We start from the raw sequence: 576,716 nt of genomic DNA, 5'->3' as shown, positions 1-576,716 counted from the left end.
TTTTCAAATGCAGTGTTTTAGTTTATTCTACAGCATTCAGAATGGTCATGTTGCAGCACTCTTGCCGTGGTGCCCAGTTAACCTTTCATCGCTTGAGGCTCAACAATTCAGTTGCATTCACTCATTTTGCACTTGTTCCCTCTCACATGCCTGTTTAAACAGTTAGATATGCACTTATGACCCAAAGATCATAGGAAACAAAATGTTATGGGGAATTCCATTCATTGTCATTTATCTGTACATAGCCCAAAGATTTCCAAGTGAAAGTGCAAGTTTTCATGCATTTTGCTTCTGCAAAGTACCAGTTCTTGAACGAGAGCAGAAATGCTTGTTCTTGAATCTTCAGCAAAACATGAAGGTGATATTTAGTCCAGGACAAACTTCTATTTTACTTTTATTTTATGTGTTCCTGGACATCTGTCTGCCTAATCCCCACACCGTCTCCACGCCATTTGCATCCCCAACACTGCCTAAGATACATAATAATTTTGTTACAGAAAAAAAAATGTTCAATATCTGCTCTGTGCTACAGGTCAGCAAGAGAAATCTAAGTCACCATCACTATGCCAGACTTGAAAATAGCAGGGCAAAAGTGTTCAAAAGGTGGGATGAAATAGCCATGTTCTGTATTAAAGAGGAAGAACAAGGCTTTTAACTAATTGCTTTTGACTTGGTGGAATTAGTCATGCCATGACCACTCCTGGAGATATTCGTCCAGACTGTGACTTCATGCTGAGCTATGCTGCTTCCCTGGAGCAGTGGTGTGATGTTGTGTCCACTGGTCTGGGAATCCACCAAGAACCATAAACAAAGAGGGAAGAGAAATGCTTTCCGATCACAACTATTTTCAGCCCAGGCGATTTTCTGAGGACAATTCAGGTATTTTTTTCGTGGAATCCCTCCATACATCCAAGGGATCTAAATCTTACAAAGGCATCTGTGAGCTTCTTGTTGCTTATGAACAGGGCAGTGAAATACACTTCAAATTCCCTTGTCAATGTTAAGACAGTGTCTCATTTACAAATTCTGCTGGGTAAAATCAAATTAAGACAACTGTAGAAAACACATTTTAAAGGTACCTTTGATAGTCATGTACTCCATACCCTTATCGTACAGCAACTGTCTAGAATCTATTTCTCATCCTGACAGCGGTTTGTAGCCATTGATCTACAGAAACAGCAGATGAGCATGGTTTCTGAATTATATTAGGTAAAATAATAAATCTAAATCTGTACCAAAATTCAGGAATAATTGTCATTAAAAAAAAAAAAAAAAGGAACATTTGAAACCTGGAACAAGTTCTTCATTTTCCATATCAGAGACCAATAATACTGGAACATCATTATCTAAAATACAAACCCATGGATGCTGGCCATTGTTGGGATTCTTGTGAAATAATCTGATCCCGTAACACCATAAATAAAAAGTAACTATAAGAGTGGTGTTTGAACAGGGATTTACTGTGGTAAGGAATAGCTAAGCTGGTTACTGGCATTCCCTTATGACATCTGACTTTCTAGGCCTGCACTTAGGTCAGCTATGTAGATACTTTTCTTCAACACTTCTAGATATATATCTTCCAAACTTTTTGAGATTCATCCAAGTGTGGCATTTTGTTTTCATTATAATGGATTAAACTTCTCTCAATAAACTACATTTGGCTCCTTAATAACAGTTGTTGATAGAACTAATATTTGAGGTAACACTCTGCATAGTGGCTCTGACAGCTACCTTTGTGCTTTCATCACTGGGTTACTTAGAATGCTGAAGACACCAACCTAACCTGGGCCTACTAGCCTGTCTTCATCACAATAACATCTCTCAGGCAGTGTGATGCTTTGTGTAGGAAGATCATACGGCCTCCAAAAAGGTTTATAAGAGCTCTCCTTGAAAAGCTTCTTCCTGTCTTATTTCCTGTGGTGGTAGGAATATGGACCAATCTAAACCAGGCTTTATTTTAACAAGTTGAAATGGGCTGAAGGGAAGGCAAAGACTTCATCTTGGCTGATGTAATCTGTCCATCACCTGAGTGGTGGATGAATCTTTTCAAGAATAATTGTAATTTATAACTGCTTAGTGGTGTTGTCACCTAGGAAAACTGAATCTCATCTAACACATCGGTGTTAGATGATTAAGACATTAAAAGGAAGGTACATGCTTATATTCCTTATATCTTATGTTTAGCTTATATTATTTTATTATTATTCAATAAATAAAGAGCACTGTGATATCAACTTACACCCTGGGTCTTCCTGAATCTTGGTAATCCTCTGCTTATTTATTTCTGAGAGGTAGCTGAGATGGCTAGAGTTTACAGGTGATTTTAATAACTGTTTTTACACAGCCTAAATTACAACGGAGAGATGCTCTGTAACGTTTTGCTGGCAATTAAAACAAGAAAAAATATATTTCCCCCTCTGCAATAAAGAGTCTTGGAAATTATGCAGACCAATGTATGTAGTCCTACAAGATCAGAACATATTAAAGTGTTATAAAAATGTCAGATTAACTTTTGTCAACTTCGGCTTGGTATATTTCTGCTTTCCAGTGCTAGCACTTTGATTTTATACAGTGTACTTATAAATATATATATAATATATATACAAACATCCTTCTATAAAACTTTATTTCCATTACATTAAATTCAAAGGCATACAAATTTCTTAAAAAAAAAAAAAGAAAATGCCTGCTTTTTTAAGGTAGACATGTGTCCAGCCTACCTTCCATGCTTCATCACAGTGCTGATAAATGTTTTAAGACAAATATTACTAAAAGTTTGATTTTGTTAATGCAAACACATCATTTGTTTAGATTTTACAATATTTTATAAAGCTTTTTCCTGCCTAAATTATTGAGCACTTGCATTCTTCCAGCTTGTGGCCATCTCTGTTTGATCGCTTTTAAACAAATTGCATTTCTGAATGAAGCTTCATTTGTTCTGCCATTGCACTGTTTTGCCTGAAGCCTAAAGTAAGCAAAAGGATCTCTCCTTTTCCATGCATATTCTGGAAGCTTTCCATAATTACAGTTTCAAAACATGCCAAGTGTAGTAACAAACTGCCTGTAGGCTGTTGAAACACTTCTTAAAGTCTTTGAAATTTGTACATTTGTGATTCTTCATCTCTGATCATCTTGTGAGAAGAAATAATAGGAGAGAAATTCCCATTTATTGGGATGGGCTCCCTTTATGTTCTTGTGGATGCATCCATTGCTGCATGACAGGCTCATGAATGTGGGTGACCTGTGCTTGCCTTTGAATTCCTGCAAAGTTATGTTGGTTGCATTGTCAAAGGCTTAAAAATAGTCAGCAGTGCCTATGTAGAATTGCTATGGCACTTCACAAGGCAAAACCGAAAAAAAAAATAGGGTTGAGGTGGGTAAAATGTCTGCAACAGCCCTTTCTGTCTGAGGTAACTGCATTGTGCATTTATGGTCTTAGCCTTGCTGACAGAGTAGACTGCAGAGCCAGCTTGTAGAGCATTGCACTTTCCCCTCATGTATGGGAACCATGACACAAGCAATCAGGGCTTGGTCACAGTGCCCAGCTCTTCTTTAATTCAATCAGCACCAAGACTGAGGCTGATCATTGAAAATATCTTAGTAATCACAGCAATAATAGTTAAAAATGTGTGTTTCTGTAGTTCACAAAGCCTTCTACTTCTTAAAGACCTCAATCATAATATACAACCATATTCATCAGCATTTCTTTTCTGCTTTTTCAAGATAGATCATTTCCTTCAGATCCAACTGCCAAAAAAAAATCAGTACACTTACAGCAGAACTGTTACTGTTTTAAATCTCCTGTATGTTTTCAACTGCTCAATGCAAGACTCTATGCTTTAGATTTTCATACAGAAAATATACAAGGGCGTTGTGGAAAATGTGCCAGACATGCAGTAAAGTATGTTACGCCAAAAATATGGTACATTTCTTCAGATAGTCTTCCACAGGGATTTGATTTGCACTGGTTCTGGACTCTATTAATTCTGCTTTGTTAAAATATTTCCTTTTCCACTGTCATTTGACCATTTATAGAAATGCTTCTTATTGGCTAACATCTATTTTACTATCACCTTCACTTGAAGATCCTGTTCCAGCTAACATAATAATAGCATATAGTGTCAGGAGATTCATAAACCATAAGACCATTGATTCTAACACACTGCAGGCAAGTTATATGTATGGCAACATAAAACAGTGTGACATGCACTACTACAAAAGGTGTCACAGAACTGGAAAATGTGCATATCACACTATTCACTAATTGTGCAAATATGATAAAAATCATCCTTGGAGGTGTAAATACAGTATGAAAAAGCAGCTTAAAACACCATCAGAAATAAATCCTGGCCTAAGTGCAATTGTTTAATTTAGCATTCTGAAGATGTGATATCATTTTTACCTAACTGTAAAAGAGTGAGCTTTGAAGTAAGACTTCAGAAAATACTGAGTCATTTCCTGATTCAAATACAAATTGACTTCCAAAGCTGTCATTGCCTAAATCAGCCTTGGGTGCCACTCATCTGCAAGAGAAATTCCTTATTTTAATAGATTCACAGTGGAAACAGATACAGCTATAGGGACAAAGTATTGAGTTTCCATAATAATATTTTTCAAGACCTTTGTCATGAAAACAAGAAAGTCTTAATGCATTTCTGGTTGAGTTGCCTTGACACAGTGCAAATTTCTTTACATCTATTTAATAATTTGGCACAGTATGTAAAAGCTTTTACTTAACAATAGTAATAATACTTTGCCTTTTTATAATATCCTTTGCCTAAGGAAAACAAGGTACTTTGCAAACACAATATATGCAAACACAGAATGTCTTACACACATTGAAAGACATTTTTCTTACCCTGCAGCTTAGGATCTTCTCCATTTTAAGGGAGGAAAAAACAGACATATGAGAAGAGATATACAATGCTATCTCCTCCTGCAGAAGTGTGATGCTACCTGTATAATAGGTATAAAATATCTTAGAATCATAGAATAGTAAGGGTTGGAAAAGACCTTAAGATCATCAGGTTCCAACCCTCCTGCCATAGGCAGGGAAACCTCCCACTAAACCATGTCACCCAAGGCTCTGTCCAACCTGGCCTTGAACACCGCCAGGGATGGAGCATTCACAACTTCCTTCGGAAACCCACTCCAGTGCCTCACCATCCTCACAGGAAAGAACTTCTTCCTTATATCCAGTCTAAACTTCACCTTTTTAAGTTTTAACCCATTACCCCTTGTCCTATCACTATAGTCCCTAATGAAGAGTCCCTCCCCAGCATCCTTATAGGCCCCCTTCAGATACTGGAAGGCTGCTATGAGGTCTCCACACAGCCTTCTCTTCTCCAGGCTGAACAGCTCCAACTTTCTCAGCCTATCTTCATACGGGAGGTGCTCCAGTCCCCTGATCATTCTTGTGGCCCTCCTCTGCACTTGTTCCAACACTTCCATGTCCTTTTTATGTTGAGGACACCAGAACTGCACACAATGCTCCAAGTGAAGTCTCACAGAGCAGAATAGCAGGGCAGGATCACCTCCTTTGACCTGCTGCTCACGCTCCTTTTGATGCAGTCCAGGATACGGTTGGCTTTCTGGGCTGCGAGCACACACTGAAGCCGGCTCATGTTCATTTTCTCATCAACCAACACCCCCAAGTCCTTCTCTGCAGAGTTGCTCTGAATTTCTTCCCTGCCCAGCCTGTAGCTGTGCCTGGCATTGTTCTGACCCAAGTATAGGACCTTGCACTTGGCGTGGTTAAACTTCATGAGGTTGGCATCAGCCCACCTCACAAGCGTGTCAAGGTCCCTCTGGATGGCATTCCTTCCCTCCAGCGTATCAACCAAACCACACAGCTTGGTGTCATGGGCAAACTTGCTGAGGACACACTCAATCCCTCTGTCCACGTCACTGACAAAGATGTTGAACAAGACTGGGCCCAACGCCAATCCCTGAGGGACACCACTCGTTACTGGTCTCCAGCTGGACACTGAGCCACTGATCACAACTCTTTGCATGTGGCCATCCAGTCAGTTCTTTATCCACTGAGTGGCCCACCTATCAAATTGACGTCTCTCCAATTTAGAGACAAGGATGTCGTATGGAACGGCGTTGAATGCTTTGCACAAGTCCAGGTAGATGACATCAACTGCTCTACCCCTGTCCATCAGTTCTGTAGCTCCATCATAGAAGGCCACTAAATTGGTCAGGCAGGATTTCCCCTTAGTGAAGCCATGTTGGCTGTCACCCAGCACCTTGCTGTTTTTCATGTGCCTTAGCATGCCTTCCAGGAGAATCTGCTCCAAGATTTTGCCAGGCACAGAGGTGAGACTGACTGGTCTGTAGTTCCCCGTATCATCCATTTTACCCTTCTTGAAAATCAATAGAAGACAAAGACAGAAACTTTCCTGCATTATGGCATTCACAAAGACCTTGTTTAATGTTAACAGAAGCCATTAATACAAATGCGTTAAGGCTGTGATTGTCTGGGCAAATGTATTTGAACACACTTATTAATAAAATATTTTTGTGGCTGCAATAAGATTCTGGGTACAAATTATGCCAAGCTTATGATGCTTCGACTAAAGCAAACACTTATTTCATCAGCATTCCTTAATCTTATAAATGCAACAGTCCTTATTATCTCATTGTCAGCCTTCATCTTTCTTTGTCCCTGTTTTATTTTTACTCTTATTTTATGAAATATCCATTGAAACAACTACCTCAGGCCTAGGAAGTTCTGAAAGCTATGGCTGGAGGAATATGGCAGAGAAGAAACACCACACAGCTGTCCTGCTCTTACACCCTTCCCCATGTTTCTGCCCTTGCCTGCTGTCAGAAGCAGAGCACTGGTTGGGATAGACCTTTGTTCTGTCCCTAGATGGTTCTTTTAAAGAACTGCTCTGCTACTAAAATGACAGTATTCTTAATTTGCTGTGCCTATCTCTTTGCTACTTACTATCTGAAGGTAAACATAGCACAATTATTTTCAGAGAAATGTGGACAACTTCCATGACTTTTTCTTCAGTCTCATAAAATGTGATGCTTGCACTACTCCAATATCCTGAGTCAGATTATGTGCGGGGTTTGGCCTGAATTAAAAAAATATATATAAAATAAAAGAAGAAAATTTTTTGCTCACAAGATTATGGAGGAAAGTTTCAGAGTACGTTTTGAAAAAGGAAGTCAAAATCTCTTAGTTTTTTTCAAACTCTTCTGTATTTTTTTAGTCAGTGTTATGATTTTGGCAGTCATCTCATTTATTGAACTGATTTGAAATACAGAAAGACCAAAACACTGTCTGGATCTCCAGATGGCAGATTTTCATTGACCCACTTGGTATATGCTCATTTTGGCAGGACCTCTGGATCAGGGGTTCCCAAAGTGGAGGGACTTGTGGGGCCACAATAAGTGACCTACAGTTAACTCTGAGCAACACTCTAGGCAGAACTTCAATGAAATTTTTGATATCAGATGTGCTCAATATGACACAACAAACTAGGCACTGAGAGCTAGCACTTTTGACATTTTAAGCTAAAAATGTCAAATGTTGTCAAGTGTTGACATTTTAAGCCAAAAATTGTCAAATGTCAATGTTGTCAACTGACAGAAGTATTACAATATTATCCTAAACCAGTGGCACATTCTATGCTATAATCTCTTTTAAGGGTTTGCTCTAACATCTTTCATCATATTAAAATCCCTGATTCCTGCCTCTTGCAGTTTGCTGAGTTATACATAAATAGCATCTTCTCATAGAGATCAGGAACTTAACAGCATTGTGTTTCATCTTATATCTTAGGATAGCAAAAAGAAAGGAGACAAATGCAGGAAATAGAAGCCCAGTTATATGCTGATTTGCTAATGTTGTTTTTCAGATTAAATGCCACTTCCTGTTACAAAAACTGCAGCAGTTGAAGCTGACAGTTTTCTGAATGCTTTCACATGAAACCCTGTCATAGCAAACAGAATGCTGGATAGTCAGGCTCCTTAGGGGCCAGAAAAACTTTGTCAGAGTTTTAACAGTCCTTGAAATTATATCCCCAAATCTTGGAAAGCCTGCTGGTTCAGTGGGAAAAGACATAAGCTGACCAAGTTATAAATAAACTCCTTTATCACAGGCAATGGTGTCTTGGTGACTTCAAAGGCCAAGTAAGAAGGCTGATTTCTCTGAAGTCCCATAGAAAGTAAGAACTTTATTGTGCTGGACAGGCAAATCCTGATCCAGAGCTGCAATTTGATAATACTAAACTTTTTTCTTTATTTCCCCTTTCTTGTCCTGTTTTGATATCATCATCTGAATTTCTGTTAAACTGAGATCAGAAAACTTTCAGTCTATATTTGATGTCAAATTGAGACATGTGTATTTAACACTTTGATTTCCTGTGCAGACTTTTTCTAATCTTGGAGCCAACACTATAAACATTTTAAATGTAATAAAAAACAAATCTACAGTTACATACAGAGCTATTCACTGTCACCACTCCTGCAGGTGAAATTGAAAGGATGTTCCTGAGTGCACTGTAAACATTGTCTTTTTCCATCTGTTCCAATGCAGATCAGTGTTATATATGAAAACAAAGAAAATGAAAGGTTAAAGTATATTTTAACACTAGGTTTATAACAACAAGAAAAAAAAATCTGCAAACATGAGATAGTCTTTGAAACTATCTTGGACCCCTTATTTTAAATATAACCTAATGGGTGATCCAAGCAGGATGAAAACCTGAGTGCTTCAGAGTAACAAGATATCAGATGACCCAAAATCACATAATTTTTGCAAATCTTAGCTGTACTAACAGTGGATTGCTCGTGCTACAAATATGTCACTGTGGACATTTGCCTTTAAAGACCTAAAGATGCATATTTTTTTGTTTCCATAAAGATTCTACTACAAGGTGTAAGCAACCTGTTCATGAGAAGCAGCAGTAAGAATGAAAGTCCATCCACTTTCAAGGTGCATATACATTGCCTTGTCCAGGAAGTAACTGGTGCTTAACTAGGTAGGGAAGGAAGACATAGACAGACAAGTAGGAAAAACAGGGTGACATAAGCAGCTGAAGTGCTTTGCACTATGGTTAGTGATGCACACAACGTTTTCAGATAAGCATCTAAACAAAACGGGAGCATCGCAGCCGCCTTCTCCTCTTCTTCCCCTAGAATCGAAAGTCCAGCTACATGAATAAAAAAAGGCTCATATTTTATAGCCTGTTTCAGAGCAAACTTTATATTTAAACTCATTTGTGACTTCACACTATTGCACATTGCAGAATTAATTTGTGTAGGGTCTGCAAGCAATTTGTTTTACTTAACACTATTCAAACCAAAATACTTTATACTCTCTCTGTATGCAGGGAAAACCATGTCAGACACAGATACACAAAGTAAACACTGAAGCACAGAATATTGTCATTGGCAAAGCTTAGCAAAGAAGTTGACCAGCTGCCAATACTGGAGGAGAACCAGCGGAAGGGGCATTATTCCAAAGGACACATACCTTAAAGTTCAGAGATGCAACAATCTTTCATGTTGGACAAAGAAGAAATGTTCCACCTGCTTCGTGTGCCAAAGAAGCAGCCTTGTTTTGTATCCTGATGGTAGATAAGTATTAAAGGAGCTAGAGACATTTTCTTTAGGAATCATCCTTGCCAATTGAGAAATACCTGGAAGAACAGAAGTCTTCTAGCAGAAAATAGCTCAGTGACAGGCTTCCACCTAATATCTAAAACTTCACAATAGCTTCTATAGTTTTTATTTAAAAGGTATGTTGCTTTTACTACCTGATTTCTTTCAGCTCTTGATATTTGAAATTTCTGCATATGGCACCACAAAGTATCACAGGGAAGGACTGCACTAAACTGGGATATCACAGTCCAGTTCTGTGATCAATATCATAGAACCATGCAGGAGAATTTGTTTAAAAACAAATCCGTCAAACTGTTAAAAAGAAATCAGAATGTTTAATTTTTATTTTTTTTGGGGGGGGGAGGGGGAGGGACGAGGGAAGACACCTTAGAAAGTGATGATTTTCTAAAAATCTGGCCCCTCATGTTCAATACCCAGAAACAGCAATTACATCAATCAAAATCAAATGGATTGAACTAGTAAAATAGTGTTCAGAGATCATTTCACTAGTGGTAAAAGGCATACTTGATATATCAGTGACATGTTTGTTCACAATATAAACCATCTGATAGCAAAATTCTGTGTAATAACATTTTCAAAATAAGTTCTCTTTAAATTTTGTCTGCAGCTTTTGGTTGCATCATAAAACAAATAAGTCAAGAATTTCTTTGAATACTTTTCTTGACAAAGATGTCCTACTATCATCCTTTTGTCATTCCATCACAATCTTAACAGTTCTTGAGCCACAATGCACTTCTGCTCCTCTCATCGCCCTGCTAACTTTGTGTTTTCCTTCAAGATACAGTGACTTACTTTTCCTCACAGCCCCTCAAGGATCACACACGCCAAAACCTGTTTGGGATCAGTTTATTACATTTCACAGCCACATTGATGTAGATGCACATAGCTGATCTGTGTGTGACCATGTTCAGGCTGACCATGCATCATCCATCATGTGTTCCTGCTGTTGGACATGATATTTCCTGGTTAGACCACAGACATTAAATTGCTCAAAGATAGCTCAGGGACAGTCTTAAGAGGTTATTTAATGGAGTTAGTCAACAGATGGTAGTGTCCTAAACTTGATCCTAAGAAATTATAATAAATATATATTTGGGGGATATTTCAGGAATATTTCTTTTTATTCAAAGAATTTTGTGCTGAATTCAAGTTCTGGATTTTGACCTTTTACCTTGAAGTATACTAAGTCCTTCTCATGCTATCCTAATACTCTTTGGAGCTTGCAAGGCTCATCATGACACTTACAATCTTATAATTTTAATATTGCTATAACCCTTAGCATAGCCTTCTGCAGTGACCCTCCTTACCTTTCATAACTGACCTGCTTGGTACAGATATGCATTCATACAAATATAGAAACATTTTATTTTCATTTGTCCTGGGTTCAGCAGTAGCAGTCATGCTTCTCCTTCATGGTAGCTGGTGCAGTGCTGTGTTTTAACTTCCAGCTTGGGAACAGTGCTGGTGATACCGATGTTTTGGGGTGTTGCTAAGTGATGTTTACCCTGACCAAGGACTTTGTGAGGTTCATGCTCTGCCAGGGAGGAGGGGAAGCCGGGAGGAAGCAGAGACGGGGCGCCTGACCCATGATAGCCAAGGAGGTATTCCATACCACAGCACGTCATGCCCGGGGTGGGGGGTGACTGGGAGTTACCCGGAAGGACAGGGGCTTCCGGGTGGGACTCGTTTCTTGGCCGGTGGTATCGTATTCTCTTCCCTTGTTATTTTCTCTTATCATTGTTGTCGTTGGTGGTAGCGGTGGTGATTTGTGTTGTACATTGGTTGCTGGACTGTTCTTGTCTCAACCTGTAGGAGTTGCACTCTTTCGATCCTCCTCCCCGTTCCTCCGGGAGCGGGGAAGGGGAGAGCCCCAGTGCAGTGTGGGGGGTGCCCTCGGTTGCTGTCAGCCTGACACCACTCACTGGGAGTGAGTGAACAAGTTGCCTGACTGGGTTTAAACCATGACACCAATAAATTAATATTTTCTTCTAAAACCACAGCAATCACATTTCTTTATTGTATTGTTATTCCTAAATTTTATACTAATTAAATCTCAATATAAACATAGAATCTGCAATAAAATATCCATCAATAACTACCATGCCTCTCCCCAAAATGTCCTGAATTATCTTTATCAAGTTTCAAATTCTCCTTCCCAGAGTATAAATCCTATTCAGCCCTAAAAATGTAGCCTAAGTATAAAGACATATTTTTGCTGTTTCATGCTCTTATATTGAACTCCTGGCCCTATGTATTCAATGTATATTAAGGGAGAAGAAAAAAGAAACAAAATACCTTTAAAATTCAGCTGCCCATCTTCAGATTATCTTTCAGTGAAAATGATACTTCACTGTCTTATCTCTTTTCAACCCAATTTTGTATCCTGGCTAACAGTCCCATATCAACCCACCACTTAGTATTGTTCTAACTTTTTCTATGTGTTTGTCTTGAACTTGGAAGATAACACATGATATCTTTAACACTATTAGTACCATTAATGTCTCTTTATATCATCCTCAAAAGATCTGAAAATGTAATCGAATCTTTATCATTACTAATCAAAAAACCCTGTCCTGCAATATCAACAAAAGCAGCTATCTGTAAATAATGAAAATGTCTTAGTGCGAGATTATCATTTTCTTCACATCATACTATGCCAATGACTGTTTCCTGCTCTCAAATTTATTCTTCCAAGGCTTTAGTTTGAAAATCATTAGCTCAGTATTGAACAGCCATCAACACAGTATAATGTCATCAGAGATGGTAATGAATGAATTGCCCTAAGATCACTATGAAAATGCTGCAATTTTAGTAGTTGGGACTTTCAAAAAAAAAAAAAAGGCAGCAAATTTTGCTAATTAACCCATTAATGTACGTTTTTAGACTCTGACTGAGACCTTAGTTACTATGTCACTGGGAATGGAAACAAATTTCGGTTACTTTAGATGCTATTACTATATAACCTAAAGCAAACTGAAATTTTTAGATTGGCATCTGGTACTGAACCAACTGGCCTCCATGAGATTGCACCATGCCCTTTAGTGAAAATGCTGCTGTGACCCACAGACTGAAACGGTAGTTAGATCTAGATAGATCCTGGTTCAGCCCTTAGAGGTCTCTTATTGATTTTTGCACAGTCTGAAATGGGCAGTAAGTTGCATTAGTATTAACCAGAATTTTCCTTCTATGGGCACATTTTGCTTGCAGATTTACCTACAGGTAGTTTACTACTAACTAATATCACATTTTAAAGAATAATTACATAATAACAGCTCACTTTGAAGCCTATCAGAGAAAAGAAGAACCACAGAGGATCCCACAGTCAAGTTTCTGACAGAGTAGTAAATTCCTTCCTTCCTCTTTCAACCTTCTATCAGCACTGTAGTTATCAGCTCTTTGACATTAAGATGGTCACTGAGGGAAGGATGTTTCTAGACACAGGAAATTCAGAACTCAAAATAAACTGGGGGTAAATTCCAAATGCATCAATTGTCCCCCACTTGTCCTTTGCTAACTGCTTGTTTTTCAGCACAAAGTGCCTGGAGGTTGTTAACACTATATATTGTGAAGAGTCCCTGGCCCATATTAATATCCAGACTGGAGCCTAGGTCTCAGGTAGCATTCATCTGAGTTGGGCTGAAGTGATGAGCTCTGTTTTCTTGACAAATCCTGCAAGAGAGCATAAGTGTTGATTTGTCCCAAAGTAGAAGACTTCAACCTGGCACACAGAAATACTCCTTTATTTTTCTAGCTTAAATCAGAATGTGTATAGCTTGGCTCTGTTGTAACCTGTTGACAAATCAACAGCAAAGAAAGAATAGCAAGTCTTAAGAGGAGGTCTTCTGGCCTTGGGGAGACCTTGGGGAAAGAGAAAGCAGCCTTGCCTCTATATGCTGAGTGACCATGGGCAATTCACTTTGCTGCTATGTGTGCGCATCAGTTTCTTGTCTTTCAACTGAGTGTTGTAATGATGTCTACAGCATCCTGCTTTGAAAGTGCTTTAAGTTTTATTTGCAGAAGTGCTACAAAAAAGGAATGTTATTAAACATCCCTGTTTCATTGTTAAATAAATTAGACTACATTAAATTTATGGTTATGTTTTTTTGAGCTCCCCAGTGTTAGAGAGGTTTATCAAGGAAGGGAATAAAATACTATGTATTTTAATACAACATATGAGCCTTTGGTCCACTCACAGAAAGACAGGGGGAAAGGACAGAAGTCTTGAAGCTGAGCTGACTTGGATATGTAGCAAGATTTTGCTTCGTAGACTGTCACCGTGTCAAAATTTGTGAAGCGATGAGAGACCAAGTGCAGGGCTTGAGCTCCACAGGTTTTTGGCAGCAGTTGATTTCCAAGCTTTGCTGGCCCACAGGCAGCTGTACAGAGGAATGAATATTCTGGAGGAATCACCATATTTCACTCCCTGACAGCCTTACTTAGACTATGTCCCTCTGCTGTGAACTGGAAACACAGAGTCTAGTACGCAGTGTTGCCTTTTAAACCATGAGTTGTCAAAGACAGTAGGAGTGTTTTTTCATGACACAGTTTCTATCTACGGTGAATACCTGCAAGATCTGCACCTTTCACAGGCTTTGACATTTTTATCCTTGTTGAATGGTAGATACAGCTGTCCTCATATAAAGGTGTGGGGAAGAAGAGAGAGGCTGTATGCCCAGGCAGTGTAAATGACACATCCAAAACCAAGAAATAGGTGTGGCAGAACAAGATCTGAATATAAATCTCCTGAGGGTGAAACAAAGGCATTAATCATAAGCTTTGTTAACCTCGCCCTCCCCTCCTGATTGTTGAATTATTTTTTGCTTCCTTTCCATTCCTGTTTTCACTTTGAGTCTCCTGGACCTTGTTGATTTGTTTCTAGAAAGCTTCTTTATTGTTAGGGAAGTTCTTAAGAGGCTTCACTGCACACTTTCCCTCACCCCTCCCAAATGCTGCATGGCTGTTTTGTCTCTGAGGCCTCGTGGGAGATGGGGTGCACTGGCTGGAAAAGGGCTGAGGTGGGGAAGTTCCTGGGCATGTGTGCAACTCTGCTTCAGGGAACACTCTGCTTCTCTGTGAATTCCTTTGATGTTTGACCATATATTTTATTCAGGGAGTCACGTTTTACCTCTAATATATTTAAGTTTTGTCTGTGGCTCAAGAATCGCTATCAGAGTTGTTGCTTTTTCTGCATTTTGGTCTTGGAGACCTAACTAAGCTGCAGCCAATAAAAACTCATTTTTTCTGTTGTATGCCCAAAAAATATCATCATGTAACTAACAAATATCATATTTTGGTTACAATATCAGATGGGCAGAGCTTGTTACCTCCCAGCAGATTAACCTTTGAATCTTTACTGATTCATTAACTGTGCACATCAGTCACCCTATTTCACTAAAATTTATTGCAATTAAGAATTGCAGTGCTGTGGAGGCTGAATAGGATTCTCTGTTATCAGTACCTTTAATGGCTTTCTGAACTGTTGCCATTTCATTCACCCCACCCAGCTTTCAATAATAAAATAATTTTGACAGAGGGCCCATGTTTCAACATTTTTAATAAAAACAAAATAAAAAAAAATCAGTAACAGTGCAGTAACGTTTTCCCTCTCTTTCCTCTTTGCCAAGACTAACAGAAAGGAAAATGTCAGCCTGGCTTTACTCCAAAGAAAGGAGGAAATCGAATGGTTTTAGTTCTTATTCTTTGACTAGTAGCATTGTGTACATAGAAGACTTGACTATTGGGCTCATTTTGACGGACCTGAAACACAGATAAGAATGTAGAAGACTAGATTCTGTAATTTATAGCCAATGATTCTGTTTAAGATCTTTCAGTACCACATAACAAATCAATGTGATTTAGAAAATAACATGGTTTCTGCCATTGACATAAGCCATATGTGAACTGCTAAGCTACTATGTAAGCCACAGACATAAATTTTAGTCAGTAGGAGATTCCTTATGCTCTTCTACTAAAAATATTTAATCCATTATCAACATTGTGAATGAGTCCTTGCTAAATTGCAGTCTGGTAATTAACTGGAATGTCTCTCTTACACTAACAGAAGATAGAAAGCTGTCTTCCGCTCAGTTTTCTATGTAACTCACTCAAACATTTCAAAATAGGACAAAATTATATCTTACAATCCTGTTAATATCCTGTAGTCATGTACTGATAACAGATTAAAACCTCATTGATTCTATTACAGACAATCTGTCCAAACAACAATAATGAATAGTCAGCAATGCAAACCCCAGTGAGTAGAAGAGCTATGTAGCTGTAACAAGACTGAAACAAGTGTCCAGAGTCTTCCCTAAAAGAAGTTTGAGGTTTTACATTCAGCCTAAATCTCTTTGTGAACTTCATGATTGCTTGTGCTTCCCTTGCACATCTGAGATTTCTGACAGTTTGATGACATAAAATGAAAGAGTGAACATTCATATAGCAAAAGTGTATATTTCTGGTCTCTAAAGTAAGCTTCTTTGGGCCAGAAGAGTCTCATCTGACACATGTGAGGCCAAATCTTCAAGTATGTCATTACCCACCAAGAGGCAAAATCCTGCACGTCCCCACATTCTTGTTTGCTCATGCAGGCTTTCAACTGATGTGTACAAACATTACAGGCAAATGATTTTTTTCTTTCTGCTGGGACCAGAGTATGAGAGGTCTCTGTGAGACTTTCCATCAGGACAAAATATGGGATGGGATCCTGCCAACCTAATGCTAGACACTTTCCTAGGTTGCTCTAAGTCTCTGCAGTTACTGATGAGAAACAAGTACTCTCAGAGAGTGATTGAAGTCTTAATTTGCTCAATTACTAATTGAAAGGACCTCTTGAGGCAAAGAATTTCCCTGATGAAATTGCCTCAAGTAACTATCTTCTGTGGGGTGGATAAATCTGTGACTAGAAACCTCTTCACTCTTCCCCTAAACTGTAAGCATCTGAAATAGCATACCTAATCAGGGTGGGAAGGAGGGAATGAGATTTGTCTCCCCTAAGCTTATCATTAAATGCTGTAGAGCAGATCTCTCCTGAGGGACAACCCTTACTCCCTATTGGCTAGACAGAATTGGAAATAAATCTTACCCAGGGCTTTGGAGCCCAGTACTCAGTGTATGCATGTCATTAAAATAGTGCTTGAGTGGGAAGTGCGTAGGATAATCAGTTTATTTGTCCCAGAGGCACTGAGTTACTGAGTTTCTGGAGTTGTGATTGCTCTGCCTCCTGCATCTTGGTGTGCCTCCTCACTGCACTGTGTTTTCGCACCAGAGAAAATTGAGGCACAATCCATTCCTCTTTCTGCCATACCCTAGTTTCTAAAGAAAAAAAAAATCCAGGCACATGAGTTGGAGGGAGTTATGACATACTCTGACCTGGTCTCCTCTCTGGATGAGCACTGCAATCCATGCACTTTAAAAGCAAAACTGATTTCCTTATCAGGGTCATGTGTTGCTTCTGATGCAGAATTAACTTAACACCCTGTCTTGAAATAGGAGATCCCACGGGAATGCAGACAAGCCACAATTTCTTGAATCTTAGCTCAACAGTTTCTCTGCCTAGTTTCTACATCCCCAGTGTAGAAATCCAGATTGCATGCAGCTTTGAAAAGGTGATCTGCAAATCTTTTTGTGATGTTAATAAAATAAATAGCTAGCAAAAACTTAAGAGTGTTGCTGGCATGTATATTTATTTTGTTTATTAAGGAATCTTGTGCTCTTGTAACAAAATACAGCATTTGGAAGCAGATCTGGTGTAAGGAAATGAGAACAGATTTCCAAAGGTGAATAGGTGCTAGGAGAGGACCTCTTAGAACTGTGTTTAAACAACCTGTAGCAGAGGTCAAACATCTCTTTCTCATCACTGGTTCATGAAATAGTTTTAGGAAATGTCCTGAGTAGGAAAGTATTTGGTCTGGCCCTGTAAAAGTGTTACTGACCCTGGCTAGAGCAGAATACTAGACCTTATAGTGTGGATGTCACATTGGCTATTAAAATATTGATATGAGCTATCAATTATTAATGCTGTGCAACTTTAATAGCTTGTGAAGATTAAAAGAAAATTAACATTTCTTTCACTTCTGTGGGGCAGGCATTCATGAGAAGCCATTCCAGTCACATGGCACAATGAGATCCTGGTTTGCACACACCCCCCAAAAAAAAAAAAAAGAGGAGAGAGATTTCAACAGATAATTAAGTGAGAAAATAACAATTTTTTTAAAGTGCTTTATTTCAGAACATTTAATTCCCTGTGAAAATTACTTACACATTTAGGAAAAGATGTTAGGAGGCTTAAAGTTGCAAAGAGGACTGTAGTGAGATTTTTAAAATGTCTAACCCAGCAAAGAACTTCTGGAAAATTCACAAGGTGCTTGCTTATATAGGTCTAATTCCCATTAATTTCAGCAGTATTTAGGCATTGACCAGTCAGAGGTCCAAGACACAATAGATAATTGGAATTAAACCTGGAGGAAGAAGACAAAGTGAAGGAGAGAAATAATTTTATGCAGTGCAGGGCTTTATGTATGAATTTTTACAATAGAACACAGAGCTAAAGAAAAGAAAAATTCTGATGATGATACTTTGTTTTTCTGGTTTGCCCTGATGTGTCTTTGAAGCTCCTGCTCAGAACAAATACCAGAACTGCTTATGAAGACAGCAGTAATATAAATAACATCTGAACCTTGGCTGGGAAATCAGGGGACACAGAAAATGAGTCTTTCTTGTAAAACAATGGTAAAATTTCCCATTTAAATCAGTAAGAGATACATGTTTTTTACAACAGTTCAATAGATACTTTTAAATAAAATTTACGTTGCTGCAATTTCAGTTGTAAATGCAGAGCAGCCTTCCTCCTCTCTGGGACTAAGAGCTAAATAACTGAGCACAAACCAGCTCAAAGCTCCAGCTCCTCCAAACTGCTTGAATCTTTGCCCTCTACATGGTATTCACTACAAGTTTTGGTTCAGAGCAAAGCAGATAAATGGTCCCTCTAATTGAGTATTCCATGGTCTTCATGTAACGTAACATCTGCCATAAAGTTGCAGATTGATGTTTCAGTTTTATGCAGTACTGTGGTCTTTGGCCTCAGAACTAAAACCAAAATAAATGTGAGCATTTTTGGACTTTTTGCTAAAACTACACTATGCATTCCTTTAATCTTTCTTTCTAGAGACACTGTACAATAGTTTCCTTGTTTTAGACCTTCAGCATTGCTGACATTAATGCAATTATTTTTGACAAGTTGAAAATCTTCCTGTAATTGAGTTTCGATTTGACTTTAATGTTAGGCCCCATTTGGAAGGCCCTGTTAACAGATTTCAAGCTGTGATAGTAATATTTCCTTCCTCTGTTATCAAATGTTCCAATCTGTTTTCTTTCCAGATCACCACTGCTCAGAACGGCCATGAGATATTTTTAAAAAGGTAGAAAAGGTCCTTTTTTCAAAAGGTTTGGGTGTGGGGGACTTTTAATTAATTTTTTTTTTTTTTTTTTTACCATATACCCAAATGATATTGTGAATATCAAACAAAATCAGTCAGCAAGACTGGAAACATGGAGTTAGAATGTAGCACAGTGATGTTTACTTAGCACCTTCCATAAAACAGTACCCTTTTTTAGAAGTAGCCTCTATAATTAATGTGCCATGGATTAACTGATAGAGATGCAATGAAATATAGGTTTACTGAAAGCATTTTTCTCAGCTGTAGGTACTATAAAAGACATAAAACAGTTAAATTTAAAATAACTTCCCACCCCCCTAAGTTCTATTCCTTGAAATATTTTCGTTTGCTTGCATGTTTCTTATTCCTACACTCAAAGACACATTAAAAAATGCAAAAATTAAAGACTTCAGTCTTTACTGGTACAAATTTCCTGAACTGCCACTCATGAAAGTTGCAGCTGCAAACTTTCTCTTTTAAGGAACACCGACAATGAAGTTATCATTTTGGTTTCAACATTTTTTCCTGGCAGGGTTGCTTCAAGTCATCTATTCTGAGTTGCACATGCCAGAGTATACCATGTAACTAACAAATAGACTCTGGGGTCTCTGTGACTATCTGATAGTTTAAGTTTAAAAGAAAAATGTCAGCCTTCAACTCTGGCTGTAACCTTCTGCTTTTGGAAAGTGTAGCTAGGGAAACAGAGTATAGATATTAGAAGCAAAATTGTTTTTCCCTGTACTCACTATTCCAACTGACATTTAAGGGATAAAAGATAAAGCACTTTTCAATAAAAATGCCTGCCAGATCAGCCAAACAAAGAGCAGTTTCATAGACAAGGAAGATTGTTTTTAAGTACTACCTACTCCAAAACCTTTCTCTTAGGTTGCTGGTCACCTAATACAGCAGGTTTGGCAAGGACATGTACTACCATTCAAGTATCACCCAAGACGTGCATACCTGCATTCATTTAAAATATTAGTCAGATTTATTATGAATTTTTAAGGGTGTATGGAGGTTGGAATCAGATGAGAGAGGCAGTAAGGTATGAGCTCAGCTATTCTTTCACTGATGCAATTATTGGCAATTGCTCTTACTCCCCTTCTCTGCAAAATTCAAAAGCAAAACCTCTCATCACCAATATAGAACACCAGAGACACAACTGTAAGGACATAATTATTATGTACATACTCTGTGGGAGAATGGTTATGCTATACTTAGCTCCTGTATTCTTTTTTGACTTATATACAAAGCATTTAATAGGAAGAGGAAAGATACTCTTGGAAGAGGGCAGGCTCAGATTTTGACCATGTACATACAGGAGAAGCAGTGAAGAATATTAAAAACTGGGGCTGCAATAATCATTGGAAACTGCTCTGATGATGCTTTTGGGGACTGTGCATAATCATTCCTCTTTCCCATCTCTGTTTCCCTTGGCTCCTCAGCACACTGCTACTGATTTGAAGCTGTACAGCAGAGAGGGCAGTTGCCTTTTCATGAGTTATATTCAATATAAGAGAAAAGTCATCAACTGTCCCCATGTCGAGGATAAATGTAGTCGTGAGACTTTTGATGAAAGGTGGAATTATAGTACATCACAAACCTCTTAAGCAAATTGCAAAATAGTAATGCGCCATGTTTCATTGCCATCTGTGTTTCATTAATAGATTATGTTATAGAAAATGTTTTCATTAACAAGTAAATAAATGCTTATTTGCTACATCTCGTTACATAATGTAAAAGCAGATTTGCAAATACGTGCACAAATAAATGATTCAAATTCAGTTTGGCATTATTCATGGATTCATGATTCTGCTTATTACCAGATACTCCATTTCACGCTGGTATTCCTGACAATGCCCACCAACTACCTCAGATTTCCAAGCATATGCTGGAAAAACTCTGGTTTTCATTCTTTGTTCTTTTTCTCTTAGTTAAGAGGGCAATTCTTCTGACGGGGAGCAGGAAGCATGACCCATTCCATGCTGTGACTGGAAAGCTTGAGACCTTTCAGGTCTCAAACCTGAGCAGTGAAGTGAGAAGGTGCAAACCCACACACAACAAAATGAACCCTGTGTGACACAAGAATGTTGACTTTCACAAAAGGCTGGAACTGGTATTTTAAGGCTGTGATGAATAAGGGGGGGAAAAAAACCCACGTCTTGCAGTGTTGGTACAAAGGATTTGTAGTTGGTATTTTGTCCTGTAAACCTGCAACTTATATCTTTGCTCTAATCAGTGTCTCAGTGTCACACATCATAAAATCATAGAATAATAGAATGGTTTGGGTTGGTTAAAGCTCATTTAGTTCCAACTCCCTGACGTGGACAGGGACACCTTCCGCTGGACCAGGTTGCTCCAAGCCCCATCCAACCTGGCCTTGAACACTGCCAGGGATGAGGCAGCCGCAACTTTTTTGGGCAACCTGTGCCAGGGCCTCACCACTCTCACTCTTCCTAATATCTAATCTGAATCTCCCCTCTTTCAGTTTAAAGCCATTACCTGTTGTCCTACCATTATATGCCCTTGCAAAAAGTCTCTTTCTAGCTTTCTTGTAGGCCTCTCTTTAAGTACTAGAAGCTGCAGTTAGGTCTCCCCAGAGCCTTCTCTTCTCCCAGCTGAACAGGCCTAACTCTCTCAGCCTGTCACCATAGGAGAGGTGCTCCAGTCCCCTGATGATCTTCTTACCCCTCCTCTGGACTAGGTCCAACACATCCAGAGCTGAATACATTGCAAAACACTCTTATGTTGAAGCTATATTTAGCACTGAACCCCAGTAAAATTGAATTATTTTTAAGCATTAAAATATGTTTTTAAGTATAATTTCCATTGCTGGGAGGTTCTGCCATGTAACCAGAAATGTGCAGAAAAAGTATTCCACAGAAGAAAAACAGCTGGCAGAGCTGATAACCCCAAAGACAGCTATGCTCCCCACTGCCTGCCTTTCCTATTACTGGAATGAAGCTGTATACAGTAGCACCAGATAAAAGGGAATGTGTCTTGAGTAAATAAGCATATACATGAGGACTATCTAGGTACAAAGTTTTCAAACACCAAAAAATTCTGGGCTGGGCTGTTAATGGATGCAGTAAGCTGCTGAAATATTTACTATACTACTCTACAGCATTGAGAAGCAGTTAACACTTTTTCACATTATTGCTTTTTCTTTTTCAATTTACACATTTACCAATGCAGATTTCAGTTAATGAACTCAAACAGGTATTCTGCATCTTACTTTTTTTTTTAACCTGCTATTACTATAAAGATTGCCCCTCAATGTCATTAGCTTTCATTGGCACCTTCTAAAATACCCAGACTTGAAATTTTTGTAATTTAGGGTTCCCTGGAGAAGAGTCCAGCTCTGAAGAACATTTATTTTATCATTGGGAAAGATGAAAGCTACAAAGTTATTAAAAGACTGTAGTAACAGAAAATATAACTTGTTGATTTTTAAAAGAAAGAACAGAAATCTGAAATGACAAAAACTGGGGAAATCTGTTTCATGCATCATCAAGGAAAACAGAGAACAACCCATCAAGCAGACTGGTCATCAGATTTGGCCACCAAAAATGGCATGATATGGAAATGAGTTTGTTTGAACAAATTTTTATGTTGTATTAGCTGAATGCATGAGTATAAAATTAAACTAAGCACAGACACTACTGCTAAATAAAGCAAATATTTCTGCATACTCTGATGCATTACGTGTCAGAAAATACTGCACTGGTTATAGAGATATTACACTGCTTATAATTTGTACTACTCTCTATTCATTTATTCTCTGGCAAGAGCCTGTAAGACAGTATGCCCCCATATTAGCTAACTGATTTGTGATTTGAAATTTTTATTACATGTAAGGTAATGCTGAGTGATCAGTAGGGTTACAACTGGTATATTATAAACAAAAGAAGATAACAAGTAAAACAGAAATCTTCATTAATGTTTTTCTGTAAATGAAAGTGGTTTGCCATTTTTGCTGGAGTAGCATATTTTATTCTGGGTTCTTTGTTTTTTCTGTCTTTTCTTTTTGCATGACAGCCTACATTTAGTATTTGTGGGAAGGGATGGAACTGCTCCTGCTACTGAGTTTTGCGACTGTGTTGTGACTCATACCTGCAATGCTGCTTTCTCTCCATAAAGAGATGCTTCAATCTCTGTCTTAATTGTGTCTCATCCTTTGTGAACTGAACTTGCTGAGTATGCAGATTCATAAATATCCTTGAGATAGCCTTAGATAAGCTATTATGTTAGCTCTGCAAAAGCCATATGTTTTTTACACAGCAACATAGAAAAGCTCTTCAGATTCATATCAAGGACTTTGGATCTGACTCAAGTAATTTAGTACCCCAGCAGCAAGATGACTTCTCTAAGGTAATTGCCTATGCTCCATCTATAATCAGTGGAGAGGGATAGCCACATCTAGGAGGTGATCTATCTCACATTAGATGTTTTAGATTATAGCTAAGTTACAAGAAAGAGAGAAAAAGAGAGAAATAACAAGAAAGAGACAAAAGAGAAGAAAGAGAAGGAAGGCAGGAAGGCGAAAAAAAGAAAGAGAAAGAAAGAAAGAAAGAAAGAAAGAAAGAAAGAAAGAAAGAAAGAAAGAAAGAAAGAAAGAAAGAAAGAAAGAAAGAAAGAAAGAAAGAAAGAAAGAAAGAAAGAAAGAAAGAAAGAAAGAAAGAAAGAAAGAAAGAAAGAGAGAGAGAGAGAAAGAAAGAAAGGAAGGAAGGAAGAAAGGAAGAAAGGAAGAAAGAAAGGAAGGAAGAAAGGAAGGAAGGAAGAAAGGAAGGAAGAAAGGAAGGAAGAAAGAAAGGAAGAAAGAAAGGAAGGAAGAAATGAAAGAAAGAGAAAGAAAGAAAGAAAAAGAAAAAAAGAAAGAAAGAAAGAAAGAAAGAAAGAAAGAAAGAAAGAAAGAAAGAAAGAAAGAAAGAAAGAAAGAAAGAAAGAAAAGAAAGAAAGAAAGAAAGAAAGAAAGAAAGAAAGAAAGAAAGAAAGAAAGAAAGAAAGAAAGAAAGAAAGAAAGAAAGAAAGAAAGAAAGAAAGAAAGAAAGAAAGAAAGAAAGAAAGAAATAAAGAAAGAAAGAAAGAAAGAAAGAAAGAAAGAAAGAAAGAAAGAAAGAAAGAAAGAAAGAAAGAAAGAGAAAGAAAGAAAGAAAGAAAGAAAGAAAGAAAGAAAGAAAGAAAGAAAGAAAGAAAGAAAGAAAGAAAGAAAGAAAGAAAGAAAGAAAGAAAGAAAGAAAGAAAGAAAGAAAGAAAGAAAGAAAGAAAGAAAGAAAGAAAGAAAGAAAGAAAGAAAGAAAGAAAGAAAGAAAGAAAGAAAGAAAGAAAGAAAGAAAGAAAGAAAGAAAGAAAGAAAGCTCCTCTAGTAGCAAATCCTTTAGATCTAAGACAGATGACCAAGTGGAACTAATGAAACGGTCTTTTTTTCTCTAGTTCTGATGCCTATTTCAGATCCATCTTTTCCATACTTTTACTATGCTAAGCAGCCATCTCCAGCTTGGAAGTCAGGTAAAGTTGAAATAACACACTGACAAAATGAGTAGTGCCCATGCTACCTGACACAGGGATTTTGGGTTAGGACTAGTATATGAGCCTGTCTGTGAAGGATCTTCAGGAGTCTCTGAGAAACAACCTCCTAACAGATGTTAAATATATGTGTGTTAAATTTGGCTGTTGTTTGTCTCTGGTCTGAGACATTTCCTACCAACACAATTCTTTTCAACATAGCCATTTTTAACAACCTGAATATGTGCAATTCCAACTGTGAGTTGCTCAAAGTATTAATGGTAATGGCACTATAATAAAGGTCTGTACTCTGAAAGTAGGCAAAGGCAATGTCCTGAATACCTTTCCACCCTTTAGTCTGTACTTCTTTGTCTTAATGCCCGGAAAATCAACGCAGCTCTTTTGATTTATATGTACTGTCTCTGAACTAAAATACGGAATGGGAATGACCTTGATCTTTGCAATTTATTATATACAGATTTATTAGACAGAAATTCAAGAAGTATTTCAAATATTGATTTCTATAAATATAACTTTTGGCTTCAAACCATCAACAAGGGAGGGGAACTTTCAGTGTCAAGGTTCCCTCTTTCTTGGAACCAAGCATGACTTAGAGCACTTTACTTCTTCTTTGTATATAGGGAGAGACCAAGAACACAATTCATTTGGGGACAGGACAGAGATGTCTCGTTAGACAGTGGAATGCCCACACACACAAACAGACTGGGAAATTGTAAAAATAAAGATTAATTGGCATGAAATGCATTTTAAATATGCAGTGTTTATGCTGTCTCTAGACATCTCATCACATCACCATCACGACTACAAGTCCAAGCAGTGCTAAAGGATTATTTTTAACAAGCAGCTGACAATGACTCATGAAATTCTAGCAATGGAGTACAAAGGAGGACATTGCTAATCTTCATGTGCTCCCACAGATAAACTCAGCATCTTGTGCAGTGATAGACTGCATACAAGGATGCCTCATACCCGGGTGCTGAGGTGGTTTTCCTGCAAAACAAAGACTGGTTAAAACACTATGCAGATCCTTAAAAATCAAAGGCCACTGGCTTTATAAGTCCACTTTACAGCCTGATTTTGAAGTTTCTGTTTTCAATGCCAGCCAGGTTAAAAAAGAACGTCTGTTTTCATTTCAGCTGGGCTAATCCATACATAACATCCTTTCCCACTATTTACTAGACTGCAGCTATCAAATGAAGATATGATGTCTGTGTTTGGGTTAGTTGGTTTAAATCCTAATGACCATGATGTAATCACTATAATCAAGCAAAGCCTGTCTTTCTTTGGATTTGAGTCTCTTTACCATAGGCTCAGACTTTTTAGCCTTGTCATTAAACTAACCACAAAGCTGTCTAATTTTCAATTAGCAGCAAGTTTGCTATACAGAGTTGTGTGGCCCTAATTTAAAGCTTGAGTCACAAAATTCTTTGTTCTTTTTTAACAGTTTACTAATATTTATAAAAGCAACCTCAATTTGCAGTAGATGCTTTGTTAGATTGAACTTTCCCTGGGTTTTTTTGGTTGGTTGTCGTGGGCCTTTTTCCAAACTCGTTCATTAATTCTCTTCACATCCAGTAGAAGCAAGACTTTTGGATAGGGTTACTCAGGAAAAACTTACTTTAAATCAGTGCTGAAAATGTCTATGAAAAAAATAAATTAAATTAAGATGCTTTAACGCCCTGGTTGCTCTGTGTATTTACCTGTGTTTAGGGAAAACCTTAGACTGTACATGTCATGTTTTTATTAAAAGAAAACTCTGGATAAATTGCAATCCTGAAGCAATGAAAGGAAGAAAAAGAAACAGGATTCAGACCATTGCTTTGTTTAGCTTCATTTGCCTTCATCTCCTTTCTGCCTGAAAGTTTGGTTCCTCACCTTTGAAAGTAAAATGTCTGCATTTTTTACATAATTTCTCTGTGGCTAGTAAAACAATTAAAAAAAAAAAAACAAACAATCATTCAACAGAACTTTTACATCATTCCTGCAAATTTCACTAGGTTTTAGTGTAAAAAAACCAAACTAATTAGAGAATACTGAAGAAAATGTTCAATATGTGAAAACATAATCACGAAAAAGAAAATAATAACAGCAAAATATGGGTAGTTTAAGAGAACTGCACTTCAAAGAACAGACTAAAAATAACAAGCTGAAAAGAATGAGTAACAAAAATATCTCATTTACAATGCACATAGGCACAATAAGCACTATTAGATGGGACTAAAATAGGATGTTATACTAAGTATTAGGAATAAATTCCTGCCAATGAGATTTTTTAAAGGAATAATGAGCTCAAGGAACCATCTATTTGGGAACTTAAACTCCAGAGAACAATTCTTCATTGACATAAGATGGGCTGATGCGCTATGTCAGTCTGGTTGAAAACGTCAGATGTATTTTGTTCTCTTACCATTACAGTGTAGGACTTCTGTATTAGCTTATCCCCAAGATATGTCCAGCCTGGTACCCTGTTTCTGGTAGGAAACCATTGAGGATGCTTAGGAGAGTATGCAAAAGAAGGCATGTTTAAATAATTTGACAAAACATTAACAAAATGAGATAAATATAAATAGTGAGGAAGTTACATGTAATTTCTTTTATTGACAGTTGTTTAGGAAATCCTAATCAAAGTGTTAACACAATCATTAAATACTCTTCATTTCATCTTCATGCAGCATGTATTCCTTTTGAGGAAGAGAGGTAAATTTTGACTTAGATCAGCCAAGCTGTTGTTCAGTCTACAGAGGGATTATTTGCTTATGACCAACTCCAATAAAGGGTTTATTGTAGGTTTGATTGTCATGGTGTCCAAGTATCCTATGACTGCTTGCATACATTGCTCAGCCTCTGATATTCACTTGGTATTTATAGTTTTACTAGAGCTTATCTCATTTCTAACTACAAATATTCCTCTAGAGAATTAAGAGGAGTTTTATATTAAAATAAACCATCTGTGACTGCAATAAAAAGAAAGCATTTTATATCCAATCCTAAATGAGATTTTTAGCATAACAAGCCATAGGCAAAATTAATAAGCAGCTACACTGAGATTTTAGTTCGGCACAAATATATGCAACAAATATCACATCAGAAATTGCTCATTTCTGATTCTGTTACTTTGTGGACCTCTGTTTAAAAAAGGTTCATCATTGTTGTAAGGCTGGGACAAGACATGCTGAACTGAAGTGTGAAGGGCAATGCTTGTTGCACCGGCCATGGTAAACCAGACTTCTCTAAGCTTTATTTTCTGATTTTGACAGTGTTTAAATTCCAAGGTCCATGCTGCAGAACCAAATAAAATCTTTGCACAGAGAGACAGACACTGATCCAGTTCTGCATACACAGTGGTGCAAAAGTTCAAAAGAAACTAAACTAAACAAAAAGGAGTAAAAAAGTAGAAGGTACTTGCTTGGAGTCAGATTCTGCCCATTAACACAGTGCAGCCATGACTCACTGGGCACTTCCAAACTGCAACTCCCAATGGACAGAGGTTTTGTAACATCCTCAAGGGACATACTAAAGTTCTCACTGAGTTCTCTATTTCCAGACCCAGAGCAAAGTGTGAAGCTACCAGCCAGACAGCCAATAAAGTCAATCTTCCAGATTTTCCCACACTGAAAATGCATGAAAGAAGGAGAACCCTCTTTCCTGGTCCTCCCATCCAGGAAGCAGTGAACATAGATGCTTTGCAGGCCAACCAAATTTGAAGTGGTTGCACTGCCTGAAAAATAACTTTCCAAGTTGTCCAAACCCCTCTGAAATCATCAGGCTATCTTCTCTGACTATCTTAATCCAAATTCTCTAGAGTTTCCAAAGACCTGGGGGATGATCACAAATATTTATAATCTCCTCTGTGTAATGCAGGAGCAGAGCTGGCTGCACACCAGCTAACTCCCGTCAGTTTGACTGTTGCTTCCTCTATGCTGGGTTATGTTAAATTCTGTCCCACTGGCACATTCCCCAAAACTCTTCCCCCATGGCATGAGCCAGTGTTTTATTTTTTACCCACCATCATGCCCTTATTGTTGAACCAGCTTGGAACTGATCATGCTTCATTTTAGCCACCTAAAAACTGTAAAATCAGATGGGGTCTCAGCTCCCCCCTATACATAATCTATGAGAGTAAGTGCACACATACAAACAGGCATTTATCCCACTTGTTTTCAAACACCTTTCTTAAAATGGTACAAATTGTTCTCAGGAGATGTTTAGTACTCTCTCCCAGCTACCAGAGGAGCTTAGATGATTTAGACTGGCTGCCAAAATTTTAAGGGATAAGATTAGAAGATAAGAATCCAGTTCTGATTAGAAGAATCCAGTTCTGATCAAGGGTTGAGGAACACAGAGCAAAGCAAATGAAACTTTCTGCTTTGTCATGTAACCAGATAAACAGACCGATCAGCTGACAACTTCTGGCTCCAAAAGCTTCCTATTTGTTGTTATTGCAGGCTTAGTGAAAGAGAAGAAATGCACAAAGGCTAAGTGCCTGAGACAAGAGTAATAGACAACAAGAGTAATGGAAGGAAGTGCATTGTTTGCATTGTTTACCTCAAGGATGGTAACAATTGCAAGAGTTACTATTTGACTAAGTTTAGAAGTTCAGGAAGTATTGGGAGCATTAACAGACTACTTCTGTGCTATGTAAATCTTCAAATGTGGTTGAAATATAGCCTCTGACATTTTTCAGATAAGGGTATCTTTATGAAATAATTTCATGTTTTGCAAAATACATGTATGTATACATCTATTTCAGTGTATAAAAGTACATAAATATATGAAGCATATCCCTCTCTTAAGTTTTGTTTACTGATTATCTACCTGCCTACCTGTCTTAAGAGCTCATGGTAGCTTGGTTGTACCACCTCTGAGGACATAGGCATGCCCCTTTTAGAACAGAGCAACGTTCTGTGCAATTCAAAGATCAAGTAACCAGCCCAGGTCACCTCCCAGGGAGGCAGGAGGAACTTCACTGTAGGCTAGTATGGGAACCACTGGCCCGTAAAAGATGATGAGGTGTTGTTACCTTAACACCTGTTAAGCTAAGAGCAAAAGTTACCTCTATTGCAGTCTCACTGGTTTCCTTCTGCCATCCGTCATGAGACATGACCTTTTGCTGCTGCTGTAGCTTTTAAAGATTCATGAATGTTTTTATTCTTTCAGCTCTGTGAGTCCGAGTGCTAACCTGAGTAGCTTTCCAAGAAAATTAAATAATTTAATGGGAATGATGCAATGCCATGTAAGAGTGCTCAGGCTCTTACATGCCAGTGTCCTGCAAAAGCCTTTCCTCCCAAAGAATAAATTACAGATGATGAAGTCTGCTGCATACCACCCACCCACACTCAGCCTTTCTCTTCTCTCCCACACCTACTTGTCAACAAAACAGACCAAAAAATAATCCATGTTTTCATTGCTTCAGTCAACAACACTGTCTGCATTATTACTATGCATTTGAAAAGTAGAGGACATTGCAAGCAGGAAAACCTAGAACTTCTAAGACCAAATATTTGTACATTGCTTTAGGGTTACTTTTACCTATAAAATGACATGCTAAATGTGGTTTACTTCATATGTTTTACTCAAACTTCATCCACTTATAGACATCTGTGTTATATGGCATAACTGTAAGCAAAATCAAGATGAGGAAATGGAACATATTCATGTAAGTCTTTTATTTTTTAGAACAAGCAAGGAAATACTTACAATTTTTCTCAGTATTAGAGCCAACAGTTTAAAGAACGCCAAACATACAGATGTTGAAACAAAAACTGTGATGTTTATGAAGAATAGTAACTATTGAATGAAGGTAAAAATAGAAGAGAGAAATGTTTAAAATTTTCTCTGTTTCTTATTTTAGAAGATGACTACACAAAGCAGACCTAAAGAGTGGAATAGGATTTCACATTTTATTAGCATTTGGGGAAACTTTATACTCTGTCTCTGGAAAATCAGAAAGGGAAGTGGTTGCAAGGAATCCACATAATAATGTATGGGAAAGCCAGCTAGAATTTACAAGGGAGTGGACGGTGCTGGTAAATCAAAAGTTTGCCAGATCGCATGGTTCACAATTAATAATAGCAGGGTGTTCCACCAGCAAGCAGTTTCTACATTTTCTTTTCCTTTATTACCATTTTATTCCCACTAAGCCACTAAATTATTTTTTCTTAACTATTGGTGCAAAATACATGTTATTAATAAAAACATATCAAGTATATAATGAGAAGCAAATAAGCCTATTTCAGTTTCATAAAAAGCCAGGAAATTTCCAAATTGTAGGGTGCTTTGGTTTGCTTTTTTCCTGCTGAGAAATAAGATTCTATGACCAAATGTTATGAGAATCAAATATTCACAAGAACCACAGTTTCAATGCTCAGTTTGGACGCTCATTTTTAGCTATATAATACACTCTTGCAGTCTGTGCTCTTGGTGTTAGCTCTTCAGCTATAGTCCCAGAAAAGAATGTTTGGGGACACTGACAGAAAAGATCTAACTAAAATTTGGAAATATTTTTTGTTCTATCTGTTCCATTCCACAACACCAAACATCACAAATGTCACCCTTGTGTCCCACCACATGATTCTTGTGGAACTAACTAAGCAGCATCAATAAACAAAACACATTGCCTGATAAAGTGAAAAGAGATTCCAGCTGCCTATGTGATCCCAGTTCCCCAAACAGTTTTGCCCTAAAACCAAATTATTTTGATTTATTATTTCTGTCTCACATTTATAGTACTGATAACCAAAGGATTTTTTTTTAAGCAGAGAAGCAGGTAACGAACACTTTGCAAAGATTACTCTGGATTACAAAAGGAAGAAACACAAGAAATTTGGTATCTCAGAAATCACCCTTAGAAACAGGCATCCTCCACACAACTGGAATTCGTCCGTCAAGGGACTCAGTTTTACATGAGTGCCTTCTTATTGACCACAGATAGTGCATGTTTATGGCTCCTTTGGCTTAATTTTAAGTGAGCTCTAATGAAACTGTTAGATTCTCATTTCAGAGTTCCTGATATAAAATACCTACAAACACTCCTGCCAATATTAGCAATAAAAATTTCAAAGCAAACATAAGCAGCAATAGTATTTTGCCTCCCAGAAAGAAAACGATCATTTATCAGAACTAATTCAGTTCTATCAAGAAAAAAGGGTCCTTAAAGCTTAAGGAGTGCAATACTGCAAAATGATTCTGCATATATTTCTAGTCAAAACCGAGCTAAATTGTTCTTACAGTCTGACGAGTGAAGTATTTCCCCAAAGCTTTCAGATTTGTCCCTAAAGACGAATCTCCTATTGAATTCAGTGGAGGAAATGTTGAGACTAGACATTTCTGTAAAGACCTATATATAGCTCCATTTCTTTAAGACTTGTTATAAATTGTATGAAAAGGCAGCATGCTGTATGGGATAAGTAATTTCAGTGTACATTTTCAATGAGACATGGCAGTGATGTCTCATACACAGTTCAGAAACACCAAACGGATTTGATAAAAGTCCTTTCCTCAAACTATTTATAGTTTTATATCCAACCCTGCTGTCTTTCATTTCACTTAATACTACTCCTCCCTACCTACTATGCTCATTTTTAGCAGCTTAATTATAGCAAACTCAGGTAAGAGACAAGGTAAGGTAAACACTATAACCTGGTAAGAATAATGATTATATAGAAGAAGTTTTGGATTGAAGGTTGTCAAATGTGGGGAACGTACAGAAGAACTTGAGAAGATTTATTGATGTCCTGATTAATATTTTTTGATAAAGGAGAAACTCAACACCGTTTCATCAGTTAAAGACAGTATTGTCCAAAGGTTGAGTTTATGTGTTCAGACCACAATGGAGAGACAGAGAATTCATCATATAACTTTATAGGTGGCCATTGTTTATAATAAAAAACCAATCATGCTAGTATCTTTTAAGCCTACAGCATCCTTTCTTCCATGGAATTTTAATGTGCTTTTTTCACTCAACATTTGCTTTACTCTTTCTGGAAGGCTGCTTCATTAAGCATAGCATGTCAGACATACTTAACACTATGCAGAAACTGTTACTTCTGTTGCTTTAAAGCATACCAGATATGCTTAGAGATCTCAAAATTTATACACAAGAAAATGTAAGTGTTAACTTTGATTTTCGCTTGGAGTTCTTAATCTTACCTTTCCAGGCAGAGGTGATACCAACTTTAATTTACCAAAGCTTAAGAGATAAAACTGGAACACCTCTTACTTTTCCTCCTAACAAACACATCTCAGTTGTCAGCAGAGGAAGCAACAATGGGAACATTCATTTAAAACAAGTGCAAGAAAAGGAAGCCCAAATTCAGAAGCTCTTCAGAAACCAAAGGAAACAAAATGTGGCCTTTCATTCCTAGGCTAGCCATAAGTCGGCTTTTCCTAAGTGAATATTTTTTGTGTTTACATCATCACTTCTTCCGTTATAGGCTTTTGACTGACAGATGACTGCAGGAATATCCAAGAATATGACTGCTAACACACAGTTTTGTAATAGCAGGCTGCAATCAGAGCCTGAGCTCAGCTGGAGTCATTGTTGTTTATGAATGAAAGCCAGAAGCGCTGGAATCCTTATTTAAGAAGAATTGAGGATTTTGTGGCATCTTTCTGGCAACAAATAGCGCATCAGAGGTCTATCTTCAAGACTATGCTGGCAAACATGTTGTAACATTTGTGGTAACCACTTAACAATAGAAAACCTTGGGATGAATTTTCAGTTCATATATAAAACAAGAAGGGCTCATGCTTACACGATCACGGCTGTTGAACCTGGCTATCTGCATAATGTTCCCACTTGCAATGACATTCCTTAAGATGAGCAGTACATCATTATACAGCAAATGTGTAATTATGGTTGCAGACTTGTTTTGGCAATATTGCCAACATTACTGCAACCTGCTCCAGAATTTCTTTAAATCAGCTGATCTCAGGCATTTCACAAGTGACATGTTTTCTAGACACATTCAGCATCTACCTTATTTCAAAAACAAGGGTGATTTATAGTCATTTACAGAGTTACTAGAAAAAGATTTAAAAACTGAGTTTGTTGTACCTTAGAAGCAATGTTAGTGGCTGACTTCCAGTGGACAGATTTCCAGAATCAGTTATTTTGTGAATATAGGCAAATCTAGATATGACATTAATATGCTAATGCTGTCACTCAGAGTTATTCAGGGTACTCAATTCATAACTTGTCTAGAAATGCATAATTAAGTTCAATATATAGAGAAAGATACCCTGCAATGTTTTGTTGCCTTGTAGGAATAGAAATAAGACCTTTAAGTTGGTTTTAGGAGAAAATTCTCATTCCCCATAAATTGCAGTACATAAGTTCAGTTCTGGGATAAAAAATGTGCATTTTAAAACCTTATGAAGACCTTTATAAATTTATATGACATCATATGAAATATTTATAATGACTTACAGTAATTAAGACACATTTCAGTAGAAGAATAGTAGAAGAATAGTCCCAGGTACATTTTTAAAGATGCTCACATATTTGCAAAGTACTTTATCTCTAGTGCAAGTGATATGTACAGTCTATTTGACAATGTGTTGTGGTTTAAATATCTTGTTGATACATGCTAAAGGTGATTCAGTCCTGACTTTATTATCCATGAAACCATCCCAGACTCACACAGCCATTCCAAACTCTATCCTTAGATTAATAATATTTGTCTTCCATGTATTAGGATGAGTACTTGTTATACTATTTTCTCATTGGTAATCTTTCGCTTTTTTCATTATGTGTACACACACCTAAGTACAAGAAAGCTGTGCCTAGGAGTTATGCATAGTTTATATAAATATGTACATCTTTCTACTTCCTTTTTTATATCTGAATATGTGTGGGTTTAATAATGTCTTGGTTTTCAAAGTTAGCTTTTATTATTGAAAACTGCAGTGCCAGGGCATTAAGTATTTAAGACAGTCTAGAAAACTAATGCTTGAAGATGATACTCATAAATACATGCCAGTCATTTTAAAGTCAGTGCCGCTATCCATTAGAAAGTAATGGCTCCTTTACTGTAATCAGAAATGTATCTGTTTTATTTTTAGTTGTTCCTGTTGTAATCTTACAGCTTCCATTCAAGAACTTCTGGATTGTAACACTTTAAGTCATTTCCTTATCATACAGTGGGCCTCCAAACATTTCCTGGCATAAAATTCTTGGTGCATTCATATTATTTTTTAATTAAGTTGCCTTAGCAGTCATCAATGTTTTGGACTACAGTCAAGGGAGTGTGAAATTCCAAATTTAAGCACCTTCTGGGTGGAACCAGGAACTGTTTATGAATTATGATGGCATTTTTTATAATGAATCATTTTTTTCCAGGAGGAACTGAAGTTGCCAGCTCTGCTTAGATCTTACTGTAGCTCACAGCTAGTGATGTGGTTATATAACTTGCCAAGCCATCACTTGACCTTCTGTCCTTTTCCAAGGCAAATTCCAGCTTTTATTGTTAACAAACTGCTCTCCTTTAATTAAATGTCCTTGAAGGCATCGTTTATGAAAGAGAGGGCTATCCATTTGACTTGATGAGGTTTCTGCTAGTAAAATATATTTACTTTTTGGCCTCCTTCCTGAGGAGTCTCTCACTACTATTAAACTGATGCAAGAAGTGCTGCTAGTAATGTTATTGTTGAGGAAACACCACAGTTTTAGATACCATATAGTTGTCAACATGGTTTTGTTCAAATCAGGCAATGCTGAATACTGACCACCAGGACTTTATGTCTTTCAACAAGTTACTTATTAACATATTGCATACTCCCTTGCAAAATCCATTATTTAAAAAATAATTCAAGAGAGTACATCTATCATGAACTGATGAACAAGCCTATGACTGGTAGATTAAAATGTGTTATTCAGTTCATGTCATCCAGGAATAAATGAGCCCTTTAAATAAATAAATAAATAAAAATAAGGTATTTTAAGGGCATTAAATTTTAAAATAATCATATTTAAAATTAGATAAAGCCCATAAATGATAATCTCCTCAGAACTGGAACCCACCTAGTTATTCTGCTCCTGCCCATTATGTCTTCCCTTAGGTATTATTTTTTATTCACTGTACCACTTGAAGGTCACCCAAGGTGAGAAGTATTGAATGTGCAAGTTTGAATGCTTGTTGGATCATTAAGGGAAAGGTGCAGACTAAGACACACCTCCCCTTGAAAGTTACAATGAAGACAGAAAATATATACTATGAATGCCACCTATTAATCAAGAGAATGTGTGTGAATATTTTAAAGAACAGATGGGAAGAATATAAAAGAGAAAAGAAAACAGTGAGGCAGTTGTAAAGTGGCATAACTGAGGTTCAGTGAACACACCTGGCCAAAGCCGACGGCAGAGCAGAAATTTCTGAAGTGTTTCTGTAACATGTGGCATTCTTCTGACTAGGACATTATCAGAAGTGTAACGTAGCATAATGCAGTCCTGTGCAGTCATGGGGAGGAACAGGGTCTTGCTCAGGCTATTACCATTACCTGCTGCCTCACAGTGTTCCATTACAAGAAAAAGTGGAAATTCATTAAAACACACGGTGGTCCAAAATGTGCACAGAAGGCAGTCACAGAAGGAGTTACTTTTATTAGGAGTAAAATTTTCTGTGTAATATAATATTTCCCAGCTTTGCTACCAAAAGGGCAAGAAGAATCTAAATGGAAAATATAACTGCATTCAGTGTGCCACATTTGTGTGCACATGCACACACATTCACTCATTACATACACAGAAAATGAGGGAAAGAGGTAAATACAGGGGAAATATACTGTATAAAAAGCTCATTAGCAAGGGCTACTCAACATCTGTGGAAAAGTTGGCAAGTTCTGTAATAACAGTTCTATTTTATTAAAAATATTGTTGTTTTGGGTTTGGTGGTTCATTTGCAAACAGCTCCTTAGGGTTATTTAACAGTATAAAAGAGCTATTGCACTGGATAGTATAAATATTTCAAAGCAGGGGCTATAATAGAAAATAAGGAATATAAAGGGTACACCCTGATGTTAGTCATTTTAGTATGCACATTCTTACTGGCTTCAGTCATAGCAGTTTTGACTACACAGACATACACTCCTCACACTGAATAAGCAAGTCCTTTTTCCCCTCTAGTTCATTTCACTCCCATGTTGTCAAAACTGGCTCAGGAGCATCAGCATCAGGACTACAGTCATGGCAGGCTCCATGCTATTCACTGCTGTTCCTCACAGTGTTGTCTCTGCAGCATCATTTAAAATGTTCATAGATTTCTGATTACTCATCACAATCCATTTTACCATTTGTGTGTCAGTTTCCTAAGTTCACAGGCTACACCATTCCACTAGCAGTTCTGAGCCCTGGAAGTAACTTATTCATTTTTTTTAATTAAGGTTTTTATTTGAATCATTTGAATGGAAAAGCGACAGTAGAATTTGTGACAGCCGATGCTTATAAGGAAGTAAAAAAGACTGTTAATCATGTTTCCCAGTACATGCTTGTTTGGTTTTATCTTTTTGTTTTGTGAGCAGTACGCACACCAACAATTAAAAATCCTGCATAGTCAGATTGCTTGGCATTCATCTACTTTCCAATATAATTCACAACCTCAAAGGCTAATAACTACTGCATAGTTTTAATGCAACTCTGGCAATGCTGGAAAGCAAATTTGGCAGCAAGCTGATTTACTGTTTCATAAAGTCCCAGAAGATCCCTAGGTATATGTGTGCTTCATTATTCATAGAATTTTTTCTTTGACAGATTTGAATGGTAATGCTGTTTTCTATAGTTTCAGGGTTGGTTTTGAGTTCAGGTTTGCAAATCTGCAGTTTGGCCTTTGTTAGCAGATTTCTGATAAGTTGTCCAGCTTAAATATGATATTCAGTGCGCACATTTTTATATACCAATGATTGTACTGTTTTAGCAGATAGGTTTTCTTTAGATTTTATCTCTCGTTCACCCATAATGCTCTACTTTCCACCAAAACCATTGTTAGTGCTTCATGGAGATATATCTATGTGTTGAAATTTTTGCTACACAGGAGACTTTCAGGACAGCCATTAATTAAAGCCCTACAGAAATATTGCCCGGGTGCAAGACATATTTCAAGTTCCTTATTTATAGTGTTCTGGTAGTAAAAGTGATCCTATCTCCTTATGGTTATGTCTCTGTTTTGTTTTCTTCCTGAGGAAAGGATGAAGGTCTTTTATATTTGCTGGTGGCAAGGACAGTGAAGAGGCTGAGTGACTGCAAAATACAATAGTTCAGCTTTTACCAATACAGACGTACGGTGTATTTGAATTAGCAGAGTGTAGAAGCCTGAAGGGTCTTCTTTCAGGGTCCATTGCAGTAGCTGGCAGAAATCTAAAATTCGTCTTCTCCCATCCATGTCAAAAGACTGCTTATTTGTAAAGCCTTTTATTATAAGAACTCAAGCCCATCTGACTGCTTACTCTAAAACAGTGAAAGAGGCATTTCCATCAAGAGAGGAATATCTGAAATACGAATAGACCTGCTGGTTACTTTTACAAATAGAGCAAACAGTTTATCTGTGCTAAGAGAAGTAATACTGTGACTATCAAAAATTGTGGAATGACTCAAGACAGGGGTGTCAAACTTCTCTCTATTCATGATGAGATCTTTGTAACCCAACTCAGGGGGAAAAGTACTTTTCAGCCGCTGAGATCGTTATTTCAGACTATCATTTTCTAAACATTTTTTAAAAGGCTCTAACTTGCCAAAGAGCTTGAGTTTATGAATTTGAAGTACCTTGTGGATTTGAAGGCAATGGATGAAACAACACCAGTGAAGTCAATAACAAGTATTATCTCATGCTAAAAGTTTTGGACTGAGCCTTCTACTGCTGAGCTGTATATCAAGAACATTTTAAGCAATTGATACCAAAAAGTTCCTTGCTATCCTAGATAGTCTTCTTGAATTGATGATATATTTTCACTTTCTGCCAGGATTCAGTTTTCTAGGTAGAAGTCTTATAAATCATCTAAATGCAAAATTAATAGAAAATGGCATATTAATTCCCTTTCTCCACCCCTACCAGTGGAGATTTTTTGACACATTCAGTAGCAGTATTTCTCTGCTGTATTTATTTTCCATCACTTTGTTTTCCTGACTTCAAACAAAAAGAGGTAGAAGGGGTTTCATTATTTTTTCTCAGAGCTAAGCACAGGAAATGGATGATCTGTACATTTTATCAACTTGGCATCTGTGTCACTATGGAACTGGGGGAAAAAGAAATGTCATGATATCTAAAACTGAAAGTCCTAGTGTCATGGTTTAAACCAAACCAGACAACTCTTTCACTCATTTTCCGCCCCCCCCCCCCTTCTTGCCCTCCCCCTACTCCCAGAGGGACGGAGAGGAGAGTCAAAAAGAATGCAGCTCCCATGGGTTGAGATAAGAACAGTTTAGTAACTAAGGTATAACACAAATCACTACTGCTACCACCAATAATAACAATGATAAAGGAAATAACAAGGGAAGAGAATACATCACCTCACCACCAGCAGACCAATAACTCGCCCCCCAAACCCGACCAAGCACCGACCCATACCTCCTCCCCTGCAGTCTCCCAGCCCTTCCGGCTAACTCCCAGTTACATCCTGGGCATGACGTGCTGTGGTATGGAATACCTCTTTGGTCAGTTTGGGTTAGGTGTCCTTTCTCTGCTTCCTCCTGGCTTCCCCTCCTCCCTGGCAGAGCATGAGGTTCACAAAGTCCTTGGCCAAACCAAAACATCGCTATCAGCTCTGTTCCCGAGCCGAAAGTCAAAACACTGTACTGCACCAGCTACCAAGAAGGAGAACAATGGCGGCTGCTGCTGAACCCAGGACACCTAGACAAGTAGATGAGCCAAGAAAGGATGACTAAGAATTCATCCTAAAATGAAAGTTTGCTTTTCATTATGATTGTGTTGGGGAGAGGGGCAGAATTGAAGTTTCCTACAAGACACTCCAGGCTACAAACTTACTGGGTCTGATTCAGCTCCCACTGAAATCAGTGAAAGAAGTCTTGATGTTGGCTTTATTTGGCATAGGTTTATCATGTTCCTTGGTCTCCCACAACAGGAAGTGAAAAAATACAAGAAAATGCATGGGCATAAAGTAGGCATTGAATATCAGAGAGGAAAATCTTCTTCTGGAAATAGCCATCTTTCTCTGCTAATGACTGAGGAAGATTTGATGACTACCTTCAACCAGACAGTTGACTTCTGGACAGCTGAAATTAGAGGACATGAAACTGAACCTTATTATATACGAGATAACATAATTCAGAGCTGAGTTTACCTGTTTCCTCTTTTTCAAGTGATTTATATTACCCACCTCTATATAGCCCCTTCAGCCCCTTCACCCCTACTATACAGCCCCTTCAGCTGTGTTTGACTAAAGCAATATATTTACCTGAAGAGTCAAGCAAGAGCATTCCAAAATATATCCTGAATAGTGCTTTGCGTGAAGTCCTTATTTCCCATTGTAAAATCCTGTATTCTATATGAATTCTAACTTTGACTAGTTTTGTTTCAATATGTCTATTCCTGTAACACATTTATACTGTATTGGGAGCCAATTTCTTACCTTAAAAAATTTACAGAACTTGCTAGTAGATTCTTTTGTAGATTTTTAAGAGATGAAATGAAGATGAATTGTCATTTTCTTTCACACTTCAACAGTATGATAAAAGCAGGTATGCCTAATGCTCATATAATAATTTTTTGTTTCTTATAAGCATTTTAAATGTTCTTGTTTATAATGTTCTATAATTTTATAATAACCTTGGACACTCCAAGGTGAAGAAATTATTAATGTCTACTTTCTATAAATAATTTCATTCTTCTTCAATAATTTTTTTCACGATATATTTTAGGCCAAGACTTTTTTTCTGGCACTGTGTTTCCACCCTGAATATTGCCCTTCAACGCTGCATTTCCTTCAGGTTTATTTTCTATAGATAAGCTTCTGAACTTTTAGCTCTTTGGACTTTTGATTCTCAGCATCGTCCCCCAGAGACTCTTTAGAAGTACTTAAATACTGTACATACACTTAAATAATTAATTTGTTAAATAGTATTAAGGTTCCAAAGTCAAATGGTAGATTCCAGTCAGAAAATACATGTCTTATTGTGAAGAATTCTGCTACTGTTCAGTTTGTTCTGAAAAGTGATGAAAATTTGAAGCAATTCTCTGCAAAAGATGATGTCGTCTCAAATAAGGGCATTCTGTCTGCACACTGCCCCAAGGCTGTACATTCACTGATCCTTAAAATCAACCTAATACAATGTATTGAGTAGTATAGTGAAAACACAAGTGAGATTATCATTATACCTAGTCACCAAAAATCTTCCTGGACTGGTGGATAGAGAAATATTAGAAGAAACCATCCTGCTTCAGTAAGTGTTGTTGCTTCAAGGAATTTATATTTGAGACTGTCTGTTCATATTCCAATTTATGTGGTCTTAAGACCTAAGAGATTCAAATGTCTATTTCACACTTCATCACCAGGCTCCTTACAGAAGTCAATTCAGGATTCACAGGACCATCTAGAATGAATGTGACTGAGTAGGTTAAGTTTTAAGCTTCTTTTTTAGCACTAGACTCTGGTGATCTCTCTCAGCATTATGTATTTTGTGTAATGATTGCTTCATGTAAGAAACAACAGCATTTCTCCTATTACCACTCAGAGACAGCTGTCTTTTCCCAAGCAATGCATGAGGAGTGTAATGCTTAGCTCTGGCTTCTTAATTCCACACTGGAAATAGTCTATACAAGCAGCAGCCTGTACCATGTAATGCCAAAAGCTTTCAATTGCATCTTATCCTGGTTTAGGCATTAGTTACCCCACTAAAACCATGTCAGGATGATGGTAAATAATTAATTCCATGAATTTATAGGAGATGTTTTGATATGGAAGGTGGGCTGTATCTCAACCCTGCTGTGGGAGACAACACATAGTGCCATATCCTCAAGGACTGAGTCTGCTTGTCCCTGAGCAGTGGAAAGTTGGATGCAGAAATGGGACAAGGCTACCCTCCCTCTCTCCTCTTAACCAACTTCATTCAGAGATGGGGTGAACTGGCAGGAGGAGGCTACCCACACGAAAGTGACACCAGCTCCTCTCCTCCTCAGCATGTCCAGGGGACACACACCCTCTGTTGGGATGAGGCTGAGGCTTTTAAGGTTGGATTAATCTGGCTCTCCCTTGTGCAGGCTGCACCTTCACTGTTAGCCCTAGACTTAGCTCTTTGGCTCTGGACAGAAACTTTAATGTAGAGAGGTCAGGACTAAGACAATTTGAACTTGAATTCAAGTATTTAAATACTGAGGGGATGCAGGGATGAGGGGGCAGAAAGTTGAAACGACTGCTGTCATATAAATGCTTGAAACCCCATAAATATATTTACAAGACATAGCTAATCTCAAGATAACATTTTTTTGGCCATTGTAAAACTGACATCAATGTAGAGGAGTATATTTTTGGTACTTTACTTTAACTTTCTTTTTTACAGTTAGGATTTACCAAGTCTCTAAGGCCTAAAATTACCTCACCCTTTTGCTTCAGGTCTACAGCTGCAGTTTCTTGCCTCACCATAGAAACGCCTGGAATGCAGCTCTGTGTTTCCTTTTCTGTTAGGAAAATAAGGGAAACTGAAGCAGCAACTACCAACAAGAGACACATAAATGCCTTTATAAATGACTAATTAATAACTTAAAGCTACATAACTAAGTGGAATGTAGGTGAATTTTAGGTACTTTGATATTCCAGCAGGCAGTAAGTCAGCTGCAGTACCTGCTATATCTTCTGTGCCCTCAGAATATATGTTCATCTGGGTTTATCAGATCAACAACTAAAATTAATTTTTCATAGCTAGTCTGGAAAAGAGCTGTTTGGCTTTTCAAAAAAGCCAGTAATTGCAAGGTTTTCTTGATTCGAAACTTCAACATAAAACCTGCAGGAGATTTGAATTTCAACTAGTCAAGTCAAGCCCCCAGACACTAAGGCACTGAAAATCATGAGTTCTTTTAAAACATCTTGGCCCCTTTTTGTTTAAAGATTTTTTAAGCAGCATGAAAGCTGCATCTCTCTGAGCCAAGAATTATATCTTTTGAGGGATGCCAAAAAATGAGGCAAAGGGTAGTCCCAGAGTTGATAGGACTTGTTTTTGAAATGGCTTCTGTGATCCTTCCCATTACTGTGCCATATTACTGGAAGAAACTATAAAGACTGATATCTTTCAGTAGTGCACAATGACATCTTTCTGTTGCTTCAGGTGGCCTTGTTAAACTTCATGAGGTTTGCACTGGCCCATCTCTCAAGCCTGTCAAAGTACCTCTGGATGGCATCCCTTCCCTCCAGCATGCCAACCATATCACACAGCTTGGTATCATTGGAAAACTTGCTTAGGGTGCAACTCAAAATTTGCTTCCCTGGCAACTTTAGTTTAAAGCTGTCTATCTTCACCAGCTAGTCAAGCCTATGACTGAAGAGGCTTTTCTCCCTCTCTGACCCTATCAGCCCCTACTAAACCAGGTTTCTCAAAGCAAGTCCCATGGTCAAAGTAGACTACTGGCTGTGGCAGCAGTCCCATTGGTTGATTCACCAGATTCAGCTGGCCTTTTCCAACCCCTTCCTTTTGACCAGGAGCATTGATGAAAAAAATGCTTATGGTCTAGAGTCCCTTACCACCACTCCCAGTGCTCTGTAATCTTTCTTGATACTCCTCACACTGTATCACTCCTTCTGCCTGTATCACTACTACCCGTGTGAAACTACAGAAGCAGGTGATCATAAGCGGACTGTGAAAGGCTTGGTAATCTCTCAGTGACATCTCTGACATGAGCCTCTGGTAAGCACCTTACCTTTCTAAAGAGTGGAAAATGGATGCCTCTGTGCCTTTCAGAAGACAATTACCTGCTGCTATCACCAGTTACCTTGTCTCAGTTGTGCTGGTTGTTACACCGGGAGAGGATCGGGCTGCCTTACTCAGCTCCAGTGTCTCTCCTGTTGTGACAGGTCTTTCCCCTTCAGTCTGCAGAGCAGTGAAGTAGTTCTGCAACGGCACCTCAGGCTTTGGGGAAAGCCTCTTCTTCCTGCTGGCCCTTGCTCTTGCAAACTTCCATCCTTCTGCACTATTGGCCTTCCTCCCTTTTCTGTGTGATGGTGGGGGAGTTTTTGGCTGTTTGGCTGTTGGTCACTGCAAACTGCACTTGGAACCAGCTTTGAATGACGAAGTGTCGCTAACTGCTGTTTGTCTTCTAGCAGCATTGCTATAACTTAAGCCTGACAAAGTTATTACTCAGTTATGAAGACAGGACTTGGACACATAGTGAGTGCTGATATCAGAGCATTGTACCATGGAAAATGAGTTTCCTAGGAACATAAAACACTGCTCATTAATTACCTAGTCTCAGAGGTTAATATAGGCCAATGACATATATTACATTATTAGATGATCTGTAACAGTTATAATAGATTACTCTTATGAGGGTTGCTTCAAAAGGAAATAATATTATATATCTGTGGCATTATTTCACCATAGTTAGAACTGGACCTACGCTTCTTTCCTGAGCATACAACCTACAGTCCTCAAAGCTCGAAATCAGGGTCAGATTGAAGCACCATTGTAAATGAAATGTGCATTTAGAGCTGTATAACTTAATTTAATCATAGGAGGGTCAACCCTCTTGGTGTACAATGGAACCAAATAAAGTGATGCAGCTAAAGCTCTCCTGCTGTTCTCCTTACCTGTTGGATGGATATTGGTCAATGAACAAAAAACATTTGTTCTTCTTGTAATTCTGCTTTTGAGCCATTGTAAATTTCCAGACCAGTACATACAGATAAACTAAAATTGTAGTCAGGCTGGGTTGGAAATTGCAGGGGTCCAAGAGCCTATTCACATTCTTGTCTCAAAAGCAACAACATCTGTCAAAGAAGCAAGACAGACAGCTGCAGGCAACAAGAGATTCTAAATTTGATTTACTACAGCAAGCCTGCTAGTCTTTTCTTTTTTCTTTTTTTTTTTTTTTCTTTCTGGACAGAACCTGTATTTGGTTTTGCCTTTTGCTAGTCAATCAAATGCAACTCCAACAATGTAAATTATTCTTTGTTATAGTGATGGTAACTGTGGAGTAGCGCAGAAATGCATAATGGCTTGTTATGAAAATCTTGCATCCTGGGAACGTTCAAGGTCAAGCTGGATGGGGCTCTGAACAACCTGATCTAGTTGAAGATGTCTCTACTCAGTGCAGGGAGGGGTGGACTAATGACCTTTAAAGGCCTCTTCTAACCCAAACTATTCTGTGATTCTATGAATATTAGTTCTAATAGCTCTTTTCAATAAATATGGATCCCTGAGCCTCAAATGTCAGTGGGACCATACTATTGCTCTTCTTCATTTAGATCCACCATGAAAGGTAACATGGGACAGTGGTTTCACAGGACAGTTAGCTAGATCTCAATATTTCATTGACAGAAAGAAATACAAAAGAGATGCTTTAGCACATCAATCTACATGACATGTTATATCTTTATTCTGGTGGCTGCAGCAGGTAGGAGAAGAGGGAAAGAACAAGGCTAATGTACTTTCAGTACCAAACCTGGACCCCACACATCACATCAGTAGATTAGCTTTAGCTTTTCAAAACAAATCAGGATATAGGGTGGGGTGAAGTGTATTTTTAAACTAATAATTTACTGGTAAGAAATGTCCGACTGCATAAAGACAATATTAAAAATGTAGAATCAACAAAGTAGTAGAGAATTTACTGTTCCTACTGTTCAAAGCACTGAAGATTTACATACACATGCCAGCAAATAAGGAGATGAAGCAAGCACTGGTATCAACTTCTAAGTCAGATGGATCAGATCACTGTTTACACTCTGTAATCAACATCTTAGATTGAACTTAATTATTTATGATGCCTACAGTACTGTAACTCAAGTCATTCCATAGCTTACTTGCCAAAACTGTTAACGTTTCTTTTTTGGTTTTTTTTTTGCAATATACCATATTTTAGCCCAGAGGAAAGGGTAAAGAAATCACACTGTATGAAATAATGTATCCTATTTTCATGCAGTCCTGGACTGGAACATTCTTATTATGGACACAAAGCATATGATCTTATTTCCACTGGAGCTGAAAGCAAAACCAAACCAAAATCGTTCTGATATTAATTCAAGCAGAACCTAATTCATACTTGGTGGACATGTCTATAAATAAGTATCAGCTGACTGAAGCTTTGCCACATATTTATCAGCTGATCTTGATCTTAAAAATTCCATACAATCATTCATCTCCATCACACCTCTTTGTGGTGCTTTTGTGCTTTTGTCTAGTTACTTTAGACAAAACAATGGGAACGTAATTAAAAAATTTTCCCAAGTATTTCAGAGGAAACACTGGAATAATATGAAGCTGAGTAAAGCCACAATGTTGCTTGGACTTGGCACTGGACTGTGGATTCTTCCCATCACCAGACACAAAATAGAAGCACTGCCTGTTTCTTAACTCCTGTCTGGTTTTTGGAAACCTCAGCACTAATGACACTGATGATCCTAGATTACGTCCTCAGCCCTGTAGCAGATTTATGCATGTTTCTGGTTTTGCTCACTAACTGAGAGATGGGCAACCCTTTCCTTGGGCAAACCCTTCTTTTTACTGACATGCCTGGCTCATGAAAACGCACTTGTGGACTGGGTCTGTCATTCAAAAAGACTAACCCTGCTTCCCTCATTGGACCTTTATCTTTGTCCCTTGTGTCTCAGAATTATGATAGAGGCTTTGATTACATGACCATTTAGCACTGGGCAATGGCCAATATTTGTCTTACAGATATAAGTTAATTAGGCCAGGAGTGCAGACACATTTCCTACACTGATTTCAGTGAGTTATCAGATTGCACAGGTAAATTGACATTGAGGAGTTTCCCTATCAGAAAGTCCTATCTTAATTAATTTTCACAAGGGACCCAAGATAAGGGTGTTAAGGGAAGAAAGATGCAAGAATACTGGTAAGAGGAGATGAAGGAAAGAGCCTAAGATTGAGGAAATCTTATCTCTGAATTTCTTGACCTCTTCTGGCTTAGATTCCATTCTGAATATTTCATATTTGTAGCATTTGGGGCTCAACTTCCCCCTTTGTGAGTTTTTTTCAATAAAATCAAATAAATAAAATAAATATTAAATAATTAGAGGAAAAAGGAAAAGAGAGAGAAGTTAAGCATGTAAGATGAAGCAGAAAGGTGGTAACTTTCTCCAGGTCTATTTCTAATAGAACTATGAGTTTCCTACTTATTTGCAGTTCTTTTTTTTTTTTTTTTAATTTTCTCCCCTTCAAGAATTATTCATATTTATATTCATATATATAAGTACATGAATAATCAGGATAAAGGAATAAATGCCCAAACTGAAAGTGATGCCCAAACTGAAAGTGATTTCAAGGAGTGCAGTGCTGACTTTATCTAACTTGACCCTAAATAAGCCATTCTTCAAATGTACAAGTTTCATACTTTTGCCTAGCTGCTGTTTAAAAAAAGTGTGTCAAACATAAACAGAGTGGAAAACTACATGATTATCAAACAAAATAATTTAGGTGAATTATAATAGTCTGTAGAACACACAGGATGATGCTGTTTGGTCTTTTCCCTAGGTTTGGCTGACAGGTCTGCAGGTGAAGCGTGGACCCTGTGGCTTCACCTCTGCTCAACACTCCTTTGGTACAATTTCAGATAAATTCCTTCCAAAAGCTGACACAACAAGTAAGCACCAAATCTAGGCTTACTGTTAATAGTCAGACCACTACTGTTATGTTTGCAACCACCAGACAGGAGATTCTTCTTGTTCCTTACATGGCACCTGTTCTCTTGAGACCAAGCAACACCACAAAGTGACAGCCAGTAAGCAAGATCAGGCCACACCAATGTCAATACCCCTCTTGGATTTTTTCCAGAGGTTTCTAAAAATCTTCCACATTTATACTGATAGCGATGTAGATAATATATTCATAACCTAGTGTCCTCACCAGCTCTTGGAACACAAAGGTTATAATCTGAATTGCTTTGATTCAAAACAAGGAAAACTCCTTTAACATGAGTACAATCGAAAGCTGGCTGCCAGTAGTCAAGCATGAGACTTCATAAGGTCTTACGTTTTACAGGGAAACAGAAAGCACATAGGTCTTTTGGTCTTACTGAGGTTTGTAGGAGTATCTAAAACCCATGAAAAAAAAAAGTGAATGAAAAACATTACAGAGATCCTATATGTTTTTGTCAGTTACTGAGATACATTGTTATCCAATACATGCTTAATTATCTCTGTCTATTAAGCTAAAGGATAAGCTTGTAGTTTTTTAACAATCATGACTTGCAGGCCAAAGATTTTAGCCTCATGCCTCAAAAAATCAAAAGCTGAAAAAGTTTGAAGACAGATCTTAAGATAACACAGAAAGCAGTAACATCATTTAACACAACAAAGCATCCCTCCTCAAGAGAAGTGAGAAGGGGTTAAAATCTTTCTTGATACAAAAGAATTCAAGTGTAACCATTTACTTTATATCAGTGAAAAATATTGTCCTGTTAACCAGACAGAGCTGGAGAAAAACACAGTACTTAAATACAGCAGAATGCCCAAGAAAAATATATTACAGAGAAGGCAGTAAAATTCCAGTTGATGCAATGAGCAGGAAACATTGGGTATCAGAAAGTTGGTTAAGTATATGTCAACTGGTAGACCTTTGCTTGGGCGTTCAATCACACAGAGGATCCTGGTGAAAGTCCAGTGCAAGTGCTCTTCCTGTGGCTTGCCAGGAGTGGGGGAAATGTACCCCTTCCTGGAAGGCATATTGTTAATGTGCCAAAACTATTAGAAAAAGTAATAAAAGGGAGAAAGACAAAGAAGGAGAGAAAAAGAAAAACAAACAGCAAGAAAACAAACAAACAAACAAAAATAAGTTGTAGATCATTTTGAATTAGTAGCAGTATAGAAGAGTTGAAGAATTATACAAGTATGGCAGGCCTTTGCAAACCATTTATAAAGACAGAAAATAATGCCAATCAGGAAAGTTCCTCTGGCATTTGCATAAGCTACACTATGTCTACACTGGTGTTTAATTCAAATTAAATAATCCACTTGAATGAAATATGGATTTGAACTCACTTTCCTAAAAGACGTGATAAGGGCAAGACCTAACATAAATACACAAAAGGAGAACAGAGAAGAGAAGAAGGACAGCATTAGCGTGGTGAAAGACACTACTGAGCCAGTTGGTTGCAGGCCAAATATTTGTATTACAGAAGGCCAATCTTGAAGCAGTGAAAAAGTACCAGTTTATAGACATCAGTTCTGGAAGGGATGGGAATCCTATTTCTTAAGGAGCACAAATATTGTATATATCTTTCACTTATCAAAGCAAATGGTTTCTCCACATATTCTTTTGCTGTCTGTGAAGTGCAAGTACATGGCAGCTTACAGGCAGACACAGCAATCAGGCAGCACGCAGCTGCCACGGAGATATTGAAAGAATAGCTGCTTTCCATAGAGCAGAGAGTATCTGATTTCAATATTCTGCACTTCAGCACTGTGCAGTTCAGTCAAAAGGAGATGATCTAGTACATATGTCAGTGGACATATATTTATTTTGTGTCCTCTATTGTGCTAATCACCAAGGGGCACATTCACTACTGATACTTTCTGCCAATGTGTTCGACATAAAAATTGTCTAAGACTGCCTTCACTGAGAAGGCATAACACGGATTTCCTTGTTAAATTGACTAACCACTGAGATTGTCTCTTGAGTCTCAAAATGTCTACCAGTTTTTTTAAAGACTCTGTGCCTGGAAATATATGAGAAAGTGATAATTTCACTCTGCTCATTTATGGTTCTAGAAAAAAACCTTGAATATCAGACACAGATAAGCTGTGAAGATTCTGGTGTACAGAGACAAAAGAAAAGAAAACCCAAAATTCATTATGATGTTTCAAGTCTCAAAACTGTGAGGGCCTGATTTGGAAACCAGTAACGAGCTTTTCATCTCGAGAAAAGTAAATAAAACTGTACCGAAGCAAAGCAGAATGAAAAGCTTGTGGATTTTACTGACAACCTGTAATTTATCTTGGGAAAAATAAGTTTCAAACCACTTCTGCTTATGTTTTAGAGAGAGGATTTTATAACTTTATTAACATGAAATTGTGCTTATTCAGGCAAATATTTGGTGTTTTTTGGTGCCCCTTTCCATCTAACCTACTGTCATGGTTTAAACCCTAGACAGCCAGCTTGTTCACTCCCAGTGAGTGGCGCCGGGCTGAGAGCAATGGATGCCATCCCAATCCCCCCCCGCCGGGGCTCTCCCCTTCCCCACTCCCGGAGGAACGGGGAGGAGGATCGAAAGAGTGCAACTCCTACGGGTTGAGACAAGAACAGTCCAGCAACCAATGTACAACACAGATCACCACCGCTACCACCAATGACAACAATGATAAGAGAAAATAACAAGGGAAGAGAATACGATATCACCGGCCAAGAAACGAGTTCCACCCAGAAGCTCGTGTCCTTCCGGGTAACTCCCAGTTACCCCCCACCCCGGGCATGACGTGCTGTGGTATGGAATACCTCCTTGGCTATCATGGGTCAGGCGCCCCGTCTCTGCTTCCTCCAGGCTTCCCCTCCTCCTTGGCAGAGCATGAACCTCACAAAAGTCCTTGGTCAGGGTAAACATCACTTACCAACAACTCAAAACATCGGTATCACCAACACTGTTCCTAAGCTGGAAGTCAAAACGCGGCACTGCACCAGCTACCAAGAAGGAGAAGCATGACTGCTACCGCTGAACCCAGGACACCTACCGACATTAATATTTATCCCTTAGTACAACCCAGTTTGGGGGACTTTACATCTCATATTTATGAGGAAGAAGAAAACACTTTAGCTGTGAAACAGGCAAAGCAGCAACTTCATACTTTCCTGTCCTTTCCCTCAGGCTCCTAACCAGCAAGTTCACACCTAAAATCTTCTAAAGAATTCAATGAAAGTGTCAGTGTCAGTTTGAAAGTAATAATGATAACCATTAGTAAGAATGACCAACAGTGAATGAATTATGTGTATAGTTAGCAACGGTTGAATATTTGAGATATTTTTCCTATACCTGTTATTTTTACAAAAGTATTTGCATGAATGACTGTGGGGCAAAAAAAGGTGTCCCTACATGGAAAATTTCTTCTTTCCTTTCTGAAAGTGTACTGCTCAAAATATTTCAATCACCTATTCAGATAGTAGCACCTGCTATTAACATATGCAGGTTGTTAAAGATGTAATACAACATATGTATTGTTGTCATTATTACCCCAAAAGCCTGTTCTGGTATGTGGTCTACCTGAAATTATATTCATCACTGATGCATTTTTTTTCCTTCTGGTAAATACTGGATTGAAAAAAAGAATGGAAGTAAAGAAACTGGCTGTGCTGCAGTGTTACAAAGAAAAGCTTTCATTTAAGAACTGATCACAGCTGGTGAATTGGCATCTACTAGGGCCTAGAGACAGGCCTCGCAGAAATGGTAAAATGATCATAAGTGCTTGAGTCCCACTTCCAATTTGTTAATGTTTTTATTAATTATTTCAGTGTTTTTAATTTTAGTAAAAGGAATAAAATGTTGAGTAATTGTTAACCTGAGAAAAAAAAAAGATTGTGAGGCAGGAAGAATACACATAAGGAAGAGCAGGTAATAAAGTAGACACCTTCACTTTCAGATTAAAGCAAAATTTAAGACATTAGAATTTTGTGTGGGATGCCAGGATTCCCATCTACAGTTAGCATGCTGTCTAAAAGAATTTGGAGCTTCCTACATTCCCATGGATTTTGGGTTAAATCACACTATTCATAAATATAAGTTCCATGCTATTTTTTCAATCAGCTGTCATTAAAATACTTTTAATTTACAAGGGCAGTTTGAAGATTGAGGACCAAATTAATTCATTATAAAGTGCCATTCCCTGAAGACACTGTAAGTGCGCCTTGTCTTAATAATGGCAGATATGATTTGCCCTGTTTAAACCCTTATACATGACAGTCTAGCAATTCTGTTATTTAGCCATCCCTCAGCAGACACTGGCCCCCAAGCATGCTAAAAGCCAAGAACTGTTTCACCAATAATGCCAATGGATGAGTTAAAATTTCCACTGCTTGTTCATGCTGAAGGAAAGCCTCAAAAAAATCAGTACAAATTATAGATAAAGATTCCCATGGCTCACTCTCTCCTAGTGCTTAGCAACGAAAGTATGGTGTTCCACATAGTTGCAGGGCCACTGTGCCAACATACATAAAGAATAAGGGGTGGGAGGGTTAAAGGAAGGATGTCAGTCATATTTTGGGGAAAAAATGACAGCAGTGGCTCACCAAAAAGTGTTATGGCTGACAATCTCCATCATTATCTTATTTCTTAGTATCATAGTCTGTAATTAGAGTGCAGCTAATGTGCTGAGAAATATCTTTTCCGCTATTTACAGAAAAAAAAAGGGAAGCACTTATCCAAAACCCAGTCAGGTTTCCAAATGGTTTAAGTCCCATGCTAATTTCCCCAGATATTTTATAAATAAGAAAGATGGATAGGCTTCTAAATCAATACTATTTCTACGTCAGTAACATATTTCTTTTTCAATGTTTATATTTGTCAGTCTGAAAAAAACACATAGGTGCCACTTTACAAGAAATATCATGCTCATTTTGTGAAATCCTGGTACTGTTGATGTACAACAATAAATTCATGTGGTACACCATTAAAAATTATCTATTTGACTTAGAATTTTAAATACATTTTACATTACAGCAGGCTAGAAGGTTACATCTTAGTTGTGGTTTTTCTTCATCCATTTGCAGGAATCACTTTTGATAGCAAATGATTTTATTTATATAATGTCAAAACCGAAGCAGCAGAAAAAGCGAGACCAAAACACCTCAAAACCCCCTCCATTACAAGAGATGATATTTATAGTTCCAGAGTGAGCTCACACAAACATAATTACTGTATGAACTGTCTGAGATGTAGATAGCATTGCCTAGGGCAATTATCAAGGGCCTCCTTACCTTTTTTTGTCATGTCCCATACTGTATCATGTCTCACAAATAATGAGACTGCAGCAATCCCTGCAGAGCCATTGAGACAAGATAATAATAGAAGCAGAAAGGATTGACTAATCCTTTCTGTTAGTTAAAAGTTTTGCAATTTGGCACAGACTGTACAAGCAATGATATAACGAATTTTGTACTTACATGATACATGATCTGAAAGGAAGTCCAAAAGTTAAAAGCATACATCTTTTGGGGGTCAGATTTAATTTCCCAGGACTTTCAAGGCAAGAAGAGTGAACAGCCTGACTACTGAAATATGAAACTTAGCATTATCATCATGCGTATCCATCACTTTTGTTCGTTAACCTATCTGGAATGAGATAAATTAGAGGGAGAACCATGGTGAGCATCTGGCATGTACTAAAGTAGCCTAAGCATCTTCAAAAGGACCTTATTTTAAAGAGTTCATGCCAACAAAGGTGAACTAAGACGGACTCTCTTAAAATATATTTCAGTCATTGAATGACTAATTTAGCAAAACATGTGGAGCATGTTTATGCCCACTGATTTTATTATTCCTAGAGTTACACGTAGTTCTGAGACACGAGGACTCAACATATCAGACCAACCGTTCAACAGCTGGAAGTTGGCATATGCAGATTTTTACCAGCTGAAGAGTTTTTCCAGTGCATTTATGTTTAGGTCCATAAGATGCTCTTCATATCTCAAGTGACAGTTAATGCTCGCTAAAGTCACTAGGAGCAGAGTACGCACATAGCATGCAGTACCTCACTACCGCTCAGTAACTCAAAAGCCCATTGATTCTGTTTATATATGTAACATTCTTTGAACATCTGCATAAGCCATTTATTCAACAGGGTCAGCTAATCAACACGGTGGAAAACACTTTATTTTGTAAAGGATCACGTTACAGATAAGTTATGGCCCAATTTAAAAAATCCTACACAGTTCCACTGCTCACATGGTCTTCCCAATAAACAGCCAAAGTCCAGTTTTTAAATTGGACTAAATAACTGCACAGAAAAAAGGAGCATGTATGGAGATACTTTGACATAGAACAGTCTTACCCCTTCAGCCCTCAGGGTTTCATACCTGCCATAATATTATAAGAATGTCTTGTTGGACATCTATGCACAGCCTGTGTCTCTCCTCTTGGGGTCAGGTTTTGGGTAGGAGCACGGGAGATCTTGTCAGCACAGGAGCCATTTCTAGAGATTTTTCTATCTCCTCCTCCACAGAGATACCATGAAAGGTCCAAACAACCATACCAGCAATTTGCATGCCAAATTTTTTCTCATTCTTTTGGAATAAATCTCCTAAGCGCACTATCCATGACTTATGTATACCGTTGTTATTACTGAATCATTATAAGCTGCCTATCTGAGACAACACAATTTTGTCGGTAACATTTTATAGAATAGAATCATAGAATCATAGAATAGTTAGGGTTGGAAAGGACCTTAAGATCATCCAGTTCCAACCCCCCTGCCATGGGCAGGGACACCTCACACTAAACCATATCACCCAAGGCCTCATCCAACCTGGCCTTGAACACTGCCAGGAATGGAGCATTCACAACCTCCCTGGGCAACCCATTCCAGTGCCTCACCACCCTCACAGGAAAGAATTTCCTCCTTATATCCAACCTAAACTTCCCCTGTTTAAGTTTTAACCCATTACCCCTTGTCCTGTCACTACAGTCCCTAATGAAGAGTCCCTCCCCAGCATCCCTATAGGCCCCCTTCAGATACTGGAAGGCTGCTATGAGGTCTCCACGCAGCCTTCTCTTCTCCAGGCTGAACAGCCCCAACTTCCTCAGCCTGTCTTCATATGGGAGGTGCTCCAGTCCCCTGATCATCCTCGTGGCCTCCTCTGCACTTGTTCCAACAGTTCCATGTCCTTTTTATGTTGAGGACACCAGAACTGCACACAGTACGCCAGGTGAGGTCTCACAAGAGCAGAATAAAGGGGCAGGATCACCTCCTTTGACCTGCTGGTCACGCTCCTCTTGATGCAGCCCAGGATACGGTTGGCTTTCTGGGCTGCAAGTGCACAATGAAGCCAGCTCATGTTCATTTTCTCATTGACCAACACCCCCAAGTCCTTCTCCGCAGGGCTGCTCTGAATCTCTTCTCTGCCCAACCTGTAGCTGTGCCTGGAATTGCTCCCACCCAGGTGTAGGACCTTGCACTTGGCATGGTTAAACTTCATGAGGTTGGCATCAGCCCACCTCACAAGTGTGTCAAGGTCCCTCTGGATGGCATTCCTTCCCTCCAGGGTATCAACTGAACCACACAGCTTGGTGTCATCAGCAAACTTGCTGAGGGTGCACTCAATCCCACTGTCCATGTCAGCGACGAAGATGTTAAACAAGACAGGTCCCAGTTATGAATAACTGTCTTCCTTCTTTAGCTTGCTGATTAGGGACTCACAAAAAAAAATTGGTGTGGGGGAGTTAAGCTAATTCCAAACCAAAATTTTGCAACATTTACTAGCTGATCAGACAAATGAAAATATTTAATTTGAGACTGAAAAAAAAAAGAACCCAGAACTAAATAATACGGCCAAGTTCTGCTCAACTCCAAATTGTTACTGAATCCAAACCTCTTTCTTTAAATCAGAATGCCTGACTGGTTTCACCTTTAGCACTAAGGAAGTCATTGCTGCTCTGCTTAGTCAATGAAACAGCAATACTGTGATATCACATTCTCAGAAGACTCACCACCTGTGCAACTAATAAGAAGGGATACAACAGATGAGAATATCTGCTGTTTCTGGATTCTTTGAATTGGTGAAAGAGAACCGGAACTGCTAAAATTTACAACTATAAATACTACAAATATGAACATACTTAACTCTACCCACTTTTAAGGCAAGTAATGTCAAACTGAAGTTTGAAAACTCTCCTCTCTCCAAACACAACATTTTATTAGTTACATCAATATTACTAGGCAAATCCAGCTGCTTGCCATTGCCTGCTGATCTGACTGATAAGGAATGTCACTACATCTGGTTTTGACAATAAAGTAGAAGCTAAAATAAAAAGAAATCTTGCAGAATATGCGGGTGAGTGTTCATAAATGGTTACTTGGACAAAAGCATACAGAAATCATTGTCCATATGCCCATTAGGAGTGAATAAAATCACTTATATTGCAAGGAAAAGCAGCCCCAGGGCAAGGACTAGTATGCAAACACACTGATGAGCAGAACTCAAGCTAAGGGAAAGGATAAAGATGCTGAATATGCCTGAATGAGGTAGGCTGCTGCAACTTAGGACATACAGGGAATATACAGGAATAGGTGTCAGCTGTTCCCATATATTCCCTAAAGAAAGAAAGGAGGGATGTCTGCAAGGTAAAAGTAGAGTATGTGTATGAAAGAGTGCGAATGTGGGTGTGCGTGACTGTGATTGTGAATGTGAGTGTGAAAAACAGAGCTGCAGGTGCTTGAGTACTATTGTTTTTCTGGTGATGCTGCTGTGTGGTAGAAACATTTAGCTGTTAATCCTAAAATAATACTTCTCTTATTCACTAGAGTGGGGCAAATATGACATGACTTTTAATGTAACATTTTTATTTTAACAATGCCTGAAGGCAGAACTTGAGCCTGACTGCACAGAGGCACTGAACAAAGCACATAAAAAATGGTCCTTGTCTCAGGAAATATAAAGCCTACTAAAGCTTCCTGTTCTCCTTGGATAATATTCTGAGGAATGACAAAGAGCAATGTGATCAAAATGTTGTTTATTTTAAAGTCTGTATGTCCCTTCTGAATCCAACCAAACATTTTACAAAATTCCAGTCCACCACAATTATAACCCCTTTTTCAAAGAATCCTCACAAAACCACAACCCTTTCAGCAGATACACAACTCATCCAAATACATACACAGATGAGTACTGGAACAGAATAAACACTTCAGTAAATCTCCCTGTGTTAACACTGGGACAAGAATTTATTTAAATTCTAGGAGATTGTAACCCTACCTCTACAATTTTCTTAACTAAATTAGGTATCAAAGTCTCTAGCTTCTTTCTAACAGTTATGTGGTAGCAGTGAAAGGAAAATCCCAGCTCCTACTTAAGTTAAAATTCATCTTCAAAAGTCTGCTAAAATTAAGCTCTTGTTCCTAGGCTTCCTCTTTGGCTGCTCCTTCTATTCAGCCCTGCAAGTTTCTAGAGCCCTGCTATCTTTCCTGGGTTTAATCCAATCCTGATGGAGGCTGAGAGAAGCCTTTGTCCCCTTCCTACCCTCCTTTCTCAAGGGATTGTTCTAATCTGGGCTGAAGCTAAACTACACCAAATGCAACCCACTGATAAAATTCCTTCTATACCTGACTCTATATTACCTACTCTGTGCAGTGCATCATGATGGGCACCTTGCAAATGTGTTAAAGGACCAGCGCCAGAGCAATTTCCACTCTAAAAATGTTAACTATATTTGTCTCAGCTGGATTAACTGTACAGAAGAGAATATAGCTGTCTTTTGTGTACCAGTTTTTTTTCTTTCTTTGCCAAGTGTTTAGGCATAAAGCTTCATCAACGGTGCATATGACTACGAAATTCTGGACATAAATAAGAACTGATGTGTGAGGTGTCCTTCATGTTGGTAAGCAGGGCTATATCAGCATGATAGATGTTCCCCCTGTCTTTTCACATCCTTACACAAGGCCAGCAGAATTTTTTTGCGAAGTATTTATATAAAATAAAGTTCCATTGATATCAGCAAAGAGAATGATATAATTGAGCTCCAGTGGTTATACATAGACATGAGTTTAGAATGTTGCGCTGAATATCTCAAAGATAAAAATCTTGGTAAAAAGTCAAGTGTTTATTCTTGTTTATAGAATATTTTTTTGCCGGGAGGTTTATCTTGAAAAATAATTTTTCATTCAAGGTCTGACGTGACTGTTTTATATGTAATCTTACTATCTTCCTAACAGAGAAAGAAGGAATGTAAATATAAAAGAGTGGTATCCCTCAGGGATCAGTGTTGGGACTGGTCTTGTTCAACATCTTCGTTCCTGACATAGACAGTGGGATTGAGTGCACCCTCAGCAAGTTTGCCAATGACACCAAGCTGTGTGGTTCAGTTGATACCCTGGAGGGAAGGAATGCCATCCAGAGGGACCTTGACACACTTGTGAGGTGGGCTGATGCCAACCTCATGAAGTTTAACCATGCCAAGTGCAAGGTCCTACACCTGGGTTGGAGCAATCCCAGGCACAGCTACAGGTTGGGCAGAGAAGAGATTCAGAGCAGCCCTGAGGAGAAAGACTTGGGGGTGTTGGTCAATGAGAAAATGAACATGAGCTGGCTTCATTGTGCACTTGCAGCCCAGAAAGCCAACCGTATCCTGGGCTGCATCAAGAGGAGCGTGACCAGCAGGTCAAAGGAGGTGATCCTGCCCCTTTATTCTGCTCTTGTGAGACCTCACCTGGCGTACTGTGTGCAGTTCTGGTATCCTCAACATAAAAAGGACATGGAACTGTTGGAACAAGTGCAGAGAAGGGCCACGAGGATGATCAGGGGACTGGAGCACCTCCCGTATGAAGACAGGCTGAGGAAGTTGGGGCTGTTCAGCCTGGAGAAGAGAAGGCTGCGTGGAGACCTTATAGCAGCCTTCCAGTATCTGAAGGGGGCCTATAGGGATGCTGGGGAGGGACTCTTCATTAGGGACTGTAGTGACAGGACAAGGGGTAATGGGTTAAAACTTAAACAGGGGAAGTTTAGGTTGGATATAAGGAGGAAATTCTTTCCTGTGAGGGTGGTGAGGCACTGGAATGGGTTGCCCAGGGAGGTTGTGAATGCTCCATTCCTGGCAGTGTTCAAGGCCAGGTTGGATGAGGCCTTGGGTGATATGGTTTAGTGTGAGGTGTCCCTGCCCATGGCAGGGGGGTTGGAACTAGATGATCTTAAGGTCCTTTCCAACCCTAACTATTCTATGATTCTACGATTTTTTTCACTTAAAAACTGTTCATTTTGTTGATTGTGTTTCTGAACTATCTCAAAGTTAACCCAGCCTGTTGTGAACATTAGAATAGAAATCCATCTGGGCAAAACCTTGTTTTACAGTAGCATGAGACCCAGTTCCCAGAAACTCAGTTCCTCTATTCATTAGGCTGCTTTTGAAAAGGTAGTAGTGTGCCTTTCAAGCGTAAGCATTTAGAAGTTTAGTTATCCAGTCTATAGGAACAAGATCTGTAGATAGCTTGCACTTCATGCACCTGTTTCCCTGTCAGAATCCTTCTTGAGATTTGGTAAGCCAAACACACATTTCTATCTACCTTTCTCACTTGAAGGCAAACCCCAATATCTTGCCTTTCTTAGGTGAATAGTGAATGAAACTATATTTGCTTATATTCTCGTTGTACACAGAAAAACCTCATGTTGTCTCTACTGACTTGTTTCTTGACTAGATCAATTTACATTGTTTGTGTTTTCTAAACTCTCTGGAGCTCAGAAACTCTAGGACTTGGCATGTGTGCCAGTGGTAGGTAATGCCCAGCATCCATGTGACCAGCTTGTGCATTGTCACTGTGCTGTAAGCCATGGAAATAATGGAAAGCATTTCTTAATTGAATCTTTAGCCAATATAAGAAACCTGTCCTACTGTTTGGCATAAACCATAATAACTGAAATTGCTCCTCCTTTGAAGAACTCATTGTCATACTTTTCTCCAGAATACTCTTATTAAATTCATATAAGTATCCCTCTGTAACAGACTGATTACAAGTGAAGAACTGCTTTTCATCCTGAGCTTATGTGCAAATATTTCCTCAGTTAACACATCTCTCCATTCCCACTAGGATTAGATCATTGCAGCTCTAATATTTCACAAGAATTTGCTGCTGGTTTGATAAATTGAAAAGATGTCATCTTCTCTACCGCAAAGTCCTTTGCCCACAAAAAAAAAAAACACCATACTGTAATAAATATACAGTACAGCTTCCTTAGTCAGATTCCAAGAATTTTATATGCTGTAATTTAATCCTTAGAAAACCAGAGGATATTAAATGAACTAAACTGTCTTAGCCAGAAATCTCTGATTTGGGCTGCTCTTTGATGTTTATATCTGAAAGTCTTTGATGTCTAAAAATTGTTTCAGAAATTAGAAAAAGACTTTGTAAATCATTTTGTGATTACATAAATGACAATATGATGATGAATGCCATAGAATTTACAAAAATGAATAATTTCTCTGAATATTTAGTTAATCAAAAAGCCAAGACTGTCTAGTATGAGCTCCTAGTGCCTTAAAGATCCTTTGTCATTCCAGATGCACAATGAAACAAAAATAGTGTAGCCTTATTATGAGCACCTTTCCACATCTGCAATCCTGTTATACAATAAACTCTTGTTCTTTTGTAGCAAGATTGCACTGGTTCTTTTTTTCTTCCTTTTTTATTATTAATTTGAAACATGTGGGGAGAGAGTAATCCAGTAAGCCATAGGCATTTCATATCAAAGCCTTCATGCAATCACATGTAACATCAACCATCTGGATGGAAGGATAGATAGAACTTGTTTTATATCAATAGGCTGTGAATGATAGCAAGGAGAAGAAACAGTAAAGTTCAAATGAATATTACCTATATATTAATGTCTATTAACATAATTCTTGTAGTAGCCAGTTGAACATAGCCCATTGATGGAATAAACTTCTTTTGCTGTTAAATAAAGTAGCAAATACTATACAATAGATTGTTTGTTGTATTTGCAACTCTGAATGCATAGCATTTTTTGTAAGTGGATGCAAATGAGACATATGAATCATTAAAGAGAACAAGTTGTATGCATATACATGCGTAAAAAGATATCTGTCTTTTTGATTTGTCTCTCAGCAACATATTTTTGTGATTGGCAAAGAAATGCCATTTTGAAATTCTACAAACCTAGTGATTAGGTAGACAGTTAAAAAAAATCATTTACAAACCAGATGTCTGCTTTTATTTTAAGCAAAGACAAGACATTATCTCTGAAAACCATTCATTTATTGTTTACTTTCAAAGTGAACTTTAAAATTAAATCACAATGGTTAGGAGAAAAAAATTAAATTGACATATGAAAGAAATAGAATCTATTTATAATTTTAACTTTTTGATGTCAAAAGATATCCTAGAGGAAGGCCTAAGGGATATAAATTCACCTCAGACTTGCAGTAAAGGCATGCAGTTTCTTAGGATGCATAATCCTGTATCAAAGTTTTGTGAAAACCTGATAAAAATTCAAGAGTTCATGCACCTAAAAGAATAAAACCAACAACCAATGCAAACATTTAAAATTACAGTCCTGTGAAATCTAAACTTTATACATTTGTAGGACTTTATACGTTGTAAAAGCTGAAGTTCAGTCTGGAATTCTGTACAATAGAAGCAAAGAAAAAAATATATGACACTCAATATCTTTGCCTGTCCAGTACAAGGGAGTTTCCACTCTAGGTAACATATCATTTAATCATTAAGACAATTCTATGCTGATGTTTTCGTTCACCATAGCATTCCATATGTTTATTCTCTGCTGTCTACAAATAACTGAATAGGAACAAAGTCCAAGGTGAGAATCTGAACTCAGAAATTATGTTCTGGTTTGTTGGATATTTTTCCAGGTTAGTTTTTTAGATAGTTAACAGTTTGACCGATTGATTATTTTTTTTTTTTTTGGTTGCTTGCTTGTGAGTAGTGAGCATCCCACACAGTTTTTTACATTAATTACTTCATTTTAAAGAAGAATCAAAGTCACAAGCCAACAAATCACAGAATCACAGAATCCCAAGGGTTGGAAGGGACCTCAAAAGATCATCTAGTGCAACCAAATCACTTAAGCACTTGAAAACTTCAGGTTCTCATTGCACTTGATGTGAATGGAACACCTTCTGTTTAGATATCTATGAACTCAAATAAGTGTTTTGCCTTTTTGGGACCTAATCATTGATCAAAAAGATCAGACCTATTGTTTGAAATATTCTGCCGTATTTCATGTGCATTTTCCTAGATGCCATGACCACAAATACAATCAAGAGCTTTTACTGACAATCTATCCTAAATAAACTGAGGACAAGGGGACATGCCATCTCCTCCTGTTGGAAGGAGGTGTGCCCTTTCAGAGGAGAAAGGTCTCAGAGTTCAGAACTCTGGATTCCAGTAATAGCAGATCATAAAAATGCTGTTTATAGGGGACCTTTAGAGGTCTCTACCTCACAAAGTTTACTTTTCTAGCACTAGATCAGGTTAGACAAATCTTAGTGCTGTCCTGTCTAGAAAATTTTCAAGGGTGAAGATTCCCCACCTTCTCTGGGCAGCCTGTTTCAGTGTTGTATCACCTGTCTGCACAAGCAAATGTTTCTGTCAGATTTGTGTCTCCCCTTCTAGTAGTTGGCTGCTAACAGATCATTCCTTAGCCTCCACTTTGTCAGACTTGACAAGTCCAGCTTCTTCAACGTCTCTTCACGATCATCTTCAAAGCACATCACTGCAACCTCTTGTTTCTCAGCATCCCTCAGGTACTACTGGCCTCCTAATTAGGCTTTGTTTTCCTTATACAGCTTCATCCGTGCCAAACAGAAGACTGTAAGAACGTTATATGGTCTTCTTCCATGCTATCCCTGACATAGTCCAATATATGGTTTACCTTATTTACAATTTGCACTGTTGGTTTGTATTCTACCTGAAGTCCGTGTCCTGGGTTCAGCAGTTGCAGTCATTTTTCTCAGTCTTAGTAGCTGGTGCAACGCTGTGTTTTTTGACTTTCAGCCTGGGAACAGCACTGATAACGCCGATGTTTTTAGTTACTGCTCAAATGTTTACTCTGACCAAGGACTTTCTGAGTCTCATGCTCTGCCAGGGAGGAGGGGAAGCCGGGAGGAAGCCCAGACAGGACACCTGACCCAAACTGGCCAAAGAGGTATTCCCTACCACAGCACGTCATGCCCAGTATATAAAATGGGGGAGGGAGGGATGGGAGGGGGGGGGGTTGGAGCAAGCGAGCAGCTGCGTGGTTCTGGTTACCAGCTGGGCTTAAACCACCACAGTCTGTCACAACCCTGCCCTTTTCAGGGGACTTTATTCACTTCCCAACCTGTACTCAAACATGAGGCTGTTCTTCCCCAGGTTCAGGATTCCCATGATGTTTATGTTGGTCCAGTTCTCAAGAAACCTTTGAATTTAAGTTTTCCCACTCTTCATGTCAATCATTCCTCCTAACTAGCGCTACCTACAGATTTGCCTGAAGACATATTCTGTGTAATGATCTAAGCTGTTGATGGGAATACTGAACAATATGAGTCCCAGTGCCAAACTATAGGGCACTTCACTCATTACAACTGGAACCCAAACCATTGATTTTACTACGCCTTTACTGTGGTGGTAAGGCCAATTTTCAATGCATCTAAGAAACTGTTCTTCCATTCATAATTCCTCAGCTTCCACAGGCAGTGTGGGCAGTGCCAAAAGCCATCCTGAAGACCAGGTACCACTGATTTACTCCTGCCCACTCAATATTGACATGATAGCAGGCAATCAAGCTGGTCAAGCACAGCTTGTCATTGCAAAATCTGAGCTAGTTACTCCTGACTTCTTTCGTGGATGGGTTCCAAGGAGACATGTTTTACAATCTTCATAGAAAGGAATATGGACTATAATTCCCCAAATCCTAGTATAGTTTTTCTTAAAGATGGGCAGTTTTAGCCATTTTTGGTTGTAAAGGATCTTCCTTGATAACCACAGTTTTTTTCACAGACAGCAACCTTGCCATCACAGCAGACAGCTCTTTCGGTGTCCTTGGATGAATCCCATTCCGCTCCATCAGTTTTAAACTTCTCTCAGTAGTACTTTTGCCTGTGTCTACTGCATCATTTGGCTTCCCTCTCTTAACCAAACTACATTGGTCCATACAGAGGTGAGATCAGGTTTTGCCTGTGAAAACTGAGACCAAAAAAAATTAATTCTATTTCAACTTTTTCTGTATAATCTTTTACTAGGTTGTCTACCTCATCAAACTCGCATTGTTCGTCGATTCTATTTTGTTACTAAGGTATCTGCAGCGTCTTCTCTCACCGCTTTTATGTCCCTGACTACTTTTAGCTCTGACTAGACATTGGTCTTCACATTCTTGTCCCTAAATATAAAAGTACTATAAATGTGCTTTTTCAGCAGTTTTCTTTCTACTTCTTGAATGTTTCCTTTGTATTTGTATTCCTCAGGAAGGTTCCTGTTTAACCAAAAGGAGAGCCAGTGAGAGGTCTTAGACTGGGCAAGTGAATGCATAAGGATTATACCAGCCTTTGATGTTCCAGTTGTCACTTTCTGACTTATGAAGCTGAAATGCGGAAGGATATCCATAGGTTGATGGACAAAAAGAGTTCCTGTGGGTTCACGGCGCTTTTGTGTAAACTGTCTGCTTAAGAAACATGCAAAGTAAAATGGGAAAGAGTGACAGATAAAATCTGAAAAGCCCAAGTTCTGGAAGGGAGCCACTGGACCATTTTGTCTTCTTCTCAGAGTCAGTGTTAGAGAACTTCTCTCTGCTGGGGAAAAAAAAAAACAAAAACAACAACAACAACAAAAAAAAAAAAAAAACACAACTCACAAACAAACAAAAATACCAAAACAAAACAAAAAGAAAAAAGCAACACAACCAAGCAAAACGAATCATGTTTATTTTAAAACCTTTGACTTGTTGCCCTGTTAAGTTCCTTTACTTTTCCTAGATTTTCCTGTAAAGCTTAAGGCCAGCTATATAGCAGTAAGTTCTATCATTGACTGAAAACATAACACTTGTGGTTTTAGAGGCAGAAGGGTATTACAAGTTTTTTCTTCCCTTTCATCCCTGTGAGCAGGGCTTTTTACCTAATATACATCAGACTTGGCCAGTGGGACATTTTTGTGAATCCATTACCACTGAAAAGAGCACTGGGCAGAACATATCTATTAACTTTATGCAACTACCCAGATCACAGCTGAATTTATACAATGATTAATTTTAGTTTAATATCTGATAACATGATGGGTTTGAATGTTATAAGCCTATTAACAAGAACTGTCTGTTCTCCTAATTTCTTTAAAACATCATTGCTGTGTTTGTCTTTGAATAACAAATAATACTTTCAAAAATACACGATGCAATTAAACAGATGTGTTTTAAAATATTATGAAGAAACCAACTTTAGTTCTAAACAGTAAGTGAAAACAAAACACAAACAATGTGATTGCTTCAGAATGCATAAAGAAATTCTCTTTCAACACAGGCTTAGAGGAATGAGTCAAGAAATCATGGAAAAAATCTCTCATAGCAATAAAGACTAAAACAAAACCACCACGGCTAATCTTTAACATCCTAGGACACTCTTTCTGAGTGACTACTGTGTATTACTGTATATCAAGCTTTTAATTTGCAATGTTAATTTTCTACTTGACCTATGTAAAAGTAAATTTGTAGGTGTCCTTTTTTTCTGCAAAGTAGGAAAGAAAATAGATTTGCACAATTATTCAATCTTTCTGAAGCTAAAGTTAAAAGGAATTGTTCCTTTCCTAATTTATTTTCTCTGGATCTGGTCTCACAAATGAGATAATCCCCGAGAGGTTTAGCTTTGAAAGCAAAATTGAATAATCTGACTTTCCCTGAGATTGTGAGCCAGGATTACCTAGCAATTAAAGAATTAAGCTAGCAGACAAGAGATGGTTTGTTCTTAGTTTTGCAACTTATGTATTTTGGTAATCCAATGCAAATAACTGAATCTTCTTCTCTTCAGTTTACCCCTTTACAGGTGACAGACAATTTGCTGGTGTATTATGGACATGCCTACACTTGCAAGTTTAGACCATTCTACATGATGTTTGAATGGAAGCCAACACAAAAGAGTAACAGGATAATACGGTTCTATACCGCTCACTCTAGTGTTAGCAAAACATGCCATAGACAAGATCCTGTATCTTCTTGAGTAACAATAAGTAATTGCAAGTCCTGTTTTAACTGCTTACATAATTGCCTTTGTGGTCTGGGGCTATTTTAAATGCAAGGATGAAGTTGTCTGAGATTCACCATGTCCTGTGTATAAACGAATTGACACTGTTCCTCTTCTCTACCCTGGGGAAAATACCTAAAGGGGGATGAGACTGCATTATTCAGGCATTCTCTGAAGTTGAGCAAATCTGGAACAAAGATGACCTGCAGATGAGAACATGAAGAAACTGCTGAGATCAGCAAGTTTACAGAATAGGTTAAATATAAGTCCTCACTCCTTACTCTCTACCCTTGAACATTCACTTGGGGGCATTTTTTATTTGCTATTTACTTTAAAATTTACTGCTTATGTATGGTTTTATTTACTAATTTGCCCTGAAACCACTGTGTCCATGAGGAGCACTACAACAGTTGCTACAACTTTTAGGTTCAACCTTCCCAGGTTACATTTTCCCTTCACTGGACAGAATCTGGAATTTGAAAAACTAAAACCATTTTCAATCCCAAGATCTCTGGCTTCATCTGTCTGCGATAACCTTCCCAGAACTAGCTTCCTTCTTAATCTCCAGTCTCTCTGGTGCCATCAACTCACAACCCCTGCTTCCTCTCCTCCAGCTAGGCTATAACTTGGTTTAACTCTCCCTTCCTTTAAAATACATTTTTTGTCATGAAATGCATGAAATATAATCTTTTCCTCATCTTCTGGTAATGCCTAGAGACCCCAGTATTGCCTGGGCTTCCTCTCTTACAGCAGAACTATAAAAGAAGATTCTGTCCCTGCCTGGAAGATCTTCTAATCTAATATGTGATGGGAAGCAACCTGCATATGATAATTAGAAGGTATAACAGAGGCAAGTCTCCACTACCTTTTTATGTTGGGGAGGGAAAGGGAGAAACACTTCACCTCCACAAAAGTAATGTCTGCTCTTCTTCCTTGGTAGTCAGGGCCAGGTCAACACTTTCCAAGTATTAACATACTCAACCAGTCCTTGTGTAATTCTATAAACCTGTGTCCTGGGTTCAGCAGTAGCAGTCATGTTTCTCCTCCGTCGTAGCTGGTGCAGTGCAGTGTTTTGGCTTTCAGCTCGGGAACAGACCTGATAACAATGATGTTTTGGTTTGGCCAAGGACTTTGTGAGCCTCATGCTCTGCCAGGGAGGAGGGGGGGAAGCTGGGAGGAAGCAGAGACAGGACACCTGACCCAAACTGACCAAAGAGGTATTCCATACCACAGCACGTCATGCCCAGGGTGCAACTGGGAGTGAGCCGGAAGGGCTGGGAGACTGTGGGGTTGGAGGAGGTATAGGTTGGGACTTGGTCGTCTGGGGCGGGGGCGAGTTATCGGTTGGCTGGTGGTGAGGTGATGTATTCTCTTCCCTTGTTATTTCCTTTATCATTGTTATTATTGGTGGTAGCAGTAGTGATTTGTGTTATACCTTAGTTACTAAACTGTTCTTATCTCAACCCATGGGAGCTGCATTCTTTTCGATTCTCCTCTCTGTCCCTCTGGGAGTAGGGGGAGGGAAAGAAGGGGGGGAGTGAGTGAACGAGTTACCTGACTGGGTTTAAACCACGTCAACCTGCTACTCAGCCGTGACAGTTCCTACATAAGAACAACTGATAAGCACCACACTCTGAAGTATTCCAAGATTTCAGTTTTGTTCACAACCTAAAATGTGTGGAAAATAAATAGGAGGAAGGATAACAAGGGATGTAATGATCCGCCTCAACTGAGAAGAGACTAGAGTGGCTGTTCCAAAAAAAAATCCATCACCTTGATTCACTGTTTGTTTCTAATAAGCCCAAAAGAGTAATATGTATTTTATTTTTACCCAAAATAAATAAAATTGCATTGTCATATTAGCCATGTTGTACACTATTGCATGTAAGTTTCTTTGTCAAATGAACATGACCAAGTACCTGAAAATGAGACATTCTCTTGAATTCTAAGATGAATAAACAAAGGAGCACAAATAATAGGTAAAAACCTATGTGTAATTTCTACAGTATACTGGAGAAATACAGTAAACTGTATAGCTGGAAAACACAAGTTTACACAAGATTTTGAAATAGCCAAATGTTTACCTTTCCCAAGTTTTTTGCATCAAAAAGTTAGATTCTGTCATCTCAACTGGCAGCAAGCAACACCTTCCACCACCTTTGAAATATTTTCTAAAGAAAATTCAGGTACAGGAGCATTCAAAACATTTGATCTCATACTCACCAAAAATATGAAGAGGAAAAATAAGACGGATGACAATTTTGTATGGCACAGATGATTAGAGATATATTAAACTGTCAATGTTTCTACTGTGAGTTTAGCATTAAATGTATTAAAAAAAAAAACAGGCTATTCTGCTTCCCTTCACACATGCACATATGAATCAAATAAATGGGTTTAAAAACATTTGATTTAAGAAGATGTGTTTGGGCTTCTTTATCTTCTAGCTGTTGAGCCTGTAAAAAAGGACCTATAAAGCTAACACCAGTTTAAGTACCTTTAATGTTGATTTTAATATGATTATTTCTAATATCATGAATAGTTAAAATCAGTTACACTAACATCAATGATATCTTTTTACTCTCTAGCCCAGCCAAAATGATTGTGCATAAAACAACCCTATGGGGAAATTCACTGTTTTCCTCATCTTTCAAAATTCTGAAAATTAAATATTTCTGAGAAGAGTGTGCTTTTAGATACCTTATTGAAGACCTGTCCTGCTGTAACAGACTTGAAATATTCTAGATTGGTTATACATTTGGATTAGAGTTTTCAAATTTCTTAAGGATCCTACCCATGCTTGAGCTCAATGCCAGGTAAAGTTAGTGCAGCAGATGATCTTGAGTATCATCATATATAGAGGACAACCACGTGGTGAGTCCCAGTGAGCACGGGTTTTTGAAAGGCATGTCCTGCTCAACTAGCCTGATCACTTGTCTACCCAGACTATAGTAAAGTCTTTGACACCATTTCCCACAGAATTCTCCCGGAGAAACTGACTGCTTACGGCAGACTGGCATACTCTTTGCTGGGTAAAATACTGGGGGGATGGCCAAACCCAAAGAGTTGTAGTGAAGGGAGTTAAATTCAATTGGCGGACAGTCATAAGGGTTCGGTACTGGGGCCAGTTCTGTTTAATATCTTTATCAGTTATCTGGACAAGGGGATCAAATGCACCTTCAGTAAACTTGCAGACAATGCCAATTTGGGTGGAAATGTGATCTGCTAAAGGCTAGGAAGGTTCTGCAGAGGGATCTGGACAGGCCGGATCAATGGGCTGTGGCCAACGGCATGAGGTTCAACAAGGCAAAATGCTGGGTCCTGCCCTTGGGTCACAACAGCCTCATGGAATACTACAAGCTTGTGGAGAGTGGAAAGGTGCCTGGCTGAAAAGACTTAGGAGGTGTTGTCAACAGCCAGATGAACATGAGCCAGCTTGTGCCCAGGTGGCCAAGAAGGTCAGTGGCATCCTAGTCTGTATAAAATATAGTATGGTTAGCATGACTAGGGAAGAGATCCCCCTGTACTTGGCACTGGTGAGGCAGCACCTCAAATACTGTGTTCAGTTCTGGGCCTCTCTCTACAAAAGAGGGCCAAAGAAGGGCCACAAAGCTGGTGAAGGGCACAAGAGCACAAGTTTTATAAGGAATGGCTGAGAAAACTGGGGTTGCTTAGTCTGGAGAAACTGAAGCTGAGGGGAGACCTTATTGCTCTCTACAACTACCTGAAAGGAGGTTGCAGCAAGGTGTAGGTCAGCCTCTTCTCACAAGTAACAAGTAATACGACAAGAGGAAATGGCCTCAAGTTGTGCCAGGGAAGGTTCAGATTGTATATTAAGAACAATTTCTTCATAGAAATGGTTGTCAAGCATTGGAACAGGTTTCCCAGGGAAGTGGTGGAGCCACCATTAGTGGAGGTGTTTAAACGATGTGTAGATTTGATGCTTACGGACATGGTTTAGTGGTGGGCTTAGCAATTGTAAGGTCAGTGTTTGGACTTGATGATTTCAAAGGTCCTTTCAAACCTAAATGATCCTATAATTCTAAGCCTAAGCAGCAAGGACAGGAGAAAGGACAGTTTGAGAAGAGATGGGACATCACTGTACCACAAAAAGACACAGAACATTGATAAGGACAGACCAGAGGGGATAAATCAGGTTGGATCTAATTTGTTATAAATGAGAAGTGCCAATAAGTCACATTACCTCAGTAGAGAGGAACAAGTCATCTTCTTCTTAGTACGCTTCTGCTGCCAGCAAGCATCTGTGAAATCTTCTGACAAAATATGCCATCTTGCCTCTTAATAGTTTGTTGCTTTGTGCATATTTATGACAATAGTCTCCAATTACAGTATCACACAGTAGCATAGTATTCAGGACTAGCAAGAAAAGAAATTCCATATCCTTAGAAGAGTTTCAAAACCAGAAGCTAGCAAGGTAGTGGTTGGTTAAGAAGCTTGACAAAGGAGACCCATTCTTCTGAGACGAGTTTCAGTGTAAGCCTCCTTTCTAGTTGCAGGAGATGTACTTGTGAACTCTGAAAAATCATCTGGTAATTCCAGAATCTACAAAATGAAGCAGAAAATGTCCGGATTCTAAAAAAAAAAATATTAAAACAAAATAAAATGTAGAAGATCTTACCTGGCATGTGTACTGTCAGTATTGAAAGATCCAAAGCTGACTGGGTGAAAAGGCAAAGTGACACATTTGACCCAAGGTGATACCACCAGATGAAAAATTAAGCCTGAATACAGGATTCTGGCAATAAATCTTGATCCACCATTATGCATATATTTATTATGTATATATATTATCAAAATTTTAAGAAATTTTAAAGAAACTTTATCTTCCAGCCTGACATTTCCCTGCATTTTGTGAATTGTGAAAAATGGAAGAGAATAAGCATCAATTAATGGCTCCACAGTACATAATTACATTACAAAATTTATTAATTGTGATAGAGATTTAGAAAAATATCTAGATTCCTCGGTAAACAATGCACATTTTTATTGAATTCCATTTTCCACAAACAGTATTTATATAACAAAATCAAGATGAAAGTACCTGTGTTTAAATAACATTTTTTCATTCACACTGATAAAAAGCCAGGAAATTCAAAGTTAAGGCTGACATTCCAACCTGAATACATGTCCTGTTCTCAATCCCTCCCACCCCTAAGGTTATGATTAAGGAGGAAAGTGTAATTCATAAAACTTTGCAAGCATGATGAATCACATCACACCCTAACCACAGCTGTTCATTTCATTTGTCTATGATTTACCCAAGGTTACACTTTCAAACTTTTTCTTCATCCTTTGGTCATATATGGGGAAATATCAGCAGTTACTTCTTTAAACTCTTCCAATGGTGTGTAATACAGCTGTAAATAGAAATGAATTGAGCTTAAATGGCAGAAGGTACCTGATTTCATTAGAGTTTGCCCAAAATACTGAGTTTTGCTAATGATTTCCTGTGTCAGGGAACAATGACGCTACTGAATGTCACATTTTTGTCAGGGAGAGACAAATTGTGGAACCTGATCTTTGTAAGAAGGCATCTGTATTCAAATTTGAGTCCTGTTAAAGACAGACCATGACACAGGAAAGTATTCATATAGTCAGACACACATAGGATCAAGGCCTGAAGTTACTTCTGGGATCAGACTGTGATGCATTAGCTTCACTGGGTATATTTTAGCTTTAAGAACAGTACCGGTCCCTATACTGGACCAGTACACTGTTTTGTTAATGAAATGTACTCACAGACATCATCAACATAAGGAATAAAGTTAATTCTCATAAGGTTTATAAAGGTAAAGTGTTTCAAAAAAAAAAAAAAGATTGCAGAGAATTCTCGGAATTCAAATTCAAATCACTGCTCTCAAATATATCAATTACATTGATATATATTTTAATGGACTTTTTTTTGTGTGTGTGCTTATTCATAAACTGCTAATTCTAGAGCCAAGGTTCATCCCATGGGGCTGAAGTTATCTGAGTTAGAAGCCAGTATAACCAAACTCCTCACTCTGTCAGGGGAGGCAGACTTTAAGAGGACTGCAGAGCCCACTACAGGTGGTCGCATCTCTGCAGGACCCAGAGTGCCTCCACGATAACTTGACACTTGGATAAGAGCCAACAGTTAGATAATATGAGCCCATTTCTAGTATCAATTTTATTTTTCTTAAGTAATGGATTCAATTAATTCCTTCTGCAAGTGAGCCCTGCACAAGTCAAAGTGAGGTAACCCTGTCCTCATATCTGTACACTTCACCTATCTCCAACATACCAAAGGCTTTCCCAGCTGTTTCAACCATCAGGGAACTGCTTACTCTGGTCTACATTAGTTTCGACTTTGACTTCAGCAGTCCTTTCTTTTCTGCTTTTGTTGCAAGCCACTCAAAACACTACTGACCAGTTCATCTGATGCTTTTTGTTTGGTCTTCTTCAGCTTCACACTGACTTAGGAATAAACCCTTTGAACACAAAGAGACAGGTTGGATGGGGCTTTGAACAGCCTGGCCTAGTGAAAGGTGTCCCTGTCTGTGGCAGAGATGTTGAAACTAGATCATCTTTAAGGTCCTTTCCAACACAAACCATTTTATGATTCCATGATAAACTCTATCACAGTCCAATGTTCCCTGCCTGTTAAATCTCATAATGCATTGATATAGTAGAGGTCTCCTTTACCTTTCCAGTGAAACCGCATTCTATCACCTTTTGCTCTGTCTTCTCTGAATACTATTACATTCTTCTAGTATCAAAATAACCAGTCTTCAGCTAATTTTTCTTGAATACTTCCTTTTTGTACTATTAATTCATCGGTGGTGTCCCTAGTGCCTTCCTCTCCACCAATGAGTGAGTGTCAAGATAAGATATTGTTCAAACTCTGTCCATTATCTTGCAAACTGGCCCCATCTCCACAAATATATACTGCACTGATCTGGTCTGGTCTGTCAGAAATGCAAACTATGAGCTCAGCAGGACAGGAATTGCCCTGTATTTTGAGGTAATAAGGTTCTTATCCGTGGACATTACTGTGATTTTAAGGTTTAACAAGAAGATCAGACAGCTGCAATGTCAGTAAATTGAGAGGGACAGCATAGTCTGCTGCACACTACATATGTTTCTGTTATTCAGGCCATAGTTGAGAATGATAACAACACTGACTATTAATGGATCAGCTAAAGGAGAAAGAAATTTTCCCATTTTACAAGAAAAGTGTGTAGATATTGTTTTTTCAGTTGCATATCTTTTTAAGAGTTTAAGGTTTCTAGAGCAGACAGCAACTTTCAATTCCTTGCTTAGTAGGTCACATTTGTGGGCAGTGTCCCCTTATTTCAGCATCCAGGATCACCACTGACTTCCAGTGAATTTTGCAGTAAAGTACTAGGCCACTGTTAAAATCTATAACATCTCAATCAGTAATGCTGTCATCAGAGTGGCTGTCTTCTCCTATGAGTTAATCCAGCACACAGGGTTATAAAAGGAGTAAAACTATTTTCATAGAAGTACGCTGAATTAAAATGCATGTTGCCCTCATTCGTGCTAGTACTAAGGATAATGGATTTGTTCTATAGGGAGATGTCATTAGACAAAATTGTTAACAACTGGAACATAATCAGCGGTGGGTATGCTTTTCTGATAGTGATAAAAGATCAGAAAAGATGCTGTTGTTTGGGGTTTAAACCCAAATATTACATGGGCATCGGGAATCATATCATAGATATTTCTGCAGAAAAAAAAAAATATGGAAAAGGATGTAGAGTGGCTTGAAGATGCAGCCATCAGTGCCCAGCATCTGTAAGTAGCTTGTGAGCAAATTTTTTTTTATGAGAAATAAGTTAAATGAAATGGTAGAATAAGAGGTGGGTAAAGAAAGATGCACAATCATACAGCAAACTGTATTCTTCATTAAAACAAATCTAGAACACACGTTTGAGCACCTAAACTGGTCTAAGAAGATTTCGGAGTATAGAGCAGCCTCTCATAAGAGTTTGTCCTGCTTCCTCTACATCGTTGCATTTATGCCCTGAAAACCTGTCCCCTGCAGCCCTGGATATTCATTACACACTTTCTCTGCTCCATGCTTTCTCCACTGACAAAAATCACCAAATACAAAAAAATGTTCAAAATCATACCTCAAATCACAGTTCATTTAAGCTTATTATACCTAACATAAAATAGTTAATATAAGAGAAAAATAAATATTTTACCAAAAATAAAGGAAAAAATAAAATAGGGAAACAAAGCAGCAATTAAAAAACAATCAAGTTTGACAGGAGGATTCACCTTGGCTACAAGTCTTTATTTTCTACTAGGACCTCCCAGTCCTGGCTTGGTCCTGACTTTAGTGCTTCTTTTGAGAGTTCAGTGACAGGCGCAGCCTGCATTAATCTTTGATGTTATATCACTTTTGTGATGCAATACTAACTCAGTAACCTTCTCCCTTTACGTTCCTGTGACATAAAACGTTTCTGGTTCCGGTTGTCTTTGTAGTTTGTGTTCTGCAAAAGTCTGAAACTAGAGATGTGAGCACGAGTTTCTTCCAGAAGAGGCTGTGGTGAAGGACTGGTCTATCCTCTTTAAAACGCCGATTTCCCACACCGTGTGAAGATTGACACAGAGCTGATGAATCCCTATTTCTGCATTAATTTCTCTCATTATCTAAAGTATTTGTAATTCCCCGATAATTTTGCCCTCTGTGGTAACACATCTTTGCTGATATTTGTCCTCTAATTCATAATTCCATGTCTTTAAACGAAATACTTGCCACCTCACCTAAAAGAAACATCAAATAAGTCACATTCCTTTGCGGATCGATCATAAATATTTCTCTGACCTTTTCTTCACCAAGCTTCTATATAACATTTAACATTCAGAGCTCTTCAACTCATTGTGATTTTGTGATGGTCTCAACACTTCTCTTAACAGTCAACGCTTCTCTAACAGATGATTTACAGCACCTCTCTGTTACTAGTTCATTGACCAGGTGTTTTAATGAACAATATTTGCCCCAGATAAGTGACTCCCTGATCGCTAAAGAAACTCTTAGTTCTGGCAAGGATAAAAGCAGCCTCACTGCTATTTGCTCTGTATTAAGCCTTAGGCTGGCCATTAAATCATTAAAGCAGATACGGGTCCTCCGCTTAGGCGGTGCGCTGGTGGTGGTGCGGCAGGACGTGGAGAGGGTGGAGAGGCTGGCTCTCGACCCGGAGTAAGGCAGGGGAATGGGGGGTGTCCCGGGGCCGCAGGACCGGCTGCTTACCGCCCCGGAGCTCTCCAGTGTAGCTCCGCTCTCGTTCATCTTCCTCGCCGCGCAGCGCAGCCAGTGCCCTGTCCGCTCCTGGCAGCCGGCGGAACGGCGGCAAGAGGTGGGGCTGGGGCTGGAAGTGTCTTTCCCAGGAAAAGGGGATGCGCGGCTCGCTCACAGTGTTGCGCAGGACGGCAGATCCCGGTCTGCGGTGGGAAATGTTTGCGGTCCTGTGTAGACAAACAAGAAGGATTTTCGGGGAGCGGGATTCTTCGGCCGCCCCCACCCGCCTCCTTTGATCTGATGGGCTTTGAAATCTCCTTATAAATTAGATACTAATTAGCTGCAAAGCGAGAGTAACAACAACGCATGACAAAGGCGAAGGTACGGCTTTAGGGGCGCAGCGCAAGAGCAACGGCCAGAGCTCCTAAACGACCTGCGCACACAAACCGGTGCCGGAGAAAATTGATCCTATCCAGCCCGGGTGTGTCTTACCCTGCCGGGGATGGCCAGGGGCAGGTTGTACATTTAGGGACAGTCCGGGGTGTGGGAGGGTGAAGACACAGCCCTCCCAGGACAAAAGCAAAACGATCCCCAGCGTCCGTCCCCTAGGAAACCTTGATCAAAGGAAGGTATTCGGCGGTGTCGGGTGTACGGGTGTGTTTATACGCGTTTCACGGTATTTTGTGCTGTGTATCCAGCGCTGCCAGTGCTGCACGCCAGGTTGATTCCCCTGTACAACGCCTGTGACCGGGACACCTCTGCCAAAAGTATAAGAGCAACCGCTGACCTGAATAGTACCAGCTTATCCTCGTCTCACGGGCAGGAGGAAAGAGTTTCAAAGCAAGTGCTTTGAAATTGCCTGGTGCCTAAGCCAAAATGAGCTTTAAGAAGCAGCCTTAGACTGGAAAGATGTTTGAACTCTAGTTGAAGGGGATTTAGGGGGAATGGAGAGACGACTCCAACAGTTACTACTGGGAATGCAATATCGGGTCCCCTACAATGCTTACTTAGGCTAATGGAGGTCCTGTCATTCAGTTCCCATTGCGCCGGGATACAGGGTAAACATTCCCCAGTGACCCTCTGCGTGCAGGTCTCCTCTTCAGGACATCATTAAAAGCGTACATGCACTTGCCTGACATCAATTGTCAGCCTGGCTCTCGGGGTTCAGAGATCCCGACAAAAAGCAGGAAAACAAGCCCAGTGGAGACCTGGATCTGTGGCTGCGGGCTTTAAAGAGGCTGAAAATCTGTTGTTTGCGAGTGTGTAAGAAGAGATAAAAGTGCTCAGCAGGTAAGAGCGGAGGGTTTTGCCAAGCAGGAGCTGTCCTTGATCGCTGTGACAGGATTGACTCGCTGGGGACTCCTCTGTCGGGAGCATACACGCGTCCCCGAGGGGGCTGCCTGTCTCCTCTCATCAGCATCACTGCGAGAAATTTTACAGCCGCTCTTTGTAGTCCCGCTAATCCTGTTACCCAAGGTGTTATAAATATTAGCGCTATTGGGGCTGAGGATGGGGGACCAGATTAAGCCTTCTCTGAAGTAAGATGTCAGCCAGCTTCTTCCCAGCCCACCAGCTCCCGGGGCTGCTGGATGAGCTGCACGGCAGAGCCCCGCAAGTGCCCTGCCCGGAGGGGCTGCTGGGCACATCCGTGGTGGACTTCGTGGCTGACCTCTCCCTGGGGCCTCCCCAGGCTCCCTCCCGGGCTGGGCCGGGACTGAGGCTCTGCGAGGTCACCTCTGGGCCTCCCTTCTGCGACAGAGCCCGGTCGCTCCGTGGGGAGATGGCCCGGGGGCTGCCGCTGGTTGCCTTCGGAGATGGAAATCCCGAAGACGAAGAAGAGGAGGAGGAAGAGGAGAGGATGCACAGCACTTCCCTCCTAGACAGACCCAGGAGAAAGCGAGTTATCACCTACGCCCAGCGCCAAGCGGCCAACATACGAGAGAGGAAGAGGATGTTCAACCTCAACGAGGCTTTTGATCAGCTGAGGAAGAAAGTGCCCACCTTCGCCTACGAGAAGAGGCTCTCCCGGATAGAGACACTGCGCTTGGCCATAGTGTACATCTCGTTCATGACTGAGCTCCTAGACGGCTGCAGCAGTCAGTAGGCGAGCTAGGGAGCGCCGGGGCCGGGCACCTCTCTCCCTGGGGCTCAGAGCCCGGCTCTGCCCGGGCTCCTCACACTGCAGGCAGGACCATGCTGGTGCGGGATGAACAATGAGGAGAGCCTGGGGGAAGAGTGCCTTGGGGTGGAGGGGGAAAAGATTCAGTGTGTGTAGATTTGCTAATATATATATAATATTTGTAAAAGTAATGGGGGGAAATGAATACCTGAGGCCTTTTGGTCTGTGTTATGTCGCCTGTTTTAAAACTTTTGCAATCCGCTGCTTTCGAGAAAGGCTTTGCAGGGCAGCAGGGTGGTGCCAGTTTGAGGAATGGGTTCTCAGCGGATTCAGTTGCCTGCCCAGTTGCCTGGCAGGACTAGGAAAACCTCAGCTTCTGCATTTTAACCTAGGGCTTTCTGCTTCTTCGGAAAATAAACAGCATCTCCCTTTTCTTTCAAATCCCTCCTGCCAAGTCCATGCCGCCGTGTCACAGGGCCAGTAAAGCGGAACATCTGGGCACAACCGTTTGCTGTCACGATTTCCTTCCCGGGACCAGCTCCGTCCTCTCGTGTGGGCTTCCAGGGCCGTCGCTAGCACCGAGCAGGAGCCGGGGAGGCTGCGAGGCGTCCCGAAGAGGGCAAGGGGTGGCGGCTCTCGGGGCGGCACCGCAGCCTCCCCGGCACCGGCCCGGCTAGCCTGGGAAACCGTCTACTCGCTCCTCAGAGATAAAACTTGTGGGCTTTGATTTTGCGGAGGTCAAGCGGAGACCCCTTCTCTCTCACTGGACCACCCTTCATACCCATGTTTCATTGCTGCACGAGAGAAAATAAATACATACATCCTGAAAAGCCGGAGCGGAAGGGAAGGGGAGAGCCCGGCCCTGGGGAAGAGACACGGTCTACTAATGTCCCGCAGCCGCCTTTGGCAGGGATGAGAGCCAGGGAGAGCTGCAGCGGAGGGGTGGCCGTGCCCCCACGCCGCCTGGGAAAGGGGTAGGGATCCCGGGGTCTCCTCTAGAAGCCTCTGCGGCTCTTTCTGCTGTGTGCCTGCCCTGCTGCTCCATCCCCCGTCTCTCCCTGCCTCTGGAACTTCCCCTGCAGCTGCCCAGGAGGGAGCGGGATTCCTCCCCGTTTTCGCAGCAATCAGCCTGTTCAGGGCCCAATCCAGTTTAACTCCTGCGTTACACTTAGGAGAAATGTCCCATCCAAGGCAGTCGCTCTGGGTGACTTTACAGGACAGCTTTTGTCTCCACGATGTAAAATTGTTGTATATTAGTGAATATCAAGATTTACCTGGATTCAGGCTGGAATGGCAAAGATCTAAATCCCATTCTAATACCCCTTTGATTTCTTCTCTTATATTTTGTCAGCTTCTGCGGTGACTCTTCTTTTTCTCATTCCATGCACTTTGATATTATCATGCGTGATCTAATATCCTGTATTAATACTCTAATATTCTTTCTCTTTTCACTTGTTTCTTGGTTTCTTTTTCCATTTGTTTTTGTTTACCTTCCTGACTACACACACTGCATCTGCTTTACAGTTGTCAGAAAGCTTTTTTTCCAAGGGGCAGTTGGACAGTTAACACAGCTGGATCCTCTCTAGAAACTGGGGTGTTTCACCTCATCAGATGGTTTTGTGTTGGGTTTTGTTGGGGTTTTTTGTTTGGGTTTTTTGTTGTTGTTTCTAAAATTAAAATGAGAAAAGGAACTATGAGTGAACAATGTTCTAAAATCGACTGTTCACATGACCCAGATGCATTTTACTGTTACCATTGTCTCAAGCAAAATGATGAAGGTACATTCTTTAAAGAAAATGAAATATGCAATTCAATATTCACTTCTTAGCACTATTTCTCCATGATCTCTCTACAACTGTGCTTTCCACAGCATGATTATGTATCTTTTCATATTTTTTCTTACTCATGTGACTGGAAAATTACAGCTATATAGAACAGACTCTTAAGAGATTCATAATGTAAACATGTCTGTTACAGTTAATTCAAAAATTATTGGCTTTCTCTTCTCAGTTTAATAAAAAACATTGGAATTTGTTCTAGATCCAAGGTTTTTCCATACTTGTGTTAAAGACTAGAGAAAAGCAGAAAGAAAATACTACATTTTATCTTTAAATACTAATAAAAATCTGGATCCTGAATAATGAATCCTGATTTTTAATCGATCACTGGAAATTTTCAGCAGCAATACAGAACAGTAGTAACATTCTTATATGAGCCACTGGTTCTAGAAATAACATTAGAAATTAAAAATGCCATTGTGGTATAAGCTGATGAACACAATATGCAAACAGAACAGATGAAGTACTAAGATACATTTTGTATAATGCCAAAGACTTTGAGAGAGCCTCTTGGCCACACATTGATTTATAGGAACTGAGAACCTGATGAAGGGGGTTTTAATTTTTTATGTTTCATGCTTTTCCTGGGTCATGCAAAGATTTACCAGAACAGTAGTCCAGATGCATTTTTTTCTTAAACACCTGTGTTAAAACCAAAGCATGCCATTATGCACTTGAAGAGCTCAGTGAAACAGTGAAATACAGAGAAACAGTACCATACTGATCCAGCACTTGGCCCATGTGTCCATGTTAAAGTCCTGGAAGCTCAGTCTGCTAAGAATACAATGATATTGTGAAACACTTCAGACAAGCTTCTTTCTGGAGAGCGATCCCATCTCCCTGACATTACAACACTGTAGAGTTCCTTCTTCCCTCACCCTCCTCTCAACCCAAGGTAGCTGCATCCTACTCAGTGGAGTCACAACACAGTAAGAGTGTCAGGCTGGGTAAGTCAGTGAAACCCTGGCCATAATGAAGGGTGAGTATCGAAGTGCTGCTAACTTCAGTAAGGCCAGGATTCCACCCCCTGTAACAAAAGACCTTTCCCTTGCTTAGAAACCCTGCTGCCACCAAGGTCCTTGGTCTCCCCAAAGCACCATACCATTATCACTGCACTAACAACAAAAACTGACAGTGTCAATTACTTCTGGGAAAAGATAATAAGGTTTTTTTTTAAAGCATTAGAGCCGGTTGATCATAGCCCATTTTTAGATCCTGGTCTGAGGAGGGTTTGTTTATATTCTCTTTGCCCACTGAAGGCTGTCTTTTGGTAGAAGTTGAGTTCCCTTGAAGCTATCGTGTTACGATTAGTATTCAGACATATAAACCAAAAAATAACTGTAAATGAAATCATATTTGAGAGACATTTCCAAGCTTTCTAAGAGAAGTATAAATAATCAAATGATTTTGCAATCTATAGTCAGGCTGATCTTGTTTTACAGCTGCTCAACCTGAAAGCAAGTTTAAGCAAATTAGTGCTGGAAACAGAACTAAATATTATGATAGCACTGAAAACCCCTGCATCCACATTCTGACCAGCTACTATGGCCCCATGATTGGTGTTTATTATCACATTTGTCAGTGTTTCCATTATAAACACTCTAGTGTGGAGGGTTTATAACTCAGCTATAAAAATTCCCTCCAGGATGAAATTGAAAAGTGAGGTTTTAGTCCAACAACATTTTTTTTTTCTTTTTCTTTTACAAGCTTTAAAATAAAATAGGTTTTGAAGTCCTGGGGGTACTATGTAAAAGTGATAGAAGAGAGGCTTTGATTTATTTTCAGACCCATGGTGCTTCTCAAAGATATTTTCTATGTAGTCCTTTGGTCCTTTCAGTGAACTTGGACGTTTTTTTCTTTTTTTTTTAATTAAAAGTGGCCAAAATACTGAGATTTAAAATGTGACTGCTCTGTGTGCTGAGTCCCCTTTTCATAAGAATTTGTTATTTTTACTAGGCTAGAATACTACCAGTCTGCAACAATGACAGCCAAGCTTTCCTGCTATGTATACAACAGAACAGTTATAAGGACGGATAGACATGCTGCTTATAGTCTTTTTATAGTACAGTAAAAGTTTTTCTTTTTTTAGGAAGTTGTTAAATACAATCAGTTCAGATTATTTCCTCTTGAACTTCACTCCAAAAAAAAAAAAAAACAAACGTTCTTGTTGCAGACTAAATCAGTATTCATCACAGCAGTATACCAAGATTAAAAGAATTGACCAAATAAAAACTTTCAACTGCAATTGCCTTAAAAAATTAGCTTTCTAAGAACTGCAGCTCAGATAAGATTTTAAAATTTGCCTGTATTTCATCCAGATTTTACCTTTTCCCTTCTCTATCGTAGTTTCAAGTGTATCCTTTGGTCTGGTTGGTACTAGATTTTAAACCTCTGAAACTTTTCACAGCCACCACTCTGCTGATTACCAGCCACAGTCCAGTTTAGGGGTCCCCCCACACCTATTCCTTCAAAGAAGTCAAAGGTGGGGAGCATTCCAGTAATCTTTACTTTTGTATTGTCAATTTTCACATTGTTTTATATACCCCTAAGGACTGTAATGTATTGAAATTGTTACGTGTTATCTCAACATGCTCCAAAGGTTTCAGTGCTGTAGCTATGGCTCAGACCACCTCCTCCTGCACTGAGGGACGTTGAATGGTTCCCACACAGAGTTACTGCAGTGCAGAAGGACAGGCATCCCTATTGTCACATGCTAGCCTGAGATGCTAGGCCTGCTTATGTTGTACCTCTGCCATAATTTTAAAAAGAGAAATAAAGAGCCTTCTGTTGATTTAGCTGTCTCTCTTAAGCTCTGAAAGCAGAAGAAAGATAATAATTCTCCATCCTACCTCCAGTTCTGTCTTGTCTTCCTTCAAGCCTTACATAGGTCCAAGGGAAGATAGAGCATTTTATGATTTTTTTAAACAGCAAAGAGGAAATCTGTGCATGAAACATCTTCACCATAAATAAATGATCTGAAAAATGAAGGAAAAGTCAATTCAGATATTGACACTTCTTTTTTTTTCTTTTTTTTTTCTCCCTAACATTGTTTAATTACTATGCAGTCTTTAATTCTGTTAAATTCTGACCGTTGAAACTTACAGTTATCAGAGGGAAGAGTGGTGACTATAGTACAAAAGATATGGGAATAAATATACCACAGCAAACATCGTCACTGCTAGAATATTTCAGGTTACTCTGGGATAGATGACATCTAATCTGGATGAAAGGTAGCTTAACAAAGACTTTTAAAACAACCAGTGATTTAGGATCATTCATTTTTTTCTGTGATCAAGATGAGATATCATATGAAGATCCTGATTCTTCGGAGTTCTTTGTTTCACAAAGAGCCTTAAAAAGTTATAATCTGAACTCATAGTCATTATTTTGGTCTTTGATGGTGAAATGAAGGTGTGCAGCTCCACTAGCTCTTTTCTCTTCAGCTGTGAGTAGTGATTACAGTGCACTTAGCGCTCATATCCAGTACTGCTGGAAAATTATAACTCTTTTTACAGTGTCCTGGAATTCCTACTCAGGTTCTTAGGTCCTGATTTGAACCCCAGATTTCTACAGAAATCTGGGGTGCAAAGGAAACACTGGGCCTTGCTCCCAGAGCTGTGCAGAAGGAAAGGGCCCATGCTGCTTCCACTGGGTACTGCTGAGTAAAATGCCAGTTGCAAAAAGCACCCACCTTAACAAATATGATGAGAGATTAGAAATACAAGGAAAAGTTTCTATACACAGCCAATACCCAGAAACTTTTTCAATTGTAAGAGAAGACTCAACAAAGCCTTGACACCCTGCTCCAACATTAGAGCTGGTGGCTCATTGAATTCACTTTGCACCCGTCCACTGCTCTGCTCTCGCTGCTGGCAAACAGAGGGCTCTTGCAATATGAAGAATGTCTACATTAGAACACATTTTTTTGAAAAATGAACACAAAACCTGGTAGAGCTAGGTCCAGCCACAGCACATCAGATTTCATGCTGCAACAGTGTGCTACATTTTCCATTTAAGCTGGCGCCAGTGATCACATTCTGCCATTCAGTCCACTCCGTGTGGTTGTATATTTTGTTAATGAGGATCTGAAATCAGCCCCCTTCACTTAACTGACAGTCTGCCAGAATTATGCCATCTTACAGAATGCAGAGATCATATGATCCATCTGTTGTCTGCAGACATGCGGGGGAAATATTTTCCAAAGAGAAATGTGGGTTGGCCCCGAAAGTATGTAATTATCCAAACACTGAAATGTTTCAGATGTTTCAAGGTGCTCTTGGACCTGATGCTGGCCATCTAAGCTCCTATGAAGTCTTTTAGAATAGTGTACATAACTAAGCTATTGAGTTGGCAGGAAATTTTTGGAGTACAGGAATAATTTCAAAATTATTCTTACATAACTTTGAGCTGAATCAGAGAGTTAGTACTCAGCAATATCATCTGGGACATTTGGGAGTACTTACACTTTTAAGTTGTTCATATTTTTGTTGTTAATATTATTACATGTAAGGCAAAAAGTCAAGAGCATTAAGTGAATATGCAGAAAGATGCTTTAATCTATTTTTAATCATTTTAATGATAAGACAGAACACTGCAGTAACTGCAGCATCCTTGATTCTCATAACTCTGCAAACTATCAGACGCAAGAGAAGTTGTCGGACAATAAATAATGGTCATGGAAGAAGAAAAAAAAAGAAAAAAGAAAAGGGTAAAGATGATTGAGAGACTGTGAGATGAATGGCTATCTCAGATCTTTCCCTGCCTTACTTGAAGACGTGTGGAATTCATTTGATATTACATCTGAGCCAGTTTACATTTTCTTTGCAGTTATCTTGAATGTTGCCAAGCATGATTAAAATGATAGTTTAGGTCTTCATCAGGTGCCACCTTCTTGACATACAGAACCCAAATTTTAATCATAAACAAACAGAGCTTTCACTAAAGTACTGATAACTGTACTTAAACTACTTAACCAAACCTTGATAAGATGGAGTTCAAGTCCTGTTGCTGAAAACACCTTTACCAGCCTCAAGGCATTAAATGTGGAGACATGCATATGTCCATCACTTTATTCTGTCAACCATATGTGGGTTGGCAACATCATAAGTCAATTCTCATAGTGGTATGTTCCACACATCCAGGAACTGAATGGTTGTATCCCCTCTCCGATCCCAACTGCTGTACCTATAGAAGGAACCACATTATACTGAGGAAGTTCTGTGATGTTTGTAGCATGGGGTTTTGCCCTTGGAGAGAAATGAGTTCTACAAAAGCTGTGATGTGAACATATGGTACTTGTCATATTTAAAATATAGAAGCATATTTTCTGAAAAAAAAAAAAAGAGATTCCTCATATTCTCTTTCAGAGCAGTAAAAGCATGAATCTTTTGTGTCCCATAGACCAAATCCTTTGAAGGATCCAGTGCATAAGCCAAGTCTTTGACTGCAGAGGATTTTGGAGTTAAAGGTCAGTGTTTTTGGCATCCAAGCTGAAAAGGCATACTAGGTAGCTAAGAATGGCACAGAAAGTAAGAAGTTCTAATAACACCTTCAACTCTGTTTCCCCTGCCAAAATACAGTTGTCTTGAAGCTATGGGTCATTAACATTCTTTATTGGGAGGGTTTCTGAATCACTTCCGTATCACAGAAACACCCAATATCACCCCAAAGATATAGTGTGACCTCAGAGACAAACAAAGAACTTCATGCCCAAAGTCTCGTCTTTTGTTGAAAACATCCAATGACATATTTTCAAATGACAGGACATCTACATGGAGATTAGTAGTGTATGCTTTGCAGTGGCATGGTAGAAATCCTGACAGCACAATGGAGGATCAATGAAAATCTAGAGAACGTACAAGCTACATTTGCTGTCATTTCTTTCCACTCTATGGATAATGCTACAACTACCTGTATGGCACTGGTCTCCTGCATCTGTATTGCAAAAGGGTGATGCTATCTGCTATTTGTGGTGCCACAGCTGTTACTAGGGAGCAGCTAACCCATTCCCTTCCATTTTGGTGCCCTTGTAGTAGTACCTATTCCAGCATGGATTTCAGATACCATTTTCAAATGCTCTTAAGCAGAGTTTAAAGGCAACTTTTTGCCATGTAATACTTTGCTAACCTCTATGACATGAGAAGCAGTGGAAATTCGTTGTTTTGGTTTTGGCTTGGTTTTGTTTTTGTTTTGCCTCAATGAACAGTTTAGGAGGGGTATGTGTGAAGAAATTCAGTGTATCCCATAACCACGAGGAATAAAAGAGAATCTTCTATCTCTTTACAGCAGTATAGCTAGCTTCTGATTTTAGGTTTGTGAGAATATGAAGGGCTGTTTCTTGTACTGTCTATATGCCTCTGTGTTGGCTCCTTATCCTTGATGTAAGCAGTTATGAAGTACCTCCTATTATACATCTGATTTAGCATTAAGAACATAATTTCTCAACAGTGTGTCTAATCTTTAAACATGGTTATTTTTCTTCTTTTTTTTTGGAATGAAATTTACTACCCACAGTAAATTCTGTACAGAAACAGTAAGACTTAGACGGTTAACCCGCCAGCTACACTAACAAATCAGATAGCTTGACATCTAGACCAGACTATTAGTTCCTGCAATGAACTGACAGCATGAACCACAGACGGAAGGATTTGGTGTTGCAAAATTTTACCTGCCAAATTGGAGGCTATGTTGTTCTCTTGGAAGAGACAAACCATTCTGGGATGCGTCTTTAGGAAGGAGAATGTGGCAGCTGTTTCACTTCATACAGCAACATGACACAATATTATAGCAGAGAAAATACAGAAAATTGTCTTAGTTGATTGAAATCAAGCCAAATGACAGTGTGCCATACCACAGCCACTCAATTACATACATTGAATGTAGATAAAGTTGTAGTTACCCATAATGGAATCTGGCCAGAAGACAACATCATGAGTCTTTCCAAGACACTAAAGGATTTTGAATGACCAAAAGTTTAACATGTTGGCAGATAATAGCTAGGTTGAAGGCCACTTGGGGATAACCCAAATAGATCATAAATGTCACTGTAGATAGGATATGGCTGCAAGCCATTGCAATATAACTGATCAAGCTTCTATCTCTTTGAAAGGAATAATGACTGGTTTACTGTCAAATTATCCTCGTTCAGCAAAAATTCCTGCAGACATACATCATTCAAATTACCCAAATCTCTGATACAATGACTAGAAGGAAACAGTGCAGTAAACTCTGTGAGACTGTAGTTTGCTTTTATGTTGCCTTCTTTTTTCTTGTTATTGAAAGGTATGCTCTAAAATACTATGTATTTTTATAGAGAAAAGAATTACCAAATGCAGATGTAAACGTCACTGTTTTGTAATAAAGCCCTTGCTATATTCCACTGCACATCATCTGCCTGTAAGACTAATTACATCTGCTGTCACCAAGAGCTGCATTAGCCCTTTTGTAAAGTGTGTAACAGCAAAGAATAATGTTAGCTCAGACATTACAAAAATTCATAAACTGCTCAAATATGAATTGAGACATAAAGCTGAACATATTCTAGAGTCAGCTGAGTATTTTGGAATGAAGTCTCTGCTCTGACTTTGAAAATGTGGGCCATATCTTACTGTGTAGTGTCCAGCCCATACATACACCACTGAGCTCAAATCATCTTTGCACTTACTAAAGAACAACATTTCTATTGTGCAGCAAAATGTGGATGTTTTGAAGACTGAAAACAAATTACAACCTTCACGCAAAGGATTATTTTTTAATAATGGAAAATTCCACAAATTCAGCTAAACATTAGGGAACAATGAATGACCCTGTACTCTAAAGGCAGCCTCTTGAATATTTATTTTTATTCAACAATACTCTTAGGCTGGACCAGTTTTCATTTTATTTTATTTGAAGTTTAATTGACCCATTTTAGGGCTTGATCCAAGGTCTACTGAAACACTTTCCTTGACATCAAAGGATTTTGGACCAAGTCCTTAATGAATGCAAGCACAAATGTTCTAAAATAGGGAACTAATATTGCTCTGCTTCTGACATACACTACTTTTAGTGCTTCAAGGTCAGATAGTAGATTTTGGCGAGAGAATATGTTTGATATAGATACTTTTCAAGGCAGAAGCAGTGCAATATTTTACAATACAGCTTAGATACAAATACAGATGCTTCTTTGGACGTCAGAGTATACAGAGAGATGCTTGGATGCATGCACACATACATGAACAGCGAATGTGTGTGAATTTACTTTAACATATTAATAAGCTACCAGCTCTTCTGGAAAATTGCCTTTGGAGTTTTGCATTGAAGATCAATGCCCTAGATCAGCTTCATCGTGTGACCTACTATATGCCCTTTTGTTAGAAATTAAAACCAGGGTGTGGACCTAGGGCCAGATCAGTCTCTAGTCAGCTAATCATCATCCTGCATTCTGGAGGGAGGCAAATGAGACTGGGGCTGTAAAATGAGGGGTAATGATGCACAGTAGATCTTTAGGTATCACAGCTGATAACCCATAGCACAAAATAATTATAAATTCCCCACTTAGAAAGAAATACATAAACTTTAATTCCACTCTGACTGCCTTTTCCGAAAGGAAATGCAACCTGGCAAGGTTGGGAACCCTCTCCCACAAAACCCTGGACACCCCTGCTCCCTCAGAAGATCTAACTCTAAGCAGGTGTCCTTAGAAGTAAGGTAACTGTGGAAAAAATGAGATGGGTGCTCATTTCTGTGAACCTTTTGCCTCCAATCTTCCCTTCTCTGCATGGCTACAGTCAGCCCCTGTGTGATCTTGAAGTGTGAGGAGGAAGAGATGAATGGGTTCCAACTTGCAGACTTGGCATTCAATCAGGCTACCAATCAAAAAAAAACATGTCCATTTGCCTAGGAGAGCACATGTGTATGATAGGATGATCTTCCAGGCCCTTTCCTTCACACCAGGCTTTGCTGCTTGCCTCAGAGGTAAAGAGAACCTACTACCCTGTCTAATGAACTCTTATGGGGTTCTTGTGAGTCATGGTTGTTTCTTACCTGACCCTTTTTTTCATTTTCATCTGCAACATCCCAAAAGTAACTGTAAGTCTAAGGGAGACCACACTGAGTAGGAAGCAGGAAGCACAGGGGGTTCTTCCCTAGGATGCAGACATGGCTAACATGGGAAAGGCCCACTTTCATACTGAATATCTGGCTCTAGGACTCTGACTCTAATAGCATTAGCTGCAGGGAGAGTTTGAGTCTACCCTTAAGAAGAAGGTTTTGTGGAATGCTTTATCCATCATCTGTGCTGGAGATGTGCCCTCCCCAGCCTTGGAAGAAAAAGCAGAATTTGTGGCTAAAAAGGCCTGAAGTTTTATGGAGTTTCCATGGGCCATATGTACTGAAAGACTGAATATATAGATTTCAGTAATGTGTAGGAGCAGGAAGAATACAGAAAAGATATATTCAAGTAGTTCAAGAAAGACAGAAGAGATGGAAAAGTAAAAAAAAAAAAAAAAAAGGAGCTGAAATAGCAAACAAGCTCCATTATTAATATAAATAATTATTATCCCCTGGAGTGAAGATAAGCTTGTTTTGCTAAGCAGTCTTTTCAGATTTAACCATGAAACCACATAAGACTCTGAGCCACAATGAGGGTCAAAGCTCTACCACAGCGTTAGATATGTTGATCTCTTCTGGTAGGAAGGACTGGTCTTCTCTGGAGTAGAGGAGAGAATACGTGGGTAGGGTATGCCAAAGCATGGAAGCCTGAGTGGTACTTATGCTCTGCTTAAATATTCACATTCTGCTTAAAAAGAGTATGATCCACTTATGCTCTGCTTAAAAAGCCTCATCCACAGCCACGAATTCTATCTGGAGCTTAATAAAACCTATATAAATAAAATATATTAAAACACGTGCTGCAGATAATTTCAGATCTTAATTTCTTGGGACACCTGTCTCCTATGTCGGATCGCTGGTTTGGTTAACAGGACGTTGGTTTTCCCGTCCTTGCACTGGAGGATTGGGAAGAAGGGAGAACGCGGGACAAGGCAAAGGCCCGATCGGGGCGACGCAGCGCTCCCTGCCGCCAGCGCAGCCCCGACCCCGGACAGGCAGCGGCGGGGGCCGGCTGGGCCCGGGACCCCCCTGGGGAAGCTGGGAGTGAGGAAAGCAACAGGGCTTCGCTTCTGGGAGGTTAAACAAACAGGCCACTGTTACATCCTCCTTTGCCAGCAAGCCGTTAGGACTTCTAGATGAATGTCCACATCACAACGAGCTTAAATAAAATAAAATTAAAATCGTTGTTAAAATCGTTTTGACAATGAAACTGGTTCCTTGAAAGTTTCCAGTGTTATCCTTCTGTTTTCCAGAGCTTCCAAACGAAGCAAGTGGCAAAGCGATGTGGGATAGAAGCACACCGATGGGAAGTGTTCGTGATCCTCGGAGGATGTGTGTGCCGGTCCCCTGTGCCTCCCCAGCCCCACAGAGGTGCTGTGCCTATGCGAGTCCTCCCGAGAGAGTTAGAAAAACACTCGTGGCTCGCCGAAATGTCGGCTGCTTGGCAGGAATCTGTGCAAGAGAGCCGGCAGCGGGCGGGCAGCACCTCACGCCCGTGGAACTCGGGTGACACAGCTCTGAGGGACCTGGGCTCCGCCGGCGCAGAGCTGCTGCCAGCCAGCCCTGCCTGAGCGTGGAGCGACTCACCTGGGAGCGAGGACTGGCGGGGAATCGTGCCCTCCGGTGGCCGCCGGCCGCACAGCCCGCCGACCATCTGCCTCCGCGGCGCTGTCCCCGGCCCCTCCAGGCCCTGCATTAACCGAGATGCTCCGCAGCTCTACCTCCTCCTCTCCTCTACGACCTACTGCGTTGAATAGGAAGGAAAAAAAAGGAGAAAGAAGCAGAAAAAGGGGTCTTTCACCCAGACCCTTTATATGTGCTTTCTGCCTGCTCTGCTGTTGCTCTGCACGTTTGTAGGCAGGCACAGTCAGAGTTTGCAGCTCCTTCCCTAATGTGCTTTGAATACGGAGGAAATTGCAGCTTAGATGTCAGTGTGGAAAGTTGCTGGGTGCTCTCGTGTCCCTTTTGAAGGGATTTGGTCTCGACCAGGCTTTCACCTAGCATCTGTAGGAAATTAGTGGGGAAACTTCAATTGATTTCAGTGGCCTTTGAGCAGGTCTTGAAGGTACAGCTTCTGAAGAAACACTGGACTGAAGGGTTCCACAACAAAAATACTCACAGAGCCTGTCTCTAAGTGTCCACCAATGTAATAATTACACTGGCGAATATCCCAGGAAATCCCAGTGAGAGAGTTTGGTATTTTATCAGGGAGAACATCCTTTGAGAGATAAATTATAATGTATGGGGAATACTGAACAGCCTGCTGCAATGAAATTGTAATTTGTTTGTATGCATATAATACCAGTGGGCAACGTTGCAATTGTAACCACCAGGTCTTGTGCACATTAGTTCTAAAACTTCTTCACTGATTTATAAACATGCAAACAAAATCAGACCTTTCATTCATTCTGAAACAAAAATCAAAGAAGGAATCAAACTGTCAGCCTACTCCGTTCAAAAGCTGTGGTGTTTTCTGCCTGGCTAGGGCAGACCCTGCTTGTCCCAGCTAGAGGGTGTCTCAGCAGCAAATGTGTGGCTGTACAAGGGCCAGCATATCACTGGTGGAGATCCCTTCCAGCTGTTTCCCTGTTATCAGCCATGACAACAATAATTACAGCTGGCTTGTTCTGTCATTCTGCTAAACTTATTCCTCATTTCATCTTTCTAGGAGCTTGTAGTTTATTCAGTTCCATGTTCACACCCACACCTGTAATCTAGATGGCTACTTTACCTGTGTTATACATTATTCCACAGATTACAAACTGCTGGAGCCCTTTGTGTCCTGACAGTGCCCCTTGCAAGTATTGATCCTACAGCATACATTTTCCTGAGCTGAGGCCCAGGCGAGCCTTCATGAATGGACCTGGAAATATTCCTGGAAAGCTCTGAAGATGCTTGCGGCTGTGCTTGCCACCTCAAAAGAGTGAAGCAGGGTTGACAGCCTGCCGAAGGAGCAAGGGGAATCCTCACCCAAACCACGCCTATGCACAGCAGAGAACAGGGCGTAATATACTTCATTCCATGCTCCAGAGTTTGCAGGTCTGCCTTAGTGGCTTTTAGAAGTTCAAAACAGATGGTTTAATACTGTATGAACTTCATGATGATTACTGGTTTACTGTGGAATAAAAAGCCTCCCCCTCTATCCATGTCAACACTGTATATTACAAAATAAAACAGAATTGAATTGATTTGTTTTAAACACTGCACAGTGCCTGCTCCCATTCCCTCCCAACCCACATGTATCAATACTGCAAAAGATCAGCCATACATGTGCATGCACACACAAACACACCTCACACATAAACACTCCAGGATGTCTTTCTCACACAGACCCCCAGACATGACTCCCTGAACATCCACTCTCCACCAGACAGCTCCACACACTCCAGCACCAGGCAGAGCTGCTGCTCATCAGCAGGCCTGGGGGATCCAGGCAGGCTCATGCAGACAGCCCAACAGCAGCTCCCTGGGGCCAGACAATTGCCACCACAGCTCACCTGCCCCTGTACTCCTGTGGTGGTACTTGAGCACATGGTTTCTAAGTCAACAATAAATCAAAAAGCAAAATAAAAATGGTAGGATTTTCCGTGCATCCATGGCTTATACAGCAGCATGCAGGTCCCAGTCAGCACCACGTGTGTTCTGTAACTACTGCCGGTTGCCTTTGCTACAGTTTCCCTGAAGAGTAACTGACCCTAAACCAAACCATCTACCATGGTCAACCCCAATCATATGTCACTCCCTCCCTGCATTTCTCTGTGTCATTTTCCAAACCATATAACACTCCATCACCACCTGTCCTTGCCTCACTTGCACACCCTCCTCCTGTTCCATGGCAAAACTCCAGCATCTGTTCTCAGCAAGGTGATAGTTGCATAGGTTTGGATTTGCACTTTGTTTTTTGATGAATAGGAGAGAAAGGAAAGAGGGAAATGCAGGCAAGGCAAGGCAAGCCTCCAGAGTTGCCTCCAGATGCTCACAGCTACTGTTTCCAACCTTTCCTCTGTAAGGGCACTGCTCAACACCCCAGAGGAATGCTGAGGCTCCGGGCACAGCCAAAATTATTGGTGAGAGGGAGGTGAAAGGAGAAACAGATCTTCTTACCTTAGGACAGCAGCTCCTGCCAACACAAGGGAACCCCTGAAGCTCCCCAGACAAGCCATAGTGTCAAGGGGAGTGGAGAGGCCTATGGGTTGCAGCACACGCAGCAGGAACAAGACAAAAGCGAGGAAGCCGTGGTGGCTCACTGTGGGTCTGCATGTCGGTGTGCCTTCCCTTCCCTATTAACCAGTCCCTGTCTCCTCTCCTTGTCCTGCTTCCAGCTGTCTCCCACAAAAGAAGGTTTAGGGCAGACAGCTATTTGCTCACATCATGGCATGGAAGAACAGGAAGAGAACTAACCAAGGGGCAGCGAGGAAGCGGCGGGGCAGCTCTTCCCTCCCGCCGGGCGCTGCTGCCGGGAGAGGGGATATCGGCCGTGTCGGGCCGGGCCCGACGCCCCTTGGCGGCGGCGGCCTAGGGGTCCTGACCCCTCGCAACGCCTGGGGTAGGAGGCCTCTACCCGGAGAAGCAGAGTCCCCAGGCAGAGGTGACGGAGAGCTCCTTTCCCTGAACAGGAGACAGCGCTCTTCCAGAAGCCTCGTCTTTTTCGTCCCTGGGATTCGCCGCTCCTCTGCTCTTTCATTCACCCTCCCACCTCAAGCGCAGCCGGGGACCTGCAGCGCTGCACCGGGCTTCCCGCTTCCCCCCGCGCCCAGAGGTACCCCGTCGAAGCGGCCGACAGCGGTGGCATGCGGTGTCCTCGCAGGTTGCAGCAAAAGTGCATCGCCCCATTTACTAACGGATGGCAATTCCTAGCTTTCCTTCCCAGGCGTTCCCGTTTGAATCTGAGCTGTTGTTAAAAAGACACACCACCTGCTCTGTGCTGCTGGAGAGCGGGGAAGGAGGCACAAAGGCGGGGGATGGGGAGAAATAGCTTGGGCTGCAAACATAAAAGAGCATTTAAAATAAATAAGCTCTCTTCCCAGGAAGTGCCGGACTCGAGCGCCTGCAGAGAGGGCGAGCTGCAGTGAGCTGTCGGTAGGCACGGAGTGTCGGCAGAGAGGGTCTGCACGCCCTCCTGTCTCTGCTATGCCAGCCTGGGGACGCGGATCCTCCCGGGTTTCTATTAAGACGAGCTCAAGGATTGGTGCGTATGTGCGAAATCAGTGCTTAGTTTCCCCGCTGCTTCCACCTCGGAAATGGCTTTCGCCGAGCGCAGTCCTTCAGCCTGACAGGACGAGGCTGTGCTGTTCCCTCCTCCCCAGCCCAGAAATGTGCGACTCCCTCGCAAAGCCAGACCCCGGGGGCGCTTGGTGACGGGACAGCGGCGTGTGCAAGAGCGGGACAAAATTAGGATGTGCCTGGATGCTGCCCCACGGGTAATCTCAGTTTTCTCCCCCTAGCAGCTAGCCGTGCCCGCTGCAGAGGAGAGAGTCCTAGCGACACGGGCGACTCCGGGGCAGCCGCCCCCCGGCACGGGCACTGAGCAGCCCAGCTGGCCCGTCCGCAGCCCCGGGTGGGTGCACAGGCACCCCATCACCTCCTGCCCCGGCTCCGCAGCACCACCCCGAGCCGAGCTCGAACCGAAGGAGCCTGAGGGAGAAAACGCGGAGAGGGAAGCCGAGAAAGGGGTTGGGGTAAGGATGTACGTGTGTGCGGGGTGGGGGGGGTGGGGGGGGCAGATCACTTGTGAATGGCTTGAAAAAAATAATTGGGGGAGGGCGTGGAGGGGGGGAAGCGGAAACTTTCCTATAAAACTCAGCAAAAGTCCCTCCTCTCCACGTCAGGCCAATGACACTGCTGCCCCCAAACTTTCCGCCAGCAGGAGCTATAAGAACCTCCAAGTCTTCAACTTTCTCCCAATCCCAGACACCTCGAAGGGGCTCCAAGGAGGGATCGGGAGGGAATTTTTTTTGTTGGCTTTTTTTTTCCTCTTGGATCCTGATGCCATCCCCCCTCCCCCCAAAGTGAGGTCCTCCCTCCCTCCCTCCCTCCTCCTCCTCCCTCTCCTTGCAGGCCAGCGAAGCAGCCGATCAAGGGGGAGCTGGCGGGTTAGGTGCCCCCCTCTTCTCCCTGCCCTCCCCCCCCTCCCGGCCCGCTTCTCGCGTCTGCCCCCAGAGATGATGCAGCAGGACGAGTCAAACTCTCCAGTCTCCCCCGCCGACGACAGCTTGAGCAACAGCGAAGAGGAGCCGGACCGGCAGCAGCTGCCCAACAAGAGAGGGGGGCGCAAGCGGCGCTCCAGCCGCCGCAGCGCCGGCGGCGCCGTCGGAGCCGCGGACGAGCCGTGCAGCCCGGCCCAAGGCAAGCGGGGCAAGAAGTGCGGGGCGGGCGGCGGCGGCGGCGGCGGTAGCAGCAGCGGCGGCGGCAGCCCCCAGTCCTACGAGGAGCTGCAGACCCAGCGGGTCATGGCCAACGTGCGGGAGCGGCAGCGCACGCAGTCGCTGAACGAAGCATTCGCCGCCTTGCGGAAGATCATCCCCACGCTGCCCTCGGACAAGCTGAGCAAGATCCAGACCCTCAAGCTGGCGGCCAGGTACATCGACTTCCTCTACCAGGTCTTACAGAGCGACGAGCTGGACTCCAAGATGGCAAGCTGCAGCTATGTGGCTCACGAGCGGCTCAGCTACGCCTTCTCGGTTTGGAGAATGGAGGGCGCCTGGTCCATGTCCGCATCCCACTAGCAGGCGGCGTCCCCCACCCGCATCTCCCCGGCAGGAGCCCTAGGTAAGGCAGGGAAGGACTCCGAAACGGGCGGGGAGAAGGTTGGAGGGAGGAAGGGCTGGAGAAGGAGGCAAGGGACCACCAGCTGCGCCGTGGGCCGGGCACGAGTGACCGTGAGGAGAGAGGGAACCTCCCCGTCCGGCGGGGCCTGGCTTCCAGGGCCGGCCGGAAAGCTGGGCGGCTGGAGTAGCCTTCCCCCACCGTAGTGCGTCCCTCCCCCTGTGTAGCCCAAGGAGCGCCCCGGCCTCGAGGGGCCCAAACTTGTTGCCGGCGGGGGTGGGCTGCGGGAGGGAGGCGGCGGTGGCGCGGGTGCACCCTGGCCAGATGGGGCCGGCCTGGGATCACTTCTTCACCAAAGGCTGCGGAGCCAGCGGGGCTGCTGGGATGGTTCCTCCAGCTGTGCTCCTGCTAGTATTTTGGAGAGAATCTGTATCCGCTCTTGTCTTTCCCGGTGAGGGTTTCCTACCCCTTCTCCGGCTCTGGCACCGCGATCCGCCGGGCTGGAGTGTCACTCGGCCACCGCACCCCCTGCTCGGCGGAGGCAGGGGCTTCTTCCTCCTCCACTCATTCCCAAGATGTGTATTTCCAGAGACAGAGAGGTGTAGGAAGATATGTTTGTGTCTTTCATTTCAGTAACGAGTTTTCCGCCGTCTCTGGGTTTTTGCAGATGACATTGTTCCCACAGAAGGAGAAAATGGACAATCTAGAGACTCTGAAGTTGGATACGATTCATTTGGTCTTGTCTTAAAAAAAAAAAGAGTACCAAGGATTTATTGGAAATTAAAAGAGTGTCCTGGGTTCAGCAATATCCAAATTCAAAGCAGGGCGTGGGGAGCACTTAAGGAAAGAGACAAGGGCTTTGGAGAGTGACTATACTTTGGGCGTCGGTACAATCCACACATCTCTGCATTCTGATAGAAGTCTAAACAGTTCATTTTTTTTTTTATTTTGACGAAGAATGTTGGAATTTAACTTTTTTATTTTTATTTGCCTTTTTTTTTTTTTGCATGCATTCCCAAGAGGTCGTGTCTATGAGCCACTGATGAAAGGAAATACATTATTGTGGACTTTCTTCATTCTTGAATGAAACCAACCAATCAACCAAAAAATATCCCTGTAGAGATGAAAACCAATTTTTTTTTTTTTTTTTTTTTTTTAGGGGGGAATAAGCTGGGCTCTAGCTGTTATATACCCGGTTCCTAACTTTTTTATTATTATTATTTTTCCTCTGAGAAAAAAAAAACATTTTATTTATTTATTGATGACCCATGTTAAAATGCAAATAGATCCGGTGTCTAAATGCATTCCTATTTTTATGATTGTTTTGTAAATATCATTGTATATTATTTTTCTGCAATAAATAAATATGATTGAAATTTTAATAACCTTAAAGTTTGGTCTCTCTGGGAACTCAGGGTTGGAACTGGAGATAAATACCTGCTTGTTGAGCTGTAAAGACACCCAAGAGAGAGGAGGCACTAGTATAAACAAACCGGGCGAAAAACGCAAATAAACTAGCTACTGACAGACACAGGCAAGTTATTTATTGAGACAGCTTTATTATTCTGTGCTGAAGCACACTGCATTTGCGGGGTGGTGTATGTAAGATATTCTGTCTTTTCTCACTCTCCCCCTTTAATCTTAGCGCCAAGCTCCGCAGAGTTCTGCAGGGTGAGAGCTTAGAACCGCAGAGCTCCGGCGCTAATGTTGTGCTTTGCCCCCCAGATGTAAGGCAGGAGCCGGGCTCATTCCCCGGACCTCGGCGCAAACGGTTTTGCTTATATCCCCGAAGAAGAGGCATCGCTTTTAAACAAGGATTAGTCCATCCACAGGCAAAGTGACAGAAAGTGAGTCTGAAATAGGGAAGTGTCTAGCGAGTGATGTTTTCCGGTGGAAGTGATGTTTGACTGCTCTGCTATCTAGGGTTTTATATAATGTACACACCAGCGATCACATTTTCGTTGTGCAAAGCATGGAGGGATATGATAACCCTACCTCTTCTCGTTTTCTAGATGCAGGGCACATGTTGCGTCTGTTTCTTTTCCCCATGCCCTCCGCGGGGTCCCAGTATGCGGCGAGACCCCAGATGTAAGAGAGAGGAAATCTCCCTATATAAGGGCTTGGAAGGAGGAGGGTGAAAAGGGAAGTTGTTCAAACTAAAAGAAAAAAACCCCAAACCAACCCAAAACCAGCCCTTATAACCGGACAACTGATTCTTCCTCTGATGTCGCTTGCTCATCTCTCAGCTCGTTGCAGCCGGTCCGTGCCCGAGGAGCGGCACCTCCTGCTCCCCCACGGGGGCGGAGAGTGGCGGGTGAGTCCGCCGCGACAGGGACCCTGCTGGGGTTCATCCAGTGTCCAGGGTAAATAGGAAGGGGTGCTTTTTTCAAAACAGAGCCTGTTTGCATAGCCCAGGTTGAGCTGACTTTATTGCCTGAATGTTTTTGTTTCCATACCCACGTATTACCCTCTATTGCTGATATAACAGTATTATGAATTTAATATCGTGCATATTTTAGGCCAGTGTGCAATTACAGTAGAGACCCCTCCGCGCTTGTTTGCACTGCCGGATTAGAAAGGACTCAGAAATTGGATGGGGGCTCTGGTGGTCGTGGCCCTTCGTGATGCAGAGGAGGAGGAACCGCGGCCCGCTCCCCGGCTGCTGCCACCCGGACACCTACAGGCTCCCCGGCACCCGCAGCTTCCCACTCGTCCACTCGCACCTCCCGAAAAACCTCGCTCCGATCCGACCCGGCTGCCGAGGAGGGGGTAATGTGTGCCCGCGGTATTTCGGCTGCAGGAAAAGCAAAGGGCAGGGGGGGATTTGATAGGCTGGGGGTGGTTCCGGTTGCTCCTTTTGAGGGAGAAATCACACCAGGGAACGGGGGGTAAAGCCTCACGTTTAGGCAGAAAACAGGTTCGAAAAAATCTGAGATACTGGGTGCCGAGGAAAAGTTGCATTTCGTGGACGGGAATACCTGCGAAATATGAATGAGGAAGCAAGTGCATTTGAAAAGTCAAGGGCCAAGCTGTGCTTGCCTTTAGAAACCCGGAGCATCGCTGCTTCCTGGACTTAAACCCTCTTGACTCCGTCGCAACCAGCAAGAGGCCTCTGGCCCAGCCTGTGCTAGACCTTTCCAGCAAGCTGAAGCACCCAGGTAAGAACCCTCCCTTCAGATCTTGCTTGTGGGGCTCATGCCACGGCCAGGTCTTACCCCCTTACCCCGGGTCCCTCCGGCCGTGTCCTTGCTGGTGCCACAGCCTTCCCAGACACCCGGGCACTCAGCTGGAGCGCTCCCGCTGCCAACTGCCACCTTTGCTTCATTAATAAATAAATAAATTACTTAAAAGGAGACAATCCTGATTTTAAAACACAAGCTTGCCCTTTCCTGGGTTGGAACTGGGGACTGCAGAGACCTGGTGTTCCTAGGGCTAGAGCCAACAACGATTAAATCAGAGCCGGGCTTACCGAAGGAACAGCAAAAACTACATGTGTATTAATTTGTCTTCTGGGAATTATAACCACTCTTGAAATCAGAAAATGAACTCTGACTTTTGAAGTCCTGATCGATTTTGCTTCTTTCTCCGAGGCATCGCTATGCCCCGTTTACTCGCAGAAAAGTAAACCCGAACGAAGAAGAAGTCCGGGTCCAAGCAGCTGCCTCTCCCTGCCGAGCCCCGCGGAGCCGGCGGAGGGCAGCTGCGGCGGGTGCTCTGAGCTTCAACCTCCCGCAGGGCTGCGAGCGGGGGGTGCCGGCAGCGGGCCCTCGCACCGCATTCCTGGGTTTGGCAGGGCTGCTTTCTCCAGGCCGGTATCGGATTCCTCCCAGGCGTATGATTTCACTTGAAGTCCTGGCCAGGAGCCCTTCAAAGTGCACGTTCGTCCCGCTCCCATGATGTCAGGCGGTTTCCCCCGCATCTGTAATTTTAAGCAAAACAAACAAACGCGCGGTGGCGGGGGGAAAACGGGGAGGGGGACACAGAAGTCACAGAAGAGAGGAGGGGGAGAGGGGCTCACCTGCGGCGCCGGCAGCGCGGGCACCTGCCGCCCGGGGCGAGCCACCGCGGGGCTCGGCTTCCCCAGGAGCCATGCCCGGGAAGGGGCTTTGCCCCCTGCGCCGGTGCCCCCTGCTCCCGGCTGGCCCGGTTCACACGGCGCTGACTCCTCTGCCCTGCTCCCGCTGAGCGGGAGCCCTCCGCCATAAATTAGCGTCTTTGGGAAAAGGGTGGTGGTGGTGGTGATGGAAAGTTCAGTTCACCCCTCAGAGGGATCCGGGAGGCTAAGGCGAAAAAAGGAGGCTCACACATCCTCCACATCCTACCAGGGCTTCCTTTATTTGCCGCACACGTAACCTGGCCGCAGTAAACATGGCACAGGATGTATTTTACATTAACTTCTGCACCAGCTTCTTTCGATTTCAGTCCACTTAATGTTCTTGGCAAATCAAAGCACGTGTCCTTTGAAGGTGTGTAATTGGAGTTTAAGGCATGTATGGAATTCCCAGATGTCTATAAAGTAAGACGGAGTATTTGGCAGGTCACTTGAAGGTGGAGCAGGTTAAAATCACTTGTACAAAAGTGTGTCGTCGTCGTCCTATCGTCCTCCCTCCCCCTTTTTTTTTTTTTTTTAAGCAAACAGCCGGCCATTTATAAGGGCCCAGTGATCGAGATTGCGGGAGGTTTAGAGCAATCTTACAGAGCAGGAACAATAAAGTCCCGGAAACATAATGATGATGGTAACACCCGCCTAAAAAGCCGAAATAAAACGCAAAACTAACCCAAATACTTAGATAGGGGGAAATCTGCCCATTCTCCCAGTAATTCCCCATTTCAGGAGCACTTGCACCCCACTTATTTAGGTAGTCTTCTCGTTTGGGTAGCCGACACTTCTCCACTCTTTTCATAAAGAGGTGGTGTAAATTTGCAGGAACTTTACGAAAATTCCCTAGTTCACTACATGGTCAGGGGCAAAAGAGGACACGTTTCACTCCAGAACAACCCCGACGAAACACCTGGGAATCAAGACCGCTACAGCGGTAACAGCAGCAATTACCATTAACATAAATAATAACGGAATCGGTCTGGGACAATTAAGTACCCATCGCTTGGCTTTGGGAGCTTTACCAGAATTGGTGCAATATCTCAGCCCGAGCAGAACCACGGGTTTGCTTGGAGGGCAAACTCTGGTGTCTGCAATGTCGAAATCCCTCCGCTCAATATTCCTGCTGGCCGGAGACCCGCTCTGCCCTCCTAATGAGGGGAAATGTGGAGGAGGGGGGAAGAAGGATGCTCTCGGGAAGGGTCGGGGTCGCCCCTCATGTTTAGGGTTGCTTTGTTCTGTTCTGGACGCGACAGAGTCATTAAACAAGCAGTCAAGAAAGGAGCAATCCACACGGCTGCAGCCGTGGGGGAAAGAGGAGCTTCAGAGGGAAAATTTTGACATGTGAAAAGTTAAGCAGGTACCTGAAGGAGGTCTATTTTGACCAGATGTTAGAGCTTTTATGAAAATGTCACGTGAAGCGAACAGATGTACAACTTGCAAATAGAGCCCCGCCTTATAAACACTGGGAAGAGAAAGGCTCACAGAAAATCAAGCATAAGTCGTTCCCCTCGTTTTCGATATGTGGGTGTTTGTACATAGATATACAGTGTCTAGGTTCTACTGAAATATTACTTTTTTGTTTGTTTGTGAAAAGGAAAACGCAGCTGCTGGGTCCAAACTTGCTATCCTCTTCCAGTGTGTGGAAGCAAAGTCACTTTCTCCTTTCTTCCCTTTTCTTCCTTCCTTCATTTACTTCTTTCCCTCTCTTTCTTCAACCATTTTTTCTTTCGTTTCTTCCAATTTTCTTACTTTTACCTCTCTCTTTCTTTCTCCCTCTCTCCCCTGCCTGTTGCTCTTCCTTTCTATTTCTTTTTCTCCTTCTCCTTTTCTTTTCTTTTTCTCAGCTTCTCCCCTCCCCCGTTTTTTTCTTTCCTTCTTCCATTCTTTCCCTCTTTCCTTCTTTCTTTCATTTTCTCCCTTTTCTCCGCTGTCTCCCTCTCTCTCTCCGTTTCCTTCCTTCTTTCCTGTCCGTCGACCCCTTCCTTTAGTCTCGGGTCCGTTTGATCCCAAGGAAAGTATCGGATCTCTGCTGGGAGGAGAAACTGAGACTAATCAATTGCCTTCTGTTTGAAGGTGGGTAGAGACTCCTGAGAGGAGCGAGGGAGAGCCTGGGCTGACAGCCTCGAGCTCTTCGAGCGCGGAGAAGCTGGCGGCTCTGCCCGGCTTTGCCCGGCGCTCCCGGCCGTGCGCCCGCCGCCGGGGAGAGGGACTTCGGGAGGGGGGACCCCAGCCCTTTCCTGCCCTTCTTTGCCCTTCCTGCCCTGCCCTGCCCGGCGGCGGGGAGGGCGTCAGCGACGCGGATCTCCAGGAAATGAAAAGCTGTCCTCAGCTCGGAGTTTTCAGAAGGCGCAGTCAAACTCCGCTAGCAGCAAGACCCACTTTCCGGGGTTTTACGGAACGACTGTTATGTACAATTTGATATTTTGCACTCTTGTTTCTATTTTCAGAAGGTCTTCTTCTGTTACTTGAGCTTCAAAACCTCTGGCGTGTCACATCTCCAAATACCGGTGTTTGCCGGTATTGCGGCAGGCTGTTTGAGGGGGGCAGGTACCCCCCCTGCTAGCCCATCAGCCTGCAGGCACAGCCCGGCTCATTGAGAGGCGGCCGGTGCCCAGAGAAGGACCCACCGTGCGGCCGGGGCAGGCTGGGGGCTCTACAGACACCTGCCTGTGCTCTGTGAGCTTCATTCACAACTCATTTCGATGAGCTGTGAATATACCTTTCTTGCTTCTGCGAATCTGTTTAGGCAAGTGGGTTTTATATGTTGATTTTGAACTGCGGTGGAGGCTTTTATTATAGATACCTGGATTAAATAACGGAAGAGCTCTCACTGAACTTCGTCAGGCAGAAATTAACTCAGTCTTAGGTTTTCTTTTTATCCAAATGTTTTCAAAGGGAAAAAGAATCACATGAAGCACACGAGCTTTGAGAATGACAATCCAGGCGTATATAATGCAGATAAATAGACTGAGGTGCTACCCATAATCTATAGCATCAGTCTAAAAATCCCTGAGGATTCTCAATCTAGATTTATTGCCCTTGAATCCCAATCACATGATCTTGTAAAAACGTTTAAAGTGAATGCAAATGAAAGTGCTTTAAAATAAAAAACTAACTGTGGCGTCCTTTTTTCCTTTCTTATCAATCGATGCTACAAATGACAGACTCGGCGTATTCAACTGATAGCAGAATTTTCAGCAAAAGCTGATTTGTCTTGCATTTTTTAACGCAATTTAGAGAACAAAGGGAGAACGGTTTTTACATTTGTTTCAGAAGATGTAAAGGAGTCAGGCTTTTCTTCGCGTGTGAAAGTGCACATGTTCTGGATGCATAGGCACAAACACGCACTCGCTTCTGAACCCTGGAGCTATCAAACATGCTTAGTGACTGAGTGAGATGCTGTCTGCGGAGAGGTTGTTGATGCAGGAGCCAAATTAGTGTTAATTTCAAACAGGCGGCTAATTCCTCCACCGAACCTCAGCACTTTCAAAGTGCTTTGCTGTGCTTCATATTTAATTACTTGTGATGGAAAATATATCCATTTACCACGTAGAAAGATTAGCTAATTAATTAGGGTATTTCTTTCATTTTTTCCTTTCTTTCTCTCTTTCTTTCTCTCTTTCTGCCTTTCTCTATTTCTCTCTTTTTATTTTCTGCCTTTTCCCTCCCTTCTTCTCTCTCTTTCTCTCCTTCTTTTTCTCTCTTTTTCTCTTTCTTTCCTTCTTCCCTTCTTCCCTCCTTTCTTTCCTCTTTTCTTTCTCCGTCTCCTTCTCTCCCTCCCCCCCCCCCCCCCCCATCCCTTTCTCTCTTTCTCTCCTTCTCCCTCTCCCTTTCTCTCTCTTCCTCCTTCTACAAGCGCCCTGGAACACTTTTCAACTTCAAGGTTTTTACACCAATATAAACCAGATCCAGAACAGATTCCCTTCCCCCTTCTTTTCGGTCCTCAGATCTGAACTTAAAACATATATCATAGATCAGTTTTCATCCAGCGAATTTAGGCATAGTCCTCGACCTGTGTTTTCAAAGAGATTCTGGGCTGGAGTCTGCAATATTTAATCCAGTCAGCTATTAAATGTCCTCCGGCTTGAGTCAAGAACTTAAACAGGCATCTGTGCTTGGGTTAATGACAGTTAAAGCAGTTTGGGGTATAGTGTGTGTGGCAGAGACGAGGGGGGAATGGACAGAAGGACAACGATTATGTCTTTGATTTGGAAAATTCCTGAGTTTAAGAGTTCTGTGAGAGCATTGGTGGGGGAGAACATGAAAGAAACCCCTTTGCTCAAAGGCATGGCATTAATGGGTAGAAGTAGCCCTATTAATACCTGACAGTGCCTGACACTCGCCCTTCTTCTGCCTGCCCAGCAGTAAAGCGATACCCTCTCCCCTTGGTGCCGGCCAGACCCGGTGCGGGCAGCTCGCCCCCCGCCGTTGACCCGGGTCCGGTGGACGGGGCACTCCGCCGGCAGGAGGGGCTTGTGGGGGCTCCACCGGGAGGGCTCCTCCCGGGGTCTGTCCCCGCCGGGCGGGCTCCCTCAGGGGTCCATCCCCGGAACCAGGAGGGCTCCTTCACCCTTCTCCTTCCCGGGGCCTCTTCTTGAGACTTTGGATGGATGGTCTGGGGAACCCGATGGTGCTTCAGGGAGAGAAGCGTTTGGGGTTTTTGTCGCTCTTTTTCCCTTCCTATGTCAACTATTGAGCTGATACCCAGTTAGATTGAAAGATGGGGTTAGGGACTGGGTGGATTCCCGAAATCCTACATGGCTTGAATCCAAGGAAGAGAAGAGCAGGGAGTGGAGAAGAGGCTCAGTTTTTGACTTAATGAAGCACGTGTCAGTTTCTGCAGTTCAGGCAATTAAAACTTGCTTCTGATCAAAGGGCTTCATAAATCACTAGGAGAAGTGAACCGCTCAGAGACAGCTGTCTGTGTGAGCAAGTGGGGGGCAGCTGTCTATCCCCACCTTTCGGACCACTCATCCACTCTCAGTGCCTCCGAGGAGTCTCGCTGCGAGTGGATTTTTCCTATTGTTTTATGGAGGCTTGTTTTATTTATGGAGGCACTTCAGCAGGAAAAAATGTACATGGAGGGAGTTCATGGCCACTGGTGACTACCCCAAGGGCAGAGGTGCTACAGTATTTTGTTTCTGATCAGAGAAAAAAGGTTGGATGCTGAAGAAATAGTGACAAAAATATTCATTTTATCCATAAGAATGAAGTATGAGATGTCTGATTTTCTGTGCTGGGCTCAGCCCCAGGACAGACTTGAGCACAGAGCAGGGGACTCATGCCCAGGAGCTTCTGACTGCCCTCAGCTGGCTCTACTGCTGGGACCTGGGCAGCGAAAGGAAGAGGTGGAGAGGAAAAAGTGGGGAAAGGAAAAGGCATTTGCAGCTGAGTGAAGACAAAGCCCCTTCATCGTTGGAGCATTGAACCTAGGGAGTTCATGCAGGTCTGTGTGTCCCAGCCCCTGTCTGGGAGTCCAGGGACAGTCTCACAATTCAACTCCCCGCTAACGCATCTTCTTATGTCAGATTTGGTGTATTATAGGAGTTTACAGCTTGAGGGGCTGCTCTTTGATTTTGGAATTTAGGGGTAAACCTGTAAGTGGTCTCAAGGCGCTTGTCAAATTTGAGTGCTTTTTGGTGTGATTTATGGCAAAAAACTCCTTTCTGACACTTCCAGATGCCAAACCTTTCACCTTGCAGAAAACGTGCTTGCAATAGCCAGGGAGAGTTTATACCTGCTCTTTAAAACATCTGCTCTGGGGTAATAAGGTGGCATGTAAGCCCGGTAAGGAACTTTTTTTATGAGATTTGCCAGCAGTTCAAATGGTTTCTACAATGGTTTCTACCACTTTCCAACATCCGGGCTATTCATTGACATATGGCATAAATCTGTCCTATCCATCCAGAGGAGTGCAGGACACCCCCTTCCCTTCAAATCCTTTCTTCAGATTGACTTCTTAAGCTGCACTTCAAACAGTTTGTCAACTTTTCTCTGCCCTTTTTGTCATTTGGCCAGCTTAATGACCAGGAGTCTCTGGAGTTCCTTTCAATACAAGGCTTTTCAAAGATTTCTCAGGACAGAGAGGCAATGATGGAAGGAGAATTTCAAACATGAAAACAGAGGGCATTCATCTTTGGAGCACATCAATCATCATGGACTCTCCCAGGCTACTGCAGCAGGCCAGATTCCCTTGCCAGAGATGAGTCACAGATAAATTACCAATGGTCTACAGAGAGCAAAATATTTGGCCAAAAACTGCAAGGGGATGGGTGTTCTCCAAGAAGTAGAGGAAGCCTTGCTAACACATGACTCTCAATGGACGGTGGAGCCTTATCTGCATTCCTGGTTCTCATGAACAGCAGGAAATCAAAACAAAAATAGATCAGAATTCACTATGTGGTGACTTCTTACTTGCATTTCTTGGCAGGTGGACTTAATGTTTGATCTCACTAAGAGAGTTTTCCATCTGAAATTGAAATAATCCCTCCTCCCATACTGAATACATCAAGGAAAACAATTAACATTGAGCTTGGCTAGTATTAGGTGGGGAAAGGACTATCACCACATTAGAGTTAGCATTGCAACAGCAGCTAACTTCCTCTGTGGAATGTCAATATGATCCAGTCAGTCTGATTTTCTAAGATTCTTCATTGCTGTGATCAAATTCTGCTCTATGAAATAAAACCAACAGAACAAGAAGAGAGAGAAAGAAGAAGAAAGAGAGAAAGTAAGAGAGAGTAAAAGAGAGAGAAAGAAAAGGAAAGAAAAAGAGAAAATACAAACTTTTAAGCAATATTCCTGAATACAGAATTAGCTGTGCCTGGTGCATGGTCGTCAGCATTTATCTGAAAATTGTCAAACAGGACCTGTTGGGTGTGTGTAAGACTAATGGGAAGGGGAAGATAGACCCCTCTGCTTGCATCCACATTATTTCAACTTACAAGTGTATCTGCTTCCTGCAGATGACAAATGGGTCAAATTCACATTTAATTTTTTTGTGCAGAACTGATCCTGTTGCTTTGAACCCCAACAGAAATGTTAATACATGTAAGAATGGCAGTTTGACAATCTGCTCTTTTAATGAAAGGCTCCTCTCTCCTATCTTCTGTTGGCCAACCATATCGAAAGACTTAAGATTGCCTTTGTCCTACTGCATGCATATTTTCCACGGAATGAAAAGAAACTTCCCCACACTTCAAACCTATCAAATGTTTAGCATCTGAAGGATATTCATCTTTAGGAACCAGGCCAAAAAGTCAATAAAAATTTAATTATTTCTGTAGCATATGGGAGCACTTACACCACCAAAAATGTGATACTGTGTATTGGTATTGGGAAGTAACTCAACAATTTACTTCATACCTGCTGGTCAAGACAGTGTCCCCACCAAAAGGCAATGTAAGTCCCTGAATCTGCAATTAACCCTTACAGAGTTTCTAAAACTGGCATATAGCACATCAGTGTTCAGGCAAGTGATTACCTGCACCCCTCTTAGTAACAGACTGGTGCTGAATGTCTATATGCAGGGAAAAACATGTGTTTATCATTTCTTTGTGTGGTCAACAAGAAAAAGAATCTATTGACAAGATTCTTGCTGTCTAAAATGAGTTATCTCCTCTTGTGTATGTGGCATGGGAAGAGAGAAAAAAAAAATCCCAAACATTTTTCTGAAGAAACTGAAGGGAAATCCCCAATTCTAAAGTTAAAAATATCTTCAGTATACCAATCATTACCAATGTCAGGAAGAGGAATGTTCCTTATAGGGCCTGATCTAATGGGATCAACTCTGTGTGAATCCTTAATTTCCTAGGGCAAAGGAACGGGCTACTACTGAGTTATTTAAGCATATCCAAACTAGGAGTTAGATAAAGGGCAATGCAATCTGACAGAGGTAGGGGACTGACATGGAACAGCCTGAGAAAGCCTTTCTGTTATTGTCGCACATGACTTCTTTAGCAAGACTTGCCGTTAATCCAGATAGAGGCAGTAGCAGTTGAGAATCAGTTTCAGGTGCTATGTACTAGAATCTGTTGAAATAAAACACACATCTATGCTGTCACTTTCATTATTTTAACTAGGAAGAATTACTCTGTAAGGTACCTGTAACTGTATAGGGTACCTAAACCAATATACATTTTAATTGCAGCCTATTTGTCTACCTAGCCCAAACACATTCGCATATTCAAGCACCCAGCCTTTGTTAATTCCCTTTGTTGTTCTCACCATCTCTTTGGTCACCAATCTGTTCTCTCTAGAATGACCTTTTCCTGCCTTTATATGTGAAATAAATCTCTTCTGCCTTCCGTTTTCCTTCTATTTCAATATTCTACTGCACATGAAGAAAACTTAAAAAAAAAAAAAAAACAACAAGAAAAATTTTTGGAGCAGAGATAGATTTAGATCAGATGAGGGTAAAAAGGATAATTTTCCATTTTTTTTCCCCTAATACACCACCTGCTTCTAGTATTTACAGGTCCTCAATAACAGGTGCTTGACCAGTGAGGTTTATCTGGAAAGGACATTGGCTACTGACTGGTCACTAGGTGGTTATTATCTTTCTATTCCATAGCTACTTGTGCAGTGGGAGGTAGGGCAACTAGAACAGTTTTGGTTTATAAGGGCTTAGGTTTAAAAATGGGTATTTTTTTCCCATGTGTTGCTAATCCCTTCCTTTCCTGCACCCCAAATTTGCTTGGTGGTAGAATGTTTTTTAAATGATTTATTGCTATTAATTTGTGACCTTTTACCTTATTCATGCACAGCTTCACCATTGTTGAGCAATGCAGATATCCCAGGTGAATGCCAGGACCATAAGACCATACCATGAGACTATACCATAAGACTGCGTATGTTTTATGCCCTATAATGGCAGAGAAAACTATTAACATCAGCCAGGAAAATTGGGCAGTCCAAGCTTTTTCAAAGTTCTGCTCTATACTTCCTGCAGAATACAAGTAAGTTCTTAAAGTTAAATAACACTTACCCACTTTGCAGGTACGTGGGAGTCTTACTTCTTTAAGCTTTAAATATTCTGAGTATATCAAACGAAAGATGTTACTTAATTACAGTGCATTTAATTCTTTATTTCAATGTATAGTATTATATATACACTATATAGACTATTACATATACCATTTTATTTAATCCATAGAATTACATGTCTATAGAATACATATTGGTTATATTTCCACTGGTATAATATATGAAGATGAGTTAAACCAGGCAGTCTTAATAGATGTTCATAGCAGACCATGGAGAAAAGTGTGACTGCCATTCTGAGTATTTGCTTTTAATTCCCCATCATTATAGAATTTGGGTAAACCAGATACAATGCAGACAATTATTATTATATTAATATTACATTAACAACAGTGAACATGTTGCTCCCTTAAAATGTGCAGTATTTAATTCTTTCAGAACAAAATGAAAGCTAGTTCAGTCTGAACCAAGCAGACTCTGTTAAGGTTACCTCTATCTGTATCCCGTGTAAATTAAATAGAACCTAATGCTCCCAAGAAAGTATATGCTATTATGCCTAGATTTTTTATGGGAACAGTCAAGATGCATTGCTAGGTCAGGCACTGACCCTATTACTCACATTGAGTAGCGTTTCACTCTATAAATAGTCCCACCAAAGCCAACAGAGGCATTAATGAAGTAAGGAGTTACTCACTGTGAACTGGGGTCCCAGAGCTGCTCATAGTAATTTTTGTTTTATAAAAAGGCCTTAACGTCTGCAAACAATGGTAGGCCTTTGAGAAGAAGAATGAAATTCCAATGTTACTGAGGAAAAAGGATTCACAGAGTAGAATGTGATTTGTTGAGTGAATTTTGTACCACATTCTGCCAGAAATAATGTCTTCCAGCCATAGCCTGAAGTGAATAATTTTTGCAAACCATGATGCAGCAAGGGACACTGTGAACTTTTTAACTTCTTTCAAGCAAAAGAAGCTGGTTAGCAATATTCAAGCTAATTATCCCTGAAATTAATTTTAAATTGATTGTTAACTTTTAAATTAATTTAATTAATTTAGTAATTTGTCTCGGAAAATTGTCAATAATTCAATGAAGTAATATTTATGTAGCTTTCTAGACTGGACATTTTGAAGCCTCATCAAGTATAGTGAGTGTGCCTTTTCCAGTGCAGATTATAGAGCTCATAGCTGTATTAACAGAATAACATCCCTCCCAAAAGCTGTAGTTAAAAGATCTGGGGTGGTGTTTATTTGAGACTCCATCCACCTTTTTTTTTTTTTTTCTCTTTTAAACCTCTTCTTCCCATCGCCACTGTAGGGGCAAGAATAGCTGTATTGTGAAAAAGGATCACAATCTCGAGGCAGTGTTCAGTTTTCTTGACTTCTGTACACAGCATATCTTTATTTCATCCAGCTCCAACAAGAATTCATGGGAGAACGGTGCAAACAATCTCTTCCTTCATTCTTACCTCTCCTTTAATTTATGGTAACATTTCTGGAGTGAGGAGCCTACAGTTGCTCCTGAAGACATCATTGAACTAGTAGCATTCTCTACTGTATAATCCCAGGAAGCTGAAAATTTTATGAGAAAACCAAGCAAATTCATTTTGAGTCCTGCAGTTTAATGCAGGTGCATGTGGTCCCTCTGGCATCAGACAAGGTAACTCATGCCAGTAGAAAGCCTCTCTTTCCCTAGCTAGAAGCAAACAGTTGTTTCTGGAAATCTGCTCTGTGACTGGTACAACCAGAGTTTTTAAATGGTGCTATGAACAAAGCTCATATGAACAATCCTTGATATATCTGCCAGTACTAACAAAATATCTTGCCTCCTGAAAAGAGTCTAATTTTCTCAACACTTACTCTTTTTACCCAGATGTTCATAACTAAGGAAACAGAGACTTTTCTATTGTCAGCAAAATAAGCTGTTCCCCGTGGCTATGAGGAGCCATGACAGCGTCTTTTCATTGCACAAGCCTGGCTTAGAGACATAGGCAGGAGACTTGCCAAGGCCACCTGCCCCACATCAGCTAGCCAAGCCTTGGAAACCTGCAGAGAAATAACCCACTAGCTTTGTGTGGGGCACACAGTAGGCATCTGCGGGCACACTGCTGCTGTAGGAGTGACTCCACAGGTCCAGCAGTCCTAATGCCTGCATGGTCATCTGTCCCACAAGGGCTGTAACTGGTGCTTTCAAGCCTTACAGTCACAACAGTTACTGGAAGAGACTGGTCTGGGATAATGAAGCTAGCTATTGTCCAGCCACACAGATTGTGACTTTCTAAACTTTCTGGACGCTATCTGACAATGTCAGTCAGATCTTCACAACTTCTCTCCACTCGGCTGTAGTAACAATTCTACTGCAATTTCAGGCATCAGCTCACCTCTCTTTCCTCTCCCAGTTCACTGGGGAAACTGGGATCCCAGTTCAGATGGGAAAGGTGAAACAGCCCTGAGGAAAAAGACCTTGGAAAAAGGGTTGACTGATGAGAAGCTCAACATGAGCTGGCAGTGTGTGTTTGCAAGCCAGAAAGCTAACTGTATGATGGGCTGCATCAAAAGAAGCATGGCCAGCAGATCGAGGGAAGTGATTTTACTCCTCTATGCTGCTCTCATGGGACCCCACTTGGAGTACTGTGTTCAGCACTGGGACCCCTAATGTAAGAAAGATGTAGGCATGTTGGAGTGACTCCAGAGTAGGGACACAAAGATGATCACAGGGCTGGAGCACCTCTCCTATGAAAATAGGCTGAGGAAGCTGGGGTTGTTCAGCCTGGATAAGGGAAGGCTCCAAGGACATCTTATAGGAACCTTCCAGTACCTTAAAGGGGGACTACAAGAAATCGGGAAGAGGGGCTTTTTACAAAGGCATGTAGTGACAGGACAAGGGGGAATGGCTTTACACGTGACAGGAATGACAGGGGCAGATTTAGACATAAGGAAGAAATTCTATATTGCAAGGGTGGTGAGGCACTGTCACAGGTTGCCCAGAGAAGCTGTGGCAGCCCCATCCTTGGCAGTGTTCAAAACCAGGTTGGACGGGACTTTGCGCAACCTGGTCTAGTGGAAGGAAGGTGTCCCTGCCCATGGCAGAGAGGGTGGAACTGGATGATCTTTAAGGTCCCTTCCTACCCAAACCATTTTATGACTGCGACAAACAAACCACTTTTTTTTGATGCAACATTTTCTTCATCGTTTGCCAGTTTGGAACCTCTTTTCACAAGCTGGGCTACATTTATTACTCAGCAGTTCATTTTAATGGGATGTATATGAGGGAGCTGCAGCATTGTTTCAAAGTGCTCATACAGCAGATAAAAAGCTTTTTGTATGGATATACAGAGATGATGGATACAGGTTGTTTTTATTTGCTACCATGCTTTGTAAAGGTATTAATCTTCATCCTTGTACTGAACTTTCTTTTTCTGCGTATAACATCAAAAGGGAGGTTTAAAGCTCTATAACCTTTCCTCAAGAACCCTACTCCTGAGCATTTCTGTTTCTTGTTTTGCTTTGTGGTCACTAACCACAGGAGAAATTTGTCCTTTTTACATCTGCTGGAAATAATTTACTGCCCTTAGAAATATTAAACCACAAGAAACCCCCTACATTAAAGTAACATTAAGGGTCTGCCTAAATCCCACAAAAAGCCAGGAAATTGAGAGTTAAAGCTGAAACTCTGATCTGATACTCCAGCCTTAATATACCTCATCGGGTATAGGTACAGCTGGTGTCTCCAGTGAGGGAGTTATGTCGCTGGGTGGACTGCTAAACATTTTCTGTAGCACCTAGATGCAACAGCCTAAGTGAAATACAAATGTGCTAAGGGTGAATTTGCTAAGGGTGATACCTTTCTGTACTAAGGTTAATTTAGTATGATGAATGGCCACATGGAGCCACTCCACAGCCATTGCTGACTTTACCTCCATAGTTTGTTGGCTGAATTTTCTCCTTTAGCCTGCCCCAAACAGCTTTTGGTCAGGGGATTCTCCTAACTTTAGACATGTTCTGCTGGGCTGATGAGCTGCTCCTTAAGGTTTGCTTTGTTGCTTGCAAGATCTCAGCCCTCAGTTAGGTTTCCTCTTACTCTTCTGTACTCCACAAGCCTTTACCTGCCTGAAACACTGTCCTATCAATAAATGCAACAGCATCTTCTGCATCAATCACAAAAGGCTGAAATAAAAAGGATGCTGAAAACAACCAGAACACCTATGCATGCTGGCATATGCAGAATTAATAGTGATAATCAAAACATAGAGCTGTAAACTGTAAGATTACGGTCTAGGGAACTGTTGGAGTGGTGCATGCTTAAATCATGGAAGCTAATGCAGGGCAGTGAGACAAATTTTGATTGTCTGGGTGCTTATGGGTATTGCCCTTGTGGTTTCTTACCTAGTTAACAGGAGCTACCTGAGCAGTTAGTACTTTTAGACACATCCTTAACTTTCTAAGGAACACATGATTATTGTCAAAAAGGAGGGAAAAAGCTTAAGGTCACTTCTCACTTGAGAAATTCTCAGCTTTACAAAAGTTTTTTTGTTACTACAACCTCACTTGCCTTCAGGAGTTTGCTAGCATGGAAGACTGAAAGTCAGGAGCAAAAGTTATGCTGTAAAGACAGTCAAGACCAGTGGAATATTTTATCTCTAATATTCTACTTGGGGCCTAATTTACAGTGAAGGATGATTTTATTAATGAAATAGGAAGAGTGGGAGAACTAGTAGAGACCAGATAATTGCGAACCAAAATTCTGGCATTTTACAGAATTTACCTTCTGTAGTGTATTTGTCATTATGCTTCAACAGCTTATCTGTGACTATCAAGTTGCATGAAGCTTTTTCATCATAACAGTGTACCTTTCCTTGATGCTTGACAATAATTCCTAGGCTTGTGCCTGTAGACTGCAAGTCTTCATAGAAGTCACCAGGACTGAGAGGATTTATTTGCTGAGGTCAGATGAGATGGGTGCATGGAATGTAGCCAGACTGGAAGAATTTGCTATCAATCAATGGCATTACCTCTGTGTTGTCTCAGAATAGGAGGCTGTGCATTATTGAGTAAAGGTATTCATATTATTAATTGGAGACTTACACATTTTGCCTCACACTGATAATGGAGGGTATGGTCATAACAGTGCCTGAACTCTTCCTCTTGGCATTATCTTCTGATTTTTTTTTTTTTTAAAGCTTTTAAGAGGCAATAATCCTAAATACACACAAGGAGACGATAAACTGCTTGTGACTTTACTTTGAACAAGTTCTCCTGCAGAGTATCATATTTAAGTAAATTGCCATCAAGTACAGTGAGCAACACAATCATTCACGTTTGAACAGACCCTTTTGATCATATTCTACAATGCAATTAAGAATCACATGAGAATTCAAGTACACACAGACCTAGTTCATTGCTAACTAGGTGAGAGAGAAAGGAGGATTAATTGTGGTTGTCAACTAATTGGCTGATGCATTAACGTAAAGAAACTTGCACTAGTTACATGTAATGACTGCATATAATTGTAAAAAGCTCATTTTCATAGTACTTTGCAAATGTATGGTTACTCACAGCTGAAAGATTACTAACATTGTTTCATGTGGGTATGCACATTCCCCCCTGATTTTCCCATTTTTCTCAGATCAGAAAAAGATTTGGAGCTTTTTATCCACAAGGCACATTAAGGTCACCAATCGGGAATTGCTAAATGGTGGGTTAATAGGGAAAATGTATAGACTCTGTTGAACCTCAATCAATAATTTAGCTTATAGATTCAAGCAGGGCAACAGATGTGGAGGTGGAACCTCTGAAGGGATGTGTGGCATTGGCAGAGCACCATCTCTGTCCCTATTTAAATTGCAAGTGGAACAGCAATATGACAAGAAGGTAAAAACTGATGCTGGCTGAAAATACCCCTTGGTTGAAAAAAAAAGGGCACATTAGAAAATAAATTTTCCTTAGAGAGAGAAGATCCATCCTGAATTCACACAGACACAGAAACAGCCTGCGGTTATAACTCTGACCACTGCTGGTGCCACTCGTTTGCAAATACCTTTGTAAATTTCTCCATGAAGCCTCTTCTTCAAGTGAAGAAATCTCTGAAATCTCCTGGAAGGTAATTCTCTTACTTCCTTCCAAACCAAATCTCCAGTTTGCCTTTTTCAAGTTTAGTTGCTGGAAATCAGCCACCTAATACTGTTTTTGTTCAAGTGCATTTGGAAATAACAGTTGTGTCTAGTGCACAAAGTAAATCCTTTTCCCTACTTTTTACTTGACATCTCCAGTTGTGCAGGCTATGGATGAAATCATGAACTAATGAGAGTCACTAGTAGGACTCCCATCAGCACCCACAACTCATAGAGTTAGGATAGCATGAAGCAACGGTGGATATTCTAGTGCAAGGAAATATTACTGCTGGGCTCTATTCTCCCATCTTTTCCTTATTCTTGGATATTGTTTGTGCCAGTTTGGGAACATGTGCTTTGAGCTCCATCCTTCAGGGGATAGGAAGGCAATTTCCACCATCCTGAATCCTACCTGAAAATGAACAGAAATGAAGGAAATCTTTCCTAAAGTGTTCTTTCTTTGACTGGGAAGGGAAACAAAGTTTTTAAGGGAAACTGCCCATATAAGAAGCCTAGGCTGAAATGCATTATCCTCTGAAATCTGCTGGAACAACCAATTGCTGTGATTTAGTGAGTTACTTAAAAGGGAAACATCCACCGCTGCTCTCCTCACCAGCTCTTTGCTTTTGGTGTACTTGTTCTGTTTAAAACTATTTACAGCGGAATATGCCTAGAGGGACAAGTAATCATTGCCTGAAAACATCACAGACTTCATTTGCCGTGTCCCCCTTTTGTTGAGAGAAGGAGAAATTGAGGTGGAGTGAACCTCCTCGGTTAGCTTGGCTCTTGTTTTCCATCCCAAAATGCAATTTGCCTCACTGAATCCAGGCATAAAACGGGCAAATACTTAAAAGTGCTTCCAGGACTCCCTCCTAGCAATGCATAATTAGCCCTAGCTGTGGGAATAACAATGACTCTGCTTTTGCAGAGCCCACATATAATCATTTTTTAGAATGACAGTACATCTCTATTCCATTTAGGAATGAGAAGCATGGTGTGGAAAGATTTTCCAGTTTCCCAGTAGTTTAAATCTCTAGATCAGCCTGGGGTTCTTCTTGGTTTTACTTTATTATTTCTGATATGGGCATTTTTGGGCAGGCAAGGAATGAAGTGGATGGTGTTGAGGCTGCCATCAGATAGGCAGTTCTGGTTGTGTCTTTGTTCACTCAGTCTTTATGCTATTCTCCTTTGCTTCTTTACTCTCTTACTGGTCTTGGAGGAGGCAAAAAATGACTGGTCTTGAAAAAATTAATGGCTCAAAAGTGTCCAAGTGAATCCTCTATCTCTATCTATCTATCTATCTATCTATCTATCTATCTATCTATCTATCTATCTATCTATCTATCTACCTATCTACCATATACACAGTTATGCAGGTAGATTTTAGCAAGCAATGACCTCTGGGGAAGGGGAGGAGAAGCTGAGCATAGGCTCAGGAACACCTGTAGCAGTACACTTGACTACAGTGTCATTTCTGGCCTCTGGTTCAACAGGTTATAGAAGGCACATCACGTCTACACACTGGCACTGGATATATTCCTGCTGACATCAGGGGAAGGAGCATCTGATCTGTGAATGATGTTGACTTGATATTAAACCCTGTCCTTGAAAGCTAGGGCAAACCAGTGGTTTTCTTGGACATAAATGCAAATGTGAATTTATCTGAGATTTCAAGACCAATGATGAGAACTTGTGAACCAGCAGAATGGCATCTTTCACATGAGAACTGAAGTGTATATGTATATGCGTACATATATGACAGCTTAAGGAAAAGGGGACATAGTTATGCTTTCTGTAGAGTGCTGCAGAAAGAGGAAAAGGTCTTGACTGATCTGTTATCTTATTTTATGGCAATTTTAGATGTTGCCACACCTACGTGTGCTTAGTTCCTAAACTTCACGTTTACATTTGATTTTGAGATTGGATACTTTTGAAATTTTATCTACCTTTTCTTGATTGTGCTTAGAAGTTTTTACCATTTTTAATTAAACATTTTGTAAGAGCAACATTATTGTCTTTTAAACTGCTATTTTAAAAAAAAAAAACTTTAACGCTATCTTATCTATTGCAATGAAAAATTTCATTTATTTTTTCTGAACTCAGTGTTACCTAAAGCAGATCAGTTATGAACAGTCTATCTACCCTGCTCCTGTTCTCCATGAGCATCCCAAATCCTTAGTGTTTTTTTTCCCTTCTTTTCTTTATGAGGAAATTGAATCAGAAAAGCTATTAGGCATCAAAAGAGATATATACTAAGATGTATAAAACACCTGAACTGAGTACATGTCTACCACATTCAGAGTCATCTGCAATGACCTGGCTTTAAAGATTTAATCATCAGATATTTGTCCGATTTAATCATCAGATATCCGTCTAAAGACAGTAGAAAATATGTGTCAGAGAAAGAAGCCAAACACAGCTCAATGCAGTGCTTGGGACACTCCCAATCTGGAGACAAGATGGTGCAGCTTTGACCCCACTTTGCAAAAAGTGGAAAACTCTTGCATGCAGATGCCCTTTAGGTAAGCAACAGTCATCCTTTGTATTGGTGGCTAGTCTGTGACACCAGCATTGGCATATATTCACTACCTATAGAAGTGGAAAAAATTCTGGGTGTGCTGGGACCAGGGTAGAAGCCTGGGTGCTTTTCAAAGTGGTAGAATGAGCTGCTGTAAAAATCTACTAGAAAAATCTACTACCTGTATTTCTTCAGCCTGCCTGGGAAAGGGTTCAACAGCCCAGATGTCAAGTATTAGACTTTTGTCTTTCTTAGAACTTACTATTTCAAGAATCCCAGACTCAGTGGTGTTTCACCAAGGAATATCTCTAGCTATGGTAAAGCCTTGGATTCTCTGCACAGCCAGAATTTAGTTGCCTGGTTCTACACAAAAGAAACTTCAAGAAAAGAATGAGATTACTTGACTTTTCTTGCTTTTGCTTGGTTTGGTTTCACTTGGTTTTGGGAATGTTTTCCTGAAGACTTGTATTTGCATTATTGTGGCTTAAGTGCTGCCACATTTTGATCGTTAACCCTATTCTGAACCTCTGTAAGCATCTTGGATATCAAAGAAACCTGCCCAAATATACTTAATTTAGAACATATAGAAGAATCACCCTTTCAATGAAAAAGACAGCTTACACAGACATTAAAGAGACTATTCATCCTAGTGGATGTTTGAATTCCTTGGCACTAGCACCAGTAATGTCTACTATGTACTGAGGATGCTTTTCCTCATTTCCTTGAATAGAAGGAATATGTTTAACCTCGTTCTGATGAGTGCTTAAGGACTATGAGCAGTTTCCCCCTGCAGTCCCTTTCTGCAGTCTCAGTCCTAGCTTCAGAGGCATATCGAGACACAGAAAGAATAACTAAAACCATTTTGGGTTCTAAGAGGCTACATGAGATGGCCAAAACAAACAGCTCTTTGCTGTGCAGGGCCCTGGAACTCCTGTGAGATGGAGTACATTGAGGATCTTAAATAGCCACTGGAGCAGGGGTCTCCCTCCCCTCCTCTTCCTTTCCCCTCTCCACATAAAGAGGAGTATGGATGTGTGCCTCAGTTAAGAAGTGGAGCATGGACCTTTCACACTTTGCATAACCACATGGAGCCAAGAGTAAAAGAGATTAAAACCTCCCCTGAACAAGGCAGTGACCTTAGGAAGGGAAGAACGTAGACCTGACAGCTACCAGCCCTTATAAATCCCTTCTCTGCTAACTATTGAACCCTGGCATCCTCTGAGTTTTCTCTCACATGCCCTTCAGCCTTAATGCTCTCTGCTGTGCCCTGGGTTGCCACAAGTCCTCTGCATGTCCTATTTATCCTGCTTTGTCTGTGCTGCAAGTCTTCGTTGTTTCTACTTTAAACTTGCTGAAGAGCAAGTGTATTGTTTATTTTCCTTTCATCGTCTGAGTTTTCACTGGGTTTAGATTATTTTACTATAATAGCTAATGCTTTATTTTGTTCAGATTTCTCTCAATACTAAAAAATTCAAATAGACCCTGAATGGGTAACAACTGTAAACACTGTGTGTCAGCTATGCCCCTGTGATGCACAGGATCCGTGGATGTAAGCAGATAACAGCTTGTTGACTACTCAGTTTATACAGGAACGGAGAAAGCCTCTCAACTCACTCCAAAAGAAGACCCATTTTTTCTGGAATACCATTTTCTGTTTCTTTTCCCAAGGATGTTGCAGGATCAAGGCACTAAGTAACATCAAGAATGGATGACCTCAACTGTTTTCAGGGTAGTCAGTGTGACTCATCTCTCCCTCACCTTAGCCTGAGAAGAAATCAACAGGTGATTTTGTGTATGAGGTTCCTGTTACTAACTCCTTTCTTTAAATGTCTGCAGACCCCATCTCACAACTCTTTGGGTTCACACTAGATTTGACAGTGATCAGAGATGGATGTTATAACTCTAAGAGAAACAGAAATAATTTCCTAACTCTGGAGCACTGCTGTAATATCTCCAGTCAGTGTTCTACATTGTTTTCTCTGTGGTATGGAAAATTTCTTGCAGAGGAAAATGACAAGTATATACTGAAGTGTTCACTTGAAACATTTATCTTCCAAATCTAGGGTATCACTGGTGGTCAGCTGTGATATTACACATAAATCTACTGCAGATGAAACTGAGAAAAGCCTTTTCAATATTATTTTCAGCTAAAGTGGTGACAGAAAACATTATGAAGGCAATAAATAGGGAGGGAAATGCAAGCTTATACAGCAAGACAGATTTACATTTTCCCCAGCTCTTCACCAGCTAGTAAAAGCACATCTCTGACTCTGGGGTCCACTTACATTGGAGGTTGCTGCAGCAACCTGCTTGTGCATCTGACTAACTTTGGAGGTTGCAATAACCTTCCTTTCTCCCTTTATATTAGAGATGCTTGAAACATTCTGGAGACTCACTTTAAGCACAGGACTGCCTCAAATGAAACAGGTGTTGAAGATGAATCATTTTACTTGACAGCTTATATCCCTATAGACCTGGCTGGAAAAGCTGTATTCAACTGAAGAATAATAAGATTTTACGTTCTTTTTATCATGTTATTTTATTGATCACTGTCTTTTAGTATTATTAGTTAGTAAATCTTAATATTTCCCTATTGAAGATACTGTGAGAAAAAAAATTCTGTTTCTTGTTGGACAGTGGAAATCCTGATTAAAATTTTGTTCCTTTCTTTAAAGTTCTCATATCTTCACTCCACCACTGACCCTCCTCAAGTGCCTATCTCCTTGGTCTTCTCAGAGCTGCTGCCAATACCTCAATCTCTTCTCACTACTGTAAGTACATACCCAGAGTAAATGGCTGCAATTTCCTCTGACTTTCAAGTCACACTCCAGCTATGTACCAAAAGAAGCTTAATGACTTTAAGGCAGAGCAGCTAAGGAAAAATCATAGTCTCACCCTGTGAGGGTATTCAGTTGGGTACCCAGTAATGAAGGACAAGTGTGCTTCTGAGCAACTGGGCATCTCTCATCGCAGCATGTAAGGTTTCCAGGCATTGAGCTGAGAACATAAGGAAAGCCAAGATGATGGAGAAATTGGATAGGAGCATCATTATGACTGCTGATACCCTTCCATCTCTGTATTACATGAATGATGTGAGGGAGTGTAACCTGAAGCATAAAAGATGGCACAAACAGACAAGCTGTACTCAGTCACAGAGATTAGCATGACAAAGCAGTCACCAGGATCTACTGCCTAAATGTGAGATAGGCATACGTGTGTTTAAGAGGGTTGAAGACTTCTCATAGGATTTCTTTCCACAGTCCTACTGAAAAAGCCAATGCTTTTCTAACTAGCCAAGGGGTGTGACCTTCCATGAAATCCCACCCAAAATTGCTTTCATTTGGCCTCTGTCATGAGCCTGGCAACTGAGCTGTGCAGCAGAACACAAAGGCTTTGATCCACTGCTTGCATGGGAAAGAATTTGTAGACATTGAACTCTTTGTAAAAATGAAGTTTTCTTGGACCAGCCTGAAGGTTTGCTGGGCATAGCTCCTTCCCAGGGGGGTTTCCCTGATGTGAACCAGAGCCATCCCAGCTCTAGCTCTAATAACCTAGTGTATTTTATTTCCTTCTACACTTTAACTTTTAACACTATCACCTTTTTGGGTGCAGCTGTACCCCTGCTCACTAACCTACGGAGCAACTTCAAAAGGTGAGTTACGCTTGAGGAAAAATAGATAATACACTTTTCCCCTGGGGTATTTCTAATTTGGAAAAACTTTAAAAAACAGCTTTCTAGCTCTTTCGCTGGCTTTGCTGAGACCATCACACAGATAACTTCACTACTGCTATGAGTATTCATGCCAGTTCTGACCCATTGTCAGCTACAATGTCCTAGGGGAAAAAAAAAAAGCTTTCATACAAGAAAACACAGAAGAAATGCACAAAACTGATTTGTGCAAGTGGGATAGATGTAGTATGGAAACTACAAATTTCATCAGATATTCATTCTGTTTCTAGGTGTCTTATATAAGAAATATAACTCATGAAATGAACTAAAGACATTGTGGATGACTTTGAAACATTTTTCTTTATTTAATATTTTTAAAGATGAAAGGCTACATTCAGTTTATTATTTCTTTTTTTTTTGAAGGAGTTGAAGGACCTGAAAGTATGGAGAACATCAGAATGACTAAATTAAGGTAGCTTCTGTTACGGAGAAGCAAAAGTATCAGGAGGGAAGATGGTTCTAGTTCCTGCAGTAAGTAAAGATGTTTCTGGTGACACATAGGATAGAGTTTCTCTAAAGCTTTTTAACTTCCATGTGGAATTAAACTTTGATTGGGAAAGAAATCAAATAATTAATCAACTTTATTTTTTCCTGTACCAAAGGTAGTGTGCAAGAATTTGAGATGTCTGTGTCAATGTTTAACCTCACAATAACAATATTTTAATATTTTAAAGAGGAGCTGAGGGAGGCTGGAGGCAGATCAGGAAACAAACAATTTTAGCTCCCAGGTTTTCACATGATTCAGGTGAAAAAGAGCCTGGACCATTTTTCTGTGTAATGTAAAACTGATTTCTTCCTTTTACTGCGTGGCACGTATCCCAGGCTGCTTAGAAGGTGTATGAAGGGAATGACAGATAGTGAAGAGAGATCAGGAGGGGCATCTAAAGGGATGAAAGCTGTGAAATGAACAAGTTGCATGTGTTTTCCTCTTTGCAGCGTGTGTATAGGCTAAGAAACCAAGAAAAAAAAAGAAAATCTTCCAACATGCTTTGTTTCTCATGTCTGGCTTCAAAACCAGATTCAAATGTTGGTCAAAGAAAGTACATAAATTCTGGGGCCTGTTCCATGGGAGGTAGTGATCCTTTTCAAATTCATAACAGAAAACCACCACTCATGGAATGCTTTCCGTTTGGTGAAAAATGTTCTTTCATTCTTTCCAGCTCCACTGAAAAAAAGAAAACTGAGAGAGAGAGCTAAACCACATTGTACAAACATACGTAGATGAAGCCATACCAGAACTAACAGCAACTTTATAGCTGAGGGGTAATATGCTAACTAAGGTTATCTTAATTTAAATTATTGCTTGGCTAGCATCTCCTGATGGATTTTCATAGGTAAATTTAAAATATTGTATTATATTTATTTTGGAAATTTGTTGAGAAATAATTCTTCTAAAAGGAGTGCATTTTGGGAACTATTGTTTTTATCAGATAAGGTATTTCTTGGCTAAACCAATGTAACACAATAAGCATGGGCACAATGACTGCCACTACCTAACCTAGTTAGCACCATTACATCAGCATTTACTTAATAATTAGTGTTACTTTATGGACTTTTCATTAATCCTAGCAGTGTGAAAAATCACCATCCTTTTGCCAGGGTCATCAGTCATTTATGAGTACTTGGTCAGCTTCTGTGAGTTAGTGTTTGACACACACTTAGGAGTGTTTTCTCCCTGTAGTTACCTTCATGTTTTGACGTTTCTATTACATTTTTCTTCTAAGAAAACCCATTCTCATTGGGTATCACTTATATCAGAAAGCAGCCTGAAATGGGAAGATTTAAAGAGGTGTGTGAAGAGCAGGTTAGTCAGCTGTGCGAAAGGTATGGAGAATTCACAGATCTCTCCAGCCAGCTCACACATGTTCAAGAAGCATAAATCCCTTTGTAATTTTGGAATGTTTCACTTCATAAAATAAATGGATTAGAGACTGGATTAAAAAATGAAATTCTGAAGTGTGAAGTCACGGCCTCTGTGCTGATGCCTATTAACTGAATAGGCCATAGGGACTCTAAGACTGCCATTTTTCATACATGCCTGCCACTGAACAGTCAGCTGATCGGAGCTAGCCTAGCTAGAGCCACAGCTGGCACGCTTCAGCGACCGCGAGGGTCAACGGCGATTAGGAAAATCAGAGGGGATAACGCAGAGACATCGCCACTCCCGACATCCCCCGATCCCCGAAGCCCCAGCAGCCCTTGCGAGAGAGCGGCTGACGTGAGGGGGCGTTCCCACGGTGACGGTGACCACTCCCCTGCTGCTTGCCTTGAAAAAGCCTCAGAGAGGGAAGCGGGTCGCTGCCCGCCGGGCGCAGGGAGGAGCCGGCCGGTCGTGTTGCTGACCCTGTTGCTGGTGTCCCAGACTGCTGACCAATATGGTTGCCTCCAGAACGAGAGCTTGCAGTAAGGTGACTGCAGCAACTCAGACAGAGACCCCGTCCCAAACTGTGGCTGTTCAGGTCTCTGGGTGCAGGGGGTGCCAGAGCCTGCTGCTGCCGGGGGAGGGAGGACAGCATTCCACCTGCGTGAGGTGTGAGCAGGTAGAAGATCTGCTTAGCCTCGTGGCAAGACTTAAGGAGGAGGTTGAGACGCTGAGGACCATCAGGGAGTGTGAAAGGGAGATCGACTGGTGGAGTAACTCCCTGGCGTGCCAGTCGGAACGGTTCCAGGGAGATACCCCCAAAAGGGGAAGGACCCCCTGCCTTCTCACACAGAGGGGGATGGCCCGAGACAGCCCCTGCCCTGTAGCTGTTGTGCAGAGGTAGGAGACCAAAAAGACGACGAGGGTTGGAAGAGAGTTCCAGTTCGATGTCGTGGGAAACCCTCCCCCCTTCCTGCCCTGCTTCCCCAGGTGTCCCTCCGTAATAGGTTCGAGGCCCTGGATCTTGAAGGAGAGGTAGGTGAGAATGTGGGGCAAGGCCAGCCCACAAGGCCACATAGGAAAAGGTGGTCAACTTTGCACCTCAAGACTGCCTCTGATAAGAAAGAAAGAAGGGTCATTGTAGTAGGGGATTCCCTTCTGAGGGGAACGGAGGGCCCAATATGCAGAGTTGACCCTCATCATAGGGAAGTGTTTAGTCTGCCTGGAGCCCGGATCAGGGATATCACTAGCGCGCTCCCCAGCCTGGTGCACCCGACAGACTACTACCCGCTGCTGGTCTTCCAGACAGGTGGGGAGGAAGCTGCTTCCCGCAGTCTGAGGGGGATGAAGAAACACTACAGGGCCTTGGGGCGGATGGTGAAAGCGTCTGGGGCTCAAGTGATCTTCTCCTCACTCCTTCCATCTTCCACTGATGATGTGGGAAGGAATGGGAAGATTCACTTCATAAACAATCGGCTTCGAGACTGGTGCTACAGGCAGGGCTTTGGATTCTTTGATAACAGCTGGTTTTATAGGGCACCAGTCTGGACAATGACAAGTGGGAAAGGTTTGTCTCACAGAGGCAAAAGGATGCTGGGGCACAAATTAGCAGGGATCATTTGGAGAGCTTTAAACTAGATTCGAAGGGGGATGGGGTTGTTGCTGGGCTTGCCCCAGTGGGGCAGCGCTCCAGAATTGATGAAGACTGGGAGGCCTCCTATAATCCTAGGGTGAAATCGGTGTGCTCAGCTCGCTCCCTGAAATGTCTGTACACCAATGCGCGCAGCATGGGAAATAAGCAGGAGGAGTTGGAAACCTGTGTTAAGTCAGGAGACTATAATCTGGTGGCAATTATAGAGACGTGGTGGGACAGCTCACATGACTGGAATATAGTCATGGAGGGCTATGTCCTTTTCAGGAAAGACAGGCCAGCCAGGAAGGGTGGTGGGGTTGCTCTTTATGTGCGAGAGCAGCTACAATGCACCGAGTTCTGTCCAGGGACAGATGATGAGCGAGTTGAGAGTCTGTGGGTGAGAATTAAGGGGCAGGCTGGCAGGGGGGATACTGTTGTGGGTGTCTGTTACAGACCACCAGATCAGGGTGAGGAAGTTGACGAGGCCTTCTACAGGCAGCTGAGAGCGGCCTCACAGTCACAGGCCGTGGTCGTCGTGGAGGATTTTAACTTCCCTGATGTTTGCTGGAAGGACCACTCGACAACCCAGCCGCAGTCCAGGAGGTTCCTCCAGTGTATGGATGATAACTTCCTCCTGCAAATGGTGGATGAGCTGACCAGGAGAGGAGCGCTGCTGGATCTCATCCTCACTAACAAGGAGGATCTGGTTGAAGCAGTAAGGGTTGAGGGCTGCCTTGGTTGCAGCGACCATGAGATGGTGGAGTTCAGGATCTTGTGTGGTAGGACTAGTAGAATACTAAGTAGAATTGCAACCCTGGACTTTAGCAGGGCAAACTTTGGCCTTTTCAAGCAATTGCTAGGGGAAATCCCATGGGCAAGGCTGCTTGAAGGTAAAGGGGCCCAAGATAGTTGGTTGACATTCAAGGACTGCTTTTTCCAAGCTCAAGATCGGAGCATCCCGACACGTAGGAAGTCAAGGAAGAGGGCCAAGAGACCTGCGTGGATAAATAGGGAATTGCTGGGTATGCTCAAGTGGAAGAGGAGAGTTTACAGGTCGTGGAAGGAGGGGCTGGCCACTTGGGAGGAATATAAGGCTGCTGCTAGAGGATGTAGGAAGACAGCTAGGAGGACTAAGGCATCCTTAGAATTAAACCTGGCGAGAAGGGTCAAGGACAGCAAAAAGAGCTTTTTCAAATACATGGCAGACAAAACTAACACCAGAGGCAATGTAGGCCCACTGATGAACGGGATGGGTGCCCTGGTGACAGAAGATACAAAGATGGCAGAGTTACTGAATGCCTTCTTTGTCTCTGTCTACTCTGCTGCAGGCAGTCCTGAAGAGCCCTGTACCCCTGAGACCTTAGATGAAGTCAGGTCAACGGAGCGGTTTGCCTTAGTCGATGAGGAATGGGTTAGAGACCAGTTGAGCGATCTGGACATCCATAAATCCATGGGTCCAGATGGGATGCACCCACGGGTGCTGAGGGAACTGGCAGAAGTCATTGCTAGACCACTCTCCATCATCTTTGCCAGGTCTTGGGAAACGGGAGAGGTGCCTGAGGACTGGAGGAAAGCAAATGTCACTCCAGTCTTCAAAAAGGGCAAGAAGGAGGACCCAGGTAACTATAGACCGGTCAGCCTCACCTCCATCCCTGGGAAAGTGATGGAACACCTTATCCTTGGTGCCATCTTAAGGCATATCAGGGATAAGAGCGTTACGAGGGGCAGTCAACATGGCTTCACCAAGGGGAAATCATGTTTGACCAATCTTATAGCCTTTTATGAGGAAATAACACGGTGGATGGATGATGGCAGAGCGGTGGATGTGGTCTATCTTGACTTCAGCAAAGCATTTGACACAGTCTCCCACAGCATCCTCACAGCTAAATTGAGGAAGTGTGGTCTGGATGATCAGGTAGTGAGGTGGACTGTGAACTGGCTGAAGGAGAGAAGCCAGAGAGTTGTAGTCTATGGGGCGGAGTCTAGTTGGAGGCCTGTAACTAGTGGAGTGCCTCAAGGGTCAGTACTGGGACCAGTGTTATTTAATATATTCATCAACGATTTAGATGAGGGAATTGAGTGTACTATCAGCAAGTTTGCTGATGACACTAAGCTGGGAGGAGTGGCTGACACGCCAGAAGGCTGTGCTGCCATCCAGCGAGACCTGGACAGGCTGGAGAGTTGGGCAGGGAATAACTTGATGAAATATAACAAGGGAAAGTGTAGAGTCCTGCATCTGGGCAGGAACAACCCCAGGTTCCAGTATAGGTTGGGGAACGACCTGTTAGCAGTGTAGGGGAGAGGGACCTGGGGGTCCTAGTGGACGACAGGATGACCATGAGCCAACACTGTGCCCTTGTGGCTAAGAAGGCCAATGGCATCCTGGGGTGTATTAGAAGGGGGGTGGTTAGTAGGTCGAGAGAGGTCCTCCTTCCCCTCTACTCTGCCCTGGTGAGACCCCATCTGGAATATTGTGTCCAGTTCTGGGCCCCTCAGTTCAAGAAGGACAGGGAGCTGCTGGAGAGAGTCCAGCGCAGGGCAACAAAGATGATTAGGGGAGTGGAGCATCTCCCTTATGAGGAAAGACTGAGGGAGCTGGGTCTCTATAGTTTGGAGAAGAGGAGACTGAGGGGTGACCTTATAAGTGTCTATAAATATATAAAGGGGGAGTGTCACGAGGATGGAGCCAGGCTCTGCTCAGTGGCAAACAATGATAGGACAAGGGGTAATGGGTACAAACTGGAACACAAGAGGTTCCACTTAAACTTGAGAAGAAACTTCTTCTCAGTGAGGGTGACGGAACACTGGAACAGGCTGCCCAGGGAGGTTGTGGAGTCTCCTTCCCTGGAGACATTCAAAACCTGCCTGGACACATTACTGTGTAACACTATCTAGGTGTTCCTGCTCCGGCAGGGGGATTGGACTAGATGATCTTTTGAGGTCCCTTCCAATCTCTAGCATACTGTGATATATGTACTTGGTGACATGCTAAATCACCAGAGCAAAGAGGCCTCTTCATGATCTAGACACCTCATGGTCTCCCTTCAGCTGAAGCTTGCTGCATCTTAGTTGCGCACTCCAAGAGTGTTGCTGGACCCTCCCAGGGCTGATGCATGAAACTACTGAAGTCTAACTTCAGGGAGGCTGAGATTATTCCTGTAGAAAAGTCATCATTAGACTTTATATTCAGTTTCGTTAAAATACTATATACAGCTAAGAATCAGCTCCCCTATTGTTTCGATTCCATGATGGTACATATATTCATTGCTGTGGTATGTAGAGCTAGAGACAGACATATATGGTGTGTTATAGTACTCTATGCTCATACAATTTGGTATTTGGATGGGTAGCTAACCTAAATGCAGCCATGGTAGTTTGGCAGATATCCATCTAGTCTAATTCATCTTAAAATACCATTCTGCTTTTTAAATTTACTTCATTAAAGTACCATCTTCTGACTTAACAAGCTCATCTTCTGTGAGCAATTGGTGGCTTAGCTGTTTACTTTAATGACTGAAGTTAATTTTTGTCAATCGTGCTTTTGACAGTCCTGCACTCTGAGGAAGAAATGGGTTTGTAGGAGTAGCATTCTAGGAAGATCTCTGCAGCTCAGTAATTTCCAGGTTAATTCAGAAGTGATTGAAAATCCCTCCACATACCTCATTACCCCTGCAGGTTCAGCTTTTTTATGTGAAAGCTAAAGCTGTTATTTCTTGCATGTGGATCACATGTAAGACAAAAGCCAAATCAAAACAAAAAGACATTGTAATAAATTACTCAGACAAGTAAGTTACTCACACTCCTGCTCCCTTAAACAATATTTTTCATTTGAGAAAATACTCCCCAGCTTGAATGAATTGATCGCAATCTAGCCTTTGGCTAAAATACCTTTAGGGCTGCACTCTGCTTTGCTCTGAGTATCATGAATAATATTTTAAACAATGCTCAAAGGAATGGAGCACGCTGCTCCATAACTCATAGGTGTGCTTGCCACAAGTGTTAAATGACTTGTGAGTAAAGCTGTGCTTCAAACCCCATGAGTAATCACCCCATACCTGCAAAACAGTGTAAATTTGTTCAGTAATCAGAAAGGACAAAGACAATAATCTGTCTCCTTTTAAAACACATAACATTTCCCAAAACGTCCCTGTGTGTTAGCCTTCTATTACCCCTGAACTCTCCCCTGATGTCACAATATGTTTTGCATTCCTGTCTTTATTTTACATTTTCAGAACAATTTCAAAGCAATTTCAGTTGAGAAATAACATTTAACCAAATGTAAAGTTTCTGAAGTTTGCTTTTCACATTTGTTGCTATAAAGTACTGAAGCCATCCTAAGTACCTTTTGGGGCAAAATGATGCACAGAGATATAAATAAGCAAAATCACAGATCTAGCTTAGATGGGAATATTTTTTCATGGAGGGAACACTTTAATTAGATCAGATGAGGAAAGCAGACAGAAAAGTAGGCCAATAAAGATGCTAATAGTGCAACTGAATGTATAATCACAGAATCATAGAATCACAGAATGGTTGGGGCTGGAAAGGACCTTTAGATCATCTAGTTCCAATCCCCCTGTTACAGGCAGGGGCACCTCACACTAGACCATATTATCCAAGGCTCCATCCAACCTGGCCTTGAGCACTGCCAGGGATTTGCCACTTCTTTGGGCAACCCATTCCAGTGCCTCACCACCCTCACAGTAAAGAACTTCTTCCTTATATCGAACCTGAACTTCCCCTGTTTAAGTTTGAACCTGTTACCCTTTGTGCTATCGCTACAGTCCCTAATGAAGAGTCCCTCCCCAACACCCCTATAGCCCCCCTTCAGATACTGGAAGGCTGCTATGAGGTCTCCATGCAGCCTTCTCTTCTCCAGGCTGAACAGCCCCAACTTTCTCAGCCGGTCTTCATACAGGAGGAGTTCTAGTCCCCCGAGCATCCTCGTGGCCCTCCTCTGGACTTGCTCCAACAGATTCATGTCCTTCCTGTGTGGAGGACTCCAGAGCTGCACATGGTACTCTAAGTGGGGTTTCAGGAGAACAATGTGATAGAATGACAGAAATGGACCAAGAGACAGATACATATCTTGAAACGCAAGCAGCACTGTTTTTCAGCCAGGTTTGTACATTCCCATGGAGACTCGTGTGTCACGTGCTAAAAGCAGGTACTCTATCACTCTTCTCCCACTCGCATTAAAAACATTCACTTATTATAGACACACATACAAACAACAAAGGAAACACCTTAGGAAATAAGTTAAGCATATTGATATGTTAGTGAAAGCTGTCTTCAGTAGTGTGTTTTTGTTTCAATAATAAATCCTTGTGGGAGAGTTAGGCATCCTCAGAGTCTGGACATTTAAAATCTGAGTACTCTGAACATCTTATTCACAGCTGTTTATGATAACTAGAGAATTATTTCCATTTCAGTAGGTTTTAGTTGGGCTTCTGTCATACTGCACACATGAGCAATAATTCTAACTAATACTCATTAATATTAATTATAAGTAAAAATTTGCTTCTTTAAAACCTATTTTAAGGCAGGCTACCCCATGGAATGTAATGGACCTGTTTGGGTAGGAACCTCCCAGACCTCATACAATAGCCAAAGGATTTCTGTTGATCATGATAAAAGCACTCAAGAACTGCACATATGCAGACAGGATGGGATGCTGTGCTCTACCAGCACAGCAGAAGGCAGCAGCTTGAATAAGCTCCTTTTTCAGACGCTTTCACTTTGCTCTGCTTGATTGCTTACCTTGTTTTTGTGTTGCTGCACACCATTTTGAAGATCAGTTTGCATAGTTGCTTTTTTCCTGTTCCCTATTGTTGCTCACGCTATTTTTAACCAGTTTTGAGGTAACTCTTTTTCCCCCTTGGCATTAATTGAATGAGCAGAGTTCTTTATCTCTGTATCCAAACTTGGAACAAGCTATGATTTGGGAGATGGAATAATTAGTACCTTCTGCAACTGAATAAATGGTAGCAGTGGACAAAGCTGCCCTGATAGAAACAGAGATGCTGGACTCAGGGTCTTTTAACCATTATTTCACTGCCTAAGCAAATTAAGTAAATGTTTGATTGTCTCTTCCTTTCTGTTGTATATCAAAACAGAATAAAAGTAAGTAAAAATAAGTTCTGTTCTGGGACTGTTTCAATTGACAGAAGATTTACCTATTAGAAGGTTGTTTTTGTAGGTAAAATACGCACAGATGAGCTCTTCAACTTATATTTAAAGGGTCTGTTTATTGTTTTAAGCCTCAGTTTGCATTATCTATTATTGGTGCCAGGCGTCTTGAGAGAAATGCAACTTTTCCCTCATGACTTTTGTAGAGATGGGATGACAGACTAGGAACAAACCACTCCACCTCTGTTCCCACAGAGGTTCTGGGTTTTTGGAGGAATAGGTTTGGAGCAGCTAACATAGTCATCACAGTGGAAAAAGAAACATACTCATAAACCCCAAAAAATAGGGCAGCTCTCCTAGTCTCAATGGGTGGTAGCAGGAGGTGGCTCTAAAAGGAAGTCAAATGCTTCAGTTTATTGCAAGATGTCCTTTTAACTGCATGCTAAACTGGGATGTGGGCATATACCTAACTGATGCTTCTGGGCTTTACATTTAGAACAATCTTTGATGAAAGGAAACCAAATACCAAGCTCATTGAAGTCAGTAGCAGCATTCCCACTGACTTCAGTGGGAACGGGAGGTAGCTCACAGTCATTGCAGAATTGCTAAGAAGCTAGATTTATTTGAATCCAAATATGACAAACTTCTGTTTGTGATGGCATCTCATACAAGAGATTCTGGTAACAATAAAAGCTGACTTTGGTATTTCCATTCTGGCAAAAGTATTGGACAGATAGTCTACTTAGCTCAAAATGTGCTTAAGTCATTAAGAAAAACAGGATACCACACCCAGTTTATAAAGCACAGATTGTTAATGAAGCCACTCTTAAATGAAGTTGTACTGATTTTCACTGAGAGTACTGGTTGCTAGAAAGTGCAGGCATGAATCTAGAGAGGGTTCTGTTGCAAAATGTATAATATTTAAGAACCTGAACACTGTAACGTCCTGTTATTTTCACACAACTCTGCGGCTTTGTTGTCACAGCTCCTTTGAAAGATGCATGTGAACAGTGGCAAAAGATTCACAACTTCTAATTAAAAGACTTTTGTTAATATTTAAAGTAGCAAAAGCTCAGCGTTCAGTGTCCCTGAAGTGATGTACAGGCTAGTCACTTTCTCTTTGTATAGTCAGTAGAAGGCACAGTATGGGATATCTTTCCTGGGGTGCCCATTTCTAGTTTGACACATAATCAGCCCTTCCTTCCTTCCTTCCTTCCTTCCTTCCTTCCTTCCTTCCTTCCTTCCTTCCTTCCTTCCTTCCTTCCTTCCTTCCTTCCTTCCTTCCTTCCTTCCTTCCTTCCTTCCTCCCTTCCTTCCTTCCTCTCTTCCTCTCTTCCTCCCTTCCTCTCTTCCTTCCTCCCTTCCTCTCTTCCTTCCTCTCTTCCTTCCTCTCTTCCTTCCTCCCTTCCTTCCTTCCTTCCTTCCTTCCTCTCTTCCTCCCTTCCTCCCTTCCTCCCTTCCTTCCTTCCTTCCCATACACTTCCTCAGCCAAAGTATACATTAAAGTAATTTAGTACCGCCATTTGAGGGATGCCATAACATTAAATTACACCCACTTAAATAATTACATCTCTTTAGTTACAAATGATAAGATAAACTTATCATGTTTAGTGTGTGTACTTTTCGTGCAGTTATATAGCAGTTTACACGCAGAGCCTTTCCCAAAGTAGCAGAGGCAAAAAAGTCCTTCTGGAAATTTTTACCATTACACAAACATATTTGATTGTGGGAAATAATAATTCAAATAAGAAAAAGGTTATGGTAGAAAAATAAATGTAATCAAATGGGAATAAAAGCTAAAACTAGAAGGACAAGTTTCAATCAGTGTACTTTATACTCATTCTTAAACTTGATTAATTGTTAAGAGGAACACGAGCATTAAATTATGTCTTCTGTTGGCTTTATGAACTTCTCTGTGAGTACTTGCTCTCTCAGAGCATATACAGCTAATGGAACGTTAGTATCTTTACTCGAGTGGGCTATACCATACATAGAAAATGTGTGAGATAAGGGGAAAGCAGATGCTATAGCAGAGGGTAAGAAAGAATAATTCTGCAGACAAGATACCCCTCTACAACAACAGTGAGGACTATTCCTCACATTTTATTATTTGGCCCAAGGAAAGGAAAGAATATCTTTAGTCTTTTAAGAGCTAACCAAAATGCTGTTAGGAATCCCACCTGTTGCTATTTTAATCCACAGCACAGGATATATTTGTCCCTTGCTTTCAGAGGTATCCAGTTCATGGAAGATACCAGCTGTGTTTGCCTTTCCCTCGGAAGCCAGGACTTGTCCGTCCAGCTTGCTCTTGCTCATGCTTCGTGATTTGCAGCCTGCCCAGAAGGTGGTTATGCACATCTTCACAAATATCTCTCCTGCTCTTCTCTGGCTGCTTCACTCCCAGCTTTGTAAAAATATTTGAAGTTATATTGGAAAAAAAAAGAAAGGGAACACTGGAATGGTGATAATATTTGGTCCCTGGGGGTGGTTCATTCCTCTTGCATATAGCAATGTTAGAAATATATTGCAGTCTAAATGCAGCTCTGAACTTGGATCTGAATTCCAATCGGGGCCACAATCCAGTTTACATAAATATTTATGCTTGGCTCACTTTAGACATAGACCTTGCTGTTGGAATTTAGAGAGAAAACTGGAGTCCATTTCTTCAAAACTGCCTTTGACTTTTGCCATTCGAGTCTGGGGTGACACCCAGTTTTAAGACCCACAACCCCAGACAACTGACCCAAATCCATGCCATCCACAAAGCCCTTTCTGCCAGATTTTCTTCAAGAACACCTCCAGGATTAGCCTATGCATGAAACTAGCTGGAGCAATGAGCTTCTGCTTTTTCTCTTATGTTTAGATCTTTAGTAAGGCTTTGAGAGAGACACAGCTTTGGTCCTTGCCAGAGGGGGATGACATCTTAAAGCAGCCGTGAGGGAACTGAAACTGGGGCACTGAAAGCAGCTTCAGCTTACATGTTAGTTAAGTGCATGCTAGTTAAATATCCTTTGGAAGAGAGAGAGAGAGCAGGCATGACTGTGTAGCTTGGTGGTTAGACACTGCCCCGGGAGGTTGGGGTGCAGTCCCACAGCAAGCAGCGTATGGCTATTAAGAGCAGTTGTGAAGCTGACAGCACTATTGGATGCAATCAGCAGCTGACAGGGTACTGAGGAATATATTTCATCCTGGGAGTAACCACATGGCCATGTTTCCAAAACCGAGTGAAAAAAACAATAACAGCAAAAAAAGGCTGAATATTTCCCTTTGTCCCTCTTCTACAGGTTTTAATCTCACGGGACTGAAAAAGGAAAGATAAAACGATTTATTCTGAGGAAGAATGAAAGCAGCATTTGAAAGCTGGCTCCTCCCATCTCCTGAAGTCTCCATCTCTGGTCAATGTCCTGGAGACTAGGGCTCTCTGCAGGACTGGGAGTTATTGGCAAGAGAAGAATGAACACATCTACCAAATCAGGCAGACTGGGGATGACCACGTCTAAAATTGCCAGCAGCATGTCTTCCCAGGAAAACAGTGGGATGTTCAAACTCTGGGCGCAGAAGGGAAGGAAGGTGCCTCATCACAAAAGCTCCTCTTGATGAGGCCTGAGCAAAGTGACATCCTCTGGAAACACCTGCCCTGAGGATCATAATGGAGCTCAGGCAAGAGAGGAGCCCAGAAGTTCTCAGCTAGCAGGGCTCAGGCAGTGCTGATGCTCACAGCACTGAGAAGCAGCCCACCAGCAGCTCTGGGAATGCCAGTGGACATGCCCCACTGGAAGGAAGAAGCCAGGCCTTTGAAAGCCTAGCACTGATGTGTTGTGATCAGCTAAAACATCATCTAAAAGCATGATCTTAAAGAAAATGTTGTAAATGCCTATAGTATAGTAAATTTGGGATTTTAAAGAAGACAACATCTGAAAGGGGGCCTGCAAGGATGCCAGAGACGGACACTTCATCAGGGGTTGTAGTGATAAGACAAGGGGCAATGGCTTCAAACTTTTACTGTGAGAGTGGTGAGGCACTTGAACAGGTTGCCCAAAGAAGCTGTGAATGCTCCATCCCTGACAATGTTCAAGGCCAAGTTGGACACTGTGCATGAGAAAACCTGGTCTAGTGTGAGGTGTCCCTGCCCATGGCAGGGGAGGTGGAACTAGACGATCTTAAGGTCCTTTCCAACCCAAACCGTTCTATGATTCTATGGTGCTGTAATACCATAATATCTATCGTAAAAAATTATCTTGGATTTACGTGGTTATATAGGGACACACTAGACCTTATGATGTTCCTGCTATAAGACAGGGGGTGTAGATACTAGATACAAATGCTACAGTCATGGAAAAAAACTAAAAGCAGAAGCCTCAGGAAATATAGCATCAGAAAACATATGCCATGTGTCTCAAATCTCCTCTTTCTTGGGCAGCCAGCCTAGTATCCCTCATGTACACATTTGGTCTAAAAGCCTGGGAAGCAAACAGATGTGTTGCAGCCAGCACCCCTGCCAGGGTCACAGCCACATCGGGGTTGCCTGACTCCATGTACAATGACTCTCACAGGCTGCTGCTAGGAAGCTGAGCATTAGCGTACCCCTATGAGAATTTATGTGTTTATTCCTGTTTGGTGAACAAATGGGAGATACAATGTGATCAACATGTCTGTTCTCCTCTGACGTGTTTGTGTGACCTAGCACACCCTCCTTAGCAAAGGTTGTGCCACTTGTGAATTCAACCATGGCATTACACAGCAAACAGTGTAGTCTATCCCTTAGAGTATATTTTCCTTTCAATTGCTAGACATAGTTCACACTCTTTTAAAAATTCCTTTCATAAAGACATGTCCGTAACATGAGGAAGTGATGGCTATTACATAGTTGGGATAATTCTTCCTATATCATGCCTTGCTTCTTTATTCTTTTTGAATCAAAGATGGATACGTGAGATTGGAGCTCAGCAGACACTTTTTGCTGTGATCTCATTTTAAACTTTCCTTTGAGCTGCTCAGATACCAGTTAGTGTCCATATCACAGTTAATGATTCATTTTCATTTGCAGATAAGGGTCTAACAAAATATTTCTTGAAAAGTCAGTAACGCTGCTGAAAGGAAATCTCAGTAGGCAGAAAATAGAAGTAGATTTGAGAAATCACCTGTTCAGTAAGAAGCAGTTATTTTTCCAAAATTCCTGACTCACAGTGTGAGTTAGGGATTTGCATTACATTCATTTGTGAGTACTTGGTGAGAACAGCCTATGTCTGTTCTGACCTGTCTATTCACTGATCCCCTAAAGTTAATATGGGGCATAAGGACTGGGCTGATGTTTCTTTACTTAGTAATAAAACCCACAACCTTATGCTTATAAGCAGTGATAGTCTTGAGATTACGTTCTTCCAAATCCCCTGAAGCCTCATCTGAAATGGTTCAGTTGTTATCCCTTACAAAAGTGCAGTATTTATTGATATTTTGTGTTTGCAATTCATGTTCAAATCACAGCAGCCAACACATCTAGCAGGATAAAGGAACAGTCTAGTTCCTGTGCACAGATTTTTACACAATCCAAACAGTTCTTTGTTTTGTGAAAAACAGGGAGCGAGTAAGAAAAAAAAAAAGCCACACAAGGAAACTACAGGATATGATTCATAAAAATCCCACATCTCCTCTATATGCTCATACTGTCTTCTTTGAAAAAATAAATAAATTTTTTTGTTCTTTAGCAGTGTCTCAGTAAGCAATACATATACCAGAGAACAAGCGAGTTTAAAACAATGAACTAAAATTAGAAGAGGCAGATTCAGCATCTGAAGTCACAAATATACACACACACTTTATAGGGCGAAGGCATCTGGAAGAAATATAGGCACATGGACTGTCTGGGTGCTGGCATTAAGACTGTAGCTCAGGAGATTCATTTGTCAGCTAAAAGCTCTTTGTGGATCCTCAAACAAGTCTTTTAATCCTATCTGTGAAAAGAGACAGCAACTGTTCTGCTGTTGTGGCTGTTGTGAGGATGAAGCCCTGGGTGTTTACAAGGATCTTGGATTTTCATATTGAATGCCACTGAAATAAAATTATTTCTTCAATCCACTCAGTGACTCAGTTTGAGCCATTTTGCTGTTCAAAGTCTACTTCTTACTGAACTGGAAGAGAAAGATACAGTGTGCACCATTCATTGGCACTTTAGCATTAATAACAATATTTTTTCTCGCATATTCATATTTTTCCCTAACAAAAAAAACCCAACAAAACACCAAAACAACAAACCGCCCTGTGCAGCCAGATACTTGCTACCCACAACCAAGTCTCAGTAGACCCTATCAGCTCCATCAATAAACAGCTTAAATTCTCTTGAGAAGCATGTTCAACAATATCAAGAAGCAGCCAGTTCTACATAAGAGCCTGAGGAATCATAACGTGTGACCAGGACAGCTCCTTCCGTATTGTGCCATCAACCAGTAATAAAAGGAAGAGTTACTTACACCTACAGAGGGGGAAAGACAGCAATCATGATACATGCAAATTTTGACATTACAGAGAGGATTCAGGAGCAGCGTCTGATACCACTCTAGATTTATATCCCCAGTGCAGATACAGGCTCTGAAGAATGCAACATGAGCTATTGTAGGTCAGTGAAGACAGAAAGGTTTTCCAGCATCCAATATTCCTAAAATTTCCAAAGATTTCATTGCAAGGCATGCTACACCATCAAGATGCTTCTCATTAAATAATTCATTGGACGTTTTAAAGGAAAACTGAGTCCACATATTCATTTTTAAGTTTTTCTGTTCTTTCTGCTGTTTATAGATGTTGCAGCTGTTTTTAAACTACACACTCAACTTGCAATATGAACCCAAATGCCCAGTGCAGGCAGTAGCTCAGAAGCGGCAGGAACTGGTTCTTTCTGGCTAAGGTGGCAGAGACAGAGCTGTTACACATCACGTGTAGTGACAGACAGCAGACATTTGCATTCTGACTAGCATCATACATATTTATATAAGATGATTTTGGAGGGATGAGAAGAGGTGGCTGATAATGAGAGAAATCAATTAATTTTGGTTTTGTTTCCAAAGAATCAGTTGTTATTTTTCCTGATCCATTTGGTAGCTAGAGTAAGGAATCATCTAATTCATACTTCCTCACAGACCAAATTTATCATAACAAGACTAGATTAGTTGTAGTCACTACTAGATTAACTATAGATGTTCCGATGAGATTCTCAAGACAAGGTTATCTAAAATACTGAGAAAAATGTTAGACCTTTACTAATTGTGTTGAAGGAGAGAGAAGTTGAGAAGATATTATTACAAATTACCCCAGTTATGTTCATATTTCTTGTTACTGTGTGGAGTCTAGTAGCATTGTATGTAGTTAGGCTGGGCCACTCTTACAGCTGAGATCAGATACTGTGAACATGGAAAGTGGGCCTGTACTGATTTGGGGAACATAAATATTTGTAATGCATGCTTTCACCCTAATCAATTGATAGATATTTTAATCTGATAACTCTTAATAACTTTAACACAGCCTAATATTTAATTAGATTAGACAGTTAAAGAACAATGCATTCAGGTGCTATAATGATCTGAATGTTTGCAAAATGAGGTCGCTTGTATGTAAAATATACCACAAAAAAGGTAATTTGAGATCTTACTAGCAATATCCTATTCAGTTATTAGTGAAGACATTAATGTGGCAGTTATAACTGGCTGGATATTTTTCAGTCATATGTGGACCAAGAGATTCAGTCTGAAGCAGCATATGAGCCAAGAGGAGTAAATAAGATAAAGTTTGCACAAAATTCTGGACCCATGCTCTTACTTAGCTTCTAGTCAAGTACAGAACCTCATTCTGGGTTTCCACTGAACCTGCTCCCTTTAGTAGGCAAGCCCAGAAAAAGATGGAAGAAGAATCTTGAAACTCTACTTTCTAAGATTCCAAGAGGCCTGTATGAAAAAAGTACTGTACCCAGGCCACTGATAGCAAATGGAAAAATAAAATCCTTCTGGGAAAAAAAAAAAAAAAAGGAGAGAGAAAAAATATCTCAATACTTTTTCTGAAACCATAATTTTAACATTGTCTTCCTCTTGTTTGGCAGGGCAAAGAAGCAGAAATAAGGAAGAAGAGCAGTGGCTCAACACATATTCATTCAGCTTTTATCTCACTATTCTACTCCTTTCAAAACTGTCAGCGGAAAGAAAGATTTTTCCCAGGGAGAAGGATCTCCAAGGTAAGCAGTGAAAAAGCATGAGAGAAGGAATCTGGAAGAATTCACTCCCTCCCACCTACAAGAGATTCCTAGAAGCATTGTTAGCCTGAAGGTTTCCAAAAACCCACTCCACTTCTCAAAGGCAGGGTCATTTCTGTGGCGGGTTGATTTTAAAGCAGAAATGGTGTCTAGCTGGAACCTCTCACAGGGTTGGAATGTTAGAAGGATTCCCAGGAGAGAGGGTTTAATGTACAAAATTGCTGCAGGTGAGGCAGCTAGAAAGACACGATGAATGCAATTTATGACAGAGATCTGCAATTTATCACAGTGGAATCACAGGAAACAAGCAGAGCAGAGAAGCAGATAGATAGGCGGGATAGATTAAGCTCCTCTGGGCATGGAACTTCCTTGAAATATGCCAAGGAAATTACACGTTACACATCCAAATTTTCAAACAATATTTTACTGATTGGAGTGGAGCTCTGCATTTCTGGGGCTTGGGTCCTTTTCCCCAGAAAGGAAAAAGATGTGTTATGCTGAAGGATGAAATAAAGCTAAAATTGTAGGATGCTGTTTTGCTTTATTTTGGTTTTAACCCGCCTCTGGAGCAGCTCTGGATACGTGCCAGGAGGTAGGGATCTGCATGTGCAAATCAAGTGCCTGTACTCTCCTGCCCACTAAGCTTGCAAGTTTAGGTGCATGAATCTCCGCCCACAGGAACAATTTCAATCTGTGAGCTGACAGGGTGCAAGTGATCAAAGTGTTCTCACAGCAAACACACTCCTTCCTCACATCACTGCTTTTGTGGGGTGCCTTTCTTGAAACAGGTCTGTTGTATCAGTGTAACAGCTCCCAGTTTTACAGCAGCAGGGCTGGCGTGGTTCTGTGGTCCAGAGTATTGCTGCAGTGTGCTGGATATTCCCCACCTCCCACAAAGCAGGAGAATTACAGCTTTCAAAACAGCACATGTACTATTTAAATAGTTTCACTGGGAGGGGAATTACGTGTTCTGCAGTGTTGCAGGACAATGAGGCAAAGGAACTCTAGAATATGTGCTTGGTGTTAAAGCTGGAGCTCTGCAATGCTCTGTTTTGTGTGCGTTTTAGCCTGCTGTGTAACATTATTTTTACATTAACATTTGTGGTTCCTTTTTTATGCACTCCAGCTTCACCATGCTCCACCCTTTATATTTTAACAATCAGATTCCTATGATTCAACCAGGGGTGGCATGTTCAAAGCTCCACTTCTTTTTAGCACTGATTAAACAGTAAAAAAACAAATGCAAGAAAAAGCTCAGAGTATCAAACAAGCTTACTTCAAATAGCTTTTATTGACACTAGGACAAGACTATAGCCAAAGAATTATACAAAACACAAAACAAAAGGAATTTTAACAATCCGTTTAAGACTATTTCACGCCAATCCAATGCTCGTATATCTATAATCAACAAAGTTCTGGAGCACAGTATTACTTCACGTTACTCATTGGATGCTTTCAGATACAAAAATGTATCAGGAATAACAACAATGGTTCCTTTTACTCTTACTGAAATATTACTATTGACCTTTAAAAGTGTTGCCCTTTGGGTCAGTCCCACTGATGCTTTATGCCTTAGAATTTGATCTGCCTGGAAAGACAAATTACAGATAAACTTCTAGTACACTGAGCAAAAGGACTGTTTCTTATCATAGAAACAGACAGCAACATGAAATTCCCAAGAAAAAAATAAACATTTCAGCTGTTCATCTCTAGACCAAAAAGTCGCTGTTGTAAAAAAAGTGACAGTAAGTTTGCTTTGAAAGCTTTAGTTATGACTTTACTAAGTATTGCTTTATGCTTTCCTATTGCATCATAACGTGAAATTTTAAGCCAATCAAGGAATTTAAAATAGCAGTAAACTGAGCAGCAAGAGACATGAGTATGAACCTGTTCCCTTAATACATGATGTATACACCCTCCTGAAGCCAACAGACTGTATCCGCTACTGACAGTGCTCTCTCAGACAGACTTTTCTAGAAGCCAGAACTGGCACTTCATATCAGAAACAGGGATGTGTGGCCAAATTTAAATCTATATCTGTGCTTTCTTTACAGTTTCTGTGTGACTGAGTGCAAAGTTAAGGTTTCTTTAGCTACCTCCTGGATCTTACCCAAAGCCTGTTAGAGAAGGGATTTCAGTGGTCCTTGAATCAGAGCATCCTACAGCTCTCCTACTGCAAACATGTATTGGCAGGCATACCATCGGGAATGGGTTAATGTGTGGAGGTCTTAGCACAGAATCACTCACTGCACAGTACCAGTGCCACTGGTTTAATGTGTCACTTGCCTTTAGACCATACATGTAGGAGAATGTCTTCCTTGTAAATTACCCAACTCACAATGTACTAATTAACATCCGAACAGTAGCATCTTTGATGGTGCAGAACAATTTATATTTTGCTATACACTATTCTAATAGGCTGAACCACAGAGCACGGCACTACAGCAGGATGAAGGACTGTGCATAAGAGATACAATTAACAGTTGCTGGCGTGTCCTTTTTGGTCTTCACTCTCTGTAGTGTGTTATTTGCAAGAGACTAAAACTGAGCTAGTAACGGGATGTCATGGGACAAAAACCTTTTGGATCAAGTGAAAATATTACATTGTTAAAATCAAAATGGGTCCCTTTTGAGGTTAGAGAGGAATGTGAGTTTCACAATTTCTTTTTTTAACCATCAGCAGACAGCCAGATAAATCGTACGCATACAATACCACTTCAGTTTGGATCTGTCACAAAAATGAAGCATTTAATTGCTGCTGGAAGTGACAAAGATAAGCTCTTCTTATTCCCACACCAAGGGCAGGGACATCTATCAGAAAAGACAGACTTCTTTTTGTTTTTGTTGTTGTTGTTTTCTATGTGCTACAAGATCGAGTTCAGTTACACATAAGAAAACAAAACAAGTTGCTTACCTGACAAAGTAAAAGGTTGAATGATAATTGAGAACCCAAACTCCTCCAAATCCAGGATGAAAAGCAGGTAGCAGAAACCTGATTTAAAATAATTTTTTTCCCAGCAGGTCCCCCCACCATGTACATATTCTGGTTTACTTCCATATGGAGTCTGTAAAAAACTAAAAAAAAAAGTACAATGGTTCACAAAGCTGTATTGTGACCTTTTAAAATAAAACAACTGTGCGCTGCTATGCTTCTGAAAAGGCCACTATTGGGGAAAAAAAGGATGCTATCAGTCGTATTACAAAGTGTCTGCTGCGGGCTGATAGCTTATTGGGCAAATGAAGAGCATACACTTCAGGGCAGCACACCTGGCTACTGCTGCTTAGGATGAAAAATTGTACAGTGAGGTCCATGGCTGTATCCTTGTGGGATGGAGGGGGCATTTCCCAAAGAATAAATGCTCGCTGAGTGCCTCCTTGCCCCTGCAAGCTAGCAGAAGTTAATTGCCTCACAACCATCTATGGTTTTGGAAAAGTTCCCTCTAATTCTTTGTCCCAGACACATTGCCCTGAAAGTGTCCTGCTGTCTGTCTACACAAATTAGTCAGTCTCTACATTCTTGTTCTCTACAGGACCTCTGGTGTTCTAATATTTCATCTCTGGTTATGACTTTCAGCTTTTTAGGGAGGCTGCACTTAGATAAGACACCAACTCAAATACCACATACTCTAGACAGGGATTCATTTTGCCGCTTTCAACTGGCAGCATGTTGACTTTTTTGCAAAGAAAAGAAATAGCCATCTTTGTTTATATAACAGCTGTTTATATTTTCTTTTTCTGTAATGATGTTTACTTAAGTTAGCTTAATGATTTTATTTTCCTTGCCTGAAATTAGTTACTTCATTTTCACTGAAAGCAAAATTAGGAAGGTACATAATTAAAAAAGGGACTAATTCTGTCTTCTTTACACTGACAAAATTCCCATGAACTTTGATTACTCACTAGGAATTTTGCCTGAAAAAGGATCATATAATCAAGCACTTCATTGCTGTAGATTATATTAAAGACAAACGAGCACATACAGAATTTCTGCACACAGAGTCTCAAAATGAAGTGCAAGACGCTCTTAAGTTCTGAGATTTACTGCTCTTCATTGATCTTACTCCAGCCCAGGTAAAACCTTTAAGCTGGATGAAAATCATTCTTTTCTTGATATCCTGAGTCGTATCTCTTTTTAGTTGTCAGTTTCTACTAATAATTTAATGACCTAAGAATACAAAAAACAAAAAAAAAGAATATAATAAAAACCCAATTGCACTTAACATTTAGTCCCTAAAGCTAGGGAAGAATATGAACTGAGCAAGCATGATAGTGGTACTTGCTGCTGAGGCATGTCTCATTCTGGAGGTTGGTGGCTCAGGGAAACCTTGATCCACAGGCAGAATCCAAATTCGTGCACACTTTCCCTGTGAGGCAAAGATCCACTGCTAATGACAATGGCAGCCTGGAGTGGCAGTGCCTTGGGATGTCCTTCTGCCTGCTGACAGCCCCTGTGTCCCCAGCACCAGGCAAAGAATCACCTGGGTCTGAGGGCTCTCTGCCACCTCCTCAGCTTCAGCTTCCCCATGGAATCACACAAGGAACCACGATTTGCCCCATCTCATTTGTGCATTTCAGCTTTTTTTTTTTCAAAATAATCTAAGCTCAGATGCAGATACTTTGGCAGCCAGCTTGAAATACCTGGGACTGAATTTTCAGAGGTGTCAATCTCCCTAGCCTAAGCTGAGGTCTATGGGGGACATGAGACTGTGATGTCTCCTCAAAAACAGCTCCCATGCCTCTGAATTTGGACATTAGAAATGGAGAAATATGTAATTTGTACATCTTTCTGAAATTCTTGGAATTTGTTGTTGAATCCAGCTAAAACTGGGCACTTTTAAGAGCTTCTATGTGAATATTTCCCTGGAAGTATGTCTAAAATTGCTGGGAGAAATTTAACTGTAATCCATGGGGAGCTATTGATGGTAATAAAAATACTGTGAGAAGAAAACAGCAGCAAGTGAAACTGCCCTCTCAGAAAGCCCAGGTCTGCTTTGAAGGAAGTGTTGATATTCACCATAAGCCTCAATCATTTCCCAGAGGGCTATACGGTGCCTTGTAATGACATAATCAAAAAGTAATGGTGCTCTGGACTTAAAGGAAAGGGAAAAAAAAAAAAAGCAGGGCCTGATCCATCTCCTGTTGAAATCAAAGAGGATTTTGCTATTGACTTCAGCGAGAACAGAGTTCTGGACACAATCTGTGTGCAGTTTATTTGTACATTTGCTTATCCAAATGATCCCAACTTTAACCATAGCATGTCTGGACATCTGTCTGGGAGTATGCCTGTACAAATGCGTAAGTGTGAGTTTATAATGTGGTTTAATTCAAATTATTCCGGCATTTTAAAGGCAGTTCCAGCTACAAAGGATAGCTTTAGTTGATTTCCACTCCAGAATATAGACTTTAATTGGTAAAGTTTGTAAATCATATTTCAGGCTGCAATTCACATCCAGTTTCATGCGAGCTAAGGACACAAGCAGATTTTGCATTTGTGGGGTTAATTTCAAAATGCTCTTACTATGTGCCCAATTAAAATTTTGCAGCCACTATTTCAAGATGTGAAAAGCTCTACAAATCACCCAACTCATCAGCTATGGTCCTTGGTTTCCTTGAAGGGAAATTTCTTTGAAGACCACAAGAAAATCACAGTAAATGGCAAGTAAGATTGCCATCACAAGTCTGCTGAAAATTCAGGATGAGATGAACTCCTGATTGCTTTAGTCATGTGAACAACCCCTTCAGAACAGCCCAAAGTCAGGCAAGGTGGCTTTCACCAGGAGTCAATTTAGCCTGCTGGGACTCTGCATTACTAAAATGAGCATGATTTTGGCTTGTTAATGGGGGGTAGAATTTTATTTCATTTTCTGAGAGGCATACACCCATTTTAGAGTAAGCCTTTCAGAATAAAAGTTTACTTCACATTATAGGAAATGACATTTTTTTTTCACATTTCCCTTTTCAAAGCATGCCTCAGATTTCTAACTTGTAGCAGAAAGTTTTTGTATAAGTAATAAAAGTCTTTAAAATTAAAATGCTAATCGTAAACAAACCCAAATGCATGAAAGATATAGTCTGACTGCATAACAAAAGAGAATTATATAATTCTATTTGAGTGAAATCTTTCATCTTTGATTTACAGGTTTGAGTATGCCTATAAATGAAACCATATTGTTCCATATCTTTCATATCATGGCCTTCCCCAAAATCTTGCTTTAATTAAGGTTCCTTTCAGATTTCAGAATAAAAAGCATGACAGTCTTCACTTATGGCTTTAATATATCCTTTGAGTTTGGAAAATATATAAAAATGAACATCACTTGCGTTTAAACGCTGAGAGAGCTATCAAATACTGCAAGCTGAATACTTCAAGGTATCTCCAAGGGTTCATTAGGTGAGAAAGTTGTAAACAAAATAAAATTTGCTGTAGCAGAGTTTTGTTCATTCGAAGTAGTCTTACATACATGCCCTATCTCTTTCTCTGACGGTAAGGCAACACGTGTAACAGTTTAAGCGTTCATTATCAGCTAAAGGCACAACTATGTTACGTTCTCAAACATGGAATTAAACAGCTAAAGTCACATTGCATGGAGATCTTGCTGCACTTTGGGGAGCTAAAATAAAGCATAAACCGTTAGAAGCTTCTTAAGCAACATCAGTTCTCTTGGTGCAGGACTATATAAAGAATCAGTTTGTATCCACATGACAACCTGTAAAAACACCCTCAACACAACCTCCACAGAAACACCTGAGCTTCAGATGAACTGCACGCAGTTACTGAAGATCGCTGCTCTTAGAGTCAGGATGCAGAAAGATTTCAGAACAAAGTAAAAACACATTTGAAAAGCCATCCACACTTGATCTCTGCTGCACATATGGTGAGAGCTACTGTCAAATACAGAGGGTACAGCACTTTTTTTCTTTAAAGGCAGAAGATCACTCATTTTAGAATGTGTTTTCACGATAGAAGAGATTACATGAAATGGGGAGGGATGCCCGGAAGAAGGGAAAGGAAAGTAAAGCACCAACAAGCACAGTACTTCAGGGGATTTATAGTACAATAAGAAGTGCTTTCCCTTTAGCTAAATTTCCTCATTGTAATTTACACACCTTTCACTTATTCGTCTAAGAACCCATGACAGGGGGTTAAAAAATGGCTCATAAAATAAAGGTGTCCTTTTTTTTTTCATTACACAGAGTGAAGAAAACTAATACTATTAACAATTTAACACAGTATGAAAAAAATTACCCAGTAAAAATTGTCAGAAAGTGATTCATAGGGTTCACCGAGCACTTTGCTGGCTGTTGGAATTCTTGTATCTATAATCTATCATATAGAATTTTGTAATACTCTATTTCACAATTTATGTTGTGAGTGGGTCAAACAGCATATAAAAAGCATGCTCTAGACTCTTTCTCCCAAGCCCGTTTTACTGTAACTCTAGAATTGTAGCAGTTATATTTAAGGAATCTTTAGGGCCCTTTCAAGTCCATCCAAAGAACAAGTGAAGTTGCTATTCAGTTTTGTGCCCAGTGTTTATGTTCCATCTGATCTGTGCCACCCAAGCAGCAGACAAGACATGTCTGAGGGTGCTTTTGGGGGATACACAATGATGTCACCCACAGGAAATATCAGGGAGGACTTGGCACTTCAGAAGGCTGGCTCTTCTTCCATGGGCTCGCCAGCAGCTCTGTAAAAATAAACAGGCAATCAGAATACGGCACAAGAGTACACAATGACATTGTAGATTTTCATGCATAATCAAAGCTGATTTTTCAGCTCTCTCTGATGTTTATTTGTGTTATTCAGTTATCCATAAATAGAGTTTCTTTCCTAGGAAGTATAAACAAATGTCAAGTGGAAAAACATTTTAGATCCAAGCAATCACTGAAAATGTTCCTGTTTATATTAAAATATGTCAGAATATTTTATAACTTTTTGTCCAGAAATGTACATGCTTTGTGTCAACAGAGTCAAATAATTTCATGAAAAAAATAGCTGTGATACTTATTTTACAAGCTTTTGCAACTAAAAATACATGTATTTATTTTTTTCGAGTGGATAAAAAATTACAACAAAACAGTTTATTAGTAACCTAGTTGTTAGCAATGTTTCCTCTGGGGTTCTTCTTCAGCCTTCTGATTTTTGATTCTGAGAATTTAGAAGTGCATTGCCTGACTGCCTGCAGTTTCTGGGACCAAATTCTGAGCTCAATCAGCAAGGTCACTGTCATAGAGAAGGTATCTATTAAGAATATTAAATAGGGTTATACATGTATCTTTTGTTTGAAAGTCTCTGGGTAATAATCAGGTTAGGTAAGATGAGCTCTTTAAAACAACCAATAATGGGGACATACACTGAGCCAGAAAAAAGTGTCATAATTCCTTGTATCTGGCAAGCTATTGTACCCGAGGATTATCCTGGCAATTATAAAATGGGAAGCTCCTGAGATCACAGTTACTGTTGAAGGGCATAAGAATTTGGACATAAACCAATTTTCACCTGAGTCTGGCAGAATACCCTATGACAAATGAGCTGAAGACCTCCCTAAAAAATAGTCCCTTCAAGCAATTTTGAAATGAGGGTAGAGAAAAAATAAGTGCAAATTAATAAATAAGATATTTACTGGATAAATCTTGTAAGCCAGTATAATAACTGGCTTTAGTGAAACATCCCTCAGAAAGTACAAACTCGTGAAATCCCATGAAAAAAAAAAGTAATTAATGGGGCTTGCATGGGCTTTGGTAATTTATTCAGCAAGGAAGCCAGAGAATTCTAAATGAATCTGGAGTTTATTACAGTCTTTCCCAATGAAAAATTTAGCAGTGTGCCTTTAAATGATTTTATGGAGGTTATTCTTTTATGATTTGGAATGATCACAGATAGTATGTTGAAAAATATGTCAGATGAATGATATGTGAAAAATAAGATATTTTCAGACTAATAATTTCCAAAGGATTATTGACCCTAAAAGATTATTACTCTATAAATCTCAAATGTTTTGGTGCTCCACCACACGGTGGAGAATGTTCCCTACGTACAGTACCCACTGCAGCTCCCTCTTTCCTGAGAGGCAAGGTGAATCCCTTTTGCATTTCTTTTTACCCCTGTTACATTGCTCTGGCTTGCAGCAGAGACCGCACAGTGGCAGCCAGGGTGGGATAGAGCCCAGCCTGTTGCTGATGTCCTCAGGTTTGATAAAGGATCATGCACCATGTGGGGGATTCATACTGATGGTGTATGTTGCTGTTGTGCTGATCACACACTTCCACTTTGTCCAGCCACATTTGGAAGACCTGCATGTCCTCTGGCATAATGCAAATGTGCAATAAGCCCTTGCTAAACATCCAGGACCTAATGAGTCTGTCTGGAAAGGGGATAACTTGAAAGCAGATAACAGTTCAGCTCTTAAGTTGGGCTGTGAGTAAGCAAATGAGAAGGCATAGTTGTCAATAGATTTCAATTAGAGATTGTCAGAGCAGGAAGGACTGGAGCTCTGGAAAACCTCTAGAGTGAAAGTGGCTCTTGGGGTTATTTATAAGGATCTAGGGAAGCAGTATGTGCATCAATCTGTTCACATGTATTTGGCTTCTGGGACCGACATTCTCATGACCCTAGTACAACCGAGAGATGATCTTATTCAGGGTTTTAGTCCTGGGCAATTTTCCACTGGTGAGGGTAATTCTGAGGGACACGACTGACCTCAAGTGCCATATTCTAATATATTCCAATATTTTCTAACCATATGCCAATATTCTGCATCAGCCAGAGCCTAAGCACCATTAGAATATTTTTTTTTATGCCAGTGGCAGATGTAAGGTGTTCTATGCAGAAAGAGAGGAGGAAGTTAGGGTGCCCTGGTGAATCCACCTGTTGTCTCTCAGTGTGGCAACTCTAAGACCCTTTTCCAGTCTCCTCTTGAAGACTTATGTGTATGCTTTAACTTCATTTTATTCATGTCAGAGAAGTCACTGAATCTATCCAAAGGCTAATAATTCAAAATATACATTTTTATGGGATAGCAGCTTACATCTGAGTTTTCTGTGAAAGCCAGTAAAGTTTTGGGGTTCTTAGTACCAAAGAGCCCCATTTTTCCCTCTGTACAGAGAGAAAAATACTGTAGTCCCCCTAACCTCGAGCAGTGAATCAGTATATAGCCATTCTGATGATATCAAAAGTTGTCAAAAAAAAACAGTAGAAATCGAGGGGGCAGAGTCTGACAGGCCAAATTTATGTTACTTCAGTTATGTCACTGTTAGTTACATCCGTTCAGTCACTCTTCCTGTAGCTGACAAGAAGTTGGCATAAAAACATAAAACCTGCAAAAAAACCCATGCTGTATTGTATGCTCTAACTGGTTCCTCAAAGGCGCAGCTGTGAGTTCAGGTCTGATTTGGACTGATTCTGGGCAGTCAACAGATTTAGAAAGACAATCGATTGTGACTGTAATAATTGTAGAAACACAGCTGTGATTAGTCATTAAGGCTTCACTGTGGCTCGTTTGGACTGCGAGCTCCTAGGAGCGGAGGCCTCTTAGCTTTGCTTAATTTGGTGTGCTGGAAACAGTGCTCATCTGTAGTTCTCTAGATGTACAATTCCCACTATGGCAGACTGCAGTACTCTGTTTGAAGTTAATGCTAATCAAAATTATTCCATTTAAACCTTAAAACAAAAGAAATGGATGAGACAAAAGTCCTACCATATGGATAGAATCTGGCAAAATGTGTGGCATATTAAGTATTATCCTGTGGCATCTGAGAATAAACAGCAACCATATTAATTATGAGAATATTATTTCAAATATTTCATATCTGCACTTTTAAAAACTTAATATTTAAGAATTAAGATAAATCCTGTACATAATCCAAAAAAGCAAATGTTTCTCTTACCTTATTTTTAGAGTTACAGAAATTCCTCATAGCTACATCATCACACGCATAAAAATAAAAATTCAAGATATGTTTCCAAGTCACAGAAACTGCTGAACAAAAGATAGTTTTTCTGGCACGGTATGGATGTTTTATGCCATAATCTGTTCCTAACTTAACTTAGCTGTTTTAGGGAATAACACTGTAATTGAAAAGTGATCTCTGGTAGCAAAGAGCCAGGGAAACAGAGGTACATTTCTATACCATGAAGATGATTCAGAGTGTCTGCCTAAAGGCATCATATAAGAGATCCTGAGTAAGTGTATATCCTAGTAGAAATAGACTTTGTATGGATCAAAGTAAAAGGAACTAAAAGTAAAACTGATCATAGTTTAAGACCAGAATAAGGTTACAACACATATACTCTGTAAAGAGGAAGCAATGTCCAAATAAGGCAATTTAAATAAACTATAAACTCTGGCAAGATAAATGTAAACCCTTGACGAGGCAGGCCAAAGGAGTCTGAAGAGCAACATGTTAAAATCATAAAAACTAATAACAAAAAGATCTTTCAAAGCACATCAGAAGAAATGATCAAAGCATAAAAGGAGCATCAAGGAAGGTAGACCACAAGAGCAAAATGAACTATTTATATCTGTGTTCACTAGAGAAGTGTCAGGGAGACTTTATTGTTTGCAGATGAACAATCTTAAACTAAATCAGCACTTAGAACAAACTGATATATTAAACATTGCCAAATTGCTAAAAGCAGATGATATTCGTCCACTGTGTTCTAGGGGAATGCGATTATGATATTGCTAAAGAAATAATTACTGAGCATATTCTACTGCTTAACTTTGCATCCATACAAGAGGTAGAGAAGGTAAGAAATTCAATTCCCCTTTTGGAAACTGCAGGAGATAACAGTAAGCTGGTATGTGGAAATCAGTTTTAATCACTGATTACTAGGCATTTAGGTAACAATAATTTGGGTAAGAGTTAGGTCCTAACACTTAGAAAGAAAGCGAGCCTTATAAATTTGTCAGAAGTTTCTGAAGGAAATGAAAGAAGAGCAATCAAGTGGTATCCCTGCACAAAGAAACCTTCCAACTATTTTATCCAAATGCTTTGAGGAACCTAGGTAATGAAAGAAGGACCTCTCATAGGTAGATAATCCATCAAAAGTAGGAAACAGGTAATAATATTTGTGATTTTTTACTATGGAGGGATTCTCCAGAGCATCTCAAAAGGGCTTAGCAGACTGTCAGTATTTCTAGGTGATAATGTTTGTTGATGATGACAAACTACCGATACTGGTCAGTTCTAAAGCCCCTAACACCATTTCTGAATAGAAAAGAAGGCAAATTAACAATGCACAAAATAGGAGGGAGGACAGATTTAATTGTTTTTACACAGTGGTGGCTATGACTGAGAGCTTGAAATTAATGGTAGGAGAGCAGAGAGCAAAACAAATATCTTTAAGATAGTGTGTTCAACACCTGGAGTCCTGTATGCAGTTCTTACTCCATCTCAAAGAAAACTACAAAAGGCACAGAATCATCAGGGGTAAGAAATTATTTTCATACCAGGAAGAATACAGAGTCTTGAGACAGCTGAAGCATTTAAAATCAGAAATGGGGCAGAGACTATGAGTAAGAATACTGCTACAAGAACTAGGGATTCCCCAGTGAATTTGTTGGTTATAAGTTTAGAGTAATGCCTGATGAGTCTGTGGGATTCACTACCTCAGTACCAAAGGTGTAAGCTGGTTTAAAAAAGCTTTTGAAAAGTTTATGCCTGGGTAGGTATCCTGGAAGCTTTAAATGACATGGGTCAGATACAGCTGTTGACATCTACCAACCCATTAGGGCAAGGCCTGTTTTCAAACTCCTCTGCTCCTGGTTCTCTTCCTTATTCACTACCCCACCTGGGGGATGAGAGGAAGCTGGGCAAGACAGGGCTGCAGCCTGACCTGGGGAAACCTGACCTTGTTCTTTAGCAACTGATCCTGGCTGTGACTTCAGATCCTGTGGGGTATGCCAGGTAGGTGCAGGTTACTCAGCACAGCTGAAGTGGATAACCAAATAGCTAAATGTTAAGAGAAGCTCTATGACTTGATACACAAACACAACACGCAACTCTGATGGTGGCTAGCTGTTCCCCAAGGTCCAACCAGTTGCTCTGGTATAGAGTAATGTAATGTATGTAATATAATGCAATGTGATTGAAACTGCAACTGGTAGCTCTGTAACAGTAATATCTAAAGATTGCACTTTGTTTTCATTTCCATTTGAGTAAAATCTCTAACTATCTGAACAAGGGCCATAAAGTCAAATTCTGATAAATGTCATTCTCAAAATTTACTGTTTGCTGTAAAAATAGTAAGTGCAATAGATATCCCTCCACACCCTTTTATTTTTTGATTTTAAGAAGAATCATATGGAAGCTCCCATGTATCAGGGACAGCACTGTACTGAATATTTTCATAGCATGACTTCTGAAACAGATGTCTGGCCAAAGCAAAATTCTAATCAGCTAAATCCGTATCTCATGTAGGGAATAAGGAGTTATCAACACACAAAGGTTATGGTAGCTAGAAATGTTTTATAGGGCATGCCTGTTCCTTTAATTGCATCTGTATTTAAATCTGTGTTAGCATCATGCATGTTTTCTTTCCTATCCACAAACTTTTTTCTGCATCTGTTTTCTTCTGAAGTCTATAATCAAGTTTCAATCAGACCTTAAAATGTAGAGCTCTGCTTTGGTAAAATAAAAGTGCAGCAGCTTTTCGCAGTTTTCTTCATTTAGCATGCCAGAGAAAATCAAATAAAAAATAATTGGCACTGTCACTTGAAGAAAAGAAAGAAAGAAGGAAGAAAGAGAAATACTTAAGATGGGCCTTAGCCAGGAGCATTTTATCCTTTATTCATCAGTGGTAAATGAGTCAGATATGAGTTGGCCAGCAAAAGAGATGCTTTACCAAAATCTTAGTTTAAAGTGAGTCATCTCACTCCAAACACCAATATATCCTCCAACATAAGTGGCAAGAGTTTTCCCCAGAGACTCTTGTTGCTGCTCTCTTCATCTGGAGGACTGACCATCTCAAGCTGAAGTCAACAGGATCTCTACCATCAGTTCAGTGAAACAGTGTTAGAGATGCAGGCCAGAATTATCAGCCTGGCTGACCATGGTGGGAATTTAAAGAAAGTAAATTGGCTCCTGGAATAACAAAGGAACCCTTCAGCCTGCCCTGTCAGCCATGGTGCCTTCTGCTCTGATCCCACCTTTCCTGTCACAAGCAACTTTCCCAAACAAACACACAATGCAAAAGCTTACAACAGGTCTTCAGCAGGTGGCCCACATCTACAATGGGGAAAGGAGGGTTCACCTACAGTGGCTGTATTAAGATGGCTTGAGAGCCCAGACGAGCTCTTACATAACTGCAGCCTGGTAGTTTGCCACAGAAAAAGGCTGGAGAAGGAGCACTGCATACTTGGTCCTGAATTACAACAAACATAATAAATAGGAAAACATAGAGTTGGAACCAACACTACATTGCTGCAGTTTGCATTGGTATATGCCTATGAAATTAACAGCCTGTTTTTGTGAAATGAATGAAATTATACTGGCATGAAACTAGAGTGTGCAATGTAGAATCAGTCCCTGGATTTATGATCCCATGCTGGACTTACATTCATGCTGAAAGTGCAGCCAGGTCCTCTCAGGTCTCCCAGCAGCTCAGAGGACCCTCAAAATCAGACCTTCAAAGTTACCATATTTTATTTCATGTTCCTCCTTACATTCTTCATTCAGCAGGAAGATAACAAAGAGAATGATGTCCTGAAGCCTCAGAAAACCTAACCAATTTTGGCCCACTGGGACAGCACTTACGTTGTGCTGTCTGATGACAATCTGGCTGTGGGTGACTTCTTTGGGGGTTACAAATGTGGAAACAGACAGGAATGCATGCGTGCATAGGGGTTTTTTTTTGAGCTGCTAAAAAATCTCAGCAGCACCACAAAAGATATTTCAAAGGAAAGCATTTTTCCACAGAACAATTAATGATGACAGATTGGTCCCTATAAGAGTCCAGAACTGATGAAGTGTACTGAATCTGGCAGCCACATGAATTCCACTTGTGTACATTTCAGTACATCCGGTTTTGGTTGTGTTTTTTTTTTTTTTTTTTTTAAATTTCTCTCAGCTCTGCCCTGAAATGCTATTTTCAGAATGGATGGAAACTGTCACAGGTTATCATTAGGCAAGTAATAAACACAATAATTAAGTGCAGTGTTAGCCAAAAGGTTATTTTCTTCAAATCATGTAGGATCAGCAGTTACTTTCAATGGCTGTAGTTTTAAGTGAATGGAGGCACATAAATACAATTCTTGGTTGTTCTGAGCAATGTGAAAATACACAAAATTAAACATACCCTTACACAGAAACATTTAAAGCTTTACTTTGTTTGACTGCATTAGTTCCAACACTTGAACCAAAATTCTTTATCTTTCAGTGCTACCCACACAAGAGCAGGCACCTTTCTGTCTCATAACTTGTCACAAATTTATATAACAAAACTTAATTGTTCCTTAGCTGAGCACTGATTAGCACTCTCACAAAACTAAAATATGTCTCCCACTTGTCATGGATTCTTCGCTAAGCTTTTATGGATTTGTTTGCAATATTATTAGCACAACAATAGCCATAGCATATTAAAATCTAATTACAATTGGAAAGGTAATTATGTAAATACTTCACTAGCTATCTGTGCGCCCTGTGTGTCGCTTTGAGCTGTGTCTGTTAACTCATTGACAGATGAGTGCTCCCACTGTTGTGAAAGATATTCAGTCCCAAACGCAGCCATAGTTTTTACCACCATTCAAGTTCCCTGCATGCCTATCAGGTCAGTTCTGATTAAAGAGCCAATGAAGAAGGTAAGAGCCAAATCAAACAAGTAGCTGTCACAATGTAGGAGCCATGGATCTTTCTGGCTCCACTCCTACCACTGCTCTGCCTACCCAGAGCTCCCTTCTTTCTCTCCTGTTGTTGCACAGCTCTGCTCTGCGGTCTGCAGGGAGCTGATGAGTCTCCTTATAAGGTTTTTTTCTCCTTTCCTCCTCCCTCCCCTGTTTTCTCTGGGTGATGGATACCAAATGATTCTACTGCATTTTGGGTCTTCCTCTACTGGTGAAGGCCAGGGAACTTTGTCCTTAAAACAAGTAAATAGGAAACTCCAAGAACTTCTGCAGTAGCCTTTCTGTTTCTTAACAGCTCTTTGAAGAAATACTGTTTTTTAATGACACAGTATTGGGTGTCTATCTTTTTTTATTTTTTAAAATCTCTTATTGGCAAAAAACCACAACAGCAATTGCTATATCATTTTCTCAAATTACGAAATTGAATGCAATCTTCATTAATGTAAAAAGCGGCTGACAAGCTGGAAAAAAAAACAGCGTTCTCACTCTTTGCTGGTGTACCTTCATTTTGATACATGGAAAATGCTGGCCTTAATCCTTGTCAGGATTGCTTTAAGTTTTACACTGGCACCTTTCCATTGCTTCCAGGGAAATAACTTTTAATGCATGTCTAATATAATTTAATAATGATTTAAGTCCATCCTTATTAAATTTATCTGAATGTGTGTTAAATGCCTTCCTAGAAAATTAGAACAGTTTTGAATAGCCTCCAATGAGAAGAATATGGTTAATTAAACTTGATCATATCTATTTTCCTCATATGGATATTATGCTTTTTGTTTACTAGAGAGCATTAGACACAGGGAGAAAACAAGGTTCTTGCACTAATCATGGACCTTAATAAAAATGACACATGACAGAAAATATCTGCTAGCATAGACTATCTCTGCTTTCAGTGGTCAAGTGAGAGAACTCAAATCAAGGGATAAAAACTTCCAGGTACCTCAATTAGCAGTTAATTTTGAAACAACCTTTAGTCTGGCTGTCTTCTTCACCTTACTTGCCTGGAGTGAAAGCCTTGTTCTCTACAGTAATTGCATACACTTACCTGCTGCTTTCCTGAGGGATACACTGCTGAACATCCACTGAAAGAGAGGCCATAGCAGATACCGTTTCTGTCTCCTCCCTCTCTCGTTTCTGAGACTCTGCCAGAGCACAGTCCACTGGCACAGAGTATGGCTCCACTGACTTCCAGTACTTGCCTAAAGAAAACATGCATAATAATTCATTGGAATTTTAGCTAGCATGGTGGTAGAAGCATAGTAATCACTTAGTTCAACACTGAGTGATTATAATTTAAAATCACTGTGGTATAAGCAGCACAGCTGAAATTTCAGACTGCAGTGAGGAGGTATATTTCTGAACCTAAGAATGCCAATTTGGAAAGTGCTTTCATTCCAAGGGCTGTGTCATAACCTTCCCCAGAAGGTAATAAACTGGAGGAGTAACACGCAGACTAATGATCACATACTGTCAGACAGGTTATTGGCTTTATCTGCACAAGGTGAAGGGAGTTCAGGGCAGGGTTAATACCTAGAAGCTCTGATACGGCAGACAGTTGATGCATATACAGCAAATAGGGCTAGAAAAATTAACATTGTTGTACGAAGTGCTCACAGAGCAGTGTCTTGAAAAGGAAAAAAGTCAGAAATGCCAGCTCAGCCTGGACTGATGTTGCCAGAACAATCAGGTTTGTTAGTCCTGGATGTTCTTTCTCTTCCAACCTCGGGGCGTATACTAGAACAATAATTTATTTAAAACTTTCGTATATGAACTGGCTGTTGCTGAAAAGCTGCCAGATGTCATACGGAATAGAGCTTTCTGGTTTGCTGTGTAAAAACACAGCAGTGGCTTAAAAGCCTGAGTATTCTCAGCTTTCTGCCTGCAAGAGAAGAGACAGTAAGAAGCTTCTCAAGCAACTCAAACAATAATGGCAAGTAACCCATGGTCCACATATAAAATGGTCTGCTACTGCAGTGCAATTAAGAAACAGGTTAATTAGTGGGAACCAGGTGAACAACTAGGAATTTAGATATGTATTTCTTACAGTTCAGTAATCCACTGAGCACTCACTAATTGTCAGGTGGATGACACCTGGAAATTTGGAGAACTGGGAAGGCTGGGAGCTCTGGACCAGAGCTTATTCAGTGTTTAGCAAGAAGCTTCCAGCAGCTGCAAAGGTTGAATCAGGGTACTTATCTGGGAATTAGACAGAGGGTTTCAACAGCTGTGAAAGAGAGGGGATCAAGTAGAAGACTTTTCCAAGGGCTAAAAGGAGGATTTTGGCAGTTGGGCGGCGGGCTGAGTTGAGGTGCTTATCCAGAGGGTATCTGGAGGCTTTGACAGCTGGGAGGCCAGGCCAGCGGTGGTGCTGCCTGTGCTGCACAAAGGCTGCTGAAAACTCCCTCTTTGGTAACACAGCTCTCAATACACTTTCAGGCTTTTCAAAAGGTGAACTTTTCCCTCCAGTGAGAAAGCAGCTGTCGATAAAGCCTGAAAATGTCTTTATTCAAAAACATCATTGCAAGATGAAAGCCCAAGTCAGTCTGCAAGAACAAGCAGAGAGCATGGCCAGCATGTTTCTTTGAACTGTAATAGTGTGCACATTTGAGTAGTTAGCAGAACCTTTAAATAACAGGGACCTTCTGGGGATAAAACGTAAAGTGCATTAAGTATCCTACAAAGTTGAGATTAAATGTTAGGAGGTTGGCTGTGTTCCAAAAGCATGAAAGACACAGCTAAAAAGTTATGTACGTAACAGTAGGCTCAATGATTGGAGCCTGGCAGATTTTGTAAAAACAATACAAAAATGTTCTATTATTAGCTTGCTGAGTGACCATAGTCTCTGTTCATTAAAAAAATACACTAAAACAAAGCAAAAAATTATATGAGCATTCCACAACGTTCTCACAGATCATATGTGCAAAAGTCAGTCTTTGCAATACACACCCAACTCAAACCCTATAATTTATGAGCTAAATGTTTGCAAAGTGGGTGGGGTTTTTGTTGCAGAAACAGATGTGCAAGAAAATCAAATCTGTGGGCATGGGAATAATACCCCCTCTTGCCTATAAAAGAAATGAACCCATGTTCACTGCTGGAGTTTTCAAGGGCTCTTATTCATAAAATAAAATATTAGTAATCAGCTACCACTGTGTTGCCCTCCTGCAGCAACAATAAAACGGCATCAGTGAGGATTGCTACATCACATTCGTTCATTCGCACACAGGCTCGCATACCAGCTGTCCCCTGAATCCGAACTTTCCTGTAACACTAAAATTCAGCACCAGTTCAAGCATATTAGTGGGCTCTCTGTGCCCATTTAACTATCAATCACACCCAAGCGATTGATGATTTTCCTTGTTTCCCTGCATTGAGAATTGTATTATGAGAAGGATTTCAGCGGTAGAAAAGGAAACCAGAGTCAGGCCAGGAAGCAGGTGGCAGCACCTATGCCACAGTGGAGGGTCTTGGAGAAGGGGAGTATATGGTAGGGTGTTTGTGGTTTGTGGGAGGAAATTTTAAAGCTGTTCCAGTTAGTAATTGCATCCAGGTAGCCATGAGTACCTCATGCAAAGAGAGCATTCTGATGCTTGTGAAAAAGCAATGGTCGGTTTTAATTTAAAATCAGGAAATCAGATTCTATGATCTATTCTATGATTCTAAACCTGTACTTTACAAACATCTCTGGTAATCAGAGCAGCTTTGCAAGTTTCTTTTTATACGAGACAATATTTACATTTACATATAGGGCTTCCATGCATGTTCAGCCAAACGACTTGCAGGCAAAGTTTTGTGGAACAGAGAGACAATCACAGCATGAGGCTGCAAAGGAGCTTTGTTAGAAACCTTAGGTATGCTACGTATTGGCAATTAAATGAACTCAAAAAGCATATGCCTCAAACTGCTCACATCTCTGAAAATGCCATTTCTACTGTGCCATACTGGAATGTGAAATTCTACCAGTCCTGTTACATTCATTGAGAAGAACTTGGTGGAGCTCAGGGGAAAGAGTGAAGCATACTGCTGGTTTCATTCATACAAAACTTGAGCAATCGTGGCTTGCAAGAATAAACAATGAAACCAAATCAGTCTTCTAGGTATGCTTTGGCTTCCAGCATGAAAATGTGCTTAAGACTCCCTCAAAGATTTGTGAGACTACTGATTATTACCAGGAAATAATAAAAATGAATGTCTCTGTCACTGTTACAAGCATTTGTAACTGCCTTTCACAGATAGATTTGGACATGCTATACCACGGCTTCCTTCAAAAAAAGCCCATACTTGGGGGTGGTATTCAAGCCAATGAACAGGATTGCTTAGAAATAGCATATTACATGGGTGTGGGAACTGTTACTTCCAAATGTATTACATTTCCAAAGGATTTTTGGATCACTGTCACATACAAAACATTTATACAGATTCCATTCTAGCTAGAAAAAAAGTTGTTTCCTCTCATTGTCTAAGTAGGTATTGTATCTTTGCAACAAAGAAAGAGGAGGGACTTTTGGTTTTGTCTAAAATATTGCTAATATTTGTTATGAAAGTTGAATCACAGACATACAGACCCAATACACATGCAAACAATCATCCAAATAAATCAAGCTTTCTCAATATCTCTTGAGGTGGTACTTGACAGCTTTATGCTTTTCAGCATTAATAACTCCCTATAATATTCAACATGTACTTGCTTCTCTTAATTCCATCTAAATAGGTGTTCTCCATAAAGCTGTCCTGAACTTCCTCAATACTCCTTTCTGTCATCCAAGCATATTCCTTTCTAATACTTGGTCTCCCCAGACAAAATGAGGTATGCATAACTTTTAAAGTAATAACTGCAAGAAAAGAGAGACTATTGTATATAAATAACTCCAAACCTAAGCAGATCGACCTAGGTTTCATCCATCTGGACTGCCATGACTGTACCAGTTCACCTCAAACCAATGTGTGGCAAAATTAGGCCCCTCTTCAGGAGCTCTGGACTATGTTTTTAGGCATAAACTTATATAGTTCCTAAAACTATTCCTTCTTTCTGTGAAGGAAGGAATTCCTTTGTGTGTATTTCTAGTAAGACACTATGCCTTTCTAGAGCTTAAATTATTTTCTTTTTCTTAATGCACCCTTTTTTTTTTGTTTGTTTTTTTTCTGATCCATTTTTCATTAAATACACGCTTTATTTCAAACAGAATTACATATCCTTTCCTCATGTCTGTGGTATGTGTGCAGCTTGCTGTCCTCACTATCATTTGCATCGTACACGAATTTCTTAATTTGGTGATTTCTCCCATATAATTAGCAGATTATTAACAGGGAACTAGCAGATTATTAACAGGGACACTAACTCATGAGCTACCTTAGGACATACCACTCAGCAAAAATGACTGACTGGAATTTATCATGTAGAGGTGATTTACTCAGAACACTTGCATATCTAGGTGACTACTGGATGTGAAAGATGAATTACATACCTACAGTAAATTTTCTTTGTCACTTTACAATTAAAATCAGTTTGAATACTGCATGATCAGTGGAAAATGCATGGTGTCTCTTTTAAAAACTGCATTTCTTTCATGTAGTTGAATACTAATTATTTGTGATTCATCTAAGATGAAAAAAACATTCGTTATCCATTTGTTATTGTTAAGGAGTCAGCAAACAGCAGAAGTCAGGAAGCTTCCACTGCCTCAGTAAAATGGCAGAGAGCAGAAGATTAGGGAATTTAAGGGAAGTCTGCTCAGTTAGATTAAGGAAGCTGATGGCAGAGAAAATTTTTCAGTGAGACCAGAGCAAATGCCCTAAAGCATCTGGCTAATAAAGGGTTGGTGTCAGGGCCCACAAGTGAAATGATCAAGTACCAGCTGCATCAGAAACTGAAGAAAGTAATGTATTTGTTAGCATTGTTTCACAGAATTAGTGCCCATTTTGAGCTTTTTAACTTTATCTCAAGCTCCTATACATCTCAAAGTGAGTAACTCGGGGGATGTTGCACAGAATCTGTAGAAACTATTTTTTTACAGCTCTCATTTACCTGTTGGTTCCTGCCCCTCACTGACAAACATCTAGTTCATCCAAGGTACTCTGGACTGGAAAGATTTGGGAATACTCAGGAATCAGAGAGCTCTAAATAATTTCAAATGGTTAGTTTTTCAGGGCTAAACGTACAGCAAGAAGAAAGGGATGTCAAATAAACAAAAATAAAAACATATATACATATACATAACTAGACACAGAATGTTCATTTATACATAAAAAATTTGCCCACTCTTTTCTTTGAACCAATAGATTAATGTCTATGATATTAATTAATAATCAAAAATACCCCAAACCCACCAACCCTCCAACCCAAACTGAGAAACATACTTTGAATTTCAGTGGTCTTTTTTAAAGAAGCTATTGCATTCATATTGGGGATTTGGTGCACTGTATCTTCTGGGAGAGGCTCCAGCTGCAAGAATAGAATAGAATAATATAAATTTTCAATAAACCACAGGGAAGTAAAACAAACTGAAACAACCTAATCCTTAGAAAAAGCTCAGCCCAAGAACTGGTTAACATTTTGCTGGTATCAGTTCTAAATGTATAGCCATGATTTTGTTTTCCGTTTTCCAGCCATGTAATTGAATTCCAAGGGGCTTTTCTATTGGCTGCAAGACTAATCTATGGAGTCTCTGAAACAGGTGCATGTCTGTGTATTATTCATTAAAAAAATGCTAGTTATTTGTGTAATTTTTGTAGGTTCCTCACAAACCAAATTCCACTGCATGTGTATACGCAGCTGGGCACTCCAAACAAACCCTTGCTGAAGCCACACTGAAACCAAAGCGTGCACTCTATTATCTTTATTTTTCTGGTGTTATTACATCTAGCCATCTTACACATTTTAAGATTTATAGGAGGAAACCATAAAACACAGCTGCTTTTACTAGGTTTGCATTAATTTCAAATAAAACAGTAGATAAAATAATGGTTATGCAGATCAGCAGTAAGAGTTCTCTAAAAAAGTTACTTATAGAGTGGGCTGTATTTTAATTAGCCAGTTTTAACTCTATATTTTTTGAGTAGGGCTGCATCATAGCATATTTGCAGAGGGAAGTGTTTACTTACTGCACAGTTACTTTTGCCCTGCAATGGATAAATATACCAAGCAAACTATATTTTGAAATTCATCCACATGTGCTTTTTTTGTCCACCTTCCATACATTTTCTCCCAGAAAGAGGGTAAAATATTGTGTGGGCTAAATGCCTCATTTTATACTGTAATATCTATATTCCCCTTGAGCTATGCTTAAAGTCCAGTCAGTTTTTCCTCTTCACTGCAGTGTCTGCACAGGCTGGGACAGGAATACCAACTGTGTCAAGGTGGGCAAGGAAGAGCAGTATCAATACCAATCTCTCCTCTCTAAAGCTAAGGAAGTTCAACTACTGTTGACAACAGACATCTGTAACGCAGACAGAACTCCTTTCTTAAGCATGCCTAGGTCTACTTTAAACTAGGTCAAGTGAAGCCCACCTAAGGATCTTCCTCTGTGAAGTTAATAGTTCAGTAACCAACACATATCATCCTTCAGGTTACTACCGTTGCATTGCTACCCACCAACTAGATGAAATCAGCTTTGATCAAAATACAAAGTGGGAAGCAACTGCAGTGTAGATACTCCCTTAGTGATTCTATTTTAAGCAAGCTTAGCTACAAATCCCAGAACTTCTGGAATCCTACCATTGCAATCAATAGTGAAGGCCTGTCAGTGATAAAGACATTGCAAATATCACCAGTATTTTGGAGTCTTGGTAACTAAAATAAATAAGGCAGTTCATGTCATTATTTCCTTAGAATCCTTTATGGGATCACAGCTGGAAGATTTTCTTGTGGCTAGAAACAATAGCACTATGTTTTGTTTTCAAATAACATAAATCACTCCATTCTGTGCAGAGAAGTGCTGGTAGGACCTGATTGGGTCTACCAAGGAAGTCAAACTCCAAAGGAAGATTGTTGCTATCTAATATGTATCATAGGTTAGAACAGAAAGAGCTATTACAATAGAAATAATATTTACAGATAAGTTTACAATTCTTAAACCACATTTTTATCACAATCTTTGTAGGTTATTCTATGGTAACTCTTGCAGGTACCTCAGGGAAAACTGTGTATGAAAATGCCCACCAACAGATCAAGCTTGACAGATCTTAGAACAATAATCCATGAAACAGTCTTAATACTATATACCTTGGGTTACATAGATGAATAGAACTTGCTTTTATCAGTTAGTTTCTTTTCAAAGCAATCTATCATTTGGTTAGCATAAGGACAAAATCTGAAGTTTTGTTTGGTCGTACTGGGTGCAGGAACACAGAAGAGGAAGCAAACTGTAGCTTAAGATTCTGTTTTGAGAATTTCCTAATTCCCAAGGCTTTGAAGATCAATTCACTCCCCTGAAGTAGGACAAAATAGCCCTGGGCTATAACAGTATGAATAATAGTACAAAGTATGTAATTGCTAGACTGCAAGATGTGAGAAAACTGTCTTACTTTGTCCTTTGAGTACCTTGAGGTTATTAAACTGGGAGCAACTGATGTAGAGATAGCTAGAAGTAATACCCTATTAAAAGGTGAATATTTTGTTGTGTTCAGAGCTGGATTTTTGCAGGAGCCAAAAAGTCTTGTTTTTTCCTAATATATCGATAAAACCTCTTTAATCAGTACAGAATAAATTCTTTAACAAGTAGGCTGCATTTGAATATTTAGACATATCAGGTTAATGTTTAGAAATGGCAGATGTGTGTTTAGAAATCAGGATAAGATGATAAATCATTAAAGACAAGAAGAAAAAACATACAACATACAACAATTATCCCAATCCTTACTCCATCTGTTAGTTTTACTAACAGATCTATATAGGTCATGTGAGCATAACAGTCATGTTTGATCATTTCCTTAACTCTTTTCCACAAAACTTTCCTTTTGTATCCCAAGCTGAGCTTCTGCTCCAGAACTATTCTGCCTCCTCACTCAGTGATAGCCAGACAGACCTTGGATCCTCTTCCATATCAGGGAAACCTTATCAAGCACCACAAGTAAGTTCATTGCATCATATATCCTGTTGAGCCCAAAATGCAGTACCATTACAAAACCACCAGAAACAAAGCCAGTGCCTTATGGCAGGTATTTCTATACACTGTGAAATGAGACTGCATTTGAACGAATGATTTCTGCTGGCAGCTGTCCACTGGTTGGATATGACTGTATAGACACAAGGGGTGTCCCTGGAAAAAAATCAGCAGTTATACCCAACAGTGAACAAAAGAAATTACTCTACACCTGGCATATATGGCACCATCACCTTCCCTCCTACGCTTATTGGCATTCAGATCATGAAGTCTATTAAATCTGGAGGCTAACAGAAAGGAAGCTGAAAAGAGCACTGGAAATACACTGTCAGGAAAGAAATCTTTCAGAGAACAGCTCAAGTCTGCAGAAATAACCAAACCACTGGAAAGACTGTTTGGACCAGACACAGAGGGTCACATTTTCTAAGTTTTCACATGGCTGAATTAGGCTTTTGTGACTAAAGTAGCAGATGAAAGTAGAAACTGTGTCCACCAATCATTTTCAAAGTAGGAAAAACAATGTAAATGGGCAAAAATTACTTGGGCTGCCAAAGTCTGCCAGAGGCGTATCAACAAATGTTTGAAGAAGGAATTAATGGTGGAAATTTCATGTGCCCAGAAAGTGATATGAATTGATCCTTGGGAACATGGAGAGAATCTGAAACTGCAACATTCTGTACTGAGCTGGAAATTCTATCAATATCTGTATTGTCCTTAACACTGTCATGTTTTAAAGCACCGAGATTAGCGTCAGTGAAGATTGTTGTGCAGTTAGAGATAACTGATGAGTGAGGCAATTGCAAGCATAATGTAAGGAGCATGGAAAGTCCTGACATAAGCAGAGGAAGGGGAAAAGACAGGCAGGCTCCTCAGGGATGCCTAGGTTGCAGGGGGAAGCATTAGAACCTCTCTTTCCTGGATGCACTGTGCGAGAAGCATATCAGCTTCCAGAAGACTGGACTTCATTGCTTTTAGAGTAACCTATGATTACAGAGGACTAGGTTCAAAGATCTCACAGGTCCTCTCTGTTCTTCTGTTAACAATCTTCTGAAAGTTTATGCACTTTCTGTTTATATATAAGCACTTTGGGAAGGTATTTTTGTGATCTACTGTTACAACATAGCATATAAGTCAGTTTTCAGTAAGGAATAAGTTCACAGACACAAAGGGTCATTAGCACCTACCAGTCCCTGAAAACCAAGGGATGCCTAGGAATTATGTAACTTTGGTATTGGAATATTCTCTGATTCCTTGGCCAAACTACTTCCTGACTAGTGCTGCCCACCTTGTGGACTTTGATGTCACCATGCTGACCTCTGGCACATACATTGCTCCAGTTTCCTACCCTATCTAATTATTTCTGGACCAGTTTCTGGACTCCGGGTTTGTGCAAGCAGCAGTTGAAAGGTGGCTTGGACTCAGTGTTAATTATTTTCAGATTAACTATCAGGATGTGAGATTGTGACCAAGTTTACCAAGCAACCTAAAATTGATCTCAGGCCGTATTCACTTCCATGAATATTCCAATTTTGGAGAGAGAAATGCTTACCTGTTCTGGTAAATAACCCCTTTTAACACAGTCCAGGCCCTCTTGGCAGAGCTCACTGCCTAGCTGGCAAGCAACCCCAGATTCACACTGAGTTCCACAAAGGAGAAAATGCCAACTTTTCATCATCAACAGGAAAGCTGCAGAGTACAAGCTTTCCACTTAAATTACCATCCCCTCCTAAATGCCAGCTTAACAGATTGCAAGAAAGAAGCACATACTTCACACTCTGCAGGAAAATTGTCCAGGATAAGTTTTCAAGCATGCATGGGAGCCAACCAATCACAATGTTTTGTCAAATTCTGCTTCAGACTGAAATTCAAGCCAGAAGAGTATTTACTAGAAGATGTTAAATTTAGTCACTTAAAAATGTTTTTGCACTTAGGGCCAAATTCAGCCTTGGCCGCCACAGTCAATGAGAGCAGACATGCATCCTCTCTGTGCCTTTGTTGCAGGGTCCCGCTGGGCAGAGCACACTGTGGACTGCACTTCTCTGTTTCCTTTATGCAAAGAAGAGCATGACCCCATCTGCTAGCAATTATCACTTGTTACAGGCCACAGCAAACTACTGTACCACATAGAGTTAAGAGACAATGCCCAAACCTTTATGCAGATCAGAGGGACCATGATGTTAAACTGACTTCTGTGTCCCATGGAAATACCCCATCTGGCTGCTTGAAAAGGGATGTGATTAAGGAAGAACTATATCTTTAGATTTTGATTCAAAAAGTTTCGTGCCTGAAGGAATCCTTCCTTACTGTCTCTGGCTGCAGAAGAACCTCCAGCTGAACACAATTATGTTGGAAATAAGCTGCAGGATTTAGGATACTGAACTCAAAGAAAGCTTATCCCTGAAGGCTTTTTAAATCCAAGTAGTGTCTCTTCAAAAGTAATGTGGAGGAAAGAAACCAGAACCTACCCTTGCATGTATAGAGCAGCCATACTCACCACCACCTGACACTGAAAGATAAAGCAGTGGTCTTTATAGCATCGAAGCTAGGATGGGCAAAATAGCGTGGAATTTCCATTCTCCATAACAAAGATTTTGGGGAAACATCTTGATATTAAACCCAATCTTCACACACTTCTTGGAATTACATACAAAACCCAACATTTAATTGAAGTAATTGAAGTAATTCTTAATTGAAGTAATATATACATCTATATATACTTCAAAAAGAAGTATTAGAAACTGTACGATCAATCTGTGAAAAAATGTGGAAGAATTGAGTTTTAAGCATAAGAGTATATCATAATCTCAGAAATGCTTAGGCTTATAAACAGTGTCTCTGTCCTAATTATCTGAATCCAACATTTCCTTTGTTTTGATAGATGCTTTTTTAATGGAGAAGTTCTCAAATCATGTTGAGAAAATTTAGGGATATTTTAAAGCAACTGATGCTCATCCTGCTTTTTTACTGTCCAGAAGGATTTCCATGGTTTTATTCTGGATTTCAAGGGAATCCAGCTGCTTAATCTCTTCTCACCTCTTCGGAAGGTTTCCTTCCAAGGAGATAACATACAGTGCTCCCAATTAGCTTTGCAAATGGTCAAATGGATTCTTCTCAGTGTGACATGGACAGACGCATAGACAAGGAAACCTAAAATCTTGAAATGCTTTTTTAAAAAAAATTATATGTAAACTTTCTAATTAATTTGGTATTTATAAAATTTATCCTTACCTTTACTTCTAGAATTTCCTTTTTATATTTCTTATCGTTTAAAGAGAGATTCATGCAAACAAACCAGACTGAGAAATTTCAGATACTATAAGGTGTTTTGCTGATTTTCAGCTGCTGCTCAGAAAAGATATGCGTCTCCTGCAATTTCTGTGTTATTATTAGGAGTCCTGTGCTGATGTCCTGGCTACCTTAAGGTATCCAGGCACTAGGAACCTCTATTTAGGGAGCTGTGTCTTAGAAAGAAACAATTTAGAATGTAAGTGCCTTCGATCAGAGAAAACCAACAATTATAATCAGATGTTTCTCAGAAGTATTGACCTCAGAAGTATAGATTGGGCTGATAGCTCATTTAAATTCTGATCTCTTGCAAGAAAAAGAGACCTTTTAATAGTTTTTTTGGTTAGTCTTCAAAATCAACAACTATATGCAGGAATTTCCTGTGCCATACTCAAATTATTTAAAAAACATTAACTTGATAATGTATTCTTTTCCTAGTGGCTCCAGTTGCATTTGTTAAGAGAAGAGTAAGAAGTCAGGTTGCTAAACAGATCATCGTACTACACGCCACATATAAATAAGAGCAAAATATATCTATCTTGGATGTCAACCTGTTTTCCATCTTGGTATTCAGAGAGAAATTAAGAAAATAAATCATTTTGCACTTGTAAGTTTGATGTTACTTCTATATATCAGACCAGCTCTTCATGAAAGCTGGAAGTTGTGGCAAGTTTTACTATTACTCTTTTAAAAAATGTTATTCTGCTGGTAATAGGACATAGAAGCAGTGAATTTCTGTATTGACAAGTCCTGGCCAAAACCAACAAAACAAAAGAAAAAGTTTAAAAAAACCCGACAAAATGTTTATGAATTCTCCTCAGCACATGAATAAATACATCTGACAAAGTGCAGAGTACCTTACAAAGGCCTTTCCCAACATTTCTAATTTGAGTTCAATTACATGTATGGTGTTTAGAAACTGAAGAACATTTTGCCAATGTTTTTCAACCAGGGTTGCACTATATACCATTATTTGTAAAAGTGAAGGGGGCAGATAACAGGTTATAATTATCCTATTAATCACCTGTAAATAACTGCATTCCGCGAAGAATGCATCCTTGAATTACAATAATTGGTTGTTTGAAGAAAAACACTTTTTTTTTTGTCCTTGACAGGAACATGCTTGGGGTGTACTGTGCAAGCTCATGACTATTATGCTGAAATCAAGCAATGTATATGCTATGGGCCATGTGGTGTACATTGCCATAAGTCTATAGATGTCAACAGATGCACTGATTTCTAACTGCTAAGTAGGTATCAGACTTCTTCATTAGTGTCTGCTCCTCGGCAACACCTTTAGTTATTCTTTTAAGCAAACATCAGTTTCTTACGATAGTTGTGGTAACAACATCCTCTCTGGAGTATTTTTCTCTTCTTAGCAGCCACAGCATATTTTCTCTTTGAAATTCTGCTGCACCAGACCATTTAATGACTGCCACCAAAGACAACACTGTGAGTAGAAGCACATGAGAATAATGCATACTGCATGAGATGTTTCAAGTTATTAATGATAGCGTTCTTTTACAAGTGGAATAAAAATGGCTGCATGGTTATGTTTGTCTTAATTCTCAATTACTGAATTTCCGTCTCTTCTAAAATTTGCTTTGCTATATTTTGCAAAAAGGTAGACTCACAATTTATCAAATTTCCTGGTCTCTAATAACTCAAAAATAAAACTGAAGAAAGTCTCTTTTCTAGTACACTTCTCCCATTCCTTTTGCTCACAATCAGTATTTTATCTTGGGTAGTGGCTAGTCGGTGATAGCAGAACAGTAGGTGGGTGTGACACAGTGTTAAAGCAAAACAAGGCAGTTTTCATAAATGGGTAGCACCACCAAATGGTCATAAATGGATAGAGGGACCCAGGGACCTACACAAAGAAAGACATATCACATCATCAGCATTGTACCGTTTGCGTTAGTCCCACAAATTCAGAGTGGGTTTAGAAGGGCTATGAAAAGCCACTGGTGCTATAAGATACTACCACAGAGTAGATGATGACAAAGAGTATCAACAAGAGTGCCCTGCAATAGTAGCTGATCATGAAGGCAATACTACATCATTCACTTAAGACTGCCAGATGCCTCAAACTAAGGTTTTGCAATCTCTATTTCAGAACCTAAATAAAAGGACCAACACTGAGCTGAGCATCTTTTTCAGTAATGCATATCACCACACTGGAAAACTCTCCTTACAGGTCTATCAAAGATGATATCAGATAAAACCCAATTAAAGCTTCAATTTTTTTTTTTTTTATTTTTAATGTGACTACTTCTTTACATTTCTGAAAATATTTTTGAAAAAGCTATCACTTTATTCTTTACGTGTATAACATAAAAAATAATAAACATGAAAGTATTTTTCTCGATGGGTCGTAAAAGTGCTTAAAAGAACATTTATAAAATCCTTCTATCCAATATTAATCAGAAGACACATTACTTCACATTATTCACACAGGTATAAAGGCTCAAGTATAAGGGAACTGGCAGACTAGCTTACAATTTGGCTTACATTTGATTGGAGAGATTACATAGTTACTACCACCTCCCTGGGGGAAAGAAAGTAACACACTGCACTTTATAACAAGATCTTGCAAAATTCACAGTTTATGGTAAAGGCTTTTGTTGTTTCATAAATTGTGTTGGCTGCACCTTCAGCAAGCTTATTTTCCTTCTCATCACATTTATGGGAAAAAAAGATATTTTCTTGTAAACAACAGAACAATTTTCACTAATATGAATGCTTATCTTGTGTTTGTGTCCATAAATATAATTTATTCATATTTACTTAGTCTGATAGTCCAGTCTCAAAAGTTTTTAAATAACATATAGTGTTTGATAAATTTTTGGAAACTCCATTTAAATTACATGCAAATGAGTCATTTATAACAAAATATTTTTTTTAAGTCTTGGACACACTTTTATTACTATTGTTGTTCAGTTTCAAAAGCCTGTGAAATAGGTTCTTCCACAAACCAGTCAAAGTGTCAAAATACTGGAAAAAATGTGCTTTTGCAATATACAATTTCTAAAATTACCAGATACCTTGCAAAAAGCATCTTTTTTTTTCCCATGATAGTCTGGAAGTTCTGATCCTGATAGATGATATGCACACCAATAACTACCAATTATGTTAAGTCTGGTATTCAGTACATCACAAAAAGCAATTTTGAGGTATTAAATATTACTCAGAACTGGCAATAATTTTGGCACACACTAAAGGGTTTGTAAAATCCTCTCATTTAGAGGTATTTATCCAAACCAATTCATCTGAAGTCTGTTTATTTCTAAGACGTGTTCAAATTGCATGGATTTTGTAGCAAATGAAAAAAGGGCTGATTCCATTGTTACTAAAAGAAAATCAAAGATAGGAGTTTCAGCAAGTTTAGGTCATTTTCTTCATCGCCTATGATTTGTGTTTTACCTCATTTCCTAAAAGGGCGTTTATACAGGCTTCAGATGCATCACAGATGGCAGTAAGGTCATGTCCTCCCTCCAGTGCCAGCACAACACGGCCATCCGCTAGCTTCAGCAATTGCTTGGTTAGGTGACCAAAACCTAGTATTCAAATACAGTAGTGCAAATAATTAAAGCAGAACAGACATTACTGGCATATTTCACATCTGCTGCATGAGAATATAAAAGTTCACCGATATTGTACAGGGATCATGGGATACATTTGGTCCAATATTCTGTTTCTGACTGGCCCATAGTAGATGCTTTGGAGTTAGGTATATGGAATTCTGTATGTGACAGATGTGAGATAATGCCCCTCATGCTGATCCCTAATAGCCTGAGATTAATTGAAACATGAGGTTATTTCTCTTCTTACCATCATTAACCATTATCATCCTGGATTATCTATTTGCATATCAATGTAACATGCCCATGTTATTTAGGGAGATCTGACATAACCCTGGCACTTATAGCTTTGATAAGACAAAAAATATTTGTAGTTAAGATGTGATAATACAATTAAAAATAATTGTTTTTTTCAAATGAGATGACAAAATTTTTATCTAGAAATTGCTTTTTCGCTTGTATTTGGGGTTTGTGTATAGTGTGCAACCATAGACTGAAAAATAGTAGAAACATGTTACCTCTTAGCTCCATTTTGAAGTGTTTTGGAATCAGCACTAACACTTATTTTAATTCAAGGTTTTTGTATAAGTTGAAACTATCCAGAACTTTGTAGATATCTTTACCAGTGCCACTCACTTCTGACCAGCAATGTTCTAAGCAACTGCACAGCAGCCAAAATCAATAGTACTTCATTTTATGTGATCTATAACTACATGAGCACTACCACAGAGTTTTCATCTGTGATTCATGTAAAATTAATTTATTTCATTTTTAATGACAAGTAAAATTGAACAAAAAAAAATGTTAATTTGGTGTGAAGATTTTGGAGAGAAGTTTTGTGGTAGTTTCCTAAGGAGAGCTGTTGGTTTTGATTAATCTCCTTTCAGTGAGTAATAATAAGTAAAGCTTCAAAAGTATTGAAGTTAAATACCCATCACAACTTTTCCACTTGGTCTGTGCTAGGTGTGCTAGTTGCTCTACTGACGGTCATCAGTACTCATTGCATTTCATAACCTTAAATAAATCATTTAGAAGGTATCTGCTAAAACCTGGGGCTCTACAAAGATGGAAAAACCAACATCTTTTTACCATGTTTCAGTGAAGAAGGTCGTCAAAAATTCAATACAAAAATCAATGCAAAAATCGCAAGCTTATTTTCTAGGGACATTTCCCAATACACAGATTTAAGGCTTGAGTTGGCAAACAAGCAATCTCACAATTAGTTCTGTTTACATCTTAGGCCTTTGTTAATCACATGCCCAACTGTTTTTGGAATAGGGACTTTAATGATACCAGATTTGTTTTAGTGTGCAGATAAAAAGAAACCAAACCAACCAAACAACAAAACCTCCAACACCCCCTGTCTGTCACTTAATCTATGAATGATCACAGAATACTTGAGGTGAAATATTGTTTCCTTAAGCTACTCCACAATCTTCTATTGTGGTTCAAATTGCATACAGGTTTGAAAAACGAATAAAACCTTAAACTCTTATTTAAGCTCAACCTTTCCTCATGAAAAATATCCCCACCCAATCCTCTCTACAAAAGACCGAATTTAGACAGGATAATAAAAGTGAAAGAAGGAGTGGAAAGAGGATAACCTTTGATCTTCAGCCAATTTCTACTTTCTTTTACCTACAGGATTTATTTCTGTCTGCATGTTGCACATGCGTTCTTTGGATTTGTAATAAGAGAGTGCCAACAGCGTAAAGCGAATTGTACATACAGCATTTAAAGGAAATGAAGAAGAATGAACAGGCACAGACTCCACACATCTACAGCTCACCCTCTGGGTCTCTGAGGAATCCAAGAGCTCTTTTAAGTCAACACTATCCTTTGTGATATACAGCTTCTGTGATGAAGAGAAAGCTCTACCATGTTTCCCCTGCACATTTTGAAAATTTTGTGAGACCTCAAATATTGATACTGCCGCATCTCAATTTTCTGAGGTATGTGTGGCAATTAATATAAAGGTTCTCTCAATGCCCTTTTCTTCTTTTAGGCAACCATGCATAATATAACTTGTAGACATTGTTACGATGCTAGTTTGTCTAATTTCCTAATGATTTTCCTAGTATCAAAATGACAATAATCATCCCTGTCTGAGTCAGGATGCAATGAGCCATACAGAAAGAATCTTTCCAATCAGAGATCACAGTAACAAGATAAAATGTTGCCAAACCAAACCAACAAGACTGAAGCTTTTCGTCAGTGTAATTACCCTGAGAAAGTAAAGGTAACTTGCTAGAAAGGGAGTCAACAGTACCAACATTGCCGGTGAATGAGTTATGGAAATTCTTAACAAAGAAACTTGGATCCTGCGCCACTGCAGCAACCTAGGAAAGATATTAGCTTCCTCAAGGAAATCCCCTGGAGTGCAGAAGTAACACTTGGCTAACTTTAAGGTGAGAAAGGAGTCAGAAAAGCATTTTTAATCCTGAACCTTCCAACTCACATGAATGTCTAGAAATCAGCAGCAGTTCTTGGCCCTTCTACTGTGCCTGCTGAAAAAGGTGCCAATTGTGATGCTGGCTTAAAAGATGTTTTCCGTTTGGATTTGCTGTATTCTAAAACTGCAGATTTTTGCAGTGGTGCATAACATTTATAGATTAATGGCATTTTATAGAAACAGTAAATGTTCAGTTATAAGATGGAAAGTCATGTTAATGCATCACTGCTTGATTTTCAGTCCAGCCTTAAGCGGGCATTGCTTTTTAGAGGTTGCAGGTGTCTTCAGGCTATTTAGAGTCTGAGCTCCTGACTCAATGACAGGCATCTACTAATCCTGGTTTGAAATGGTCCTGGCAATAGCCACAATTATTCGTGCCCATAAACATAAGTAAAAATGTCACATATTATTATTATTAATAATAATAATAATATGTGACAATGTAATAATATTAATAATAATAATAATCAGTATTTAAAAATCCAAACATTTCAGTCAATAAATGAGGAAAGGTTATACATACAGGGGTATTTCTCTAATCTTCTTATAAATCTGCTCAGTGAATTTGTACTTCAGAGAAGCAGCATTTTTTGAAATTGGGCTCAGCAGTGTGCCAGGAAATTCTGAGCATGGTTTTGTGCCAATTATTATTTTCATATTTTCTGTAATTTAAATGTTAAAAGTACCTGTTCCTTTCATAGATCAAATATTTAGACATTGATGGTAGAATTTGCAAAAGCTCTTAATATTCATTTGCTACGATCCTATTAAAACCAATAATAAACCTCTGGTTTATGCAAGAAACAACATTAAAACACTACCAAGTAGTTCTGAAAATCATACTTGTCAATTGGTTTACATTTGCCTGACAAAAATCTGTGGGTGCATGATTGTACACCTAAGTAAAACAGACTAGATTAAAACTAAAACCATTATAAGCCATGTTATGCATTGGAGAAATAGGCAGTATACGAGCTGTTATCCACTGACCTTTGAAGTAAAAATATAAACTTTTAAATCAAAACCATAACATGTACTTTTTAATTATATCCTTTCCCCCCATTAGTGCTGAGATACAATATGCAGCCTTATGTAAGAAAATATTCTACTGTGAGAAGTAAAAAGATTATCAGTATTAACTAATAATCAAGCTGCCAGGCTGTTATTGAAGGACACAGTTTGCTGATGACTTGAATTATAATCTAAGCAAGTATTTCATCTTTTAGTGTCCCAGTAAGAGCCCTGTTTGGTGGGGTTTCTTTTTGTGACAGACAAGCTCCCTCCCCATGCACTCCTTACAGTTCTGCCAAGCAGCAAGGAATAACATGGATGAATCTTCTGCCTCACTATACCAAAGCCACCAGAGCAACTATACCTGGATTTACTGACAACCAAGAAATAATCTTAAACCCTATAAAAAGGGAATCCAGAGTTATTTCAGTTTTCTATTTTTGTTTTTGAGGTATCCTTACTGTGACAATTTGAATAGGAAAGTGGCAAACAGCAGGTAAAACACCTCTTAAGCAGGTCTGTTCCCCTCCAATGGACTCACACAATACACAACTGTGTTGTGTATTATGACTAGATGAAGTCAGAGTCAGACTAAGTCAGAGCTAACAAGTCAGAGTTTGTGTGTACAGCCTCCCATTTTGAGAAAGAAACATTTGAGAATTAATACAACTTTTGAATGTTATTCTTTACACGTCCTTTCCTCAGCAGACAGGGAAAGGAACCATATGGATGGGGCACATTCCCAGCTAGCACTGCAGCGCTCCCTGTTTGCCTAAACAGTCATATATGTAGCCCAATTTTCTCACCCGCAAATGCGCAAACACCCAACTAGTGGGGACAAAATCTGCCTCAGCAGAAAACAGAATCTTTCCTTCTCCCCCGCTGTGCATAAGGAGAGCAGATGTCTCCTGCACAGTCCTTCTTCAGGCAACAGCAGGCAGAGCAGAGCTGTGGTGCTGGCCCTTGCTCAGGGGAGGCAGCTGGTGGAGGAACAAGGACGTATCAACAACAGAAAGCCTGTGGAGACTCAGCTTTCTCAGCCTTAGCAGCAGGGCCCTAACAACTCTTTCAGCTTCAGTGTCTTAAAAGCTACAATCTGACCCTAAATTACAGGCAGAGTTCCGGTGAGCTCCTCTGGCTACTCAGAGCAGCCTGGAGAGGAATACACACAAAACAACAAAAACTCCACAGTCTCTGTCCTGGACCTCCAAGCATGTATTTAACTATTATTTACCATTTAATCAAGTCATTACTGTCTAATTTACTTTGAGAATGTGTTTTCCTCTCATTAAAACTGTTGCAATGACTGCTGCCAAAAGTCTACCCACCAGTGTTCTACACTCCTTCCCTGTGGTTCCTTCATGACTATTTGATTAATTTTCACTGATATTCTTCCAACAATAGCATCTAAAATTAACTGGGTCAGTTTTTACATAACTTCCTGAGTCACCAGGCTACGTGTCCTAAATAAATATGTCCATACAGGAGTCAAATGATAATTTACCCTTCCAGCACTGGCAGGAGCTAGAACATTTTGCAAAGCTTGTATTCTGTGATAAGAGAGCACATTTTCTTCACAGGTCTTTAATTCAGGATGTTTTATTCAATCAAAACTTTATCTGGATTAAGTCTGTTGGCAGGATGTGGCCCTGAGTGAGGGGGAAAGGAGATTTTAATGCCAAATACATTCTTATGAAAAACATTTTCCAAATGGCTGAAATTATGAATGTTAGTGTTGAGATACCTGAATTCAAACTGTGGAGATCTGGCCTCCAGGCATTAGCTGCTGATTTCTTGCTTTTAATACTGGAGAAGGAAGCTCAGCAACACTTCAAATTACATGTCTCAAGCAAGCATTTAATTTAGATTAAATTAGACAGTAATTGTATGTTAAATAAATATCAATGGTCTCAGGAATGCATTTTTTATGGATTAACAATTTATGTAATAGATGTTTTTATTGTATGCCTGTTAGTTCTACAGTAATGCGTTTTTCATAATTAGCTGCTCTTTAGCTGCTACACTGAATTTAACTTATTAAACCTTTATTAAGTACATATTCAAGGATACATAGGCTACCTCTTTGAAAGCCAAATAATGTAAACCTGTCTCACTACAGGAAAAGGTCACCTTGAAAATGTTCAGTAGGATGGTCTGGGCGTCTTTAACTCTAGATATGTATGTATCCAAACGGGTTATATAGTCCATTGCATGTGCTCAGTACCCTGGGAAGGAGGAACTTGTACACCTCCCCCACACGGTGACATCAGTGACCACCTGACAAAATGTTCCTCAGAGAAAACACATGGAGGAAGATGACTCCCCCAAACTCTTCTCCTATCTAATTCATACTAAAAAAATAGGAAAGGGTTTCTTTTGTACCCTGTACTATCAAGCAGCAGGGATTCTGCATCCTCCAGGAAAGGTCACAGTGATGTACAAAACAATGATGATGTTTTCAGAACTGTTATAGTGCTGTCATGTGGATTCAGAAGGAAAATATTAAACCACCATTTTCAGCTGCTAGAGACAAAACAGGAACCTTTGGATATTCCCAAAACTGGCTGGACAAATAGCATGGAGCTATTTGCTCCATGCTTTCCTTTCTTCTTGGTTTCCTCACAGCCTCTCTATCTCTGCTTCACACCTGGCCTAAGTAATAATTTCTCCCCTGTCCTGCCATCCTCTCCCTCTTCTCCCTCTTTTATTTTGCTTCCTATTTAGTAAATCCTTGACTAAGTAAAACTGGTGAGGAAGCAAGATTATCCTTCCCAGAGTTCTTCATTTTTTATTTATTTTTATTTTTTTTTTTTCAGGAACATGTAGCTGTTCTGCTTCAGAAAGAGGAAGCCAAGAGACGAAATGTAGACCTGCGAACAGCAAAGAATCTTAGGTTCAGTTCTCTCTGAAAAAGGCTTCATTGGGTGGTGAGGAATTTCTCTATGGGTTTGGGGGGCTTTTTTTTCCTTCTTTCTCTCTCTCCACCATCCCCAGGATTAAAAATTCCTCTAAAGGAATTCTATGAGGATAGTCTAATCAGGCTGTTAAACATCTACTGAAAATCTATCCCACATGTTGTGAAATCTGCCAAGCTGATAGTGCAAGTATCACTACAGTTATCACAATAACTTCTTCCAAATCTGATCAAGTTCCCTGATTTAAACGGATTCACAATATATGTATCTGATGTTACAAATTACAGATGATTATATCTCCAAATCTGAGTCTACACTCAGTATGGGGTTGGCTAGAAAATAAGACATCTGATAAAAAAAATAATTCAAAGTATGAGGAATTTGTTTCTAATCCATGCTGGAATGAAAATCAGATACTACTATTGACTATCCAAATAAACCAGTAAGCTTGATTAAGGTTGGAGAAGTTTATTATAATGCTACTGCCTATAAAATCAACTTGACACATTTTTTAAATATCTGGGGCAAAGTTTCTGCTATTATAAATGAGTATAGCTAAAATGTGGGCACCGAGTTATGGCTGAAAACAATCTGATGGGAAGATCTAGGCTTATTTCTTTTTTTAACTGATGAAAAGCCAAGTCAGTTAATTTTGAATTGACCCAAGAGACTAACACAAAGGATCTGATTTAAAGCCCATCACTCAGAAGCTGAGAACTGACTGCCATTTTCTGAAGATGGTCTACAAAATTCTGCCAAGAAAAGCAGCAAGGACTGAATGATCTTTCCAACATACACAGTTTCTCAGAATCTAAAAATTAAGCCTCTCACTTTATTTGCAGTCGTTTATTGACCCTGCCACATCAACATATCACATTAAATTAAGTGCTAGTTCCTTAGCCAGTGTTAATCAGCATGTACCATTATCTAAAGACCTGGCCTCCAGATGTGGATCATTCACCATTCCAAGACTAAGAACATAGATACAATAAGCGTATCAGGGATGAGACCTTGTAGGTTGACAGACTTGAGGTAAATACTCTATTTCCTGATGAATTTGGCATCAAGTCTCCTGGTGACCTAAGTATTAATATCAGAGGTCTAGTGCCCCTCAGGAATTAGATCACATTGTTTAATAAACATCATTTTATAATATCAGGAGGAAATAAGGCAGTGTGTTTCTAAGGGATTACTGTACATCTCAAGTAGTTACTCACTCTCCCTCTGGCATTGTGCCTGTTAACCCCACCTGACATATGCTATAATCACCCAGAAATGCACTGGCTGTCACCACTTATTGAAAAGGTAATGTGTAAAACTCACTAAAGGAAATGGTATCGAAACCAGGTTTGGGGTCTGACTCCTTACAGTCTTTTGATTAATTGCAATTTCAAAGTAAAATACATTGAGCAACTTTCTATTATGCTGTTCTATTACAAAAACTTGCAGGAATTAAGGATGTGATTTCAATCAATACAAAGGCCCCTTTGTCCCTTTTCATGCTATTAAAAGGACACACAGATGCCTTGAAATGGTGGATAAAACCCCACAGAGTAAAAGGAACTGTAGCTGCCATTTGAATGACATAGGTGGCTCTAACCAGCCTTCTTCCCAAATAGAAGTGTTATGTCAGAACCTAGTCACTTGTTATTCCACAGCAGAGTTTGCATGAGCCTTAACCTGCTAGGAGCACAAGACAAGGTGACAAGGAATTGCATGGGCCTCAGGTGAAGGCAAGACTGACACTATATTATTTCCACCTCCTGTTTTGCACAGGAGGTGGAAATATGTAGAAGGCTATATTTGTTGTTCCTCAGAATGAAATATATGACTTATCCTCATCACAGATATGTAAAATTTTTGAAGAATAAGACTAAAGGTGTTCTATTTATTCATTTAGTAGACATTAGGGCCAGGTTTGGCTGCTGGGTGAATGAGAAGGCTTCATATACAATACAACTTGTGATCTGGAAGGAGAAAATTGGAAAAGGAGTGGCTTCTGTTTCCCCAGAAATTCTTCTCCCCAGAAACCAGTATGAGAATAAAATCTTTTCTTAGAATATTGAATATCTCATCCCTGTCTTTCCAGTCCTCTGGTATACAGTTCTCAGAAAGAGCCCTTTTGTGAGCTTCTGCAGCCAAGTGGTGACGCACTAATTACTGCTTGAGAGCTAGTGCTCAAAAACCCTAATGGAATTCTTTTGCTGGTGTTTTTCTACCTTTTCTTAGAAAAACTTAAACCAGTGATCACTAGGCCTGGGTGAAAAATGCTTTCAGGTGGCTGAGCAGTCATGGAGTACTGCTTTCTGGATTTTCTGAGAGTGAGGAGCAGAGTCACTTGGGAGTGACCCAGTTCTACAGGATCCATAAGCTAGAAAATAACCACTATCACTGCTGTTACCAGAGCATGACAGCAGTATTAAAGAGTTCTGGTAGACCTAAAATAATTGGAAATCTTCATTGAACAATATAAATATTAAGACAAACAATGACATTTCTGTGTTACACTCGGATCTAAATCCAGCTAACTAGTGTCAAGGTAACTTGAGGACTCCAGATGTTGTTGCAGCTGCACTACCACAGTCATCTTAGTCATTCTTCTTAAAAGTGGGAAGTTCATAACAGGGCAAAAATCATTCATTATGTTAAGATACTGTTTCTTGAGCAACATCAGTAATTTTTTTCTTCAAGAGAAAACAGTACATTGGCTTTTTGAAATAGAGATCCTGAAAATCTACTACCAGAATAGCTACTGTTTCTCCCTCCAGAGTTTTAACAGCTAGAAGTAAAATAACCTGCTTCCAGAGCTCAAAGCTCCCTAGTGGCTCCAGAAACTTAGCAAACAACATATACCAAACTGTAACATCAGGATTGCATTTATTCTTCCTTCTGACAAAGCTGAAGAGCTGCCGCAGCTGAAAGCTTTGGCAAAAATTATCCGAACTTCACAGCAAAGTCTCTTAGAAACACTTGACAACAGGAGTGTTTGATGGTCTTATTACAGATAAATAGAGAAGAATGACGAAATATGTCAAAATCAGAACAGCTCCACTCATCAGAGAATTTAATAGTCACTCCAGCAGGAAGGATGCACTTTCTAGTCATTCTCAGTTTTGTCCAAAGCACTGATTTTATTTCATAAATGGTCATTGACCAAAATTCTAGCATCTTCCCACTGTTTTTACCTAAATTTTACAGCATGACACTATGTTAGAGGTAATTAATTTATATTAATTACACATGAGAGAAAGATGGAAGAAAACAAAAAATGAGGTGAGAGAATTAGGAAAAGGATAAAAGTGCATTGGGTTAATAAAAGAGACTGTTATTAAATAAGATGACAAATAAATACATCTGTGACTTAAAGACAATGAAGGCATGTAAGCAAAATTACTGGATGACTGAGTGGATGAGCTAGAGCAAAAATGAATAGGGAACTAAACATCGTCAAGGAATTAGTTTTTCTTATAACCACCAGGAATGGTCAGAAAACAAATACAGCAGAGAAGGTTTAGGGTCATATTACTGCAGAGGGACGCAGAGCATTTTTGAATTCTTCACCAGGGATATACTTTTGCATAGTTTTTATATAGAGAAATATGAGGCAGTTCCACAGCTACACTGACATGAAAATGGTTCAGATTTTGTCTACTGTGAGCTCTGGATTTCTCAGTGACTTGTTAGTAACTCAGACAAGGTCTAAACATAAGCAGCTGGCACTGAATTGAAAATACAATGTGCTTCGGGTGACAGATCTGTATGCATAGACAAAAATGTTGGTGATAACAGTCAAAACAAATAAGGTATTTAAATAAGCAGGTACGTGACAATAAGCTGGTTTACCTGGGAGTAATCAAATTACTTGCCATTTATTCATACAACCATACTGCCACAGAAACAAAATCTGAAGTTATCCCATGGGTGTAATGTATTTATACTTCTGGAAATGTAAGCAAATTTTAGCCAACTAAGTGCGAACATTTCTCTTCTTTTAATCATAGTAAAATCAGTTTAGAAATTGTGAATGAAATCCACATTAAAGTTCAAACGCATATTTGGAAATCCACATTTTATCAACCAGAACAAAGATTTTACAGTGGATGCACAGCAGCTTCCTGAACTCATCTGGACTCAACGAGCTAACAACAGTTACTCCTTCTAATCCTTTATCCGCTTATATATCCCACCAGACCATGCCTTAATCTAACGGGCCTTCACAAATAAACTCACACTGCCTTTCCATATACATGTATTTATTATAACACCTGCAAGGACTGAGTGCTCAGATCTGAGTAGAAAACATGTCTGAAGACTAGTGCTTGCAGGCAGATAAAAAAGTTACTTTCAAACAAGATGATATTCGGTGGTGGTAGCTGTTAGTAAAATGCATATCGTTAGTGCTAAAATCTATGCAAATCAGAGTAAGACATGGATGATGCTTTTTCAAGAGGTGTGAAATCCTGTATGTGCAACTGGCAGGGCTGTTATAGGTGTGAGTGAGCAGGCAGAGGGGGTTGTAGCAAAATAGGTTTCTTTTTTCATCCTATCCTGTTTCTGTCATCCAAGAACAGGCAGGGATAGTACTTGTGACCCCTTCAGACTAGGATATTTTTACTTCTTAAACATGCTGTACTGGGTCTTCCCACATCTTCACTGTGTCTGGAAATGTTCAAGAGAAATTTGTTTCAACATGACTGTTGTCTGTTCTATGGGACTACTATATAATGCTTGCAATTTAATATTTGGATCAGAGCACTGTCTGAATTTCTGGTCGTGGCTTTTCATGGCCAGTTGAAATACATAAGAGTTGCTAGTTGCTGTTACAAATTTAACAATTAGGAAAATCAAACCCATTTTTATTTCATCTGAAATTACAATTCTAGAAACAAGAAATCTAGGGCTCCACACACAGTGCCATTTTTCTATCAGCAGCTTCTAACAACAGAGGTCTTGCTGTTTAAGCTTGCTTTTCATTACAGAAAAGAGGATAACAGAAAAATATTGTATACAAAGAAAGGTAGAGGAACAAGTATTTCCTCTGTTTTTCAGGCTTTGGCAGAAACTTTGAAACTAGCTTATAGTAACAATCTGAACCTGATTATCTCTATACTGAGAAAAACAAAGGTACAGAAGGTACAAAGGTGCTCATTTATTTAACAACTCTATCTTAAAGCATATGCAAAAGGAATTCATTGTGCAAGCAATTATAAATCTCACTTGCCCTAACTTCAGGGCAATTTACCTTACAACCAAAATATTGTTCTTTTGTGCACAGTTTTTATATGCAACTTCTAGATTTATTGTTTCAAACAAAGAGAGTGTAAACAATTTCAGCTGAGCCTAAAGTGAGCAACTCATTCATCCTACAGATGGATGAAAATTTGCTCCAAAGTGGAAAACTTGTTCTGGAAAGAGTTACTGTTGATGATACTTCCAGTGAATCTGCATTCAAATTTTTCATTATTTATTTTCATATGCTGTCGATATCTTAATTAAGAATTAAATGAGGAGAAAAGAACCAAGTTTTAGCAGTTCATTGGACAGCAGGGAATATAATAGAAAAAGGTAATGACACTTTGTCAGCCTGAGAGCATTCCCTTGTCAGTCTTCAAAGGACTGCTACAAATAAAAAATTCTGAAGACTTCCCCAAGAAAAAAGCAGAAGAGAAAACATAGGCAACATAAACGTAACTTCTACTTGCTCCTACTCTAACTATCCAGCATTTTAAAGACTTGATATTTCGTTCTTCTATAAACAAAATTTCAGGCCACGTTAAAATGTTCAATATGCAAAGCCCACATATCACTTCCGTACATGTGTTCTAGGTGACATCTATATGGAAACAATGACAAACCCTTTCCTTGATTAAACACTGTAAAGCCTTTATTAGAAAACTTACCAAAATTGAAAATTTGTTATCTGTATCAGTAGTGTGCATTAAAAATCTCAAAGTAACTGGCTCCAAATGAATCTTGGCAAACTCTCAAGTCCATATGTGGGAGAGGCAACTTTATCACTTAGTAAATATTGAAAAATCTGGAACTACCCTTGTGAGAACCTTCAGTCTCTCTTAGGCTGACAGGCTTTTTTGTGAATCACTTTCTAGAGGTCTCTGGTACTCTTGAGTCAGCCTCTGGAGGCTCCACTGGCCATCTAAAGGGCCTGGGCTTTTAATTCAGGCACCAAGGTTGGGTGGTTAAAGTTGAAGAAGCCCAGAATATCTCAAACTCACTAGGAGGTTATCGTTGTCCTTGTATTACATGAAAGCTTGGCCAAACTTTGATACACTGTTAGGAATAATTGAAGTATTAGTTGCAAATACATAATTCAGATCATGTAGCCCTGCTTCATGTTCAATACTGTTTGTAAATGTATGTATTTTTCAAATGTCATGTTCATAAAGATGCTTGTGAAGATATCTTTTGCATTTGCCAAATGTTATGTTCAGCTTAGTGGCTCCCAGCACACTGCTTTCTTTGACTTCCTAACCTTAATTATCCATTTCTTATTAGTGCCCATAAAATTACATCCTACAGTAGCTACTCTCTTGATGTGTAATCAAACCTTTGTGTGCAACAGAATAGGGATTAACTAAGATAAAGTGATAACTAGTAAATAATCAGTTCTCTCAATCACACAAATATACAGGAACCTTTACAAAGAAATAACATGCCTCAGACTTAGATGAGAACATAAATTAGAGCCTGTGACTATTTCTTAATAGGAAAAAAAAAAGGAACACAGGCAAAGATGGGATGAGTGAGTTTTAAAAGTCAGAGAGAAGTTTACAAAGAAGATCAGCATTTGCATTCCTATTTGCCTGGGCCACTTGCCTCTTTTGCAGCCTGATAAAACAAATGAGTCAATACAAATCAAGATGACTTAGTAGAAGAACAGCAAATGGCCATTGTAAAAGTAAAAGCCAGAGGAAATGGATGCCACAAGAGGCCCCAGCCCCAAGATTTTTTTTGCAAGCAGATTTAACTGGTGTGCTGTGGCCAGACACCATTAGAGACAGACACTTATTAGTGCCCTTTCCTTAAGTGCTATTTCACTTAAGGAAAGAAAACAGCAAGATCATGTCTAAAGACAGTAAAGTAAAATGGAACAATAACTTGACTTGTTACAAAGTTCATATTTTAAAAAGAAAATGCAAAACCTGCACAAAATATTTTTCGTAAGAATCTGTCCATTCTTCAACCATTTTTATGTGATAAACCAGGAATGTTATTCTCGCCTTCACAGACATACTGCCTTGTTTTCATCGATTTACCCTGACTGTCTTACAGAAAACAGTGGATAAGTTGAGAATTTATGCAGTCGGTATCTACTATCAGACAAATCACTGCAAAGTTTCATTTTTTCCCTTGCCTGTCTGACAAAACTACAACACAGCCAAGTACAGGTGTTCAGATATACTCAGACAACACTCTTTTTTCTTTTTCTCTTTTTAATATGATATTTTGTCATTTACTCTGGTGAAAACCGTATGGTTGGTAACGTAAGATCAAGCAATAATGCTAATTTTTTTTAACTTTAAAGCAATTTTTTTTAGAAATATGGGAGTTTAGACAGCACATTTATTTAGTTTTAATTTTTGTGCTGTCATACATCAGCACTGAAGTCCTGATTTAGAACACATGCAGCTTGCCTTTGAAGTTTTGGCTATTTTTAACAGTGGCAAAAAAAAAAAAAAAATCCAACACCCAAAACAAAACAAAGAAATTAAAGAGCTCAAAAAAAAAATCATAAACCAGGGCTTTTGTGCTCTTGATTTATATATTGTTTCTTATGTTTGTTTTAAAAAAAAGCTTTATTCTCAATAATATTTCATGAGAAGCTTTTCTCTGACATACCTTTATTCATCTAAGCCTTTTCTTCTGTGTTGACCTTTATTTTCTCCTTCCTATCCCCCTAAGTCTCTGAACAGTGCTTTCTAATACCATTCCCATTCAGTAGCAAAATGAGTTTATCATAATTTTTCTGAAAACTGAAAAAGTAGAAAATGCACAGTGATATGCTAAACTGATACTTTTTGGATGAAATAAATAAATATTCCAAGTAAACAAGATCTCCACATGAAATGGCTTTTTACTGCTAGTGCTGGCTGGATTCCCTTTCTGGGTTGTGTATGTGCAGCGGTATATGTGGTCCTTTTGGTCAAGTTACACAACACTAGCATTTTCCAAGGAAGTACATGAAAGCTGGTAGTTGCCGTTGTTCATTTTTGTCCAATGTGTTGTAATGAATAAGAGCCAATGCCATATTTATTTGTTCTGTGGCCAGCTTTTTCCTGTTATTCTCTCTCCCTTTCAGCTCAGGGACTAAATTGTTGAAACAATAACAAACACCACAACTGGCTTTATAGTTTTAATTCTCCTTAGGGTCTTCCATTCCCTGGAAAATTATAGTTCATAGTAGTGTCATCTAAAGGTACCAATACCATGTGCTGCTATAAGATCAGTTTTAATTTCAGTCTACCTTCAAAACATATTGAAAGTAATTTCTAGACAGACCAAGTCCTGAAAGTGTCCAGATGTTTGAAGCAGAACATTAAAAAAACTCATAATTCTTAATTGTCAGCCCTAATATATATGTCTACAGTACCAGTGTATATGTGTTGAAGGATATGTGCAGGGCATTTATGATAGCTGAGGGAGTTGGAGAAGCATGGGCTGACAAGGGAACTGGACTTTGAGGCACTGCAGGAAGGTTAACAGCTGCGTATTGGGTTTACTGGGGCCTTCCTTACTCACTACATCTCTTCCCTTACCTTCACCATCTCAACATACCCGTATGCTTCATCTCTGCATCCCTTCTGAAATACCGCTTATTCTTAACAGTAATGGAGAAGAAAGTTCTTTTGTATTCCAGCTCATTCATGGGGTAGTACAAAATAGCAGAACCAACAGAATCTGCTATCACCAACATCAACACCTGGATTTATGTCAAAATAGTTTTTCCTAGTGAAGGGTAATGGTAAGCTTATGACACCTCTGAACATACCACAATACCTCTCTTAAAACCTGTATGAAGAACTTGTGCAAAATTTTGAATGAACATAGAAAGTTACACAGATTATTTTCTTTTAATGGAATTTAACTATCAATTTTAGCAACTTGGGATGTTAACAGAAAACTTGCATATGAATGAATTTAATTTAACCTATAACCTTTCTACATCTTGAAGCAAACACTGCTTTGATTTTAACATTCATTAGGATTTGTCTCCCTTACCTTTAACCAAGGAAGCTATTTGTCTTGCCTCCAGGCTAGTTACCACTCTGGGGAGATCTGTTGCACCAATTTTCAGAAAGGACGAAAGTTTCTTTGTAATTAAACACATTTCTATATCGATTGTCATAGATAAATCTGGACTTATTAAGATATATAATGTTCAGAAAGCCAAACTTGGAGAGGGGAAGCTCATTTAGGGCTTTGAAAGACTGCCACATCCAGGCAGGTGAAATTTGTTTACATCTACCAAAGTCATGCTTTGGCATTGTGAACACAGTATGCTCAATGGAAAGCTTCTCAGGTAAGTTACAAAATGAGAGATGAATACATTTAGATAGGCTGAGAAAGTTGGGGCTGTTTAGCCTGGAGAAGAGAAGGCTGCGTGGAGACCTCATAGCAGCCTTCCAGTATCTGAAGGGGGACTATAGGGGTGCTGGGGAGGGACTCTTCATTAGGGACTGTAGTGATAGGACAAGGGGTAATGGGTTAAAACTTAAACAGGGGAAGTTTAGGTTGGATATAAGGAGGAAATTCTTTCCTGTGAGGGTGGTGAGGCACTGGAATAGGTTGCCCAGGGGGCTTGTGAATGCTCCATCCCTGGCAGTGTTCAAGACCAGGTTGGACGAGGCCTTGGATAATATGGTCTAGTGTGAGGTGCCCCTGCCTGTAACAGGGGGGTTGGAACTAGATGATCTAAAGGTCCTTTCCAACCCTGACTATTCTATTCTATGAAATAAACTATGCCTTTGTTAATATCTGAAATAACAATTTCCCTTCCTACAGGTTTTGTAGGTTACAAAGCTCTGCTTTCAAATTATTTTTTTATTTAAGCAAGTTGTATACTAATATAATCATACAATATTAGCATATCAATTATATAGTTACTGTGATATAATTAATTAAAATAATTTCTATATAAATATATGATCTAGTATTTTTATAATAACCTTTCAAATCTCAAGTTAGCAGGGCTTTTTTTTATACAGAAATCATGGAAATTATGTAGAACTTATGATTGTTCTAATGGTTGTTCTACTTGTAACATGGAAGAAGTTATATTAGAATGTCATAATAATAATCCTTTTAGCTTTAAAGCCTATTCATCTATGAATATCATGTAGAATATTTCCAGATTCATAAACTTTGAAAATAATTATATGCAGACTGAAGATCTGTATGCCAAATTTGTTCCATTACTCCCAGTAATAATTCCTTAGACTACACTTCTTCTGACTCAAAATATTTGTTATCCCACCAACTCATTCTGAGTCTTGCTTTCTTTGGCTAAGACACACATCATCTGTGCTTTTAAGCTCCACTCAGTATTTAGTTCAATCTTCCCTAATGCATTTTATTCCACTGTTCTTTTCCCTTGAATATACTGGCACTTCTCTGCTAATAGCATGATAAAAACTTAGTAAGTGGTATGCATTTACCAGGATAGCTTTTAGATATCCCAGGAAAAAAAAGAATTTGGTTATTTATTTGTCCTGCTGGTTTCAAAGTTAAGCCACCCAGTCAAAAGAATGGCTCCAGCCTGGATATCCAGCTTCACCTGGGATTTCCCAGTCTGAAACACAGAAAAATATCCTCCTTTGCCATGAATTAATTTGCTGCTCTCAAGCCCTTTCTTTTGAAAGAGCAGTTGACATATATCTAAACAGTGCCACATACATATCTGTATTGCTTCAAAAAGTATATGTTTGAAAGAAGAGAATGATTGCTTACTTTGAGCAATTTATTAAAGCAAATGAAAATTTCATGTCTAGGGACATTCTCCAAGAGTGAAGTCTGCATAGGTCAATCTCCTAAAGCTAGTAAGTGGCACAAGTCATTGATCTGAAACTAACACAGAAGGTAGAGTTCAGTAACATAGCAGTATAATTATCATAAAACAGACTAGGGAATATTCCTGTAGTAGTGAGAAGCCTTTTCTCTGAACTTTTTTGATTGTATGCTTATTTTTGATGCTCCTGTGAAGCAGGGTATACTAACTGCATTAATTACAATAAAAGCTAAGGAAACATTCCAGGCAAACCAATATATTTCCCAGATGTACTGTCCTTCACTAGAGTTTTAATAAAATAAAAAATAAAAACAGGTGCCAAGCAAGGACAGCGTTGTCCAATGGACTGAATTAAGTAGTTGAGTCCTGACGACAAGACAAATGGGCAGATTTTTAAGGAAAAAGCAGGTTACTCAAGACGTAATTTTTGATACCTGCTTTATGATGCTCTAATTGTCAGTAGTAAGCCAAAGCCAAAAGACTGCTATTGTTTTTCAGATTAAATATATCTAGAACAGTGCTGACTATTTGCTCAGTCAAATATATCCTCTCAGTTTCTGCTGGAAGTCTATGTCCTACCTTGGAATAGAAGATATTTTCTACTTTCTTTTAGAAATACTGGGTTTAGGTGTGACAGTGTACACTATACTAGAGGTTGGCTGGATGAGTGAAGTGGTTACACTACAGGGACCCTTGTTAAATTGTAAGATGGCCAGTTCAAATTTTTTTGAACACAATGACACATTATAACAAAACAGACCAACGATCTATAAGTCTTTTTTGAAAATTTTGTGGAAAGGATGTATATTAACAGCATCTTTCTTTGTTTTCTTTTTTAGCCATGAAATGCAGATTGTAATAAGAAAATACTTATTTGGTCTGAATGGAAGACATTCTTCTTATGTGGTCCAGTTTATACACTGGAGGGAAGGGATGCCATCCAGAGGGACCCTGACATGCTTGAGAGGTGGGCCAATGCCAGCCTCATGAAGTTCGTCAGGGCAACCCCAAGCACAGCTACAGGTTGGGCAGAGAAGAGATTCAGAGCAGCCTGAGAAGAAGGACTTGGTGATGGTGGTCGATGAGAAACTGAACGTGAGCCGGCTTCAGTGTGTGCTCGCAGCCCAGAAAGCCAACTGTATCCTGGGCTGCATCAAAAGGAGCGTGACCAGCAGGTCGAAGGAGGTGATCCTGTCCCTCTGCTCTGCCCTCGTGAGACCTTACTTGGAGTATTGTGTGCAGTTCTGGTGTCCTCAACATAAACAGGACATGGAACTGTTGGAACAAGTGCAGAGAAGGGCCACGAAGATGATCAGGGGGCTGGAGCACCTCCTGTATGAAAACAGGCTGAGAAAGTTGGGGCTGTTCAGTCTGGAGAAGAGAAGGCTGTGTGGAGACCTCATAGCAGCCTTCCAGTATCTGAAGGGGGCCTACAGTGATGCTGGAGAGGAACTCGTCATCAGGGACTGTAGTGATAGCACAAAGGGTAACAGGTTCAAACTTGAACAGGGGAAGTTCTGGTTAGATATAAGGAAGAAGTTCTTTACTGTGAGGGTGGTGAGGCACTGGAATGGGTTACCCAAAGAAGTGGCAAATGCTCCATCCCTGGCAGTGTTCAAGGCCAGGTGGGACAGAGCCTTGGATAATACTGTCTAGTGTGAGGTGACCCTGCCTGTAACAGGGGGATTGGAAGTAGATGATCTTCCAACTCAAACCATTCTATGATTCTATGATTCTTATTTCATGCTCTCTCCTCTCCTCTCCTCTCCTCTCCTCTCCTCTCCTCTCCTCTCCTCTCCTCTCCTCTCCTCTCCTCTCCTCTCCTCTCCTCTCCTCTCCTCTCCTCTCCTCTCCTCTCCTCTCCTCTCCTCTCCTCTCCTCCTTTCCGTCTCCTCTTTTAATCTTCTCTTTATTTTCTCTCCATTTGCCAACTTTATTACACCTGTGATCAAGTACTAAGTCAGGCTGATTCAATTTCCCATTCTTTTCAAAAGCACTGCATAATACTTATGTTCATTAAGTGCCACTGGGAGTCCAGCACCACGTAAGTAATCAGAGAATCCAGTAGCTTCATGTCCATGTGATGCCACAAGATCAAAGAGGACGAAGACATCCTGTTTGGTCTTTTGTTTCACTCGAACTGCACAGACCCCTTAAGTGCTTTTTAAAGTAATCTTCTTTATTCCCTGTCAGTCACATAAAACATTATAAAACGCAGTGCCAATTTAGATAATTTTCAAAATTGTAACGTGATTTGGAAAAAAAACCCCTGGTGATTCTCAATGTAGTGGAAGGACTGAAACTCCTGGTGGATATAAATGTTTCAGATCTACTACTTTTTTCCATATCCCTTAAATACCTTGGCTTAGCAATTCTGTTAAACTTTTGTGACCTTGCTTTTTTTTCTTAAAAGGCATGCTGGGAAATTCCCAGAGCTGTGCACTGTGTGTGGGAATGTATACACCCAAAAAGGTTCAAAAGAAAAAAATTACATGTTTCAGAACATAGAATCATAGAATCATAGAATAGTTAGGGTAGGAAAGGACCTTAAGATCATCTAGTTCCAGCGCCCCTGCCATGGGCAGGGACACCTTACACTAAACCATGTCACCCAAGCCTCTGACCAACCCGGCCTTGAATACCGCCAGGAATGGAGCATTCACAGCTTCCCTGGACAACCCATTCCAGTGCCTCACCACCCTTACAGTAAAGGACTTCTTCCTTATATCCAATCTAAACTTCCCCTGTTTAAGTTTTAACCCGTTACCCCTTGTCCTGTCACTACAGTCCCTAATGATAGTCCCTCCCCAGCATGCTTATAGCCTCCCTTCAGATACTAGTAGGCTGCTATGAGGTCTCCACGCAGCCTTCTCTTCTCCAGGCTTGAACATAGCACTGTCTTCATGCATATTTTACAAAGCTAAAGCCGATGCACTTGACAACAGTAGAAGAATAAAGTTTTGTTCACAAGGTCATATAAGCATCACAAATTTTTTGATAATTTCTTTGAGGTAGCATATTTGTTAACTAAAATACAAGTTTGGAAATAACATCTTATTACTTGATCAATAAATTTTCCTTACTGTTTTTCCCAGGGCTTGATGAAGGTTTAAGAAGAAACATTTCTTAAATATTTGGGTGAATCAAAAATTACTCTTAATCTGTTTATATTGGCTTCTAAAGTTTCAATAATACTAGGTTCCACTTCTTCATTTTTACTTGCAGGCTAAGTTGCTTTAAAACGTTCAACATAAATATGCAACTATTTTAAAGCTAATTACATACAATTTCCTGAAATTCCTGGTAATTTTTTTAGTACATAGAGCAGTCATATCTTTTAGTTTACTGCAAAGCTGTTCTTCCAACATAAGAATCATAAAAGATGAGACCTTGAAAGGAACTATAACTTTCACTTGAAAATAAAGGATTTCTTTTCAATAGTCATATCTGAGACTACAGATACTGACTTCTTTATTAGAAATAAAATAGATACAAAGAATCATACCATTGGATTTTATTTGTTACTAGTCAATACCTTATTTCTACATAAAAAGATAAAGATAGGATTATCCATTTTTTCCATTGCTTTTGTAGAAATTACACATTTTTAACAGAAAAAAATAATGACTTTTGTCTTTAATTTTAAAAAGACAATAATATGAAAATTTTCAAAATAAAACATTTGTAAAAAATATATTAATTTTTAAATTGTCATTTTACATTAAGTAAACAAAAAACAGCTTTAGAAACCAGCCCTCAAAACCAAACTGCACCTACATGGGTACCATGCCAGATACTGAGAAGTTTCATGTCACCATACAGCTAGAGGACCAGTCATTTTTATAAAAAGGAAAATATTGGAAATGGATAAGAATATCAATCAAAAGAAACAAATATTTAATTCATGCTAATATCTACCATAAACAGACACAAGAAAGTAACTGAATTTTTATTCACTAGCAATATTTTCTTGTTCTGGATATCTACATATTTTAATTTTTTCTTCCAAAGAGGAAGACCTTCCAAGATCTGACCCTTTGTCCATTTTAATGTACATGAAACACAATCAATGATGGGGAGTAATGAAGGAATCCAAAGTAAATAAATTGCCATTAAAAACATTTCAAATGGATTTATTTTACAGTAGAACTACTCATTTCTCTTTCCAAGTTAATTCTATAAAACTTCAGTATTTAAATAGCAGCTTTCTCATGTGAATATACTTTTGAAGAGTTTTTAGCATATGATTTTGTACTACAGTAACACTCACAATGCAAGATCTGTCCCTGTAAACGTTACTTATTTTAGTAAATATTAATCAGGTTGATGATGCAGTCTCAACAGGACTTACAAAAGTGAGTAAGAGCTTGTGGGATTAGAACCTACATTCTTGCATTTCCAGCAATTTTATGGCAACTAGTTGGTATAAGCAAGAACAATTTACTTTAAAAAAACCCACAACTACCACCTCTAAAACAACAAACAAAGGTTATTAAAATGCTGGGAAAAAAGTAGGGTATTTTTTCTTCGTTGTAAATGCGCCAGTGTTGGCAACTTGCACCATTTTGCTGCAGATTTCATGGTATTAGTGTTTGCATTAAAGGTATTATAATCAGGAGATTGCAATGGAATCCTGCTGATCAGCTGATAAAGATATGGCCACAGGGAGAAGTTTAAAATAGGAAGGAATTGTGTTTTGGGAGCTCCACAACGAAAAGAAATCTGGGTATATTTTCATCACTCTTACAATATTTTTGAGGTCTAAGCAGCAGTTTTTAAATTCTAGAATTAGTAATACTGATATTCTATCTGAACAATTAATTAAGGTGCAAGCATCCTGTGTGGTGCTGCATAATAAATGACTTCTTGAAACTATTGCCATGAATCGATGTTTTGAGTTAATCCCATGGGAAAGCACTCGTTTCCCTTTAACCACAAATATTATACCTGTTAGAAGTCCTATTTTAATAATTTCTTTTATTTTAGCCAATGGTACCTTGAACTTAATTGTTAAAATTGTATTTTCTATGTTTAGTTGGGTAAACAAAAAAAAAAACCTACACAATAATAAGTGAGATAATTGCCAGGGATCAAAACAAAAAATACCAATAAAATCTCTTCAGATCAGTGAAGAATTGCTGGAGCTTATACCACTCTGATCTAAAATGTACTTGACACTGGGATAGTGTGAAAAAGATGAGTTTGCAGACCAAAAAAAACCAGATGCCCCTTATCACCCCATGGGACTGAATACACAAAAGCAAACTTCAGAGATGCCTTACCTTTACCTTCTCTGTACCTATCAGGAGAGACTGCTATATTGATGGTTATTGTCTCTCTAGCCCTCCCTGTGATCAGCTTTTGAAGTCCATGGCCAAGAGACCAGTGTAAGAATATCACCCCAGAGAAGAGGTGTTTGCTCTGTGAAGTATTCAGGACAGGAATCCATGGAGCCCATGATAGTTCAGCAGGGAACCACAAACTCCAGCTAATATCTTCTAATCCCCTGTTGGTTTGAGAACTACCCACCATAAAAAGCATAACTGGCTGTTTATTTATGCAGGCAAGAGATAACATCTTAAATTTACTATCTGCCTTAAGTAGTAGGGATGTGAAGCCCAAAGAAATGAACCATCTAAGCTCATAATTAAAACTGTGTGTGCACCCTTCTTCTTTGCCTAATGAGATGTAAACATTTTGGCTGGTGTCTCTTTTGAAAGATATTACTCAAATCTATTGGTTAGAAATCACAAAGGATAGTCCGGTCTACAAATTACATGTCTTCTTTTATAGCATTCTGAAGCTGTGAACAATATGTTCAAAATTTTCCCATGGCGCAACCAAGTAAATACTTGTGGCACATTTCTATTTATTACAGAGAATAGTTAAATTCTAAGACATAAATCATGCTCTTCTACTAAAGGCTTTACAAATTCCCAAAGACAAGCCTAATTCCCAGTGCAGCGATGCTATAAAAGATCAGACACTTTGTTATGGAGAAATCCACATTTGGAGATGTCTTTCAACAATTTTCTCTCAGGGCCTAATCCTGTGAAAGGCACATGTAAGCTGCTGAACACTGTGTCAAGCTCCATCAGTTTCCAAATGGCCCTAAAAAATTATATTTAATTTGCTGTATTTAAATTCTAATCTGACAAGTTTAATATTGCCTATGCAAAAAAAAAAAAAAAAAAAAAAATTTTTTCCGTTACTTTTTTGTACTTAGTGACAGCCTTTTGGTTTCAATAAGGGAAAAGATTTCATAAGTTTAAATTTCAAGATTGAGAGAAGATGCCACCAGTTTTACCTTTTTTTCAAGCCCTCATATCAGTTATTGTTGTTAGACAACGTCACTACTATAGCATGAAAGAAAAAGTATAACAAGAGGTAGGCAAAGAGATAAGGGAAGATGACTGAAAAGGGAAAATACTTCTTAGTGTTTCTGTAGATCCTCCTTTCCCATTGTAATCTATCCTCTGCCCTGTTCACAGGAGCTGCCCTAAATCAAGGAACTGGCATCTGATGCATTCTGCAGATGGATCAGCACTGTATATCTGGAACATAGTATACAGGTGGTTTTTCACTTGTATGAGTTACTTAACTAGACAGCAGACAGACCTGCTGTTTGTGAGGCAGGAGCAGGAGTGGAAAATGGAAATATCTCCTGGCTGATTTACAGAAAGAAAGGCTAAGTGAAAGTGAAAGAGCAGGGCAAATCAGAGCTTATTTTTTAATATTTCTGATCATCCTGCTTTGGTAGACACTTTCTGGAAGGCACACCAGTTAACCAGTCAGTCATTGAAAACACTGGGAAATAACAAAATCAGTGCTAAGATTTCTGAATCCTTCAGGTGTGTTTTAAAAACATGCTTGATTAGACATGAGTATCCCGAAGTCTGATGATGATTTCCCTGGCCTCAGTAAATAAGGTGAATTGTTCACTGATCTCTTTCTTTTGGTTTAAATCTATAGTCCAAGCCATTGGCACATGCTTACTTGACAGCAAGAATTCTCAGCCCAACACTGGAAATTTGAAATCTTTTCATCTTCATCTTTGCCTTTTACTATGCTATGTCCTAGACAGGACACTAATTTTACACAGAGAATGTCAATCTCTGCTCAGTTTCCAGAGGACTAAATAGTTAATAACAGGATTTCTGTAATTTTCTACATTTCATATTCATAAATGTAAATGTAGTGTAAATGTCAATAATGCACTGGATTCTGGAGTCACTGGCAAATGATGGTTGCAGTGCAAGAGAAAATTTAAGGAGTACAAATGCAAGACTAAATGCAGCATAATCTGACTGGGGAAGCTGGGCAATCCAATGGGCATGACGAGGCCATAGGACATGTTATGACAACCACTGCTGTGAGCTAGGGGGAAAAAGAAACCAAAATGCTTTCCTTCTCCCAGTAAATCCTGTGAAAATACTCATGTCTGAGGGTAGGTCACCAATGAACTTGTCATCCGTTTTGATGCCTTTTGTATTGCACCAAACAAACATTCAATTAGTATTCAAGAAATCACCCTAGAGAAAAGTCAACCTTTGCCTTCCAAAGTGAACAACTGGAAGCGAAGTCTTGATGCTATGTTTTCTGTCTGCCAGTCACTTGGTACCCCGTAGTTTCCAAGAGACAAAAAGGAACAAAAGGAACATTTCTGATATGAATCAGTAGACTCCCCTGTCTCTACACCCCACCTCTACTGCTTTCAGCTCTGAGTCAAAAGCTCAAGATCTATCCTTCTCTGGATAACCATCTTATCACCTCCAGTATTGCAAAGATAACAAAATCATGGTAACCAAAATCAGATCTCTGAACTGAGAAGAATTCAGACAAGAAGGCAGCTGTGGCAACTGAATTAACAGCTTTCTGCTACCAAAAGGTATCCTACTGAATCTCTCCCTTTCTTTACTGCCCTTGCCTCCTTTCTTGCTTGTGAAGAAATTAGACATGGCATCATAAAAGCCTGCAGTACTATTTTTAGAGACTTGAATTGTGTTTAAAGAGCTAACAAATCAAAACTACCACTCTGTTTAGCCAGCTATGAATTTGCATGGACTCTTTGTGCCTGCTTTCCTTTAACGTTTATGTCTTACATTAGTCCCAGCAGTCCCAGTCAAAACACTCTTTTTGAGTCAAGTGTCAGGGAAATCTTTCAGACAATTACAGCAAAATGTAGTCCCTCCCCAAAGACATTACAATGGCTCTACCCAAAACAACCCACAGCCAGACCAAGGTACTGTCCATTACGTAGTTACAGCATTATTTGGGGACTCCTTTAGAAATTAAAGTGCTTCCAGGGAAAAAAACAATAAAATTCCAAGAACCATATATAGCATTTCAGTAGTCAGAACAGTCACATAGAATATTTTAGAAATAGTAAGGCTGGCACATGGGAAACCTTTTTTTGGAAATATATCTGACATACCAGGATTAGACCCAGATCAGCTCTACATTTGAATTCAGTGGTAGAAAGTTCTAGCATTTTCCTTTGGCCTGTTTTTAACACATATACTATACGTGACATGCAATGGGAAACTGAAAAGAATTCCAAAGTACAATAGGACAATCATGAAGACTCAAGAAAACACTGGCCATTGAAAACAAATTTCATTAAATTATTTTTGCATGAAGCCTCCGATGTCTAAGTGTGCTATGGCATACCTATTTGCAAGGATGTTGTAGAACATCTACCTGTAAGTCTCATTTAAAGCCTTTCAGTGATGTCAAATAGACCATGCTAGATCATTTGTTTCAGTGATTAATCATCTCATTATTAAAACTGTGCACATTCCTTCTGAATTTGCTTGTCCCCAGATGCTAGGCATTTTATCTTTTTATAGCACTGTATGCTACATTCTGAGATCTTGTTATCAAAAATTATTAAGCTGGAACTGAAATGTGAAAGACAAGGCAGAAACCAAATGGACAAGCACTCAAGTTCAACCTGTTTGCTCTTATTTGTTTTCTGAGAAGTACTAGTTTCAGCCAAGAGAGGGTATTCCTCAATGGAAGATCTGCAGGATACAGGTAAGCCAGCAGCTCTTTTTGCACATTAATTTTTACCACTTAGGCTGATATATTTATAGTATTAATTGTTTCCTATGCTGTGATTAATCAAACAGATTGTGCACTATTACAGAGAAGTCCTATAAGACTTGCCTCCAGAGGGGAAACTGTCCGTAGCTTTTACTTTAGCACTTTTTCATTGGTCTCACTTGAAGGGAGTTTATCACAGCATAATACAACTTTAAAAGTTTCAAATCAGCTTATTTAGAGTCAGTTATATTCTAGACCCTGAATTAACCTTGCATCACAAGTTTGGCATAACAGTAGAGAGGTTTATAAACTGACAAAACGTATTTTACTCCTTAAATGCCTGCAGTGGTACCTTTTCCTACTGCTAATTGCTGATCTTATTTTGCACTCTGGTGTAAAATAGCACCTTTGGAACAAGAGAGTAAAACAACAGGAAAATTCTAGTAAATCATCAGGCCCTTACAAACCGTTAAGAAGTGCTTCAGGAATATAAGTACTGTGAAAAGAAAAAAATCTTGGTTCTTGCTTGACACTTCTCTATTTACTTTATTCTTTTTATGTAATGGTCACCATTTAATGAGCAATTATATACAATATTTACTTGAATGTAAAGTGATCTCAGTGACTCTAAAGCAAGCACTATTCTAAGGGCTGATCTATGAAACAAAGAGAAAATACTTCATCTCAAGGTCATGTTACAAGGAGAACTTCAGTTATCAGAGCTAAATTTAAAACCAGAATTCTTACAATACCTAACCACTTGCAAATTTATGATCATATGTGGCAGCTTGTTTTCAAACCTGTTCACTGTTCAAAATTTAAATGGTGTGCCAATACAATGTGTTTTAGTAGAATTTGTATAAATTAAATATAAACCACAGAATATGTCAGCTCTATCTTCAGTAGTTTCACCTAAGCACAATCAGGATAAGATGGAAGAGTAGATCTGTGTCTCCTTACTATTCTAAATATAAAACTCCTTTATCCCCTTTATTTCTCCCCCCATTATTTTTCCTTTTATTTTATTGTCAATACAATTTTTACTAGTCCAGTACATTAAGTGGATTTGATACAAGGTTTTTTTTTTTAATAATATGTAACGTGTTGATATTTAATCTTACTTTATTGAAAACCCCCCAGTATGTTTCTGGTAATCAAATGGAAGTATTAGGCCAGTTAGGAACTGGGGCATGTTTTCCTCGTCTCATTATAGTTTACAGTAAAATTGAAGCACCTTTATAGTCCCTAATCTAAACAGAGCAATCCCAATGTCATCAATAGTTACTCTGTATAAGAGAGTTTTGCATGAAAGAAAGAGCTGCATCCACCTTCACCACACAGCTTGGGAAAATAGTTTAACAAAGCAACAGACACAAAGATGGACTTGACAACACAAAACATATTCTGCTATTTCAGCTAATCAAGTTCAGCTTGAGTCCAAAGAGAAGGGCCATAGAAAGTAAAATTTGAGATAAGTAGCTTGATTATCCTTGACAATCTGAGCCAGAACCTACCAGCAGAGAACCTCCTGAGCAGGAGCTGCCACCTACAACTGATGATACATGACAGCGGGACAAGAGAGCTACCAGAAAGGTTTAACGTTATATGCTTAGCGTTCTTTTCTTTGCTTTTTGATGATAAACTTAGTGCAGTTATCATAGCACAAAGACACAAGCAAATGTAGATAATATCTTTATCAGAAAAAAAAAAGGAATATTTGGAAAACAACCTCCTTTTCAGACATAACTCCTTTTTTTGGGCAGACTTTCTTCTGGACAAAGTGGTTGTGCAGTCAAAAGTATACCTATTGTTTCTAATTACGCTAGGTGGTCTTATAAGCAGTGTTTTTGATAAAGCTTGCCTTTTCTGAGATCAGATCTTTACTAAGATATTCTTAATATCTTAATATCTTAGTAAGATATTCTGGTAGCAAAGGCTGAGAGCTTCCTGTCTCTCATATGTAACCAGTTCTGCCATATGTAACCAGACATCTCAAGTCTTTGAAGCCCAATCTCCTCCTTAACAGAATATAGAATCCATCACAAAGTTTATGCACACGGGCTGAGTGCATGTTTCAAGATGCGTATGTGCACCTAGGTACATATGAGCACCTTTTGAAATGGTAGCACTTCATTGAGAGAAAGGATTAGCATGAAGAGCCAACACAAGGAAAAATGTGTCTATGAAATCCTCAAAGTTGGGGTTGTAATAAATGTTTTAGGCAACGTCACTCTAAAGGCTACATTGTACTGAACAAAAACTGGTTTGGGGCCAGGTAAAAGTTAAATATTTTTAGTTTAGAGAAAGCTTTTTGTCTCAAAGTATCAACAGAAGGATGAATTGCAGAGGCAGTCGGAGAAAAAAGGCATACTTAGGGAAAGTAATTTGAAAAGTACAATAAGGAAAGGATGATCCAAATTTCCATTTCAATAATTTTTAAACACCACCTCTCTTTTAAATGGAAAAGGACCATTAGTGATTTTGTTACTTAATAGGACCAGAGATAAACTAGGCAAGTGATATATCATCTCCTAGCCCTGCTGTCATCGCTGATCTTAGTAGGCTATCTTCCATCCTACAGCCTTCTAGAGGAGCTGAGGGTCACCTCCTGGTGAGAGGTCTTGACATGCACATTAGATACATGTATTTAAAAATCAGCTGAAAAAATATATACAACTATTTTGTTGCTTTACGAGTCAGAAATGACAACTCTTTAGTAAATCAGGTTATATGTCAATATAGCAAAAAATTAAAATACTTTGTTAAAGTAGGGTATAATTAAAATCTCTCAAACTGCGTAGATTTAGTAGAACAATCTTTTGTGTATGTAATTTAACTGCTATATGGTTACTCCAAGGATGTAATTAGTCCAGTCTGTTACCTTTATCCTACAGATTTTACTTTCTGGCTTGGGAATGCTGATCGGTTAATACATTCTAATTTCATCTTTTTGACTGTACTCTGAAGGAAAGATTCCTTATCAACAATCTAGTGTCACACTAACTTTCTTTAACAGCATGGTTACTATCTTATCTCCTTTGATGTCAATCTTTTCCCAGTTATATTTCTGAAGTTTGTATTGGGTCATAGAAATCAGAAAATTCTATGTATTAAGCGTACATAAAGTGCTACAGATTTATGAAGAAGGAATGTTTACAGATTATAATTTACTTTGCATTTACTTATTTGGGGCATAATTTTTAATTATTAGAAACCAATTATATTACAAATTTGCATGAATTTTTTTTTTTTTAGTCTTAAATATTAAAGTTTGTCTTTGGACATAATTTTTTTAATAGGCTGTTCATTTTTCTACATACCACATATAGTATGCTATGTTCTAAAAATGGTATGGTGGAATGCAGAGAACTTTGTTTTGGGGAAATAATACATTTCTTTGGCTCTCTACAAAAAGCTTTATTCATCCCTCAGGTTCATGATCATTATCTGAGTATATCTTGACTTTCCTCTTAATTTAAAGAAGAACCACCTACTTTTCTCTTAATTTAAAGAAGAACCACCTACTGTAAATCACTGGTTTTTGCTTACAGACACATCTGTAACTTGCAGATGTGCAGCCTTCTATATTAAAAAATGTACTAAGATTTCAGTTTCTAAAAAAGGTTATGAGGACTTAATTGGTTCATGACTGAAAATTAATACTGATTACAATGGCAATAAGTTTTTCTTTGCTGTCAGGGTGAAATTCAGTCAGAGACAAAAATAGGAATGCTATTGAGATCTCAAGTTCTTGAAGCTGCTATGTTAGAACATCATGTATGCTAAAGCATCTTATTGGATCATCACACATGCTTAAGGAACAGGTAACATGCATTCTCAGCTGCTAAATACAGATAATTATACAATGAATTCCAACAAAATATCTATTTTGTATCAGTTGGAAGCTCATGTCCATACCACATAAGCTCACGGAAAGGTGCCTCTGACCAAGAAGCATACTTATGGAAAAAAAACAGTTAGTAAACATCTTACAAGGGGCCTTTTCATGCAGAGTGTTTTATTAAAAGTCATGATACACAGCTAAGTGATACTCAAACATGCATATAGGCTACTATGCTTCTTTCTAGTGCAACTACTGCATTAACCTGAAAAGCTGTGTGTTGCCTCATGGAAAGCAATTTACATAGGGAGATGTTACAGTGCACATTACTGTACAGGGCATTACCACATTAGCCAGCCTTGCTTGACATCGCAGGCTCAGAATCAGTTGGGGCACAATATTCTGTAAGAGCTAGTGACTTTGGAGTGCTACATATGAGACATCTCAAACAGCCATGTCTTTCAGAACATATTAAATCTTTGTTATGAGCACACATTTTGGAAGACTGAAATGGACACACAAACATTGAGACCCAACAGAGTAGTCTTTTAGAAAACTTTGGCCTTCATGAACACTGATGTAATTCAGGATTAATGCCATTGAGCTGAAAAGATTACAATAACAAAAGAGCAATATGAGATTGGATTTAGGCCTCCAAAGCCTAAAATCTCCAATATATATATAAAGTGAAATAACTTACTCCAGCATTTGGAAAATGGGGCCTATTGAAAAACATGAAACCCCTAAAATGCTGTTTGAATGTGAGAAAAGTAATAGTTTAAAAAGCCAAGATGAAAATGCCAAAAGGAACAGAAAGGAGTGAGCCAGAAATGCTAACATGTTCATTTCCACCCTGTCCATGTGCTGGACGAGACCAACAGCTCCACTGACATCTCTGCGTATTAACTTAACGGGTAGTCTGTGACCTCAGTGACATCGGTGTCATCTCACAAAATAGAAATATGGATGTAAGATGAACTTAAAATAAGGCTCCTAACTAGAAAAAAATACCCATGCAGAAACATATGCATTATGATGATACCTACATTTAGCTGTGACTTTGTACCCTCCCAGTGGAGGGTCGTGGCCTTCCACAGCATCGAATCCTGCTGACACCAGGACAATCTCTGGATCAAACTCATTGGCAGCTGGCATAATCACAGTTCTGCAAAGTGAAAAAAATCCAACCTGTTAAAAATTAGAACTTCTACCTTCATGATATAAATTGCTACAATCTCAAAAATCCACAAGATATTTTCTTTTAATTAAACCAATCTTCGTGGTAGCTGTCCAAAACCAAATGAAGGTCAAGGCTTCAATTAATTTCTTTCTATAGTCACTGTTATTACTTTTCTACAACTGAGGGGGAAACAAATGCAGGTACATGTGAAAGTCTCTAATGTTACACACACATCTGTGCCTGTTTTATCCTGCTGCCTATAAAAAAAAGCTGCCTCTTCCAGGGAAGTGACTAATAGTTTACAGAGAGCACGCAAAGCTTGAGTGGAAACTCGGACTGCTCCAGTTAGTGTGAACTTGGTGTAAATTTGAACTATAAATTTCTTTTGGGAAAATGTTTGCTTTCCAAACTTTTTTTTTTTCTTAATATTTTTAAATGTTTGTCGAGGTGGGGGGTGACTCTAGCAAAGAAAAAACATGAAATTCCCTTAATCAAGTCCAGACTATGTTGTCAAGCCTTTCCAAGGTCAAGCATAACAGGAATGTGACAACCACAAACTAGTGACAGCAAACCCTGCTGGTGTCAGAAAGATAATTCAGCCCTTCACAGTCAAAGATTCCACTTTGTTAACCCCTTCTTTGGCAAACTTCCATGGGGATGTTTTGTTGCTTTGTTTTCACTCTTTTCCAAACTCAAGGCTTTAAAGATGTGGTGAAAGAGACAATAAAACCCTGCATTCTGCACTTGTAGATGCTTTTTTTCAGGCTGGCTTTTCCAAGGGAAGGTGTCAAGATGGTTTTTGTACTAGTGTGACAAACACTGAGCCTGTAATGGCTGTGCTAATTCAGAGAGGCATTGCTATTATTAAAAGGCAAATAGGAAAATGAATATTCTGTTCCAAATTAACTCAGGGAAATCCCAATTGGTCTACACAGGTCAAAATCAGAAAATCAATTTTGCACATATGTAATACTGTTTGTCTTAGTTCAATATTTATTAATTGATTATTTAATCAACTTATGCTGAAAAAGTCATGTTTCTGTTGAAAGATTAAGGTTGGGGGGGGGTGGAGGGAGGAGGAAGACAAGCATATTAATAATGTTTTAAAAATTCCTTAGGTTTTTCTTTAGTTTTTCATCTGTGTTTTATAATCTTTATTTTGTTCAAAGGTAATTTTAATACAGGAAAATGTTCCTACTATTACTTTGACTTACAAGTCAGAGAAAAGGAGAATTCAGACTAACTAGAAGGTCTTTGTCAATGCATACAGCATTTCAACGAGTATCTTTTTACATAAGGAAAAAAGGACTTAGGCAACTTCATTTTTTCTTTGGTGATTTCACTAAAATTGCACCATGAATGTCTGCAGACCAAGTGATAAAATTTGTGGAAGAGTCTTTTTATTTTTACATGTCATTGGTAAGCCTCTTATGAAGTATGGATTCCAGTATTGAGAACTGCACTTAAAGAAGGACTTAGACCAACTTGGGAGAACAAAAAGAAGGAATAAAATTCTAAAAGATGGGACCTAAGTGAATAAAATAATAGAATTATTATTATTATTTGGTTCAAATAACATGAGACGAAACATGCTAAAAGTCTGTAAATATGTAAGTGGTTGCAAGAGGAAAAAAATAACCTGCTCTGCATTTCCACCATGGATAGGACATGAAGTAGTTGCATCAGGAAAGCTGCAGCTCAGGCACTGGAAAAAGCTTTTTTAAGAGTAAGGCTGGACAATCATTCAAATAAAATATTTAATAAAATTGGAGACTGAGAATTTTTTTATAAAATGTAAAGCAAATATCCATCAAGATTGCTACAGATTGCACATGACATGGCCTTGAGGCAGCAGGTCAGATTACTTCTCTTCTAGGCCTTTTTCCTATAGTTCCATAATGTATAACACACAAAGTATGTATATGAATAATTACACTAGACACTATAGTGACTGAACATTTTTGCAAGTTAATCTCCACAAAGTTAGGGAACAATATCAGGAATAAAGATCCATGCAACCACCTTATCTTTCTTATGTACATACCTTCTGATACTCAATTAGAGTACCTTCAATTTCTGAAGCAACACATATTTCCCAGACTTCCCCACATTTGCAATGCATGTGGCAAGGATCCTGATTAGTGATGAGGACTGTGGCTGATATGCAACCTTGATCTGCCCTCATAACACCATATATCTTATACACTGAAAGAAGGAGGGATCCTATAGAGAACCCTCCCTATCTTCAGCTACTTGAGCTTTTGCCCTCCTCCTCTCCATTCACATTTTCTCAAATCCAAGTCAGGATCTGTTTTTTGTTTCTTCATGTCAAACAAAGTGGCAGCACTATGGAGTATAACACAGACAATGCTCAGGAGTAACAGGATGGAGTGTGTTCAGTGCAGACAGAAGCTGTGGAAATTCAAGTTGCTGAGCGGTAACAAACCAAACCAGGCTAGCAGAGAATAAGATTTCTAAGAGTCTTATAATTTGCAGCATTGGGAAAATCTACCACATTTCTACTACATTTCACTACCTTGCTCCAAAGCATAAAGATGTCAGCACATTTTTTTATACCTTGGGCAAAACAATGCATTTGGCCCTTAATTTCATTCTTAGAAGCAGCAAAAATGGTTTAGTCACTTTCTTCAAAAATTTTTTTTCAAATAAGTATGTCTGACACGAAAAACACCAGCTACACTGGATAATGTTAGTAAAATTATTAAATACTGAAAGAAAGGTCTTTCGACACAAAGCACTAGGTATAGCTATTAACACCATCTTTAACAGTACTGAACAGGAAATAATAGCGTATACAGTGTAAGGGGGGAGTGAGAGAGCGGCTGCGTGGCTGACTGAGCTTAAACCACAACAAGTCATCTTTACTGAAATTACATTTAGGAATCCCAGCTAAAGGAATAAGGCTATAAGGATAATAACCAGAGGTGGCATTTAGAACTTGCTGTTCTGTTACTGCTTTCAGTATTACCTGAATCTACATGACTAAAATAAAACATAAGAGGGATTTTCCAAAAGAAAGATTTTTTTCTTTTAAAACTTTACAATGTCTGTTATATTTCACCAGAAGAATAGCACCCTACTTTTGCTAGACTACTGTCTCACAAATTATGACAGAACTTCACTGCTGCTACCCTGTATACTAAATATCAGAAGCAACCTATGTACCATAAGACCTGTTTCTTTGTTTATTTCTCTTTCATCCTCCATAATATTGAGGGACTTTGGAGTGCCAGAGCTCATCCATCTTACACTGTTCTTGATGTAATACTGAACAGAAACTCTAAGGGCTTCTCAGACATTATGGAATATGTAATCTGTTTACAAGGATGGCAAGCTTGACTCCTTTAAAAGATATCAGGGTGTCTGCAGTCCTGGTTACAGCAGCCAATACTACTTGGTCTTTCAAAAAGTTGACACAGAAGACCATATAGTCATTTAGTTCTTAAATCTCTAATCCAGTCTTCTTCTACATTAGACAGCAGTCATTTAAGGTTGCTCCTTCTTTGAGTAACTACTATTAGGTCTCTGCTCAGAGAAGAGCAACTTAATGTCTGGAAAACATCACAGCATTTTATTTTGGACATCATGTAGGTAAGACCTCTCTAACCTTTGTCTTGCTTTGGCTGGAACTCCTTTGTGGCACAAAACACATATTAAATTCCTTCACAGAAGTGATACTTTCTTATCTTATGAAGTGCCATGAGGAATCATATACATACATTTTAAAATATGGACTAAATTTCACCAGGAAATAAAGAAAACCTTTTGGCATTTGCCATCTCTCAGGCTTCAGTGCCCTTATTATCCCTGAAAAACTGCCTTTAGAAAAATGCTTTGAGGCTTGCAGCTGTAAAGAAAGCCTACACAAAGCACTAGATTCCATCTTTTTTTTTTTTACCCAAAAGCAATGTGAAACTCACTTCTCCCTCTTAAACAGGAGGGAGAGTGAGAACTGCTGGAGAGGCAGGGACAGCTCCTGACCTTTCACTGTCTCTTGGGAGAATAGAATCATCAGATCCTGCTTCTTGCTCATTTCCCATCTCATCTACACTCTGCGTGGCACAGCAAAGTGTAAGAAAGAGAAATGATCCATTGACTGACTCTTCAGGATCTCCATAACCATAGCACATACCTTCTGAATTGTCTAAGAACAGAATCCTCTGAATTAGATCATAACAGAAAATATGCCTTTTATTTAAAAAAACCAAAACAAAAACCAAAACAAAACAAAAACCCACCACACAACTATCATTGTTCCTACACTACTAGATATTCATGTTAGCCATCCCAAATTCCTCAGACCAACCCTATGCTCAGAAATCAGGCTGTAGCTGGCAGGATTTGTTACGGTGCGAAGGGTCAAACCTGCTCATCAGCAGCCCTTTGCAAACTTGCATAGGCAGCCTGCGTTCAGACATAGGTAGGAACAGTTATTGTCTTACCCACAGCATGAGTAAGAAATATGATTTGGCTTTTGTCCATAGGTCAACAGTCAGATATGGACTGGGGACTGCAAGCCATCAGCTACCTGCTTGAAGCCAGTTGGGCTGCAGGGGTTATCAGCAAACAGAAGTTAATGCTAGGATCCTTTTCGGACAAATGAGTAATTTTTGTCAGAATATAAGTGAATTTTATTCTTCCACTATGAGTATCACTCTTCCTTACTCCTCCAAAGAAAACAAAATAGATAAAAGAGATATTTATTTTCTGTGATCCTGAATCTTACAAAAGCATAAATATTTGGTATACTGTATTCACCTAACAATGACAGCAAAGTTACAGGGGCATCCTGCCTGCCTGATTGTTTCTTTTCTCTCATGTTTTTATTAATAAGCATGTCAAAGCCTGAAAGCTTGAGCAGCTGGATCACAGGAATTATTTATCCATGCTAAACCTTGCAGTTACAATGAAACTCTGTCCTCCAGCTCAAGGCAGCGTGCATCTTCCTTTAAGTGTGGTGGTACTGAGAACAGAGCGTGTGTCTGGGAAGCTGAAAAGATTTCTTTCTGTCTCACTAAGGAGATTTCCCCAAGGAAATAATATGTTCCATTTGGGTATGCTGCTCTCTGTGGGGAAGCCAATGAATGGCTTCCAGTTGGGTGCAGTCCTAGAGAAAAACATCAGGCATATGATACTCCCTGCCTCACCAATCTGAACATCAGATGCAAGACATTAAAGAGAGTCTACCAAGGGACTCTGTTCCTTTTATTCTTCCATTCTATTTCTGTACATTTAAAGCACATGGTTAGGATGCTCCCAAACATTTACTCTCCCACAAGAGATTGCAGAGAAGTACCCAAATCAGAAATGACTCTGCAAGTACCGTCACACAGAGCTGGAAATCTCCAAAGAAAATTAAACTGATGCAAATAGCTATGATTCTTTCTCTGTGTTGGTAATTTAGAAAGGAAGCAAGCAGGAATACCAGTCCAGGACAGTAATTTATGTAACAGAGAAAAAAATCCACGCTGATCTAAAACTACATATTGGAATGGCTTAGTAACATAAATTATTTGCTCTTTCCCTAAAATACTCTAGTGTTTTCATCCAGTGATCTGAAAGTACTCTCAGAACATTAATAAATGGAAAGGCTCATATCTTCAGCTGGTATAAATCAGCATAGCTGTTTCTGATTCCATAGTCCTCCAAAGCAAGCATTTCTTGTACCCACTTCACAGATGAATCAGCTAAAACTAAAAGCTGGTAAAAGACTTTAATAAATTATTTAGTTGCCTCTGGAAAAACCTCGAAAGCAAATGCAGAAGACTCTAAGTCCACTACTTTAACTAGTAGAAAACACTATAAAAGCACTGTTATTTATTTAGTTATGTTATTTAGTTATACCAGACCTGTATTTTGCAAGAGTATATAAAATGCATTAATGCTATTAGAGTGGGGGTGTTGCCACCAAATGAAGATCCAGCCTGTTTGAAAGGCTGTAGCTCTGCCTACAGTTTCTCAGTGTCACATCCTGCAAATTAAATATTGCTCCAATCACTATGTTGTCCTACCTTAAAATTATACAGATTTGAGTATGTTCTTGAATGCACCCTGATATGAATAGATCAGAAAGTATTTTAAAAATTGCCCAATAGGTATGTGGAACTTATTTATTATTTTTATGTGCTGTTTGCACATATGTTTTAATGTAACACAATATCAAGTAATGTTTATCTCACAGAGAGCTACATAGGATGGTTGTACAACTATTGGTTAAATATTCTTCCTATGTATTAATTTATACTAGTGTCTCTCACTAAAACTTTTGTTCACCTTCATGACGTTTCTTTTTGCCAATTCTGCTATCATCCTAAACTCACCAAGGACAAACCTGAGAACTCTCCCCTAAACTTCCTTGCTGACTGTAATCTGATCATAAACTTTGTTCTGGGCTTACCCTCCAAGGTATGCCTAAATTCTGCAGATCTTATCTGTTTAGTTTATAAGTTATCTTTCAGTTTCTAAATTACATCTTTTATGTAAACTTTATAGCCTTTATTTTTAGATATTTTCTTTTATCTTTATAGGTTTTCTTTTTATATCTTTTTAATAATTTTACTTCTTCTCTATTTTTTATAAGCAAAGTCAATATTCTTGTCTTTACTTTTATTCTGTGTTTACCTTATTTGCTTTCTGGAGATACAAAATATATTTTTCTTTTATTCTTCAAGGGGCAAAAGGTACTGCATTGAAACAAAATCCTCATTACTGTAAGTCATGGCCATTTCACTGGAATTTACATATAGGGTCAAGGAGTTCCATGGATGCACCCAAGTTAGTAATTTCAAATGTTATAATTGTAGGAGTATCTGAGCACCACTGAATGAAGAGTTTTAGAAGCACTAGCAAGCACTAACAGCTTTGGTTGGTTGGTTGGTTTTTTTTTTTTTCTTTTTGAGGACATTTTCAGAGCCTAAGGTTATTATTTGTGGGTTCCTTTTTAAATGAATAATTATTTTGGCATCCGTCATGCAAGTTTCCTGAATTCTATTACAGCTGGTATTGCAACATCTTAAGAACTCAAAAAGCATAAGAAATATTGACTACAATATGTGCTGATTCTTCATTTTTTATTGCTATTTTAAAAGGTCATTTCAATTATAAGGACTCATCTACATTTGATCTACAGAATGCCTCCATTGGAGTCTCTGAACTAATACAAAAAGAACCAAAATAAGAAAAAGTTAACTGGAAAAGTATGAGAAAAATATTACTTTGTGGTTTCCAGAATTCATTTCAATATTAATAACATAATCAAATAAAATTATCCAACTTCTAGAACTGTGGCTAAATGCGTATACACATGTAAAATGCACATTCACACCCTCATTCAGAACTGAGTAAAATTCTAATTTCAGTGTACTAGGTAAAGGGATTGGCTAAATAAGCTTCCTCAAAGGCTATGGGTCTAAGTACTTCTTAAATGATTATACATTGAAAGAAGAGGTTACCTTTCAAGGATCAAAGACTTTCAGCTGTCCATGCAAAGATAAGGCCTTCTATGGAAATATAGGCCAAGATACCACATGCAATGGCAGGACATCTCCTTACAGTACACTTTTACCTGAAAAGTGACTGGGTAAAAAAAAAATAAAATCTGCATTTTCTATTAAATGCTCCTCTTTTTAGAATCTTATTTTCGGAAGCACTGGCATGATGAAATGAAAATTTACTATCTGCTTACCTTTTATTTATTTCTTAAATAAGGCTGGTTGGTACTATGTCATCTTGTGCAACATAAATAAACCTTATCTACTAAATTCCAACTGGTAGCTGAAGGACTGATATGGCTTCCAAAGCTATACAAATGAAGATGATATATGAGAAGGAGGAAATAGAGGTTTAATTTGCAAAGATGGCACTTAATATAAAACACAGCATGACTTAAAATAGTATCACTAGCATTGAGAAAGTAAAAGGCAATACATATGGAATCCCACCATTTTAAGTCAATTATTTTTCTATCAAAGCCATTCTAACATGTATGGGAAATGGTACTGACACATGCATATACACTGACAAATTTTACCCTTAAATATTATTTAAAATACATTTAGCTTTCATGGTGTAACATGTTTCTATCAGAAAAATCAATATAGTGCCAATTTCTTGTTATTATTGTATTTTATGGAAAAAAAGAAAGAAAATTAAACCTTTAGAAACCTTTCTTACATAAATATAATAATCATATTTGAGGGCATTTTAAGTTTAGTGTTTTAAAATTTGCATGGCTGCTTAGAAAACAAATTACATTTCTATCAAGCCACTATAGTATTTTCAACACCAAAATAACAGTTTTGCCTTTCTACTAAGTAATTTCTTTCAGCAGTATTTTATCATACAATTCAGTGGACTTGGCCTAAAATGTTAACATAATAATCTAATAATCTACTAAAACAGTTCACTGCTCCCAGTAAATCTTATTATGTAGAAAGAAATAAGATTGCTCCTAAGAAGACAAATGTACTGTATTTATGATATAATATCACAAATACAGAGTTAAAAACTTCCCACATTGCATTTACAGAGTTCACAAAATAAATGATAGCATGGTCTCCTCTCTAAAGAATTTCATAGGCCTATAAAAAAGCATATTGTTTTGAAGCATATTCTACCTTTCTGTATATCTTTAGAATACTTGACACCTTTAAAACTATTCAGCAATCAAAGAACAGTGTAAAAGAAAGGAAACATAGTACCTATTACACTTCACAGGAATGGTGGAATTGGAGTAAAGAAAGAAGTGGTGGTGTTCTGAATACATTAAAAGATAAGAGGACTCTGGAATATGAAGTTTATCTTTAGATCCAAAAGTTACCCTGCTCCTTTATTAAAAATCTTTAAAAAAGCTTTACAGTTTGGGCATATAGTGTACAGTCTGACAAAGAGCAGTAATCGAAGAAAATAGGCTACCTAAAATTTACTGCTATTGATTGTACAACAGCTCATTTTGCAATGTTAATAATCTGCTTATGTCACCACTGAGGTTATTACTAGAGAAGTTAAAATAGTTTTCAATTCTTGCAAAAGTGAGATGTGGGAAGAAGAAGGCTAAATCTTATTAAAAAATGCCTCGGGAGATGAATTGGAGGCACTGCATTTTTCATGGGAGCAATAGGTTGAGTGGATAAAAGATATAGAAATCACCTGGAAAAAATACTTTCACCACAAAATTTGTTAAATTCTGAAGTTCATTTTGCCTAAAAGGGGATATTTTTTTTTCTTTTTAAATGAAAAGAAAACAAACATTTTCTAGAAATTAAATTATTCATCAGGGTCATGATTTTTCACATGCTGTATTCATCAACATGGTTGTGACTACAAATTACATGAAATTGTCTTAAATTTTTTTCAGAGGTCTCTCTATATTCTCTTTTGTAAATGCTTTCTTTCTTTATCTTGTAGTTCTTTCCATATGGTCATTTGCTTCTAAAAGTATCTTCTCTGTGTATGTGCTTTCCTGGCTTGTCATTAAACAGAAAAGTTTCTAGATGGCCACTATTTTTTTATTATATATATTACTGTCACTATTCCTTTGGACTAATGCTATTCAGAAAATTGTTCATATGGCTAATCTTACTTTTCAGCTCTTATGAGATACTCTTTGAAAGGGAAGAAACAGACATATGTCACTTCCTCTTGCTTTTTGCTGAGGAACAACATGCACTGGTAGAAAAGGAACATACAGATCTTTTCTTACACCTAAACCAAATTAACCAACAGGAAGTGTCTCTGATCTCAAGAGGAAGATCTTGAAGCTACAAGAAGCAAAAGCATCCAGCTGTTCTGTATTAGCAAATACAGGTCTGTTTGTCTCATGCTTGATAAAACTTTGTCATTGGAACTGGGGACACTTTAGACCATCCCATTGCTCCAGTATGTGTTTAAACAGACCAGCTGGGCTTCATTCTGCTAGCCAAAAATACAGCACCTCTCATCTAACAAGGTATTATACAGTACAAAAACATCAAGTCTGCTCACTTTACCTAAATTGAATGCCACTTAATGGAACCCACACCAATATAATTTTCGTGGGGGGTTACAGGAATTATTTACAGATAATGTAAGGTAACCCAGAAAAGCACTTTTCAGTCTCTGCAATTCCCACACCCCCTTGCAAAATTCTCATAGAGAAAGAGAGAAGATATACATGGGAGCAGGGGGAACTCTCACAATAAAGCACTAATCCCTAGGTACTATATAGTGTTAGAAACTACAGCTTTTTCTGGTGCAGTTTCAGCTACTGTTTGGTTAGAAATGTGATCTGGTGTTGGCTATGGGTAGTTTGGAGGAATCTTGTCTCTTTTATATTATCCTATCCCCTATCTTCCCTTACACTCATTTTTCTCAATAAAATAGAGGGAATGACAGATTCCAAAGGCAGGCAAAATTGGATGTCAGCAATTGCAAATTAACTGAATTGAATGTGACTAGAAGTACTGAACTCACAAAGAAAAGTACCAGACTTGTTTAGGGTATTGAACAATATCAGGTAGGCAACTGTTCAAAAATATGAAAAGCTCTCCTGCAAGAGAGTTGTAGCCTAAAGAGTGAAGTCAAAGAAGGGACTGGACAAAACTAATGTTTAGGGAAACATGAAGCCAAATATGACATGGTAAGGACAATAAGAATTTTGATTTTCATTTCAGTGGTATGAAAAAAAATAGAGTTTTATACCTGAAATTCAAAGGGAAGCATTTTCATTTAAGAAACTACTTAAAATATAAAGGAATCAATATCACAAATAGGAAGTTTTAATAAATGAAGCATAAAAAATTGCAAAGAAATCTTCATCAACACAATATCTGAAACAAAACTGAAGATGGTCAGAAGATATTGTGTCAGCTTCATAAAAGTTAAATAAAAATAAAAAAGGATATATATTCGCAATCACACCTAAAATGAGGGAAACAAAGTTTTTCTTAAGAACATCTGGAAGGAGAAGAAAAAAGGGAATAAAGAGCTCTGAAAAATTATTGAACACAACAGCACAGCATTCAAGAATAACATGAATTCTACATAAATGTTTCACAGTTTGGTTTTTCTGGTTTTGCTTTTGCCTTTTTTTTTTTTTTTTTTAACAAGGAAGGAATAGTGAACAACAGAGCACTTGAAATCTCAGTCCAAGAAACAAAACACAAAAATGCAGATATTGTGTGATGTGATTTAATATTTCTTTCAGCTTTCACTGACTTCATACAGCCAACATTTCTCCTAATAGTTTTTATTTGATATCTGCGAAAGAAATGTAGAAAGTCTTGTGGTCCTAGATCAATCATAACTCTTTCAGTGGTGCACATGGAAGAAGCCTTTCATTTGTGCCAGACATTTTACAGCTGAAAGGCAATTCCACTCACCCAAGAGAGTCATACTGATAAAATGCTAATCATTTGCCAATACAATCACTTGCACCAACTCTTCATGTTGCCAGGACCCCTGAATGTCAGAGGAAAAATCAAGGTGAAGTTTGGGATTTGACTGAAGAACATCTACAAATTACATCTTGAAATTTCTAAATTGGCCTTTCCCACATGAATTTATGTTTCTGCACTTCAGCTACAAAATTTCAGTGCTCACACCTTTTTAAATCATTTTTGGATCCAATCTGAGTGATAAATTAGATAGTCTCCTCAACAGCATGAAACAAAAAAGACTTTTTCTACCATATGTTACAGTAATAAAAGAGAAAGCTGTTTCCCATTATTGGCTGGGCCATCCTCATGTAGTCAGTTGCCTTGGTAACCGAGATTGATTATAATTTCAAGAAAATGTAAGAATGAACTGAACCACACAGTTCCTTTTTCAATGTCTGTCTCAATTTACAATGTTGAAACTTGCAACAAAAACATCCCTAAGCATGATCTCCACTTCCAGGTTTTTTTTTTTTTTGTTTCAGTTATCTCTCAGAATAACAGTCAAGATAATATAGAAATTTGGATTGGATACATCACTAAAATAATTGCAGTGTTTCAGAAAATATTGCAATAAATGTAACTCTATTGAACATTCAAATCATCTTCACAAAAAAAAACCAAAAAGTTATTCTTCTAGATTTTATATCTGGATGACATAGTATCTAGGTAGCATGTAATTCAAATTCTTCACTTTGTCCAAAAACTTGAACTTTTACTAAAGCCAAAATATATTTGTTAAAACATTCATTTTCCGAGTATTTCACAGACTCCTTCAGGAGTTAGTTCATGATAATTTCTCTTCTAAGGATATGACTGCAATCTGCTTCAGTATGCTTATGTAAAAGTTAGTATTTATTTATGAAATTCTTCTGCAATTTTAAATTCCATATTTAAAATTGCCAACAGAACTTGTAAATGTGCAAAGGACTGCTCTTGCAGGGGGGCTGGACTAGATGATCTTTTGAGGTCCCTTCAAACCCTTGAGATTCTGTGATTCTGTGACTAGTTAAAAAGCAGCACTTTTCCTGGTAATCTTTGGATTACCAACAGTCCCCAAAACTCTGCAAAGATCTTTTTGCTGTGATTTCTTCAATTCCAGTTGCACCAAGGAATTTTAGACCAGCTGAGACATTTGGCACACTCTTACCATCTACTCTTCATTAAAACTATTCTTCCAATGTAAAACTGCAAGACATGTTATAGCAGATTTTGCAATTACAGTGGATAAGAGGAAGGTTTTATCATTGTTAATACATGGAAGGTGATCCAAAAGATTTTTAAGTTGTGGGCCCTTCAAGAAAGGTTAGAAGACTCTTGGAACCTATGCAAAAAGAATTTGACAGACCTTCAGCATGAATAGCTAAGGAAAAAATTACTTATGAATTACTTATTATATCTGTAATGTTTGTACTGTTTTTCTGTAAGATAGTTCAGTCTTTGGAAGAAAAAACAGAGACCTAAATAGTATAATATTAAGGATAACTACAAAAGGGCTGTATACATAATCATCTAAGTTGATTTTGATCTTTCAGTCCTAACTTCAACACTTTCTGATTTTTGTGAATTCATAACATTAATCAAATAATATCTCAAATTTGATGTTTTTCTTCTTACTCATTGGGCAATTCATGTATTTCTTTTTTTATCCAGCTCTGCACACTTAAGAGACATTGCTAATAAATAGTTTGCAACAAATTTTCTTACCTAGTACCAAATAAATGATTTGCATATTTTTGTATTATTTACCCACTATAGCTTTAAAAAGACATTTCAGTAGCACAAATATAATTTTCAATTTCATGTCATAGTCTTTAAACTGTTAATAAATTATTTTATTAATTTTATTTTGAATTCTAGTAAATATTTGGGTTTTTAATTGTGAATCTTGAAGTTTAATTTCATTCTCAAGCAGAAATTGATGATCTGACACTGGGAATCCTGACAATCTGTCAGTCCAAGTGGAAACCCATCCAGTAAAGAAATAGCTCTCTTTGAAGAGACTTGATGTGGAATGAGAACCAGTAAAATCTTGCCTGCTATGACACAAAGCAAGCTGGCTTTCCCACCACCTCGTTGCACTGTTTTCTTCACCAAAAAAAAACAATGATTGAGTTGAGGAGTACCAAAGAGCAAAGAGTACTTAAAAATAATCTGATCCTTCCAAGGCTGATAGTTTCATCTTCCCTCTGGCTCTACTCAATTATCTTTAAATTCCATTGAATCACCAAAGGAGAACTCTGGCCTGATCATGGGAAAAGAAAACCCTAAAATAAAAAACACAGTGACTAAACCAACAAATAAGTACTCTAGCTTGTAATCTAAGAAGAACTTTTAGCAGGATTGCTAACTATTGGTGAATACAGCTCCAGAATGGCATAAAGAAGGTGTTGCAGTTTTCTAGAATACTAAGTATTTCTATAATTCATGCAGATACTGTACACATAAAAAGCATTTAAAATTGAAAAAGCACATAGTTTTTCAACAGCTACAGGGTGCAAATGTATCTTCCAATCAGTCTCTATTTCAAACTGCAAATGAAGTCAAATACACAGTTTCTTCAAACTTGTGTCCTCTTTAAGAGTTCCTATATTCTCCTTCTATAAGTTAAAAAATTCAGGTAGAATTTTTATAATTCACAATTACATATAAATATAAATAATGATTTATTATTAAGGGAATGAAAATTGTTATTAGACAAGGCTAATGTGAGAAAAAAAAGGTGTTCTAGGACATATGTAAAAACCACGGATTTTGTACATCTTGTTATCCATGCATTTAATTCTAGGCTCTGTACAGTTTTGAAAGGAAGTATATATTCACAAAGAATAGACCTCAAGGGGTTTGAAGTTTGGCTCACATTAACATATAAATGATTTGATGTCTATTTCAATCTTATCTATGCAAGGTCACCAATACCATCAGAATATCCTGTTCAGAATCTCTGTTTCTAATTCCAGGATGAAAAGATTCACAAAGTTTTGCCTTAACCTTTTAAAAATCCTGTTAAAGATTTGTTTTATTCTGAAGTTGGACTGAAGGTAGAAGTTTTTTTTTGTTGTTCTTATTTTATCCAGACTAGTTCCACCACGTCTTGTGTAAATCATTATAGTCTTGTCTTTCTCACTTCATTGGCTTTTTGGCTTCCATCTGTTTTCTCTCAGGTTTTCCTCTACTCTGTCTCATCTACATTCTCTTTCTACTCTGTTTTCTCTCAACTGCTTGCTCGTTACTATTAGTCCAGTCTGTTTTCCCCTTTACTTCCCAATTGTCTCACAAAAGTGGAGAATGCATGAGACCAGAGAGCTCCATTCTGAGAGATGCTGACCACTTTAACTTCTTTTTCTGACATACATATTTTAACTTCTTTTTAAAATTTATTTTTTAAAACAGTCCTGGATGTCTTCCCTGACCTAACCATGTTACTTTTCTGAACATTGTCTAAGGTAACAAAACACTGTTCTAAAGCCACAATCTAGCCATTGATGACCAGAGGTAATCATTAATCCCTAAACTGTATTCAGTCAGAAACTTCCAGCTTGAAACTATTCTTTTTTTTTTTTTATTTTAATAAAGAACAGCTCTTCACAAATGTTCAAGACTAAAGCACTGGCGTTCCAGAACTGTGCATATGGTCTTACTCCTGGGTCCTTCACTAGGTGCTCAACTTTGTGCACTTTACCTTGTGAACTCTCCTTTGCAGTCCCCTGTAACAGAAGTCTGGAGATGCAATTCCAAATGGACTTCGATAAGGTCATAACTTCAGAATCAGGTCCATTTCTTAAAGGGTGCATTGGTGAGTAATTCACAGAATTACCTACATATGTCTCAGGCTTGGGAAATACTCAAGAACTACCAGCTTCAGTGAAGTCCAGCTGTGCCACGTGTCCCTTTTCCCTAGGACAGCTTCCATTCACAGTAAAATGCACCCCTCCAAGTAGGTAGGAAAGCCCTATTTATCTTCTGGGACTCACCGCCTCTGCTCTTGTGCCAGCATAGATCTGTTAATCAGTCAAAGTTTTCATTCTTCAAACTCTGCCCTTCTCCTCATGCTGTCCAAGGGAATATTTTCAAGTACTCCGCCAAATGGAGGGACAAATAGTAAGGTTCTTGCTCTTCTCAGTGTCAGTGGAGGAGAAAAATCAGTACAAACTAAGTGCCCTGCTGTGGAGGAAACTTCTGGAAACTCCAGAGACTTCTACAACTTTCCAGAGTTTACAGATGAATTTTAGAGAGGTAGCTTGAATGTTGCCCTCATTACAGAGTGCCTAGCTCTTTTCCATGATCCTGAAAACTGTGCAAGGTTTGAAACAGACTGGAGAAAGGATTGTCCCTCTGTGACAATACTGTTCTCTACTTAATGGCAAAAAGGCAAGTGACAGAAGAAGTTGGCTGCTTTGGATTTTATCAAATAAAAGCAGCAGTGCTACTCCATGACATAACATACTTTTTTAAAGACAAAAATTTTTAAAGCTGAGGTGCTAAAGTGGAACACCCCTGTCAGAGTAAGCATTGGTACTGAAAGAGGCAACCAGTCCTTCAGACTTTCAGAGGCTCTATCCTGAAAGCTGGCATCTATGTCACAACCCAAGTAGTATTATCTTTCAATGAAAATCATGAAGTCATGAATCTGAGTGATTTGGAGCTGCTCTGTTTATAAGCAGATATTCAAGACAACATTTTTGGAAGGCAGCCACCAGCGTGTACTGTATTACAAAATAAATCACACTAAAAAGATGCTCCCTGTCAAGATGGAGATACTTTTAGAAAAGATCAGTTACAGAAACCATCACATTTATGTGACTATTTCTACCTTTGTTAGTGACACAAGCTTATTTCATATACACGGTAAAATCCCAGATGAATTCCTCTAATATTTCACACAGATCACAATACCACAGGCTCTTAAATCTAGCGGAGAGGTCTCATTTTTATGTGCAATGAAGTACATTTGAGGCATGATCTTCCTCTAACAGGTCTGAAATGATCTCCATCTCAGCTCCTTAGGGAGTGTGTTGAAATTCAGCCATTTAAAAGATCTTTTGCTATTGTTTCATCTGCTCTGAAGTCTCATAAATATTATCAGCTCTGAATTTCTGGAAAGGGACAATTTTGAGACATAGTCCCTTCAGGAGTAACAATACAACCTGACTAGAATACAACCTCATCCTAAGTTCTCATGTATTTTGGTCTAAGTGCAGCCAACAATATTGGCAACAGAAGGTACAGTGCAAGGATAGAAGATAAGGCGTACAACTGAAGTGGCAAACCTCCCACTTCATCAATAAACTGAAGTAGATACCTTGCCTAGGGATACGACTTCAATGCATGCTGCAGCAACAGGCAAAGATGTGTAGCTTTAAAATGAGTCAGCACAGATAGTGAAAAACTTCTGCCACAGGGACTTAGCTTTGTACAGGCTATTTCATACTGCTAAGAAAAGGTAATTTATCTCAGTATATTAGCCCCTTTAAAGCTTTCTCCAGACTGAAAGATTAGTTGAGAGACAGACATAAACTGCTTACAGCATGTGTATTTACATTTTGACATTGTGAAGCAAACAAATTACCATGGGTAGTTCATGAGAGCTCTTCAGACATTTCACAGGTAGCTTAAAACTGGATTGAACATGTCTACACTATTTTTGCAGGTATAGAAGTATAGGCACAATTTGAGACACTGGCTTAGAACAATATCCCTAACCACGTATGGATGAAATAATGGTTAACCATTACCTAGAATATAGATTGATTTAACGAAGGATGGAATTCAAATCCAGTTGTAGACACCTCTGTATAGTAGAAGTGATGTGTTAACTGAGGGTCTAAACTCTCATCATATCTCATGGAGAGAGAGGATTCAGTTCAGTTACTTGCGTGAAGATATCCAGCAACTTTTTTGCATGCAGGGATCTAACTACCTGTCGTAGCTCGCTGCTGACTCTCCAATAGGGCACAATCTCACAGAGATCCTGTGCTACAGCTGTTAGCCCCAGCAGTACACCTCAGCTTCTCTAGTGCATTTTATCCAGTGGCACTGGATTTGTATGTTTTTGAGAACTGAATAGAGGTCCTAGTTGATACAGGCAGTGAAGTCTAGAAAGCTATTCAAAAAATCAGTGCATATCCATTTTCATATCCAACTCTCATATCCATTGAGAGTTCTCTCAATTCAGCTGACTTTATCACCCAGAACTCCACAATGGGAGACACTGCTCACATGCAAATGCCTACCTTCTAGGCACATAGTTGGATTTCTGAATTTGTCCTTGAATTCATCTCTGTTCACATGCTAGTTTTTAAACATAACCTAGCGTGAAATAAGAAGCCAAAAATCACAACTTCTTCGATGTTATTGAGTCAATCAAGCTAAAACTCAGCAAAGAAACTGTTTTAGAAAGCAGCCCATTAACACTGGTCCCCATCCATTCTTAAGGTACTGGGGAAGAGCAGGTCTCCTGGGTAGAGAGCAGAAGAATCAAGCTTCTTTTTCCAAATATAAAGTCATCTCTCTTCATGTTCAAAGCAGAAAGGACATAAGGAAGTGAATCGCATCTGTGTAATCAAATTTTTCAACTAAGATCTGAACAAGTATGGCTGCTTTCCATATTTTCCTTTAGGGTACTAATACAAATTGTTTCTACACAGCAGGCTGAACCTTCTGTTTCTTCTCAACAGCTTGTACATTGCTTCTTTCCCAGTGCAAAAATCATAGTCTCATCTGGGCAGCTAATACTGTAATAATAGCAACAATAATTATCTAGATTTTATGAAGAATAGTAGTATTCGTAAGAAATATGGGCAACGCAAGACTTAGCACTTTGTTAATTCCACAATCCTTAAGCAACCTGATATGTAGTATGGAACATCAATTACACAATAGTTTCCATTAAATAAAATATTACTTGTTTCTTTAATTAAAATGTGTGTATTATAAGTCTACTTTTTAAGACGTCTAACATAGTATTGACTGCAAATTCAGAGTAATGCTTCATGTTACAGTGAGAATAGTATTTCACTTCTCCTAAAAGTGTTTTAAGGACAATCATAAATAGAATGCAGTGGGATGTATTTTAATTTTTTAAAGAAACATTGGATTTGTGTGTGTTTTCCTGTGTTTTATCATGGCACTATCAATCACTGGCATTACTTTGGAATACTGTACAAATGAATTAAATTAAGGAAACAGAACTATTAGGAGAAACTATGCAGCTAAAAGTACTCCTTCATTTTTCTTCATGCTAAATCTGATCTTATTAACAAGCAGGTGCAAGTCTTCACACTACAACCAAGAACAATAAAGAAGCATGCTGTCCTCATTTTTCCTCTAATTATTATTTGTTTTAAATCATGTTAGCTCCCATTTGTTTTATGTGATATTCACCATAATTCCTTTTTATTCTTTTCAAGTTTATTGTAGTCATGGAAATCCAAGCACAATCTTTTTGTCTCCCACATTACACAAAAGTAATCTATTGGAATATGGCATATGCCACGATATGAGGAATGTACCCCAGTTGAATCCTTCGGTCAAAATAATTACCTACCTATGTCAAACTCTGTGAACATTCTCTGAAGTGAATTATTCCCACTGTCATTACTGAGTGCAGCAATGACAAGTCATAGCCAAAAAGCCACATTTATATACTTTAGGTAGGTAATGTCCTTAACAATTTTGCTGTTCTTTACCAGGGTAAAGGATGCCTGAAAGCAGTCTATAATTATACAAACAGGTAAAGCACCAAGCATCCAATGAAATGTTCTTAATGGCATTTGTTTTCCAGTTACCCTCTTGTTATCAAAGAGTATAAAATCCATTTAGTGGACAACAGAATGCAGTTCTGCCAAAACATAAGTCATGGTCATTGCATTTGAAAGTGACTTACTGAACCCAAGCGGCTCAATTTCCTTCTTCTTTACACATTCTAAAACGACATAAAGGAAAAATAATGAAAAGTAGAAACAAAATCTACCCTCAAATTTAACAGAAGATGGATTTTCTACCTGAAAATTTTAACAGAAGGGCAGACAGATACATGGAAAGATGACACCTAATGGTAACTTTTTTAGATCTGTCATTTCAAAGATGAATGAATTTCACAGAATTAGATAAAGCAATGAAGCCAAACATTTATTTTTTGCTCAATAAGTGATTTGCTGTGTGATCTCTATAGTGTTTTGAAAATACACAACACAACACCATTACATCAGATAATGAATACTTTATGAATATTTTTGATAGACTCTCTTTTATAAAACTGCAGATTTGCAAGCAATTGTAAGCAAGGTGTACTACCTTAAAAACGTTGTTAAAAATCTTGGAAAAGAGTGGTTTAAGGATCCAAGAAATTTTTTCCTCAGTCACTGTCCCCTGCTTGACTTACACCACTCACCTAAGCTTAACTTTACTCTATAAAGTTTGTAGATAGATGTGCAAAAGTAAAATAAAATCACCAGTAGATTTTATAATCCTATTCCTTCAATTAAAGAGATCATTAGGTATATGTGCAAGGTATTAATTAAATCACTGATAGGTTATATAATCTCACTTCTCCTAGTCAATGAATCTTTTCCAGTATATTATAATATTATTATATCATCATATATGCTTCTCTGAATCATGCTAACCTCTACAAAATGTGAATGCTGCTGAAAGTACAGTCGGACAAGGATTATAATCTACACATTAATAGCCAAACTACCACTTAGGAAGCATGGCAGAGGAAGTTTGTGACTTGCTATTTAGTTATAAAAAGTGAAAGCAAAGAGAACCTTCTGTTTAATAAAGAGCAGAACATCTGCCCACCTGGAAATATTCCTTATAGGAACTCTCACACTATGATACCTACACCACTATTTTCTCACAAAATAACCTTTTGTATTGGAAGGGAAATGTCTGTTTTCTGATAATTGTAATGAATTACGATGATTTCAAAAGATATTTTCTCAGCTTAGAGAGAGATTCATTAGTGCTAATAAAATACCCATCAAGATAAAACCAGGCCCCTGTGATGCTCTCTATGAGTTTAACACGTTAAAAATTCACAAAATGTTGATAAGAATATTAAAGCCTGCTGCTTCTCTTTAACTCCTGTAACCAATACACCATTCTACTAACATAGAACATGTTAAAATGACAGGTCATATGAAAGGGAAGAAAAATAAAAAAACTTCAGGCTTCTTAAACAGGAGTCCTTTGTTTTAAAAAATCTTCAAATCAAATAAAATCTGCATTATAACATTATTTATAAAATAACAAAAGGTGAAACTATCTTGAGTTACAGAACCTTCTTTGTGGAATAGAGTTGCCTTTAGGATAGGGCTGAATACTTAGCAGGACGTATCTTTGTGACAGTTCTAATTTTTATAAAGGAACACAAGACATTTTCAAGCTTTTAACAAAAACAAAGATAAATGAAACAAGCAAAAAGAAAACACCCCAAGACAACACCAAACACACAAAGGAAATAAATATAAAATGCTCACTGAGTAGACAGCAATAGAACTGATTTTTCAGTCCTTTCTAACTTGTTTCTTGACTCATGGAAAGAAAGGTTGTGTATCTTGATCAGAACTTCACAGTTTCAGTCCCACTAGAAAGTAATATTCATCAATATTTCTTTTATTATGTGCTAGTGTTAGTAATATGGGATCTGGCCCGAATCAGCCAATATTATATGCTTTTATTAGTCTTGGGAGGCCAAATCCAGCAAACATAAATGCATATGTGTAACTTTACTCAGGCTAGTAGCCTGATTGACTTCATAATGAGTTAACATGTAAATATATTCAGCCACACATCTAAGCATTTGCAGGATCTGTCACAGGTTTCCTGACAGCAGTCTTCCCAGGGACCTCGGAGGCCCTGGACTTGGATACTGAAGCCTAAGAAACTTCTCTTGTGGTATAGAAGTCTAAATCTGAAAACCCATTCATGCACACAAGTTCAGCTGCTTTTTTTTTCCAGCAGCACCACCAGCTGGAGCACCTAAGCTATTAGGGCCAAATTCTGAAAGTAATTATTGTGAGAGAATAATTCACAACTAACATTGCTAAAATACCTCAATTGTTGCTTGCCTTTACAGTATTTCACAGAGGCCTTCCTGTTTTGGAGAGCACGTTACAAGTTACCCTCAAGATATCAGGCTGGCTGTAAGGAGTCAGTTCTGTAGGGTGTCAGGTCTGCAAACACACCATAGGGGTTTCCTCACTTACTCCCACTTCAAAGAAGCATTAAGAACAATTTCTCTTTATTACAGATTTTAACTAGATTTCTTTCCCCTGTGATGATTAATTAGGCATTTGTTACAATTTGCCTTCTTTCCACCTCCAAGAGTAAATGTCCCCTTCTGCTAATCAGACACAAACAAAATGTTTTGAAAAGTAATCACTTGCTAAAAAAAAAAAAAAAAATAAAAAAATAAATGGAAATTGGGCTTCTGTGTTGTGTGGAATGTACACACATAACACAGTGAAATTTAACACGGGTAAATGATCTGACTACCTCAAAGTGAAATTTCTGCCTTCCTACAGTGGCCTTTCACCCTGCCCTTTCCTCCAATCTGAGGAGAGCTGATGTTGATGGAACATATAATGGCTCCTTTCCTGTGTAGTAAAGTCAGCAATAAAGCTCAGTAATTAAGGTGACCGGGGAGGCCCAGCCCAGCAGGCTAGTGGTGTGGCGAACACTTTCAGAACTTCAAACAATATCAAAGTCACTGAAAAACTGGCCTAGTTCAGGACTGGTTTGAATTAAGCCTCACTTCCACACGCACTTTTCAAATCCAAGCTCAAACAAGAAAGCCAAGGCCTTCTGGATTTCATTAGAGCCAATTATCTTATCTGTTTCATCTCAGGCCTGACCCTAAGGCTGGCAAACAGCTATTCAGTGCGTTTGTGTGGTTGTTTGAGAAAGCGTCCAGCCAGCCAATGGCCTGAGGAACTGCTAATTAAAACACAGTTGCCCCCTGCCTTTAGTGATTAAATATTTTCAAGCTTTTGTAAATAATTTTTCCATTCTTTGCCCCAAGCCTCAGAGGTCCAATACATGCAGTAATTTATTTAGTTTGTCAAAGAATACTGCTGGAAATAAAACTATAATAGAAACTTAGGAAACTCTTATATTTTGCTTAACTTCTGCAAGTGACATTCTACAAGCTTGCAAAACATGTATACCATTTCTTATGTAATTAAGCCTTAATAACCGCATTGTGTTTGAAGTGCTACAGTGTATAACAGGCCCTACATTTTGTGGACAATCATCATGTTTCCTCAGATGTCAACAAGATATGTATGCTCATGGGCTTAATGAGATCATAGACACTGTGGGAGCGATACTGAGCAATATCTATGCTCCTGAGACAGATGGACAGAGGGTGGATCACACTTTCAAAGCCTGCTTTGGGAAGTACTCCTACCAGTAGCATACTTATGTCTGAGTTGACAAAGAGCAGTTCCAGAATACAGGTCCCTGTCACCATGTCCCAGATAAATTCTAATCATAAAAACTTGCATAAAAGAGAAAGAATTTAATGTCTTTCCTCTGGCCTAGAGGACTTAATCCTTCCATCTCTGTTTCAAGTCTTTCAAAAAAGGGACAACACCCCCTTTCACACCATATCAGAGAACCAGATTCTAGTCTGGTTCTATCCTTAGCCCTAGCCTTAGCCTTAGCCAGGGCACCAGCTTGTGTGATCCCATGTCTCACATGCAGCTGTTGTCGCCAGGATCAGGGGTGTGTGCCCTCATGGAACATGGAAGGAAGAGGAACAGCTTACGTCTCCCAAACTAATCTTTTAACTCCTTATATCTTACTATTAGCCTTAATAATAACAAACCCATTTGTATTAGTACAGTGTATTGGAGGTACTGTCATGAACAAAACTCCCATTGCATAAGATACTACAAAGAAGGAATAAAAAGATGACTCCTGTCTATATATTCCATGGAGACTTGGGGAACTACAGGGAGAAGCTGAACAAGCTAGAAAATTAGAAGCAATTTTAGCAGTATAGAAATTTCACTACTGCCCAGTCTGTGGGAGGCATATAGCAAAATAGAAATGTAATAAAAGATTTCAAGGAGGTTAATGAAGTAGGCTTGTAACTGCTTATGAGAATACCCTACAAGTATGAACATTACCACCAGAAAAGAAGTGGAAAACCTATACCTAATGTCATGATCTGGAAAATGAAATTCATCAGAGCATTCTGAGAACGACATTGCAATAATAAACAAAGTAGCAGAAGTTTAGAAATCACCTTAGCTAGTTATAATGGTAGCATATTCTGTATTTCAGACAAGCTACAGAAAGAATTTGCAAAATATAGACATTGCTGTGTTGTGACTTCCAACAGTCACAGTCACAGTCACAGTCACAGTCACAGTCACAGTATGCTAGAGATTGGAAGGGACCTCAAAAGATCATCTAGTCCAATCCCCCTGCCGGAGCAGGAACACCTAGATAATGTTACACAGGAATGTGTCCAGACGAGTTTTGAATGTCTCCAGGGAAGGAGACTCCACAACCTCCCTGGGCAGCCTGTTCCAGTGTTCCGTCACCCTCACTGAGAAGAAGTTTCTTCTCAAGTTTAAGTGGAACCTCTTGTGTTCCAGTTTGTACCCATTACCCCTTGTCCTATCATTGTTTGCCACTGAGTAGAGCCTGGCTCCATCCTCGTGACACTCCCCCTTTATATATTTATAGACACTTATAAGGTCACCCCTCAGTCTCCTCTTCTCCAAACTATAGAGACCCAGCTCCCTCAGTCTTTCCTCATAAGGGAGATGCTCCACTCCCTTAATCATCTTCGTTGCCCTGCGCTGGACTCTCTCCAGCAGGTCCCTGTCGTTCTTGAACTGAGAGGCCCAGAGAAACAGAGAAAGTCAAAGATAACACAAGAACTTGTCAGACTGTCAGATAGAAAATGGTTTTGCCTATAGAGAGTGGCAGCAGGAAGCAGTAAGAATGGCTTGGGGGTAAAAGTGTGGTAAGGTTGAGTTTGAACAAAAGACAAATTTGCCCAATTAGTATATCCTGAAGTTATTATAGATTTTCATAATGTAGAGGAGACAGAACAGAGAAGTAATTCTCCGTCAAACAGTAATTGGATATGCATTTTGGATTCACTGTCCTCTAGACAGACACAAAGAAATAGAAGGGACCAAGACCAAAAGCAGAATGTCATAGAATCACTGAAGAAAGCTTAAGGAGTAAAATGTTGATTCTTCCAAAAGATAATTAAAGGAGCTATTTGAAATCTTGGCTGGAGGCCAGGCACTACCGAACATGGAAGCCAAGGAAGGATGAATTTTCAAGACAAAGATCATCAGGGTCAATAGAAGTGGATGACACACAGGATAAGGAAAATTAAAGTGAAATACAGCCTGATTTTTTGGGCTAGGAGGGGTTTTTGCTAAGAATGGTTCCAGAGGAAAGGAAGCCTGAGGTGGCTGAGATGCTATTTTGAAGATCTAGAATTGATCCAGAGGACAGACAGCAATCTGTAAACTCAACAGTCTTGGGCATAGAGAGGGATAAAAGGAAGATGATAGAGAACTTAGAACTTTTACTCTTCAATGAAACACGCTTGTATCACAAGGGACAAAAGCCTCTTGTGCAGGGAATGAGAGGTTAAATAGAAGAATAAGGGAAGAGGAAAGCTTGTGTATCAAATAGATAGGAAGATAAAAGAGAATGAGGCCTGGTGCCGAGCAAAGAGTTTGAGAAGGAGAGCAGATGAGGAGCTACTGTGTGATCAGAGGCATAGGACAGAGCTGTGGGAGGAAAAAGGGAGTTAGGGCTGCTGTGAAGAATTTGGTGGGTGGTCAAATTATGACTGCAAGAGAGAAAAGTGAAAGGCAAAGGGGCAGGGGAGGGAGTATTTTAAATACTGGAAAATTATGTCTACGGTTTAGTACTATTAGAAAAGCATTTGCAAGACTTTGACATTCTTAAATTTGCTCTGCAAGAGCACAAAAAACAACAACAAAAAAATCTTATTTTGTTCAGTGATATTTTGCATAGGGGCCAGTGACTGAACTTGGCACAGAGCAAGTCAAAATTAATTCAAGAACACTCATCCACTGCATGTTTTCACTTTCAGGGGCAGCTAATACTTCTTAGCAGTGGCCTGATGGTTCAGATTGAGAATGAAATCACTTCCTCCATGATCAGTTGGAAATCACAGGTTGTTTAAGCTGTTACAAGCTCTACATTTCTTTTCCTGGTTTTGCTTGCAGTTCCTAAGAAGAAATATATTGAAAATTATGGGTAACCTTTTGAAAGACGTTTTCTTTGTAGAACAAAATGAGGTAAATGAGCAGATAATAAATTGTCATTTTCAGATCCAAGAGGAATCAGTTTCCATAGAGAGTTCATCACATAGGCAGTGAAGCAGATTTTAATGAAGCATGAGGAGTGAGAAGTCCCTGAGACATAGGAAATGAAGCACTTACAGAGGTTTAACAACAATACTTTCTTCATCTGTAAATATCTTTATTGAAGACATGGGAGGGGTGGATTGGATAGGGAGATAATTAGCCCCCATTCTCCCATCAGCCTAATAACCCTGCAGATGTAATGACTGTACTTTTCAAAGGGAAACTTCTTTTAAGGGGAGGATGGGAGTCTGACATCAAAGGCATTAACTTCAGATGTGATGAGGTCAGGTTCGAGTACCTGATTTGTAAGAACAGGGGACAAGAAATTTTTTTGAATCATTCAGGGAATGGATTTTTCGCTGAAGGTTTTCTTGCTTCCTAGGGTAATGTCCTCACCATAAGGCTAGAAATGAACACTGTCATGAAAGGCTTTGAAACGCACACTTAGTTGTTTTCTTGGAAAATTTCAAATAGTTTTGGTTTTGTTCCAGTGTAGAAAAAAATCACATGTCAAAACCACTGACAGTTGCTACTTACTGGAATTACTGTCTTTGGTCATCTCTACTTAGTAATGCATACCCTGGACAGGAGTGAAAAGCAGCAGAGACCAGTTGATTTACTGTAAGGGATTAAAAAAACCAAATAAGCTTCTTCTTCCCTTCAGCCCTCAACCTTGTATCATCTGATAAGCATGTACGCTCCTATGCATGACATAGGAGAAATGCACCCCAGATGTAGATATTTTTCAGCCTGGTTTTATACTGTGTTGAGATTTGTTTGGTTCAATTTTTCATAATATTTTGTAATAAATTAATAATTTTGGTGGCTTTAACACCTGACATAAATATGGCTAGAACACTTGTAGGAGTTAAATATATGAATCACCTACTGAAATACTTTGAAAGCATATTTTTATTTCAAGATATAACAACTCATGAAGCTGCTGACATATAATCTTAAATATTTGATTGCTTAATTAGGTTAAATATTGTCACAGTATCTAAGATAAGATCCTGAAACATTTACTTGGCGAAGAGCCTCTGCTTTCACAAACTCGTTTAACAACGACTTTTGCAGGAAGCTACTATTTTATATAAGTAACAACACTACATCATAGCAATGACTTATTCTGGTATGCAGAACTGAGACTTGCATTACTTAATGACACAAATGATCAGTTTACTTCTGAATCCTGACCCTAGTATATGTGATCACAGGACAAAGGCTCCATTTTGCATGAAAAAATGTACAAATATACCAAACATGATTTCAAGGACTGAACATTTTTCTTATATTGTCTGTAAGAAACAATGTCTAGGAGTTTGAAGTCTGATGGATTCCCTCACACTGGGAAGCAATTTATTCTGCAAGAAGCTGCATCTATTTGATGTGATTACTGGTGGCCCAAGCACTACTGTTACTACCACATAATCATGAGTCATAGACCTCCATGAACTTTTTCATTAGATATCCATTTTTGAGACTTTTATATTTTCATAGTTTTAAACATCTCTCCACAAGACTAAAAGCTGACTTAAAAAAGTAATAAAATACTCAGTTGGGGCTCCAACAATATCCAGTAATAAGAAACCTAATAAGATCTTGCAGGTCTGAGCAGAGTGCTATTCAGCAAAATTCAGGATTTCAAAATCTGACTCTTGCCAGATTTTTCTATTTTTCTTCAGAATTATTGGAGCTTTATTTGCTAGAATATACTTTCTATGAAAAATACTTATTTCTTTCATTCAATTACTTTGTGGCTAAAATGTAGCACCTTAATCATTAAAAAATATCTCCAAGGAGTTACTGGTCCAAAACAATGAGGACATCTATAAGCAGAGGCATACCCTGGAGGTACCCACACAAACTTACACTGAGACACAGGTGCGTGAGCACACAGAACTTCACAATACTTCTTTGCAATCCTGCTTATATTTGAAAGGAGCAAAATAAACTCCCACTTCTTTTTCTTCTTTAGGAATTAAAAGAAGAATAGTGGAGGTCTCATTAGCTAAGCGGGGTAAAGAAAGCATTAATCAGAACCGTGTAGCTGAAAGACCTCTGTTTCTGCTGTTCTTGAAACAACACTTCTGTCTGATTCTGGATAATGGGCTTTTAATAAAAATATCCACCAAAGGAAAACAATTAAACAATACATAAAGCACCAGGGTGCAATCTAGTGGTTCTGTTACAGTCTGGAGCTGTTCCAGCAGAGAACATGTGGATATTTTTTACAGGCTACAGTGTAGTTCTCAAAAGTTATTATAAAACAGCAAAATTTAAATTGGGGCTGGATATCTATACAGTTGGCTCAGTGTTGCTGTAGGACTTTTAATTCAGACCTGACATTTATCTCTGTTGAAATGTCACAGATATTCTGACTTTTAGGATAAAAATACCTTCTGTGCTCTTGCTGCTGTTTAACTTCTTCCAGGATCTTTGTGGTGATATTTCTCACCTTTCCATCAGTGTATTTGACAATATGGCAAGTCTTTATCCATACACCTTTATTCTTTCATCTCTCTGGCTTGACAAAAATTGGAAAACGGTTATATTGGAAAAGAGCTCAGGTATGTTTCAGTACTTTGAAACTACAGGCCATGTATGGCTTGGGGTTTTAATCAAATAGTTTTTAACCTGAACCACATAAACCTGACACATGCTATATTTTATTATCCTTTCTCCTCCACCGCCTACTCTGCCTTGTCTATGAAAGAAACTGCGCATCTGTAGAAAAGTAAACCGACACTAATTAATTTCTGTAATGAAAGATTTCATTCAGTGAAAGAGAGGAGCATCATATGCAGTTTTAAAAATCCTTGTACAGTAAAAGTGAAAATTTATGGTAGTTTGGTGAGAAGAAGTTAGATTTTTCCAAATAAAAATAAACAAGTAGGAAGAACAAGAGGTCGCAGGTTATAAACACTGTTGCCAGTTTTAGTTTTATGGTGAACTTTGAAGTACAAAAAAATGTTGAAAAGTTGTTTATACCAGTGTTTCAAATGCTTTTAACTCTGCTTATCCATTTCCTAAGGACTCTGTCCCTATCCCCACGATACCAATCATCTGAATGCTCAGAACATTTGTCAAGAAACAAGAAAAAAGCATTAAAATTTACCATTATTATAAACCCTCCCCCACCACACTCAGAAAAAGATTCAAAAGCCACAAATCCTCAGGACTATTTAATATTTACATATGAAACTTGTACTCTAGGCAGATTTAAAAAAATATTAGTCCAAGCAAACTTCTACCTCCTTCAAACTTCTTCAAAAGGAACTGCTCATGCACTCTTAAGACATCTTTTTATAGCTATTTGGTGTACCTTTCTTTGAATTCGCCTAAGACATTTTCTACATCAGACAGGAAAAGAAAGATATCACTGGTTAAAATGCTCATTTTTAAGGGATACTTGGAAGAAGTAGACAAAATCAGATATTAAAAACTGATTGAAACTGTTAACTTATGACTCTGAAGAATGCTGTAGGTGACTGAGGGCAAACTATATGCATCTATACAGAAATCATTGTATAGATTTCCTAGAGCTTCCATGCCTGTGTTCTGTTCAGCTATACTTTTCTTCATAAAAGCAGTACTATGCCTATGACAGTGCAGAAGGATTGCGGATGATTAGCACTCTCAATAATGTCCATCTGCATTTGAATAAATCATTATCTGTCTGTCATACATATGACTCAGAGATTCTGCCTTCCTCTTTGTGCATGGAATGCTGAATACATTGCTGTCAGCAAATAGGAAGAAGAGCGAGCAATAGCTGGGACAATCTTTATGAGTTATTGTAAAGCAAAATACTGAGAAATAATTTATTTCCATCAGTATATACGAACATGGCATTTTGCTTGTCTGAAGCTATTGCTAATGGAGTTCACTGATGACATAATACAGTTCTGAAGATGTTAGTTCTTTCTCCTTGACTCATGAGGCTTTTCTTGACTCATGAGACTGAGCAGCTACCTTGGCTTTTTTATTTCCTCTCCCATGCTTTTGTCTTTTTATCTCTTAATATTTGAAGCAGAAACTGGGTCTTACCATATTTTTTTTTTGACCCAGTCTAGCATAATACAGCCTCACCAGCAGCCCCTGGAGATTACAGTCATAAAAATTAATAACATTAAGTTATGGGTATTTAAAATTATTGTTTAAAAGAACATTTTTTTCTCAAAAGCTATTCTTGGTGGAATTCATCAAACATTATCACAGTACACCACTGTTCTATGACTTGCTGTAAATAGGTAGAGCTAGGAAAAATGTTGATTTTTGTGTCTTACATTCTTTTGCTTACCAGAAACTAGATTTCTACTCAGAGTTATGCAATATTGCAGAATAGTGGTGTCAAAAAAAGCCATGATAATAATCAAAATACTATAAATTGATGGTTCGCCCTCATGTGGTGTATTTAGCTCATTTCTATAAAATAGCAGAGTTTCAGAGATGAGCGATTAAAATGACTTGGCAACTGGAAATATTTCTAAATGAAGAGAGATTGAAAAGACCAGAAATATTGTAGTTTGAGAGAATACAAATAGGAAAGGAAATGACACAGATAATGCAATATATTTAAAATAATAAATATGGATAACCAAGAATAAGCATTTCATCTACACGTAATACATGAACAAACAGACATTTAATGAAAGTGGAAGCCTAATAATTTGAGCTGAAACAAAGAACTTTTTTCAGACACACATTAAGACCATTAAATTCAATACCAATAGGATACACAGAAAATTAGTTATCTCCAATTCCTTAATGAACAAAAAGTTATAAAAGTGAAATTTAAAGGCAAATTAAAATAATATATACAAATACACTGTCTATGTATACTTATATGAAAAAAATAAGGAAAATACAGCCATATAATGTTTTCCATAGGGTTTATGTATCAAACTGTAATTTAAAGAGTCAAAAAATTCATATCAGTATCTATGCTGAAACAGAAGAATATGAAAAGAAGAATATATTTTAAAACCAACAAAAGTACATTTACAAAGTTTTCCATTTCAAGTGTCAAATTTAAGTGTCATCAGATCAGAAAATATAAAAATAAGACACAAAAAGGGCTGGTATACATCAGTGCAATCTCTCAAATAAATTCAACTATTATGTTTAAGTCCACAAGTCTGCAATGAATATATCAGAATTCAAAATACAGAATTTTAGACACATTTATTTTCCCCCCAAACAAGCACTGAGAATTGTAACATAGAGTGTAGATTTTCTGCACAACTTTTCTTTCATTTTTACACTTTAACATATAGGTTTTCAAGTGAGATTTTTAATTTTGAATTCTTTTTAGATCATTTTTTTTTGACAATTATAAATTTTGTCCTGTATTTTAAATTGAATCATGGATATAAGTCATCCTTAACTGTGACTTAACATCTCCTATGCTTTTTGAATTTGCTCACCTCCTTAAAGTCATACATGTGTCTGCTAAAAATTGGAACTCAAAGATAATATTATCATGAGCTATTTCTAATCATTCCAAGAAGCACACACACACATACGTTTCATTTTATGTAGAGCTTTTATGGCCAGGTTCATTGATATGCTGTGGCTGTTTTATGCTCCTCTGGAGTAGAGAAAAGCAGCCAGTGCATACTGGCTGGTTAAGCTAAATTTACAGCTCCTTTGTTAAATAGAAGCAGTGCAAAGCAGTTGGAAGGCACACCCCAATCTCATTTTGTCTCTTGCTTCTCCCTGACTCTCCTAAACACTCACATTTGTTCCCACTGCCTCCTGCATCTTCTATATTCTGCTCTATAGAAGCACATCTCGCCTGTCTTCTGTAAACTCCAAGTATATACCTATACATGTGTGCATGTACAACACAGACCTAAGCCTCTGTCTGCTGCCTCCTTCACTGAGCCCATCTGGTAAAATGCGGAGCTTATGAAAATAATTATTTGAACATTAGTAGTCGACTATTGCTCTTATTTTTTCTATAACTGTTGGCAGAAGAGACTGGATTACATCCTCATAAACTCATGTAGAATTATCCTCTTAGAAAAGAGCTACCATCTTCTATTGCTTTCAAAGAGATAAAAGCAAATTCAACCTGAATAGATGGCAGTAAATGATGAAACAAAACTCTCTGAAGGGAAGGATACATGAAGTCTTGAAAATAATGAACTGTGCTTTGGTTAACAGGGGAAGAGATACTTGCACTTTAGAAAAAAGGACATTATTTCAAGGATTTTTGTAGACAAGTTGCTTAACTATGGTAAACCTCAAACAAAACTTTTCTGGAAAAATTAAAGGTACAGTGATTCAATTACTACACTTCTTTTCCATTCTAGAGAAACTTCTCTCTCCTACATTTTACCCTACGCCCTTGCAGTTAACACAGGCAAATATATTTTCTTAGTAGCAATGGGAAAGAAATGGAAAGGAAAATGTATTCTTTTATACATGAAAGAGCAGTCTTCATCTTCAATCCAGTTACAGACATTAAAATTTCATTTTGTACTAGAGTTAGTTTAAAAATACAATAAAGTCTCTTCATGTAGCACTGAAATTAAAATGGCAAACACAAACCAGCACCATAATTTTTCCTGTTTCACAATAGAGTCCCAAAGGAACCACTCACTCATCATGCCTTCGAAGTGATTATTCTGTTATGCCTCTAACTCATATTCAAATTTTCTGCATTTTTACACATGAAAGTTGCTTTTCCCTGAAGAAATATTTTCTCTTGGACAGTGTGGCGGAAGAGTGAGGTGGGATCTCATTCAGTCCCAACAAGATGTACTTAAAATAGATTAATCTAGCCATTTACGCAGTGTAAAATAAGTAATATTCAGCTCCCTACATGTGTATGTATGTAAATACTTATATTGTTCTACAAATAAATTCTGGCCCATGAACAATATACCTGATATCAACTACATCATCATATATAATACATTATTATAGACAAAACTCTGAGTCAGAAAAAAGCCTCCCTATTTCTGTGGACATCATTCAGAAGAATGTGAAATTTGACAGTCAATCAAGCAGTAACAAGCTACCTAGTGTCATGGCTGCTGACACTTCAAATATGTGCTTGGTGCAATTCTGGAAAGAAACTAGGGCTCTGCTGGTGAGAAAGTGAAGGTTATATGTACCCCCTAGGGAGCTTTAGATGATTTTAATGCAAATTTCTCAGTTCCTAAGAACTCAAAGGGTTAGGCTTTCAAGGCAGGCAGAAAACAGGAAATTTCAGCTTCTTACCATACAGGCTCCACCTATCTGTAAACTTACTCACACCTTGGATATTTTGCAGAGGACCTTCACCAACCACCTCTCCTGACTTTGCTAGGGATTGAAAACTGCATAACCTCTTTGTCTACTGGGGAGTAGGTATGAAGAGAAAATCTCTCCATTTTGTCCCTTGTTTTTGTCTTAAAATTGAGGATGTTCAATATTTTACCCATCCCTTAGATTGGATCTTTGATCTTCCCTGTAAATCTGTCTCTAAAATCAATGTATCTAAAAAGAAAAAAAAAAAAAAAAAAGGGAGGGGGGGAATCAAGCCTATTTTCCTATCTACATAACTCACTGTTTATTTTCCTAAAAACTGACCTGTTGCAGGTCAAAACTCCAAAACAACAGCTGACTTGTGGGGGTATTTCAGCAGCTCTTCTCCTGAAATTCTTGAAGCCTGTACCTTTCTATCTATGGCTAAATGACTGAACTGTGGATCTCTCTTGACTGTCTCTCGATTCTGGCAAAACTGAGAACACAGGCTATATGATGTTTGAAATTTTGGATAATAGCAGGGCTAGATTCTGTTCCATAGGTTGTCTCTTTACTAGGAGTCATAAATTTAGCTAACATTTAGACCAGATGCACATAAAATAGCTACCTTGTTCTTCTTATGTAAGTTACAGATTTTTCTATTCACCCTTCAAAGTTCCATGCTGTTTGCTTCATTGATCCCCATTCAGATTTGTCATACCAGTCATACCAAATCCATATCAATAATCCCTATATAGGGCACAATGACTGTGCCCAAGCACAAATGGTCTTAGGGTGTAGGGAAATATTTCCTGTCGATCCTACTGTCTTGGAGAAAACAGTAATAACTATTGTAATCAGTCAACAGCATTATATTAAAAAATACAACCTTCACATTAATTACAACATTAATTGTGAGATTAAATGTATGTATTGAAATTAAATTTTGTACCATCAGCAATTCTTTTAAGGCAGATCTCAACCTTGACTTTGAACTTACCTGCATGAAAATAAATTTTAAATATTAATTAAAGTAATAAATTAATTAAAAATTATTTATTATATAAATAAATTAATATATTAAATTAAAAATATTAAAATAAAATTAAAAAATTAAGCATTTATATTAGTGGTATGTCTGCAAATGATCAGCCAGCATGTAGTAGCTTACATGAATTTTATTTTCCTGAATAGTGCTGCTTTACTCAGGAACAGATACTGAAATCCCTTTAAAACTGAAGCAGAGTAATAGGTACAGCAGCAATACTAGCTGCTCCAAACTATTCACTAGCGTGTCTTAAAATAGAACTGCAAAGTACATGTTTGACAAGGCATTATTAAGCCCAGGTATTTGTTGTCAGGATACCAGGGGTGCCAGTTATGGTTGCAGTCAGTTACATGAACCTTTTGTTCAATAAGTTGGGACCACCATTCTCCACCGTATTAGATGGCCAGATTACCTATACCATTACTGGGACAAGTTGGATCCAAACCAAGAATTTTGGGATGATCATACCAGAGGTACTGATAGCAGACACTAATAACAGTGATTTTAACCATCCAGTCCGCTAACTTCAGTAAAAATCTCATCAAAGAATAAGAAAGATCTTGGAAAGAGCTTGAGGAAATACTGAGAAGTACAGACTTTGGAGCCTGCCACTATTTATTTAGACTCTTTTTAAATACAGGCAAATATTGTAAATAATATTGAAACCTTTCCACAGCAACAGTGTGATACTGTGAATGTGTAATGCTGTTTCTGTGTCTAGGGCTTATACTTTGAATTCAGGTGTGTTGTTATCTGATCCTCTGCATATTATTTCATGGACTGCACAGGAATGCTACAGAAAAGATAAAAAATAGGTTTTATATTTTTTGTGATACATTATCAATAGAATATAGTCAAAAGCTATATAAGGTAAATGCACTACTTCAAACTAGAAGTCTTGAAAGTGACTGGAAATACATTACTTTTCTCATTGCCTTTCTTGCATATCAGTTTCCACTTTTCAAGCACGTAGCCTTTGCCCTGTCCTGAAAGGTGAGTGCCCACTAAACCCTTCACTAGACTACTTACAATGCAAGAAAATGGCATAGGTAAGGCAGGACTACTGAAACTCTAAAAGAGTGTGTTTTAAACATCTTTTATCTCCTCTGGTCCCATAAAAATAAGACTAAAAATTATGATGCATTACCTATGAAAGAATAAAATTTCATTTAGAATAAGCTATTGAAAGTAAAGAGAAATACTTTTATGCATGCAATATTTCCTGTCATTTTTACCGAGACATTTTACAATTAATTTTCACAATAGAAGATATTTACTTCTAAGTAAATTACACTTTACTGCAATTCATAGAAAAAGCCAGTTGGTCAAATCTGTGTCATCACAATGAGACTTTTAAGTGCATGAAGAATGCTAGATTTGGACCATACTTCATATTGCTTTCTATCATCTTCTTTACTTGCATGTAACTGCAACTGATGTGAGTTTGAACAGTAATGTTCTTCTGCCTGATATAATTGCTTACATTTAAATTCCGTAGGTAGAGAAGTGAACAAGTTCAAAGTCATTTTTCTGGCATGATATAATAATGATAAAATGAGTGACTGATTAAATAGATTTCTTAAAATTATTATTCTGAGTGGATGATCACAACAATTAAATTATCCATTTTTATTATTTACTAAGCTTTTGTATACTTGGACACAGGCATTAAATCAGTTTCACCCTGAGTCATTCTCCTGTCTTGCAAAATTTTACTCACTTTTGTTCATGTGCTTATGTTCTATATCTAGTTTTCAGAACTTTAAAAGAAAAAGATACAAACCTGAATGCTGTGAGATACTCAACATCACCCATAGGAGGATCCAAGCCACCTGTCCAAGCAATATTTATGTTATAACCTTCACCAGGGCCACTTCCAACCTGAAAAATAGGAATAAAATGCCAAAAAGAGTGAAGAGGAGAAAACAGAAGGGGGAAAAGAGAGGGAAAGCGGGGAGGGTGGGGGGTGGGAGAGAAGAAATATTTCTTGTGTGCTTCAGAAACAAACATCAAACAACATGTCAGATCAGCCCAGCCTTGTTTGACAGGGACTACTCTGGGTTATGCACTTGTTCTCCACTGGTCCCCTGCTCCCAGTAGACAATTTGGTAATCTGGTGTAATTTAAGGAACCAGAGAAGGACAAGAAAATTAGGGGCAATCATGCAATGCAATTACCTGAAAGATACAAATAAAAATGGGGGTCTAAAGAAATAAACCTAACCTCATTTGGGGCTCCACTGCCGGGGAAGAAGTTGCCTTCATCATAGCGATGGAGGGAAACATACAGGATGCTGGGGTCAGCATAAAAAGCCTGCTGTGTACCGTTGCCATGGTGAACATCCTAAAGGAGAAAGAAAACAGATGACAACTGTAATAATGTCCAACTCAGTGTAGAGAGCTCACTTCTGCTTTCTTTTACCCCCCTCCCACCCCCGTTTCTCTCCCTCTCCCTTGCCCTCCTTTTGTCTTTCTTTTCCCCCTCCCTTCACCACCCCATACTTCCTGAACTTTCAGGCAAATTACTCTTTAATGCACTCATTTTTTAAACTGGCTTCTAAAAATCAGGAAACCATAGCGAGCATGCCCTGGAGACTCCAGATGAGCAGTCAGTGAGAAATCCCAGTCCTTTTGTACAATTAGATATTTATACACCGGCTCTTTGTACTCCTTGCCTCAGTGATGGAATCTAACATCCTGTTTTATGGAGGAATTTTATGACTTATTAACTGCCAACAGTTCATAACCCCTCAGGCTTAATTAACTAGCCTCATTGGCCTCTGAAGAAAGACTAATGTTTAAACTACAAACTAGTATTTTGCAGAAGGATCAATGGTTTACAGAGCTTTTTCACAATTCTTGACAGAAGACTAAATATAAGTATATTCACTGATTTGCCAATTTCCACTACTGAGGTCAAAGGCTCTGCGACCAGCTGAGTAAATTGGCTCTCTTGAAACATCCAGTTCAGTTCAGTCCCTCAGCAGTTAGATCCACATCAAAAGAGATGCCAGATGCAGAAAGGACTTCATACTTCATTTTTGCAAAATCATGACGGCAACAGTTGAAGACATAGGAATATGATCTCATTAGCTATTAAATCATCTGGCAGATAGGATGGTGCCTTCCCCAATCAAGGAGTGACCTTGGCCAGTCTCCATATTTCAAACACTGTACAATGCCAGTGAAGAGAAATTCTGTCATTAAATGGAATACTGGAAAAGAAATGCTGACAGTATATCTGCATAACAAAGGCTGATGACGTAGACTTTTTTAGTTTTGTTTTCACAGTTCTACTATTGTACTATGTGGTTAGACATGCAAGAAGCTTTACAAGTGAAAATGGAAAATGCACTTGCCTTTCAGCAAAAGAAAGATGAGTCTTTTTTGTAAGTTTGTCCTCTACATTTGTAAGAAGCTGAAAAATTATGAATATTATTGATTCTCCTCCCTTAAGCCATCCTTTTGAAATTTCTCATATAACAAGAGAATTCAGAAGGAGTACAGAAAAAGTTTCTGGATGGCAACACTATAACTGAGACTGTATTATATGAATGCTAAGAGGTCTGAACCAAATTTAGTATCACAGAAACAATGGTTACATTTTCCTCAGGATATCTAGACTCCAGGAAGGAGTTATGTGTGTGTTGCCAATGGCACAGCAAGCACTGTGCATTGCTTGTGTTCTGCGCCATCTGGTCTAGCCCATGACCTTCAACCACATTGTTCAGGACTCGACATTGATTGAGCCTTACTTGTACAGCATTGTGCTTCACTTGGACCTCCTCTGGGACCTCTGTGGGGTAATATTATAATAGTTACTTTTCTTTCCTCAGTTGAAAGTTCTTGGACCAACATGGGGATGAAGTTACAGCCCAACTGTAACTTAATGCCAGGGTTAAATGTAACATATTTTGGAGGTACAAGGAAGCACACACTGCTGTAAGGGTTTTGGAGATTCGAAGGCAGCCAGCATAGTATTATGAGGGCTCTGACTGGCAAAGGAAGTAAAATCTGGAATGCAGACTAACCCCAGAATCACATTCAGTTTTCAAATGTGACAGAATTAATTGGTTTACTCCAGACCCAGATCATGCTAACATACATGCACATATGGATGATCTTGGAACAAGAATTGTAACAACAATCTGAGAAGTTCTGCTGGCCACACAGATAGATCTGCAGAGATTATGGATAAAAACATAGTAGGACTTCATTTTTAATTTAATTAGTCTTTCTTTTCCATGCATGTTTGGGGCTTTAGATGTATTTTTATTGTAACTTTTTTCAAATGAGAAGAAAAAAATATTAAATAAGCATAGAAAGAACATTACAAAAAATACTATTTAAATTTTTATTATTCAAATACATGAAATTCTGTAGCTTTCTTGTCTAAACTTTAATTCCACCAAGGATTACTGGGTTTTGAAGAGCAGTAACTTCTCTGGTTAGAAAAAGGAGTGTGTTGTTTAAGACTGCGGATGTTACCACATGAGAAATATGTTCATATTCTTCACTTAGCAGATTGAATGTATTCCGGGTATATAAGTCAGTTCAAAAAAAGAGATTTATTCAAATGGTGGAATAAAGAAAGAAAAGCTGAAAGAGAGGTCTTTTATTTTAGTGTAGAAATAAATGAAAGAATGATTAAAATTTAAAAAGTTAAAAATTTATGTATGAACACATATTGCCTCTATGAAGGCTTCAGTTGATTTGTAACTAGACTATAGTTTTAATGTATGGGACTGAATATTACTTTCTAATATTTACATTGCAGTATCATGTATAGCTGCCAACCTGCATGGGGTCCTGCTGTGGTAGACACTATCAAAATATAGTCTTAAAGGTTAACTTCAAGTCTAACATCTGTAATTCCAGTCTTTCCCACGGATGCTCAAAACTCTGTTGGTGGACATAAAGACGTCACTATTAACTTGTTAATTCATGTCACTTGGATTGCAATTTATCTGTAGTTTGCATACATAAGAAATTTTCCATATGAATTTTTGTACATCATTGTGCTGATCATAGAGCAGACTAGGGACTGGACTGCAACTGCTCCAGGAATGAAGTATTCTGTGTCAGCCATATTTCTCCCTTTTCAACAGCTGAGTTATTCTGGCCAATGGGACAGAGTCGGAGAGAGGTTGGTATTTCCTACTCACTTTCCTAGGTAAGGACAGGCAGTTTCACAGGTAATCATGTGCGCAGGTAATGATTTGTACATCTAACTTTTCCTTGAAAAATTGAAGCTGAATTCCCAAGTGCTTATTGGCTAAGCAGGTCAAATACAAAACAAATGTAATGTTTATAATCAAAAGGACTTAGAAACATTCACAAAATATAAAGTTTGAATAGGCCTTTCCTATCAAAAACCAAGAATAAACATGGAGTTCATTTTTGCCCAATATTTACATCAGTAAAACTCAATGAACTCTAAGATTCAAGTCAGCAAACAGATACAACATGCAGTGGAAGTGAAATCTTCAAAAATATTCTTGCAGTTAGAATTATGTTTCTAATTGATAATAGAACATTCTGAGAAATATTTGAAAAACATTTTAAGAATATTTAACCTACCCATATACTTCTTCTACCAGTCATTTTTCACTTGCCACTCCTTCTCCCACACTTCCCCTTTCTCTGCTTCTCTTCAACAGCCAGTACACATGTTTAACTGAACAAAAGCGCTAGATGGTAAGGCCATGACTTCACAATAAGATTTAATTACGAGTGCAGATATGAACAAGATTTAGACTATTAAGCCCTGCACTTCAAAAACCCTTTAACATATTTTGTCTTTAAATCTTTTATCACCTGCAAAAATTAATTAAGTGCAGATGTAACAGGCTAGGTTTTGATGCCAGGGTTCATTTCCTGTCTATGCTTTGTCAGACACCCTATTACACCTCCTCATGAACTGTAGGAAAACAAAAATGGTGCTCATAAATCAGCATTCAACTTTCCTTGGGCTGTGCATTGGGCTGATCCTTTAAGTGCAAGGCAGAACTCCAATTCATTATTCATGAAAATAATATAGACAACATGCCAAATGTCATCTGCATTTAAATAATCCATTTGTTAAACATATAAAGTATTGGGTAAGAATGCCTTCTGTTAAAATACAAGACTAATCCAATGAAGTGGATTTTTAATCACGTAGCTTTCCTTCAGGGAACCATCAAAACCTGGCATACATGACTTGAAAACTTCTTAGAAGGAATGACCTGTTGATTTGTTTAATAATACCAAAGTTACACAACAAGTCGAATCATTGCTAGCTGGGGGAAGTGTCCAATTTGGTTACCAAAACAACAAAAATCTTTAAAGCACATCTGACTATTTAAAGTTTGTATTCTGTAGGGAAAAGTAAACTTGGGTTCTGTAGGGTTATTTTAATGGTGGAAGTATCAATTCATTTAAGGACCATAAAAGTTGCCCTGATCCGTACCTTCTTCTCATTAAATTGCAGTTAACACCATTAAAGTGAAACATAGATGTTTATGGCTTCAGTACTGCCATCCTGGCTTTAATGAGTTCCCAAAAACAGAGGAAATGCACACCTTTGTTACTAGTAGGTATTAAAACCAGGAAAGTCTGACATGCAAATACAGATTCATTATCTTTTATCTAGATGCACTGAAAGTGTGATGCTTGCAAAGAATACATACCAGATCTACAATCAATATCTTGCCTACATTTAGCTTGTCTCTCAAGTATTTGGCAGTAATTGCAATCGAATTAAAAAAGCAGAACCCCCTGTGGAATAGAGAAGAACAGAAATAAGAAAGCAAATCAGTCAGGAAAACAGCTATAAATTATGTTCAGAGCATTTTGAAAAATGCTATATGATCTCTGAGGCCATAAATCTGCTTCTGGGAGTACCTAGAAAGCCTTTTCAGTCATCTGCTAACAATTACAGTTCTTCAGAGACATGCACAACACAGGTGATTGCCAGTAACCTTAGTGCTCCAAGATGGGCAATATTCCCTGGTACTTACATGGCTGTTGATTCTTCAGCATGATGGCCTGGGGGCCTTACAACAGCAAAGCCATTCTGTAGGAACAAGATAGGTTTTCAATTATCATCTTAAAAAAGTACTTGACTCAGTGCAAAACAGAGCAGCAGGCAGACTGGATTGAAATCTATTAGAGGCTCTTGAGCACTTTTTCTGTCCAATCGCCCTTTCATAGTACTGCCAGAAATAATATATTTGAGAACAGTGGCACATAAACTTATACAAATATACACATGCTTATATTTACATACACATGCAACATGATCTAAAGAGGAGGAAAAAGGCAGGATGAGACAGCAGTTGTTATCAATTCTGCTGTCTACAATTCACATTTAAAAGAAAGCTGAATCCACTGATACACTCTTGATCTAAATTCATGTAAACTTACATTGCTCTAGCTTGAGATGTTTCAACATAAAAATGGATTGAGGTATATATTTTACATGATTGGTCAGTGTTGACCCTACCTTCTCTATGGATTAAATGACAAATTCACACACGTGTAATTCCCAGCAGCAGAAAAAGGGTGTCAATGAGTATCCCATATTTCTCCAAACCATAAATTAAACTTGGGAACCTGCCAAGACCACAAATTTAACAGATTCCCTAAAGTCAATTTCTCACACACTTTCTGGAATTGTATATAAATTTAATGAAATGCAACTCTAGGATCAGTGATGATCAAGGTATTTTTTGCCTCTAGTGTCACTGAAGGTAAAAGAAAAATTAAATTTTCCTCCTTTCAGTGTGGGTAAGGTAAAGGGAAAATGTAGAAGTACTGGCAAGGTAGCTCTGTTCACAAAATCAGATTATTTATTCAAGCAGCAGTGTCACATAAGAGTGTGTATCATACCAAATTTCTTTTACAACAGTCATATTCAGAAGTAACACCATTACTTCAACAAATTTACTCTTTAGTTCAACTATTCAAGACAGTTAGTCTCTTCTATTCAGCTATTTATTTTCTTCTATCTGACATCAAATTAATGCCAATCAACATATACATAAAAATAAGTAATTATAATCTGTGCATCAGTACATCATCAGACTTGCATTTTCAAGCAGCCTCATAGAAACAACATTTGGCTGCAAGACCAACCAAGCATGTGATTTTCAGAGAGGAGTGGAGAGAAATGAAAAGGATGGAGAATTTATATATTTAAATAATCAGTATTACAGTAGTCCAGTTTGATATACTTAAAATAGGCAAATGTCAATATTTCAGCTTTTACTTACCTGAAACAAACATGATAATCACTACACTTTCAAGTAAATAAGGAGCAAGATAATAAAAAATGTAAATAAGGTGGTTAATAGATTTACGATAGTGACTGTGAAATCTGTTTATTTACAGTCTTATGAATGTGTGTTTGTGTGTACCTGTGCAATTGTCTACCTATGTTGTTTCACTGGCATTAATTTTATTAATTAATTGGGAAATACTACCAGGTTATCTCATATAGTTTGCTGCTAAGTGGAATCCAAGCAGCCAGCTGCATTTTTGTGGAGTGTGGCCAAACCTATATCAGACTATGGCAAACTTATACTATAACGCAAATGAAGTACATCTGTAAGGGTGATTCTTCCAGCCACTATTTAAAGAATCTGGGGGATTTGACACATGCTTTATTTTTCATTAAATATTCATATTAAAAAAAAAAAGAAACAAAACAAATCCATATAAACAAACAAGCAAAGAAAAAAATCCCAAACAAAATCAACTAACCAAAAAAAAAAAAAAAACAAACCCAAAACAAATCAAACAAAAAAGACTAGAGTCAGAACAAATATATATGTCCATATTTAGGCAGGCATTCCTGGAGGTGGATTATAAATTGCCTATAGACCAAACTCACCATCAAAAAAAAAAAAAAAAGCCTTGTGGACCTCACTAATCTGCAGAAGCAAACCAGCTTTACACTCTTAAGCTAACCCCCTGTCCTTATCCTTCTGAGGACTTTTAACCTTTCCTTTTCACACAAAACATGACTTAGAGAAGAATTCTGTGAAGAATTCTTTTGTAGTGTCTATGAGAAACAAAGTATGTGTCTGCTGAGGAATCTGTAGATAACAAAGTGAAAACAGACTTAGAGAAGAGGGTATTACTAGAGGCAAAGCATCATGATACCTTTATTTTGTTCTCTTGATATTTGTAAGGATTTGGAAAAAGTCCATGCAAGGCTTACAACTGCCCCTGCTCAGCTCCCACATCATTATCATCTAACTTTATCAGCATTCCCAAATGATCAAAATAATAAGATGATTATATCTGGGAGTATTTCTTTTCAGCAATATAGAGACAGAAAAAATCAACACTGCTGCTTTTGACAACATGACAGTTACAGTATAGGCTTCTCTTTTCTGTTCCCTTTGACACGACTGGAAGGCCTGCTTTCTTATAGCTAGCTAGTTTCTGTTATCAGAGCTTAAGTTGACTGCTACAGTTCTCCATAAGCATGGACATTTGCATCAGTGTTGTGACCATTTTATATGTGCTTCTACATTAGAAGGAGTTCAGTATTCACATAGGAATTTTTTTTTTTTTTTAAATATAGTGCATATGTTATATTGATGATAAAACATATAATATAATCAAATTTTACTAAGCACTGAAAACTAGTTACTATATAGTATTAACAGCAACCTTCCAATTGCTAGAACACTTTATTTCTTCTACTTTTAAACTTTCTATGAACACACTGTACATTAATAGAATGGAACATTAATTTACTTAGGCAATACTTAAATACCAGACAGTGAGCTCAGAACAGTAGACAGAAAGGCAAAAATCTGCTTTAAAGATAGACTAACAAAGAGCACTATGTTTTAAATGAAGCCAACACACATAAATTCAAAGCTTTTTATACAGAACCTTATTTATACTAGGGTACAGACACCTTTATATGTAGACAGAGCATTAAACTGTCTGACAGACATGAACATTAGGAAAAGGATTCATGTCTGTGCCATTATATGATTACCTTTAGTTAAAAATTGAGGTTAAAGAGTAAAGCCTGAATATAGATATTCTAAAACCTGCACATATTTGAACAACAAAGAGACGTACTCTTTTTCCACAGTAAGTTAAGTATTCTCTTCTTTCATAACTCCAAATAGGTAGTTGGATGCCTGATTTCCAAAGAACAGAGGTGTACATCCTACTGTGGTCTTCTTGTCTTTTTGGTGGTTCAGTTGATTCCTTTCTGTAGCATGCTGGGTTACAGTGTCGGGCTACAACATGATTGGGCTTCTACTATATCTGCCTCTGAACCTCTTCAAGACAAGCTCTCAAAACAATATCACAACACAGGAGGTCACTCCAGGCCTTGGGACTGACCATCCCTAGTAGGGTTCCACTGGTGTTTCTATTATACAAGGGGGTAAAACTAGATCTAGACAGTTTTTCCCTAGAACAGTATGTGGTGAATGTAACAAGGTGTCATGCAGCTCTTCCCTTTGTTTGACAGTGAGTAGCTTGCTCTGCCTAGGGTCCAAGTGGACTAAAAGCAATCCAGTCAGTCTCACACTTGAGGTATGCTGAGGTTTCTGTTGACTCCAAGAAAAGCCAGTGTCATGCAAGAAATAGGAGTAAACCCCATCAGGCACTCCAAAAGCATTTACTGAAGCAGTAGAATTTTCAGATTCAACTCCTTCTTGAATGTAGGGATGAATTTCTAAATATTCTTTGCATACTTGTGTATTTAGGTTATGCGGTCCATAAAGTAGACATTAAGACACATCTTTAAGTGAGTTTTTAACAATAGGTCTAGAGTCACGTTCTTCCCCAGTTCTTATTCAAACTTATGGAGCTTTAATTACTTCCTGCAGTAGCAGCAACTTCCTCCTAAAGCCAGGTGTTAAAGACTATTTTCTGCATGTTTAAATCCCTTAACCTATCTAGCTCTTAGCTCTTAAAATTAGAAGTATTTAAAAATGGCATTCTTGGACATTCACTTGTTTTAAATGGAAAAGTTTTATTTTTGCTCCAGTGTGCACAGGCTTCTTTTCAGAAGAGAAGCCAATCACTGAAGCTAATATTTCATTTCTTTGTAGAAACATCTTTAGTTATACAGAAATGTATCCATTGCTCCTGTCAGAATTGACATTCCTTATGTTTTATATATATACAAGTTTTTATTCTCACAAAGCTATAAAGCTATATACAAACCTATTTCATTAAATTTAAGAGGTGCTCCATACAGTGTATCTGACAGGGTGCAACACTGAAGTGATTTTAGTGACATCCTTAACCATGCTATCTGTGGCTTAGTTAATTCCTACAATAACAAACATCCATCAGGCTGCTTTATGTTTCATCTGCTTATGACAATCTTCTTGCAACTGGTACCCTGAAGCAGCTAACCATATTCCTGCCAGTGTCACTCATGCTGTAATGCGATGGCAAGTTATCCCATCCAGCAGGGAGGGTAAGCATAAGGGCGAGTGGTGTAAGGACAAGACAGTCCTCAGGTACCAGTTTGGGACAATTTTACAACCTATTCATACAGCCAGAGCAGGAACCAGTATCTGGCCCTGGGGGGTCTGCAAATGCAGTGAACAAGAGCCCATGATTTAACAGAGCAGTATTAGCAGCCATAGATTTACCAAGAAAACAGTAATGGACAGGAGGGAATACCATTTTATCTTTCAGAGGAAGCTAGTAGGGGCCAAGAACACAGAAATGGACATTAAACGTTTAACTCTGTGATGGCAACAAAGTTCCCTGTCTGATTTACTGAAGGTTTAAAAGGATGGCCCCAGAAAATACACATGAAAAGTTGGTGGTTGCAAGCTAACTTATATACAACCAAGATGACCTGCTTAGCCACAATTAGTGTTAACTGTATCAGGAAAGAAAGAAAACAGTTTTAAGAACAGAGTGGCCGTGGAGATAAGCTACGTACCACACATATAATTAAAGTTGTACTACTATATGAAATAATAACAGTCATTCAGCTATAAATATAACCATAATTGCTGGGATAAAGTATCTAAGAAATGGTTCCATATGACATATTGTAATTTTGTAACTTTGTAAAAGCAAAGAGTACAAATTACTATCTAAAAGACTTTATTAGTAACTTTGATTGATGGCTTTTATCAGTTACATCTTTAACACTGGCAAAATAAGCATTCATTTGTTACCATTTCTTACACTCTATGCATTACTAAAAATGCTGTGCCTGGGTGTAGAAAAAATGCCTCTTTTTGTGGCTGCCACACATCACTCAGATTATTTTTTTTTTTTCTGAGAGTTTTACAGGGCAGATGGTGAGACAGAGAGGTAGAAAAATGGGTAGGGCAGAGCCTACAAGAACAGTACTGTCCAGGAGGCATCTAAACACGGAGTACTTCCTAGGAAAGGAGATTTCTGTAGGCAACTAGAGGAGCTGTGTAGGATTCTGTGTGTTGTTCAATCAGGCATGGAAATTCTCTGGACTGAAGCTTTTCTGGAGGGAGGATGCTGTGGGACTAGGGACATTTATTTTAAGCTCTTTTTGATTATTATGCCTTTAGAAAGATACTTAGGTTTTGTTCTAAGAAATCATAGCAGTAGAGCTGTGAAACATGGTTGAGGGACTTTTACACTGAATACTTTTAAGACTAGAAAACTAAGAGCTTGGGGGAGTGAGGGGGCTGATTTAGCTAATTCTTCTTATTCACTGGATTGGTACAATTTACTGTGTGATCATCCCTCCATAGTCTTGTGTGACAAAGGCCTTGAGGACAGTAATAACCAGGCTCAACTGGAATGAGAGTTTCAATTTCAATTTAAGTTACCCATGGATTATACAAAGACATTAGAGCAGCAATGAACAAATGCAGGAGGTTTATTTTGGTATTGAATCAATCTGACATATCAGAAAGAACCATCCCAGGAACATACCAGGTTATGATTTGCAGAAAACTCTTTTCAATTGCTTTCATTCTCTTAAATGACCCCTAACTACCAACAGGGCAACTTTACATGTGTGTGTGTGCACACACATACATATGAACAGGCAGAGAAAGGGTTTGTGCTTCCCTCAATTCAGCTAAAGTGATGTTCAGGACAGTCCCAGACCACACTTTAAACTTACGTGCCATTTTTCTCAAGTGTTCTTTTTCAAAAATGTTTCTTAATTCATTCAGATTTTTAAAAATATGGAATTACTATACAAATCCTACCAGCTCTTTGAAGTTTACTGTGTAGGTCTCTTCTGTCTCAAATTTGTAAAATTAAAAATATATGGTGCTTATGTGTTTTTATTACAGTAAAGAGTGCTGCCATCACCAATGTTGACATATTTAAAGGATATGCAAAGTAAACTAGTCAGTAATCCTTATTATGGGTATTGTACTTCAAATAATTAATTCCATCTTATAATAGCACTGGATGGGGTCATCTGAGGCTGAAGAAAACCATTTCAGAAATGTTCCTTTGAGTTTTCAATAGTTCCATGATCTACTCTGTCTCTGAGTTGCCCATGAAAATGGAAAGTCATCTCCCATTGTGAAAAGAGGTTTTTATTAGATATACTCTTTTTAAATTATATTTTTCACTGCTAGTGTTTTTTTGGTTTTTGTTTGGTTTTTTTCCTGCCAGTCAATTGCAAGATTTTAAGGGCCAGCCAGAGAAATGTACAATTTGATATCAGAAAAGAAGTTAAGACACACTTAACATTCACAAAACAGCACACAATAAAACAACCATTAAAAGAACAAATATTTTGAAGGACATGATGCAACATAGTGTAAATATTGCAAAATTATCATACTAACATAATCATCTATATGAATTTCGGCTTCTTTAAAGTAGCAATAAACATTTAAGAAATACCTAATATTTGTTAATAAAAGGGGGCATCATCAGCATGAATAATTTGGTTAACAAAATGGTAATACCAGCAACCTAAAGTCATTCAGAAAAAACAGTAATTTGGCAAGCTAAATCCTGAAGGTGAGATTCTCTGCAAGCAGTAAGAGATACAAATGAAATCAACATCAAGAGAGATCTCAGATGCAGGAAGCCTCCTTAATTTCCTCTGAGACTTGTCTAATGTGGGGTTTGAACAACCTCTGTACTAGTCCAGTTCAGAAGCAAGAGGGGAGAGCCTGCTGCGCAGGATAGCCAAGTGCAGGCAAGGGGAGAGTCTCTTTGTGCCTAGCTGCTTGTGAGTGAAGTAGCATGCTGGCAGGGCTGGGAGGTGAACTGAGCTGAGCATCAGAGTCGATGTAATAGCTGGGCCAGGCTGGGAAATAAACATGAAGGCAGGGCCAGACAGCGCCTCTCAGTACCACTAAGCCATTAGACCACACACTCCTGAAATCTGCCTTGTACGGCAAAGCAGTGACTGGGACACTGTGAGCTTTTAGCAGCTTATTGCTATCGCATCTTTATTTTCCTGTGGCAATGAAATAGAGTAAATAGATCCTTAGGAGACACTTCAGGAAATATAAGTTCTTCCTACTGATGCAGATCTTTTAGGGCCTTCCTTCTTAAGGTGCAGTTATTAGAGGCTAGAGACAATGATTTCCAAATTCACAAGCTAAATTGCATGCAAGAAATCATACGCAGGGCACTACCTGCATTTCTTTATCAAATGAATATATCGTAAGACTTATCTGATTTGTTTAAATAATTTATTCAATATAGCAAATTACTGTGGTGGGATTGTATTCACCAAGTTCCACATACTCCACTCTTCTAAAGGTCTGGGGTCAGACAGCACATTATTAAAAGCCACCTACATAAACCTACGAGGGAAATGAGAATGGAACAAAAGTAGATACAGGAGAGCTGTGGCACCAATTCCATGCAACATAAATTCCTTATCATGCATCGGCAGGTTTCCTAAACTATAAAACACTCAAAAAAAAAGTGACCTTCATGTAATAGTTAGGCTTATCTCCTATTGTAATATTGCCACCATGACATTCATCATGCATGTAAATAAATAAATGTAAAAAGAAAAAGTAGAGCATTTGATTAAGCATGATATCATATTTATCATACTATATACTTCAGTGATGTGATTCTTTATGATCTATTAAATATCATTTCAAAAGTGTATCAAATTGATCTCAGTGAGTGCTTACTATTTTACTAAAACAACCCCCCAAATCCTTAATTTTTTTTTCATATAATTAAATAAAAACCATCCATATTAAGACTCTCCAGAGAAGTGGCAATTTGTCCTGATTAAAAAAAAAACAACTACAAAATCAAGAAAAATACCACCACAGTAATTTACTATTACAGCATCAGTACAACTCCAGTAAACCCTTTTGTTTTATATCCTTTAGCACTGTCATATTGATGCTTTCCCCATTAGCCAAGGAGATCAAAGAAATCTGATGTCTCCCAAGGGGTTTGAACAATAGTGAAGAGAACTCTTAACTCCTTCTCAGTTCTTGAGCACTGTCCAAATCAGATGAACAAAATGTTGCTGTTCTCAGATGAGACCTATGTGAAATGGGACTGATAATCTCAGGAAATTCAGAATAAAGTTAAGAACCTTTTGCCTTGCATATGAGTTTGACTCATGCACAGCTCTGCAGTGAATCTCTCAATTGTTCTTCAGACTTTCATGATTTATTTTGTAGTCTCAAACCTTATCTCAGAAGAATATGTCTATACTATCACTGTATGAGCAAGTGAAATCAGTAGAGACCATGACATAAACATAGAGATTGAAATGTTCCCTCCTGACTGAAACGGGCTTTAAATGTCAGATGCCAGTCAACACAGGGCAGTTTATGTTTGTTAGTTTCTACACTCTAGCTAGGCAGTGAAGACATTCATCTTCAGTATTTTAAATACTATATTTTATAAACTAATTGAATACATGTCCATAAAATAAACGATTGATTTTAATTTTAGGAGAAACATGTTAGACTTTGAAAAAACATATATATTGATTCATCAAGCTGTAAGAAATATTTGGGCTGCTCATACCCAACTACATTGACAAATTTGATAATTCTCATGTCAGAAAAACAGTTGTTAAATGAGTGTCTTCAGTGTCTCATTCAAGAGGCTTCTTGTCTCAGACTTTGTCTATGCTAGATAGTTTCACCCAGGTTATCCTAATGTCCCCGTGGCTGTTTCAGTGGTTCCCCAGTGCAGTGGGTAATCTCCTGCCTCTTCTGCTGCAAGCTGGAGCACTGCCCTTTGTGAAGTCCTTGATGTGTATTTTAAGTCTGCCGCTGTGAAATTCAGGACATGCAGCTCTTCTCAGAGAACTGGGGGATTTCAGAACAAATCAGTATGCCCTGTCTCATAATTTTATTTATTTATTTTTTTTTTTTCCCTTAAGATGACACCGAATGACAGTGCACCTTCTGATAGCAATCCACTGTGGAAAACTTCCAGGGAAAAACTACATCATGTGTCTTTACTGTTCTCATCTTGCTGTTTACATGTTGCGGAGCTGTTACAGTTTACACTCAGTTTGTGGAAGGTGCTTTTTTTTGTCATCCAAAGATTCTAAAGCTGCAGCAGATCATTCCAGATTCCCATCACAGCTTAATCCTCCCACTCACTGCTCACAGTACTGGCTCCAAATGGTTGCTTCACATGCATATTTGCTCAATGAATGCACATGGAAGTGATCAGCTCAGTTATGTGCCCTCAGATCTTCACAAGTACACTACAAAATTGGCATTTTTCCCTACACTAGAAATCGCTGATCAATACAATGCATAAGTTTCTAGAGGAAAATTGGCAGCAAGATGGAAAGTCAAAGAGGTAAATTGAAACATAAAGATCTGTGGGGCTAAAAACGTACTGCTACTGACAATCCCATCCTGAACACCATGTAGAAAACCTCAGAATACACTGCAAACCCCCTACTGTATGAGGGTATTGGGAACCACTTGCATCAAAATCCAGGTTTGTATAGATGCAGTGACAAGGCAAACACAGAAAGACTCTGCCAAAAAAGCTAATGTCAGGATCGGTGCATTTCCAGAACTTCTCCAAGCATGCTTTTCTTCTGTTAATTGGACCTGAATAACATTTTTATAATCTTAAATTATAAATACCACATGAAGGTTGTTAGTTCATACAGTTGGCATGGTGGTATGTCATTGGGCTTCATGCTGGAAGTATAGGGGCAGGTTAGATAAACACCTTTCAGGAATGGCATCAGCATTTTTCACAGCAAATTTCACAGCAAATCCTTTCCATTCCTATTTTCTTGATGATTTGATATAAACCAGCTACTTGGCACATCTGTAACAATTACCTTTTCTATGTTTTAACTGCAGGTTGCATAAGACCATAAGATTGCTTCAATTCTCTGCACTGTAGACAAAGATTCTGTTTAGGATCAACAATAATTTTACAGTAACCTACAAACTAGTACTAAGTTTAATATATTTACTCAGAGACTGTTCAATGCCAGTAGCAACCAACGTCTCTCCAGTGGCTGATGTTTGATTCTTTTCAACTGTCTAGAACATACCCATAAGCAACCAAGAGCATTCATACTGTGGCAAGACACCACAATGGTACAGATCTAAGTAGTAAAGATTCTGCAGTGGACCCTGCACATGTCAACTCAAAATTTGTACATTTCGTGTAGCACCTGGCTAATGATATTGGTGTCTGAATATGAAAGTTTAGTAACTCCATTCAGTTGGGTCGGAGGTACAGTACTGCATTTCACATGAGAGCACTACCATTTACGTATCTATATGTTCTATATCTATATATATATATACACACACATAAACAGATGTACTCTTCCTCAAATATATAGCTAATGTATTTTGAAATAGGACAGTTATACAGGAAGAAAATTCTCAAGTTCAAATTTCTAATTTTTAAAATCATTGTACATTGCTAATTCTGAAATATTTATTTCTATCTTGATTTGGGAAACAGGACTGAAACCATTAGTATTTGGTCTGGAAAGTGAATAAACAGTTTCATTAAGGAGACATCTTAGCTCCAAAGTTTATTGGGGTGAGCCTGCTCTCCGGCTGCATATGGTGTACCGTTAAATAGGACTGTTAAAATACCAAATAAAATGTCAAAGATCATCAGGTCTGGAGTTTTCATAAATTGTTTAGACTCGGGATAATTTAGGTTTTTTACATCATGCCTTGCAGATCACGCAGCATGGAGATAGGAAAGGGAAGGGGGCCAGGGAGAGAAGTCTGAGGGCAGCCAGCCTAGCAGAAAGGCACTTCCTGGGCCACAGTTCTCCTCCCCAGCGCCTCCTCTTCCTCCTCTCCCGCACAGCCACTCTTTGCCTCCCCTCTCTCTGGGTGGTATACTGAGGTTCCATACGTGACTAAACAACCGTATTAAATCCAAAATATGGCAAAAACACACTTCAAAAGGCAGTGCCACAGCCACTTGCAGAGATGTGCATGCTATGAGTAACTTCACCTCTAGGTGTGGCAACCCCGGACTGTGAGCACCCACAACTGCTTCTTCATGTAGACAGCAAGACCGTCCCCAGTGAGAACTGGAAGGGCTGCCACACCTTCGTGAACTTCCTCCCGGCACCCTGCTGGAGCAGAGCAGCTGAACAACACCTCCCTTCAGCCCTATTTCACTCTGCCGCCCTGGCTCTCCCACCCACAGCGTGGCCCGGACCTCACCTTCAGCTCCCGGGAGGCCACGCGGGCCGCCAGCTCGATGACACAGCCCACCGCCATGCGTGCCGCCCCGGCTGAGTGCAGCTCGTTCCAAACGGTGTCACTGTCCACCTGAGCAAACAGCCGGCCCCGGGAGGAAGGCAGGGAGAGAGGGAGAGAGAGAGGGAGAGGGAGAGCATGAGAGAAAACAAACCTGTGAGGCAAGGCTGGCAACGTGACAGCCCCTGTACAATAACATCAGTCTTCCGTCCTGGCCAGCTGAAAGGCCTTCTGGACATGGCTTTGCTTATGCTTTTTCTCTGCACGGGCTTCTCCAATGGAAACACATTCCTGTCATGCCTCGCTGCCATTCCCTGTTTATATTTCTCATTACAAACAGTGCTACATAGGCCGGGACAGGCCTGCTCACCAGACGCCAGACTCTGCGTGCCTGGTGCTCATGCCGGCAGGGTGACAAGGACCTGCCAGCACCCAGCCACCCCTGGCTCCAGCAGCCATCACAGGCAACCAATGCCTCAACACCCACCAGTAGCTCCAGTCATTACCCCTTCTTGTTAAAACCCCCCACAAAAAGAGTAACACTCATCTTCCCTACCCAGGCAGGAGTCATTTTTAAGTGAAGGAAATCAGAACAATTAATTGCTTGAGTTAATTTCAGTAGTCACTATTGCCATATACAGAAAGTAAAGTTAAATGAAACCAAGTGTGACGCCTGCTGCATCTCCAGTGTTGACAAACTGGTAAGTTTTGGCTGAAAGGTTCTAAGTCACACTTCTTAGCACGAGTGTGGTTAAGCAGAGAAAATAATCCTTTGTGCCTTCTAAATGTGACATACAGAACATTACATGAATATTATATAAAGTAGAAGCATAAAATATTATAATGATATAATATTATAAAGGAAATAGATAGCTAAGCAGCACTGCTCTACAGTGTCAATTGTCATGCTAAAATTTTAGTTTTGAAATTTGTTTTTAGTGACTCTTTTTTTGGAGAAACATGCCAAAAACTATAGCTGAAATCTTATATATCCCTTATACAATACTATTCCAAGCAGACATGATGGTTTGAAATAGGCTGAAAAAGTCATCCAAACAGACAGCCAGACTTCCTCGATGCTCCATAGGAAGTGCATTTAATTATATCATACAGTACAAATTTATCATGAAAAGAAAAGTGTTTAGGGTTAAACAAAATACTGTGGCAGATACTATTTGGATAACTTCCAAGCACACTGAGATACATTTTCAGTTTGACCCAGACGCTTCTGTTCCTAATTTCTGAGGAAAAAAAAAAAAAAAAAAAAAAGGGGGGTTTCGGGGAAAGAAGTAAAAAAGAAAGAAAGAAATCAAGTAATTGGAAATGGATGCAACTGCTACTCGACTCTGGAGGTTCTGAGGAATTTCTCTGATTAGTCATTTGAAACAGAAAGAAGCTTGATCTTCTCTACACCTGTCAAATGTCTTCGACATTACTGTTACAATAATATTATATTTCAAGCTACTAAAGTGATCTTATTTTTCAGCATACTGGACCTGAATTTTTTGTTGTTTTGATTAGTTTTATGTGCATGCAGCAGAACTAATGAAAATAGTTTGTATTCACAATAGAGCTGAATAAGAAGACTGGATTTTGCTTGCAAAGTTTAGAATAGCAGTAATAATATCACACTGTGTTTTCATCTGAGAAACTCAAAATCTTGTACAAACACAATTAAGCACCATCAGCTTGATATGGGGTGATTTATTATATTTGTGTTGCAGATTGGTAGCTTGATATTTAAATAAATTAAGCAGCTTTCCCGAAGACACCCACAAATCAGTAAGTAACAAAGAAAATTACAAGATATGAAAAAGCAGCCAAGTAGTAAAGAAAAAAATAATGATGCATTTAACGTTAGGCAGATCTTCAGGTTGTCTCTATTGCTTTAAAGCAACTATGAATGAATATTCATCTTTAAAACAAATAAGGCGATAAATAAGTAGAGGTCATTGGTTAAATCAATTTAATCAAGCCATAATAAAGTTTGAAAAATGCTGTGTAGAACTTTAAATAAAGAAGTATCAACAAGAGGGCTAAGAGGGAGTACTTCCTTATCATTTTTATGGCTAGCAAATTAAGGTTACCATGAAGGAGTGGCTGAGGAAAATGATTCAATGGCAGCTGCTTGGTACACCAGGGCATGAGCAGGAGCCTGCATCCTCAAAGGGACTATGATTCATTTTCAGGAAGGCAGATTAAGTTAAAATTGTAACCACAGCTTGAGAGTACACACCCTTCAAGACAGTTGTCTGCTCTGACACATGAGCCAGCCGCCAAACGCTGAGTATTAGCCAGGATATGGCATTTATCATTTTCTGCTTTCAGCTGAGTGTGAGGAGACTGAGCTGGGACAATAAGACCAAATGTCTTCCACTGAAAAATTTCCCTGAGACCACTTCAATGAATGATACCTAATTTTACCCTGACTGGAAGTAAAAATGGGCAATCAGGAAGCAAAACAGTGTTTCCTAAGGAATTTTCAAAAATGACCACCTGAATGTATACAGGAAATTCAGGATATTTTAGCTGATCTCCTGGGCATGACACATGTAATGAATCATAAACTCTCAAAGCCAGGGGAAGCCAACTGAAGCTGCATACCTTAGTGCACAGTTATTATAATACAAGAAAACTAACATAAACGTATGACTAATTATCCTGAAAAGGCACGGCATTACAAGAGTAGATGTCAAATTCTATTTCATATTCATGCAAAATTAAGACTGAATTTCTGAGGAACATTGCATGAAGAACCACTTTGAAGAACTTTCATCACACAGCCAATGCTTTAGCTGTAATGACTGCAAAATGCCATCTTACTCCATTTTATATCTCTGTTAGTTCTGTGCATTGCCTTAAATGTTTCAGGTGTTTAAACAGAGATTTTCTTTTAGTGTTACTTAATGTTTACTTTGCAAATTGCTGTTGAAATGCAGTGATATAAATGGCAGACCCATTAGAATTACAGCTACTAGCTGGCCCAGTTGTCAAGCTGTATATGAAATGCAGCTATGTAAAATCCTACTATATATGCTTTTCTTTACTCCTGTGAGATGAAATGGCTGGAATTTATACAAGTAAAGGGAATAGGATTAGACACTGTGGTTTCTGGTTCTAGTTCATGTATATATCATATATATCTGACAGTGTATCTAGATGCTGAGTATGCATTAATTTTTGACAAATGTGAAGCTTTCTGAATCACAGACTATGAAAAAGTCAGATGAAATTTTATGAGATTGTTTTTATTCTGTAAGTGCTTTGAAGCAGCCAAAGAATTCAGTTAAAACCCTATCTTGATTAGGATTTTTTTTCAGATAAAATTCAACAAAATTTACAGAAAATACAGCATTTGTAGCTTAAATGTAACACAGAATCTTTGGGGTATTTTTCCTGCTTAATTATATATGTTTTCATTTAAGAGTTCTTTAAGAAAATTGGCAGGGTAGGAAAAGGTTCTGAATATTTAACCAAATAAAAAAGAACATTTTTAAAGCATCAAAATGTCACTTTTTAACCATGAGCATACTACACATTTCTTTATCAAAAATCCTATCACTGCTGCAAACCTATCAAAGAAGGTTTGTGTATGATAATGCCAAGAGCCAGAAAACACGAGCCCTATTTGAACACTGACTTTCTAACACACATATGGATTTACTTCGCTCCGAGCTTCCTGAATGAGCACTGTAAGTTGTAGGCTTTTTCAAGCACATTTAGTGTAGCTCAGTCATTGGCATGTGTAGCAGAGCTAATACTCTGTAAAGCTACAGATGATAGAAATTAAGCTACCTGTCCCTGAAGTGGATGTGGAGGCATTAAATAGAAGGCAATGACTTAAGTGAAAAGAAATGTAGGCAACTTTTCCTGACTGAATGCAACTAATATTTCAAGCCCTGTGTGCAGAAATTCCCTGCTTTGCACTGTGAAAAGAACTTGATATGATTGTTTCCTGCAAGAAATATCTATGTGATGACTTTCACAATGAAGACTTTAAACACAGTGAAAACAAGCTAAGCCTTGGAGCACAGATATTTCAGTAGATAGAAAGCTTGTACCATAACCCCTCATGGATGGAATATTTCTTATTAAGGAAGATGGACTAGAAAGTCTGAAAGTTACCAGCTCCTCATTCTATGCATAGGAAGTAGCATGTGTATGTGAAGGTGGAGAGGAAGGATATCGAAATACATCTAAGAGAATTTTTTTTACTTAAAGGCCTTTCTGAAATCACCACATTTGCTAAAACTGAAATGTTACTTGTTACCTGCTATTTATGTTACCTTGAGCCTACCTCAGACGGTGAGAAAAGTAGCGTGAATAATAATAGTAAATGATTTTTAGAAGAAACTTGTAACTGCCCTTTGTTTGACTTATCATTTCCCCTGCTAGGGGACCTATTCACTCCTTATCCTTTGCTTCAGGCCTTTTTCCCCTGGAAACCTGCTGGGATGTGCTTAATGCTCACTGGGTTCACTAATGTTCTGCTGACGAGAGATAATACAGTCTGACACACACTTCCATTTTTCACACCCTGCATGGTGTATTCATCTGTTGTGTTATTTCTCTTTTTTAAATAAATATTGTAAACTCAGACATTGCCTTAAATACACAACCACTGATAACTATATGCAATACAGAAAAGAGTGCAAGTTTCTGCTTTGAGATGGATTCTGACAAAACATCCTACAGCCTGCCCTCTCTCTCTCACACACACACACATGTACACACAACTTGCAGTTTAGCACAAATCTAGCTTCCACAGTGGAATTCTGATTTCACTTAAAGGAATTAAAAATATACTGAATCACTTATCCTGCTCCAGATTGTCTGCACAAATGCTGCCATCATAAAAATCAAAACCAGTCCTCCTAGAGTTACCACATGTCCCTGCCAGAGATGCTCTACTTTTTTTTTACCTCTGAGAATTATTCAAAAATGTAGTCTGTCATTTACCTGTTCATGGAAACTTGACCTGCAATGATCCTTTGATAGCATTGTTTGTGTTCTATGTGTACAATATCCTGGACAGCAAGCTAAAAAATAGTAGCTCTTTACAGTAGTTTAAAATGATTCTTTGTCCTTTTCTTAAAGAGTTTGGACTCAGCTGTCCTTGGATGGAAGTTAATTCAGTATACATTTCAAATGGATACATTTCAATACAAATCTGGAGAAAATACTACATTAAAAAAAAATAAATCTGTCCTTTGATATAAGTAGTTATAAAACTGAGAAGTAAATAAAATATAGTCAGCTAACAAGAGTGTAGCTATACACAGTAAATGGACTAATGAAGAAAACTGTGAGAAATAATATAGGGGAGTACAGACCTCCTCAGTGATACTGCAATTTAATAAAACGTGTGTATTACAGAGAAAATTCCTGTGCTTTAGCTTTAAAAGCGTTCGGAGTCTCACATTCTTCTACTGTGCCAGAGCAAACATGTTTCCCTCACTGTTTTTTTTTCTTTAGTTCTCTGGCATGAAAATAGAAATTAAATATTTTCCTGAAGTGTTGTAACCTCTAAAAATTATGTGTGGCAGTTTGCTATCACTTCCAGCAAGGAGTCTGTCATTCTTGGAGACAGCTGGTGCCAGCAAATGCTAGCACAGAAGTTTGTAATGTTTTGCTCCTGTCCATGAGCAGTGCAGCTTTCCCAGGTGCCATGCTCATAGCTCTCACCTCCTACTCCTACAGATGTCCTGGTGATCATTCATCACCTCCGTGATTTCCACCGAGAAGAAAAGATCCTCAACGTGCTTCTCAGCTGCTGTTTCATCTCACCATGACTAAAGAAGCGAAAGTGTGCACATCATCTCCAAGGAACAACCTCTAATGAATGGCCTGTCAGCCATGTCTGTTGTTAAGGAACAAAGGAGAAAAAGTTTGCATGGCTGACGTCTTTTCCATAAATCCCACATACAGGAAGTGTGTAAAAGCAGGCTACTTCAGGAAAAATATGTACAGTGAGCTTCTTTTATTTTTACTGCTATTTTACAGCTGTATCAGATATTGGTTCTGTCAAAGGCATTTCTAGTTGCTTTAATCTAAAGTGTCTGCCATAGAGATTGTCAGCTTTTCATACTTTCTTGCTTACCAGTATGGTTTACAAAATTTGTGAAGGGATGTGATCTTTAGTCTATAGTGGGATGAATAGTTCAAAGGATCATCACAAATCGTTGCTTAAACAAAAAAAAAATGGGATTCACTTGGGTTTGCATTGGCTTCTCTGTTGTGTTTGAGTAATCCCAGTAGGAGAATTTATCAGCAACATTAATGGACTTCTATACAGAATTTTAGATGCTACTAAATCTGACTCCAAAAGCTCCTTTCCAGGCAAGAGCGAGGAATGTGGCTAATACATGTACCCAATGTATGTAAAATATTTGTCTTTCAAGTTTTACCTGTCAATAGTGATCTGACTTGTATAGCTATTATAAATCAAGGCCAATTTTTCAGAAAATACTCAGTAAAAAGTTCTACATAAAAATTAATAGTTTAATACCTAGTGAAGTTACGGAAGGTAGTAGTCAGCCACTGAAAAAAATGCAGCACCCCCTACTTGTGTACAAATGGAATTCACCTTAAGGTTTGTAAAAAGCAAGTAAATATGTGGGCTCTGTATTAAAAAATAAATAGCTTTGCATTCAAATGAGAATCAGAAAAGTCAGGCTAAATCAAGCTGAAGCCTGAATAGAGCAATTTCTTGAGAAAACATAGTTTGATTTGGTTATTCTCTTAAACTTTTACAATAGGCATTCAGAATCTCTGGGTCTTACAAATCATACATTATGCACCCTAAGGGATCTCAAAACCTTAGTGAAACAGTGATGTGTGGATCATAGGTAGGGGGAATGGAGGGAGGATAGCATGGATTAGATGTGGCTTAGAAGTTGTTTTTAGAAAAAACTCATAAATAAAACAGGCCCAGATTCAAGTCTCAGATATGTGGCATATTTCACCAAATGCTTGTAAAAAATGTTACTGCACTTGCAGACCTAGCACCGAGTACTCTATTAATTTAAGTTGACATTTGTTTTAGTATTTAATGGATTAGTGTGTGAAAATGCTGTGTGCTGCCTCCTTATGTTTGAACATGCAGTTTCCAGGAGTACATGGGCAAATAGAACAATGTAAAGTTGGTAGTAATGCATAGCTATAGAAAATACAACTTTTATGTACAGAGTTTAAGCCTGATTTCTTAAAAGTTTTTTAGTGATACATAGTATTTCACCTTACTTCTTGCATGTAAATTATGTTGGAGGTCACCTAACCCCTAGCTATGCTAGAACCTCATGTTTATTCAGACAAGAAACACTTGAGCATTTCCTCTTCAGAAAGCTTTTCAGTCCACTTTGGGGGCTAAATTCTAGCAATAAACACATGTCTTTTTAAAATTAAAATATGATTTTTGCTTTAGTTACAGATTTCCCATCAAATCCATATGTGTGTGTGTGTATTAAGTCTGGGGAGAATGAATAGTATTAGTAAATTGTATACGGTACTATTCCACTATTTACATTTAACGTGTGTGTATACGTACATATAATGTTTCATATTCTGTCAAATAAGAAGGCTTCTTTGCATAATGTTGGCCTTTGGCAGCACAATAGTTTTTAGGAAATGCACACAATGAGGTCAGACATTTAATTATTTGACTTTGAGGCAGTTCATTAACTTCACTCTAATTTTCTGTGTTCCATGAGCTGTATCTTTGTTTACAATTTTAATTTGGTCTAGTACCAAGGAGAAGAGGTTCTCTGTCAAAAAGGGCAAGAAAAATGTATCAGAGGGACCAAATTCTGTTTTTGATGAGTTGGCAGATTACAACTCCTGAGCTTTCTATGCTTGCCTGCTGCAAGTAAGAGAAGTCTGGGAGTATTCTAAAATGTTCTCTTGTGCCTGCAGCAATGCCAAAGAACTATCTTTCTCGGTTGAAAAGTTTCTCCTCTCAGTGGTATAAACATCAAGCTCTGTGGTGGATGGCACAGGGCCACTTCAATGCCATGAAAGGACAAGAATGGGACAAAATATCTGTCCTTCCCAGTTAAGAGATATTTTCCCTTTTTGTGGCCATGTTATTGACATGCTAAATATGGTGTCCCCTCCCTGTGTAGAGATGAGGCACCATCGCACATTTCAGATCCAGAAATGAAGTCTTTATACCTCAGTAAAGGAAGAATATCTATTTTGTGCTCCGATCATCCAGATTCATGTTATTACACTTTTACATTTCTATTTTTTCTAAATTAATGTACCTAAAAGTAGGAACTTAGTTGCTTCAAGTCACTGTCAATGAAAGAAATCAAGCACCTCTAGTCAGTTCTGATTTTTGGTGGACTGACTCCTGCTTTACTGCTGAACATGGCTCTATAATGGCTACATAGACAAGTGAGGGTGGTCAGGGTCCTGCTTTGGCTGTTTCGTTAATTTGTCTAAAATTAAATATGTGAAGCTGGACAAGTGAGTCTTCAGGGAACTGTTGTTGTTCTGAACTAAGAGTAAGTAAATGTGCAGGTTTTATCTCATTTCCCTATTTCTTTAGTTTGTGCACTCAAGGAAGCTTCGAGCTCGTCAGCTAGAAAGCCTACAATTCTCTATGCATCTATGGCCTTTTTGATCTCATATTTTGATGAGCTCTGCAGAAAATATCACACAGTCAAGGCTGTGCAATTATGAGTCCAAAATAGTTGTGCAAAATGTATCAATTAAACTATAATGTATCTGTTAGATTGCTTTCATTAAATTTTGGCATTTTTTTTAGGGATGATGTAGCTGCCAGAGAGGCTTAGGAGGTAAACAAGTTCTTTATTCCTGGAAGTCTCTCACAACCTGCTCCAAAATGTTATAACTGGCAAATTTCAGTAGGTTAATAAGATGAATTAGGCAAGTAGTTTAAATTAATAGATGAATATTGGCAGCATGGTATATTAATAATTTCACAGTGGAAGACATCATACTGAGTAGATGTGCTTCTAGGAATAAAAGATTGCTTTCCCCAAACCAGAAAACAGACATATTTTCTGGCTGATATCATGAAAGCATTATACCCATGTTGGTACAGCCTGGGGTATAGGGGACAAACACAAGTTAATTCTAACATATGTCTGGATGTGATATTTAATTTGATTGTCCAAATCATAGTCAATCTGGTTTCTTCACAGGCAGATTTGCATGCAGATAGAAGGAGAGACCCCTAGCACCCTGGAGCCTAATATCTCCTACAGGAGACAATGCCATCTCCAATACTTTCTTAATTTTCACATTATTGTACCATGGTAATGGCTGGTACCATTAACTTTTATACAAAAAAGAGGAATAAAGGCTCATAATGTGTAAAGGCTAAGAATTCTTCCTGGGCCAAGATGAGAAGATAAGTTAAAAATGAAAAACAGTAGAAAACAATTTGTTGCCTGGATGACTTACTAAAGTTGTATACTAGTGAAATCTTGCCTTTCTTATTGCTTTTCTTTGTGTGCGGTCAGGACAAAAAGTAGTAATATCTAACTACCACAGCAAGGAGTGCCAGGAAGAAATTTAACATTCAGAAAACATGAATATTTTGCAATTTTTGTAAAAAGAGATATTTTATTTAAATTTATTTTCTTGATTGTTACAGGCCATATTTTTTTCTGATATGAAAGATCTAAGCTACACTTCAGTTAATGAAACAAAGCCAGCAGTTAATGAATCTAGACCAGTTTATCCCAGCATAAGATCTCATCTCAGTTTTACAGCCGTAACAGCAAAATTAGATGAAATGCAATGGACTGTCCGTAATATGTACAAGATATTCTCAGTCATTCAGATGGCTCAATATTTAGCCCATGAGCCACTTTGTTCAGCTTACTAAACATTTATTCTGCTAACATCTGATTTCTTGCAGGATGGTGTTCTCCCCCAGATCCTCCTCTTGCTATTTAAAGATCTGACTTTACACATCACAGGTTTGAAGCAGCGTCTTTTGAGGGTTTGGGGAGAGTAGGGGGAATTGGATAACTGCCCAATTTCATATGATAAAAGAGTAATTCTCTCCTGTCTGCAGGAAAATCCCCAGGGAACAAAGTATGAAACCCAAACTTAAATAAAATCATATCCTGTTTGCAAACGTCATATTCCCTCTGCTTCTCAGTAATCTGGACCCATAAACCCCAGCACAGCTTGAGCGCCCATTCCTCATCTAAACAAATGCCATAAGCTCCTTTATACTTTTACAACCATGTCAGAAAATAATATTGACTGCCAATAGTGATGTGATTGGAGTTGCCTCCTCTGAGCCATAAAAGAAGCAGTCTGTTATCAATTTCTCTAAATGCATCAAGGGAATTATGGGTCGGTTCAGTTCCAAGTTATAAATGACAATTCAAAAGCCGCAGAACTGTTTGAAGCTGGGAGCCGATGATGACATTATCATAAAAGCCTGCTCTTCTTTTGCTTTTGTGGGGTTTTTTTTGCCTATCAGCTAGAGAAAAAAATATGGCTGAGAAATGGCTTCAAGATTTCTTCACACAGCAGCAGGTCAAACAGGCAGGAAAACAATCACTATTTTTAGTGACAGACTGAGGCAAGGAGATGAAACTTACTCCCATTAAAAATAGATTTCTGCTTCTCTTATTGTCATTTTCACAGCACAACAGAAAGGGGGTAATTGCAATATTGCAATAGATGGATGCATTGATCAACAGTTATACCTCTAGTGGCTGTTTACAAACAAAAAATTGTGGAATACTCTGATAATCCACAGAACCAAAAAGTAATTTGTGATTATTCTCCCCATTTGGCCACTTCACCTCTAATCTACCCACCTCTCTTGGAAAATTTTTCACATTCCAAACCTCTGACCAGCTGCAAGAACATCTTACTAAAACTGCTGGCCATAGACCTGATAGTCTTTCTCCAACTCAAGGAATTTCATCCCCCCCAGTATCGGAATTCTTTAACAACAGTTGATTCTGGAACAAAGTTAAACTTGAAAAAAGAATGAAAAGCATTATTGTAAGAGAGGTCCCATACTTCAGTGGCTGTTACACTGCTGGCCCTGGATAGTGCTCTCATAAAAAATGTAACCATCATTGAAAGAAAAACCTGTTATGGGCAAATTTAGGAGGTTAGATTTAGATGGCTATTTTTTTTTTCATTATCTTTGATATATATTCAGTTTGGCTGTCAGTATGAAACAGCTTTGCGCTCTTAGATAAGAGAGCTAATTATATATATAATTATAGTTTCTTATAAAACTATAAAGTTTATTGTTTAATTCCTTCTGAAAGTCTAACATACATGAAGACAAATTTTGCCAATGAACCTGACATAATCAGTGCCTATCACATATGAAATAAAATTCATATGGATGAAAAATTATTACAAAATTAGGAAATAGTAGCTTTACATGCATTTTGCACTGGCAAAAAAGATTTATAGCCATGATGGAACAGTATCTGAAAACATTAGTTATGAATACTGCCTCTTGTTTAGGTAGATCATAGCCTCAGATACGTGGGCTTTATCCTGCTTATGTTTTTACTGGTGCAATGTTCTTTCCAGCTCTGGCACAGCTTCAGCGTGTGGTGTGAGGGTCCTGAACTAGAAACAATCTATGATCTGCTCGGTGATAACAGTCATCTCCTATAAGAGATGAGGGCTCTGATATTAAATCCAGCCAGGCAGTGGAGAGAAATGAGCCTAGGTTTCCCACCTGTGTGAGTAGTCCAGCCACTAATCTATTTAGTAATAGAAGAGTTGCATAATAACAACCAGTAAGGTCCCCATAGGGTTAGAAGACAATAGGATCAAAGAGCTCTCCTGCAAGAATGGAATTAACTTTTTTTTTAATACTTTCTCACTGTATTATTTAGCAAACAAGAAAATAAATGAGAACAAAAGTCTAAAAGAAAATTAATCCTTCCATCCCTCCTTAAAATCTTTGCATGAACTATTCTTACTGCTTTATATTGTTTACTGTTTTATAACCCTCAATGAAGTTGAAAACTACTAAGTAGCAACGCTGCTTCTTTCTTTCTACCATCATTTTTTGAAACTAAAGAATTACTTTCCACACAGTTTGAAGCAGCTCCCTTTCCCAGAGCTCATCTTAGCCAATAGACAGCTAAATATCACTGAGAGTTCCTAATCTGATTATTTACCTTGAAAGAGGTCATAACCCATTCCTTTAAAAGAGCCCCACAGCAAGCCTGACAATAATAGTAAGTAGAAAGGCAAACCAACCAGAAAAGAAATAAATAAAAGATCCATTTCTACAACATGCTGTTTAATCTAGCTTCCATGATTTTAAATAAAAAAAAATAAAGCAGACTCAAAAAAAGTGTAGATACATTTAAATGCTTTAAAAATGAATTTATACTGAGCATTTCTGACCTGTTAGATTTAGAACATACATTCACTGGTAGAGGGATTTCAAAGCACATTTCTATTCACAATTTTTAATACCGCAATTACTTGTTTCAAAGAAAAATTTTATAATCTTTAAAGCATACCATAGTCCTATTTACTTTCCAAAGCCCTAAAAGAAAGTTTACATCAGCTCCTCTTTATTCAGAAGCCTAACATCCTTTCTCAACTTTATTGATATCTTGCTCAATTTTTTCTAAACTTCTTAATAAATGCAACAATGTGGAAAAATTACCTTTTTTTTTATACTGAAATATGTGCATATAAGCTTGTGTATGTGCATACATGTCTACATGTCAATGTGTAATGTTAGCTGATCCTCATACAGAAATGATCCCCAAGCTGCTAGTCACTAAGTTCCAAATTTTAGGCAGAATCACCAGCAAGCTAAGTCCACAGTAGAGAAACTGGAGTGATTACCACTCCTGATTCTTTCTTCATTAACTAATAGCTCAGTAATCCTCAAAAGTTACTAAATATTTGAAAGCTAAAATTGAATTTTTCTTTTTTGAGTGTTAAAACCTTACAAAATGAGTATTTTTTCTGTCACGTATCTCATAATTAAAAAAAAAAACAAACAACCCATGCTATAAACAAGACTAGAAGACAGTCTGAGAAACTTGGGGCTGTTCAGCCTGGAGAAGAGAAGACTGCATGGAGACTTCATAGCAGCCTTCCAGTATCTAAAGGGGGCCCACAAGGATGCTGGAGAGGGGCTCTTCATCAAGGACTGTAGTGATAAGACAAGAGGTAATGGGTTCAAACTTAAACAGGGAAAGTTCAGGTTAGATATAAGGAAGAAATTCTTTACTGTGAGGTTGGTGAAGCACTGGAACAGGTTGCCCAGAGAAGTGGTAAATCCTGCATCCCTGCCAGTGTTCAAGGCCAGGTTGGAAAAAGTCTTGGCAGCATGGTCTACTGTGAGGTGTCCCTGTCCGTGGCAGGGGAGTTGGAAGTAGATTATTTTAAAGTCCTTTCCAGCCCAAACCATTTTAAGATTCTATGTTATGGAATTTATCCTTTGTGAAGGAAAAAAGTAAGTAAAACTTTAGAATGTTGCATTGGAAGTTGACCTCCAGAGATTGTGTCTTTATTCCTGCATACACAGAAACACGGAAAGGGAACTAAAATGTATGTGCATCATCCAGCCAGCCCATTGATATCTGGTAATATCATCATTTCACTTTGATATTACTGACATCAGTAAATAATGGACCCAATTGGACCAAGAGTGTAGAATATTTTTCTCAGAAAAAAAAAACCCTGTATGTGAAAGTTATTTCTCCCTGGTATTACCTTTTGTATAATTTAATAGGAGCATGATACCAATATCAGCATTAATTCTCTATTCTCCATGGTTTTCAATAATTTAGATTAATTCTTTTATATAGTGTTGCAAAGAATTTTTGCCTGCAGATTTTTGTTTGCAGTGTCCTAATACTCACAAGCTTGCATTTTAGAATGAATCTGTTTCAAAACAAGACATAAAAAAAGCTCAAATAACTTATTAGTTTAACAACACCCAAGTTATTAGGTAGCAGTCAGTGAGCGCTTTTCATGCTGTTAGCTTTAGTAATTTATTTTCCCTTCTGAAAAAGATGAAGCTGTATTTACGTATCAACAGTACACAAAACAGCTTCTCCAAAGCTCATTCTGCTCTAACAATTACACCTATGGTACTTTCCTCAGAAAACAGAGCTCATGTAAGAAAACCCAAGTGGGACAACAAAGAAATGTGCACATTATCACAGAATATGTTCTTATCTAATTGTTATATTTGCTTACTGTAATGTACTGTTTTTCATGTCCTTGAAAAAAATCATAATAGCTGCTCAGGTTTCATCTCTACAGATTTCAACAGCTTCTGAAGACTCTGAACTGATAATGCAATAGTTCTAAGGAATTCATTTGTGAGTACATATGCTGTGTGCTGTCCCTCTTGCAAAAAAAATCCCAAACATGTACTTACCCCAAGTCCCCCACAAGGCAACAAGGAAAAGAGTTTTTGAGACACATTTCCTATATATTAAAGAAAAAAAGAAACAATGAACATCATTTATTAAAAAAAAGACATTTAAATACTGGAACAGTAATTACTCTTTACTGGAATTCAGATTTTGTTATTACACAATGAAAATACCAGATTAATAGTATTTTGAAAGCAAATCAGCCATGGGATATTTAAGGCACTCTTTCACAACAGTGACAAATCTTAAGATTGGTAAGCCATAGCTTCAAAGGAGTATAATGATCAAATCTCCACAGAAAGTCACTCTGAGCTAGGGCGACTAATCATCCTGATATTTGTAGCTGATAAGAAGCTTGTCCAAGCTAGTCATCTCAGATTCTTCCAATCTGTGGAATGGGGAAAGTATCTTTATCCAGTCTAAACCAATGCAGTGAATTATGCTTGAGGAATGCCTGTTTCTTTTTCACTGAACAGAGGGAGCCTCATTAAGTTTTACATGAAACTGAAAACTAATTTCTTAACTTCATCTCTCAAAAAAAAGTTTCTCCTTTGAAAATCACAGCCTTAGTCTGTCTGTCTATGCAAAAATGCTGTTCTCTTCATTAATGTATCATCAATGAATACATTAATATTTCACAAACACAAAAAGCAATACTATTTGTTTAAGTATTGCTCACTAAATACATTCTACTAAATGGAATAAAAACTTAATAGGCTTTAGAATCTAATTACTAGCTTGTTCTGCTCTATATATTAGATGATGTGATAGGGTTTATCTTATATTCACTTTTTATTCATTAATGTTTTCTTTTTTTTTTGTACCACTAAATTCACTGCTTGTCTTGATAAGGAGAATATCAAAACCAGGTAAGGATCTCAGTATTTGATGCAGTTCTTATCCCAATGTGTAATCTGATCCTAAGGCAGCTGTGGAAGAGAACATAAACTTTTTCCCTGCCTTATCACCAGAACTGGCTTTGTAACTTTGCCATCTGGAGGAAACATTAGATAGTGAATCACTCAAGTCACCTAGAGCAGCCACCCATTGTTATGGAAGGGGTGAATGCTGCAGTTACTCATGTTTAGCAGGTGCCAATGAAATGCGTAAAGACAATTACAAGGCATCATCTTTGAAGTACAAGAGACCAGACTGCAATGTCTGAGATGAAGAAAGTGCTTTACACTTTGAGTAAAATCCAAGATGCATTTTAACAGACTAGAGGCCTTTGATCAGATTGATAACAGACTTTGCAGAACAAGAAAAACATTGAGATTTCATGAAGAGAACAGTGGGGAAAGCTTCAATTATGGGAGAGTAAGTCCATCTCTTAACTAGCCTCACAAAATGAAAAGAGCTCACAACACTGCCATAAATGAAAATCAGCAGCAAAAAGCAAACCCCAAAAATTAATCAAAGTGAGAATTTCTCATGATGTTTGGAGTTGATATTCCAGCAGAACTTGGTACATAGCAGTCATTTTCAAGTTACACCTTTCCACACCCCAGGGTACCTCCATGATAATAATCATAAAAAAAATATTAGGATAGTTCAAGTAAGATAGAAGACAAATTTTAATTAATAATACTTTTTCTGGCTTTGTCTCATGACAGAATTTGTAGCTGCCAGCAAATTACTCGAGAAAAAAAAAATCTTTTAGATAAGATTTAGTAGAACAATTGACTGATAGAGCTAGAAAAAATATCCAAGATTTGCACTCTAAAATTCCAACCCACAAAAGAAGTAGAAGCTGGTTAGTCAAATTAGGTGCTCAAGAACCCATCACTGACTAAGGTCAGGGTCCCTACAGAAGTCAAGGAAACTGCTTACGAGGTTGACAATTGAGGACTGAGAGTCTGACAAGCAGGAAACGTGATCTGCAAAAACTCTCTTTCAGAAAAATCAATAAATTTAAAAGTATGTTCACTTATAAAAAGGCACAATTTGGGGGACCTGATTGTTTTCAGTATCATCACTCAGAAATGAAGGCATTTCCTCCAAGGGGTCATTTTTTCACTAACTTGTAATTGCAATTGCGCAGATGCTCTGTGAATGGATCTTTTAGTTGTACTCTAAACACTGCCTCACAGTCACGGATGTGTTGACAGCATATTTCTCACTTTTACAAACTTTTAACTTTTGGAAACTTGATTTTTAGAAACACTTTCTTAATTATGGTTGAAGAGGGAAAAAGGAAATAAATTTGTAAGACCTGTTTGATAAGTGCTCTGCCCTTGAGCTTATTCAAAGAGACTTGAAAGGTTTTCTTCTGTCACAAGAAACCACAAGGTGATGTGATACATAGCCTGCATATTATTTTCCTTCAGGTCAAGACAATGTACTGCAACTACCACACTGAAATACAAGCAGTAAGAAAGCTTAACTACACAATCATGTAGAAGTTGAAGTGATCATTTACATTAGCTTCATTTGTAGGTCCTGATGCAGGGAAAATAAAGCCAAGAGTTCAAGCCAGTTTATTCTCTGATTTCAGTCGTTTCAGCTGTTTTGCTTTCAGCTGTCTTCCAGAACAGAGCTTTTCTCAAGAAAAAACACTGAAATAAGCATTTATTGACAAGTAGCACATTTCTAGCCCTAGTCTTACTTAAATCTCATTTCTGCTTATAGCTGCTTCAGACAAAGCAGATGTACTCATGTACCCTCTCTTCTGAACAGGGAGAAGGAGCAAACACTTTTCTAGAACACAAGTAGAGAAGAAACAGTGCCACCGTCTTCTTAGGTGGCCAGAGGCATAAGGAAAGGTCCTCCTTTTCCTTAGGATGCAAAGACATAATTTGATGGAACAATTTCTATAGGAAAAAAAAAAAAGCACTTTCAATGAAATAGAAAAGTTTTATGAGATGATGTTGTTATTGATGACATTTTTTAAGAAACATTTCCTTTAGATTTTTCTCCTTTGCTACACATCATTTTGAATTCCTATACTGTACCAAGATGTTAATTTTAATGTCAGGGTTTGTTTGATTCAACCTCACTGAACTGGGGCAAGGTGAAACAATCACACTTCATTTTGTGAATAGGTAAAAGACAATAAAGTTCCTTTACATAAGAGTCTGGAAGCCCAAATGATTAGTACTTCCAGCCAAAAACCAGGCACATAAAAAACATGTGGGAAGGGTGTTTTATTGACTATTGTCTTGGTAAAAGGCCATGTGAGATGCAGCAACATCCTAGAAGCAGAGACAGAAGAGGGCAGTAAGCCAAGTATACACTCCGATTATATGCTAGGAGTGGGATCTTGATATAAACTTACTTAGAGAGTAAATGTTTTGGACTAAGTGTCAAACAAAAAAGGCAGAGTGTCAAGTAAAGAACTGTGGGTAAAGAAGTGGCTTTTTGAGACTGGATAAACAAAGATTTCTACATTCTCTGTGCATAGGCAGAAACACAGAGAGGATACCTGGGTCCATTCCTTTTTTCACCTCATAACTGCAACTACACACTGCATCCCATATGCTGGTCAACCACTGAGATCCAAATGGGAACATTTGTTATCATTTATTATATTATTGTATTGTATATTATTATATTATTATTATTTGTTATCACAATACATATATTGATAATGCATATTATATTAAATAATGTGAAAATTAAAATTAAATGAATAAAACAAAATAAAATTTAAATGAGATGTTTGCCTATCAAAATGGAACATTTTGACAATGTTGATGAACTCAAAATGTTTCAAAATTTTCATTTTACAGGAATTTACACCTTTTTCTCGGAAACACTTTTGGGGTTTGTTTTGTATTGTTTTGTTTTTATAGTGGGTTTTCCTACCTTGGAAATTCAAGCTCCAGAGAATTTATCTTACTACAAATATTTTTCAGTTTTGATGTTGCCTGGGCTAAGATGTACAAACCTAGATAATATTGTGATCAAGACATTGCTCTTATGTGCTCTTATGGCTCACCAAAGCAACAGTGTGCCTTAAAGAAGGAACTTTTAGTATTAGTTTCCAAAGAAAAATAATTGCTATGTATTACTAAAACTGTGGCAGCATTTCTTTTGATGGCTAGTATCGATTTTGTTTGGGTTGGGTTTCACTACAATTAGGAAAACACCCACATTTTAGAATAAATGTTATAAAAATAGCTGAAAATTAAAGTGTTTCATCCAGTATGCTGGGACATAAATGGAGGAATTTCACCCATAGATTATTTCCAAAATGCAGTACCTTTTTGTATGTTTCCTTTCACATTCTCTGTAGCAGGTCTGACAAGTAGATCTGCTTCAGTAACACTCATGGCAGAGCTCAGTTCAACCCTACTTTTCTATTATAAAAAAAAATACACTGAGCATGGGCTGCGCATGAAGATATTTGATGTGAAAATCCTGTCAGTTTTCTGCTATTCTGCACATCCACAGGTCTATTTAATATTTTAATGTGTTTTTCCCTCTTGTGACTTAGAAATATACCATATACTGCATAATGAGAAGGCATTAATATAAAGTTTACTTATTAGCAAGACTTAGGCATAGTATCTGCACTCACTGGGGCTGAAATAATTGAAATAAAGCAAATGAGAACAGTGAACAAGCAATTCTGACAAGCAAGTGATTCTTAAGCTCTCATTTTCAAATCAAAGAACACAAAGAGATAGAAGACCAACGATACTCAAAATCGCCATTGACCTCCAACAGACAACAAGTTACAGTAAAGCGTTAACACTTAGATGATTTTTGAAGCAAATGAGTAGAAACAACTATTGCTTCTTTCCAGCCTGTGCATTTTGCTAATCGATATTTGGCTTCCATTGTAACATTCTCCTGCCACATAGCAATGCGTTTGGAAAAAGTGAATTTTTGTCACACTGCTTGCCAAGTATTTTAAACTGACACCAGCTATGACTAATGACAGGGCTGGAATGTGCTGTTCTCAGTAGAATAGAGGCCTGTACAGACCTAGGAGTTTCCTGGGGTCCAGCTTCTGTCTGTTCAAGGGGCTGGTGCCATACAGCAGTGAATGATGTTCAGAGTGAACCAGCTGTATTTCCTCCAGACTGGCTTTTCGACCTCGAATTCGCTGAAAGAAAACAGCAGAAGCCTACAATATTCCACTGACAATATTTAGGGAGAGGAAAAAAAAAAAAAAGTAAACGTCCAAAATAACATTTAGTATGATTAATAATGGGTTGAAATTGCATCATGCAGGAATGTGACACTGATTTGTTTATTAAAGTAATGCTATATGAAAAACAAATGTGTGTGTGGTTTATCACAAATGCTTCGCTTAAGTCTTAGCAGAGTTAACACAGGGCTTCGCATACAAGAAAATGAAAAAATTCTGATCCTCTTTTCTACATTATTTTAAGAGATACAAACAAAAAAGTGAAATATTTCTTAGCTAAGAAATGTGGCTAGAAAAACTGTAGTCTAAAGAGCAAAAACTTATTCACACCTGTGAGCTACAGCTGTGTTCTGAATAAGGATTAATGTTTTTTGCATCACTACTAGGACTTGTGATTTATGCTACTGGAAAGAAGATGATCACAGTAAGGATAGCCAGGGAAAAGAAGAAAATTAAAATTTAAATACTTTAATAAAACATTTCTATGTCTTTTCATTTCTGAAATGTAAGTAAGGTCAATATCCCAGGATCATTTCTGCTGTTACACGTGCTGACTCGCTTTCTTCCTTTTATAACTGGAGTTTAACTGTTTAACTCTCTTTAACTGTTTCTCCAGCCTGTACTCTCTCCACTTAAATCAGTGTTAAAAAAATCTGGGATGTCTTTATCTCTATAAATCCATTGAAATTTAACAACTTTAGGAGGAAAATATAAAAGAAGGAAGAAAAGATAAAGCAAACACTTCCTTGTTCAGCAGATCTGTTGTTGTATGTATTTGGAGTTACAGCTTGTCACGAAAATGTTTACCTCTCTGCTTGTGCTAATGCTGCACAGCCTTTGCAGAAACATGAAGCAGATTTTGTTCAGGTTTAGGCATAATAAACAGCACTGTCAACAAAGTTCTGGTTCCAAAATCATCTTTCCCATTGATATTGAATAATGTGGGGGAAAAAAACAGCCTGTTTTTAAGGTCTGTAGTACTTGGGGCAAAACCTCTTATAATTTAGATTGTGGATCTGTGTGAATGTCAAGGTCTACAGGTAAACAGGTACAGAAGTTATCAAAATAGACAATTCTATTTTTAATAGACTGATTAACCTGTTACAGAAATGCTACACAATTCTAGTTTTCTTAGAGGTTAAGTTGTAATTCTTATAATACCCATCCCCTATACATTCACATCAGAAAGCACCAACCTCTTCACTAAGAGAAGAAAGCAATCTTTTAAATGTTAAAGAGAATGTGCCCTGCAAAAGAGAGAAACTGCACAGGGGGGGCAGAATAACCACGTAAAATTTATATTGAGTTAAGCAGCAGCAGTTTTTTTTCTGACTAATCAGGAAAAATATTTCAAGAGTTAGATCTAGATGACTGTGGAACAAGCTTCCCTCAGGGAAATGGTGGAAGCCCTATTTCTTGCAGTGTTTAAAACTTGACTGGATACAGCAGTGGAAAAAACATTTTAGGGAATGATCCAAGAATTAAATGACTTAATAAACCCTTTTTCATCTCTAATTTCTTCAAGCCTCTCCCAGTCTCACATGAGAATTTGTAGCAGTGCATTCACATCCTTTTAACACACAGTTGCGCAATCAAAATCAGCACATTATGTCACCTCATGGAGTCAGTAAACACTGTAATGGTTCTTCTGGGTCAGATAAAATGTTTTTCTTCACAAGAGAGGTGACTGGTAACATTTATTCATTCATCCATTCTCATTAAGGTCTATGTTTCTAATAAGCTGCTTTAAAATCTGTATACCCAATTTTCCACAGCAAAACTGGGAAGGGAAGCTGGCTTTTAGGACAGCTAAAACAAATGTAGAAAAAAAGTAAAGAGGTATTTTATGAAGGTCACATCAAAGAGCCTTGAGTAGAATACTCTTTGGTCATATATTTTCTACAAGTTATACAAAAACTTTTTAGGAGATGTTTAAGAGAGTTAATTGGCTTTGTTTAAAGTGCTGTTAAATGCCATAGCCCTTTAACCATAAAAAGACCTGCAGCTTGCCATTATTTTTACAATGAGGAGCTATGTGAGAGCTGGTCTGGCAGTGGCCTCCACAGAACGTTTTGCCAGTGACCCAGTATTGCCAGCCAGATTCTCTAGGGGAGAAATAGGTTGTGGCAAAAATAAGGTAGCACCAAACAGGATGCCTCACTCCAGGCTGCTCCCAGCAGTAAGGTCCTTGGAGCACAGCCAAGAGATGAGCTGCCAAGGCAGGTGCAGCCCAGAGCTGCTCTTTCTCCATGGCTTCTCCAGCTCCAACCTTGAGTATTGACAAGTGCATTAAAAAGTAAATGGCAGGAGGAAAGGGAAGGTTAAGCAGTACACTCCTGTGCTCTTTTGCCTTCCTATCTCCTCATTTACTGTTTCTTTCATCCCACCGTTGCAGCATTTCTGCATATCAAACCATTTTCAGTTAAAATCAGAACTAAGGCTCTGCACAGGGAAAAAATAATTTATATTAAAAGTCAACTGTATTAATTACTAAGAACAATTATTCTTAGATAATGATGTCAGGATTTAGCAGTTCTATAAAAGCATGTCGTAAGTCTGTTGCCAGAATCTGGAATCATGTAACTTCAGTTATGCAAAGCAATAGTTTCTTGCTCTCACTGGCAGGAGTTATCAGAAAACATAAGATAAGCATTTAAATAACATAACAAATACGCTTTTTTCCACATCTTTTTATTTTAAAGTGTCTTTCTTAATTTTCATTGGCCATGGTTGTATTGAAACCCTAAATTGTAGTAGAAAGCAGAAAATTTACATAAGGCTAATGAAAAATGAGAAATAGCATAGCATTTGTTTCATTCAGGAGGTTTTGAGTACTACATCCTTGCATCTACTGCATCCTTAGTAGAAGGTGAGTCATCCTTTTCTAATGTGCATGAAAATTTATGTGTTGGCTTTTTCCTCTGACATAAGTAGTTCCCCCATCAACAGAGACATTTACACATCTCAGGAGAGCAAAATAGCTGATGCTTCAAAAAATCAGTCTAGAACTGGAAAGTTATTCTCCCCACAACAGAGAAAACTTTCACCTTTTGCAGAAGTTAAGGTCGAAGAGGACCGTCTAGTCTGGTCTTCTGTTTAAAATAGACCATTAAAGTTTCACATCAATAACCCCTATTAACCTGAAGATTTTGGTTAGACTTTCAGCACAATCAGAGATTCCAAAAAACAAAGGTGACACTGCCTGTTTCTCGCAGCTAAACTAGCAGAAATTGTTGACATAGCTTAAGAAATATTTCTCATTCTGGTCTCTCAGTGCAAGGTGTCTATTGCATTTACTGCAGCTATTTATATGGAGGTAAGTGTCTCTGAAGTTTCCTTAGGTTATCTAGTTTGTAAACAAGGTCTTTAAGGTTTTTCCTAATTTTCTGTGATTTCTTGTAAGTGTTAAATTCATTCTTGTTTTTAATAATGCACACAGATAATATGGATCTTTTGCCAGTCCATACAAACACATCACTTGCTCTCTCTTCATTATGTGGGAATTGCAAGCATATCTCTGATGCACATGCACTCACATATGGATGCATTTATTCTCTTCATGTGTTTTGGTTGTCCAGTGCCTAACCTGAATATGGTCAATACTACAAAGATTTTTGCTCTTAAAGACTAATTCTTCCTGTATTATTCCTTCAGTCATAAACTGAGGTTCAGAGGATGATTTTTTTTAATATATTTTTCAGTTGATGTGATCTGGTAAACTCAAGGTTATTGTAATATTTAAATTTGTTTCTTCTCTACCTTCAGTCCATAAGATGTGGACAGCAGAAGGTGTAAGATGTCTCCCTAATCCAGAAAACTACTGAAATTCAGATCAAATTCCAGACTGAAAAGAAAAATGCTTCTGGATCACAGTCCTCAAAGGAAGTGAAGGTGGGGGCACAAAGTGGGACCATGTCTACAGTCTTCTTTTCTTTTATTTTCTTTTCTAAAACGGTGCTGATTAGTGTAGCCTAATGTCAGTCATGTGTGCCTAAATTATGGCCCCAAAGGAGATATGTAAACACTTCCTCTCCTTATAACAAGTAGAAAACAGACACCATTACCAAAACATAATTCAGTCCTTTTTCTGTCCCAAAGGTAAGGCAGCTGTGCATTGCTCCATGCCAAGACAAAAGTGAAAAAAAAATAAAATAAAGATAGTGGATGTTTTTATTTCAACCTTTGAATCTTTTAGCGGTCCTGTTCTGGTGCTGCATTGATACCTGTCTGTCCTACATCTGTCTGTTTTTAAGAAACACAGAATAGGTCTTTCAGTAAAAATACACAAAACTATAAACCAATTCAAAAATATGGTGTCTGAATTTTATTTTCTCAATACATTTATACCAACATTATAAAAAAGTCCATTACATGAGGAAATGACTCCATTCTCTTGCCCTGGGCTCGGTCAGGTGCAGGTCTCTCAAGTCCGTCTCTCCAGAGCTGGCCATAATCAGAATTTGTTTCTCCTTTGTCTTGGGGAAGACAATGGGGGACGTAACCTATCTACTTGGAAGAGTGATATGATTTAAAAAAAAAAAAAGCCTAAAGCTGTGAGTTGTTTCTCAATTTAGCAGAAATCCTCTAAATTGTTGTTTGAATAACTCTAGAGCTCAGGTATCTACAGCTAGAAAAACAAAGTACAGTCTGGAAAAGCAAGCCCTTTTGGCTGTATCTGCAGCAGTAAATCAAGCAGTGCCAGGAAACATTCCCAGGCACAGGAACACAATCATCTGTACTATTAAATTGCTAAAGTGGTGCTTCACACCGTTTTGGCTGAGCAGCAGCTAGCATTCTCCCAAACGACTTCCAGACATGGTTTGGTCACTGGCATGGCTCAGGGAGCATTCCTGGTAGTATGAACATGAGCCTTTCCATTCCAGTTGGCCACAGTGGTGAAGAACAATCCTTGGCATATTTCATTTTGTAATGAAGACACAGCTTTGAGTACCTTAGTCAAACCCTTTATGATTTTACCAAGTTATATTTTAAAAATGATATATAAGGGGGCAACATGAGCAGTATATATAGGTAAGAGATTACATTTAGATTAATCTAAGTAGATTTATCTTTTAGCTGCAGCAAGCATGGTGTCAGCCCAGTAAATATGACTTCCACTATCCCATGCCCACTTAAATGACAGTTCTCTGTACTCTTGGCCAGTCATCTCTTCAGGGCCATAGTCCTGAGCTGTGTGAGAGACATTAAGCCACATTGCATGATTTAGGAACACATTTTACTCCAACAAAGATAGCACAGATATAAAGTTCTCATTTTTATAAGGATTTCTTCTTAGATTAAGAAAATAGAGAGGGCATCCTGGCACAAGCCTGTGGCCAAGGATACACACCTTGAAAGGTAACAAGATTTGAGCTACCTCTGACTGAACTAGCCTCCATCCTTAAACTCCTCATCAGATAAAGAGTGGGACTGCAGCTCTCTTGTGGGACAATTGTTTACTAAAAGAGAAAAAAAGAAGGTTCACAGTAACTGCAGAGGATTTCCTAAATGGTTGTTACAGGTTGCTATTCCTAAACTGCCCTTCAGGCTTGGTGCATGAGGCAGCGCACATGGCAAAACCTGACCAGTGATCTCCCTTCTCCTTCTGACAGAAACTGTGGGAAATTATATGAGAAACTATATTAAGAAATACTGATGTCCATGAGGGGGCATTCAGAAGTCGGTAAAAAAGACAATGGATCTTTTTTTGTGATGCTTTGACGACTCATTCTCAGTGTGGTATGTTTCAGAATGCAGTTTAGTGGCAGCCTATTATTTCTTGAATAATGCAATAACCTCTCCTTTGGTATCAGGAGTCATATACTCAGCTGAATTACCTTTCTAAAAAATCAGAGCAACAATTAAGTGAATCACCACAGCCTTCCATATTTTGAAAAATGAGCACTGTTTGATGTCAGGTAAGTGCTAAAGAATTCAGTGAAGCAAAAGGCAGATTACATCACCAAATAAAGTCCTGTCTTTAGCTACATAATAAGATCAAGGTAAGCACCAAATCTACACACCAGCTTCACACTGAAGTTCGTCAAATTTTTATCATCAAAGTTCATATTTTGACTGCACATTTCACATTCCAGCCTCATTTCAAAGCACATAATGCTTTGAAACATAATGGCACATAATCATAGAATCATAGAATAGTTAGGGTTGGAAAGGACCTTAAGATCATCAAGTTCCAACCCCCCTGCCATGGGCAGGAACACCTCACACTAAACCATCTCACCCAAGGCCTCGTCCAACCTGGTCTTGAACACTGCCAGGCATGAAGCATTCACAACCTCCCTGGGCAACCTATTCCAGTGCCTCACCACCCTAACAGGAAAGAATTTCCTCCTTATATCCAATCAAAACATGGCACAAAAAAGCCATTCGACATGAAGTAACATATTTCCTTTTTGCCCAGTCACTGGATTTTGCAATATCTTCCAGGAAAGTATTGGACTGCACACACCTCAGACTAAACTATATAATTTTTCCCATTTACACCTTTTGCAGATGCATATAAGTTACTGTTGGGAACTATCTGTTTTTACTGAAGAAAGCAATACAATCCAGTACATTTTGGTTTCCTTATTTTCTCCTTTTTTTTTTTTTTCTTTTGCTTATGAAGTGGGTTCTAAGTCAAGAATATAACTAGTGAAGCACTTTGGTTTGGTGAATTTTACTGAAGCACTTGGCTATGTGCTTAACTGACTCCTTAAGTATGCGATCCCACCAGTGAAACCACTCATTTGATATGAGGCCTTAAGAGCCTTGCTGAAAAGTCTTCTTGAAGGTTGAAAAAACATTATCCAAGCTAAAAAAAGGATTAGCCTGTTAGAGTGCTGCCATCTAGTTAGATGAGTGTATGCAACAAATCCATTTATAGTGCTTGCAATATCTCACTGCAGAGTACACTAGGCTACCTGAAGAAAAATCTTTGCGGACAGTCACTAATAGCTAATCAAAGGAATTTATTGTACGTGTTCCTTTGGGCTTGTAAAAACCTAAGTATATAAAGAAAAGTAATTAAAGAAAATAGACCATAAATGCCCTGGAAATTTTGAGATCCTGCAAAACAAGCAAGCTTGTGCTGAACTTTGTTAACTTGTGCTGCAGTGCAGTAAGCACCCTGAGTTGCCACAGGCTTCTGCAAAAATTGACAGTTCTGCCCCACACATGGGAAGCAGTCAATGACAAGAAAAGGCTGTTTTCAGTAACCTAAGTCATATATACACCTCAGAGCCTATATCTGATATAAGCATGATGCATTAATAAACAATTTTGTGAGAGAAATCAAAGCAGGAGAAAGTTCAACATTTACTCTGATACTGTCAGAAGATTGCACTTGAATGTCTTGGGTTTTGACATGGCACCAGTTGTACACCAGGCAATGAAAATGCTATGAAAACAGACTTTAGAGTCTGAAATAATACAAGATGCAGTGTGCTTATGGAGTAATGCAAAATACATTAAAAAAACTCCAGTGTTCTATGCTCCTACAGAAATAAAATCTTCAGCTGTTTGAAAAAGTTAAGAACTACATTGTTGAAAAGACTGTACTTGCCATTTGACAGCTGCGTGTCTACCTTCCTTTATCTATATTCTGATGCATATGCGCAAATGACTTTCAATGTGTAAATTCTTTGTTTTCTGACTGGGAAGTGTGTTTTCCTAAAATGCATTATTTTGATATTGCCAGTTAAATAATTCCTAAGACAAATTACTCTCTTACGAAAGGATTTAATAAATTTGCCATTTAGTTTAACAAGTCAAATATCTTGTCTTTATTTTTTATTACCTCACACTTGTTTAGCAACCCAGTTTCTTGCAGCCTTGACCAGATGCTTTGGATCCTTCCGGCATGTTCAGGGTGATTAGCATAGTTGCCACACATACACTGGTGCTTCAACATGAGACTGTCATATACAACACCTTCAGCACAAAGACAGCACAATAGGAAACAAAAAATGAGAGAAATGCAAGTTACACTGTCCTGTGTCATGTGTACTACAGCACAACTGAATTTTATTTAACACTTATAGCAAAATTAAAATTCTGGATTTTAATTCCCTTTTCCTCTGGGAGGTTCTGAATTTTGAAATATAAGTTACATCTTGTGATATTGACAAGGCAAAAATGCATTCTCAAGAAATTATACTAGCAAATGCAATTAGCTGTAAATAAGAAAGGAAACCTGGCGGTGCCTTGTTAAAGCTTTTACAGCTAGAAAAGTTTCAGTCCTATTACTGAATCACTTGTTTTCTCTTCCTCTAGTGGATAAGGTCAGCTAAGGCTGTTAACCTACATATAACACAAAAAGGTTATTTAGTTATAGCAGTGTAAGGAAAGTCATTCAGAAAAACCTTAAAAAATAATGAAATGGCAATGCCACTCTGTATTTGTGCTGCTTAAGTAGTACTATATTAATTCCAGATCTCAAAAAATATCAGATGAAAATTTCAGAGAGCTGCAACAGTGACAGCCGGAGTCCTTTTTCATTAACAGGAAAAGTTCCACCCACTACTCAATCAGGACCAAATCTTATTGTTAGACTGCAATGAAAGGCACCTTTTGAATTTTCTATGCTCATTTATTCAAGGACAGAACAACTTTATATGAAACAGTTATCAATATCACATTGCTCTGTAGCTGTATAATAGAAGCAGAAGAGAAATTTCAGTAAGTAGGCTTGAGCTAACCTCAATTTTCCAGGCTTTCAAACCAAGTCTGAAACACTGAAAATGATTTTATTTATTTATTTGTTGCTTGCAATTCCCTCAGAAATGTCTGGAATAAAAATATTTTCCTTACACCTGTGAAAAATTTGAATTTTGGAAACATTTGAATTTTTCATCCCCTTAAAGTTGAAAGGGACTTAAATTAACAATTTGTCCAAACTGCAAAACTCAGCATGGAAAGCCTCTTTCTTATGTGCCACCACTACTGGAGATGCCGGCACAATTCTGGGAAAATTGTGTTAGCCTGCTACTGAAAAGTCAGTAAGTGAAGAAAATATAAAACTGAAGTCCAGATTCAACAACATGCTCAATACTACTCTTATTTAGCAAAGTTCTTGAATGGATATTGAATGTTATTAAAGGGGTTTAAAACTCTGCTAAAAGTCAGTATATATTGCGGACAATGAAAAGTTAAGGTTCTGAGATAATTCAGTTGGAAGCCAGACAGAAATTACGCTGCTCTAGAAATATTTATGCTGCCATATTTCTTAGCTCATGCACTTTAGAATTCAACCTTTGCAATCTTGCTATTTCAGCCAAAATGATAATACAACAGTTATGTTTAGCTTAAGGAGAATGCAAACATAATACCTATGTTGAGCATGACTGACTTTATGCTAAATGATCATCTAACAAACAGAATAGTCCATAAGAAATAAATTTTCTTCTAAATTTTCTTCTAAAGAAAAGAAGAAAAATCAGTAATAATTTTTTAAGGATAATAAACTAATGCAACTGAAAATCTCCGCTGGCATTGCCAGCGCAGTCAATAATTTCCTTTTTATGCAGTTATTTTCACTGTGATGTTTATAAGCTTTGTTGCTCTATCATCAGGTCTTACAAGTTATTTAAAATAGCAAGTGCACCTGAATAAGTCCATGCTCACATAATTTGCTTCACTTTTCTTTGCACCAAATGTTTAAATTTTGCATTCTGCTGTATACCCAGATTGTACAGTTTGCCAGTGATCATGATACCATTAGATAAGAAAACCTTTCCTCCCATCCCCCTGCCTAACAGAGGTGTTTAGATGCTAAATGTATATGCATCAGGACTTACAGAAGCTCTTAGGCAGAGAAGGCAGTTACATCTAATGGATTTGAATGGAAATACTTGTTAAATGCTAAAAAAATTAACTGAAAATGGAAATTATCTCCAGCCTGCCACTCTTTCAATGAATGTTTTATTTCTAATTATCAGTGTTCCCTACAGGCTCAGACTTCCATAGACTGAACTGAAATTAATGCAAAAAAAATTTTTACTATATTATTATTATGCAGAATCAATATGTTATATAGTAATGACACTTTTTGATGACCTATATCAGAGTTGGAACTAACCCTTGGTTTTGAAGTGAAAAGCTGTACCTGTGTATTCAGGATGCCTCCTTTGGTTGGCATAGATATAAACATCCCTTTCTTAGTGAACTAGTATTTTCCCTAAAATACAATATAACTACAAATGTAATTTTATTGTATGCAAATTATTTTGTCCTAATCAAAAAACAGTTTAATTGGGTCAAGTTAATATTGCATGGCAGAAGCATCTGTTCCAAATTTTTAAATACTGATATTCACACCACTGAGTGTGAAATTAATTTCTAGCAGGATTAATTGACTTAAGAAAAGAATGAAATATATGTTTTCATTTATTGCAAGCATCTAAATTGATTTAGGATGTGCAAGTAATTCAGATGTGTGGCTGCTGCTCATACAGCACATGTGCTTGGTACAATACCACAATGCAGCAGTAGAGCTTACTCCTAAAAATAGCCTGTAGGATTTCCCTAACAGGATTCAGCCAATAACCTCCCCACCCCCACAAAAAGAGCCAGAGAGAGAGAGAAACAACTGTTTTCAATTGCAGACTGCTGTGAAATATTAATAAAAGATGGCTATTCTGTCTCTCCAGAGAAAATGCCTTCAGCCAGATTCTGCTCTCAGATTCATTGTGTAAATCTGAGCAGCTCTACTGAGACTGGTGGACTTACTGTGGATTTACACCAACATTAGTGAGGTCAGAATGCGGCCCTGATGACAGACTGGAACGGTGGCACAACTGAACCATATAATGATAAAGGACACAGGACAAAATAAATTGAATTTGCATTACATCAGAAAAAAAAAAACCTTCTTGATGGGGACTCCCTAACACCCATTCTTTTCCAAATACTTTATTTGGTTCAGCTTATTTTAATAATGTTTTAAACAAAAAGGAGAGCAAGAAACCTAAAAACTGTTCGTTAACAGTATGCTTTGAAGAAGGTGAAGTGCCCTGGAGAGCATTGCCAATAAGAAAACCTAAGGGAAGAATATCTAATAAATTATTCAGAAGAAAAGTCTGAACTGAATCATGTCAAATATTCTGTAAACCATCTAAATGAGCATCAGGTAGACTTTATATTTTTTTCCATCTTTGACTCTTTATCTCATATATCTACTGCATATATACTGCACAGCTCTTTTACAGGTATCTGCATTCTTATTCCCTTCTTATTCCATTCAGGGTATATTAGCCAATATTCCCTTCAGATATTTGGCTAAGAGCATTTTCTTTCATGACTCACAAAAATATAGGCTCATTTAGATCCCCGTGTAATATTCAGCCACAAGAGTGTTTCTTCTACCTTTTTTTTGTCTTCCAGAATATATTATCTTTAAATAAGAAAAACAAACCAAACCAAACCAAAACAAAACCAAAAATAAAACCAAAGCCAAAACTAACAAAAAAAAAAAAAACAAACCACAAAAAAAGACACAAACAAATAAAAAATCCACACAAAACCAGTAAGAAATAAAACAAGGCAGGGAGGTGTTTTTACATTAATTTCTAAAGTCTGAATTCGACCTCACTTCATGCTGTTCTCCCTTTCCACACACCAATTCCTTCTTTACATGTGTTTAAAAATGCTAGTGCTGCAACTGCTGTGGACTGGTTGCATCTTGTGCTCTCTTAAAGGAGCAAATCACAGAACCACAGGATAGCTGAGGCTGACAGGGATGTCTGTTAGACCAACCCTCTGCTCAGAGCACATCAGCACTGTGGTCAGACCAGTTTGCTCAGAGCTGTCAAAGTTCCTGAAGAATTTAGGAAAGGCCACATAAAAATGGATAAAAACTGGGTCGACTTCTTTCTTTCCACTAACCAGTGAATAAATGCTAGGGCACCAGCCAGACCCAGGAAATACTATGCACAAATAAAGCCAGTCTATATACCATACCCGTACTGTACCATACCATACCATACGTTTATAATGCACACATCAATCTAGGTATTCACAGAAACTGTATTAGAACTGCTGAAGTTTCAAAATATCAATTCATTGTGACTCCAAAGATGTTAATCTCCTAGAAATTAAATATATCTTCAATTTACTCAGATGTGGTAGCGACAAAGTTTGTATATGTAAGTCTATAAGCCTAAAGACATGTCAGGGAAAGGGGCTTCTTCAAGCAGGCTTCATTGTGAATGCAGAATTGCATCTCTCTATTGCATCTGAGAATCTGAGAACTGGTCTAGCAGCCCAGGAGTATTGGCTGTTAGCACAGATACAGCTGAGAAGCAGCTACAGCACTTTACTGTGTCTCCAGCCAGTGCCTAGAGGATATGAAAGAGATGAAGGTACAGATCAGAAGTGGAAAATCAGAAGCATAAATTTGTAGAGAAAGAGGAAATAGGAGGATCTCTTTTAATGAGTAGAGATGTCTATCTTGAAAGAGTGGGGGATAGGGAAAAAGGCTTCAATAAGAGAAGAAACAGGGATTCAGGAAAAAGATATTTTGATTTGGAGTAAGGAGTTCAGTGAAAGATTGAGAATCTCTGATAGAATAAGATACGTTTTTTCTCTCTTTCCTTCTTTCCTTCTTTCTACCTTTCCATTGATGTTGTGCATGTAGTAATACTTAACTAAAGGGGTATGGTTAAACTGTCTGCACAATCTTACATCCTGACACTCTGTATGGGCTGTCTGCATTTCTGTTGCAGAGCTCATGAGACTTCCTTGTGTCAGATCTCAAGCCCTGATGCCTGGTACTTTCCGCTCCCACACCATCTCCATTCAGTGTTTGTCCTACATAATTTCATCCCTTCTCTTACTCTTCCAGCTCAACTAAACATTTTCTTTCTTGATCAGTTCCACTGGTACCACAAGTTCCCAGATAGATGTAACACCCTTGGCCCTAGTCCCCTTTCTGGGGACTCACAAAGGGAGATGTCAGTAAGCCTTAGCAATCAGATTGAAATAGCAGACTTTACATTTGTAACTCCATTCAGCTTTTCTAGTGGAACTGCAGATTTTTGAACAGGACACTGAAGCCTGCACACAGTGAGTTCACTTCTGGTGTGTTCTGTGAATCTTTTAGCACGAGTTTACACGAGTGTTTTGGGGACACTGTGAAGCACAACTAGAAAAACGGTGGCCTTTTTAAAATAATCCTGTCTATACACAGCTGTTTTTTTTTTTCAGAAACTCATGGAAAGTGAATTAGCATGGTTTTTGGGTAACAAATATTTGTTACCCAACAAATGAAATTCCTTGCATCCATTTACCCACTTGCAGTGCTTTAAGGACATCTCTTTTTATTTTCTTTTTTTTTTTTATAATATTATGTTTTGTTTTCCAAGTTCTAGTTCTAATTGGGAATATGGGAGAGCATGCTGTCTTGCACAGTCTCATAGAGTGCCCATTAACTCCATCATAGATCAATTCATGGTCACAGCCTGAAGAGTTGTAAGCTTTCAGGTCATGGCAAGTCTGCCAACAGATGTGAAGGAACTAATACCTCTGTCAGAAACCTGAATAAATGATATCTCCAAGTATTCATTTTCCCTTTCTTGTGCACAAAGTAAGTGAATCTTCACGTCTAACCATGCTGTAATGTTATCCTGGGATTCTGGCTCTTAAAAAGATGGGAGCTCTTGCAAGGTTACCCATAATAAGAAATGGTGCTTGTGTGTTAATTTTTCTTCCTTTCACTGAAGATTTTGGGGGTTTCAATCACTTTGCTTTGGACAGACCAGGCTATACCTGATGCTCCCTGAGTGAGGACTCCCAGGGCCTGACTGTAAATCCTTCCTCTGTAGACTCCACAACAGCTACTGAAAGATGCCAAAGTTGTAATCAACATCACTTTCTAGTCATGGCTACAGCTTTGCTATTTCTGCAGGGAAAGCAATCTTGCAGCATAGACTGACTTATAAAATGAAGATGTCGAGAATTATATTGCAGCTTTCCTACTTACTGGTGGTCTCTCTTCAACTTCTTGGTGGTCTCTACAAAACAGGCAACAAGAACACAGAGAAAAGACCCAGAAAATAGAGAAATGAAATAAAAAAAAACTATAAATGACTTAAAAGCACCAAAATGCACCTGTTACTATATTGCCATAGCCAGTCAATGATAATAATTTATGACTGTGTGAATATTAAGTGTGTGATTTATCAGCTGCACTGGTTGACATGATGCCAGTACAGCATCATAAAACTGAGGAACAGTAAGGCTAAAACTGAATGCATTGCTGCAGGAGGCATTTGAGGCATTTAAGTCTGCTGATCCTACATGAACAAACACATTTTTCTTGCCTATTTAAAGCAGTCTAGGGTATCCTACCAGTGGTGTAGACATGCTGGCTGGGCTGGTCCATATCTGCTTGAGGTAATGTGGAATCAGCGGGGGAAGATGGGGTCCTGAACACTGGCTGATGTTTATCTAATCCCGCCATGCCAACTGTAGCCATCTGAGCCTGGTAGATTTGCAACTGGTGGACACGCCGATGTGCCAGGAACTCCTGTTTCCAAGAAAACAGCACAGTAGAGAGACATGTGAGATGAGATCAAGTAAGACACTGAGGGAAACATGTCAACAAATTAAGTTCATTAGGTCAGGGCTGTAATAAACAGTGTGGACTCCCCCCCTCAACAGCAACTCACAGCTAAGACCTAGTCAATAAATCCATTCAACAGATGTTTTCACACTGACAGCATGGGCTTCTGACTTTGCTGGAGAGTAGGTAGGTCATAGCAGGCAACCTGTCAGTTCTCCCTGATAGAGGGAAAAATGGTTTCGCATTCAGAGGCTTATAAAAGACAATGTTTTTTCCAATATATTGAATACATAATATGATGTTAGAATATGCATGTTATGACCCTACACAAATAAAAATAAAATCTTCCTACAGCACAGAAAGTGAAAAGTGGTGTCCTTACTATCAAGAACAAAACTTGCTGAGCGACTGAGATTCAAGTTTCTACAGAGGTCTCAGTCCCCAGAGTACTCTGGAAACCAGGAACGATTTGGACATAAGTTTTCATGAATGGTTTAGAAATTCAGGAATTGTTACATGAGATCCCACTTGGGGACCACCTTTTTTTGTCATAAATCCTGCCGGCTGTAGGCAGTGCCAGACTTCAGGAAAGGTCAGCAGGTGTGAAAAGACTGAGAGCAGAAAGGAAGATTTCCTCCTCTGTTTTGTTTGTCAACAGATGGTGAATTTTGCTGACATGACAAAAGGCTGAAACCCTGCTGAAGTCAGGAGAAACCTTGGCATTCACTCTCTCCACAGAGCAGAGTTGCTCCACAAGTCCTTTTCTTTTTCCTTTTGTTTTTTGTGCATATAGTCCTAGAACCTCAACAGAAAGTGAAAGCAAGCAAGAGATTTCCAAACCATTCTGCAATGTAAATTCAGATGAAGTTCACACTTCTAAGAACTGCAGGCTCTGTTTATCCTCACCTTGGCTCGGTATACATTTATGCAGGTATATATGGTGCATGTATGGGGCTTTTTTCCTGTTTTGACCCGGTAACAATTAGCAGTGTTGCGTGCTGTTGCTTGGCACAGCAGCTCAGAGGTCTGACCCAACCAAAGAGGGATTGTTGGGTGCCCACAGAGATGAAACTAAGTTCAGGCTGCGCAGGAAATCAGGTGGAAGTACCTTGGAGTGTCCCAGTTCCTTGTACACTGCAAAATGAATCCACAGCTCATGGAAAGAGAGAATATCTACCCTGCGCCTAAAAAAAGGCCTCTATGAAAGCAGTAATCATGAGTAACAGCTGAAATGAGAGCAAATGTTTTAAAGTAAGCCTCAAAACCCACATTAAAATCTAGGGTCACACTTCAGAGAAAAGACATAAGGTTATAGGAAGGTAAATCAGTTGGAACCTTGTACAAGTGACTAAATAGAGAAAGAAAATACGAGTAAGCAGAAAAGAGGCTTTGCAAAAAGAGATTTTACAAGAAGTGTTTTGGTTTGGCATCATTAAACCTTTTCCCTTTCTTTAGATAGTCCCCAAATTTTCCTATTGCTTTTTCAATGTATGATAGCAGGATGAGATTGTATATTTCATGAAATATCTTGAGGTATCTGAGGAGATCTATGCATGCCCTTTCTCCATGAACATAACATAATATTCAGGAATTATTTCCTGAAATGCTGAAGTGCCTTGTTTTTACTTAATTTCACTAATTATTTTTATTGTGATTAATTTTCAGAGGAGATATTTTTTTGTTCTCCTAGGCATGCAAATCTTTTGTAACCTTTGCTGAAAGTGGGTGATTGGTGAGAAGTGAAGAACACATGGATGCTATTCTGTTGAATATTTTTCCTATGAAGAACATATTCCTAATTTCCTATGAAGAACATATTCCTAATTCCTTTGTGAGGACTTAGCACTCATGGTCCTCAATGCTGGCTTAATGCTCAATAAAGGAGTTATTTTGCTGTCTGTGGCATGACGACACCTTGCATCCTTGGGTCAAGCAGTGACAGCTGGACTGTCTGTCTGATGCTGGTGTATTCACCATCTCCTTTTGATCTGTTTCAAAGCACAAGAGCTAGCTGAGCAGTTTGGAGGAAGACAAACTCCTACCTGAAGCCCTTCTTCACACAGACCTCTACTACCATTCATGAAATGAACAGAATTGTTGTTATTTCTGCTGCTCTCCTCAACATCGCAGGTGCATTAATTGCAGGAATTAAATACCTGGTATCTGTGTAGTTCTTTGATTAATGGGATTTTTGATAGTATCTTTTAATATTCACACTAATTCATTAACTGAGTTCACTTTTCTGATAATTACTAGAGTACAGAAGACAAAGGGTATTCTTCGTATTACTTCAAGCCAGTAAGGGTGCACCAGTGTATTCTGGAAGTCTTTATTAAACAATATTATTTAAATGTACTTCGTAAGGAAATCTTGGGAATTCAGCTCTCAGTGAGTGGGGATGAGAAACAAATGTTTCTGTTTGGACTTTTTTCAGTGCAAGGAGACTCAGCTCTGAGCCTTTAGAGCTGCCTCATCTGCCTTTATTTTACTTTCAGACCTGAACTTTACTTGGGCAGTGACTGCACAATCTTCTTCAGTGAAGCTGTAAGTTTGCCGTTCAATCAATATCCAAAACCTAATCTAACCAGGTCTCTGACCTCAAAAAGTTAATTTAGGTAGTTTTGGATTGGTTTGGGGTTTTTAGTGGTGTCTTCAAGAAGAAAAGATTCTAGGTCTGGAACACTATAAAACATGGATAATTCAGGAACATGATCCTACCTTTGCTTATAACAAGATTAGGTGTTTGTGTCTGTGTGAGCAATAGAAATAACACTATTGTTCAGGCATATGAGCAAATCAAGGTAATATTTTAGAATGCTAATCAACCTGTGTGAACATCACTTAGGAGCCAGCCAGCCATACATTTCAGCAATTTGTCAAAGAGGAAACCTGTTCTTGCTCTCCTGTATTTTTCTGCTAAACTGTATTTTGTTTATATCATTCTTCCCTTCTCAAACGAAACCAGACACATACCCTGAATTTGACAGATGTTTATCAGCATAATCAGTACATGGAAGGAGAAGAAATTTGTGGATGGTTGGATGGAAAGCTGCATGACACCTGTTTTAATTTCGGAGATCATGGAAAACTGTTTACCTGCGAAAACCTTTTAAATTTTGTTGAAAGTGCAGTAGTTTGTCTCCCAGGGCTAACACCGAGGCTTGCTTGCATCGTCTGGTGACCGCCAGGTCCTAAAACTGTAATTTTAAAAACTCGAAGCATCAGCAAAGTTTGGACTTGTTTAGGTTTTAGTCAAAGATTTAGGCTAACTTCCTGATTAGGTTTCATTTTACAGACAACAGGCACTCCTGAAATGCATGTACTTTTTCCAGCCACCTATGTATTTATGCTGTGAGCATTTGAGATACACTGTGACACACAGACAACTGGATTAGTGCAATGAATAATGTGAATAATCAAAACACTTATCTGGCTCCCCAGATGCCCACCTGGACTCTGGAAGGGATTAAAGCAACACAATGAATTCATCTTCAGATTTTATGTGCTACAGCACTGCAAACACATGTCCATCTCTCCAGCAATATGACAAAAGCAGTATTTGCACATCTGCAGGGTTAGTGATTTGTGTGAATATATTTGGAGCATTTCTTAGGTAACCTGAGCCCTGCTTGCCCGGCATGGAGCCTGCTAGTTCCAGGTGCCTGAGATTAGTTTATTAGTAGAGGCAGGCAATTAGGGCCTCTGCTGGAGCGAATGGAGGGTCATTTATCGTCTTCCTCAGAAACCAGCTCAGACCTTCAGTAATTATTTTAAGGAGGATTTCTAGAATCAGTATCTAAAGAGAAGATGATGCTTAAAGAGACATGGGAGATAAATATTTGTTATTCTCCTACTGTTACTGTAAGGTTTGCTTAGGAGGAGGTGGAATTAATTTGGGTTGGTGTGAATACTCCTTTCATGTAGAAGTGTGATTTGTATGTTTTGGTGCTTAGTGTTTTACATGTTCTGAGAATTTTAATGAGAGCTACTTCCTTAGTTCTACTGGCTGTGAGAACTGGTGTCTCAAAAGTGTGTTCAGTTGTTTTGTTAGGTGATCTATGTTGTATGATAAAGTATAGGTGAATTCTCCATGAATTAGCACTCCTTCAGGCTGTTATGTTTTGTGCAGAGAAAAATATGTTCTGTTCACTTACAAAAACTTTTCTTGCCTCGCAACACTTTGCTTTTTAGTTTAGTTTGGTATGTTTTAGTTTAATCACAGCTAAATAAATCATAAAAGTTGTATGTCCGTACCACAATCTTGTATATGGGCATATGCATGTCTCTCTTCAGGTTTATGCTTTGGCTTCTTCTCACTGTGGTAGAAATCTATTTTTTCCTTAGGAAGTTTAAAATTTGCCATTCCTAGTGGCAAGATTACTGCTTATAGTCTCTCACGTATTTGTGGCCAGTTTTATAGCCCTCTGCCGTGCCTCTGCTAAAGTATGAAATGTGTGCTAATGTCTATTAACTGTTAAAAATCATTCATGTATTGACCACCCTCCCCTGAAGACCTTTAGTACTGCTAACCTTGCAAAGCTTTTCCTTTCAAAGCATTTTTGGTGGCCTGTTCCCTAGGTAATTTTTCCCCTATAATTTCCACATTGTTTTCTGAACATTACCGCAAGGACCAGTTATTACTGAGGAGGAAAAATACATAATGTGCTGGAGGAAGTTTTGTCCTACATGAAGATGAAAACAAACCCTGCCCAGCAAGCAAGACCTACAGCTTTCCAAGTGCTTCCTCCAGCTCCTTCCTCCAAGGGTGTTTCTGACACCTGCCTTGTCTCACCCCACAGCTCCTGTTGGAGTCTCTCTGCTCCTTACCCATTTTAAGATCCCTGTACCAACATGGAAACAGAGTAACTTTAGGTCCTGGCACCTGTCTTTCCCCACCCATCATCTTCCTTGACTTCCGAACTTCCTGGTACCGTTGTTGAATGCACCCACAAGATGTTCAGACCAGACAGTGGCTGCGTCCAGGAAAATGGCTTCTTCTTGCAGCAAATAGAGTTTAGTTCTGCTTTAAGGTCCCCACGATGGCAGCCTTTGCCCAGACTAAGACAGCATCAAACAAAGTCTGACTCAATCAGAAATTCTAGCACCAATAAATTCTGGGCACCCAGAACTTTCTCATACAGTGCAGATGTAGCTAGTTACCAGTGCTTCAAAAATCAGGGACCTCATGGAAAATATTAATGGGATTGACCTTTGTTATCCCCAGAAATGACAGGGAAAAAAACAGAGAACGATTCCTACACAAGGAGAATTGTGACAAAAAGGGCTGTAGGTAACAGAAGTTGTAGCACTTTTGATCCAGAAATTTTGTGAACTACTGTTCTGCCAGCTGGTCTCAAACCATAACTAATTTTCCTCAGGAACTGAGAAAAATAGGTCACGAGGTCTTCTGAAAATGCTTGTGTGAACAAATGTGAAAGTGCAGTAATGGTTTACCTCTGTCAATCTATACCAAATAAAATTAGTCTGAGATACCCCTGAAAATTAATATGTTGAAAGATCTTTTAAACAGCTCTGTCACTTGGAGAAAACACATGACCAAGAAACCCTACCAATTCTATTTTTGACAAAACCATAGTAAAGCCACAAACTTCCATGGTCACCACTTTCAAAAATACCAGAATCACAATCTGAAATACAGTCAGCCACAAGTTCATAATCAGCATTTTTATGAAACGTAAATAAATAGCAAGTATGGATGCAAACACAAGATTGAATAGATAGAAATTGCTTCAGAGAAAGAAAAGCATAGACAGGAAAAAATGGGCAGCTAGCCTTGAGTCATCTGGGCGTATTAGGTCACATATTATCAGGCTGCTTAGAGAATTTGGTTTTCTCTTGCTGTAACCCAGGGAAGACAGTGTTGACTAGAAAACGGGTAAAGAGAAATGAAATCTTATCAACTGCATGTTGGGTGCAGATACAGAACAATGGAATGAAAGCCATACCCCAGAACTGCCTGGAGTCCTAGGCAGAAAAGATTTCCCTTGGGCAGCAACCTGCTGCTCACAGCAAAACAGCTCCATGCCTTCTGCCCTTCCCTTGCCTTCTGGAGGAGTGTGGAAAGGCTTATTCCAGCTACTGCCAAGGTAGAGCTTAGTATCTGGGGTGGCCCTGTTGCAGTGACTGCCCAGGGCATGTTCACCACCCGCAACCATCTTTGTTTTCCCCCTCTGTTCACACAGCAGCCAAGCTGCTGCTGCAGAGGTCTCTGTGCCCTCCTGCAACCCTTCCCTTCTAGGGCAGGAGCTCCTTTGGGGCAGCAAAACATATTATTAAAATGACAACATTTTAGTCAGGTGGGCAAAGGAAAAGAGGAAGAGCAAAGGCTATTAATGGGGTGATAAGAGTGTGCTATTTCATCAAGGCACGTAGGAGAGGATGGATTACCTGCCTTGGGTTGTATTACCAAATGAGCAGGTTAGGGCTGGGGTCATACCCGTTGCTTCTGGTTGTAGGACATAACAGCAGGGTTGGGACTCTACCTACTGCCCTGCTGTGGCAGGGGGAGGTGAGCAGGTTGCTGACCCACAGTTGCAGAGAAACAGGTGGTAAAAATTACCTCCCCTGGATGAAGAGTTTCCAAAACACTGAGTTTTCAGCCATCTTGATAAATACGAGCCAGGCAGTCAGTAAGTTGAAGCCTGGCATGATTAAGAAGAAAGGTGTCATGGGAAGTGATGTTTGGGAGTTACAGCAGTGAGGGCCCTAAATACAGAGCATTTTCTACTGGAGGGAAATTCCAGGAGTCCATCTGAGCTGCTGGTTTCAATCCCAGTTCCCACTCCTTCAAGACCTGCCTTCTCCACTCCTGACATTGGCAGGTACTCCACTTCTGTCACTTCTGCTAAAGTGCTGACTCTGCCGTGTGCGCAGCACACATCCAAAGAAAATGCAGCACCTCCTCAAAAGCTTGCACTCCTGGCTGAATCTTTTCCTTGCTTGCTGACTCTCCCGGAGATTTAATATAAACGTATATATAATTGGAGGTTCAATGAAGGGAAGAAAGGGACCAACTGAACATCTTGTGTGTTGTTTCTTCTTTTTACTAAATCTTTAGAGATTCTTGTTACTTTATTACTTTTACTAGAAATACCACAAGACTTTCCTGAAGTCACTTGGTGCTTTCCAAAAAAAAAAAAGAATACAAAGAAGTACAGAAACTAATACCAGTGGGAAAATACAGTTGTCCACATATCTTGCCTCAACTTTCAGTATTAACAAGTATTTGCTTCTTTTACTTTGATGTGAAGAATAAATAAGCTTTATAATTGCATTTAATGGTTACTAGCACCTAATCCTCGCAGCTTTCCAACAGTCATTCACTTGAAGTGTTAGTTGGCACAAAGTAATTAATGAAAAATCACCTGTCCCACCTATTTCATTGTTCTGGGAAATAAAACCCAACTTTCTTCAACATTGCAGGCAAATCAGTGTGGTGTTACTTTACACAGATCATTTCAACCACTTCCATTTTTCTGCTACTCAATGGAACTATTTTTCTTAGCAGATTCATACAGTTTCTTTTTAAGTGAAGCATCATTATTTTGGCCTTCATACAGGGAAATAACAGGCTCCAGGGTAAATTCAGCAGCATCCCTGGTGAAGAGCTATGCTTTCTGGGTACTCAACAGATTCTGTTCTGGTCTTATAGGTAACTGCTGAGTTTGGGATTCATTGTAGAATTAATGGAAATTACTTGGGTCTGACATACAAGGATGAAACCTTGGAAAACCCTGCTCTTCAATACAGAGTTCACCCACATTAACACATCGGTGTCTAAGTACAAAATCATGTGGGTATATAGAAGCCCTCTGCTAATGACTTCTTTCTTGTATGCAGGTACATGAGATCAGAACAGGGAACATCAATGGATCATATGGTCAGCAAATAGCCATAACAAAGATGTTACAGACAGAACAGCTCTGTTCTCCCTCTGTAGACCATTTCCATAGATTAGTGTATCTGATGCACAAATTCCAGCAGGTGTGTGCATTGCCATTGCCCACACCAGAGCTCTTCTGCACAAACCTTCCATTTCTGCTGCTGCCTGCATGACAGCAGAGTTGTAACCTGATGGATACCAGGTTCTACTCCTTTACTGGAGGACTTCTGCCCCTCTGAACTCTCCAGAGAGATATATTACCAAATCTCACACCCTATTTTGGCGTGGTTAAAATGTCAACAGACCTCATTTCTCCAATATATTTGTAGTAAAATCTTGTTTCTTGAAGAAATACATATGTACACACCCCCTTTTGCAAGCATAACAAAGGATTTTTAAAATATCTTTCTCTCCCTGGTGCTTAGCTCTTCACGTCATTGATTTTAGCACACAGAGAAATAGTGATCTGTAGTGTGATGGTGATATAATTTGAGACTCTACAAAATACAGGATTTGACTATAAGAAGGATGCTGTTGATGAAAAAAAAGTGAAACTGCCCACAAAATATTTTATTTCAGAGCTGTTCTTTATACCTGTAATGTATTCTATACATTTGCAGTATGCTTTATTTATTTATGCAATAAATATATTTCTGGAACAAATACAGTGTGTACTTTTATAATATTTTATTTGCAATAAGATTTTTTGTAACTTGAACAAAATTGAACTGAACACCTAAAAATTACCTTTAAATATTTCTTGAAATCTGGAATTTTCCTACTATATGCTGCTCAGCATAGGGTCTGCTGGTTTTAATACTTACAAGAACTGCCAGAATGGGCAAATTGAAGAGGGACACACATACCATATATTTGCTGATTTAGGAGCAACTACAGGGTTAAAAAGAAACATGAAAAATAGTATGTGCTAGCATAGCACAAATTGTATAAAGCAGACTGCAAAATTAATTCTCCAATTTCTCTAACCTTTAGCAAATCTTTGCCCTCAGAATGCAAAGTACAGCTCAGAAGAGGTCACTATACTTGTTATATTTTGTGGGAAGAATGAATGAATCTATTTGAACTTGCTTCATCACAATGTGCTTTAAATGCCCCCTCTAAAAAAGTGAAAAATGGTAATGGGTGCAAACTGGAACACAAGAGGTTCCACTTAAACTTGAGAAGGAACTTCTTCTCAGTGAGGGTGACGGAACACTGGAACAGGCTGCCCAGGGAGGTTGTGGAGTCTCCTTCCCTGGAGACATTCAAAGCCCGCCTGGACACATTCCTGTGTAACATTATCTAGGTGTTCCTGCTCTGGCAGGGGGATTGGACTAGATGATCTTTTGAGGTCCCTTCCAATCTCCAGCATACTGTGATACTGTGTGTGTGTGATACATTGCTGTCACAGGGAGAGATTTTGAAGACTAGGTGGGACTAAAAGGGAAAAGAGAGAGGGAGCAGTATTACAAAGTCCAAACAAACTGAGTATCATAAGCTCCAACCTCTCCCATTGTCACCCCCTCTCTTCTTCATGAGAGTGCTCTCCATTTTTGTTTTCTATTTTCTTCCTTTTTTTTTTAATTTGAAAGCTATTTTACCTTTATGTACAACTATCTTCCAGTTGTTTCTTGTGTTTTTTCTATTTCCAACAACAGCTGAGTCCTCCATATGTTCACATCTTCAGAATGCTCAAATCTAATAGGATACTACAACAATTATAAGAAATGGAAACAATAAGAAAAAGTAAGAAGAATACTAGCTGGGGAGGAGAAGTGAGAGCAGTAAGAACGCTTGTCTCCATGTAGCACTTCTGCAAGGTGGCTCATTGGTTTGATCACAGCACAAAAGTATCATCGCTGCATTAGCTTTCATGATATTTTTCTCAATCTGGAAGAGATCTCTATCCAAAGTATACAGGAGTAACTTACAAGAAAAGAAGTCTGAATGCTTAAGATACCAAAGGACACAAAATCAGAGACCAAACCCTAGTCTATATTCATCATCCGGGCTCTGTTACTCCTTACTATAACCCATGTCCTTCCTTAACAACAGAAAACACAACCACCTTGGGTATATTATTTAAAGTTTTCAGAACTGCCTAAATAAATCTAAAACAAAAATATCTTTCTACTTTAGAAATTGGCTATTATTATTTTGCAGTTTGCCTGCTTAGTACACAGAATCACTATACCTTTGTTTTAAAGGCCAGCTGAGGTAGTGGTATCTCAATCTGTATATTGGGTAAGGCAGCCCTGAAGATCAGCTCAATTTCCAGTGCAGTCCCCTAAGGCACCGCCATGCATGTGGCCTGATGGCACCTTGGGAGGGCATCCGCATGCTGGAGATTGTCTCAGAGTTGGTGGCTGAGCAAGAAGACCATAAGCAAGTGAGAAGGAGCAGATGAGCCAGCTGTAAAGCACAAATCTAGTGTCCCAAGAACTGTGGGGGTGCAGTCAAGGAGCAATAATGCTCAAAAGAAAGGACCTGACAGTGGAGAAGGTAACCTCCTTCAATAATAAATTATAATTTATCATACATTGTAGCTCCTTTTAGGGGCCAGAGTGGATTGTGTATGCAGATCTAAGTCTAGATAGACTAGAGGGGAATGAAGAAATTTATTCTGGGTTTTCACTGCTATATGAGAGGAGGGTTTAGCACTTCAATAGCTGCTTCTTAAAGCAGTGACTGCAAAGAGGAGAGAGAGCCTTCTGCATCCACACAATACTTGTTAAAAAAAATATAATGGAAAATATACCGGATCACTGGTCACAACTTTAACTACATCAATGAAACCTGGGAAGAGGGAAAGAGGGAATCCTGAGAACCAGTCAAAGCAAAATGTTAATTCTAATTGTTGCATTTAGTTGGCCTTGTCTTGTGACAAGTTTGTTATTATGCAGATTTCCTACCTGCCACCTTGCATGGGAGATTTTACAAAGTGAAGTTATGCAGACAACTCCCCTTGCTGCTTGCCTCTTTATTCCTAATTATGTTGGCCCTGTGTTCACTCAGGATAGCATTATAGCTGTCCCCAAATGCTCTAGATTTGGGGCCAGTGAAAAATGAAATCTTTTGGTGCTTGGAAACTTTTTTTCTCCTATGTTGCAGGCATGTAGTTACTAACATGCTGGGAAAAAGGCTGTGCTTGCTAATAATTTCTTAGATGTCTTTTTTGTCTTCAGATAGGTATGTAACATAATGTCTCAAGGAACAATTTGGTTGATTTGTTTGGTTTTAAAGATATATGTACATTTACATATGCTATTGCAATTACTGTCTTTTTTCTATGAATGTCTTCTTTCTTTCTCTGTCATAACTTTTCTGTTATATATCCTTGCATGATGCCATTCTAGTGAACAGGGACTAGAAATCCTGATTTCTAGATTCTTCCTTTAACCATTGCATCAGTAACAATTGCATTGCATCAATAATATTCTACACTTCTGGCTGTTATAATTACAAAATAATGCAGCACTGTGGCTTTCAGTGATTTTTATTACAACAAATAGTAGTAGAGGTACAGTCAGAAGTTGTTTTGTTTTTTTCCAGGATTTGGAAAAGGATAGGAGAAAGAAGTCAGATCAATGTGCACTAGAGAATAGCACAGCTTTTAGGGAGTACACAGACAAATTAAAGCATCTCCATTCTACAGCTTTAAGCTGGATATAAAAGGGTTCTGAATGGACTGGGTGAGTAGAGGAAGGCTGATCACAGTGACTTTGTGGTGAAGGGACCCCAGAAACTTCTCAGTTGTGACTTTGGGATCATTGTCCTCAGTCTTGTTGGGAATATCCAGTCTGCTTTCTTTCCATCCTCTGGAAGGATCAAACCTACTCAGAGAAACCAGGAGGAAAGGTGGTCCCATAATATGGTATGTAGTGTACACATGGTGCCACAGCCAACCCCAGGGCAGACATGAGTCCCATGAGCCATGCTGACAGCACCCCAAGCCAAGTAGTGCCAGAGTGCTCCTGATAGCTGGCACCTGTATCCATGCCACTGCTGTCAAATGTATCTCAGGCCCTTGGCAGAGCTACATAGGTGGGCTGAAAACTCTGGGGCTTGGTTTCAAAGCATTGGGTCCTGCCATCCCAGCAAAATGTGTTCCTGTTGTAACTCTATGAGACAGGATGCATTTTAAGTTTTATTCTTATCAACCACAGGGGATTAAACACAATCTGATTGCCATATGAACAGATATGCTAAAACATGGCAGATATATCCTTGAGCCCAACCAGAGAGTAAGCACTGTCCAGAGGCTCAATTGCAGGCAATGAGCTTCTTGGCTCCTTCCCTCTCTTCTTTTCCAAATCTTCCTCTGACTATGGATATTGGGGTTTCTCTTTGCTACTCTCAGTAGATGAACCTAAGTAAAGCAATTAAACATTTAATAGTGACATTCAAAAAGGGGAAAAATATGTGAGATCATGGCCAAGCTTCTGACTTTTACTGACAATTCTAGATATAGCTCTGCTTTTCATCATAGAAGTTCAGTTTATCACATCCAAGTGGCTCTTTGGACATTAAGATATGCTACACACATGGATATATTAATTCAGAAGAATTTGCCTGCTACTACCTTGCTTTTTTTGTTTCTTTGTTGTTTTTTTTAATCTGTATTTACACTGTGATTATTATTGATGTCATAGAGCAATACTCCCCGATGATGTAGTACCGTACATACTGCATATTACATCCTAAAGAACTTCTGGGATTTTATTCCTTTTTAGGGGAAGGGATCACAAAGTTGCAATCTGTTAATTAGCTGGTGAATTCCTCTGATTTTAGGTACATCCAGGAACTGGTCCTGATACAAAATCCCAGATAATGCTCCAAAAACCTGGGTTCAGTATAATTTCAGATGGAGGCATCTGTTACCTCATCTAACCTGTAGCGTATTTGCATGTGTGACAGTAAACAGTTATTGAGCCTCCTGTCAGAGCTGGCTGTTTTTCTGGGGTAATATCTGTAATAACCTGGATATTCAAAATATTTTAGTACAAAAACTGTTACATGAAGTTCACCAAGCTGATAAGTCCAAATTCTTTTAAAAACAAAATTTTACTACTCATGCAACGATCGCTAAGAGCAAAATTCATCTTGTTACAGTGGAAATAACACACTCCAGCTTTGCATGGCAGGAAGAAAAACACTGCACCAGTTTTATGAGTAGCTGCCATCTGAAGGCATTGAGATTTTAGGCCCACTGAAACTTAACAAAAAAGACCTGGGGAATGCCTCAGACAAAAGCCAGTTGGTAAATTCATCTCTGCTGTTATTAGGCTTTCACATCACAGGCATCTGTTAGTGCCTACGTAACACTGGCCAAGAGAGGCGAATACAGGGTGTGGTTGCAGGCAATGCATTCCCATGGAGGAAGCTTGAAGTGACCAGTGCACATACTTGGTGCCTAACCCAGAGGTATAAATTGTCTCACCTAATCTCTGTGTTTTAATGAGAAAGGAGAGATTGAGAAGCCCTGAGCAGGGGGCCATGGCTGGCTCCCTCCAACTGTGAAATGTTTGTGTCCCTGGTGGCTGCCTTCTCCCCAGGGGTAGAGCGGGTGGAAGAGAAAGGGTCATGCTGCTGAAAGAGCTGCACCAGGGACTGGCAGCCCCGAGAGAGGTTTGGGTCAAGTTAGATTGCTTTGGGAGGATTTGGATCTCTGAAGATGTTTTGTTTTCATTCTTTGAATTAAAATTTAATTTAAGTAATTGAAATACATAATCCGTCTCTGAGGAACACAACCTTAATCTTGTCTCTTAGAAGAAAAAGTAGGATTTTCAAATTTTATCTGTTACTGATCAGCTTACACCAGGCTTCTAACATCTCTGAACCTTTGTATCACCTTATCTCATCTGAGCTTTATCTATCCTAACTAGGGAGATTTCAAGCAGTTTTCTTTGCAACATGACATTCGGTGCTTAACACTAAGGGTGCTTGCCTGCAGTTGTGGAGCTAAAGCAGTAATACACTTAAAATAATGAAAAACTATCCTGAAAATCCTCTTCTTTACCCACTGTGCACCCTGCAAAAAAAAAAAAAGAGAAAAAGCTATGTGTTTTATTTAATTTGTTTCAACTCAGTAACTGCCCGTATAGGTCCAATTGCATTTCATATTGAAAATAAATAAAATTGAGGCAAACATAACAAAATAGAGCAAAAGGACAAAATGTGAAAGTAGGAAAATTAGATGGGAGTGGGCTGAATAGAACAAGAATGCAGCTTTAATAGAGACAAATCCTAAGTAACTGAGACTAGATTCAGGCACCAACTTTCTCATTGCCTAGAAATGCTCAGAGCATCACAACTGTGATTTTTTGGACATTCACACACTGTGAGTTTTTGCTGAGTGAATCCTGATTCCCTAGGTCCCCCTGCAATGACTGCTTCTTTAAAAGCTTCTAAACCTTGGAATTCACCTTTGTTGTAATGTGAAGGCTTTTGAAATCTGCAGTTATTTCGGAGAGGTTTAGTTTTCTGCTATATTCTACTATGAAACAGTGCACACTCTAGTTATTCGATGCCTTGCAAACCCCACAGTGATTAATTGCTGTAGTGTATGGTTGTGGTAGCCCAAAGGTTGGACAAAATCAGCTGAGAAAGCATGACCAGTCGTGCACCAACTGCAGCACCCACCCAGCACTGACCACAGTAACCTTTTTGGGAAAAGTCACTTCCATCAGTCAGGCCACTACAGGGCAGTGGCCGCAAGGCAGCAAAACACTGCTTGGAATAATTCTTTGCAGATGCCAGGAACCGGAAGTTTCAGGGAGAAAAATGAAAGCCATTCACTCTTCCAATGACACAAGCCTTTGATACCACAAAGTCATTTGGACAGAGAGCTCTAAGGTCAGGAAGGCACGTAAAGATTGGTGATTAGAGAAATACTATATCAGCAAAGTGTGGCAAGCTATTAAAAGAAACTGTAGCTTTTATGATTGTGTTGCTGGAGCTTCCCCAGGGCTATTTGTATTAGATATTGAGTTAAGCATAACTTATTTAGTCCCAGCATTCCAGAAAACATTTTGATGTCAGCTACTGAAGGAAAGTAAACACAAGGAGGAGGAAACAGTACTGATCCCAAACAGATAAAAATATTGTAATTTAATTTTGTGAACCCATGCACATTAGAGCATTAAGAAAGAGGAATTTTTAAAAGGTTGATTTGACTTAAAAGACTTTGTTGATAGAGGTATTTAGTCACTGTGCAGCTGGGGGAGGGAGGGTGGAGAAACAGAGATGATTTATCACCTTGAGTATATGCTACACCCTGACAAAGCATGAATGCAGCTTTCTGTAGACAACATTTTTGTCTAGAGCAGATTTTATGCACATGTGTGGTTCTCATCTAATGCTGTGGGCTTGTGTGTACATTGAGCCAAACTATTTGCTTAGCTGGGCTATTTGCCCAGTGGATGTTCTGACGGCTGGTGACAGGGATCTGCCTGCCCTGTGTTGGCCAATTAAGAGTCTTTAGGATTGTAATTTAGGAATAACTCTATGGGTCTGGATTTTTGGTCACTAAGTGAAGAGCTCAAAATCTTATCTAGAGGCTGGTCATATCTGCAGAGCTATTGTCTCACAGCTCAGCAGCTCCGGTGCAGGAGCCATGCTCGTTTATTTCTGTAAGAAGCAGACAACAAATCCATTGGGGAATTTTGCTCATGAGTTCTCCATTCTCTCAGAATAGCACTGCGGACCTGCAGAAATCATAGGTATAAATGTAAAGTCAGGTGTGGGTGGGGGTGTTTGATTTGCCAGAAATTACTGTTTATTTAAGAGTAAGGAAGTGGAGAGCTGAAACCTCCAAGTCAAGTACAGCTCAACTCCCTTAACACAGAGGAGACACCTCAACAACAGCTCCTTGCAGAGGTTTTTTTTTTTTATGACATCTTGGCTTTGCTTTGATTTGTAGATTGGGTGTTTTTTTTTATAAGGTGTTTTTAGGTGAGAGGTTAGCACTTACAAGTTTGTTTAGTTTAAGTACTGCAGAAAAATGGGTCAAGGAATATAGCATAACGTTGCAGATATCTCTCTGTAGATGTTATCTGTCCAAGAAACAACTTCTGCTTCCTGCTACCTTTCTCTGACCAGGTGTATTAATGCCACGTTCTTTTGGACCTAGGTAAGATGCCAGCGCTTCCATCTCCTTTTATCTCAATACACATCAAGGTATACAAGACTGTGAAGACCATACTCTGGTGCTTCTCTTGGTGAGCATAGTTACAGTTCAGTGACCCCCTATTGCTGATAAAGTTTTCCACTCAAATTGTGAAATTTTACATTTGTATGTTCAGAGTAGGAAAGATTTTTCGCATGAGATGAAGAAGAAAAAAACTTCCTCTCCCTTCTCTCCTTGTTGTATATTTTTTCTGCAGACGTTTCCACTGCAAAGAAATTATTCGTTACCACAGGAATATCCCAGCTCTGCAGGTTACATATTAATGACCAGTTCTCCCAGACAGAGGATCATATTCCACTTAAAGTGCAAATGTTATGTCTGCTAGTTACCAAACATGCCATATAGGACTTGGCAACTAAGACTTTATTTGCAAGTCCTCTGCCTAAAAATACACCAGTCACTACAAAGACTTACCACAGATTTTTTTCACCTTAATTACTCAGCCTTACATACTTGTCCTAATTCTTGACATATTTAATAAGATTGATTCTGGACTGTAAATTCTCTACCTTGTAATTTGTAGGTTACCACTTGCACTTTTAGGCTGTCATTAATAACAGTATTTTACTCATGAATACAACTACTGCATTTTGCATGTTGAGAAGACAGATTTGAAGCTTTTTGGGACTCATAGATAAAAAGAAAAAAGGCTTGTGTTGTTGACTACTTGTTTTTAGGAGAATTAATTCGTGGCTTAAGAAAAAGCAGAAATGTATTGAAAGACATTTCTAGCTGAAACTAGACAGAAAGAGTACAAAAATATAATAGAAGAATCTAAGTTTTATTATGATTGAAGGACTAGACAAAGCCAAATATGATTTAAGAAGAAAAGAACATAAGAAACGTATTACTGCATCAGGCCACTCTATCATGCCCAATATCCTCAGACAATAGTGGGAGCAAACGAGCACGGCTACTCTCTGCAATTCATTGCCTTCGTAATCTCCCAATACCCAGAATTTTTGCATTACAGATGTTAGAGGTACATCCCTGTCTCTTTCCTTTAACATCTGCTTATAGCCATGCTGTCCATGAGTTTGTCTAATCCTATTTTGAAAAGCTGGTTCTACAATCTTATGCATCGACAAATTCTAGAATTTCACTACTCATGGGGCAAAGCAAAAATAAAACATGCCTGTTTTAAACTGATCTCCTTGTAACTTCAGCAAAAGCTCCCAAAGACAATATTGCAGGATGTGGTGAATAACATTTTTTTCATCCACTTTGCCTGCTGCCTTCATGATTTTGTAAATGTCTCTCTGAGGGAAGGTATTCTGTAGCAGAACTGGAGATGATCTTTACCCAGGACAGTCTGTGCACTTTTTCAGCCTTCCACAGGTGATAGCATGGCCCTGTTTCTCATTGTACAAACCACCTTTCTGCTCAGCACTGCTGAAAACGCTGCTGTAATTGATGTTTGTGCTGCAGCTGGCCTGGTGGGTCACCTGCTGAGAGAGTGAGGATACTGCTGGCTCCTACCAGGCTCCCTCCGGACCCCAGCGTGGCCCAAACCTGCCCCTGTTCTCTGGGCCAAGGAGAGCCTGGCAGCCAGCCGGGGAAATCTTATTATGTAGGTGATACTCACTAGGAGGGCATTTCAGAGGTCCATTTTAGTTTTATTTGAATGCATTTCTACTGCCATGGATCTACATGTATAAAAGCTCTATATTTAATACATAGTAACATATAAGCTTTCCAAATGTTTTCTCCACACTTCTACTCTTCAAACTCTTCATCTTTCCCTCTCTCTTCCCTCTTCTTCTCCTCAGTGTCTCTTTGCACAAGACATTAGTGTGTCTGTATGAGTATTTGCAAGCAGTTTGCAGTAAAACTTTAAACTATAATTCAACTTAGTCAAGAAATAAGAAGCAAACCCAAAGGCTGAGAGCAGCACCAAAGCTAGAAGTTTGATATTAAATATATTGCAACTTTTTGATATTTTTCAAGTGGGAGATAAATCTCCTTTCTGTTGAAAGATGGTTCTGCCTTTGAAATAGAATGAAGTTTACATAAATGTTAAGGTCTTCTTTAATGTAGCTTTCATTATCTCTTACATTCCCCTTTTCTCTGAAAGCCCAAGTGACTGATGTCAAGATCAAGGGAGTCAATCAATGTAGATACACTCCAGGACCCAGATAGGATATAAATCACCCTTACTACTAACCACAGTAGACACCTAACTGAAGGACAGAAGTTTACGTATTCGCTGTCCTTGTGGGGGAGGCTAAATTTCCCAGCCACTTACCTCATGGGAACCCCTCATTCATTAACCAATTGGGGTGCTTAGTATCACTTATCAAATAGACTAATCAAACGTTGAGAGAAACCAGCTCTTGACCACTTCTTGCCCTTTGAGCACTCCAGGGCCACCTCGCGCCCCCCCCCCCCCAGACTTTTATCTAATTAAAGTTAAAGAGGGGAAAATTAATCCATGGAAGAAAATGAGATAACAGCCGCCATAGCAGACCATCCCAAAGTCTGGTTTGCCTTTCATCTATTGCTACCTGACAATTAACTCTTCAGCGACACAGGAACCCCATTTTATGGGAGTAGGATCTGTCCCTTCACACAAGGATGGGTGTTGTATTTTCATTTCTCACTGTTCCACGTTGCAGTTCCTCTACTTGTAATGGGTGTGGGTGAATTAAAAAGGTCATCCTTTGCTCTCCCTCACTCAAGCTTGACTTACTGCTGTTTTCACTTGCAGAATACAAAAGTGAAAACTGTAATTTATTACAGTACTAGCAATTCAAGATGTTTTGCTTGGATCCTGTGCTTGCAATTGGTTACCAACATTCCAGCCTTTCTTGCTTTTGTTGGCTACTAGATTATAACCCTCAATTTCATTCTCAAAATCTGTGTTTAAAAAGATATTTCACGACACAGGGTTGTGGGTTTCTTACCTTGAAAAAAAAAGTGTGGAGTGTCCCCTTTGCAGATTCGCTGCAATTTTAATTGTACTACTTGTGTTCCTGTTTGGTGTTCTTTTGTTTTAAATTCTTGTTCTTTCTTTTTTTAAACCACCTGGCTGCAGTATTTCTGAAGCCCAAAGGATTTTCCTTTATGATTGCTTGAATTTTTCAACAGCTGAAGCTCTGGCACTGTGAATATCAGGAATAGGTTAACTCTGGTGACACAGCGGTCATTAGCTGCACTACAAATGGAGAAACTTGTGTTTTACAGGGTACTTGGGAGTCCTGGGCAAGCTCTGCTCCTCCAGCAGCACCTGCCAGCAGTGAGTTGGGGTGCATGGGGCAGCTCCAACACGCCACTCTCACTGGCACTTCAGGTTTTGGTGCACAGAGGGAGCAACAGCAAAAAAGTTCAGTTTTCGTTCTAAAAATATTCTGATGCTTTGAAGGCTGCATTTGTACTTCGAGCAGTTTTAGAAGGAAACATTGCATTATGAAGTCTCTGGGACAGGCACATATGGCCAGGGTTAGAAACACTGAGGAAATCCCACTTATACTCTACACTGTCCCAGTGTTGTAACTTGCACCTTGAGGCACTCAAAAGTGCGCAGGGTAAAGTAGCCCCACTCGGACTCCTTTCAAGAGAATGAGAACTGTTTTAATTATTACGTGTTTATATTACTTTGGAATGGGCCACTGTTACTGGTTTGGGTTTTGGTGGTGTGTTTTTTCTTGTATTTTTTTTTTTAAGCCTACAAAACCCATGTGTATCTATAACACTATAGCCAGCAGTAGTCATTAAATACTTTACACAACTAACCTTAATATTGTTGGTACCCAGTTCCTAGCACTTAATAATGGGCATTCTGCAACATAGTTAATTACTTGCAAATGGAAGTTGTAAAAGGTAATAGGGTTCAAACCTTTTCATTTAAATCAAAAAGAAGCCCCAAGCAAGCTTCCAGATCTCCAAAGTTTGGGAAATTTTTAGTTCATGTCAATGTCTGAACTAATATCTGGCCTTCCCTTTAGCTACCCGAACTAATCCGTCAGACCCACAATTTAGAACTATGACCTGCAGCTGTTTGGTTATGGAAGAGACATTGGTAGGACTTGAAAGGGGAATAAGCGAGGCAGTGAAAATGAGATTCGGTAATCCTCCTGTATTATAAGGTATTTTGCACAGGGTGGGAAGGAGCTGGGATTCTTGCTTGCTTCCCCATCCCAGGCAGCAGTGAGGGATATGGGAGCTCCCTGGACTGCTGCCCACTCAGTGCCCCCTGTGGAGGCAGGCAGCAGGGAAGTGTCAGCCAAACACCCCAGTGCCAGCACAGGGAGCTCACCAGAACCTAGCTAAACTCAGCTATCAATTAATACCAGCTGCTTTGCTCTGCAGGGTGGACATGACCTACTAGGAACTGGAAAATCTGTAATAGCCAGAGAGAACAATTGCGTACTGATAGGGGGATAGGCTGCAAGCTGTAACAGGTCCTTTCCATCTCTAATTTCTACATATTTAATTTATATAGGGCACTGAAAGCTTTAATTGTAGCAAAAGTTGATCACTATCCACAAGAGACAGATTTGATCCAGTGACCCAAAGGCGAAAGATTCTGTATGCCATTAGCAAGCCCCTAGAAATGCAGTCCCTCGCTGAGGTTTTTATATCAATAACTAAATATCACTAACCTTTACAAGCTACGTGGTTACATTTTTAATCTAATTCTGAGTCATTTCACAAGCAAAGGGAAAAATCGAGTTTGACTTAGAGATACAAATGTAACTTCTTCAACGTGTTGCTCTTAGATATTTAGGAATACAATTGTTTTTGAAAGAGTGGGAGAAGGGAAGCAGGTTGGATTAGGACTCTGTATTTAGGAGTGTCTAAAGGGCATCGCCCTAGGAGAACACATTAAGCACTCCTACACTGCTTTTCCCACCCTCTCCTGTGACTGATTGTGAGAGAAAATTCTTCTCCTCTCTGCCCCCCCCCTCCCCTTACTGGCAGTTTTACATCTTCTACTCTATTACCCACTGGAATGTCCCTTGGAATTCCACCCAAGATTCAGAAGTTAAGAGGTCTTGATCTTGATACTAGAGAAACCTGTAAGCAAGATAAAAGTATTTCCACACATTTTTTGAGCATGCACAAAAATGAATATAGGCTAAGAGATATAATGGTATTTAATTTATATGAAAGGTAAAAATGTGGAACTAGCAAAAGATAAGTTACATAAAATAGCAGTTGGAAGTCAGTATTCATGTTAGAGGTGGTCTTGTTCTATCTTTTTTTTCTTTTTTCCTTTACCTACAAGCCAAACACCACTAAGCCAGAAACCACCAACCAGTACAGTCTCACAGTAACAAGATATTAATAGCCCATGGAAAAATCAACATATAATTCTATATTATGGTACTAGAGCCCCTGTATTTTTTTTAGTTCTGACCTAACTGTAACACGAGAAAAGGCAGTGGGGTGACATGCAAAAATGTGTGCTCATTTTAATTCATAGTGTATTCAAAATACTGTTGATAACTTCTCATTTGATATGTTTGTAAGGAAAACAGAAAGCTAGGAATTTTATATAAAATTGTTAGTGTTGTTGCTTTTAGTTTAAACAAACCTGTCATCCTTTAATACACAGAGAAATATATCATAATCCTCTGAGTCTATAAAGCAATTTTGAGATTGTAGCACATCTCCTACCTCCTGAGGGGTTTGTCTATGTGCTGCCATCTCCACCATCAGTTATCTAGGCTCCTCTCAAACATGAGCTCTTTGTTGTTGTTGGTTTTGCATACATAAGTAAATACACAAATGTTTTCATTAGATAGCAGAGAATGCGCTTGCTTTACTTGTGCGAACCTTTGAGGATGTCACCCACATACTTACAGGCAAGTAGGGATCTGCAAAATCAGACCCTAGGCATTTCAGTGGTTTTACTTAAAATGCCTTCATGGAAGTTCCTGTACATTATAATGGCCAATGACCTGAACTGGGTTGAATCATGCCTAATAGAATCATAGAATAGTTAGGGTTGGAAAGGACCTTAAGATCACCCAGTTCCAACCCCCTGCCAGGGGCAGGGACACCTCACAGCAGACCATGTTGCTGAAGGCTCTGTCCAACCTGGGCTTGAACACTGCCAGGGATGGAGCATTTACCACTTCTTTGGGCACCGTGTGCCAGTGCCTCAGCACCCTCACGATAAAGAACTTCTTCCTTATATCTGACCTGAACTCCCAGTTTCAGTTTAACCCCATCACCCCTTGTCCTATCACTACAGCCTAACTTATTCTTCATTTCTATGCATGCTTTATTGTTCCCTGCCACATCTTTCACCATTGTCCCTCCTTGCACAGATTCCCTTTGGCTTCAGTGACTTGGAATTGCTTATTGCTGCATTTCCTAGTTCTTTCTATATCTCCTAATCCTCATACACACAGCAATATATATATAAAAATATATATAATGTGTGTATATATATAATATATATAATCAGTATATTTTATTGATTAATTTCTTGATGTCAAAATGCCAAATCCAGCAACAATAAAGGAATTTTCTGGTTAACAACTCGAAAAGAACTTGGTGTGCATCTGACTTAGCCCAGTCTCTTGCAGAGGTAGGCAAACAGTTTAGCAAACTTCTAATCAGTGTCTCTCAGCCACTGCCTCTTGGAAACACTGAAGCTGATTCAAAAATGCAGAGCTCTTCATTGATTTCAGGAGTGTTAAAATAGCAGAAAAAACTTCAAGGAAAAAAGAAGGAATACAGACACCGCTTTTCCAAAACCTCTCCCTCTAACAATCAAAAGTGAGCTTGAAAGGATGAATCCACTCAGCAGACAGGATTTAGAGGATAAGATGTTACACATATAACGCCAGTCTCACAGACAAGCCAAGAGCTGCACTCAGCATGCAAAGGTAAAGCTTTAGGTCAGAACAGAAATGTCAGAACTTCCAAAGAATTCTGGATACGTGGAGCCCAAGGTAATGCAAATGCTGACCAGGTCTGAATCTTAGGCTTGCTCCTAGGACTCCTTGGGTCTTAAGAATGCTTTGCTGCTGTTTGTATTCTGATCCTAAACAGAGATTAGACACTTGGGAAAACACTGTGTTAATCTATTCCCCAGCGGTTCATGCTGGTCACAAGTCCTGCTGAAAAGCTTTAAAACTAGGCAACAATATTGGAAGCAGAGCCAAAACAGCAGTGTTATTTCTAAGGCTGAGGGCTTCATTCCAAAACTACTGTCTCCTCTTCTCAAGCAGCTTACTAAAAATTACCATGATTTGGGGGTCAATAAATCTTTTTTTTTTTAAGTGATAAACCACAAAGTGCCCCATGAATTGATCTACTTCATGTTGCCATGGTGTTTGTCATCTTTTTTTCCACATACCCAAGTATTTCATTTTGCTCTCTCTTTGAAACGTGGAGGATTTGTGTTTCTCCCTCTCCCAAGATAGTTATCATTGGCCAGTGCATCAAACAATTTCTTCTAGTGAACTCCAGCCACAGAAGAAATACACCACCTCCCAAACCAAAGGCGCCCTCTTCAAATCACAGTCCCTTTTGGCAGCCAGCTGCTCTCATACCATTATACCCAGAGCAAACTATAAATCTTTTGCCTTGGACACTACTCACTACTTCAGGAGTGTAAAACTAGCTATTACAATGATTTTAGTAAAATGATCGACTGGCTAGGAAGGGATTGTGCTGTAGGTGTAAGACATTTCACAGAGGCAATTTCATAGAGCTCCACCTTTTACTTTTCAAAATTCAAGGGCTTCCCTCTAGCAATCTTAAAGCCTTATATTTTTTCTTATGTGCTGGTACTTTTTTCTGTTTCTTTTTTCTGTCTCTTGTAATTTTCTTTTTTGCTTGTTTGTTGGTCTTGGTTTGGGTTTGTTTTGGGGTGGGTTTATTTTTTTTCTTGTGTGAACTCTTGCAGTCCTTGTGAGTTAAGAACTATATCAGGATTATAGGACACACAACCACACCTGATTCTATATAAGGAAGAAACCTTACCGTTGCTCCCTTAAATGAAAGGTAGATTTGAAAATGCCAGACCAATTTTCTGTCTATTGAGATCAAAACCTCACTATATTGTCACAGGACTTCATTTAACCCTGAATGGTTTTGTCTTCAGATTAGCTTAAAAGGAATTCTTTATGTTATTGAAGGTGTGGGGAAGTAATAACTCCTCCTAACACCTCCTCACTATAAACTGCCTGAAAAACTGTTCATGGAAGGATACTCCCCCCACACCCCTCTTTACTGAAACCAAAGCTTTCTTCTGCTCCATTGGTATATTGTGAGTTTAAAACATGTTTTAAACTGCATTGCTCCGTATTATTCATTGGAATTGAGAATTTTATATAGTCTGTAATATGGTAGGTTATTCTAATCCAAGCCCTGGTGTAGTACATAAGCAGAAGTTTCAGCAAGGTATTTATGATGATAATCAAAATGCAGTGGCTTTGGATTACATGGAAAGAGCTTTCCTTGCTGTTGTCCAAAGGCATGTGTGTCCCTCCGGCAGAGGTGAAGGAAGCTTCACACCAAAGGCTGTGTTTGGCTGTTTGTTACCTCGGTTTGTCACCATTTCTACTGCTCCAAAATGCTTATTCCTGCTGCCTCAGTTATACATGGGAGTGAGAGGAGGGAGGACTTTGAAGTTTTTGCTCATAAATACTTAATTTCCAGGGCTGTGCAAAGCTGCATAGGTTACTTTCCACTTTGTGAATTTGCTTTGCATCCATTTGATTGCTTGCATGCTTTGTACTTTGAGATAGTTTTGCTGCCTTTCAAGTTACTTGGGGAAAGATGTGGGTTTTTTTCCTCCTGCCCTTTCAGATCCAGCTAGAAGAAGTCCTTTGCTACAGGGCAAGAGTGAAACATCATTAAGTGATAACTTCTTTTCCACAAGTGTAGCAGGTATAACAAAGCTGCTTTCCTTCAAAGGCTCCCAGCCTTGAGAAAGGGGAGCCTAGCCCCAAAGGACTGTGTTTCTTTGGTTGCTATAATTTATATTAAAACCCTTTTGTCAGGAGAGAGCAAAAGTTATTTAAAACTTCTTTCTTTTGCCTCTTTCCTTCCAAAGCGATGTAAAAGCTCACAGTCTGTGCTTTTACAATCAGACCAAGCAGGGAACTTGTTCCTGCACAGGTAGCATATGAACCACCAGAGTATTTTTAGTGCAGCAAGTCCCCTTGTCTTCAAGTCTGAAGACAAGCTGCTTCCTCATCTTGCCTGCTTTTGTATATTCTAGCTGGCCTTCCTGGAGGGGAGAGCCACTTCCAGAGTGGAGAGCTTTTACCCTTCCTAAGCAGTCTTTGGAGGGAGGGTCAAGCATGTTTGCTGATAAATTTAAGAAAAACTGTAGGACACTGGCGGAAAAGAACCAATTCACATAAATGTCCTGTCAAAATGAAACATATGGGCATAAGATTTGCAAGGAAATCAAAGTCTGAAAAAGTAATTACCCTTTTTTAGATTAAATACAAGACATTTTAGCAAACAAACCAAAACTCTGGCTAACGTTATTTCTCAGCCTTTCTCTTCTTTTATGATTAAAATTAGATGTATTTTCTCCTCGGATCCATAACCCCCAATAAATTAACCTGTCCAAATAACACATGCACAGGAAGGATTTTTGTGCATGTTTTTTGATTTTGATTGCATTGCTTATGATTGCAATTTAGGTAGCCTTGATTCCAGCCATTGTTGTTCCTGGGGACTTGGGCACCATTAAACTGCTGAGAAAATCTCAGCTCTTTGATGGATCCAGTTATGTTCTTGGTTTCAAACAGATAAACATGTCTCTGTTTTGTTGACAAATGACTTAAAAGCATAATTTTGCAAATATGGTGCTGTGTCTATAGTACATCATCACTCTTTAACAGGGACTATGTACTTACACTGTTGTAAGCTGGAAGAATTTACGTGTGAAATGGCTAGGTTTTATCTGTAAATACAATTCCCAAACATTCAACAGAACTACAGGAAACATTACACTAACTGACCTGTTGCATAGGTGCAGCAAAACTAACAATATTAAGGCAATATAATTTTTGAAGTCCTACAAATCAGAAATTCAGCTTGTATCTCTTATGACAAGCTTCATATAACAAAACAAGCTTCTTAGCAGAACTATCTTACTTTCTACTCTAGTGCAAGGTAGACACTATATGAACTTCATACTGCAAGACCGTAAAGCTTTACATCAGTAGCAGCTCTTTGTATTAAAGAAGAAGAAATAATGCTAAAATAATGTGTTGCAATAGAATGTGAAATGCAGAGCAGAGAATCCTTTCAAGGCAAGGAGGCTCATCCTCTCCACTTGAAAGTCACTTTTAACAGGAAGACAGAAGTACTTGGCTAATGTGACAGAGGATAAGGATGCACCCAATCCTTACTGCCGCAGTCCTGGGGGATCAGGATTAAAATAGGTACAAAATGAAGAAGAGTTTCAATATTTCAAACTTATATTACTAAACTAGAAAGTGATTCTTACTTTGCTTTGACTATGGGTAGTACATTGTCACACTAAGTAGATGATGGTCAGATTTTAAAGATATCTTTTAGTATGGCCATTTTAAATGCTATTTAAATAAAGTGCATCACAAAAGTATGCTTTACAGTTACAGCACATATAGAGCAAACGTGTTATAAATTGAGACAAATCCTAACAAAATAAGATGCCTGTTGACATAGGCAAAAATAAAAGTTTATCTGAAGGCGCTGTTATTCCACTTCCATGTCCTCATGTCCTTATGCATGTAATTTAGTGGGATAAATGTAACTTTGGAGAAGCCATTTTTCAAGTAATCTGGAGCTTCTGGATTTCTGAAAATCAGGCTTTTAGAAATGTGAGATTCTTTCCACACATCCTTCTGGAAAGTTCATTCTTCTTAATTTAAAAACCACAGCAGCAGCAGCCGCCACCTTATGGATATACATGACAGCCCTTCTGTGTCTTTCTCATTTTCCTTAGTCTGACATTTTTGGACTTGGAATAGTGAAGCCTGCTCTTGCCTGACTCCTCAGCGTGATATTTTTCACCGTGAATGCAGAGTCATGCTACAAAAAACAATATACTATCCCTTTTTTGGGGGTGATGGAGGAACAGAATGTAGGAGACAGGGGAATGTTCTCTACAAACTCCAGCCTATTCAGTTTTTCTTGGAGTTCCTCTGGTTTCTTTTAAGTAGAGCTGCTGTGCTGTTGACATTTGCTAAGTTATAACACCCTGAAGACTCACAGGGTGAGTTATAATACATGTTTTCTATAAATCACGCAAAGACACCGGCACTGCTTGTTATGCTTCTGTAAACCTCCATGCACACACCTAAATACCTAGGTGAATACACACAAAATTCATCAAAAAGTGTAGTGGGGAAGGCAAAACCTGCATAATGTTCTTTTTGAAGTTCTTTGGTTGAGAAGCATGTAAATATATGAATGGGTATAGGGAAGAGAGATGGGAGCATATGCCCACACCTGCTAAGCAAGTGGGAAGTAGTGTCATCTAGTGGTTAGCTCAAAGCGAAATGTGAGAGGAGCGGTAAGTCAGTATATAGGAACAACATTTTTAATTCTTGCCTTGCTGTACTGTGCAACTTACAATGAACAGAAATTATTTCCTGTATCTCATTGATTCAGCTAGAAAACAGGGGAAAGTAAAGCAAGTAGATTAATTACTGTTGAAATTTACAGTAACTTAAGTTCATCCAGTTTCCAGAAATGTGCAGACACGCCTTTCTACGTGTAGTAATAACCTTATAAAATGGAACTAATTTCACTAAAAGCTGGTTCTTATTCTTTCCTCTTCTGCCAACATGATTGTTAGAAATGATACACTTTCATAGTCTGAAGCACTCTCTAGTGTCACTTCTGGCTGCAGGAAAAGACGGACTTGAGCACTTGCTTACAAGTGAAGGAAGCCATGGTGTTAAGCACATACTTAAAGCTAAGTGTATGATTAATTTCTCTGTAGATTTGGGGTTTTTAATATGAATGGAGTGCTATAATCTGGTAATATGCTCTTAAATTTTTATCAAAAGACTTAAAGCTGTAATTTGTAGATACTTCTTATCTAACTATAGAGCATAACATAAAAGCTAATTTACACCTGGGTGTAACATTATTGGTCTGATTATTTGCAAGGCAATCTTAATTAGTTTCACCCATTACGGTTTTATCTACTAAAATGAAAAAAAAAACAAAAATCTACTGAAACTGTTGAATGAAGGGCTAACCATAGTAGAAAGGAGCAGTTATTAACAGGACTTTTCCAGCTGCCCTCGCTAACAGGCAACTCTAAAGCAACAGCTATGCATGTCTTAAGTTTCTGCTAACAAAGCTGATTTCTAACCAGAAGGCTAGAGTATTCCTTTTCATCTATTAAGCCCCAAAAGTGACAGTACTCCTTCATATCCCTAATATTTCCTTTTCAGCTCACCAGGGACAAAATGTCATCTTTTATTGTAAAACAAAAATCAAAGCCAAATGGTCAAAATGCAAAGTTTTGGTTAAACAAACAGTATTTCAGTAGTTTTATCTGCAGCCTGCAGAGCAACTAAACAAAGCCAAGATATTGTCCATCTCTTTGACAGACAAAGAGCCACAGAGGTCCAGAATGACATGCCTGGGGCTGGCACGTGATTAGAGTAATTAAATTAAATAGCAGGAAACATGTTTTCCATATGCCATTGCCTGGCCACACACAAACTGTAACAGTAAATCTTTTATATTACATTGGTTCAGGGAAATGTAGAACCATTTTGAAAATGCATGATGCCCACAAAAATAAAGTTAAAGGGAAAACAGTGGCATACTCGCCTCACTCCTTGGCTTTGGTCACTGGCCTGAAATGCCAGACAAGTTCATTCTGTATTTATTTATTATTAAAGGTGCAGCTCAAAATGCCCTGAGCATGTGAACATTCAGGAAGCATTTCTGGGTGTACACTGGAGGGTAGTGCTGATGCTCTGGTTCAGAGGCAAAAAAAATAAAACCTGCCCAGTAAAGAGAAACATCTCAGGTATCCTACAAACTGAGATCCCAACATATTTCTGTGCAATAATCCAGCCCTCCAAACACGTATTACGAAGGAATTTTTGGCTCGGTTCTCTTTTCCACAGCAATACAAACTCAGATTTGTGTTCATGGCCAGTTGTTAGAAATACAGCATGTTTATCCATGCGTGTTATCCTCTTAGTCGCTGGCTTAGCTTAAACCATGACAATGTGCCATACTACAGTCAAAAGAATTGCTAGTTGGTGGAATCAGCTGCCATTCTTGCATTTATTTGTCACTGCAGTATGAAGATCATCTAGAATATTTGCTAACATATTTCTGATTCATCTTTCAGTGGCTGACGATGCCAAATTAAATCACTGGTATTTTTGTTTTGTTATGTTTTTGCACAATAGGGAAAAGGCTGCAAATCTGTTTGGAAGGAGCTATTAATCACTGATTTAAATAGTCCAGTCCTTAAGATTTTTTAGGAGATGACATACAGGAATATTTCATATATATATATAAATCCTGAAGACTGCAAAATGCTCTTCAAGTGAAGAGAATGAAGAACTTGGGAAAAATGATCTTAGCACATGGCAACCTGTCAATGAAAGTAAAATTGTGTCTCGCCTTTTTCTGGTGAAATAGATACTAGATAATTTCATAGGCATTTTAGATATTCTATCTTCACTTTATTTCCTTGTCCCAGAACACTCAGATACAAAACAACAGAAGCTTCAGTGCTTCCGATTCAGGTCCAGCACTGACCTGTGGTATTAAGTTTAATAACTGATTCAATTCAATGAAATCAAAGTACAAGCTTCCAGCTGGAAAGATAAATGTCAGATTACCTTTGAAAAGCAGTGTAAGACATATGACAGAACACTGGTAGCCTTGGATCAATCTTTAGCAGTCACAGTATTTCTCAGGATATTGAAGTGAGATTTGAGATGGAGAACTAGGAATTGGGACTTGATTCTCTGCTCCTTTGAATGCTTTCTCTATTAACTAATCTCCATTATTTGATCAGGAAAGCTTGAAACAGTGACTCTACGATTGTTAAAGGAGATAGCAATGACAGGAAAGTGAAAACCAACGACTTAGGCTGGTAGCAGATGGCAGAGCTTTTTTTTCTTTTTAAGCAACATTTCTTCAACTGTCTGAACTCTTCTGTTCCCTGAAAGCATCAGTGCATTTCAACGTACATTATTTTGCCTGAACTTTCTATACAACGGCTTATAATGATCAGTTGATAGGCAAAGCAGTTAATCCCTCGAGACCACCTTGTCTTCTGAGAACAAGGACAATAGAGAAAGTTCTTTGCAGAAGGTAGAAACCCGGAGCCTCTGACTGAGGTAGAGTCATCCTACAGAGGGGGAGGGGACAGAGCTGCCTTCCAAGCCAAGGAGGTCTCTCAAGACTAGTTAAAAGGTGACCTATAAGACATTTTACAGCTGCTGCTTCACATCCTTTGCCTCTCCCCACCAGCATTCCCAAAGCAGTGCTGGAGTGAGGAGAACGCCCCTCCATCCACTCCTCCTGCTCCCCAGCTGGTCTTGGCCTCCAGGCACCATCTCTTACCTGCCATAAGTGAACCCTGCCATGGGGTGGCCAAGCACACCTTTAAACCAATGGTAATTGAAGGCTCATAGCCCTTCCCAAAATCTCTTATGTCTCTGCATAAAAAATGGGGGAAATCTGGAGTACTTGGCAGAGGGGCTGGTACACCAGCAGGACAGCCACGGGAGAGGAGGGGCTGGGGAAGCTTCTGCTGAGGAGTTATTTGCCAAAGGGGAGAAAGGTTGTGGTAGCTTTGGGTGTAATTGTTCTGATTTTGCAAATACGCAGCAGTAGTGACCAGTAGTTGGTCACTGCTGATGCAACAGCACTGTGATTGTGATCAGTGGAGAAGGCAATAGCTGAAAAGTCTGTTTTTCTGGTAGCAGCTGAGAGAACTACTTTGCAGCTTCTGCTTTTGCATAGAGTATCTCAGCTGTGCTGTCATCTTTGGGCCTCGAATCTCCTTGTTTCGTTAGGCTCAAGTTCTCAGTTCAAGGGATGAACTTTGTGACACAAAAGAGCAGAATATGTATATATGGGTATTTCTTGATGTAAGCTACTGTTGCATTTAAAGGAATTCTGCAGGTTGAATGCAACTAACCTCAGTGGGATTGTGCCCCTCCATTCTGACATGCCAAATCTTCCTCCATTTCTAAACCCTTCACCTGAAAAGTCTGCTTTTGCTTTTTCTTTTTTCTTTTCAATACTAGGCACCCATATTAAATCAGAAGAAAGTAAAAATAGGAAATACCAGAAGCATGTGAATAATAACTTGCTATACATCAAGCATTAAGTGCTTTGTCTTGTGATTTCCTTAACTACTTGCTGAAGTAATCATGCAGAAGATCAGGCAGACACAGTAAAGCTAATGCTGGTAAGGAGCTTCCAAATATTTTTCTTCACTAATGCACCTAACTCACTTTGAGTACTAGTCTATAAGTTAATATTCAGCCTTTAGCAATGACATTAAATGTGCAGGTGGCCATGACAGTAAAAGAGAACCAGGCGCTGACTTCTTTCTATCACTGACTATCTAATTTCAGAGTATCCTTCCAGGCTCAAATGATCCACTTAGTCATGGCCTCTAGGACTTGGTACTGAAACTCAAATCCATGAAGGAAACTGCTGTGAAACTCTCTGTATTGACTACCTGCAGCTCACCTTTATGACAGCAGCTTCACAAATGCTGTGGGTGGCACCCCACCAGACTGAACCCTCTGCATCTTTGAGCGTGCTGTGTGTCAACTGATTTCACATCTTGAAAGCAGAAAAAGAAAAACCTGAAAATGAGTTCATGTACTTTGAATCCTTTTCCTTCATTAAAAGCTGGAGGGAAAGGGCCAGAGAGGTGAAAGAAAGGATTATTTCTTTTAAATTGAAGTCTGAGCTACTACAGTAGTGACATATAATAGTATTTAACTTGAAAGCACTCAATTGTTTTGGGAAAACGAGCAGCTTGCTTGGTTACTGCATTACCCATCAATATGGATAAGGAACAGTCGCCATGCTCATTCTCAGCCTCTTCCGTTCCTGATCCTTTTTTATTTGCTGGTCTTGTGCTGCTTCTCAGAGCGTGGAGATCATAGACTCATAGAATGGTTAGTGTTGGAAAGGACCTTAAGATCATCTAGTTCCAACCCCCCTGATTGATAGCCAAATCAGAGCCATGGAAGTCAAGTGTCCCTGGGCTGTGCCTGTGGGGCTGGCACTACCCATTTTTATTTTTCTGCCAGAAACACCAACAGAGAAGCTTTGAAGTTCTCTGTATTGAGTAAGTAGCTTCAGAAAGCTGAAATCTATGCAGAAACTAATAGAAAAGAAAGACTTGTACAAATTTATCAAAAAAAAAAGTTCTAGAAAGAAAAATGTCAGGGGGTGTGCTGTTGAGCTTGGGAGCCTTTGATGCCCTAAGGCAAAATGGATCAAAACGGGTGAGAAATGAGGAAAACCTGATCACCACCTGTCCCTGTGTGCAGTCAGGTAGCTGAGTGGAGCCATGCTTTCTGATGTGTAGTAACTCTTCAACTTGTATTTTCAGTAGAGGAAGATCTAGGAGAGCAAGCTGTAGAAGCAGCTGGTCTTGGTAGCTATCCCTCTGTGCACACGGTGGGTGAAGCATTTCCCAACAGAACTTCTGCCCTGTGCTCCTTACGGGTCTGTTCAGTAATAGAGATCTGCTTCAAAAATCTGCCAGCCGCCACCTAAAAAACTACCATGGTTTCCTTCTTGATGGGAGCAAAAGGAAAAGGCTAAGTAAAGGGCTGAAAACGGAATCCTCCATGCTTCCCTAAGCTGCTTTACAGAGAACCTGAGCAAAGCCTTCTTAAGCCCTTGCCATTGCTGCTTTGCTGCAATCTCACAGCTGTAATTTTCACAAGGCCCTTTTCTGAGGAAATACAGGCAGTATGAACAGAAAGACCTCCTTGGCTTCCTGGAATCCAAAGGTCACAGGCCAGAACATGAGAGAAAACAGATTATGCACTGCTTTCTGCATTAGAGCACCTATGTCTCAAAGGGATTCAGGTCGAGCTGCTCTTCCAGGACATTAAACAACAGAGCTTTATGAAGATTTAGCCAGCAGCATACTGAGGCGTGCATTTATTCACTCTCATAGTGTATGAGAAGGAAAAGAAATGAAAACTTTAGTGTGTGTGTGTGTGCCTGACAGAGAGACATTCAGAGATCAAACCAGAATTCTTCAAAAATGAAGCATTTAAAGAAGCAGCTTTCCAAGAACACATAATCCTCTTCAATAACAATAAAACCCTGTGCTGTCTGATACAGGAAATGATAAATTGCCCAATGGTATGAAAATAGTATCATCTGACTGTCAAAATGTGAAATGGTAATTACTGGGATCTGGATTTACAGACCTGATTCATGCCAGCTATGTACCCCTGATTAAGTGATTTTGCCTAGCATTGCCCCAGCAGTCTCCTTACAGGCTGCTCTCTCTGACAAGATGAAGCAGTAGCAAAAGTAACAAGGTGCTATATCCTAAGTATCTGAAGGAGGAAAACAACTATAAAAAATTTTTGATTGAAAAATAAAAGCCTCATCAATGTCATTCTATGCAGGTACCAGTGAAATGATACCATTCCGTTATGATTTATTTAATGCCACATAGTCAGTCAGACAGTTCAGTTCTTGATTTAATTATGTGATAAATCAAGTCTCACTGCCTTCTGTAACTTAAAGTTTACAATTCGAGACAAACAAAAAAAACACCAATTTCCTTGGCTATCATTAAGAAAGTACATGTGATACTTTCTGGGGAAAAAAAAAAAGGATAATTTTCAAATCCAACTGGGAAAGAATAATTAATTGTAATTGTTCTCATTATTCTGCATGTTCACATAAAATTGGCATTAAAAATGTAAAAAGAATTCTTCTTCTTGTAGAATAAATTTAAAGACCACAGTTAAAAACTTGATAAAGATGGACAGGCTCTTAAGAGTAGAGATGATAGAACGGTGGCTAAATATTCAGATGGGGCTTCCCCTCATGTAGATGAATGAAAAAAGTTCACAAAACAACTCCAACTACACAGCACCCTGTCCCCTCGCTCCATCCAGTCAGTCAAGATTGATCCCTGAAATTGTAACGCCAGCTTGTGTTATGTCAGGATTGTACTGAGACTGTGCACCCATGGACTTGAGGAAGAGCAGAAGGGTACAGGGTTAGTGCCTCTCTTACTGGTTATGCAGTTAAAAGAGACAACTAAGTATAGCTGAGCTGGTATATGTAAGACTCTGGTGGCAATCTCATTTAGGAGGGAGGAGAGGTGCAGAAAGGTTTACTTGGAACTTTGACGTTGTTCAAAACTTCCATTTCCATTTATCCTACCCTTCACAGCACTTCTCAAGACCAAAAATGTTGTAACATGCTACCAGCTTGGAAAGACCAAATGTGCAGAAGGGTTCTTTTAACAGCATATCCTCCAACAAGCCTCCCTTATATTTAAGTTAATTCAAGGCAACTATGGAAAGTAAAGTAATACAAATGCAACAAAGGCTTCACAGCCAGATTCAAACCATCTCATTTAGTCAGCTATTTAAGGCACTAGGATCACTTATAAGTATCTGATCTGTCAAAACAACTCTAGTGACTAAGGCACCTGTGCAGTCACCACAGAGACTTAGACACTCCTGAATGATTTCAAGTTACTAAGCTGGTGTGCTTTTAACTCTCAGATACTGATGAAATAACCCACGGGGTCTCTAACAGCTGTGCGTGTCCACAGGTAGAAGTTGGCCTCTATGGGATAGATGGGTTATGGGTCTGGAATAAAAATAAGCAAAAGGAGTGTGACCCTTGAGCTCCGTAAATGGGGACCAAGGCCATTCAAGGCCAAAGGATGCCCCTTCTCAGTCCTGTGTGTGTGAGTGAGTAAGCATGGCCAAGAAACCCATGTTTTCCACTGGCTGTGTGAGCTAACTGTATTTTTGGCTTTTAAATCGAATTCCAAATTAGGCTGAAATAGAAGAGGAAAAAAAACCAAACAACAAAAGCAAAGCACTAAGCCTACCAAATGCAAAGTACGGTGTCTACCAATTACAGTGGTAAAATGCTACAAAAATCACTGGGATTACTGCTCTAGTGCAGAGATGATAATTTATCCAGGATGCTCATCTTCTCTTTGCCCAAACAGCAATTCAGCATTCAACATTCTAAAACTATATTCCTCCACTGAGCAATGAGGTAACAGAAGCCCCGCTACCACCCAGATAATGGGAACTGCATAAGGAAATCAGAAACTAAACAAATAAATGAAAAGCAAACAAACATTTCTTAAGTGGATAAGTAGGACATGCTGCTAGTGGGACAGAGTATAATAAGGAAATTAACTTGGCTTAGCTAATTTTGGCTGCAAATTGTGAAGTGTTCATAGGGAGAGAAATAAGTAAACATTTTTAGGTTGGTGTTTGGGATTAACATTTATAGATTTTTACCTCAGAATGCCAGTGAAGACAAAAACAGGGTATAGTGGCTTAAGTAACATGGATTAAGTCTTAGGGATCCTGATGATAATGAAGATGGAATGAAGATAGTGCACAAATGATTTTCTGAATAGGAAAGATGAGTGGTGGTAGTGTCTGGAGTGCTCCTGCTTTCCTGAAGGAACTGGCTTTTAATCCTATTTCATTAATGCCAGAAAATGAAAAAAAGGCTAATGTTACAGTATCTACATTTGAGTAATGTGTCTGTCTTGAGTACGTGAATATTATGAAGCATTTTCCCTCGCTTAGTAGTAATTCTAAATCAGCAGCTACGCTGGCATTATTTTTTGGACAACAGGACAGAATAAACTGGAAGAAGGTAAGACTTGTGAATTGTATTCAACTATGATTATTTATTTTCTTCATTATGGGTGGTATGATGCATAGTAAACAAATAATTAAAAAAAAAAAATAAAATCTAGGTATAGCCTCCAAACCAGGAATGTAAATTGAAAACATTCTTCTAATTCCAACGTAAGTATTTAAACAAAAGGCATCTCAATAAAATCCCTGTTGAAAGCATGATTTACTTATAGACACAAGGTTCTAAATACATTATATCATTATTGCACTGCTTGCCCTATTGTTTATTCTGTTAATGCTAGCTTTAATCTTTCCTAAGCTAAAACTTGACTTTTTACCTATTTTGGGGGATGTATTACTGACAAAACATTAGTTTGCTGCTATATTAGTGAAAATTATCACATTTGATTTACAGAAATATTTATTCTTACATATTTATGTTGCTGAAACCATTTTATTTTAGTACTATTTGTACCAGAATCAGAGCTTTTAAGAGCCTTTGCAAGTTAAATGAACTGTTAGAAGAGCTAGAATGTAACAATTTTCTGAACTCTTGGTAGGAACAATTCATGTACAGTAACAATAGGGACATGCTGCTAATGGGATAAACTCTCTCTAGATCTGAAGCAAAGCTCAGGACATGTCACAAAGCATTTAACATCTTCATGGAAGGGCTAGGTGTTACTCTAAAGGTGGACTTTAAAGGTGGTATTCTAAAGTAGGACTTCACTGCCTCGTGCAGTTGCTTTAACATCTGCAAAGTTTGAGGATTTCCTCCTCCCCAGTATATTTACATGTGGACTCTAGTTTTGCAAAGGTCTTGAGGAATACCAGAGATCAGTAGAAGCTCAGCTCAGATCAGCATGTTTTGGGTTCTAGGCAAGTTGGAAAAATAAGGAAAATTATTTCAGTTCATCTAAATTTTAGATAATTACCAGCTAAGAAATTGGGATTCACCTTTACCTTTCCTGTATGGTGATATATGATCACATGTTCAAGACAGATGCCACGATGGGAAAATGAACATGCATCAATGCTGCTCCACATTCACTAAAACTTATGATGGCTGATGCAGGATAAAACAAGAGACCAAAAAAAAGACTTTGTGTAATTATTGTAAGAATAGTGTAATTAAAACCTTGCTCCTGAAAGCTTGAATTGTTTCAACACTGTGTGGTGAACATATTTGGTTATATGAAGCAAAAGCACAACTAAGTTATCAAATTTACACAAAGTCAGATATCTGAAAGGTGATCTTTTAAAAAAAAAACCTTTATTTGAGAAAGGAAGAGACTTATATCAGAAGGCAAAAAAAGGGAACATACAAACAGAATATATTTACAACACAAAACAAGAGATCACCTCTAAGGGTGTAAATTATAATAAATACAGTAGATTTAAAATGTAAGAGACAATAATCAATTAGAAATGTGGTTGTTTAAACCCAGTTTTCCTTTTCACTGGTTCCAGGTTTTAAATTTTATCCAAATTTGAAAGATTCTGAAATTAAAGTCCACTAATGTATTGGGGTTTCTCACCAGAATGACACTATAAAAATATCTCGTCTTTTGTGAATATATGTCTTTGAAGTGATAGTGTACAAAACTCTTCTCATTTGCAAGTTTCTCCCCAAATAAAATGTATTTTAAAAGATGCACTATCCTATTTTGATGAGGCTGAAGTTAGTCAGATTTCAAAGAAAATTAAAATTTTACAGAATGGAAAAACCATTTAATTTTACTCCTCCATTACCTTTTGAATGTGTATGTGATTTTTTTCATCCAAGATGAAGAAAGGCTTCTTTTCAAATATGAAGCACACATAAATATCACCTGTGTTTTTTCTCAATCAATAAATCTCTTCTATCTAAGGAAGCCTTTCATATTAACAGCAACTATTCAGACATTTGTTTGGAGACCTTCTAAGAAAAAGGATAATGTATCTTCAGAAGCTGCAACATTTTATAAGTGATTTAATAGTATTACAGCATAATGTAAACAACACATGCTAATAATATATTTTAGAACAATTTCTACATTTGGCAAAACAGCTATCTTTCTTGAAACAGGATACTGCACCTTAAAATACCTCAGCTTTAGAAATATAAATATTTTTAATAGAAAAAAAACCCTGACAAGGATTCCAGGTCAGTTTGGGATTACCCATATTAAAGGGGATCTTAATACAACGAATCTTTAACTAGCTTAACAAAAGTAAACCTATAAAACAAGGTAAACATATCAAAAGGGAATATGAAGGAAATGTTTCACTGGAAAGCTTCCTTAACAATTTCCCTACTCGCTTTGTTATTTTCTTTGACAATAAATCAATTCATAGAGTGCCTTTAAAAACAGAGGGAGCACTGCCCTGTCCCCCACCCCCACCCTGCATTCCTCAGCACATGAATCACTTGGGCTTCCTGTTTCCATAAGGCATTTCCTGCCCCCCCCTCCCAAAATCACTTTTTTTGCAGAACAGCGGGACCTGACAAAGTATCGACTTAAACAAACAGGGCCTTCCACTGCATTCACCCTAGCCCTGCCTGAGCGGATGGCAATGGAAAGGGATGCCAGCACGCTGGCTGCACACATACACTCCGCCTTCCAGCTCGCCAACAAGCTGAAGTCTCCTTTTGCTGAGTTGGCATTTTATGGACAGTTGTTATTTTTGTATTTCTCCACGAGACCTAGCAGTAAAGGTTATGCCATATTGTATGATTAGTCTTTATTTAAAATAACAAACAAGCGATAGGTATCAGTTGATAACGATAACAATTCTGTGCTTTCCCTGCAATATCCTAATAACTGCAACCTAATGCTGCCTTTTGCTTCTCACCAGTACTTGCATCTGCTGCATTTAAAATTGTCTCTGTGGATGGCATCATCAAATAAGACAGAATGAAAAATTAACTAAGCAGTGCAAAGAAAGAAAACAATGCAATTTTAAACAGTGCCTTGCCTGCCTCTACATCCACCTTGTAAATTGCATCCATCTTTTCTCTAATTTAAACTTTATACACCAGCCTGGGACCACTGATATAGCAGTCAATACATGTCTACCGAAGAAAAAGTACCCTAAGGTTAACAGTGTTCAAGACTACAGTATGATACAGTATATACAGACAGCTGAAAGCAAAAGTCAGAGGATTCAAAATCAGAGAAGGAGAATGTTTCATTAATCAGGACTGGAAACTAATTCCAGCAATTGCTGATCTCAACAAGCTAGGTGATACGAGTTCTCTTTCACTAGAAATAAGCAATGTAATGTAATACAAAGGCTGGGCTAATACAAAGTCTATCACCTATTATGCAAAGATTTATATAAAGTGACTGCAACAGGTATTTTCTCAATTAGTGGCCATAAGGATGAGATTCACTATGTTTTCAAGTGTGCATACAACACTTCTGCCTTTGTTAGATTCTTTGAACAGTAAATCAGGATTTGCTACATCAGTGAATCAAAACACAACTGCTTACCAAAGCCTAGAAAATGCATGTGATGCTCAGATAATAACTTTAATTACAAATCCTGGAGCTAAATCTTTGCCTATTACCTGTTGCATAAAAGCAGCTTGCTCCCCAGATTCCATTTGCTGGGTCTGAACATCCTCATCACTGTCCGGTGGCTCCTCTTTGACTTTCACAGCCCCCACCTGCTGTCCTATTCTGTTATCCACACCAGCACTGCTGCTCTCAGCCCTAATGCTGGCACCGCTGGCAGGAGCTCGCTCTTCCTGCATCGAGTGATCTCCATGAAGCTCTTCTTCAGCTTCCTCCAGGTGACTGCCAGGCTGCTTCAGCTGCTCAATGGACTTAGACAGCATCTGGAAAGAGAATGGGGGAACAGTTACCGACTCCTTTCACTGATGCCAAACACAAAGAAATACTAGATTTGCACTGACAAAATTGAATCCACAGCAAGCCCATGTAGCCATGAATTGCTAAAATACTAATGTGCAGGTCAAAACAGAACCAAAGTTCTTAAGCAAAAGGTCACTTGTTACTCTTCAGTAGAAAATACCATGTATGTAGAGAGTGCTATATGGAAACACTAAACTAAAAATAAGGCGGAAGAATGAAAACAATACACATCTGTTACACTGTTACAGCTGGTAATAAAGAGAAATTGGGGTCCTTTCATACTCTGAACATAAATGTAGAACTTTACGTAACTATATTACAGTTAATTTCTACAACACAAAATAATAACGGAACTCCTAAGTCCTAAAAAAAACCCATAGTGATATGGTTAATATTTTGTTATAAGAAAATTAGAAAATGTTCACATAAGCAGCTCTATCCATCAAAGCAAGGTGGCACTGAAAGGCAACAAAGGAGCGGTGACAAAGAGCTGGTGCCAGTCCTTCTCCTGTGGCACAAAGATATCACATACAGATCTGTCTATGACTGGAGAGACTACAGCTTTTGTCATGCACGGTACAGGTATCTTAGGTTAAGCAAAATGATACAACATAGCTACCCAGACAATACTGGTTTTACACCACTAACATCTATTGTAAAGCTCTGCTGAGGTGCCAGATATGAGTGTTGCAATCAAGTACAGATTATGTTTTATTATTTAAGATGCAGCAAATACATTCCAAACCAGTCCAGATGTAGTCCTCAAAACACAAACTGAAAAAATCCCCACTCTATTGAAAGGGATACAAATTAGAGATGTGAGCAAGCATCTGTGGGGTCAAGTGAGTAATTACCATTTATTCAACTGACCACTTGATTTCAAGCAAATACTGATTTGTATCTCCAAGGTCAAATATACTGAGAAGAGAAAAATAACCCCCAATTTTTACCATTACTTACTAGCAAAGTTAAGACACATATTTAGCTCATTACTGCTCTCCTTTCTTTTATGCTTTTTCACTTTTATGTCCTGTCCTCTCCTATGATGGAGAATGATAAAAACAAGTGGATGGCATGGTGGGAGGGACAGACCCCAAACCTGAAAACCACTGCTGCCGCTCAGTCTGCTAAGCCACAGCTGAATGCCTTCCCTGTATCACTATTAACCATGCTTTCCTATTTGTTAAACTGTTTTTTAAAGGCAGCTTGGCCCCATCTTATTCCAGTAATTACATCAGTAGCATTACCAACAGATTGGTCAGTTCTTCTAAGTCAGAAACATCTGATTTTATATTATATCTCCTAGTAGTAGTGTGGAAAATTACATATTTGGAGTTTAGAGTCAGTATTTCTATCTTACCTCTCTAGCTAAAGCTGGATTCCATAGCAGAAAATGAGTCTTATATGAAACACTGCTCAGGTCCTTTCACTGCTGGATACTTCTGCTTACACTTAATGCTTAAATCTTTAAATCCCCACTTACCACTTTTTCTCTGAATTTATCTGTAGGTACATGCTGGATTCTCCTTATGTTAATGCATATTTTTCATTTTGGAAAAGTGATTGATTAACCTGAATTTTACTAAGGCTACATTTAAAACCCCTACTTTTTTTTCACTAATAAATTAGAGCTGTACAGACTGGTCTCTTTAACCAGTACACTTCATTGTTTTCGCTATTCCAACTAAAGGAGTCACTCAGAAAAATGGTTTCATGCTAATGTAACCTATATATTTTATTTTCTTCTATTTTCAGGAAATTAAACTGTTAGGGACATGCATGAGCCAAAGAAAATAGTGGCAGCAGGAGAGGAAGCACTTACAGACATCAGTTCCACTGTATAACTAGAAGAGTCCAATCAAACACAATCTAACCTGTTTGCTTGTACAGAAAAGCGGAAGACTAAATAGCCTGGAGATTGCAACAAATCATTATATAGATCCTTCAGTTACAGCCCCTGCCTTCGTTTCTCCTTTGTAATGATAAGCTCTTGTAAAATACAATATTTTAAATAAAACATCTTTACAAAGACACATAGCACAAAATCCCGCAACAACAACCCCTACATTTCTTTCTTTAATTAATTCTTCATTTTAAAAACATGGTGGCTATTTCTACAAACTCCTGTACATACATACGAAACACTTTTTCTCCTTCTCTCCTATGACTATCTCATATTACTTTGACCAATGATGGTACACTAGTTGTACTGAAACAACCTGGCATCTGCTTACTGTTGTCTCTGTTACTCATGTAGTACAATGTTTCTAAGGAATGTATCTTTCAAAATAATTCTTCTGCCTAATGGCTTAAACAATAGTTCTCAGCAAAGGAGAAAAGGCTTTGGGCATTTTTCAGTTCCACAGTCAGCTGTTGCTGTAGTTTTGTCCAAATAATTGCCTGCCTGATAGCAGTATTTGGAGAGCTGTGCTACCTCTCACCTTCAGAAGGTGCTAGTCAGATGTGTAAGCTGGAAAACTAAAACCTCAGTTGTAACATGTTTAATGAAGCTGTATTAATTTACTCCAGCTGAATCTGATCCAGTCATCTGTATTTCATTAAGTATTATTCAGAGAAGCGAATTATTAATCTGGCGTTAACTGTATCTTTTCAATATTATTATTGACAACAAATAATCTTATTTTTTCCATCAGTACATCAACAGAACCTTACATATTATTTTTCATTTTTTATTAACAGATATTTGTCAATTATGATCACCATGCAAAGCACTAACAAATTTTCACTTCCTAGATATTTTTATGTATTTATAAATGTGCTTTAAACCAACTGACAGCCTGAAATGAAAACTGTAATTCAGGTACTCCTTATGTAAGCTCTAATATTATCTATACTGTTCCCATAATTCAGTGCATCCTCCCAACTGCTGCATTATTTTAACCTTTACTACTTCAATACAGAGGAGGATTTTACCATTAAAAACAAATTGTCAAAATGCTATGAATAGATTATTTTAAGAACATATGTAGGGTTCCTACACTGAGCAAATAAAATCTTGGTTGAGTGAAGACAGTGCTACTTTAGCTTCAGTGGAGGCAGGATTTTATTCATCATATGTTACAAAAAATGACCTTAAAAGACAGAGGGGTTTGTTCACTTTTCACATTATGAGATTTTCTTGAATACAGACATATGCTACAGGCTTTGCACTTATATTATTTACATCAAAATTACCCTTTTTTTTCTGCAAGTGGCAGGGTCAAGGGTTTCTAGATACAAAGATACACAAATAACATCAAGAATTTAAGGTTTTTATTGTAGTAGTGGTCTTTTGCTACCTGACTGCAATAATTTTAACCAGAGGGTTTAGACTTCGGACTCCCTTTATTGAGTAAAACGAAGATCTGCAATGGTGATCAAAGGGCCTTATAAGGAAATAAGCTGTCATTTGGACAGAAGTATATTAAAGCTGACAACGGCAAAGCCGATCTTCGTTCAGACAAGAGGAGTTCAGGTTACTTCACATTCATTAATATTTTTTCCCCAGAAAGCTGGAATGAGGGCTTCCACCCACTTTTGGATGGGATGTGAACATTTGCAGAATGTTTTCAGAAGGTCAGCATACTAGATCCCGCAGGTATAAATGCCAGACTTCAGTGGAGAGGTATACCGTTTCCCACATCAAAAGCCCGGCATCTGACAGCTCACCAGAAATAATCCATAGGGGATCTTTTCTTTGTTATTAAGGACAGAGGCACATCTCTTGAAAATTATTTGCTTCTTTTCAGAATGGAAATAATCCAGGGGAATTCTTTACCTCTGACCTATGTTAGATTTTGCTCGTTATCACCCTCACAGCAGCACTGTCTTGCTGCCGAAATGTATTATTTTCTTAAAGAAAATAATTTTTTTTTTTAATACAAGAGAAATTACAAGACCAATGGGGTGGAGAGAAACTTGGTCTCTTCCTCTTTTTTTTTGTTACAGAAAGATACACTTGTACATCTGCCCAAATGCTCTGACCAAGAACACTTTTCAGGGAGTGCTGGTGCATGCTGTATAATCTTATTTCAGGGCAAACATTCAAATAGTGGGTTCAGCTGAACTATATTAAATTCTTAATTATTCAAAGTCCTAAACATAAGGAAAAAAGGAAAGAGAAATTGGAAAGAAAAAAAAGATGCTAACTTGTTCTAACCTCTTGATCAACTGGCATTTCATAGTGTTGTCAGCTTAAAATGGTTGTGGTATTTCACACAAAAAACTTTTCAGAGAATATTTGAGTATACCTTATTAAAAAAAAAACCACCTATATTTTTCATGATTGAAAAGGAGTGAATTACACCTCTGTGCAGATTTCATTATACAGCCTAATAACAGAAGGTTAGGAGACAGACTAACAGAAAATGCAAGTGTATGTATTTACTTGATACATGCCCAAACTTGTCCTAAGAAATGAGAAGACACAGGGTTGCTTTGCTACATGGTCTAGAATATCTACTGTTTTAAGGTTCAAGTAACTCTGCTTTGCAGAGTTAAGTTCGATTGTAAAGCCATGCAAATTATATGATGAACAAATAACTTCAACTGTGAATAGAGGCTAGTTTTAAGATAGAACAAGGTATATTCCACCATGCTGGAGGACTTCATAAACCTTATGTAGGCACAGGTGTTCGATCTGAACTTTTAAGTTAAAGAGTTAAAGAATATACCTTTAAATTTAGTACTTAAAATCTACTCCATGATTTGATCTTTTCTCACTCTCTCATCTATGGGCTACCGTTAAATTCCAGGTTTTAAAAATCAGGTTTCCTTTTTAAGTTTGTAATAAAGCCCCCTGGCTTTCTGTATACTTGCAGAGGACAGATACATCATTACAGCACTGTAATTTTTCAGTGCTATTCATCAGAACGGTTCTTCTGAGAAAGGTGCTGTAGAAGAAACTAAATGCTGCAAACTGTAAAGTCTGATAAATCACCCTCATCCTCTGATAACCCACTGCTTCTGTGGCTGCACCATGATCCTATTCCTCTTTAGGTGTTTGCTGCTCTGATGAGTTGCTGTGCTCCTCGTGAAGGCTAGCTGCTCTGGGAGTAGGCATAAAGGAGACTGAGAAGCTACTAAGGATAAATTTAAATTTCTATTATCTGCATATGTGTATAGCCTATACTGTAGAGAATAAAAATTTGTTCACTACGTTTTACAAGAAGGAATTGTTTTATCTCTTTATTACATATAACCATGTAAAACTGAAAGAGTATTTCAAGTATGAGAGGGAGTTATGCTTCTTAACATACATTTTCATTACACTTTAACTGAGGGGAAAAAAAAAATCACTGAAACAAGCATTATCCCAAACCAACTGCAGCCTTTGTACTTCCTTGGCCAGGCTATCTCTTGTGAGGCACAATGCATTCCTAGTCCTGTGTGACTAGGAATATGTTTATATGACTCAAGTTTAATTTTGACATTCAGGGCAAATGTACCTATATGGCAAAGCAAATATCTCCAAATGCTTTAGTAGAATTTGTGTCAAAAAAGCATATTATCTAGCAAAAACATGTCAGTGGGGTTCTTTGCTTTGTGAGGAATGCATGAACTGATTGGTTTGTAGCAAATACACAAAAACAGCACAAAGACTGGGATTTACTTTACTGGTAAAAATTCTTTTCTCTTCAGACAATTGAGGGCAGGTGAAATATTTTCAAAACCTGAGGCTATGAGATATACATATGCCATCTTGATTAAACATATGGAATGCATACTCAAAGAAAAGCCAACTGGAGTCCTAGTTGAGTAATCAAAACACCCAAGCTGAGAGGGGTTAACATGCAAGGATCAGCTCTGAACTTTGAAGTTTTCTGGTCTTCATTTTTCCTAATTAAGACAAGATTTAATAACCAAACCACTGTACAAACTATGTACTTAAACTCTAGGTTTGTTTCTCATTTTGTTGGGAACTCTTACTAGATTCCAAAGAATCAGTACCCCCTGGGAAGTTCACCCAGTAAGGTGGATTGACTTTTTTTTCTTTCTTTTTTCTTAGGTATTAGGGCTGAACGCTGCTTTTAATCTTTTCTTCTTTGCCATTGCCTCTTATATATAGTTATTATGTAACCCTCAAATAAAAGAAGACAACTGAAGATGAATGATTAATATCTCTGAATTACTAGTGGAGCTCCAGCAAATAACTTTTGAAAAGCTATGGAGTAAGTTCAGAAAAACATTCTCTAGATGAAAACGTTTAATTAGCTGTGTATCTTCATTTTAGAGCAGGGAACAGCATCGTATTTGTTGTAGAAGCATTAGCTTCTCATAAAGCTATTTAGATTCTGCTGCTCTTTGTTTATTAATGCATGGTCCCTTTTATTCTCCCCCCTCCCTCCCCATAATAAGGTGTTAGCCTGCACGGAAAGAGGGGCACAAGTTAACTCTGTATCAGATGTTAACAATAGCACATTCTTCTCTTCTCCCTTATATGGGAAATTTATAGCACCATATAGATAACAAACTTTCTCTGACTTACAGAGAAAAAGTTGGTTTGATAAAAGCTGATAAAAAAGATAAATTTAATCAGCTGGTTGTGTTTAGATGAGTTATATACTTACTGCACACAGTAGTCCACAATGAGGAAGCTTAAAATACAATTCAAAGGCAGCTGAAAGGAAAAATTGCTGAAACTCAAAAGTGCGCATAAAAAAGTTGGATAGAAATTTAGTAATCCTTAAGGCATCACTTACCATTCAACATGAAACCACCTGTAATTTAAACCTGTAAGATGCTCTGAACACTATTTTGTTGTTTTCTTGCTGACATCAAGAATGAAAATTACCTTTGTAGCATATTTCAGAAGTTGAAAATGAAGAACTATACAAATGTATATACCAACTGTTCATAAACAAGATAACCGTGCAAGAACCTGTCTACTGTCCATGACCACATGGCACCAATACCTAAACTCCCTTATAAGTTTTCAACCTTTACATTCACTGGAAATTCCTTACTTTGGGGACTCACCTTATTCATGTGGATCTGCTGCTGGTACTGTTTCTGCTTCTCCAAAAATTGTTGATGCTGCTGCTGGATAACCAGCTGGGCCAAAGTACTCTGAGGAAGAGGGGCTGACTGGGTTCGATTCAGTGGCCTGTGACGAGGCAGTCTGTGGGCAGCTCGTATGCCAGGTGAGACTCTCTCCTTTGCTGCTAAAGGAGACTGTGGATGAAGAGGAACCGCTCCTGCAAAACAGGGACATTTCACTCCAATATGAAAAACAACATAGTTCTAATAGGAGAGAGCTTTCAGTGAGAAGAGGGGTGTATATTGCAGAACTTAGCATCAGCACTGATGCAGTGGGATGTGTACCACGTGCCTCACCATGCTGGGAAGTTCAGCAGCTACAAAAGAATGTGATGAAGTAATCATTTTCTTTTTCCTGTGATCACTGAATTCTTTCTGGCTAACAGACTGCAGCAGAATCACTATGGGGGAAAGCAAAGAGGTTGCCCTTTTTTCTCCCACCCTTCCAGTTTTCCCAATGGTTAGGATGTATAATATCTGTATTATCACATCTAATGTGAATACAAATGCCATTAAAAACATCTTAGATTATTATTGTGTTGAAACCTTGATCATTACCAGTCACAAGAAGCTTTTGCTGTCTCATTTGTTCTTTCAGTAACAGATGCTGCAAGAGAGCCTGGTGGCTGCTATTTGGCTTTCCCTCCAAAGAAACGTGAGGATGAGTTGAGGACGGAGGAATGCTTCCCACATACTGTCCAGCCAAGGCCACTCCTGGTCTGAGTGACTGGGTCTCACCCTTCTGCTTTTCTTTGAATGATGATGAAGCCTGTCAAAGAACAAGGGCACTGGTAACTGCTATTCATAGACCTGGCCATGTTTATCTCTGCTTGATTAGATGGTCTTATGTCATACTTCATGAACACATACAGAGGAAAAGGTTAACATCCCTATCTTACACTGTGACTGTGAGATGAAAAGGGAGGAATAACATGCAAGTTAAATGCAACACTGAGAAACTGGGCAATGAAACCACTTGGAAAAAATCAGTAGTAAAAGCCAAAGCATAAGGTACTACTAGTTAGAACATTATTAATGAAAAAACAGGACCTATCCTTAAAATTCCTCAAGATCTTCCCACAGCCTCCTGCACAGGAAAATAGGGAATCAGAGGAAATAGTTTCCATTGAGTTTGGATGAGGCAAAGCTTGTTTTTTCACATAACTTTCCATCAAACAGCAAGCCAATTAGTAAAACAAAATAATTACCTGTAGTAGTGGGAAGCTATTACTTTTCCTGGAGCACTCCCTGACTCCCTGAAGGACAGCACAAATATAAGTTTTACCCTTTGCAAAGTAAATTTGTAGAGTTAAACTCTCATCTACAGAACCATCAAGAGCTGTTGCATGTGTGTGGCATTTTGAAGTGCCCTTATAAATTGCATAGTTATTGGTTTTAAAGCTTTTGGAAGTTTTGGCCCTTCAGCATTGCAAATGTACTTTACATTTCTTTGTTCTTTGTCTAGTTAAAAAAATAAATCTTAAAAAAAGCAGCTAAAGCAGAACAACAATTTTTACAGCAAGAATAATAACCTAACAGATATAAGCATGTTGTGGGCTGCAGATAGCCACCTATGATATGTTATGGTAAAACCAGTATCTCTGACAATCTAAATTCCACAGATTCTAATAAAGCAAACCAAGCTTTTCACTAATATTTTTTGGGTGCATGCTTACTTCACACTCTGCTATCACCCTTCCCTGAAAAACAAACACCAAAGTAAACTTTACATTCAATTTGTGACTGCTTATTCTGGTAACAGAAATAAACATTACTTGCATAAATCAACTGTTTTGTTTTTCCTAATGCCAAAAGTAATATTTGGTGCTAGCTGGCCACATCAAAAGCTCATATGATTTGAGTAAGCAAATTAAACATATTTTCATTTCAATTTTAATGTCATAAAATTACTTTGAAGCTAGTTATACTTTTTGTGAAATAGCTAAGAAATTTTTGATGATATCGTCTGGAAAAGTAAGCACTACTTTTCATGGTCAGTTCAGTTTTTCCATCCCTTAAAAACAATAATTTGCTTATAAAAATCTTACGAAAGGCTTCTAGAGAACTGATTTAAAGCTTATGCAACTTTGCAAAGTTCTATATCTGATGTTAAAATATGGGATTGCAGCAATATATTACTGGTGAGAACAGTAAGGTACTGAAAAAGCCATAAAATAACATGAAACTTTAACTTGAAACTACATTCAGCACAGAAATTAAGTAGCACTTGCTATAAACCACAGTGGACTGTATAGATTGAATTATAGATGGAAAGCTGTACTTACAGCCCTTGTATTTTTATAGAAGTTACCAATTTACTTTCTACAAAATTTAACCGGCAAAAATTTCTTCAGAATTTATACTCCATTGCACAGAACAACCACATGACTTCTATAATACTTTACCAATTTTGCTAGAAATCAGAAAATGGAAGTTTTGACCAGAGGCAAAAATTTTCACATATTCCTCTGTGCCTCAGATTTCATGTATAGTTTACTGTAACTTGGTCTAGATCTAAAGATCTGTATCCATCAGCATGGATATCCATACATACCATGTCTGTGTTTTCATACATATCACATTAAATTGCTGCAGACTGAACAAGGGCACATGAATAGAACTTGTTATTAAAATACTGTCGTTCACATATCACTGACTTTATTTATCTGATTGATGGCACACAACTCAAAAAACAAACCTAGCTGAAGGAATATTAGATTCCTCCCCTACTATGCTCCATTCCACATGAGATTGCTACTGGAATCTCATAAAAAGTTACAGGTGCTGTACTCTAGCAGGTAGGAGCGATCATATAATTTGAACTTTTACAGTAAATGATCTCCTCATATACTTCTCACCATGTCTGAAATCCGTTATCTGATTTGCAGCCATAAATGCAACGCATGTGGCCTGTACTTAGATAAGCCCCTCACTGGCACTTATTTACGATTAAGAATTGTTACTGCTTTCAAGATGTGCCCATAAATGTTCAGACATTGTGCAATGCAAAGAGAAGTTTGGTTCCTACTGTGAATTGCTTACGTTCCAAAATGCTAAAATAAAAAAAAAAAAAAAAAAAGATAATAGTAAGAAAGCAGGTTTTCTGGAAGCAAAAATGGACACAAGGCTTGAGGCTGGTCACTTACACTGATTTGAGGTTGCACTGCTGGAAGTCCCAAGGTAATGTTGGGCAAAGAAGGGGATGTGTACAAACTCAGCAAGTTCACTGATTCATCCTGTATAAAAAGCCGTTGCTGTGAAACCAGATGCTGGAATAAAGTGGAAAAAACAACTGAAGTATCACCTTCAACTTTTTTTATCTTAGTTATTTCATCCTTGTTATTCTGCTACACTGAAAGCCAGTTATGTATCATGCGTTGGTTTGCATCTCAATGGGGTGCCAGATAAGGAAAAGTATCCCTGTGAAAAGGCTGTTGGTATTTCTTTTCTTAAGAAAGCAACTGATACAGTCATGGATTATTCCTTGGTTAGTAAATCAAGTTTCCATGCAACAAATGAAATCTTGGAGATTCCTAGACCTTCTATTCTCATCAGCATCTCATCAGCTAAACAGAGGTTCTTCTCATCACCTGCACTTTCACTATTAAAAACTCAGTGGGAATTTAGCCAAGGAATTAAGGAGCATATCTAGCAGAATGAAAGGTGTCACATATGTGCATGTATTATAACTTTACTTTACTGTGGTCATTATAAACTTTGTTGTAAGGTATGAAATGTTTCTACCTAATCCATGTATTTTCTTACCCAGACTACTATATGGGGAAATTTCAGGCACAATATTTACATCCACTGACATGGGAATTTGGGGTAGAAAGTGAGGCAGATTGCTACATCTACCATTTAAAAAATGTACTGTCTCCTCTTTCTCTATGCATGCATACAAAACCAGCATCCTACCATTCTCCGATGGTGGGATACCCCTCATAGCCTTCCCAATTCCCTCCAAATTAAAATCTTTAACACTTCTTTTGAAGCCTTGTGATTTAATTTTCAAGGACATGGAATTGCTGATGTAGTTTTAATTACTGTCAAGTAAAACCAGACATTCTACAAAGATCACCCTCTGTCTTTCCATTCTATATTCATTGGGAAGAAACATAAAAAGTTACATTACTACAACAGGAATCTTTTTGAAGCCTTTGCCTTTCTGCTTGAACAGTCATGTTTTTCAACATGTGGTCTAGTACAGTTGCTTGAATTACATTTTCTGTTTAACTCTTGCTTCCCTCCCAGAACTTTAACACAATAAGAGCTACAAAGGTCTTATTAGACTTAGGAACTCTGGCATGATATGGTCCCCAAGGGAACAACATCCTTGAAAAAGAATACCCTGTGTAACAGTATGACACAGTGACTGCTTTCTTCCCAAACAAAAAGCATATGGGACTCCAATAATAGACCACCTCCAAGAGGGATACTGCACACTCGGGCTTTGACTAAAGTAAATATAATAACTTGTCAAGCATGTTGTGGGGAGCTGTAGATTTTCCCCTGGACAAACCTGCAATATCAATTAACTCTGTAAAATACTCTGTGCTAATACAATGCAACTTCAGACCATCAATGAAAAGTGGTTAAGCACAAAAACACAGGATGTTATTCCAAAACATAACCTTCCTCATACAGTTTGTTTGGAGATACGACCTATCACTGAGACAATAACAGTAGAAGCCTATTTCTGTAATTTTCTTTTGGTACCTAGGGAATGTCAACAGATAGCACACGAAACAAAGAAGCTTCACTTGTATATTACATTAATTCCTGGCTAACAGTATCTTGCCTTGATAACATCTCCCTTTGACCATGAATAAAACCACATCAAGACTATGGAGATATTATTGAGGGAGACTATAAAGATTTAACTGCAAAAGGACACTGCAGAAGCTCGTATGCCTCCTAGAATATAATCAAATTTGTAGCAACTGCAGTATCTATCTATACAAAGCCACTTCAAAGTGCATGTTTCCTTTTTGGTTTTCAGTATGTCACTATTATCTTCTCAGATCTGAATTAACAAACATAACAGTGACAGGGTGTATAGCAGGAAAACACATTCCCACATTAAGGTAAGGCACAATTGTTGAATCAGGCAGAATCATGGGAATTTAATGTTGAAAACAGGAGTTTATTAGTAAGAACATTTAAACCAATTTCTAATATTGCCAATAATCAGTCATTTTCATTTTGGTAACTATTAAAAAAATATTTTCAGGTAATATTAGCCTAAGCATAAGTTAAAACTCATCTCTCAAAATAAGCTTGGTAGCCCACCTGCATAAATCAGGGTCCTACATATGCTGAGGCAGAGCTGCTTAACCCCAACAGCCGCTTCTCTTTTCACACAGTTGGCAATACCTTGAAACGATAGCAAAAGGTGCAGTTGCCAGCAGTGTCATTTGGCAACACAATGGCTGAGCTATGGTCCTCATCCTACATGCAGACTTGATTGTTTAGACTGGCACCTAAATCACCCCAAAGAGCAACTCGACCTACTTGCTCCTCTATATGCTCACTCACTGCATACGTGGATCCTGCTTCCTGACCCTTAAAACAGTCTGTAAACAGTTACCCTTTTCTTAAAATACAGTACAATAACTAAATGTAGTAGTGCATTATGATCATTAAGTAATTATGATTAGCTATTGTATCTCTGTTGTGCTATACTGGGACCTTCTGAGAAGCAGGAACACCTATGTCAGGTGTGCATGTTTATATGCACATTTATACGTTAGAAGGGGAAGAGGAAACGTCTTTGATACTTCTCAATTATGGAGCTACAGTAAGGTTGTCATAGCTTTGAATGCTTACAATTACATTCTTAAGTCTTTTGGGGTGTTGTGGGTTTTTACTTTAATTAATAAGATTCTCTTCACTTGCACATGAAGCAAACCTCAGCTGGTCAGAAAACTACACATTTTTTTCCACTGGCTACTTGCAAAGATCACTTCAAGGAGCTGAGTATTAGAAACATAGCGCTGTGGGGCTGCACAAATCAAGTATGTGTTTATCTGCCATGCATGTCAGTTTTATCTCCTGTATAATCAGGTGATATTCTAGGAAATGCTGCTCTCCAAAGCACAACTGAAAGAAAAATTATCTGAAGCCCACTTACACCAACTGGAAACTTTCCATTGCCTCCAATGGCTTTTGACCAGGCCATGAGTGCTAAAATTAATCATTTTACATGACTAAGGCAAGCTGTCCCTCTGAACTCCAGGGATGTGCTGTGCAGCGGCTCAATCCTGCTTGCATTTATCATGCACGTAAGATTGAGCCCCAGCACAGCAGGTGACCTCTAAGTGTATGGCATGCTACAAGAGACAAATAGCTACTGTGGTGAACCTTGATGATACTGGAGACAACTGGGCCTAACAAAAACAGCATTTTATTTATAAGGTGCAATTAAAATCTGAAGCTTAACTTTCAAGTTTCATATAATGAGACCAGTGTTTTAACAAATGGCACTGAAAGTACCATTAAGGGAACTGTGATAGTAAAAGATTATCTGCAAAAATGTAGCATTTGCAGCTCACCTTTGTTCATTCAAAAAAATGTAAATATCTGCCCACCAGACTGTCTGCTCTGGAGGGTAAACCACTTAAAAGTCTCACTATTGAAATGGATATGGCAAAAATACTTTAAAAATCTGTTTCATTACTGATAATGCCCTAATTCTGTCCATGCACTAGAGCGTAATCATTTATGGTATTGACTCATGTTTTACTGGTAAATGGCCCTCTGTCATAGCAACCTGTTTTCCCTCAGCAAAAAGTGTTTTATTTGGTGCCATGAAAACCACAGCTATCCACCCACTCAGATATGAGCACAACACTTACTGCAAATGCCACAACAACAATTATGAAACAACAGCAAAGTGAGTCATGCAGGATTACAGCAAACCAAATGATATTTTGGGTGATTTAGGAACACTTATGCTATTATTAGAAACTTCTATACTTGGTGCATCTGATGAAACATTGATTAGATATATAGCCTTTGAGGGCTGGCAGCTAATGCTAAAACTAGAAAAGAGATGTAGGAGTTTGGCTGCTGTTAAACTACCAAAGAAAATCCCACTGAAATCAAAATGCACTGAAGCTGAGATTTATGGAAAAATGTTTCAGCCCACAGTATGACAATATTAAAAGTCAAGTAACCAGAGTGGTAAAGAAATCCCCCACTGGATTCAGAAATACAACTCTGTAGTTTCAGCTTCTTAGCACACTTCCAGCGAGCTAAGTGACCAATGGCAGCACGTAGAGCTCAGCTTCTAAGGGAACTTTTAGGCTCAGTTGAGTATCTGTGATTGCATGGTGGGACTGTAACTTCTGTTGTCTGGCACAGTAATGGCAAATTACATGCAATGTAGTGAGCTACTAATAAACACAATATAATGCTGATGGTTGTTACTACAACCTTTCCAAATCTCCCCAAAGAGAGACTGCCAGCCTGACCAGATTGTATGCATTTCTGATGGTGGTTCCAAACTGTGGAAAAATGTCCAGAAACTGTAACACTCAAACTAACAAGCATCGTACATCAGTCTGAGATGTTATTCCCTTTGCATTTTGTAGTATCTTCAAGTCAATAAACAATCCAGTTGGACAAGATTTCCTGTTTAATAGAGTACTAACACCCACATATTGCAAATTTCTATCTAAAGCATTCCCAATACTAAAATATACCATTTAACTCCACTGAATTAAGATCCTATCTAATCCAAATGGTGGATCTTACTCTGCATCATTTAAATTTCTTTGCAATCACATACAGGGGGCTAAGAGGCAAGACCACATGTTAGCCATCAATGCAATTTTTTTTTGTTTTTGGTTACGGGCCAGAGAGAGGCTACTAATCAGTGTGCAGAGGTCACCCACCTGCCCCCTGGATCATAGTTCACACACACAATTAATTCATTATGGGGAAAAGTCACTGCTGGAGGTTGAACTGCCCATTCCAGGTTTTTTTGAGGTGATGTCCTGCCACTGACCTGGAGAAACAGCTCCATTAGCTAAAACTCTATTAAATCATATTTTCTAATGCGATTTTATTAACACACATTGTATAAACCAACAATTACTAGAAAACTTTTCCACCAAAGCAGGAATTCCTGTAAGTATATGCATACGGAATATTGTGGAATTTGATTCTCTCTTAGTTGTGTTTACTGTCCCTTTACAATATTGCCACGGAAAGCAATGACTAAGGCATGTCATCTATGCTAAATGAGGTTTATCACAATTGATTTACCATCTGCGTAGCTGTTGGGATAGGCACATATGTATGGAAACAGAATATGGAGTAGTTCAGATTCCTTCCATGTACAAACTTCACAAGAAAAAAGTATTCAAGACTCCTGGCATGTCAGTACTGGCCCTGATAAGAATACTGAGGTACAGTAAAATAAAAGGCAGATATGAAAAAGGATGTAGTCACCTAACTCCGATACTGTAATAAAGCAAATCTACTTTAGAATCCATCTGAACCTGGGATCACCTTAACTTGCATGTGTCAGGGTCACCAATGCCTAAATCACCCTTTTGCATGTGAAAGTTCATCATCAGTGTTCAACACTGTGCACCTCTTCAGGTTATCCGAAAAGATAATGTTCTGCAACAGATGCTTCCAAGTTCCTTCCACAGCTCACTCTTCCTCTTCCAGTAGCATTGCTGCTGCCTTTATTTGCAATTTTCTTCCTGAAGGGTATCCTGAACATGCATCACATAGATGCCAGCCTCCTGAACATGCATCTCATATATGCCAGCCTCTTGAACATGCATCTCATTTATGAAGATGTATCCTGTACACAACATAATCTGATGTCAGCCTGTAGTGTCCTGGTATCCCTGATAATTATGACTTCTGCAATTACTCTGCTAGTGAGCACTACCAAATTGAAGTTTCAAATCTCTCCAGTCTAGAAACCTGAGAAATTATCTATACCAAATAAAGAGTCTTACCTCAGCTTGAATGTTAGATGGCAAAACTGAGTTTTCATTTTCTGTTATACTGCTGGTGGGACCATTGCTCGGGGAACTAGGACCTGATCCAGGGGAGCTGCTACTGACTGAGGATTCTGAAAAGCAGATTAAGCATACCTGAATTTCACACTAGGAAAGGAACACTTGATTAATTACATACTTTTAATGGCACAGGCTTGGAGTTTTTTGTCTCTTGAAAAGAATCTATTTACTTACATTAAAGATTTCTAATTCATTTTCCATTTATTTTGTTTTTTCTTTTACAGAGCTAACAGAGAGAGAGATATTCTTGGTCTTTCCCCTGCTGATCTGTCTGATTCATAAAGGAAGAATTTAGTATTTATTTTTCCCACAAAGGCACAGAACTTGCAATGAGTAAAAAGAACAGAAAGTATTTTCCTTTTAATTGCAAAGAATCCTGCCTCTGTAAGAGATCACAATGACAGAGATAGCAGGCTTGCAAAGGTCATGATAACACATCATCAATTCATGAGGCCTACTGCCATCCCCTTTCTTTTTAGAAAGTGGATGCGGCCATTGTGGACTAATCGTTACATACACAAGTAATAATGGCAAAATATATACCACTTTCACTACGTCTTTGGCACAAATACGAAGGAATAGTTACAGTATACAAAAGTCTTGAAATAGCATTTGAAAGGCTGTATGTTATCTTGATTTAAAATTTCCTGAGTTCTGGCTGAGATAAAGGGGGAGGGGATAATTTTGTTGTATGCTGTTGTTGCCACTGTAATCCTACTCTGGTATCAATTAAATTTATGTAATGGAAACAGTTAACAAGGTTAAAGATGGAAGAGCACAGCATTAGTAGAAGTAAACCTATTTCAATGGAATAGCTTTCAAATTAAAGCACTTAAGAAATTCAAATAATTAGTATCTAAATGTGGCTGTAAATATTCTATAGCTACTTCTTTGCTTCTTCACTCTTTCTGCCTCAGTTTATATGCAAAAATATAATCCCAATGTGTCTGAAATTACCAGGAGATTTCCTAGCTGTTTCTTGGACCTGCTACTCTTTCCTACTAGAAGTGACTTCAATTTACTGAAGTGAATTCTTATGCAGCTAATCTAATTGTCAGCTAAAACTCTTGCGTCATATTATTGCTAGTTTTTATAGAAGAAACACAAACTTACTCTTTCTTCTCTGTTTTAAAATTTACAATAGCACTTTCCTTATAGTTAGGCATCTAAATAAAGGGCTTTTTTTTCAGTTAAAAGTATTTAAAAAAAAAGAAAAAAAGGAAAGGAGGAAAAGGCTTTGACCAGAAATGTTTGATCAGGGAAATTTTGATTATGAAAGGTGCAAAATGTCACATAGCTGGTAACAATAAAGATAACAGCAATCTGTAAGGCTTCGAATTATGTCAGAGCTAGGAAGAGGACACATTTATTTTCAGGAGTCTGCTCTTTCAATGGCTGCAGAATAAACCTCTTGGGATAAGTGTTTCATTTTATACTTTGTGAGTGTACAAAATATGTAGAAATCAGCTAAAACTAAGGAAGTGGAAAACAAGAATCTTGTAAGAGTTTCAGCAAATTGAAATAATAAATTAGCTGTAAAAATTGCTAATCTGGAAATAATTTATAGGGAAATTATCTTATTTAGTTGCTTTCACACTTACATTCACATCCATGTCGGAGTTCTACACATGACATACTGTGGAAAGTTGTCACAAGAACTGCATGTATGCGGACACTGATGTGAATGACATAATTCTGATATGCCAAGCGAATTCAGATACATGTCTGACAGACTAGTAGCACTTGGTTACATAAACTTATGGCCTGATTGTAACACCACTTGAACAAGCTATGAAGCTACCAAAGATGCAGAGTCAAAGCAAGAAATGTCAGAATGAGACCAAAGACTGTAAATGCTCTTTTCTTTCAAATCTACAGGTAAGGCTCGGCAGCATATTAATCCTAAGGACTAAAAATGAGAGGACTATAGCTGTTTAGGAAATTCTGCAAAATATATGTGGAAAAAAATTACCATTACTCAATATCAAATATGTGAGAGAAAGCCTTAGCATCCATGGTACACTCACCTTGTCACTTTTTAAGTTCAATGGCAGGAAAAATACTAAAAATTAATATTACTCGATGACAGATTTTTACTTTGCCTTATTCCCCCTTTTAATTACACCCATATGCATATTCTGTATTCTATGCTAAAAGTTCCCTTTGAATTACTAAGAATACTTACTATCTGCTATGATGAACAATATGTCATTGAATATTTAAACTTTTCAACTCTTTCTTCTCAAAAAACTTAGTAAGCCCTCATACTGAAACCAACTAAACTTGACATTTTTCAAACAAGAGAAACTAGAGAAATAGGGCCAAATACAGGATTCCAAAACATCCTTGATTAACTAACAGCAGACAGTATTTTTGTGACTGCTATTAGCATCTGAAGTTTCCATGGGAGATGGGAAGTCTCAGACACAAGACCCAAAACGTTGTCCATGTACAGAAGATGCAATTTAAGGGAAGAGGCTAATCTTGTTTTCTCCTTTGATGTCCCTTGCTGCCAACAATCTACCATTTATTTGTTCTCGTACTTGCTATTGTAAGGTCCTGTTTTCCAAGTTGGTTTGAAAGTATGGTTTTCAAATGTACAATACTTTTTAGTAAATGGTAGAAAGCTGTAGATTACAAGTTATTCATACGCAACCATTCATTTTTTTTTTCTCAGCAGAAAAAAAAGATATAACCTTTTCTTTAGCAAACAGTTTCAATTCCAAAATACCACTACTGTTCCATGAGCACTTGCAGCTGATACAGAATTTCTCAATTCTTAATTACCTGTCACCTCAAAGAGTCGCTTCTTGAATGAACTGACGTTTCCATCCTTCCTCCTGAGTAGAGGACTGCTTCTTCTTTCTGTCACCTTTTGTTTTAACCTTGAACGTACCTTCAAATTGGGCTCTGAAGCTGCAAAGGAAAAAAAAAAGAATAAATGATTACAAATCAACTTACTGCTTTGTGTCAGTCACCACTGACTTTCTCTCATCTGATTTTACCACACATTCTCTCCAGCCACCCTGCTGCTCCTCATACAACTCCATATTAGACTGGAGGCTGGGAAAGAGAGGAAGAGAGCTAAAAAGCTTCAGATCCCAGTATTTTTCTCATCTCATCTCAGCTTTGAAGTTACCCATTAATTATTGCTAATATCATAAGTATTAACTAGAGATGAATGCAACTTTTATTCTACATCATTTTTATCTCTCATGTAGGTGAAAACTTGGATAGAAATACAGCTTATAACTTGGAACCTTATAATTAATTGGATTATGGTCTGATGACAGAAACAGAGAGAAGCCTCCATTGCTGCCTCTTGATTGCTCTTAGAAATATAAATTACAACAAGCCTTGCTGGCAGAACATTTCTTGGTCAGCAATTTTAGGCCCAGAACTTCAATATTTTCTGAGTAACACGCTGAATAACTAGATTTATGACAGTGTCCCAAGTACATTTACACAGAAAAATATACACTCTGAAAATGAAGAAGTAGGACTGATTCCCAGAAAAACTAGGATTATATTTAATGCACCTTGGGAAAGTTCCACCTTTGTTTTCTAAAAGGACAAGGTCTTTTCATATGAAGGCCAGAGATGAAGCTCTGCTGTGCTTTTTATTTTGTGATATTTTTAGCATGATCAAATGTTTCATACACTCATTTATCTGCTCGTCTAAGTAAACCCTGTACCAAACCGATTGGTAAGAGCTAGTGAAAGATAATTGCAGAATAGAAGTTGTTTATGTTTCCCTTTCTGAAACTGAGGCTTGGCTAAGCAGTATCTCAAAACAGAGAGAATTGGAAACTGGGACTAGTTCTCTCTCTTATATACATGCATACGCCCAGCCCCAAACAAGGAGCCAGTTAGCAGAAAAAAACAAATAAATTAAATCTTCATTCTTTTCAGCATTTTATTTTTTGTCACTTTGGGGCAGGAATTCAATTGAACACTTCTAATTCCAGTCCCTGCCCAAAATGTAATATTGCACATCTTTTTCCTGATGTACTGCTTGTTTCCTTAGGGATGACAATGTTAGAAATGCTTGCTCGAGAGCAAAGAGGCTGCACCTCTGCTAAAGTGCTGCTGTAACCTGTAGCACCTGCAGTTGTGCAATAGCCTTTGTCACGTACTGCACTGGTCTTGGCAAGCGCTCCCTCCCAAGTGCCTTGAGTACATTTCAGACCAAGATACAGAGGCTAGCACAACACTAGATATCTTTAATAATAAAAATATTAACAAGAAATTTGTTATTACTTACTAACAGTGTTAAGACTAATAGTTCTAGCGATAGAGTAGATGACTTGTTTGCTAAGATACCATTTGCTATGAAATTGAAAACATAAAATATAACAATGGGCTAAGATTACACTACATGCTTTCACCAGAAGTCTCACCAGGTACAAGGATATTTGGAAGAAACGGTGTACATTAACCAAGACACTGAATCAGCAGCATAGTTAATGCACGTGGCTGAATTTCTGTACACCAAGCAACCCACTGGGGTCCAGGATTCAAAACCAGATTGATTCCACCCCATACAAGATACATCCCATATCTCCCCTTTCTGAGGAAAGGAAAGAGCGCCTCTCTGAAGTGTTGGGGTGCTGAATGAGGTGGGGTTTGCTAGGTTAGATGCCTGCAAGTATAGCAGACTGAATCATCCGACTATGGCACAAGAATGTCAGAGACAAGAGAAAACCAAGATCAAGTGGCCAGGAGCACAGCAGATAAGCTCAACAGGACTGCACGTTCTCATGGCACCAGGCTGGTAGGTAGGGCCATTTATCTAAAATTCTGCTAAGAACCAGTATAGATCTGATATTGGTCTAAGTGGTCACTTTTAGCCCTGCCTCCTTGTTCCACAACTCCTTGCACTTCTACTACATTTAGCACTTTGGAACAAGTAATCATCAGTTCCCACTTGCAGAAAGGGAAAATATACTATTTGAGAGTGCTTTGCTGCAAAGAAAACAAAAAGACACAGCTATTTTTTCTGAAGTCCATTAAAGCCCATATCATCGATCTTAATAGGATTCAGCTGAACCCATTTGAACAATTCACTTGAGTGGATTTCAGGAAAGACTAGCCTGAAAATGACTTTGTTTATGTAACTGCAGCATAATTTGGAATAATGAGATGTTGCACTAATATGGCTTATTTAGTCTTACTGTTATTACCTGGCTTATTCTTTTTTCAGTGCTGGCAATAATGAACTGGTATTACCCTTTAAATGACTGTAAGTCGGAAACAGGTATGAAAGATACAGAAAGTATTAGTTTAAACTACAACAGAAGATATCACAGGTAACCCAAGGATTGGTTACCTGTAATATCTTTGGCATGATTTATAATTCCCTACAGAACTGAGAATTTTGGTTCTAGATGAAGAAGAAAGACAGCATTTCAATGATTTTTCTCATCTTTGATGGCAACTTCATATAGGAGGAAAGAAGTACCTGTACTACTAAAAATGGAAAATATACAGGCTTCTATATAGGTACACATTAATTTCATCACAACAGCCATCATTGCTCAGATGAAAGAAAACTATTCTCCCTGAGAAACACGATACTGAAACACAAACATTAGAGATAGAAAAATGATTTGGTGAAGTCATTAAGTGCTATACTTCACTTTGCTTAATATTACCAATATGCAGATACTAGCATTAAAGAATACAGCCTGGGGGCAGATTGCTCCCAAATGAGCTTAGGGTGTTTTTTGATAGGGCTTTGCTTCATTGTTTCTTTTTATTAAGTACACAGAGATATTTAAGAAGGGCTAAAAATCCTTTCTGTGCATGGGGAGAGCACACACACATGAAGGGAATGTAAAAGATAATAATGCACTACTTTTGATGGTTCCTGGAACACAGTACTACTTTTGTATCAGAAGAGTGTGTGCCAACTTCAAATCAGCTTTTAATGAACCCAGGCAGGAAATGGGGGGTGGGATAGGGTGCATAGTGAGCAGGTCCTCATCTTGAGCCTAAAGCCATATATAGGAAACCTGTGTGAGCTTTTGTCCAGAGTTTGAAAGGCTCTAAACTGAAAGAATTTCCTTTTCCTCACTGGCAGGCTGGATCAGAAAAGCTGTGGGGCAGTTGAGGTAAATGATGCTAAATTTGGCTACAAAGATTTCAACAACAGCATGAGCAACAGTGGCAAAATTCAGATCTTACTTGAGAAATAAATTGTTCCCTAATGCACATGGCACCCGCTGTTATCACTAAGATCATTTTGAAACAATAACTTGAACTTCTTTAACGTAAATAAGTCAATAGAAACACTTAAGAAACAAAGACTTCATGAACTAGAAGTAAATCTTCACTGTTACTTTCTATTTCCTTAGCTGTCTTTTTTTTTTTTTAAGCTGTGAAGGGTCACATATTACATTGATTTGATTATATTCTACGCTATACTCCATGCATGAGTAATCAATTGTTTTTTTTCCACCTTGTATCTAACAAGTATCAATAAAGGAATACATAGTCAAGGAATCCTTTTTTCACACCACACAGTTTGTTATTTTTAACGCTATTGTAACTAGAGACACATGCAGAGATAAGCATTATGTGCTTTACAACACACAACCAAAACACTCCATGCCAAAGACAGCTTGAGGTCCAAGTTATAGAACTAAGAAATGATGTATGGGTACAGACCATCAGAGGTACAAAAGAAAATAATGAGATGGTACTGGTTAGCACAATGGTGGTATTGCCAACATACCAGCGGCTTATCCTTTAAGTTTTCCTAGTACTGTGGCAACTGGGAATTTTCAAGAAGATACCGAATGTGGATAATGAGAAAACTCTGAGATCCCTGTCGTAATTTCACTTGATGCAGGAGGAGCACAATGGGAGAAAACATACTGTGAGGAGATTCTCATTTCATTGGCTCTATTGCAAAGAACAAGTTCCTGGTCCATGCTGTGGGCTCCCAGTCACTGTGGTGATATGCATAAATAACAAAGCAGCCTGCAGCCTATGCCATGCCAGGACGTGGAAATCAAGAAATCAAACCTCACATTATACTTACTGCATCATGAAATAGCCAAAAGAGGCACATCTAAGGTTCCTTGGTAGCTAGTCTGAGGGGGATGAGCTAGGGAGAAACTTCCCGCTTTCGCCCGCAGTGATGCAGGCTGAATGAATAGCATAAGATGCTCCTAGGTACCATAAGAAAGGATGAGAAGATAATCTGGGCTTCCTCACCAGAACCATGAATGCAACCAAAGGCAGGCAGGAAGCTAGAGAGGCAGAGAACACAGGTCAGGGACCTTCCAGCTTCCTCAGTGTTTTGTGGAGACCTGATGGTTTCAGCCTTTCTTCTGCTGCACATGGCTCTTGCAGACATGTAAATAGTCTCTGCTCTGCATGGCATTTCTCACTTCTGCTCTGGCTTCCTGTACGCAGCCACAGACTGTTTCAGCCACTTTCACATAGCTGAATATATTAGGCATGGGCCAGATGAGCAGTGGTTTCTGTTTTCATACATTTGCTGCAGAAGACCACATCCCAGTGCAAAACAATACTGGACAATGAACATGTGGATATCTTCCCCACTGCCTGACAGACTGGAAGATACAAGCATATAGTAAAATTCTGTAGGTTCAATGATTTCTAAATTCTGGTGATTTAAAATGCCACTTGTGAAAGAGTTTTAAATTAGATTCATGATACTGAAAGCTATTTACACATGCTCTCTAAAGCTTTTCCAAAAACTACATGGACCTGACCACTGGGTGGTCTCAACAAGACGGGAGCACCAGATACAGCAGTGCAGGATGGAGACACTTTATTTTTCTGGCTTGCATCATCTAATATGTTTTCGGCATAGCTGAAACTGTTTCCTATACAACCATTCACTTTAAGGGGACTGTTGGTCATATGTGAAACCCTTTAGTACTTTGCTTTATTTTACTTTTGTTAAAGGTAGAATGCTTTATTTATACAGACTAAGGTAAATATTCATTCCCTAAATAAAAAAACAGGTTTAGTGAAACACGTGGTAAAAGACCTAATTAGATTAGAGGGGATCTCACAGCCCTTCAGCTCTCTGCAGGCTAAGGAAGCCTATGTAACAAGATTAGCGAATTTTCATTGATTTCCTAAAGAAGGTTCAAAAATTAAATATTCCCTGAAGCTGTTTTAAATACCTGAATTTTGTTATTCACTGCAGTTTGTATGAAATGTAAAATTTCTGGTTTATTATCTATGCAAACGGGCATTACCTTTCTGGGAATGATTTATTGAATCAGATGTAAGAATAAGTGTATTGCTTGCATTTAGCCAGAATTAAAGATCTTTATATTTTTAATGAAAAGCTGATCAGTTCAATATATTTCCTGTTGGTATTTGCATGTAATCTGTGAGGCAAAAGAACAGGATTCTTTATATAATTCCTAATTTCTATTCCTTTAGCACAAAACCAGCAGCTCCTTGCATCTGCACCACTGGGCTACATAGTGGCTTCAATGAGGCCATGATTTCACCGAGCCTCTTAAATCCCCATTACATGTCAAGTCTGCTGAAACCATGACTATCATTGCTATGCCATGTTCATCTTAATCTTATTCCATGCAAACCAATATTCTTTTCCAATAATACAAAGGGGATTAAAAAGAAAATAATACTATAATGTCTTGAAACATAGAGTAAAAGAACAAGGATATTTTAAAATTAATTTTCATCTTATGGGAGCCAAATCACATACTAGTTCTCAGGAGGTATAAAGGAGAAAGAAGGTGAAATGGGCCATTTAATAGAGGACATCTCTTATTTGAATAGTAGTAACCAAATTTAGATATACATGACTGGCAGTCCTTCTGGTTAGGTCTCCACTGGTTATTCCCACCTCTGCTTCTGACCATATACACCAGTTAGTTCTAGCTGGGAAGAACTGATGGGAATATAATAACATGCTTTCTGCAAATATAGCAAATCCCACTCTTCAGCCTAAATTCTCCTCCAACATCCACAGAATCACTAATTTTGCACAGTAAAAAATATTTTCTTCACTGAAGAAGTGCCAGAGATAATCCCCTAACCCCAAAAGTCAAGATTTTCACAGGGTCACCATCTGACCCTTACATACGTGATTTATTTTTACAGAATAATCATATTCATGATTATGTTGCTCCCTAAATCCCATACAAGAAGGATTCAGTTAATAGGGGGATTAAATCCCACATATTTTAATCTAGGAAAATGTCCAGCAGTGATAATTCAGGCAACAAGTATAATGTAATATTTCACCAACATTCAGAAATTTATGATGAGACACCATCACTTTCTCCCCCAGTTTAACAGGGCATCAATGTCATCAGCAGATGAGAGCTGGACAGGTCTAGATTGATAAAGCATACTCTTTAGACTTGTCCAAAGGCAACACAAGAGTACAGGATGCCAGGAAAACAAAAGCAACTAAAACACAGTATATCTTGCTTTCCTAAAAGATGAGAACTATGGGCCAAGTTCAGCTCAAGAGTAGGAAGACACTTCAGCTCCACTGAAGACAAACGAGGATGAAACTGGCCCAAAGTTGTTTGGACTTCCAAAACCTGTTTGTCTAACTTCTATAGGCAGGGTTGACTGTGTGAAAGGATCTCTCTGTGTTGAGCTAAGTGAGGAGAAAACACCCACCTGTTTAAAGTCTTAATTAGATATTGACACTGCACCCCCACAATGAAACTGAATTAAAACAAGTTCACTTTTAGATAGGTTCTTTATGCTCTGGGATATAATTCCAGTCCCCTACAACTTAATTAGCTAAATATACAAAGTAACCTTCCATCTGGTAGAGTAATTTAACAAGAATAATTGTGCACCACCATAACTCAACGAGACACTGAGGAAAACCATTGAAATGCTATTTCCTTTCCTTTGGAAGAGAATTATGTACAATTTCAGCATGCTTTGAATTTCTAACAGTTAAAGCCAACAGGGAGGTATCACTCTCATTTATATTACTTTCCCATGAGAAAATCAAAAGCAAAGTACAAAGCCTATGCCATTGTTCATGAATGGCTCTGTAATACTTACTTAGCTTTAGCCAGAACATGTTATTTGGCAGCTAAACCCCTTAATTTGAGTTGTGGGTTTGAACACATTTTTTAGTGAAACTATGTTTTGCAGGGGTTTGGGGAAGTGCAATCTTTACTAACTAACGTTTTCTATTTTGGATGATCCGATATCATGTGATTTCCACTTTTAGCTTCTCTCTCTGTTTCTCTCTTTTTGCCATCTTTTAGATGTTCTTGTTTACTTTCCTAAGAGTTTTCAATTGTCCCTGATCTAATACAGTGGAAGAAAAACACTAGTCCCACTGAAATCAAACAGGACAGTTTCTACTGGCTTCAAAGAGTCTCAGATTTTTTTATGCAATATTTTTAACTTATTTATCCAGAGTGAATAGACTTTGAAATGCCCATTAAAACCATTCCACTTCATTTTCAATGGACATTATGCTCTTATAATGCTTTAGATTTTAGGACCGCTCTCTGCTCCTTATTTAAACTGTTTCCTTTAGGTTCAAAAGTCAAAAAGGTGCCTAGTATCTGATTACCTGCTTATCAAAAAGTTACACAAGCTACTTGTTAATGGTAACTTACATAACATTTCTGAAAACATACACAGTTTGTATAAGAAAAATCTTTATGAAACCATATAAAGCAGAACTTTGTACTTCAATTTTGGCTATGCATTGGGTAGTAGAAGGGGAAGACAGTATTTAGACCAAGATTGTATAATTAGTCTAGCCATCAAGAAGGTTCAGTACCTAGCACAGCAGAGTAATTACTAGCAAGAGAGAAAGTGGTATGTATACAGGTAGTGGCATTTTTTCTAAAACAGAAATATAGTGAAGAAACTTCATATCAAGGTCATCTTGAAAATGAGTAAGAATCACCCCCATGTAACATTTTCACTTCCTGCAGTTAAAAGTAAGTGTTAAATAAAACAATTATTAAGAGGAACAACCTGGTTCTGCAGGGAAGTCTACGATGATGAAGTCATCCTGGTGATGACTCCTGTTGAATCCTTGTGGAGACTCCGACTGCTTTCATGATACCAAAGTATACCTACGCAAGTTCTTTTCTCTCTGAAGTGTCGTCAAGCCTGCCCCTACCATTCTTTTTTTTTTTTTCAGTTTTAAGCTATCTCAAAATATTTCTCCTTTAACTGGAGCTAAATTAGAGTGACAGGACATCCCTCCTCACCCCCAGCTTAGGAGGCTATAGAACCCTGACAGACCTGAGATGACTGCAGCCCAGCACAGTAGCTACAATGGTATTACATTTCTTTAGAGTTGCTGGCTCCCAGGGGCTGAACTCTGTTTTGGCTTGTTCATTACATGAATCCAGAAGAGGCTGTTAACAACAGTTTGCTTCAGATTCACTCTTCAATTGCACGTGAAAGTTTCTTCTCTAAAACCTCTTACTACTCATTACGCCCTCTCACGTGAATTTAGGAAAGCTAAAAATGTCTGGTGATTAATGGGAAGAGAAGTCAAGAAAAAGAAGGGCTGCGAATCAGGACACTTTTTTTTTGTTGTTCCTTCTTACTGTGTTAAGTAAGCACTGGTGTCTTCCTTTGGGCACATGTCCTAGTCCAAATTTATCAAGACTGTTCATTAACCCAGGAAAACAAGAACTCTGAAAGGCAGGAATATTTAGCACCCCTGAAAAATGGGACAGAATGAGAAGAACTGCATCATGTTTGCTTTGTTTCCCTGCTTCAATAAATAAAGTGTCTCTCCCATTTATTGTGCTCACTCATAAACTTGGAGAAAAATAACACTTCTCTCTACTGAGCTTGACTTATTCGTTTTGGTAGATATGGTAATTGAGGGTTTGCAGTCCTCTAAGCCTTTTTTTTAAATTATTTTTACTGAAGACCAAAACAAATCCAGCTTTTTCATATACTGTTACTTCACAGGAGAGTGTTTTCTTAGAAAATGCAAACAGAAATGGAATTTGGTGGCACAAAAAGGAAAGGAAGAAAAACTTTCAGACACAACCTGGTCTTCTCAGTTTCATCTGCTCCAGTAACTGAGTCATTAGTGCAGACAGAATGGTAAGGAAATATTCTAATTATTTTTCTTTTTTAATTACATCTTCTGAGTTTTTATTCAAGAATCTTTCACTCTCATTACACCAGAGCTATGCTGCTATTCTACTGTCTAATCAGGTTAATGTACTATGGTTATCATAGAGTGACTTTCATGACTGTGTGGCACAGAATTCTTCCCCTCTTTCATCACAATATTAAGCAATCCTTCATCTCCTCTTTTTTCCTATATGAAATTACACAATTTCCCCCCTCCAAGCAAGAACCTTGTGCTATTTGCTATTTAAAAAACAACCCAACAAGCTACATTTCCATTGAGCACGCTTCCAATTTTTGGAAAGCGAGCTGCAAACATCTTCTTAAATAGTACTATTGTGAGTGATCTTCAGATCCCTAAGCAGAATGAAAGCTGTAAGCTTACAACTCCATCAGCAAGGAAAGATTCAACTGGCATGAACCAAAAAAAACCCATAGTAATAGACAGTGATCAATATTCCCATTCTACCATGATTGTGCTAAACTCAGGTAAAAAAAACCACAACATTTTATCCTTCATATGATGATGTCCCCGGGAATTTCTTCCAATAAAAGCCAAAACTCAAAAGGCAAAATGCATAAATTCCACCTATAGCAACATTTTTAAAAAGCATGCAGCTTTGGTTAGAGAGCTAACCTTTATTGGAATTTACTGGCTTCTGCTGCTTTGCATCAACACTTGCACACAGAAAAGGAAATGTTACAGATTGAAGAAAATGCAAATATCATGGCCATTTGCAAAAAAATTCTGCATGTATTTCCACAAGGTTAAGAAAAAAAAGCCAAATAAAAACCAAAACCTTTTCCTGAAAAGAACTTATACCTTATCAAACCCATGTTGTTTGCTCCATTTTTGTTAGTTTCATAGTAACCTCATCAAGCATATCATATTTTTCCTGACTGATAGGCATAGCATGATGGAATTGAACAATCAGAAGTTCCCTGTAGTAAATGATCAGGTCTTCAGAAGCGCACAGCTCCCATCCCAGCTCTTACAACAGTCAGTACGAATTTCAAAAGTGTTCAGTAATAGGGAGGAATTTTCAAACCTCTCTGGGTAACTTAGACACATTAGTGTCATTGAAAGTTAATGAGCCATGTGCTGCTCATGCTTTTGGGTGCTTTGCAGAAAACACAAGTTATGACTGGTATCCACGGTGAAAGTTGTGGGCATTTTAAATATTTGATCTTAAGCTGTTTTGGCTAAATTCTGCTCTTAGCTACAGATGCGTAGCTTCTCCTTATGGTACATTTATCTGTCCAATGAAGCAATAGCTCCCCTTGCTCTGCTCTTTTGAAAGTCTGTCAACACAGAGCATCTGAATGCAGCTGTGCAAAGAGCTGCATATCCTGGCCTCTAGCGCCTAGGACAGTCCCAATCCTCCATGCAACTGAGCTGCGTGAAGCCCACGGCCAACAAATTCTGCTGCATCTTGTACAGAAAGGAATAATCCACACAGCTAAGAGAGTTACTGAGTAACGACAGTCACTGCACTAGGGTGTTAACTCTGCTACCTAGCTGTAAACATAGAAAGAGCAAGACAATCTTAAGTCTTTCCCTAGTTATTTATTATGTATCTTTCCCTATCTATGTATCCCAACAATCTAAATGCTAGAAGAGTAAAAGCTGCTAAGAATATCTTCCTCTTTACTATAGCCTCTCTGAATTAATTTTTAAAAGATGAATAAGGAGATGCATACTTTAATTAAGCAAAGGTTAAATAGATTACTGAACAAGAAAGTGAGCAAGCAAGAATCAGTGTCCCCTTAAGCACTGAAAAACATATTAGGATGTCAGGAGAGAATCATTCAGCTTTGCTGCCCATTGAATCTGTTCTTAGAGCGACCGATTCAATCAGAATTACCTTCCAACAGCATTATATTAAAGTTGGAGAAGGTAGATCTGCATGTTATATTATGAATATGAAAAGTAGAATTGAGAAGCAAAACAAAACTGTGATTAAAATCCACCACAGGTAATCCTTTCTTAAGGCTGAAAGGAATGTAAGGTCTGCTTTCATATGAAATCGCTGACTTCATGCAGGTTCAGCAACACAGAGGGTTTACCAGGAGCCAGTGGCAATAAGCGTTCATAGCCTAAAGGAAAGGAAAAGAGGTTCACCCCTCATGGCAAAGGTCAGATTTCTGCAGGCTTATAGCCTGTCTATATACATGAGTGTTCGTGGACCATCTTTGTCTAGTAAGGTCCCATGAGGATGACACAGGCTCCACAATGTCCCCTCTGCCTGGAGGATGGCCCTATAACCACCCAGATCAGTTTAGGGTCATTTGACTTGTGTCAATCTGGTTCCTGCTGCTTTTACTCTCAACCTGATGAACAATCATTGCAATCTTTGTGGGGTGTTGCCGAAGGCTGGAATTAAACAGCTGTAGTATACATAGAAACTGGATGTGTAAACAGGATATTTAACAGTTGCTATTTTCATGGATGTGGAGAGCTATCAAATATACTCCCTTGTTAAGATACAACATGTTGTATACTTCATTTATATATGCTTATCAGAATCACTATGTAAATGTCATAGAAATGGTTATGCTAACGATTATATTAGCATTTGTCTATTTATTCTGTAGATATCTTTTCAGAGAGTCATCATGTCCTTTGTTCAATTTTGGAACTGATGCACTGCATGCCCAAATATTTGGAATAACATATAGAAAACATCTGGATTTAATTATATTATAGTCCTCTTATGCAGACAATGGGAATTGAATTAAGGAATATTTTGAAACCCCCACAGAGATATAAAAGTATTAGCAGCTGCAGGAGAACTTTACTGTTACAATGTTTGAAAATGTTTTGTTTTACAGATCAACAGTCTGACACATCATAAATATCAATCATAACATTTAAGATCTACAAACATGGAAGAAAAATTAAAACTTGCATTACAAAAGCAAGTAGATGAATTTACAGTTATTTAGAAGATGTCGAGTATGTCCTTTCATTTTAAAAATGAAAACGTATATTCTATTGGCACAGAAAATATATGTTGTACAGTGGTATTAAGCAGAGAACCACATAAGGGCTTATTGTGGCTGAATAGCCTGAACAAGATTTTATAGAATCTTATATTGCCACCATATTGTACAAAAAGTAATCCAGCTAGAATAAATCAGCATTTTGCTTTTCATGCTTTCATTCCTTTGAAAATATTTGGGGATATGAGCTTAGAGTCTGCCCCTAAGTATTAGATACAGACTGGATTTTCTTTCTGAATATATGCTGGTTCCAAATGCCACTTCTTTTCAAGTCAGTACCAGTTTTGCAGTTAGTTTTCAGTCTCCCAGTGGCTAAATCTTATTCAAAGACTGTTAGCACAGTAGGGGGTCAGACTTTCTCTCTGAATGTAACTATATCACTCAACAGCAGTCTCATGCAATAAACGATCTAATGTTTTCTTTTCTTTTTTTTTTTTCCTCCCCTCTTCTTAGTGTCTCCCTGAATTCCTGGATACTAGTCAGTGCACCAAGGACCCGAGGCAACAGCCACATGGACTCCACCACCATCCTTCTAGCTTTCTTTATGGTGCAGAAAAAGTTAATACTGCAGTTCACCTGCTGTCGAGACAAAAGGTTCAGTTGCTAAATCCTCTGAAACACTTAAATGAAAATGTTCTTGTACAGTATTACATATTTCTATGTGTAAAATGCACACAAAAGTGTGCATGCCTGCGTATGCACATATGCAACTTTGACAACCAATGACATAAGATATAAAATTAATCCAAGTCCTCCTGTCCATGAATTCCCCTAAAAATGTCCTGAAAAACATTCTCTAAAGGGAGCACACTATCTGAAGGCAAATATTGTACCTACCATGCAAAACAGAGAGAACTAGAAGTAATACTGAAACAAACAAAACAATGCCATAAAAGACCCATGAAATGATGGTCTGTTTAGAAACTAAATTTATCAGGACTGAAGCTTGCACTAGCTGTTAAGTGTTGGGAAACACCAACTCCTGATACCATCTGGTCTTCACCTTGTAAAGATGCAGTCAGGATCTTTGAACTTACCCGTAGCATCATTCTGAACAGGCTTTGTGGACTAGGATGATGGCCTTGCTGATGGTTAAAGTAAAGGGCAGGAGAATTGCTGGGTAAGGGGCTCGAATAAACTACACTAACCCACCCGTTTTACGAAGAGGAAAATCATCCTTGGCATCCTGTGCTCCTGGTAAAGCATATTTGTACGGTGGCGAGGCCCCGCTCAGGGGTGGAGAGCTTTGATCCAGTGAGGTATGGTGGGCAGCCCTGCAGCAGACATAGAGAGGTCACAAATTAGCAGTCACTGAGGTGACCAGCAGTAACTGTCTACACATGTTGTACACTTTTCTCAGCTGTGTTTATTTTCTTGTTCATCTAAGTGTGCACAAACCACAGGCTCATGTAACCAATTTCACTTGTACAGTAAGTTATGGAACTCCTTGGGATTCCCAAGAATGCGTTTTTTGCACTCATTATAACAGTCACATAGGATAAGAGTAACATTGACCTACAGACAGAATCTGTCACCAGTTTGGGGAATTGACCATTTTAGACTCTTGCATTTTAATATGAACCAGCTGGGGCACAGCAAAAACCATTTACATCTTGTTTATCACATACAAATAGATGTACATTGATCCAAGCCTCTTCTATCAAAATCTGGGGGATTTTCAGGGCAGGAGGGCTTGTATAAAACTAAGCAGAAATACTGAGCTCTTCTTCTCTGCTGAAAATAAAAAAGCAAACTTTTTAGTGGACAAGGCAGATAAAACCTTGTAGGTAAGTTCAGTTTGTAAGATTTCAAGCCCACCACTCTGCAGCACGTAGCATTCATATCAGCAGAAGAGTTCCAAGCTGAAGAGTGCTTTCTGACAACTGCTGGATGAAAGAAATAGTGTGGGCACATCTTTCTATAAACATGGAAGCTGCAAATTGCAAAGAAATAGCATCATCTGGCCAGAGAGGGAAAATTTTAAGCTTTGTGTTTATCTAAACATAATTTTACTTGGCCTTTTACAGAGACTCTCCCTATCTTCCCAGTGTAGTGTGGTTAATCAATACTGTGACTCTGTCAAAAGGGGCACTAGCATAAGAAGTACTACAATCCCTAGTGTAGCAGAAGACACCCTCTGCAGAACTTTTTGTTCTCACTCATCTGAAGACTCAAGAACTAAGCTTAGATTATTAGTCCAGGAATCTTAGGTACTCAAGTGAATTTTACACATTATTTGGGAACCAAAAATAGTGTATCTCCACCAGAAACATGTAACTATATATTAAATCATGTTAACACAATGCTCTGATTAGCTCACAATGGAAACTCCAAGTGAAGACCTTCAGTAATTCCTGTTAAAAAGCACAAGATGGAAATCTAGTGTACAATATGCATTTCTGTTTGTCCCACTGAAGATAAATTCAGGTGTAACATTGACGCCTTTCAGAAATGCAGTGAGTTAATTTTGTTGGATTGACTTATGTGTCTGTTGTAAAAACTGTAAACTCTTAAAATTTGGGGGTTAGAGCTAGATGATCTTAAGGTCCTTTCCAGCCCTAACTATTCTGTGATTCTATGTTAAGAGGCCCATTCCAGGATTCAAAAAAATCACTTGTTTCAATGGCCTAAGCAGATACTTATCAAGGCCAAGGCATCATAAGAATAAGCAGTTTTGCATTCTAAAATCCATTTAAGTAAGAAAAGTCAAATGACTTCTATCCTTCTCAAAATCCTTGTGAGTTACTTACACCATTCAAGTAACCTCACTGAAAAGCAGCATCTCTTCAGAAGAAGGAACAAGTTATGTGATTGATTCAAAATCCAAGTAAATCAAACACAAGCTGTTCTAACTGCAAAAAATTGAAGAGACTATGAAAAATGACAGATGCAATAGCATCAAGAGATGAAGCAGTTGAAATAAAAAGTTAATATAAATTTCTGACACCATCTTGTTTTGTATAGTTCTTGTGTCTGAACATTGAGTACTCTTCAGTTCAAGCAGAAATACACTTCTAGCTTCCTGCTGACTTCTTGGTTGAACTTCTGTTTTGTTCTAAAGGCAGTCTCTCAATACCCCTGCTGGAGAAGCGTTTTAACAGATACCTCAATGAGGCAAGGAATCATCTTAATACTGAACATACGTATACCAGAGCTTGGGGTGGCGGCTCATGGAATGATTCTTCCCATTTGCTGGAGAGTCTTTTGTTGCCGATTTACTCAACAGGAACTCTTGAAGTTTCTGCTTCACTTCTGTACTGGCCACTGCCCCTAAGACACACAGAGTTAAATGCATCTTATCTTTCCTTAAAAAAACAAAACAAAAGCCAAAACACAAGGAAGAGCCTGTGTCTTGCTGCTGGAAGTGTTGTAAACTATAAAAATACTGGTGGAAATCAGTCAAATGAGATAACATTTGAATTAAATGCATGTCTGTAGAAGACTGAAGTTGGCCATAACCCAGCTATCCAGTGAAGTCATAAGGAATATTTCAACAGTTGATGAGGCCATTTATCCAGGACCAGATGTATCTAAAGAATTTAAATTATTTCCTAATAATTCCCAAATACAAAACCAAGGACAGAACTAAAAAGACAGTGACAAAAGGTCACTTGGAGTTTGCAGAAAAGAATGCTTTTTCAATCTTTTAGTAAAGTAATAGCCCAGCAAAACTGCCCTCTGAACAGTCCAAAAAGAGACAGTGGTGAGCCTTTTTATTCAAGCCACTTGAAAAGTCTGTACCTGTGATGCCTAGAAGACAAACCACAGTCTGAAAAATGAGTCTTTGTTAATAACTCTACTCTTATGACACAAAACCAACAGAAAGACCAAAACACTGGGAAGACGCAGTTCATTTTGACCTCTCTTGGTGGCTAATTCAATACAGTACAAGAAGTAGGGCATGTCAATTTCAGGTTAAACTGCCAATTCCTACTTACAGCATGGGACATGCTTCTTTACTAACAGCCATATTAGTCTTCATAAAAACAGCACATGAAAAACAAAATCTTTAACTTTCCGTAAACACTGACAAAAAAGGGAAGAAAAAAAAATCTCTTTCAAAATGGCATCACCAAGGCATATTGATACTGTAAATATTTGGTTACTCGACCCTGACACAGCACAGCTAGCTGGTGAGCATGTGCCCCTGTGACCTAGTTCCTATAAAATACCTCTATTACCCTTCAGCTTCAGACCCAACTCCCCTCCCCACACCTTCATTCCCTCCTCTACTCATTAAGTAGATCAGCAGCAATGCAAACACTGGGACTGGGCCTGGGGGTCACAAGTGCTGCTCGGCTGGCTGCTACATACTGAACAGCCACCCAGAAAGGCAAACTAAGACGGAAACCACTAATTTCACTGCTCCTCCTTTGGTGGGAGCACTAGTAAAGCCAAACTTTCATATGGAGGCTGATTTTTCATACCACTTACAGGAAACTTTTATTCCTGTAGTTTCTGCCACCCTTCCACTGCTGGGTTGGTAATGCTTCCAAGTATTCATTATTCACCAAAGTACTAGAAGCACCATAGGCACCTTAATTTCCAAAGCCTACAATACCGCACACCTACAACTGAACCGCTACATTTTTCCACCCAAGTAAAAGAGGCAGGAGTATAATGTACAGTTTATTTCCTGCTTCTTTGTCAGTTAATTCTTGAGGACATTTAGCAGGGCAAGTAACAATATCTGCTCACGGCAGCTTCATTTTGAATACCTTCATGATGTACTTCAACCTGATTTTTAAACTGACCTCACTAAGGAGAATTATTTGTATGTGTCTCCCTCTAGTGATCACCAAATCCCAGCAGCATACTTTGTCATTTATCTTAGAGCAGTGTATGAACTAAAAATAACTTTTAGGCATCAAAACCAAACACAAGGTAGTTTGAAAAAGTACTAGCAAAAGTGTTAAAAAGTTTCAGCCAAAGATATTCTTAAATATTTTATATTTCCAACCTTGAAACAACATTTGATTTAGTATGTAATTTCTTTTTTTGTTTGTTTTGGTTTTTGTAGTACTTTCTGCATTGGGAAATAACCTCTACAGAAAGAAGTTCTCATGTGAAGCTTTAGGCTTTCAGATTCCCTCCTTATAAAAAGAGATAGATTCTTGAGAGGCATATACACGGGTCTGTCAAAATGTGCTCTCCTGCATTCAGCCAAGTCTGCACATACACCAACTATGAGTTTCTGTGGGTGCAGGACATGGCCCTGCTTTTCTGCAAGCACAGCCTCGACTTCTCTAGTTGCCTATTTTACACAGTAACAGGCTTGCTTCAGGCTCCTGTTCATGGTCCATTTTGTCTGGGTGAAAGCAAAGGGAAACAGAATAATTTCTTCTTAGAATTCATGGTACACTGACTCTTACTTTCTCGGCCTCTTTCTTTGCCTCGGAGGGGAGGGAGCTGTTGTTCCCTGCGATGCCTCTCCAGCTCCTGCTCTTGTCTCTGCTGCTCCAGTTTCTGCTCTTTTTCAATGAGTTCTTGCTGTTGTTTAATGGCTAGGAGTTCCTGTTGTAACTTGCACAGAACAAAAAGACATAAGAGCAGTTTGCACTGTTTTCTTGGTCACTCTTGGCTAAAACATCCCATCCCCCCCCCCCCCCCCCCCGAATAACTGAGTAACAGTGCCTGATTTTGGGCTTACACTTCTGTTCACCTCTTAACTGACTTTCCCCAGTCTCTGAAGTAGGATTGTGCATTACTGGCTGTCACTAAAATGAACTCTAATGTCAGGTAGCAGACTGCTGCTCTGGTTTCACTTCTTTCTCTTTTGGCAAAAATGCCTGGAAACTTCACAAGGTTCTTTGCCAGTGCATGACCCAACCCTGGCTGCTGTTCTCTGCTGCATTTTGTCAGCTCCACTGCGTGGAATCAGCACAGTAGCATAACAGCAAGTAGATCAGAAGGAAAAAATGAAAAGAAGGGCAAGATAATAAATTCACAGTCAAAATCCATTATAGCAATCCTACTACAGCGCATGTAATCCCATAAATCATTTACTTTCTACATATTATGAGAGGCAGCCCAGAGAAGAGTGAAAACACAACACTTTCAGGGCCTGCCTCCATTTTACAAATGCAGATATTATGCACTTGCCCATCAATCTGATTTGTGGTCAAAAACTCAAAACAGTAGCTCAAAAAAAGCAGTCTCTTAATATACTCAAAAACTGCACATACAGGAAAGAAAGCCATATTGAAGTCTGGCTGAAAAAACAGGTTTGCAAAATAGGTGGTTTGATTTTCTGAAAACATGGTGGCTTCATGAGCTTGATGGTTCTCATAGTACTGCCTTGGTCTGCTGTTAGCAACTCACTGGTAAGTGCTAGCAGTTTTGCTTGAAAAGGCTTTTATCACCCAAAAGCAGAGAAAGAAGCACTCAAACACCAGCTCTCAGTCACAGCCAGCCTTTCAGGCATGTTCCCTTTTCATGCCTGTCTAAGCATATTCAGTTTGCAGATAAGCGAGGGATAAATGAAAAATGTTGCTACCTTAATGTGCTCCTGGAGCTGGGCCTGATGCTGGCGGGTCAGGTTTTCATGCTGCTTCTGAAATTCTGCAATCAGCAGCTGTTTCTGAATTTGCTGCTGCTGCTGGATCAGAAGTAGTTCCTGCTGTAGCTGCTTTTCACGCATAATTGGGTCCACCATGGGAACCATCATCCTGAGGTCAGTTCGCAAGTCCAATGGTGAGATAGGCTCTAATGCCACGGCAACCTCTGGCTTCACATCCACTGTGGGAAGAAAACAACAAAACATACACATATATAACTGGAGAACGAGAATAGAGATCGTTCCCCCTGGGGAAAAGATCAATTTAAATCAAAGACTTCTTCAATGTATAGACCTAACAAAATACTAAGGCAATGCAAACTTCAGCATTCCTACTAGCAACTGGAGATTTTACAAATGATCTTATCATCTTTTTTCCATCCTCTGCATAAAATACTGCCTGATTAATATCCTGCTAAGCAGACTAACAAATAACCCAGTTCTAAAACCATGTTGCAGACTAACAGAGCAATATTTAGTGAGAATCTCCTAGGTATTATTAATGCCTCACAATAAACAGTCAGGGCACACCTTCAGTGTAAGATGACAACCTTCCAGTTTGCACTGCATTGCAAGAGATTTTCCAAAGCCAGCATGTAGATTTTCTGAGGATGGTGTTGAACATGAATAGCTACCCAATGTGACAGAGCTACTGCATGTAAATATACATAGGAACAACACATATAAAATTAGGAAATAAAAAAATAATTTGACACAAACCAAGAAGTTTTAATACAGCTTTTTGGAAAGGAAACACCATGCTTGGCTTAGACATAATACACTAGATACAGTATGAAAATAAAAATGTCTTGAATTATTCCAATTTGTTGCAGCAAGGGAATACATTGTTAATCCAGCATTAAAGTCCTTAATGAAGAATCCTGTTTCCTTCTATCTATTTAAATCAAAGGAACTAAATAGCAGCATAAGAGAGAGATTTGATGATTTTCAATACAATACTTGTAAAGCTCAGGTTTTCACACCAAATGAAGACAGAATGTAGCTTTATCTGTTTCAAAAGAACAAAAAACTAGCAAGTAACATTTCTACAAGACCAAAATAAATAGTAGCTGAGGGTCTCAGCTGAAGCTCAGCAGTTCTGATTCCATCCACGAGAGGACAGTGGAACACAAACACATCCACTCTTGCTCTCCTATCTTCTCTGGAAAGTAAGATTATTAACTGAAAACAAACATGCTGTCGGAAACGACTAGAGAACAAGATTTAAAGCATATTTTCTCCTTTTGCTCTGCTACCACTGTATCTGTTTTCAAGGAGAAGACCAAAATGAAACAGAAATATTCTAGCAAGCAGTAAAATCGCAGCAGTAAAAGTTGAAACTGCAGGAAAATGAACAACTGAACTGTAACTGTAGGATCAAATATTTTTGTTTTGTTTTATTATAGTTTTATAACACAAGAGACGAGACATCAATCTCTTCTACCGATCATATTCTTATCAAAAAAAAAAAAAAAATCAAAACATAAAACTTTCTGGGTGGTTTTGGTTCTTTCTTTTTTTATTTTTATCCTAGTCACTGTTATTGTAAACCTTAGAGCATGCCTTGTTAACCTGCTATCCCAACAGAATGATTGTATCTAGGTGCTTACTTTTGTTCTGAGACTAATCACTGAATTATAAAAAATCACCTTTAACTTATTAAAACTGCTTGTGATTATAAATAATTGCCATAAACCAAGAGAAGTGGACAGGCAAACCCCCAGCCTTTCATCCCATTTATTCAGCAGCAATCCACATTCCATTTGTCTAGACTAAATATAGCCACGTTTATACAAGAAATCAATAGTGCTTGCAGAGAGCAGAGCAAAGACATGAATATTTCATCAAACTCAGAGAGAAATGGCAATCAGCAAATTGACAGCAAACCATGTAGGCTGACTGGCCCTTCAGATAAGTCTCTGGTACTTGGACAATGCCTCATTGCCTGCAAGTCACAATCTTATCATCAGCGCTCTATTTTTAACATTAATTGTGCTGTAGGTGACAAAGGCTTATGTTTAAAGTGGAGAGATGGATTTTCTTACATCTTCTGTGACAGGATAATAAGACTTACTAGAAGAAGTAACAGTAACTGGAGCTCAGCAAACCCTGCAGGGTCTGGTTTGCAATAGTGTTTGCAAACTAAACCCTGCATGGTTTGGTTCAGAATAGTGTTTGCACTGCATTTTTTTCCACAGATACTGGCTACAAATCCACCCCTACAAGTCTGCATGTTGATTCAGGCTAATTATACTTCCTATCTCTGATGAACATCCCACTTCTTCATTTTCAGAGCACTTTGCATGAGGGTTGGCCTCCAGTTTTTTCCAACAATGGATATTCCCTTCCGCTATTAGTAAAACGTACAACTGAAGGCAGGCTCAGACGGGTGAGATTCACATTTTCAAGAATTTTTACACACTCAGACAATAAATCTGGTTCTGGAATATCTATTTCATCGAGTTCAACTTTACCTTAACCCTTAACATGGCAGAAAATAAATATTATGGTAGTTCTAGATTGAATCCACAGAAATCAATACATGATCTCTAATGTCACTTAAATGCCAATGTTTACTGACAAATAAAGACAAGCATTTATTTCCTGGCATAACTATTGTGAGCAATAAGGTTACCCCCACCCCCCCCCAATGCTACTACTAACTGCTGACATAGGGAATACTAATTTCTGGGGGTAACTACTGTCTTAGAACTGTAATAGCTAAAAGTTGGCTGAATAGTCAACCTCATCAATGAAATTGATAGTTCCTCCAATGAAGGAACTATAAAACCATCAATGAAACCAAATTGTTTGCTACTCTCTGTTAGGCGGTCCTAATGCCACAGGACATTTACATTCTCCTTACTTGTTATCAGCTGACAAGTAAGAGACAAAAGCAGCCTTGTGGAGCTACACCAGTGTGAAAAATGTGTAATGGAGCAGAGAATCAATGTCTTTAAAAGCTTTGACTTTCAGCTGAAGCATCTTTCCCCCCACCACTACCCCAATGCAATTTTAAGTCTCAAAAGAGCAAAGGTGATGCAGGATGTTTATTCTCATCAGGGCTTTTCATGTTTTTTTCACACACACACCACCCCCCCCCCAACAGATATATGTATTTTTCAGTAGGAAAGGAATGCTCTAATCAGTTCCCTCAACTTCCAAACATCATGAGAAGCAGTGGGATGCAAGACTATAACAAAAGGACTTGTCAAGACATTAGCCAAAGGAGGAAAAGAATGGATAATGAAGAAAATATTAATCAGAACTTGATGAAGACTAACTTCACTTTAAGGAGCCTTGTTTTGCAGGATTTCCAGTATCACCACTGGAGGGAGGCTGTAGTAGGTACTATTCCCCACTGCGGTCTGGAGCAGATCCTTCCCTACAGCTCTGTCAACTACACAGCAAGCCAGGGATTCCTCTCTAAGGTTAAATAAAGACAAGCTCTTTGAGCTCTTGTCATCTGCAGTGAATACAAAGTAGGCTGTAGAATATTAACTAAAAACGTTACTGAAAACTTGGTGATTCCAGGAAACATGCCAAGATTTGAGTAGGAAAATATTTAATTTTCAGCTACTACACACTGAAAAAGGCATATGTATTTATTTTTCCTATAAATACTCGATTGCCTTTATCTTCAAACACAACAACAAAAATAGGCTCAGAAGAGCAGCCATATCAATTATAATCCATAGATGGCACTTCCCGCAGTGCTTTTGACATTTTGTGGAAAGAAAATAAGATACTTGCAAAACAGCATGCTTGTTGAGTAGATTTAGATGCTTGAAGCACATATGAAAAGAGGCAGAAGAGCTTGATTTAACCCTGAGGCTTTGCTTTTGGAAACCATTTCTTAAAATGGAAATAGCTGAAAAACTATAAGTCTTCCACTGAGAAGTGACATTTCAAGCTTTGTTTCTCGTGACTACTTTCAATTTCTGGTATATTAGAATACACAAATCTTCCAACAGCACACTTTCTTAACATCATATCCCAAGAGAGGCAATCTGTTCTTATTGACAGTTACCTTTCTTTGAAGACACTTATGCCATCTCTAAAAACAGGAACTTAAGGTATGCCGAAACCAGCTGAACAGTCACCACTCATTATTTGAGATGCAACGATGAAGAATTCTAGTAGACTTGCTTACCAGAATATTGCACTTAGGACACTGACAATTCTTACATTAAAGGAACTGTGTGAATTTGCTAGGACTTCAGAGATTCAAGCTAACTCTTTCCCAAAGGCATTTCTCAAGTTAGGCTGTTGGGCTGGGACAATAAAAACGGCTGGAGAGAGAACATGGTGTGAAGCCAGCAAGGGTCTTTCTCCTGCCTTGGTCATCCAAGGCAGCCTTTTAGTGGAGAAGCCATTAAGTTTTATGAAGTGAGCAAGGAGGACTATAAAATTTGGAATGCTAAATTAAAATTACATGTGACAAGAGACAGATGACAAGGTCCTCCAACCAGCAACTCCAGTATTAGGCAATAAAAGCATATTCCTGAAACCACACCAAACCAAGTAAAATCTGGAAGAATCATTCTGCCAAGAAATGGCCACACCTTACCCCAGGCATCAACTTGGTGAAATATTACAAAGAAAAGAGAGAATGGGAGAGCTGTTTATACTAGTGGTACTCTTTTGAACTCTGCTCTACAAAACAGAGCCCACCTAAAGTTATTACTAACTTGAACAGTACTTTTCATAGTTTTCATATGCTTTTCATAAAATGAAAACAAACCAGAACAGTTTCACACATTTTTATATAAAAGAAATTGCCTCCATTTGGTTTCTTCATTCAAAGAAAGTGAAAAAACTTCCTTTTTATCAGGATTAGCCATGAGTCAATCATGACATAATCAGAGCACTACAGAATTTACAGAAAGGAGATCTAAATGTTTCTGATCAGTGTCTATGAACATAGATTGAAAAAGTCTTTGAAAAGATTAAAAAATGAAGTACCATAGAAGGCTGAAAGTTGCAGGAATAAAGAACAGAGGCTAAGACAGTTACTCTGGTGGCAGGTGAGACACAAAGTAACTTGCAGGACATGGGGCAGAAAAGGACTGGCCAAGCAACAGCACACAAGCAGCCACCCAGAGATTGAGCACATGAAAAGGAGTTAAAACTTCTGAGCTTTCTTTACCAAGAAGCAGCATTACAGGAGCATTGCTCATTCTGTAATCTAAGAGCAGCCCTGGCATACCTATAAGGTGTCAGAGAGGCCACACTGTAAATAGCCAACAGAGGAGAAATGTGTCCATTGTGAGGGTGCTGGGAAACTAAGTGAGCAAAGTGGGTTTGAATAGCTATGACTACTACTATGGAGTCTGGCATGAAAAACACACAGCTGTTGTTCAACGTTCAAACCCGCAGAAAAATACCCTAATCCAGAGTCCATTCCCCAGAGAAGAGGCGGCTCATGGTTTTCTGGGGAAGCTATGCCACAGCAAGGCATGCCTGGCAAGCTTCAGGAGCAAGAAGATGAGATTTTAAGAATAACTCGTGACATCAGAAGCATGAGTCAGATGATCAATAAACTGTGAAGGGTCAGGGTACATCCCATGGGATGCTTTTATCATCCCAGCTCTGGTGGCTAAAATCTTGTACCTCAATTCTCAGATGGCATAATCTGTCATTCCTCTGTTAACTTCAATATACGCAAAGCATCTTAATGCCACCTGAGAAGCTTGATGAAGAATCTCTCTCAGGAGTATAGGAGTGAAAGAAGACAGCCTTGAGAGCATCTCATGTTAATATGGGGATAAAATCACCCGCATTTAGGATGACACTTATAAAAATATTTTCCAGTATTTAAAACCAGCAGAATTTTTTCTCCACTCTCACAATTACACTAAAGACGCATCCAAGCTAAAAAAAAAAAAAGTGTTGCTTAGATTTCACTTAATGTTTTTAAATATTTTAAAATACCAATTATAAACCTTCAATCATACTCTGGATTTTGGTCACATGCAAGTAAAGAAGAAAGAAGACAGCAAATGCAAATCAGATATATTTTTTCTCAAAGGCAACATGATGACATTTTACGGCAGTTAAGTACTCGACTGCAATTTGTAGTTATAAAGCTTCCTTGCTTGGGAAGGAAAAACACAAGAAATTAGGACATTTCAGATCAGAAAAAATACTTTACAGTTATTCTCTTGGATTATCCTTTAAGACTAAGTAATTATTTTAAACAGTACTATGACTGAATTAGAAACATAAGTGAACTGTCAAACTTGATGAGGCACTCAATTGAGTTTATAGTAATAAGAAGTGTAATAAATTAGACTAGAAATGTGTTCCCCTTTGTTCTATAAAAATGATCTTATCATTATACCTTTTCCCTATTTCTTTTAAGTGTTTGCACACGTGTAATAATGAGAAGTAAAATAAATGCAAACAGCGATCTGGGCTTTGATTTACCATTCTCTTATTTCCCCAGGGCCTGGAAAGGAAGCTCAACCAACCACAAACTTCTAAAATATCAGTGAGAGGCCTTGAAATACCAACACTGAAGTTACAGCTAGCTGGCTTTTGTAAAAAATCAAAGGCTTTATATACTGATTTATGAAAATCAGATTCCTTCGCTGCAAATAGCCTTTTGAGTTAAACAGTCATAACAAACACAAACATAAATGCCATCTAATTTGTTATAGCCAAGAAGTTTGTAAATGTTATAGTGTTCACTGTTTCTTCTCTACTGAATAGATGAGCAAAAGATCCACTTACGAGCTTGCCAGAGTTCATGAAAACATCAGGCCAATCACTTCCGTCACAGGAATAAACACAAATGTGCCCAGTAAATCACATCAGAATGTTAGACACCTAAACTCAAACCTGGGATGATCTGTTATCAAGAAATCCAAGCTGAGCTATATTTGGGTTTCTGACTTCATTTATATTTTGGTTAGGAGAACTCTTACATACATGTTCCCTACACCCATCAGCACACAGGCATATTTTCACTTTCCACAAAATTCTATTTTGATATAAGGAATCCAAATATCCTAAATTCTAGATACTAATTCTGCAAGCGAGATAAAACCAGGACAAAGATAAATTAACATAAAGTTTAAAATGTGCAATTTTTATATAATTTTCTTCTCAGTTTCAGTCTATGACACAGCAGTGACAGTATTAAATACTGATAACATACCAGTGTTAATTATGCTGTTCATACATGGTATTGGGTTAACCTATTTGATCACAATGTACCCACCCCATGGCATGCATGCACAAGAAATGACAGGGTAGAATGTAAAATAGCATTCTTTTGGCTGTGTATGTTCTGTGCACAAATCAATACTACTGTTAGCAAGATTATATTGAAGATGCCAAACAAGGTTTGATTTGGTGGCAGCACGACATAGTGGTTGCAGAACTAAGAAGGTATGACTTCAAATCAGTAGGTGCTAGTTTATCACTATCAGCTGGTCAGTTCATAAAAGCCTTAAAATTAATTAATTATAATGAAAGCACATGTGATATAAATCTGCATGCATGCATAATTCTTAAATCATATCTGGAAATGTTAAGAAATATCAAGGAGCAGACACGATATGATGGACTCCTCTCACCCTTTTTAAAACAGGTATAATGATAGATGCAACATACATATGAGAAAGCCAATATGTTTGTAATTATGTCACTATTATTACACATTAAAAGACAGAAGTCCCCCAGGTTGCTAAGGATGACTGAGAGGGCACCATGAGGGGTTCCAGTAACCTGCTACTGGCTTTGCCTCATCCCCCACTCAGAGACAATTGGAGATCACTATGAGTGATACCAAATACATCCTGAACAGATGATCTTCACCTACTTTTCTTTCATCTTTTCTCAACCTGCAAATGCTGCAGGGATGTTGGTGGCAATGTCAAGTTTAGAACTTGCTGAGTAACTCCCAGCTGTAGGGACACGACTATTCTAATCTCAAGTGGATGACACAGAGAAAAAGGAGAGGGGAAAAATCTCTTGCTTGAAGTCAGGATATCAAAGGTAAACCATTTGGGGATGACAGCAGGTATATCCTGAAGTGTCATAAGGCAGCATGCTCCAGGCAAATCAGACAGTGTGTGGAGGTTTGCTGAGCAAGTACCCCCATATAGCTTCGCTATTCCAGGAGTGTGACAGCCAGTACTCCAAATGAAACCCTTAGAAGACAACATACAGTGCACATCTTTCAAGGAACTGTTGTCAACTTTGTATTTTAGGGAAAAAGATGACTAACGCCTAAGGTGCATCGAAAAGAATATTTTCCAGTTCCTAGGGGTCTGGTTTTTTTTTATTCTTGAAGCTTTATGCGCTCCCCAAGATGCTACGATATTTAAGGGTTTCTGTTTCCTTTTTTTTACTGAAGAGCAAAACCTATAATGTACATATAACTTACAAAGCTCACAACCTCTCCATTATACCCAGGAAATCAAGAAAGACCTTCTATCATTCCAATGTTTTAGTAAATATTGATGGAACATCCTGAACTTTGACAAGCATGGGCTTAAAAATGGTTTTGATCACACGTACAGAAAAAGGGAAGACAGAACTGAAATCTCCCACAGAGGAGGGGGAAAACCCAACAAAAGAATAATTATACCTCTTAAAGAATCTTTCTAATGAGAAAGCAAATGAGATGTCAGTCAGAGTCTGGCAATACAATACTACTAACTATGTTAACTCAGAAATAAAACTCTCATGTAACCTGCGCAAAATTAACAATTCCAGATGTTTATTAGCAAAAATGTGCTTCTTTGCATTATATATTTTTTCTTATTCTGCTCCCCTTTGTACCACGTTGCCTTGGACTGCAGCATACTCAGCAGAATCTGTCTTCCTTTGGTCACATAGAACACCTACTATATTTGTACAGTGATTGAAGTAAAATGAATAAATAATACTAGGTGACTGGTTTGCCACTTTTCAGAAGTCCACAAGTTGGATTACTTATACCTAGGAGCAGAAGAGATTACAGCATGCATAGTGTAATGCATGCATGCACAGAGATTACAGTATGCATGGGTAAGGCAGGGAAACTAAAAGGGAAAGATATGGCCCCAATGATGATGCAAAGCAAAGGAAAAAGGATAGAGTTTATTAGACTGCAGAACTGAATTAGGAGTGGCAGAATATGAAAAGGGACAAACAATGGCAATACAGCTGATGGCAATATTATACATGGGTCAAGCCCCAAAGTTGGATAGGTAACAACATCCATCGGCAGAGAATATGGGCTGCTCTAATAAAAGTAAGGAGGAGCTCCTGAGGAAGATCCCTCTCATCTTGATGAAAGGGCTGTGGAGGTTTTTAAGGCCTTGATTTAATCTATTGTCTGCTTTAGACAGAAATGTCTTTCAGGGAACAACCTTGACTACCATGCAGATGGCCTCATTTTCATTACTAAGACATTACATAAGGCAGGCACTCCAGTAAGAAAGATTACATAAAATATACAAAATGTATTATGAATACACAAGCAAGGAAATGCCAATCTTCTGTGATGCTTTCTTATATTTTTGTCTCATTACTGTGAAGACATTTTTGGCTTTATAACATACAGGTACAAACCATAATAATTTGCAGCAAGCAATCAAAAAAAGTCTCTCATATTTTGTCATTTGGGATTTGGAAGAATTATTTGAATATAGGAGACAGACATTTAAGGTTCACAGCTGTAATCTAAATATTGCAGGACTTTCTCAAAAGGGTGTCCTGGTGAAGGTAAATTTTTAGATGCCTACTTCTAAAATCAGACAATGCTCTTGAACTGAAAAAAAAAATCCTAAGATAGGTATTTAACATCTTATTAATGTAATTCTGTGACATAATTAGCATCATCACTATCACACTACTTTCTATCTAAATTCCTCCTTTCCTATTTCTCTCTTTTCACCACAGCAAATTATTTTAATCCTACTGGGTACATATCTACACTTACTTTATTTTGACTATCTACTTTGATTCCTTGAAAACATGTGCTGTAAATATCTGCCCTGAATTCAAAAGATTTCATACAGCAAAAGCAACTTACCACTAAAATTGCATCCTGTATGACAGAAGGAAAAGCTATCGCTGTTTTTTTATAATGATGTAACACTAAAGTTAAAAGTTATTATTCATGCTTTGTGCCCTCTAGACTCAAGAGATCTCGGCAAGGCTCCCTCTGAGCTGCAGAGACATGACTTCAGCCACCAGAGGGAGTCAATCTGTTCTTTCATGTCAACTCAGAAATTAGAATGAACAGAAAAAGCACTGAGAAGGGAACAAATCACTAACAAATAACATAGTTTATATCCAGATATATGTAGATTCCCAACATAATGAAAATATGCTTAATTGTTCACTGAGATAAGAAAATCACCTTTTTTGCTTTAAATGTTCATTAATAAAATTCCTATTGCTATACTTTTCATGTATTGCTTCAGATTAATACGATTTTAAGGATTTAAAGGTAATGGCATTATCAGAACGATATTCATATCTTTATCCAATTAACTACTCTTTCTTCATTTGATTTCAAGTCACTACCAGACTTGTAAGTCTTTCAGACATACGATGGCTGAACTCAAAACTGTAAATTCAACAGGTTTTCTTCCATTTATTTGTGATTTAGTCACCTTATCAGCAAGTAGAGTTATGGATTTATGATAGCGAGTACAGGGAAGAAATCAACATTTTTAATCACTCTGCCAAACACTCATCTTGGTAATTTGTCAGCATTGGAAAAGCAAACTATAGTAATTGTTAAGATGATGGCAACTTTCTCAGTACAATACCTGGAGGTATTTTCCATTATTATTTTTCTAAATAAATACTGAAAAAATGGTTCTGCATTCTGTAACATTTCAGAAATTAAAGAAATTAATGAAAAAAACAACAACCACAGAAAAATGCTACACAATTCTCATGCCACTTAGCAAGCACAATTCAGAAAACTGAAAATCCAAAAGTTATTACCCTTTTTTTGCGTTTCCATGTTTCAGTAGATCCATTTCCTATTAGTGGGTTGGTTGTTTCTCTTCATCTCAACTCATCTGACATGCAATCAAGCGAGTGGGCATTTCCTCAGTTTCAAAAGAGCATTTCTTTCTCAAGCAAGCTTTCCCAGAAATCAGACTTCCTATTAAGCCTACAAATATGAGTGGGAACTCTTAAAATTTCAAACTCGCATTTTAGAAATCTGCAGATCAGGCCTATGCACACTAGACTGACTGCTTGAATGGAGCCAAGCACTCAAAATTACTCTTCAAGAAACTCTTTGGGTCCTTTGAGAATCTCAGCCTAATCATTTAAATAAATCCAAGTCATATTGAAACCCCCAGCCCCCACTTACCACCTTAATCATCCAGAGTAGAAGTTCCCTCTCATCAGACTTAAGATGAACAAATCTTAGCACGTTGCAATAAGAAGCACATTTAGTTCTATTGACTGAGCTTTTGAACCTGGCTGGAAATATCATTACAAACTAAAATTCTGCAGTACAAGAGGCAACACGACAGTAAGCACTCAGTTTTTGCAATTTAAGCAGAACTTTTTGTGATCAGTGAGACAGCAATAACAATGTTATTGGATTCTTGCATCAGGCATTGCATATTAAGCACTGGGAGAAGGTACCACAACTACTTCAAAGTTTGACATGAAAAGGCTGTAATACTGATTTTAAGGCAAAGCACCAAGAGATCTTGGTACCACACAAAAGTCACTAACGTGTTCACTTTTGTAACAAGAGACAAACTGGAATTTAGCCTGGAACCTTACCAAGGCACTGGATCCTGAGATTTTCAACAGAGAATCTTAGTTGCAGCAGCAGCATCCCTTACTAGGTTATCTTGTTCAGTATTGCTCATTCTCTTTCTCAGAAGTTTAAAAATTGTTCCTGACAGCAGTAATCTGACTAATTTTGAGGTTTCCTCTCTCTTACTTACTCAAAAGTATTTTAAAGGCTACCAGGAAGTGATTTTCAGTAGTTGTAGTTTATTGAAAACATTAGAATGAAACACATTAAAGAATTAAAAACAAAATGTAAATAATTTCTGATGCACCCAGAAAGTACAACTAAATTTTCCATGGCTTTTTATATTTATGCCACGCACATTTATGTTACTTAGAATCATGCTGCTAAGAAACAGGAATTTGTTTTGGCTGATGAGGTTATTTACACTGATTTTAAATATGCTTGTGTTTGGTTTTCTTCCCTTAACTAGGATGTGATAGTGAATCCCTGAACTGAAATTTCTACACTTTATGGATTTCGCTGTAGCCAACCTTAGCCCAGCACTCTCTCTGCTGACTGTAAAGTTTAATTCATTAAATGAATGCTGAGACCATGCTTATCCAAAAAGCATGTTTTATGCAATGTCTTAGGAACTGAAGAAGAAAAATGGCTGCTACTGCTGAACCCAGGACAGTGATTAATATATCGCATGAAGCTGACTTTCCCTTACCAACATAAACCACCATTTCCTAGAGCTACCACACAATCTACACATCCACTAACTACTCAACGTTGTGGACAGAAGCATTGCAGAAAGTACAGGAATAATAGGGTCTCGACACATCACAAATATAATGACCAAGGGTCAGACTACCTGAAGGAAAGGAGATCTGGAAATATAGACAGACAATGGAGATGTCATTGATTTCACTCATTCCAAGTATGCGAGTACTACTGTGTCAGTTGAGAGCTGTGCACCTGACGAAACACCATAAAGCCAAGCTGATACCCAGTACTATTACCTTTCACTTTCTCCACAACTCAGAGCCCCAGATCAACAGACTGATTAGCTCTTGGTTCAGAAAGTGCTCGCTTATGCACACGCAGAATTCCATTTCATTTCCAATCACATCTACATTTGCCAGAGAAAAAAAAAGAAAAAGGCAATTGATAGTCAACACAGATGCAAAAGGGCTTCTCAAGGATTTACCTCAAGTGCCTTTTCATTTCACAGGTAAAATGAACGGCTCAACTTTCACAGCAAAGACAATAATTAACTAGTATATGATCTTAAAAAATGGGAAATGACCAAATGTCACTCTCCACTATCCCCTTAAAAAATCCATTTCCAGAACTTGCACCATCTTATGCAGCTGGCTTCACCTCATCTTGGAGGACACTGATAAAGAGGAGACTGGTTGCAGACTGGGATGAAGTTGCTGAGGTATTACCACTAATTACAAGGAGGCTGACTTCAGACAGTGCCATGCTATATTTATCGCCCACCTCTAAAAAGGTATGGAAATCAAATACCATAAAGCTGCATGACTTGTGGTCACAAGGCTGAACAACTGTGTATCCGGCACTCCTTGGAACAAGCAGACCAAGGATTCTTTGTTAGTCTATGACAAATATATATATATATTTTATATATATATATACACCCACACATATGGCCTATGGTAATATATGATACAATATTGTGCAAATATATTTATACTGACACCATGTTATTATGGCATAAGATGAAGATCTCACCCATGTTACAGGGTGGGATTAATCACCCTTTCTGTTGACAGGGCCAAACTATTACAGTGAACAGTTAACAAAAAAACCTTTAGGGATCATTTGAACCACCTGATGCAATTTTTGCTGCCAGCCACTTAAAATTTATCTTATTGCAAAGTGTAATTTTTGACTGGAAATGATGTCTGGCATCATATTCAGCTTTTGATTCCTCTATGCCAGCCAAAAGACACAACATACGTATTCAGATACACAGTTTAATACCACACTAAATTAAATAATAAAAAATTCAATAAATTTCATCCCTTCTGCCATTCAAATCCTAAAAAAAACCCCCATCAAAACAGCACCTTATGACTTTCATTCAATGATGGCCTTTTGCAACCATTTGAAGACACACAGAAAAACTTGCCAATCACTTGGCAATCTGGCTAAAGGCTCCAGATTTCCAGAACTGAGTGAAAATCCTGCAGCTAAATACAGAGTTATCTGCTAGAGTCCAAACGTCCTAAGAAAGCATCTGTGTGCAAACTACACAAAAGATCAGAATTCAGTGGGTTCCTGAAAACAGCTGCCCACATGGAACTACTCCAGAGCACAGCAGGTAGAAACCAGTGCTCACTTGTTTCATTTCTGAGATCTCATAGCAGTGCTCACCCTCTTCAGAGTTATCTTCTGCCTTTCCAGTGTGGACCTGCTGATCATCTTTCTCTTAAATGAAAGAGGGAGACTAGATGGAAAATTACCCACTAAACTTTCCATCCCTTTAAATAATGCCTTCTGCTGAGACCTCACAGGGCATGTTTTCCACATGTGTGTTTTCATCTCCATATGTTTCTGAGTTCAGAGCATTGCTACAGCAACGAGATGGTCCTGATAACTCCAGGCAGGCTCACATGACAGAAGCTTCAATTCAGTGCTCACCCAGGCTCAGAACTCTGCTGGCTTTTTCAATTTTGACATTAAGCTGGTGGATACACTCAAATAGATATCTTCTGCAACCTCCCATCTGCAGAAACTGCCATCATCATAAAGAGAGAGAAAACTAACTTACTTACAAAGCCAAGGCCATTCTGACCTGAGAAGAGTGCCTTTTTTTCTGAAATAAACGTTACTTGGTTCTAACAATTCACACAATTCACTTCCTTTGCTCTTCTTTGACAATGTCTACCCTTAGAAGAGACCTATTTATTCCTCAGCACATTTCACAGTTCCTGTTTCTAAATGAGGATCATATGAACAATGGGTAGAAAGACATAACCTTACCTCAAGAAAGCAAGATTGATTTCTATAATATATGTACAGTATTGTTTCCAGAAGGAAAAAAAAAAAACCCAAACCTTCAAAGACAGGCATTAATGCAGTTAGCCTTTCAAGACCTACTGATCCTACCATGAACTTGCCAAGAAGAGAAGAAAGTAAAAAGGTGTTTTAAGACAAAATGAATGACTGGAGATAATTGTATTACATGATAAACAGTTTCAAATTTACCATTCATATACAAATATCAAAACTGACCTTCTTTCATGAAACATCTGCAAATATTTCATGATAAATGATTGTCCGCTCACCTATTATTGTCACATTTGATCACAAGCACTTCTTCCTTCCTGTAACACATTGGCCTCCGTGGTAAAGTATTTTTAAGATGATATATTGTACTTTCTAAAAAATCCCAAACAGCTAGATTAAAGGAATCCACTTTTCACAAATTCTTCTGTGCATAGTTAGTATACTCATTATTTTTCTGCTCAAGCTAAACCACCTATGTCCTATTTCATGCTGAAACACTTTCAGGAAAAAGACAAGTTCAAATACATATAAACCTTCTGAAAGAATACAGAGGACTACAACACAGGCAGTAAAAAGAGTAAATGAACTGTGGCAAAAATACCTGCTCCAAACACAACCATATTTAAGAAGATTATGGAATGAAAATCAGATTTTTTTTGAGTGTGTTTTGAACAGATACTGTGCATTTTGCTCCCTTCCCGTGCTCTATATAAGCTCTTCGCCATCACCTCCAGATACGACTTTCAACTGCTGGTCCCTCTTTCCACAATGAAACTTTTGCTAGCAGGGTTATCGAACCAGTGGTATATATTGCCAAGGGCACGCAGAGCTGTTTTCATCCCTTCCCTGTGGTTTCCTTTTCCACAGTAGGCTACCCAATATTCCAAAGCACAGCCTGAACCAGCATAAACTTCCTGCTAAATGATTGCGGTTTCAGTCCTTAGCCCAACCTTGAGCGCCAGGGACTGACTGACCACAGTCTCTTGAGTACGAAAGTATCAACATGCTACTGGAGCTGCGGAGTAAAATGATTAATGCATTGAAATACCTGTAATTGCTAGCACAGTATGTTCTTAGGCTTTTGGGGATCTGTAGCTTACACCACCATAAAAGAATAGAATAAAAACACAAACCTATTAGGGTTTCTTCTCAATACACTGTTTTGGCCATAACATAATTCTGCCATGTCTCTGTGTGCCATTGAAATGAGTAATCGACTTCAAACTAATATTATTTGGTAAGTACCCTTAAAAGTTAAATTCTTGAAATTTTGTTAGATTTATACTTATATCTCTATAAATCTATATATAATTTTATATTCATGTTAATTTTAGGTTTTTTTATTTATTTTACTATTAAAGCATGCTGCAAAACCACAAAATTCAGTCAAAACCTGCAGAAGCACTAGGGTCTCCTATCATAAAATAATCAAGCTAAAAAGGAAGAGCAACTAAGAAGAAAGCAACATCAACTTTACTTGAAGTTTACATTTGAACTTGAGAGAGAGAGAAAGAGAGAGGTGGATTAGGAAAAGGACACCATAAGGCTATGCCAAAAGCTGTAAAACAATGTACCATTTGATCATACTGGAAGACAGTTATTTCTTCTTATATAATGTTCTAGTTAATGGTTAGTATGGAAAGCCAGAGAAAAATGGCTCAAGTATAGCCATTATCCCTAAATCTCAGAAGAGCTTAAAATTATACCTCAGGGAGCTAACCTGCTTCACAGTGCCCTCTCCCAGCAGTTCCCACCAGCCCTCCCAAGCAGGGTGCAGACCATGACAGATCCGCTGTCATAATCCTCTCCCTGGAGAAAAGGGGGAGCTCCCTGGTCTTGTTTTATGAAAGGAGGTGAGACACTGGCTGAAGTCACTCTAAGTGTGCATAGCGTAAGTCTTAATGTCAGTCACATGAGATATGCCCACTGGCAGCCCCAATTGCTTCAATATACCAAGATGCCCCTAAGAAGTGAGTGTGAGTGCTGTGAAACAAGCATGAGCTGTGTAAGCAGCTAGCTCAAGGAATTATTTCTTCAGGGATGAGTAAGAATCCTACATCCCACACTTAGCTAGTAAAACATAATCCTGTATGTAATACAAATAAGCCAATTAACACCATATGAACACTATTTTAAAACTTGTCAAGTTGGGTTAGCATAGTGCCTTGGGAACAGCCTTCATTCAGCAATGATAAAACCACTCTTACACTAAGCAGAACTCCTACAGCACAGGAGCACCACTTGAGATCAAAAAATAGCCCATGACAACTGATACTGACAACTCCCGGTAGCAACCTCCCAGCCATTTCAGTGACCACTCTTGCAGGCTGTGCAAGACAGAGCCACCAATATGAAGCTAATAGACTTAAACTAGTTTCAATCTAAGTAAAGAAAACCATCTGGCAAGAAATCTCAGCCAGCCAGCCACAGGGCTATTAAACTGCAACTGTTTTGCTAAGGATGGCTGCTACTGGGGTTGCACGTGAGGCACAACAGGGTAAGAAGTGGATCTGCACTGTTTGCCAAACCTCTGCTCCCCCACTGACATACCAATTTCCTTGTTGTACCTGCTTCTCTGCCATTTCCTATTGGATGAGTCAGCATAATACAGAGCAGGAACAGTCAGGTAGGGACACTGCAGGGAAGTCATGCTTTTGGTCTTTCTAAGACTGGTTGCTGTCCCCTCCCAGTACTTTCCTCCTTACACATGGCTTCATGGCACCAGCACACATGGTAAGACAGGAATAACTGAAATAATTTCTTCCTTTGTGATCCATAAGGAGCGCATAGCAGAAGCACTTCCCATAAGTGAGCTGTAGAAGAATGGAAAGAGCATAAGAACTTCCCAGAGTTTATTAAGATAGGCTAATGAGAAAGGACTACAAACTGCTGGTGTAAGAATGATGGCTCTAATGAACACTGAACTATGGCAGACTTGGAAGTCTGGATAAACTGGACTGAAATGATCTATGTCCACAACTGTTTATCTACACTGATATGGCAGTTGCCAGTATCCTTCTGATGTGATAGTGACACATCTTAAAGGAGTTTTAAGTCTCTCCAGTCTAAATACGTAAATCAGGATCATAGGTTCACTTGAAATTCCAGCAGATGTTGATTACATCTTTTGGCCACCTTCAGCTGGCTGTTAACCTCTACCAGGGTACTCACCAGTACAACTCTTCTCTTAGCCCAGTAGCCATTTCACACTGTTTTGCTGATCTATGATTCTACTCTTAGAAGCATACTTTCATAAAGCAAATCATCTCTTTAGAGAAAAATGCTTAAATAGGTGAAAAGGCACTGAGGGAAGTCATGCGTTTAACCCCATCTCATGCAAACTGGGGTGAGCCTTCAGTCAAACAGATGTACAGAGATCTGTAAGTTTTTATAACATTTACAGAGACAAAAAGCATTTGAAAAGAAAATCTGTGCCTTTCATGTTAATTCCTAACCTTTCTCTCCTGGCCCCTTTGACCCACGCTCTCAACAAAGTCCTGCTTAGAGTCAGTCTGCAAATATTTCCCAGGCTATGGCAGTCCCTTAAAAGTAAGGCTACTCGGTGTGCTCAGAAAAGAAGGACTGGTGTACAACACATGGCTGAGCTGGGGCCTCCTTTCTGCTTTCCCTCTCTCTGAAGGGACAGAGTCACAGAGCAATGGCAGTGACAAATCTACTGGCAGATGCCATATTTATTCACACTGAGTGTATCCTCCCTAATATGGACATTTTGCAATCTTTCTTATCTAAGCATATATATTCATGCATATATGTACTAAAACCTGACTGACTACCATAAATTTCCCTGCTACTAGATCTCAAGATTGATAAACAAGAATTTGTGGTGTGTCTGGGTTTTAAACTGCACCTTTCAATTACCAGTTTAATTTATTAATCAATACCTCAGCAGTTTTTGTGACTACTGCATATTCTTTTAGTCAGAAGTGCTAGAATGCAGTGTTATATATGTGAAAGCCTTCTCTAATGCCAGTTTCCCTTCTGAAAACCACCATATGATTTGCTTTTCAGATCATATTAATTAATCCTTCATTGGATTAAACTGCCATGGCTTGTTGTTTGTTACGCTGTTAGCAAACAGCTGGGTCTTACTAACTTCAGGGTAGTTTGTGTGCAACTTAATATCATCTCCATTATGAGACCCTTTTAAAGCTTAAAAAATGCCTGTAATCTGAACATCCTGTTGTACAGCATACTTAACTTATAAGCACTTTCCTCTATAGACAGTATTTTCCCACATTTTAGTTTGCCGTTTCAATGGCAAACTACAGATAAACAGCAGTCAGCTCTACCATGAAAGTAAAGATACAGAGTAGATACCATTTACTCAAACACATATGCAAAAGGCAGAAGCAGCTATATACAATTCAGAGCACAGCAGCTCTCTGAGGAAAAATGATGAAAGATATGATTTCTATATGTGAGTAGTAAGCATGCACAACAAATAGCTGTACCACTGTCTATTTTAAGAATATACCACAAAATGGGGAGAGCTACATGGCTGTTATCTGCACTTCTGTTACTGACCATTTCAGTGATGTTTCTATAAATATTGCACATAAGCAGCTGTAAAGACAAAGATTTAAAAATAGGTCACAGGCATTAGAAATAGATTATACTGTACAGGTGGAAAACAATGATTTCTGGCACAAGCACAGATTATGCCTGTGTTCAACATGTAGAAGTCTCAATCAATACAAATCAGCTGCCACCAGCACTGAATGAGCTCACTTCTTTGCAGGGCACAGCATGAATCCTTGACACAGCTCTACTGCCTTCTTTACAACATTTCTGTACCTCAAGGGAGTAGAAAGTCAGAAAACAGAAACACTTTTAATGTGGGTTGTGTGAATAGTCCTGTGATGTGTGTTTATAATAAAATAAGACTGCATATTCCTGATCATTGTAAGAGACTACAGAGAAATCCATAGAAAAGAGACTTGCCATTCCTAGTTAGCACAGTCACAGGTAGGGCAATCCAGGTATACAACACCTCTAAGGCTCATTTTCCCAGGGCAACCTTGTTTATGAATGGCAAAGAGCACAGTATGGTTAGGTGCACTTGAGAACCCCTAGTTGCACAGCTTTTCCTCACCTATCTGGAGTAGGATGGGCACCAGATAGCTTATGGCCACCTCACTATCAACCAAAGAATCCCAACTGCTTTCCTAAAAATCACAAAGTAAGAACCATTCTGGCTGTCTGCTTTCTCCTGAGATGCATCTTCTGGATACATGATTCTTCTGTCCTTGTCTTGCCTATTCTCTTTAAAGGAAACATGAGAAAGGAGAGCATGCCCCCAAATCAACATGAAAGCAGTCACATACTTTCCACCCTTCTTAGAGGTGACACTTTCTTTAATACAAAACTGATTGTTATACCTAAAGATTCATATGCATTCACAAAAATGTCCTCATCAGACACCACTTAAAGGAGTAAAAAGATTCCCCATGCAGCTTTCAGTTACGAACAGGATGCCACAGTCCCATTCTTCACCAGGAAACCATGCAGGGGACTGCAGAAACCGTAAATAACATCAAAGATCAATTGCCAGTTGAAAACTATTACAGAGACAATCTATTTCTTCAAAAATATTTTTTCATTTATACACAGTCCAATTGATGTGTTTTAAAAGCATCTTCCTTAACAAAATTCTTAGACATCTGTAATAAGTACATTTAAAGGAATATTTTGGCTTTCCTGGCTATCGCTAAGTACTCAACTGCTAATCGTCTTAACGTTTTATTTCATAAGAAATGAACTGGTCTAAAGAATTTAGGAGAAAATGTTAACTGCATGGAATTATATTTAAATAGAATGCAGTTATTAAATTGGATTTTAAATTGGCACTAACTTCACTTAAGACACTTAAGAATAGGAAAAAGTAGTTTTATGGCTGTTAGTCTACATCAAACATTGAATCATAAACGCCTGTTTTTTCCAAAGGGCTTTTTCCTCACAACTGTTCTCCAGCTCCCTGCCACATTCGCTGCACTCAGCTTCTAATTCTCAGTACCTAGCCATCAACATAAGCTCAGCGCTCCAGTTTATCCTGTCAGGTTTTTCTCTTTGCTACCCAGAGAAAACAGGAAGAGTAACTGAACACAGGAATGACAGATGTCCCTTCGGTACTTGGATCCAGGTTCAGATTCAGTCTATGGCAGCCAAGAACTAAAACAGCTGAGCTCTGAAATGGAGCACATTCACTGCTGATGAAACCTTCAGGTTATCTGCACAGTTCTACAACTTTTACCACACAGAAACCAAAGGCTTCATATTGGCCAGATGTTTGCAAAAAGAAGTAAATAAAAAGCACTTTTCAAGTGTGACAGTACTTTTTCCTGCCATGACAAATTCCAGAACTTTTGCTTCTGAAGATGCATAAACCACATGCTCATAAAGATCAGCAAAAATTTTAATGTGAGCACTGTAAGTGAGCCACAGCAGCAAAACAGGTAAGGTGACTTGTGACAGGCACAAGACTTGCTTGGCATGCCAAGCTGAAGGCTCAATAGAACCATAGTTGTGTACTTGCAGAAGAGGCACGCAGCCTCAGGAACCCAGCGCCCATGAGACTACACACAAAACCCCACTGACTGTCAGTGACCCAGTAGGCCCAGTGTTAAACTTTGTGTTGCTTTCTTTTAGTTTTGTTACACAGGTCTGAAATTTATCAGAAATGCAAACAAAACTCATCATCTTTGAAACTCACCCTCAGAAACTTGACCTGGAAAGGAAAAATCTGGTAAATCTACCATTACCAGTCTTGTGTACTATAGGCAAAGGACAGGTCACACATTCCTGAATTTAGAAATTTGAGAGAATTCTAGCTACACTGAAGTGAATATAAAATCTCACATGTATTTCAACAAGGATGAATTTTATACACACTTTTAAGAACTGATTTCAGGTTTATTTCATTACCCATGGCCCCTCCTTCTTCTGATTAAAGTAAATTGCAAAACTTGTCTTAACTTCTACTTTAACAGTCACATGGAGAAATAATTTCAAAGTTCAGGATGGAAAATGATTTGCTACCGAGACAGAGCTCCATGAGCTACAAGTAATTACTTCATGTGATTACAAGTCTTAAAATTTCCAGTGTGCTTACATGTACTGAAGCAGAATGCAAATAAGACTTTATCTTATTTATCTTCTCATTTTTTTAAATAATACAGGAGTTTTTTTCAAATATTTATGGGTTTAGTTTCCTGAACTAAAAGAAAAAAGTTAAAAAGCTAATGCCCTGGAAAAGCTTTATGAGCTTCTTTATTCTTGCCCTGGCAAGAATATCACCAGCCTCTAGTAGCTGCTTACTATAATTTTTTTATCTCCTTGCTTATCTGTGGTTTGTACTATACCCGAATGGTGGGAGGGAGCTACTGTAAATGAGTCTTTGATTAAGCAGACGATCTAAAAACAAGGAAGAGAGTACAAGAACTTGGAAGGCTCAGAATAACTGAGTGGAAAATACAATCCCAATGCCAGAGAGATTTAAATTTGGCAAGGATGCAGTTTGCAAAACTCACACTTCATTGAATTCAGTGAAATCCCTTCAGTGGGGGAAATGGACTGTGTAATAAATGTGAGATTAAAACACCCAAGAAATATATCTGTGGGTTTTCTTTTCAGAATTTGGTAATTTTACATGGCAGCTAATGTGCTTAATCTAGATGAAAATCTGATTTGCACGATTTCTGACAGTCTCTTGACATGCACATTAATTTATCCCCCTGGGCAAATCTTTGATTAAAAAAGAAAAAAGTGAAAATCCTGTGTGACACAGTGAAACACAACCCAGTATGTTTAAAATCTCAATGTATATTCTCCCTTAATATTATTCTTTATTTTGGAACTCATTTAGAATGTAACTGAATCCTTTAAAGACCCTTAGCTGAAATACTAAGGTGTTGGGGTATTTTTCCCCTAAAGCAACCATTAATACATAGGAAAAATACAGAGATGGATTCTATTGGTAACACAATTGAAGCAATGCTGCTCTCCAGAAACATTTATAGGTTCTCTGTGGATATAAAAGCTGATACATGGTACTAAGTTACAAAACCTTCTCACACACAATCTTGTTTCTAAGAATGAAATGTTTGGCAAGGTCTGATGCCAAAGTTCTCATTTTTTCTAGTGAGAATTTAGCTGGCATGTATCTTTGGAATTAGTCTCTATCAGATGAAACTTGAAAGTTTGCAGCATTAGTGCTTTTCATCGCAAGATGCTGACAGTAAGAGGTTGTATTTTCAGCAGATATGGGTAACCCCTTCCTCCTCCTATTGAAAGTACTGCACTTCGAAAAACAGACATCTAGTGAAAAACAGAATTTTGGGAGAAGTTGTTTACTCTTTCATCCAGTAAAATCCACTGAAGATTGCTATTTTTGTTGGAATAAGTAAGCACCCTCTATGGACAACATTTATGTGGGGAATTTTCCCTACCAAGGGGACATACAATGTTAGTTCCCCTTCATGATGCTATGGTTGGAATACACTCCCAAATTTGTCCTAATAAAATTTATTTTAAATGCAGTCATATTAACCTGTTTTAATAAAAATTCTAAGTGTTTTACCTTTCCTGATAGAGTTAATTTGATCTTGGCTCATTCTTCCACAGAGTGAAGCCTTACCTTACTCAGTTACTGAATTCAGAGAAAATTTACTGCATATTTATCATGTGTCTGAACTAATAACATCAATGGGTATTTAACTGCCTGCAACCAGATGATGGGGTAGCTCTGTTGACCAAAATGGAAACTCTGCCAATCTTTGTGCCACGTTTAACATTTATTCCCCATGCTTTCTGCCAGCCTCCCTGTAAATATGTCCAGCTAGGTCAGTTTGCAGAAAGTAAGTAGTAAGTTAATCACCATGCTTATTCAATTATTTTATGTCAATTTTTCTAATGTGCCAACTGCAGGTTCTGAATTTTCTTCCAAGGACACTGGAAAGCCATTTGACATAGATCAATAACAAGGACAATGTATTTTGACTTGCATCAACAACCAGGTTAAATTCAAACTGGTGCTCTAGAGAAGAAAATCTCAAGATTATTACAGATCCCCCGAGCTAACCAGGCATTTCTCTAAAACGAACTTGCAAATTCCGCCTAAAACTCATACACATTGTTTACTTTTCCACTGTTTTCAACAGAATGCTTTTACATTATGAGCAACCTCTTCTACAGAAAGTCTTCCTGCATGTCATATTGACTAGACAGCACACCTGTATAAATTCAGTCCAAGTCTTTGCATTAGCAATGATCTTAAACTTCTGACTGTCAGAGATCCCACTGCTTTCCTTTGAGAGTGCTATATGCAGGGTACCCCTTTAAGATCTATTTAGCCTCCTTTCTTTTAAGCTATGTAGGCTGTTCATATCCTTTGTACTACAAATAGAACAGATACAGTTAATTGAAGGCATCCCTGCTGCTGAATTTAGCCTCCTAGTCTAGTAGTCTGAAATTCAGAGGTAGTTCCTATAACACAGAATGAAAGGCTACTTTAATTTCCTCTGACCTCTTTACAGACCAAACCTTTTTGATAGAAAGGACTTTTTGATACAAAAGGAAGAAGCAATTTTACTCTTTCAGCAATATGCTTCTAGCACTCACAGGAGCAGAAGCTGTGTATTTTACTGGTATACAAACACCAGCATACAGGAAGCCTACCACGAAAAAAAAGAGTAGTAGGAGAAGTTTTGAGTCTCCCAAGTAAGACTTTTAACTCACTCACAGTGACACAGAGAAAATACATAAGAATCTGGGGAAGTTTTTAAAAACGTTTAGCCTCTTAAAAAAGACCTTAGATTCCCAGTGCTGGGTATCGGCAACCACTGGCCTTCCAAGTGTTTTTGAGAATTCTAAATTCCTTCCTGCCAAAATAATTTTGAAATGTGGATCTTATGTAATGGAGAAACTGCAAAGTTTATGTTATTTTATCTCAGTAAGATCAGCTGCCCACCTGCCTATTCATCCAGAGGGGGAATGCCTATGACTTTCCATTTCTGTAAAGACATGGTATAGGTAGAGTTCTGTGAGTGCTCACATTAACTGGAAACACGCAAGAACAACCCTAGTTCCAAAATTGGAAAAACATCAGTGATTTCTTTCCTACTGCTTCCTTTATGTGTAGTCATCATTTACTAGGTTGAACTACACCATCATAAATGGCTTACTCCTTCCTGAGGAAAAAAGGAGTTAGTGCCCACGAACCTGCATAATCAAGTAACTTCAAAACCTGCAGAAGCAGAAGAAATTTACCTGATGAAGCTTGATACTACTTTTCTTGAAAAGTGTACTTTAATACTACTTCTAAATACTTCAATACATCTTTAAGTAGGAGGGCATTCAGAAGCCTGTGGTTGTGATAACACTGTTTCCATTTTAAACTCTACCCTATTTAAAATTTCCACTGCTGTAGTGTTTTGCTCTTATTTAAGACCGAGTTTGAAGGTCTTGACCCCATTTTCTCAATTGCTTTTGCTAATTTAACAGAAAAGGTTTTGAGGTTGGGACTGGAAATACCTAGCTGTTTTATAATTCTGGATTATTTTCTTTTGCTCCTATCGTTTAATACGGCCCTTGCTCTGGAAACATTTTTTTTCCCGGTCATTAAACTGTAAATCACAGTGGTGGCTTTGGGGAATTGGAGGACAGAACAGGACAAATTACAAATGACCTAGTTGTTTCATTTAGAAATACACTTTCTCTGAATGACCATTGATTACTTCCCACATAAATTTCCTAATAACTATATACACACAACATCTGCCTGGGTGAGTCTGAGCAAGGTTGATGAATTTGAGGTGATTTATTGAAACAGACCTCAAAAAAGATTTTATGCTATACACTGTGAGGTCTTTTCCAATGCAAGCTTGCCTCTGGAATGGTGAGTTCTGGAAATTTTTCAACAGAGGGGAAAGCCAAACACCTAAAGCACATCAGAAGCAAATGACAGCAGAGCAGTCCCCCTGTATTATGCTCTTTTCCTGTTGGTACCACACAAAGTTGGGTCCCAGCTGGAGGACTTAAAAAACAGTCTCTAGTTTGCTATCTCATGCCTCCCAGCAATATGCAGAGGAGGGAGTTCTAATGAAGGGCTTAAAGCCCTTAATTTTAGAAGAATTACATATATATTTCTGCAAGTTCTTTTTCGGTAACCAGATACACATAGCTGCATAAAGCCTTGAGCACAAGCTGGGGGGATTTGTTGTCTGCTGCCCCCCCAGCACCACAGTGTCAGCCTTGCATGTCTTGGGCTGAGGGAAGCTGGCTCCAGAAATCCACCAGAGCAAAGCCAACAAAGACAGTTCAGAAAATTCCCAACTGTGCCATGATACTGGGATGGTGTGGGGGTGGGTATGTTTTCTTTTAATGATGGCTGAATATTAGTCACATCTTTGCATGTTATTCAACACTGTGGATAATGTTGATAAAACAGGATGATTGCTGTACTAAAAGGACATTTATAGAAAAATTAGCACAGATGGGGTAAAATTATAAATATGTTGTCTGGACATCTGTGTAATTTATAGAGAAAAACCTAAAATGAGTGGTAATTATCCACATTTAGTGGAACAAATGTGGAAAGCTTATTCACTGTGCAAATAATACAGTATGTCTTTGGCCCCCCTCCAGCAAAACTATATAGACAACAAACCTTTAAGCTTGTACTGGATAATTCTTACATAGGCACAAAGTAGCACTGGCTTTCTCCCATGGTGAATCTATAAGAAGCAGAGTATCAGTTGACCAGTTCATTGGCTTGCTTCTCCATATTACATACACCCATTTATAAGCTCAATATGCTAAATGACAAAGCCTTTAAATATCATTAGTAACGTGTAAAGATTTGCCAAAAATTATAGCGTGCAAAAGAAACCGCAGAGAAGAGCTGAAGGATCTTTAACAACATTAGCTAACCTAAACTGGTTTAATTCCAAATTACACATTGGTTCACTAGTGACAGTAACGCTATCAAATCTGCATTTTTAATGCTGATAGCCATGTTTTCCTCTAGCGTTATTTGCTTTCCTGAAGTGTTTTCTGCTGCTGTAAAGTTACATAATACTCTGAAGATGATAGAAAGAATTCCCTAGGACTTTTAAATTACTGTCTATCATGCACTGGTTTTGAATATATTTTCAGTCACAAGCACTTTATTTGTCCTTTAGGGTGATGTGTACTTTGAGCACAATTGTTTATTTCAGAAATGGCAATAAGAAAAATGACAGGTGGATTCCATTTCAAACATAGCACTCTCCCCCAAGACATCAGTTTTCCTATGGATGCTGTGTGGCATTCATCGTATTTAAAATGGCTTGTTCTCCTATAATTGGATTCCAGATGATTATTTTTGCCAAAACCAAAGGTTTTCTGTGTTCTTAAAATAATTAGGGCTGATTGCAAATCAAATTATCCAATTTCAAAGGCTTCTTTCCCTCTCTGAAATGCCCATCACAGACAGACTACAGATTACTAAATCTTGTGTCATCCTGTGGCTTTATTAGGGGAATGTTCTAAGTCCTTCACTTTCCTGTAATCAGAACTAACTTCTTCAGGTTATTTTAAGACCAAGCTACAGCTAAAGCAGGAAACTCAACTTTATTCTGAGCTCCAGACATGTCGACACAGCAAAGCACAGCTCCAGTTTTATAGGCTATCTTCTTACATAAAGCCTAACACTGGTATTAAATTCAAGTTCTCTATGAGATGCACCATGCTGACTATTATCAGATAGCTGTTTATTCATGGAATGAAGAGTGGCACAAATGTTTGTTTTGGTAATCTGTTTATAAGCTACCCTTGTAGAAACAATATAGCCTCAGTATGGCCACTTCTTTCTCTCATTTTTAAACGAATAAGGAAAAACAATTCTTTACCCAAATGAAAGAGAAGAGATAATATAATAGCAGAGATATGCCCTCAAACTACCTAACAGCAAGCTCAGAGCACATGTTTCCATTTACCTCTTCAGCCTTATTGGTGGCATTTGTTTCAGTAAAATTCCAGTAAGCCATAGAAATAAGTCTAAGGAGGCAGACTGTTTACTCTTAATTCTGCTAAGACACTTAATCATGATGCAAGCTGTTACAGTAACAGTACAAAGAAGGCGCAATCACCCTTCACAGCTATCTACCTTTAAAATGTAAAAAAAGTCTAACAAAGGCTTTGAGAAGACAAGAAATGAACTTTAGAAAACTAATGTGATGAAATGTAAAAGCAATTTAGCAGCGACACTGCAGCCATGAGGTTTTCTTGAGGCTGTGGGAAAAATAGAACGTTGTTAGTACTCCGCTACTTTTCAACAGCCTAAAGTGGGCCTCACAGCTAAAATGTCATCTCACATTTGATTTTCTATTTCTAGGATACAACTTCATTAACTCTTTTTTGCCAGTTTGTTGTTTGCGACTCAATAGAATATCATCCCTGTTTACTTTAATGTTTTCTCATTCTCTTAAAAAAAAACTGAGATTGCTCACAGTATTAACCAGTTATCTCCACCTACACATTACTTTTGACACTGTTCCTTTCTCTGCACTCCCCCTTACTCATTTTTAGCCACTAATGAAACCTGCCTAGAAACTCTTGGTTTATCTTTTTACCTTTAATATCTTCTACGTGTCCTCTCCTTTCTGCTTTGTGTACCAAGAGGCACACAAAAGTGCTTACTGCTCCAGGAATAAAATACTGTTCTTCCCAGTGAAAATACACCCATGTTTTTCTCCTATTTTTCTGTGTAGCTTTCTGTGTAGGCTTATTACCACTGAGAAAAGCAACATAATCCAAACTTATTATTACTTCTGTTACTATTGCAGTTATAAATATTGTTACTATCACTATAAATAGTTGCATATTCCTAAAGCTTTATAAACTAATAACTAGATTATGTCCCTAGTGGGAGTTATCATGAAAGGTAGGGAAAGAACAAAATGGAGCTCCTTCCTCTCCATACCACTTGCCCTCCCTTTGCAGCTCAGAAGCTCTAGTTATCATCAGGAATCATGACTGCAGTTCACAGCATGAATTCAGACCGGTGCTGATATTTTAATACTTCCTTTAAAAGTACAAAAACCCAGGACTTAAAAAAAATGAAAAATATTAAATCTAATGAGACAGGGTATAAACGTATGAAAGTATTCCCAAGTCACGAATGATTCCAACTCCAGCTTGCAAAAAGGATCTGTATCACTGTGATAGCTTTACTATAAGAAAGTATCATGCTCCATAAACGAAGCTGACCTATGTAAAGCTGTGAGATATTCTGCAAAAGACAGGCCACATGTCAGGAAGACACTTTAGCATATGGACTGCAAAACTGCTTATTTGTGTGCTTAAGTTACAGACTTATATTGATTTCAGGCTTATTATCTGTAATAGTCATTCTTATGTCACTCCTGTTACAGGAATCCCTATGCCAAAGTGAATGTTTTAAGGATAAACAAGTGAAAAAGAGTGAGCCAAAGCTCTTTCGCATATCAGCAGATGATATAGTCGATTAATCAGAGGCCTTATTTTCACTACATTTGGTTAATGTCTTTAGTAGGTAAGCAGGGAATTTAGAGGGGTTAATTTATTCTAGTAAATTCACTGCATGGCTCATTATAATTCAGAAAGCAATGCAGCTCTAAACAGTAACCACAACAGAGAAATTGTGGTGATGAAACAAATGGATTTGTCATCCCTGACCTGAGAATTACCAGTAAGAAGCACTTCACTGAGTTTCCACTTGCTCATGCCCATTTGAATGGGTATACTCGCAGCATAAGTCCAAAGCTTCAATGTTCTGCATGAGAAGATAATTGCTGAAGGCAATGAGAAATTGGTCAGCTCTTCTTCTAGACAGAAACTAAAGAGACAGAGCATAAGTATTTAACATGAAACAGCTAAGCAAAATCAGGATGCACCTCTTTTATCTTTATCCTTCCTTAACACATTAACATTTATACATGCAAGACTAAATGTACCCAGTGTTTTGGCTGCAAGAAAGCCTGATCTCACCACAGCACTCAGGAAGAGATGCACTGTGAGGTGTCAGCTTGGTGATTCTGGGAGGAGAACTGAAGCGCTTCAAGTTCCTCCACTAAGCCTGAATGTAAAACCGACTGCAGAGCATCAGAGGAAGATCTCAAGAGGGTCCAAATTCCATTAATTAGGGATTCTAAAATGTACAAACAGTATCTACATCTTTGTAATGTAGAACTCAACTGCACTATATGCAAACCACTGTTTAACATTTTTTCTGACTGTGAGCAACATGAAATGCGTGTGGTTATGAACACAATCAGGATTATATTGGAAACCAAGCTGATTAATTGGAGAGAGGATGACAGTAAATCATGTTCTCATGACTGTTTGGAAGTTTTTGCCGAAGAGTCCCAGGAGGAACACTACAGCTTCCTCCTCCTCCTTTCCTCCCTTTCCCATCCATCCCACTTCAGCATTACCCTGTTCATTACAGCTCTGTCCAGTCAGTTATTGGTGTCAGCTGGGAAGACACTACACTTAAGCTGCTGCTTTTCCTTCTTGTCCTAACTTAAGAAGCCACCAAGTACCTCTGAGAGACTGGAATGCTGTAATTATGGGATTCTTGTAGAAAGATTCAGAGATGTAGTGATTACCCCAGAACACAAAAAAGGACAGCTTTTGTTATCCTGAAGTAGCACATATGGAATAAGCCTGTCATTATCGTAATCAAAGTGCAAAGTGTTCCTCAAACTCCATAACACAGTAGATGCTTTGTGTTCCTTATACAAGCTCTATGTGTTCTCTAGAAGAAGTGTATGATTTATAACCACCTGAACAAGTAGCTTAATTTTGAAATACCATGAGTTCTGCAAGTTTGAAGAACACTTTTAAGGTGGTTTTATTGCTACTGACAGCTAATTATTGTTTCAAAGGTAAAATATCCACAGACGTTTTTGTAATATATTCAAAGTTAATCTAAACCAATTGAAAACATGGTAATAAATACAGAGGAATACTGTTTTCAATATTTCAATATTTTCCCCATTTTCAAGAAGGGGAAAATGAATGACCCAGGGAATTACAGACCAGTCAGTCTCACCTCTGTGCCTGGCAAAATCTTGGAGCAGATTCTTCTGGAAGGCATGCTAAGGCACATGAAAAACAAGGTGCTTGGTGACAGCCAGCATGGCTTCACTAAGGGGAAATCCTACCTGACCAATTTGGTGGCCTTCTACGATGGGGCTACGAAACTGATGGACAGGGGTAAAGAAGTTGATGACATCTACCTGGACTTGTGCAAAGCGTTTGACACTGTCCCACACATCCTTGTCTCTAAACTGGAGAGACATCAATTTGATAGGTTGACCACTCGGTGGATAAAGAACTGGATGGATGGCCACACACAAAGAGTTGTGGTCAATGGCTCAATGTCTGGCTGGAGACCAGTAACGAGTGGTGTCCCTCAGGGATCAGTGTTGGGACCGGTCTTCTTCAACATGTTTGTCGCTGACATGGACAGTGGGATTGAGTGCACCCTCAGCAAGTTTGCTGATGACACCAAGCTGTGTGGTTCGGTTGATACGCTGGAGGGAAGGAATGCCATCCAGAGGGACCTTGACACACTTGTGAGGTGGGCTGATGCCAACCTCATGAAGTTTAACCATGCCAAGTGCAAGGTCCTACACCTGGGTCGGAGCAATCCCAGGCACAGCTGCAGGTTGGGCAGAGAAGAGATTCAGAGCAGCCCTGCGGAGAAGGACTTGGGAGTCTTGGTTGATGAGAAAATTAACATGAGCTGGCTTCAGTGTGCGCTTGCAGCCCAGAAAGCCAACCGTATCCCAGTCTGCATCAAAAGGAACGTGGTCCAGGGAGGTGATCCTGCCCCTCTACTTTGCTCTCGTGAGACCTCATTTGGAGTACTGTGTGCAGTTCTGGTGTCCTCAACATAAAAAGGACATGGAACTGTTGGAACAAGTCCAGAGGAGGGCCACGAGGATGATAAGGGGACTGGAGCACCTCCCGTATGAAGACAGGCTGAGAAAGTTGGGGCTATTCAGCCTGGAGAAGAGAAGGCTGCATGGAGACCTCATAGCAGCCTTCCAGTATCTGAAGAGGGCTATGGGGATACTGGGGATCCACATTAGGGACTGTAGTGATAGGACAAGTGGTAACGAGATAAAACTTAAACAAGGGAAGTTTAGATTGGCTGTAAGGAAGAAGTTCTTTACTGTATAAGGGTGGTGAGGCACTGGAATGGGCTGCCCAGGGAAGTTGTGAATGCTCCATCCCTGGCGGTGTTCAAGGCCAGGTTGGACAGAGCCTTGGGTGATATGGTTTAGTGTGAGGTGTCCCTGCCCATGGCAGGCGGGTTGGAACTAGATGATCTTAAGGTCCTTTCCAACCCTAACTATTTTATGATTCTATGATTCTGTTTGTTTCCAGTATTTTTCTGAAATTGTGAAAACACTGAAAGAGCAAGTCAGCAAAATAAGAGCTTGCCCACTGTAGAAAAGCCAATAGAAACAAGAACAACTAAAGACAGTTCACAAGAAGTGAGTATTACGCACTTTGTGAACTAAAGATAGTTCACAAAGTCTAATACTTTGTATCAGTTACTCACTCTCAGCAATTCTTACCTGAACAGGCTTTAGCAAAATCCAAACCAATGATATGTTGGAAGAAAATGTTATGACTCTGAGAAATCATATATAACATTTCCACAAAGCAGGGCAGAAGGCTCACTTAATTATTCCGTGCCTGTACTGAAGCTCACTTCACCCTGGATAAAAATAAATCAACTTTTGCCTCACAAAAATATTTGGCTTTTTAATGATGAGTAAGATGAATTAAACATTTTTTTGTACTAACTGACTATGTTACTAAAACTTTATTCAGACTGCCACATTAAGCCCTAAACTCTGCCTTAGCTAACAGTACTATATAAAGTAAGCACACTGAAACCTCAAGCCCTTATCTGTTTAATGCGGGCACCATAAATTCACAGATATCTGGTATGTTAGCATTTTAAATGCTCTGTGCTTTAGTTCCCATCTATAACACACCATCACCCACCTCCTACATTTCACAAAAGGTGTTGTCTGAATATATTAATATTTAGGAAAGCTGCAAAAGGTGAGCTCATGAAGAAATTTAATAAATTTTGCATAGTGAGTAGGATACAAATGGGGTCAAGTTAATAATGCCTGCAGCCCCGCATGTAACAATGAAGTTATAGAAACTCTTTCATCTTTCATCCACTCTGGATGTAGATAACAAAGAAGTCCTATAGGAAGAAAACATGATGTGATTGCACATTTCAAATTCCTACTGGCTTCTTGCACTTTTGTTCCTTCTCAGGTTCTTTACTCACTCTTTGCTGCTTCCACCCAAGCTGCTCCTGGTTCCTATTGCACACCCCGCCCCATCCTTCCCACTATGCCCTCAGCTCATCAGTAGTCCATAACCAGACCCAAACTCCTTGGCCAACCAGTCGGTTCTGTCCCCATTCAGTTTTCTTTCTTCCCCTTTTCTTTCTTATGCTTCCAGTTTCCACCAAAGTCTACTCCTTACCATGCTTGGTGATGCTAAGTGCAGGGGTCTGCAAGACAGCTGAGGATACAACAGGCTCCTGGTTTCAATTCAGCCACCTGGAATTCCACCAGGGCTGCTTTCAGGTGCCCTGCCTTGAAAAACAAGACTGCTAAAAAGGACAACACAACATGCTAATTGAAGACAGAATACGTTGACATTTTATTAGCAACATAATAGTAAAACTTGATTTGCAATTTAACTTTGGCCAACAAAAATAGATTTGCACAGAGAAAGTGAAAAGTCGCCTTTCAGCCACAAGTATCACATGTCTAGTTCCAGATCTAAAGCACAGAAAGCACCATGCTCTAGACTAAGGCAGACTGATGGAACATTTCAAGGACAGAATCATTTATTTTTGTCTAGCTCCTTTCTCAAAAATGGTTGAAATCTTTTGGCCAAAAATAACTGGGTTAAAAAAAAGAAGCCACATTTTAGCAGACAGCTGAATGGCACCTTCACAAGCCCCACAAATATTTAGTGTCATTGCCTTCTAAACCATAAATGTTAGTGGCACATCACACTAGTCTGAAAATCTCAAAGATAAACTTGTTTACAAGTAAGTCTCATAGCTTTGACTGCCACAATGATGATTCTGTTCTAATCTGGTACAAAAATGTGGCTTTAACCGAGAAGAAAAACCAATAATACTGATAAGCTGAGTGGCAAGAATGAAATCGCTATTGGCAGTGAAATAAATGACTAGTTTTTTCCTGTCAACAAACTGCTAAAAAGAAAGTGTATCATATAACTTACGGAACTTCATAATCTTTCCACCTTACTATCCTAAAATGCATTTGCCCTTGCCTGTTGAAAAGCTCGGGAAATACAATTCCAGGTAACTGACAATTAGCATATCTAATACAACGCTTTGTATACATTGAGTCCTCTTGTTTCCTAAATATTCAAATAATTCCACCAAGTTCTTCTGAAGTATAAAACTAAAAATTCTTTTCCCCTCCTACCAAAGGTACTTCCTCAAAACATTTGCTTTAAGGAACATAATTTTTACAAAGCACTTTCAAAGGCTGCAATCAAGTATAAGATTATGAGGATCACACAAGCAAGTTAACACCACTGGAAAAAGTCCTTGTTAATTTGAAGTCTTGAATACTTATGACCACAAAAAACTTTTCAATCTGCTCAAAGATCTAGTGACATTTACTATGACAGCAGAGAGCATATGGCTTCATTTTTTACCAACCACAGGAATTGCAATTAATTCTTAGAAAGTAATAATTAATGCCATTATGCACTCTTTTAATTTCACCTAACTCTTCAAACATAAGGAACTTTCTCTTGAGCTGACATTCTCAGAAACTGTCAACAGAACGTTTTCTGTCTAACACTTATGGAGTAAGGTCCAGGTATAATACCTACCATTTCAGACTGACAAAAAGTTTATGGGTCTCAAAACTTCTTTAAATCTTTAAACATAGGGTACTTGACTTCTTGGGTAAGAACTAGAATACGCAAAGGGTTGCAGGAAAAAGCCCATACAGTGCTAAATAGGCATAACACATTATTTCATTTTAAATTTACTTATACAGTCATAGAATGGTTTGGGTTCAAAAGGACCTTAAGACCATCTAGCTCCAACCCCTCTGTCACTGGCAGTGATGTCTCAACCTAGACCACGTTGACCAAGGCTCTGCCCAACTTGGCCTTGAACACTGCCAGGGATGGAGCATTTACCACTTCTTCGGGCAGCCTGTTCCAGTGCCTCTCCACCCTTATAGTAAGGAGCTTCTTCCTTATATCTAACCTGAACTTTCCCTGTTTAAGTTTAAACCTGTTATCAAGAATTTATTTCCAGACTTAACTGAATAAACTATGGCCCTTTCTCCACAATGACCTCTGTGCATGTCCTGGGGCTCTTAACAATGGCATGACCACAGTGCAGTAATGAAACCAGGACAACAGCTTTCATTTGCCTCTTTGTTTACTTACAGCAAAGTAGCTTCAGCAGCAGGGAGCTCAGCATGGCCTAATTGCCTATATAATTTTCTTACTTCTCAAGCAACAACAGCAGTGTAGGCACAGGTGCCAGAGGGAATGTGGAAGAATGTGTAGTTTTGCAGAGACTTCAGGCTCAGCTGTGCACGACAGCCCTGGGGCTTCTGTTCTAACAATAAAATATTTCCTGAAAGACTGAAGAACGTAACATCAGCATGTGATTTTGTTCTTTCTATAATAAGTAAAAATAGTACTTAATTTTATGCTTCCTTTTTCAAGTTTGTAAAAGTATGTAAGCCATGACACATGCACATTTGGTTTTGGCCTAAGTACAAGCAAATGAAATTCCATACCAGAGGCTAGCTTTTTCTGAATATTTTTCCATATATAAAGACCAGTGATTGAAAGAAAATGGCAATTTAATCACAGACTTTACTAGCTGGCATCAGGCATAAATTAAGATCATTAATTTTGGATCAGCAATAAGTTTTTAGATTTTGAACAAGTCGGATGTCTATTCATATCACTGTGAATAAGTGATCGACATCTTGAAATACTTAGGAAACAAAATCACAACACAAAGTGGACAGGAACTGGCACCCACCAACTAGACAGACAGTTTTTCCATACATTTTATCAAGTAAACAAAAATGCCATAAGGAACACTATGAGAGACTATGTTACCAGAGTAACTGAGAGCTGTTCCTATTTTGTGACAAATTATCCAAATAATTTGAATGAATCCTAAAATCTACATAAACAAAATGATTTTTTTTTTCAAATTATCAATTATTTTCTAAATTCTTTGGATTTGTTCATTTAATGATTTCTCCACTCATAAGGACAGGTTTTACCACACCAAGAAGAGTCCAAGCATTCCAAAGGTGTTATAATTAAATCCACAGTTTTGCATGAATAGTGAAAGGACAATGAGAAAATACCAACAGAAATAAAATTGGGAGAAAAGTTGACTTACTCTTCTTTAACTTTGGGAAAGGTCAATAGAAAACAAGGATACTGTCAGTCAAGATGGTGACATAAATAAAGTGATAAGGACTTTTAGAGTATAAGACAGCTGCCAAAAGGCAAAAAAATGTATTAAAGTATTTATGGACAGCTCATTCAAAATATAACAATCATTAAATTCTGAAACGTGCCACTATGCATGCCAAAGAGACTTTTCATCTTAGTGTCATTTTCACTGGAAATCTGATGGGCTGCAGATTGGTTTCTTTTATTCTTTTACCTAAGAAGTCATAATAAACATGCAAGTGCCATCTTAATAATCTTGGGAAATTAACAGGGTTTTTTTTCTTAACTAAATTTAGTTCATTCTGATTTTCAGCATGACCCAAGGTTCTTTATTCTTTTAATGCATGGAGGCCTTATAACTAACAAAAACAAATCTTACACACTTAACACATTCTTCAGGCCAAAGAATCCCAAGCCAGCCACATCATAAACACTTTCACATTTTTCACTTTTTTTCATCACTCATTCTGATGGGAGGAGTATATTTGTGTGTACAAGGATGCGTAGCTCCTATTATGTCCCAACACCCTTGAGTTTTTCTGCCAGTGTATAGCAGTGTAATTCAGGGAATGTCTAGAAGAGGCATCAGCAAGGTCTGCTGTATGTATACTGTACAGGTTATCCCAAAAAGAAACCCATGAGAAACACTTTTTATGGCACAGAAGATACAAACTTCACAGCTTAGAGGAAAACAGACTAGCAGATGACAGAAGAAAAGATCATGGCAAACCCCATGAAGAAAGAAAACTTAATACTACACTTCACGCGCTGCAAATATACGGCTCTATACTAAAGTTTTAATAAATGAAACCAGATCTCTCATTTCCTAGCAGCTTAATCTCTTAAAGGCTGGAGCTTTTGTAAAGAGCATTTGTTAAATTGTTTTCACAAGTGAAATTGTCAGTACCCAGAAAACTATCAATATCCAGACACCAACATCTAAGTTCTGAGGCCATTGAGTGAAATTAGGCAAATTACTCCAAGGGGCAGCCAGTGCTTGCTCTGCAGAGATAGACAACAGGAAATTACTGCTGATTTCCAAGGCTATGACCAGCACTCTCCTAATAACTTATCCCAAATCCAGAGGTATCCGGTCTACATGATAGCTGTAGCACCAGAACCATCTTGCACCACTTTCATATTTCAAAGGGTGGCCACTGAGTGAGAAGTTATGCTTCCAGTGCTGCCATTTAGGCAAAGAGGAAATATGGTTTTGAATGTGGCCAAGAAAGGATGACAAAAAGAGGTGGTGAGTATAAAATCAAATTTCTACCATTGCTGCCCTCTGCCACACAGGATTTTCATTTTTTCACCTGTTATCTACATGAAATAATATTATCAAGTATCTTTAGACAGAGATTTTTGAAAGCTGAGAAAATTAACAGCTAACGGGTACAGAGCAGAGACAGTGGAAAGAGCTAAGTATTAACTAAATGCCTTCAAGTTTAAAGGCACATGGTCTGAGCTATTATTCAGTAAATCCAATTCACTCCTACTTACAAATCTTAAATTCAGGTGTGCCCAAAAGCCTCTAATTCAACAGTAGACCCTGCCTGATTTAACAGCAATGGAAATGTCTGGTGATGCTAACAGGCTACTGAGCATGAAATCCCAGGCAGAAACGAGCAGAAACTACCTTCCTCTCCTAGCACAAATACACATGCTTCTTGAAGCTATGCAAGCTGAACACTTCTGTGTGATTTGATCAATGTTAAACAATATTTACAATGGTTACTGCATGTAGCAACCACAGCCATAAGTCCCTTAAATCCATTATTGCTTAATGGATTACATGTCAGACAAGCAAAATCAGTTGTCATATTAACGTAATGCTGCAGCATTTGCACTGTCATATTGCAATAACCTGTCTCATTGCTTTCATGACATAAAAAGCCCATGAGTACTGGAAAAGTCGTACATCTGCTGAATGATCAAGTAAGGGATGTGTCATTTGTAGAGGTCCAAATATATCTGTGCAGTTTATCAACTTTACTGAACTGATTTGTCTCTAAACTGGAGAGACATCAATTTGATAGGTGGACCACTCAGTGGATAAATAACTGGCTGGATGGCCACACACAAAGAGTTGTGGTCAATGGCTCAATGTCCGGTTGGAGACCAGTAACGAGGTGTCCCTGTTGGAACTAGATGATCCTAAGGTCCTTTCCAACCCTAACTATTCTATGATTCTATGATTTTATAATTTCTCCCTCTCTCTCACACACACTCTCTCAAACACATTTGGCACCACCTTCAAATAACTCTGGTCTTTCAAGCCTTCTCTTTTGTTCTCAATGGCATGGTGTGACATGACCTCTCTTAGTTGGGTTACAGTGAAAGCATCTTGTCTGAAAATTTTAACTTGCCAAATAAAATTCCCAGTGTTAGGAAGCTCCCCAGACACACTGAACCAAAGGAGGAATAAAGCAAAACGTGTACAAGCAATGACCTAGATTAGAACCGCATTGTTTTCAGAGGTTTATGGCTGAGGGCCATGAGAGTTAGAACACTACAATTTGTTCTGTGGTTCATGCCCCTTCTTTGCCCTTTTCCTTCTGTCACTGCTGTATCAGGGTTCACTTAGAAGCAGGCCAGCATGCAACCTACCAAAACTATTTCTTTCTAGTGAAGTCAGCAGTGCCCAACAAATGGCCAATATTCTGACATTACCATGTACAATTCATACAAGCTATTTTGCTTACCAGTAACCAAGGGTTACAGCATTCAAAAGCCACCATCTCATCTAGGGACTGATGAAAAGAAGGGACTTCTTCCTTCTCACCAGAACAAGAAATAACATGAGACTCTGCCACTTTGATTAGAATAACACAACTTCATAATCCCGCTACTAAATGAGGTTATAATTGACTAATGATATTATTTTTTACCCCCTAATCCAGTTAAAGCTGCACAATAATCTTGGGAGGAACGCTGTCTACATAGCCTTCATGGGAAATTAATGCACACCATGAAATGTGGGCATTATAGAATACAACAGGTAAGAAAACAACAACAAAAAAGTTTTGTGTTACTAAGTCTTGCCCTGTGAATTTTGTAACACAACTCCAACTATGAGTAATTTTAATCTGCAGCCAAATAGCTGTAGCTAGTGCTTTAGGTACTGCTTTCGCCTCCTGCCTTACCTATTTATGTCTCTGCTTTCCACAGCTCTTAATGGTAGAAAAAAGTTCTAACATCTAACCTAAACTTTTCTTTTCTTTGCTGCAGGCTATTATTCCATGCTTCACCATCTTTTCAGAACAAATAATTCCCTTCTTTCATTTATATTGTTACCTTGAAGTTATTTATAGCCTGTGCCCATGTCCCTCAAACCCTCTCAGTTATAGACTATAAATATAGCTCCCTTAATCCCTCTTCATATGTTTTATCCTCTAGTATTTATATCAGATTTGTGGTCTTCTTTAAAAAAAAAAAAAATTAAACATTTGGACCACATCTACAGACAGTACTGCAAATGAGTGGTGAAGCAAAAATACTTTGTTCTTTTTAAATACAATCAGCTTATACCGCTATAATTGTAAACACGTTAGTCAAGGATGATATGAATAAACTGCTGCAATTGCATTAATCTCCTGATATTTTTAAAACAAGTGGCTTTGAATTTAAATTTTTAATGTTTTGTCTGATCTTACAGATTAATCACAAAATTTTTAGCAAAAATTATTTTAGCCAAACAAGAGCCACATATGTTATTTTCAAAGAAGAAAGGGAAAGAGATAATCTTTCCCCATATGTTCTCTCAGAAACTATATCCTCCATTAACAGCCACAACTGAGCCAACTTTTGTTTAAATTTGACTTGTTTTAATCTCACAGACATTTAGGGAACAAATCAAGTTTGATGCAAACTGACTTTGTAGGACGAAGTTAGGAGTTTTGAATTATAACTGCATGCATATTTGAAGACACAAACCCTAACAAATTCTTTCACAGGACTAACCAAAATGGTGACTAAAATAGGGTCTGGATGTCAGTGGTCAGTGACACTTGGTACCGGTTAAGGATCTGGTCCACAGAATTATCTGGACTTAAAATGCCCTTCCCAAGGTGTCTCACTGGAGTTTGTGTCCTGCTCTGGCTTTTATATAAAGTTACCAGAACTCTGTTGCTGATCAAAAACAGCTCTAAAGCAGAAGGGAAATAAGTATTCTTTTTGAATTTAAGAAAAGGTTGGTAGCGCAGTGAGGCAACAGTAATTGCTATTTTAATAGAGGTCTGGAAAGAAGAATAATGGAAAAAAGACTGATTGGGTTAAAACCACAAATGAAACAAATCTCTTCAGGATATTTCACGGAAGGCTCTGAGGAATGCCAGAGGTCCTCATAAAGCTTTGTGATAGGGAAACAGAAGAGTTCATTCATTTTTTGTATGTGCACGGTTATTTCTATTGGGATGAATGAGTAGAATATACCTTGCTGTGCTTCATTAACCTTAATATAACCTTAAAAACAGATGTCTGTCATTGCAGACAACTCAGTGACAACATGTGGCCAATGTACAGCAAGATTAAAAAATGAAAACAGGAAATACAGAAAGCAGGATAAAAGTAAGTTTTTATATTCATCAAGGAGGCTTTGTCATCAGGAATATTCCAGTTCGCTTATCCTATCTCAAAGAGAGCCATGTCAGAAACAGGAAAAGGCTAATTGGATTTAAGATGATTAAGAGCTTGCAACGACTTTCATAAGCAGAAAGAGTCTGATTTTCATTTGCATTACTATGCTTTTTTTTGCATAGAACATATACTATTAATATCCGTCTAATCATCCATCCATCTACATTGGAAGAGGAAAAACATATTATAAATGAGAATTATTTGCATAACTACAGGTCTTCTGGGGAGTGCAAGTAAGGGTTATACAAAACCAAAGTAGATTTAGTGCAGAAATATAAGATTAATCTACATAGCCTCTCTTTTGCAGAAAGCAACTACTGTCTTCAGGGTAGACTTTATAAGTGAATTTATAATCACAAACACCTGAACATTATCTAATGAGAAAGCTGAGTTTTCCCCGACTGAGAGTTTGGACAATTAGTCAAATACCAAGTCCTGACAGCTCACCACAACAAATTATTTCCTACACAATGTTACTAACTAATGTTTCTCATTTTCCATTTTGTACCACAAGGGATACAGTCTTTGGTGGTCCCCAGTTCAGATGTACAGGCTTTCACAGCAAAGGAACAGCAATGAAAATCTCTTTCCTTTCAGATCTGGCATCTTGGGTGTTACTGTGGAGAGCAAAGTCGTTTTGAAGGGTTCTGATCCAAAAGAAAAAAAGTCTGCACTTCATGCCACCAGGCTCAGCACAGCCCAGTGCCAACCATGACAGTCAGACCCTACCTTTAACTTGAAACCACACTTGGTAAGAAATGAACAGCAACAACTGTGACAACTATATGGTCCTTTTGACCTGCATTTGGTAGCATGTCAGCATCTGGTAGTTATTTTATGGTTTTGGTTTACATAAAAAGTATTTGATACCAGTACCTAGAGTAGCAAGCAGGGAACAGCATTACACGAAGGAAAATTCTCCTCCCATAACTTGAATTCTACTGATTGCCAGGCTGTCTAAAAAGGATAAAGGAATACTGGAGCACTCTAAATTTACAAAAATAAATGAGGATAGCAGGGATTACAGCAGGAGGATGTCTGGCAAAACATTTTCTCCACAAGAAAGGTTAAAAAAAGAATGAAGCAAAAATGAAATGCAAGAGCCATGAAGACTTTACTGCAGCAGACTCTTCGCATGGCACTGCATCAGGACTGATCGTGGTTCAGAGGTGCAGCTGGCTACTGCTTCCAGTATGTTTGAATTTGGCGCAGGCTGGTAAAGCCAACACAATTTTCTACTTAATATAAACAACATATATTTGTAGGGTATTTTCCTTTCAAACTAACAGATAAAATGTACCCTTTGGATGAGGAAACATAATTATTGACAGCTTCACAGGGACAGTATCAATGTAAATTCTACTTAAGAGTACAGTGCTATATAATAAACTGGAGTTTAACAAGGTGCTAATCGGGTGTGAAATTTTAGGGTCCAACCTTTAAATGTTAAGAGGAGCAATGGGTACATTCTTTAGACATGGAAGATTTCCCAAGCAGCAGTTTGACATGTATTTGGGACCACAGCTGGTGTGGCCTCTCCAACCCTGAAGATGATACCCTCCTTCCCCACACTGCATTACACACCTGCAGTGGCATGGGGAAGCAGAGGGCACATTTTAACTGAGGGTAGCTGTTCATCCCATCAGACCCAATGGACACATGAATACTTGTGTCAGTACAAGGGATGTGACTCCTCAGCAGAGGAATGAGATCCTAAGACCAAAGGGAGGATGAGACCGCTGCGCTTTCTTCCCAGCAATGCCAGCTGCTATCTCTACGGTCCTCCCTCACTCTGATGTATTGAGGCTGTACATCTGTATAATCACATACATGTAGTATTCACAGATTACAACAATTAAAACAAAAATAAAAATCAAAAAAAAAGCAGAAAGAGGAAAATGAAGAAAGGAATAGTCCAGATTTCTGCACTCACATCATTCTGAATCTGCAAGAGATCACTATAGTCAAATTGGCTGCTAAATGTTTTATAACCTGCCCTGCACCTGGTGCTTCTAGTCACTACCAGAACAGACCTAGTATTCCACAGAGCAAATAAAAAACCTTAGGTCCTTAAGACTGAGTTCCTGAGGTCTTTGGGAACAAATGTGTGCTGCTGCAGACCCCTGGATATTGGCAGATGAAGGACAGCAGACAGATGGGGAGGTTTACAGGTGCATGTCCGCCTCCTGCGGCTGCAGGAGGAGGAAGATCACTCTGTCTTAGGCACTCATTCAAGCTTATCTGAACTAACTTGTGAAACCCAGAATTCCCAAAAATTTTGGCAGGTTTTAACACAGCCATAACAAAACATCCCCAGTGAGGGGAGATGGAATATGACTGGTGATAAGCTTACATGTATACATCTTCTGTAATTGTATATGCATACCAGTGACAAGTATACATGCATGACCAATGACCAGAGAGAGGTATTCACTCTTAAAGGAGGTTTGAGAATTTTAGCCCAAGGGAATTTTTTTCTACATATTCCTACTTCTAACCATTTAATTTCTAAACAGAATAGCTATGTCAGTATTAGTATCCTTAATCGTCCAGTGCATAACCATTACTTAATTCAGCTGCATTATCATTCCTTTATTTCCTTGCCTATAGCCCTTTGATGCTGTCATTTGTAATTTTCCCTCTTTCCCCATTAAGTTCTTCAGCTGCCCCATTATCACACCGTATGTGTTGGTATGAGACCAAAAAAAAAAAAAAAAAGAAAAAAAAAGTAAGAGAAAATAAGCACAGAGCTCAGAAAATTGCCTACTAGGCCAAGTGACAAAGGCAAGATAAGGATGGTGCAGATAGCACAGTGATGGGAACTTATGGCAAATCTCTGGTGAGACTGCTCTGCAGGTTCACCAGGAAATATGAGCTACAGTGGGCTGGAGGTCTGGATGGTGAAATGTGGCAGAACTTGCAGCAGATGCATAAACAGACTCAGTGCCCTATATCTCCCCTAAACAAAGTAATCATTCTCAGACAAAAAAGTCCCAACACCCCTGTCCTGGGTTCCGCAGTAGCAGTCATGTTTTTCCTTTGTGTTAACTGGTGCAGTGCAGTGTTTTGACTTTCAGCTCGGGAACAGAGCTGATAACAAGGATATTTTGGTTTGGCCAAGGACTTTGTGAGGCTCATGCTCTGCCAGGGAGGAGGGGAGGCTGTGAGGAAGCAGAGACGGGGCGCCTGACCCGGGCTAGCCGGGGAGGTATTCCAAACCACAGCACGTCATGCCCGGGGTGAGGGGTAACTGGGAGTTACCCGGAAGGACGGGGGCTTCCGGGTGGAACTCGTTTTCTTGGCCGGTGGTATCGTATTCTCTTCCCTTGTTATTATCCCTTATCATTGTTTTAGCTGATAGTAGCGGTGGTGATTTGTTGCTGGACTGTTCTTGTCTCAACCCGTAGGAGTTGCACTCTCTCGATCCTCCTCCCCGTTCCTCCGGGAGCGGGGAATGGGAGAGCCCCGGTACGGGGAGGCGGGGGGGGAAGACGGACACGGACCTCGATTGTTGTCAGCTCGGCACCACTCACTGGGAGTGAGTGAACAAGCTACCTGACTGGGTTTAAACCACGACAACCCCAAACTAAAAACAAACAGAAAAATACTCTGTACAATGGTGAGGGAAATCCCTGATTACTAGCTTACTGTGTGACTGCAAGAGTAACACAGACCTGAGTTGTTTTAAACAACTTGTGTCAATTCCAAAATACTGCTACTTCTCCAAATTCCCAATATTCCAACATTCCAAATTTCCAGTATTATAATTTCCATATTCCAAAATATTCCTATTTCTTCATGATGGCTTTGGTGTTTGACAGAAACTTATCCCAGTTGAAGTTGATTGTTTTCATAACTCTTTACCTCTATTTTTCTGCTTTTCATGGATAGTCAAACTCCCCTCGTTTTCACCTCCTACACAGTTCTCTTGCACTTTCAGTGCCTTTCTCACTCTCCCTCACAACAATATCTTGTTAGCACAGCTCTGCACTACTACTCCATTTATAAAATTCTCTCATATTGTCCTCAAAACTCTTTCGTTCCTGCCAGTCCTTCCCTCATACTCCTTGAATAAACCTAGGTAAGACTTACTATTTCCTATGGCATTCCTTTTATGCTAACTATTCTTAAAATAAACAATAGAGTAAAACTTTCTTCTTTTGAAACAGATCCTGTAGAAAAAAAAAGCGACAGCAAATAAAAGGATGCCAACTTTCTGACATGCGTGTAGGAATGAGTGGATCTGTCTTTGGAGCCTGGAACAGTTTTGAGCATATGCACGACACAGGCTGGTGAGTATCTACTGGACTCCCAAGGTAAAGTGCTCTCCTGAATTTAGGTCCCACTAGATTTCAGCAGCTACTCTGCAAGGATTTTTATGATGAGCATTTTAAGGCATCTAAGTAATTTCTATATAGTCCTTGAACAATATGTACTACGTGTAAAAGTAGAGATGTTAATATATGTTAATACAGAGACTCATACTGATGATTTCCCATTTTCTATTTCTTACACCATTCTGTGCCTCATACTAATGCTGTCACTTTTCACATCAGCATGAAATAACAAAAAATCTATGTATTTAATTTGTGTTTCTTGGAGATTTTGTAATTTGTGTATTCTTTTAAGCTTTTTAAAACTTCTAGGTTAGATGCAATTAGAATATCAAAAACTTAAAACAGTCCAGGAATTTTGCTACTTTTGTATCCATACGAGAAAGACTTCCCAAGGCTTAGGAAAAACACATCTTTTTCAATAGGGATGTTGATCTAGAGTTCAAACAAGTAGATAAATGTCAGTTGATAAGATGCTCAACATGACCTGGCAGTTTGGCACTTGCAGCCTAGAAAGCCAAATATGTCCTGGGCTGCATCACCAGCAGCATCCCCTGCTGGTCAAGGGAGGTGATTCCTCTCCTCTGCTCTCATAAGACTCAATCTGGACCACTGCAGCCAGCCCCCAACATGAGAAGGACATGAACATGTTGGACCACATCCAGATGAGGCTATAAAGATGATTGATCCAAGGGCTGGAGCACCTCTCTTATGAAGACAGGCTGAGGGAGTTGGGCTTGTTCAGCCAGGAGAAGACAAGGCTCTTGAGAGGCCTTAGAGCAGCCTTTGAGTACCTAAAGGGGTCCTACAAGAAATTTGAAGAGGAGATTTTTACAAGGTCATGTAGAGGTAGGACAAAAGGGAATGTCTTTAGACTGAAAATAGGCAGATTCAGATGATATAATCAGGAAGAAATTATTTACTATGAGTGTGGTGAGGTATTGGAACAGGTTGCCCAAGGAAGATGTGGCTGCCTCATCTCTGGAAGTGTTCAAGGCCAGGTTGGATGGGGCTTTGAGCAATCTGGTCTAGTGGACGGTGTCCCTGCCCATGGCGGGGGTTTGGAATTACATGATCTTTAAGGTCCCTTCCAACCCAAACCATTCTGTGATTCTATGATTCTATGAAGAGAACTAAGAACTTACTGTCTCTGCAAGAAAAGGAGTTGTGAACAGGTAAATAAAAGACCATCACTAACATTTTACTAAATGTAAACAGGAGTAGAGAACACCAAAAAAGAGCCTCTGTGTAAGATGAAGCTTTAAAGTTTATTTTCGCTTCTCCTTCTCATATTGTTACTGCACAATACCAACAAGGTGGTGGCCTTGGGCACTAAGAAAGAAAAAGGAAACTTGGATTAAGAACAGAACAATTGAGAGAAATTATTAAATTAACATGAAACTTCCTCATTATTCCATTCCAGACTTCACTGAAATTGAATAGCTGCGTTTCCTCCCTGTAGCATGCATACCTTCAGCCACAGGGACCATGAAATAGAACAATAGTCTTTGATAGTAAAAACATGATTTATATATTTGGCATTTTCAAAGAATTAATTCTGTTCCTTCTCATGTCTCCTTTGATGATACTCAGTTTCGTTACTAGAAGGAACATGTTATCATTAGAATAAAACATGCTCTGTTTCAAGCACATTCATCCAAAAAGGGGTGGAATTCTTGGAGCTCTTGTGTTTTTATACTCCACAAGCTAGAAGGAGTTTACAACTGGGAGACACAAAACAAATAAAACAAATGTGTAGGCTGTGCTCAGTTTATACTAAATGCCAAAGTACCTTTACACAGTCATGCACAGAGCTGCCAGCCTGACAAAAAGCAATTAGATGCTTATTATATAATGGAAGTTAAACTGGCACTGTATCATTCAACTATGCAAAGACTTCTATTGATTTTGAAAGCCTTTTTACACTGGGAACATTTTAAGGTAGAACAGATCAAGTGCCCCCTGATTACACCCAGAATGTGCACAAAGACATAAACATGTCATTTATCTAAGAGAGAAAGGTAAAAAAGACAGAGTACATTAGATAACCATAATCCATTAATATGTCACTATTTTACAAATTGCCAGCTTTCTGAGCAACAGCTACAGCCAGAGGCTGCACTGACACCCAGCTGAAGACCAGCCACTTTACTGTATTTGCTGCTCTTTACTAAACTGTCACTAAAAACTTACTCCTAGTTAACACATGCAAGCACAAAGATCCCAGTGAACTTCCTTCAGAAAGAATGTGCCTTACTGTGCTTCTGAATGACAGCTCTGGTCTAGGATTCAAGTTTTTCTTGTGAGCAGAAATGTTTGTGAAGCTGCCATAAAAACTGGTTTGCTAAAAATGTGTCAATTTGCTGAAGCTTCCTGTTGTGTCTGTGAAAAGCACCTGGAAGGGTAACTGAACAGCAGACATCACTTTTATATAACAAAACTAGATGGATCCATTTTGGAGGAGCTGTGTGCATATATGACATGTTCACACTGAACATGGAGGTTGATGGTGCCAGCCCCTAAAAATAACAGCTGGATATATTTGTTTTCATCAAAAATCACAACCCTGTCTTCCCTGTCGTTCAGTGCATTGATCTGGCACCCCTCTCCCTCCTCCAGAAGAGACAGGAGCAGTGGTACCCTGAGATACCTCATTTTAGTAGAATTAGGGGGGGATAAAGTGGATGTTTGCATCTACTGCAAGCACACATTTTAAACAATATTCCTGCCCCTCAGCAGGCAGTTATCATGTTTTGGCAGCAGGAAGGAATCTGTGGTTTTTCTTGAATGTTGCTCTTCTTTATTTAAACTACCAGAAATAAAGCAAAAATGACAGAATGCTCTGTCTATAAATAATCATTCCGGTGTACAGTTATATTAGGAGGTAACTCAGATGGCATGATAACGCCTAACAGGCTAATCTTAGACCTGTAATGCCATAAAATGAAAATAACCAGGCTAAGAATAACTGACCTAGAGGAGTCAGCCTGTTAAAGAGATCCACAGAACTGGACATTTTAGATTTTCATGTGTTTAACAATAACATCTGGCCATTAGTTTCTCTACGTATTTTGGATTGTACCTACCATACAAGAGAACCCACCCACAACAGTAGCTAGGAAAGGTTAGAATGGAGTGGTACCTGAAAACTTCCCCATCATCTATACCAAAATCTGCAATTAATATGTATATACACATATCTTTGCAGGCTATCTATTCTGCTTTTGCTTTCCCTGTAGACTGTGCAGAAGAGAGGGGGTAGGCAGTTGGTAGAGAAATAAGAGGTCTGATGAAAGCTCTGGCAGTAGGAAGAGTTACAAGTGTTCCTCAATGCGAACCTCAATGAATTCTATACATAGTTCCACAGGAGGGAAGACTGGCTGAGACTGTGCATTTGAGGACATCGGAAACCCAGACGCGTTATAGAGCTGAACAACTAAAATAAGAGAGGAGAAACAGCGTCCCAGTGCCAGCACTACTGAACACTATTAAATGCACTGCTCAATAGTTATCAGGACAGACAGTGAAAGAGGTTTTGAAATTATGTTCTGCATTCTTTTTTATTTACTTTCTAGGTTTTGTAGCTTGCTATTCTTGTCGATCTTGTACTTCAAAATTCTTATTCCAGGCTTTTCTTACAATATAGATATATCTTCTAATACAAAGTAAGACTGTCAGGTAATCTTATGGCTCCTGAAGCTGGGACTTAAAGAAAGAAAAAGTAATTAGAGGACACATGAAGTTGGTAAAATTGGTCTGTACTCAATGTCTTCTCAGTAACGTAAAACGAAAAAAAAACCCAGCTTAATTCCATTTTACCACGAGTGAATTCATAACCAATGTCTTGTCCAGCATACACCACTGAGCAGAGGCTCTACTCAAAATCAGTGAGATTTTAGCTACACGCAGGTCTGTGTTGTATGTCTCTTCTCATTGTATTGTTAAGGCTAAGGCCTTACTCTTCTTGCAACAATTAATTCAAACCTTTCAGCTGCTTCTATGAAGGACTTTCTACCTAGGCTTTCCAATAGGCATTGAAAAAGCCTCTCTGGCTGTTATCCTGAACTTTCCTAAACTTAATTTTTTTCATTACTCTGAAGAGAATCGCACAGCAAAAACTCAGCATATCTGTTCTCGCTCTCTCTGAAATGTTAATGCCCGAGATACCACATATGCCACATTTTGCTTTCTCTAAGAAGCTTACATTGCCTGATTCAGATATGTAAATATGTGAAGTTTTTCATGAACAGCAAAGCAAACCTTGAAATGAATTGGCTTTCTCCAATCTCCCCACAGGAGCGGTTAAGCAAGTGAAAGTTTCTTTTGAGCAGAAAAAAACAGGGCAGCGAACACCAAAAAAAATTTCTCTGAGGCAATATAAAGGCATGTGTACAAACACGTATACACGGTCATTCGGCCATGCAATAGATACAACAGATGAGACAAATTTTGTACCTCAGTGTTTACTGAGGGAAGATAGCTCACGAGGACCTGTCAACCCATGTACAACATGATGTGTATAGCATTGATTCTGTCATTTGTATTTAAGCAACACAGCTCGAATTTCCTGACCGATGCAGAGAAAAAATACTGGGACTACATTCACTTACTACATCTGTGAAATTGCAGGTGTTTTGCAAGCATGTAGGCAGATGGATTCAATCAAATTAATCATTCTGCATCATTATATTCCCTTTAGAATATTTTTGCTCTACAGGTTCCTGAGCCTGACAGGTATCACAGGTATCACGCCTGTGTTTCACAGAAGGCGTAGCTGATGTAGGCAGGATTGCGTAACTTGCTCAGGTCACCTGTCAGCTTGGTGACAAGCCAAAGCTTTAAGTTCAAGATCTCCTTGAACTCTTGATTTTTCAATGCAACAGCTTTGCGCAGGAAGCAGAGGATGCCTTATCCAGTAAAAGCCAAGGTGGAATTTAGGCAAGCCAGATCAAGGCTCTATGTCAAAATATGGCCAGCAAAGCAAACACAGCAACATTACCCTTTCGGAAAATAGCATAATAAAATAAATTATACCAAGTTAATGAACTTGGAATTACTTCTTAAAGTCCCATATCTATAGATACCACAGCTGGGTAGGTTCTCTCTCCTTCACAAAACTAACATCTATTTGAGTAATGTAGCCCTGCGTTAGTTATTTATTGGCTACATTTTAATGAGCATTCTTCCATGGACTGTGCACATCAAATGCTTCTTTTCAAGAATTTACAGTTTATTACCTGTACTGTTGTAAGATAAGAGGCCAACTGAATGCTAGGATCCACTGTAGCATTGCACACACATGGGAGTTGAGACTTTTGGAGTAAAGTAAAAGCAACAACATAGTTAAACAGCAATTCCAGATCTAATTTTTAAATTGAGATGCTAAAACAATGATGGTATCAAATAAGAATACATCAATGCCATAATCTTAAACAAAGATGGATAGCACTTACTGCTGCATTTTAGGGCAGCAATATCATATGGGAGAATCTAGTTCATTCTTCCCAAGATAGCCGAAACTGCTCTCTGCAGTAAGGTGTAGGTGCCTGCAAATTACACAGCTTCTTGAGTCAGTGCGGATCTCAATTGCTCCATTCATAATTAGGATTTTGACTGGTACCTATCCAGATCATCTCATTCATAGTATGATTTACAAGCAGGGAGAGAGACAGACAGGCAAAGCAGTGATTGAGGGAATACAGAAGAACTGTTTCACATGACAAAAGTATGTTCTATGCCTGCTATTTTCAGAAATTCCTCAGTTTGCTTTTCAAGTAAGTATCAATTGGCTATTGAATCGGCCCTCTTTAGGGATGGCTCCAGTCCAGTTTAAAATCAGAGTTGCATAATACATGCCCACTGCATCTGGAAACTAGCAAACCTAAAAATCCATTGAGGGTTTAAGTTGTGTTGCTTGAAAGACTTTAAGAATGTCAAGGATGCAGAGTGTAAATGTTGAGGGATCTTTCCTTAAAAGTGGGCAAATTCTTAACCTGAGCAAAAGTCACATTCATGTAGTGAAGATAACTTTAAAGTAAGGACACTGTTGTAAGCAAAACACAATTGACTGATTGTAGCTACTCCAAACACCAGAGCACATCGTCATACCCTGGCTATTCTTTCTCCCCTATATGCAACATAGAGAGATAGTACCTGAAAAGTTACCAGACCCTTGCCTGATCCTGCGAGACTGTGAACTTGAGGGAACTGAAGGCAACCAACACCAGCACAGGGCTCTGTGGTTTCATGTGACATGAATTAATCTGCAGGCTATGTATAATGTCAACTACTTGCAGTCTAGTTGTGTATTTTAAAGGCCAACTGAGGAATATTTTGTGCTCTGCAGAATATATATTTAAACGTATTTTACCTGGATAACATTTTTGACTAAGGTTTTGTTTTTTGTTTTTTTTTTTTGTGTGTGTGTGTTTTAAGTCTAAATCCGGCCCCCCCCCCCCCCCCCCCCCTTCTACTCGGCACTGCAGTGGAAATCCTGTGTGTTATATGGGTCTAATGTAATAGCAGATAAAAATCAACTGCTACACGATATTCTTTCTTCAGTGAAGAAAAGCAGAGCTGCAAACTTACTGAAAATTACCTCACTTTTTCTGTTTCAAACGTTTCGAATGAGAAAACTGCTGTTACTCAAGCAACATTAGCTGTCAGATACAAGGTAGCAAAATGAGCTAAACCCCCAGATTTTCAGTTCTGTAGAGCTAACTTGACAAGTATTAAAACCAAGCAAATAATCAAAAAACCAACAGGAAGGAAAGGAAGCAGTCAGTGTTATCTCTTTGACCAGTACAAAAGCACTGGACACCTGCGGAGCTGCTCAGAGAAATGAAAGAAAAACAGTAATTCTTGAACCAGATGCTGACACTGAGAATAGCTTTGCAGAACTGTAACACTTTCAAAGAAACTTCTGCGTTTACCCACTGTCTTTTCCAAAAGCTTCCCTGTTCATATTTGTAAACAAGTCTTGCACCTGATTTCTGTCACTGACAAGTAACTGTAACTGGTGATAAACGTCTAAGAAGTCAGAGGAAGAGTAATTCTTCGAGCTCCAAAAAACAATCCAACAGCCTTATACAGAATGAGAAAAACTGCCAATCTTAAACATTACCAGTTGGAAGGCTCCATTCCCCTTAGGCATTCTCATGATTTTTACCTGCACAGAATAGCTTTTCAATCTCTCATTCCCTCCTTCAGTCTCTAATCACGCTGAGGTAGCCTTTCTATATTGAAAAACACTAGTCATGAGGTTAAGATACATCTATCATTTGTAGCAGGAAAGATATTACCATTTGACACAATCTCACAAAATTTGTTTTCGTATCTGAAAATAGAAGTCTGCTCTAAAATTGTATGTAAGAAAGAAACACAAGTAAAAATGCAAGTTCTTTGTCTATAAAACAGGCAAAGAAATAGTTCTTTTTTTTAAAAAAAGAAGCATGGGTTCAACAGGTGTACCAGAACAGGCAATACCTGAAGAGAACCGTGGCCTACACACATAATTAATCTTAGAAAATGAGAAACACTGCCAACTTGAAAAAGAAAAAGAAAGAAAAAGGAAAAGCAAGGTAAACCAAGTCTAAAGTACAGATAAACAATTCACCCTGCATTCTACATAAAGGTCCTTTATAAACCCAATGTTATGAAAAACAAATTCAGAAACATAGGATTAAAAACATATCAAACAGATACCACTGTGCCACAAAAGACAGAGTTTCAGTCCAATAAAAACAGAACTGGAATTCACAGAATTTAAGAGAGAATGAACAAAAGTTATTTGAAATTTTGACTTTTTTTTAGCTTAAAATGACATTTTATCAGAATGGCAACAATTCTTCCAACTTTATTGATTCTCCATACATCATTTGCAAGTCAAACACAGCTAGCAAAGAAACTCAAAATTACAAGGGTAGCTTCTAATACGTGAGAATATGTCCAGTGTTCTTTCACAGCAGCTTTGAATTATCTTCATTAAAAAACAAATCCAATTTAACATCTCAAAGAGTCTTTATATACACTGTCATTGCTAGGTTCACAAACATTTTTTAAGTTACAAAATAATCCATGCATATTAACGACATTTTAAAGCAACACCATAATGAAAAAAGAAAGGGATTAGTATTAAATTCTCTTTGTATGCAAACTGGAGAAAAGGAAACTGACAGAAAGACCAAACACTGTTTACAACTGGTATATGACCAGAACTGCCTTATGAGGGGCTCTAACTGCAGCCTCCTGATAAGGTCTGTTTGAGGAAGCCTCTCTCTGTGAACAAGCCTGTGCCATGAGCCCCATTTTGCAACCACGCAACAAAACAAACAAGGAATCCCAAACTAGATTTCAGTTATAAGCGTTTTGCTCTGGCTGGAAAGCAGCAGGCTGAAGGAGACAAATTCCCTGCATAAGCAGCAGCTGCTAACATACTACCATAATTATCTAGCAACTTACCTAAACCCCACAAAAATAAACTCACTTCTTTAAAGGAAGGGTGTTTTCTTGTTGGGCTAGGCTGTATTTTCCTGGTCAGCCACTGAAGTCTGAAGTACCGAGCTGTCTCTTACCTGAGCTGATCATACTGTGCATTCTTTGCTGAGCCAAGAGCTGTTCGCGTCCAGAAACCCCATCTGAGGAAAAACACGATTCACTCTCATAAATTGTCTGCAGCATATTCCAACTGGTCTGTGCTTCAGCTACACAAGAGATTCATCACTGCACTTGAACATGGGTGTCAGGCACGACCCTCTGCAGTTCTGCCTCCTCCAGCGAGGCTTGTAAGATAATACGCTTCAGCAACAAGCAATGTTTAAGCATTTGCACAAGTATCTATCGGGAGGGGAAAAACCCCAAAATGCACTCCCAGCAGCCCCCACCGGCTGGAAGGGGACTGTGAGCACACGGGGGTCTGCGTGCCGCCGAGTTTGAGCAGTTGCGTTCAGGCAGCCAGCGGCAGGTGGAAGAAGAAATGAAGCAATATCTCTGCTCTTCAGGTTTTCTGGTGGGGTGGGGGGACCACAGCCTCCTACAAACCATCAAACCGAGTGAGCCACCTTAGCAGGGACAGGGAGCCCCCGAGGGCTGAGTCGGATTTACCGCAGCCCGGACCAGCGTTGCTGTCCCCGTACCCCTCTCCTCTCCCTGGCCGGCTCTCCCTCAGCTGGGCAAAGTTGGCGGGAGCAGCAGCGATAACTCATTTGCATTTGAATCGACACCCGCGTGGCCCAGCCGCGGCAGAAATAGAACAATGGCCGGCCTGAGCCAAAAATAGGTCAAGCATGGCCGAGTGATTGGAGCCTGCATTAATGCGTTTAAAAATACCACAGCAAACACAGCTGTCCAGTCGCTGTCCTTCAAACCGCTCCGCCGCTCGGCCTCGAGTGCGATTAACCCCTTCTCCCTGCCCAGCCCGTTTCAGGTGGGGAGACGCCAGGGAGGGAGGAAGGGAAGGCAGGGAGCAGGACAGAAACACCCCTCCCCCGGGACTCTCTCCCTCCACCTCCGGAGCGTATTTTGTGAACAATGAGCAAAATGCCACGGCCTCTGTATCAGTCCTAAAATACCCCGGGAGGTTTTGCTGGCTATGTGGTCTGTGCCTCGCCCACATCCAGCCATCCTGCTGTTCTATTTTTGCTGCCCGTTTCTCTGGCTACGCCACAGTTGGCTTTGGCGCGGGAGCCAGGCTGCTGCCTGCTCCCCTGGGACCTGCGGCTGCCTCTCCTCGGCAGAAGCAATCGCTGGGGTTCATGGAGGAGCAGAAGGTGGGGGCAGATGCTAATGAGGGACCGGGTTTTGTGCGTGTAGTTATAAGGCGCCTTTCCGTATTTAGCAGGGTTGATACAATGCTTATAGTAAGTCACCCATTGCGGCACAGCATGCTAGACACGCTGACCGACTATGCACTGTTCGGTTGACTTGCTAAAATTTGGAGAGAGGCTGAGCAGCTCATGCTTATTTTTGGAAGCATTAGGCAATTTGTGTGGCGTCTCTCAGTTTTACAAGACAATGTGGTTTCAGAAGAGCAGTGTTTGACAGTGCATCAGACAAGAGCATGATGCTCCTCTGCATCCCGGCAGGTTTTTGTGAAGTTTATTTTTGTCGTGGTTTAAACCCAGTCAGGTAACTCGTTCGCTCACTTCCCCCCCCTTTCTTGCCCTCCCCCTGCTCTCGGAGGGACGGAGAGGAGAATCGAAAAGAATGCAACTCCCACAGGTTGAGATAAGAACAGTTTAGTAACTAAGGTATAACACAAATCACTACTGCTACCACCAATAATAATAATGATAAAGGAAATAACAAGGGAAGAGAATACAACACCTCACCACCAGCCGACCGATAACTTGCCCCCCCTCAGCCCGACCAAGCACCGACCGATACCTCCTCCAACCCTGCAGTCTCCCAGCCCTTCCGGCTAACTCCCAGTTACATCCTGGGCATGACGTGCTGTGGTATGGAATACCTCTTTGGTCAGTTTGGGTCAGGTGTCCTGTCTCTGCTTCCTCCTGGCTTCCCCTCCTCCCTGGCAGAGCGTGAGGCTCACAAAGTCCTTGGCCAAACCAAAACATCGCTATCAGTTCTGTTCCCAGGCCGAAAGTCAAAACACTGCACTGCACCAGCTACCAAGAAGGAGAAACATGACTGCTACTGCTGAACCCAGGACATTCATACTGATATTTCAGACATTGTGTGTCTTGTTTGCCGATTAAAATACCTACCACTGAGTTAGTTTCACTTCACTATTACAGATAGCACTTTACTTCTCTGCGTCCTACTCTGCCTTTGGTAACACAGGTGACCAAAGCCTGTCACTACCTACATATATGATACAACAGCCTGACCACTTGCCTGCCAAAATTCTGTCTCCTTCTATGCCCCTGCTCTAGGGGAGCAACAACAGACACTGGGACACTGATTCCTCACTGTAATCAAGAAGCCAACAGAGGTGGCATCTCAGAGCTTTCTAGACATCCGCCAAATTCTCAACTATCTCCAGCATTTTTTGCCTCTGAAGGCACAAGAATCTGTCCGATACTTGAGGCCTGGTTCTGCCCTTTGCAAAAGGATTGTCTGTCTGCTCTTCAACTAACCCAGTAGATCATAGCCAAGGGCAATAGTTTTTGTTTTAAACTTATCTTGATAGTGTTACTGAAGAAAAGATTCGCAATAACAAAGCACTGTGATGTCAGAAAAATCGATGGCACCTGGGAGCTCTGTGGCTCAAGTCTCCATCATCCCAAACCTTTGCTTCTTTCATGTGCCGAATGACCTGGCTCTGCTCAGTTAGGATCTGTCCCCCAGAGGTGCTGTCCTACCACAGAAGCTGACAAAGGGGTTTTCCCTACAAGATCTTCAAGTTAGCACGTACTGCTGCTCAACATCCCTCTGTCCTTGCTTTCCCTCTTCCCCCTCCCCCATTTTCCCCAGGAACACTCCTCCCAGGGAAGCAGCAAAGCTGTGCAGGCAGCATACACCCAGTTCTGCCAAGGGTAAGAACAGGGGCACGGTTGGCAGCACAGCAACTGGCAGGATGTTACAGTGCAAGACCAGGATGAGCATCACACATACCATCACATATTGACAGCTAACAATTTGGTATCATTCACATTTTCTCTTGCGAATTAAAGTACCCAAGTGTTTTGTGGGAAATACATGGTACTTTCACAGTACAGAGCAGAAGATGTTTAACACAAGTGCAAGGGAGATCACCAACAGAAACAGTTATCTTCTTTAATGCAGAAAAAGCTTTTAATAGACTCAAGTAAATAAATGAAAAAAAAAGTGGAATTGCTTATGCCCTTGAGCCAACCAGAACATGACCCTGTTTAGTGATTCACTGCCTCAAAATAATCATATCACAAGGAAACACTGAAGGAATAAGTTAGAAACGGGTCAGAACATGGAAAATGGTGGAGTGTGGGATCCTGGTATCGGGTACCCATTCGTGTTTATAACGTGTTTATATATGCATCTGCATTTCTAAAGATAGCATTCACAGCTCTAGCTGACTTCAAATAGTTCAGTAGCTAAATAAAAGCAAACTCATATTCAAGAGTAGACAATGTACATTCAGATATTTAGCTGCAAGCATTATTAATTTTGGCGTATGTATTATAAGCTGACAGGCTTATAAACTATCTCATGTTAGCTAATTCACAGACCATAGTAACTACAGCATTGTACTCTATATTTTAGATCGTATATAAAAATTATATCAAAATATTTTACTTATGAAGTCAGTCCTCCCAAAAGTAGGGCTTTTACAGCCTGAATTCTTCTGACTTGCTTCGATGCATTATGGGCCTGCTTTCGTATGTGCTTAGTTTTAAAACGTGTGTACATCCATCTCTTTTCAGCATAATATTTAAGCATATGCTCAAATTCTATTGATCGCAATAGCATTTAAGCACATAGTTAAACACTTTGCTGAGTCAGCCCAGCTTTTAACTGCATGATCACATGAGTTTAAATAGCTTCTTCAGAGTCCACAGGGGAAGGATAAAGGGTTCATGCCTGAAGAAAATCTGTTTTTTATTTTCAAAGCTATGGATGTTATAAGGTGACATTTTCATATAGGAACATGAGGGGTTTTGTTCTGTTTTTTTTCAAATGCATTTCCTAAACTTGGAGAACTTTAATGATACTGAAGGTAAGAGTAAACTGTTGAAATGATTTATTACTGCTGAGGTGACTCTAAATGCAATCAGCAACTTTATAGAAAACGTAAGGCATGTTAAGTAGCACTAAGATCTCATTACAGGTGTTTCACAAAAGAAAATCTTATTTTCTTTCTGAGTTAGAAACAAATAAATATAAGGAAATTAAATCTGGAAACCACATTAAGACTGAGAAATTAAGCACTCAGAAAGAGCTAAAATTTCTACTGCATTATTAACTCTGCAACATTATAATTAAGTAGCATTTTTACCTTCTTACTTTCCTTTTTAAGTAAAAACAGTATATTACTGGTTGTTTTTAGCATATCCCATTTCTCTCTCATATTATTCTGGAGCATAGCATTCATTAACAGTTTCAACTTCTGCAGTTTTCTTACTTGTAAATGAATTCTTACATAGATTTTTCTACCATATAGCTCAATTGTATCATAGAACTATTACATATAAAAATAAAGAGATGTTCTCTAGCTTCTAGTTGTAAGCCTAAACAACTATAGCACAGTCTTACCAGTGTTCCATTCTGCATTCTTTCAAACCCTTTTTCATTTTGCAAGTGAAAACAGCAAGTAATAACACGCACAAATATCAAACCATTCATAAACAAGTGGGAGCTAAATTAAGGTAACATGGGTTTTATTAAATATGGCCTATTTCAGTTCTGAAGGTTTGAGTTCTGATCTTTGCAGCCTAAAGAGCTCCTACTTTATTTTTTTTATTTTTTTTTTTATATCCAATCACAGGATTAAAAAAGAAGAAGAAAAAAATTAACTATTGTATAGAGCAGATGTTTCCGGGGCCACAGTTCATTAGATACTATTAGTACCATGTGAAACCCAAACACCCAGCATAAATTACTACAGTTTACACTAGAGGATTAACTAGGTTAACAAACCGAGGACAACTACTTCCACAGAGAAGCAGATGGTTTGGGAGAAGAAAGAAATTAGGGGAGATGCTCAAGTGGTGTGGTTCTGCTCCCTCCTGGAAATAAGGGACTATATTCCAAGCCTCTGGGGGAGTTAAAATGTATCACTTAATCCACATCCTCGAGTTGGAAAGATGCAGTAAGGGAATGTCTCTGATCCCTTTTCTGTGTAGCAAGCCTTTGGCACTGCCTGTGCAGGAATACATATTGCTTTTTCTTTGCAGCACTGTGAAACCACATGATGGGCATTTTTCAAGTGAGAGAAGACTGCAATTCTAAATGTGTTTAAGCTCAATTCAAGCTTCAAAGGCATTTTCTGGGACAAAGAAAGGCATATCTGCAGCTTTAGGGGATTTTCTGACAAACTATAGGAGAATAAAACTTCACAAAGTTTTGAGGATAAGGAGTGCTACACTAGATAAATGTATGGGTCTCTACCATCTCTCATGTAACAATATAGAGAGCCTCACATCTTTCTCATGCAAATTATCTCAGGGCTTTTGGAACTAGCTGATGACTTATCAGGTCTTTCTCCTCTTAAAATATGCCTTTCTGCTCACAAAATACATCTAGTAGAAATTAAATCCCAGATTCAGGACAGCACCTCAGTTGCACGTACTTGATTATAAGCATGAGGCTTAAGTTAAGCATATGCTTAAAGGCTTTATAAATTCAAAGGTATTTTCCTGAATCACAAAGCTCAAATAATGAAACAAAACAAAACAAAACAACCCAACCCCAAACACACAGAGCTATCAAATAAATAAATACATAATATTTAGGTTAGGCAATACTTCAATTATTATGCTGACACAGTTACTTATCATGTTGGAACAAAAATCTACATATTTTGCAGCAAGGCTGAGGTAAATCGCATACAAATAACATAAGCCACATAGCCAAAAGGAACATCAGATATTGACAAATAAATGCTTCTGACCAGCAAAGCATTTGCTTCTTTTATACAATTAATGAGGCAAGTCGAGATATAAGCAATATGAGATTTACTGGGTCTTCCGTGGTTATGCCCAGCTTTCTCAGAGAGACATTATTAGTGCATACATGCACTGCCTGCCATGTCTAGATCCACCAGTCACACCTGAATGGACGTACATGAAGGAACCATAAGAGCATATAACCTATGAGAGCTTGCAATATATTACCTGTGACAGCTTGCAATACGTTCAGCATAATTCAGGCATTTCAAGCCCTCTGCACATTTACTGAGCAGATAGCCTGTACTTCCATGCAATGTTTTCGCAGGATTTCCTGATGCTGGGCAATCAGGCATATCAGATTGACAGACCTGGACACTAAGAGTTCCCAGAGGACAGACTACTACATCCCTATGGCTACAGAACCAAGAGGAGCACCATCTCTAGTTTATAATATATGCCTGGTAAGTGCTTTTTTGGATTTAAGCCAAGAAACGTAGGCCAAACTTGCTGTCTGGACAACTGCACTGTGAAAACCAATGGCTATGCAAAGGATTTAGGATCACAGCAGAAGACATTCAACTAAATATGCGCTCCTAGGATTACACTGAGACCAAAAAAGCTAATAAAATCCTTGGATATAGAAACAAGGTTATATTGAGTAACATCAGTGAGGTGATATGCAAATACCAAAGAGAATATTCTTGGGCTACTGTAACTTCTTCCAGTATAGATACCTGAAAAGGAATGCTGAAAAACTGAAGATGGATCTACATACGCCACAAGCATAAAACAGGTTTGGAAAACCATTGGAAACTGGAAACTCAAAGACCTGAGAAACTAAGTTTACTGACCAAGCCCAGGGATAGCTGGGCACTCTATATATATACACAGGGCAAGATGTCTAATGGTATAGTAATATGGTCTTTATTTTAAGAAGCAAGGCTTTAAGAAAAATCCATCAATTAGCAAAATTCAAGCCAGAAGTGGGCACATGTTTTAAATCTTTTTATGTTAACACTTTTTAATCACTGCAGCAATTTATCAATGAGCTTTACATAAATAGTGGCCATGTCTCTGGAAGGAAACCTCTGACACTTCCACAAAGCAAACGTTAGGCAGGTTTTGTTGTACAACTCCAAGCCAGACAGGTCAGACCTGGTGATCGTAGGGGTATGCCCAAAGCTACCGAGAACTAGTAAGAATTATCGCCTTATAGAAGGTAATAAGGACTAAATAATTACTTTTACATCAGAAACAGTTTTCTTCTTTTAAATCACCCTCTCCTAAAAAGCAAAGGTGTGGGTTTGTTGTGGGGTTTTTACTATCCAAAATATGTTTATTTTCCTATACGGTTTGATAATTTTTACAAGAGTAGCACAATGGAATGCACTGTAAACATCTTGAGAAAAAAGCCTGTGTGGAAGAAAAAAAGCAAACCATAAAGTATTTGCTTTGGTTTGCTATTCAAAGCTGCCCTTTTAAGTTAAATAATTAGATGGCAAAAGTAGGGTCTTTCTAAATCCAGGCCTGGATTCGTGAAGGGTTGAAGTGGCTCTACATAACATGCTACAACCACACTATAAAGCTATAGTAGATTTATAGTATATGGATACCCAAGAAGACTGGAACAAAATTGCTCAAATTTTGAAGCAAGTAAGACATTTACTTAAATATCAAACAAAATACATAGTTAGAGAACTGCCACCAGAAGCCACTGGAAGCTTGGCCAAGATCAGAATGTTTTACATAAAGCACTAAAAAGGGCCTTCTTTAATGTGTGGGCCGAGGACAAGACCTGGCTGCATGCTGGGCCCTGGGCACACAACAGTCTCTCTCCCTGTGCTGCCTGCTGGGCCCCCCCTCTTCCTCCAGCTCCTCTACCTCTCACTGGTGGACGTTCAAGCACATAGAGAAACAGTGTTACATATGCAAACATGCTTCTGAGAGCAGTAACAAATTGACGGCTAGTCAATGTGCTATGTGCTTTTCAATGTGCTATGAAAAGGTCACATCTCATGCTGGTCAATAACATTGTTATGAAACCACACAAAACTCTCCCGGTTATCTGGACCAGGATGGCAGCAAAGTTCAGTCCCAGTCTTCTCCTGGTCTGTTTTTTTCAAAGTGTTTCAGTGGACCCATATCCAGTTTTCATCTATCTTTCATCTTCATCTTGAACTCTGGTAAGGAACAGACCTAAAAACTAAAATGTTATCAGTACACCAGCTAGGGAGCTCTTTTTACTGTGCCAGTGAATTTGGGGCAGTAATAAAAGGATGAAATAGTGACTTCAGTGGGTGAACTGCAATTACTTTGCCTAACTTCAGTAGAACCAGGATTTCTCCCAAGGAGCAACATGATCTTAATTTTCCTCATGGAAGTAACAAATCTATAGACTTCAGAAGAGGGGGAAAAAAAATAATTAAAAACAATCAAAACAAAATCAAAATACAATTGAAAGCAAGGTTTCATAATTTTGAAAAGAAAATCACAACACATTTCAACTAAATATAACCTCTCCCTTTAGCTAAATACACCACCTTGAAAATCTTAATGCAGCTACTTACTGTACCTTCACAATACATTATGATACAAAAAAGACACTAATAGAAAGAACTGGGGTGCTGGAGCAGGTCCAGAAAAGGGCAACAAAGCTTGTGAAGGGTCTGGAGCACAAGTCGAATGAGGAATGGCTGAAGGAACTGGGGTTGTGTTCCCTTCTAGAGAAGAGAAGGCTCGGGGGGACCTTATTGCTCTCTACAACTACCTGAAAGGAGATTGTAGTGAGGTGGGGATTGGTCTCTTCTCCCAAGCAACAAATGATAGCACAAGAGGAAATGGCCTCAAGCTGTGCCAGAGGAGGTTCAGATTGGATATTAGGAAAAATTTCTTCACAGGAGGGTGCTCAGGCATTGGAACAGGCTGCCCAGGGCAGTGGTGGAGTCACCATCCCTGGAAGTGTTCAAAAACTGTCTAGATGAGCCCCTCAGTGACATGGTTTAGTGGTAGTCTTGGCAGTCCTGGGTAATGGTTGGACTTGATGATCTTACGGGTTTTTTCCAACCTAGTTGATTCTATGATACTACCATAATGTGTCACAAACTTAATTTTTGTAAATACTGGATTCAACTGGAACATACATTGAAACCATGTTCAGACAACACTAACCAGGTATATTTATATTTTGCAAAAGTCTGGGAAGCAAAGGCTTTTGTATTCATAGAATCATAGAATGGTCTGGGTTGGAAGGAACCTTAAAGATCATCTAGCTCCAATCCCCCTGCCATGGGCAAGGAAACCATTACTTCAAGCCGAAGAGCTGCAGGAAAAGGGCAGTACAAAAATTAATTAAATGAAAAGTAAATTGAAAATGCTGGAATCCCAGTGCCACAAGCAGAGATGACAGACTATTTTAGATGAGCTTAAACTTCTGAGTGGTCAAAATGTAGGATCAAACTTGGGATCAGGGCCTGTTCCAGAAATAACATAGTTCAATGGCAGTCATCTAAGCACTTCATAATCTGTCGACTGGTAGTCGAGAAAACAGGATGTCAGGATATGTGATAAAGGCAGGAAAACAAAACCCTCTAGTCAACAAATCAGAGGTTCTACACCATCACAAGTTAGGTCTCACATAAATCATCTGTCATGGATAGACTGGCCAGTGTATGTTGTGACTCACTTCCAGCCCCTTCCCCTGCTTGTTAAAGCAGTTGCCAATTAAATAAACTGCTAAGAACATTTCCCGGAGGTCTGGAATACATTCTTTCATTTTACATGACATTAGTGCAATTCAAGTGTTTGCATTAGTCCATGAAAAATGGAGTTCATTTTCAGTGGCTAACAAAATAATGCTGTACACAGGCAAAGTGGCTGTTTTGGCTAAGAGTAAACAGCAACAAAACTGGAGTGTACAAGGTAGCAGATATCACCCATGGACTGTGTCCACAGGAATGAATAAATAAATCACAACTTAGATTACCTTAAACCTTAATTGTATTCTCCATCTCCTCTCCTTACCTCTGCCAGAATTCCAGCAAAAATGAAAAGCTAAAAAGACGGAGGCAGAAAACTTGAACAACTAAAAATTGCACATATGGTTTGCAAACGGTATATTTGTCATAAGGAAGGTTTATTTGCCATAAGAAAGCTTTCTACATCTTAAAAGATAAAGAAAGGTAACTAAAGCTATGAGTCTGGTTTGTGTTACCTGATAAAGGGGAGCAGCAAAATTGGGCACCACCTGCATTAAAAATAGATGTACTGTAATAACAAGGCTGAAAAAGAACACATAAGTAAATTACCAGTGTGGTGAAACAGGCTATTTTTGGTCAAGCTTATTTTTTTTTCTTTTTAGTTGCCAGTAGGAATGCTTCTAAAAATAGCATCCTCATGCTTTACAATATTAATTTGCTTACCATTAGAAATAAATGTTTGTCTTCATTTTCACACACAATTGTGGCAATTTTATATTTAAGGAGTAATTTACTTAGAAGTAACACAGCAGAGCTGGTTTTATCTAGACAACTTCAAAGAAAATGCTACTGTAAGCTACCTAATCACAGCATTCTCTTTCAGTCACTATTTACAGGCATACAAACTGTATTTCTCTTAGCATCTCATGTATACCTGTGTACAAAAATATAAACAGATAAACAAAACAATTTCAGCTACTGGTGTCACTCACCACAGCTGAAATATTAAAGTGCACATACACTGACAGAAACAAAAAATAAAGCTGAAAGCAAGCGTATAGCTTAAAACGTGGTTACTGAGTATTTTATTGACTTGTGGCCTAAATCATTACATTCATTTTTGTTCATTTAGTGTCCTCTCAGATACAGCAAAAAGCCTCTAGCAGTTCAGAGAGGCAGCATGCTATTCTGGGACCCATCAGAAAATGAATGAGTTGAGCAACTAACTATATTTGCAAGGGGAAATCTCCAAGGCATACCTACCAACAAGAATTTCAGTCTAGAAATACACTAGGAATATTGCCAACAGAAATATTTCATCAGTCAGTTTTTCACAGCACTATGGTTCCCATCTTGCTTTTTGCCAAGTTATTTAGCACTGCAGACACCAGCAACCAACAAGTTTGGTAACTGCTTTCATTTCTCACACTCTTTTTCTGGCACTCAGCTGTTTTGTGATACTTTGTCTTCTGATCCAAACACCATAAGCTTATCACAGGATGTTAAGGGGTTTGTGTGGACTGCTGCAGTGTGAGGAGAGAAAGAAGGTAGACGGATGGTCAGTAGAGCCTTAACAGCTACATATCCTCTATAGAGTGAGCTGCTGCTATGGACAGCTGGACTGAATGATCATGGTAACTCCTTTAGCCATTTCTTCTCAAATGGCATTGGGAAATACCGTGTTTCTAGGCAGTACATAAAACCAAGCACAGCCATTTCTCTAGCACAAATGTTCTTATTTAGGAGATGTGTCCTAAATAAGACCATGTATTCTAAACAACACATTTATGGAACATCTAAATCAAAAGAGCAGCAGTCTTGGTGCCACTGCATTGATGATCATTAGGATGACGTTTGCCTGGATGGGGTGCAGGGGCTTCCCTGGCAATACCATGTTAAGGAGTTCCCTGTGTGCTCCCATTCCTCTCCTGTCCTTGGCCAGCATGGCAAGGTTTTACTTGCATTTATTCATTCATTCTAAAGGAAATCAAATCAGCTTCCCAATGCAGCTCAAAAAAGGTCAGGCAACAAAAGCAAGACCCAAATAGCACAAGCAAGAAAAGCAAGAAATTTTTATCGTCGTGAGGTCCTGTCTCATCAAACCATAAACTCAGTGGCAGGAGTTCTGAGAACTCCTGACAGTGCTACACTACCCCAGAACTCTCTTCACTAGTGGCATGACAGGTGTTCAAAAGGACCTGCATCTTGAAAGGATTGATAGACCACAGATAATCTATATGGCCAAACATATATAATTAACATAACTGACAACCTAAACTAGCCAACATCACTTAAAAGACATACACAAGTAAACAGTACATGTACTTTAAACAGTAAGGCAGAAAAAAGTCTTCGGAATGCCATAAATGAATGTTTTTTTAAAAACTCAAGTTTCTAACAGTTTGTAGTCATGACGGTATAGATCTAAATTGCATTAGGTAAATAAACAACTAAGGTGTCCTTTGAATAGAACAACAATATTCTTCGATTAGTTTCTATACAGTACAAGCTGCATTTCCTGATGACACAGAAAATGGAATATTGGCTTAAGTAGCTTCTACAAGACTCTGGCCTGATGCCCTTACTTTTCACAAAATGTCAGCCTAAATTAGGCTACCTTAAGACTTAGACTACCTAACAGACTCTGTTTTCTCCACATCTGTCAATGCTCATGTAGAAAACTCCCTCACCAGCATGTAATTTTCCTGTCCTAGAGGAGAGAGCAATCAGAGCATGCCATTTGTGAACTGAGAGGCCAAAGGGACATTTCCAACTCTGCTGGCGTCACAGGAGAGGCAGATAAACAATCCATATCATTTGGCCACCCCAACTGATAAGCTTTAGATTTACTTTTATTGTCTGCACAAGAGAAAAATGATACACAGTAAGGCTTGTTATATGCTATTCTGCTTGACACACAGACTTGAAGAGAACTAATTTTGCCCATCATTACAATTAATAATGCAGTTTTCAAATTTGCATTTTGGAGACAAGATATGATAATATCCTATGCAATCTGAAAAGATGATTGAATCCTTGGCCTCTTGGAAAGTACAATATGAATACATGATTTCACATACAACAGAGCAAACTAGCCTGAGCACGTCTTGTGTCATTTACTGCAGAGCCAATATTCTATTTCTGACTTATATGGATGGCCTGTTCCCATATTTGATAAGGTAACATTGGTCCCTCTACCTGAGGCAGTGTAATTCTTCACTGGCAGAAAGTAAAGATGAAGCATTCTTAATATGGCAGTACAAAGAATGAAGTCTGCATTTCATTCACATACAGAAAGGAAATATTCACTAGATGCATACAAAACTCCAGCTGACTTTATTTTTTGTTGTTGTTTTGTTTTGATCCACGTATTCATCACATATTTCTTAAAAGTGCCCGTGAAGGATGGCTAATGAGCCCTTAGGAAAGGAAAAAACAACAAACAAAACAACCAAGCAACAAAAAAGAAAACAAAAATAAAAGATTGTCTAGTTTGGTTTTGGGGAGCTCAGTATTTAGCAGTCTTGAGCTGAAGTTACCAATCACAGATTTCCAGTGATCAGAGACCCCATAATACTCTGCTTTCCAGGACCCCATCTATCAAACGTGAATAATTTTTTCACATTACTATTTAGAGGACAACTGCTTTCAGGGTGCTCAAACATCATGGAAGTGGACAGCATACACTTTAGGCCAAAGTATTTTTTGCCAAACTACTTCTACAGTGAAGAGTCAGCTGGGAACTGGTAATCTGTGTCCCTCCACAGGGAACTGGCAATACTAATTACTATGCATGATTGTAAATGCTTTTTAAAGCCTGTATTATTTCTTATCGTTGATTATTGCCAAAATAAAATTGCATGTGATTTCCCCAAACCACAAAAATAGCTGTTTTTTCCTCAAGAACTAGAGACAAGCACAAAAAGCCTGTGCTTGCTTTCGTATTTCAAAAGCTTTTTGTATTTACCTGTGTTCCCTAAACGTGTCCTTCTCTTGAGAACATTTTATATAGTTCTGTAAACAGAACATTGCCACCTGGCAAAAAACACAGCTAAAGAAAGTTTCTTATGTCTTCCTCTAGGTTCCCAGGCTTACAGCTTAAGAGATATTTCCATTCACAAGGAGAAACAAGACAGCTTAGCAACAGTTGTGGCAAGCAGTCTCACTCATGCAGACACTAAACCTTTGCTGTTAAAGAAATATATTGTCTACTTCAGCTCAAGATAATGCACTGAATAACACCTAATTAAAAACCAAATACATGCCTTTGGGCAAACATTTGTTTCTTTGAATCTGTTGTACATTGACGAATTACTGAGATCAACTGAAGGACTTTTTTTCCCATTCAGCTGACACTGTAGTCATACACACCTGCTCCCTTTATTTCATGTCTAGCACAGACCTGGCATGGTCAGTTAGTTTTCAGTTTATTTTTGGCATGAGGATGCTTGAACAATGATTGACCATGATAAACTGCCTCTGCTGTAGTCAACATTAAACTAGACAGTCCTCTTCATACCCTTCCCATGGAAACCTCATTTGCAAATCGGGGTAAATATGAGCAGAACAGTCTTTGTATTGTTGTGGGGTCTGTGTTTAAAAATATTGCCCTTTCCTTCTTTGTTTACTACTCCCACCAAAAAGGATAGTGTTTCCAAAGAGAAAATTCATAATGGATAGTCTTTCCTTTTCTGTTAGTCTTTCTTCAGTTATTGCAGACACACAACTATCTGTCCTGCTCTCCTCCTTTAACTCCCATCTTTCATTCACTACTGAAATGTTGACTTCCTCCATGCTTCACTTATTAAAATCTCAGACAAATCACACTTCCGACCTTTTTTCCATGCTAGTCTCCTGTTTGTGAAGAAGTCTACAAATACCTGGCTGTTCTTCTACCAGCTGGCTTAAAACTCTCCTCCTTAGATCAATACAAGGAATTGAGCTCCTTTGCTCAGAAAACCACTAACAGGTGGTATGGATCTCTTCCATATCTGAATAGGTACAGAGATTATAAAACAGCCAAGTTACTTCCATCCAAACTGAAAAAATTATTTGGAAGAGACCATGTTGTGGTGATCATGAACACAAAGTACCCCCTCCATCAGATAAAAGAAGAGGTTGTGGCTTCGTACTGTAATTGTATTACCATTGCCCTTGCTACTTTCCTCTTTTTCCAGGGGCTTGGAGAACCTCCACACACTCACTAACAGCCTGCTTCTTCAAGAAAAGCTCTTCCACTGACATGCTCCCCGCTAAAAAAAACACCCCACAATCAGTCAAAGTCATGTTTATTCCAAACCTATTAATTCAGGTTTCATTTCACAGGGTTTTAACTGCCATAATGTCTGTTGAATGTTGAACTCAAAAAGAAGATGCAAAGCACTCCTCAAAGAACAGCTCATGTCAAACATTTATCAGTCTCCCATTCTTTTTGTACATAAATAAATGCCTCTCATTTTTACTGTTTTCTCTCTTGTATTTGCTTTCTATAGCTTCTATAGAGTGCTCCACAATCTCTCCTCCCAGAAGCTTCTGATCACTAATTCTGTTTTAATCTTCTTCTGTCTATATTTATATTTCACAACTTAAGTCTCTTACTCTTTGATCCTTTAATAGACATCATACCCTGCAATTTCTTTTCTTATTAACAGCCTGAACATTCTTCATCAAACACAATTCAGAACGTGTTCCTTACCACTTGTTTTCATATTGTACTTACAAACTTTCATCTTTCCTCTGTCTGCAGACATGTTGCAGAAATTGTTCTCTCAATTACTGAAATTTTGCCTTTGAGACCACAAATTCAGAGAAAACTTCAAATACAGCCAATTTTCTCGTCTCATTCAATTTTTCTGGAGAAGACAATTATAGAAGTGGTTATAGCATTCAGGAATCATCACACATCATCTTTTAAGTTTTGTTGCTGCTAACATTGTGTCTCTTTACTCCTCATTCATTAAAAGCCAGTGAAAGGGGAGAGACCTCTCCTGTGCTGCCACCTATTCAAATAACACTTGACTTCAACACTTCCATGGAATAAATCAGTGCAATACCAAGGAACAGGCAAGTAAAAGGGGAAGCATCATTTCCTTTGGATTATAAAGACTGATCATGTCAAAACACTGACAGGAACACTGACAACATACTATGAGGCTTAATATACATCATTTGTAATCATCTCACCAGAGCTAGTTTTACTCTTTGTTATATGGAAAACAGAGAGAGATATAAAGCCCTATTTTTGTCCAACATGAAACAAAGGTAGGCTTTTTATTCCATGAGAGAAAACACAGTTTTCCCACAGTACACAGAAAGGGAGCTGCACCACGAATAGAAAAGGAGGGGGAGCGGGGAGGTGGTTGCAGAACAGGGATAGTTACTATGGAACTTGGAAGTCCATTAGAAAAACAAACACAGAAAAACGTCAGTTTGGGAAAAACCACACTGTTTATCAGTCTGAGCCTGACCAAGATACAATGACTTAAAAGCATATTTTCAACGTCAGCAAACAGGGTGAACTTGTAAAGCAAAAGCATACAGTAAAGCTTTGTGAATATGTCTAGGATCTATTTTATATTTAAAAAAAAAAAGATATGTCCAAATCTCTAGTATTTCTTCAGCTCTCTCCTATGCCTGGCTTAAAACATGCTCGAGGCAAGCAAATAAACCTGGCATACAGTAACACTGTTCATTAAGCCAATTCAGTGTTTCTTCTCACTGTTGCCAGGATAGTGCCTGCAAATTCACTACCACCCTTTCACTATTTCTCTCTCTCCCCTCAGTCTGCGTCATGCTGTGCAGACCACATACATTTCAATAATGTGCATCCTGCCTTGACAGACCTACGTGCTAAATCTGATAAGGATATACTAAATCCTTAAATTTTCATTTCAAAAGTGTATTTTCATGGGGGGTGGGCACTTTGTATAATTTACTTTAAGGACAACACACAGGGATGATGCTACAGAAATAATTGGAGACTTTCTTTGGAAACACCTTACAGCCTTGTGCTTGCACTCACATATGACCAAATAAAGCTCAAAAAATTTATCAGCTAAGCATATGCAAGACTGGCACCAGTCCCTTATTAGTTAAATATTGCTAAATATCATCAAGCATTATGGCAAACAGTAGGAAGCTCAGAAGATACAACAGTAGCACACAAATTTTAAGAAAAAGCTCATCTGAGTGACTCAGTCTCTTTTAATGATAAAACAAACCCTCTAGAAGTAACAAGAACAAATGGGTGTGAGGTCTATCATTCCACCAAGACCTTCAGCCCTGGTGTTTATAGGTGCTTTATACCAACTAAGCAAAAAATAGCTACAAAATCACTAGGTTATATTAAAAGAAAAGCTTAAAATAACCCGTGTGAGTTAATGTTAGAGGCATGCAATGAACTAGGTTTGGTCACACCTACAACTCATTATTGCCTTCAGCTGAGATCTCCTTTATAAGCTTTACAAATACACTAGCAGAGCTGTTGAGAAGAGCATCACCAGTAAACAAACCTTGCATAAGGCCAGTTGTTTCCTTGTTTTCCATGTTTGATAAATACTAATAAAGATTATGCCAATTTCCACTCCATCCTTAAGAAATTCCTGACACTTTAGTTGTAAAAGTTTTTGGATCACTTCATATTTTCTTATTTATATAAGAGTAAGAACAGTAGTCCAGCAAAATCGCCTCCTTGAGATTTCCTCATCTTTCTCGCTTTTATATTAAATACACAGCTAAAGATATGACTTGCTGTCCTAACCTCTTCCTCACAAACATGATCACATCATGTCACAAAAGATGGTGTCACAGCTAAAATTAGAAACAAATCTCAACTGTGATGAGTTTAACACTGAGCTTAACCTTCAGACGTTGAGAAATGCTAAGCGCCTTCCAAGAGGTACAGGATTATGGATTCAAGTGTTCTCAGGAGCATACAGATTTTGATAAGACAAAAGTAAAATTAAAAAAACCCTCCAAAACAACCCGCCAAAAAACCCAAAACCAGGAAAAAAAATAGTGATAGATTTAGAATAGGTACTGCCGAGTAGAAAGTGGCAGGATTAGTGCTATCCATTTATATATAAAACTTGGGGACTGTTTTCCTAAAGATGAAAGTGTTCTTAATTTTTAAAGTTCAATTCAAAATCCAAGCCAGTGGCTGACAGGACTAAACCTACTTCAAATTATATTAAGCCCTACAAGTCTGTGGGCCATTTGACCCACGGTAAAACTGACCACACTACATATCAAAGATAAGCCTTAAATGACCTTATTTACTTCAGCATACCACCTGATTGATGAGATCATTAGCTATTTCTAAATTACCCCCAAGCACAAAAGACAAAAAAGGGGGGGGGGGGGAGGGTTTGGAATAAGAAAACATAACAAAGTCAAAATTACGAAGCTAGCAAGACACTTCCTAATTTCTGCTACTTTGCAATTTATTGAGTTACACTTCCCATTCTTTTCTGTTGCCTTTCCACTTTGTCTGCAAGCTTTCCACAGAGGTCTGTAACTAACTCTACTTATAAATTACTCAGTGTGGTCAATACACCAGATTAAAAATTATTAGAATAATTCATGACAATGATGTCATGAATCAAGGAAAAATGGTATGTCACTCAATTTAAATCATTAACAGTATCCACTTTTGTACAAGTTAGCTTGTCTACATCTACTTGGAACTCAGTTCGATTTATTTCCATTTAATTTGGGAAATGTAGCAAAGATACGTGGCTTCATGTAGTACGAAATTTCTTTTGAAAACATATCACATTGATGAATCAATTATGACAGACAACATTTCTGCCATGTGAGATGTACAACATATGTTTTACTTTCTCTCTTTTGAAAAAGCTTGTTTGCTTCAGATTACACTGCATCAAAACCTTTGAAATGTAATTATTACTGACATTCTGACAAAAGGCTGAACATTAGGTATCCAAAGCTCAGGATGTCCAACTTCCAAGAGGGACTGTGAAAGCTGCAAATGTGTATCATACATCTCAATAAAGTGCACAGCTTGAGCTGTTTTTCCTGGTGGAGGCAGTGGGGTTTTCTGCCACTGGCCCGAGTAGCTCTAGAGCCCATCCCTGCACGCCCTCCAAAAGAGCATGTAGAGAATGCAGCCAAGTGAAATATATATGTATATATAAACACATATATATAATACATATATCTGTCTCAAAGCATGAGGTACAGTAAAAAGATCAGTAGACTTTTTCCTTCTTTTCCTTTACTTTAATGAGACATTTAGGATAACTGTTATCACAATGAAGAGAAACAAGTGCCTGCAAGTTGGTGCAATGACCATACAGATGAAGCATAAAAACTTGAAAAAAAAACCAAACTTATTTATCAGAATACGTATTTTACATAGTTATGTTCTATGAAATATGTTCTTCAAAGAATCTGGCTCCCAGCTATGGTAAGATCTGAGTTTCATTTAAACTATTAGGCTTCTGGTACCATGGTCAAGAAGCTATCTGAACTCAGAAGTGTTCACTGCCTATGAAGGAAGAACCTGCAGGAGATAAGTTTTGGTGGAGTGCTTTCTATTCCCACTTAAAACAGGCACAGACAAGACCATGTATCAGAGCTTTCCCAAGGCAAAGGTGCAAATTCTTCAGAATCTCCTCACTTAACCTGCAATCTGACTTGAAGGATAAAGACTTCACCTTGCTTCATTCCAATCCATAGGAAATTTCCTGCTGTCATCCACAACTGAGAAGCTCCAAATATAGAGTAACATTTTTTTCAAAGGGAAAATGGACTGACTGGGGGGAGGGAATCATTAAACAGAGAGGGAAAAAAAAGTTATTTACTTTCTTTGAAAAGTTATAAATTAAAATTCCGGTATCACTTAGCAATGAAATGTATTCAATACAAGTGTTTTTTCATTTCCCACCTGCAGATAACAGTTGACAGCACAATTGTTAGTAGAATTACTGCTTCAATAAAAATCTGTATAAGCCTGGTTTTGCCATGTCGTAATATGCAAAAATTCCACAAAAGACTCCATAAGCAAAGTATTCATCTGGGTAGAAAGAGCTGTTTATGTCAGGTATAATCACCTTCTTACTATAAAAAAAGTATAACACAAGCATGAAGCATAATGTTCCTGTGTTACTTGAAAGAAACATTCCCAAATAGATATTCTTTTCTTAAATTATATTTATAATCTTCTGTAGCGTCACCTTAAGCAATGAAGAAACATCAACATCTACATCAATGTCTCAGAAGATACTTTTCATTATTTGGCAGGGAACTAGTACATAACTTCTGATTTCAAACTCTGTATCCCAGCTATAACCAGTTGTTTACACAATCTAAAATTAACCTAAGGAGTATATTATTCTGCTAAACCAACAGCTTTTCCATTTGGTATAACATGTCTTTACATTTGAAACTATGCTGCTCTACAAGCTCTAAGTTATTTCACGTTGTATTTTTTCTTAGCCTTAATAGCAATGCAATAACAGTCTGATTTTGCTTCAATGGAGAAAACATATGAAGGTGTCACGTCCCTTGAGCACTCATCTTCCGTGTGTCTAACAGGGCTACCATGCAGGAGTGCCAGGCTGGCATTCACAAGGAGCTCAGATCTCCATTATCGGGCGGCCAGAGTGACCATGTACCTAGTGTAATGCTGCTGGGAGCTGTGGTACCCACTCAGCCCTGCGGCCTTGAATTTCAGGCTGGCTACCTGGTTGGATAGACAGACTTGTAGGTGCAATACCACAGGTTCAGTATCAGGGGGACACCTGAAGCTGGAAAAAAGAGGCAAAGACTTACAGCACCTGCAGAACTGCACAACCAGCTCTTCTTATTTTTACCATTCAGTCTCTAATTTCACAAAAGGCTTTCAGTATTCCCAACCAAGTATAAGGAGAGGACCTCTAAAGCCAAGCAGTGGATGCACAGATTGCTCATCATTTGACCCATCTATTGAATTTCATGCCTTCCCCTATCCTAATGGTAATATTAATCAAATACTCTATCTCTAGCATGTCACGTAGGAGCTGGTGTTACGCTGTTTTAACTGGTGTTACAAAAAAAAAAAACCCTTACACTCAAGTAATCTAAAAATTCACCTCTCATAAAAATGTCCCACTGGAGATTAACATATGATCTGTTTCATTGCAGGGAAATCCCTTGGTGAAGAACACCATGTAAGGATATTATGAACTCTTAAATATAAAAAGCTGTGACTTTCGCAAACACAGAAGCATGAAGTCCAATACACCATAGCTTCACTAAAGCGGATGTAACTACAAACAGTAATAGTCTGACCTGAACAGCTGGGTCCTGGCTGGACCTGATCCAGCAAGACTACTGCCAAAGGCAACAAGGTAGATTCATTTTTGTCTCGCTCTTCCTTTGTTTACTTTCAAAGTTGTATTTAAGCTAAAGGATAAGAACAGCTGAAACAGAAAAAACTAAAAAGTGGTAAATCCTTAGAGATGCTGCAGAAAGATTATGTGGAAAACCATGCAACTGAAAACACAGTACTAATGAATCTCAACTAGTAAGGAGAGCTTAAGGACACAAAGATGTCCTTCAAAAAGATGGAGTTGTGCCCAGATGAAAATCATAAAGAGAAGTCAATTAAATAGAGGAACACAACAATCCCTCATCCCATCCTGAAAAGTATAAGGATAAGCAAGCAAATTGACTAATAATTCTGTCTTTTGCACATGCGGTGCAAAAAGACTGTCAGAGAGACTCTGCAGGCCCAGTTAATGTTCAGGATCTGATAACAGCATCCAGAGAAGACAAGGCCATTGCAGTGAGGCTAACTGAATACTTTGCATGCATAGCAAACACCAGCTCACTCAGAAACAGGTAAGTAGTGAAATGGTAAATTTGCAATAGTGAAGACAAGAGTTAACCATGCAGGACTGCAAAACAGAATTCTGAAACTGAATGGGCAATAAACCAGCAAATGAATTCAAGGAAGGTAACAGGAAAGCGATGTGTGTAAGTAGTGCTAGCAGTGCTAGCTTCACATCTGAAATGACATTTTTACAATCACAACCACTCAGGAGTGAAATCTTAGATTTGTAAACAGTTCTAAAGAAAATATCTGCTGAGTGTACATTTTCAGTCAGAAAAAAAGAGTATCACATAATCTAAAGTGATATCAGGAGAGAAAGGGGGAACAAACTGAAAGTATCATCATACCACTGAAGAAATCCCCAGATTACTTTCATACCTGGAACAGCTTGGGTTCCTTCATTTCAGAAAGGACATAGTAGAGTAAGGAATGGTTCAGAGAAGAGCAGCAAAGATATAATAGGAACTACAAAGTAAGTTAGGACTCTTCAGTCCAGAGAAAAAGGGTATCATATCCTACGAAGAGTACAACAAAGGTCTGCAGATTCATGACTGGTAGAGAGATGGTGGGTAGGGACCGATTGTTCAGTGTTTTTTAATACAAGAGCCAAATATAATCAAAAATGAACTCACAGAAAACAACCTGAAATGAAGCAAAACAATGCAGTTTTTCACAGACTAGATAATAAGCCCATGGAACTCCCTGAAAAAAAAAAAAAAGCTGTTAATGATCCTGAAACAAGTCCCCTGAGGTGAAATTGCTGAGATTTTGAGATTACTGAGAAATATTATACAAATCCATCCTGGACATCTGCTTACAGCCAGTCCTAGAGACAGCATATCTAGTTCTTCCTGGTGGTGTACCACCATGGCACAATAAGGAAACATTCTATGACACTGTAGCAGGACACTTTCCAACACCATTTTGGAAAGTATTGTCTCAGAGTCAGATGGGTGCCATCGCTCAAGAAGTGAACTGAGCCTTTAAAGAAATTCAGACAAGGTCACCCTTGTATCTGTTAAAAGAACCTTGTTGAAACAAGAAGTGGAGTTTACTGGGTTTGTACTTAGCCAAAATAAACAGAAATCTTACCCTCTTTGCAATTCTTCCTTTCAGGTGGCTGCTTCAGTGCCTTAGAACAACCAAAGAAAGCAAATACACAGCCAACAGATACAACACAGCCTGTTAGATATGCTCAGCCTCTCCATCCCAGAGGATCTTTGCAGCTCCTCCCAATAGGTACCTTACTGCATTAGACTGCCCACTCCCACATGCCGTATTTCCTTGTTCCCAGGTAGGCAGTGTGCTCTGGACAGGCTTACACACAGCAAAATCTGGTAGAACCAAAAAAACAAACGTACAGCACATGAGAATCATTATAGCTGCAATGCCCAATCACTGCATAAACCAATTCATACAAGCACCAGCCTAACACACAGAACAGGACTGCACAGGCATGCCCACTCAGGCCATACAAAAGCAAGGAAGACACTTCTGCTGCTGCTGGAAAGAAGTATCTGTTCTGATGATCTAATATTTACAGTGTGATTAAAAAAAATGCAAATTCTTAAATATATAAACCAAGAAAAAAAGAAAGGAATATGTTTTTTTCCCCTGAAATTCAACCATACTTGACATTGTTTGCTCAAACTATTTGCAAATATTTATAAATCTTCAAGAGATTCAGAACTTCATTAATATAATAAATCTACTGTAATCTGAATGAAATGCCTGTAATGTCATCTTTCACACAAGCTATGCTTTAAGACACAGTAAGATAATATTTAACAATTTTTGCTAGGCAAGCCATCCCCATTCATTTAATAGCATCCCCAGCCAGCTAAAGGAAAAATATCTCCCCAAAAGATTATACTAATAAACTGTAGTACCATTAAAGGCCTGTGCTTACGGCTCCACAGAGACAACAAATCATGTATTTACATTTTAGCCAGGCAAGTAGTTGCCTGGTAGGAAGGATGCTCACACTTGCTGCAAATTAATTACAAAGAAACCACTGAAGACCAAAGAAAAATAAAACAAAGAAACAAGCAAAACTCCCTTTGTAATCCTTTAACTGTAATTTAGGAATATGTTGGATGTCTACACGGCAGTAGTAGAGTTATCTCCTTACACTGAATTTCTTTGTTGGTAAGTATTAGCATGCTTTCTAATATTCTGATGTGAGATAAGGAGGTAGGAGCACAGATTACAACAAACAGTTTCTTTTTATTCTGCTCAGAGTTGTACTAGTGGGTTTGGAGGGATGAATTATGCCTCATATACACTCATAAATAACCACATCTAAGAAGCATGGATGTAAACAAAACTATTCTCAAAGACTGAAGTCCACAAAACTGTACTTAGTGCACTACTGAATCCATAGTTGAGACAAAAGTTGCACGGAATGTCCCATCACAAGTAGTCTCCAAGCAAAATGATTACATCTGGCTGCTGTGTTTTGGCTGATGGAATTGTACCTATCTTGTACTATTTAATGTCATAAAAGGTCATCATAGATCCCTTGTATACTATTTCTGATTTTCTCTAAGCATCCAAACTCAACAGTTAGAACTTTACTTAAGAATTTATTTTTTCATATGCATAAACATATGTGTATATATACATAAATAAAAAATTAAATGCTTACAAAACTTGCTTTTCATATGTATAAGTATTTTTATCCCACAAGGTTCAAGTGGAAGCTTGAGAATGTGACATAAATCTTCAGACTAAAAAAAGAACCAAACAGAAGGCAAATATAGGACTCTGCTAAAGATACTGAACAATATATAATTATTCAGTAAATAGCTCCTAAGTTTACTGGGGTTTGAGGACTGACTCACGACTTTTATTCTGGGTTGGCAATATAGTCTCGCTGTCTCTCATGCATTTCCTTAACTGGACTATGAAGTCAGAGCTGAGCAACGAAAGATACTCTCATACTTTTCCAGGAATGAAGGGTGAGGGCTAGCAAAACAGGCACAATATCCTGCCATGTGGTGCAGATTTTGCCAACAGGTAAAGCTAGATAAATAACAAACTTTAAAAAACCCAAAACAAACCTCAGAAAAGCCCTCATCAGAAATAATAGCACAGGAACTCTGTTTTGAATGCAAATTATTTTGACTAAATTAAATACTTTTAAATAGCAAGTCCCTGACCTCTAAGCAGAGTTTAGGTAAGACCATATTGGTGTGCTTAATTAGCTAGTAGCTGATTAAAAGGGACCTCCTGCTATCTGCAAGTAGATTTCAGGTCACATAGTGGAGCATCTGTCATAGGAGGGGAGGTTGAGGGAGCTGGGAGTATTTAGCCTGGAGAAAAAGAAGGCTGAGGGGTGTCTCATGAATGTGTATAAATACCTGATAGTAAAGAGGAAGACAGTATATTCAGTGGTTCCACATGAAAGGACAAGAGGCAATGAGCACAAACTGAATTCTGCCTAGAAATAAGAACAAAAAATCCCTTGCTTACTCTGAGGATTATCAAACACTGGGACAATCTGGTAAGAGAGCTTGTGGAGTCTCCATCTGTAAAGATATTCAAAACCTGTCTGGACACATGTAGCTTACAATAATTTTCTCCCCCCAAAATTAAAGAATTCTGGAGAATTCAGAACTTACTGAGACCAAGCCCAGCAACATCAAAAGGCATGAAAGGCCTTTTGCTCTCTCCATCTTTTGTGGTGCCCCACATGAGCAAGGAAACCACCTGAACACTTTTCAGTGCAAGACTTGTGCCTTAGCTCTACACTTACAAGTTCATGAGCTTTATACTTTTTTTCGTAAGTAATTTAAGATGGTGGGTCAAGCATAGACAGATTTATTTAAGGAACCTTTTTTTGGTTAATTTAAACACATAGCTAACAAATTCAAGCCATGAATAGACTCCTTGCTCCAGATCTAGCCTTGCTGGTTTAATGTATTAGTGTTCCCATTGCAATCCAGCCCACTGCCTGCAGAGCTCTGCTAGCAGAAGACATTTTCATTCAAAGAGACCTCCAGTCAGATGACTTCTCAGGATGTCTAAGATGCTTTAGCCTTCAGAGGAGAAGCTGCACAAGTTTTAGCAAAGTTTTGGACATAATAAGCCTCAGATGGAAAGGAATGAGCTACTGGCACAGATAATAAGGCCTTCAACCAACACAGCTACTCACAGAGCAGACATGGCTATTAGTAAATCCTAAACAATCTCAACTGAAACTGAACAATCTCTCGGAGGCTTAAGTTCAGGGTAAGTTTAGGTTTAAAGACAAGCGTAACTCTACTGACTTAAACGCAGAGCCTTAGCACTTCAGTGCAAAAGTTTCCCCATGGATCATTACTTTCCCTCAGTTGGGTTGAAGGATTTTTTTACAAAATACATGTGGGGATCACAGCTACATCTCTTACCTGACCAATGAAAAACTGCATAAAAACTGGAGGAAAAAAGCTTGGCATTTTTCTGAACTGATGCTGGCAATCTGCTCTCATAACTCAAGGAACATTAACCCTCATTTACAGAAGTGGTGGCACCAATAGTTTTCAAATATAAAGTGGAAATGGCTTTTGGACAGGAAAAAAAAAAAAAAAGATGGCATAAAACAAAACCCAATAAATACCAATTAAATACTTTGGAAAATTTTAAAAATTGGGTTTGAACCTCTATTCAATTTGAACCTCCATACAGTTCCATTTTGGGGAGAGATAAGTTGTTTTTGAATTTACATTTCTGTATAAATTTTGCATAGCAAATATTTACTACAGTCATCCTAAGAGCTGAAAATTATATTGATTTATTTCCTTTATATCATTGCAACATCAAGGGATAAATTATGCACTTGCCAGGACGACAAATCCAGACGAAGTTATTTTAAAGGGACACAGATGAGATGAAAGTTGGGAGAACTAAAAACCTCCTTATTGAGGTCATGCCCCTCACCTCCCTCCCCAGTGCCAGAATTTACTGTGTCTGAACATGTCAGGAGCAGAGTTATGCAAGGCCCTGGCTCTGTTACACACCAGAGATCTTGATTTTGCTCCAGAGCCACCACGACTAAAGGGCCTGGAGCTGCTCTCCACTCCTAACATAGACCTGGCAGCAGACACATCTATTTGGATTCCACTCCCTAGGATTACAGGCTTTGGATGCCACTTGGAGTCCAACACACACACTGCAGCACCCAAGATAGCAAAGATGCCTTCATCACTACAGCTGATCACCAGATACTGGCAAGGATAGCACAGCCCATAGCCCAAGCCCAAGCCCAAGCCCCTTCACATTGCTTAGTAAACTCCATGCTTCAACCTCTGCACTGCAGCTATGGTGGCTTCTCCAGGCAAGCATAAGCCACCCATCCTCTAGGCTGTGTGTGTGGTGGAGATCATCAGCTTTTGGGTGAAAAAGCGCCACTTCTTGGGGCCTCAGATGCTCCCCATTAAAGAGTTAAAGGCATCGAGCAATGAGTTCAAATGTATGACCTCACCACATGAATGAACTCATAAGACAGCACATGTATTTTTAGGACAGAATTTTTGGAAGCCTTCAGCATTGGTCTAATTCTATTTCAACTGATTTCAATTCTACTGTTCTAAAGAGTCTATGGTCATGATATTATTTAAGACAACAGGAACACGGTAGAAGCTGAATACTCTCTCATGCTGTGGCACTTTGATTTTTAAAAAATTAAGTACATCATTCAAATGAAATTGGTTTCTATTTTAATAAAACATACTTTAAGAATATTTTTCCTCCCTTTTCTCTTAAGCTCCTTTTCCTACAAAAGTATATATGAATTTGGAAGGTCATGAAGTTGTGCCAGTTTATAGAAATTTGAAACCTCCTTCAAAATACATCATACAATTAATCAAGATAGCTGACTTCACTCTAATGAGAGTCATAAGCTCCTCAGCAGCAAAATCAGTATCTGAATTAATATCTGATCACTCCACATCAATCATACAAATAAACTGAAGAAAAAGCACATCAACAACTCAGTTACAAATAGCCTCTCATTTGCCAAAACCTTTGTGGACAACGGTAAAGCATTAAGTGGAAAGTAAAGTAACTTACAGTAATTAGATTTAGAATGCTACTTAAAGAAAGTTGTGACTCAACACTTGTAACTAATTTTACCTTCTGTGATTAGTGAAAGCTGATTAGAGTTAAGTATATTATCTGCTGGCTCTGACATGATTATTGTCTTACAAAAATGCCTTCTTAGTTTTGCTGCAGCTACAAATTTCTCTTAAACAGGTATGTTCAGCAACACCGCACATATTCCATTACTCATATATTAAGCTCTCCTATAAAGTGCAAGACTCTCGTGAAGAAATCAGGGTCTTTTGTTCAGTAGAGAATGCATTCTGTGACGGACTGAGGAACTGTAGGTTTAGAATCTATGTTCTCAGAGATAAGAGAGATTAACTATAAAGTGAACTCACAGTTCTTACAGTTCCAGTCAATAATACCACAAAAATACATGAAAGTTAAAACTTTCACAGGCTTCTGTTGATCTAAGGCATTGTAAAAGACATAGGTAAATACGGTAATAGTGAAATTATCTAGCCAGAAATCCCATTTGATTTCAATTACTACTTGACAAATTGATTACTCAAAATGAAACATGAATAAAGGTTAGACATAACAGAATGATATAGAAGACAGATGAATATATAGAGCAATGCATGTGGGATTGACATCTATTGTCCAATGGATCTTGACAAACACCTGGCATCCCACAGTGCCTAGACAGCAATTGCCTACGGAGAACATACAACAAAGTGCCTCACAAATGGTCTCACTAACTGAATATGAACTATAAAGTACAGTTATGGTAAAAGAACTACAACATGACCTGAAACATGTATTTGAATATTGTGATATTTCCAAGTAGTGCCATTCTGGAACAAATAAATGTTACTGATGGGTATTTCAAGAGCAAATGGGCAGATTTTGCCCCCCTGAGAAATAAGAAATGAAATCTCATTGTAAATAAAGAGTGGAAAATCTATTTTTTATATCCTGCTATTACGGAATAAAAAGATAAAATATAATTTTCATATACATTTCTGAAATTCAGCAAAACCCTGGTAACTTATCATTTGTCCTTACTTGTTTGGCCAGAGTTAAGAGAGAAAAGAAACACCCGGAACAGTTTTAAAATTGAGACATTCTGTTCTTGAAGGACATGGTAGCGGTTGTTCTTTTGATTAAATTTCTCACTTATACATATGTTTTTTCACTACATAGTGACCGGCGGCACATATATTTCTTCTGATAAATACATAATCATAGAAACAACTAGGTTGGAAAAGACCTAGAAGATCATCAAATCCAAATGTTACCCAACACTGCCAAGGCCACCACTAAACCATATCACTGAGGGCCTCATAAACACATTTCTCGAACACTTCCAGAGACAGTGATTCCATCACTGCCCTGGGCAGCCTGTTCCAATGCCTGACTACCCTTTTGATGAAGAAATTATTCCTAATATCCAGTCTAAACCTCCCCTGGCATAGCTTGAGGACAACATCACCAGGAATTCTCTATCATTAGACTAGGGTTAGTATTAGCCTTGTTTGTGCAGCATGCACCAGATATTGTAGTCCCCTGTTTGTTCATTTAAAGTTAACAACTTATTTCCAGAGACCCTAGCAGTAGCATGCAATAATAAAATTCATTTCAACTCTTGACATAAGAGGGTGAAACTCCATTCTCTTCAACAGCACTTCCTATTTAAGTACAGCTGTTCATGGTCCCTGAAAGAATTTTATGGCCAGAGTTGCTCTGGTATCTCTTCTTAAAGTAACACAGAATTTTTCAAGGACAAACTTACTAGCTTTGCTGTCAAGTTGATGGATAAAGAAATTTCCCTGGGCAGGGGGTGCCTGCCAGAGAAATACTGCTGCAGCCACAGATGTGGCTTTGCAAACAGGATGACAGGAGATCCAGAACCATTTATATTTAGCTGGGAGGAAGCTCAATGAAAAATCAGGGGATGCATTGAGGCTGTACACTCCCATATCAACATACCCTAACATGCATCCTTTTACCTCAGCAACAAATATTGATGTCCCTTCCAAAAAATACAATGGTTGTAATATTGCTTCTTTCCCCTCCTGTGTGTTCCTCTTTTTCATGTCTCCTCCTGTTAAGTTTCAGATCACAGTACAGAAGCTGTACGTTCACACCGAGGCCTGTGCTGCTCTTTGTACAGATGAGAGGCTTGTGGTTTTCATTCAGGTGAGCACAGAGCACACTGCAAAACCATTCTGGGAGAGGGAAAGTACAGTTTTGCTATGCTTTACCCTAGGGCTGTGTATGGCTTATTAGTTTATGGGGCATTTTCTTACTTACCTAGAGATTTCTACAGCTGCTTTATTGAGTGTTCTATGGGATTACACAGGGCATCTTGATCCAAGCGGAGTCTCTTAATAATGCACTTGGACTATGTCAGTTTTATTATTTAGGGTTTACTGTGATGTAAATGAGAACAGAGACAGGTTTTGGCTCCTACCTACAAACATCAGAACCCTTTTTGTTTATGCCTCTTTTATGAAGTATTTTCAAGTTATAAAGCAGAACTGTCCCCACAGGTTGCTTTCCCCTCAGGCGTTGATTCAAAAATCAATGACTGAATTTAAAGAGGAAAAAGACCTCTGCAATCTTTTCAGATCCCAAATGGGCAACCTCTATTAGAGCATGTTTTATTTCAAAAAACTAAGGCCCAACAACCATGAAGGGCATGTGGGCCTTTCATAAAACCTACACACTGGTTCCACTTGAGTGAAACTGAGTGAAGTGAAACAGGCAGGTTTGCAGAAGCTCAAATAAAACTTATTTTCTTGTATTAATTTAATGGAGTACCTGAAAACTTCACCTATTCAAAGCCTGTCTCCTCTGCCATCTGCTGGAGACCTATATAAACCATGACATACCATGCTATAACATTTGAAATCTACCACAAGGAAAATATTATGATTATGTAAAATAAATTAGTTGTATAATCAGATAATCATGAATACTACTTTACTCTTATCAGGCTGACCTAGCACAGCAAGCAAGTTTTGATTTCAGTTATAGAAGCTAGGTCAGCATCCTATAACAAATAAACAAATATTTTCCAGGCCCTTCAATAAATAAGCATTTAATGTAAAAAAAGAGGTACTGTTCCAAACACTAGCTTTACTCACAGTATATAGCCAGTTACACCAATATAGTTCATAAAGTTACCCAAGATGTATCCATCTGTAATGGAGCCCAGACTGTTAGGCTATTTTCCTCCGTGTTTTTAAAACAAGTGTCAAAACCATGTTTCAGAGTATGAGAGTTGCATACTATCCATATGCACTGCCGCTTCCTGTAAAGGACCCTGTATGCGCTGGTGTCATGTGAAAATGCATTTTAATCCATACATTTCAGGACTGATTTTACAGGCATGATGCAGATTGCAGTAAACCACAAGAGACCTCTCCTTTACTGATGGTGCCAAGTGTCACTCCTGGTGTCCAGCCAGGCCCAGTGCTGAACTGTCACCGGCAGAACTAGAAAAGGCAAAGATGGACAAAACTTCTGCAGGGGCAATTTGACCTCTGCAGACTCAACACACCGGACCTCCCAGGGCAAAGTTGTATGGACAAAGCCAAGACAAGGGGAGGAAAATCTCTGTCCACAACTGAGACTACTACTCCCACCACAACACAGGGGAAGCTTTCTAATGCTCTTGGTCTCATCTGAGAAAGGGGGCTCCAGATCTTATTTTTTTCCTGAAACATTTCAGAAATGATCCCATATCAACAAAGAGAAGCTTCAGCCCCTTCAGCTCTCAGTAAGTTTAGTGGAGACTAACTACATCTCCAATTAAATCCCGATTTTCCACATTTTGGAATAGGAACAGAGCAAGTGAAGAAGATACCATTCAGTGAAGAAGCTGCCATTTCTGGTTCTTCCATGGTTTCTTTATATTATCTTATACTTGGTTCCTTATGGTTTCAAAATAACTTAATTTCTTTCACTTGGCCTTTCACCTCCCATCATTATCAAGGTGTGTGGGAACAAAGTTGAAGGTACAACAACCGAGCCAGCTAAGACAGCTCTTCTGGAGAGGAAATCTGGGCAGGGGAGGAAATCATTTTGCCCACCCGAAGTTCCTATCACTAACACCTCCAGTATCTTAGAATCCACATTCCCACAGCCTCAGAAACAGGTATCAAAATTTGCCAGAGAAGATATCACTTGACCAGAGAAATGACTTTTGCTGTTTCCACCTAATAAATCTTTTGTTGAATTATGGACGTGAGGAACATTATTTAAATATTGTGCAAGAAAAAATGTTTCCTGGGGACTAATAAAAAAAATCTGCGCTGATCATATACTAAAGCTGACAAGCTTTAAGAAGGGTATTGGCCCAGAAGGCCTTTCCAATAGACCAGAAGACCCCAGAGGTTCCTTGCAACCTGTATTTTTCACTGTTCCTGTTATCTGAAAAAGGCCAATGCAGCCCACAGCTGACTGAGACTTTCCTTCAGTTCACTATTTGGCAAAGTGAGAAATCTCTGCCAGAAATGTGAACCAGACCATGAGAATGTCTACTGGCTACTGGCTGTCACCTGGTGGAGTCGAGCAAGAGCAAATTAATGTAGTTCAGGGCTTTAACCCTGGCAGGGTCTAGGCAGTGTAAAGCCCATGCATTGTGCCAGACAGCATTTTTCTTTTCCACGTTCAGCATTACACGCTCAGCTCAGAGACTGTCACCTGCAGGAATACTTCCTTGGGTATTTACAGGTTTAAGAAGTTTACTGTGAATGAGGAAAAAGGCTGCAAGTAAAGAAAGTCTTCCTCTTGTTTGCACAGGTGGAACACTTCCTTACACCTGAATTCTCTCTCTCCTTGCCCTAGCATAGAGCTCCAGTGCGCCCATGGGCAGATAAAGTGATTGACCAGTGATTCCTGTAGTCACCAGAAAGATGTGAGCTATGGGTCAGCACCCCACAGCTTTCACATGAGACACTTTCCCTTTGCATTGGAGACTAAAGACACATTCTCACTGTTCATTTGGTCCAAGCCTATGCCCAGGGAATTTGGGGAGCCTCTCCTATGCTGTTCACGTGCAGCCATTTGGTCCACTGGAGCAGGCTGTGAGAATTTCCCTATCTAGAGCGCAAAGGAAACTAAATCAGCTGTCTATTCCCTTTACACTGGCATAACACCAAGTGCAGTGAAAATCTCATGGGATGTGTAATAGTCTCCAGCTAAGTGGTGATAATCAACGTTCCAGCTCTCCTCCCTGTTGCCAGCTCTCTCTCAGGTTGTGGCACCACCGGCATCTCACCATCCAGCAGGATGCTTACCCTTAGAAGAAACTAAAGGTGGTTTAAGCTAGATGTTTGTACAGCCATTAACACACAGCAAGAAGGGAGTAACTAGTCATAATGCCCCCGAGCTGTTAATTGTTGTGGTTTGCATTGGGTTTATTATTCAATGTTGCTTACAGGCAGGGAGCTCATGTTTCTCCAGGAAAGCTGCCACTCTGTTATGTGACACATTGCCCTGTTCCCATGGCCGAGTTTTGAAAGAACAATAATTTCTCCTCAGCTGTGTGAAGGACAGAGCCTGGAAGTCTACCTCAGCAACACGTATCCCCAGTAGGTGGAGGGAGGTTCTTGAATCCCCGAGTAAGGTGCTAATACAGCAGAGAGGAACAGGATTTTGCACATACTTCCGTCCTCAGTATTTCTTACTGAAAAGGTGGATGCAGCCCACCACAGAGATCCTCACTCCCCAGGAACCTGCCCTGGAACTCCTGCCTCTCTCCAAGATGGCAGAGTCCATATGCCCAGGATGCTGCTGCAGGAACCCAAGAGTTAGACAGCACAGTAATCATGGACCCTGCTGCTCAGGACCCTTCTGGGATATCGTGTTTAAGCTGAATCTATCCCAAGTGGCATGTGTGTTTTTGCTGTTTCCTAACTGAATGATCTGGTATGAGTGACCCGGGGCTCATTGTTGATTTTCTGGTGAAAGAGTTATGTATGGAATTGAAGTTGAATGGATCTTGCCTGATACACAGCAGTGATATTACTAAGTACTTTAACAAACAGAATTTTTAAAGTTGGGTAGCTATATTGCTATTTGAGATAACCTCTGAGGATATGTCCAAACAGCAGAATGCTCTGCAAGTCAGAGATATCCTGTCTTAATATAGCACAATCACAGTGCTTCACTCAGGCTAATTTAGGAAGCACAATGCAGAACACCTCCTTATGCAGCTTCTGGTAGACTACCTAGCTCAACCAGAACTAGCTGAAGTACCAGACCACAGCAGTGTTCTGAGTTTGTGTTGTCTAGCTACAAAATAAAAAAACCCACTGTCTCATCTCTTAAGGCCATAATGGTAAAAAAAAAAAAAAGATCTGTGAAACACTTGGATAAAAGAGTCACTAACCACTATCAAAAATCCTACAGCACACAAAATATTCTGTACCCAGTGCAGGGTTGAAGGGCAGGTAATAAATAAAGATAGAGCTTTACTGAAAAGAGAAAGAATTAGACATCTTTAAAGAGCAATTTATACAGCTATCAAAGAATACCAAACAAGTCAGATTCTGATGGGGAAGAAACCCAATTATAATAATGAAAGTGAAATGGCTATGCATAAGAGGAAAGGAGGAAAATTAGGGGTATACAGACAACCTGTTTGCAGCTTAAGTCTTCTGGTTTAACATTCCACTATTTTACCTTTCTATCTTTTTTTCCTAATTTCACATCGGTGTCTGACACACATTAAATACAGAAATATATGTAATATGTTTTCTAATTAAGAATATTCCTTTCCACCTGGCCAGAAAACAGAAGGTGTCTGCCTTACCTCAGATTTTATAGTGAACTATTTTTTAAAATCTATTTTGATACGCCAGGTTTCTAAAATCAAGCTAAAAAATCCGTATTTCCTTTGTTGGAATATTACAGTCCTACTTACATGCAGGAGTAGTGCTTTATTTCTCTACAACGTGACACCTGGTTCTGCAATGGTTATTTATAGCAGGGAAGCACAAACGTCCTTCCCAATTCCCCCAGTATGAGGGTCACAGAGCTCTCACCTGGTACTAGATTTAACATGACAGGTGATAACATAGAAGTAAAAATAACTTGTCACTATTCCCTTCAAAGTCAGACAATTACTACTTTAAACACAAGGATTATCTGTTCTTAATTACAGAAGATTTAAATACAACAGAATACAAACATACACACAAGTACACTCCAACAGATACATGTATATGTACACACACACGTATGCACTTATACATCCCTTACAAAGGGTTATTTTGGTCAGAAACCCACATGAAGACAAACACCAGCTTTAATTAAAATCAGTTCAGTAAACCTGATACTGGATTTCCATTTCTAAATGGAGGTTTACAGGGCTCCAGTTGTACAGATCCTCAGTAAAGCCCTCTGCTAGACCACTATCCTCAGTCCAGCATGTGTCATCAGATGCCCCTGCCTATTTTAGCCTTATTAATGTGTTTACGCATACATCAGTAAATTAGCACAAACAGGTCTAAGGTTTCAGTCATTTCCATCACAATGAATTCACCTCTCACCTTCCAGAAAAATAAATACTGCAAACTGACCCTGGTAGTTTTCCAAGCAAGCTGCTCTAGATATACAGCAGATTTCATAATAACATACTGCATCTCAACAAGTTTATATAGCAAACAGAATGGCCTTTTTAGTCAGCATCCATAGACCAATTCAACCTCTTTGGTCTTGAATTACAGGACACCTTCTTTCAAGAATGGGGACACTTCACCCTCCCAAAGATAAAGAACTTAAAAATAAATATTTACTTTTCAAGTATCCTAGACATTAGTAACCAGAACAAAACTTACTTGGGCTACACTCTAAATGTTAATTTTTAAATGGGTAAAATAGAGGAATGGAATAAAAGTAAGGTAGATATTAGTCAAGTCTGAACACATTAATTTTTACACAATCTGTCACAGAACTATTTTCAAGGAATTTTACTTGACTTTATTTCGTTATCCCACTCAGTCTTGCTATATGGACAACAACTTGACCAAGAAATTGCTTAAATCTCTTAGTAGCCACAAGAAAATCAAGACCTAAAAATCAAAGCCGAGAGGAAGAGGAAACCATGACAGCCCATTGCATGTGTGCTGCAGAGGTCGCTGATTTAGGGTATCCATACCTGGTAGGCTGTAATTTAACCACTATGTAATACAGCATTAAAGTCACTGATTTAGGTACTGATCAGAAACAAGCTGTAAATCTACCCAGTTTAAATTGTCAATTAGCCACTGAGCTAATTGGCTTGAGTGCCTTTTGAGACCTCTGTTATAGGCAATAGCATGTAGTGATCTTCCCCACTTGCCAAAATGAAGGTCACCAAAATGGTTAGAGATGCTGGTGCATCCCACTGTTAGGACAGGCAGAGAAAATGCTCCAAGAGGACATTTTTCATCTTCTTTTATACTTCCATTGTCATAATCAAGCAATCACTTTTTGTGTAATCAAAGCAAAAAGAAACCTGCCAGTAAGCATTCTCATTAACCTGGGAGAAAGGAAGCTATGTTGATGCTAATTTGCCTTCCTTACTATCAACTAATCAAGCAAAACTTGATTGAACAGAACATGTGGAATTTATTCAGTCTTGGTTTGTCTTGGTTTAGCTTTCTATTAGAAAACCTATCTTTTAAATACAGACATGTATGTATATTTTCTACTTTTTTTCCCCCGAGAGCTATGATAATCATCCTCCTATGATTTGGAAAACACAGAGAAGCACAACCAATCAGACTACCAGTTAGCCATGAAAATGAAAACCATCTGCAGAGAAAGTTATTCCAGTGAGGCCTGCTGAACCTGAAAACAAGAAAGGGTTGTGAGTTTAGCATGGCAGGAAAACTGTCACAAAGGTATTTGCTTGCATTTCTATTTACGGCACAAGTTATAACGTGCGGTATAAATTCTAGCAGCTTACTCTGTATGACATTACATGATGTTGTATTTATTTGACAGAAAAGAACACTTCAGGTTCATGGGTTATTATTTATATTTTTAGCTCATGTCCATATTTTCACACTATCCCACTGACAGCTGGTAATAGAAATTAAAATCCTTCAAACTTTTTAACATATTCTGGGATGCAAAGCTGTAATTAAAAATAAAATAATGGATATTGACTGTATTCTGACTGTTGTAGACTGTACTTCTCCACATAGTGATAGGTGCTATACCTTTCAGAGAAAGACTTAAGTCACGTATTGGTAGAGCCACTTTTTCAAGGCCACTTAGCAACAGAGGAGGAAATGTGAATGAAATCAGGTCCTTCTGATTTCCAGTCTCCTGTTCTAATCACTGGATAATAGCATTGTCCCCAGCTCCCTTTCAGAAAGCTACCCATGGAACATATCCTACGCATAATTAGCTGAAACAACAGTTAGAATCTTGAAGGATCATTAAGGAATACGTAACAGCACAACAAGAGAAAATAAGCAGTGTGCTATTTTACATATACCTCCAACATATTTGCAACTTTAAAATTTCCTTAGTGCTTGACCAGAAGTCCATTCTTATAGTAAGAACCCAAAGTGAGTACAAATCTAAATATTCATCAGGAAGCTGTGGATCTTCTGCCAGTTGAGCTCTGCCATTTTATGAACTCAGAGAATAACACTCAACAAAGCATTCAGGCAGGAAAAAGGAACAATAACTAAAATGGTGCTCTCGCTACAGTTAAAGCTCAGAAGCATTGTCGGAGTGTTTGATAGTTCAGATGAATGTAAATACTCTATTTACTGCTGTGAAGTTGTCAAGAAAAAACATTGTGAACATTTAATTATTACCAAGAATCCCGAGAAGCTAAGACATTAATTTTAAATATTCAATTACCTATTGAACAAAACTCTATTAGGATGCTGCCATGAGTGTAGTGGCTGATTGTTAACTCTCCTGCATGGCAATAAAACTTGGGCAATGAAAGTAATTGTACTAGGGATCAAAGAGCTGAGCTCCCACTGAGAAGCAAGTGTATACACCGTCAATATTTCATCATTCAGAGTCACTTTCCCTCCTCTACCTAATATGAAAGCTATAAAAACAAAACAAAGAACCGTCAAACTGGTATTGTTAAAGCCAAAAACTAATTAGTCATTGCTTCCCAAAGTGTTATTTGAAAACTCTCTAGTAATAATGGGCTACATTCTCAAATTTTATAGGTTTACTGAGTCTAGTGCTCTCTGGTATTTCCTGTTTCCCTTGCTAGGGAAGATTGAGTTGAGTTTACAAGTCATCTTGAGTAACACACAAACTTTTCAATAAAGGCAATAATTTGTAGATTCATAAAGCATAAGCTTGAAGTAAAGACAACAGTGGTAAAGAAAGGTAGCAGCAAGACTTTTTCTACTGTTTTCAGAACTAAAATCCCCGGCATCTTAAACTTTTCAGTAGCATATGATTTGCCTTTTTGGTAGGGTCTGATGATGCACTTTTATTTTTCCAGTTAAAATATCTGAGCTTGAAAGCAGCAATATATAAGATTCCAGTGGAAACAAAAACCCCAAACATCCATTTAAGTCTAAAATACTATTTCTGTATGTTAATGCATACATAGCATAACAGTCATAGGCTGCTTACAATATGGGGAACAATGGACAGCTTTCTCTCTCTTCCCTTGTGAGACATTTCAGCAGAAGATCTCAAAACATGACATTTAAAAAGACTTCAACATGATCATTGAAACACTTACATGCATTAGTTTTCCAGGCTATGAGCATCTGAACAGTGCTCCCAACAGCTAATGGCAAGGAATCACTTTCTTGTTTACTTTACCTACTATTAACGGGTTAAATATCATGACTCTTGATCAAAGTCCCAAGATGATGATTCAGATCCCTGGCCCCATTACAGTTAATGGGAGTTCTGCCATTGACTTTATTATGTCAGGATTTCAACTCCTGAGACCATTTAATTGTCCCAGATATTTATCACCTTGTTCCTCTTTTATAGCACAGCTAAAAGCATGTCCAGAAGAACTGCAGCCATAACACAGTGACCAAACACTGCTTTAGGGAGGACTTAAAAGAGAAAAAAACACCATCTTCAAGAAAAACAATTCCTAAATCATCCTCTGAATTTGTTCACAATCCCAAGCCATATTCACATCTAATAGTACCACAGCCCAAGTGTGCACTGCTGCATTTTAGTTTACTTGCATTTTAAATAGTCATTATGAATATACACTGATCAATAAAACGCTCTTTCAACAAACAAGATACATTAAAGTTCTTTTTATACCCATATGCAGGTGTATCTGCCACCTTTCCAGTACTGTTCTGTTTTTTCTTACATTAGCAAAACCTCCAGATTCCCCAGGACTGTGTTCAAGGAGAAAACGCTTTTGATTTACTTAATAAAGAAAACAGATGCATCTGTATGCTTAACTATCATCCATATAGTAAAGTTGATAAAAATAATAATAACAATAATACACACAATTACTCTTTTTTTCTTAATCTTGTGTATTCACTCACATTGGCATGTCTAAACCCAGCCCCACTGAAGTCTAGCAGATTCTACTGCCTCTTACGGCAGTGTGACTGAAGAAAAAAAGATAAAAATAAGAGATAGAAAGCAGGGCAGCTGGGCTGATTCAAACCCCAAAAGCCATCTCTCAGCAAGCCAGCAACTTAGGCTGCATGTTTTGTTCCTCTATGAAATGTTTTTGCATTTGCTGGCTATTAAATTGCACAAAAGGTACCTGGAGATCTAGAAAACTTGTAAGGCTTTGGTTAAAAACAGGTTTTCTGCAGTAAACCTCTTGCACTACAAAGATGCCTTTATCCTCAAACTTGAGCTCCACTGATATTTAACAAACTTTTAACAAACTAAGCATCTGAACATGCTTAGTCTCATCATATTATATACAATGTGTTTTACATACACAACACTTCAGCAAATTCATAAAAGCAAGAGCTCTAAATTTGTCTCTAGCTGACGTTAATTTCTTAAGAAATGTACACATCTGCATGCAAATGAGGGACATCAGTTGAGCTCCTCACATCTTGTACACAGTCCTGCAAACAGCAGTTCCCACAGACAAAGAAGCACTTGGTCCCTCAGCTCCTAATCAGAGTTGCCTCCATTTGGTGATCTGGCACAATATGTGCAGTCTTATAATAGGTGTCAAAAAGTGAGAAAGTCATATAATGTCTATGCTTTCTTTTTAGCATACAGAGCCTCTGGGTTTTAAATATTCATAAAAAGTATCAAAATATTTTTAGAAATGAAATCCAAGATACCTGTTTTGAATAAACTGCTGTGTTCTGAGGTAACTGGATTGTAAAAACAAAAACGAGTATTAATAAAAATGTTCCAGCACCTTAAATCTGTTGTAATTTAGTAAATTACTGTACACCCACCCAGTAGTCCTGAACTATAAAGTTACTTCTGACTCTATACCGATGTATTTCTAGCAGCAAATCTTCACTGCAGACCATTTATTTAACCTCTTTCTAGCACAGATCATGTTATAATAGTGAAATTCTTTACACTCCTAAAAATAGCAATGCAGAGATTCTGAAATGATTAATGACAGTAAGGACTGTTGAGCATGATGTAGAAAAATAAAATAGGGTATACAACCATCCATCTACTGAAAGCTGCAAGATTATTTTTGCTGCTCTGGGGTGAGGATATTAAATTTCGTAAGAGCTCTTCTCTTCCAAGACTGTCAGAATGTCAGTGGCTTTACCCAACATTTGTTCTATCGTTTAATAACTGCCCAGAAGTACCACAATACAGGCAGCAATTGAAGGTTGTTTTTGTAAAGATATAAATAGGAATGCTAGACATGAGTTTAGTATGAAAATCTTGAGACTCCCAAGACTGAGGAACTGAAATCTCCATCACAGCCCTGTCCTTGCAAAGCATTCTGCTCAAAGTCCTCCCTAACAAACACACCTAAGATGCAGAGATCTTGTGCTTCTCCTCCGCAGAACACAGTCCTTTCTGCTTGAAAAATCTTATTCAGGACCTAGCACTGCTACAGCGTACGTATGGAATTTACTTACTTGCTTTATAGAATTGCCAGTGTTTATTAATGAACTGCTTGTAATTAAAACAGTGATCTCTAGTCAGTGTCTGAGTATCTCTTGTGCTGGTAACAAAGTACCACATACCGTCAGAAAACTAAGGGGAAGAAAGCATATCATAGGAAAATTATAGTGATGCTACCACTGAATTATACATACAATTTGTATTTCAAACGGGTGACCATAAAGCTGACTGCATGCTTTCATAATTTAGCAGCAAGGCAGCTCGGGTGAGCACTCTTAAGAGTGTGATCCAGACTACAAATTTAGATTGAGTAATGAAGGTAAAAATAGCAGACTATCCTGAAGCAGACGCCTAATTTTGAGATGGATAAAGTGAAGTGAGAATAGCTGTGCTCTGTGCATCTTAATACCAGTTTTTTTCACTAATTTTTCTGACTCAGGAGACATTGTCCAGGCATATTCTGCTTTCTAACCACACTGAAAAGAAAACTGACAGTGTTTAAAATGTTACATGTGATGAATGCATTTTCAAATCACTTAGACTGAACCTACCTCAGTGACACAAGCTGAACGTCAGCTGTGTCTTATGTTTCTACTTTATCTTGCTTTCTCAAAAAGGAGGAGAATCACGACCCTCCGTTTTCCACACTGAAGCAGCAGGAACTTAACAACACTTGAGCAGAGGGTGGAATAGTGATCAGCATAGAGGTAATAAGGTATCAGCAAAAACCATGCATATTTCTTGGCTGGCTCAGCAAATGATGTACAGGTGAGACACACAATCTGTTGTACACACAACTCACACACTGAAGGACAGAACAGAGGAGACAAAACCCTGATGACTGTCATGTTGCCCCTGGTCCCCCTGTATTGCAGTCCACCAGGTAGAAATGGAGTTGTTCATTATGAAAAGGATGGAATAACCTGACAAAAAAAAGCTGAGAAATTAGTTCACAGCCCACTTCAATTACCAGCATTGAGATGTGAAACAACAACAGTCGTTTCTCTATGAGCATGACGACACAAGAACATTAAGGACTCAATGCCGGAATTTTAAACAGCAAAACGAAAATTTTAAACAGCAAAACAAATCAGGGAAACAAGCCAGGATCATCGATGTGTAGTAACACATGAAGTTCTCCTTCACTACAAATTTGCTTGGTGTTCATTGCTGATAATATGCAGATGTCAGTGCACTGCTTAAAAGCTTTCTTGTAATGACTGATTCTACATACGATGAAAATGATAATGCTACTGCTGCAGGGAACCTGAAGGACAACAAGCTGAAAGCTAATACTGAAAGAATAAGATCTGAATGTGCTCATTCTTCAGATACTACCAGCCACTTATCACTCAAGGAGCAAATTTAACTACTCAAATAATAGCATTTATAAGGATCCTCAATCTTTCACTCCCATCTCAACACCAGCCATATCTGAAATTCTCAGCATTTCTTTTAAAGGGCTTATAATTTGAACACACATTAAGTGAAGATGAGCATACATAGAAGATGGCTCTATCAGTAGATTCTGGATTTTATAAGAAATCAATATTTATGAAGGAGAAGAAAAAATCAAGTCTTTTAAATTACATCTGGTGAATGCAAATAACAAACACATTCTCTCTTAATACTTATTTAATAATTAAATTGTTTAAATAAAATATTCATATAATGCTCATTTTAAAGTTCTTTTAAAACAACTTTTAAAGCATCTATAATTATTTATGCGCAGCAGGCTTTAAGTGCATTTGCATGGCTTTTATAACAGCAACTTAAAACTGAATAAATTAAAATCTTGCAACTTTTTAAACACAGAGATAGCAAATACAATTCTTGGAAAAGCCTTCACCCATAAGCACCTTTATGCATATAGCAGTGCCTTCGAGTTCTATTCATGGAAGTGTTTTCTGGAATGAGGCCCTATGGAATAGATGGAGAAGTGTTACTTTATTTTCTAGTATTAAACATAGCTGAGGACTGTACATTTTTTTAACAGCCATTTTATTCTTTCTGCATATGAAAGCCAGTGCTTTGCTGGTGGGATACTTTGAAATTTCTGGAACCCATTCACGTAATATTGGGAGTTCTTACTGAAGGAAAAGAAGTATACTGAAATTTTTATTTGCATGAAGAAACATGCACCCTTGGGGGCCATCCTTGCAACTAATCTTTTTGTTTCAAGACCATAATTCTGCATATTTTTGTATCTTCTCAGTTGTTCACAGCATATCATTCTGTATCAAGATGCTGGGTTTCTACTTCTGTATTTCTTAAATTTTATTCCTTGTACTTGTTTTTCTGAAGTTTTATGAAGATCTCAGAGAAAGAAATAACACACTGATATGTTTGTATAAATTCTTTGGGCTAATGCACGAGAACTCACCTTTTGTTCCAGCACAGTGACAGCTCACGGATATGCTTCACGCAGCCTTTTTTCTTTTTGGTTTGTAGCCATCAAATTTTAAACTACTAAGCAACGTTAAAGTGATGAATGCAAGATACTAATCTTGCATTTGAACTGTATGAGAGATAAAGCTATGCTTTGCAAATCAAGCTATTTGTTAAATATAAATGATCAATTTTTTTGTTTGCTTGTTTTCAAAGGGCATTTGGAGAAATACAGTTTAAGCCCTTGCCATATCAGTAATAATAAAATTTTTGAAAAGGAAAGCAAAATCAAGCTCTTTCCATTAAATAAAATATCTTGATACTTGTGTCAAAATACTTTTATTTCATTCTTAAATTGCCAAGCTCCACATTCCAGGTTTCTGCCTAGATGTTTCCAGTATTTATCATTAGGATTTCAGTATAGGCAAGAAGGAACAAACTGAATTTCATACCTGGCCAGTGACATAAAAAGTTTTCCCCATAAGAAATTTCCAGTGACACTGTCTCTAGAATGATCTGAAAAGTTAATTACTTCATAGAAATCACGACAGGCAGAATGACGTGTTCAAACAACAACAAGGATTTCAGGGTTCCATTCTAGGATTTTGGGTGCTTATTTCAGTGTCATTAGGGAGGGAAGAAAGAAATACATGTACAGAGCTCTCACAGATGTTAATTTTCCAAGACCAACTCCTCCATGCTCAGAAACAACCCAGCTGAGGGACAGTAGGCCAAGCAAAGGCAGGAGGAGGCCTGTATGGATGTACAGGGAGCTACTGACAAAACTCAAACATAAAAATGAAGAATAACAGAGTGGAAGCAGAGACAGGAGACTCTGGAAGAATACAGATGGGATCCCACACACAGATGGGATTAAGAAAGCCAATGCCCATCTGGATGTGAATCTGTCATGGCACATGAAAGGCAACAATATGACCACCGACTGATATATGAGCCACAAAATGAAGGGTTGGGAAGAGGTGGGCCCATGGTTGAATGGGGCAGGGGACATGATATAAAAAGACACGGAAAAGGCCAAGATACTCAATGTTATCTTCACCTCTGTCTTCACTGGTAAGATCTGTCTGTTAGAATCCTTGGCAGACAACAGTGCGAAAGTCTGAAGCTCTGAACACTCACCATGCACGGAGCACAGTCAGGTTAGGTAAAGGTTAGACATAGACCTGATGGGATGATCCCAGAACTGTTAATGGAGCTGGACAATGTCGAGGGAGGTGATCCTTTCACACTGATCCACACTGGCAAGACACGTCTGGAAGGGTGTGTCCAGTTCTAGAGATAAAGGTCCTCAGTACAGGAGAGACAAGGACATACTGGAGTAAGTCCAGCAAATGTCTACAAAAGACAACGGAGGGACTGTAGCCTCTTGTATGAGAGGCTGAGAGAGTTGGAACTGTTCAGCCTCGAGATGAGATGGCACAGGGGAGTCTTACCAACGTGTACAAATGTATAACTGGGGTTGTGCTGTAAAGATGGACTCTTCTCAACAGTATCCAGTGAAAGGACAAGAGGCAATGGGCACAAACTAAAGTACAGGAAGTTCCACTTAAACATAAGAAAAGACTTTGTTCACTGTGAGGGTGGTCAAACACTGGAAAATGGTGCCTACAGAGGCTGTGGAGTGCCCACCTCAGGACATTTTGAAAACCTGATTGGACTTGGCCCAGACAAACCTGCAGTAGCTGACCCTGCTTTGAGAAGGGAGGTGAGAGAATTTGGCCTCCAGAGGTCCTTTCCAAACTCAACAATTCCATGGGTTTGTGACTCTGTCAAACACACTATAGTATTTTATTGTAGCTGGAGCATGCAACAGCTCTAACCTTCTACTTCCTATGCTTCATCATGCCAGAATTGAGGAAAATGGCCAAATCATCAACTGAATTTCATGCAAAAGGCCAAACTTAAGCTCAGAACAAATAAGCACTTTTGATACCACAATGCTATGCTGAAGCAAAGGAGGCACCACAGAGGCTGATTATTTTTGCTGGCTTTATCCTTAAGTGTTACATTTTCAATGTTCACAGAGAAAAACTTCAGTTAATGAGATCCATAAAGATTCTTCAATCAGTTTACATTGTGAAAAAGTATTAAAGTCTCCACTTTCACAACAGGCACATGAAATATATCATTTTATGATATATTACTAGCACAGGAACTCACCTCCCCCTTCCTCTGAACCACCTGCAATTTTTAATAGTCATGTATTGCCAGAGTACCAGGAACCCATAAAAGTTTAAACCTGCCAATTAACAAGTAGGTAAAGTTCCAGCCTTTTACAATATTTTGATTGCTTCCAAGAGCTTTTCACAAAATACTGAAAACACTTCCACAAAATTGTTAGCCAGAGTTTTGATCTGATCTATTGCAAGTTGAGTAGTAGGAGAAAAATATAAATGTATTACGTATGAAAAAAATAAGCAATTCTTATACATGATAGTAGGCCTGCCAAAGCAAACTCTGGATAAAAAGCACTTATATGTTAAGGGAAGGAAGGGAAAAAGAAAAAATAATAAAGGCTTTTATACTAATATTTCCCCTCAAAAGGGACACAGAAAGTAAGGACAGAGTTCAGGTATTTAGTATAGGTTAATCAAGGTATAAAGTATGATGCAATAGTTTTCAATGTATTCCATTTTACTGCACTGAAGAAATAATGAGGTCAAATAACATTACCTTGGTTTTCAGCAATTCTTTAAAAAAATAGGTAAGAATGTAACAGTTTCCAAACAGTTTTCAGGAATACACAAATTGAAGTACAAAGTAGTTACATTTATGCAGATCTGGACTGGGAGGTTCATGCTAAAGTATCATTTTCTTTGGCATTACAATTGATAATCAGGGGTAGTAAGCACTGACCAATACTCCCATTAAAGCTTGAACAACAACAACAACAAAGAACAATAAAAACATATTCACCTCTGAGAGCTGAGATCTAATTATAAAGCAAGAAAGTCTAATGTGTATTGGCAGGAAAGAAAACATAGACAATATCAACTATATACCAACTATAATACGCACCAAGTCATACCCATCCAACTAACCACTGCTAAGTTTTTGTAGTCACCACAGAGTTTTGCACATGAATACAGGATCTCCTCCATATGAGAAACATAATAAGAAAGCACGAAGATGTCCATCTGAAAGTGTAACAAGCTGGTAAAGAAAGCTGTTAAAGCAAACAAAGTGAGAATACATCTTTGCTATTGGAAAGCATATGCCATGAACAGCAGCAGAAAACAGGAGAAAGTCAAAGTTAGTGGGAGGTGGCTGAAACTGGAATCCTTGAAGTTCACAGAATTAAAGCAAACAAGTTATTTGGCAAGATAGCCAATGCAAAGAGGATGATAGCAAATGAGAGACAGGGAGCTAAGGGAGAGAAAATAAACCATAAATTGCTGAGGGCATAAGTGCAAGGACTTGGAAAATAAAGAGGGCCTACAGGTGATGGGTGAAACGAAATAACAGATGGAACAGTTCAGGTTTACAGGACATCTTTCTGGCACAGGAATGCAGATGCTGCAGAATAATGTAATCCCTGGCACTACAGGGTTACAACTGAGCACAGAGCTGTATTCACAGGGGACCTTCAAGGCACAGCATAATGATTCCTGCAGTTACACCATGCCTTTGGGTCAAAAATTATTTGAATCCATGGTGCCAGAAAATGCTGGTATTATGCCAAATGAACGTACACAATTTAGAGTAGGTAATTAATAAGCCTAGACAAGTCCTGGAAACAACCTGAATGCAGGTTCAGATCATTTCTAATGCTCCAGTGCACTCTATGAAGAGAATGAAGGTGCACTGAATTCAGAGACAAAAGTTTTTATTTTATATAAACATAACTGATCAAAACATACCAATTATTTTATGATAAAAGAAGACAAAGTCCAGTATCAGGACAAGGGTAAGCAGTTTTCCTAGAGTCTTAGCTTTGAACTAATTCCACTGTGAACAAACTTCAACTTTTTTTTCTTCCCTTTTCTATCTCTTTTTTCTCATCTTTCTGCTTCTGCAATCTGTAATGAAAAGCTTCAAAACTTGTTAAGTGTAAGGTACTAATGAACTACCAAGCAATCTGAATCATTACTAGCATTTTTCAGACAGCTGTGAGTTTTGTCAGGACATGTTACAAATAAAGTCTGCAGCTTTACTGTGAGCTGTCTTCTAAGAGATCATTTTTCAGTGGACCACCATCCATTACCTTTGAAAACAAATATTCACTGAAAATTGCCCAGCAACTCGTTTTTGCTGCCTTACCTGGTCACAAACTGACTGATAAAAAAGCTGTGGGCTTCATGGCACACTCAAAGCATCTTTCAGCATATTAAAAAACAAACAGAACAAAGATCTAGCTTCTGCCTGGTCACTCAGTTTTCTTAGTAAATTCTTTTGTCTCTCTGCAACAATTACAATAAAATCAATATTTTTAGGAGTCAAGGGAGAAAGGGAGTGATTACCATACTGACAGAAACCCTAACCAAAACAAACCAAAAACCCACTGTGAAAGCCCATAGGCCAAACATTTTCAGACGTAGGCTATAAACCCCAATTGGAAACATTCTGACTTCATGTTATTTTTATCTACTGCAATTTTCATTTAATTATTACAGAGGAAGGGGGATCAAAATCATTTGCAAGTGCAGACTAAAATAATATTTTACAACGAAAATGCAAAGATGTGACATTCTGGTAATATCTAATTTATCATTCACTTGGTTCTAGATCTGTACTATAAAACAAGCACATACTACATTAGTAGTCATCAATCCATTTCACATTCCAATACAAACAATAAAAATTAGTTTGCATTCACATTTTGTAGGAATGGCATTTTAAGAATCTCTTGGAGACTTTCTTGGCTTCTCAGAAAAGTGCTCTTTGGTGGAAAAGGAACAAGCAATACCATTTATTTCTGTTTCTCTAGATATTCAATAGGAGTTCCAATTCAGAACTATTGTGTTTATTCAAGTTAGTTTAGGTAACTTTTTCCAAGTTTTAAGGGCTTGACAGTATTAAGTTTCATCTATAAATACCATAACTTTACATACAAAGCATTTATTAGTATTACTACAATCAGGATACAGTGTCAGTGTACAATACATGCTTGATTCAAGAGTCCTACCAGATTTAATTGAAAAAATCCCTAATGGTACTTAAAAACAGTAAGTCAAAACTGTTTTTTTTCTCTAAATTATTATAATTTATATAAGACCAATGTAATAATGAAATACAACAATGAAGAGTAAAACAAATCCTAACTTCTACTTCTCAATTTCTAATTTATAAATTATATAGGATGGGAAGATAAAAAAAGCTGAAAATCCAATAATCCTTATTTCATTTGGAAAGTATCACAAATGTTAGGTTGGTTACTGGGCAAGGAAACTGTCTACATGAATTCTGCTTTGATTTGTGGCAGTCTTTGATGCTACTTCCATTTAGGCAGAGTATGGCCAAGAAACACAGTTCTTGCCATACCACTGCAAACTACGAAAGCAAGACCAATCTATCCCTGGTATGGGGCACTTGTGGTGACCAATTTGCCCAAAACGTAGCACAGGCCATATTTAACTGTTTCTTCTGTTTTGCAGAAGATGGGAATTTTCCTGGATTTGATATATCCTAGAATCTTAGATAATTTACTGCATTTCATGTTCACAAAGGAAAATGGATTATTCAGCTTAACCATAATGTTTTACTCATTGCCCGGTAGAAATTAGCTCTGCCACACACCACTGACATGCCTAGCCATTTTTCAGCTTCATAAAGAAGTCACAGGGAAAGGAAATCTATTTTTTATTAAGCAGCTTCTAAAACTAAGTCATTTATGCTTCACTCTGCTGAGTTCCCTAGTCAAAGGAAAAGCAAGCCAACTGCAATAAGTTTACCAGTAGGTTGCTTTATTAAAATCTGTAAGGTGAAATTTTTCAACACAATCAAATCATCATAAAATATGTTATGTATTTATGATAAATTAAACTGTTATTACACTCCTTTTCACTGTAACAACACCCTTGGGAGCAAGGGATTTTGTAGGTTCCAAATACATGTTATTGTAAGGTGCCATTCTACTTAAGGTTAAGTTGCATTTTCCATTATAAAACCCCATTTCCAGGGGTTTATTACTCAGGTGTAAAAATCTGCTTGGGGCTGAAATACAGCATGTAGAGCCTCAGTTCAGGAGCAATTTTTTCAATGAAAATTTTAAGGGAAAAAAAAAACAAACAAACTAAACACCACCCCCACCACCCCTTGCCCACCTGAAACCTTCGTTTAGCTATTTTTAAATCGGTAAAGTGTCAAACATTCAAAGAAATGCCACACTTGCTAAGATTTGAGTCTGGATCTGAAATCCTAACCCCTAAAAATAATCTCTTCGGTGACCATCTGCCTGACCGAGCCCAATATTCCCCCACAGCAAAGCAGAGGCAGCAATACCAACAGGGCAGCCTAAGAACTGAAGCACTATTTTCAAAGATGCTCTTTCCAGCCCTTGCTCTTTCAAATCTTCCTCCTTTGAGGTGTGTATTTTTTAAACTATGATTAAATTAAAATACTATTTTCAAATGAGAAAGATATTCCTGAAAAAGAAATGCAAGATGCTCAGTTTAACACTGACAAGCATAAACAGTTATTTCATATGGGCATTTTATTTTTTTTTTTTAAGGTATTAGAACTTCATGAATTTGCCTGTATTTACTTTGCCCTTTTAAAGTTATGGTGACACAGGAATGGATATCTTAGATCAGAGTACATCTTCATTTAGCTCTGTACCCAGCCTGACACAGTGACTCATGCGCAGGTATGAGTAAGAACAGAACAAATAAAAAGGAAGAGTAAAAACAGAACAAATAAACTATTTTTTTCCAGCCTCCAGCTATTTACAGCTCAACAACATCTTGAGCCAGATGAGTCTTCCAATATATTTAAACCATTTCAAGAGGAAAATTTTCATGTAGAAATTCTATCATTTTCTCTGGAGATTCTGAGTCTGTGCATATTCTTTGACTTTAGCACATAAAACACTAATGAGTAACAGTGATTCTATACCAATATCATGATAGAATGATACTGCCTGGGCACCAGCATGTGACCACCAAACACGTACAACAAGTCAAACAAACTTAAAAAAGTCTGATTAAAAAGCAGGAAAGCAGGAAATACCAGATTAATCTAAAAGGCACAACTTTAACAGCCTTGTGCACAGCTGCTGTAACTGAATCTTTAACCACACCTCTATGTGCTGTTTTTTTTTTCTGTAGAACTTACAACACATTTGCTCACAGCGGTCACTGCTGTATCACATCTTTTACTCTCTCCTCTTTGATCACTCTGTAGTCTTCGCTCACACCTGATTCTTTGCACAGAATAGTTATGCAGATATAAAGACATTCCTTTCCAGACTCTTGACATTTCTTTACAGGTTTTCCTCTGATTTACACTGCATCCACATGCTAGGTTTTGAGTTTTGCAGTCGTAAGATGTGCCGCAGGTTACTGATCCACCAAAGCAGAAGTGCAGCACTAAGAGACTGAAAGTAAAGAGAATCCACTCAACTGCTGATACGGGTCATTGCCCATGACATTACCTTCTTCCTTAAGCAGCATATTGCACTGCACAGCACTTCAAATGATCCAAGCACAGCTACTCTACATTTCACCTGCAGTGAGGTGTTGCAGTGAATTTCTCTCCTGTCCCAGCCTCACTGTCTAACCAGCCCCAAGGTGGAATTCTACAGCTTCTAGTCACAATGCCAGTGTCCCTGCCCAGGAGATCACTGAGACACCTCCACCATGTAGGTTCCCTCCTTTAAGCATCTTTCTGCTTCCAGCTCTTTGGGTCCCTCCTTGTGCCCTGTGAGGTCTGTTAACCTTTCCAGCTCGAGGATCTTTTCCCAGTAAGTCCCAGTGTTCTTGAAACCCAACATACAGTTTTTTTCCCCTTTAAACCTCTAATGCCAGTTTTGACCAGGATGACCTGAAATGGCCACCACAGGTAGCAGGGGAGTCCTGCCCATCGCCAGGAAACAGAGCAGTGCAAAGCTGTAAAATACAGTGGTCATGCACACCTTTTACACATCACTGTTTGCAATGCCTTTATTAAAGTAAACTTTTTCATGCAGACAAATTATAGAGGGACCATTTATTCCATTTAAAACCTGTACTTAAGTACTCAGCACATCCATTATGGGTTTTGTGTTAACTGATGTGTCAGCATACACGAAGTTCCTCGCCATTTTTAACTGTAAGTATTGCACCTCGTGCTGGTGGCATACAGTACAACTCTGGTGATTTACCCGCAGCTGCACTTCAGTGAGCAAACCCTTCCCATGACATCCCCATCTTTCTGGACCACAAGGCAATGGCATTGTAAATCCTTAAAGATTACATGGCCCCTTGTGAACAGTTAAGTGGAGATTATTTAGAAGACTTAATAACACAGAAACCTGACACACTCCTTTTTAATGGGCAGGCAGACAGTTGTTTATTTAGGTTTTGAAATCTAGTCTAAATTGGGCTTTGAGAAAGAAAAAAGTAGCCTAGGTTTCAATTAACAGATTGTCTTCCACTAGTCAAGGGATAATTTGAGCTTTAGAGAAATGTGTAAGAAGTAAAAGTAAAGCATAAATACTTCCTCATACTGTATTTTGTTTTCTATCGATCTAGTTATCCTGCGGTTCATCACTGGTATTAAAAACTTACATGTCTAATCTAGTTATAAACATATTTACATAAAGCAGCATTGTGTCTTACTATGTATCAATCATTAATACTGCCCAGTTTACTAGCAATGGCTTAGAAAAAACATCATGTAATCACGGGTAGAAAACACAGAAGCTACCGCAAGGACACTGTGCAGCAAAAGGAGTGTCAGTTGATAGCAACAAAACATTCTTATCTTTTATACCAATATCAAATTTGGAAACGTTTTGGTTGCTGTACCAGTCACTATGCAAATCAATGACTGGGACTGTCTGCTTAGATGTACTGGTATATAATTATGACCCAAATGCTGTGTGGAATGCCTATTGAGTAAAACAAAATAAATACTTTTTTAATTAACTTTTTTTTTTTTAAATCTCTTCTTGTAATTAAAGAAAAAAAAATCTGAGAAAAAGAATTTAAAACCTCTGTGTCATAGTTTTCATTCATAATGACATGAAAATTAGTTCCTTGCAGACTAAGGTACTGCAGTACTTCAGGAAAACATATGTAAGCAATGCTCTTCAAGAAAAAAAACTGTATTATGGATAAGAATGAGGAGCAGTTACAATTGAGTTAGGAACTAGGCATACAATAGGATTTGCTATTCAAACTGACTAATGCCCAAGTCAGAAGAAGTGAAGCGTATGATTTTCTCTTTAATGATTAGCATCAAAGAACATCTGCACACTGCTCTCAGCAGCAGAAAGTAGCGGGAGGGAATTTACAAAGGCAAGCAAGATTAATTCAGGTTGTTAACTGGTATGAATTTCAGAGTTTGCAGTGTCCTTCAGAGTCAACAGAGGGCAGGATGATTCCCTACTACATAGCCAAGAAAACAAGTTGACAGAATTAATACTTTCTTAAAAAAATATATATTTTTTGAGCTTTTAAATAGACATATTCCCAATACTGAAAGCAAAAAAAAACTAAACAAGTCCCCACTCATGGGAAAATACATTTCTTATTCTAATTGTACCAAACAGTACATACTACTCTGGCATGTGTGTACCTATGTATTTAAAAAAAGCCCATTTTTCTGTTTGAAGAATTACCTGAAATCCTATAGTGAAATTAATGCTCAATAGTTTTACAAATGCTAACGCTTTCAGTAATTAGCAAGCCAAGCTATCACAACCACTGCCTATGCCACAGACTTTCTGCCATGAATTCCAGACTTCTGCTCTTCTGCTAAATCTGGCTTAAATTCCCCAACGTGTTCTAAAGCTTGATGGGGAAAGGCAGAGGGTATTATCATTTTAGCTTTGTTGAACCACGAATGAAGGCCAGAAGTCCTGAATTTAAAACTATAGTTTGGTTGCCCTACAAATCTTGACAATAAAGGATTGCAGCTTTATAAGCATCATTATGTATTTTTGCTATTCTTTAAGAAAACAGCTATTTTATAAAGATGTTTCATATACAATTCATGCTCAACTTTTTCTTCTTTTTTAATTTTTCTTCAGTTTTACATTACGATTCATTAAACACTTCACTCCTTCAGTTCTCTAAGCTGTCTTCCATCCATTTGAAATCCCCATTATTCTTGTGAAATGACACAAATATTCTATCTAAGAAGGAAAGCAAAGAGCTGTGGACCATATGGTAACTTCACTAAATTAGTACAAGTTTCACTGATGCCAGTAGAAATCAGTATTCATCTATCCTACAGACCGCAACTGCATGTCATTGTTTGGGGTGAAACAACAAATGATAAGGCAGTTAAAAGCCTGGGGAAAATACGATCATTAATGTAAAAAAAGAGAATTGATGTTATTGTTCTTTCATTTAGCGATAATAACAAACAAGCCTTGACAATGTCATATTATTTTTCACCACACACCTTTCAGAAGGCTGCGCAATGAAATACAACTTGCACTGTTAAAATGCAACCTACCATCCTCATGGTGCTATGAAATGAATAAGTACCCAGCAACTAACACCAGAGAAGCACATTTTTAAAAAATCAGTGTGTATGGAATTGCTTCAGTAGAATTGTCCACCCTACCAAGCTGCAACTCTAAGTTCTGCTGCAGGTAGCAGGAGTAACACTGCTCCCTGGTTTGAACTCGAGAGGAACCAAACCACCTTCGACGGCAGGAGAACAGGGAGTCAAAGAATCTTGGATCTATACAAGGTCTCCAGTTTGGCCTAGAAAATTCCTGGGGTTGACCAGGAGTCACACAAATGGCAACCAGCCTAGGAGAGGGACATGCCTGCCTTCTCCATGGGAGGGCAAAGCTCATCTATCTGCTATACTTCAGCTCCTGACATCACTCATGCAGTTTGTCTCCTTTGGGGAAAGCCCTCCTGGTGGACAAGATTCTCTACTTGACACATCAGTCTATGCAGAGTTCACCCAAAACCCCAAATATTTTTAACTTGCTGGCTTGCTCTAACTATTCAAAGCTTGCTGGAATTTCCCTGGCATGTTCTTGAGCATGTGAGCTGCTCTGGGCAGCTGCTGTCATTGCAACACTACCAGTGTAGTGCCCACTGAGGCAGACATGGTGCTCTACTCCCCAAGTGGCCAGAAGCAACTGGACATGCCTAGGCCTCAGTCACTGTACCCAGTCAGATGCTGATCCATTGCCAAAAGCTTTGTCAGCCACACCAAAGCATCTGGCCTCCCAACAATGTGCTTGAAGTACTTACAGTCAGAGAAAGGACCAACATACTGGAAACAGAAACTGCATGGGCAGTAAAAAAACAAAACACAACAAAAAATAAACTGAATATGCTGAACATATTCTATTTCATATCTAATTTAAAACCTCCATTTTAGAAGAATATAAAACTTTGGCAAAACATATGTTGAAATACTACTGAACTGAATGAGTTCACAGTAGAAAGGTCTCAGACTACATGAGGGTTACAGTTACTGCTGTAAATGTTGATTAAATGTTTATGAATCAGTTGAAATAGTGCAGGCAGGATCTTTTTTCACTATAGGGTGCACAGATATGGTACAAAATCCTCTAGAAATATAGGGGATTGTGGGTTTAAAATGTCATTATTTATTGTTAGATCAATTTATCATGTCAAAGATTAGGGTCCCCACCTGAGTTGGGAATACCACCAAGCAAGGCTCTTTTTAAAACAGAGGAGGGGGGAAAACCAACTCAGGGCTCTGTTGGGTGGAAATAAAACAGATGTGAAAGTCAAAGAAGGAGAGAAACTGTGTATCGGCTCTGTAATCTAAAGAACTGAAACACGGAGATGAGGCAACTTGCCTAAAGTAGTACTAAGTAACTACAGTGGGCAGAGGGGGCACTTAAGCTAAGGACCAGCCCAAGTTTCCAAGCCAGGGGAGACCTGGAAGCTGCCAGGAACTAGACTATGCTCCTGTTTTAAATAGGATATCACACTCAATATCCTACAGTCCTCTTTAATTAAAGATTGTAGCACAGTGTCACAGACAGGAAGATGCTGCTTCAGAAAAAGCAGCTATTACAACTGTCAAAACTTCCTAGGGGTAAAGTCTTTCCGGGTACATAAAATGAAGAACAAAATCCAAATGCAAGCTACTGTGAACACAAAAATGGCAGCAAATTTAGGAATGTATATTTTTTCCAGACTCTGCTGCCCGCCAGTGTGTGCTCATTGAATGAAAACATCCTACAAGTATGCTTTTGATCTCATCAATTCATGACTGATTCAACTAACTAGTTATCCTGCAAATCCCAGCTTGCTGAAACAAACTTTCATGGGGATATTCCTCTCTCTCGTGATTCTCAATTATGCCCATACCATGTAGCAGTTAAATTAAACGCACATTTAGTATGTTTGCTCTGCAATTATTTACTTGTGCAGGAACAGCTTGCACACTCTGGAAAGTTTAGCTTTTCCATTATGAGTCCATTACTAGATATTTATGCAAGCTAAATTACCAGGACATGCAAAGATGCATAACAGCTATTTGCATTCCTCTCTACTCTGAATAGGGCAGAATTTCTTTGGAAATTGTAGTGCGTATTTATGCATTTAAAGACCAATCTAATATATAAACATGTATAAGGTTTTGCAAGCTCCTGAAAACTTACATATCCTGAATTTGCATGCATGAGTTCACAATGCAAACAACATAACTTTAAAGCAGCAAAATGAAGTGTGTAAGAATGATTTAAAGAAATAAAGGGAAAAATACACTGTTTGATGCAGTCATGCTGGCCCTACTCCATTGAATACCACCACCAGAGCTGAATGAAGAAGCATTACTGAGCCCTTCACTGCACTGCCAAGCAGCAGCACTGCTGGCAAACTGAAAACAGGCCTAAAACTGAGAACTATTCCTTAACAGGGCTGAGGGGTGCACCGCAGCAATGACTTGCTGCATTTGAAGGGGAAACCAGCAGGAAGCCTCTTACAGCTTTCTGTTCACATCTCAGAAAGCAGATCTTATGCCCAAGTGGTCCTCTTTAAGAAGAGGTAGACCTCTGATGTACTCAGGTATTGAGGGCAGTCAGAGAGGTGGGCTGCCCAGCTGTCTTTCCTGCTGCTCTAAGCTCCCAGATGTTTCCAATGTTACCTTCCTATTGCTCTTCCTGGTCCTGCTGCTTGTGCAGTTTTGGCTTCAGCTTCTGGAATGCTCGTATGCAATTACCATTTAATCAATCACATACAGTTTATCCCCACCATTACAGCTAGAAAAAGCAAGTAATAATTTTTAATACTTTATAGTTCAAATAAAGCCTAAGAAAAGCAGGAATCTTTGTGCCTGGCACAGTTTAAAGCATGCTAGAAGTTAGAGAAGTACAGCTCATTCTGAGAAACTCATGCAGTGTGGAAATGCATACAACAGGTAGGGTACAGGGAAACAACAACAGAGGTTGCAACCAGTTCACTCCAGAATTACACATCTAAACCCATGCATGCCTATTTGGGTATGCACAAAGAAACATGTTATCATGATTATAATGTTCTTTATATATACCTGTGGCCAAATTGAAAAGAAACAGTCCCTGGAAAATAAACTGAGTCTCACCAGCAGAGTGCCTGTCAAATCCTTTTAAGTGACTGCAATTAATTTCAAATACTTTGTGGGGGGGAAAGAAATCATTTAGCAAATAACACCCAGATCCCATGAGCATTTCGATAATACTGTGCCTGTATAAAAAATATTTTTGGAAATCCTTGAGTACACTTCCAGTATATCAGAAATAAAGACGACTGTCAGATACTCTTTATTAGCCAGTTGGAAAAGCAGCCCAGTAGGAGGGAGAAATGTTAAACTGATATGATTATGAGTCATTGCAGTTTTGGTTGAATCAGGGCCATTTATTTGAAAATCTGCTGCCCAAACTTTCCTAATTGGCAAACTCCTTCTGTTTTTCTTTTTTCTTTTTTTTTTTTTTGTTAACTGTATAACTTATATATAAATTTGTTTCCATCACTTTATGCTCAGGAATTTTCTGTTGGCCCTTGTGTAGCATGATGCCTATAACATCCAAAACAGAGGGCTCCAGTATGTCTGCCATGAGAAAATATATTGGCTTGCTTTATTTTTAAACATTAATACAATTGGCAACCATGAGGACATGAATGACATGATTTACAAGTTTGTGGGCTAGACAAAGAAGGATCAAAAGATTATCTTCAAGAAAAGAGTCAGCATTTCAAACTGAGAAAATAGGAACAGAGAAGGCTGATCTGTACGCAGACCAAATCTTTCCAGCAGACCAAGGTAGTGGGGAGGAGGGCACAGAACTACTTTGCACCAGCTTCCTCTGCAGGGATCAGGCTGCAACCCTGGTGAGATTTCACCCTTGGAACTTATAAATTGCACGTAGTTTCTGTGTCTCAATGGGAAACAAATGCACAAGTGGGCAGACCACTTCTAATGGCTGGAAAAGAAACCCAAGAGAAATGTCTTCTTTTGTCCTTTTATAATTTTTCTTTAACCTAGGTATAATATCTGAACTCAAATGCCTACACTTTGTGTGTCTAACTGGCCATAAAAAAGTTTATGCACTCTGATCCAAAGGTCAGTGGTTTGACCACAGTATGAGCAGTTTGCAAAAGAGTAAGCTAAGCTACCTTCAACAACACACCTGATAATCAGTTATTCCCCTCTGTACTCTGTAGCACATCTCACATGTTTAGATGCCTGGCAGAGGTATTGCTCTCGGGTCTCTTTGAGACCTGCCTTTACATCATGAGAGACACTAGAAACAGTACCAGAACAGAGGCTGAATGACAGTTTTGTACTACAAGTTCTGAATATTGACATTACTTGGCTGCCTTCTCCTGGTTTCCAGGTCTTCATAAAAGACATCAGCCTCTTCTTGGCGGTGAAGATCCTATGAACTCACAGAAATTGCCAGGAACATGCAGATGGGGACAAAACCACATAACATGTCTACTGGTAAGCTACAGACCACAAGACTGGAAAATTCAAAAAGCAGCAATTACTCTTGACTTCGAAAGTCTCTTTGAGAGACTCTTTCCCACACTAGCCCCCAGGGAAGAAAGAATTCTGTCACTCTGCTCTTAGCCCAGCATGGAAGGCAAAGGACTACTTCAGCCACACCATCCAGCACAGAAAAGGAAAAGAGAAAAAGCACAATCTGAACTGCGGTGGAAGATGGGAAGGATACTGAAGCCAAATCAAACACTTTCCAAATGCTGGAACAGACCACAGTCCTAAGTACAAATGAACCCTGCTGGTTTTATGATCTGCAGAGTGAAGTTTATCAAGGTATCACTTCAAGACTACATCCTATTTACAAATACAGCACTCAAACCTCTAAAGAGCTGTGGCAATACTAAGTAAATACATGCTACTAATTACTTCTTCCTAAGGATTAAGTTGTTGCAGTTTGGAGCTGAACATCAGAGATCCTTGTTCATGCTTCCTGGTTTCTCCTTTTCTGTACCCAAATGAATATTTTCTGAACACAGTAACTGGAAAAAAACGGTCTTTTTGCTCAAGCATTTAAACAGTCAGTCCTCTAGTGAATAATAACAAAAAACAGTAGTAACTGGATGGACTGAAATCCAACCAACAGCTCCCCCTACCAGCTAATTCAAAGAGGATCAAGAGAAGTAAAAATTGAAGTTTAGGGTTCGAAAGCACTGCGAATGAGTTTTCCAGTGATAGCAGGAAAATTTTAATTCAAGCACAGAGGCTCATGCCCATAGAGTTTTGTGATGACAAGGAACCTTACACCACAGACAATGCCTCAACAGACTATAAGTCACTTAAAAAATCCTGCACTTAATAGCAATGGCATGTTTAAACTTACAAGATAAAAGGTTTCTATTTTGTTTTATAAAATGAGACTCATATTACTACTCCACAATGCCCCTGAGAATGTTTGTTTAATTATCCTCATAGAGATTTCCCCCCCCCCCCTTTTATTTCCAGTTTATGACAAATGCTTCATTTTACCTTCCTGGGCATCTCCATAAAAAGCCTACCTCCACCTTCATGATATATCTTCTTAGATATACCAGAAGGCTGCTATTCTCACTTATATTCATACCTTTGTGAAAACCACTTAAAAAAAGTAAGTCTCAAGGGCAACTTAAAATGCTACTTTGGACACGAAACACACACATTGTTTGTATTCAGCGACACACAGAAAATGAACTCATTTATCACGAGGCTATGTGATCCATCACATAGACATCTCCGGGCGACCAAGTTGGCTTATGCATGTTACACAGTACATAGATAAATCTACTTGTCTTGTGCACACATATCTAGTCAGCATACCAATAGGGCACTCATATTTTGAAAGAGTTTCATCTGTGATTTGTGCACTGATTTTCAGTTCTGGAAGTTGTCAACATTCTGAGCAGCTTCAAAAAGCCATTTGCTTTTCTTCCCCACCTCCCCTCCCCCCCCCCCCCCCCAAAAAAAAAAAAAGCCAACCAAAAAAAAAAAACCAACCAACCAAAAAAAAACAACTCAACCCAAAATAAAAAAAAAACCAACTTGACAAACCACTCAACTGTTGAATCAAAATGTCTTCCTCTGCTTTCCACCGCTTCCCTTATCCACCCACATATGACTGTATCCCCTGACTCTAAAGGATGCATTAATAGCGTAGTGTAACAGCAGCAGGCCTAGAACATGAATTTCACATCTGAAAATGTGAGAGTCCCAAAATTCCCTGTGAAACATGTAAATATATATTTTGAATACTTAAGTAGATCCATTATGTTGGTTCTAAAATTTGTGATATACTTTTGACTCAGAAATCTATTTCAGTTCATTTAGGATTATGTTTATGACACTCTCTAAGCCCCACCTTTGAACTAAGGTACTTATACCTTATATAAGCACAACAAATAATACCTCTAATACCATTTTAAGCCCTCTAAAATGTTTATTGGTTTCCCTAGTACCTGGTGAGTATATAAAATACTCAATTGTGAAATGGAGCGACTTAAAGCTTTTAATAAGCTTTCTAGAAGGAAAAGAAAAAAAATGTATAATTTGTTTGTTGCTTTTCCTTTTGTAAAAAGCACACCTATACCTGAAACCTGCAATCCAAAACAACTCTGGCATACCCTGGGCATAAGTTCTGGATTCACATTTACTGCCACCTGACACTTCTTTGCAACAGTGTCAGGTGTCTGACACACAGTTACAAGCCCAAAGGAACCAGTTCACAGGTTGCCATGTCTGCGCGATGCACCGGCACCTTCACAAGCACATCACAGCAAAAGCACAGGCACAGTGTTCAACGCTGCAGTCTCAGAGAGAATGAACAGCTGAACAGATCCCACTTTTAGGGGTGTTTTTTTCCTTCTTTTCTCTGAATAGCAACGTATTGCAGCACATTCATGGAGCTGCATGTTAGAAACTTCCTGTAAGCGTAACTCATGTTTCTCATTCAACTCACACATTTTCTGATTGATGCTATGTGGTTAAAACCATACCATTTTAAAATCTCCAATTTTAAGTAAAGTTAAGAAACAGCCTTTTCTTCAATTACATAAGTGAATCACTGATAGAAGTTATACTTCAGCTTTTGCAGACACAAGACACTTGACAACAACCTACTGCACTTTGACTTCTTCTCCTAAATGAGCCAAATGCAGTGCCTTAAAAACACATTTTAATTGTTGTGAGAACCTTTATCAGTTCATTAGTTGTTAACAATATAAGGAAAATATATCTCTCCAAACAGCTATTTGATCTCATATCTGTACATAGATGCAATTTACTTTATCTTTTAGCAAATTTCATTATGGGAAGAAGCTGTCAGCAAATTTCTATTATGATTAGACACCCTTTCATTTTCTGTTGGTCTTGCTCTTAAAATCTTTCACCAAAAAGCGAAGTTCTCCACCTGTGTTTGCATTATGTTGTATCTTTCAAAAAATCCATGCAGAATTAAACTGAAAAAAATATTCTTATACACACGTATATTTCTGTATGCACAATGTTATTTACATAAGAGAGTCCACACGCTTACTCAGGCATCTTAGGAATGCTGTACAAAATCCCGTGTGCAGTCTCAAGTACTAAGTCTACAAGAGAGGAAATGTGTGTTTGCTTTCATAACAGTAAATCAACTTAACATGAGGGACAGAATAAAATTCTTTCTTACTAGTCACCTGCTAGGCACTTTCATATATTAAACACGCTGAAAATAGAACTGCATGGTTAAAGACAGTTTATTTGTAATCCCTGACTTCCAAGTGCTATATATGAAACAATCACAGCACAAAGATTAAAGTCCTCCAAAGAGTCACAGCCGTATTGGCCCAGGCATTTGGTGGGTCCAGCAGCTGCCTCAGAGCCCGGCTCTGCCATCCCCTGCACCCATGAGCCCACAGGTCTGCAGTCTCATGCTCCAGTGGCTGCCTCTCAGGCCTGCCAGCCCACCTCCAGGTTTATTAAGATGCTCAGGGTACAGGAAGTACACAGGGGATAGATGGAAATGGGAGGTTATAACAATATGGATTGCAGCAATGAGGCATAGCACTCAGACAGATCAGTGTAATGCCCAGCAACCTGATTACAAGTGACAAGCTCCTTCTATACGCTTTTCTGCCTCTCTCTTCCCATGCTTTCTCCTCCCTCAACCACCTTCATTAACCTTTAATCCTTCCCATAAATATCCCATACCAAATCTTGCACATTCTCACAATCCCATTAAAATACCCCATGATAAGTTTTATACGATCTCAAAATACTCTGGCTTCAGGAACCCACATAAAGTCCTATGACCCTTCAGGCAATAACTTTGTTATGATCTCATAGCATCCTAGGGAGATGTTTCTTTTGGTAGCTTTCATGACAGAGACCTTCACAGTGTTAGGAACAGGTGCTGGCAGTGTTTGGGTTGCTGCTGCTGCTACTACCGTACAGTGCTACTTCTGGTCCTCTGACTCTGCTGCACCTTCGAGTTCCCACTGCTCAGTCTCTGGTCACTGAACCCAACAGCTACCTGGGCAATGATCATTCTCAAAAGTGATTTTATTAACAAAATTATTACAAAACCTTGAAATCTGTTTCAGATGGTATGATCTGTTATCCTGTGATAAAACAAACTAAACTGAAAGTTCATGTTTTGGTGAAATATAATTATATTTTAGAAAATTTCATGACAGTAGGTAATTGCATGACTGTGATTAGCATAGGTCAACAGTGGGACAGCTTTTAAATTGGCAAGATTATGAACAGTAAAAATAGGTGCCTACTGAATGTAAATATACTCCCAAACACACAGAACTCCCCATCTAAGAGAGTCTGTGAAATTACCAGCACTGGGCAAGGGTGTAGCAAAGCTAGTGCCAGAGACCTGGCAGAGTGTTACTTTATTAATAGGGTAGATTTTATTAATAATCTAGCTTTCAACAGAACTGTTTCCATGTACAGAGTTCATGGACTTAGCACTTCCATCGTATGTTCCCCATGACAGAGACTTGGCACTTGTCACCAGGATATTTACTATGATTATATTACAAATACATGGACTAAAAAGAAAAAAAAATAACAACTCTAAAATGTACTCAAAATACAGGCCTTTATTTTAACAAAGTCAGGATTTCAGCTTAAATGTCTAACTGCCTCGGGGAAAATCTTGCCTAATAGACAGTGAATTCAGTGCTATGTTGAGGATTTAATTTGGTATGCAATGGCAGCTGAAAGAAGGATTTCAGTGGTAAGAGCTGCAACTCACAGACAGAATGGAGAAGAATTCTGCAGCAGGAAGTCTGCCAAAGACTTTCATTTTATTAATTCTAAGGTTTTGGGTTGTATCAGATTTGTAACTATTTAGCACAATTTTCATATTAAGAAGAAGCGAGGAGCCGGTAAGTGTCAAATTCCAGGTAGTTTTTGATACTTTTTTTAAAATGAAAAATTAATTCCATTACAAAACATAGCTCAGCGGATCTCAGAAGAAAACAGTAACAATAGGAATAAATCTGTTAACAATTTTATAAGTTTATTTGCAAGCTCCATGTATTTCTTAACATTCTCTCCCAGAGATAACTAGAATTTCAAGAAAAACCTGAGGAATGTTAACGATCAATAAAAAAGATTTACTTGAACAGTTCAAAGCTTGGGATGGGTACCAAACACATCCCTCTCTAATTTTGTGTCAGTGACTAGACTATTGAAATGTCATTTATGGCACCCTAGTTCTCTTTCACTTTTGAGAGGTCTAGCGCAACACAACTGACATGTGAAATACTATAGCAGCAGTTTATTTCCCTTCAATTACACAATGCACTAATTTCCTCAAAGAAGTAACAAGCAAACAAAAATAATCACATAGCACAAGAGCTACAAATTTTGGTGAGAAGTTAAATCTTGCTACAAAGTCTCCCAACAAGTGTTGACACACGAAAATCATATAAATCATCTGTTCCTGCCCTTCTATGTTTCTAAAGCAGAAGTCACCTATTAGCATCTGTATAAACCTGAAACTCCCAAACTGGTACACCATTATCCTTCCTAAGTAGATCTAGATATTGGCAATGCTGCAGTTACGTATTATATTCATTAATCTCTATTCCAGATGTATTCCAGACAACCATTCTGGTTCTGTCATCCTTAATCCTGTTCCTTAGACAAAAAGGAGTATAGTTATTTGTGCCTTCCACTACTCTTTATGCAGTTTAGTTACGTATAAAGAGGAAGCTGATTTAAAGCAGTTGGATCTACTCCGCACTTTGAATAAATATAAGCTATAATAAATCAAATACATTTCAAGATTGGAAAAGAATGCAGACATCTCAAAGCCCACAGATCTCTTATTCAATTGCTTTGGTTTATACTTACTTTTAATGAGAATTTGTAAGACCTTGAAGTTCCTTTGAAAGTAGGTGCAGTACCCACACACACTGCTCGGTTTAATATTGAGCTCTAAAGAAAACCAATCAGAGATCAAATACAAGCTGACAATTCCACTGAGCTTAACAGGATTGCAAGAATTTTATTTGAAAGCAGAAATCACCAACTAGATTTTACCTGAATTTAAACTGAAAGTATTAATAGTTTTAATTACAGAAAATAATTTCACTATGTCTAGCTGCATTACAGAGCACTACCTGCATTTCCAAGTTCACCTTAGCATTAATATCAGCCATTCAGAAATCCTTAACCCACAGGAAAATTAATAATCTGCTATTTCTGAAAAGAAGAAGGAGAGGGGAAGTAAAGGATCGCTAACTGGATTACAGAACAAATTTTAGGCTTCAGTGAGAACAGTGCACAGACACAGTTTCAATTTTGAGCACGAGTAAGCCTACTGACAATACAGAAATACTCATATTCTTAAGATTTAGTATAAATCTCCACAAATTGCTGAAAATCGAGCAACAATGATCTTCATTGAAGTGGAGAAGCAGCAACCTCACTTCTATGATATCAAAGTAGTTAGATACATTTAATAAGCCTGTTCTCTTTTACTTGTTGCATGAATTTAGGGAAAACAAACACTGAACCCAAACAGTCACCTGAACATATTTGGTTTCTTAGAAATATACTTAGTTTGCTTGTTCACTCCCCCTAGCAAATTTTCCAGGCATCTTAGTACAAAATCTATATATAAAGACACAGAACTATAGTTAATACTGACTTTAAAAATAATAATTAAAAAAATATATCAAATTCAGAAAAACAAGCATCACATAAGAATAGGCACAACTGGTTACAGGAATAGATTTGGAATATTACATATAATGTGAAAAAATCCATCAGAGACTGTCTCTTACTGAAGGGTAACAAAAAGATCACATCTTAAATTTAAGATTGCCATTGGAAAAAAAAAGAAACAGAGAGGCTGAAGTGAAATCATTTCATTCCACAGCAGTGAGCTGCTTGTGACTCAGAGACTCTCTGCAGTTCCTAGTGTAAACCTTTTTGTGCCTCAAGCTCCAGTGGGTCCCTGAGCCTTCACACTGAAGTCTCCACTTCCTCATGTATGTTATGTTCTGCAAGTGTTTGTACAGCAACACAATACCAGTATTAGCCCAACACAAAAACATCCAAATAGAAAAGTGTTTAAATCGTGGGCTGTATTAAAGTTAAAATGTAATAAAAGTAAATGTCTCAGTTAACAAAAAGTCTCTGTAGTAACTGTTAATCATTGTGCATTAAGACAACATTTATCATAATAATATTCATTACAACGAACAAGCTGATTTGTTAATAATGTGGATGTCACATGCACTTCAATGGGATTCCTTTATTCACCAACACCACAGTCGCTATTTTAAAGTGCTTCCAAAAACATTAATGCACAGTGTTAATCTGAAATCCATACCTCAGTCATTTTCACAAAGCAACCGGCAAGGTTTGTTTAGGAAATTTCATGCCAAACTTCAGAAGTGTGCACTCTAACCTTCTTCAACACATAATTCAAGATAAACACTTTCTTCATGACAGACAATTCAAGAGATGAAGGAGTGGAACAAAGGCAGAGAGTGACATGAAGCACAAGTTCTGCACCATTAAGATGAATGGACAGATTAGCTGGAAAATCCGTAATGACATGTTGGGCTTGCTGAAGCGGTTCTGTTTATGTAATTACAGCTTTGTTGCTTCAACTATAGGAAGCTCTGAACAAGACCTTTACTTTATTACCCCTGCACCAGCACTTCAGTATCCCCATCCCTCAATGCCAACCACTCCAATTCACCTAACATCTCATTAAAGCTTTTAAAGTCTCACCTACTAGAGGACAAATGGTTCATTAGGCAAACTGTTATAGGCTTAAATACAATCTTTATGCAAAATGTGCCAAGCAACATTCAAATATATTGCCTGCAAGGGCAAAATAAAAGTCAAGCCGTCCAGTCCCATCCAGCACAGCCACCTGCTCTACCGATGCCTCTCATAAAAAAAAGATTGCAAGACAATGTATTTTGTTTGCTTTAAAAAAGAGCTCCATCCACCCTGATGCAAAAAATGAGTACAAGTCTGTGTGTGCTTTGCTCTAGCAAGAAAGATCAAAGCAATTATGCTTACAAGAAAGCCCACTACAGCCAAGCCTGCCTTCTCAATTCATGTTTACAGCAATATTGAAGACTAGAATGCAGAGATATGCCATGAATTAAAACCTGCAAGGTTTTTCTTTCAGTAGTGACTTACGTTCTAACTGGTGTGACATACACTGACTTACTGAGAGATTACAGGAGGAAAATTATCTATGGGTTTGGCAAAACTGGCTTTCCTGGAATACCAGAATCAAGGAAAGGAAAAACAGCTTGAACTTGTGCATGAGTGCTCTGCATTTCTCACTAGGAAAGCCAGTGAACTGAAATATTTTTCTGAAGTTAAAAATAGGACCAAGGTTTGCAGAGCACAGATTGCTGCAGGACTGCTGTGTGTAGAATAAGATGGAATTACTCACCGATTTTCCACGTTCTTCTCTTTCTAAAAAGGTGAATAATATACTGACAGAGATCATCCTACGAAACACAACACCTATCCTCAACCTGATGATTACCTCTGTTTCTATTTTGCAGTCACGGAATTTCCTTACAGCAAAACCAGCATTAGTTCATGATGAAAGGTAATATGTGCACAATATGTGCCAAAAATGATAGGACTGCTGGAGAAATGCTTTTGAGCAACATTTATTGACTCTCATATTCCTGCAGCTGAATGTGATGATCAGTTTGCCCCTTATAGTCTTAAACTCCATGAATCCATAGAAAATGATGAATGGAACAAAAATATTCCAAATACTAGCATTGATCAAAGTTACAGTAATTATATAACAATTTTCAAGTCTGCTTCAAAAAGCCACTCCAGTGGCACAGCACAACTTCTGCACTCATTAGTCACAGTTGCTGTAGATGGTATTGTAAAGGGTAACAGATCATGACGAGACAGCCGTTGCAGCCACTCACGCCCAACTACTGAAGAGTTAAGGGAGTACATAGTACTTCAGGAAATACTTCCATGAATAATTCTCCTGCACAACACAGGGAATTCAATACTCATTCATATCACAGACCAGATCCAAACCAGAATATAAATAACTACATTTTTTTCAAACTCCAAATCTCCAAAGTTTTCTCGAACTCCCATAGAGCCTAAACAGCACCACAACTCACCAAGACCTTTCCTTTGGGAACAAGGATGCTCTAGGTGCCCAAAATTCAGTTTTGTGTAAATGACAACTTTTTTGGTCAAAGCTGTACAGTGCTTCAATTCAGCCTGACCCCTGAGGAGCCTAGAAATGAGGCTGAGCAGCACCCCAATCATCCTAATGGCAGCTGTGCTCCATGTTAGTATGTAACTAACATGGACCAACAAAATTAGGTTTCTCTCAAAATGTGACCATAGCGGCTTTCTTTTAAGAGCACAGCCGTCCCAGAAAAGTAGTATTGTTTCAAGATCCCAGCCAAATTTCCCCCTCAAAGCTCAGCTTAGCAGGAAGCAGGAGATCTAGATTCACTTCCCTTTTCAGCTGGAGGAGGTCCCAAGTGTAACTTTTGCTTTCCAGACAGTACCTGAATTCAGACAGTTGGACAGTTGGGTGGCTCAAGGCAAAAATTAAGCAAAAAAAACCCATACCTTGCTCTGGCTGATTGGTGAGGGAAGCTCAAGCTCCTGATGCCTACTCTCATGATTATTTTTGTTTGTACTGGTTCATAGGAAGTGCAAAACCAGAGCCACAGCCTCATTACAGGTTTTTGGTTTTCTTTAAAAAAGGGGAAAAAAAAAAAAAGTAGAATTTACAAGAGAAATTTAAGGCCTTCAGTTGTATCATCTTCTGAACATGTGTTAGGATTCTGGGCAGGGAAACTTTGGTTTCCATAAAATCTCAACATTCAAAGAAGCTGATAAATATAGCCTGCAATGTGATTATACTGAAACAGTTTGTTCCAGTCATACGGGACTCTTGACTTGACATTCCAATTAAAACAGAAGCGATAGAAAAAAACCTTTCAGAACCATACTTTGGTATTAAGTCAAGGATGCACAGAATTTTCTTTCAAGATGAAGTAATTGGAACAACTGATATCTTTGCTATGGCAGTTCCTTACATTTTCTACAATTTCCTTTCATTTGTAAATTAAATTAGATAGTATCTTCCCAAATTCATGAAAGCAAACTTTGTCATTACAGCAACTACATAGCTCCTTATCTCCAGCATTAAGTTCACAGTATTTCCTGCTGGTGTAAAAGACCAGCACTTCTCACAAAAAAAATAGCAGCCTCTGAAGAGAGACTGATAAAGCTCAGGTTTATGCATGCCAATACCAAATTACTTCTCAAAGCAAACATTTCCATAACCCTTTCTTTCTCTGATAAAATCCTCCCATTTTGTTGGTCAGGGTCTTGAGAAACGGGTATTTGGCTTGGTGAACAGTGGGCTTTGCTGTCCAGATTATGACCTGATCATCTGGACAGCTTATCAAAGCAGGCTATTTCCTCACCATCAAAGTGCATCCCACTGAAAGAGCTATTGGTCCTCTGGGACTTGCCCACAGCAGTTGTTGCTCTCCCGGTGTCAAATCCTGCAAAGGAAGGAATGCATTCCCACTAAGCGGAGCCTGCCAATGCTGAGTTAGCATTTGCACTCAGACCAAAGCAGCTGGGGAAGGGAATCAGGCTTGCAAGAATAAAGAAAAGTTTGCTAGAAGTTCTCCCAGTAAACGAATGGCACAGATGAAAAAATCCTCTTGCTCTGCACAGCGAAGGAAATGGTACATTAAAACATCCATGTAAAATACAGATAACTAAAAATCCGAGGAACACTACTGCTTTTAGTAGCTTGAGTAAATTCTTTTGCTCTATTAACAATCACAACCTAGCTAAAAAGCAAAAAAGTAGGTACCAACTACTTAAAAGCCATCTATTATTATAAATGTTGAGTTCTCTGACCTCGTTTTGATTGCTGCCACGTAGGCCAGGCCAGAAACAACATGCGATTTCCTTTTCCCAGTTCAAAGGAATCCTAGTTAAGAGACTGCAAAAGGTGCAGCAGGAAGAATTGATGCTTGAGCGTCTTGAACTTAAAGCTGCAGTTTAAATTTGCTGCTATTACAAAAAATAGTAGCTGTAAGGCATAAATTCAATATTCAGTGAATTTGGCCAAGCATTCAACAGTGCCAGGTTCTGTCGTGATAGCTGCCAGTTCCCAGGCCACTAGCGCAGAGGACCAAGGAAGAGGCCGGCTTGTTAATGTTTCCATTAGGTTACAAACAATCTGCTCTCCAGATCAAACAGGTACTCTAAATGATGCCATCAATTCAGTTCTCTGTGTATCTATTTGTTTTTAATTAGAGGAATCTACTGTACACCAGTGCTATAAGAACTTACTGAAAGAAAGCAGTAACAGGGCTAATTTTCCTTAGTTTGTCATTTACACCATTTGAGAGTGAATGTAAAATACAGCCATCTATTTTTATATGGCTTTGTACTCATGCAAATGAATGCAAATATTTCAGACTAAAGATAAACATGCTTTAAAGACACTATAAATATTTTTTTCTGAAAGCATATGATGCTGAGCATTTACTTCCACTCCTCCCCAAATCTGCTATTCCCATTCAAGGATATAAGAATTAATACGAACTTTTCAAAAAGTTGGTTTTATCATTATTTGCTTCAATGAGCAAAAGCACCCACAGCAACACCTATGTTCATTTCTGCTCCCAAGAAGCAATGCCCATTACCTGTTGAATTTAGTTACAAAAGAACATCTTATCCACACCACCTACCCAGTACCACTGGACTGCATATGGTTGGGTTTTTTGTCCTACCTTCACAGTTGCACCCTTAAAGGACCACATTGTGAGAACACTACTAAAGACAAGACATGTGGTTTAGCCATCTGCTGTAGCTACTGCTGACCTCTTTACCTCAGCTTTTCTTTATTACCAGAAGCACAGTACCACCAAATGGCTGGAAAAGTCAGAAGAACATCAGCAGGTAGGCAGTGCCATCAAACACCTGTTTATACTGCACTACAGAACACAGCTTAGTGTGAATCACCTTTAGATGTTTAAAATTTACTTTTTTACAGAAAGTATTCCCTATGTCCGGATGACGCCCTCCAAAATGCCTTAAAAAATCTAATAAGGAGCCAGGAATTCTTGTGGTTTCATTTCAGTTCTGCTACTGACTCGTTGTGTGGTCTTGGAAAAGGCACTTATCCTTTCTCTGGGTTTTATTTCTCGAATATGGTGGGTGATATTAATATGCAGTAGAAACTAAGGCCATATCATATGTGAAGCTGAGAAAACAAGTTGACATACACAGGAAAAAAAAACAAACCAAAACAAAAACTAAATCTCAACTATATTCATCATCATAAATACCATTTTAGGCACTAAGATTATTGCTCCTTGGCAGATGAAAATATCACTGTGAAAATCACAGGGCATGAGAGCAAAACCCAACAGCTACTACTGTATGTGTGCTACCTTGCAAGTGTGTTATAGTATATGTGCAGTATCTGTGTGCACATTCTTATCCAGTGGTGTCTCGACAAGCACTTTCACATCCAGGAAAATTGTACACCACTATAATTTATTCTTGGATTATGTGATGCATTGCAAGACAATGCCTCATTCAGCCTATGGCATTTTTTCTCATGCGCTATTCATGTTCTTGGACTCCATTTCCTAGCACCTTCCTCTAAGAGGCAGTACTCTCAATACGGAATAGAAGGTTGCGTTCCATTATCATTATACTCAGCAAACTGACAGACATCAGCATAGATTCTCTGACCTTTTGAAGACAAGGTTGGAGCATTCACATGGAAAGTATACATGCAACAACTCTAATTCATGATCTCTACATTTTACTGTAGACAGTACTAATTTGAAACATTAGCCCAAGTCATACGTCAATTTTTTAGTATTAATAAAACTCAGTACAACACACTGACACCATGCCTAACTTTCCCACTTTCAATTTTGTGAAAACACAATGTGTTCTGGAGAGTCAGTACTACTGACCCATAGACTTAAGGACAAACAACATCATGTGCATGCAGCATACTATTAATTTCGGAGACTGCCTTAAAGAGCATGAATGATGCAGTACCATGGCTCAGCAGAATTGCTTCTGAACTTTTCTGAAGCCTACCAGATGCTGCTGAGCAAAGGGCTCTGAGGTCCTCCCTGAAAAGACACTTTCTTTCCAAACAAGAAGAGTCTTGCATACGTTCTCCTGGAGAAAAAACTTTTTTGCCATACTGCCAAATAATTAGACTCCAAAAAACTTCTCACTCTGTTCTGGGGATTAAATAGATACATTTAAAAGGAAAACAAGAAAGAGATCCATCGCCACACTGTTGAGTAGTTGCACAGCTGGACACTCCAGTGTCAGCCTCAGATGTAACCAGGACCAAAGCTGAGTGAGGGAAAGATGGGTTCAATGCTCTAGGAGGTACCAGTTCTCCTCTAGCCTGCATAAATCTTTCCAAATTATGTTGGGGGTAAGGGGTGGGGGTGTAAATTAAATTATGGGGTATTGCAACAGAAAGTTTCTTTATTGGATCACTGAGAGCACCTTCTGAAGTTCGAGAGGAAAGTCTCCTATTGGATCTTCCAAATGAGCAGTCAGAAAGACAGGAAAAACACACAGGGAATCATTACAGCATTGAGATACATACTACATAATAATAAAATTATTTCCTAAGTACTCCACTACAGCAAAATTGATATACAGGGCTTGATTTAAAGCATGTTTGTTGTACTGTGAGGAGTCTCTAACCTGCAAAGATCAAAGATGGTCTCCCAGCTCATTAAAATATACTGCAACACAAACCTCAGGAAAAAGCTTCACTTTTTTTCCCACTGGAAGTTTTCATAGAAATTGTGAATAAGAATCATGTCTGAGATGTCATAATTTACCTTAAGGTTCATGAATCCTAGAACAGCAGTGTAAGAAATTCTTATGATAGCAAGGACAAACTGTATTTCACACTGGTAGTACTGAAGAGATTGCTTTTATTCACCCAAAATCCAAACCCCACCTGTAGTTCCCTGGAAAGCTAGCTGGGCAAAGGGATTCATTTTATTAGAAATTCCAAAAGAACAGCATTCGCACCTAATTTTGGAGAATGTCCAAAAATGTCAGTGTTTCGTTATTACTTAGAGGACTTTGTAGTCATTAGGAACCTCTTCATTAAAGCACAAATATGAAAGAAAACGTTTTCTAATGCGTTTAGGGAAGTTTGCCACCAAAGATGTGCATTAAGCCCAAGGAAGTTCATAGCATCTACAACGATTAGTTCTCAAAGGAAAACATGCCCCATTTTCAAATGATATTCATATTCATTATCTCTATGTTGTGAAAAGGCATCCACAGAACAATTTTATCATTAGCTAATATTTTAATGATGCTAGTGTTGCAGGTTTAAAATAAGAATATATGTCCATGCATTTAAACATTTAGATTTAAATGTTTCCAGAGCTAGGGTATGTGCACTTGGACTGTTTCATCTGCAGCTAAAACATCTGTTTGGGAAAGACACAGCAACCTAAAACCCACTGTTCAAAACGATGCTCTGGAATTTCATTTTCTCAGCCCTTGTTGCAGAGATAAGACAGCACAATAGACAGTAAATTTGATTTTGCCCTAGAGAAAGAGACATTAAGGTTCCAGACTTTTTTATCTTAAAAATACTCTCCAGAAGTGCAAAGGGTGAAACAGGATCCAAACGATGCTTCACTTATTGCCAAAATTTGTGACCTGCATGTACGTCACAAACCGTTTGTATTGCTTTTGAGATGTCGTTAGAAAGTATGAACAGCAAAAAGTATTTTTGTAGAACTATGTATGTATGTCTGGATGCCTCTACTTTCAAAATGTCATGATGTACTGCAATTTATTGCCTATTGCATCATTCAGTGGAATAGAAAAACATGCAATAGATTTGGGAGGGGTGCTTGTTTTTTCTTTTTAAACAGACAAATAAGCCTTTTGTTTACAGAAGAAACAGAGATATCAATTTAAATTATAAGGGATACCGGTGATCACTGTCCAAATTACAGTCTGGACACATTATTTTTCATATTTCATTTCTGTCTTCAGAGAAAGAGCTGTAATGTACAGCAAATATAATCCAGTCACCTTACTGCTTCATGAATGCATCACAACTAGAAGGTTAAAGTTTGATGAAATCTTGTAAAGGCTGTAATATATGATAAAAATTAATAAAACCAAGTCTATGACAAGGCCGCTTTATCTTGAAAGAGTGCTTTAGATGACAAAGGTTCATTTAAACCTCTTCAAAAGTTTATATTGCAGCTGAGCTTTCTCAGCATTAGACTCTGGCTGGAGACATCCACTGGGCAAACTTCTTTTGCTCCAAAACGGCACAAAGAACGAGCCCATGACTTTTCCTGGAGAACTGACCTAACACAATGCATTTGCCACACTCCTACCCTTGCCTCCCAAAGTGTTCTGAGATTTCTGCACATTAGCTACCGGCACTCGTTTCCCCTGGCTTTCCAATGGGACAAAGTTAAGTTTCCTAAACAGCAGACAAAACACCGGGCAGCAGTTCATTTTAGGCAGTAAAGTCCTGTCTGCATATTTTTAGTTGTTGCATAATTGTTACCTCTAGTTCATAAGCTTCAAGGTCAACTCAAGGTCGAGAGTAGGTGTCTAGAACTTGAAACTCAGAAATACTGCTATAGGAATCAAACTTTATAAATCACAATATTTTGTTCTCATTTTGGTTTGTGGTTTTGTTGGGGAGTTTTTCTGTTGTTCTGGGGCGGTGATTTTCTTTGTTGGGTTGATTTTTTTCTTAATATCTGGTTACTTTTAATCTGCCTTCATAAGATGTACATTTATACGGTACTTTCAAACTAAAACTATAATTTATATACTTGGAATGGAGACTAACATATTTCTATACTCCAAATTTGACTACTCCCCCTCTAATAAGCACATCAAATTTTACAAGCTTGTTAGCTGAAGAGCAGACCCTGGCCACTAAAGCAAGGCACTATTTATTCAGAGTTGGTATCAAACATTTGAAGAAATTTATACAAGAGAGGGAACTTCAGTTACACAGATTATCACAAATAGTCCTCATACTGAGAGCCAGGATAAAGTTTACACTTAATTCAATGAAATACAATTGAATTTGTATTGCTGTTACTCACTTCTACATGTTAACTGTATCACAGCACTAGCCGTAACTCCTAGGATAAATTTTCTTCTTTTATGTCACCGGCATTTACTTTGTGTAGGACAGAAGCAAACTGTATAATGGTAAGAAAAACATTATAAGATAATTAGAAGAATACTAAAAAAGTGCAAGGGAATTCACAAACCAAATAATTAAATCTTTGCTGACCTGTGCCTTCACACAATGGGAGTTTAGAGTGGTGACTGGTTCTGCTCTCCCTCCTGCTTGCATGTTCTCAATACCCAAGATACAGTAAATATGTCATTGATTTCCTTCAATTACATTACAAAGGATTAATTTGCACCTAGGGAATAAAAGGTTGCGACAGTAGCTTTTGCATCAGTCAACAACAGGATCCAGCATTTACAACATGACTCAGGAGCACACAGGAGGAGGGAAAAAGTCATTTACTTAGTGTTCTTTAATTCTTTGTAGTGTAATGAAGAGCCTAACATGATTTACAGCTAAGTAGCACATATATTTTTCTCAGGAGAAAAGCCTTTCATAACCTGCTCATTTCTGTGGCACTTAGGAGTTATGAGATCCAAGACCACTCATAAAAGTGGTATCCTGCTGAAAGCGGTTTGATCGCCTTTCAATTTAAAATAGTTCCATGTTCTGTTGTGTTTTCAAACCATGGGTCAAATGCTAAACCACCAGCATTTTTAAAAAAAATAAGCTTTAATGATGGTGCACAAAATTAGTTACCTGTTTGCTAAAATGGGTTCATTTATTGTTAATTAAGCATTATTTTCCTGGTTTGATTATATAAAGATCTGGTTTGCAACTCAATAGCATACAAGGTCAGTAAGGCTACAGGAGAAACCCTATATGCTGTGACAAATCCAATACCCATCAGGGTATTTTGTTCGTAGAAATAAAGCGTTTCTTCAAATATTTTGCTAATTCGCTAAGGTATTGGGAGACATTCTGCTGAGTGTATAGCATGACGTTCCCAGAAAGAGATGTATTTTATAGTGAAGTTGTCAACAAATTTGCTCGTGGGATAAAGGGTTGGTGCTTACAAAGCAACAGGTGTATGGACAGGCTGCAGGGCTTGGGGTGCTAACACTAGAAGAGGAAGGGTGGAGAGAAGTGAAAGGATGAAACCACTTTCTCAACATCTGCTTCTACTTATGGCGGGGGGGGGGGGGAAGGAGAGAAAGGTGAAAACAGGATTTCTCCTCATTTTATGGACTAAACAGAAAATACAAATATTCACAAAATACAAGTAAGGCATCAAAGATATTGTTAATGCCGTACTTCAGGTGTGATTTGTTGTACGGAGGGGAACATCTCCTCATTCCCCTGAACACTGCACAAAGCAGCACACAAAAACACACAACCCAGAGTGCTGGGCCAGCACAGCAGGACAGACTCACAGCCTCCTCCATCACCCAGCATGTACTGCCACTGCACGCTCCTCTCTTTAAAAATTCATGGACAATAACCATGAAGTTCAACATGTAAATTGTGAAAATACATTTTTGAGTAGCACAGATGACGGTATGTTTAATCTTCAAACTACAAAAGTAAAAATAAATACCACATCAGAAAGACTAGGAGTAATTTACCCTACGAAACAGTTTCAACTCCATGTCTGTTTGCCACTGCAGCTGTAGGGAAGGCTTCTGGCTCCCTCTAGGGGTTTCTAACTGGTCCTTTAAAAAATGGATTTTTTTTAACATATGCTATAAAAATATTTCTCTCTCTTATATCGTGGTAAGAGAGAAGAACTACATGATTCTGATATAAGTAGACATGCCAATAATACGTTTTACAGATTTGGGGAAGAGGTGCTTTCTTTTCCACTGTGGAATAGGGACAGGTATAAGATGACCTCATTTTCTTTACCCTAAGAGACAAAACTTCCATGTGCAGTTGTTATTAAATTGCCACAATCTCCAGTTTGTGAGAAAATACTTCAAACTAAATCAGTTATGTCTACATCTTTATAGTTAATAATCTCAAAGCCAAACTCTGATGTAAAGCATCACTAATTTTTCTTAAAGTACAATCACTTGTCGTATTTATGCACTTCATCACTTCCATGTTTTGTTCTTCCTACTATTCCAAATAGTGTTAAAACATCGATTTATTTATGAAATTTAAAATTACAGCCTATATTTGTGTTTGGAACCTATCAAACAACATACAGCAAGGGAATGGATGGCTTTTTGTTGTAAATCCTACTCTGAAGTTTGTTCTTCATTTACATCTCAGTTTGGTCTCATACACCGCTAGCACACAAGGAATACATCCACCACTGCAAATTAAGCCACAGTAACCTAAGAAAAAATAACAAGAAAGAGAAGCAATAAGACTGCTGTTTGTAATCTGTTACAAAACCCTTCTGCTCTCTACACATATGCTAAACAAGGCACAAAGGCCTAAAAATCAGTGTGCCTGTTCCCCTTGCCTTTCGTAGGCAGGTCATCCACGTTTTGCCTCTTACAGAATGCTAGTAAGGCAGAATGGTAAGGCAGAGCAACGATACATCATTAAAGAAATCTATGAAGATGTATTATTGGGTTTTTTTTTAACAGTTAGAGTCAGATCTCAGAAACATCAGCACTGGCTCATCACCCTGAAGAGAGTGCGTGTATCCAGCCTGGCCCATTTGTATGAGCCCCTTGTAATGTTGATCTCAGACCTGGGTGCTCAAGCATGCTTTGCATCAGCAGATGGGTGAGAGGCTAGGAGGTACTACCAGTGAAAGTTTAATACAAAACTAAGCAAACCCAAACAGGATTAATTATTTGAACCTAACAGTTTGGAACCTTGTCCAGGGAAACACAGCCTCACCTCGCAAAGCACTGCCCAAAGTGAGTCCAGAAGCAGCACGGCAACAACAAAGCTATTGCATGCATGCTTGCTACACTTAGGGGGATTAGTAGAGGGTCAGGCTCCCATGGCCGCACCTGCAAAGCTCAACACTATGACATTAGCTAATATCATGCATAAATCATATTCCTTCTGTTTTAAAAGCAAATAAATAGCTGTGCATGTGTCCTTTGACCTTCACTGCTGGGAAACCTATGCAGTTTATCTTTACGGCAATAGACTGCACTCAGCAAACCACTGCTGGCAGGGCACCTCTCTACTAAGTAGAAATGAAATTCAAAGCAGCTATACCCATAAAGATTTTTATATTTTGTTAAGTCCTTAAGAAGTGGAAGGGACTTTAAGGAGTGTGAAATGAGGAAATTTAGAAAAATATAGTAGACCATATACATGGACTATACAACGAGAACTACAGTGAGAAACTCCTCATACGACATTTATGGTATAACAGCAAAAAAAGTCCAAACCTGAATCCTCTTCTGGAAGATTATGAGCTTCTGATCTTATTTCATAATGCGATGACAGAGGTGAATGAATTTTTGCCTGCCACAGCTCATACAGTCTACTTAATATTTAATTTAAATTCAGGCTCAGATTCCAATTACCAGTTCAGTCTAAGTGCAAAACATTGTAAAACCAGGTACTTTTTTCTTTACCAGAAACTTGCAAATATCAAGTATATACACAGGCTTGCATAATAATCATATTTTGAATAAATGGAGTAACATTAACCAACAGAACTGTTACTAGGAATATTATTTTTTACCAGACCTTAAAAATGGCAATATCTTCTTACAGCTTCTCTGCTTAAAGGATATTAAGATCAAGAAGTACTCAAGAGTATAGATCAAACATCATATTGAAACAACCTATTTTCTTTGAACTCTAATTTTATAATAGGTCCTGTAAATCAGTATCTTTTGAAGCACACATCTAGAAAAACAGCTCCTTGGGCTGCGAGAGGTGGGGAGACAGGCTGGGAGAGGGTTGTTGTTTTTTTTTCCTTTTCCAAGAAACCACACAAAAATTGGGTGTAGGCACAAAAAATCCTGTTCTGCTATTTGTAATGTAGTGTATTGTGGAGACATGGTGAAGTGCCCTAGCTAACTGTAGAATCCTTTTAGGACACTGAAGGGATTTTAAAAAACCTCAGCTACTAAGAGATTCTGACATTCTAGAAACAGGCAAAAAATATTAATTGTAATAATAAATTCTATTAATGTGTGATAAACATATAATATGTTTTAATGAAAGTGTATTTCTCACTTAGCCAGAATATTTATGGCACTATAAATAATAGAAAATATTTAATATGTTCTATTAAATAGCAGCATAAAATTATTTAAGAATTTGAAATACAGCTAAAAGGCTGCTTTAAAAAATTAATTCTAGTTTCTTTTCCAACTGACAAAAATCTCTATCAAGAAATATCACTTATTATTTCTATAATGATACTGTGTATGTTAGATAATTGAATATGCTATATAATTACATAAATGAAAGTGCATGAACTGCACAAAGTACCACCAAGGTGTGTGCAACATTACTATAATTAATTTCCAAACCAATGCACTTGAATGCAGCGAAAATTCAGCTTCCTTAGGGAAATACAGCTGTGAAACAAGACTGGAATAAAATACATCCAGGTTTCTTTTGTGCATGTGATTTGATTCCACTGTGAAGTTCTGTAATCTACAGCGTATTCCAAGAATATCAATGCTCCCTTGCACAATACCTTGATTTAGAGAAGCAGCAGACAGTGCACGGCTTGTAGGAAGGGACCAGAACCTCTCTGCAAAGCAGAACAAAGGAGGAGGAGAGCACAAACCTGAGTGTGATGTACAATCTTGAGGGATTTGGTATGAAGATGTAAAATACTTGTCAGAGATCCTACCAGACTGCAAAAGACCATGTTTTTGCCATTTTATCATAAACAGTATATGTAAAATATTACCTTTCATTACACCACTAGAGCCTCCATCAAAATCAACTTACGTCACAAAGTTTTTCTTTCTACATTTCTTCTTTCCCTCTACATAATTTCCTTTAAATTAGACAGAAAGCAGACACTTGAAACAAAAATCTGGTTTAGCACAATGAGAAGCACAAGGATATCTGATAACCTGAAAATCTGAAGCTAACTTTAGGCATGAGTGGGTTTTAATCAGAATTTGGCAACTGAAATGAAATGTATTTGCAGAAGACTGTGCTGCAGAATCAGCTCAGATGGTGGTCTTACTGATAAAAAGGAAACGAGCAATAGACATGCAAAAGTTTTTCTAACGCAAAAGTAGCGAGACCGAGTACCAGATTTCTCCCAATACTCCTATTTGAAGATAAACCTGGCAGAATCTCCTTACCCCAGTTTTATAGAAAGGTTTAAAAGAAAAAAGAAAAAAATCAACAAAACACACAAAAATAACCCTGAACAAACACCACCACTATTTCTGGCAGGTGTTTCTCATTTAGAACTTAATTTGCTAAGTCCATTCTCATATATGTTAAATCTAGGTAACCAATAAACTAACCTAGAAGATGAGCGGAAAATCCAAGATGACTTCTTGTACCATAAGTATAAATCAATTTTAGTTCAGTACTGTTTAGGGATATAGTTTATATGAGCTCACTTGGTTCAAGACTATGCTTTTGATGGATATAGCCTTCTGTTTGTTCAGCTGTAGAAAAGAGGAATGTAATCCAGGTTGACGGTAGAAAAGAATAAATAAAACTCCATAAACTGAAGATTCTGGAATTTATGACACCAGCTTTGAATATAAACTTGGAAAAAAAAACAAAATAAAATTAAGAAGCATTACAACTCCTGAACTGAGATGCAAAGCCACTGAATAATCATCAATATAAAATGAGAACAGAAGGAAGTAAAAAAAAACAAGAGAACCCCCAAACCGACCAGAAACGCTACAGATTGTGTAAGGCATTTTTTCATCCTCAGAATTTAATTAGACAAAAAAGAATAATTCCATCTCTCTGCCACTCACGTTGTCTCTGCATTCACAAAGATATGTATTTGGCAAACATAAGCTTAAACTATAATAAAGAGTAACTCCAATATATTCCACATTTTTTTCCAAATAATAGAGAAACTCATTTGAGAAAACTATCTTCTTCCTGGCCTAAAACACAGAAATATTTAAATAAAGCCTCGTGTTTTGTTTAGCTACCTCCATCACTTAACCATTCAGACCTGTTGTTTCCTCCCTGGTTCCAAAAGGCCCTGCAGCACTATTAGGGATTCGAACCTCACCACACCTGCAGCACTAAAGATGCTAACACACAGAAGGCCAAACTGGAGCATTATTTGAAAATACTCATCCGAGCTATAAGGCCAGCAGAGGGACCCTTAAGGCAGAAGCAGTCATGCAGCTATGCAATCTCAGGAAGTTTCCATTCAGAGGGTAGTTTGGGGATAGTTGCAGAGAGTTTTGCACTACATGCCCCCTTCCCACAGACAGTGTGCAAATCTTTAAGTGCACTGCCCAGTGCAAAGATCTCCTTGTGCTGTATTTTCTGAAGAGGGTCATTTTTATCATTCGTTTCCCTTGCTGCTGCCATTCCTTCTTAACCATCCAGCCTGGGAAGCAGATTGAATAAGGAAGGCTGGAGGGGCAGCTTGCTGTCCCCCGGCAGTTTTGGCAGCAGGACGAAGCACCTGTCTCCTCACATGCTGGCTTGTAAGGGATCAGAGGTTAGGCAGTCAGTCACCTACTCTGAACTGGATCCATTCAAACTGCTTCTGAAAGGATGACAAAATCTAACTCGTTTTACCTCCACTGATCAGCCCCAGTGTTCCTTGGTAACACCAGTCTCACAAGGCAGCAGCCTCCTCCTGATGCATTGACAGTAGCATCACAGGAAATGAGAAGGCAGAAACAGCAGAAAGATTAACAAGCCTGTCAAGCCAATGCAATAACTAAACAGATCAAGCTATTAAGACATCCTGGTAAACATAAGGAACATCTACCTCAACAATCCCTTACTTTATGATAATAAAGAGCAATAATACGCAGTTCTAGCTCCACTATTAGACCTGTCACCTCACTGAGAAATTCAGTGCAAGGTGTTAGGTAACATTTGTTCCTTCAGTTCTCAGCTTTCGCCACTAGATATTATTAATGCGCCATAATTTTACAGTTTATACCACTCCCTTTCATAAATCAGGATGAACACTTCCTCCTTTATTTGCAAAACAAAAGAAAACAAACAAACAAAAAAGCATTTCATTATCTGGCAATCATAACCACAGTTTCACAGGCTTGAAAAACTATGTTCCTTAAAAGCTGGCTATCTGGCAACCCTCTATTCATGAGAATTGTCAGGAAAGTATTGAAACCATCTTGCCATCAAAATAAAACTTTGAATCCTGAAACACTCAAGAAATACAGTTTCCTTGATACTTCAGTGTTATTCACATACCCAGGTGGGAATTAAATACATAAGCGTTTCACATAGAGTACCCATAATTACTGTCCTTTTTTGGCATGACATTCACTTCTTAACACTCTTGACTTACAACAGTGTTGAGAAATAACAGAAAAAGTGTTTAACAGTCACTATCAAAGCCAACTATTTTCATAGATATTTATGTCAAATGAGAACCAAATATTATGCTTACAAGAAGCTAACAGATAAAACTATGAAATCACCATATCTTACCAAGGCAGAATGGACTTTTAAAGCCCAGAACATGCTCCTCCTTTTTTGAAACAATGACATCATCATAGTATTAAAAAAAAACATAGTTTTTAATCACAGGAGAATATAACTTTTTACGAGCTTTGGTGTGACCAATATCAGCTGCCAACAGTGCCCTCCACCGGAATTTACCTGGATACTGGAATTTACCCAAATAGCCACCCACAAAGTGCTTCAAATGGGGTCTCCAAATACTAGGGCACCAGACAGAGATCAAAGTAATTTTGCATTTTTGGGACACACTAGAGAAAATGCCGTGATTTTGTGCAAAAAAGGATAAAAGCCACAGAGAGGGCAGCAATGATGTACAGGCTACTTTGTGATTTTAACCTGTTGCAACTGACTTGTAATTTGCTCTTACCATTTTTGCTATAGTAAGCATTACTGGCATTTAATATTAAACATTCCCTAGTACAACCTTTAAATAATATATATCTTAATTTCTTTCTAAAGCAACACTGACAGTTTGGAAATGAATTAGTAGTTTTTCTGTAACATCTAGGTAGCTGCCTTAATCACCATAGTGACTAACACCCATGAGAAAGTTAGCATAGCAATGCCAGTGTGAGTTCTGGCAAGTAATCACTTCTGACCAGATCGTTGCTCAATGTAAATTGGATAGAGCAAATTTAGATGATACATGAGCGATGTGTCTTTGACATAAAACTAAAGAAAGTTCCAGACATCTGCCTCAACAGGATTTTGTTAAGAAAACCCACTCCTACATATCAGTTATAAATATACAGAAGGTTATATGTATTTATTCTAGCAACATATATTTGATTAAGATGACCTTCTCTGCAGAATGAACTGGAAAAGTTTGTTGGTGGGAACATGAACTGTGGAAATAAAAAAGGGTGCAGACAGCATTTTGTTAGATCACAGCTTGTGTTCCAAAAGACTACAGCAGTGCAAACAAATTGAAAGGATCTTTTTTATTTAATTCAGATATTTAATAAAGAATTGTGCCATCTGTATGTAAAGCAATGTAATTTAACTATCTGTGGCTGTACTTACACCATGATCATTAACGGCCCACATACATATGGTATGGGAATACTGTACAGCTTTTACTTCATCAAACACATGGATCTATACTGTCTGAGCTTTCTCTCACTACAGAAGGAAAAGAAACCTGTCCATATGTGGGGCGGCGCCAGCCGGGAGATGGCAGCAGTAGGCAGAATGATTGCAGTGGGTTCCTCATTCACTTTGCGTGTGTGCTCTTACACTTTAAGGTTAACATTAACAAAAATCTGGAAAGACTGGGAAAAGTGGGAGAAAAAAAAGAGAAAAAAAAAAAGCATTTTTCAAGGCCATAATATTTACAGTTACACTGAAGTGATATGTTTGTGTTTTCAGAAACTCACTGTTAATTCAACACTATGAATGATAATTAACAGAAGAGCTGCTACACTTATGGTTCCTATGGCAATCCATAGCTACTAGATAGTGTGCTTTCCGTTTTACCAGTTGCCTTTACACCATTTAGTGCACAAGCAAGGATTTTTTTTTATTTCTGTTTTAAAGAACAGTACACTTCTTCCCTTTTATCCCTCCTTCTTTTTATTAATAGGTCCCTCTGAAGTCTGCCATGATCACTTTGGATTGACTAAACAGTACTGGGGCTCCTCATGCAGTGTTGTTCTCTCTTCTCTGGCATAAGGACTGCAAACTAGTCATCAAACAGTGTCATCACCACAGCTATGGCTGCTGTGCACTTTGCTTGACCATGCTATCAAGAAGGTAGCAGAGGGAACTGGTCTGTATTGAAAATGCACTACCTAGATGAGGGTTCTCAACAAGTAAAACATTTCCTTCCAATGCTCCTTATGCCATTCTCTCAGACTTGTGGCTGCATCTAACCCATTTTATTTTGGAGGAAAACCAGGTATAATTATTAAATCTAAATAAAATGTGAATACCCAATGAATATTCAACAACATTTTAAAAAAGGGGAAAAAAAAAAAAGTATTGCATAAAAACATAAAACATATTAGCAGGAATTCCATAAGAGTAATGACAGCATCAAAAACAGGCACAAGAGTAAACAAGTGAAAAACTTCCGGCACAATGAAGAGACCTTATTTGGAAGATGCCGTAGCACAGATGAAGTCTATGTTAGAGGAAATTTCAGAGATACTAGGAGAAAAAAAGTCCAAATTATGGTATCTGCCATAATTGAAACAAATTATGAGAAAAGGAAAATAAAAACACTATGGCACTTGACCATTACGATCTTGCAAGGGAGGGGCAGCATTTTGTTTTGCTTTTACTTAACATACAGAAATCTTGAGTTATACGTACATCAGCAAGCTAAGAGGAGTGAGGGATTTTAGGTTGGGCTATAAGGAGGGAGAAGTCAGATGTTTAAACCACAGGGGGAGCAGACGGCAATCAATTTAGGAAAGATCTGCAGCTGAAAAGGAAAGATATGCAGAAAGAAAAACACTAGAGGGACGAAAGATGATTGGATCTCATCTGCCTTTTAAGATATTAAGGTCTTGGCAGAGGATAAAAACTTAACAATGGAAATATGAACAGGGAATAAACAGCTGCAGGGCCTGGGAAGTTCTTCTCCAGCAAGTATTTTCCAAAATTAACAGGAAGATATCAAATACTCTGCGCCCATCATATGTTTGCTTGACCTCTCAAAATAGCACCTACAACTGTGGCAGTACACTGCTACCCCTGTCTTACCACTGACTCAAGCAGCCAGAGCCCTGCAGGCAAAACCTAGCACAGCTTCTCTGGCACAGGGGGCTCTTAAATGTGTAATACAATAACCAGAGAGCATAAAGCCCGACAGTAACACTGCCCTAAGAGCAGAAGAGCTAAAACTACTAAATAAACAAAAAAAATACCTTGATATTGGCAGCAACAGGTTTCAGTGAGCTGATCTTAAAAAAACTGGGAAACTTGTTTTAACAACATATTAATGCAGCAAACATTTTCCAAATGCAAATATGCTGAAACATACAGCCTCATAAAGGACAGGCATTTTCTTAATTTAATGCTACCATATTATGCCTTTATTTTTAGAAGAGTTTTAAAAGTTACTGAATGAGTCTTCACAGAACTTCAGGATGTCTTTCTTCCTTCTCTTTTCCATACATTAATCTTTTTAAACAAAGCAAGATGAGATATGCTAAGAATCTATCTCCACAGTAATCATTTCAACAGGATATGAAAAGCTACTTGAAAAAAGTGGTTTTGAATTTTCTCAGAAGGGGGGGGGGAAATAAGACAGACATTTAGTTTACCAAATAAAACTGTATATTTGATTACAGTGCACTGTGGGCTTAAAGCTAAGCAGGAGATATCCTAGTTAGTAAACATCATCTCACTCACTCTTAAGAAGCTTAAGAAACACCATCACCAAAATACTTGTCTATCAGAATAACTGAAGTAACACATACAAGTCATGCTGTAAGAAGGACTAATCCAGAAACTTGTTTTTAAACATTTAAAATCAAAGCATTCTACTGGGATAGATATTTCATAGAATCAGAGAATCATTTAGGTTGGAAAAGACCTTGAAGAATCCAACCACTAACCTATCATTGTCAAGTCCGCTACTAAACCATGTCCCTAAGCATCAAATCTACTTGTCTTTTAAACACCTCCAGGGATGGTGACTCACCACTTCCCTGGGCAGCCTGTTCCAATGTTTGAAAACCATTTCAGAAAAGAAATTTTTCCCAATATCCTGTCTAAACCTGCCTAAAGCAACTTCAGGCCACTTATTCTTGTCCTACCCAAAAGGAATAGTCTGCTCATGTGACCAGAGCACTTAGGCAGTATGAGAAATGTTGAGCCAATTTTATGTAACTAAAAGCCATAGAACACCTTAATTAACAAGCAATAGATCAAACCACAACTTAACTTTCTTTCAGATAATGCAGCACTCAGACTGGCATAGCTTTACAGTATTCTGAAACACTGAATTAAGTCATATCTGTTTGTATGTGTATTTTTTTTTCTAAATAAATATTTTTTGTAATGCATTCAGCTGAACCTAAAAGGAACAGTCAGAGAACAGAGACTAGCATGGTTTGAAGCAGAAAAAAAAAAAAAAAAAAATATTAGCCAGCTGGTTTGGGCATTTTCAGTGGTACCCAGGAAGAAGTGAAGAAAAAGAAGTATTAGAAAGGACACTTGAAAACCGGCTGTGTTAAATGCTCCTCTCCAAAATATGCACATCATCTGCAAAAAAAAACCTGAGGATTTTTCAGGGCAAATGTAACTCAGTCTAGACTTCAATGGTTTATTCCCCATTTTTATGCTAATGCTGTGCACCTTGAAATTATGTTTCATTCAAAGGGATGAGGGGAAATTTCTACTTGAAAAAGTACTTAATTACTCTGATTACCAGTGTGGAAGTTATCAAGGGCTATTGCTTCTCAACAAGAGAGCATGCCCATCTTTGTGTTGCCACATGGAAATGCAGCTGGCACTTAGATGCAGCTTGGATAGTTTGCAACCCTCTATCAGTGCGTCCTCACTGCTCAGCAATTGTTTCTGAGTGGACTGGGATACAGACAGATCCACTCCTTTAACACAGTGTTTAGCACATGCTTTTTTATCTACAGATCTCTGTATGTGTATGAAATGTAAGCAAGAATTTTTAGGCTCGCTGCAAGTGAAACTTGCCTATGACTGTACAGGGATTGACCAGCAAAGGTTCAATAGCGTTTTTATACACACAATGCACACACACTCAAGTACTAACATATCCTAAAACACCAGTGTCTATCCTGGCACCTATGTAAGCTTGAAAATGCTAAGAAGTATTGTCAAAGGCAAAAGTTCCTGGGTTACTTAAAAGTCAAAGCATGACAATCAACTATTTAACATTTCTGTAAGCCAGACTGTTTCATTTAAAATAGTTAATTGCTCAAGTGAATCTCTCTGAATAACTGCTTGGAGCAAGCAAAACATCCTTTTAAACTTGTAGGTGCATTCTTCATGACAATAATTCAGTTGCAAGCATAAATGGCAGACTGCACAAAATAGGTGGCTTCCATATACACTGCACGTGGCCTATTTCTCAGAGTGCAACAGCATACTTCAGCATCACTTTTATTCTTGATGAACAAAATCTGCGCATTGCCGCTGTAGTTAAGTCTGTACTCATCAGGTTTCATTGTTAGAAAATAGCTCACAGAAAAGATGGAGCTCTGTTTATTTTGAGCTGTGGAATTTAAGCTATAATTGCCTAATTAGGTTTCAAAGCCCACTGACAAGCATGATCCAAGCTCCATCTGAGTATCTCCTGATACAGACGCAGAAGTGACCCCTACAAGATGTGGCAACCTCATTAGCACTGAACAACTAGGAAATGTAAAAATTTTAATAAACACAGAGTGAACATTATGGTCAACTACAACAGCTGTTGTGATTTTACGATTTATGACTTGGTATATGCAATAGCACGTTTCCTACATATTCACAAGCAACTCCTACAATACACACAAGATTTTTGTAACTTGAAAAAGTAATTGTCACCCTTTCATTCCTTTTTGAAACAAAATCTTCAAAATCAAAACCCTCAGATTTCCAATATTTTATTTCTCTAATTTTATCCAATTTTACTTTACATGTGCACTTCAGGAAACACAAGTAAATGCAAGGACTACTCAATGAAGGAAGTTAATGTTCTAATAGCTAAACTTTGCACAGTAAACAGACTCAAATGCAAAATACAATTTTAAGTACGTCTGCTCCCCCACTATAAGGCATTCCAGGTCATGGAAAAATTAGTCACCTTGGTGAACAAACCACAAAACTTGTACAGAGAGCAAGAAAAAGCCTAAAAGGAGCTAACAGAAATCTAAGTTAGGCAGACACTGCCTGGGTCACTCGGCTCAGTTACTCACAATTAAAAAGATCAACTTAACAAATGTTTAATTCCAGGTGGGTGCACACCAATCCCAATACCAGCCTTTAGAATGTCAAAAAAAAAATAATAATCTAACTTATTATTTTTCCAGAATATTCCTTTTAGAACAAGTATCAGACTTTACAGAACAGACCATGAGCCTCAAAAGCAGCCATACACTGGAAAGAAGAAAGTGGTAGAAAGAGACAGGGGTAGAGGGAGAATGAGAAAGCAAGAGGAAGGGGAGAGCGAGAAAACCTAGAAGTGTTACAGTAGCCTTGCAGAAATTTTATTAAGGGAAACATGCCTGGTGATCCTTGAAAATGAACAAGGCTCTACGCTGTAAAGCAAGGAAAAAGAACCACATTCATTCCTGCCAATATGACTCAGAGGAAAATTCCTTCCTATCCTAAAAATCAAACCATTAGTCTAACCTGAACGTGCATGCACAACATGCCACTCAGCCAAGTCTCTTCACATCCTGGCATTTCCTCCCCTCCCCTGTTTCAGCAAAGCGTATCTGCTTCACTGGGCCTCAAACCACCACCACATTTCTGGACCCCACATGATTTAAATCATCAGTTCCCATTTACTGAACACAGAACATATCCTAAGTATTAACTTCTCTTAACCACTTCTGATGCCACGCAGCGTGCCAGATAAGCTGGGCTTTCCGACTTAGGCTATGCAGAAGCGCCACAGGCAGGAGACAATAGCCCTCAGAGAAAAAGGTGTGCAAGGAAAAGGCACAGGGGGAAGGCAGCGGCAGGATGGGGGGAGTCACAGACAAGGAAACGCCAGCAGCAAGACTGCACTTCTAGATGACATCCAGTTCCACCTACAGAACTTTTACATGGCAAAGGAGTGGCAGCAGATGGGGAAGTGGTTTTCTATCCCTCTTTGAACAACAGAGACCTACAGTTTGTTCCATTCCTCTCCTTTGTTTTTAACTGTGGGGAGGGCAGTAAATCCTGCCTGCAGCCTAACAAGAGGGGAAAAAAAAAACAAAACCATATCTTTCCAATTACATTGTCCTGAAGACACTCTATTTTTAGCTTCCTTACAACTCCTATTTTAAAACCTAATACACAATGCACCTCACTACATTAATTCTGAACGTAAGAAGGAACGTCTTGATGCTATTTATCCTTCCCTGCTGCTATGGAAATCAGCACAACAGTTTATAACTAGGTGCAACTCCACTTAAATCTCATTCAAAAACCCAGACTGATCTTGCTATCCTATATGAAAGGACACAACAGCTGTCCTTATAATAGCATCTTTCTTTCAATTAAATCTCTTCTGAGAAAGGAAAAAGTATCATGAATGCAACTGTCATTTACTACTCACATTTACCCCTACTGCAGCATGAGTTCATAGGAGCAAATAGGGAAGTATCTTCTGTGCTCTGCTACGTGATTCCCAACAGCACTGTACTATTCAACAACAACCATGAGAAGCTGACAAAATTCAGAAAAGGAAAAGCTCAGTATCCTATAAAATGGCAAAAGTGCTGGAGATGAAAATAAGACAGTTCCAACTACAAAGAGAGGACAGGAAATATAGAACTAGACTGTTACTCTTCTGCTTTTTAATCTTATTTCTACTAAGAACCTTTACAGACTATTTATAGTTATAATGAAGTGTCTTTGGTGTGTCAAGGTGCTCTACAATAATTCTACTAACAATTTAATTACTAAAAACTCTTTTTGTCATTAGGCTGTTAAGATCAGAGATTAATAACAAAAGCACGAGCTAATTAGATAGGGATATTTAAACCAAATGGAACTCATGCATTTATTACACACTTGGTTGCTCATCTAAAATTAGGTAACTAATCTGAATATGAATTATGAAAAACAACAAAGACAAAAAAACAATTAAAAAACAATACAGAGATAAATGCAATGAGATTTTCTCTCTTTAGCCATAAGTGCCATTTCTATTCATGATTATAAAAGCAGCCTAATGTGGTTTCCTATTTAGTTTATGACTGCAGGCTGGCAGCAAAGCACATCATTAATTGATCAGCAGAAAATACTTCATTTCTTTTAGTTTATGTTTAGGCTTTGATCTTTATTTCTTTTGTGATTTCTGCCAGGATTGTTTGTCATACTTTAACAAAATCCATGAACTGAACCACAGAAGAGATGCTAAGCTTGCATCTAGGCATTTGCTTATGAATAATCTTCCTATAGTCTAATTTACATAATTTTATTGTTTAGTGGTTTCTTCCCATGAAGATATATTACTGCCAGTGCAACTGTACTTAAAGTGGTGTCAAACAGAGTGTGCTTCTGAGAGTTACAGCTTGCATATAAAAATCTACTCTGAGCTAAAATACGGCATGTATCAGAAAACAATGCCTCAGAGGCAATTCAGCTCACATAACATCAGGAGGAAAATCAATTTGGCTATATCACACTATAGGGATGCAAAACACAAATACAAGATAGAGATTTTTAGAGCATTTCTTACAGCTTAAGGATCTGCCATTTTGTTTTCTTTATTTTTAGGGTGATACTGCATGTAGAATTCTGTCTTTGGGTTTGGGATGCTTAAGAATTAAAAACTGAAATTGGTAATTAATATTGTGTTTAGAAGTATAGAACATACTGGGAAAAGACATAATCAAGATTTTATTTTTTTAATAATTGAGCTGTTTTATAGGGTTTTGTCCATTTAAAATATATGCTAGTCTTCAGAGCTTCGAGAACAAGGATCAGCTGTTAATGAAATCATAAAATTTGAAATATTTCAGTGTCACAAGAACACTTTGTGAACTCATTGGCCAACACTATACCTGAGCAAGGACCTACAGATTGTTTATCTGTTATTATATGCTACCCCTTTCTGAATTACCTTCACGCCTCACAATCTTTAAGTGTTTCATCAATACCACAGGAACTGAGACTGAATACACATGGCAACTAAGTCCCACTGACTAAAATGCCAAAACCATTTTGTTGCTCTGATTTAAATTATTTGGTCCCCTTAATTCTTGGCCTTCTGCACTCTGGGAAGCTGCTTCATGCTGATCTCAAGCCAAAGCTGCAACAGAAAGGAATGGGCATTAATGAAGAGGAAAGATGCCCAGAAAGACTCCTTGAGAACCAACCAAGCAACCAACCTCACCTACCTCCTACATCTTAGTGACAGTTCCAGATTCAGCAACACTTCTCAAGACTGGACAACTGCATTATCAATACCGGCATGGAGCCCAGGCAGTCAGATCCTGGAAAGCGCAATGAGCTCAGAGCCCTGACGTTTTCTACCACTGAAACAAACTACATAAAATGCTTACTCTCCCTCACTTTTGAGGGTGCAAAGCTAAATTTTGCTTATGGTTTTCATAGCCTTTGATCTAGCTCCGTATATAAGGCAAAGCAGAAGATGAGTGTGCTTTAATTAGTCATTTTGTTGCACATACGGATAAAAAGAAGGAAAGCTGAAAGAAATGTGATGCAAATAACTCAGATACGACTGCAGTTTGCACATTTAGAGTGTATAATTAAATATTACAAACATACAACCATTTCCATTACAATACTAGGCTACATTCACAGGGCATAATATGGACAAACCTCCTTCTTGCTTGGCTTCTGAACTATGTTGGTGTGATGCCAAGCCTGAGTTAGTAACTCTGACTTTCAACACAGTATATTCAAGACTTCAAATGTGGCAAGCAAGTTTGCCAACTCTGAAATTTTAAATACAATTCCCACATCCTTGGCAAACAGACTTCTCACTAGCAACACCTTTGTAGAGGTGTTTAAATGTAACCTAATGTTGAGGGTATGAAAAACATAGTACAAAGTTATGTAACGGCAAGAGTTTAGCATAACAAACATAAGAAAGGGAGTGCTGTAAATAATGAAACTCACTGCCAGACAATCCCAATGAGACCGGCTAATGGAATATATCTGATTCTTTAAGGAGCAGGTCACTTCATGCAATTTGGCAGCATGACATATATGAAGAAAAAGCTTTCAGTACCAAATACATTTTCTGGCTCTTCATGGCTGAAGACAAACTTTTAAATTAGTATTGTACAACTCCCTCCCTTTGTATTTCCTAGTGCATGCATATTTTGTAATTTTTTTTTTCCATGCTTTGGTGTATTCCAGTTTTATTGACAAATTTTTCCTCACATAGGATTTGTTCTTTTTTGTCTTTGTACTAGGGAAACACTTGGTAGGATTTCCACATTGACAGAGGTTCTCTGTTTTGAGAACAGGGAGACAACAATTCACTTTGTCAAAAGAATTTTGGTTCTTAAGCCCAAATAAACCTTTGTTGGAAACAAGTTTAAAGAAAAGAAAGAAAAAAAAATGAAGAAAACAATATTTATAACACCTACCTGGCTCTCAGGAGATACATCTTTACAAAATGAGATCAAGACTATAAAATCTGATTGTTTTGTATACAGTAGCTCCATACAAAACAACCAGTTAATCTAATATTACAACAGATATCCAGATAACTGAAGACTAAATTTTGTGCAATCACCTTCTCATGCACACTTTATTTAAACACCCAGATGAAGCCTTGGGGTGGGGAGGAGTAGAGATAGGAGAAAGTAAACATTCACAGATAAGCTGTATTATACTTTGGTATTACAATATTATAGTAAATTACTCTTAGCTCACCTCACATGGACCGCAAAACATTCTTGAAGCAAACATTTAACATGCCAACCCACCTACTTAACTATGGCTATTTCTGCAGTCATGCTTGGCCAAGGAGGCAAGTGAAAAGCTCATACTGATTTCAGTCATGCATTTACTGGAAAGCTAACAGAACATGGGGAAGACTCAGGCCAGAAAGATTTTGTGAAATACTCAGGAGAAAATTCCCAAGTGTTTAATGACAGAAAGGAACTGACAGTTTCTAGGTAGTCAGACATATGTGCATGTCACAGCAGGGTAAGCTAGACTGCAGATTCTGAATATACTGCTTAGCCACTGGTATTGTAATAATTAGGACAAAAAAGCTTTCCCCAGTCTTTCAAAAAATGCAGTACTGAGGTCCTCGCACAGACACACGAATGCCTATTTCTGTTCATGTAAAAATTGCATGGATAAACCAAATTTCTGAAAACAGACTTAAAGCGACAAAGTGTAAAAGGTTTGAATTCTAAAATAATTAGAATTAATTCTAAAATAATTTAGAATTAATTATTTATTAGAAAATAAATATCAGGGAGCTGTGATACAAACTACTTTCCAAGAGTGAACTAAGCTAAAGCTTTAGCAACCAACCTGAAAACCATGTAAAACTAAAAACTAAAACACAAGCATTGCATAACTTCCCTAAGTATGACCAGTACATCTGGGTACAATTTTAATAAACACAGAAGTAACTTTTCACACATCTACCTCTGCTGCTGCTCCTATGACCACACTGCTTCTCCTCAGCTAGTGAAAAATGGTTTTGCAATTCTCAGCAACCGAGGTTTAACGTAGCTGCACAAAACCCGGTTGTGTTCATTCTGCTTGACAAATCTTCCCCACCAGTCAGATAAAATGACAAAATCAAGCAATTGCCAGTCTCCAGAGTTTGCTTTTATGTAAGGGCTACACTGATATAGAAGCAAGGATCCAAGCAAATATAAGAAACATATGGTACAGTTTAATTTTCTCTCCTCTTATTATTTCAAATGTTTAGGTTATGTTACAAAATTCACTACTTTTTATATTCTTATTATTAGAAGAATCTTTAAAGCAAAGCTTGCAAACATTTCCTTTTACCAATAAATTTGCCTTTTTTTCTGTATGTTGAATTGTCAGAATATTTTTTTTTCTCTTAGTGCTCCAAATTCAACATAATATTTTGGGTTTTTTTAATTTTTTTTTTTTTGCCTAGTCCTTAACCCTAGAATTTAAATTCAAAAGAATTTTAAATGAAAAATTCTATTAATGAATTAGAAGGTCACAGGAACTGTCTTTTTATTTTAGATTTCATGTGAGTGCATAGGATCTTTGTACTAAAAGCAGTGCACTTTGATATAATAATGAAAAAAAATGCTGTATGGGTTACTAGTCTAAAGCTGTCACAGCCTGTAGATGATTAATTTTACCAAGTTATTTTAAGCTGGATGAAATTTCAAGCAGTTAAAGGCCTGGTTCTCAGGAAAAAAAAAAAGTCTCTTTAAGAAAGCTGAAAATTTAAGTTGAGAGCTGAAAGTCACAGGATTGGTTTCGTTTGTAGGGTTTTTTTCAGTCTTCTGAGGTTAGTCAATGCTGTAAGTTATGGTGAACTGTTCCTGCTTAATGCAGAAATTAAGACAGAAACTCGATGTAGCTTCATCACGCATATACTGAAGTATACATACACAGTACATTTATGTTGAATTGTACCTTTTAATAAAACATTGAAAATACTGCTGAAGGAAACAAAGTACAGTCCAGTCCAAAACTAAATACCTTGCTAAACGACAGAAATGTGATAGAAGAAAAGCAGCACACCACGGTGTTTTCCCAGTCTTTTATTTACTAAGCTGACTTTGGTTTTCTATTCTAATATGCTACTCTTAGTTAACAGATCTCACTATCATCTCCTATCTCCCTCCAAAAACTCATAATCCACTTTTTTCCTATTATCATGTACACTCATAATTCCAACGTATTTCTACAGCACCCATTATAGGCAGAGACACTTTCAGCCTTTCTTTTGGCAACACTGAATGCTTATGAATTACGATTTCTGAATCCAGAGAATAAAGTTAAGAAAATTCTAGTCTGCGTTCTGCTAAAAGAAAACAAAAAACAAACAAACAACAACAACAAAAAAAAAACTAAAAAAAAACAAACCCACCCAAAATGTGATTCTTTTTTTTCTTTAGCAATATGGTACAACATTTTCTTTCACAATATAGCACAATATTTAGCAATATTTCACAATATAGTACAATATTTTCTTGAGCAACATAGCTTCTTCAATACAGTACAGCACAAATGGAGTTTGTCAGATTACAAGTCTCAAAGCACGTCACAGTCTTCAGCAAAAGCTGACAAAACTTGTCTGTTTAGATAGGACATAGAAAAAAGATTTTCAGCCATTGTCTTGTGTCTTACCATAGCAGGTGACTCGAAGAAAGAACAGAGCAAGTTCAAGAACACAGTAACTATTAGAACTAAGATTCAAAGGACTCTTGAGTTCAGGATTAGGAGGTGGCAAAGTACCCCTTCAGGGCACAAAGAATTTACTCAAAGATAATATTCCAATCTGTCTTTTCCTACACAAGCTGATTGCTTACAGACAGCTCTAATATTAGAAGCAGTGTGAATACATATAGAAACTAACACGACTTCTATTGTGGCACCTTTGTGAAGAGCAAAAAAGGCTTTTTCTTTTTTTTCTATCTGGTCTATATATGTGTCCACAACAACTTGCAATATCATCTCCAACACCTACAACCCAAATTTATTCAGAGGGACATTGTTTTGTTTCATCATTCATTGCAGAATCAGACCACCACCAAAAGTATCCAAAATTTTCCAATAGCTTCTTAATTTTAAATATTTGGGTCATGAAGGTTGATAGTGAAACAGACACCAGATTCAGAGAAATTATAAGGAGAAACAGTCACTAGTCCCAGACACTCCAGGTCAGTCTCTCTCTCCCTCTGTAACACAGAGGGAGTCAATATAAGACTGGGATCTGGAAGGGGAAAAATTCATATCATCCTTGTAACTCCAAATACTTTACAAGCTGATAGGCAGAGAGGTTTCTTCATGTAGTAACAAAGTTCTTGCTCTGAAAAAGCAGCACTGGATATACCAGTATAAAAGTGAAAAAGTCTGTGCGTCTGAAAAGTCACCATAACTAGCTGATTTTCTGACACATAAGATACTTCGAGGAAGAGCTTTAAGTAACACTGAAGCTAAACATACAGACATATCTGAGTACTGCACAGCATATTCACTGTTGTCATCACAAATAATATGCTGTTACTGTCTTTGTTCCACATGTTCAAGTGCAAATTGTTTTGCTACATCTTTGTTAAACTATCATAATCACTAGAGACTTCAATCTTAAATGGAAGACCAAAAGAGTATAAATTTGTCTTTGAATGTCATCGAATATCTACTAAATTATTCACTTGCTGGAGCATATTTGCATGGTCTCTATATCCAAGAAGGGTATCGGGGTGCCTCACTTGAGAGCAGAAGGACAGCCACATGAAGAGAATTACTGTCTTACAAAATAAGGGAGACTCACGAGGACAGAGCAAGGATCCAACACCAATCAAGCTCACCCGTGTCCTGGCATGTAAGTTAACTTCACTGCAGTAAATGAACTGCACCATAGCAAGGCACCACTGAGAACAAATAAAACCCAAACGAACAGGAAAAAAGTCTGGTTTTCTCATTCTTTAGATTATTCAGGAAAGTGAATTATAGAAGGTCTTATCTTCTTGTTTATAGTTAAAAGTACCAGCAGCTAATCACATAAAAAGCAGTTAGTCCATCTATTCTAGTCAGAAGCGCATGAATGATTTATTTCTCTCCTTAATCTGATTCTATACACACTGAGGTGTCACTGCACAGAGATGAAATTTAAGTGGCATTAACATTTTAAGTCTGCATATTTACACTTGCAGTTCGGCCACAGGAACAAGCTTTACCAGAATATTCAGTCTAATGACAAAGTATGAATACAATTTGCACATTAGACCTGGGGTAGAATCAGGCTGCTTACTCCTATTGTAGCTCTGGAACAGGAAGCTCAGGAGAAATTGGGAACTCACCTGACCTGTGAGGAACTGCAGCAGCTGCTCTCCATGACTGCCCTTTCCTCAGGGCTCCCTGCCTCTCAATGGGGCTAATCCTGACCTTGACACCCCTCCTACCCCCAGGGCCAACCCTCAGCCAGGCCACGGCCCAGCTCCATCTTCTTCCCCAGCTTTCAAATCTGCCCTTCAAAAATGCTTCCTCTGGACTGTCCCAGTCAGGCCTCTTTTCCTGGGGTTTAGCGAACCGTTCACCCAATCCATGGATTTAACACAGCATTTGTGAATACTGTATCAAGTTCAGAGTGGTGCTATGCGGCATAGTCACGGAGCAGAGAGAAATACAACAGTGCCCAGAAAACTGCTGGCCAGCTTGCTGAAAGACACCAGCCACTCACTAAAGGAAGAACTTAAAAAGAAACTGTATTACAAAGACAAAAACACTGTCTCCATTTCCAAAACACCATAGTGATGCCACTTTGTTATACTGCCCATTGCAACGTCAGACACAGCATGCCTAAAAATTTCCATCTAAAACCACAGTACTTGAATGATACTACCTCAGACACCCACTCACAGCTCCAAGTCAAAATGCTACAGAAAAGCTTTGGAAGAAGAGTTGCTGAAGAACAGATTAAGGAACTGGTGGCAGACCTATTTTAGCTTTGCCTGGCTCCTTACAACTTTTAGAGCAGGCCTCAGCCATTTGTTAAATTGAGAAAATGCTGAAGTCTGCCTAAAGACACAGAACACGATCAAACAGGGAAAGGGAAAAAAAGAAAAAAAAAGAAAAGCGTTTATAGAGAAAAGCAATCTGCTTAGTTTGGGTGACTTTATATATATATTATATATAAAAAAACAGTCTTTTAGTTCAGGAAGAAGAACAGAGAGTACAAACCAGATGTAAGAAACCTACATTGCTGAAGATTACAGAGTAGGTTGATGTTTGAAGAAGTGGTAATGTGATAACCTGAACATCTAAGGACTCTTATGCAATATCTCATTTAGCTTTGCACTCCTAACCCAGGGAAAGAATGACCTCTGGAAGGCTGGTTATCCCATTTCAGCTCCTACATTGCTCATTAGAGCCAGTGAAAAGCCCCCTAGTAACCCTAATTCACACTGATTCTGCATCAGATTTAAAATAAATTAAGAAATATTTATTCTTGAAAAAGATACGACTGCATTTCATTACCTTCTGTACCAATACTGCTTAGGTGAGATTTCTTCTCTTCACCAGCTCACAGGTGGAACTGGCCATTTAAAAAGGCTTATTTCAGAGCCTTGCAAAGCAAGATGTGAAGCAGTAACAATACAACAATGGGGCCCCTGGACAGAGGTACTTGTTTAGCAGAGTCTTATACTATCTAGCTTCCACAAGCAGGAAGCCCACTCTGACAGCAACAGCAGTTCCACAAATAGACATAGGCTTCTTGCCTCTTCAGACCTTCTTATCACTGGGTGGTTTAATACAGCTACCACCTGAGAAAAGATATCTAATGTTCACAGCCACTAGCAAAATGCCACAAACACAGTGAGCTTTGCTTCAAGCAATGATAAAGGCAAGAGTTTAAGCACCCCCACAGTACGTTTTTCCCCTAATCTTGTTACAGAGGTTATATTGTACACGCTTCTAAGTACCAGTCACAAAAAAATAAATCAGAAGCTTTCTTAATCTGAGAAGTCTCCAAGACCATCCTTTCAGAGTACGGTATTTTCAATCTCTCTTTTCAAATTATCCGGAATAAATGAAATATGCCCACAATACAGTGAGCACATTGAGTCCTAGCCCCAAGTTCATTCCAGTATTAGACAAGTCTAAATGAGGTATTTTTAAAGATACTACACCTACGTCTTTTCAATTATTTTATTACCTTAAAATACTTTCCTGAGATTGAAACATTTCTCCCATCTGTCAAAATACTGCCAGCAGAAAAAAAAAGATGGTAGTAATTTGTCAAAATATTTAATTGTGGAAATGATCTTAAAATTAAGCCCAACTCCATGAGCTACTTAGAATAAGCTGTCAAAGAGACAAAATGTTTTCAGGAGAGTTTGAAGGATTTTGCTATATTTGTGATAAAAGTGTTCAAGCAAAAGTCTAATGCAAGTAGTAAAATACACAGACAGTGAAAACTGATTTTCTAGGTTTTGCCTAAAGCTAGAGTTTACCATATATAACTTAGATAATAAAAATTACAATAGTGCTCCAGGGAAACTATTATACCACTAGGCAGGCTTCCTCTCTTCATTTATATCTCCTCTATATATCTGCATCTCCTTAGCAAAAAAAAAAAAAAAACAAAACAAGCACAACAACAGAAAGGAAACAATGAAACACACTCTACACACACAAAAAGCAACACAAACAAACCACAAACCAAACAAAAAGCCACAGATAACAAAAAAAAAAAAAAAAAAAATCTATTCATTAAGATTTTCAAGAGCTAATCACCAGGAAAAAAGCAAAAATCAGGAATAAACTGTTTCATGACTCTACTTTCATGCTTTTGATAAGCATATTTTACAAACATAAAACCCTTAAAATATATTAAGGCTATAAAGTTAAGCACTCCGAAATTACAAAACTTTGGGTTTGTATTGTCTTTGACGTTTTCATTTGGCAAAAAAATGTAATTACTTATAATCATTTTATCAGGGATGAATGTTACTCATTTAACAAAAACCTTTTAACATTTATTCCCTCCCTCTTTCCCCCCCAATTCAGGGATTAAATGATTAAGGTTCTCAACTCAGTTTATGGAACAGTTTATGCAGCCTCCTTCGAACACAAAGTTATTCAGTTCTTCAGTGAGCTCCCTAAAACACGAAAGGAAATCACTTTGTAACACGCTTAACCTTTTCAGCATTCCTCCAGTATAAGAGAATCGTCTACACTGCAGATACTGAGTGGAGTCACGACCTTCCTTTGCAGACCAGTCTTCCCCTAGTTTTGTGGGCAAGTTCCCCTAACATCATCTTCGCCACACTGCTCTCCAGTGCATGCCAATATCTATGCCTAACCAGTAGCTCTGCCAGTCCAGGTCCCAAACCTAAACACCTCTAACAACCTGTCTGGTATTGCTTATGTTCCCCATGGACATTCTGTTAGGATGTCTAATTAATAGACTATGTCTTCACCTACCAGTCGTTCACCTAAAATTTCACTCAGCCTAGACTATTGCTTCTCCAAATAACAAGTTATTTCTGAACTAGGAAATACTATCCATTATGGAACAGAAAAACAAAAAGCCCTAAAACTAGGATGCACCTCATCACCATGACACTGCCTTGTGAATTGTTGGTTGGACCTGGCCCCTGCCTCAGAGCCTGCCCAGTTTGCCTAACGCAGGCACTGTGTGGACCCTGGGGTCCAGCTGGAACTTTTCTACTTCTGCACAATACCACAGGATTGGGAGTTACAGCATGCAATTTAAAGGAGTCTCAAGACTTCCTCAGTTCATTTCATGTATCTTAGAACTGTATAAAAGTCCTGTATCGGATCCTCTTGAAACACTTTTCCATCTGTATACCGTATCTGACTTAACCTCAGGAACTAATCCAGAGCTTGAAAAAGTACTTGAAGAGCAGCTTTTTCCCTTTGTAAAAGAAATCCTCAGCCATTCCTTCAAGTCTGGACTTCGTAAAAGCTTCTACCATGTGTCAAGAGGAGCAGGGGAAGGTAGATATAAATGTCATTCCCTGAACCTCCACACAGAGGGTTCCCAGCCATTTCATACAATATAAGATTTCCTATATAATTGTCATCTTTTAAAAGCTTTTTCTTTTTTTTTTTTTCCATTTTCCCTGTATTTTCCTGCTATAGTTACATACTCGGAGTCTCTAACAAGTTCCTGTGAAAGCACCTGAAGGTTAAAGAAATATCTGCCAACAAAAGGCTGGAGTCCCAGGTTTGGCTTTAAGAAACACTATTGAGAAGAAATTCTCTCTTTAATTGCACTATAGAAAAAAGCTTCTGGATTGATAAAACGTATGTTCAGGAGTATATCTAATCTTAGGCACTACCCTTCTTCAGAAATACATCTAATGGTGTATAACTCCACATGTGCTGTTCCATAAAATCTCTGTGCTAGGTGTGGGTTGTATTGCTACTTTTCTTTCATTTTGGGGGGGTGAGGAGAGGGGTGGAAGAAGGATGTTACAACAGCCAAAACAAGGCTTAGGTTGTCCATGTGAAATAGGCACTCTGAGAACCCCAGTGTGAAAGCAGTACATGCCCAACAGTGTTTTCATTTTCAATAACTGTAGAAAGGCAGAATCTGTACTACACACCATAAGGTCCAAGGAAGCAGGATTTGACCTTGAGCTATAAAAACTGTATTTTAGATGAGCTTTTTCCCAATATATCACTATAATAGTACAAAAAAATGGCATGGATTTTGCTACTGAACTGTAACTTGTCTAATACAGATTTTGAAAGACATACTTAATAAAGCTAATCTGTTTTTGCAACTTCCAACAAATACTGGTTTTCTGCTAAACCTGTCCATTCTTACATATTAATTTCTGAGAATTATATTTGAGGGAGGAAAATAAATGGGAAATAAAACTGACTGAATCAAAAAGCTTTATTTCCTTGAAAGTGGTCAGATGTTTAAGCTCTTAGAAAATCTGCCTATAGCTATATATTTCATTAAATTTATACAAATATATACATAAATAAAAGGCAGCTAAGGGAACTAAAACAACATTCAGATCAGCATGCTTGTCTCAGCTATACAAAAAATAAATCTGCTTATGTAGATATTTAAATATTTTTCAAATAAAGATATATCGAACTCTTCCCAAAAAAGAGCCACATATAGAAAACTGCCTAATGCAGACTAAGAGATTATTGGCCTTCCTTACTGCAACAGCACATTGCTGGCTTCTTTTCCAACTTGTCCACCAGGACCCCCAGGCCCTTTTCTGCAAAGCTGCTTTCTAGTCAGTTATCCCCAGGCCAGTATTGGAGCGTGTGGTTATTTCTTAGGCAGGGACACTTTCCACTAGACCAGGTTGCTCAAAGCCCTGTGCAACCTGGCCTTGAACCCTTCAGGGATGGGGCAGCCACACTGACACTGGCTAGCTCCCTTAAGTCATGGGTGCATCCCATCAACTCCCATAGATTTGTACGCATCCAGGTTATATTCCCTGATCTTCCTCTAGTGAGGGTCAGTCTTCCTACTGGTTTCATGGCCTAGGATTCCTGAAAGTTAATCTTACCCAGAGGTGAAGAAAGTATTGAGTTTCCTAGCCTTATCCATGTTCCATGTCACCAGATCCCCTGTGCCATTCAGTAATGGGCTGACATTTTCCATGGTCTCTGTTTCGCAGCTGAAACGCCTGCAGAAGCCCTTTTCATTGCTCTTGTTCTTAAAGGCCCTTGACAGATTCAGCTTCAAGCGAGCTTTAGCTTTTCTAACCCAGCATCTCCCTCTTGCCTCCAGTCATCTGTCCCTGCCTCGGCCTCTTGTATGCATGTAAGTCATTAATTCCCTAGGTGCTCCCCAGGAACTCACCAGGTAGTTCTATACAGAGGTGAGATGAAAGGAGTTACCCTCAACTCTCGTTGCAAATTATTACATATTTGACTAACTGCTAAAGGAGCTTGCCATGTGGGTATTTTAGATGGTTCTAATGATTCCCTCAGTCAGGTCCTGCTGTGCCTTGAAAAATTCATCTGCTTCAACATGCTGATTAATACCTTGAATGCAGTCTCTGGCCATTCCAGAGAGACACTCAGGCAGTTTCTGCAGCAGAATTAACCAAATTGTACATAGATAAGACACTTGCAAATACTTAGCAGACTGTTCTTCCAGATGCAGAAATGGTCACATATAACAGTCTTTGTAGTTAAGATTATTTAGGAGATGATTCGTACACAGTTGAAGATATGCTGCAGCCATGTATCACATGTGCCAGAGGGGTCACACAAGTCAGCTGCGGTTTAAGAATTCAGTGAAACTGGGGTCTGGGGAACCTCATGCAATCAAAAATGAAGACGCTGTTGCAAGGACCCATCATTCAGACAAGCAACTGATCACTCCGTTCAAGAGATTTGATTATTGTGGGAGTCTGCGACATATTCTACTGTGGGACACTACAATAGTGTATTTGTTCCTTTCCACTGTGTGAGTCCATGACTTGAAGAGCAATCATCAATCACAGATCCTTTGTAATTTATGATTTGTTTATTTACCTGTATCAGTACTTTGTAGCTACCTGAAATGTCCACATAGAAAATGAAATACAGCCACTTGATACAGGAACTGCTGCTGTTGGCATATGCTACAGCTACAATCAGTAAGCCAGACCAAAACATTAATGCAATAAAAATTTGCATCGACAATGAATGGTGTTCCTGCTTCTAAAGTAAACACTTCTTTCTGCATTACACATTTATACAACTACACTATTATGATGATCTGAAAAATTAATATGACAAGATATGCATTCAAAGTACTTAAAGCATATGCTTAAAAGGCATACACTTAAAATCAAATGCTTCAAATCTCATTTGGCAATTAAGAGACATAAGCAGATCATTGCCTTTATATAAAGCCTCACAGATAACCACCAAGTTGGCATCTGTGTTGAGAGAGGAATACTAACTTTACCTTCTTCCACAATAATCTTTATTTTGCATTACACAACTCGAATAAATTGTTCAATATGAACCAACTAATATTATTTTAAATGCTTTGACATTACGCTCATTCACTTCTCCAAATCAGGTAAGATTTTTTGTTGCTCACTGTCAAGTTTATGAACAAACGACAGTCACTTATAATATCAATTCACATTAAAAGCAATTAGATTGGAGAAGCAAACATAAGCAGTTATACCTAAGGGTTTTTTGAAACCATGGTATTTTTAAGCATGGTAAAAATTATTAAGACAAAGTGAAATGACAGAATGGCCCTATTTAGTAAAGAGCATTCCATTATTTGCTATTACCAAGCAGGGAATGGGTTTATGGTGTGAATGATGGAATTCATAATACTGTTCTGAGATTTCAGAGCAGATAAAACACAGTGCAGACAGGTATTTGTCAAACACAGATGTCACATATTAAGATGTATGAATAACTGTAATCCAGAATTGCACTCCTTATCTACATTAATACATGAAGAGGAATGAAGGAGAAAGAGGGCAAACATAAAACCCTTTCTTTCCAGGCTTCTAGTCATTCAGTGTCATTAAGAAAGTTCCACCAAGGGCTGGTAATACATGTTCTACATATCTGCCAGCTGACTCCATCCACAGCAGTGCATGAAGTAACTCCGAAGGAAAAATGCAAAAGATATATAGGTATGACTGCTATCAACCGTCTCTAAATAACCTGAAAGATGGCACTGTTAGAAACATCATATAGGGAGCATGATCAAGAAACCTTTAAAAGTGTTTCTCCATCACACACAAATACATAATAAGTACAAATAAACCAACTTGAATTTTCTGACTCAATACTTAAAAACATCTGTTGCATGCAACACTGGAAAATACTTTCCAAACTAGAAGTAATGACTCATTTAAAAGGTATTTCTTATCATTAAAATATTTATGGAAGAATTTTGTAGGTTCCACACTGAATATGTAAGAAAAAATATTTAAGCTGATGCTGCAAAGAAAAGTAACAGACCTCAGTCAGGACACAAACCCAAGACCTGTGAGTGCTCAGGGGAAATAGCGAAGTTACACACCAGCTTAAAACAGGACAAAGTAGACGGCTGCCCACCATGTTTTATTTATTCAGAATTGTTACTCATGATTCAGGGAAAATTGCAAAACATTACTCTACACAGGCCAAAGACTGAAGTCTTGTACTATGAGGACAGCATTTGATTTCACCTTGCTATCTTTGCCTTACTCAATTTTGCCAAGCCTTCGGTCTAGCTTTGGTATTAAATATGTACACCACTTGCTACACTTACATCATATTGTTATAAGCAAGTCCATCACCTGAATTCAGAAAGGGGTTGGGCAGAATCCCAAACCATTAAAAATTAGCTTCATAAGCTTCTAAAACCACAAAGCTGTGAAGGTTACTTTTCATTACAAAAGGCACAATCAAGACTTTTATCACATAAATCTTTACATCATGTACCCACCAGCTGGGATTTATCCATCCTCACTGCAGCCAAATTCTTGTGGTAAGACAGGTCTCACACACCAATGGCAGTCTGTAAGTCCCAGCTGAAGCAGTGCAGAAGCTCTTTTGCCTCTTTCTTCCTTTTTTTTTTTTTTTTAAAAAGACATTAGTTACTCCTCTTGGCAGCCCTGAAATTCACAGCAAGAAATGGAATAACTGCCAACTTTTGCTGCTGAAATTTAAGTTTAGGGAAGCACTGTCTTTCCTGCAGCTATAGATTACTTAGAATGAGAAATATTTAGGAACTCCCTCAACAATTCCAGATAAATGCCTATTATCTCATTAACAAATGCTTCACTTCATAGGAAAGCAGGTAAAGAAAGAAATGAGAAGAATGGAGTCCTTTTCAAACTATTCTGCTCCTACTGCAGTCTAGATGGAAGACTACTGATCTCTTGTATTCTGCTTGCCCATGGGTTTTCCTAAACCATAAGCATAACCCATAGTAACCAGTCTCCTTTAACTTTTGGGGACACAGTTATTTAGGCCCTGCTAACAAGGAAGTGTTTTATAGGACCCAGAAAATTAGTAATAACCAAAAGCTTAATTTCCTGCAAAAGAACTTGTTAGGCTTTGTTTGTGGCACCTCACTTCAAAGGGAGGGATTCTTTTTCATCAGCCAAGGAACAAAAGAATTTATATGCAAACAGAATTAAGCTATCAGTTAAACACAACAGTTGAACGTGGATTCATTAAACAGGGCTGCATCTGAGGTCTAAATTAGGCAGAGGAAATCAAAAGAAAAAAAAGAAATCTCTATCTTAAAATGTGATAGGGTCCATTTACGCTCCTAGATGAGATTACTTTTCTCTACAACACATTACCCAAAGGTACTTCAAAAACTGAGGGAGTATATTACATGGCACTACTCAGAACTTTTTCACTAAGTAGGCCAAATGATGAAACAAAATCTTGAAATCTTATGCACTGTTAAAGAAAGAAAAAGCTCTCCTGAAAGCAGAAGAGCCAAGGTGCTAATCACTTTCCAAAATATAAAAACCTTCTGCACAAACATTAAATGTACCACTTTAAAATGCACAGTCATACACCTGAGGCTGTTCCTTCACTGTCATTTTAATTCAGTTTGTAATAACCGACTGAATTTTAATTAGATGAATGACTTTATTTGCATATATAGTTGCTTAACTTCACCAAGACTGACTTGTTTAACATTTCTTCTTTTTTTCTGAAATCAAAACATCGCCAGTTCCAAACGGTCAGGCACATTTAGACTTCAAGAACATGTTCCTTATTTAGAAGAAAATCAATAAGGCAAGAGGGAGGGGGTTTTCCTGGTTTTATTTACAATAGGTCTATTATAACCTTGAACAGCTTGGACTGCACATAAGGCATCATGGAGAAAGGCAGTGATGGTACTAGCAAAACTGAAGGAGAAACAGGTTTATTGCCAAACTTCAGAAGGCACAGCTCTGACTGAAGGTTCTAGGCAAACACCAGTTACACACCGTCCTGTATGTACTGTTCTGTGCTGCACATAACATTGCAAATTCACAAAGTAAGAATCTCTTTAGTGGAATATGTTTTCTAGCCATTACTCTAAAGCCTAATTGAAAAGTATCCCTCCTTATCTTTATGTCTTCTTTCAAAATTCAGAGTCAAAGTACACCGAGGTTCATAGATGGGTATGGAAGGGCAGAATTGCCATGTATTTAAATGCAAATACCATTAACCTCTTTGAAGGCATATGCAACACATCTCTGCCTGCCTCCTGGGCTAACTGAAAGCTGTTTAACTACAATTAGGACAGCACAGAGCCCTTGCTGCTAAGAAACAGGCTGTATTAGCTTGGGCATAGTACCAACACAGTCTTCTGTAATCTCAGGATGCAAGCAGAATTGTTTCCAGCTGTTTACAGCATGGAAACTGTAAACTTGCATCTGTCTAAAAAGAATATACTGATTTCCTGATGGCACAGCTGTAAACACAGAATTAGGATTATTAATTTTGTTGAAGTATAACTCATCAGGGAATGATGACTGGAAGCAGCTGATTAAAATCTGAAAACATTAAAATATGTGAAATATAACATATTTTCTTTAAAACAGGATGGAAAGAAGTAAATTGCTGGGGAACACAGTTCTTTGGTCTTAAAATAGAGCCAAAGTAAGTTTCCGAATCAGGTGAGATTGGGAAGTTGCTCCTTTACCACACAAAAATAACCAGCTTAGTTATACATTATTATTATACAGTAATATTAGTATCTTGCAGAAGGAACAAATCACCACAATAAAGAGTACTTGAAGGAAGAGGTTTATTTGAAATGAGAGGATCCTACATACATACATAATGCTACTGTCCATGTGAATGTTTGGTTTGTGTATATTCTTTATACACATAATTTGATTTCTATTTCTTCACATACATTACCTGTAGGTTCTACATGATTCTTGGCTATGTGTGCAAGAGTCACACAGTAATAACATAAAATGTAATTATGTAATTTTTAATCCCATGTCAAGTTCTGGAATGATTCTGTATTTCTCCCCTCAGGTTAACTTAGTGAGAGTTAATTCAAGGTACCAAACATGGTTTTGTGAAATAGTACATAGACTTACACATCTTTCTGCTCTACAAGTACGTGTTCAAGCATGAAAAATAACTTAATTAGCAAATAACTAACTTAAAGAAAAACACTCTTCAACAGACATACTCAAACTTTTGTCATGTCTTCATGGAAAATAAAGCAGTTCTCCTAATTCAATCTCCACACTAAGTATTCTTAGTAGACATGCATGACGTTAAAGAAAGGTTTTCATTATAAACCATAAATATTCATTAAGGAGCTACTGCATGCAAATACATGCCTTAGAAAAAGATTATATTCTTTAGAATTTTTGACAATTTATTATCAAACAGCATTCAACTCTACATAATGTTTCTAAATGCAGCAATTCAGAATAAGTGAGCACATAAAAGGATAAATCTGCTTCACACAGCTAAAATCTTCTTCACAGTCTGGGAAAACACTACAACAGGGAAAAAATTCATAAGAAAAATCTTCATCTGTCAGTCGAAGATTCTCCTGGCATAACTTCAAAACTTTACTCCCAATTTGCTATACATTTTGATCTAAAAGTTCATCCTTTCAAATCATCGTGTTAGACTAAGCTAGCAATCTTGCTAGAATATCTGCAAACAGAAATCTGGAAGAGAGTAAAAAATGGCTGCAATCTCCAAAACATACTTATGACCTCACACCTTAAAATTCAAAGTTCTGTTTATTCTTAAGTACTGTGTTCATCTGCCTAAAATAGTTTGCTTATTTCACTGCTCTCCCTGTGAAGACAGATATGAAAGGAACTGAAGCCATAATACCAAACATGAAATGAATAATGCTGTTCACAGTTATTCAACAAATTTTACTGTTTACTTACAAATGATTTATTCAGTGAATACTTTCTGCCATATGAAAATGATGTATTAAGTTCTGCAATCTTCATGTCTCATTTGTACAAAATGCATAGTATTTGCAAACAGATCCTATATGAAAGAAATAAACCTCCTGAGTCATATGACCATTTCTTGAATAAATGGCAGCAATAACAATCTTTTGTAGAATAAAGATTTGAAAAATAGTAAGCTAATGAAAATATACAATTACCAGGTTTATAACTAACAGAATCATCAGGATTATTTTCATTTACAAAGCCAAAAGTAATTAAAAATGATGAAATAAGAGAGCTCTAGTAACAGTCTTGCTTAACAATATCAAATTAGTGAGCTGAGCATCATTTGAAAAATCAGCACTAAAGAGCAGTCAGAGTGATAATAATTTTCAGCATCTGCTATTTCACTGCAATACTACATCAAATCCAGCTGTAAGCATAGGGCTTTTAAACTTTCTCACTGAGTTGTGCACTCTCCTGCTTGTCTGCTTTCCAATACAGATGTACAATGATCTCATACAAGAGCATCATGCTTCATACCACTGTTGCATTTCATCTTCCACCAACACAAGGTAGAAAACTGGATCAACAAAATTAATCATATTACTCAATGAATTGTATTATTTAAAATTCTCTATTAACTCTTGAAACTTGTACTGACAGAATGATGTGCTGACATCTGAGATAAGAGAGGAAGCAACTTAGCAGGTTCAGAGAAGCTTTAAAATGTTACTATTTCCTACAGGCTACAAACCCTCCAAGTTTTCCCTTCGGATTAAAAAAAAAAGAAAAAAAAAGCTGGGAAAAATCAAACCCTGCCTTTATTCTAAACACGACTGAAGTTACGTTTCCTATCATATCAGCACTCAGGCACTGAAGGTGAGAGTACATCACGGAACTTACATAAAATTCCAATCATGGCCCATATCATTTGCTCCCCACAGTAACTACACAAGATGGCAAATACAGCTGCACCTTACAAGTACCTATGATGGGGAGGAAGATTACAGACAGATGAAGCAAAGAAATGTGTAATTGCCACAGAGGCGTTCTCCTACAAACTGTGAAATCTTAGCTAGCTTCATTCCTTCCATGTGCCTCCAGGAACAACTACATAGGTACTGCAGTATTAAAGACCTTCCCTCACCATTCCTCTTTGTGACCTCCTCCCACCTACACAAGTATGACACAATCAGATTTTAGAAACATTATTTAAAATATCCTATGCACCCCCCCAACTCAGAGCAGCGGTCAGGCGCACTGTGCTGACTTGCATTACAATTAATGTAAAAAAAAAAAACCCACCCAGTAACTGACGACTACTTTGATGCTACATATTTACTAGTCAGAAGTTTGATTTTAAGGACTGACTTGCCTTTTTGTAACATTATTTTACCTATGCTGTGGCTACAGAAACAGTACTGCTTCAAACTGGAAAAAACGTACCTGGCACGGGGTGGGGAGCGTGCAATAACCTTTTCCTTAACATTGACACTGCCCAGCACCGAAACGGCACCGAAAATGTCATCCTGAAATTACTTTACAGTTGTTTGCACACCCTTTCACTTACAGCTAACTCCAAGAGGAAAAAAAAAGAAAAAATTACCTAGAGGAGGAAAACTGTCTAACAGCAAGCTATACTTGGAGACAGACCTTGAAAAAGTAGGTTTCTTGGCTTAAAATAATTCCTTCCCCTCCAATATTCAGAATGGAATGAAGTTCATTAATTTCACTGAGAGTCAATTGAGCAGTTAATATGAGCAATACGTCTATACTTGTCATGACTATTAACACCACAAATTTTGGAATGCCTAATATAACAATTGCTTCTATATTAAATACTCGATTGGGAACACTGGTCTGAAACACTGGACAGATTTGGGGTCCCAAAGGCTGGGCTCTGGTAACACAGATAATTAAGTTTTAAGACTTCTAAGCTACAACGGCTATTTCTAAGACCAAAAAGAGATGGTCTCGGGAATATGCCATCTCTATGCATATCCGAGTGCTAGAAAGAAGAGTAGAAAGAACTGACAACCAAAAACCTGAAAAATTAAACAACAGGCTCCCCACACTATTTGGCTAAAATGTCATAGTTTTAAAACAATCATTTTTTGCCTCCCATTTTGCAACAAATTTGATAGTAACATTTAAAAAAATTTCCTCTGCATACAGAAGAGCTAATAACTTATTTTTAGCCTGGTTTCCTAAGGAAATGAAACTTATCCGTTAGGCCCTCATCACAATAACTTGTGAATTCATAGAATGATTTCTGCCAGGTCTGACAGGGTGTAAAACACGCTCCCAAAAATGGCAGCTGGGAAAGTTGCCTTCACTAGGCATCTGGGAGAACACCCAGGAGCCTCCCCCACTACCTCTGAGAGCAGGCTGCTGCAGCTGTGTTGCTCACTGGTCTAGGAAGGGGGGGGGGGGGGGGGGAAGAAAAGGCTCTTTTTGTTTCATTGGCTTGTTTGCTTTAACAAAAGCTGGGATGACCATAGATTTTCATAATTCCAGCTCAGCTGCAAATGAAAATAGCACTGACCGAATCCCTCACTGATGTGTGTCTTGTCACAGGTCCACCAGAACTTTTAAGAACAGCGTAGATTTGCTGAGGACCCAGCATCAGGCACTGCAGTGTAGTGAAGACTGAAGTGGTGAAATTTGTTACTGACATGAATGAAGGAAAACGTTGAAGGATTCCACAAAGATGCCCTGTATTCAGAGAACTGGGTAATTTATTATTATTATTAATCACCATCATCATCATCTTCCGTATAAAGAAGCCGATGGCAGAATTAATGATTAAGATGTCTGGAAAACAAGCTTATTTTGTCACTTTAGCAAGAAAAAGTTACTTGCTAATTACCCTTACATTCCTCAGGTGAGGGGTATAGATGGCTTCAAAATGCAACACATTATGCAGCTATCACTACTCTGAAACTTAAGTATTACTGTTAGATTTTAAGTTTTACTTTCCTTACAGTACTTGATGTTACTCCTGATGGCTCTCCAAAAACACTGGCATTAAAAGATAAAGTTATGTGAAATCTTTCATTACAGTACACCCATACTTCAGGGCAATAGTGGCTGGCAAGCACAAGGTTTATCCTAGCTGAACCTTCCACGGTCCACCATGTTTCCCTGTGCAACATTCAATGGAATTACGTCAGGGTTTTAGTGTAAGAATATAAATAAAACTATGACAATTTCAAAATCTTATTTTTATCAACCTCATGATTCTCCTGAAATGTTTGGCTTAATGCTTTTGTCTTTCAAATGTAAATATCCAAATATAAGCACAAAACACAGAAGTTACTTTGCAAATACATGTTGTAGAAACTATAAGGTATCAATGTGAACAGACAACTTGACATCATGTCTTAAATGAAGAACCTAAAATGTACCATCCATTCTTTAATTATGCCTTTCCTAGGAAAAACACCTGTTACTGGGGGGGATTTTGGTTGGTTGCTTTCGTTTTCGTGGTGGTTTTTTGCTGGGAAAAGTATCATTAAAAAGCTGCTTATACATTTCAAGTAAAGCTATTAAGTAAAGAAATATGCTGGCAACAGAAGTTAGCACATCCCACTATATGAGCAATGCTATAAAATAGATTCTGAACTGATGTGCCCTCCCCTAGTTTTTGGTTATATTTAGCCACATTACAGACACATTATTGATCAGACAAAAATAAATAGCTGTAACAGCTGAAATCCCTATTACAACTTCTGGCTACACACAGAATCCAATCTAACTCCCATTCAGACCACTAAAACAGGCTAGAACCTTCAATTGCGCTGCTGCTGAGACACCAGGCTTGAACTTCATACAGACTTTATGGTTGACAGAGAGTTTTTTGAGCATAGCAAGCATAAACCCAGCTTATTTTAGCTTTAACTGTACAACAGCAAATCTCCACCGTAAAACCACTTCAGGCTATCTAGGGTATTAAGAAGTGAAATTACTGAAAAGCATTTGCTTATTTAGGATTTCTAACTATAATACTTATTACTAAGTACTTATTACAGGACCTGCAACATAAACCACAAAACAAGGATTTTTCAGCCACCAAGTCATAATAGCAAACAACACAAATGGCTTCAGCTCATGAGGGACAGCACAGTATAAGATAAAGTACTTGAAAGAGAAATGGAAGTTCATTTTTCAACTCATTCAAAAATCACAGAGGATCACATGGAATGATTTTCAATTTAGATATTAAATGAAAAGAACCTACCAGCTAGAGCATACATGGTCTCGTTGATGTAACTCATGGTGGTTTAGAAACCTAGCAAGGCTGTCATGATATTAAAAGCAACAATGAAGGGAAGTGGTTAGTCAACTAGCTGGTTCTGCTGTTATTCCCTCCCACTTCTTTCAGCAGTACCGAACTCTGTAGGCTTGTAAATCAGCTTACTATCCCAGTTCTTCTTTTTATTTGCTTAAAAAATAAGAAGCACCACACCAGTTTTTCAGGATTATTACAGTGTTTCAAACCAGATATTCGATACTTGCAGCCATAATAAGATACCAGATACAACATCCAAGTAGTAATAATCTCTGCTTCCTTGGAGGGGGAAAAAACAGAATCAAAAATAACCAAAAACACTACCTAAGATTAGCTTTTCTCATTGCTGCTTTGAATTGAAGCTAACAAAATGCAAACCATTCTGCACTACTTGGTAAGGAAGACTAAATTAACTGTATTTAACATTAGCCAAGTTATCTAACAGACTAGATCTAGCTGACTTTGGAGCGAATGGACAGGATTTTTTATGAAGGTTTTCATGTATCTGTACATGAACAGGGGATACCATCTAACAAATCAGTAAAAAAATCAGTATTTTATAGTCAGTTTATACTGGTCAAAGTGATCAAGGGTAATGAAACGAAAAAGAACTAAAACATTACAATTATTTTTTGATTGACATTTACTTTTTGCCATAAAGCACATTTGTAAATGTATTTTCATGCATGCACTGCATGCTTCTTTACTGCAGGTAACAATCTGGTTCTCAATTTCACTGCTGAGACATGTGTTTTTCTAACAGACAGTTTAACACCAGATGTAAAAAGAACTCTGACAGAACTAACACAAACTCAGTGTCCTGATTTAGTAAGCTCTCAAAAACACAAATTACCACTTTTAGCAACGGTATTTGGGGAAGTGGGAAAAGGAAAATCCACCAAGACATCTCCATTTGTTTTTGTGCATTAAATTAACATAAAACAGATTAAGACAAATTGGTTAAAGCTAAGCCACAGCAATAGCCCAGGTTTACCTTTAAAATTGTGGTTTCATGATTTATTCAATGCCTTCCTTTGGCATTTGTAAAGTACATCGAAAGTTTAATGCCTAAACAACCCAGGGCTTTGGGTGTTTTGAGTACGTGTGATACACTATGAACTAGATCAATATTCAACTTCTCTGACTACCAAAAAAAACCCCTCACACCAAAAAACAACAGTTGCCCAAGACCACAAGGAGCTGTCCTCTCTGTGCCCCCCACCCTGTAACAAAGACACTGTCCAAGCCAGCAGCCTGCAGAAACCCTTGCTTCTTGAAAGAATGACAGCACTCAGCAGAGACACTAACTTCACCTTCTCACACATTTCTTCCTTTCTTTTTTCCATCCCTAGAGATTGCCCATCTAACACAATGGAGAAGCCACATTTTGTAAGATATTTCAATGTACCCAACAGAAGTCTACCACAGATACATCACCTTTCACAGCTGGAGAATTCTAATAGCATTCTTCTTGCATCTTCCCAGTAACCTAGCATGCAGCTGGACGCTGAGAAGCTCCATCTGCTGAAGCTTGTGCTTCAGACCTTACAACAGTTCTATTAATTTCTTACATATTTACTTACTAAACAGCCTCTGTGGAACCATTTCCCTTCTACTAGGAGGAAAAAATGACAAGACTTGGAGAGAGAGACCATTCAGAGCCTGGAGGTTATGAGAAAGGACTCAGCTGGAAGAGAAATATGGACTAGGTGATGCTACCAGGTTTTGAAGTTATTTCCTTGTGTAGCAAGCAAATATTTCATGCTCATAAACGAATCACACTACAACTGCTGTGCATTCCCACAGTTTCATTTCTTTGATAGTTAAAACATTTATGGAATTTAAAACATGCATGTATGCATAGCTGGTCTGTAATCACTGCTTCTTAACACTAAAGCTGTCCTTAGGCTTACAGCTTTTCCCTCTCTTATAATGGCTGCACACGTGTAAATAAATCTGATAGATCTGGAGCAGTTTTGATGGTTTTCCATTACACACACTCAGGGAAATTGGGGGGGGGGGGGGGGGGAAGACAGGTGTGTAAGTATTTAGCCATGTTGCATGTGCCAAGAAATTATGTTCTTTTGAGGATTTTTAATTATTCCTTTTCACTTCTTAAAAATTTACTGTAACATGGCTCATCCAAAGGCAAATTTCTCGTATTTTTAGCATGTACTGCATGTGCCATACAGACTCTGTGAAATGATCTTTATAAATGCAAACACAGATCCTTAGGGCATAAGGTACTTATAATTTTTGCATATACACTAAAGATACCTTTCCTCTCTTTCTCCACACCTTATGTAATTTCTGCCAACCTATTTTTTAAATATATAAATATTTGAATTAGTAGTGATACTGTATGCAAATAATTCCTAATGCAGATTTTCATCCTCACATAAACATCATCATTTAAAAGTATACTCAATTTTAATTCCTTGCTAAGCACAACAGCATATTCTACTTCTTATTTGCAAAATGAATGGCACAATGTTTTTGCTATTTCAATAAAAAGTTACATTGTTTTCCTTTTGTATCTATTCTATCCAGGATGCACTGCCTTGCTATTTTCCAAGCGTCTCTCATGCTGTTTACTTATCCTTCCAGCATCTGCTGAAATCTCAGCATTCATTAGTACAGTGGCTCCTCAAGAAATAGTAAACTTTAAAAACTGATAGCAGATACAAGTTACTGTACTGGAGATAGTGCAGAAGCATAAAGTCCTTTATTAGTCACAATATAAATAACTAATACGTATGCCACATGGAAAACCTACCAGACATCAGGGTTTTCCACACATTTTGGTATAGTTAACTAGTTTCTACTACTCTACTCATTCTAATGCCACATGTGCAAACACTGCTGTGTTTGCTCAGGTGTTCCTACTAGGTTAACAGCGCCACAGCAAAAAAAAAAAAAAAAATAGCTACATGTTTCCTTTTGAAAGACAAAACGTGACCAAGTGGGAAGACTTTTGGCTCATTTATTAAATATCTATTTTTCTTCCAGCATAACTGTTAGCTCAGCAAGTATCAAGATGATTTCTAAAGATCATCCTTGCTTTCTTGAGAAATCATTGCAGTTCTCATTTAAAATAAAAACAAATAAAAATATCAAGAGCGCCCCAATCCCCATTTAGAACAGTTGTCATGCATTACTGAAATTCCTTCAGGAAGTGCAACTTTTACAAATTTGGACAGCTTGTTTCATTTCCCTAAGCTGTTTCATTGTAATACCTTTGCGGGGGGCGGGGAAGAGCAAAATCTATAAAAAGGTGCTCATGTGGACAAAACAGAAACACCACCTGTTAAAAATTCACTTTTTGTTACTAAAAGTTTTGATATAGTCAATCACTGGAAAAACCTCCTAGTTAATGAGTGCAGCATGTGCTGCAGCATAGCCCTCAACTAGTCGGAGGACTCCAGTTTTCTGAAAGGTTTGTAGAACAAACACTCTTCCAGTTTTCCCAGAGCCCAGGCAGCACTTCCCCAGGCCAAGAACTCAGAGAGAGAAAAGCCTTGAGAATTTTTCACACTGCAGCAGAATCAACCGCAGCCCACCTTGAGGCTTCTGTAAGGCTCTGAGACTAAACAAGCACTAATTAAGACCACTCTTTATTGTGTTTCAGGTTATACAAGGAGAAAATATATTTGACAGAGTATTTTCAGAGTCTAAAGAAAAATGTAACTTGTGTCTGGATCACTGTTGGTACGGGTCCCTCAAGCTGTTTTTGGATGGAGTCACTCCAAGAAGGTTCAGCATTGCCTGAGTGATAGTCACAAACTCACGTCTCTCTATGTTCGTATGTTACTCATTTTCCACAGCCAGAAAAGAAACTGTTTTGTAGATACTTCTTCTTACATCATGGATCCTCACAGTAAAAAGACTCAAAAGAATGCTGGAACTTCCAAAGCTATTTTAGGTCATTTTCCTAGACAATATTTTCTCAAATGAGTCAATATCCCAATTGCCTTTGATTATGTGACCTGGGCCTTTGTTCACAGTTTGACTTAAACAGATGACCAAAGCAGGATATGCAAAGGATTCCATATCTGAAGTAAAAATCTCAAGTGAAATTTACTATTCATTTTAAAGCATACCTTTTTTAAAAACAATTTTCTTACACCCCCCTACCAAAACCCAGCAAGATCAGCATCTCATGCACAAGGTCAAATCACCGATGACAAAAGCGTAATTGTTTTCTAATGTGCTGCGATATTCCATTTTCAAAATGCTTACACAATTAAAATCATGAGTTTCACATCTGTTTACAGGCTCATGTGAAATATCACCTTTTGTAACGCTTCTTGTAATAGCTTTGTGCTCTCCATGCCTACACACATACTTCATCATACATTCTAGACGCTTCCTTTACACTCAGTGTGAAAGACAAATCAAGCATTAAAGCCTGTTTATGATCCCACTGCTAAAAATGACTATCACAGGATGCTAAGAGTGAAAAACTCTAAACAAGATTAGAACAGACAGGATGAGATATTTTGCCCTCTCATTCTGCACATTTCAGAGTACGCAGCAGCTATGGAAACAAGCCAAAATTCTAGCATGTACAAGCCAAATTGGGCATAATTTCTCATTGAAGACTACGTATTTCAAATGAGTTAAGAAAAAACAACTAAAGCTGGTTTCCAAAACCCTTTTCATTTTAAAATTTCCTTTAACCTCCACATGATGTACAGAAAATATGAAAAATGGCAGAAACCAGGTTACAGATTTAGTGCTTGCAGCTGTACTTCAAGAAACTCAGTGATTTTTTGTATTCACCTTTAGATACTTTTACAGTTTCGATGTTCAGTTTATGTATTCCAGATACACCAGCCCAGTGTTTTAAAGACCCTCAAATGTGAGTCAGAGAAATAACTTTTAAAATAAATAAATAAATATCCCTGGTCAATTTGCAGAACACTGACCTGGTATAACCAGAACATCTACATTTGCAGGAGGAAAAAATGGTGCAGAGAATAACAGACTCAAAGTCTGTTACTTTAGTGTGGGTGGGGAGGGAGATAGAGGACAAGTGTTGCTGCATAGATTCTACAACTACTCTTCAGCATGTATTCAACATATGGCACGGATGCACAAAACTCCAAAAGAAGAGCATTTTGGATGCAGCTCTTTTTTAAAATCACAAGAATAAACAAGTAAAATAGAGTAATGGGAGCATCCCGACAGAGGGAACATCATATAATGTATTTTGCTCCCCCTTATCTAAGAAAACTATCTTCAACTTTCTCCAAAGCCATACTGAAACAGCCAAAGAGCATATTCCAACTATAGATTTTGGCTAGAGGTCCATAAAAGGATTAACCCCAAACTGCCTAGATTTCACAGCTATACTGGCTAGTGGTATTTTTGTATTCTCATGGGGGTTTTTGCCAGTAATTTACCTATATTTCAGTTTCCAAGCTGCATCTGAAATCTTCATTAGGATGAGATCTTGACACGTATCAGGTATTCCTCTGCATACGTATTTTCACAGAAAACTAGGTATGTAGCCCAGCCAGGATCTGCAGCACATACTGGTGAAACAGATCCCAGATACACAGAAAGATCATTACATTCACTATGATTTTTTTGTTTTACTTTACCTTTTATTACCAGAGGACAACTCTAAACACCGAATAAACAGCTATGTGTTAAAGTTTTAACAGCAGAAATACTATCTTACCTCCCATACCTAGCTTTTTTTGGCACTACTTTAGATACAGAGATGACTGATGGCTCAGGGGAAAGTGACCTCCCTTTTTCATGGAATCATAAATGAAAGAGCTAAAGTTACTATATTTACTTTGTCTCATACTTTCAGCATTATGGAGAAAAATATCCGGGTTGAGAGGTGAAACAACCCCAGAAGAAAAAAAATCTGCAAGGATTTTTATTTTTTTTTTCTTTTCTCCTGATGTCTCAATAATTTCCTATCTGGAATCTGGAACCTTCCTTTTCTTCTTGTTTCTCCCCAGCAGCAGCAACATAGGCAGTTTATAATACAGACATTAATGAGATCAGGCTGGTTATTCAATGATTAAGAGACAAAGAGAAATAGTTTTAAAAATATATATATATTAATTGATCATATAAACAATGCCAGCTGAATTCTTTAACCTCTCCCTGCTTTCCTCCACCCAAATTCTATCTCTTGCCAACATTTCATCCTCCTCTGAAAGAGAAGCCCTTCATGATCACGTCTTTCTTTCAGACTTCAAATGACAGCAAGAGGCATGTAGATTTTGAAGTGCAAGTGGTTCAGAAAAGATCTACCCATAAACCAAATGAGAACTGATTTTCATTTTGCCAAGACTGTCCTAAGCAAGGTCTAATATTTTCAAATTGGTATCTCCTGAAAATTAAAATTTTACTAATAAAGGTTTTATTTTACATAACTATTCTTGAAGCTTTCAGAGCTCCGTCAGTCAGCTTCACGCTAAGTAGAGCTTGATGAACAGAGCAGCTATACGCAGATTTTATTTCATAATGCTTTTAGTTACTCCACATCTAACTGCAACTTAATCTTCTAATCTCTTGTTCTGCTCAATCAGTATGACTATTACGTGTGCCAATCTCTAAGTGCTTAAGGAAAAGCTTAAAAAAAAAAGAAAGAAAAAAAGAAAAAAGGGTAAAAAAAAAACCAAAATGAAACAAAACAGAAAGGAAAAAAAAAACCAGCAGAAGGACAGAGGTAGAGATTTTGAGGAACTTGGTGCCAACTTGCACTCTTCACTGTTTCGTGAAGAAATCTAAACACTTCCATGAAAGAGATCAGCTTCTACAGAGAAAGGTTTTGATCCTCACAGCAGTACATCATACTTTTATCTGCTCAAGCATGGGGAGTTTTAAATGACATTGTACTGGAACTGTTTTCCAGTGCCTAAGCACATATACTTAACTGCTTTCTCAAGTAACCCGGCAATCTGTTCCAATGTTGTCTTCATTTTTAATTCTAATGGGAGATAGCAACATTTGGATGTGTCTCTAAATAGTAAGCAAATAGTACAATTCTGCAGTGTAACTTTCTTGTAAGAGGAAAAAAAAATCCTGCTCTTGTCACTGTATGGCACCCTATATATTAGTGTGCACTTGAATGTAAAAAGTACCTATTATCTGTACTGTTACAGAATGCAAAATATGTACCTCTAAGGCAGGACAGCAATTTATCAATGATGGTGCTTCTTTAAATAACTGTGTTAGAAGAATGATCATTAAACAACTTTTAACGACAGAAGACACAGATCTTTCTCATCTGAAATTTATATTTAGATGTGTAATTTCTTTTATCTATATACCAATTTCTCATTGTTACAGAACATATGCTCTTCCTCAGAATAACTTGCTATTTTTATACTATTACTCAGCCGCATACTTCCACAAAGCTGCAAGTGTTACTTCAGATAAACTTAGCAGCTTTTTGGCCAGTTTCCACATTACATTAATCACAGAAAAAAAGACTACTTAATGAAGCATGCTCCTGTACCTTCTCCACCAAAACGGAGTTTGCTTTGAGTAAGGGCAACAAAACCAGTTGTTAATCAGCCCCCAGACAACTGGTGGGGATAAAGGTGAGAAAAAAGGACAAGTTCTTGCACATTTCCCATCTGGTAGAATTCCTTTGGACAGGAACGGTATCATATCCTATCTCTCAGTAACTCTGATGACTTTTTCTGCTATTTTAAGTGCTTCTGAATGAAAAATAGTAGCAACCCAAATTGTAAGATTATCTTATTAAAGGATGGATGAAAAAAATGTTAAACATCCACAAGACTTAACAAAACTGTTCACAAATCTGATAAGCATCTTTCTAAATCTTTGATTTAATACATTCAGCTACAGCATCTTAAATGCCAAATGTTTTAGACAAATGACCATTGCCTCACTAATGGCTATTAGATTTTACACAATCTTTGAATTTAATAGCCACACTACACAGTACACCTTCCAGGGCATTTCTGCATCACCTGTCATCATTAGCACACGTTAGCCTTTTCACCCTCCTATCACTAATATGACTGTACAAGATTTTTATTTCAGCAACAAAACATCTTATCTTTAGAAGTAATGTATTACAATCATCCAGAGATGCATGTTTTGCTGTGTATTTTCTAAAAGATAGATACCCCCCACACTTCATCAAGAAACAAGTATTTCAGCAGTCCACAAAAGGAATTAGCAGCTCGTTTCCTACAGGATTTGAAAATAACAAATTCACAATCTTCCTCTCCATTTTGATTGTCATGATAGTTTCAAATTTGCACAGATATGGAAAAAACGGGAATTTAGCAGGACACAACACTACTAGCTAAAACATATTTGTTTTCTATTCTAGAAATGCAAGCATTTCTTACCAACTATATGCTTTGTTTCTACACCACATTATGTGGAGTTTAATCATATGAACTAAAAAAATTCATTTGTTCAACCACATCATTCATACATATTCCACCCAATACTGCTAAAGTCTACAAAACCAGAAATTATCATAAAAGCATGTAGTTTCTAATCTAAAAAAAAATTATATATTCTATAACTTAAAATCATTTTGATCCAAGTAATTTATTAGATCCTGATTTTATAATGTTAAGCCTAAAAAGGTATTTCTACACTTAGTGACTTTGGGCCACAGACCTTCCTCTGTAGCTCCTGCCTGAGGAAGCTATTAAATCACTATCCTGATAGATCTTCAACATGTTTTGAAGAGCTAGTGTTAAATAAGACACTTAAGAAACCAGAAAGTTTCTATTTGTTTGGGGATGTTCAGAGAGGAAATGCACTGCTTTCAAGAACTGCTTAAAGCTTCAGGAAAACAAAAAGAAAAACAACATTTTGGACACAAGATTTCTGAAAATTGAGTGCAAAGGAAATTACTTCATCACACAGTGACTATATCATATGCTGTTTGCACAGCTCCAGTCCAATAGAGCTCTAGTTCACTGGGCAGTTTCTGGAAATCCAACACGAATAAATAACCTACAAAACTTTGTGAACTTACTTTCCCTTACATGTATCTTACCACTTCCTAATTCCAGTGGGTTTTAATCTATTTTCCCTACAGTCCTCAGAACTGACAATTATTATCCTAGGAAAAAATTATCCTAAGCTGGCTGTGATCATAAGTAAGACTGCCAGGACAGAAATGAGTTGTGAGGGAAGCAACCTCCAGCTGGCAAGCACTGAAAGAACCAAGGAGAACACATCTTCAACTGCTTCAGGCAGTTGAAAAAAAAGAAAAAGGAAAAAGTTGAAGAAAAGTCTGACCAGTTTAGGGTGTTAGCCCCCCGTTCAGGTAACAGAAATGAAATTATCATGTTATAAATATATTTCTGTTAGCACTTCCTTAGCAACATTAACTACCCTGCAAGCTACTTTCACCGTTTTCCATATTTGTTACAGGACTCCTGCTAAGGATTGCTCCACATTACACAACTGTGCAGGATGCAAAAAGCTCTAAGGAGGAAATTGAGGCTGTTTGCTGAAAGGCAGGGAGGGGACATCAGTAATGTACTGACCTTTGTTTTCCCTTTTCCATATTCTACTGCATCCCACATGCTACTGATAAGTAAACTACTTGGCTTACATAAAACTTGCAGAACAAAAGCAAAAAGTGTAACTGCCATGCTGGTTTAGTCATCAGAAATTCACTCTGTCTTACTAAGTTATCTCCATAGATCATCTGCTTGGGAGCCAGATAACTCCTCACAGAACGCTTAATAGTTAACATTAACCCCCCTGCAGCCACAGAGACATGGCTCATCTGGAGCATTCTTTGTCTCTCTGTACCGCTCTGACTCATGATGGGAAACCAGCACGTTCTATTTTCACAGAAGTCCAACATAATCACAAATTCCAAACTAAAATCTACAAGATGTTTCTGCTGCCATAGTACTGTTGGCTAACAGAATCTTTCTTTTAAATATTAGACATCAATGGACAGTTAAGAAAAACTTCTTTAACACTGTAGTGTTTTTGTTGGGCATATTCTGATGAATACATACTTTACCAACCAAAATGGAATTCCAACAAAAATATAATTAGCACCAGCAATATCCTCAGCAAGGCTTTCCACCACTGTGGCTACAAAGATGAAGCCTGTCTCCCACCACCTTCATTTGATACCCTTTAGTTCTTCCAAGAGGGATGGAGAATAATTAATCTCTACCAACCTTCTCGCATCCTATTTAGGATTTTGTAGACTTCTACCGAGTGTTGATAAATTCCCTCTTCCCTGATAGAGAAGCTCTTGCACAGCACAGATCATGGTCTTGCCCTACTTAAAGTCTTCCAATTTTTACTAAATCATTTTTGAGATTTCAGAATTCTTCCCTAAAGAAACAAAGCTGCTGTAGCTCATGGTGCAGACCGTGGTGGGACAGGCTGTCGCCCTGCAGCTCATGGACGACCCCACTTTGGAGCAGGGGGATGCCTGGAGGACGCTGCGACCCCGTGGGAAGCCCACACTGGAGTAGGCTCCTGGCAGGGCCTGTGGCCCATGAAGAGAGGAGCCCAAGCTGGAGCAGGTTTGCTGGCAGTGATCCTGGAGGGGACTCACAGTGGAGCAGTCTGTTCCTGAAGGACTGCACCCCATGGGACAGACCCCATGCTGGAGCAGGAGAAACATGTGAGGAGAAAGGAGCAGCAGAGAGTGTGATGGACTGACAGTAACTCTCACTTCCTAACCCCCCCTGTAATGCTGTGTGGGGAGGAGGCAGAGACATTCAGGGAAGAGAGGGGTGGCGGAAAGGTGCTTTTAAGGTTTGGTTTTCTCTCTCATAACTATACTGTGATTTGACTGGTAGTAATTTAAACTCATTCATTTCCCCAAGTTGACTCTTACATTGTATAAATAAAATAAATAAAAAAAAAACAAACACAAAAAAAGAAACATCACACCACGCATACTTTACATTACTTGCCTATATTTTAAAAGAGCATATAATTTGAATGAAATGCTTCAGGAACTTAATATTGCTTAATAAGGAAAGCATCTTTCTCATGGTCCTACATTCATATTGAAATAACCCAAGAATTTGTTAATCACAAACTATTCAGCAGATACCAGAAAGACAGTTTGACATGCAAGGAAGTATTAGGAGTTTGAATGACACATTGGTAAATTGTGAATATCTTCACTTTAAGCGCACATTTCTGTGCAAACCAGATTTAGATTCCCAGCTACAAGACAACTAACTTTCTGTAAGTTCATGTTCAGCCCACTGCTTATGTATACCTGGTCAATATTGTTAATTCCTGCAAGTCTGGCATTTTCTGGTAAATAAATCTTCTATCAATAAAAATAAAGCATGGTAATGAACCAAAGAATTTTGAGCTCCGATTAGGAATATTAGTAACTTATTTGAATTTAAACAGTAGTTTTATCTAACCAAGCATCCAGGAGACATTCTCATATATGCTGAATGCGTGTAAGAAATATTTGCATTTCTTTCACCTTCAAATTGTTAGCTTTTCCAGTAGATTAGAATGTAAGTATGTATGAATTGAAAGATATGGAAACTCAAACCCTGTGAAATGCAAATAAATCTTTTGAACACATACTGAGCATAGAAGACTGCAATGAGGCCTCAATATAGGTATTATAACATAGTAGGGAATGAAGAAAAGTATTAGTGTGGCAGCTTGGAAAAGAGACCCTCTAGGGATAGAGCCATCAGGTCAACACTGACAGGGTTCACTGCCTTTGAATCAATGAGTAGCAACAATAACTTTCAAGCTACTATCAGAAAATCCAGCAAAATAATACAACTCTTTCATAGAAAAGCCCAATATACAATAACGTTAGGTTAGCTGAAAAAAAAAAAAAGAAAAAGTATTTTTCATGTACAGAAGATGAGAGCTGCCAGTATGTCTTATCGCTAGTGAGGCTGAGAAGACAATGCGCTGGGTACAACTACCTGATCTCTCATTCTTATGCACCCTCCTTTTACCTCTCTCCTCCCTTCCACCCACCCCCCAGAAGACATCTTATGCAAATATAGGAGAAAGGTCTATCAGATGCATCAGGCATTTTAATCCTGTCTTGGAAGAAAAGTGACAAGAAATGCTTATTCAAAAATGTTAACATATACCTATCTGGACAGTGGAAGAGCACACACTTATCAGATATAGCACTATAAACTACTCTGGAGGACACACAGAATTAAAATGTTTGCACAGACCATCATTTCATGAAATTAGCTAAATATCCACCGAAATAAAACTACTGGGAAATTAATTATTTAGCACATATAAGAAAAGGCCAGGAAAGGGATGGTCCTTTCCTCTTCCATTTCTGTTGTCACTGCAAACCTTCGATGCAGGGATTAAATTAGGAATTTATTAACTTAGGCATTTTGTTAAAGTATTGAACGCTATTAATTTTTTGTTTTATCGCTTAAAGTACATATTTGAATTTGAAAACTCAAAATTATATTAAAGAATTATTTTAATAATAGAGTGGTTAGTGTTGTAAAGGACCTTAAGATCATGCAGTTCTAACCCCACTGCCATGGGCAGGGATGCCTCACAAGACTCACCAAAGACTCTGTCCATCATTCGGATACAAATGAATAGTTACACATCCATCCTAATTAATACTAAAATAGTTTCATTTACTGAACCTCAAAGACATTTATCTTCTTTTCCTTCATTTTTTGTGACAAATGCTATGGAAATCCCCCAGCAAACTCTGCCATAAATTCAGCATCCTTTCAATCACAAAAAGGGACATGTATCACTTTAAAGGTGGAAACGAAAGCTAGAAAAAAAGCAACCAGATAACAGTACACTTTAAGAGATGTACTGCACAACAGGGAATATATTACCAAACAGAATAAGAATCTCAGCTCTTTTCTGAGAACTAGTCAGAGACTAACTCATTTCAGATGGCTTCTGGTGACTAACCATGAATAGATACAATGGATCCTGTCCCTTAAAAATACTTTAAATCAGGAAAGCATGGCAAAGAATGTCATAATTGACTTTTACCATCTTCTAAAGCCAAAATGGCTGTAAGAGTTGTGTATACTCTGAAATGCAGTATGATTGGGTGTGACACGACAGGTACCCTTTGAAAAGCCTAATATGGCAGTTTGCCATGAAAGGAAACGTAGAAGAACACAATGTTCTTCTGCTTGTACAATAGGCCAACTATTAAATTTGTAGGAAAAGACTACAGCTCAAATTTAATATTCCATCTGATGAGAGAGACACACTTCCTTCGCACCATTCCAAGTGACTTGTTGCTTTCCCAACTACTGTAAGACTTTTCTACTCCCTCACTTGTTCTGGCTCATCCTGCTGCCTCATGGTAGTTTAAATGATCAGGGGTTTGGAAACTGCCAGTTGGCTTCTGTCAAACTGACACAAACAAACCGAAGATATCTCACAAATCTAGCTTGAAATACAGTTACCCAGAAAACTAAATATATTTAAAAAGAGACAACTCCCAAAAGGGGAAGATCCACTTACAAAATCTGCTACTTTTGGACATTTTTGACCTTCTATGACTTCTACTACCAAAACGAATAGTAACACAGAAGATCTGCAATGCCTACACCTTCCAAAGCATCACTGGCACAAACTACTCAAGTAACTGTAAAGTATAGCTTACACTCAAGAGGAGGCTGGTATACAAGGTCTGAAAGTGACTGTCAAATTGAACAACCAACTTTGAGAGAGGTTATGTGTTCAGATACAAGGGTAGGGGAAAAAAAGCAAAGAGGATCCAGCTCTTCAGTGTTTCACAAATGCCATGGTTGAAGTTTTCCTCACAGTGATACACATCTCCAAAGAAGATGCATATCACTTTAAAGGAACTGGAAAATTATGTTCAATAAAAGCACATAGGGCTAGACTGTGCAATTCCAATGAAGACTTTCTGAGGAAATTGAAAAGGAACCAGATCTCACATAGCCCAAATGAAACAAGCACCTCAGGCAAGCTCTGATAGTCTCTGTGCTCTGACATGTCTATTAAGACCGTAAAAAAAAGCGTTTTTTTGGAGCACTTCAGCTTTATTTCCTATTGCCAAATGAGTGAAAGACTTGGCAGCTCTTAATTGTCCTTACAGACCATTCTACAATCTATTCATACTATGAATTCATATTAATTTCAAGTCACTTTGGATGATTGTATAGTGATGCTATACAGAGTAATTTTACTGGTTTCAGCTAGTGTGGATTTCGTGAGACGTGAGTAAGATCTAAACTTGGGTGAGCAAATGACTTTCCTTATGCTAACATAGTGAGTTTAAAGCAACCTAAAACACCCTAAAAAGCCCAAACACAAAAAATCCACCCTTAGAAATTTCATCTTAAATGAAGAAGAAATTCAGAGAAAAATACATCAAAATATTTGAAAGCAATCTAGATTTACTTTTAAAGAAGAGTGGTTAAACTAGTTATGAATACTATTCTGGATCATAGATACTCATTCACGATTAATTCCATGCAGCTTAGTTCATTTCTAAAATAAATGAATGTAAATTAAGAAAACTAATTCTGAAAGCATTCTGAACAAGGATTTAATACAAGTTAAAGGTCTAGTTAGCATAGATAAGTTTTTTTAGTGTCCTTGTGTAAACAAGCCCAAAGATCTTGGAAATGCTATCAAACAGAATGATGATGCTAGCCATCTTCAGCTGAATTTACTTTGTTGAAGACCTGTCCGAAAAACACCCACTTAAAAACACTAAGAAGGGTTGAGCTATACTAATTTTACTACTATACAAGACTGAGTATTTTCAGTAAGCAAGTCCATAATTTCTTAAATTTGGTAATGAATTAATTTAATTCAGTGAATATGAATTCACATGAGCTAGGACAAGGCTACCTCCTCATAGCATGTCTTCACATGGCCTTTCACAACCTCGATTGCCTAAAATGCTGCATATTAAGCTGCTGCTGCAAATGCTTCCAAGGGTATTTCAGTCAAAATGTACCAGATTAGCAAAGTCCTGATATTTAAGCTATCAATAGCAACCTGATTGCTGTAACAGACAGGAGAGAAGGCACTTTAGGTGGCACAATGCTCAGATACCTGGCAGAGAGAAACAAATATTGAGATGAACACCGACAAGAGAGAGTAACCTCTTCTAGCACAGCTTCCTGCTGAATTCACCTCAGTCTACATCTTAACATTATCAGTGTTAGTCCTGGATTTAAGCAAAAACTAAATAGGTTTCAAACAATTGGGAACCAGTTCAAACCAAAAATTATTTCTGAACTTTAATGAAATCCAGTTGTTTCAGCAAAAATGCACGCTAAGAACACTGGAATGTTCTTTCTTGTGATTCCTTTTAAGTGAAACATTTAGATACTTCATGTGCCATTTGAGAAGGAAGTTACTTGATTTTTAACAGAGTACAATCACTAAATTCAATTTAGTTAATTATTTGCTCTAACTCTGGTCTAAATCATCCCCTTTTTGCTCTTCCTTCTCTCCCAAGTAACCAGCTCCTGTGGCACAAATAATTTCCTGCAGCTATCTTTACTGGTATAGCATACTTTGCTTGTACCCACTCAGATCTGCTGAGCACAGATCTGAACAGCACGATCAACGTAAACCTAATTCTATGCTTAATGATAATCTCCTCATCAGATAAAGGGAAGGGGGGGGGGGGTAAATGGTTGATACGTAATGAATTATTTCTCTCCTCTACCGTATTCTTAATAGAGGAAATACTGAAATCCCAACCAAATTGCTCATGCAATCTCATTTCCCCTTCCTTTCTTGCTCTGCTATTTAGGAGTGGGTCATAATTATCCTATGGTAAATAGTCTGGGAACCATTTTTAGGTCACTGACAAAATACTTAGGCAAGAAAGCCTGAAGCAATCAAATCATCACTGAGCTTTTCTTACAGCTGGAATGATCTAAATCCAGACAGTCATCAGTTTAAGACTGCATGTCATGTATACAGCTACTTAAAAATTCATCTGCACAGCTTTATCACTTCTGCTGTCAAAAACTAGAAAATTCTTATAATTTGATTTCAACCTAAAACATCTCAGAATCTGACTACAAGTGTTACTATTTTAAGACCCACTTGTAAATTGAACCTCAATCATATTCAGGCAAGGATAGATTTGCACATTCTTAAATCACTGGTTGTTTCAGCTAATAATCAGATAGACCAAACAAGTGCAATTTTTTAAAAACGTAACTTAATGCATTTCCAAAGCACTTTGGAAAGTTATTTTCATACTGATCTGCTTCCAAAGAAACCTGTAACCTAAACCTCCTCTTGGCAACAATTTGTATAAAAAATTACAGACCACAAAAATATTGATTAACCTACTTCCTGCAGCTCAAAAAAAAAACCCAAGGCTCATGACTCACGAGCATGATAGGTGCAACAGAATTGAAGTCGAGGACAGAATACCACACTACCAATTTCAGACAGTTTTGCATTGTATATACACTTAAATATAAGCATTTAGAAAAACTCAAACCAAAACAACACTTATCTTCCCCACACATCACTGTGCCAGTTCAGATAGCTAGTGCTGCCTTCAGACAGGCTGCAATGTTTGAGTGGTTTCTCACAAGAGGCTTAAATTGATAAGATGATGACAATTTGCATGACAGACACTGAAGTTGAGGAATTTTGGAAGACTGGATGAAGCAGAGAAGGAAAAATCCTTAGTCAACAAAGTTTTGTGGAGGAAAAGGCATTTCAGTCAGAAAGTGTAATTATTCATTTAATTAAAGGAAATAGCGCTAAGACTTAAAAAAAAAACACCAAAACAACCCAACCTAACATGTGAACAGAACTTCAAGATCTTAACTAAATCCAGTTATCATTAACAGTGTAAAACACTGACAGGAGAAGGTTGTAGAGACAGTTAAGCACTCATTATGACTGTTTTATACCAGCTGTATGTAATTTGTATCATCTGCCTGTAAAGTTGGCACCTTAACCCTGATTTTCAAAAGCCTTTGCTTAAACCAAGACTCACTTCTGGATCTTCTGCACAACAGTCTTCATCTTACATCACTACTTAAATGACCTGATTACTGCTTTTTGGGTTTGTACAGCTGGCTTTTGCTATCACACTTCCTAGAAGAGGCTATTTCCTCAAATACATTCCACCTCTTTTCCCCAGGTTTTCCTATGATCATAACACAAATCTAGATAGGCAAATACCAGATTGAATGGCAAGTTATACACACACAGCTAGAATGGTCTGGAGGCTGTGCAATTTCACACTATGCTCCCCCAGATGCAAATGAGTAGACCTCATAAATAGAGTTATGATGATACTGCAGGTTGAAATACTCACTTACAAGCCTCTGAATCAAAGCATAATTCCCTGTCCTGGGTGTTTCCGAATCAAATAAAGCAGACTTGAGCTTCAGTTTCCTATTTCCTAGAGCAGTCACTGAGACTCCTAAAGAGCCTGAACACAGGTCCCCACCAGCAGGCTAGTGAACTGTGGAAATCGCCAAGCTTCAGAACAAGTTTTGGTTTAATCAGTTAACCAAGTGATGCAAGCAATCCTTCCTGAAATCATATGGGCTGTTGTTTTGAAGTACACATGCCAGGTACCCTTCTGACTCATCTCCTACATCCTGTGTAATGCTTTACCCCTGCAAACTTACTCCACGTAAGTTCAACTGATCACTGCATCATTCACTTCACTTAAACCATTCTTTCCTTGCTTTCAGGAGGATTGTTCCCAGAGTAAGAGCCCTGCTGTAAAATGATGCATCGTTACAGTCCTGCCAAATCCAGCTGTGACCAGTTATTGTGAGTTTAGTATTATGCAACCTTCCTCTGGCTTACCCACATGGAGAAATATTAAAATAAATTAACATTTTACTGGTTCTCTAATTGGAAGTGTCTGTTTGAAACAAATATGTTTATCAAACAGTTTGACTGGGAAAATACATTACTGTATCTGTAGTTACCCAAATTACATGCTGTCTAAAGCAAAAAGGGCAAAAGCCATCTGGCTCCAAATAACTTACATTTTCTAGACAGCTTGCAGCTGGTTCTGATTAAGCAGCATCTCAGTAATCCCAGAGATCTATTTTTAACTCTGCAAGTTTATTTTTAGGGCTCACACATCCAAGGCACATGGTGTTTACATTAATAAATGAACAACCGCCTACAGTGAAAAAAAACTTTGTGCAATTCTTGTGGCACAGTCACCGCACAGCATAGATGGATGGTTAAATAAAATATCGTGTATACTAATTAAAGAGACCTTGCCCACCTCCTGACTCTTCACACAACTGCAGGAAGGATCTCTAGAGAGATGGAATAGCAGGAAGAAAATGGTGCTAGACAACAGGAAGATTTACTTCTCCTGAAGTAACATAGCACATAACACCCAAAGAAGAGATTACAGATCTCCTGGCCCAACCCCTCCCCACAAAAGTCTCTTTTTCTTCATATGGAATCCACAGATTGCCCAGAAAGCTTACTTCTGCATGTTATACAGCCATGTGTATAAAGTAGTGGAAATACCACCCTTACCATTTAAGAATATTGATGCTGAACGGAAAAACAATGTAAAATTTAGAATGACTGCTACTAAAGCCCTGAAACTGTCAGAACCACGGATGTTGCAAGTCCAGGAAGCAGTAGCAGAACATTCTGCAGATTTATTTTTTTTCTTATAAAAACACAGAGATTACATATGATTTTTGATTGCAAAATACCAGCTCATTTCTGTATCATCAAAACACCCCTTTCACAAGGATATTAAATACATGCACCAGAAAATTAAACGTACAACATGTTTGGTTTAGATTGTGGGCTGTTGTTTTTTTGTTTTTTTTTTTGAGGGAGGAGTTGTCTTGGGTTTTGGTGTGGGTTTTTTTAAGGTCTATTTTTTTCATTCCAGGGTACAACTGAACTGCAACATAGTTCTGGGGTTTATTTTGGTTGAGAAAGAAAAAGAAAACAAAAAATCCCAACCAAAACCCAAGTAACCAGCTATAATGAAGTTAAACATAGCTATGCTAAAATTAATCCATGCTAAAATTTTTTAACATTAACTCCATTTTGTATGAACTTGCAACCTATTCAAATGTATGGACTACTGTGCACAGTACATGCAACCTCCTCCACCTGAGCCCTTAACTCTTACAAACCAAAGCAGGCAGCTGCATCAGCCAGTGTGAGTTGGCAAAAGGAACTGTAGTACTCTATGAGAGGGTGTGCTCCCAGAGTTTGGTTCTGGATAAAGTTATACGGAAAGGACTATTAATCCTGCAAGTAAAAGGTTTTTACTGCTTCCCAAAGTTAAGAAAATACAAAACATAACAAAAGCAATCCAGATACTCCTTTAAAAAGCAGTTAATGGAATCTGCTCTTCCAGTCCATATCCACTGAGATACCTCAGTAACATAACAGACTTTGAAACTAGTGGCAGCTAAGTACCTCAGAATCCCATCAGTGGGAACGTTTTCAGCACCATAAAATACTGACTAGCTGTAAAGTGTTAATCAACTTTGAAACGAATCTCCATTTCAGCAGCTAGGCATGCAGTGCACCAGAGAAGCTAGTCCCACTTCCCTCGTGACACTGAGGACCCGTGCCAAGCGGAAGGGAGGCTATTTCCCCAGGAAGTTCTTTTAAAAAGTTTCTTTTCCTTGCTCACACTTTAGACACACTTATTCTCATGTATTCTTATGTTTCTGCATGTGTCTTCTTTCCATTCCTTTTTTCTTATGTTCTTGCTCTTTATTCTTTTAAGCCAAGAGCAGTGTTTATCTCTCCACCACACTTCTCCACTCTATCTCAGCTACTCTTCTCTATGTTGCTTTCAAGTCGCTGTGCCAGTGTCTTTATTCCTAAGCCTCCTCTACATGCAGATGCTGGTTTTGTTTCATTATTCAGTTGATTGGTTTGGGAGTTTCTTACTATTACTGAAAGAACTCCACTATTAAATTCTTTGTGATGCAAATCTGGACCCCAAAGACTTCTACTGCAGTAATTTGCTAGTGTCTCCCTGCCAGAGAAATGAACGGTGCCTCCACAAGTCTGTAGGGACTCCCAATCAGGTAACAGAAATCAAGCATTATTTGTCATCTATCACAGACTTTTTGGATGGTAATGGATTAATGGAGTGCTCTCAGGTGTAACTTTTCCTGCATGTTTGGTGAGGGAGAGCAAGTAGACCTCTCAAGTGCATCCAAGGACACAGCAGGAAAGGAATATTCTAATACACCAGTTTGGAAAGGTAAAACATTGATGAAGTCATAGACATATCATAAGAAGAAGGTGATGCAGTATTTCATATAGCAGTAGCAAAGAGAGCTCCTCTCTCTTCTTCCACTCATTACAAACAGCTGAACAGAAAAAAACAGAGCACTCAGCGGCTATTTCAGGATTTTCCTGTCTTAGCTTACACTTGTGAATCTGTCCACAAAAACAAAAAAAATAAATAAATAAATTAATTAATTAAAAAAAATTCTAGGGCAATTGCTGAATGTTTCAGTACACAAAAACGATATTCATCAGGAACTGAGGCAGCTTTTGAGCAATATGAGTGCTTTCTGCACTGACAGCAACTACTGAAAGCTGAGTTGGGGATATCTAAATGAGCCATATTCACTTTAAGTCACTAAAGATATACTTCAAGGCTAGGGGAACAGCTGCAAGCACCTTAGGGAAGCTGTGAAAAATATCTGATGTCTGCTTTCTTTATGCAGCTTAAAGTGTGCATGCATTGTGCACTGTCCTTTATTGCAGGGTTCTGCATCAAAATAGTACTGTCTCAAAATACAGAGTAGCTGTAGTTTTTATACTGGTTTATGCTTTCTGAGCAGAGCTTTTGATATGCTTCTTCCTATTAATTACTTTCTCTAGAAATACAGTACTGGCATCACTATTGATACAACTCCCTCTATCCTTAACAAGCTGGGTTAAACGCAAACAGCATTTTAGGCCTGCATGCTCTAGCAAGACAAAGAATTGCTAATGCTGTTCCCAAGTCAAAGCTGTCCATTTCCTGAAGTGATTAACATATCTTTTTCACCCCCTCTGATTAGTAAGTGATGTGGGTCACACAGCACAGAGCATACACAGGAACTCATAGGCCCCACACTCACAGAAAACATCTTTTTCCTCTACCAGAACCCAGATCAGTAATCCTTCATGAATCTACCACTCATGCCAGATTGTCCTCTGTTATGCAATGTAGGAGGAATCAATACAGACAGCACAAAACTTCTATGAACAGATGGATATTCAACTTTGAAAACAGCTATAAACTTCTGCACAGCACAGATGCAGTCTTAAACAGCAGTACTTTGAGGAAGCCACGCATGAGCAGTTGTCCTCTACATCGCTCATGCCATGGCAACATCCTGCATCCAAGTACTGAGGGGCACAGAACCTGACTAATCCATAATCCAGAAACTTGAGAAGTGTCTGTGTCTGCAAACTGAGGATTTTTAAGAAATGAGAGTAACAAACAATAATTACTTGCATAATCTTACTTCTGTACTTCTGTCACTCCCAGGTGGCACCTTAAGAATCTAAGAGAAATCTGAAAATATGATATTTAAAAGTGTGGTCTCTGAGAAAAGGTTAAAAAAATGGATTTTTACCATCCAGTCAAGAAAAGACTGGGAAGAAACCCTAGCAAATACTATCCTAGAAGAATATCTAACAAGTGAGGGGAAGAATAGCACAGCAGCAGTGACTACTCCTCATGTCTTCCCATCAGTTGTTAACCACAATCGGTAACAAAGGGCATTCTGGGTAGGAATACAGAAATAGCTCACTGTTTTGTTTTGGCAGAAACCGCCAAAGTGTTAAATCAGAAACTTTAAACTGAAAATATTCCATGTTTAACGAATGGGAGTTTTGTCAAACCCTGTTAGATCACCTTCCTTTCTGTCAGAATTCCCAGCCAGAGGCCAGGCCCTGCAGGAGACTCAGCTCTGGAATATACATTGAGAATGACACCAACACCACACATCACAGCCCCAAGAACTATAGATTCCACCAAAAATTAGGCACTAATCCAGGACCCTTGACAGCTGCTCAACTTTGTCATAACAAACAAACAAAAAAAAAACAGTTATCTATGTATTACATGACTTCAAACCCCTCCCCTGCAGTGAGCACCAGTTCAATCTAATCATACAATCATAGAATAGGTAGGGTTGGAAAGGACCTTAAGATCATCTAGTTCCAACCACCCTGCCATGGGCAGGGACACCTCACACTAAACCATATCACCCAAGGCTCTGTCCAACCTGGCCTTGAACACCACCAGAGATGGAGCATTCACAACCTCCCTGGGCAACCCATTTCAGTGCCTCACCACCCTTACACTAAAGAACTTCTCTCTTATACCCAATCTAAACTTTCCCTGTTTAACCCGTTACCCCTTGTCCTATCACTACAGTCCCTTATGAAGAGTCCCTCCCCAGCATCCTTACAGGCCCCCTTCAGATACTGGAAGGCTGCTATGAGGTCCCCACACAGCCTTCTCTTCTCCAGGCTGAACAGCCCCAACTTTCTCAGCCTATCTTCATATGGGAGGTGCTCCAGTCCCCTGATCATCCTCGTGGCCCTTCTCTGGACTTGTTCCAACAGTTCCATGTCCTTTTTATGTTGAGGACACCAGAACTGCACACAATACTCCAAGTGAGGTCTCACAAGAGCAGAGTAGAGGGGGAGGATCACCTCCTTCGACCTGCTGGTCACGCTCCTTTTGATGCAGCCCAGGATATGGTTGGCTTTCTGGGCTGCAAGCACACACTGAAGCAGGCTCATGTTCATTTTCTCATTGACCAGCACCCCCAAGTCCTTCTCCACAGGGCTGCTCTGAATCTCTTCTCTGCCCAACCTGTAGCTGTGCCTGGTGCTCCAACCCAGGTGTAGGACCTTGAACTTGTCATGGTTAAACTTCATAAGGCTGGCATCAGCCCCCCTCACAAGTGTGTCAGGGTCCCTCTGGATGGCATTCCTTCCCTCCAGGGTATCTTTTGTGTTAATTTGTTTCAAGCCACATTGAAAAAATTCTCAGAGTTTACAAATCCTGCTATCTAAACTGCAATGTTAAACAGAAAAAGATGTAACTAGTAGAAACATAAAGAAGAGGAACCTTATGTTTCTAGGTATAAGCACAAATGGAAACAGGTCATTAAGGGGACTGCGGAACTCACTGTTGTAAGCTTTTAATAACAACATTTGTCTGGTCTTCTTAGAGATGATTGATTTCTTACTGGTTTGGGGTTTTTTTTAGTGTGCCCTGATGCAGGTCCAAACCATGAGTTTCACTGGTTCAGCAGAACTTGGATCCATCCTATAACATAGACATCATTGCCTGAAGTAAACTCTGCGCCCCTGATTTAAACCGTAACTCAAGGTCCCTTTAGACCTTCATTTGATAAATGCTACAAAGCAGTACCTAATTTCTAGATTAAAATATTCCACACGCTGTAACAATTCAGACTTCATAATGAAGTCTCGAAGTTGAAGCTTCAAAATTAAGGTGCTACAAAAAGCAGTCCAGCCTTCCATGAGCTACCTAACCTGCAAATTACTTGTTCTAAGTGTTTTAATTATCACTGCAGAAACACATCTGTGCTGCTGGAGACTAAATAAGGAGGAGGTGTGTGGGTCGGAAAAAATTAAAAGTTGGCAAACACATCTTTTTTGGGGTATTCAATACAGTCAACATTCATGCAGCATGAATGCAGAAACAAAAAGAAAGTTTTTATTCATGGTGCCATATTTAACTTTCTGTATCATGTAACATTTTAGAAACAGATTGTTCCAAAAAAATATAGATGTTATAAATTTATAGGAAAATATTAATTGTATGATCTTTCAACAAAGCATATTTCACATACTTCTGCTTTGTGTTGCATATATTTTAATTAAAATGAAGAATGCCTGACAGTCAGATGCTGGAGTACTTCAAAAGCAGTACACTCTATGACAGAGGATGTGACCTTGTTGGTGATTTCTTTCAGCTACAGAGATGAAAAACAAAAATTTTCACTGAACCTCTAAATTCTCTATGGACAGAACTGAGAACTCAAATCATTTGGAAAACAGAAATGACTAGTAAAGTGAAGTGGTGTGAAGAAGTCCTTAGTATTTCCCTCTGGCTTTACCTAGGGGTAGGTAATCCCACAATTCTGGAGACTGATCACACTTCTCCTGCTCAAGGATCACTCATGACTGTTTCCTTCTGTCCTGGGTTCAGCAGTAGCAGTCATTTTTCTCCTTCTTGGTAGCTGGTGCAGTGCAGTGTTTTGACTTTCGGCCTGGGAACAGAGCTGATAACAATAATGTTTTGGTTTGGCCAAGGACTTTGTGAGCCAGGGAGTGGGGAAGCCGGGAGGAAGCAGAGACAGGATACCTGGCCCAAACTGACCAAAGAGGTATTCCGTACCACAGCACGTCATGCCCAGGATGTAACTGAGAGTTACCCGGAAGGGCTAGGACTGCAGGGTTGGAGGAGGTATGGGTCGGTGCTTGGTCGGGCTGGGGGGGGGGGGCGAGTTACCAGTTGGCTGGTGCTGAGGTGTTGTATTCTCGTCCCTTGTTATTTCCTTTATCATTGTTATTATCGGTGGTAGCAGTAGTGATTTGTGTTATACCTTAGTTACTAAACTGTCCTTATCTCAACCCATGGGAGCTGCATTCTTTTCGATTCTCCTTTCCATCCCTCTGGGAGCAGGGGGAGGGCAAGAAGGGGGGGAAGTGAGTGAACAAGCTGTCTGGCTGGGTTTAAACCATGACACCTTCAAAGGTAGTACATGAGCTAAACACTCTTTTCTCTTCCATCTTCCTTCCTCACGTTGCCAACACCACTGATTGTGTGGCTATGTAGTAAACCACAATGAGGAACCAAACCAGGCTAAAAACAACCCTTCTTTTTTTTTCTTGGGAACAGCTAAGCCTGAATCAGTTCCAAAATCTGTTTCATTCTGCGGCCACGAATAAATGTACCTGCTATGATAGACCAGTCAGTGAGAAGAGTGAGAACCAGAGGCAGGTGGCCGCTAGAGCTGCTTATTCTGGCCCTGCCAATGAAGATGTCATTTCTCAAAATGTAACCTCCCCTTGCTGGCTTTTCAAATTGTGCAGCTCCCTGCTCACAGTCTCCCACCTGGTCCCCTACCCTAGAGGTGGCTCTGTCCTATCTTTTCCCCCCATTAAGACAGACATAGAGCAATGAGTCTAAACACAGAATCATTTAGTAAGGGACTGAAGTGAAACGGCTATCTAATGAGTAAAATCACTCCGGAGGGAAAGTGAGTTTGCAGAGATGCAGGGAACCATAACCATCTTCCATGCTAGTTGTGTTTTCAGATGTAAAGAACACTGCTAGCAATGACATCAGAAAAGGATTTTTTGTTGTTGTTGTTATCTGGATCTCTAAATTGAAATGTGAGGATTAGACAGAAATTAGGACACCTATTTCTGTATGAAGAGGTTTTAGCCTTCTGCTACTTCATTTACTATTTTGGTTTGGACTTGGAGTTCTCTTAAACCTTTTCACAAGACTGACAATATATATTTTAGAGTAACTACATACATGATCATTCATCAAAATATTCATCCACCCACAGCCTCTACTGCTGGAGTGGAGATGGTTACTGGACTGTAACATAACCTTTCACTGCATTTTAACTTTAAAATAGCAGTGGAAATACAATTTTGGAGCACTTTCTATACTTAGCTTTTACTAACATAAGGAAAATTATTTATAAAAAAGCAGAGCTAAGCTGAACAAGAAAACAGGGGGAGTCAGCCTGCAGAGAGGAAGAGCAAGCTATTTCTCAAGGAGAACAAACATGCCGATTAAAGAAATTCAGAATCAAGATGACAGAAAAGGGAATCAAAAGTAGGAACTGGGAAAATGAACAAAAAGAAGGAACTGGGGAAATAAAGCCATCCCCTGTTCAGAAGAGTAACATCCTCTGCAAGTGTTAGAATCCTTGGAAATTGGTGTTAGGCACACAACAGACAAAATCCCCAATCACAGTACCATGCTACTAGAAGATATATTGCAAAATGTTAAACAGTTAGAGACAACCCCAAAATATATCTGTATTTTATTCACCACTTGGTATTACTGAGAAATAAAGTCTCTCAAAACAGTAAGTTAAATATTCCCTATAAGAGCAAATAAACATTTTCTTCTTCTGCCCAATGTTGTTTATGTGCACAAGATGAGTTCAAAACACGCAATGGCCACAGGATGTAAATATTTCCTTAATGATCTCACAATCTGTAAGCAAAGCAAACAACCAAACATCAGCACCTTCCCCTGTTGGGATTCAGCATTTGCTTTATAGCTCTGCAGATTAGCAAGAGCCTGGTCCCTTAAGGTTCACAGAGTTGAGATCAATTTAATAGGTTACAGTGTTGTTGCAAGTAGATGTTGCTACACTGGAGACCCTTTCATTGCATCATACAATGTAAGGCAATAACTTAGGTGCATTGCTGCTAAAAACAAACCCTATCCAAAGAAGTTCCTCAGATAACATTTGAATAAAACAAGCACAGTTTTCACTTGTTCCACATCAGGTCTTTCAATAGACTTTCTGATAATAAGGTATAAAGGTAAAGTAATTTTAAAGAAATAAGTATTTTTTCCACTTAGCATTCACATTTTAAGAGTACAGAGAAATTTAGCATAGCACATAATATTTGAAGCTTTCTACAGTATTTCAGATTTATTTTAATTGACAGAACAAGCCATTCATGAAGTGGGTTGGCCTGTACCATTCATCTACAGAATAGCACCACTTTTTCAGTTTGCCTCTTGCTTTATTCTTTATTCTCTTTTCTTTAAGCATATTTATCTTCTGTGTAAACAGCATGTGTGAAAGTACATACACAATCTTTATGCATGCGGGCTAGACAAACTGTAAAATGAAAAAGTACATCTACCATTCTGTTGTAACCTACAACCTGACCTAAAATATTGATATTTACAATACATTATGGAAATATTCACAAGTCTTATACATAAGACACATAGATAGGTATTCAAATGAGGTAGCATCCTGGTATTACACAATAGAAAAAGAGTGTTTTAAACTACTATCTACATTAAATCAGAATGTTTTAAGTTTCCTGCTTAGAAATTATTTTAAACTGCCCTAACCACTGGCCATGACTGAATACAGCAACCCATTCCCTGAAGAAGCACAAGATTCTCAGGAGCAAAAAAGGCAAGAGCAGAATACCCCTATTCTAACATTAGTCACATCTCCATCAAGCTTTTGCCATTTTAACTATATGCCATAAATGGAAGAACTGCCTTCCACATGCTCACCACCACAGGAACAAGCTGCTCATGTCAGTGCCAATCCAATTAATTTTTCTATTGGAATACTAAGGATACTTCCGCAACTATTGCGGAGTGTTTACAAGTGAAATAAGTACATCTTGATACATATTTGTAACTTCAAGTTACAAATATGAAATTGAATCATAGAATCATACTTTGGGTTGAAAGGGACTTTTAAAGCTGGATGGAAGTACCCTCCTATCTTTTCATCTCAATAAGGTTCACCTTCACAAAAACAAACTCCAGGAGAAAGAAACATAAGCAATACAAAATGCAATGGGACAAAGTTATATTGGCCACATATGAATAAACACGCATGCCTGAAAACAACTGGGAAGGGTGAATCCAGTTAATGTGGATGCAAAAAGAAAACACAGCAATTTTTATCTTCTAAAATATTTAATAATCAAGGTTAACTGCTCATAGAAGTGGGAGGCCTTTCCTATCACTCTATTCCTACCAGCCTATTACAGTGACAGTGATGAAAGGAAAAATTTGAGTAACTACCGAAAGGTGACAAAACACTGCACAAAACGCATCTCAGACTCCCTCAATCAGGGGGCAGAAGAGATGCCACAAGGAGACAACCATTCTCCTTTAGTCCACAGCATTTACTTTGAGCAGGATGCAAGACTTTAGTCCAAATAAATCCTGCCTCATTTCTCTTCCACTGAGGAAAATTAAAATGAGGATCCCCTGGGTTATGCTGCCCTTAAATTCTGCAATGCTGTACATGCCACAGAGGTGTTTTGATACGGTTGGTGAAGCAATGCAGAGCTTTCACAGGCAAAATCTAATGACGAGGGGTACAAAGGACAATATGTAAAGATATTTAGGCACCTAGCTCCTACTGAAGGCAATGCTTCTGAAGTGTCTAAATAACTTTACAGATAATCTGGTTGTATTTAATGTTTCTCCTTCACTGGATTTGGAAAGACAGCAAACATGAATGCATATTTACAATTTGTTCCTTCATAGCAGTAAGAGTGATGGATAAATTATTATTTATTTTTTTTTCATGAGAGACAATTTCATTTTTGGCTATTTACACAGACGGCATCTAAAGCAAGATAAAAAACATTAGAAAGATACTAAATCAACTGGAGTATCTCAGAATTTAAACTGCTCATTTAGGGAAGTGCAAGACTATTTCATGTTAGTCACCACTGCGATAAAGATAAAACAAAGACATGCCTTTCTGCTGAATGCCTCATCATGCTTTGTATTGGTAATTCACTGCATGCCCCAATTTGCACTGCAGGAAAAGAGGCAGAGTATGAAACCCAGCGATGCTTGACTCCATTTACTGTAAAAGCAGTTATTGCCAATTTTCAACACTACAATCAACAATTCTTAAAAAAATCCACTGTGAATTACATTTCTATGAGATAGGCATGGAGCAGATAAATACAGCTCACTAACGATTACAGTGTTTTCCCTGATGCTTTTATAGGCTGTTTGCACAAAACCAAAGCAGTCTTAAATAAGCCACCTGTACCAACAGTACTAGAAATAGATACTTCAAATGTGGGTGAACAAAGTGTGAACCATATGGGACATTGCACGTATTTGAATTCAGGACTCGCACTCCTCAAAAGAACTGAAGTCAAGCCGTGTTCCATATGCAGCATTCTGTTTTCTTAGAAGTTTAAACATTGGGTACAGCTACTAATAGCACACTTTTTATCAGGTAAACTTGCAGTAACTCAATTTGCAGGAATTGGATACAGCAGGCTCAGAGACCATTGTTAACTATGAATCCTTAAAGAAAAAAGCTCTGCAGAGGATGCTCAATGTGGGCAAATATGACTTTAGAGCTGAAAAAAAAAATAAAAATAACAGAATACCACTTGCAATCTTTCTTTAAAGCAATTGTGCAAAGGCAGAAAATAAATTAATGACTAAATACAAATATTAAGAATTCAAATGTTTTAATATGTCTATTCATGGCCAAACATGATTATTTGGTTTTCTTAATAAACTCTAAAAAAATGTTTTGAAAGGACTGTAGGATTATCTTGGCTTTAGAATTCAATAGAGATAAGGTATGCCCAAAACAGCCAAAGTGCCTGTATTGCCTTTATCCTGTTTTATAAAGCAGTCATATCTTATGAAGTGCAGGTGGCATAACAGTAACTTGCCAAATCCATTTCATCAACACAAAGAATTATGTACATACCTCCAGTGAAGTATGAGACAGAGACAGAATGCGCGTGCAAACTGAATCACTTTTACTGAGCATCTTGTCATATTTATAGAAAATCACACAAGCTATTTTTAGACAAGCTATTTTTAGTTCTTAACTATTCAGCTATTATTGGGTATTTTTGTTCTAGCTAAGCTTTGATCAGTTCCAACACTATAATTTACATTATCTTTGTGTATCACCTCATGTCCACCCATACAGGATATGCTGCATGCCAATGTTGGGTATTCACATCTGTGATGTTTTACGGCTGTTCTGGTTATGTTCCTCATGTCTTTGAGTGCCTGAGGTTATTGGCAGGTCACCTGTATTCCCCACACATACCAATACAGGACAGTGTAATCCAAGAGTGAGGTATAAATATAAACAAACTGACCCGGTGTTGTGGAACTCATTGCTCTTGATGGAATGGTTAACTTGTTGACACTGTAAACCGCGGCAGGTTCTTCAGATTTTCAGGTTCTTCCAGAAGTGGGGTGAATCTGAATAAAATAAAGAAGAAAAAAACAACTTTGGGTACATGTTAACAACATTATAAGATTATAATTAACATCAAACACAAGAACATATGAAATCCCTTATCCTAGAGATTCTTTTACATACATTTTTGCTGTAAAATGAAAAGCCGACCACCACTGAAAACAAGACTAAATTTAAAAAATCCTCAAGCTTCAGGGTAGTTCAGATTCAGATACAAATTTGCATTAAAACCCATTTACAGTCACATAACAATACCAGAGTAAAGAAGTAAATGATCCCTTCTCTTCCCACTAGGAATAAGGAAATTTATGAACTACTTTGAGAGACTTAAGGAAGAAATAGGTGGGTTATATCCTTATGGCTAAACAGTGCCCAATTCATAGTTTTACTCCTAATGTAGACATTTGCAGTCAGCATTGAAACATGAATGTGCAGAAACAGATCTGCATTCAACAGCCTTTCTGGAATAGCTACTACTTCCTTAATCTCCAGTGCTCACACAGCTCATGAATAGAACCTGTTGTAATAATTAGCACAGTTGAATGGATCTCCCATGACTACCTAATGGCATATCTGACACCACCAAGATAGTCGCCAATAGTGCGGGCTGCTCAAGAGTAAGGCAAGGAAGGTTCTGCAATTTGGCTGAATCCTTTCACAGTCCTGTGACACTCTCAGTTCAATGCAGAAGCAGAGGCAAAAATGTTGCTCTGATACTCTCATCTGCTGAAAGATTAAAGCTGCAGACAAAAGGCTTTCAGAGTACTAAAATATATTTTCATTCAAGCATGATGAAAACAGCATCATGAGAAGAGAAGGTTGTAATGAATTACGACTGTGACTATCCTATTCAGCCACTGCTCCTGAGGCATCTAAGTAGTCAGATATTCTTAGTGCTGAATATTTTAGCAGCTTTTGACACTTTTTTTAAACCACCAACTGCACATTTAGTTTTAAGTGAGCTCAGCCAAATTTCAGATAGTAAATTACATTTTAACCAAGCATTATCATTTAAGTTTAGCACCATTATCATTCATGAAAGGGAAATCACACATTTAAATAAGCAGCTTCTGCTTTTATGGCCACTAAAGTAGCCTGCTCAAACAGGCCTGCTATTTGGACACATAAACATAATATAAAATTCTGGACATTAGAATTTTACAATATTCTAAGGAAAACAATTATTATCACCACAGCTAAAACTATAGTTTTGCCTAATTTCATTTCATGTAGCTCCCCCATCTAAATAGATGTATGAAGCTAGCATGTCCAGATGCAGTCAGTTCAGACTGCGCACAAATGGCTAAGCTTTCACCTCACAAACGCATCTTCATTTTTTCCCCAGTAAAGATAATTGCAAGTAACTGGGATAGTTGAGGTGGGGAGAGAAGGAAGGGAAGGAGAGGGAGAGAGATCAGTGACTGTGTATGGCATACTCCTGTCAGTGCATATACTGACATTCCATACTTCATCAAAACAATGGTCCCAGACATTCTAAACTACTGAGTTACCGGTATCAGCTTTGCTGAAACTCGGTAGAAAGGAGTTACTTCTTAGCTCTTCCATGCTTTTCTGCAGCAAGCAACACTTAATCTTGGAGAAGGGTTGGGTTAGGGAAGACATAAGAAGCTAGACATACACAAAACCATGTGACCTGATGGAATGGATGCTCCCATGAGCACTGATAGAGCTGGAGAGTATCACTGCAAGGACACTCCCAAGTTACCTTTGAAAGGTTATGACCATCAAGGAAGGTTCACAAAAGCTGCAAAAAGGCAAATGTTACTCCTGTCTTCAGGAACAATAAAGAAAATAGAGACCTACAAACCACTCAGCCTCACCTCAGTTTCTAGGAAGGTGATGGAACAAATAATTCTGGAAACAATTTCCAAGCATGTGAAGGATAGGAAGGTGATGGGATCCAGACAGCATATATTTACTAAGGAAAATCATGCCTGGACAACCTGAGAGCCTTCTACAATGAAATGACTAGCAACACAGATGAAAGGAGAGAAGGGAATGTTGTTTACCTTGTGTTTGGCAAGGCTTTCAGCACTCTTTCCCATAACATCCTCACAGGCAAATTGTGAAATATAGACAGATAAATGGACAGTAGGATAGCTGAAAAGGCTGAAAACTGTCTAAGCTGCCAGGCTCAAAGGGTTGTGATCCACAGTCCAAAGGCCTGCTAGAGGCCAGTCACTTAGAGTACCCAGGGTGCCAATACCGCTTTTCATTGAGGACATGGCTGATGGTAGAGAGCATACCCTCTGCAATTCTACAGATGATTCAGATTTGGGAGGAGTGGTTGACAGAGCAGATGGTTGTGTTTCCATTCAGAGGGACTTCAATGAGATAATGGGTCTATTGAATGTATGCGGCAAGGTTTTGGGAGGCAAAGGGTGGAGAGCTGCAGAGGTGGCTTCTGCAGGAGAACATAAATGGCTGCCATATGTCAGTCACAGCCAGTCCAGTCAGTCCTGCAACAGCCCCACCACAGGATAAAGCTTATTAGCCCACGACCAAGCCTGTGGAGCCTCTGTGAAAACATATCTAATGGCAGAAGACAGTGGGGGGAGTGGAAGGGAAGGGAGAAGGAAGGGAACGAAAAGCGAGACAGAACACCAAGGTCAGGGGAAAAGGAGGTGCTCCATATCAGAGCCACTAGGTGAACAGAAGAGCAGAGGACAGAGCCAGACTCCCTCAGTGACACCCAGTGACAGAAAAAGAGGCAATGTGCACAAACTGAAACATGCAAAATTCCATTTAAACATTAGAAGGCACTTTTTCATTGTTCTTGAGTCCAAACATTTCAGGAACATGCTGCCCAGCTACCTTGTGGAGTCTCCATCCTTGGACGCTGTCTGTCCTGGGCAACCTGCTGTAGTTGACCCAGCCTTAACAGGGGAATGGGCTAGGTATCTCCAGAGTTCCATTCCAACCTCAGCTACTCTGTGATTACTCAATATGGAAGTTAAGGATTTTTCCCTTTTAAGACCACCATAGACATCATCAGCACTGAATATTCATTGATGTTAAACCTACTGAGAATAACTCCTGTATAAGAAAGCATTCTGCTGGGATCCCCACAAAAAGATTTCTGTTAAGGAATTCTGTAAATTCAGCTGCACTGGTAGTCTTATATTTTATGAAGTGGGGGTTGGCAGCCTGCCTGATACTCTATTTCCATGTATTTCTCGTAAATGCAAAGCTTTTGCTAAGCTGAATGTTGCCATTCAGGTTTAGTTTTAACAACTCCTTGCAAATATGATACAAGGCTCATATTGTCAAAGCTCACATTCAGAACCATGAAAAATTCCACATCATCGTATACATAATTATATTCACAACACAGTCTCATCACATTCAAATACACTTTTGATAAGCTGACATGCTTCATCTCATTCCTGAAGCAATGTCATAGTGTAAATCAGACACTATGAACTGCAGTGCCACATATTTTTTAATGTTAGCAATTTTTTTAATGCTACCAAAGGAAAAAAGCATAGCACTGGCCACAGTACATTATAATTTCATGTGGGGTACTACGGTCCTTGGGAGATGCATTTGTACTTTACCTCCACCCACACAAACCACCACACAGTACCACATCAGTCAAGTGAGAAGAGAAGGCTTATAAGAGTCTTCCAGTAACTAAAAGGGGCTACAAGAAAGCTGGAGAGGGACTTTTTACCAGGGCATGGAGTGATAGGACAAGGGAAATGGTTTTAAACTGGTGGAGGGTAGATTTGTATTATATATTATGAAGAAATTCTTCACTATGAGGGTGGCGAGACACTGGCACAGGATGCCCAGAGAAGCTGTGGATGCCCCATCCCTGGCAGTGCTTCAAGGCCAGGTTGGATGGGGCTTGGAACAACACAGTGTAGTGGAAGGTGTCCCTGCCCATGGCAGGGAGTTGGAACTAGGTGAGACTTAAGGTCCTTTCCAGCCCAAACCATTCTCTGATTCATTCTATGATTATAAGTCTTGAAGATACTGAGGTACAGCAAGTGGCTCCAGGATTTAGTACAGTACCTGCACTTTCCCAAAGTATTCCATTTTAGCTGGATGATAATTCATCCTTTACTTGTTAACAACTTGGGCATATTCAGCTATAGCGAAATATACAGCATATTAACTTCAGATTTGTCACTGGATGCGATGCCACACATCAGTGACTTACATTTGTTCACCCAGAAACAATGAACCTTCTCGTTTTTCTTCAAAGGAAATTTAATGGTTTATGTGCTCCAAGGCTTGATGCATCTTAGAAACGGCTACAGAAGAACAGTGCAAGATGGAATGTAGGTCTTCATGTCCACTGGCCACCATAAACCTTATGTTTTCTATAGGTGCAACGTTTTTAAACACAAGTAATATTTCAAGGTAATACCATTCCTTTAAACTGTCATCTCCCACTGTGCTGTCCCAAAACTCACAAGATATTCCATAACTACCTTTTTTCTATCTTGCGCCTATACTCCAAAATTCTTTGGGGAACTGGGTTTCTGAAAGAGGATGCAATGAATACAGATTCACAAAATTCAGATTAAATAAATAGTTCTCTTCCCTTCTTCCCCAAGGTTTAATTTTTCACAAGAACTTCTGAAATAAAACCATAGGCACACATTTTTCAAAACTACATTCTGGAGGTACTTTCCAGATCTTTCTCTTCCAGAAGATTTATTTACACAGCTCCAAAATATGTCTATTTGTAAAGGGGTTTAAAAAATCATTGTGAAAGTTTTTGTGGATTAAAATATGGTATGATACACTTCATTAAATTCTGAACGTGACAGGTTGGAAACCCTAATAACGCATCTAGTTAATTCTCTGTTGCATGTATTGTTTTAAAAGAGCTCTCAAGCTAGTTATAAATAAAAATTTTTCTCGAAATTAAGATCAAAAGGCTGGGGGCCATTCACCTCAAGTATCACAAGAAAGGAACAGTAATCACTTCTCACAATTTGCATGTCAAAAATTAAGCATCTAAAATACCTGTTGGAATTGGTATGAATTCTGCTGTTCCAAGAGCAGTTTAGCAAAAAGCACAATTAAAAGAAATGTGAAAGGCTTAAAAAAACCCTAAAAAATAAACAATATAACAACAATTGTTCTCTACAGGACATGAAAAATGCAATGGTTAAAAAAGAACGTGTCTTTCCGATGAAAGATATATAAAAAAATCTTGAATAGTTATTTGTACTGTATATAATAAAAATAAGATGGGGAAAAAAAAAAATCAAGCTATAGAACTTCAAAAATAATAAATGCATGACAACATGAAGACAAGAAAACAAATTACAGTGAACTTTTATGAAACTGAATTTCACCCACATAAGCCAAACCCAGAGTGCCAAATCCAACCCTTCTAACCTCATATGAACCTCCAAAATTCGATTAGGAAGTGAGCTGACGTGTGAATTATATTTCACATTTAACAAGCCATAGGACAAGAGGAAATGGCCAGGGGAAGCTTAGATGGGATATTAGGGCAAATTTCTTCACCAAAAGGCTTGTCAAGCATTGGAACAGGCTGCTCAGGGAAGTGACCGAGTCACCATCCCTGGAGGTGTTTATAGGACATGTAGATGCGGCACTGAGAGACATGGTTTAGTGGTGGATTTGGAAGTGCTCATTAACAGTTGGACTGGATGACCTTAAAGGTCTTTTCTAACCTAAACGATTCTATGTCTCTACAAAAAGGGGAAAAAATAAGATCATGTGTGCTGAGAAATGTTAGCATGAATTCTAAACATGAAGGACTTAAAGACATCAGCCCACACAGAGCCAATGGCTATATGCTCTTTTATTCCACTTTTATTGTATTTGGTTTACAAACATAAAGTAAGAATAAGCTGAACGAAAGCCACGACATTATGCAGCATAATGCTATTATGCTGTGACCTTTATATGCAAGTACAGTGCAGATTTATCAGCAGCATTACCAAAATCCATTCCAATACATATTGGGGCATATAACTGCTTTCAGTATGAATTTAGCGGTTCCACAGCAAAGCCTTCAGTGTCCAGAGCTCAGTGCAGGATTGAGTACTTTGCAACAGGTATTCAAGTATCTTATCCTTAATTAGTTATCTACTTAAAACTTTTTGAAGTCTCTAACAATTTTGCAGTATGTTTCTTCGAAGGTTCAGTATTCCTCTAGCAGCAAGTTTTAAGCCATCACACATTGTGAGCATACTGCCCAGACTGTTCTAAGTGGGAAGGCTCAGTTTTCTTTCCATAAGACAAATCCTCCTTTCTGAAGCTGTCTTAAGCAAGCAAGAGAGCCATACAGACATTTGGTCAATCCGTTTTACGCTCACCATCTACTACAGAGATGAAGCAAACAAGATTTCTAAAAAGCAACATGAGATGATGCATTCCAGCAAAGACGAGTCTTAGGCCTTAATCATCAGGATTAAATAATACGCTCCTAAGCAGCTGGCTGGACTTCTGCTATGCCAGTTACAACAAACTGGCACAAGCTTCTACTGCATTTCCTAGTGAAGCCAGCTGGAATATAATCTAGCTAAAACCAAACTTTTTATTTTCCAGCCTCCTCAGGTTTTTGAACTTGTTCACCACGCAGCTGCAGAAATAAGTCTGCTGCAGTTTAAACAGCCCTGTTTCCTCCTCCACACTAGCTCCCTGGTTCACCAAGAGGAGTGTACATCAGGCTGTGCCCTCATAAAGTTGAGCTGCATCAAGTACTACCAGGGACTACAAGGGACCTCTCCAGGTGAGGTACTGGCCTGTATGATGCCTTCACAGTAGAAATAGCAAACATGAGATAGGCTAGCCTCTTTGTGTCCACATTTTGATTTTTTTTATTATTATGCCAGATTTCAATCAGTGTTGCTTAAAACCATTTTGGAAACAAAAAAGAACTTCTTCTATGGAAAAAATTTAATCATAAAATTAGGAGGTCACTGAAGCACAAATTTGACTTGTATCACTTCCACCACTTGAACCACTGTAATACATAACTACTGCCAAGACTGTATCACTAATCAACATATGCAGCCACCTTCAGAGAGGATGAGTTCTCTCCTGCACTCCCAAAGTCCTGCCAATGGGCTCGGCTGGAGCTAGGGAAATATAATGGACTTCTCAGATTCTTCACGAAGCCTGATGAAACAGGGATGGAAATATCAGAAGTTAATGCTTCTCTGCACCCTAAGAGTAGCTCACAAGGAAAGATACTAGTTCTAAACTGAAGTTTAGTGGCTAGCAATGAAAAAAAATACCAGAGACCTGAAGAAATCCAGTTAAACATAAGGAAAGAAAGAAAGAAACAAAAACCCTTTTCACTGGAACAGGTTGCCCAGAGTGGCTGTGTAGTTTTCATCCTTGGAGATGTTCAAAACTTAAGTTTACATGGCCTTGACCAGCCTACTCTAGCTGACTGTGCTTTGTGTGTGGGGATTGACTTAAACAGTCTCTAGAGATGCTCTCCAGCCTCAGCCATTCTGCTTCAAGACACACAAAGAATAGCCCTTATAGGTAGTAAGAAAGTGGGTATAGTCCTCTCCCCACGTACAATGGCATGGAGGAACTTCCGCCAGATAAGCATAACTGAAGGAAAGCATTTGTCTTTTATGAATTTTTCTTTTTCCTCAAAAAGCTGGACAAAGTGAGCCAGAACAAGAAATTTTAGAGTCCACATTATTTTGAAGGAAATCTCAAATTCTAAGTTTCCTTCATGTTGCTTCTCCTACCCACTACTATCAAAACTAATTATCCAGGCTCCTGGAAAGGAAGCCTCAGACAGAACTTAGGCACCTAACTTAGAAATGCTTTCTAAATTCTTAAATTTGCCCTTGAAAAATTTTAAGCAGACTTCTGTGGAGAGCAAAGGCAAATTTAAATGACAGCAGGAGTACAGAGGGTTATATGAGCACTTACTTCAGGGAATACTGAGGAAGGCAAAACTCCTTTAACTGATAATTTATTATCAATCATCAGGAAGGAATAATGAAAAATGATGGACTGTTTATTCTATATATGCATACACATTGAATAAAAACCCATCACTCCAACATACATTCTTACTAAGTGGGCTCACGCAAGAAGAACAAAGCAAGCTTGTAAATTTTTACCATTCATGTCATTAAAAGATGACTTTTCCCACAGGTTCAGGTAACCCAACCTGATTCAGAGCACTAAAACTAAAAACATTCTTTCAAAGGAACAAGAAATAGACAGCAAATAGAGCACTTGTGAAACCCTTTGAGCCTGTAATATGTAGCTCACACTATTTCAGCCTCACTTTATAGCTGTCTTTCCACTGGTTAAAAACCAAATTTCTCTCAAGCACTCCTCCTTTTTCCTCACACTGAACCACATTTCAAATGCTATTGAACCTTGCTGCACAGTATGCTGAGTAACACATAGCTACTGATAGAGAACTTTAGACGGACAACAACACAGTTTTCATCTATTCTATATGTACAGTATCTTTTCAAGTAAAGGGCAGCATATCAACTAATTTACTATGTTTTAATCTGAGATGCACAGCACCTGAATACTTACAACAGGGCAATTTCATAATTAGAATGCAACAGAACAAAGCTTCATATAAAAATGAACTCTTGTGTTTCTGCAATATCATAATTAAAAAAACAGAAGGCATCTCATGAAACAACGAGACATATCAGCCACCCTATGGGAGTCTGTCTGTCCTACACTCTACAGGAAGAGACTACTTGACTACTTATCTAGAAGAGAAAGTCCCTGAAGGGAATCTCAGATGGGTGGCCTGGGTTCTGAATTACCCTCTGAAGTTATCAGTCTTGCTTTCCTTCTCAGCTCTTAAAGAAAGCATGAGGATATGTGCTCCTTAAGTAAAAAATAAAAAATAAATAAAATAAGGGAGCAGCTTCATGTATAAACTTCCTCAGACATTATAAAAATATTATTTGAAATGACCAAACCTTTACTTTCAGTATACTCATTTCATTTCACCGAGACATACTGCAACAAAGTTTTTCGGGTTTTAAGACAAAAGAACATTCTCTCTTCCACAGAAATCTTCCTCAATATCTAATAATTAAACACTCTGATGTGATTATAAATACAAATACTTGGGAATATTACCACTGCTTTCAAAAAGGCTAGAGTTAAGTTACAGCTAAATACCCTGGAAAACCCCAAATTCATGTTAATTGTGGTTATGTACAGGTATTAGCACAGATAATCATACTAAACAGAACCTGATTTGCAAACAGTTTGTGTTTTTAGAGCACATGTATGAGTATGTCTGTGTAAGCTTTAGCTTTGACACCTGGTTTGAATGAATCCAGACAAATCTCAAGGTTTTCTGGTCTCCAGCCCTTCCAGAGTCTACAAAGCTGTCTGTCCATGGTTTCTCCAGAACCGCTGTTGCTACTTCCATTAAATTAGGGCCTAGATGTCCCACCCAGGATTCAAACCACTTAGTAAGGCATTCAGTACTCTGCTACTTAATGGACTTTTAAAAGTTATTAAAACCTTCCTCAAATGTCAAGAGATGGAAAAAAGCTCTCACAGCATGCTCAGTGTTCTTGAATTAGTACATTCATGTGGACTGTAGAACACAGGTCTCAAACATGACCTTCTGGTGCCTCATGTGCACTGCCTTCCCACCTAAAGACATAGTATTTGACACTGGATGCATTTATTCAGTGACACATGCATATTCAAGAAGCTGTACAAGTGTTACCTCATTTACATTTAAATTATTGCCCTCTTCTATACCTATATATATTTCTGATTTTGAGAAGGTCTAAGCAATGATACAAGATATTATTTTAGGGGAAAAAAAAAAATTTAAAAAACAGTTTCTGAATTTTATTGTTTATTTTATTGTTTATTTGCCTTAAAACATTAACCTGAGAAATTAGTATTTCAGAAAGAGAGCAGATAACTTCAAATCTACAGGTATATTCGCATCTTTGGTAATTCTGACTTCCACTAGACAGAAAATTTTCCAGAAAAAAAAACATGGCACAGGAGTAAGGCATGCAAAATACACACTCATGGCAAATGCAGTTTAGAGTCCCAAGAATACAAATTAAAACAAGCATCTACAAATAGATAAAACACAAGTGAAGAACCATATCAATCACTTACAGAGAGCTACTTCCACCACAGCATACAGAGATTCCAGGTAAGAGCAAGACCATCTTGTCTTTATGTAGCACCTAAAGGATTTCCTCCCACAAGGAACTTGAAATCTGTGCCAAAAACTAGGTAGAGGGGGGCAACAGGTTTTAGCATAAGCACCAAGCACAATGATGAGTGGTGACTGACACATTTACACTAAGAAAGGTTTCTATAAAATGAAAAGGTTTCTATAAAATGAAGAAGTCAAACTGATGAGAGAATCAGCACAGGAGAAGGGATATGGGTTGTCAGCAAGCTCAGCCAGAAGGCAACTGCTACGCCCAATGCTTTTACAGTTGTGATACAGGAGATGATCTCAAACATGACCTACTGATGTCTGGTGCACTGCTTTCTCACCTCAGGAAATGGTATCCAAGCTTGTGATACATTAGATGTATGGATACATCATGGAAACATCATGGATACCTCACAGACAACATGAAATGTTGTTAATGTTATTTCATGCGTTAAAAAACAGCTGAGATGACAGAAAATTTTCCATTTAAACCTACGATGGAGAAGTGGGTTTACCTGCCTAGCAGCAAAAGAATTTTTGTTGGGTTTACCATGAGGAATCCTTCAGCTTTTGTTGCTTAATTAACAGACAAGTATTTTTCTGTTTACTGAAAACAAGTTTCAGTCAAATTTTCCTCAGGAAAAGCAAACAGATGGCCAGGGAACATATAACCTGAGATCCTGTGTATAAACTTACCTTTAAAAATAATAATAATAATTAAAAAAAAAAAAAAAGAAAGAAAAAAGCCCACATGTATTTGCTGTTATTTTATCAAAGCTTAACCAATTTTCTTTGTGCTGGCTTCTACGTATGTTAGGCTTCATTTCTGGCTTTTCAATGTTTAAAGAACTATTACCACAGAGTCTTTAATTGTTTAAGCAGTTATTTGAACTGTTTGACAAGTGAGAAATTTCATAGAGATTGTATTACAAGAAAAATAAACCTTTCACTAAAGCTGATGATACGAAGAACATTTAGACTGAATGTCTTTTGACAGCGGATTTCTTTACAGTAGAGCTTTACTTGTCTTCACAAGACAAGCTTAGGATTAAAACTGACATTTGTTAAGAGTATGGTTCAGCAGGGACTAAATCATACATGCAAGCTTGATAAATACTTTGGCATTTTCAGCAGTGGAATACAAACCAAGAAAACAGACTTTCTGCATCAGGCAGTTAAATGTGGTTGCAGGTGTAAGTCTGAAAAATATTTTTATGTGAGATTACTTTTCTGCCATTTCACCAATGCCACTGGGGGGTAGAAATCAAACTTTAAATTTGATAATTTTTATGTTAATAGTAGTAGCGTAACATCCTCCTTCACACAGGAACCTTCCAGCCACAACACAAGAGACTTACTAATGCACTTGGCTCATAAAGCAGAACTTAAAAGAAAATTCTGACCTCTGCTGCAAGTGCATATTGTCATTTAGCAATAGTACTAGGGCAAAATAATGCCAAAAATTAACAACATTCATAAAGGTCATGGAAAAATAACTCTTGTGCAGGAGGAGGGGGGAGAAAAAAACAACACAACCCACGTTCTGTCCAAGTTCTTGTCTATTCTAACTCAGTGTCTGAGGGTTGAGATAAAAATAAAGATCCAACACACATCAAATCAATTCATTGGTTTTGCTCCCATCAGATGCTATGGATGTACATATACTTGCAACTATTTTTAATGCAAATATTTTTGTACATCAACGTAATTAGAAAGAAGCTTATGCAAATCTCGGATATAAATATCAGTTCAGATAATTAGTTCAAAAAAAAAAGGTTTAAAAAGCAACAAGCTACAGGTAAATCTCTTTTAATAAAATGACTTCTGTATCGGTGCACTTTTGCATCTAGCTATATACACAGAAGAAATAACGGGCTTCATAAGAAGTGACTTAGTTTCTCTTCTTTTCAGGACCGTAACTGTGGCAAATACTCTAATTTGAAAGACTTCACGTGCAGAGCAATTTCAGATTCAGCTGTGTGGGCTTGTTCTCTCAATACTGGAATTCAGTTTTGAACTGCAGATTTAATACATTCAAGACTTCCAGAGAAATCATAGCTAAAAATGCCAAGTTTCAGGAAAGACTTGGGGGAGCATGATGGGGAGTTTTCTTAACAATAAGAAAATAATTAAAAAATCCATGCCTATGCATATACAAGAAAATCACGTTTGATTCAGGTGAAAACAAAAGCACAACAAGCAAAACCAGAGCTAAACGTGACTCAATACTTGTTCTCACTTAAACAAACCACTCTGATTGGATGAAAATAGTCGAATTAAAACTCGACGGTTTTGGCAAATACTTCAGAACACTGCACCTGATATTATAAATTAAAAAAATTTTTTAAATGCATTAAACAATGGATTTTTTTTCTTTTTGTTCTTTCATAATCAGCAATCTGAATATCCATGGAAGAGACTGCATCTGTGAACAGGGGTGTTAAACTCGGTGCCCCTCAGTTTGTTAAAGGTATGATCTTAAGAGTACTCAGATGTAGAAGAAGGTTGTGGGGAGGAGGGGGTATTATTCTGTAAGACTGAACGGGTATGCAGTTGTTAGTCAGTCAAACAGAATTACATAATTCATTTTATGGTTCAGTGAGACTGCATTATTCTTGCCCTTGCCTCTAAAAAAGGTAAAAAAAAAAAAAAAAAGCTATTTTCTTACATTAAAAAAGAGTATTCATCCTGTCTTAGCTGGCAGGTAACATAGCACTTTATGATTTATCCAAATCTATCATACATTAACCACAAACATTAGATAATGCAATGATTCTAATTACTGCTCACAACTGCATGAGGCCAGTAGAATTCAAAATCAAAAGGGAAGTATGACATTGTTAAAGAAAAGATTTTCAGGTTGCAAAAGCAATTCTGAATCAAAAAAAATCACCTGTCAAACTAATATAAACAAAACTAATGTCAAACAAAACAGAACACTTCTTAAGCCTTTGGGACTCCTAGAAAAGTGCACAGATGGATTAGCAAAGGCATTAGAGGCAGGAAGAGACACAAAAAGAATGGAACAGAACTGGGTTTCCAGCCTTCTTCAGGGGGGAGCAATATGACAAGCATCTTTTCTAAGTAACTTGCAGCAAGATGGAATTAAAATAATAGATGTGGGGTTTGCAAGTGCATCAGAAAGAAAAGAGTTTAGGAGTTCAATACAGAATTTAACAGTCCACTTCTAGGAAAAATCAATTTTTGAAATGATAGAAATACAATTTTCACCTTTTTCTTTATAAAAATTGCATATGTATCCAAATTAATTGTCACCTGCCTTTTAAGCATAAGTCATTTTGGTAACCATATTTCTATAGAAAAAGAGAAGCTAATGAAAGCTGTCCTAGATTTTTTTTTTCCCACAGGAGGCAAGAAGCGTAAGAGAAAATAATTAAAAATATAGTGTTACATTTGGATTTACTGCCAAACTCTTGTAGCAAGTAAATCCAGATGCACAAACAGAAATAGATTTTATGTTATTTTTTCTGGCAGGGTCCCAACAACCTGACACAGTCCATGACAGCTCCTACAGCTGCAGATTTCCTGCTGCAGATTCCTCATCACGGATTTCCAACTCCTTTTGTTTTGTTACACCACCAACCATATTGAAAATTCAACTAGAAACAAGTTTCAACAGAAGCTGCATCATTACGTTTGAGGGTATTATGTATGCCATACCACAAACTGGTAAATAAACATCACATTGAAATGTTTTACAGTATATCCAGGTTTTTTGGACTTCATATAGAGATAATACTATTTTTCATATGGAGATACTACTATTTTTATTTTTAATATTTAAAAGCATTGTAATCAAATTCCTATTGACTTTCAGACACAAACAACTTTCTACTTAGATTTGTCTAAAGAGAGTTACAACAACCTAAAATTGGAAAGCAAGCAAAACAGCAAGAATATACACAGACTGAAAAGCCAATGTGCCAAGACTCAGGAAAAAAATGTTCTTTGTCTGGTCTTTTTCTAGACTTATTACCAATTGTGGTAGGGAAAAGTAACAAATATCGATAATTCACCAGAAACGTGGTGTTTTTTTCATGATGCACTTCATATAGCAAGAGAATTAGATAAGAGGTTCAGAAAGAAAAATTATAGGATTTTTGCGAATAATACAATACCTTTTTCAAGTCAGGCATATCTGCTAGCACTGTCAGTGAGAAAGACACCTTTCCTTAGTATAGAGAGGCTTTCGTTACCTAAGTTTATACACTAAGTCACAATTAAATGTGGGCAAATGGCAAAGAAAATGCATTACAGACTACAGCAGCTGCCTTGATGAAAAAATATGTACTATTATTGCTTCCCTGTCACAGGAAAACCTCCATTAAGAGAGAGAGGCATTTAAAGCTACAGCTCTACTTTCTCAAAATGAAATCAGTCAGTCCCATAATTATGGAGCTTATTTCATTGGTGGAAATGTTATTTCCACTATTAATGTTTAGGACATTAGAGTAAGAAATAACCTCCTTCTGATTCTATTACAATAGAAACTATTGAAAGGCATTGGCTGTCTTTGTTATCTCTGGATCCCTATCTCAGTCTAAAAAACACAATGTTTGGAGGAGATTTGCATCTTGTATTCACGACCTGCAGTTTGATATATGCAGCCACTTTGTGTGCTCAGGACACAGCTCGTTTTAACCCCTATGCTGATGAGAATTAACAACATGCAGCCTTTTTTGACTTCTCAGGGGTAAGAAATAGCTCTGCAGATGCTGCAGCTGCAGATTTATGGCATTAGTCCGCTAACTTTGTTCATTTACAAAGGCGGGTTTTTTTTCCTTTTAATACGTAGAAAGACCCAAAAGATGCATCTCTTATTATCACTGACAAATGTTAAGAGTGG

At 38.6% G+C, this 576,716-nt stretch overlaps 3 protein-coding genes across 6 annotated transcripts; 2 read left to right on the top strand and 1 right to left on the bottom strand.

Moving 5' to 3' along the window:
• Window positions 1–75,490: 75,490 nt before the first annotated feature.
• FERD3L (Fer3 like bHLH transcription factor) lies at window positions 75,491–77,016 on the top strand. The gene has a single exon (XM_062616470.1). It carries the CDS (start codon window positions 76,441–76,443, stop codon window positions 76,999–77,001), a length of 561 nt encoding a protein of 186 aa, XP_062472454.1. The 5' UTR covers window positions 75,491–76,440; the 3' UTR covers window positions 77,002–77,016.
• Window positions 77,017–93,697: 16,681 nt separating this feature from the next.
• On the top strand, window positions 93,698–96,095 carry TWIST1 (twist family bHLH transcription factor 1). 2 transcript variants are annotated; one of them, XM_062616569.1, is made up of 2 exons: window positions 93,698–94,712; window positions 95,730–96,095. In XM_062616569.1, the coding sequence occupies exon 1, from the start codon at window positions 94,106–94,108 to the stop codon at window positions 94,667–94,669; it is 564 nt and encodes a 187-aa protein (XP_062472553.1). In that variant the 5' UTR covers window positions 93,698–94,105; the 3' UTR covers window positions 94,670–94,712; window positions 95,730–96,095. The 2 variants fall into 2 exon arrangements, with proteins under 2 accessions (XP_062472553.1, XP_062472542.1); XM_062616558.1 differs by having other exon boundaries at window positions 93,701–94,712; window positions 95,377–96,095.
• Window positions 96,096–144,258: 48,163 nt separating this feature from the next.
• Window positions 144,259–531,679, bottom strand: HDAC9 (histone deacetylase 9). Of its 3 annotated transcripts, none has more exons than XM_062616787.1 (27): window positions 531,662–531,679; window positions 419,428–419,490; window positions 365,507–365,748; window positions 364,383–364,533; window positions 362,154–362,280; window positions 360,163–360,284; window positions 346,684–346,812; window positions 343,834–343,949; window positions 337,999–338,121; window positions 336,061–336,108; window positions 335,411–335,621; window positions 334,793–335,010; window positions 327,508–327,777; window positions 287,851–288,028; window positions 281,303–281,436; window positions 273,339–273,459; window positions 268,412–268,461; window positions 253,996–254,103; window positions 242,383–242,438; window positions 242,053–242,140; window positions 237,606–237,725; window positions 237,166–237,263; window positions 201,149–201,267; window positions 169,658–169,791; window positions 160,206–160,290; window positions 154,894–155,047; window positions 144,259–145,691 (listed from the first exon to the last, which is right to left on the bottom strand). In XM_062616787.1, the coding sequence occupies exons 1-27, from the start codon at window positions 531,675–531,677 to the stop codon at window positions 145,652–145,654; spliced, it is 3,321 nt and encodes a 1,106-aa protein (XP_062472771.1). In that variant the 5' UTR covers window positions 531,678–531,679; the 3' UTR covers window positions 144,259–145,651. The 3 variants fall into 3 exon arrangements, with proteins under 3 accessions (XP_062472771.1, XP_062472781.1, XP_062472792.1); XM_062616797.1 differs by lacking the exon at window positions 531,662–531,679 and adding an exon at window positions 419,957–419,975; XM_062616808.1 differs by lacking the exons at window positions 144,259–145,691; window positions 154,894–155,047; window positions 160,206–160,290; ... (11 more) ...; window positions 336,061–336,108; window positions 531,662–531,679 and adding an exon at window positions 420,424–420,576 and having other exon boundaries at window positions 325,217–327,777; window positions 362,160–362,280; window positions 364,383–364,524.
• Window positions 531,680–576,716: the final 45,037 nt, after the last annotated feature.

The sequence above is a fragment of the Pezoporus occidentalis genome, unplaced genomic scaffold, assembly GCF_034315485.1.
Source record: "Pezoporus occidentalis ecotype Australia unplaced genomic scaffold, CSIRO_AGI_Poc_V1 ctg103, whole genome shotgun sequence".
Taxonomy (NCBI): domain Eukaryota; kingdom Metazoa; phylum Chordata; class Aves; order Psittaciformes; family Psittacidae; genus Pezoporus; species Pezoporus occidentalis.
This window is presented reverse-complemented; position numbering and strand designations above follow the sequence as displayed.

Bases quoted from the DNA above. Each gene is read 5' to 3' on its own strand.
- TWIST1 (XM_062616569.1), top strand. From the start codon at position 94,106: ATGATGCAGCAGGACGAGTCAAACTCTCCAGTCTCCCCCGCCGACGAC.
- HDAC9 (XM_062616787.1), bottom strand. The intron at 365,749-419,427 runs GTAAGAGACAGC...TTCTTCCCACAG, and splicing joins GCACAGTATGATCAGCTCAG to TGGATGTGAAGCCAGAGGTT. The intron at 362,281-364,382 runs GTAAGAGTCAGT...TGTGTGTCTTAG, and splicing joins CAAAGAAAGAGGCCGAGAAA to GGGCAGTGGCCAGTACAGAA.
- FERD3L (XM_062616470.1), top strand. From the start codon at position 76,441: ATGTCAGCCAGCTTCTTCCCAGCCCACCAGCTCCCGGGGCTGCTGGAT.